Source organism: Dermochelys coriacea, chromosome 4 (genome assembly GCF_009764565.3).
Source record: "Dermochelys coriacea isolate rDerCor1 chromosome 4, rDerCor1.pri.v4, whole genome shotgun sequence".
NCBI lineage: Eukaryota > Metazoa > Chordata > Testudines > Dermochelyidae > Dermochelys > Dermochelys coriacea.
Genome location: NC_050071.1, coordinates 141,489,280 through 142,065,995, shown reverse-complemented (window position 1 = coordinate 142,065,995; position 576,716 = coordinate 141,489,280). Strand labels below are relative to the sequence as shown.

Sequence of the window (576,716 nt, the reverse complement as noted above, 5' to 3'; positions counted from 1 at the left end):
CAAGAGCTACAGAATGCTAAGTAAGCTGAAAAAGCAGCCCCAAACCCAAGTCCCAAGCCTCAGATTGGGCACGCAAAATTAGTGGATGCTTTTGACTTTAATCTATCTCTGCCTCGCTTCCCATATGTAAAAGAGGCGTAATACCCTTAATATAAGTTAGTGTTTGTGAAGCACTCGGATACGCTAGAGATAAGCACCATAAAAAAATCCCATTCAAAGCACTGCCCATCCGGTGTGTGACTGAGGTAGGGCTACTGTGGAAAAAACTAGGCTCTGATCATGTAATTAAACACAGCGGGGCTGAATTATGGTTGCACAAGCAACCTTAATTCTTGCTGTTCCTAACTTTTCAATTCTTGACTTTGCAATCTTAATACTTTCCTTTTACTGTAGTCGTGTGTGTATAATTTCAAAAAGCAAACTAAAAAAACCCCAAATTCCATCATGGGGCGTCGTATTGACACTGACAAGGTTCATCAGCAGGGTTGGAACATGTAGCTTCACCGCACAGACCTCTCTGCACTTGAGTTAATGGAGTAACTGAAAGCAGTAGTAAATTATCATCCTCTATGTGGACTAGCACTGGAGGAGATGGGACACTTTGCCAGAGGGTTTCACAGATATCTGCTGACAGCAGAGGAATGGTGAGGCTCAGGAATCTTTGGTTCTGTTCCAGGCTCTGGAGTAGGGTGTGCTGTTGTAAGCACAGGTTCTTCTGCCCATTTTCCCCCAGCGTGATCCAGTCTATCTTGTCCCTTCAACCTGGCCCTGTCTCTTCCCTGCCCCTGGCTCCTCATTTCAAACCCAATCTCCTCCTCTAGCCAGTACCAGTCTCCACTCCTTAGGCTTCTCATCCCAGTCTCCTTGTCCAGCCATTCTTAGTTTGCACACTCCAGCTCCTTGTACCCAATATCCTTGCCCAGCTAGTCTCAGGCCCACCTCCCCACTCCCCTGCCTCCACATCTGGTCTGTCTCTCTCCCTCACAGTGGCCTCAAGTTGTGCCCCCTCATTCACTTTCTCCGTCTCCACTGGTTCCCAGTCCCAATCTCCCTCCTCAGGCTCCTCATCCAATCTCAGTGTTCTCTACCCCGGGCTTCTCATCCCAATAGCTTTCCCCAACCAGTCCCTGTTCTCCCGCCACAATCCAGCTCTTCATCAGATCTGTTCCCCTGCCTGCTCACCTCCTTCCTCCTGCCCCGTCCTGACTCCCAGTCTCCTTGTTTAATCACTACACAATTCAGCTTTTCACCTGGGCAAGGGGGGGACTCTCACAAGTAGCGAGAGAAAGAGTCTCTTGCACGGACCCCTACATTCATATTTCGTGATGGAAGCTCCAAAGATACTTTACATAGGGTGAGATGACACCACTGGGCCCTAGTCATTTACTTCTGAAGATCTGGGTTCCAACGGTAACTGGCTCATGAATGAAAAAGGGGGCAGGGTGGAGGGAGCGGGGAATAATGCCTGCACTTACATGCTATGGAGGTCTGAGGATGAGCCTCCTCCTCTGGGATCATGACAGAAAGACAAAGCCAGGAGAAGACGACATCCAAGGAACACCCATAACTTACTGCTGGAAGGGAGGGAGTTGCAGTTTGTGGCAGAATCAGCTCATTAGGGCTGTAGCTGGTTGTCTCTCCCAGATTTAAAGGGCCAGATGCCAGGAGCCTATGCCTGGAAAGGCTCCTATGAAAGGATAAAACAGGGGAGCCCAGGAATGGTCAGAAAACAAGTCACTCTTAGGGAAAAGGTATAAGGCACTGTTGTGAGTGAGGCATGTTGCCCTCTAAGGATTAAGGACAGAGCCCAAAAGGGAGGGATTAATAATTTTATTAAGATAATGTTGAAGTAAAAAGAAAACGGTACAGAGTTTAAGCATAGAAGTTTCTGGTTATCAGGGAATTATGTACAGATTATCAAGGGGTGCGAAATTCGGTTTAGGAACAGGTGGCGTAAGGAATACATAATCTGCAATCTCCCCGATTGGGAGTGAAAGTTTAACAGATCAAAGTACAGACATTGAGATATAGGGGTATGTACTACTCACTGCAATTACCCTCTCCTCTTGCACAAGGGATAGCAGTTAGTGTCTTGGGAGCTGAAGGAAGAGGTTCGAGTCCCAGCTCCCTTTTATATATGATGGATAAAGCCATTGTATCAGCTGGTTTATTACAAGGGGGCTGAATGCTCTCTTTTTTGTGGGGAGGGACAGCCTGAGATCTCCAGAACCAGAGACTAGCATGCTATGTATATGAACTAGTCAGGGTTCTCTTTTGTTTCACCATAACATCAAGTGGAGACCTCCTGTTAGTGATATTGCAGTAGCGCCTAGAGGCCCCATATGAGATCAGGGCCCTGTTGTGCTGGGCGCTCTACAAACATAGTGAGAGACAGATGTTGCCCCATAAAGCTCACAATCTCCGTAGACAAGACAGACAAATAAAGGGTGGGAGGGGAAACTGAGGCAAAGAGAGGCGACACAACTTGCCCATGATCACAGAGCTAGGAGCAGAACCCAGGTCTCCCATGTCCTAGTCCAGGAAACCACATCGCCTCTCAATACTGTACAGTAAATAACCAGAGCCTACTTGCTCCCTCTTCTTGATGTTTACCCTCTGCCACATGACTGGGGCGGGAAGCCTCCAACATTTCAGAGTCCAGGTTTACAATCCCAGATGCTTCTTGAGCTACTCAAATCTCTTCACTCTGCAAAAGGTCCAGAAAGTCTTTCAGGATCTGCCTTTCCCATGGGGTTTCAACCCTCTGGCTTTTGGCTGCGAGTGCAAAGGCAGGCACGAGTAAGAAAAATCAAGTGCCTTTGAACCTGGAAAGAGGTGCGTAGTTTGGGTGGAGCTCTAAGTCAGGGTTCATGGAGCGTGCGAAGGGATACACTATTGAAGCCTGCCTACTCATCCTAAATGAAGCAGGATTGCAGCAGGCCAAGCCTGTAAGGACAAGCCTACTACTAGTGTCTAAACCTGCAGCCAAACCTCTTGAATTCCATCCTGGAGCTTTGAGACAGGGCTGTAAACCTCAGTCTCTCCCTCGGCAACAAAGGCAGCATTCTTCAAGGAGTAGCTAGTGACAAGTGTAACCTTGTCCGGGGGGGGTGGGGGATATGAATTACTCAGCCCGTGAAGGGGGAGATCCCTGTTTGCTGGCACCTAGCCGAGGTGAAGAGAAAAAGTTGCCAGCCGTTCATGGTCAGTACAAGAAGCACGGGGGAGAAGCAAAACTAAGATGTGCAAAGCAGCCCAATAATGGCTGGGGAACTAAGGTTACAGCAGTAATGAACGCGAGCCACCAGGGTTAAGGATCAGCCCAGAGATTTCAGGGGATGGCCTGAATAATTTCCCTTGTCCCTTTTATGCCATTGTATAACTTTATTCTAAAGGTTTGACAAAGTCTACCAAAACCACATTAATATTAGCTCTGGGGCTGAATCCCGAACCCAGACCTGGACTCCCAGCTGGCAGCTTTACCTGGCCCTACCATAGGACAAACTCAAACATCGTGAATGTTAGGAACTCTTGGATTAAGCTGATTTCAAACCCCCACAAGGGTGGGAGTGCTCAGATCTGGGAAAGGACAGGGCTGGTTCTGTCCATTAAAGAAATATAAGGCCCAATTTTGGTCTCACTCACACTGTTGTTAATCAGGAGTAACTCCACTTTAGACAAAGGAGTTATACATTTCTAAACATGATGGGCCTGATTCTTCACTTACACTGGTATAAATCTAGAGCAACTACAGTGAAATTAATGGAGTTACACTAATGAAAGTGAGAGGTCAATCAGTCTCTGTGTGATTAGATGGCAAGTCTCAGATGTATAACTGGATCTCCTGTGTGTGAATAGTTAGCCTGAATTCATGAAGTTTCTAGTCTTTCTCCTTCAATGTCAGTGCTTCCTGACTTCATTCGGGCCATAGATACCAGTACAATGAGAACAAGCTCTCTCACAGTATTTTGGAATTTCCACTTTTGACACCAGTACCAGCGGTAAGTACTATAGGCTTGACTCTGCTCTCACTTAAACAGGTATAAATTGGGAGTAACTCCACTGAATGTAGTGGAGTTACACCCCAGTGACAGTTACTGCTGCCCACCATTGTGATGCAGCTGTGTCTCAGCTGGAAGGTGGCAGCTGTTTGGCAGCTCACAGCAGCACTATAATAGTTTAGGACAAGACACATAAAACAAAAGAAAAGAACCAGAGAAGAGACTTTCACCTTTAAGACTTCCAGTAGTAAGTATATGAAATAATTCCACACTGATAATGGTTAGGCCAGAGGACTTGGGGCCAGGACTCGAGGGTTCGATCCCATGCTCTGACACTCACTTGCTGTCTGACCATGGGCAAGTCCCTGAATCCATCTGTGACTTGGTCTCTCCATCTGCAAATGGGGAAGAACCACCTACCTGAAGGTGTGTATTGTGGGGGGCTTGAGTCACTACTGTCTATAAATCACTTTGAGATACTCAAGTTAAAAATCCTCTTTTTGTTATTATTCCTGTCAATGCCCACCCCCATAAGTGAGGACATTTGTCTTTGATCCCTGGATTACCCAAGGAAGATGAGCCTTCCATAGCTACTGATCTACACAAAGAAAGAACAAACCCAAATTGCCTCTTGTTTCCAAATGTGTGGCTCAGCCAGCCAGGGAACATTTCCCAACTAAGACAGCATCACCAGGAGAGTAAATAAACCACAAACTGCACAATAAGAAAGTGCCTCGAGTCTTGAAGTCACTCTGGAGGGCTAGACTGGTGCTTTTCTTCCTCCCCTGTCTGAACTGGGCAGCCAGGAGATTTTGACTGGCATTTCAGGGTCACTGAGACGAAGTACCACATCCACTTCGTTTGGCTGTCTGAACTAGGGACCAGACTATGTCTAATACTGCACTGCCCTTCTCTTTTAATAGACAAAATAGTATGAAATAAAATGGCCATGTGAATGCTCAGCCCCCAAATTCACCCTTCTAAAAGGCAGCAATATTAGATGCTAAGATCCACCTAGCACAATGAGGTTCTGAACATGATTAAGGCCTCCAAGTACTACTGTAATGTAAATATTAATGAATAATTATATTATACAGAGTTGTAAGGATTCCCAGGGTTTGATTCATCCCCTTATAAATATAGGGCTATTTGCAAAATCCAAATCTGGCTGTTTAGATTGGGCCCATCTCCATTTTACACAAAGGGCCAAATTCTGCTCTCATACCAGTGTAAATCCAGAGTAATTCAATATATGTCAGTGGCATCCTTCCAGATTTATATGGGGGTAACTGAGTGAAGTGTTTGGCCCAAATAAATCTGTGCAGTAAAGCAATTCTATTATAATCCATCTTCCTGATCACTGGGCTCGATCTTCACCTGATGTAAATCAGCATAGCCTTACTAACATACATGGAGTGGTACTGATTTATGCCAGCTGAGGATCCAGCCCTCACATTTATATCATGCTGAACATGGCTGTGATACAAGGTGTTCTTAACACTAAGTGGGTTCCATTCACTTTCTTTGGCACAAAGGGGCACAATGTTAACCCCTGCCCTTGCACTGACTGGGCCCAAATGAGAATTCACTCCTGCAGTGCCCATACCATCAACTTCCATGGGATTTCTGCTAGGGGAGGGCAGCTTTGCTTTCAGCTGGACCTCCTATAGAACCTGGCCAACGAAGGCTCCCCTGGGACATATAAATCAATCAATCAATCAATCAATACACCCCTCAGCCACCGTGGCCGTGCTCCCCTTCCCAGGCAATGCTACCTTCTTTCAGGGTGACACTGGTTGGCTCCAGGGCTCCCTGGCTGAGTGGGGTTGCTGGCGTTTTGCACTGCTATGACACTCCTCTCTTTCCTGGCCGATTATCCGCCAGCCTGGGTTCCACCAACTGATGCAAATCAAGCCCAACAACTCTATGGATCACCTTTTCCTACACGCACACACCCTCTCCCTCAAATATCAGTGTGGCTGTTCTATTCCTTAGGTATGTTGGAATTGATGTACTGGCTCAGACCTGTAGGCTCTCAGGCCCAAATCCTCAAAGGTATTTAGACACCTAACCAAATCTCTTTGAGAATATGGGCCCCAGATACTACAGCGATGAGCATGGAATAAAAACCTATTCAGAACAGAACAGAATTGCCCATCTCGTCTAGTATCCTGTCTCTGACAGTGGCCAGCATCAGCTGCTTCAGAGGAAGGTGCAAGAATCCCACACAGCCATGAAGGTTTCATCCTAATCCCTAACAGAGATTAATTTAAAGACTAAACAGTGAGATGCATCCGATGAAGTGAGCTGTAGCTCACGAAAGCTTATGCTCTAATAAATTTGTTAGTCTCTAAGGTGCCACGGGTACTCCTTTTCTTTTTATATTCCTTCAAAAACTCCTTTCAGCATTAACCATTATAACTCTGGATATTCTTGTTATCCAAAGAAATGTACAATCCAACTTTAAATCTTACTAAATTCTTGGCCTCAATCACACCTTGTAGCAATGAGTTCCACAGTCAAATTACAAGTCGAGTGAAAAAGTGTTTCTTTCTGTCTGTTTTGCATTTGCCACCTTCCAATGTCACTGCATGTCCCCTTGTACTTGTGTTATGGTGGAGGGACTGGAGCATGGAAAATCCCCAGCAGGAGCACAGGGACAGCAAAGGAGTCAGAGGCACATTTTAATTTGCCGGACTCCATTTTTTACTGGTGTAACTTCACAGTAGAGTCACACTAAGGTAAAACTGGAGTCATGGGATGATGGCTCTAACCCTTTGATGTGGAAACCCCACTTTTAAAAATTTTTGTACATGGCAACCCCTCAGGTCAGAAGATTTTTTTTACATTCTTGTTCCCTAATTAAAAGTTGTCTGTGGGCTCCTCTTAACTCACATAGGTTGAAATTCACCCCTGTGCACAGGGAAAGACTATTTGCAAGGCCTATGCATGGCATAAATTCCTCTTAAATCCTTAAATTAGGTCTTAAGTGGCATGTAGCCACTTACTAGCCCTTTGTAACCAAAACCAGAACAGAATGTGTCCCTTAAAGAGAGGAAATTAAGAACATTTTAGTATCTGGAAGTCCAGGAATTGTATCCTGGGACAGGGATGCTTTGCATTCTCCTGCTGACTTTCTCAAAATATATGACTTTCTCTGCGTATATAAATCTCCCCACTGTATTTTCCACTACATGCATCCGATGAAGTGAGCTGTAGCTCATGAAAGCTTATGCTTAAATAAATTTGTTAGTCTCTAAGGTACCACAAGTACTCCTTTTCTTTTTGCGGGTACATACTAACACGGCTGCTACTCTGAAATTCCTCAAAAGGGGTTCTGGGGCTAGACTGGAAACCTGCACTGGATTCCTTTTCATTGGTCTTTCAACGTATTCTTTTATGGGAAACTCTTATGGTAATTAAAATGCAAATTGTAAGTAGGTCAATATAAATTAAAAAACCTGTTTACACAGGGATAATTGACTGCTTTGGAAAGGGTTCAAACCCACTTTTTTCCCCTGCAAATTTTATTAGTTCAAAAGCAGAAACAGAGCCGAGTAGGCCTCATGCACTTTAACTGCATTTGTGGCGGAAACTCAAATTTCAACCACGCAATTTGGAACTTTGCATGCTAGCAGGGGTAGGGACTTGAATTCATTTAACACAATGCAAAAAAGTGCTTGATCCTGCTGTTCAAACAGTTCCACTAGTAACAACAGTTATAGAACATGTTGCCTCTTCCAATGGCTGCACAACCAGTCCCTAATTAATACCCTGGGAGAAAAATAATATTACACCATCGTACAAAAGGGGAAATTAAGACACTGAGCTGTTCAGCAGCATGTGGATGCGTAGGGAACCTGGACGGAGCGGGGCAGGAGGATGTACCTAGGAAACTGGTGCACAGGGAAAGAGACAGTAGGTTTAGTCTTTGAAACAAAACCCAGTGGGCAGGTAGGTTCCACTTGCAACCTTCCATTGCCAAAGGCCTTGCACATCCATCCCTAAAAGCATCTATTTTTAAAGCCCTATTCAGACTCTGGAGTTTCCTGACAATATCTCGCTTTATAATGTACTGGCTAGTGCATATGTACCCATCCTTCTGTGCGCATGTAGATGTGGGTGCCCCACTGCCTCCTGCTGAATGGATTCAGACCTGTTTTTGTGTGTCTGTGTGCATGCTCGTATTCTTGCCCTACTGCCCCCTGCTGGATGGAATTAGACCTAGCTAAGTGCTTGTGATTGTATTGTTGTTGGAGCTTACAGAGAGGATATAAACTCAACTTTGAGTTACCGCTGAGAATCCCTTTTATTTCAAGTGGTATGGGAATCTGGAGCAAAAAATTACCTATTCTTTTCTGTTCCCCATTCAGCAATATGTAGCTTAAAGCCAGAAGCGGACAACTCCATAGACACACGGTTACAAACACAACATGACACAAAGACGTGATGCAACACAATCAAAAACTACTACTACAAAGTCAATGGGTCCCCTGCACAGGATGAGAGTCTGTTCTAGCCCCAGCTACAGAGGCTGGCTCTTCAGCTTAAGCACTAGAGCAGTGGTTCTCAAACTTTTTTTTTGCGGACCATTTGAAAATTGCTGAGGGTCTCGGAGGACCATTTAATGATCTTTCCAAGTGTTGTTTGTACGGGGTTAGATAATTATTGTAAAGCACTTTGGATAAAAGCGCTAGATAAAAGAAAAATAATAATAATAATAATAATAATAACAACAACAAAGTGTTTTTGTTCTACAAATAAAAGCACACAACTTATATTTTAATAACAGTAGTCTTACCTTTCTAATGCAATAGATGTGCCCTCTCTCTCCCGCCATTGCAGCCCCCGAACTGGGGCTGAGAAGGGGGGGGTCTCTCCCTCTCTCCCACACCGCAGCAGCCCCCAAGCTGGGGCTGAGAAGGTGTGGGCTCTCCCCTGCCACAGCAGCCACAGAGCTGAGGCGGGGAAGGAGGGCCATCTCTCCCCAGCAGCCACAGCCCTAGAGCTGGGGAAAATCGCCTCTTTCTCTGGCCACCACAGCCCTGCACATCTCAAATTCCCCTCACCCCAGCTTCTCACCCCACTGCCTCTCCTACCTACCCCCTATTCCCCCCAAGGCCACCACCTCACCTTACATGTGCATCTTGTCCAGGCACCTAATTAGTGGAGCCACGCCTGCACAGCTCCACTAATTAGGTGGCTGGCCCTTCGTTCTCTCGTGTGCAGCCACCCAGGCACGCACCTTAGAGGGAACTATCAGCAGACCACCTGAATGGAGCTCACGGACCACAGTTTGAGAACCTCTGCGCTAGAGAATGACAGAAACTCTCAACTCCAGAGTTCCCAGTTTAATCCCTGGTATTGTCCAATTTGGTGGTTATGTGACAAGTAGTAACTTTGTTGGTCATCACAGTAAGAGTAGACATGCCACGGTTCATCTTAAATTTTGTCTTTCATGCAACCATTTACAATCCAAAAAATCAATCTTTAATAATTCAAGAGTACCTGAACAGCATTTCTGTTTATCTCCAATTGCTCTATATAGCCCATCAACATCATGTATAAGCACATAAAAATAATAATCTTTTGCTACTGGGCACAATAATTCCATGTATGTGTAATGAGACAAATATTGTTAGAGGAAAAGCTATGTATGAACGTAGACTAAACATCATTCTTATGCCAGATCATAAAACTGGGTTCATTACACTGAAAGAGGAACTCATGCCACGTCCATCCAACATGATAGTTCAGAACAAATATACTCAATTATCCAGATTTATAATGCTGAAAGGGTATAGAAGCCTGATCCAGCTTCCAATACAGGCAAAAGAAAGGCCACCATTGTCTTTACAGGAAGCTGGATCAGGCCCTGAAACACTAACAAACCCAGCGACATAGTTAAGGTTGTTTGGATGCGGGTCTTTGAGAATGGTCTGCATGAGTGAATTGAACGTTCAGGTGTCAGAATTGTTTACATAATCTTAGCTTGTAGAGGTCATATTCCTTAACGTTTGTGAGATTCTTTATGGATATGTTCAAGGATATCTTACTTGAATTTCATGTTAATTTGTTAGATAATTATGTATAATTTGAGTGACGTCTGTGAGCTCAGTGCTCTGTAAACATATGGTCCCTGCCCCAAGAACTTTGCAGTCTTATTCAGACAGACCATGCAGGCTGCTATCAGTCATGCCCATGACTGAACACAGTACCTCTTTGCACTGCAGACATGCAGACTTTGTACTGAAAAAACAGTGTCCTAATCACATTTGATCCCAGGCAGAAATGGCAATCCTTTCCGTTTTTAAATAAATTTAGTCTTGGTGAAAGGTACAGGATTAACACTCCTGGTGACAGAAGTTCCTCGTTTATCCACAAAACAGGGTTTGGGAATTAGTATTAGAACAGGTAGTATCTCCCACTGAAGATAAGAAATAGAAATCCCTTCTGGCAGATATAAAGAGTAATAGTTATCGAGGCTGCTTGACAGGTGGACATACCCTGTAGTACTCTAGCTCTCACAATGATTAATACAGCCTTTGCTGCCTAGTGTCACCACACAGGGTCTCCCTATCCCTGACTGGATTAAGCAATAATGGAAGGGACTGCTCAATATGAAGGCAGGGTTCAAATCTAAACCTCCCCAGAGTCCAAGGTTGTCCAGATCAGAGAGTCCTATTTTAACCAATCTCTACATTGATCATACTAAGACTGAAGCTTCAGAGAACTTCCCTCTCCTTCCTGTTCCGTTTTTTCTCCCTAGTGTCTCCCAGCAGTTCTGCACAGGGATCATTTCTGCTGGTTACATCAAAATCCACTGTCGTGGAAATCACCCCCAACAGCTCAAAATGTGCTAATATGTGAACGGATGGTGGCAGAGGGTTCAAAATGAGCACTGGATATGAAACCGGGAAGGTGGGATAAAAATCACACAGAGTATCTTAAGATTACTCAGAAAAGTTACTAAAAACTGGGCCCCAATCAACATACCAAAGAGAAATTTAGAAATATTTTTCTAATAATGTAATTGTGGAATAGTCTCCCTCGGGAAGTGGTGGAAGTTTTGTCGCTTGGGTCGTTTAAAATAGAACTGGACATAGCATCAGAGAGTTGCTGCAGAGAACTATCCTGTGTTTGGCCAAGTAGAGGACGGGTTGAAACAGAGGAGATACGAATTCATAGGTCTCTTCCTCCTCTAATAGCTTCAACTCTGTATCTGTGCTCAGTCTGCCTTCCTGTTATTACAGTTATCCCCCGCAGAGACAACACAATTATGGGAGGATCTGGTCTTGCGCATCTTTAACAGACTCATTAGCTAAGTTCTGATTGCAAAATTTTTATTACTGATGCCATCAGTTGCATCTAGGTACTTCGGTCAAGGGTACATTAGATATGCTTTAGCTCAGAAAAGATCAGATCACAGCTTAAGTAAACTCTTCAGGGCAGGGACCATCTGTCTCTTTGTTCTATGTTGGTACACTGTGTAGTAGAATGGGGCTGGGGCCTCTACATTCTACTACAACATAAATAATGAATTGCAATTTTCAGATCTTCAATGCAGTTTGCAGGGCTGGCAGTTAGAAAAATCATCCTTTGAGTTTGATAAATTTGATAATCTTTCTGAGAAATCATTGAGAGGAAATAACAATGGTACCTCACTAGGACATTACTTTTTTAAATCACTATTCAGATTATAACTACAATTTGAAAATACTAAAATACATATAAATTGCTTTTAAAAAGAAAGAAAAAAAATCCTTCTACCACAATCCTTTTCATATTATTCAAAAGTTTATTGATTTTAGGCTGTCATAGCTAACCTGCAAGGCAGAGCTTTTCAATAAGCATGAAAGATGCCATAAATGAGAATCTGACCTGTCAAATGATGACAGGTCATCTATTATAGATGAACATTTTCATTTCTGTCTAGAATCAATGGAAAATCTTTATATTTTGGGGAGGGGAGGGAAAGACCTTCAAAGAAATGAAAATTTTAAGCATAAACCCATTTGCCACTCAATTGTTATTCAGCATTTTTTTCAGTCATGTTTGAAAATTCTCAGAATTGGGGACTGGACATTTATCATTATATTGGACATTTACATTTCTTAAAATTGGGATTGGATATTTATATGGCTATCAAGAATATTCAGAGTCATAATTAATTATAACAGAATTGTAGCCGAGATAGCAGATCTCATGCTTCAGGGCTTAAGTCAAATTCTAAGTATTAAAGACCAGGATGAGATCTCATGTGAAGGGCAGATTATCCCACATCTGCTTGCACCTCCTCTGAACCATCTGGCACTGGCCATTGTCAGAGATAGGACTACCAAGATCTCAGATGTGCTACAGTCTGGTAATTCCTATGTTCCTAAAAATTGCAAATCTGTACCCGCTGAAGTCAATGGAAACAAGAACATAAAAATGCCAGAACAATGGTCCATCTAGCCTAGCCCAGTATCCTGTCTTCCTATAGTGGCCAGTGCCAGATGCTTCAACAGGAATGACTAGAACAGGGCAATTATCAAGTGATCCATCTCGTTCCCCGCGTCCCAGCATCTAGCAGTCAGAGGCTTAGTGACCCCAAAGGCATGGAGTTGCATCCCTTACCATCTTGGCTGAATCTGATAGGCACCGGTGTATCAACTGTCACCTAGGTCCTCAGCAGGGACTCAATCCAGGACCTCGAGAGCTAAAGCACAAGCGACTACACATCTTGACTAACTCCTGTAGCTGCCAGCTGTAACAGACACCTAAAACCTGTGGATCAAAAATAGAGAAGGAAGTGTAACATATTGAACGGTGGGTTACATGAGATGAATAGGCCCTCAACACCTTCTAGGATCATGCAGGGGGATGTCTGAGTCCAAACAGTAACAACCCAAAACTCTTGTTCTATTCTGTTCTGTTCTATTTTAAAAATAATTCATGAAAATTTTATAGTTCAGTAAAACTTTAACTAAACGTTGGACCCAACTGATCTGCCGTTGTCCCTTTAAATTTCCCAAGTGCAGCCGCCCCTTGTTAGAAATGCTGTGAATACAACCAAAGCCTAAAGCCTGCTCTTGACTTGTAAATTAAAGCCATACCTCAGTCAGAACAAGGGGAAGCAAACCCGCTCCTGCAGCCCGTTTCATTTCACAAGCAAGGTCTCTCTAGGGGCCATGTTCAGAAAATACCCTTTCTACATGCACGCACACACACAAAACCTTTAAAAAGAAACTTTCCAGGAGTTCAGCTAAAGTTAAAACAAAGTGAGTAACGTGAAACTCAGTCCTGGAGCAGAATGGAAAGTACACTTAGTATGAATGACCTGCCCTGCCATATGGAAGCCCCCGTGAGACCAACCTATAAAGCTCTGTGCTTCTGTTGGAGCGAGGTTAGCCACATCATCTCTCTCTAGGGGTCGTGCAGCTTTTCAATAAAGTCATAAATAAAAAATAAATAAAATGAAGGGGGTAAAAGAAATCCCAGGGAGAAAAGGCCAAAAGGAAATGACCTTCCCCTCTATTAAGTAAGTGACAGATGGGTATTATAAACGCATCATGGGTTGGAAGGGAAAAAGTGCAAGGAGGTGACACACTGGCCCTTTCAACTTGGGTAGAGTCCGGGAGTTGGATCTAACTATGAGTGAGCAAAAGCCTGGGATGGTTTTTTTGGCGACAGACGTAATGGACGCATCAAGTTTTTATCTGTAAAAATTATCTTTGAAAACTCGTTAAACGCATTATCTTTGAAAACTCGTGGCGAACGGGGGAAGTCCCGGATGACTGGAAAAAGGCTAATGTAGTGCCCATCTTTAAAAAAGGGAAGAAGGAGGATCCTGGGAACTACAGGCCAGTCAGCCTCACCTCAGTCCCTGGAAAAATCATGGAGCAGGTCCTCAAAGAATCAATCCTGAAGCACTTAGAGGAGAGGAAAGTGATCAGGAACAGTCAGCATGGATTCACCAAGGGAAGGTCATGCCTGACTAATCTAATCGCCTTTTATGATGAGATTACTGGTTCTGTGGATGAAGGGAAAGCAGTGGATGTATTGTTTCTTGACTTTAGCAAAGCTTTTGACACGGTCTCCCACAGCATTCTTGTCAGCAAGTTAAGGAAGTATGGGCTGGATGAATGCACTATAAGGTGGGTAGAAAGCTGGCTAGATTGTCGGGCTCAACGGGTAGTGATCAATGGCTCCATGTCTAGTTGGCAGCCGGTGTCAAGTGGAGTGCCCCAGGGGTCGGTCCTGGGGCCCGTTTTGTTCAATATCTTCATAAATGATCTGGAGGATGGTGTGGATTGCACTCTCAGCAAATTTGCGGATGATACTAAACTGGGAGGAGTGGTAGATACGCTGGAGGGGAGGGATAGGATACAGAAGGACCTAGACAAATTGGAGGATTGGGCCAAAAGAAATCTAATGAGGTTCAATAAGGATAAGTGCAGGGTCCTGCACTTAGGATGGAAGAATCCAATGCACCGCTACAGACTAGGGACCGAATGGCTCGGCAGAAGTTCTGCGGAAAAGGACCTAGGGGTGACAGTGGACGAGAAGCTGGATATGAGTCAGCAGTGTGCCCTTGTTGCCAAGAAGGCCAATGGCATTTTGGGATGTATAAGTAGGGGCATAGCGAGCAGATCGAGGGACGTGATCGTTCCCCTCTATTCGACACTGGTGAGGCCTCATCTGGAGTACTGTGTCCAGTTTTGGGCCCCACACTACAGGAAGGATGTGGATAAATTGGAAAGAGTACAGCGAAGGGCAACGAAAATGATTAGGGGTCTAGAGCACATGACTTATGAGGAGAGGCTGAGGGAGCTGGGATTGTTTAGTCTGCAGAAGAGAAGAATGAGGGGGGATTTGATAGCTGCTTTCAACTACCTGAAAGGGGGTTTCAAAGAGGATGGCTCTAGACTGTTCTCAATGGTAGCAGATGACAGAACGAGGAGTAATGGTCTCAAGTTGCAATGGGGGAGGTTTAGATTGGATATTAGGAAAAACTTTTTCACTAAGAGGGTGGTGAAACACTGGAATGCGTTACCTAGGGAGGTGGTAGAATCTCCTTCCTTAGAGGTTTTTAAGGTCAGGCTTGACAAAGCCCTGGCTGGGATGATTTAACTGGGACTTGGTCCTGCTTTGAGCAGGGGGTTGGACTAGATGACCTTCTGGGGTCCCTTCCAACCCTGATATTCTATGATTCTATGATTCTAAGTTCATCACTGACAGGATGCTTCCATAATAGGAGCCCTTTGCTTAGAAAGGAAGTGGGGACTCAAAGCACCAAATGGGAGGAAATGGAACCTTGGATTATCTGGCCGAATTTAAGGGGCACAATCTTGGGACACATGGTCATATTTTCCAGTGAACCATAAAGGGGTCTATTAATTCCTCAGGAGTCCTCTTTCCCTTGAACGAGACTGTGGCAAAGGGTTTGCAGAGCAGCCCGTTCTCCAGAGCTCCCTTTACAGGCAGAGGCCAGGTTGAAATCCTTTCTGGGGAAGCAAATTACTTTAATAATAGTGTGTGTGTGTCTCACACACACACACACACTTTCTACTGCATCCAACACCATAGTCTCTAGGTGTCAGTAATACTTACCAGTAGCCTTTCCATAGCACCTTCCACCTGGGCTTCGCTAGCCCTGAAAACAACTCCAACAACCGTGTGAGGCAGTCCACAGAAGGGCTAAGGCTAACAGCTTTTAAAGCTTGGATTGGCTCCAATGCAGCCATTCAGAGTCAAGTGGGAGCTGGTCATGTAGGGGACATTTAGTGCTGCTATTTTATCATGCCCATATTGCCTGAGCATGCAGTGCCTTGAGATGGGGCTGGGGAGAGGCAGGTGCACTCAAACAGAATTGTCAGGAGGAGCACCCAGGGGTGCTCAAAGAGTTACTCTGGGCCTTCAAAGGCTTGTGATGTCAACAATGTGACTGAGCAAAGAGCAGCAGCAGCCCGTTATCAGGGCACCCCTGGAGCAGACAACACGCACAGCCCGACACTAGCCCCCGCAGACGTAACTGAGAGCTTACAGGGCTAGGGTAGAAGAGGAACAGGAGAACCAGGACAAGGGCAGAGAAGCAGGAGGTGGAAACCGGCAGATGGGAGCACCACAGACGCTGGGGTTTCGAGTGGAGGAGTCCCAGGAGGTGGGAAGGTGCAGGGGATGGGGCTGAAGGTAACAGGGAGTAGGGGTTGGGGTGTGGCTAAAAGCAGAGGGGCAGCCTCCCTGATCCCCCTGACTTGGGAAACCAGCACCCCCGCACACAAATGGCTGGGGCAGCAGCATCCCCGCCCCCAGCCTCACAACTCCCCTCCGACCCCTGGCTGGGGCAGCTGCACCCCTCCCCCCAGAGCTTCCCCCTCCGACCCCTGGCTGGGGGGGGCAGCTGCACCCCTCCCCCCAGAGCTTCCCCCTCCGACCCCTGGCTGGGGGGGCAGCTGCACCCCTCCCCCCAGAGCTTCCCCCTCCGACCCCTGGCTGGGGGGGGCAGCTGCACCCCTCCCCCCAGAGCTTCCCCCTCCGACCCCTGGCTGGGGGGGCAGCTGCACCCCTCCCCCCAGAGCTTCCCCCTCCGACCCCTGGCTGGGGGGGCAGCTGCACCCCTCCCCCCAGAGCTTCCCCCTCCGACCCCTGGCTGGGGGGGCAGCTGCACCCCTCCCCCCAGAGCTTCCCCCTCCGACCCCTGCCTGGGGGGGCAGCTGCACCCCTCCCCCAGAGCTTCCCCCTCCGACCCCTGGCTGGGGGGGGCAGCTGCACCCCTCCCCCCAGAGCTTCCCCCTCCGACCCCTGGCTGGGGGGGCAGCTGCACCCCTCCCCCCAGAGCTTCCCCCTCCGACCCCTGGCTGGGGGGGGCAGCTGCACCCCTCCCCCCAGAGCTTCCCCCTCCGACCCCTGGCTGGGGGGGGCAGCTGCACCCCTCCCCCCAGAGCTTCCCCCTCCGACCCCTGGCTGGGGGGGCAGCTGCACCCCTCCCCCCAGAGCTTCCCCCTCCGACCCCGGCCTGGGGGGGCAGCTGCACCCCTCCCCCCAGAGCTTCCCCCTCCGACCCCTGCCTGGGGGGGGCAGCTGCACCCCTCCCCCCAGAGCTTCCCCCTCCGACCCCTGGCTGGGGGGGCAGCTGCACCCCTCCCCCCAGAGCTTCCCCCTCCGACCCCTGGCTGGGGGGGCAGCTGCACCCCTCCCCCCGAGCTTCCCCCGCCGACCCCTGGCGGGGGGGGGCCGCTGCACCCCTCCCCCAGAGCTTCCCCCTCCGACCCCGGGCTGGGGGGGGCAGCTGCACCCCTCCCCCCAGAGCTTCCCCCTCCGACCCCTGGCTGGGGGGGCAGCTGCACCCCTCCCCCCAGAGCTTCCCCCTCCGACCCCTGGCTGGGGGGGCAGCTGCACCCCTCCCCCCCGAGCTTCCCCCTCCGACCCCTGGCTGGGGGGGGCAGCTGCACCCCTCCCCCCAGAGCTTCCCCCTCCGACCCCTGGCTGGGGGGGGCAGCTGCACCCCTCCCCCCAGAGCTTCCCCCTCCGACCCCTGGCTGGGGGGGCAGCTGCACCCCTCCCCCCAGAGCTTCCCCCTCCGACCCCTGGCTGGGGGGGGCAGCTGCACCCCTCCCCCCAGAGCTTCCCCTCCGACCCCTGGCTGGGGGGGCAGCTGCACCCCTCCCCCCAGAGCTTCCCCCTCCGACCCCTGGCTGGGGGGGCAGCTGCACCCCTCCCCCCAGAGCTTCCCCCTCCGACCCCTGGCTGGGGGGGGCAGCTGCACCCCTCCCCCCAGAGCTTCCCCCTCCGACCCCTGGCTGGGGGGGGCAGCTGCACCCCTCCCCCCAGAGCTTCCCCCTCCGACCCCTGCCTGGGGGGGCAGCGCCCCCCACCCGCTGGGCACCCTGTGACGTAGCATCTCCCGCCTTTACCCGGGGCGGGGCTTGGGAGGGGCCCCTCCGTCCCTCGACTCGCGCCTCGGGGGCGCTCTAGGTAAGAGCTCTATGGCCCCGGAGGACCGTCGGCTCCCACGATAGAGCGCCGCCTTCCCCACGGCCATAGAGACGCGGGGCTCTGGGCGGCATAGAGCGGCGCCGGGGGGGCAGGCCCGCTGGCCGTATCTCTATGGCCACGGGAGGGTGGCGCCCCGCGCACGTTGCGGGCGGGGGCTGAGGGAAAGCAGCCGGGGGGTGGGGCAGACACTTGGGGAGATCCTAGGAAGAGGGGGGCGGGGCAGACACCGGGGGGGGGGCTCCAGGAGGGAAGGGGCAGGAAGAGGGGGACAGACAGACAGACAGACAGCTGGGGGGCAGAGGCTGGAAGAGGGGGGCAGAGGCAGACAGCTGGGGGGGACCCCAGGGGAAAAGGGCAGGAAGAAGGGGACAGAGGCATAGGGCTGGGGGGAGACCCAGAGGAGAAGGGGCAGGAAGAGGGGGACAGACAGACAGACAGCTGGGGGGCAGAGGCTGGAAGAGGGGGGCAGAGGCAGACAGCTGGGGGGGACCCTAGGGGAAAAGGGCAGGAAGAAGGGGACAGAGGCATAGGGCTGGGGGGAGACCCAGAGGAGAAGGGGCAGGAAGAGGGGGACAGACAGACAGACAGCTGGGGGGCAGAGGCTGGAAGAGGGGGGCAGAGGCAGACAGCTGGGGGGGACCCCAGGGGAAAAGGGCAGGAAGAAGGGGACAGAGGCATAGGGCTGGGGGGAGACCCAGAGGAGAAGGGGCAGGAAGAGGGGGACAGAGACAGACAGCTGGGGGGGAATGGGCAGACAGCTGGGAAGGACCCCAGGGGAAAAGGACAGGAAGAGGCATATGGCTGGGGGGAGACCCAGAGGAGAAGGGGACAGGAAGAGGGGGACAGAGATAGACAACTGGGGGACAGAGGCAGATAGCTGGGAGGGGACCCTGGGAGGGAAAGGTTCAGGAAGAGGGGGCAGGACAGACAGCTGGGGGTGGGAGAGTGTCTTACATTGCAGGATGTGGGAGAGCCAAGTACACGGATAAGTTCTAAAAGTTCTGGTCATTGTGAAACAAGTTGAGGCCAGTTTCAGTGGGGAGAGGAGCGCCCCTGTCATAAGTAAATAATACACATTTCAGTACATCAAATGTAAGATAATAAATGTAGGAACAAAGACTGTAGTCCATACTTACTATTTCCCAGGATAGAATATCCCATCCTGTGACTGAAAAGAACTTGGGGATCATGGTGGATAATCTTCTGAATGTGAAGTCCCAGTATGCTGGAGTGGCCTAAAGGGCTAATGCAATCATTGGATGTATAAATGGGAATCTTGAGTAGAAGTGAGGAGGCTATGTTTTTCTGTGTCAGTCACTGGTGTGACTGCTGCTGGAATACCGTGTCCAGTTCTGGTGTCCACAGTTAAAGAAGGATGTTGATAAATTGGAAAGGATTCAGAGAAGAGCCACAAGAACGATTAAAGAATTAGAAAACCTGCTTTCTAGGGCAGGCTCACGCTCAATCTATTTAGTTTAACAAAGAGAAAGTTAAGGAAAGTAAAGGGATGACTTCATCACAGTTCATAAGTACTTACATGGGATACAAACATTTTATAATAGAGGACTCTTCAATCTAGCAGAGAAAGGTATAACATGATCCAGTGGTTGGTAGATGAAGCAAAACAAATTGACTGAAAAAATGGTGCAAATTTTTAACAGTAATTAACCATTGGAAGAATTTATAAAAGGTTGTGGTGGATCCCCATCAGTGCCAATTTTTAAAATCAAGATCAGATGTTTTTCCAAAAGATCTGCTCTAGTTCAAACAGGAATTAATTCAGGGAAGTTCTGTGCCCTGTGTTATGTAGGTCAGACTAGGTGATCATAGCGGCCCCTTCAAGTTTTATAATCTATGAAAATCCAGCAGAGATGCCAAAGAATGGGTCAGTGGAGACTAGGGTGACCAGATGTCCGGATTTTATAGATATAGTCCCAATTTTTGGGCCTTTTTCTTATATAGGCTTCTATTACTCCCTCCCCCCCCCCCCCACACACACACACAAACCCCATCCCGATTTTTCACGCTTGCTGTCTGGTCACCCTAGTGGAGACTGAATTGTCTTTTTCTCCCTAGCAGCAGTCCCTCTGGATAACAGACTGAGACTTAGCCTATATCAGCGTTTAAAACTCCACAGCAACATAGCTGCACCTGCATTGCTGTAGCACTTTAGTGTACACACCTACTACAGCAACAGGAGAATCGTAAATCCATCTCCTTGAGAAGCGGTAGCTGGGTCGAGAGAATTCTTCTGTCAACCTAGCACTGTCTACATGGGAATATAGATTGGCTAACTATGTCGCTCAGTGTGGATTTTTCACACCCCTGAGTGACAATAGATGGGTCAATCTAATTTTCTAATGTAAACCAGCCCTTATTGGTGGGAGAGGGGTTGAGGAAGTGTTTGCATTAGAGCTTTGTCCTTGTGTGGGAGCTCCAGTGAGGCTCAGTACTAGCACAAGGGGCTAATCGCATGGATCTGTTGGTAAAAGAGAACACTTCACAGCATGGTAACATAGGGCTTGAATTGCCAGATTTGATTGGACCCATAGGCATCTAGTTCAATATCCAACAGTGGCCAGTACCAGACGTATCACAGATACGAGAAACCCACTAGTAGGCAGTTTGGGGACAATCAAAATCCTAAATACTGGGAGTAGGATTAAGTCCCAAAATGACTACCAGTCATTTTCCATAACTTCCTAAAGAGGTATCTAGCAGAACTGCAATAAACAGAGAATGTCAGGAGATTCAACTCTTTTATTATGGAAGTCTATAAAATAGCCACATTGATTATTTTTTAAGATCACAAAATACACAACATCCATTTTAATATGTGACACATAATATTATATACATATTAAAAATCACATGACTGAAACACATGTTCACATGGCACCAATTTCATAACCAAAAAATCCCCACAAGTGCTTATTCTTAAGATTAAAAACAACTGCAATAAAAACATATTAATATTTTTTCCAGACAAAGTTTACAATAAAGAGAAAATTCATATCTTACTAAATAACAAATATTTAACAGCAAAACTTTTATACTAAATATCTATTTTGAATTATAACAAAAATAGTACTTATAATAGTTTATAAAGACAGACCAAAAACATTTGTGTATAAAATAATATTATAGCGAATTGGACTGTGCTAGGAAAAAAAATTCTGAGATTCAAAGTGCTTTATTCTGCAAACCCACTGCAGCAACTTTTTTTAGTCAAGTTATATTAGTTAGGAATGGTAAATCAAAAGCATGATCTATTTATGTCTAAATAAAATACACACACGCGCACACACACACACACACACATATAATAGATAGATGTATGCATCTTACATTATCTCTCTCTGGTCATTTATTCATTCAAAAGCGTGTTTGGTTTTTATTTTGTAATGAAATTTTTAAAAATGAAAACCCTTCACTGATCTCCTGAGAGTCCAATGCCCTTCTAAAAGTATCTCAGAAAACATTTTGCTAATGGTTATTTGACGGGATTTGATCTGAAGCCAATTGAAGTCAATGGAAAAATTGTAATGGACTTCGTATGAGGCCTTTTATCCCTCCCCACCCTGCTTTTCTCATTACCTATGTCCTCTCACTTCTCCTCTTCTCCTTCCCTTGTCCTCTGTGTCCCCACCAAATAATGTTTTCACAAAGATTGTGGGGTTGCAAGTGGCTTTTACAGACAGCTTGAAAACAGAATTTATCAAGGCCTGAAAACTGGGTATGACATATAAAAAAAGAGTCACAGGTTTCAGAGTAGCAGCCGTGTTAGTCTGTATTCGCAAAAAGAAAAGGAGTACTTGTGGCACCTTAGAGACTAACAAATTTATTAGAGCATAAGCTTTCGTGAGCCGTGAGCTGTAGCTCACGAAAGCTTATGCTCTAATAAATTTGTTCGTCTCTAAGGTGCCACAAGTACTCCTTTTCTTTTTATAAAAAAAGAGTGGTTCTCTAGCTTTTTTATCCTGTGGACCATCTCCGTTCCCAATGCCCTCTTCTCCATGATTCTCAAAATGTTTAATTCGGTGGATCACGAGGAAATACGTGGAGACCCACAGACTGACACATTTCTATCTGGGACAGGGAATGGCAGAAATTTCACAGGAAAGCCTGATCTTGTGAAGTTTCCATCAAAAGGTAGACCCAGAGAGTGTGAAGACCCAAACTTGGATTGTAAACTTTCTGAGTGTGGGACATGAGCTTGAGCCACACATGGCTGTGGAGGATTTAGATCTGTGTTTTGGTTCAAACAGCCATAGAGATTACGGGCTAGCTGCCAAATCCGAATCTGGATCTGAACTTCAGAGTTCAGAGGCTACAGAGTCTTGGTTCAGGCCAATCCCTGTTAAAATAAAAACCTTCTGTGAAACGGCCACAGAGAGATTATAGAGCAGCAAGCCTCAGAAACGACCACATTAACACTGAGTCTCCAAAGTCACATGCACTCATGGAAGCAGAGCTCATACATGTGTGTGTTTGTCGGTCTATGCGCTTCTATATGATTTTTGGCAGCATAGTTTAAAGTGATGATTAAATCTTTAGTGTCTCCCCTTCCAGGGGACCGCCAAAGTCTTTACTGATCCTGGACGGATGAACAGCTGGCTAGAGCAGCCTTCAGCATCTTTCACTCAGCACTGCCTTAGAGCCTTCCACTGACTCATCCCAGTTTTCAAAAGCCAACCCTGCAAACCCTGCACCAGCCTGGTGGGAAGCTCCCGCCCCTCCTTCCTTCAGATTTCAGCTCCTCTGACTTATCCTGACAAAAACGAAGCTGCTAACCCACAACAGTTTCATTGGCACTCAGGTCAAGGGAGTTCTCAGCTCTGGCTCCTGTGTTTCTCCTTCTCTGCCCGATGAACTGTATGAGGTGCCCCTGTTACAGCAAATATATCTGAGCGAGAGGGTGAGCACACTGAAAGGTCAGTATAAAGTCAGTGCCTGCAGCTCAGATGAACAGCATGCCTGTCTTGGACAATTGCGAGAGAGATTTCTCTTCCCTGAGACTGCCAGTCATTGACCATGGCTGCCACAAAGTAGCAGCGATACATGTGGTTTGCCTGGTGCCAGCTGCCAAACCTGTGCTCTGCCACTAGTAAAGCAAAAAGAGATGTTGTTCCTGACTCAGGGCAGAAGTGCTGAGCACCCACCATGATAGCTGAAGCAGGAATTGGGCATGCCCAGCACCTCGGGGGGCGGGGGAGGGGAAAATCAGACTGGTAACTTTTTTAAATTCAAGATGGGCCTGAACCAAAACGCCAGATCCAAACACGTCTGAATGCTAAGGATCCAAACACTACAATACAGGCCTCACTTATTTCAGAGGAACACCCCCAGTTCAAGTGTGACTGGGCAGCATACGAAATTCCCTGTGTTTCTAATAAGGGGTTGCAGTGATGGCAGCTCACATGCCCTGACAAACACTCCTAGGACCGCTTCTCACTTCAGTTGGATGCGGCGGAGGGCAGGGTTAGCTCAGAGGGAGCCTTCCACCCATCTCCAACACTCTTTAATGCAAGCACCTCTATGGGCAGGGGACAGTGGCAGCTGTGGGTGTGACTACCAGTTAATTTTTGGAGGCTTAGTTCTGCAGCGGTTCCATGAACAAAACAACCGCGTGCTCTGAGCCACGTTACTTAGCAGCACCCCAGTACAGTTTATGAAAGTACATGTGGTTCAGAGTTCAGTGCACACACCGAGGGGCCTGAGAGATCCGGAGAGAAGGCAAAAACAACACAGCTCACTGCAAAACTCTGGGTTTGGGAGGGATCAGACAGGGTGGGGTTAGAGGGGATGGACAGTTACACCATGCCATGTAGCAGCACCAGGCAACTTCAAATATGACACATCGGAGACCCCAGTTCTACCCTCTGAAATGAGATCAGCCCTCACTGAAGCAGATGAGAGACTCCTATCAGAGGGCAAAATTTGGCCACTTCTTTGTCCCACAGAACAGATCAAATGGCTTTCTTGTTCACAAAGCATAGGCAGAATAAAACACCCTGTCCAGCTGACCCTGCCGCGTTTAGTGGCCCAGTGGTCCTCTGCAGCAACACCAATGGCCATGCCAAAAGCTAAACTGGGGCCAGGTTCAGTTTGCGTGCCGTTACCCAGAATGCACTTCCCAGCATTTGTGAGCAGGTGCTGCTGTCATCTGAACACAGAGTTCTTTTCCCCACATGCTGCGAGAGACAAATCAGAAGTGGAAAGCGTTTAGAAGGGTTTAGGGATTGGGAGTGGGGGGGATTTGTTCTTCGTTCTCTCCAAAGAAAGCAAAACAAAACAAACACTTATCACCAACTAATTTAACGCTATTCAAAAAGATCAAAGGCCACCAGAGGTAGGAGCCTGCCATCAGATCTCACCAACACCCCCTGACCTGGTTCTAAGGAGGCGCGTGGGGCAGTCAGACCTCTGATCGCTAGCTAATTTCAAAAGCTTTTCCCACAGCAGGCGTCCTCTGCCCTCCTCCTTGCAGCAGAAAGATATATATATATATATATATATATATATATATATATATATATAATATTTATATATTGTGTATGGTCAGGCAGTCCCAGCTCTACTAGTGTTTGAAATTCTTCTTAAGACAAAACAAAACAAAAAAACCAAACCAGCCAATCTCCTTGTACTTTCCCCACAGAAATAACAATCATTTTGGCAGCTTTGCTGTGGGAGAAAGTCTCGACCAGGAGGTTCTGCAAGGTTAGTGTTGTGAAGAAGCTTCTTTTCCTTTTTTCTCCTTTCATTCTGTCCCTTTACCCACCCACCCCCGTTGGCCCTCCCTGGTGAAGGAAAAGTCGGCTTACACTGTTGCCCCGAGCATGGCTTCTGTCTCCGTCAGAATCTCATTCTGGTTGGAATCCAGTCCAAAGAATTTGACCTTGAGTCCATCGACAGGGTGGACCACAGGGACCAGCATGATTCTAGGGAAAGTCCTGGTGGCTAGCTCAAACCGGCTCGTGCTGGCCAGCTCAATGGCTAGTGCCTTGAGGAAAAGCTTGGCCAGGTGCTTGCCGAGACAGGTCCGTATGCCCCCACCAAAGGGGAGGTAGTGGAACCTGCCGTCTTTGTCTTCGGTACGGTCTTGCCCGAAGCGGTCAGGGTCAAAGACATCCACATCCTTGAATACTGGGGCGGTGTCGTGCGTGTCCCGGATGCTGTACATGACGCTCCAGCCTTTGGGGATCTGAAAGCCCTACAGAGAGGGAGATGGGGGAGAGAAAAACAAGAATGTGTCAACGGTAACATAGCCACCCACAGAATGAGACCACGTGAGCTGAGCAAAGCCACTGCACGGGTGAGCGGAGACACTGCTGATACTGGGGACTCTGTTTGAGATCCCCGATCATCAATAGAATATACTGAAGGCTTAATGTGAAAACACCCTGCCTTGTGATTAGGGTAGGACTGTGGGGTTCTCTTTCTGACCTCCTGGGGAATCAATTATTTATTTGTATTGTGGTAGTGCATACAATCCCCAGTTACGGACCAAGACCCTGTTGTGCTCAGCGCTGTATAAATGCAGAACAAAGACACTTAAAAGGACTTCGGTCAGCGTGAAAGTCCTTCTGTCTGAAATATTTTTACCTACTATCATTACATGTGGCACCCAAGATATCCAGAATTTAACGACAGAACAACTTTATTTTTCCCAGTTTGTTTTCAGTCAGTGTGATCTAGTATGTAGGATGCTGGACTGGGAGTCAAGAAACCCAGGTTCTCGTCCCAGCACTGCAGTTCTCCTGCTGGGTGACCCTGGCAAATCATTTCTTTCTCTGTGCTTCTGTTTCCCCTCTCTTCCTTTATCAGACTTCTCTATTTAGACTGCAAGCTCTTTGGGGCAGGGACTGTCTCTCACTGCATGTCTGTACAACACCTGGTGTAAGGGGGCACTGACTTCAGCTGGGACCTGGAGGCACTATCGTAATACAAACAAATACTAATTTGTACATTAGTGAATGTGAATAGTCAGTTTTGATGAGTCCTTGGTGGAGTACAGCTAAACTCCAATCCAGCAGACACTTTGCCACCAGTGCAACCTTTTCTCGTGCGTGCAAGTGGTTGCAGGATTAGAATCTGTGCTTCCCTTGGTGCTTGTGTTGGTCTTTCCCAAGAAGAGAAGAGTGAATTTGCAAAAAAAGGAGAAAAAAAAAAAGTGTGCCTGTAAAAGCACAAGGAACTGTAGAGGGTAGCTGAGGTAAGGGTAGAACATAGAACTACTTCTAACTCCTTTTTGAAAACTAGCTAGCTTTAAATCACTGCTTTCCCTTTAATCATTGTCCCTCTTTTATTAAATCTGGAGTAACTCCATAAGCTTTAGATTTAACCAGTGAAACAGACATCACCGTCTAGCCCACCATATGGCAAAGGGGAAAAATTTTCTCCCATTTCTGCGGTATTCCTCACATTATTCAGAGCTCCCCAAACAAGTGCCCAGATAAGTTGTATAGTAGCCACCTATTCATACACACACCTATTCATACACACACGTATTGTCACACACCCATAATGTGTAAGTGAGTGCGTGGTTGTGCAGAGAATGCACTGATGAGAAAGAAGGGTGATTTATCATCCCCTGCTTACTTGAAAAGGTTTCAGCCTCAAATCATGCCATTAGCAGGGTTTACTATGACTGACAGGTCTTGAGATTCACTTTTGCTAGCACAAAATTCCATCCATTATGATAGTAATATCCCTATCATCCAAAAATCTGTAACTTCCCTTTGCCCCTTTCCGCCGTCACACCGCAATCTCTGGCTTCAGAGATCGCCACATGTTTCTCGCCAAAGTTTCATCAAACTATTCTCCCCTTTGGTTGCCTGAAAGTTCTGGTGCCAAATGATGGGCTAGATTCTGATCTCAGTTCCACTAGTGTAAATCCAGAGTAATTGCACTGATCTGCCAGCAATATGACTTTAAATTGTCCTCTCTGCGGGCCAGATCCTGACTAAATTGCTAAGTGGCTTGCGAGTCACACAAGAGTTGGGCTGTTGTGTGCAACCCCTGTAATATCATGGTGCACAAGTCAGCGCAGGAACGTGCGTCAACGTGTAGACAAACACAAATGTCCTGTGTGCGATTGGGCAAATGCTTTTGCAATAAATGAGGTCACCTGATCTCCTCCTAAAAAGGAGATTTCATATATTGCAAAAACTTTCCTCTTTGAGAAAGCCTTTTACCATAGGTCAGATTCACAGGACAAATATCTCTTCTACTCCAAACCCCTACCCTCTCACCAAAAAACTACTCCAAGCAAAGCTTTGACTCTGAAAAGGGAGAAGAGGCAGAGACTCCATAAAGTCCACTGCAGACTTCACTATTGATTTTATGTGGAAGACGCTCAGATGCGACAGTGATAGGTCGCAGTATAAAACCCCAAGACAGATATATTGTGTCTCTAGATCTCCAGTGTTTCTATGACCTCCACTGCTGGGAATGCATTACTATACTACCATGTTTGCTGGATAGTTCAGGTTATGGGAGAACTTTCTATAAAAACTCTTCCACCCAATTTTCACTTCCTTATAACTTTCTGAAAAACTCTCCTTGGGGGGCTGGAATTGTCCATGTTTGATCTCAACCCACAACTGACTTTTTTTTAAGCTTCCCCAATGGGCAGATTATTCTACAATTGACTACTACAAGGCATCTTTCCTTGACACATCCAGTACAGGCAGACTTCTACATGCAAGATTCCCCAGTGACTCTGATGGAAACTATACCAAGGGCGGCTCACGTGCCTTGCAGAACATGCTGGGACAGCCTCTCATTTAGATTGGATGTGACAAAGGGAAGAACTAGCTTGGAAGGAGATTTATGCGATCAGACCTGTGGTCTTTCTGGTCAAGTAGAGTAGTTTCTAGGTTCCTTTGTTTGGAAGTTTGAGCAAAATCTGTTCAACCATTTTTGAGTTATGTAGGAAGTGTTTAAAAAAGAAAAAGATATTTTCCATACTCTGCCTCAACATTCAGACTTGTTCACAGATAAGCACACAAATTGTCAGGTGGATAGTTCTACATCCCTACAGGCCTGGTTGCAAAATAAATACAACATCAAATATATATCTATCAGTTTCCAGCTTTCAGAAGTTTTGCACCAGCCTGTATGTGGTAGAACCTTTCACTTGCATTCAAGTTTGTTAGACAGATTATACTTCCTACATATATATAATATATTGCCATTGATTGTAGCACATTGTACATCTTGTAATGTTCCATTGATCAATGGACTGTTCAGGTGTTCTTGCAGAGTAAGGGCATTCTACCTGGATGACTCAGCATCCTCTGTGGGTTAATGTTCGGGATCCACTAGACTGCAACCACACCAGTGCAAGAGTTAGATCTGGTCTGATTTCATGAGCTAAGCAGGTCTGAGTGAGAACAGTCATTGGATAAGACACCTCTGAGGGGAAAAAAGCCAGGGTGATACAAGCACGTAGTACTGGTGAGTCAGCAGAAAGTGGCCCTCTAATAACAAGAATTTCTGCTATAACCTGGGGGTTCATCAGTTGGAAATGTCAGAGCAGGAGAAAGATCTGGGTGTATTAGTCAATCACAGGATGACTATGAACCACCAATGTGATGCACCTGTAAACAAAAAAACCCATAGATGTGATCCCAGGATGCATCAGGCAAGGTATTTATGCCACTGAACAAGGCACTGGTAAGACACCATCTGAAATATGGTACACAGTTCTGGTCACCCATCTTCAAGAAAGAGGAATTTGAACTGGAACAGGTGCAGAGAAGGGCTACTAGGATGATCAGGGGACCGGAGAGCCTGTCTTCCAAGAGGAGACTAAAAGAGCTGGGCTTATTTAGGCTGAGAGGAGATCTGATTGCTCTCTCTCTCAGGACATCAGCAGGTGAACACCAGGGAGAGTGACGAGCTATTCAAAATAAAGGACAAGGGCACAAGAGCAAATGAGCATAAACGGGCCAGGAGGAAACTGAGGCTGGAAATGTGAAGAAGGTTTCTAATCATCAGATGAGGGAGATTCTGGAACAGCCTCGGAAAACAACCAAACTGGTTTTAAGAGGGAGCTTGAGAGGTTTATGAACGGGATGATATGACTGTGATGGCAGGGACTGGACTCAGTGATCCAGGAGGTCCCTTCCAGTCCTATGTTCTTTCTGAGTCTGTATTCAGCCAATGCCCCTGTGTAGTGCTATGCCATTGGAGGGATGGTCTTGCATTTCTGCTGAAATGTAAACCCAGGTCCTAGTGCTTATGATCACATCAAGATCTGGCCAAGCTCCAGTGTCAGAAGGACACTCGGGAGAAATACCTTATTCCCTAACTCGCTTTCCCCCATGGTTTAAAATGGATCTGGCACATCTTGCCTCCTGTCCTACAATTGTGTAACATTGGCCTGCACGGTTGTAAAACCTGCCAGGTTCCACCCCAGAGGTGGCTATATTCCAGAGGGAGGTGCAGAGATTCCTGCCTACGTCTCTATAAAATACTCCAAAGTCCCTTTTCGGGGGAGAATGTGTGTGAGACATGACAGGGCTCCTGGACTGTTGTACTCACATCCAGCTCGAAGGTCTGCAGCACTGTCCTGTACCCGCCGGAGATGGGGGTGAAGAGACGTAGCACCTCCTTGATCACGCAGTCCAGGTAATGGAGACTGCTGATGGTGTCCAGCTGGAGGGAGCCCTCGCAGATGCACCCGTTGTGCAGGATGCCCTTGCTGCGGAGCTCTTCGCGAAGCTTCTCCAGGACCCCAGGGTGCTTCAGGAGCTGCATGATCAGAGAGGTGCTGGCGCTGGCCGTGGTAGCGTAGGCAGCAAAGATCAGCTCCAAGGTGCCATCCTGAAGGCCAAAAGGAACCCTGGGTTATACACTGGGAGGGTCACAGCCTCAGGCACCCGGCCCCATGCAGCACACTGCTGCACTACGTGCTTCATATGGGGCACAGGCTAAAATGGGTTCATGCCCCAGCCGTCCACTAGCAGAAGCTAGAACCTGGCACTAGGCCACAGCTGGAAGGAGTTCGGTTTAGCCTCAGCCTGGTACCCAAAGAGATTTTATTTGCAACATACAATTTGGCACAACAGGAAAGCTTTCCTCAGGGCTGCAGCACGTCAGCGGGGTAACCCATGGGAGGTGCCACAGAGCAGAACCACAGGGTGCTGGCAGCACCGTCAGGAGAACTGGTTGGTAGAAGCTCCTGCAGTACTTAGCTTGTACGCCCTTTAGGGCAGGGATCTTCTCTCCAGGGCGTGCGTACAGAGCCTAGCACGGCGGGGCCCAGATCCCTGACGGGGACTTCTAGGTGCTACAGGGGTACCAATAAGCTGCGACAAAACCAGCTCTCGCTGTGCCTGGCTCAGTCTCCCGCTTCCATGAACGTTACAATTCATCTTCCCCAGAGGAAGGCCACACAATTGGAAAAAAAACCCCACCATCATCGAGACGAGAGGTGTCTGAGGGCCACTGGGAGCTTGTGCAGAGCTAGGGTCACAGAGCCTGGATCCCCAGCCCAAGCCTTTAGCGTGGCAGCCAAGCTGAGAGGATGAGGCAGCCAGCAGCAGCCTGGGCGGATCATTTCTTCCTTCCTCGTCACATGACGTAATGGGCTTGGCCGCATTTCCAATCCCCTGGTCGAGCATCGTCCCCGCTCCTCCTGCAAGCTGCCACCCAGGCTCGCGAATGGGCCTTTCCCCCCGCCTGCCAAGACAGGACGACTCGGGAACAGCACGTTCACCAGTCGCTCGGTCCAAGGCTCCTGCTCAAGTCACTTAAGCTTTCAAGGATTCTTTCCAAGCCGCTGACTAAGCCAGAGGGAGACATTCCCTCTCTGCTTTGGAAGGGGACTTGGGCCCAGCCCTGCCTTCACCCCGATGGAACTGTGCAAAGTCCAGTTTGGAAAAGAAAATTTACACCCATCTACACCATGAATAAGCCCTACACCCAGTGATGAGCTGCCAAAATCTTAATAACTGGTTCCCTCCTCACCCAACGAGGGGGTCGTTGCCCATCCCTGCCCCCCGGGACTCCTGCCCCATCCAACTCCCCGCGTTCCTTGACTCCCCCCCCAGGACCCCTGCCCCATCCAACCCCCCTCCCCTGTCCCCTGACTGCCCCCAGAACCGGGCAGGAGGATCTAGTGGGCCACCCCACCCCTAAGAGCTGGAGGGACCTGCGGGGGGGCGAGGTGGGGAGTCCCGGCAGTGCTTACCTGGGGCAGCTCCCAGGAAGCATCCAGCAGATCCCTCTGGCTCCTGGGGGCGGGGGAGTGTAGCTGGGGGGGAGCAGCTGCTCCCCCACTGATCACATCAAAAGTGGCACCTTAGGCACCGACTACCTGGGTGCTCTGGGGCTGGAGCCCCCACGGGGAAAATTGGTGGGTGCAGAGCACCCACCGGCAGCTCCCAACCCCGCGCCCGGCCCCAGCTCACCTCACCTCCGCTCCGCCTCCTCCCAGAACGCGCCGCCCCGTGCTGCTTCTCCACCCCCCCCCCAGCTTCCCATGAATCAGCTGTTCGCGCGGGAACCCGGGAAGGGCTGAGAAGCAGGCAGCAGCTTCACACTCAGGCTGAGGGTGGCGGAGGTGAGCTGGGGCGGGGAGCAGTTCCCTGCGTGCCCCCCCCGGGTTACCTGCTGCAGCGCAGGCAGCCCTCCTCGCGCCCCCCTGCCCCAGCTCACCTCCGCTCTGCCTCCCTGGGCCTGAGTGTGAAGCCACCGCCTGCTTCTCAGCCCCCCGGCTTCCCGCGCGAACAGCTGATTTGTGGGAAGCCTGGGGGGGGGGCGGAGAAGCAGAGCGGGGCGGCGCGTTCAGGGGAGGAGGTGGAGGCAGAGCGGAGGTGAGCTGGGACCGGGGGTGGGGCGGGGAGCTGCCGGTGGGTGCTCTGCACCCACCAAATTTTCCCCTTGGGTGCTCCAGGGCTGGAGCACCCGTGGAGTCGGCACCTAAGATGCCACTTTTGGCCAGCTAAATGTGGTCTTTGTCCTTGAAACAACCGGTTCTAAAAGGGCTTCTAAATTTAACAACCGGCTCCAGTTCACCACTGGCTATACCATTTCTGACCTGCGCAGTGCCACCCCCTGGAAAGCAGCCTGGGTTTCCATAGGCTCAGTCAGTCCTAGGCCTGTCTCCTGAGACCGCTGACAAAGGCCTGGGATGGGTTTGCACTGGTGCCCATGGTATCAAAGCCTCTGCCCCCTTGCGAAGCATTCCAGTCTGTGCGCAGCCTTTCCGTGCCAGACGGTGGGCTGATGGCTCTGGAAGTTTTCAAACAACAGCCACCCTAAAACACTCCTATCCAGCACTGTCTTACTTAGGGTTCTTCTTTCTCATGTGGTCTTTGCCCCCCCCCCCCCACCTCCCACAGATTTAGCATGCACTCAGGGAAAAGGACAAACTTCATTCCAAAGGGAGAAGAAAGCACCCCGCATGATGAGCTGCATGGACAGAAATATCCCCATTCAGTTTGTTTACATGTCACGGGAAGCAGAAAAGACCCCCAAGATTCCCCAGTGGCCTTTCTTTCCTCTCCCTCTCCACATGGCTGCCCTGCAATTTATAGCTACTCACTGATTTTGAGCCAATGTTCAGTCCAACAGAAATAAATAGTCAAGCTGCAGGGCATTCCTGCAGGTTAACAATGGGCTAGAAGGAGCTGATGGACCCTGGGCAGTCATTAACTGAGTGTAGGGGGAGGCTACTGGTCCAAGCACAGGTCTAGGCACCAAGGATGCCCAAGTTCTAATCCTGGGCCAGACAGACTCTCTGACAGACACTCAGTGCCTCAGTTTCCCCACCTGTACAACTGAGGATAATAATCCTGACCAGCCTCACAGTGGCACCATGAGGCTTAGTTAATGTCCGTTAAATGCTTGAGAGAGTGCTGCTCTGTAATAATAATAATCCCCAGAAATGCTCTTCCCCAAAGCCTGGACAGGATCTGCACATAAATGTGGCTCTTAGGAAAAAGAATGGTCTGCTGGCACTGGGTTTGATCCACACAGAGTCCAGGTGGGTGCTGTGCAAATGCTTGCACGTGGCTTTGCTAATACACCCCTGCTATTCCAATCCTGGAGTTCTCCCCCCAGCTCTGCCAAGGCCTCTCAATCCGGCCCTTCATCACCCTCCATTAATCCAGCCCTGAGCCTCCACACAGCTCTGCTGCTTCCTTTCCTTCCATGCCAGTCTGCCCCGGGTGATCCCAGCTGGTGCTGTTCTTGAGCAGAAGCTACCTGCCAATCACATGGAGTGGGTGGGATGGACACAGCTGTGGGGGATTGGGGAGGAAACCGACCCTAACCAATGGCGACTTAAGGGAGGAATTAACCCAAGGCTGACCTTCCCCAGGGAAGACCCTGCTCTTACCTTCAGCTCCTGCATGGTCAGCTCTTTGCCATGCTCCTTGCCGCTTTCTATCAGGATGTCCAGGGCATCAGAATAGTCCTTGCCCTGCGTGTTCTGCAGTTTCTCCCGAATGGCTTTCTCCAGCCCCTTCTGCAAAGTCTCCCGAGCTCGGATCCCCTGCAAAACAGCAAGCCATCGGTCCATGAAATAGCCACTCAGCAGGAGTTGAAATCCTTGAAAAATCAGTCCTGGGCAAAAGTCCTTTTGACATGAGTGGAATAACTCCAGGTTTATCCCAGTGCAGACGAAGGACCCAAATATGCAAGATTCCACAAAAGTCTATTGGCACCACTGTATGAATGTCGTGTTTTAAAGTGAGAGCCACAACGATTATCTGCAATTTATACCCCCTCCCTCCCCCCACTCCACTCCATGTCCCACAAATCTTTAGAAAACTTTACCTCCAAGGAATTTATCCAATTCCTCTGAAGGAGTTCTCTTCCCAAGAACTCAATCAAATTCCCAAACTAGCTCTCTCACTAAAAGAATCTCAGTTTTGCAATGCCACTGTGTTCTTATCTAGTGTTTTTCTGCAGAGAACCTGAAAAGTGCTTTAAAAGGCAGGTTGACGTCTATATCCCCAACTTTAGGGCAGGTCGGAAAATTATAAATATTGCAACGAATTTCAAGAGAAATGAAGAATTTTCATTTCTTTCTAAATTTTCTGGGCTTTCATTTTTGAAAACCGATTTTTCCCCGCTCAGTGTTTCATTCAAAGACTGGAAAGAAGCTAGAAATTAGGAAAAGGCCATTTTTCAGTTGATGGATCCATTCTATCCCTTTTCTACAGGGGAAAAGGCGGGGCAGAGAGAGGTCAAAGGACATGCACTCGGACAATAATGGCAAAGTCACACATCAAAATAATCAGAAAAGCCAGCACCTTATCCTCCTTTATATTGAGCTGTACAGCACCTAGCGAAATGGAACCTTGATTGGCAGTCCTAGGCGCTAGCATAATAGAGAGACTAACAAAAAAAGCCAAGCACAGGAGCTCAGGCCCCTGTCCACTGGACCTCACTGCCTTCTCCTTCAAGGCCAGAAATTTCTGGTTCCTTCCCACCTCCATCATCTAAGTGTGGCCCTCATCACTGCAGTATCTGAGCACCTCCCAATCATTAATAAGTGTTATTCTTGACACCCCTGTGTGACAGGGGACTATTATCCCCCATTTACAGGTGGGGAACTGAGGCAGAGTGACTTGCCCAAGGTCACATAGGAAGCTTGAGGCAGAGACAGGAGTTCAACCCAGGTCTCCTGAATACCAGTTCAGTGCCAGATCCATTAGACCATCCTTCCAAGCTAGGCTCAGTGTCACTAGCTCAAAATCATGACCATACATGGTGCTAGAGGAGCCCCTTACCCGCCGGTAGCCACTGAAGGGCAGATCCACGGGCAGCGAGAAGACGTTCTCCACAAACTGCTGGTAGACCTCGAAGAGTCGGGTGAGCTCCTCATCAGAGATACAGAAACCCAGCAGGACACGGATGGCCATGCGGAAGGTGAGCTTCTGCGCCTCGTAATAGACAGTGATGGATTCTGGGCTGCTGCTCCACATCCGGAGCGTATCCTGGATCACCAACTGGATCTTCGGGAGGTAGCTCGCCAGGGCTTCATGGCTGAAGATTTTGGAGAATACCTGCAATACAAACCATACATAGATAGAGATGAACCCAAGGTCTTCCAGCCTTCCCTAATAGCCAAGTATTGCTTGTGTTAAATGGCGTCTAAGGACACCAGTGGAGCGCAAGGATCCCATTGTGCTAGGTGCTGTGCAGACAAGCAGTAATATAAGATCCTGGCCGGAGAATGCTCACAATCTAAATAAGCAAGATGGCAACGCGTGGGAAGGAAAATGACTTCCCCAAAGTCACCGAGTAGGTCAGTGGCAGAGCCAGGAAGACAACCCAGTCCAGTGTCCAATTCCAGAGCTCGTGAAAGACCCTCTAACAATAAACCAGTGCATGGGCAACCCTACAACCACCAACTAGTATGCCGAGCCCCAGCACTCATGAGTGACCCTACAATAACAAAACAGTGAGAGAGAGAGAAGAAAGTCTATGTCAACAGACAGTATTTTTCTAAACGCTGCAATTGAGTCAGCTCTGGAGTGGACAGACCCAGCTCCCCCTTCTGCTACAGGGCCTGTATGTTACGCGAGGACCCCAGCAATGCAAGGAATGTTCTCTGCTCTCTCCCCGCATCCCTTCCCCTCTGCTATAATCCCAGTTGGCTAACTCCACAGCACATGCTTTCATTCTGACCCCCCCACCCCATATCCCAGAGAGCATGGGTGGAAAAACGCTGTTTGTTTACTTTTATTAACTCTCACCCACACTGCCACGCTCTGGGCCTCCAGGAACCAAGAAAACAAAATCAAATCAAGCCCCTGTAGAGGGAAGCACACGCCAAGGTAAAGGTCAGACGTGACGGCGCAACCTCCTCCAGCTCATGCCGAGGAGATGAGAGGGCTTGCCGGGAGGGAGGGGCGGGTCCCCATTTTATCAAATTAAAAAAAGAAAAACCCCAGGCGAAGCCCCTCCAAGAACGTAACCTTTAAAGCTGTAAATGTGAGAATTTCCCCCGCAGTCAGCACTGGAAGGGAAAGGTAACATTTTCCTGGCCGTGACCCTGCATTGCTAATGCTCGGCGTCGCTTGCTGAAGTTTGTTTGGTGAAATAACACCCCTGGCCCTTTAAAGCCTGGCCCTGGAGACTCAACAATCGCTGGTTCATAAAGTGCTCCAGTCCCTACACGTACTGACCTTCACGTGGTGCGCTGGATGACAGGAGGGGCTTTTCCCTAACTCGGAACGGGAGGAGCAAAGAAAGACATGAAAGAAGGGTAAGCAGGCTTTGTGGCTGTTAATAAAAAATATTATCCAGCCAAGAGCCGGTGGGGGAGGAGGAAAAGAATAAGGGGGAGTGGGAGAAAGAGAGACGGGGGATGAGAAAGAGCCAAAAAGGACAAGAAAAATGGATTGATCTTGTCCTGCTTTCTGGAGCACGGAGCCTGCTTGGCCCATGGCGCTTTGGCTTAGTCTATTTTTAAGCCCTGGAAAGAGACATGTGTGGGTGGGTAAGACACATTTCTAAAAACCATAGCTAGTAAACCTGACAACACAGCAGCACTGCCAAGCCCAGCCACCGAGTCACCCCACTCCGAGATCCCCGAATGCCCAGGCTGCACCAAACAAAGATGAGGCCTCCCCCCTGTTCATGCTCCAAGAGCCACCTGGGCCAGGGCAAGCAGGGAGGGGAAAGAAAGAAACAAGCGTAGGCCAGTTCCAGTAGCTGGGAAAGAGACATTTCCCTGGTGGTCGTGACCGGGACATCAGGCTTTGATACGGCGCCAGGTGCAGAAATGTTGGCGGCTCTTAGTGATTGTTGGCACCCAGAGCCCAGGCGCTACTGCACAGTGGAAACCTCTGCCACCATCACACAGAAGGGGAAAGAGGGGTGTATTTCTGCCTGCCCTGCCTGGCAGTGCAGGCAAATTGCTAGAGCTGCCTAAGGAACCCCCAGGCAGAAGAACCAGTGACAGGGGCAGCCTGGCAGAAACCAAAGGCTCAACCCCCCCGGCTCCTTCTCTTGAAAGAAGCTCAAGTGATCTTGGATCTTCATGATGTTGTGTTGAAGGAGAGTAGATTTGGTAAAGCAAGATATGGCCCAGCAGCACCGGCCTGGGCATCAGGAACTCCTGAACCCAAATCTCCAGCTGTTGCATACAAGCAACTCCCCTAGAATCAGCCCCTGGGAGTTCTGGTTCTGACACTGATGCTTTACGAGAGCTTGGACAAAACATTTAACCTTCCCCATGCCTCAGTTTCCCCCATCTGAAACACGGTACTGATACGACATTGAATGAGCTGGGGTTCAGGCTCCAGATTGGGACTCCGGAGACCAGGTTCAAGTCCCTGCTCCACCACAGACTTCTTGTGTGACCTTGGGCAAGTCACATAAAATCTCTGTGCCTCAGTTCCCCATCTGTAAAATTGAGATAATGACACGTCCTTCCTTCCACCTTTTTCTCCTGTTCTGCCTATTTAGATTTTAACTTCTTCAAAGCCGGGACTGTCTCTTACCCTGTCTCTGTGCAGCACCCAGCACAATGGAACCCTGATCTCAGCTGGGGCCTCTAGTTGCTACTGGTGTGCAAGCAATAAAAAACAACAGTGTGTGTGTTACTGCACACCACTGCCCTTTTCTGGGTGAAATCAGGACTGTTGAGCTGTGTGCCATAGTCCCCTAACTGTGCCTGTGGATGCATGATTCTCCTGCAGGGAGCACAGCAGGGAGCATGTGCTTTGGAGCAGGAGCAGCCAGTTCTACCCCTGGAGCCATCGTGAAGTAGCAAGTGATCGTGGTTGTGCAGCACGGTGGGAGGGTTAATGTCTCTTTGAAGGAGAAGAGTGCCATACAGAGTCCTCAGCACTGTTGCAGAAGACATTTATTTGTATAGCTTCCTCCATCCTACAGCAGCCAAAAGTACTTTTCAAACCCTAGCCCCTCCAGGGATCCCTTCTACTTCACCACCACCGGCAGGTTGGCTAGCAACCCAGAGCGACATGGCTGGGAGTCCTTCCCATGTTCCATTGGTCCATGGCCTGTGTAACATAAGAGAGGGCGCAGCACAAAAACAAACTGCCCCACCCCGCCAGACTCACTGGTACCTTCGTTAGCCACCCTGGCAACCAGACCAATGGATTATAGAGGCAACTCCCTGCACACTTACAGGGCAGGTTCGAGGCATATTGGTGGGGTGGTGGATGAGGGAAGCTACCCCGACCACTGTCCAGGCCATGTCTATTCTCTTGCACACCCAGGCGCTCCAATCAGCTATGGTCACGGCAACTCACTAAGCAGCCAATATGCTAGGTGATCTCCCTAGTGCCCCAGTGATGGATGTCTGTATAAGAAGCAAGCTAGGTAGGTATAAAAAGCAAGCAAGCCTGGTGCAGGGGAGGGCACCCCCAGACCCAAAAGCACACTGGGCAATAGGGGAGGTGTGTATGCAGGAACACAGGAACAGCCGGACTGGCTCAGCCCCGAGGTCCATCTAACCCAGTACCCCTTCTCTGACAGCGGCCAGCGCCAGCTGCTTCAGAGGAAGGTAACCAGGCAAGAGGCAGCTGTGGGATCCTCTGCCCCCAGAGCATAGCCCCAAGCACCTGGAGAAGGGGGGTGGATGTTGTCATTGAGCCCCGAGAGCTGCGCAAATTCCTGGGGCTCTAAAAGCGATTTGTGCTAGGAAATGCAAAAATAAATAAATTAAATTAAATACACCCTGCCCCCAAGCAAACACCCTGCCTCCCATCACCTGCCAAAGAGCTAGGGAGGGTTAATCTAGGGATCCCTTCCCAACTCCGAGGAGAGGGTAGCTGGCTACTCTGACACTCAGAGAGTTGCTCCATTGTCAGAACTGGAAGCCCACTTCCTCTGCCTACCGCTCTCTTCTTACGTATGTCGCCTCTGTCTCCCAGCATCTAGAGCCAGGCAAGACCCACTGAGTCTCGTCTAGCCCATCTTGCTGTCAGCCAGGGTTTGTTCCCTGTTACACAAGATGGCCCCTACCCAGCACCTCCTAGCTCCCAGGAAGTTTGGCTGGCTGGCCCAGCCGCTCCCTAACTCAGGTATATCAGGATTCACTTGCACTGGGATTTGTCGTGGGCTCACCTCCAATGCGTTTAGATTCCATATTTACACCTATGCCTCAACCAGCTCCCGCTTAGACCTCTGTAACCACCCTGGCTCCTTAAAATACTTCATCTTCGTCCCCACTCAAGCCTCTTCTCTCAAAACTAAATAATCCCACTGGCCAGTGTGTTGTTCTGGACCATGGTCTGGCCTGGCCTGGCCCTCCTTCCCGCTCACCCAGAATGCTCCAACGCAATGGAGCAGCTTCCCAGTTGCAAGAGGCTTCCATCCCAACAGGTCTCTCCACAAACGCATTCCTGCTTCTAGGCTAAAATCCCTGCGCCCTCTAGCGAACATTTGCCAAATAGCTCTCGTCTTCTAGTCTAGGGAGTCCGGAGGGAGGGAAGGTTAAAGCACAGAAGGGAAAAGGATGCAAAGGAACCTCAGTGTTCACTTTTCTCAGATGAATTAACAGGAAAAACAGAAAGAACTTATTAAGGTGCAGAATGGTCTCCCAAGGAAAGGGGAGAAACTCCCTTTGCAGAGTCATTTAAAGCTAGACTAGACAGGCCCCCAAGGCCTGCTCTGTAGGGAACAGTCCTGCACTGTCAGGGGAAACCGGACTGGCTGACCTGATCTATAACATGCTACAGCTGATATGAGAGGCAGCTAATTCCAAATTCACCCAGGCCCTGCCCCATTCCCCACCTAGGGTGACCAGATAGCAAGTGTGAAATATCAGGATGGGGGGGAGGGGGTAATAGGCGCCTATATAAGACAAAGCCCTGAATATCAGGACTGTCCCTATAAAATCAGGACCTCTGGTCACACTATCCCCCGACCTGGAATCCACACCTTAGTCAGGAGGTACGTACTTCACTGGGTTTTAGACCCAGATTTATTCCCCTTGTGCCACACAGGCCTGCTGTGATCCTTGTGGCTTGTTAGTCAAGATAGCTGACAGCCAAGGCTCCCGCTGACTCTGGAATCAGAGAGGATAGAAAAATGCGTACTCCTCAAAGAAATTACTTAAGCCCCACACACGCATGCACCCTTTCGCCCACGGGTCAGAAAGAGAGGCCACCATCCTGAATGCAGATTAACCGACCCTGTCTGGAAACTTCCGAATACGCCTCTTCTTGCAACAAAAACAGGATATTTAAGGATTTACGGTTATCCTAAGGCAGAACATTCTTGCCCGGTGTCTCAGCTCCCTGGATCCACAGAGAGTTCCAGTTACGCGTGACAATGAGAGGTGCCTCTTCCCTGTCTGATGTGAACCCACCAGGCCTATTGCATTTCAGCTATTCCTTGAGGCACACCAAAGAGAAGAAGCAGCATCCCTTTATATGCCTTTGGCTTGTACACATAGTGTTTTCATGGACAGTTACCTTGTTTGAAAGAGGTTTGGTTTAAGGGGAGTTTAGTGCATGCACAGGTTCTTTTCAGCCCCTGAGAACAAAACCCTCCATTTATCCAATGACAGTACAGTTCTCACCACACTGCCCACTCCAATGTGCCTCAACCCTGGCCTCTTGGAATGGGTGAGGAGCTCAGTCTCCATGGCCCATTCAGTTCCTGACCTCAGCTATTGCTGACGCCGATGTCCAGCAGGAGCCAGATTGAGATCCATTTCACATCGGCCACTCAACAGCCATCTGGCAATCACAACAGACCTGTGTGGGACTCAAACCAGCAACAGAGTGGCAGTAGGCTTCCTGATTTCACTATCACTAGACCCAGAGCTGCTCTCCTCCTGCTGCTCAACCCGGAAGAGGAGGGACCAAAGACTGTTATTGAAAAGTCCCATAGGAAGAGGATTGGCCTCTTTGCACTTCGAGAACAGGCCTCTGGAACATGGCTCTCCCAGGAGTGGTGACTCAGTGCTCCCTAGGCATGACCTGAGTCCATCAGACTCGCCCCTGAAATGTTTGGAGCTGGTGCCAGCTAGGACAGGTTCATATTCCCTGCCTCCCCTGAGTTGTTGGTCCAGCCCTAGAAAATGAATAAGTTGATGGCATGTTAACACAACACTCTCTGTTGAGCTCCAAAGGCTACTTTGGCTGCAGCAGTTGTGTCTCAGCTACCCGCTGCTCTCAGCATGAGCCCAGGAAACACCAAACAGTTTCTAAACCTTGACACAAGAGGTTTATTCACCTCAGTCAAGGGCCAGACAAGTATTTGCTCCAACCCTGCCTTCCCAATTGTAACCACATTATAGCAGATGTCCTCTTCCTCCAAAGCATCAGTTCTTGGCCACGGCTAGAGGCAGGATACCCTACTTGATGGCTCAACGACCTTGCAAATCTTACGTACCAATATTTTTGGATCTGGCTGCCAGGCTCACGAGCAGGAGTGATTATGGAACCGCAAGCTCAAATGGAAGGGAAAACAAAGTAAGATGCTGCCGGGCACTGAGCAGTCACAGACAAGGCTGCCAAGCCAAAGGTGTTCAAAAGAAAAATACTTGAAAAATACTTTTTCAGCTGCTATTTTTACCCCTGGAAATGTACATAAATTGACTTCTTCATTTCACACACACACACACACACACGCACACAGAGAGCAAAGATACGAGGCTGATCACTGCCTTTCCGGCACTCTAAAAGCCCTTTGTGCTGTGCAAGAGATCATTATAAAGAGCCTTTGGTTGGAATATCATTGAACAAGACTGATGCCATGTGCCACATGCCACAATTGACAAGTAGCCTTTTAGAGTGGCCCTTCCCATCCCCCATTCCCATCTTCCTCAGTGGCATATTGTCATCAATTGGCAAATGCATTATTGTAGGGATTTACGGCCTCTTGAGAGATAATTGGTAAGGTGGAAGCTAAGAATCTGAACTACATGGAGTTTGCTCATCAAAGACCAGCATTCCCTGAGCCTGCCAGTGGGATGTATAATGCAGAAATTTCTCCCACTGGAGGATGAGAGAGCAGTGAATCTGGTTGCAGTAGGGACCCCACGTGACAAAGGTCAAAGCCAAAGAGGTTGCTGTCGGCCTCAAGGGACCATTACTGGAAGCTAGAGTTGGTTTGAAAATTTTTGAGAGAACAGTTTTCCATTGGAAAGTGCAGCATCATCGGCACGGAAATGTTTTGCAGGAATGTGTTGGTTGTAATTAAATTTTTGGCGGGAAAAATTTTAAATGCATCATTCCAACTTTTCCTTGTTTCAATTCGTCTCCATTTATTTTGTTTCTGCTTTGATATCCTATTAAAATTAAAATTGTAATACTATACTAGAGCTATATATTACAAATATATATAAATATTTTATATTGTAATATAACATTTCAACACAACTGCCACAAAACAGTTCAGCATTAGTGGAACAAAATGTTTTGATAGTTTCAAATTGAAAATTTTTCAGAATTTTCATTTTGTGGGAAATTTCGGCGGGGGAGGGTTGTTCCACTTTGGAAGGAAAACAAATTAATGGATATTTCCAATTTCCGATCAGCTGTCCTGAAAACCCACTGCTTCCTTGGTTCTGAAGGCTAAGGACTTGCTCCAAAGCCCATCCAAACCAATGGGAGTCTTTCCACTATTTCAGTGAACTGTCGATCAGGCCCTAACAACATAGGTCATTTTTTTCAAAGCATCCGTCAGAAATGGGGACTGGCTGCTTTATGGGATCAGGTTACAAAACCTGAAACCTACATGTCAGCAGCGACCAAATGCTATTACCCATCCAAAGGGTTTTCATTCACTTAGATGAGGGGAACTCTCTTATCTCTGTCCAGTCCCGGTTTGTCATGCTTTACATCCCAACCTCCCCCCAATCCTCCCACGTGGCTCTGTGACCATAGGAGACTGAAGTCTCCCGTGAAGCACATTACTAAGCCAGCATGTAGGGAGAAGTGCCCCTAACCCTGCCTGTGTTGTACCTGCTCTGTGGATAAATACAAGCCCCCAGGTCTGATAATCCAGCCCCTTTCCCCAGCAAGATGTACAAATGCAGCTAGAGCACCATGAAATCAAAGCCTTTCCCTAAGTCTGATAAGTCACAATATTACCAGGGCCCTAACCTCTCTCTCAGCAACGTGGGTTTTATTTTAATCCTCTCTTGAACCTTCAACATATATCCTTGGTGGAGTCAGTGACCCGCACTGGTATGGGCCACCGAATGATACAGCTGCAGGGACACCTGTGGCCGGAAAAGCTAAATTAGCTCACTCACTGATCCCCAGTCAAGAGCTGCTCCTCAGCTAACAAGGAGTCCAGGGCCCCCAGCCCAGATGGATCGTTTGATTTTTTTTCCATGGTGAGTTTCCAAGACTCCAGGCTAGGCTTGGAGTAGCAGAGAATCCCATTAAGTGTATTTTGGAAGGATAATAGCCAGCGTTCCTCTGTCCATTGCCTTTGTAGTAGGTTAGGAGAATCCAACCCTGAGAAAATAGTTGTTGTGTGATGCAATCTGGCCCATTCTAAAAGCAGAATAAATGTGCTCTTATGAGTACCTAGCAGGGATGGATTAGCAAGATCCAAAGATGAGGGTGACTCAATCAGAGATGGGGACGTCACCCCAGCCCTGACTTCAGCTTTGTTGTCTGAATCTTCAAGCAGGAGAGGAGAGTTCCCAAGAGCTACATCCAACACATTCCTGGCAATTACCATATTTATCCCAGTACACAGTGCTAATGCTTAAACACTCTTCAATTTCCATCGATAATTAAGATTCCTTCATTCTCGGGAGTATTCCCTCAGCACTTTGCACAGGCGTAAAGAACAGTGCAAGGCAGCGGAGAATAATGCAACTAGAAGTAACCGCATGAAATTAAGAGCAGGAAAATGGAAGCAGAATCACAAGAAAAACTTCCTGACAGCAAGATTCCTTAGACTGGAAGAGCACTCTGATACCAGAGTGAGGAGTGGGATAACACAACCTAAATAGAATCGGTAGTTGAGACACTTAGAAGTGGAGGATGGATTAGATGACTTAAAGTTCCTACCCAATCTACACTCCCTGCCCTGCTTTGTTGCTGTACACTGTTGAACCACTGCCATGTTGCACCTCAGAGATGGTTGTGTTTCCAGGGTAGGCAAAGAGCATTTGGGGTAAAGCACTACCTTAAATTTCTAGATGTCTCAGAGGATGTCTGGCATCTTTGGATAATAGTAATAATAATACCCGGCTCTCATATAGCACTTTTCGTTAGCAGATCTCAAAGCGCTTTACAAAGGAGATCAGAATCCTCATTCCCATTTTACAGATGGGGGAATGGAGAACACAGAAGGGAAGTCAACTGCCCAAGCTGGTTAAACAGGGCTCTAGTGGAAGGTGGAGGAACGCAAGGTGGCCTGCTTAAAAAGGCCTATGCTCCCAGGATATCTGTACAATTGCTGGTGTATGACCAAAGGGATTGCACTGTAAAGCATCCTTAAAGCTTGCAAGGCATATCAGGATGAAAGGTGTTATGAAAATGCAAAAAAGGCAGCATCCACACTAGTGTTTTTTGTGAAAGCCATTGGAGTTACCCTGGATTTTCTCGGAGAGTCAGACCTGGTCTAAACTCAGGGAGCCAGTCTCAGTGACAATCTCTCAGTCGGGACATGATCCTGCACCCTTTGAAGTCAATGGGAGTCTTTCCACTGACTCCAATGGGCTTTGCATCAGGCCCTTTGCATGTGAACTAAAACTCATTGGGCCAGATCCCCTAATGGTGCAAAGTGGCGTGGCTCCACTGATGCACCAGCTGAAAAGTCAATGGAGCCATGCTGATTCACGCCAGCTGAGGATCTGGCCCCATTGGCTCAGGACCGAGGGGATGGTTTTCTTTCCGCCATATGATTTATACTCCATGGCAACAAGGACGAAAGGGTTCAGTGGAAACGTAAAATATTTTAAGATCTTGGATCAGGGCTTTCATGATGGGAAAAGGTACCTTCCCACCCCCCTCCCTTTATCCCTGCCCACAGCAGCTGGTTTGTATTTGGTTGTAAATTTATGGCCCCTTTTGTGTTCTTAATCCTCTCGCAAACTATATTAAAGCCTCAGACCTTTCTGCTTGGTGCTAATAAGCTCAACACTTGTATGCCTCCGAGGCAGAACATTAACTGTGGTGTGTTAATGAATGCTGTAGTTTCGGACACTGGAGCAGTGAGACAAAGCAGGCCACTTGTCTTATGCCAGTTTGCTTCCTCCAGAACTCCCAGGGTCTGGGACTTCTACCCATCTTGGGGCGAGGGCGTGGGGTTTGAGCCAGCTATGTACGTTTTTAGGACTGCCATGCTGGAACAGACCAAGAGTCTGTCTAAACTAGGATCCTGTTATCAATACTGAATGTTTCAGAAGAAGGTGTTACCCTTCACCCCATACACACACCGTAATGCACCTACCTATACAATACTACCCCATGCAAGAGAAAATTCCTTCCTGATCCCAATTGGATGACCTGTCTATGCCCTGAAGCATAAGAGACGAGAGCCTTTGCAATTTTTTTTTTTTTTTTGCTAGCTAAGTTTGGCTGCAGAGACTATTATTATTCATAGAAGCATGTGATTCATGTTACTTAAATTTCCTTATTGGTCATTCACATTTTAGAAAACACAAACCCATTTCCCCTAAATCCCACCACAGAGCAGATTTTTCTCCTCATCTCTTACAGGTAAATATGGATTTAAGGTCATGTCCTCCCAGGACCCAAATCCTTTGCCAACTCTAAAATGCATAGGGCCAGCCTCTGCTTTAGCATACGCTGGATCCAGAACAACTGCATTCACTTCATTGGAGTTGTCCAGGTGTAAATGAGAACAGAATTCAGTCTATAATATTTAAATATATAAACAGTGCCCTTTCTCTATGGCATGTAGGATACAGTATTCAGTTCTGAGTGGTTAGGAACCAGAGAGGTGCCAATACATTAAGGGGAACTGAGTGAAGTGTAACAAAAATGAGCAAGGGGCTGAAAGGATTTATTAGAAGCCTCGAAATAGAGTGAATGTGAGCAGTGAGGATGACCAAGCCTGGGGTATGACATCAGTCTGACAAGCAGTTCAGAGACTGAATTGGGGTAACACCAAAGAGGGAGAAGAACTGTTTAGGGTGATCTAAGAAGGGATAGCCCCAGGGGTAAGACTGAGCAAAGGAAAAATAATAAACTAAATATCCAGCAGACATGTGTGGAACTGTTCAGTGGCAGGAACTCCTATCAACCGAGGCACTGAGGAGCTGATTTTAAAAAGTGATCAGCATCTGGGATTTCGGTGGGAGAGACAGATGCTCAGCCACTATGAAAAATCTGGTCCTTAAACAAATGTGCTGTAGTGCAGGGCACAGTCCTGTACTGGCAAAGGGATGGAAGAACGGAACCCAGAGCAGCGTGTCTTTGCCTACTGTGTAGACAGCATATGATTTCGGGAAAGGGGTGTCTTATGCTTAGACTGTCAGCAATTTAGAGCAGGGGCTGTTCTTTTGTTCTGGGTTTGTCCAATGCCTAGCACAATGGGGCCCTGGTCCATGACGGGCTCTGAGAAGCTCTGATAATACAAACAACAACAACAATTACAACAGCATCACCCAGCTGGGAAAACTAGCTCCTGTATTTGTGACAGCCGCCCCATTGGAGTGTTTTCTGTGCCTGATCACACACCCTAGCAGGCATGAGCCTTGGCTACAGTAGCTATTTTCATTCTCATGTGCTCGGTTTGAAGTGGCATACTGTACATTTACAAGCTCTCTCCATGTGGGTGCCTGGGGTTGGTGCTAGTTTGCTGCATAAGCCCAAAGCTGGAAATGATTTTAGGTGGGGATTGGTCCTGCTTTGACCCGGGGGTGTGACGAGATGACCTCCTGAGGTCCCTTCCAACCCTGATATTCTACAATTCTATGAAAGCCAGCTAGTGTTCTTCTCTGACTTCAGTGTAAACCCTGTAATCCAACAGCAGTAACAACCGCTAGGTACATATTGATCTGGGGCTCCCAGGGCTTGCAAATGTTCTTATCCCTCGGTTTCATCTTGGGCCAAGGGTGAAGCCACCTTTGATGATATCAGCCATAAACAGATGTGACTGCTGAAGTGTGCGGTCCCACCAAGGAGACTGCACACAGCTCCTTTCTCACCTTTCCACCCCAGCCCCTGAGCTGCTTGGTTCTGCTTCTTTAGCCACAGACGCACATTCCAATAAAGACTGACGAGTTAATTTCCCAAAGGCGAGCTTTCTCCAGTTTATATTCACCTGGACAACCTCATGCGGAGGAGTTTTAATAAATGGGGGAGGGGAAGGCTGTGAGCTGCCATAGCTACAGACTTTTTAATATGGCGTAATAAGAATACTTTGTTCTTCTGTAGCACCTTTCATCCCAGGACCTCAAAGCCCTCTACAAATGTTAAGAGATTAAAGCCTCAAGCACAGAGAAGTCAAGTGATTTGTCTAAGATCACAGGCTGTGGCAGGGCTGGGAAGAGAACCTCATCCAAGAGTCCATGGCAATGCTCGGAACAGAAGTACCTAATCATCCTAGCTCCCAGATCCTGTTTCTAACCCCTATCCCCAGTAGCTCTGCTTCACCTCAAACATTCTCATTGCTTGAGACATTATGACCTGGAATGGACAAAGCGCAGGAGAGGAATACTGCAGAGAACAATCATCCTTCATTTGGCGCTCCACTGGGGATAGACTAGATGATGTAACACATCATCTTCTGTCGATAAGGCACTGGAGAAACCCTGCCACATGGCCTAGGTTGTTAAAGTTGTCCTAAGTATATGACTTCCACTTCCTCATAAGCTCTGAAGCACATTCTTGCTAACACAACCTTCAACCCCAATAGCAGGATGAGAAGAGTTAAAAAATAATAATAATTGCAAAACAAATAGCAGCTTTGGAGCGAGACTGCTTTAACTAAAAGAAACCTGAGACTACCGTCTCTGGCAGGGCACTTGGCCTGATAGGACCTTGGGCTGGTCATCTTCTTGTCTTCACCAGCCAGAGTACAGAGATACAACCAAGAACAAAGTGATCTTTGTTTTCTTCTTATTTGAAACATGTTTGTCTGATGGCCAAGGGAGTAACTTACTTGGAACTGCCTCCCATCCAGGGCAAGGACATCCTTGTGTGCATGGAAAAGTATTATTCAAGTGACTGCCAGGTAAATAGTTGCACTGATGCAGGGAAATCACTTGGGCACACACCTAAGGGCGTGAAACACACCAGATGCTGACAATCAAGAAAACAATAATTAAGAGGAAAGCAGACTAGGGAAGGCAAGGGAATCAGAGTAAACTTTTTCAAAGGAAAGCAAGCTTAATCTATTGGTACAATAGTGGATGTTTCTGAAAGAGAAAGCTTAACAGTCACCACAAGAAAATACCTCATTAAAAATGGTTAGCATCTAAAAATGTCTCTCATTCTCCCTTCCCCCTTGCCCCCATTTTCCAGGCCCTTAATCCTTGAAGGTAACTTGTGTTTATTTATGATGTCAGCCAGAATTCAAATGGAAAATAGGCATAGACTAACTCAGGAAACAATGTATAGGGTTCGGATGACACCAAAATCTTATTTGATTTCAGCTCTGCTCAAGTCAAAATCTTGTGAGAATATTTGGTGTCATGAGGTTCTGGCCACATCCTAATTGGAAAATAAGCCCCCAAGTTTTGGATCAGACGTGGAACCAAACCATGGGGGCTGGGGAATTTGGATCTTAACATGCCATCCCTTCCCACACTCACAAAACTTGGCCTGCATCTAGGGAATGTTGTTCCCCCTCGGTAAAAATAAAGTAACTGGTTTAATGTGTCAAGAGAGAGAGAAAAGGTGTAGGATGGAAAACTCTCCTTGTGAAATGCTTATCATTCAAGTTCTGATGTCAGCGCCTCAGTGTTCAGTTGAGGTACAAATCATTAGTAAACCTGAAGGGCTCTATAGGCAGGTGTGAAGACCTTTTAAGTGTATTCCCTTTCCATTACCTCATTCCCATAACCAACTCTCTTCCCTGACCCCTCTATAATTTTTCCTGAGGTCTAAGCTTCATGGTTTTATTAAAGCTTCCACCTACAGAGATTTCATCCAAAGGTCCTCATGCCCCCCTTGTTTGCAATAAAGAAGAAACATCTTTCCTTCCCGAAGGGAAACGAAAAAATATTTAGACAGACCTTCGCATAATTGTTTGACTCTGCCCCCTTCCTCAATAGGAAACTTGAGGGAGCTGAAATTGCTGGCTTCAGCACAGCTCGGTTTCCTTCCTGCAGCCATCCCAAAGTTAGCATCGCTTTTTTCAACATTGTATAACCAGGCCTCTTCTCCTCTCCTTTCCCTCAAACATCCCAAGTGACACCCCCATCACAGAGGGAGCAGGGTCATCTCTTTTTGTGTGCAGTATCACACCCACATCCTGATACTACAATGGGGCGCATTGCTATGTACAAAAAAAATAAAATAACCCACAACAAATCAAATTTGCAAACTGGAATCAGATACAATGAATTCTACTCAACTCTGTGTAGGTTCTTATACTGTGCTCATCACCGGAGTGTCCGAGCATCTTCCAGTAGTGCATTAAGAGATGGGACTAACATCTCTCATCTTCTCCCCAAGGGGGAAAGCGTGCAGAGTAGAGTGTTTTGTTTTGGTAGGGTTCCCCCAACACACGCACGCACACACACACACACATACCTTTGTGTTTATAGAAAAGGAGTAATTGTGGCACCTTAGAGACTAACAAATTTTAAATTTGTTAGTCTCTAAGGTGCCACAAGTACTCCTTTTCTTTTTGCGAATACAGACTAACACGGCTGCTACTCTGAAACCTGTCTTTGTGTTTATGTTAGAGAAGGCAAGGTCAATAAACCATTATGGGTCTTCAGTATGCAACAGTATCCGATATTTGGGTCCATTCAGCATGCAGCAGTATTGTGAGATAATGGTTATAGTCTTATATATTTTGTCTCTCATTCTACTGTCCAAATGAAAAAAAGGTCAGAAAAAGCCTATTTTGTGGTGAGAATCAAAGAATGTGAGGGGGATCCAATTGCCCCTCTGTAATCTATGCAACCCACAATACAAATCTGCACTACCTTGAGATCAGGCCACCATCTCCTGCTAATGGGCCCGAATGCCAGTGTTTGTCTGCTAACACCCAGATCTTGCCATGAGCTCTGTGTGGGCACCTGGGAGCAGAAATTCTGCCTGCAAGGAATGCAAGGTGCCTGGGGCTGTAAACTCTAGGGTGGAGCAAATGCTGTAATCCTGATCTCGGTTACTCCAGGGTAATTCTCCTGAAGGCAATGGTTCCCTATAGTGTATACTCTAATAATTACTCTTTCCTCTGTGCTTAGATCAGGTGTATTATTATGAGAGAGCTGTTAGCATGCTGGGCGATATATAGGTTGCAGAGGAAGACAGAGGGACAGGTTCTGCTCCCAAGTTACCCTGATGGTCGGTCTGGGAATCAGAATCTGAAGTCAGTCCGATAGTATCTGATTTCAACCCTTCCTAACTGAGATCAGAATCTAGCTGATGAAGCTCTATAAAAAAAAAGATAGAGCTCAGCACAGGTGAAAGCCAGAGACTGCTGGAAAAAACCCTGTAAGGAACCAGTGGGTGCTGGCTGGAGACACCCTTCTCTGACTCCTGGCTTCGGGAAGGGGCAGCACCGCCCTGCGCCTTTGAAATAACAACGTCATTGATCACTAATGAGGCTGTTTCTCCCCTTTCATTCACAGGGACAGCCTCCCCTGCCCACCTCTCCCCCCATGGCACAGCCCTGGCGTTGCCCTTTTAAGAGGGGAGCTGATGGACAGAAGTGGATCGGTTTTCAGGTTACTGCGGTTCACGTCACACGTGCCACCGGCTGCAATTGGGGAAGGGGGGTGGGATGTGCCGCCCTCTCTCCTCCCCAGTCTCTCTCTCCCCCCCCCACCCGACAGACCCATGGTAAGTCCACGAATAAATCCAGAAGCGCTGACGATCCCGAATCTCCTGCCCGCGCTCCGCCCCAGAAAGAAGCTGGGGCTGCCGGCGTCCCTCCCTGGGCTGAGCTCGACCAGCATCGCCCTCCTAGCAGTCGACCTGGGAGCTCGGCCGGGCGGGCCCTCGTTTGCTGAGCCCCTCGGAGATCGCCCTTCTTCTGGCGGGGATGCAGAGCTGCGGGGAAGCCCGGCCCAGCCGGCTGCCAGCCCTGTCCTCCCCCGCCCCACCTCCCCCGGGGCCCACTCACATCTCTCCATCGCCCTTTTAAATTCCTCAAAGGACTCGCGGGGCAGCCGGCAGCGTTCGGAATTTCGAACGCTCACCCTGCCGCGTTCCATTATCCGAACGCGGCGACTCTGCTGGGGGCACCCACGTGCGCCGGGCCCCAGGGTCGCGCGTTTGCTGCCCTGCCCCGCCCCACCCCGGAGCTGGGGGAGGGCAGTACCCGTGCCCCCCTCTCCCCCTGCGGAGGCGGAGCAGGGACCCGGCTAGCGGGGGAGCTCTGGGACAGGGGCCCACTCGCCCGGTTGGAGCACCCCGGGGTTTGAGGGTGGAGGAGGCACTAAGCTCGCGGCCCCCAGCAGCCGGGAGTGGGGCGCAACCTAGTCTCCCTCCCCCCCTCCTCCCGCTGCTCCCTGTGGGGGTGAGCTGAGGGCCTCTTACCTTTCTCTTGTGCCGGTGGATGTCCCCGATGGAGTTAGCCACCGTGTTGGGTCCTAGGAGCATCCTGGTGCTCCGGGGCCACTCCGTGCTCACCAGGTGGTGCTCTCCCATCAGGATCTTCCGCACGTTCTCGGCGCCGGTCACCCGGATTAAGGGGCGTCCCAGCAAGTGAGTCTTAAAGACGTTGCCATATTTCTCCCTCCTGGACGACTGGAAGCACGATCCCTAGGACAGACACACGGACACTGAGCCTGAGGACAGACAATCCCTTATGGGCCCCGAATAGGCACCGACTTTGATCCCTAAAGACAGACCCCTTTATTGAGATCTCTGCGACTTTTATTTAAAGCCAAATGTCAGTAAAGGGATGGGAGGGTCCTCTCTCTTCTCGCCGCAAGTCCCCACTTCCCTCAGGCTAGCCCGGCTCCAGCTTGAGGTGGCAGACGGGGAATGCCCTACAAGGAGCTCCTTGGGATTTCCCAGCTCGGATGAGGAGGAGCGGGGAGGTCATGCAGTGTACTGGCTTTTCCAATGTTAGGGCCCAGACAGGAAAATGTATCCCTGTCAAAACCTGTATCTCTCTGTTTAAAGATCCGGGAAAATATTGTGGGGGAAATAGATTATGGGCCTGCAGTGGCACACACCCCGTGACCTTTGATTCACCCCCAAGGGGAGGGTGAAGGCTCCTTTAACCCCAATCAAAGGAACTGGTTCCAAGACCATCCATGTACTTTGTAGTCCCTCAAGAACTGCCGACTATTAAACCCAGAATGGCCATTAGCCAGTGGCTAACAACAGAAGGGATCCCACAAGCCCCCTCCCTTTGGGTTTACGATGAGCGCATTGAAAAGCAGTTTGAAAGAGAGACGAAGCAGAAGCAGGGGAAAACCTCCCGGAGCTGCACCGCCTAACACGGAGGAGAGCGAAGACAGGCGCACACGGGCTGCTGCGCAGGGAGAGACAAATAACTGGACGCCGGCCAAGCAGGTCTTGGGCGCGGTCTGGGGAGAAGTTTGGGGGAAGAAGGTGGACTTGGGGGGAGGGGGCTCCCTTTTTGGGAGCGTCGGACGGGACCGAGGTCCTGGAGGCGTGCGAAAGGTCAGCGAGGAGAGACGTCACCCTTCAGCGGGGGGCGATGGGTCAGCGGGGCGGGGAACGTGGTGGTCCGGACGTGGGTAACCGGGATGGGTTGAGTCATGTGAAACCAAGAGGGCGTGTGATTCTGTCCCAGCAAGACTCGGGGGCAGTGTGGCTGGGCTGGGTAATGGCTGCCATTAAGGTGCATGGAACCAGTGCTCGTAAAATGATCTCGATCTACGGGCTGTTGGGACATACGGGGGTTGGGGGGGGGGGCTATAGACTGAGACAGCCGGGGGGAAGGAACAAATCTAGCCCCGGCTTTACAGAGCTGCGAGAAATCAAGTGCCCTTAAACCTATCAGGTTGGACTGTCAGGGGTGGTGCCGGACTCCCATGAAGCTTAGAGGAAGAGGTCGTGTTCGTCACCTTGATAAACTCAAGCTCCCTGGATAATCAGGCTAATTTGGAGAGCTCTCCTGCTGTCCGCACCCCGAAATGGACGGAAGTGCTGGACCCTGGGCATTGTTTTCTCTGCCTGGCGCCCTAATGAAGTTAGGGAGTCCTCCTATTACCGGCTGTATAATCTTATCCACTACCTCCCGACAAGAAACGTGCTGAGATCTTGGCGTCCAGTTCCTACCCCCTTGCCATGAATGCACAAACTTTACTTAAAGTACCGTGATAGCGAACAGCACGAACACAGGTTGTAAGTTGTTAGGTCCCCAAGCCAGGTAGATCTGTTTCATGCTACTCTTCTCTGTCTGCCAGGGTGAATTAATTACCAAGGCTTCCAATTAGGGCGGATTTAATGGACCAAGGATTTATCCCATAAAGAACAATTCATTCAGGAAACCAAAATAACTGACTGCCCTCTTCCTTGCTTTGCAGCTCCAGACACATTTTAGTTGCATAACATACCAAAGCTTTAAAACTTGTCATGAAATCTGAATTACTTTAAAGAGTGTAATTGTCTTGGGCTAAGTCCGCCTGCAGATTTTGGAGTTTTAATAACTTTCCCACATGCGCGGAGGCTCTTTTGTCATAGAAAAGGGGCAGGAGCCGTCCGACACAAGGAGGCCAAAAAAAATCGCCCCCCCGCAAAAAAAAATCAGAACGCTTGTGAGAAATTTTCTATCAAGTTTGCAAAAGGAGCTTCCCCTTTAAATACAATCGCTTGGAAGAAAAAGTTGCAATCTGCGCTTAACCATTGTAGCTACACAACCTGAAGTGATGTTGGGGGGGGGTGTTTATTTTTAAACAAAAGCGCGGTTGTGAATTTTCAATGTTTCAGGTGACCCTGTTTCTTGATCTGCGTAAATATAATTAAAGTGCTTTTTGTGGCATTAATAAAGAGTTATTTGTACAACATTTCCACTGCAGCACAAAGGCTACCTTTATGTGGTAGGAGTTTCGAGCAGAGTCCAATTTATACAACATTTTGTATTTTTAGCCCTGGACTCTGTTTGGATGGAGCCTGTGGAAAGGGAGAACCCTTTTCTGGTCCCCCTGTAAAAATCTGATAAATTTCTTTAAAAAATAAAGCACTATTGAGAGCGTGCAGTTAACTCTTTAGCCGCTGCCAGAAGGCTGGAGCTCTCCTCTTTTACAAGGCTGGGGTGGAAAGAGAGGGTCTCTGGCTGGGTGTTTCCAGAGTTTGTTTGGATTCTGTAACTTGTTCTGGCTAGAAATGCAGGGGTCCGAGGGGGAGGGAAAGGTGCTACCGGCATGCACCCACGCCAACCCGATGCATTTGATGTGTTGCTAGCACCGAAATGTGCGAGGGGAGGAATCCGCTCAGAAACCAAGAACGTGTAAACCGGTGTAGCCTCCTCTTCCCAAACCAACCAATGAAATCTGATCTTTGCTCGTTAGAGCATCCTTAAAATAATACATTTGCTAATTCCAGGCGGGTTCCCTCCTAAACCAGTCGAAATCTATTTAACCGGAGGAGTGAATGAAAGCGACAGATTTGTGCATCGAACAGCCTGGATATTGAATTTAGAGGGTCTGTACACTTCAAAGCGCTCGTTATTGACAACAGATTGTACTGTGTTTTCACGGGGTATTGGGGGATTGTTCCTTAATAACCAGCTACACTTCATCAGTACTGCTAAAAGTTGGTTCTTGGACCAGCACACACGTCACCCAGTGGTGACTTTATCCAGGTCTTTCGGTCTGGGGGTGATCAAATTCCACAAAACGCTGTTCAGCGTTTAACAAGGCTAATCCCGGGTTAATCTAACGATTACCTACAAATGCTTCCCACTTCAGTGGATCTGAGTTCTACTGTTTATACATCTAATCTATGGCAACAGCTGCAATTACAGATACAGAGGAATGCATCCGATGAAGCTGTAGCTCACGAAAGCTTATGCTCAAATAAATTTGCGCGTCTCTCAGGTGCCACAAGTCCTCCTGTTCTTTTTGCGGATACAGACTAACACGGCTGCTCCTCTGAAACCTACAAATCAGAATCATTTCCCTTCTATGGCTCCTGAATCTACAGTCACCGATTTTTTTAAAACAAGCCACCCCGCTGCCCGTGGGTGCCACAAGTACTCCTTTTCCTCTTTCAGAAATTAGCTGATTTTACCTGGCTGACTAATGTAAAGCTCTCCTAGCCTTAAATGCAGCCACTTGGCTAGTTTTCACTCCCCGGCTGGTTTGCAACGGAATTCTAAGAGGTACCCATCGGGGCAGAACCGTGCCTACATGGTGACCCCAGCCCCTGGCGATGATGGGACCCACAACATTACAGTAGTGAAAACAGCATCGTCCTGAAGTCTTAAAAGTTCACAGTTCACCTAGCCTTCTGCTTGGGCGGAGGGGATCATTTGTGAAGGAGACGCACTTTTTTTAGTGGCCAATAAAGCACAATTTCAACGGTCCAGATTATTTGCCTCCTCCAGCAGCAAATGGTCCCGATTCTTAAATGCACGATTCTATTTAAATGAATGTAATTCCTGTATGAGACCTGCCTCAAACCGACCTGAGATTTGAGGAGGAAAGCCTAGAAAACACTCAGCAGCTCAAAGCAATCCGCTTGCCATGGACATAAAATGTTGCAAATCGATAGGCTTCCATCTCTGCTTTGAAAACGACTCCCCCACACCCCCTCACAGAATAAAAGTGCCTCTGAAATCTGCCCCCTGCTCCTGTGAGAACGCATGATGCAATCCCACTGGTGCAAACCAACTGTCCCAGACCACCTTAAATGAAGGAAGGGGAATCCTTACCTGTAGCAGCCAGTGGAACGTTTCTCCGATTAAGGGGAATCCCATAGACCCTTTAGGGATCGGTAACTTGCAGCTTTTGTCCCGAGTGGCTGCCCAGCGCAGCTGCCACAGCTGTTGGGACACTGCCAAGAGCAGAGTCAATGATACCAGGCATGCAGCAAGGGTAGCCAGCGCAGAAACCAGATCAAAACTTTCGAAAAGCATATTTGGAAGGAGAAGGAGGAGGGAGGGGGGAAAAACAACCCAAACCCTCTGAAATGCACCGCACACAGGCACAAAAAAGGCAAATAAAAAGTCACCCACTGTAGCGCTTCATAGAAGGTGAGCTCAGAGCAGGGAAGGGGGAGGAGATCAGAATTTGGGGGGTGGGGTAGGGAGGTGTCTGGTTCTCTTCCCCCCACCACCAGCAGCAAAATAAGATTCCCCTCTCTGAAAACTTTTAAAGTAAACTTTTACAGAGCATACAGCCAAAAAGAAAAAAACAACCCACAAACTGTGTGTGCAATCAAATTAAAAAGAAAAGAAGAAGAAGAAGAAAAAAACCCTATGCAAATGCTATAGGTCTCTTTGCTGCCAATGCAAGCCAGAAAAATATAGCATCTATCTATATCGTGAAATAATTCAGCAAAGATCTGGAGAGATGGAGCAGGAATTAAATATATATATAAATAGAGAGAGCGAGTTATATAGCTATATATAGGCTGGTTATTGTAAGCCCTAGACTTTTCTCCACTGGATTGCTGTAAAGAGGGAGGTTTGGTTGTTAAATCCTCTCTCAATGTGAGTTTGAGTAAAAAAGAAAGTCAATGTGTGTGTTTATATAGAGGCAGGGAGGCTGAGTAATGGGCAAGCAGCCAGCTGCTGGCTGCTCCCCCCCCCCCTTCACTTCAGAGGACTTTTTGGAGGCGGGGTGAACGTCTAGGCAGACCGGGCGCTGGAGCGTGCGAGGTTTGGCTTCAGTCCCAGAAAAGAGACAGCCAGGGAGGGTTGTAGAAGGATCAAACTGAGTTTTTCATTTTCCTGTCTGCTGGAATCCACACCTACAACAAGGAGATAAACAAACAATCGCTCAGCCATGTGGGGGCATCTTTCCCAGCCCTGGGCTTTTGCAGCAGCTTTCACCTGGACGGGGCGAGGGGGGTGACTGGGGCATCACCCCTATTTGCAGCCACTTGTGTTTATTGCTTCACTGATGTTTGTTTTTGTTTTTTTGAATGAGATTTTCTTTCCACAGTGTCTCCTTGACACACACCCTGCCGCAGCGGCAAGAGGCGATCCTAGGAGGAGCTCTGCAACTGATTTACACCAGTGTCTATGGAGATCAACCAGCTCCCCCCCCCCGCCCCTCCAAAAAAGACTTTAAAATTACTGACAAAATAACCCCTGGGTCCGATCCGACTTTCTTGTTCTGCATTAGCAGCCCGTGAACTTTCCCGGAGGCAAAGGGCGGAAAGAAAGGTGTGTTTGAAAAGAGAGCACTGCATTTTAGATAGACCTGAAGTTTTGCCATCCCAGTTCGAGGGAGGTTGTTAAACTTCCTTGCTGTCCTTTGATTCCTCCTGAATATAATAGTGATTGTCCTCAAGATCCTCTGCCTCCGCCACACAAACTTTGCTACCCACACACCAGGGAAAGGTATACTCCAAGTGTCAGGGCTTGGCAGTCAGAGGCAGATTTGCAAAGAATTTGCTTCAGATTACAGGAAAAAACAAAGTTCACTGACCCTTCCCCCCCCCCCCACCCCAGCTGGTTTGAGTCTGGTGGATAGTGGGGCTCACAGAAACCGGAGAGAGGTGTGTAGCTGCCTCTCCCCCTTTCGCTGTCTCAGATTGTCCTGATGATGATGGTGTTGTGTGTGTGCGTGTGTGTGTGTGTGTGTGTGTGTGGACTGGGTCTCATTTTCTGCCCTGAATGCACTTCTAGCTCGGAGCATTGCAGGAGACAGGAGCTCGGTCCTGCCTCCCTCCCTCTCCCTGCACGCTTCAGAGTTGAAGCTTAGGGCTTGGCTCCCACAGCGCGGAGCATCGCGGCTCACTCTTTGCCCTGTAACCCCACCTGGTGGACAGTTTGGATAGTGCATTGCTTTGAATAGCAGGTGAACGCAGAAAAGAAAAGCGCATCTTTCCCTTCTGCATTCAAAATGGGTTTAGTCGGAATGCTAAAGGACATAGGAAACCAAGGGATCTCTTCCCCCCCCCCCGTCCACTTTTCATTTCTGTCTGTTCCTTGTGCCCATTCAGCCACTGCTAAAGTATCTCTCGTTTTAAAAAAGTCATAATCTGTGCAAACAGCTGGAGAATTTTATTCTTGGGTTCTAAAGGACACCTATGCAGTAGGTTGTTGGAGGTAACATTAGATTGTCCCCCAGCACACCTGACCTATCAGTTCTTTACGTGACCTACTATCCAAATTTAGGGGGCAGAACCCTGTCTCCTATCTAAGTATTCATCTCCCTCTCTGGACACTGTGGGATAGCAGCTACATGTTCAGCAAACTACCCTCTCAGAAGCTCTTTGGGCCAGGCTGTGTCTTTACTGCCCTCCCAAAAGAGGAAGGAGATGGCGCTTGCCGAAGTGAGACAGAGGCGACCCCTGATTGAATTTTCTGCTAAATAATTCTCTCTCCAGGCTACTGGGGAGCTTTTCTGCAGTCAAAGGGGGTGCTGGGAACTGCTACACTGAAAGGCAGGTTCCCAGAGCAACAGCAGACCATGCCCTCATGGAGGGCTGCCTCCCATGAAGCTGGGAGCAGGTTCCCAGGCCTCTTTACCTTCAGCAGGAAACGGTGCTAGAAAGTCTGCTGTAAGGAGCAGCCCTGTGTTGGGTGGAGGTGGGAGGGACTGGATGTCCTGGTGGTTGTTGAGCTGCCTCCAATGTCCATCTGCCTTTCTGTGCAAGTTCCTTGGTCAAACACTTGCTCGGCAGGGAGTGGGGTCATCTCCAGGGTCTATGACTAGGGCCAAAGGGGATCTGGTGCCCCCTTTTTCACACAGGCACCCTCGTCTCCCCTGCATTCCTTCCCCTTTGGAGAAGACCATGGAGAAACCGATGGGTGCACCGGGCATCCACTAACTCAGCCTTGTGCTGCGATTCAGCTTCTCTGGGCCCAGCCTTTCCCCACCTTCCTTCCTGTATTATTGCTGCAGAAGCATCTTCCAGCTAAGCCAGCTAGTGCATCCCCCAACATGTAGAGTGATCCATTCCCCCCCACAGACCTTTACTACACATGGCTACTGGGGAGCACTATGGCCAGGGGGGTCTAGCAGTTAAAGCAGAGAACCAGTGACTTTGTTCTAGTCTCAATTCCATCATTCAGCTGCTTTGAGTGACCCTGGGCAAATAACATGCCTCAGTTTCCCCAACCATGGCGATAATGCCACCTGCCATTCAGAGGTGCCTTGTGTTCCTCCCAATTTCCAAACAAAAGCAGGAGGGGCAGGGAGGGTGGAAAGGTGGGAGCAGCTGCTTCCTGGCTTCCTTGTGAACAGAATGCTGGGCATCATGAAGAAAGGGATAGATAATAAGACAGAAAATATCCTATTGCCTCTATCTAAATCCATGGTACCCCCACATCTTGAATACTGCATGCAGATGTGGTCGTCCCATCTCAAAAAAGATCTATTGGACTTGGAAAAGATTCAGAAAAGGACAACAAAAATTATTAGGGGTATGGAACAGCTGCCGTATGAGGAGAGATTAATAAGGCTGGGACTTTTCAGCTTGGAAAAGAGACGACTACAGGGGGATAAGCTAGAGGTCTATAAAATCATAACTGGTGTGGAGAAAGCAAATAAGGAAGTGTTATTTGCTCCTTCTCATGACACAAGAACTAGGGGCCACCAAATGAAATTAATGGGCAGCAGGTTTAAAACAAACAAAAAAGTATTTTTTCCACACAACACACAGTCAACCTGTGGAACTCCTTGCCAGAGGATGTTGTGAAGGCCAAGACTATAACAGGGTTCAAAAAAAAACTAGATAAGTTCATGGAGGATAGGTCCATCAATAGCTATTAGGCAGAATGGGCAGGGATGGTGTCCCTAGCCTCAGTTTGCCAGAAGCTGGGAATGGGAGACAGGGGACGGATCACTTGATGATTCCCTGTTCTGTTCATTCCCTCTGGGGCACCTGGCATTGGCCGCTGTCGGAAGACAGGAGACTGGCCTAGATGGGCCTTTGGTCTGACCCAGTAGGGCCATTCTTATGTTCTTGGTGCCTGGTTGAAGTCCCTCCCTCCAGCACAGTGGGCTGAGCTGCCTCTCTCCATGGTGTGCTCTCCTCAGGCCCTGATAAATTTCCAGTAGGAAACTGCTGTGCAAGTCAACACGTCTGCCAAGCAGCTTTCATTCTCCCCTCACATCTTCAATGCCCTCTAGGGAGGGAGGGTTGGCAGAAGCCATCAGAAGCAGGGCCACCAGGAGCAAAGGGGAGACCTTGGAGCATCCACCTTGCCACGCAGCTGCCCCCGGGATCTGTGGAGTGGAGGGAATGTATGTACAGTCCTTACAGCTTACCTCTAACCTGCTGGTTAGAGCAGGGCCCCTAACAGCCAGTACTCTTGGGTTCTATTCCTGGCTCTTCCAGTGACTTGCTGCCAGCAAGTTATTATTAGGAGCATCTGGTATCTGTCCAGAAGTCCTGCCCTTGGCTTGCTGTGTAACCTTGACCACTCTCTGTGACTCAGTTTCCCTGGCCCCAAGCTGGCCTTCTGCTCAGGGGAGAATTTTACCCATAGTGACCTGAGTTATCTAGGGCACATACAACCACCTCCAACTCCACAGGCTCAACACTCCCTTTTCCCATGGGTTTGAGGTTATTGAAGGTGTTTTTCTACCATACATAACTTGAAGCAATGCACGCAGTAATACTGTAGCTCTCTGGGGCCGGGACTGGCTTTTTGTTCTGCATTTGTAGAAGCCCACTGAGGCCTTTGCCCGTGACTACAGCTAGGAGGCATTACTGCAATGCACATAATAAAATAACAGTTGGAAGAAAGGCCAGTAGCAGCCAACTCTCTGGCCCAGGGAATGGCTTCTCTATTCTAAGCCTCAGGTTTGCAAGTCCTAGACACCTTGACTTCAAATCCTCATGGGAAAGTTCTCTGGTCTACATCATTCAGAAGGTCAGACTAGATGATCACAATGGTCCTTTTCATAGATTCCAACCTATGAAAGGGTCAAGTTAGTCCATCACCCCTTCCTATGTACATAATTAGAATACCTTGCAATTTACTGTGTTTGGGTCTTTGGGATGAAGCCTGAGGTTGTCTCTGCTTAGGGTGAGGCATTAAGAATCCCATAGGAGCTTGCCTCAGTGTCTTTTCCCAGCATTTCCCCCCCCCCCACACCCCACACACACACCTCCCGCCTCCTGCTTTGGTGGAACAGGCTGGCAAGTGGCCATCCTTTGCCCCAGAGGTGGCCGCATTTCAGTGGTGTATGAAGCACTTTGGGATCCTTCAGGATGGGAGGGAAGTGTGACTTCAGATAACTATAAAATATTGGGGGGGAGGGTACATCTGGTGGTAAATTAGCATAAAATAGCTTTGCCATTCATTTGTCTGATCACAATAGCTTAAATGCCTGGTGGAAAAGATCTCGTTACATCCCCCATTTTCCACCCTATACAAAGTGTCTCAATACTGAATCTCAACCAGTTCATAATTCATGTCCCCACCCTCCTTTCCATTGCCCATGGGCCTGACCACATCCCCCCATCCATTCCCCCACCATCCGGTCCTGTTCCCTTTCTCCCTTCATATTCCCCATTGTGGGCACCCTGCCTCCCATCCCCTTTATCATCACATAGGCACCGACAGCACTTGTATCCCTGGCAAAGCAACACTAGGAAAGTATTTAATGTCAATGTAATTGGCTTTTAATGCAATTTAGCAGCTGGGAGCAAGGAGAATCCAGCACCAGGTGACCAGCCGACTTTTCTGAGCCCCTGGCAAATGCTCCACTGAGCACAGCGTTAGAACCACTGGAGTACTACTTAAAGTTTCAATACACCGGCCTCGGTCAGTTAGGAAGTAAGGGGAAGTGAGGCATGCCCAGATCAGCTGAGACAGCTATTTTAATTACAGCTGATCGACATAAAAATACTCTGAACTGGGAAGTTTCTTTGTCCTGGCTCAGATTGCAGGGAAATGGGGACAAGACCTTGACACAGACTCCGCCCACCACCGCAAAAAAATTAAACTCTTTTAGCACCTGATTGTTAACATTTCTAAGTCTCCTGGAACAGCCATGTCAATTTCACGTGTGCTGCGTTCAGAGTACTCACATGCAGCCGTATTTGCAGCGCACCTGTCATCATTCATGAACTCAGGTATAAATACCGCATCGACATTACAGACTTCCTACCAGATGATGGGCCTTTCCCCCAAACCCAGGGAAAATATACAGGCAAGACAGGCTAGCCACCTCTGGTAGTGTCTTGTAATTAGAGCTGGGGGATTTTCCACCCTGCAAAAAATGTCAAGTGTTAATTTTCCCCCCCCCTTCTGAATTGGGACAAAAAACATTTTTTTTCCAAAAAATTTCTTTATTATAATTTACAAATTTTTCTAACAAATTTTGCTTGGGATAAATAGCAATATTTTGTTATTATTAGTTCAAAACATTTTGTTTCCATTTCGTGTAAAAATAAAATACACTACATTAATTAAACACAAAATAAAACAAAATTAATTCAAAGCAGAAAAATGAAACTTTCCAGTCCCTGAATGTGGAAAGCCAATGTTTCAACATTTTTTATATTTTCCCATTTATTTGAAACAAAATTTTGATGAAATCAAAGTGATTTCACTAAAAAAATGTCAGTTTAGTTGAAATGGCATTTTCCAATGCAAAACTGATTCAACGGAAATTTGTTAACACGCTCTACTTGTAAAGAGAGGCTCCATTGAACAGGCAGATTTCAATCAAAGATCTAAAAGTGCTTTACAAGCTTTCCTTAAATAAGCCTTACAAACCCACTGGATGGTAAATAAATATTTACCCCATCATCCCCATTAAAACAAGCCAAACAGAATGTAACTTTCATGAAAATTTGCTCTTTTTTTGTCAAAATTTTGGTGGAAAAAATTAGTCAGAATGTCCCAATTTGGATTTTTTTGGCCAGAGCTAGAGCTGGTCAATCAACAGATGAACGTTTCTGTCAAAAATCTCAACCTGTTTTTTTTTCACTGAAATTGCATATTTCAGGAATTTTTGACCAGCTCTAATCCCCTCTTTATGGAGGAGGAACTAACCATAGGAAAGGCAGGTTTCAGAGTAGCAGCCGTGTTAGTCTGTATTCGCAAAAAGAAAAGGAGTACTTGTGGCACCTTAGAGACTAACAAATTTATTAGAGCATAAGCTTTCGTGAGCTACATCCGATGAAGTGAGCTGTAGCTCACGAAAGCTTATGCTCTAATAAATTTGTTAGTCTCTAAGGTGCCACAAGTACTCCTTTTCTTTTCATAGGAAAGGCAAGTGACCTGCTTCAGGTCATGCAGCAGGTCAATGGAAGAGCCAGGAATAGAATCCAAGAGTACTGGCTGTCAGGGGCCCTGCTCTAATCAGTATACCCCGCTCTCTGCCACTTCTTGGGAATTCTCTTTGTGTTTGTGCGAAACCAAAACACCTTTCCTAAGATGACACAGGTGCACAGAAACAGGGTGTTGGGGTGAAATAGCTGACCAGTAACAGCTCTGCATTTTGGTTTGGCAGTAACAGTGCATGCGTCTAACTCCCAGTGCAATCGTACATTGGTGGCTCTAACCGACACTGACAGTGAATTATTAATATTTGCATTACAGCAGCACCTAATCCATTTGAGACCAGGGCTCTATTGGGCTGGGTACTGTATGTACAGTCCTTACAGCTTGCACTCTAAATAGACTGAACAGAAAAAGGCAGAGATGAGAAATTGAAGCACAAGGAGGGGGAGGCAACTTGCCCATGGTCACCCAGCAGATCAGTGTCAGAGCCAGAAATAGATCCCAGGTCTCCTGAGTGCTAGTCCAGTGCACTATCCCTGCTGCCTCTCACCTGATCCCTATTTTTGCCTCTTCAAATGCTGGCCTTGATGTGGAAAGTAATGGCCCGTACAGGCCGTGCAGCAGGGAATGGCTCTCCATGGGAGCTGGCAACTGGGCTCTGCCTGGGAACGGAGAAAGTCCGTGCTGAAATATAAATGATGTCTCTTAAGCCCCACGGACAGGAAAGAAAACCATAAGGGCACGGCTGGAGCCGTTTGTCATGATTCATTCTCTGCACGGATGTGCCGTAACCCCACCCCAACTCTGCTGCGCCTCGCCCCTCTGCGGCCCAGTGACCACGCGAGGGGCTGGATTGTGCTTTTGACTTTCATGGCTGTGCATAGGGGACGCGCCCACAGGGCTCACTTAAAGGCAGGGCATGATTGCAGCCCTGCATTCTTCCCGACAGCACACACACACACACACACCAGGGGAGAGCTATGGAGCTCTCCATGTGTCAGACGTCTGCCCCTAAATAATCTCTCTCCAGAGGGACTGTGACTTTAAAAAAGCAATTCCCTCTGCCTGACAATTAGAACATCCCTGCATTTCCTTCCCTCGCCCAGAGGGGCAAGCCTGTCCCCTGCTGGTATTACCCGGCCAACTGTTCCTCCTTCTGGGGCCACCTGGCTATTAGAATCTCTCAAGCAGAAGCACTTTCCCCATTGCCCATGCATCATTTCCCCTTGCCCCCCCCCCCACACCCTTTGTATCTGTCTGCACACAGCCCATCCCAATCTGCAGCCCCTGGAGCAACCCCCCGCAGTGGTGACCTGGCTGCTGAGTTAATCTTTCCCAGGCTCTGTTCCCTCCAGCCAGAGAGTTTGGGGTTAACACAGAGGACCACACCATGCCTTTCCCCCCCACCCCTCCCACCCGCACCCCTTGGAAAATCCATCAGGAAGGGAGGTGGCTCTGATGTTCCCCTAAGGGAATCCCCAACTGATTGTTCCACCAGAAAGGGGGGGAAAGGGCATTCCCTGAGAAGGGGATTTGGACCCCAGCACCTGTAGTCCTCAGGGATATATTGGAAGCCAGACCCCACTGCTTCCCTGACGGTCTGCCCCACTGCCCTGACAGCACAGCTCCATTGCTGTTAGCATGGCTGTGCTGAACTCTATTGTCCAGCCATATTCACTGGTGCCTGGGTTAAGGGCAAAGTGTGTGCAACCCCAGCTTGCTTCTTTCACCTTGCCCTACATATGGAGCCTCAACCCCACAAAAAAGTATGATAATGGGGGTGGAAAGGAGCTGTGGTGGGGAAAGGGTGCCCCTTCTACATAGACAGAGTGAGAAGCACTCACAGATCCATGGGGGATGATGTTATCCCGTGTAACACACCCTATCACCTAGCTTGCTTTTGCACTAATCTTAAGGATTGTAGGAAATGCCAGGGCAGCTCGGACCACGGTCCATCTAGCCAAGTATCCTGTCCGTGACAACCACTAATGCCAGATGCTTCAGAGGAAGATGCAAAAAAAAACCAACCAAAAAACAAAAAAACCAAAAAACAAAAAACCCCAACAAAAACAAAAAAACACAACCCTCACGTATTGAGCAACTGTGGAATAATCTGCCCACAGAAAATGTTTCTTCCTGACCCGTCAGTTAGTGATTGCCCTGAAGCATGGGAGTTTATATCCCTTTCCAAGCTGTTTATTTAAAACAATTCTGTTAAATGTACCTGGATGGTCTCATTGTAGTCACACAAATGTCCTGTCCTTTTTTTAATCCTGTTAAGATCTCAGTTTGGAGAGAATGGCAGAGTCCCACAGGTTAATTATGCATTATATAAAAATCAATCTATACATATTTCTTAATTTTAAATTTGCAGCAGCCTTTCATTTTCATTGCGTGCCGCCTCGTTCCTGTATTATGTGAGGGTAAACAGGAGCACGTGATTTACCTTTCTCAACACATCGCTCCCCCCATATACATTTTGCGTTCCCTCTTTTAACTACACAAACTCTCCTGCCACACTTTTACATGCCTGGCTACGAATATTAGTCAGGAAAAACTGAATCCACTCCATGCTAACAGATATATTTTTTATCACCTGCCATGAAATAGACATTTCTAGGTACTGTTTACTTTTGAAATGTAGCATTTGCTTATGAAATTATTTTGTATTTTGTCAAACATTTGTTGCCTTCTGGCAATTGACATCTTTTTAACATACTGATCTGTTTCTATTCATATTTTAGCCACCAAAGTAAAAAAAAAACCCAAAACAATAAATAAAGATTGCTTTGGATTGGAAATGCACCACTGCTATTTTTGATTCTGGTATGACCATTACAGAAGCGATCTTCTTATACTTCATATCTAACTACACACAAAAGCATAATGTTTGTATTTGATTTAAAGTCAGTTTTCATCAAAAATCTGAAACCTTTGGACATATATTCCCCTCTGCTCTACTTTGTTCAAATGGATTTCATTCTGCTTCTCTTTTTTATTTAGATTATTTGTTTTATATGATCTAGGCTTTAGTTTTCTCCCATTTAACAATAAGGGGTTTATATTTTTATCACACATTTCACATGGGTGGATCTCAAAGCACTTTACACACTTAACTGTCTGTGTAAAATTACAACAAGTAAATGTGGATACATTAATGTAAACCCCACATCCAGCTCAGCCAGACAAACAGAATCTATTAAAGATCTGATTTAATTTAAATAAAATCTCCAATTTCTCTGTAATTTAAGCATCATCCTTGCTGAGTTATTAATTGAAAAAACATGACCCTGCAATTTAATTTCCAGCTGGCTTTCTGGTCACCTTTTTTTTTTTTTTTTTAAAACAAAATAATTCTAAAGTTTATGGGCTAGATTCTCAGCTAGCGTACATTGCTGTAGCTCCACTGACTTCAATGAAGTTACTTCAGCTGGAGATGTTCCTTATTGACTTCAATGGAGCTAGATTCATTTTCGCCAGCTGGGGATCTGGCCCTCAGTTATTGACAATCGGACAACTTACACCCTGCATTGAAATTTAAAAGTTGCTGGGTAGCTTACCCCTAATCTGAAAAACTTTGACTGAAGCAATTCAGAAAAAGAGAAGGATAAGAAGGTTTAGAGAGCAACTGGATCAAATTCCCCAGATCTGGAAGCATCAGTCATTTGATGCCAGCCCCAGTTAGCACTATTTTCTACATTCTATAGGCTGGGATCTCAAATAGGTAAAACATTTTAGAGTTCAAACAAACAAAAACTTGTAACTTACCAAATACTTAGAGTCCAACTCGACTTGAACAATTTACTGCTTCCCCACCCCCCCACCCCCAAATCTGTACCTCCTACAGATTGTTCCCCCCTTGAAAGAAGCCAAGAGGATTTTATAGAATAAAAGCTGGTGTGGTATCCGCCCACAGCATGATGTCTGAAAATGAGTATTCATAAGCATTTAAGAGCTGTGGCAAGGTAGGGCCCACCCCCCACACACACACCCTGCCGCCCCTCACATGAGTGTGCACATTTCAGATCGCAGATTAAACTTTTTTTTTTTTGCTTGTTCTTCTTTTTCTCTCCCCCCGCAACCTCCCCATGAAAACATGTTTTTAAATGTTCAATTAAGATTCTCAAATATCTTCTCCCCCACCACACCCCTTCTCCCTGCAGTAACAGTTTTTGAAAAGACTCAGAAACCAGTATGTTTCTGCAAAGAGTTTATCAAATTACATTTGGTGACAAAGAGCTAAAGTGCATTTTCTTGAAGGCTTGACAATTGGGGATCCATCAAGGAAATGAAAAGAATGACAGAAAACCAAGGGCTTTTGTCAGATGTAGAAACAGCCGCGTGAAAGGCAAGGATTTGGGGCCCTTTGGGTGGGTTTGCTTGATTTTTGTTTTGGTGGCATTTGGTTTTATTTCATTTTAATGTCTCTCCTGCATGTTAAAGTTCTAACCACAGGGAAGGCGGCAAATTTGGGGGGCTTAAAATTCATGAGCTCTTCTCGTTTTTAACAAGATGTCAGTGTTCAAAAGGCGGCGGGCGGGGGTGGGGGGAGAACCCTTTAGAAATGTGAAGCTTCAGAGATAATGACTGATCGCTTTAAGATTGCATGGGAACAGGTGATATTTTTCCCCTCCTTTCCTTCGTTCCTTTTCTCCCCATCTGTCTTTTGTTTAATATGATACTAACAAGAGAAAGGAGCCAGATCATTTTGATATTCTTCTTTTTGTGTGTGTATTCTCTTGAGAAGAATGCAGCGTGGTAGAATTCCAAACTTTGTTAGAGACAGTGGCTAAAGAGCTACAAAAACAACCCCAAAAAAGGGGCAAGGTGTCTCACTTCTTTTCTTACTACGGCGGAACCTGCCCTGAGTGACCAGCTACAATTGGTGGCTTTGCAGAATTAGGCTTTAAACTGAGCTTCAAGAAAATTGTATTGGGGGCCTTGTATTGGGAATGGGGTGACTGCTGGAGACTCACCTGATTGATTCTCATTTACACTAAGGCCCCCTTACATAAATGTGTAAGATATGTTATAATATTTACATTCACTTTAAGGCCTCTTTTCACTGCCAAAGTGGTGTAAAGGGGCCTTAGTTTAAATGGGAATCAGACTCTCAGATCCTGCTCCCTTTACAGACTTCTGCAAAGCATGATCCAGCCACTTAATACAGATTTCATCGATAGTTCGCTGTTGCAAATAGAGCGCAAGGCTAGAGGGCTAGGGGCACTGGAGAGAGATATTCAGTGAGTCCTCACACTAATGATCTATGCATTTGCTCCCATTGCTGCTCCTAGCACCAGAGAAGGATTCCTCTCAAAGACACAGAGGGACGCAGCCTGTTATGTACACTTTCCGTCCACAGATCTACTTGCTAACGTTCCTCGCTTGAATGACATTTATCCTCTACTGCTTCCTTATAGAAACATCCTACGTAAGGAGGAGATCAGCTTGGGACCTGCTCCCTATGCAGGACGACTTCCGAGTCCAGACACTTGTGCACCGCTGTTCCTTTCTTGGTTAGTTAGGAACAGTTTGTACGTCTCGTTTCTGGGCGGGAGATGCTGAACACACAAATAGCTCAAGCTTCTTGCTGCTGATGATGATGAATAGGGAAAGAATAGTCTCTTGAAGTCTTTAACTGAAAGACCAGAGATAACTACATATTCTTAATAATCTCAGGTTTACAGAGGCTTTAAATAAAGTTTCCTGGCTTTGAGATTCTGATGGGGGAATTTCCCCCCTTCCCTCCCCAGATTTTGATTCTTTTTGTTCATTTTTCAGAGTTTTCTGACTTTCTTTTCCATTTTTTATCTTTCCTTTTTGTGTCTCTCTTTTAAAATGTCCCCCTGGAAATTGTCCAGATGCTTTTAAGCCTCCCCCGTTTAAAAAAAAAAAGTATGAATTCTTCCTCTCCTGACACCCTTCACTTTTATTCCACTGCCACAGAAATCTTTCTCCCAAATATCAGTCTTCTTTGCAAACCATCTGGCTTTTCTGCTGCCTAGATCTTCTGCACACAGCAGATAATTACTCGAAAGACGGGGCTGCCTTAGAATTTGTGCATCAGTGCAAGAATGCAACCCCTGTTATTCTGCATGCTATGTGGCCCTTTGTAAAATTAAAAAGGCATAATGAGAAATATCTTATTCTGCTCTGGAGGGGAAATAAATGAGATTGAATTCCCCCATTCATCTCAAATGAAAATGCTAACATAATCCAAGACAAGAATTGAAAACTAAGGCAAGTAGGCGTACATATATTTTAAAGGGATTATGGCTTGAAGATGTTGCTGCAGTAATTTAAATGTTATATTATATACACACACACCCCAGATCCTTTGATAAAAAGCATTGCTGATGGAACAGCTTCAAGGAGATGCAGTTGCGAGGGAATCTGAAGAATTTAAACTTTGCTCAGAAAGTCCTTTTTAAACCCAAGTTTGCCTGGGTGCAAATGCTGAGTGCATTGGACTGTTAGTTCATTTGTAGCTGGGATGTGCTATCCATCCCGGTGTTACCTTGCATAGTTTTCCTGGTTTTCACCACTTTGCCCAGCTCTTAGACTTTCCTACTGCCCTCCCCTCCCGTCCCCTCATTACAAGCCTGGAGAGAAGGCTAAAAGCATGAATAGAGAGGGAGCGTTGAAGAGCGCTGGCTTTTGCGTTTCAGCTGAAGGGACAGCATGTGATTTTATATTAGCGACGGACAAAGGGCTGCAGACGCCCTGCTTTTTAACCTGCCAAAAGGGGGACCGGGCTCTTTTTTCCTCTGCCCTAAATCATGCCTTGTTTACTTATTAAATTCTCATCACAAACAAAGGGAAGTTCGATGTGGGATTCATTGTCTCCGTCAGTGCTGAAACAAGGCGCTCAAGATGCGTCGGATTCCTCGTGAGCTCCAGGATTGGAATGGGGTCATTTGCAGAGGCGGGGGGGACAGCGTGGGCGGGAAACCCTGGTAGGTCTCTTCTGGAGAAGCCACAACTGGGCAGCTCCAGCGGCTGCATTCCAAAAGGCCCTCAACGAAATTTGCTCTTCGTTAGTGTTTTTTATGAGCTGCGGATGAGAATCAGTTCCAGTCCAGCTTGGATAGTTCAGTAAGAACCAGAGAGAGTGAGAAGCGGGGGAGGGACGACTTCACTATAGGCAGGGGACTTGCCTTCCTCAATCCCATTTCATCTTCATCCCTGCTTCAAATGGGAAGGGACCCAACCACCTTAGGCTGGGATCCTGCAGTGGGCAGACCCCTGCTTCCTGCACGGTGCTGCACTGAGTTAACGAAGCGTCGTTACCGGATCGGGTCCTTGCAGAGTCCGCTTTCTCCGGCACCCAAGCCCGATGCTGCTAGAACGTCACTTCAGAGCACTGAGCTCGCCGCTGCAAGCGGTACCCACCCCATCAACTTCAGCAAGGCCAACACACCAGAGTGAGCCCTCCATTCACTGATCAGCCTTTCACCCCCAGCCCATATTCCACACTCGCATAGCTTTAAGCATGTGAATAGTCCTGTGAGACTTAAGCAAGGGTCTGAAGTGAAGCATGTGCTTAAGTGCTTTTCTGAGTATGGCTGTGGACCAGGAATCAAAGGCCTAAGTGATGGCAGGATTGGGCCCCAAATCAGGAACCTTTCAACTGAAGCCTATGGGGCAAGCAGTGTAAGTGGAGCAGAATCAGTCCCCAGGAGAAGTTAGCCCCTCGCGAATGGCTTGTTTTACACAATGACCTTGTCGCAAGATTAATACCACTTCTGCGTTCCACACAGAGCATCAGATCCAGGGTTAGTGTCTAACCTGTGTAACGTACCCGCCACCCATAGCAGTGAAAGACACCGATGAGTCAGAAGGGGGAACGAGGCACAATGTGCCAACCCATAAAGGCAAACCAGCAGATGGCCAGACACACACACACCCCTTATCTCAGTCACCTACAGAAAACACGATCCTGATGACCTCCAAGCTGGGCTCTGTTGTACAAAGCTGAGAAAGGCAAAGACGGAGCACAGCCCTGTCACCAAACCTGCCCTGCTGTACTAACCTGGGGGGATGAGAACAGGAGATTCACAGCTGATTGCAGAGTCAGAGTAAAGGAGAGAGCAGGAGGTGGCTTGGTCCAGAGACATGTCAAGCAGCTTTAGTTCCCTTTGACCGCAGCACCTCCCAAAATCCGGCCTGTCAGTGGAAGAATTCGTTGAAATTCTTTGAAGGAAATAAACAATTATTGGAAAAATAAACAGGCTTTCATCAAAAATGGATCTTTTTGTGAGTAATCTGTGGAGTTTTAAAAACCTTTTTCCATTTTTTCAACAAAACCAGAAAATGATTTTTTTAAATTTTCTTTTCCCCATCTTCAGTGCCAAAATAGAAAAGTGGTGTGTGGGTGTGGGAGTGGGAGAGAGAAAACATTTAAAAAAACAATATTGTTATTAAAAAACAACTGAATAAACTCAAAATTGTTCCTGTTCAGGGCGGGTGGAATGAAAATAATTTCAAATTTTTTGGATATATTTTTGGGGCAATTCTTCACCATGTTTCAGCCGGAGCTAATCCTTAGTCTCACACAACCTGGATTTCTCTAATAAGTGTTTATGTTTTAGTGGGTAAAAAAAGAGATGGAACAACCCCATCTAACCCTGCAGCAGAAACTCATGTGTCACTCACCTACAAGATAGTTTAATAGACACTAATTATTTCTTCATTTTACCTATTTCTGTGTTTCTGTCCCACATCCTTATTGTTAGTGAGTTATGGAAGACCATTCCCAGCCCCCTTTTAGATCCTTGGGTGAAATTTTACTAAATATAATAATCTGGGCATGCAGCACGGATAGGGTGTTGCCAGTATTTTGGTGTGAAAATGTATCCATTTATCCTTTCAGTCTATGCGGTGCCCTTATCCCTTAGACCCAGACACGGGAACAATTATGTTTAAGAGCACAAGATACCCACATAAAATACCACAGCCTCCAAAATCCATTCACGTTCATTAAGACAGAAACCATATTCATCTCTCTTACCCTAGAATCTGCTTTCCTTCCTCCCAACCCCATCCTCATTCAACTTACCTGCCTGTTTGAAAGGTGGCTCTTCCCAGCTGATGCTCAAAGGATTGTGCTTGGCCCACCTCGCTATCAAATGACGGATAAATTAATTAGCTCTGAAAGAGGACGCGTCCTAAAGGCCGTCCACAGAGGCCTCAGAAGAGGCAGCTTTGCTCCAAACAACTCAGCAGTTCTGGCTTCTTTGCTCCTTAGGCTCACACTTCAGCCAGACTTTTAGTTTTTGATTGACTGTAAATTGGCCAGACGTGGGCATGTCAGAGTACTGGTAGGGATGCAGCTAATGAACTGGCTCCCTTCATTTTTGGGGGGTTGTTTAATCTCCTTTGAATACATTCTCCCACACTCACTTTATCCCCTTTTTCTGGGGAATGGGTATTGAAACCTAAGAGACCTGGTAACCAAGGTAATTGTCTGATGAGGCAGGAGTGTATTTTAGGGAGGGCAGGAGACTTTCCCCTTTTCCTCACTGACTGTGAAAAATCCATTTGAATTGAGCAGGATTTGAAGAGGGATTGGCCGTTCACACGGAGAACAAGAATATCTAGAGTGATAACAGTTAATGCTGACAATGAGCCTGTTGGCAGGGAGATAAAATGGTAGGTTTCAGGGAGTAAGCTGAGAGATTGGTTTAAAACCTAATGTGGGGGCCATTTATTCCACACCCACACACTGCAGGGTTCTGACATGTTCCTCGGGCATCTGGCACCGGCCCCTGCTGGAAACATGATCGATCATGGGCGAGCTGGAGCTCAGGTCCGATCCAGACTGGCAGTTCCCATGTTTCCAATTTCAAACACTTTCTCTCTCTTCCACTGTCAGGTGGCAAAACACAGCACGGGCCCTGCCTTCTCCACAGGAAAGTGCCTGGGAAAGAGAGTATTTAGCTGGAATAAAATATCACTTGCCACAGGGGCAGCTAGCTCTTCCCTATGGTGGATCGAGGGCACCCACGCTCAGGCTCTTGTTGATGGCAATTCCTCATTGTCAGCAAAGGTTATATTTCTTGCCCAGGGTGCTGCCCAAGACCCTGCCTGAATCTAGGTCCCGATCCTGCTAATGCTCACTCTCAGGCCCAGCACTTATGCCAGCGAATGCTCCCATTGACTTTAATGGAATTTTTAGTAAGCGCCATGACTGGTGGCGGTTGCAGCATCGTACATTTCCGCCTGGTGCACACTGGGATGTCAGGGCAGCCACCCGGGGAGCAAACGCCTGGAACGGACATGATTTACACGAGGGCAGTGTGATTTACACAAGGGTTGGCACCAGTGCAGCTGTGCTGACGGCTAAGACCCCTCCCCAGCTGACTTAAATGGCCAGGTAAGGGGCACAGGGTGAAAAGACATCACCGTGAATAGGAAGGAGAGGTCTTAATGACCAAAGTGTTGGATCCACCCAGTAGCAATTCCTTGCTCCCCACTGTAAGAGCTGCAAGACCAGGGAGAGAAGAATGTTGCAACCCAGAGCTGCTGCGTGGAGCCAAGAGGAGATTTTTGTCTCTGCGAGAGGAAATCTTCAGCAGCGTTATTTCTATTGAGGTGCTACCCAAGGACCCGACAGGGCCCCAGTGTGCTCAGTGCTGCATAAACAAGTACCCTAAATGGGTGGAGTCTCAGGGAGAGATGGCTACATCTGGTCACGGCAGAGGGATACGAGAGGAAGGATGGTCCAGGGGTCAGGACTCTTGGCCGGGACTTAGGAAATGGGGATTGAATTCCTGACTCCACCACAGCCTGGTTGTGTGCCCTTGGGTGCATCTCAGTGCCTCCTCTGTAACACGGGATAGTAGCCCTGCCTTACCCGACAGCACTGGTCAAGACTGTGAGGTGCTCTGATGTTATGGTAAGAGGGGCCAAGATATATCATGTGTGAGAGCATTACTCGGAGGTGGAGTTAAACTCCCAGTTTGCTAGAGGAGTCTTTTTCGTGTCTCATTCCCCGATGTTGTGGCTAGAAGATTCTTGCTAAGTGTTGCCATTGGTCTCCTGTCTTTAAAGAAAATGAGACAATAAAGAGAACTGTCCCCCTTCGCCCACCCGAGGGAGCAGAGCTGGATTTAATTTCTTTTCCTTTTGTCGTTCGAGTTCAAAATTTCACTTTAATGGCTCTGCCTCCCCCATCCTGTCCTCTGCTTTTCTAGGACAGGAAAATTCCCTCTGTGCTTTTTATTTTTCCCTCCTTTGTTCTCCCATCATCCCATTTATGTGATTTATTGAATTATTTTTCTCCTGGTTCCTTTCGGGTTTTTTTGTTTGGGTTTTTTTTTGGCTTGTCCCCACTCCATTGTGTTTTTGGTTTGTTTTTTTGTTTGGTCATTAACAACGTCCCATCTTTGCTTGGGAGGTGTTTCAAGAACATTTCTTTTTGTTCCTTTTTGTTTTGAACAGCAGGCTGAGTCAGACAGATCCTGCTCAGATTAAAATCCACTCCTGTGCTCGGTATTCAGCACAATCCCACATGGTGCGTGGGGTCCAGGGAACCGGCCAGATTAGAAGTAAATGGGGCACACTCCCAGTTGGTGTAAATCTGTAGAGCACGATTGAAGTCAGCTGGTGTAAATTGGCATGGTTCCAATGCAGCCAACCAGCTGGAAATCTGTCCCATATTCTCCTACGATCCCGGATTGCTTTACAACAGGGTTATGTGCAGGCCAGTGGATCTGCCTCCATGCAGCCTGGAATGGGTTGAAATTTTTCATAGGAAAAGGGTTGGGTTAAAAAAAAAAAAAGCCCCTTTTCTAAAAATAAAAAAAAAAAGTTGATTTTTTTCAAAAATTTTCCTGACTTTTTGGCCCACCCCATTCGTGAAACGGTCGTTGAAATGTCTCAGGTATCAAAATTCAATAATGGTTTCAATTTCAGTTAAAAGCAAAAAACAAAACAAAAAATAAAAAACGGATTCGTTTCCAAGCCAGAGAAATGACGTCAAACATTTCCAAAACCTGGTAAGCGCATCTTGGGCCCAGGGCTCTAATGGATCCGACTGCAGAAACCGCGGCTCCACTGGCTGGGAGCAGGAGATGCAGTGTGGAAATGTCCCTCGGAGAGAGGGCAGAAAATGGTGTTTGTACAGTACCTGGCGTACGGGGCCTGGTCTGTGCATTGGGCCTCCTATCACTGTTGTAACGCAAAACAATGTGGGGCCTGCATTTTCAGCTGGCTCTTATGCTGTTCAGGGATGGGGCTAGCAGGGCAAGAAATGGCCCCAGGTACACCAAAAAGATAAGCCCCCCTCTCCCAAACTCGAGGTTCCCCCATAAATTTTCTAGGCCCTGAATGGGAGCGAGTAGCTGAATCCCGCTGAGTAGCAGCAGCCTGATGGAAACCTCGCTGGGTATTTTTGCCTGGTGCTGCTGGTGAGAGCCCTGCTATAAGAAGCAGGTAAGAGGGGCCGCCGACCAAGCTCTCATTCATATGTTAAAACACTCATGCTGCCCTGTTGAAGCCAGACCCCAGCTGAAAAGTAGAGAGTGGGAGGGGACAAGAGTATGTTTTCAGATTGGTTTTTGATACACAGCCTAGAATAAGGCACAGAGGAGCTTCTTTTAAGAGTGATGGCACTAAAATAGCCCTCTCCATTACACAGACACTAATAGAGGCTCAGTGCATTATTCCTATCAAAGTGCAATTTGCATTTACAAAGGACTCCTGGGAAATGATGGATGGGGAAGGAATGGAGAAAGCCTTGTAAAACTGAGTGCGCTCGCCTGAGAGTAAATTTCAAGTACAAGGCGTTTTTTCTTACACCTTCCCCTCAGCAGAAACTCGTGACGTCTGCTTAAATGAACATTCAGCTTCTAGCCTTTCACCCCACAGCCCATCAATAAAAGACAGACGATCCAAGGAGAAGGATCCTCATTTATCTTCATTAGAACTCTGGCCAGCTCCTCTGATCACAACGTCAAAGCAGCCAGGGATAGAACTGCTACTGTTCGACTGGCTGGCTTTCATACCCACACATACGCACAACTGTGTTTGCAAATATTTACGGGTGGAGAACCTGCTTTTCACATCACAACCACCTGTCCTGGACAAAGGGAGAAAGATAAATTCATCAGCCAAGGATTCTGCTTGTACTGCAGTCTCCAGGAATTAAAAAGAATAAAAGAAAGAAACAGCAAACAAAGGTTTATGAATATGAAAGCTCCATCAATCATATCTGCTTGATCTAAAGCCAGATTGCGAGGCGAGGCACCTTATTAATAACACCCATGTGAGGGAACATAAAACCTGCACATGGGTAAGGCAGTAAATTGCATATACAGGAGTTGGGGTGTGGGGAGTTGAGATGTTTTATTGCAGTAGGCTCTTTCCAGACTACTGTAGCCCCTTCAGGAGTCTGATTTGTCTTGCGCACCCCAAGTTTCACCTCACTTAAAAACGACCTGCTTACAAAATCAGACGTAAAAATACAAGTGTCCCAGCACACTAGTACTGCCGACTTTCTCATTTTTACCATCTAATTCTAAAATAAATCAATTGCAATATAAATACTGTACTTACATTTCAGTGTATCGTAATATAGAGCAGTATAAACTAGTCATTGTCTGTTGGAAATTTTAGTTTGTACTAACTTCACTAGTGCTTTTTATGTAGCCTGTTGTAAAACTAGGCAAGTATCTAGATGAGCTGATGTACCCCCTGGAAGAGCTCTGTGCACCCCTAGGGATATGCGTACCCCTGGTTGAGAACCACTGTTTTATTGGACCTCTCTCTGTGCCTAACTCACAGGATTAAAAAGAAAAGGAGTACTTGTGGCACCTTAGAGACTAACAAATTTATTAGAGCATAAGCTTTCATGAGCTACAGCTCACTTCATCGGATGCATTACCGATGAAGTGAGCTGTAGCTCACGAAAGCTTACGCTCTAATAAATTTGTTAGTCTCTAAGGTGCCACGGGTACTCCTTTTCTTTTTGCGAATACAGACTAACACGGCTGCTACTCTGAAACCTGTCACAGGATTAAGGGATTAGCCACAGATTGAAGGAAAGATTTGGCAACACTTTATTTGCCATCCTTACCCCCTTTCATTAATCATTATATCTCATCAATAACTGATGCTCCCTAGTTCCAACAGGAATTATTTCCGGGACGTTCTCTGGCCTATGCTATGCAGGAGGTCAGACTGGATGATCGCAATGGTCCCTTCTGGGCTTGGAAGCTCTGAACATAGAACTTGCTAGAATGAAGTAGGCCCATGATCCACCTAGGCTAGAAACCTGTCTCCCATAGCTGTAGAGGGAGCTACAAGAAACACCGCATGCAGGAAGCAGCTGTGGGATAACCTGCATCCTCCTAACCACCAATAGTTTAAGACTGATTTAAACCCTGAAGCATAAGGTTTAATATCTCTTCCAAAATGTGTCAACATTCACTAAAACGACTCTGGACATTTTAGATATTCATATAAATATTCAATCCCTCATTGAATCTTTTGGAAGTCTGAAAAGTCTTTTGAATGTTTTTTGCCTCAATGACATCCTGTGGCAGTGAGTTCCACAGTCTAATGGGCCCCCCTGTGACCATGGATTTCCTTGAATGGGTGGTGAATTTTGCCACCTTTCAATTTCACTGACTGTCCCCTCGTTCTTATATGCAGTGTTGTTGTAGCTGGGTTGGTCCCAGGATATTAGAGAGACAAGGTGGGTGAGGTAATATCTTTTTATGGACCAACTTCTGTTGGTAAAAGCTTGCTCTCTTTCACTTACAGAAGTTGGTCCAATAAAAGATATTACCTCACCTGCGTTGTCTCCCTTGTTCTTATGCTATGAGACAGGGACAACAGTGGTTTCTGATCTACCTTCTCTAGACCATTCATCATTTTATTTACTTCTATAGGTCTCCTTTTATTCATCTCCCTTCCAAGGTAACACTCCCACTCTTTCCAATCTCTTTCCTATCAGAGTTTTTCCAGGCCCCTGATCATTCTCGTCACCCTTCTCTGAACCCACTCTGCAATATCTTTTCTAGGATGGGGTGACCAATTCTGCACACTGTATCAAGACAATGCCACACCATTAATTTATATAATGACATTCCAGTATTCTCCATATTATTCACCATCCCATTTGCACAGCCACTACCAGAAAGTGGAACTTTTGCGCAGGAGCAAATTTAACAGATCAGCATTACAGCAATTAAGTCATAGGGACAAAACCTGAACTGGTGTAAATGAACATCACTCCATTGACTTCAATAAAGCAATGCTGGTTTACAACACACTGAGACTCTAGCCCATATCAGATGTGAGAAATTGAGGTTCACCGCCTTACCTGTGCTTGGCTGGTGAAAGATCATTCCTAAAATATATTCTCCAGGGCTCTGTCCTCAGTGATTAGGTTCCCATGACATCCCTGGGAGAGGAGCATTCCGCAGCAAAGCTCACCCTGGGGAAAAATCTTCCATCATGTATTTCCCTTGTAATACCATCCCGTTGTCTCAAGCATCATATCCTGGGCCCCTTAAAAGGCACAACCCTAAACCAGTGGTTTGCAAACTTTTTGGGCGGAGCCTCTCCCATCTTTGAGTTACAATTTTTGGTTGTGCCCCCCTCAACCCAGACAAAAACAGACACTTGCAAAAGTAAGCCTGATAACGTACTCATAAGCCTGACAGAGACTAACACAACTTTATTTAAATTAGTTACACATCTAAGTTTCAAATACACAGATACTTACCCAGGTCACCGGCAAAGCTTCCTCAGCAGCGGGCTGCTTCTACCTTGCAGTCATGCTGCACTCGCTAGGGCAGGGCCAATACCTGCCCCTCTCCCCTCGGGTTTTCAGGGTGGGGGAAGACATATGTGACAGTCTCTGGGGCGGGGCCACGGCGGATGTCAGCACAGACTGGGTGGCCTATTGCGGTGAGTCAGGGGGTGGAAGTGATGCTCCCTCTCTGTCTCCCCCCCCCCATGTGAACTGGCCCGGGCTGCCTGGCATAGTTGCTCCCCCGAATGTCCCTCCAGGCCCGCCTTGGGGGGGGGTGCTCCACAGTTTGAAAACCTCTGCCCTAAACTGGAGGGAGCTCATTCAAATGAGGAGTCAGATCTGACCTCCGCATCGCTTGTCCATAGCAAATGAAATGGATGATAAAGAGGGAGGGGGCCTAGCAGAGATGGATGGTCCTATGGCTAAGATGCAGGCGCCCACCTAGGACTCAGGAACTCCTTGTTCAAGTCCAAGTTTTACTACTTACTTTTGTGCAAGAGTCTCTTTGCACCCATTGTAAAATGGGCAGAATAATCCTTCCAGTCTCCCACCCATTGTCTAGTTGATTCAGACTATAAATTCTTCAGGGGAGGGGCAGTCTATCACCCTGCATACGTACAGTGCCTAGCAACCTGAGGCCTAAATCTCCTGGCATGGTTGTCACACAAATGAGAACTACCTGGCCGTGCACACCCTGAGGAGGGACCAGGCTTATTTCAGAAGGTCTGAGGAGGGAGAATTTTTTCCACTCACGCCCATACCCAGGCTTGGGCATAGGCTCTGAATCAACTCCCCCACCCCCTGTCCCCTCTCTCAGGCTCAGCCCGGAGCTGCATGAGGTAAAAGGTGTTTTCCATCCCTGATGTCTAGGAGGCCATACTCTGTCATGTCTCTCCTGACTACTGATTAGATGCATGTTTGAACAAGGGTTTTCTTTGCAGACAGCACACAAAACATTGCTCAAGCCTGTCTGACTAAAGGTGACCTTTAGGACCGACTTGCTGGACATGACTGTGAATCCAAGAATTTCAGGCTAATAGACCTATCTGCACACAATGTACAACCTCACCATTCTTTTCTGTAGCCACTGGGTAACACCTTCTCCTGTTGCTTTTACTACATACAACTGGGGTCATCTAGTTCTGTATCCCAGCTGTGGCGTTAACTAGAATCTGAATGCTTCAAGAGTGGGAGGTGAAGGGGGAAAGTCCATAATGCATCTGGCAAGTCGTGCAATGTTGTACATAGGGGGACATTCCTTTCTGACATGATCAGTTTATGCTCTGAAGCATGAGATTAGTAAATGCTTTACCCTGGTTTTAGTATACTATTTGTCACAAAACTATCACCCAGCCTTTTAAAAATCCAACAACAGTACACAAGTCTCTGACTTCCTGGGTCAGTGTGAATTCCACAGGCCCACAACACGCTGGATGAAGAAGTATCTATTTAGTTTATTGCAGAAAAAGTTGAGAGGCCTTGATCTTACACAGGGTGAAGGTATCAGATGCTAAAGGACTCTTGAGTCTAATGTAAAAGCTATAGTTGGAAGTGGAAGCTGGACAAATTCAAAGGGTAAATCAATCAAATTTTCAACAGGAAGGGTAATTAACCATTGGAACCAACATACCAGGGAAGGTGGTAGTTTCTCCCTCAGTTGGAGTTAAGTCAAGACTGTGTGTTTTTCTAAAATATACACTCTAGCTCAAGCCAAAGTGATGGGCTCGATGAAGGAAGTGTTGAGTGAATTGTATGGCCTGTGTTATGCAGGTCAAACTAGGTCATCAGAGATGTCAAGGCCAGAAGGAACTAGTCTGACTCCCTGAATAACACAGGCTATAGAGCTTCCCAAAAATAATTCCTAGAGTGGAGCTTTGAGCATCTCATCATGGTCCCTTCTGGCTTTCAGATCCGTGGACTTCCTTGTATTGGTTCTAAATTTGCCTGGTGTTAAAAGGATATTGTACAGTTACAAAATCATGGGTCAGAGTCAGTGTATGCCAAAGTGGAGTCAGTTCCACTCACTGCCGCGGGGTGTTGACTGTGTGCACCAGGACTCAATTCTGGTTTGTATGTTTAGGGTTTTTTGTTTTTTTTTAAAGTCCTTATCTGTGTTTTAGTAATGACGCCATAAATGATTTAAACTGAAAGAATTATGAAAATCCTTCAGGAGATGGAGTGGCACGGAAGGAGGGGTGGCAGATAGGAAGCGGGAGAGGGCAAGGCTGAAGGGTAAGGGATCAGGGGTACAAAAGCAGGCACCAGAATGAGATCAGGAGAGCAGGATTCAGTTTGAACCGCACAGAGGAGATCAGGCGCCAGAGCTAAATCAAACCATGGAGCCAGCTGATCAAAGAGTAGTGATGATTTAAAGCAGGTGTCACGCTGTCTGGAGTGGCTCATGACTGTGAACGCCTACCTTAGGGCAGACTGTCAGCAAACAGGGCAGACACCCCAGACTGCTGGTATGTTCTATAATAGATTTCACCAAGCCAGTGACAAATGCGAATTCCTGGATCACTGTACCAGTCTTACCATGGAGTCACAGACAGTCCCTTTGGCCTCTCCAGTCTATCTTGCCACCCAGACAAACTGCACTCAGTGATAAAATGGCCATTTTACACCAAAAATCACATCACATTTAGGCTGCTTCCAGTCCCAAGAGCCCAGTCACTTATCCCTGATCAATTAACTGGTACTCCAGATCTAACACCAAAGACAACGCTGGCAGCCAATTCTAAGGTAAACTGACTAAAGTTTTATTGGCTAAGAAAAGGAAATGAGGGTTATTGAAAGTTAAAGCAGGTAAATAATGTATGTATAGGTGAGTCACAGTTTGTAATTCCAAATGGTGGCAGCGATGTAATAAACTGCCAGTTTCCCAAAAGTCTTTTCAGGGTACCCAGATTGTCTCTATGGGTCTCTGCTTTGCATCTGAAACACTTCCCTGTCAGAGTCCAAACTGTCCAGAGACCAGGATCTTCACTTGAATCCATACTGACAGCTTCTTCTCACAGAAAACTACTGGAGGAACCAACCAGGGGCCATTCTCCTCTTGACCTGCTGCTTACAAACAAGGAAGACTTGGTCAGGGAAGTAGAAGTGGGGGCAACCTGGGCAGCAGTGACCATGAGATGGCTGAGTTCAGGATCCTCACAAAAGGAAGAAAGGAGAGTAGCAAAATATAGACCCTGGACTTCAGAAAAACAGACTTTGACTCCCTGAGGGATCTGTTGGGCAGGATCCCCTGGGAGGCTAATATGAGGGGGAAAGGAGTCCAGGAAAGCTGGCTGTATTTTAAAGAAGTCTTATTGAGGGTGCAGGAACAAACCATCCCGATGTGCAGAAAGAATAGCAAATATGGCAGGTAACCAGCTTGGCTTAACAGTGAAATTTTCGGTGAGCTTAAACACCAAAAGGAAGCTTATCAGAAGTGGAAACTTGGACAGATGACTTGGGAGGAGTATAAAAATATTGCTCGAGCATGCAGGGTGTAATCAGGAGTAACTGGAGTTGCAGCTAGCAAGGGATATGAAGGGTAACAAGAAGGGTTTCTACAGATAGTTAGCAACAATAAAAAGGTCAGGGAAAGTGTGGAACCCTTAATGAATAGGGGAGGCAACCTAGTGACAGATGACGTGGAAAAAGCTGAAGTACTCATTGCTTTTTTTTTTGCCTTGGTCTTCACAGATACGGTCAGCTCCCACACTGCTGTTCTGGGCAGCACAGCATGGGGAGGAGGTGACCAGCCCTCTGTGAAGAAAGAAGTGGTTCTGGACTATTTAGAAAAGTTGGACAAGCCCAAGTCCATGGGGCCAGATGCGCTGCATCCGAGGGTGCTAAAGGAGTTGGTGGATCTGATTGCAGAGCCATTGTCTATTATTTTTGAAAACTCATGGCAATCGGGGGAGGTCCCAGATGAATGGAAAAAGACTAATGTAGTGCCCGTCTTTAAAAAAGGGAAGAACCACCACCCAGGGAACCACAGACCGGTCAGCCTCACCTCAGTCCCTGGAAAAATCATGGAGCAGGTCCTCAGAGAATCCATTTTGAAGCACTTGGAGGAGAGGAAAGTGATCAGGAACAGTCAACATGGATTCACCAAGGGCAAATCATGCATGACCAACCTGATTGCCTTCTAGGATGAAATAACTGGCTCTGTGGATATGGGGAAAGCCGTGGACATAATATATCTTGACTTTAACAAAGTTTTTGGTATGGACTCCCACAGTATTCTTCCCAGCAAGTTAAAGAAGTATGGATTGGATGAATGGACTATAAGGTGGTAGAAAGCTGGCTAGATTGTCGGGCTCAATGGGTAGTGATCAATGGCTCCACATCTAGTTGTCAGCCGGTATCAAGCAGAGTGCCCCAGAGGTCGGTCCTGGGGCTGGTTTTGTTCAACATCTTTGTTAGTGAATTGGATGATGGGATGGATTGCACCCTCAGAAAGTTTGCAGATGACACTAAGCTGGGGGGGAGAGGTAGATACACTGGAAGGTAGGAATAGGACACAGAGTGACCTAAACAAATTGGAGGATTGGGCCAAAAAAATCTGATGACATTCAACAAGGACAAGTGCAGAGTCCTGTACTTAGGAGGGAAGAATCCCAGGCACTGCTACAGGCTGGGGACCGAATGGCTAAGTAGCAGTTCTGCAGAAAAGGACCTGGGGATTACAGTGGACGAGAAACTGGATATGAGTCAGCAGTGTGCCCTTGTTGCCAAGAAGGCTAAAGGCAAATTGGGCTGCATTAGTAGGAGCATTGCCAGTAGATCAAGGGAAGTGATTATTCCCCTCTATTTGGCACTGGTGAGGCCACATCTGAAGTATTGCATCTGGTTTTGGGCCCCCCATTACAAAAAGGATGTGGACAAATGTGTCCAGCGGAGGGCAATGAAAATGATCAGGGGGCTGGGGCACATGACTTATCAGGAGAGGCTGAGGGAACTAGGCTTGTTTAGTCTGTGGAAGAGAAGAGTAAGGGGGGATTTGATAGCAGCCTTCAACTGCCTGAAGTGGGGTTCCAAAGAGGATGGAGCTCGGCTGTTCTCAGTGGTGGCAGATGACAGAACAAGGAGCAATGGTCTCAAGATGCAGTCAGGGAGGTCTAGGTTGGATATTAGGAAAAACTATTTCACTAGGAGGTTGGTGAAGCCCTGGAATGGGTTATCTAGGGAGGTGGTGGAATCTCCATCCTTAGAGGTTTTTAAGGCCCAGCTTGAAAAAGCCCTAGCTGGGATGATTTAGTTGGTGCTGGTCCAGCTTTGAGCAGGGGGCTGGACTAGATGACCTCTTCCAATCCTAATCTTCTATGATTCTATGAAAACAAGCTGATAGGAAAAGCCCACGTGGCTACTGACACTTTGATGATTTGAGTGAGGAACACACTTTGAGTCTCTGACCTCCAGTCACCACACACTTGGTGGTGGCAAATGGCCACTTGCTTTGAAATTAGCACTTTTCTGTTAAAAATCCTTCATTAGCATTCCACGAGGCTTCTTTCTTGTCTGAAGGGTTATTTAATTACAGGGGTATACACAATGTAAATGTTTCCTACCGCATTGTAATAGGATACAGATAAGTGAAACCAATGCAAATAACATTGCATTAGTTTTCATGAAGTTTAAACACCAAATACACTCTTGTACATTTAACAGTCACCTTGATCTATACGAATACACAAGTGAATTGTCCTGGGGCTCTGGCATGAGCTGGTACCTGGTCTGCCAGCATCCCAGCAGGGTCAGATAACTGAGGGGTACTGGGACTTGGCACCATGGGTTCAAGTCCCAGCTTTGCCCCCAGCCTGCCATGTGACCGTGGCAAGTCACTTCCCTTTGCTGTGCCTCTATTTAAGCTCTTCAGGGCAAGGACCCTAGCTCAACATTGTGCCTGGACTGGACTGCCCAGCATGGGCAAAATGATGGGGTCTAAATAAGCTGTTACCACTCAAGAAAGAGATCTTGGAGTTGTTGTGGCTAGTTCTCTGAAAATGTCTGCTCAGTGTGCAATGGCAGTCAAAAAGCTAACAATGTTAGGAACCACTAGGAAAGGGATAGATCATAAAACAGTAAATATCATAATGACTCTACATAAATACACAACTAGAATACTGCATGTAGTTCTGATTGACCCATCTCAAAAATACTCTATGAGAATTGAAAAAGGTACAGAGAAGAGCAACCAAAATAATTAGGGGTATGGAACAGCTTCCATGTGAGGAGAGATTAAAAAAAACTAAGGTGGATAGAAAGCTAGCTAGATCATTGGGCTCAACGAGGAGTGATCAATGGCTCTATGTCTAGTTGGCAGCCAGTATCAAGCGGAGTGCCCCAAGAGTCGATCCTGGGGCCAGTTTTGTTCAACATCTTTGTTAATGATCTGGATGATGGGATGGATTGCACCCTCAGAAAGTTTGCAAATGATACTAAGCTGGGGGGAGAGATAGATATGCTGGAGAGTGGGAATAGGGTACAGAGTGACCTAAACAAATTGGATGATTAGGCCAAAAAAATCTGATGACGTTCAACAAGGACAAGTGCAGAGTTCTGCACTTAGGACAGAAGAATCCCATGCACCGCTACAGACTAGGGACAGAGTGGCTAGGCCCCAGTTCTGCAGAAAAGGACCTAGGAGTTACAGTGGACGAGAAGTTGGATATAAATCAACAGTGTGCCCTTGTTGCCAAGAAGGCCAATGGCATTTTGGGCTGTATAAGTAGGGGCATTGCCAGCAGATCGAGGGACGTGATCGTTCCCCTCTATTCAACATTTGTGAGGCCTCACCTGGAGTACTGTGTCCAGTTTTGGGCCCCACACTACAAGAAGGATGTGGAAAAACTGGAAAATGTCCAGAGGAGGGAAACAAAAATGATTAGGGGACTGGAACACATGACTTATGAGGAGAGGCTGAGGGAACTGGGATTGTTTAGTCTGCGGAAGAGAAGAATGAGGGGGGATTTGATAGCTGCTTTCAACTACCTGAAGGGGGGTTCCAAAGAGGATGGATCTAGACTGTTCTCAGTGGTGGCAGATGACAGAACAAGGAGTAATGGTCTCAAGATGCAGTCAGGGAGGTCTAGGTTGGATATTAGGAAAAACTATTTCACTAGGAGGTTGGTGAAGCCCTGGAATGGGTTACCTAGGGAGGTGGTGGAATCTCCTTCCTTTGAAGTTTTTAAGGTCAGGCTTGGCAAAGCCCTGGCTGGAATGATTTAGTTGGGGATTGATTCTGCTTTGAGCAGGGGATTGGACTAGATGACCTCCTGAGGTCTCTTCCAACCCTGATATTCTATGATTCTAAGGCTATAAGACAGTTTCTATTTTAAACTTGATTTTCACATCTCCTCCTCACCCAGATTTCCTTGAAACAACCCTCCACCCAACACTTCCCACTAGATCCAGTCAAAAACATGGAGGGATTGGGAGTGGAAGACAGATATCAAGAACATTTCTGCAAAATTTCTCCTCCCCTCCCCCATTGAAATTTCAAATATTAACAGATTTGCTCATTGAAATTTCAAAATATGAAGAATTTCAATCAACTCTACTTTCCACATAAGGCAGGCGGGAGGGGAGAAGGACTCCCAAGATGAGGAGGATTGTATGTAATGGGGATGCCTCGCAGATGAGGGATCAGTCATTTTAGGGTTATGTACGATGGGTTTTTTCTTCTTGTCCTATCGCATGAGTGCACCATGAATGTCCAATTTAAGAAGGGGAAGTGACTTTCCCAAGGTTACAAAGCAGGTCAGGGAGGAAGAGATGCTACTGTGTATATCTATTCATGCATTAAAAAGGGATTGCTACCTGCCAACAGGCTGGAACGGACTGCTCCTGTCAGGAATGATTATTTCCCAGTTGCAGTGCCAGCTATTAGAACTATGGCCGTAGGCAGTGAAAATAAGTTACAATGCAGAAGTCAATCATATCTCCCAGTGGAGTTCATTGTTATGTACCCGGTAACCGTGGGATTTGATCATCAAGTCAGAGAGACTTGAGAGGTAGGTACATAAACTATGAGCTTTGTTGACTGTCTGCACTGCAGGAGCCTTCAGGTCATTCTCACTAAAGCCGTGGTTCAAGAAAGCATCCTTCATGCAGGAAAGCACATAAGACTCCTAAATCGGGGCCCATTGGCCTGCTCCAAAGCCAGCAGAAGTCAATGAAAGGGCTCCCATTGACTTCAGTGGGCTTTGGACAAGCCCCCAGTAACCTCAAAGTCCTATCCGAGTATTTACTGGGCTCAATGTTAAAAACTGTTATGGATTTTCTGAAAACCAGTGACCTCTTTGGCTGTTCCAGAGTCTTAGTCAGGAACCTGAAAGAGATGTCCCCAAAGATATTATATCTCTCCTTGTACATTGATAGACCAGCAAAGACATAGCTTTGCCTGCCAGCTATGAAAATCATTATTACTCATGACATTCGGGTAACCTTAAGTTGAACACGAGATGTTATTTCAAAATTCCCTTTGCAATGCCACACATACCTAGACTATTGGAGTCAAAAGGTAAGTGACGTCCAACAGTTGATTCAGAATAATCTGATACTGACATGAGAATGGCAAGAGATTGTTTTATTAGGTTTCCTTTGAATTGTAATTGCTCTAATGAGAATGAAAATTAGCAGGGTGTGTATTATTATGAACGATCAGAGGGCATAGCACACCTTGCCGTTTGATGGCCCTGAGCTAAGCAGACCTACCTACATCACCATGGAATTCCTTTCTTGGGAACTCTTGCTTAAGTGGATTTCTACGCTTATTAGAAAGGTCACCTGTAATAACATTGTTTCCTGCTCTATCATAGGCTCTTAACATAGTGGGGCGGGCACACTTCTGTAATTAGCATGCTTGTCTCCAGGGTCTGCTGTACCAATGGAAAAATGACGAGGAGTCCTTGTGGCACCTTAGAGACTCACAAATTTATTTGGGCATAAGCTTTCATGGGCTAGAACCCACTTCATCAGATGCATGGAGGGAAAATACAGGAGCAGGTATAAATACATGAAAGGATGGGGATTGCCTTACCGAGTGTGAGGTCAGTCTAACAAGATAAATCAATTAACAACAGGATAACAAGGGAGGAAAAATAATTTTTGAAGTGGTAATGAGAGTGGCCCATTACAGACAGTTGACAAGAAGGGAGAAATTAGTATTGGGGAAATTAAGTTTAGGTTTTGTAACGACCCAACCACTCCCAGTCTTTATCCAGGCCTAATCTGACAGTGTCCAGTTTGCAAATTAATTCAAATTCTGAAGCTTCACATTGGAATCTGTTTCTGAAGTTTTTTTGTTGAAGAATTGCCACTTTTAGGTCTGTTATTGAGTGACCAGAGAGATTGAAGTGTTCTCCTACTGGTTTTTGAATGTTATGATTCCTGATGTTCGATTTGTGTCCATTTACTCTTTTGGGTACAGACTGTCTGATTTGGTGAATGTACTTGGCAGGGGGGCATTGCTGGTACATGATGGCATTGGTAGATGTGCTCCTGTATTTTCCACTCCATGCATCTGATGAAGTGGGTTCTAGCCCACGAAAGCTTATGCCCAAATAAATTTGTTAGTCTCTAAGGTGCTACAAGGACTCCTCGTTGTTTTTGCTGATAAAGACTAACACGGCTACCACTCTGAAACCTGTACCAATGGAGGATGCTGTAACTATTGTGAAAAAGCTCTGTCCTTGCTTCCGTGGGTCCCACGTTTCCTAGCAGATTTCACTAGCCTCAGAAGCTCACTGTGACCCTCCACGTAACCCTTCTCTCTCTAGAGACAAGGGTCACAGTCTACTGAACCATTTTCATCATAAGCCAGTGAGGGAGGTGAGGAGAAGTTATCCTTCCTTGCACAGTCTCTGTTGTCTCCCAGTCTCAGTGATTAATCAGGGGGCAAAGGTGGGGGAGGGAGCCCGGGCCGATCCTCTACTCCGGGCTCCAGCCCAGGGACCCTAATAGTATCAGCTATGGTAACTGACCTTTTAGAAACATGACATGTACAATTCCCTGGGCTACTTCCCCCACTTCCTCAAGCTCCACTTCACCCTTACCTCAGGGCCTCCTTCCTTGTGCCTGATATGGTGTGTACTACTCAGCCTCTCCAACCACGCAACTTCCTCCCACAGCTCCTGACATGCACCCCCACGTGACTAACTGGGAGGCTTTTAACTAGTTTCAGCCAGCCCCTGATTGGCTTCAGGTGTCCCAATCAACCTAGCCTTCTCCCTGCCTTTGGAAATTTCTTACATGGCCTCAGGTGTCTTAATTGACCTGGAGCAGCTGCCATTTCACTTATCCTGGTACCAGGGATTTGTTTAGCCTGGAGCTAATATATCTATCTCCCACTACTTTTCTATAGCCATCTGGCCTTGGCCCGTCACACTATGCTTGTCCATGCATGGAAAAATTATTGTGAAGAAAACTGAAAGCCAAACATTCTTCTATAAGACAACTGAAAGGAACGCTGGCTTTATGGTTAAAGACACTAGGCAAAAGTTCAGGAGAGCAGACGCCATGCGTGAGCTCAGGCAAGTTATACAATTTCTTTGTGCCTCAGGCCACCAGCAGTAAAAAGGGGATAACATGGGGTGTCGTGAGGACTCCTCCGCCTATAAATGTGTAAAGCACTTTGAGATAAATGAAATGTACTCAGTGCAACTGCTCTTTACCTGGAAAGGAAGACAGACAATAAAATATCCTAATTGGGGGCAAACTCCCAGGGGAATTACACAGCAGGGTCCTCTCAGGTTCTATAACCGTTCACTCTAGGGTCCAGTATGGGTCTGTTTCCTTACTTTTCTAGGGTTTTGTCTAGGCTCCTACCATTCAGACAATGGGATGTCCACAACTTCCCTTGAGAAACTATTCCTCAGTCAACTGGATCTTGTCATCGTCTCCAGAGATCCCAAATTCTCCCTTCATTAGTGAGGGACTGGGGGTGTAATAAAGTAATGAGATGAAAGGGAAGGTTAAACTAAATATAGGAACACAGGAATTACTGGATTAAACCTGCAGTCCATTTAACCCAATTGCTTCAGAGGAAGATGCAAGGTATTCTGCAGCTCTGGGATTATTGGCCCCCAGGGAAAGTTTCTTTCTGACCCAAATAGTTAAAAGTTGCATTATGCCCTGAAGCAGGCCCTAACCATGACACCTACTGAGCTGTGGAAAAATCTCCCAAGGGAAGTGGGACACTGAAAGCTGGAATGACTGACTCATTCATAAATATTACATCTTGTTGGAGCAAAGGGCCCAGACTCCAGAGAAAATAATTAAAAAATAATTACAACAATGATAATAATAAGTAAACACACAGATTTCGGGGTCTGTTCAAAAGCCTAGTCTGGATTTGGCCCGTGGTCTGCCTATTGACTGTCCCTGGCTTAGATAATTCTGTAGGGGTTTTCCTATCCTGAATGGTCATGATTTCTCCAAACACAAAGCACAGGTCCCTGCCAGGAGCTTTTTCAGGCAGTCACATGGCCCCTAACATATTCTTCTACCTTCTCATGAGTTTAACGAGAGGTGACTAAAGAATCCAGGCTAGAGCAGTTAGACTAGATCCCGCCCCTACGGCGCTTTCACCAGCCAATCAGAACCTTCCTTTTACAACCTATTTGCAGGCAGTTGGTTTTTAAACCGGTGATGTGTTGACCCAGGGAACGATGGTGCCAACCCAAAGCAATAAGCAGTTTCCCACCGACAGCCTTATGACCCTAAGTCCCTCCACAACAACGATCTAAACTTTGCTGCTGGCTGCAGGGTTCTGGCGCAGATCTGTAGAGTGAACTACTTTAAGGGTAGTAAGTGCAAAGAGTAAATACACTTCTTCATCTGCTGTTTTGATCAGAGCCATTTACTCGCATTCCCTGGAAGGCCTGGCTGCTGCATGCTTCTTTCTACTCAGCCTGTGGCTACATAGAAAGCCCAGGGTATTTAATTTAAAGTCAAAAGGCTAGGAAGAGTTTGACGGGAAACTCTCTCCCCTCAGCAGGATTCATAGAGTTTAAGGCCAGAAGGGACCAGCAAATCATCTAGCCTGACCTCCCGTCTATCATAGGTCACCAGCACCACCCTCACATTAAACCTAACAATCAAAACGAGACCCAAGTATTACAGCCCACAGGAGACATGGCTGTTATGTGCCATGGACAGAGAATAGGAGGGACCAAGGGGCACCAAAGCCTGAGGCCCCCCGGAATAGCAGGGAAATGATTGTTCTTCTCTGACGAAGCATTCGGAGATGGGAGCCGTGTAAGTTGGATGGATGGAGAGATTAGACAGATGAGTCTTCATCCCATCCAAACTAGGTAGCTAAGTGGTTCAGTGTGTTTCCCATCCGGCCTCTGACCAGCCAACACTGACGTTTGTCCTGTTTTATCTGTATTCCTCGAGTGCCTAGAAGCCCCAATCACAAACCAGGGCTCTATTGTGCTGGGTGCTGCACAAACAGAAGAAAGACAGTCCCTGCCCCAAAAAATTTACAATCTAAAGTATCAGACAAGAGACAACAGATGGAGACAGAGAAACAGATGAGGAGATACAAGCAAACAATGGGACAATACTGGGCAGCATGAAGGGCAGTGGTCTCTGCATGCCAGAAGCTGAACCAAGACTTTGCTAGGCTTCCTGGCAAAGGAGAGCTTTAGGAGGAATTTGAAGGACAGTGAGTTGGCTCTTTGAACATTTACAGAGACTTCAACCGACACGCGAGGGGCGGCGGAGGAGAAAGGTGAAGGTGTTGGCTTGAAAATGTAACAAGTGGGAGACAGAGGTTGGCAGCCTGGGCCGATGGGAGGTGGGAGCTGAAAGCTCAATAGCGAATGAGAGTTGACAGGTAGAGTGGGGATAGGCCAAGAAGGTCCTTGAATGTGAAGACAAGCAGCTTGTGTTTGATGGAATAGAGAAGGGGGAGCCAGAGGATGGAAGCAAACAGAGCTGGTCAAAGCAACAGGCTAGTGGAATGACCTTTGCAGCAGCCTTCTGGATGGATCTGAGTGGGGCAAGAATTCATTTGCTAAGGCCCAAGAGAAGGATGTTGCAGTGATGGAGATGCAAGCTGATGAGAGCCTGGGTGAGAGTTTTAGCTGCGTGGGTGGCTGGGAAAGTCTGGGTCTAAGAGACATTGTGCGGAAAGAACTGGAAAGGTGCTCCAAAGACACCCTGGGCTCTGTTAGTCAAGGGGGTTGTGGAGCAGGATGAATGTGCATTGGCAAAGCTGCATGGGGGGCCACCAAACTGGAAAGAGGGGCTCCTTGGGAGAGCTGAATATGGTCCTTTCACTGCATTATGGTCCTTTCAAAGCACCACCGAAGTGCTTTGCCAGAGCTGCAGGTAGTAGCGGCAGGAAGAGATTGCATCACATCTGCTGCACTATACCTGGCCCAAGCCAGCATTAATAGGCTGAGCTCAGGACAGGGACCATACTGCCATAGAAGGGAAGCCCTTCTACCATCTTCACGCTGCTCCTTTCTTGGAGACACTGGCTGCATCAACTTAGTGGGGTGGTTCAGCAACAGCTTTGTCCAGAGAAAAAAGGAAACACCTTCACCCATCACCACAATGCAGCCACCTCTGGAGCGGATTGTGGCAGCTGTTTAACAGCAGCACTGCACAACAGGTATAGGAGGGGCTGGGGAGTGAGATCAAGCAGCCCACAATGCTCCATGCAGGATAATAAACAGTGGGCGGCAAAGGGAGGGTGCATGCATGTTCTATGTGCGAACCATCCAAGGGCAGGAGAACCACTCCAGCGGGAGGGCGAACAAATACAAACGAGCACTCTGTGCCCCGCAACAGGGGACATTAACACTTCGCACGTCTCGGCGGACGTTGAGCGATCGTTTCCTGCGGCGCCATATACCTGGGATTTAATAACCCTGCCCCAGCGGCCCCCCCATCCCATGCTGACCAGCGTGGAGATGAATGGGCACCAAGATGACACGGTCCCATGATAATTTTTCATCCATGGCGTTGCTTAACCTTCCGTGAGCAAATGAGATTTCCCCAGTGCTGGGCCCCTCCGTACCTTGAGTAGCTGCAACTGAGTCAGGGAGGGACATCAGTGATTGATGTCGCCTCCTGGCTAATCAGATTCTCAGCAAGGCAGATATTGATGGGCCCTCGCAATTGATGAACGGCTCTCATGAGCCTTCATTCAATTACTCTCCCACTTAAGGCAACGAGCAGGGCTGCTATAGCACGTGTGTCGCATTTCCTAAAAGTCACAGCACCTCGCAAAGAGGGAGGGGATGTGGCCCAGGGGAAGGTGCTGGACCGGCCCTGCCTGGGGAAGGGAACGTGCATCTAGGGTGGCATGTTCTAGCAAGCTGATGGGAAAGTGACCAGGGGAAAGAGAGGAGGAGGAAACGGGCAACTCTGTAGAACAGAAGCTGGCATGAGCGCTTCTCCCTCTCTTTAGAAGCTAATAGGCCAGACACATACAAAGTGTATTTACATTCTGAGGCCTGTTCTCCATCTAAAACAGATCGACCAAGCTACATCGCTCAGGGCTGTGGAAATTTTGCACCCTGAGCACCGTAGGTAGGTGGACCTACCCCTCAGCATAGACACGGCTAGGTCCATGGAAGGTTTCTTCTGTCAACCTAGCTACTGCCACTCAGAGATGAATTATCTACAATGTTGGAAAATTCCCCCCATCGTTGTTGGAAGTGTCTATGCTACGGCGCCGAAGCTCTGCTGCAGCAGCAGCTGTCGTGTGGACACGGCCTAACTCGGCGAATCCTTGGGGAACACGGTCTTGGGCTTTCACCTCGTCCCACCGGTGCAGTGCTACAAACACAAACCCCACATATAGACACACCGCGCTGGCGCAAGACAGGCCTTGTACCTGTAAGATGATGCCCCAGGTGCGTCATCAGCTCTAGGGATTGAGATGGGGATCCCTAAGTCTAGGCACATTAACCCTTTAGAGCCTAGCTCAAAGCCTGTGGAGACTCATAAACTTCTATGTCAGGGCTGAGGAACCTACAGCCCATGGGCCGGATCCGGGCCCTTGCTTCATTTCATCTGGGCCATGGGGCCGGAGCTGTGAATGCTGGCTCACTCCTCTGCGGGGGGAACTGCATAGGTGCGGGAATTAGGGGTGCAGAGGGTGCTGCAGCACCTTCACATTTTACACGGGGTCCTGGCTGCCGGTCCCACACCTGGGGTCCCGACTGCCAGCCCCACACCCACCCCCAAGCTGTGGCCCCAGCCTTGGCCCTGTTACCACTGTCCAGGTCCCCCCGTCCTCCCAGAGATACGGCCCTGCTCCCGGCCCCAGCTCTGGGGGGGTGGGGATATGGACAGAGATAAGGGGGATGGCTTTCAGCATCCCCACTATTAAAAAATATTCCAGTAACACTGGGGGGGAAGTCCCAAGCCTCCACATCCCTCCCCTTCCCAACCCTGGGGCGGGTAAGTGGCCCGTGATTGATTTTTTTCTGTGGGTCAGTGGCCCCTGACAGAAAAAGGGTTCCCCACCCCTGCTTTATGTGGTCCAGTCACTATAGAGAGCTAGACATCCTGTGAAGTGAAGGTTACATGCCTGTGTTGCTTACCAGAGGAAATCTCCCTGGTACAACATTTGTATTTGTGCAAATTTCCCTAGTGTAGACATGCCTTTAACGCTGGATCCCCCTGGATAGCCAATCAGAGATGAGCAGTGAGGAACCCTTAATGCAATGTCTCATTCAAAACACTGCATGCCCCAACAGGGTAGCAAAAATACCTAAACTCCTTTCCCAGCCATCAGAAAGCAACAGCTTTCCCAGTTGGTTCACACCAAAAATCAATCAAATAGATTTGTAGGAGAAAACAAAGGGTGATTTTTGAGACAATGGGGACCTTTTCCCTTCTTCCAAGTGAAGCATTTTTTCCTTAGACCTTGGCTAGAAATAGACCTTGAGGTGGATAATGTGAACAAAGGATCTGGTTCATCACCGTGCCCCGTGCAGCCGCTTATAGCAGTGCAAAGTATCAGAGCGGTAGTGTTTCTGCACTCACTGTGCACTGGGACAAATGACGACACAGGGCAGGGCCAATGATTAATTAGGCCCATGGGGTTTTTCAGATCACCTTTCTTTTCTGTCCTTGTTTGGATTCCTTCGGCATTTTGCCTATGAAAATGCTCCAGCAGCTCCAAGCCAAGCCAATTCCCAGCTTAGGGGAAGGGGGCTCTAACTAAAAAAAGGGGAAGTTACTCACCTTGCAATAACTGAAGTTCTTCGAGATGTGTGTCCCTGTGGATGCTCCACTCTAGGTGATGGTGCATCCCGGCGGCATTGATTGGAGATCTTTGGTAGCAGTGCCTGGTCGGGACACATGCACTCAGTTGGTATCTCCCGTCTTGTTGGAATCTTCCTGAGTGCATGTGTCCCGCACCCACCTCAGTTCCTTCTCTACCGTGGAGAAATCATACTAGTACTCCAAAGGAGAGGGGAGGAGGGCAGGGACTGGAGCACCCACAGGGACACACATCTCGAAGAACTTCAGCTACTGCAAGGTGAGTAATTTCCCCTTCTTCTTCGAGTGCTGTCCCTTTGGGTGCTCCACTCTAGGTGAATGTGTAGCAGTTCCCACTATGGTCGGCGGGACTTTGGAAACGTGGCAGAGAGTACTGTATGGCCTACTATGATAACTTGTGTGATAGCATAGTGCTTGGCAAACGTGTGCTCAGATGAGCATGTAGCCACTTTACAGATGTCAGAAATGGGTACGTTATGTAGGAAGGCAACGGATGTCGACATAGCTCGAGTGGAATGAGTTCTAATGCCTTCGGGCAGCTGAATATTTTGAATACGGTAAGAGGATCTGATGCAGTCAGAGATCCATTTGGACAGATGTTGCTTAGAGATAGCTGTATCTTTCAATCTTTCAGTAACGGAGACAAAGAGTCATGGGAACTTATGGAATGGCTTAGTCCTGTCTAAATAAAAGGCAATTGCTTGCCTGAAGTCGAGAGTATGCAGGATTGCCTCTTGCGGAGTCTCGTGAGGTTTAGGATAGAAAGTAGGTAAATATATTGGATGGTTAAGGTGGAAGGTGGATACCACCTTAAGGAGAAATTTAGGATGTGGTCTCAGAGTGACTTTGTCTTTGGAGAAGGTTGTGTAAGGAGGATAGGCAATCAGGGTGCTTATTTCACCTACTCTCTTTTCTGATGTTATTGCAACTAAGAAAGCTACCTTCATGGATATATGAAGAAGAGACGAGGTAGCCAAGGGCTCAAATGGAGGTTTCATGAGATCGTGAAGAACAAGGTTAAGATTCCATGTAGCTGCCATTGGGTAAATTTCAGGGTAGAGATTTTGTAGGTCCATGAGAAATGGTTTTATGGTGGGAGAGTCCATGAATGATGGGAGGACATGCAGAGTAGGTAAGACGACCATGACTGTCTGGGCCAAGCCGGGGCAATAAGTATGATCCATGCATTATCGTCTATGATCTTCTGAAGAACCCTGTGTAGCAGAGGGATTGGGGGGAAGGCATACAGGAGAGAGTTGTTTTATGGGATGAGGAACACATCTCCTAGGGATGCAGTGCCAAGTCCCACTCTGGAGCAAAACAGGTGACATTTTCGATTCTGGGTTGTGGCAAAGAGGTCTATTGATGGGGTGCTCCAGAGGGAGAAGAGCTGTTGAAGTATTGCGGGGTGCAGTTCCCATTCGTGTTCTGTCAAAAAGTGCCTGCTGAGTGCGTCAGCAGCAGTATTGTGGCAGCTGGGTAGGTAGGAAGCAATGATTTGTATTTGATGTTGTATGCACCAATTCCATGGTCAGATGGCTTCCATGCACAGGGAACGTGATTGGGCTCCCCCTGGTCTATTGATGTAAAACATACATGCTGTGTTGTCTGTTAAGACCCGAATAGATTTGTTCTTTATGTGGGGAAGAAAGTAAAGGCATGCTCGTCGCACTGCTCTGAGCTCTTAAGAGATTTATGTGTAGGCACGTCTCTGATGCAGACCAGTGGCCTTGTGCCCTATGTCCCCCTAGATGCGCTCCCCAGACAATTAGGGAAGTGTCCGTGGTGAGCATGAGTGTTGGGGATTGTTGCTGGAAGGGAACACCCATTCAGAGATTTTCTGGTCTTGTCCACCAATGTAGGGAAGCTACAACATTGGGAGGAGGAGTTAGCACCATCCCTAAGGTGTGTCTGTTGGGTTTGAAGTTGGAGTTGAGCCATCCCTGAAGACATCTCATGCGTAGCCTGGCGTGCTGGACCATGAAGGTGGTGGCTGTCACGTGACCAAGGAGCTGTAGGCAGATTCTTCCCTGTGTCCTGGGATGAAGAGAGAGCATGCATATCAGTTGTGTGATAGTGAGGAATCTGTGATTTGGGAGTGAGGCTCTGCTTTGGATTGAGTCCAGATGAGCTCCAATGAACTCGATCTGTTGTGTAGATGGTCAGGGTGGATTTCTGGACATTTATTTCGAGGCCTAGGCTATGAAAGAGGGAGATGGCGAAATGGGTAGCTTGAAGTGACTCGTCATAGGAGTTGCCCTTGATGAGGCAATCATCCAGATAGGGGAAAAAGCGTGATTCCATGTCTGTGGAGGTGAACCACGACCATGGTTAGTGTCTTGGAAAAGACTCTCGGCGCTGTGGAGAGTCCGAAAGGAAGAACTCTGCACTGAAAATGGTCGTGACTGATTGTGAATCGTAGGAAGCGTCTGTGAGCTGGATGAATTGGTATATGAAAATAAGCATCCTGTAGGTCAAGGGCTGTGAACCAGTCCCCTTGATCCAGTGCAGGAATTATTGTGCCCAGTGTGACCATCTTGAATTTTTGTATCCTCCCAAATTTGTTCAGTCGGCGTAGGTCCAGCATAGGCCTCCATCCCCTGGTCTTTTTCTGGGTCAGAAAGTAATGGGAGTAGAACCCTTTCCCTCCATATTGTGTTGGCACAGTTTCCACTGCTCCTAGTTGTAGAAGGTGAGCCACTTCTACGCAAAGTAAGTGCTTGTGAGAGGGGTCCCTGAAGAGGGACGGGGAAGAGTAGGATATAAAGGGGATAGAGTAACCGGACTGAACTATTTCGAGGACCCAGTGGTCCTGTGTAATCCGCTGCTGGGCATGTTGGAAACTCTGGAGGCAGTGGCCAAATGGGCAAGTAGGTGGTGGATTCAAGGGGAGGGGTCCTGCAGACCCTCTACCAACATTTCAAAATTGTTGTTTATTCCCCGGTGGGTGGCAGGTGGTTGCTTGAGCTTGATTTTGTCTGTGCTTAGGGGGTCTAGCGCGACTCCTAGTTATGTCATATGATTTGGGTTGAGGCCAATAATACTGTTGTGTGTGTGGTCTTTGGTAGGGTTGGTATTGTTTTCTTCTGTGAAAAGATGGGTGAATGCCCAGGGTGTGTAGTGTCGCTCTAGAACCTTTCATGGTGTGGACGAGTTCATCAGGGTTTTTTTTGTTTGGGGGATTTTGGGAGAAAAGTTTATCCTTATCAAAGGGGAGGTCCTCCACTTTGGTCTGCAGATCTTTAGGGATGCCAGATGCAGAGAGCCATGAAGACCTGTGCGTAACCACAGCAGTTGTAGTAGTAGGGCTGCTGCGTCTGCCGTGTCTAGAGCTGATTGTAGGGCCATTCTGGAAACTAATTGGCCCTCAACCAGGATTGAGTTGAAGTCTTCTCTCCTATCCTCTGGAATGTAGGATGCAAATTCGAAAAACTTATTATAATTATCAAAGTCGTAGCTCATGAGGAGGGCAGAATAATTCACAATTCTGAATTGTAGAGTGGAGGACGTGTAAACCTTGCGACTGAAGACGTCAAGGCATTTAAGGTCCTTGTCTTGAGGGGTGGGCCGACATTGCGGCTGTTTTGTGCATTGTACAACTGCATCCATAACAAGAGAGTTTGGTTGTGGATGAGAAAATAGGAAGTCAGTGTCCTTAATGGGAACATAGTATTTACGTTCAGCCTTTTGCAAGTTGGTAATAAAGAAGCTGGAGTTTACCAGAGAGCATCAGCTGGCTCCAAGAGTGCCTTGTTTATGGGGAGCGTGATCTTTGAGGGCGCAGAGGGTTGAAGGATTCTGAGGAAACTGTGTTGTGGTTCCTGAACCTCTTATCAGGGGATGTCTTGATTGAGGGCCACCCTCTTGAAAAGTTCTTGAAATTGTTTACAGCCGTCTGCCGTTCTGTGGAGGAGGAGGGAAGAGGGCTCCATCTGGAGCTGATGGAGAGCCAGGGGCTGGCGAGTCAGGATATGGTCCGTAGCTCATGTTTTCAGGAGGGGTTTCAGGCACTCTAGAAGTGGACGGAGCTGGAGATCGAGGTGCAGAAGGAGGTAGTGGTTCGGGAGAAGAGGTCTGAGGGTGAATGGTAGGAGGATGTGGCCAAGGGTACCACTGAGGCCAATGCATAGGGTAGGAGAACCCAAGTGCCGTCCACAGAGGGGTTAAGTAGGGAAACTGAGGCTGGTGGTTGTGAGCCATTAGCTGAGGCGGAAAAGGGTCCGGTGGAGGAGGAGAGGCGGGTGAGGAGAACTCCACCTGCTGCTGTACATCAGGTTCGCTGTCAGTGAAGGTAGCCAGTTCAGGTGGGGAGAGCGGCTGTTCAAAAAATGAGCCCTGTGTGTCCAGGAGCGGGGAGTTAGGCTCAGGTGGCACTGAGAGGTCACCTTGAGTGAGAAACTGTTGCTCCTGCTCCCTGGGCTGTGCTGAGCCTGGACTGTGCTCTAGCGCATTGCCAATTGAAAGCCTCACTGGTGCCCCAGGGTGTGTGGAGGAGCCCTGCAGGGGATCCGCTGCTGGTGCCGGGGCAGGAGGCAGGCTCGGTGCTGAGGTTCTTCCCGGCAGGAAGAATACATACTGGAGGACTGGAGGACATACAAAAGTCCGCGGCTGTTTTTAGCGCCGAAGGGCTTGGTGCCGCAGAAGGCTTCCCAGCACGGGAGGTCGGGTTCCTGCCTCTGTGGTCTGTGGGAGCCGTGGCTGAGGCATTGTGACAGCCTGAGGCACCTGCCTTCTGCGCTGTCAATACAGAGGGTAAGGATCTCGCGGGAGCCCCTTTACCCTTGTTAAAGTCTCTCCTCTGAGACTGTTGGGCTTCTTGCCTCTGCTTCAGACAGGGTGAAGCCATGCTCCCAATTGGCTCTGATCTGGCCGGGGAGCGTGAGGGAGAGGGTTTAACTTTCCCCATCTCCAAAGGTGGCTGCAGAGATGTTTCCATTAGTAACATTTTAAGCCGCAGGTCCCTGTTGCGACGAGCCCTGGTCTTGAGACTTGCACAGTGAAGGCATTTTGCAGGGACGTGTGTTTCGCCAAGGCACTTCACACATCGTGAGTGCCCATCAGACCTTGGCATGGAGTCCTGACAGGAAACGCACTTCTTGAATCCTGAAGCCCCTGGCATATTGAATTAGAAATGGCAGGGGAAAGAAGGAGACAAGCCTGAGGCGAAAAGTTTTTTTTGTTTGTTTTTTTTAAACTAGGTAACTAAAACTATGTAACTATTCTAAAGGAAGGGAAACAACTGGGATGTAACTAATAACTATTTCTATGTTCTTTGTTACTGTTTCCTACAGAGACCAGGGAAGAGAAGCAGCACTGCACCGAGTCCCGTCTTCAGCCGAGGACGGTAGGAGGAGGGTGCGGGACACACACTGAGGAAGATTCCAACAAGACGGGAGATACCAACTGAGTGCGTGCGTCCTGACCAGGCACTGCTACCGAAGATCTCCAATCAACGGCGCCGGGATGCACCGTCACCTAGAGTAGAGCACTCACAGGGACAGCACTCAAAGAAGAAGCAAAGTTCCTGGACCACAGGCAATTAGGACAATTCCTCCAACAAGCAAAGAGATAGCAGAGGCATCGTTATGTCATGATCTAGTCAAATGAAAGGTGGGCTGCAGCCATTTCATCCCATTCCCCGGAAAAACCCTGCCGAGTTCAGAATTACCACCACCACCACAAGGCGTGAACCCCAAGGGGAGAGGGTGTCGTAGGCCGAATAAAGACCAGAGTGGATCACAAGTGACCAGAAATTAAGCAACCCACCACCCCTCTGAGGTAGGTAAATATGACCTTCTTTTTGCTGATGGGGAGATGGAGGCACAGAGAGATAAATGAAGCTGCCTGTGGTCACACAGCATGTCCATGGCTGAACTAGCAATAGAGCCCAGGAACCATAGTGTTTTACGTTGGAACCCTGAAACATGTCTGTGTACTTACATGGCACTTATCACCATGGTTTCTGAGCACCTTAGTCATTGATGGATTTAATCCTCAGACATGCCTGTGAGGGAGGGGCAGGGCTGTTGTCCTTCTGTTACAGCTGGGGGAACCAAGGAACAGGGCCGATCAAGTGCCTTGCCTGAAGATTGGGCAGGGAATCTGCACTGAGCTGGGAACTGAACCAGGTCTCAAGTCCCAGGGCATCCTTCCTCCTTGGGATAATGTCCACCCACAGGTGGGGAGGTTAGTCCTCCAGTATGTACATGTTACTACAGCACCACTCAACAGCAGCCCAGCGGCCTGCTAAAAACAGTCTGTAAGGAACTTGGACACTGCAGTAAATTCAGGATCTGCTGCAGGCTAGCAGCTCTGGAGGGGTTGTGAAGGTGCATGTTGCATGCCGGCCAGAAAGGAGCACCCACGGTGGGTTCAGAAAAAGGAGAAGGCACAGCCCCTCTCTGGCTGCCTTCTTTCCCTTGCAACAAAAGGGACGGTTCCAGATATAGAAAGAGAGCAACCCGCTGGGAAGGAGCCAGGGGAGATTATGAGGCAGACTGCACTATCCGGAGCAGACGGTGCATCTGGAGACACATGGCCTACAGGCAAGTTTGAACCCACTGCAAGGTAGTGGAAAGACTTAGCAGTAAAACAACACAGGATTGAGCTTTGGCGCCTGCTCAAATAAAGGCTGGGACTGGCTCCTCGACCACAGACTTCTCTGACGTGAGAGCTAGGTCACCAGTCTGGGTGAGGCCCCTCTCAGAGACTCCTGGGGGGCCAGCTGGACAGAGTCTCCAAAAGGAATTCCTCTCAACAGGGACAGCAACCCACCCCCCATATATAAATTGTGCGTGAGTGGGTGCATAGACCCCCTCCCCCTCATATCCTTATGTAAGTAGCATGGATTACATAGCTATAAACTTAACGCATCTGGGCCTTTTCAACCTCGACTTCTGTGCCTGTAAAGTAGCACTGTGCCACTTAACCAGCTTCTGGGGCAATGGGATGGGAATTAATCCATTAACTTGCTTTGAGATTCTCCACATGTTCCCCAATTCCACTCTGAACACCACGCCGATTCAGTCTGGGGTGCCAGCGCTCTGTCCGGCAGCCCATGGGGCAGTGCAGTGTCTGGCTGGCACAGTGACTGGCTGTGAAATGTGGCTGACCTGGCTGTTGCTGTAGTGTGAAGAAGAGCTGAGTGTTTGGGTCTGAAAATCCAACAGGCCAGAGCATGAAACTAGTGGGAGCATCTGCAAACTCCACTAAAGTCAATGGGAGCAGTTCTCAGAACTGGGTCCCTTCTTCTGTGACTTTGGGGACAAACTGGGTGGGCAGGGAGTTGATTCTCCCCAACCAGGTTACACACTGTCCTGAACCAGGACCTTGGAGCGTGAGCTCTTCGAGCCAGGGAACACCATTCCCACGTGCGTGTATCACATCTGGCCCAATGGGGCTCCAACTTGGTTGAAGCCCCTTAGTGTTATTGATAAGAAACAATATGATGGCCCATAGCACAGATGCTACACAAGCCTTCCCCTTGCTGTTCTCATGCACATCTCATTAGGAAAGTTAAAGCATTTCCTCCTAGCCAGTCCTTTTAAACCTCAGGAATACACACGCAGGCACGAGTCACTCCCCATTAGCTCACTGGGCTTGGGAGTCTGTCTGCTTCTCCAGGGACATAACAGACCATGCAGCCACTCTAACCCATCCCCACCGCCTTAGGTCATGCAAACCCTTTCAGCCTCCAGAGCAGAAAGTGACAAGAACGATAAATCCAAGCCAGCTGTCAGGCGTCAGCACCCTGCTTGCTGTTGCCAGCACAAGGCCACGGAGACATGCAGTAGCTGTTCTCCCATTTCCATGGGAAAAGCTGACAAGCAGCCCTTCCGTTTGTTTTGAGTGTGCATGTGTCAGGCCAGAAGCTGTCACTCCACTGCAGGTACCATTCTGAGAGCTGATGGTCAGAAAAAATCAGTCTCAGAATATGCTTGTAAGTCCCTAGGTTGTAATTTAAGGGATATTTATTTGCTTAAGAAACACGAGGGAGATTATTTCTTATTGGGTGAAAGGAAGCTTCATTAGGGAAGTTTAGCACAGTGAATGGACATTTATCCTACTAGATACGAATACAATGACCTTATATTACTTATTCAGTGCCATGGATGTGCCTGGTGCTTTGTGGACAAATAAAATGGACAGGTCTACACATTTCTTTCAGCCCCTCCCATTCAAGGATCTCAAAGCAGTTTATCAGCGTATTGTGTAGTAAGCTATGCAATGCTTGTGGTGAAGGAGGAAAGACTCTTCTAATGGGGTGTGTGAATTGAAGGTTAAAGAACATGTCCAGAATGGGCACACAGCAAGCGATTAGAATTTTTTTTTTTTACCAAAACTAAAATTTTCCGCACACATTTTTTTTTTGTTTTTGTTGAAACACCAAACATGGTTTGATCAGAATTCAAACTGCTCTTGAAAAAAATGGAGAATTGGGCTGAATTTCAGTGGAAACAAGTGCACAGTCCTACACTAGGAAGAAAAAAATCAAATGGGCAACCACAAAATGAGGAGTAACTAGCTTGGCGGAAGGACTAACTAGCTTGCTGAAAAGGAGCTGGGGGTTATAGAGGATGACAAACTGAATATGAGCCAACAATGTGACGCAGTCATGAAAAAGGATACAATTCTGGGGTGCATTAGTAGACGTGTCATATGTAAGACACGGGAGGTAATTGTCCTGCTCTACTCGGCACTGGCGAGGCCTCAGCTGGAGTTTCCGGGTGCCACACATTACGAAAGATGTGGACAAATTGGAGCGAGTCCAGAGAAGAGCAACAAAAATGAGAAAACTTTAGAAAACCTGACCAAGGAGGAAAGGTAAAAAATGGGACATGGTTAGTCTTGAAAAAAGAGACTATGGGGTTGGGGGGGGGGGACCTGTCTTCTCCCAAATATGTTAAGGGCTTCTTATCTAGAGGATGGGGATCAGCTGTTCTTCATGTCCACTGAAGACCAAGAAGCAATGGGCTTAATCTGCAGCAAAGGAGATTCGGGTTGCGTGTTAGGAAAAACTTTATAACTCTCAGGGGAGTTAAGTTCTGGAACAGGCTTCCACGGGAGGTCGTGGGAAGCCCATCATTGGAGGTTTTTAAGAACAGGTTGAACAAACACCAGTCAGGGATGGTCTAGATTTACTTGTCCTGCCTCAGTGCAGGGGGCGGGACTAGGTGACCTCTAAAAGTCCCTTCCAGCCCGACATTTCTATGATTCTAATGCAAATGTAACCATGCTGGCAGCATGGCGCTTTGTTCCCCTCTAGTGACTGAATCATGTCAAAGAGCCATTATGGTTCTCCTACTGCATCCAGGCTAAAGGCACCTGGTCCTTAAACTCAAGCAGTCAAGAGGCTCATGTTTTGCAGAGCACAGAGTCCACTCCTCTGAGGCTGCGAGCACATGGCACCGTCAGGAACAGACCCATCACACTGAAAGGGCTGCCAATAAGTAGGCTGGTTTCCTTGGCTTTGACTTTTCCCTGGAAGTGGTGAATCTCCAACCAATCAGGTATCATAAGCAAATGCAACAGCCACCTTCTTGGCTGATGCAGGGATTGAACCAGGTACCTCCAGAGCTAAAAGCATCTTAGCTGGGACCGTAACAACTCACATCCCCTGTGGATTGTGCAACACACACTCACCAGTAGGTTCGACAAATGCAGTGTTCTGACTGTAAACCCAGTTGATTCTCACCTGGCCGTGTAGACCCTGAACTTTAAGTTGATACTCTATCTAGATTGAAAATCAGTCTCTCACATCAGGTTTCTGCCTCTGATCCCAGCACACCCTTGCTGCAGAGTTAAAGTTTTACACCATGACCAACAATTCATGTAACTGACAAAACTGGGCCAATTTTTCACCGTGCTTGGATGTTCTAGCTCCATTCTCCCACCCTTCATCGACTTGTGTCTTTTAGACTGTAAACCTTCCAGGGCAGCAGACGGTTCTGTGTTTGTATAGAGCCCCGCACAATGGGGTCTTGATGCCACCACAATACAAATATTAACTATTAGCTGCACTTTTTTTTCTTATTGGTAACAAGTGGGTTGAGGGGGATGAAAGGTGGAGACACATATTTTAACGTTTTTGAGTTCATTTGAGTTCATTTTGGATGGTGGCTTTGTGAGTCCGTTAAACTTGTTTAAGTTAATCAAGTGATTAAAAGTCAGACTCTCTGCTGTGAGAACCCGATTTTGATCCATCATTGACACTTATCTTTGTGATCTCTGGAAGCAGACACATTTTTGGCATTGACTGATACTTCAGACCCTAAGTAAGTGGATCAGTTTTTTCTTTTCCAGTAAGATACAGTTCTTTACAACCAGGCAGGAGAGGGATTCTTATGAAGCAGCAAAGGGTAGGTCAGGAGAAACTTCCCAACTATAGAAGCTTCATCAGTTGGGTCACACAAAATGGACTGGACAAAGCCCTGGAGAATAGATGATGGGATGGATGGTAGGAGGGATTTTCATGAATACTCAGCATTGGTCTAACATTGCTCCCATTGAAATGAGTAGTAAAACTCCCACCGACTTCAGTGTCTTTTAGGAACCTGTGTGTGCATAGTCCTTGTCTTTCTATCCACCTATGCAAGGGACTGAGGCATCCTCTTAGCTTCCTACAGACCACTCATAGATCATAGAATCGTAGGCCTAGAAGGGACCTCAAGAAGTCATTTAGTCCAGTCCCCTGCACTCATGGCAGGACTAAGTATTATCTATTATTCAGAGACCTTTCCCTTTGTAGATACCATCGGGCAGTTTGTTTATATTGTTTCACTCTACCTCCTTTACGTGCCAGATCAGGTACAGTATTTACAATGTTATCCAGCTTTACTAACCCATCTCCTAAAGGGAGGAGGAAGGAAGGTGTCTCCGCCCAGGGAATTCTCTTTGATCAGGCCCTACTAGTCTCTGTCTCCTGCTTCTCCTCCCCTGCACGTCTTTCCTGTGCTCTTTTATCCGCCCTCCTTCTTAATGGGCTAATTAGCTACCGAGCCCCAATCTGATCTGGCAATCAGGAACTCCTTTCCTTAATCATTCTATTCCCCAGGGCCCTCGCTGGTTAAACAGTGACCCCAGGGCTGGGCCAGCTGCTGAGTCCCAGCTTGCTGTCACAGGCCCCCCAGACCACAGGATCTGAGCTCCTCCTAGTCTTTAGTGTAGTTACACCTATCACTTCCCTGGGAGGCAGGCAGGACCATGACCCCCATGTACAGAGGGGGAAACCGAGGCTCAGGGAAACTAAGTGACTTCCCCAAGGTCACAACAGGGAGTCTGGAGCGGAGCAGGGAATTGCACCTGGGCCCTCCCAAGTGCCAAGAGACTCCCACCCTAACCACTGAACCATCCTGCCTTTCGAGAGAAGCAGAGCTAGGCCAGTGTCGGGCACTTGGGAAAATTCCACCCTGGGCCACCTGACCTTTCCAAATCCAGGTGGTTCGTCCTGTTCTAGGCAGCTAGTGCAGCTCTAGCATCCAAGGGGCATTGCAGAGACAGGGCACTTCTCAGTATCAGGGGCAAGCACCAGGGAAGCTGCTAGACATGTATAAATGTGTGTGTTGGGGCAGGGTTAACCCAGAGCTTAAAATAAACTCTCCAGAGAGTTTTCCTGGTTCTTATAGCACCGGAAGGGGTTTGTGCAGGACGAGTTTACAGGAGGAGCTAGAAAGATTTGGGATAAGGGTGGGTGCAGAGTGATGCCCAGATGATGTGGCCAGCCGTTCAGAGTTTAATGCTAGCCTCAGCGAAGGAACCCAGCACTGACTCCACATGGCCATCCATTACCAAGTCTATCTCAACCAGGCAAGCATGCAGGTCATTCTGGGCATCATACATCAAGTGTCTATACCCACCCCTGCCACAAAGGGTGGAAATCTTTCCCCCAGGCTGGTCTCTGCTCAGTGCCCAGCTTGGAATCACAGGGTTTAAGGGACCGCAAGGCTTAGTTTAGGCTCTGTTTCGATTGCCTTGCTACCGTGCGGCCATCTACAGGAGTTCCACACCCAGACCAAGTCTCTTGTACCTGAACCCTCCACCTAGCTGTTGTTAATGTCAAAGTTCAAGGCGGGTGTAAAACCACCCCTCCTTCAATCCTTTATGCACTCAAGGGGCTAAATCCAGGCTTGCTGTATGAAAGGATGGTTTAATGGCACACCACTAAAATGCTTGGGACCAGGGTCCCACTCTTGACTGTCCCACAGACCCAGATCTCTTTGCCTCTCTTCCCCATCTGAACATGGGGTAATAATCCTTACTTTTGTCCACCCAGCCTGTGTCAAGCCTTGACTACTTAATGGTTAAGGTCTTCAGGGCAGGGACCATTTTACTATGGCATTTTGGGATGTATAAGTAGGGGCATTGCCAGCAGATCGAGGATCGTGTTCATTCCCCTCTATTCGGCATTGGTGAGGCCTCATCTGGAGTACTGTGTCCAGTTTTGGGCCCCACACTACAAGGATGTGAAAAAATTGGAAAGCGTCCAGCGGAGGGCAACAAAAATGATTAGGGGTCTGGAACACATGACTTATGAGGAGAGGCTGAGGGAACTGGGGTTGTTTAGTCTGCGGAAGAGAAGAGTGAGGGGGGATTTGATAGCTGCTTTCAACTACCTGAAAGGGGGTTCCAAAGAGGATGGATCTAGACTGTTCTCAGTGGTGGCAGATGACAGAACAAGGAGTAATGGTCTCAAGTTGCAGTGGGGGAGATTTAGATATTAGGAAGAACTTTTTCACCTGGAGGGTGGTGAAGCACTGGAATGCGTTATCTAGGGAGGTGGTGGAATCTCCTTCCTTTGAAGTTTTTAAGGCCCAGCTTGACAAAGCCCTGGCTGGGATGATTTAGTTGGGGATTGGTCCTGCTTTGAGCAGGGGGTTGGACTAGATGACCTCCTGCTCTCTTCCAACCACGATATTCTATAATTCATGATACTGTAGGTCTGTACAGCTCCTGGCACAACGGAGCCCTGATCTCAGTTGGGGGCCTCTGTATTATAAAGAATAATTGCAGTCTATCACTACCAGCATCCCACCCAACTTTCACAGGAAGGCCCTCAAAGTGTTTTACAGATATAAATCAGTCAGTCCTCACACTATTCCCCACATTACAGAAAGGTAAACTGAGGAAGAGAGAGATGAAGTGACTTGCCCAACATCACAGAGCAGTGGCAGGTCAGTTTAGAGATTCTAAGGCCAGAGGGGACCACTGTGCACCCTGTAGAACTCAGGCCAGAGAACTTCCCCACAATAATTCCTGGTTGAATTAGAGCATAGATTTTAGAAAGACATCCTATCTTGATTTAAAAATTTCCAGTGATAGAGAATCCACCATAATCCTTGGCAAATTGTTCTGATGGTTAATAGTCCTGTTAAAATGTGCACCTTATTTCTAGTCTGAATTTGCCTAACTTCCACTTCCAGCCACTGGACTCCGTAATACCTTTGCTAGAATGAAGAGCCCCTCTATTGTCAAATTTCTGGTCACCATGTAGGTACGTATAGACTAAGATCAAGTGGCACTGTAATCTTCTCTTTGTTAAACTACACAGACTGAGCTCCTTGAGCCTCTCCCGGTAATGCTTGTTTCCCAATCCTTTAACCATTCTCATGGCTCTTTGCTCTCTTCCCAATTTATCAACATCCTTCTTGAAGTGTGGACACCAGAACTGGACACAGCGTTCCAGCCATGCTCACACTTGTGCTGAATACAGAGGTAATATAACCTCTCTACTCCTACTTGAGATTCCCTTGCTTATACACGCGAGGATCACATTAGCCCATTTGGCCACAGCATCTTACTGGGAGCTCACATTCAGCTCTTACCTATCATGATCCACCAGTTTTTTTTTCAGAGTCGCCGCTTCCCAGGATAGTGTCCCCCATCCTGTAAGTATGGCCTACATTCTTTGTTTCTAGATCGTTTACATTCGGCCATATTGAAACACATATTGTTTGCCTGCACCCAGCCTACTCTGTATTAGTGACCCATCCTCCTAATTGTTTACCACTCCCCCAATCTTTGTATCATCTGCAAAACTTTATCAGTGATGATTTCATATTTTCTGCCAGGTCATTAATAAAAATGTTAAATAGCGTAGGGCCAAGAATCAATACTTGCAGCACCCCCTGTGGAAACACCTGTTTGAGGATTCCTCATTTTCATTCTGAGACTTATCAGTTAGCCAGTTTTTAATCTACGTAATGTGTGCCAGGTGGATTTTGTACTGTTTAGTTTCTTAATCAAAACGTCATGTGGTACCAAGTCAAATGCCGTACAGAAACTGAGTATATTACACAAACAGTGACAGAACTGGAATACATTTGTGGAATCTTATCTCTTGCTGCAATAAGGCCAAAGATACTAATAGAATCATCACATTGAAAGGATAATACAGTGAAGTAAACTGTGTAGCCCTAAATAGCAGCACGGCTCTAACAAGAGGGTAAAACCTCCCATAGGAGGTTAATGCAATTCCCCTTCCCTTGATGAACTGGTGCCCATTATGTCAGCTCTGGTTTCAAAAGCTTATTTCAGATTCGATATTGTTTTTCCCATCTGCGAGCACAGATTTAATCACGGAAGAGCAGGGTTCAGAACACAGATTCCTTGAAGGCAGCCACTTACTTCAGCTGAAGTGTTAGAGCAGATCATCCTTGTTTAAGGCAGAAAGATAATTAAAGAAACCACTGAACTACTGGTGAATCAAAACTTGGCTTCAACTCTCAGCACAGGAGGGAGATGGGGGTGGGGTAAAGGAGCAAGTTAAAGGACTATTGCCCCTCGGGACCTGCATTGTGAAACAGTCTGAAACAATAGGAAGAGTTTCTATTATCAACTAAGCAGTGGAGTGGTTGTTAGATAAAAATGTCCCATGAAGTTTTCAAGGCAGGATTTGCTAATCACCTCCAGTTTACTAAGAATGTGGCTGGGTGACCAGAAGCAACTCCTGTCCCATACCCATGCTTGCTGCTCTCTCACGTTATGTTTCTAATAGATGCACATCTGAAATGAGCTGGCCATACAGGATAACTGGGCTTGGTCTGAAATGCGCACTCCAAAGGGAACTGTGCTAATGGACAGGTTGGGAGGAGAAGTAAAAAATCATTAGGATACAAATGTGATCAGGTTAGAACCCAGGAGCTGATTTTACATGCCCAACAGCACCCCAGCCAGGAGAGCGAGTCACCAAGTGTAGCTCTCATCCCCAAATAGAAACCTAGGAACTGAACCAGAGCAGGGCCCGTCTAATCCTGTACCCTGCCTCTGACAGTGGCCACTACCAGCTGCTCTGGAGGAAAAACCCTTGCAATGGACAATTTTGGGATAAGCTGTCTGCAGGGGAAGCTTCCTTCCAAACCCCAAGAGAGATTCTGTCCGGAGGCAGGATGGTTTATATCCCTTCCAAAGCTTCTGATTGTTTTTGAAGCATTACTATAACACCTCTGAATAGCCTTGCTATCCACAGAAATGTCTAATCTCTCATATGAATCCTGATGGGGGCTTTTGGGTGAATTTGGGGGTAGGAGGGGTGGGGTTTGGGGGGATAGGCCAAAGCCCAGGAGCTTGGACGTAGATCTGAACATCTGCCAAGCACCGTAGGGTTCAGGCCGAGCACTTCAGCGTTCTCCCTGAGCTAGATCAGGAAAAACAGCCTTGAGGTTAAAGGTACTTGCAAAGTATTTTTGAATGATCAAGTCTGGACCATTTGTGCTTTTTAATGACAGATAAAGACAACCTGAAAGGGGATTCCACCCCCCAACCCCCTTCAAAAAAAAGTTCTTCTCTCCTGTTGGCTTTTTAACCATAAGAAATATCAGGTCTGGTCTTCCCTGGAGTTTCTGATAGTCCCTGGAGAGAGGTCCATTATGGGCTCCCATACCTTAAAAGAAGGGGTGAAGGTGTCAAATTTTTAACAGACACCCCCACTCTCTCAGATGTTAATTAGGCATTGGAGATAAATAAATGTCTGACCAAATCCTTCCCCTCTTAAGTGCTCAGCTTTCAGCCTCTTGGGATGTCGTAATCTCACCAGTTCTTCAGTCTCCATAGTGTCTTCCAGGGCAGGCAAAACCTGAATGTCTAAAGTATTTTTTTCACACACACACGACCCTTTTATTAGGACATCTTTATCTACCAGAAGCACCAAACGGAAGGGCACGAGCCCCTTTCTCCCCCTTTGCAGGTTTCCTTTAAATCCCAGTACAGGAGTCAGGAGACCGTGGTTTTATTCCTGGCTCTGTCACAGATTCCCTGTGTGACCTTAGGCCAGTTAGTTTCTCTGTGCCTTAGTTCCCCTTCTGCACAAGGGGGATAACAGCACCTGCCTTGATCACAGCAAGGCTGGGAAGCCAAATCCACTCATACTCGTGAACTGCTTTAAGAACTTGGGCTGGAAGGCACCAGAGAAAAGTCAAACTTTATGTTAAAATCCCACTCATTAGGCAAAAAGAAAGAGCTCAGGGACGGAGGGAGAAGCTGTAAGTGGGGATAGTATTAGAATAAAGAAAGGTGCAGTGCTAGGTTCAGAAGAGACTATACCCTAAAGTGCATTTGCAGCTGGTACCTGGCCCGCATAATGTCTCATTGGAAGCCCTATGATGAGAATCCAAGAAAGAGGTCAGAAATCCTAGACAGGGGCTGAGATCCCTTTTTCCATCTCAGCAGAGGAGAGTTCTGGTCTCATATCGGATGGCCCCGAATTACCATCATAACAGCTGCACATCAGATGACAACATCATGGACTCAAAGCAGAGGTTTTTAGCCAGCCGGGCACAAATAGAAGGGTAACCTGAACCCAGCAGCTAAAGTGAGAGAAAAGGGCAGATAGGGGAGGCACAATGCACACAAGTTCCTTGATTCTCTGCTTTCCTCCTCCTCATTAGGCCTCAGGGTCTTTGTTCCACCTGTGAGATTCTCTCCAGTAAATAATACCCATTAGAAATAAATGGACTATAATGGGATGAGGTGGGGAATAATGCCAGGACTGCTCGAGGAAATCAAACAAAACCCAGAGATTTTAAAGGATCTCCAATTCTGGAACTCACCCCCCTCCCCCAATCCCATTAGTCTATTGGACGCCAACCCAGCAAGGCACTTAACCCCACATTTAAATGTAAACGTGATGAAGTCCCATTGATTTGAAAGGGACTTCTGCATGTTTAAAGATAAATGCATACTTCAATAATCTGCTGAATAGCATAGGTGCTGGAACTAGGGGTTCAGGGGGTGCTGAAGCATTCCCTGACTTTAAGAGGTTTCCATTATGCACAGGGTTTACAGTTCAGTTCAATGGCTCTCAGCATCCCCACAATACACATTGTTCCAGCACCTCTACTGAATAGTGGTGGTTTATGGACTCTCAGGACATGGAGCAAGGCTCCTGTGTCTATCAGGCCCCTGGAGAGAATTTAGGCTGGCCGGCTGATGGAGGTTATTTGTTGGGCAGCTTGTATATTTCATCAGTCCAGGGGCAGGTCAGTGCATTCCAAAATATTCACCCGTGGTTTGTACATTGCAGGGGGTTTTAAGAGTCCTAGAGCTCCTGGGACGGGGATCAAACAAAACTAAATCTAAAGACAGAAAAAAATCTCAAAAATTAAAAGGACAAACTATAGAGCTGGCTTCTGCTGTCAAGAGTGACTGCATAAAAACAACTGGCCACTTCTTCCTCCTCAGATCTTTGGTTTCAGAGTAGCAGCCGTGTTAGTCTGTATTCGCAAAAAGAAAAGGAGTACTTGTGGCACCTTAGAGACTAACAAATTTATTTGAGCATAAGCTTTCATTTTCCACCAAATGCATCCGATGAAGTGAGCTGTAGCTCATGAAAGCTTATGCTCAAATAAATTTGTTAGTCTCTAAGGTGCCACAAGTACTCCTTTTCTTTTTTCAGATCTTTGGCATGTGTTTGGAGTCACACCTGCTAACTGCAGTGATAAAGAAAGGTTTGGGCTCCTCTTACCCTGTTGACCTTGCAAAGCCCGAAGGACGTTGTTGAGGCTAAGAACTGAGCAAGATTCAAAGAGAGATTGGACATTTATATGGCTAACAGGCATATCCGGAGTTATAATAGTGAATCCTGACAAGAAGAGTATGGAAGGGAGACAAAACCTTGAAAATCAGGGCTTAAACCAATCTCTTGCTATGAGAGCCCAGGATGAGACCTTCATTGGGGCAGATTTCCCCACAACAGCTACTGCAGGGTTCTTATGCCTTCCCCTGAAGCAGCTGGTGCTGGTCACTGACAGAGGTGGGATACTGGGCTAGGTGGACCTTGGGGGTTTGATGCAGTCTGGCAATTCCTATGTACTTAGGTAACGGAGACTGAACTGGATTCTATTCTGGCTCATGCAAACCACTGCCAATCATCTATACATTCGGCCAGCCCATTAAAAACAACATGTTAAAAGTCGGGGGTCTGTAAAGTCTGTAGAAGGTGGGCTAGACATCCACTGATGACAAAAGTTATTTTCTTCAAAGGCGAAGGGCGAAATGTATGGCAGCCACAGGGGACAGAGCAATACGTGGATTGCTAGCCAGTGGCACCGAGCTGAGAGGAGGATGATCGTGTAAGTGCGGGTTCCCCTGGGCCAGGCTATGCCAACGGAGCGACGGTGCAAGGATAAGCCCGTGAATGCTGCCAATGGAAGGCTGGTCCAGTGATTAGGATGCTAACCTGGGACTTGGAAGACCCAGGTGAATATACATACCTAACCCCTTGCCAGCAAGCTCCTCCAAACACGTCGTCCTGGCCTCAACTCAGCTTGTCTAGGGGGAGTCTGAACTCGGAACTTTGTCTTCTGAACAGCAGCCATAGCTAGTTATTTGGACAGCCAGGAAACAGAGCATAATGAGCAGACCTGGAATTTTATTTCACCAACATACAGGTGATACTGCAAGTCTGATCTCCTTACTGTCTCTCCCAGCAGCCTCCATACACGGTGAAGAGGAGAGAGAGAACGGAAACCATCCCCTATGTCAAAGTGAGCAATCGCGCATCATCCTGCTCCCAGTCCACCAGTTTCGGCCCCCTCCGTGAAGCACTCTGTATGAAGTTCACTCACAATTCATGCAGTCAATTGCCTTGTGATCAAAGTTAACGAACACACAGAATTTTAGCACACGTTTAACCAGATTTATATGATGTATTATTTAATAGAAGTTACAATAGGATAAATGTACAGTTGAAATCAACATGCTAATTTCTAATGCATTTTAATCTGTAAACCATGCAGTCCATTTTTAATCAGTAGCTCCACTAGTGAGTTTTAAGGAAAAAAAATGTTCCCTTTAAAGTTAAACCTAATTTACTAAGTATTCCCCTTATTGTGCAACGACTTGTGCAAAAAAAGCGGTTTTCACCACATTAGATTATAAAATAAACCTCCCCTCCCATCCCCTGCCCATAAAGGCAATACAAGCAGCCAGTGGACACTGAGGGGTGCATGGGGGGTGGGGAGGTAAAATCAGAGGGACAAGCGAAGTTAGAAAGCAATTCAGTGCAGATGTAAATCCCGATTAAGTAGAAGCACAACCTCACTGAGCGCAGAATGGTTGAGACAGAAAGGTCTGCAGGGCTGTCCCTCTAAATTCAGAGCAGTTGGAGGGCAGGCTCAGGGTCACATTGTTCTGAACCTCAGTTATGCCAAGGCCCCTTTACACCACTCTGGCAGCTTAAAGGGGCCTCATTGTAAATGAGAATCAGGCCCATGTGTCTAACAAGGGCAAAGGCAGGACCAAGTGGACATGTGGAACAGATGCATCATTTCAGCTCCTTGTGATTAAACCCAACTGGAACCAGGGTTTAAACCGTGACTAGCTAACAGCATGCTGACCACAACCTCTCTCAACCGCAGTCACAGTCAGCATTGTATCAGCTAACTCGACTCTTCACAACCATGTTATAACCCAACATTTTGGGGTTAAGACCAGGCCTTGGATGGGAGGGATTAGGTAAAAAACCACCAAGCAGCAAGAGCAAGTGTCTTCTGCCGTTTACACCTATGAAACAGGTGTGGGGCAAACTCTATGTTGATCCCTTAGTCTAGTGTTCGTTGGGTGAGCACTTCACCCCCTATATACACAAATGCAGACATCCACAGAATCATCCCACTTAAAAAACAAAACCCATGAAAAAGGCTCGGAGTTTGCAACATGGAGGGTCTTTCCCACCTTGAATTCATTAATTAGATGGTTCCCTTTGCCTCCCAAGATTTGGGATAAAATGCAATTTACACCCCATCGCTGGGGGGGGAGGAGGAGGGAAGAGTCAAGGCATTTTGGTATCCCAAGGGCATGTAGAAACTGGTTCTGAAAGTGAGAGGGGAGTAAACTAAGCCTTGGAACACGTTCTTTGATTAGGTGTATGTCTAATTGAACTGGCCCAGCCCATGGGTGGGATAAATGGAAAATGGTTGTTCTCCATTGCATAGTCTCCTTGCAAGTTCTAAAACTGGAACCAACTAGAAAAAGCCAGGCAGTGACTTAAGAGGAATTCCGAAGCTAGGAAAGAAACGATCTAGAGATACAGTAATGGCAAAGTGAAGATAAATGTGGCAGAATTGGTCGCTGCTTGAGAAAAGGAGTTGCCCCCAACCCCCTTTAATCAGCAGAGTTTTGGGAGGTGAAGTAACTCCCATTGCCAATTCACCATTGCTTGCCCATTTTCCCTGCATTTAAGTCTGGTGCTGAGATAAATTATATTACACTCAGAATGGCTTTGCCTGGAGACTGGAAATCAAACTCTGATTTGTTGTTGACAACTCATTCCAACTGAACCATAAGAAAGGGAACAGAGATGTCTTTGAAGGCCAAGGTTATTGATCCATGCTAGCAGATTTTGGATGGAGTACCAGGCCCTCCCACCCAGACATCCATCCATCCATACATGGAGTCTTTGGCAGTACTTGTAATGCCTCCATGTAAGCATCAGCTTTGAATGCAACTCAGTGTCCCACAAACAGTTTTAGAACTGGACAAATCTAGCAGATCTGACATTTGTTAATGCAGTCATTTTCATATCTGCACGGACAGCCTAGCTTTTAACAAATACAGAACAATGCAATGGACAGCTTTCCCACCGGAGAACAGAATTGTGGTCAGATTTAAAACAAAGTGCAAAACTGCTAAGAGCTTTTGTGACTTGAACTCCAGCACTAGAGAATGAACACACAGACACAACATATACCCCTCCCTATGCACTGGTACAATGTGTCTATAAGTTAGTGCATTAAAGAAAATACAAAACCTATTCCCAATGCATAGGCTGTCAGAAGCGTGTCACCTAAGTTTACAAAGAAGATACCTGGGTACTTCTCAGGGAGCGGAACTGTCTTCAACTGGTATTTAGACATCTTTGCAGGGGAAAAAATAACCCCGTCTTCTCTAGCATGACTTAAAAAAACTAAGGGATGTTCATATATGTACATGGGTACATTAATAGCAGCATTGTTTGACTTGGAGGGCACAGGTCTATCATTAGAGTGGTGGGTTCTGCTCCTGCCCCCATCTTGTACATTTATAATAATCTTTCCTTCATAAGCACTACCATTCGTATCAGAGGATACAAATAATTAGTAAGAGAGTTAGAGGGGACTTTAAACGTCTTCCAAAGCTTTTTAAGCAATCTGTTTAAAAGATTAATTTTATTTTGAAGGGACGGACTGCATCTCTTGGAACAAAAAGTTAATTAGGAACAGAGCACCAAAATTCAATTTTTCATCCCCGTTAAGCGACTTGTGGTTAGGAGTTTGACCTCCTGAAATCAGAGACTCTCTGAATCTCCAACTTGGTGGGGGCTGCTTTCCCAGCAGAAAATCCTCAACGCCAGAGCCAGTTCACATGATCCTGGTCCAGGCGTTTTTCATGGCCTCTCCAAGTCGCATTCATTTCCTAGCTTTTTCAACTCTGTACAGGCCATTGTACTCCTCTTTAAATTGAGTTTGGTGGAGACAGGACAGAGAGCCCAGCTTCAGGTCATGGAAGGTTTGGTGCTGGCTGGGGTCACAGCTGAAAGGTTTGGCTCAGGGATTCTGTTTACTTTGTTTTTTATATTAATTAGGCACCAAGTGGAACCTCTCACAGTTGAAAATGGAGCCTACACCTTGGAATAACTCTGAATTTTAAAGCATGAAGCATGAGTCTAACAGCTGGTGGCTTTTCTCTGCTAACAGCTACTTCAGCATAATAACCCCTCCCCTAGTTATCAGCCTGAGCTACACATTCAGGGGCGTGTTTCCCACTCCCCCCACCCCCATCATTTAACAAGGAGTGGAGAAAAAATAACCACCCCCAGCAAAACCTACACCCTGCCCAGCAGCAAAGTCAGTGGCTGACAAATGGGATTAAAAATTGTGTTTGACAGTCTCCTCCTCCTCCTAATAAGAAACTGGAAATGCCAGAGCACCTTATTTGTCATGCCTGCTGATGCTCATTTATACTGTTGCCAGCAGCTGCAGCAGTATGATTCTGAAGGATTTTAAAGTGCTTGTTACTATTTATGGCCCTTAAGTGCCTTGTGGACTCAAATCTCTCCTATTTTTTTCAGCACGGGGCTGCCATGGGTTTTTGATATTTAAAAAAAAAACCTCTATATTTATTTTAATGCAGGAAGTTTCTCTTGCATCAGATGCATGTTTGATGCTCAGTACATGGCGACCTGTCCCCGCCTCCTGCATCCGAGAAGTATCCCTCTTCACAGCCCTGCAGAATGTGACAGCACCGTAGAAGGGAAAAATCTGTCTTTTCCATTTGTGGGAGGAGTAAATCACATCTTTGTCCCTTTGTGTTTGATTCTGATGGGACAGAGCTTTGCAAGAGTACTGGGAACTGTGACTGGTGATGCATCTCGTTACACTTCCTGTGTTTGCTAAGAAACCAGGCCTTCTGGCCCTTACACTAGATTTTCAGAGCAGTTCTGCCGTTTCCCTTTTTCAGTTGCTAAGACTACTTTTCACTGCAGATCGTCTTGTCCCAGAAGTTTCTGAATTCTCCCCTTGCATTGGGCAGCACCCTGGAACCAGAGATGCTGCAGATTCTCTCCTGGAGACAGCACTGTCTATCTAGCTGCTGCAACCAATGACTCACAAGACTTTGCAGGTGGGGTGGGTTCAGGGCAGTCAGACTCTCAGCTGTTTTCATCAAGCCAGGTGAACTTAGGGGCTTGCCACTGCAGAGGAGTCCGCATGCAACACGGGAGAAGCTGGGTTTGCCGGCCCAACCTTCACAATCTCGTTGGGCACAGTACAAGTTTCTACGTTGAAACGTAAAGGAACGGGGCAGAGCATGGAACTCCTTGCTGGCAGTTTGGAGCATGGCCAGATGTAGCATTTTAGAGCTAGCGTAGGGTCTGAACGGGGAACCAGTCCAGTTCACATCTGTGCCCCCCATGCTGAGGAAAGAGTTTGCTTGCAGAGCAGTTCTTTGGCTTGCAGATCCCTCCAGCTAGCTGCTGCAGCTGTCCCATGCCAATTTCCAACTCACCCAAGTCGCTTTCACCATCCTTCAGAACCTGTGCTTTGGAAGCGTTTTTAAGCTGTATTTCCTTTTTGAATATAAGGGAAATACCAATATACAGCCCTGCCAAGTATAAAAAAGACCCCGCATACTTATCCCATCACTTGGATGTAGCCAGTAGCAGAAGTTCGCTGCTTACAAACGTGGCTATTGACAGTCAGGTGCAAGTAACACGTACCCTTATGAAAAACGCATTGCTGAGGAACATTGGAAAAAATCAGCATTAGGAAAGACAAATACAAAATAACCTCCTTGTCCACCCTGTGCTTAAATACGTGTTGGACAGTGGCACCAGCACTGCAGCCAGGAAATGCAGAGTCAACACGCCTGCTCGAAAGGAAGAGGGACTGAACGTGGCCTGGAGAGCCAGCCATCACCTTGCATAATACAGACAATTTGCATTGTGCAGCGTATTTAAACAAGTTCTGTCACCCGCACGATACGAAGACTTGAGGGAGAAAGGGGTAAAAACTAAATCTCTCTCCGAAGGTTAGAAAAGGTGCATTGGCTTCTTCAAAAAATAACTGCGGTGTGAATAAAAACAACCCAACTCATTTAAACCGATGTAAAAAAACCTCCTGTACTAATGTGGTTATGTATACATTAAAGATCTTAATGGCTTCCGGTAATGCTATTACAGTTTTAGGCAAATATGGAGCTTGGCATGCCTGCTCCTACAGAAAAGGGACTCTCTAGCACTCGAATATTTTTGTATCTGGATTTGATATTAAAGAGGGACCCACTAGATGTCTTCCCCCCCCACCCGAGGAGTTACAGTCTAGTAGCTAAATACAAGGTAAGGGCAAAAGTCTCCTCTATCAGGCAAAGTGGATTTCCCTGCCAGCATACATTCTGTACTTAAGCACTCCAGTTGGCTTCAATGGGAGCCTTATGCAGAGGAGGAGGGAGGAATATGGAACAGATACTTGCTACAGACAAGAGAGGAGAATTTTGCCCTTAGGCACTTTTTACCAAGTGGATATTTGAGCTAGAATATTCAGTGGAGTGCTCTTAGAGTCCCATGTGACTCGGGAGTGCCCAGGAGTCTGTTCAGATCTCCACCAGAGTTATGCTAGAAACAGCAGTGCCCTGCGCACTGCAAAAGTCAGGTTGTGGGGAGCACTGAGCAAACAAAGTAGAGTCACTGGGATGTCCCTCCAAACATTCAGGAAGGGGGAAGACAGGGGACAGCATCGAACGGAGTTGCAGAGAAAGGCAAAATTGTGGCATGATGTCCTCACGTCGTTGGCAGAGCGCTGATTTTCTTCCCTGCAACGTTAGCATCGCAGGACTATGCTGAATCACAACAAAGCAACATCCCACTGTAAACTTGGCACCACAAGGTCAGGACGTTGGAGCAGAATTATTTTGTGGCTCTCTCCAACCCCATTTGATGACAATGTAGCTCTCAAGTTCTTCCAGGTAGTGTCTTTGTAAAAGGCAACAGCAGCTCCTAACGAGTTATTCCAGATTACAGCATCCAGCCCTGCTCAGCAGGTCCAATTACAGACCTGATGGATCAGTTTAGTGTACTTCTCCTTCCAGGAGTCTGCAAACTATGGATGAAGTTAGCATATACATCAACAAAGCAAAGTGAATGATTTTGCATTTGTTTGCCCTCTCTTCCTAAATACACTCATCTGCAGTACGAGCTCTCAAGCAGTACTCTCTCCATTTGCAAAGGTGTAGCCGAGCTACAGGCCTGGAGGAAAAGCATTGGAAGCCACAATGCTCCCTACACTTTTTTTCTGCACTTGAATAACTTAACAAAAGAAAAGTCAAATGGATTCTCTGAATTTGGTTAAAAAAAAATCATCTGGGCATGAACTTTTATCTCAAGTTTCAGTCTTTTCGGTCAAGTTATAAACCCCTGAAAATAGGAGTTTATAGTGGGAACCTACAACCCAACCCTTCGCTGCAGCCGTACACACCATGCCGAGATACCATCCTTTGATTATTCACCTAACAACACTTTTTCATAAGGGTTGGTTCCATGAATACTATACACGTGAATAAAAAAATACACATATTCTCTTTAAACAGGAATCCCAAATCCAGGCGCAGAGAGGCTGCAGTGCAGAGATTAGCACTGCCCTGAAATCCCAATATCCCATCCCAAACAGCTGACTACCCTCACAAATGGTGGCTGTTGATCAGACTTCGGAGCTGTTTAGCCACAGTGTCTATCAGCTTCTGCTTGTCCCTCTCGTTCTTCCGGAACTGCGCAAAGACGTTGTTCTTACGGCTGGTATCTTTCATCCTGTGCAGAGTGGAAACAACCAGTCACGTTACTTCATCTCTTACATCACTGCTAGGTACCCTATTTAAGAAAAACGCCTACAGAACAGCAAGCCTGCCTTTCCCTTGGCTTTCAAGGACAGTGCTGTTCATACAGTAGTTTAATATCTGACATCCACGATAAGGTGACATTTTTGTACTGCCAGAGGGATAGTAGATGATCTAGAAGGTCTTTCCAATCTCTAGCTTCTACGATCTGGGTGCGAACAAGGACGTACAAAGCCAGCGCCCAATATCATGCTCAGACATTCGATTGTACAAAAACGTCTACAGATTTGTTCTTGAAACTGTGCAGTCACAAAAAAGGGCCAGTCTCATGGCAGACTGTTTATTTATGTGGTACCTTAATGCCAAAGCACCGTCTACGTTCATGTTCATCTAGTTCCCCTTCCCTTGCTTAGATCTATTTTGCTGTGTCCATGTAAACTCTTATTAAGTAATAAATGACAATACTGCAATGCTATGGTTCAGGTTTCAACTGCGCAAGAGTCACGAAATTCAGAAATCTGGAATTATGCATATGGCATTAACTTTTACAACTTAAAATATACATCACACGTGGCTGAGTTTCACAGCTTCTGTGAGGCCACCAAGTTCCTGACTCATGGATTTAAAAGATTATGCAATTTTACACAGGGGTTGAGTTTCTGCATTGGGTTCCCTGATTTAGGAATATGTTCTTGATGCCTGCATTTTTATTACAAGTCTAAATATGAAAATAAATCATTTTTATTTGTCTCAGCATCTTCCCTGAGATGCTGGGATCTCCAACTACGCCAAAGACAGGAGGAGATGATAATTGTGGGTCAGAAAGTGAAACAGATGCAGCTACATTTTTTCCAACATGCGGAGGTCCAGATTCATGCATGCTTGTGTATGCACATGTAAGAGGCACTGTGCCTGGCTACATGGTTAAAGCGCTATCTACACATAGTCTCTATGCACATGGGCAGAGCATATAACATTGGAGGCCAGTGACAGCTAAAGTAGGCAAGTAAGGTTGACAAAAAGTGGCACTCCAAGCCCATTTACAAAGCAGCTGGAGATGACAATGTTCTAGATTCAAAGCAGGTAAGGGTACTCTGTATGTCAAGCTGGAGGTGTAATTTCCAGCGTGAGGAGACATACTTGTGCTAGTTCAGACTGAGTTAGTACGCTAAAAATAGAAGTGTAACTGCTCCGTGTACAATCCCATCTAAGGCTCTAGGTACATATGCTGGGGACTAGACATCCTAACTAACATCCAGCCTGCTGGCCTCAAAAAGCCATCACTGTTTTATGATAACACCATTTAAAATTTATTTTATTTATTTATTTATTTATTTTTGCAATCAGGCATGTCAGAGGTAATTGTCCTTGGGCAAGGCACACCCAATTTCGGACTTGGATATCTAAAATTAGGCAAAAAAGCAATCTGATTTTCAGAGGTGCTAAGCTCCTATTTAGCTGTCTAAATATGGATTGAGGTGTCTAGCTTCGAGTACCCAAATGGGGAAACAGTGATATTAGTCCCTGGAAAATTTGCAATTATCCAAATTAAAGGCTTTTGAGTCATCCAATCAAGAAACAACAGAAACCTCTCTTGAAACACCTCTGACAGATAAAAAAAATCCACTACGTTTTCATGTTCCAATCTCAGGGAAAAAGTGGAATCTGAAACATTCAAAAAACCACAAACCTTGGAACTATTAACAAAGACAACAATAACCTTTATCCCAAAGGATAATTATTTGTTAAAGTTATAAATGCCTGAAGACAGGGGCTTACAGTGGCAGTGCTACATAGCTACTGTATATAGCTTGTGACGACTTTACTCAGCAAAACAAATGCTTTAGTGCACACCTTAAAAGAAAGTGTGTGATTGCCGGAAGCACCATGACATTAATCAGGGAGTGTGTACATGATGGGAGATGTTAGTGTTGCTAAGTGCTACAGGAGACAATATTTTTAATGCTACAGATTTCATGTTTCATGCTTTGAAGTGTTATTTAAAATAATAATTAGCACTTATATTAGCACCATGCATCTTCAAAGTGTCCAAGGGGGCTCTGAGTGATTGCAAACAGACACCTTGCATGGCTCCAATTGCTGGATCAGGGCCACAATGAGTAAAATTGATAAAACTATTGTGTCCACTGACATTGTCAACATGCTGATTATTGTGACAAAGACAGATAAACTTGAGCTCTTACATTTGGGGCTGGATCCAAAGTTCTTTAAAAGCTAGATGTTAACAGATGGAATTATTTCCCCAAAGATTTAAGTAAACTATGGAAACTGAAGGTGTGTGAAAGCCTTGTATAGTCCATGCCTGGGACTGCATAGAATAATGACAGTGCATTGTTCTAAACTATGGCAGAATGCAGTCTCTGGAAGAATACTACTTGAGTTTACTAGCTGACACGGAGTATAAAGAGGTATGCTATAGAAAGAAAACATGCACTTTTTGGAGATGGTTGAGTTTTTATATTCGATTACTGTTTGATATGATAATACAGGGGTTTAATCCTGCCATCGGTATGGGGCCGACAGACTCTTGAGCCTGTGCAGATTCCGATTGATGCATCCCCTGTAGGATTGGAGTCTTAGATGTCTGGTGTATAATGTAATTAACTCCGATTCCAGCGGCTGTGTAATAGTATACTGGGACCTTTGGATGACGTGCATCTACTGCTGATGCAATACGATGCTATTTTGCTTTGCCATGGCAATCGTTACCTAGAAAAGTGACAAAGCAGCATTGTAATGATTTTTTTTAAAAACATCTGTGCATTCCTTTGGCAGTTTTATCTGTATTCAAAACATTGTGGGCAGCAAAGCTTATTTAAACTGGGCGCCTGTACTACCACTTATATGTGGCTGGATTTCTTTCCTCTGGACATAGATTTGAATCCATAAACTGAAGCACATGGGCTTGTGTAAACTACGTGATTCATATTAACCCATGCATACAAAGTAATTTCACCTCTATCTGGCTAGAAAAATCTAAATTGCCCTCTTTTTTAAAAACCCTTTCCATACATTCCTAAGGGCCAAATTTTGTATTTAAAATGTGCATTCTAGAGTCCCAATCATGTCTGAGGGTTCACACCAGCACCGAGGACAAAGTTTGGTCATAACTATGTGTTTTCACTCAGTCCCATGTGGTTAGGCATCAGTCTTCTGGTGAAATTGCTGAATTCATGGGTCAAGTCCATTTCAACATCAGGCTGCAGAAAATTCCTGATTCTGTAGTAGATGGAAAGCAAAAGCACGCAAAGATAATTTTGGTTGAGGGTTGTACTCTATCATTCCAAAAAAGCAATCGTTTTTTGAGTGGCCAAACAGTGATTCCGGAATCGTAAGCTCTTTGGAGTAAGGACTGTCCCTTTTATGATGTGTCTGCACAGCACTTAGCACAATGGGGCCTATAAGCACTACAATAAGAGAGTTAACAACAAAAATAAAGGAAAGTTAAACTTTGTCCCCATTCCAGCCAACACCACCTCAGATTGAGTCAACTTTTGTTGAAATTAATCCATAAAAAAGTGACACAGTAAAAGCTTCTCTTTTAGTTGTATTTAGTGCATTTGAGACGATAGTGTTACCCGGGGGGGGGGGGGGACGGTTTCAAATAGAGCTTGCATTTAGATCGTTTAGTGCTTCACTTAAATCAAACAATAAAGGATTCATTGCAAGGTGAACGTAAAAAGCCCAAACGAGCAGCATACTTACACTCGCGATATCCTACGAAAGAGGTGAGATTAGGAAAAGAGATAATCATGAAAATAAGTTAAAAAATTAACCAGCAGATCAGACTGTCCCGTTGGCAAAGCTAGTTCCATACAGGTATGGCTGGAATTCTGGTCTCGATGTCTGGGGGAGGAGAGGAAATGTACACACGTGAAGTCAATGACTGGAGTTCAGTGTGGAACTCCTCATGAGTCATTGAGACAGCATACGCTTTAGAAGCCAATGGGACTGGTGATGCTTGATGGAGTCAGCGCTACGTTATACACAGAATCCACAAGGTGCCTAGAGTCTGATGGGGGGTGTACATGAGGCTGTGGAACCAAGCACATGAATGTCAGCATGAACCTTACAATCACTTAACTGAGGTATGTGCCAAGCTGTTTGATGCACAGGGGTGTGTCTGGCAAATCAACTGGACATGTGAAACTCACTTTGACTAGATCAAAATGAGGCAAATCTCGTGACGCTGGCAGGTGGAATTATTTGTTGTGGCTTTTTGAAAGAAATACTCGTTACACAGGAGATGTTCAAATGCTACATGGGTGATATGGAGACATGGGTGAGGTGTGTTGTAAGTGCCAAGCATAAGGAGCTCTACTCCCTCCCCTCCCAAGGGTTTCCAGCTAGGCAGACTAATTCCTGACTGACCAGGGAGTGGATTCCTCACTTTCCATCGATTTCAGTCACTTAATTTATGTGCACCTTGCAGCTCCCACTTGCCTAGCACTTTGCCTGCTAAAGCACTGCTGTTGCCACAGTGTGAACCAAGCATCCTGCTAAAGCACTGCTGTTGCCACAATGTGAACCAAGCCTTATATGCAGATGGTTATTACCATGCCCTGAATAACACTCAGCATCTATGTACAGTGCTTTACACTTGACAAGTTTTAATTAACCCCCGTTTTACAAATAAACGGCCACACTACAATTCTGTGCGGAATTTGCTACTCCCACCCATATGATATCAGGGTACATATTTTTTGAGGATTGCTGGTGAACAGTTGAAGGCCCGTGAGAAGCAAGATGTAAAAAGAATACAGCCTTTGAATACGTTGGGGTTATTACAAAACTAACACAGGCATCTAAGGTGGAGGTGAACCCTAACATTGGTAACCAGCAATTTTCAACACTTAGGCATCTTTGAAAATCCCAGTCTAAGGGAGGTAGGGGTGGATAGCACTACTGGCCCTAGCCACTTGGAGCTACCTACAGCTGACGAACGAGGGAAGCAACGGGTGCTCTCTCTCCAGGCTGCCCCAGATCTTCGGAAGGATCATGTCTTTTAAAGACGAACCTCAAGGCACAGCCACTTGGGAGCTCTTAGCATCCCTAGTGTGAAACTGTCTAGTCTTCCCTACAGGGTCGATGCAGCCCATTAACAACACGTCATCGCATGCAAAGCTGTGAAAACCTAAAAGGTATCAATTTATAAGACTCCTTTTGGTGGCCACATCACACACACACATATATACAGGGGAAGCTACGTATACTATGAGGAAACTGCTCAAAGTAAAGCAGAATGTGTGTCCCAATTTAAAAATATAATCGGTATAAAACCTATATAGAATAGAAATTGCTTCAAGGCATGGTGATACGTAGAATGCAGCTCCAGTTAGTGTGAAATAGAGGGACTGGCTGCCAGAGGGACTCTTCCACTGCACACACCAGAGTGCAAGATTGACCCTTTGAATGTAGGCATATGTGCTAGCAAGCAATTTTCCGCTTACCTGAGATCAGCACAGAGTAGTCAGTGTGAATAATGAAATGCATTGTTAAAGCAAGTACAGCAGCTGAAACCATCAAAAGAATGTCTTGAGCCATACTCACTTTTCCAGCAGGATAAGAGCTGTTGTTGGGTTCACACGAAGATATCTGCATGTGGGTTGCCCATAGTCAGCCAAATACGTCGACCAGTCCCACTGGATAAACAGATCTAGAAGCTGCAACAAACAAACAAAACCGTCATGTGATGAATACATTTTTTTTTTAAAAGATCAGAGGCTCCAACTAAAAGCTACCAAGGGATCAGGCTAGCAGGATCTCTTGGAGAAGAATTTTAAAAATGCCTTACAAACCTGAGTTTCAGAGTAGCAGCCGTGTTAGTCTGTATTAGCAAAAAAGAAAAGGAGTACTTGTGGAACCTTGTTTGTTAGTCTCTAAGGTGCCACAAGTACTCCTTTTCTTTTTTGCGAAACCTGAGTTAATTTAGCTTCACAGCACCCCTAGCAAGCTTGGTAACCACCATTTTACAGAGGGGAAACTGAGGCATGCAGCGGTTATCTGACTTGCTCAGACTCACAAAGCAAGTCAGTGCCAGAGTCAGGAATAGAAACCCAGTGTCCTGTTACCATAATCACAAGACCATCCATATACAGATGTTAAAGTCATATTAAGTTCCTCCCTTCTTCAACTACATTACCTGATACTTCATTTGAACTGTGCCAAGGAAGATATTTCCAGTCGCACACATTACAGAGGAGAGCTAGGTGAATAACTAGTTTTTCAGTTCATCCAGGAAATCGAAAAATCAGGGAAAATATTTGGTTCTGAAAATGTTTGGAATTTGTCCGCAAATTCGTAGGCCCAGCAAACCACTCTGTGTGTGTGTATGTCCGTCTGTCTGTCATAACCTTTAGCTCAGTGATTAGGGCATTCACCTGAAATGAGAGTCTCAGGTTTGAATCCTTACTCTGGATCAGGCACCTGAACTCAGCTCTCCGCATTCCCAGGTGAGTGCTCCAACCTGCAGATTATTCTGCTGTGCACTGTTTTCTCTCTCTCTTTCAGTGGGTCAGAAAAAGAAAGAGAACAGCTCTATAGCCAAAGAACATAAGATCAGCCATACTGGGTCAGACCAAAGGTCCATCCAACCCAGTGGGTGATTAAAGCACTCATCTGCAAGGTAGAAGATGATATGGGTTCAAATCTTCGCTCCCGGATACAGAGGAGGAATTAGAATCCACCTCTCCTAGTGCCCAGCTGACTGCCTTAATCACCAGGATGTAGAGAGACAAGGTGGAGGAAGTAGTGGACCAACTTCTGTTGGAGAAAGACAGCTCTCAAGCTCACACAGAGCTGCTCTTCAGGCTAGAGAATCATTTTCACTCTCTTCTCTCTTTGGCCCAGTGAACATTTAAGTATTTATACAAAGTAGAACCACGTCAATAGGAAAACTGAATCCCCTGAGTTTCCCACATCCCAGGCAAGCGCTCCAATCAATGGACTGAAAGTTATCAAGGGGACATATAGGCATGCACACACCCAGTTTGCTAACTCTCAAAAAAACCCACCTCACCCCAGCCGAAACCATTGGGTCAAGTTTGCGAATAGTTTCAGTTCCACCAAAACTGCATTTTTCAGTGAATAAACGATTTGTCCAAAAAATGTTGCCCAGCTCTATTACAGAGTGCTGGAAGTGTTCCAAGAGCTTTACAAAGGTCTCCACTACTGTGGAATGGAGGGGAGGTAGGTGCCCAAAAGTTCAGACATTATCAAAGCATAATGTGTCTACAAAACTGGACTGGTTTGCGCAGGTGCTTTCCAGCCGTTCCGTTTCTGGGTGGAATGTCCTGGCAGTTCCAACTGGAGGCCGGAAGGGAAGACAGATGGTTTCACAGATGTCTGAGAATCTTGGTTCTGAAGCACTGGACAAAGGTGCAGAGTAGTACATTCTTATCTGAACCATTTCACAAAGCCATAAAATCAACACATGCATGTGCCATGCACACACTTTCACTGTGCCGGGTGTTCCCTCTAAACCCTGATGGCTGCCCACTGTCAACCAAGACCCTGCTAACCTTGATCCTGGGTGAGGAAATAATCATGCTAATGGAATAGTTTTCTCAAGAGCCTCTTTCAAACCTGGGATTCAAAGGAACACGTTCAAACTCTCCTCCCTGAACTCCAAAGACCAGTGACTAATCAAAGACATCTGGGATCTTTCACCCTCCCACCTCGGAGACGTATGCTGCATTGTTCAAATATTTGACATTCAAGTTCACCTACTTGACATTCAGTTCCACATCTTTCGTGGACATAATTTGATTGTCTTTTGCAGTCATACTTGACAACACTGTTTATCCTCTATGAATGTCAAGGCTTCTGGATGGCGTCTGGCTCCCGCTTCAGACACAAAGATGCTTAAGCTTCGCTTCCCCATGCTGCACTTTTAAACTTTGAGATTTTGGCTGCAGTGAGGGTGTTAATTAAGCAGAACTATGCTCAGACGTGCCTTTTACACCCTAACTTCAATCAAAATGACAATCAGAATGACAGTGCATCCAACAATATGCTTATGCACATTGTGCATCAGAAGGCCACATAACACAAGCAGGCTGGAGAAATGGAAAAAAAGTTTTTTTTTTTTTCAAATGAATTTGGTATAATGAATTTAAAATATAGAAGAGAAATTCATTTTTGGATAAGCAGCTGCATTTCAGCAATCCTTCATGACTGACATTTCATGCCACACATTGGGATCCTGAGAGATAAAAGCCTTTGTGCTGTATATGTAAAGGATTTTATTAAATTAACTGCTCTGATGAATGGAACTGTATAGCGGGGGGAAACCATGTTCCAGCAGGGGAAATTTACTCAAGATTTCTAAGACCAACCCCTACTTTCCCTTGCGCTGTCTTATTTCACAGGACACTGAATTATCCTACTGCAGTGATTCTCCATCTTTTTTCATATTAGGACCCTCTTTTCCATATGGGGAGCCTTCCTTTCATTTAGCTGAGATCCAGAAGGGACATTTCACCATATGGAAAGAGCGCACGACCCCCAGGTTGAGAACCCTTCTCCTAGAGAAAGGCATTACCATTATCATACTCATATGAAAGTTAAGGTGCTGGTTAAACAGGAAAATTATGGATGCATAATTTCTCGTCCCCCCTTCTACCTTTTATCCTGATTTTTTGGGGGGTGGGGGTGGGCGGAGAGATTGCAAACTTCCCCACTTGCTTCCCCTGGTCTCAACACCCTTATAGCCACTGCAGATCCCATGAGAAGAACAGCCCAGCTACTTTATCTAGCAGTTAACGTCATGAAGTAAATCAGGACCATAGAGAGCCCATTGTGCCTGCGTCTCCATGGTTTTCCTCCGGGATCTAGTGCTGTTTAACAACACAGCCCACCACACAAAAAAGGGGATTTGGCTCCATGAGGACCTCAAGGTACAAAACAAAAATGTGCAACAAGATTCTTTTTGACTATGTAGGTCACAGCAAAGAAAACAGACTGTGGGGAACAATCCCGCGTTGGCGGGGGGAGGGATGGGTTAGACGGGAGCTTATAGGTCTTTTCCATCTCTCAATTCTATGCGCCATTATATAGTAGGTCAGTGTTAACGGCAAACTGAAGTTCAACATCAACTGCAGGAGTTTTTTCCAAACAGAAACATTCAAAAGCCTTAAAGAGACAAATGCTTAAATATGATTTCATGTTCTCGTTTCACACATTTGCAGAATAATGGGGTCAGAACCTTCTCTTCAGATTTGTTGAGTCTGCCAGGAAATCATATATATACTGTACCATAATATCTACTGACAGCTCGGGACTCAGCGACATAGGAACGCACTAGATTGCCAGGGCGCACACTGACACAAAACAGCGTAGCTTTGCTTCCATACAAATTGGTGTCTCTAGACCCTCCACCCGGCCAAGAAGTGACATGCATGGAGTTGAAATAAAATAAAATCCCAAGCGGAGGGAGAGAAAAACAGAGAGGCACAGACGAGGCTTTCAAAGGAGAGTGATGAGGCGGAAGGATACAGGGAGCTCTTCCAAATGGCAAGTTCTGCAGTGGCGGCAGCGCTCAGGTGATAGGGTGTGAATGGAAAGAGACTGACACACAGATCCCGACCTTGGTGACACTTATATAAATCCAAAGCAACTCCGCTGAAGACACCAGAAAGAACAGTACCTGGCCCGAGGTGCGTATGGTACCCTACAGCAAGCGCATGGATAGGTGTTAAAATCAAGGGGAATATTTTTCATCTGGACACTGTAACGCTGGGCAGACAGTGGAACTGTTTGAGGGTGGAGATGATACGAGTGTGAGCAGCAGTAGTATTCAGCATACACTGGACTTGGGAGAGCTTGCGCTTGGCTAGATGCTCAGAAAAGGGAGTTTCATCAGCACAGTGTGTTCTTTTAAAACAGCACATTGGTTTGGAGACTCATTTTAAATGTAGGGGAAGCAAGGACGGGGAAAGGAGTTGAACAGAAGTTGAAAAGGCAGAGTTGGGCTTCCAAGTCGTGGCTGGTTGAAGCTGGAGCCTCCTGAAGGGAACACGTATTTAGTCTGCAAAGGAACATGTCTGGAACACATAGTTAGTCTTCATCTTTTTCCAAGATGAAGTGCAGTATCTGCTTTCCCAGGGTCTTCCCCTGCCTGGGACCTGGATGAGGGCTGGTTGGCTAAGACCCAACTCTGGGAAGACAGAGGTGATGATGGCTAGCTAGGAGAAATGTCCTGAGGAGACAGGCGTGATACCTGCCCCTTGCTTTTTGTTAAGGTGTGTGGGAATGGGTGCCATCCCAGAGTGCCCCCTCGTGGCCTGGGATGGCCCTGCAGGTACTTCCTCAGTTCCCTCTTGCGTTCTTTGCAATAACTGACTCTAAGACCGGAATCCTTATCATAAGATTCTGCCTTTTGGGATCTTATTCATTCAGTCTGTTACCGACTACAGATCCGTTGGCCCCAAAGTTTCAGCCCTTTGCCCACTGGCTCAGGAGTCCAGCAGCCCTCCTTCTTGGGGGGGTTGTATGATAATCCAAGCAAAATCCCACTCCCTGCCACATAGCTCTTTCCTGGGCCTGGCAGCTTTCAGCCCTTCCCAGGCTCTGTTCAGTCTCTCCTCCCATAGCCTCTCCTGGACTCCCCAGCACTACTCCCTGCTCTCCAGTGAGCAGCAACGCTCAGGGCTTGCTTCATTCTCTGGCATCTTTCCTGTTCTCCCCAGCAACCCAGGCCTCTTCCTTATTTACCCGAGAGGCCTTACTGGGTCCCAGAGCGGGAGGCAAGCTAACCATGTCACAAGTGGGGCTCAGACCATCTCCTCTTAAAGGGCCAGCCACCTGGTGACAGCGAACAAGCCAAGAGTGCTATTTTCACCTAAGCTTGGTGAAGAGTTTCCTTTTCAGGGGCTGGACTTTGCCTCATCCGTGGGCACTTCTGCAGTGCTCTCTGCATGGGGCCGCAAAAGCGAAGACTGTTCTCATCTTCAGTTGCTAGCTGCTTACTTAGTGGCATGTCTTGCTGGGGGTGTATGACATGGCGGGTAGTCTGCACCAGCCACTACTTCAACTCAGAATGTAACTCAAGGTGCTAGTGTGGATTAGATCCTTCCATTTGAGTCCTGGATACTTTACACCCCCCGCCTCTCTCCCCATATTGAGATCATCCCAGGCACTCATTCTAACAGCTGCCAGATTTGAACAGTGAGCATTTTCAAGGAAAGGTACCTTCCTCCCACTGGGGTGAGAGGGTTTAAATTTATTGACCTTCCAGACACTTTGCAAGGCCGATCTGCTTATGGCTTTTGCTGGAAGATTTAGCAGAGTGAGTTCGGATGATATAGCAGGGAGAGCTGTTCGGTTTTTTTAGTCCAATCTGGTGTGTAGTTTAGATGTCTCCAGTTCCATGCATCGCTTAGGGACCACGACCAGTGGATTTTAAAAAAATAAAAGAAATAAAAAACATCCTATATGTATGCAAATGCCATTGCTAGGTCTGGGTCTTCCCTCAGTGATCGAGACTGCCAAGAGCCAAAATGCGACAGTGATGGATAGTCTGTGTATTTTACAGCTGTTTACCCACATCCATCTTGTGAGATCGGCAGGCCTGTGGGTACATGGGCTGGACAGGCTTACACCTCTGGACTCTGGCTTCTTTATATGGCACAGTTTAAAGGCATCTGCAGTGCTTGTACAGTGGCACAGCTTTGCTGTAAAGTGGAGTGTTTTGTATTCCTTAGCAGATGAGGGAAGGAGGCCCTGAAGTAGGAAGTCTTCCAGCTATGGGCGAGCTGTCTCGAGACAATTTATCTGCCACATAAATGTAGTTTTATTGGTTTTACTGTTTAAACTTTTCACCTCTGCAGCTAAATCTGAAAGTTAAAGGGGGGGGGGGAGAAAGGTTTGTGCACAGACATTCATGCAGCCCCACTGCTCGCAGAGTTCAGTATGTGCCTTCTGGGGGAAATTCCAAAATAAAATATGCAAATACCATTAATTCTTTAAACCAAAGAGTTTACTTTTCAACTCCATAAATCAAACTCGACAGCGCACACACTGGAAAAAAAAAGGGGGGGGGGGGAGAGGAGTATTTCCTATTATGCTACTAAACTGCACTAACTGCGCTCAAAGCAGAGCATACGTCTCCAGGGCTACGTGCAAGATGATCAGTGACTGCTCACCTGAGGCACATCGGCAATAGCGCACCATGGAGGTAAAGAAGTACACACACGCTCGCTCTCTCTCTCTCTGGAGAGTTGCTATAGTTGGAAGGGGAGAGCAATTTAAAACCTTCCTGAAAGTTAGGGCCTGAAAAAGGATCAGGTTCTTTTTAAACCCATAGGCAGCACAGCTGCAGCGGGAACTTGCTCATTCTGACTCGCTAGCAACTCTGACCTGCATGGATTCCACCCAACTCATACCAGCCTCGGGGCACTGTCAAACCATTACAATCACACGCAAGAGGATGAAACTGGTTCTGATAGCCCAGAGAGAAGTAGCCACATTGGAAAGAGAAAAGAAAAATAGGCAAAAGGGGTTGGGAATTTGAGATGTGGTGGGAAATCATGAGGTCTAAGGTGAAAACTGATCTGCACAGAAAAGCCCTGCACCATCTACAGAGAGCCTCTATGGGATGTGCCCAGGGAGGGAGTTTCAGAGATGGGATCCCTGAACCACAAAGGCCCTTCCCCACCCGATGAAGCTGAAGGTGTGAGATATATCTCACCTCCGGGTTTGCTGCATGGCAGAATGGGCAATGAAATATACATAAATAAATAGAAATCAGCCAGTGAATTTCAGCCACCCAAATCACACTCAGACTCCTCTCTCAGATTCTGATCTCCCTGGGACTTTTTGGAAATATATTTCTTGTCTGAACTGGCACCGTTTTGGCAAACGGCACCCAAAGACAACGCTACCTCGAATTCACAACAAGGCTTTTGACTTTCCATAGCCTTCTGCCTATGAATCTTATAGTGCTCTGTGAACGTGAGCAAATTCACACACAACTCCACCCCGGGAGAGTAGGGACGTGCTCTTATTCCCATTTTACAGATGGGGAAACAAAGGGACACAAGTGAAAGTCCTGCTCCCATTGACTAGCAGGCAAATCTCCATTGATTTTAACCTGAGTAGGAGCAGGCCCTAAGTGAGATGCATACTGTTACACAGGAAATCTGTGTCAGGGACAGATTTCTTGACTCCTGACCACCATTCCCCTTCTAAGGAGACGGTTATGTAGCAGGACTGTGCATTTGTTTTCTGTAAAACCAGATTACACGTAATTATCTCAGTACTTGCCCATCGCCATAGCAGAGAGGTGCCAAAACCTGGTGGCCGCCTCATGGATTTTCAATTACAGGATGGTAGAAAAAATATCCCTGAAGACAACATCTGACTTTCTTTCAGCTCCACAAGAGTCATCCTGAGCCTCTTAAAAGAGTAAAAACAAACATATAAAACTACAAATAAACTAATGCTAGAAACCACTCACAGCCCCACTGCGCAGAGATTATTTCTTTTCGGACTAAGCAGCAAGACCAGTGAGAGGACTGGAAAAGAAGCTCCTTTGCCAACACAGATGCAAAGTTTAAATGTGTCAACTACTCATGGGGAGAGGAAATGGATAATAAAGCAGGAAATAAACTTCCCCTTCAATAAAATCCAAATTAGGGAAAATTCTAGTTTCCACACTCCTACTGCCCTTCCAGTCATTGTACAGCAGGAGATACAGGCTTAATCTCTATTAGGAGTTTGTTGATTTTCCATGGTGCTCGGGAATCGTGTATCATAGTGAAGCCAGTCTGCAAGGCGTCCCCAGAAACATTATTCCCTGACAAGCCTCTCTCAGAGGCACACTAACCACTATTCAAACAAACACACACACCATTAGCAAAAAATACGCTGAAAAGGTAAAGATGACTAAAGTCCGTTAACTGACAAATCCTTTAACACGTTTAAATAAATCTGAACGCAGTTATCCTGGACTTCTTCCATCAAGTTGAACTCGATTCATCTTCAAGCAAGAGACAGTCAGGTGCCTGGAAGAGTCAGACCTGGATCTAGGCGGTGCCAATAACAGGTCCCTGCAATCTTGCCTCAGAACGAGGGGGGTTTTTTTGGGGTAGGGTAGAGGAGTAGGGGTGTGGATTCAGTGTATGAATGGAAAAGCAAAAAGGAACAGCTGTGCTAGAAGGGTATATTAGCCAAGGCTTTTCTGAATAGTATCAAGGTCTTCTACTTACCTGACATGCCAAGGCTCAGATCAGCCTAACACCCTCCCCATTATCATCTGATACACAAGTCTAACTCTAATGCTTTGGCTCTTAAACCTAAAATAGGGTCATTTTCCCAGCCCTGCTCTTGGTCTTCAAGATAGAGGCTAGTAGACAACAGAAGTCGTCTCTATACACTAGGGATCTACATCTGCAGTTTGAAATTGGACCCAGCTGTAAAAAGCTGAAGCATCTCTTCTTCCCCAGCTCTTTCCATTCAGGTAACTCACCAGTCACACATGCTTTTGGCCAGAATGGACTGGCAGGTGCCTCCACTTTATTCTGTCTGCTCCCATCAAGGAAGATGAGCAGCCTTTTGCTTGTTGCCTTCTACGTACCAGTAGTTTTTTAGTCTTCATGCTGCCCAAAGACCTTCTTAAGTTAAGCTATTTAACACTGAGCTTTTCTTAAAAATTCCCACCCTTGCTGTCACCAGTGGAGCTGCGCAACGCATAGCAACAGTGTGGGTTCTAGTATAAATAAAGAACTTGCCTTCTTACCACCCTGTCATCGAACCCCGCCCAAAGCAAAGTCAGGACTTTTTCAAACGAACCCTTAGAACCACCGCGTAAGGTCTTGTCTACACTAAAAAGAATCATCCTTGCTTGGCAATAGATGATAGCAACAAATACAGCTGAATCAGTGCTGACGATGATTTTTGTCCTTGTCTATGCTTGCAGCTAAACTACGCTCCTCATTGGTTCCAGCTCTACCCATTGTCAGCAATATAGAATTCTGTAACGTAGAAAAGCCCTAAGAGAGTCCAAGATCAGCAGCCACAGAGCAGCAAATTCAAATAATTGATTTTGGCAACATTTCAATTATTCCTACTGGGAAAATAATATTTAGAGATAAAGAAAAACTCCTTGATTGCAGAAGTAACAGAGTCTGGATGAAGCTAGCACGAAGAAGAAAAGGTACCAGGAATTTGGTGTTAGTTCATTTACTTGTGAAAAAGAAAAGAGTGAAATTCTGGTTTCACTGAAGGCATAGAGAGTTTTATCATTGACTTCAGTCTGGCCAGGATTCCACCCAAACTCTTTTATGAACCCTACTGCCACAATATCTGAGTGTCTCAAAATCTTCAGTGCATTTAACTTCACAACCCTCTGCGAGGTAAGGAAGTCCTATTATCCCAATTTTACAAATGGAAAATCCAGGCATAAAGAGAAAGTAAATTGTACATATGCTAGAAAGTCAGGATGCTAATTTAATACTCTGAATTTTTCTGTCTTCTTTTAAGTTCTTTAAATGAAACAATTCTTGGAAGCAACAAGAGAAAAATCTGGAAGGGTTATGCGGAAGGGCCAGAATTTAATGGAGCAAAATTTGAGACTGACCACACCCTATTCTGTCCAGTCTGGATTATTTTTGGACCTATTATTGTCTGTTTATAAGATTCTGTATTTCTTAAATTGGGTTTCCAGTAGGACGACTCCAGAAACATTTTCGTCTGCACATTGTATATAAAGGTTTTCTGTTTTTCCATCTGTAAATGTTCATACCTTATTGGGATGAATATCCCTGGATTTCCATTTACTTTGAAGCTATAGTGAAATTACAGTGCGAGATCTTCTGTTTTCTTCAGAGGTTTATTACAAGATTCCTGTTAAAATCTTAGACATGCTGCTATTTATATGGCTTATTGTGTGCTTTTGGTTGTAAATGATTTCTCTGTTTTTCTGAAAAAACAACATTTTTTGGGTTAATTAAGTATTAATTTATTGATTTCTGGAGTCTTTAAAGCGTGTTTGCAAAAAAGAAATGACGTTCCAGTAGCCTGTGTGACTAAACTGAAGAACTGGAGGTGAACTATAACTCTGGGCAGAATTCAAAAAGTCTGATGGCTGATCAATATGAGATCATGGGCAGGAATTAATTTGTCAGATTCTGGAGATAATCTGGAAGATTTTTGGAAATTCCCGTAGGGATGGATCCTATGCCCCTTGAAGTCCATAGCAAAGCTCTCAGTGACTTAAATGGTGCAGGATCAAGGCCTCAGTCACTAAGTAACTGGACTGGTGCCTGCAGGGAATGCTAAAGCAAATTCAAGGGGAATCTCAAGGTTCCAGAGCCATTATAAAATGACATCCAGAGCTCGTTGAAAAAGAGTGAACATTTTTCATGAGAAACTTAATGAAAATTGGAATTTCAAACTTAAAAAAAATCTGAGTTAGCTCTAGTGACAACTGATTGGCTAGGGAATATTCTGAAAGGGTAATTAAGAAGAGTTCACAGCGCTGGATTTATTAGCCAATTTGTACTCTGAGAAATGGTCACGCCCATCAAATTATTTATGCGGCACCATCTTTCCAGGTAAAGAAGATGGCAAAGTTCCTGCCCTTAGGATTCTACAATCAAAATAAAACAAATAGACAATATGGGGAGTGGACAACTGAAAAGGAGATAAGAAAGACTGCTCTTCGGGGAATGCTATTTAATAATACGTTGCACTTCTACAGCACCTTCTATCCAAGAGACACTCTGTGCTTGGTAAATGTTAAATTTAGTTTCCAAACACCCCTGCAGAGTAGATAAATATTATCATCTCCATTTTACACATGAGAGAATTGAGTCATACTAGAGTTTAGTGGCAGAACTGGGAAAAGAATCCAGTTCTCTGACTCCCAGTGCTACTGTAATTCCAACAACCTCCCCCACTACCCCTGTTCAGATGTTGTATTGCGCTTCAAATTCCACTTGCTTTTCTCTCCCAATACAATTATGGTGAGAGAGGAAGTGTGTTGTGCCACAGTGCAGATTAGCAGTGAAAGTGCTCAAAGAAAGGAGTTTTAAGGCAGGATTTGCCAGGAAAGTGGAAAGGGGTGGGGGGGAGGGGGGGAGACACACACCAAGGAAAACATCTTTAGGAGTTATTTTTTCCTTCTCATTCTTTAAATTTTTTTCTTCAGACTTTAGGAGCCAAGGAGTTCTTAAAGTCTGTCATTGGCTTCTGCAGACTGGCACCTGCAGCTGTCAGCCAGCCCTGAACTCTGCAAGAGAGTTCTCCATCTCAGCTGCTGGCTGCCTTTCCAGACCAATTTCTATGGAAACGGAGTTCACATCAGGAAAAAAAAAAAAAAAAAAGGTAAGGACTGGAAATACTGACAGCTCTTAAAACCAAAAACTCTCCTGTACCTTATTTGCATTACCCGATCCCCATTTTTAAAACAATAGACCTGAGAAGGGCACCAGCAGCTGGCAAGGAGAGAGCTCACCCTTGAATGTTTCAGCTGCTAACTAGAGCCCTTTAATTTGGAAGAAGACAACAAAAGTTTAAAATTCATTTTTTAAAGTAATTACAAAAAATATGCCCTTATACACCGAAAAGATTTTCAGAAGGGAAGTATAATGGTCAGAGGACAGGAAATGGGATCGGCAGTCTTTGACCTCTGGTGCAGGTCAGTAGTGACCAAAATTTAACAAAACAAGTACTACTATTTAGCACTTATACATAGTGTCTCCATCTAAGCATCCCCCAGGTGGTTTACAAGCAATGAAAGCCCCACAACAAATCCTCTGAGGTAGGTTTTACTATTCCCGCAGTACAGATGGGAAAAATGAGACACACAGAGGATACATGACTTGCCCATAGCCACACATCAAGTCATTGGCAGAGCTCAAAACCGAAGTACTGATTCCAGTTCCCATGCTCTCTCTATATCCATACTAAGCGACTCTCTGGTCTTGTTTATTTATTTGCACTATTAGAAACTTGAAAATCGTCCTTTTTTGTAAAAAACCACCTTTAACAAATACAGGCAGAGATGACCTGTACCTGCTGATGGGATGGGGGGAAAGAGTGATGGCAGCAGCTTCAACAGATGTTACTGAGCATGTGCAGTCAGTGTGAACGTGCTCAGTACAAACCAAGCAGCAAATCTGGGTGGCACAGAATCATAGGGTTGGAAGGGACCTCAGGAGGTCATCTAGTCCCACCCCCAGCTCAACCCCAACTAAATCATCCCAGCCAGGGCTTTGTCGAGCCAGGCCTTAAAAACGTCTAAGGAAGGAGATTCTACCACCTCCCTAGGTAACCCATTCCAGTGCTTCACCACCTTCCTAGTGAAACTGTTTTCTAATCTCCAACCTAAACCTCCCGCACTGCAACTTGAGACCATTGCTCCTTGTCCTGTCATCTGCCACCACTGAGAACAGCCGAGCTCCATCCTCTTTGGAACCCCCCTTCTGGTAGTTGAAGGCTGCTCTCAAATCCCCCCTCACTCTTCTCTTCTGCAGACTAAACAATCCCAGTTCCCTCAGCCTCTCCTTGCAAGTCATGTGCCCCAACCCCCTAATCATTTTTGTTGCCCTCCGCTGGACTCTCTCCAATTTGTCCACATCCATTCTTTAGTGGGCGGGGGGGGGAGAGAACCAAACTGGACACAATACTGCAGGTGTGGCCTCACCAGTGCTGAATAGAGGGGAATAATCACTTCCCTCAATCTGCTGGCAATGCTCCTACTAATGTAGCCCGATATGCTGTTGGACTTCTTGGCAACGAGGGCACACTGCTGACTCATAGCCAGCTTCTCGTCCACTGTAATCCCCCTGCTTCTCCCTCCCACATGTCGCCTCGATACAGGCAATTTTTCTGAGCAAAATAGGCTCATGATAACTAGAAACCACTTACTGCCACAACAACTTACACATACATTTATCTACATGTTCACACAAACTTATTTACTAACAACATTTCAGATGACTCGAAATGCAAAAACTCTCTCTCCTTCATTCTACTACTCAAGTTATGTTGCTCACAAAGCAGCAATCCTACAATAAGCTAATGTGTGTCACCCAGCCTTCACAGGCAACCCTAAAATAAAAGAAAGGGAAAAAATAGCTTTAAGTATCCTGTTTCTAGTGGAGGATATGCAGGATGAACCTACAGTGCCTGGATACTTGTAGCAAGCATGCTTTTGATTTAGAGGCTGATAACGATTTTACCATGTTGTGACATTTCCGCAGTAAATCTAAGATACAGGACTATATAGCAGTCAAGTTTTGTATACACATTTTTGGAGATGGGCTGAGCTTTTTGGAAGACTTTAATGTCCCCCATTAAAATTTCAGCATCTACTGGACAAGTGCAGCCATGATGAAGTGCCTAGATTCATAGATACTAAGGTCAGAAGGGACCATTATGATCATCTAGTCCAACTTCCCGCACAACGCAGGCCACAGAATCTCACCCACCCACTCCTGCAAAAAGCCTCTCACCTATGTCTCAGCTATTGAAGTCCTCAAATCGTGGTTTAAAGACTTCAAGAGCAGAGAATCCTCCCTCAAGTGACCCGTGCCCCATGCTACAGAGGAAGGCGAAAAACCTCCAGGGCCTCTTCCAATCTGCCCTGGAGGAAAATTCCTTCCCGACCCCAAATATGGCGATCAGCTAAACCCTGAGCATATGCGCAAGATTTACTCAGGGTTTAGCTGATTGCCATATTTGGGGTCAGGAAGGAAATATATAGGTAAATGGGGCTCTGGAATGCCTAAGGGACAAATCTCAACATCCTTATTCACATGGCATAATATTGTACTCTGGTGAATGGTCCCATTGGTTTCGAGGGGATTATTCTATGAGGAAGGTACTACTCAATGTAAGGATGAGGTAATCTGGACCATCCAGGAGGTATGATCCTCCTTTCTCTTGCATGGGAAACTCATGACTTGATGCACATACTTGAATAAAACCCCAAAGATGCTGCTTATCAATTTTCTGTCCAGGAGCACTCTAACCGGTGGGTGACAGCAACGGCAGGATACCAGATTCTGCTTTCAGTTAATCATGCAACAATTATTTTTCTTGTTGTTAGAACTATGCCAAGTTCATTGCAAGTAGCATTTTTCTTTTGTTTACATATTAAAGGGAAGAAATAGGTAACCTCTTGCTAACCCCAGCCCGTCTGTGAGAAGCTGCTGCTGCCTTCACCTCTGAATGAACTTGCAGATTATTTTAGACAAAATTCACCTTGCATTGAACTTGTACACTGCTTTGAAGCACACAGTCACGTAGCACTGATTAAACATTACAGTGCAATGGGGCTATAAATTTAATGAGCATTTATTGGTGCATTTCTTTTTCATTCTTGGAGAGAGAGAAACCGACCAACATGAAGTGGTTTCACGAAGGGGAAATTTGTGGAATCTGTCCTTTTGTGGTCATATGTGGTAGAATAAACCAGTACAGGTAAAAAGAAAAGGCACAGCACATGACAAAGCAAAGCAAACAGACTGAGGTGAAACCAACGTTTCAGAGAAAATAAGGTGCAGGCCCAGGTGCTGGGTCCCCTCCACCCCAGCAGCCCTCAGCACATGGAGTGTGTCATGGGTGTGGCTGAAGTGCTACCACTCAGGCCGTACCTCTTCTGCGGATAAACAGATGACTTTGCCCTCAAGGGCCATAACGCCCGCCCATTTTGTCACCACTAAACTCACAGGAAGATCATATGCGAATAGGAGAGACGCTCTAAGCTAATCACACCAAGTAGAACCACCCAACTGCCCCCCAGTGAAGCTATGGAAACATTTTGGTCAGAGCACTGTATTTTAACAAAAAGAAAAGGAGTACTTGTGGCACCTTGTGTATTTTAACAAATATCAGGCGAGGTGGCTTAGGGAAAAACAGCCAACTGGTGCCAACCACACGACTGATGGCAAAGAAAAATGAAACAATTACATTATAAAAGCAGCTCTGACCATTGAGAAATACATGACACAACATTTCTACTCCCTAGCTAGTGTTTAGCTTGTCCTCACTCACATACGCACCCAGCCCAGCCTTGGGCTTTCACTGCATTTTCTTACCCAAGCTCTGATCACCCCTATAAAATGACTGAATCCGAATATGAGGCCTGTGTGGACAAGAGGGTTGCCGATTAAAGCAAGTCCTGTCTGGAAATAAAATTACAGCGAAAGGAACAGAAATCTCTTTTGTCCAGAGAGATTACTTTGACAAACAGATGAATAATGAAATGTACAAAAGCCAACACAACGAGGATTTACGTGGTTTTACACTGTAAAGACTGGGGAGGGGAGACAGAAACAATGCCACAGAAAAAAGCCAGGCTCTGCAATAGCTATGGCGATTGGTACTGTAGCCAGGAAAATACTGTGATAGGATGTGCATGATAATTGATAACCCAGAAGGAAGTCCTTTTCATACCATGTCCAGCTAAACTCTGGATGGCCTTCTATGTACAATGCTTCACTGTACACCAGTTTTTAGATATATATTAGGATGGGGGGGGGGGGGAGAGGGAGAGGCAGAGAGAGAGGCAGCTTCCTTTTATTCTTAGGGCTGACACACAACTAAAAGACAGCAAAACACTGCAAGCCTAGCATGGATTCTACCAAAAGAGTCATTCAGCAAAGGTCATTTCACAGTTAAACAGGATAGCATCTGGGCAGTGAAATAGATATGTCTGGAATCTTTGTACAAGTTCAAGTGCCTGAAATACCTTTTTATATCTTAACATACACCCAGTGTTAAAGTATCTGCTGCCTTGTGGGGTAACTTCCTCTTTCTTGTGCTGTTAGTTTTTGTTGATTAAGAAGAATTACATCTATTGTTCTCTAACTAGCCTTGCCTTGGGGTCCAGTTTGATTTCATTCTCATTTCTCCCTATGTAACTAATCTGATTCTTATTTCCTTTAATTATATGTTTTAAATGTCAAGTGTACCGCAGCATCCCTGGGTGGGTTGCTGGCAGCCAGGACCAAACCTGGGACCTCGAGATCTCTATTTCTGAGCTAAAAGACTCGGGTCTGTTAGCTCAAAAGCTGTAAGAGACTCATGAACCTCTCTGTGGTCCAGCCACAAGTGAGGGACAACAAGACACTGTATTCGCAAGGGTTAAAAATGTGATCTAGTGGTTAGAGAAGGAAAGTGGGAGGCAGAACTCCTGGGTTCTACCTCCTGCTCTGCAGCTGATTTGCTGAGTGACCTTCAACAAGTGACCTTTCTATGATAATTTCCTCATTTGTAAAACTGGGATGCTACCACTGACAAGGAAGTGATTTGGGATCCTAAAAAGAACAGATGCTGTGTGCATCACTAGGTTTATTTGACTGAAGTCTCCTGCGCCGCAGTGCATTATAATGGAGAGTTAGGTTTCAGAGTAGTAGCTGTGTTAGTCTGTATTCGCAAAAAGAAAAGGAGTACTTGTGGCACCCTAGAGACTAACAAATTTATTAGAGCATAAGCTTTCGTGAGCTACAGCTCACTTCATCGGATGCATTTGGTGGAAAAAACAGAGGGGAGATTGATATACACACACAGAGAACATGAAACGTGGTGTGAACCTACCATTCGTTGGAGGTGGAAATATTTTGTTGTTAACTCTCCAGGTGCCTCCTATCAACACCTGCCAACAAACAGAAGCTACCCTGCATGCCTTTTAGCAGCATGGCTGTATGGCACAGCTGTGTCGCTAATAGGTATGTAGTGTAGACATAGCCTAAAGTCAATATGACACAAAACTCTAGCAATACACAGGTTACAAAAGAAGTTAAGTATCATGCTGAATCAGAGCCTAAAGATGTGTGTTATTTTAAGCACAGGAATGGGACCACTGACGTGCTTAACGTTAAGCCTGTGCTTAAGTCCTTTGCTGAACTGGGGCCTTAAGCATGAAGGAGCTACTTGTGCAATCTCTACCTTCAGAGAGATAGGGCCACAGTTCCTTAATGTTTATTAATGTCCTCCTTATCCACAAGTACCTTAGATTTATTAATGGTCTGGTGAGGGAGCTGAGTAGTCAGAGAGAAAGATTTGCAAATGACACAAAGAAACTTCAGAGAGACCTAAACAAGCTAGGTGGGGCAACATCGTAGCAAATTAAGTTCAATGTCGATAACTGCAAAATCAATGCACCTGGGGTGGGGGGGAAGGAGGGGAGGGAGAAGAGAGAGACAAGGGGCAGAACTTAAACTAAACTACTCATACACTAAAAGAAGAGGAGAACTTGTGGCACCTTAGAGACTAACAAATTTATTTGAGCATAAACTTTCGTGAGCTACAGCTCACATCTGATGAAGTGAGCTGTAACTCATGAAAGTTTATGCTCAAATAAATTTGTTAGTCTCTAAGGTGCCACAAGTTCTCCTTTTCTTTTTGCGAATACAGACTAACACGGCTGCTACTCTGAAAACTACTCATACACTGTACAGCAGGGGGTCTCAAACTGGGAATCGGGACCCCTCAGGGGGTTGTGAGGTTATTACATGGGGGGTCGCGAGCTGTCAGCCTCCACCCCAAACCCGGCTTTGCCTCCAGCATTTATAATAGTATTAAATATATTAAAAAGTGTTTTAAATGTATAAGGGGGGTCACACTCAGAGGCTAGCTATGTGAAAGGGGTCACCAGTACAAAAGTTTGAGAACCATTGCCGTACAGGGTTCTAAATGAACCATACCAACTCAGACCCGGGTGTCGCTGTTGACAGCTCAATGAAGACCTCTGCCCAATGGGCAGCTGCAGTCAAAAACGAAAACAAGATGTTACAATGAATGGGGTGGAGAATACCAAAGAATATCTCAATGCCATATGGTGTAGTGTTATCTGGATACCATGTACTGTACTGGTCACCATATCTCACAAAGATATTTAAGATTTAGAGGATGTTCAGAGAAGTACAATGAGAATGATCAAGGGTCTGGAAAAACTCTCACAGGAAGAGAGATTTTAAAGATTGGGACTGTTGACCTATGAAAGGAGACATGATAACAGTACATAAAACAAAGTATGGTCTAAAGAAAGTAGACCAGGAATTTCTGTTCTCCCTGTCCCATAGTATAAGAACAAGGGGACATTCAATGAAATTAAGAGGTGGCAAATTCAAAACTGATAAGAAAATACTTTTGCACAAAATTGCATAGTCTGTGGAACTCACTGCCAGGGGATATCAGCAATATCCAGAGTGGTTACAATTCATATGAAACATCATGATTCATGGCTTAAAACAATCTTTAACTATTTGATACCAAGAGGAGAACTAACATAGTGAGCAGATTATCCCACATCTGCCTTCTGTGGGGTTCAGGCACTTTTCTCAGAAGCCTCTGGTGCTGGCCTTGGCTGGAAACAGAATACTGGACTAGGATGGACCACTGGTCTGGTCTGGAACTTTGTCGTCAAATCTCAGCAGTGTTTATTAGATACGTAACCTTTAAACCCTTCTGAGTCACTCAAGGGCTGTGATGATTCTGAAATACTGGGTCACTGGGTTTGTTTTTTAAAATCACCACTGCCCTTTGACTGCCTTCCAATTTGAAAGTGGTCGTATTAGTGTTTAAGGAGAATTTTGTCAGTTAACTGCTGTTCAAATCCCCAAAGAGATAAACTCACTTCTGAACCCAGAGGAGGGTCATGTTGAAGATTAAATTAAGAGGTATGGGGTTATACTGGAGTGGAAGATGGGGACTAAAGTGGATTTTTTTTTTAAATATAGCCCTCTTGTAGTGAAGTCTTTTTTCCCCCACTGCACATCTCCACTTGACATGAGGATAATAGGTTATCTAGGAATACCAAAGGATTACTTAGACCATAAACTCTGTGGGGCAGGGACCATCTTTTTGTTCTGTGTTTGTACAGTCCCTAGCACGATGGGATTCTGGTCCCTGACTAGGGCTCCTAGGAGCTATGGTAATTCAACAGAGAAATAATAAGCAGGCTTCCCTATAATTGATGGCATTCTTCATAGTGCAGTCTATTGCAACATTTTCAGAATGGCATTCTGAGGTTGTAAACTATTTCAGTAGAGATTGTGTCTTTTGAATGTATTTGGATAACATCTAGCAAAGCGTGAGCCCTGGCCCTGAGCAGGGCCACAGTAACATAAATATTATGTACTACCACTACACAATCAATGGTTTGTGTCAGATTCTGCTGGTGTAAATCAGGGTGCTGTGACAGGACTGGACAGGAAAGTGACGTGGGGCAAGGCTGGCTGTGGGGAGAGAGGGGGAGTGCACTGAATGGGTGCATCCCTGCCCACAGCAGCTATAATTTGCAGGACATTTCAGAGGTGACTTTATCACCGTTTGTAAATACCTAAGGGGGAGAAGATTTCTAACAGCATTAAATTAGCAAAGACATAATAAAATCCAGTGGCTGGAAGTTGAAATTAGACAAATTCAGACTAGAGATAAAAATGTGAAATTTTAACAGTAAGGGTAATTAACCATTGGAACAATTTATCTAGGAATGGGGGGACTCTCTTTCAATGACAAGTCTTTACATTACAGTTGGTTGTCTTTCTAAAAGATATGCTTTAGCTCAAACAGATGTTATAGACTTGATGCAGGAGTCACTTGGTGAACTTCTATGGCCTGTGTTATGCAGGAGATCAGTCTAGATGGTCATAATGCCCTCTTCTGGTTTTAAAATGTATGACTCTACGGACCCTGGACTGGGAGCCTTGAAGGAAGGCAATGCAAGAAACAGTGCCTGCCTTCTCCTGGGGGTGAATTTTGCTGAGGTCAGTGAGACTTGCTCATGCTGGGAGGTGAAATTTGAATACTAGCCTCAATCCTCATTTTTCTGCTTCCTTATAATTGTCTTCACGTCTTCTTCCTTGCTGTCCTTTACACACACGCCGCCTTCCTTGACGTGACTGAGGAGATCATGAACCTAGGGTATGCCTCCACCGCAGTTGGTGGGTAATTGCAGACATACTTGGGCTAGCTTTAAGCTAGCTAGTTCAGGTATCAATAGCAGTGAAGCCACAACATGGACCTCAGCGCAGTCTAGCCAGTTGAGTAATTATCCAGGGTCTCAGGTGGCCTTGTCCAGCCCACATCACCCCTCCGACTTCAGTATAGACATACCTTTGATTTCAAACTGCTCTCAAGACCCTCTTCTGCTGTGATGATGACAAGAAGCGAGTTAGCTCATATTTAGCAGGATGAGGGGCACCCGGGAAGTGCGGATGTCTATTTACAAAGATGCATACATTTTTATTGTTATGTTTTAACTCTCTTTTGAGCCATCGGTGTATTGCTTGCCTTAGATAGTGAGCTCTCTAGGGCATGGCCTGTGTCCTCAAATGGGTGTGGACAGTGCCTTGCACACTGAAGTTGCTAGGGGAATACAAGTAACAACTGAACCTTCCTGTGTCAGCAGGAGAGAATTTGGTGCAGAGTTTCACTGCATCCCCGTTTATTATAACCAGAATGTATTCTCCTGGATGAGGAGGATTTAGGTCCAGGCTATATCATCAATGATCCCCTTATGCATCCACCAATATTTACTAAGCTTGATGATCCTTAGAGGAGCCTGGATATTAAATGCCTGACATTTCTGGGCAGTGGCTTAGGACATCAAGCTCATTCACAGTTAAAGCGTGGATTTAAAAATATATTGAGTAAAGCAGCAAAAGGGTGGTGCTGTACTGTGCTGGAGTTTTATTTCTTCCATCACTTGCCTGTCATGCTGCCAGGACACACACACACAAGGTGCTGTCATCACCAGCAGTAAAATTTCCTCGTCTTAATGTGCCAGGTGAAAGGGAAAATCCAAAGGCGTTCTCCCTCCGCATGATTGCTGACAGAGTCAACCAACTGTTCAGTGAAGAGGGAACAGCAATCAGCCACAGGGATTCTCATGTAGGAATCCCCCAGTCAAACACTTGTCAGTGCATGTCAAAGCAAGCAACAGAAGATGGTGAAAAAAGACAGAACATGTAGCCAAGAAAAGACAGCAATAGGTGTTGACTGACACATGAATCCTCATAGTGAAAGAGGTGTGAATACCGGGAAGGGTGAGCAAAGGAGCTGCTCTTGTGATATGGTGTTAATAGCAAGTGACGTTTATCTATGCCTAATGCCAGGCATTATTGCTCTTTGTGACTTACTGATTAAGAAGAAGGGAAGACTGGCCTGGTGGCCCATGCAGCAGCCCAAGAGTCAAGAGATCCGGATGCTCTTCCTGGCTCTGTTACTCACTCACTGTGTGACTTTGGGGTAAGCAACAATTAGAGCAGGTCCACGTTACAAAAAATTCAAAATAACTTCTGCCCCCCACCGAATAATGTAATACTTTTGTAGAAAGTAGTAACTATTTTCCAGCCAGCTAGAGTCACAATTTATGTGCCTCAGTTTCCCCACCTGTAAAATGAGGATAATATTTACCACAGAGTGTTAGTTTCTACCAGCCTGACTGAGAATGCAGATGTCATTTGTCTGCACATGGAAGTTAATCCAGAATAAGGTAGATGAGTTTAAGTTAGATATAAGTTAAAGATGATTAACTATTCCTAATTAACTCCACATGGGAATGCTCTTATTCTTGAGCAGAGTGCTATCTAGTGGGTTAAACGATTCTGGAATAATTCTCCACATAGGCCAGCCCTTAGTTTTGCTGACTCACCCCATTCCAGGTTGAGTCTCTGAACTTCAACCCAGGAGTATAAATTGGTCTGAGGGTATGTCTACACTGCAAGTGGAAGCAAGCTAAAAATAGCAGTGCGGATGTTGTGGCACTGGCTTCGGCATAGGCTAGCCACCCAAGCACAGATCCAGGTGGTCAGGCAGGCTTGGACTCTGGAAACTAACCCCAGCTGCCACCCATGTCTCATTGTCCACACTGCTATTTTCAGTGCACTAGCTTGAGCTGACCTAGCGCAAGTCTGTCTCCGTGGGCTGGAAGCCACACTTCCAGCCGGAGGCAAAGACAGTAAAGGGGAGAGAGAGGTGTGTGATGGGATGCGAGATGGGTGAGGACTCTGCCTATTCACACTTACCTATCTAAGAGTCCTTGTCAGGCCTAATTAATGCTTTGAAAACACTTTGAGTTCTATGGATGGAAGGTGCTAGTGAAAGACAAAGTGGAATTCTTCTATTTAACAACGTTATCTGTAAAGCTCATTGGGTGTGTGAAATAACCTGAAGATTAGGGTAGTTTATTACCACTGTTTTTATAAGGCTGTGGGAAACAAATTTCCAGAGCTAAAAATATCATTTGGAAAACAGCAAGAGCCATTTAGAACCATTCTAAAGACAAGCTCACAAGCAAAATGGATATTTAAAACAGCTGTGAAGACAAGCCTGCTAAGAAGCATTTGGCTAAAAGCAAATATGGAAATAAAATAATTTTGCAGAATAGGGAGACCAGGTTAAAAATCAGAGAATTTGGTAACGGGTCCTTTTTAAAGGAAAACGCTTTAGTTTTTAGGCTTTCCAGAGGCTAATACATTATTAAAAAAATGTAAACTCCTCTTCTAGGTCCAGATTAAAACCCATCACTTCAAGTTTTACTTTCCATCCTACCGTAAAAGCTCTAGTGTATTTTTCACTTTATTTATGCAGTCTACTACTGGCCTCAATTTTTTTTGCCTTTATAAAACTACAGTATATCATAGAATCATAGAATATCAGGGTTGGAAGGGACCCCAGAAGGTCATCTAGTCCAACCCACTGCTCAAAGCAGGACCAAGTCCCAGTTAAATCATCCAATCCATCCACAATCATGTTCATGTGTAATGAATTCTGGGCAATTATTAAATGAAGAGGATCTCTATTTAAAAACCCTTGAAGCAATTGTAAGAAATCAAGCAGCTGAATGGGTATGGATGGATTTCCCCTTTGGAATCTGCATGGCAAATCAATGGAGAGCCACATGTGAGCAAGGTAATGCCACTATACATGGAAAGATGAGAGGATAAACACGAAGAATATCTTCGCTTCTTTCTAGCCCGGCTAGCAATAGCTGAGATTTGCATGGGCATTATGCACAGAGATCTTACAAAGCCCCTATTTCATGCTATGTCTGTGGCAGGAGAAACGGCCATATATCATTATCTCCATTGCTTCAAAACACTGCCATTTACTCAGTTTAAGTTTTTCTTATCCCTATCCAAACTTAGTTTGAATTTGATGCTGGATTAGCATCTTTGGAGGCTGGAATTCTCTAGTTATCCACAGAACAGGTACAGCATAAGTGGCAGAAGAGCATTCTTCTTCCACAATGCCATGCCTCAACCCTGACAACCATCTCTAAGGGAGTTCAGTCCCCATGATCATTCAGTCCTTGGCCTCCCTGCTCAGACTGCCAGCAAGGGTCCAATTAGTGCTTATTGTGGTGGTTTTGTGATGTGGACACTGGTCCAATAGGATCTCAACAGAGGGACTATCAACTTATTGTGTCAGTTACTGGAACAGCCATCAGCTGTGCACTGGGCTGGATTAAAACCACTCCCTGGTGAAAGGCTGTGTGTGTCCCATTACCCTTTCCCTGAGTGAATATGCTGTAGCAAAAACATTTTTAAAGGCTATGCAGTGTCAGTAAAATGAGAATTGTACCACACGCCTTCAAAATAATTTAAAAGCAATATTTCACCATACATTGAAACTTCTCCTCCACCAAAACAGCTGACAGCCTTTCTAATGGCTCAGTTATTAGCAGAGTAGTTGGGCGCCCTCTGGTCCTGGGGAATCTAGCAGCCCTGTGAGGGCTGGAGTCTCTGCCATTCTTTGGCACTCTGCAACTGGCCACAAAGCATCACTGGGATGACTTTCAACCGTCCAAGCTGTAGCTTCAGTGCTTCGATGCAGTTGTTGCAGACTCCAGTGTGCGAGTGGGGGGAAGCTGATGGCATCAAATATGACAACTCTCAAATGAGTTAAACCCCACTCAGACCTTGAGATTTTTCTTTTATAGGAAGCTAAGAGATCCCTTTGCAAACAGCCTAGACGGAGATGTTGGGAAGAAAGACACTGTATATTGAGAAGCATAGGTCCCTTTGCTGAAAATGATTTTTAATAATAGTTGCTTATTTCAAAGATAGTCTAGCCACATAAGATTTTCTATGCCAGGCCATTCTATTTAGTTTGGTATCTTGCCTGCAGTGACTGACAATAAGTGATCTTCAGAAGCTTGTAAAGTCATGTGGTAGAGAATGGACAGGGAGATCGGAAAATTTGGGTTTTTAAAAAATCATTGGTAGCGTTCACAAGCCAAGTTTATTTCTCAGTCTTTTTTTTTAAAAAAAAGATATTTCAAGGAAATAATGAGCTTATGGAAATTGCACCCCATTTCCGGCACGCACAAGCCCTTTATGGCAGGGTTAAATAAGCTGCCCTCTAATGTATGGAGGAAGCATAGCCTTCCCACATGGGAAGGCTATGGACCAGTGGTTCTCAAACTTTTGTACTGGTGACCCCTTTCACATAGCAAGCCTCTGAGTGCGACCCCCTTTATAAATTAAAAACACTATTTTATATATTTAACACCATTATAAATGCTGGAGGCAAAGCAGGGTTTGGGGTGGAGGCTGACAGTTCACGACCCCCCATGTAATAACCTCACAACCTCCTGACGGGTCCCGACCCCCAGTTTGAGAACCCCTGCTGTAGACCATTTGTTTCTGGCATCCTGAAACCCAACTGAAAATACCCAAGGTAACTGCCATGCAACTCATAGTTAAGCAAGCCAAAAATCTTGCCGAACGTGCTTTATCATAGCTTAAAGCTTTAACTTACTCCTGGGACCAGCATCAGAGTGCAGGGGATGCGGAGGGTGGATTACAGGTAAAGTAATGCAAGCTATGGTAAAGCATTTAATCCTGATGTTGTATCTACTTAACTTGTTGCTGCAACAGTCAGCAGTGTATCACCCTTGGCACTGACAGAAATAACAGGATTTATGGCTATTTGTTGTAGATTAAAAAAAATTACAGCAGGAATCTGAAAACAAAGTGAGAACCTTTTCCTTATGTCACACTAACCTCTGGATGGCCTCATATTTATTGTCATACCCTTTGAAAGGCATAAAGTCAGATTTCAGATGGCAAGAACAGGATCAGGCTGGCCAAAGATGGGGAGGGGATCCTACGTGTTTATGGTTTTAATTCCTGAAGAAACCACCTTCCCCAATGACAGGTATTGTATAAAACTTATCTTGATCTCACTTTATAGAGTGCACACAAGGTTACCTGCACAGTATAAAGCAATTTACAACAAGAGAAGTGACAAACAGGGATGCCCATAAACTTTCATATCAGGAAGGAATTGTGACATCTGTCCAGTTTATCCTTTGAAACAAGCCTGGCTCAGAAGAGAGTGGATGCATGCTGCAATGACAATGCAATGTGCTACTGTAAAATACACAGTGTAAATGGTTTTTAAATGACAAGCTCCTCAGATCACAAACCCGTGGCTATTCAAATTCAGAAGACAAGACAAGACTGCTAGTGGGAGGGGGCAAGGACGATGTTGATAAATTGGAGATGGTTCAGAGAAGAGTCACAAGAAGGATCAAAAGATTAGAAAACCTGTTTTACAGAGATAGACTCAAGGAGCTCAACCCATTTAGCTTAACAAAGAGAAGGTTAAGGGATAATTTGATCACAGTCTATAAGTACCTACATGGGGAACAAATATTTGATAATGGGCTCTTCAGTCTAGCAGAGAAAGATACAGGAAGTCGAAGCTAGACAAATTCAGGCTGGAGATAAGGTGTCAATTTTTAACAGCAATTAATTAACGGATTAATCATTGGGACAATTTACCATCGATTGTGGTGGATTCTCCATCACTGGCAATCTTGAAATCAAGATTGGATGTTGTTCTGAAAGTTAGGTTCTCAGAATTATTTTGGGGAAGTTCTCTGACCTGTGTGATACCGGAGGGCAAACTAGGTGATCACAATGGTCCCTTCTAGCCTTAGAATCATAAATCTATGAAAGACTAAAACTTCTAATGATAGCTCTGTAGCCTAGGAGTAAGTGCTCTGCACTACCCTGTGAAAGACCCATGTTTGATTATTAGCAAACCTAAGGCTGGTACGTGACTGGCAATGGTCTGAAAGTGGTAAGAGAAGTATTTTGTGTTGGTCATCAGCGATCACTCCAGGTAATTAAGGAGCACTACAAGGCACCATCCTCACTAAGGACTAGTGTCAGGCATGTTTAGAAAAGCTACCTTTCCACCCCAGATTTAGTTTTTGTAAAACTTAATAGTCTCAAACTATGAGAACTATTTCTTTTTAAAATGCTTTGGTAGTTCAATCACACAAAATGAAAGTTTTCAAAATCTTTTTGGGCTGAGTATAAGCAGGACAAATTTTTGAGGAAGGATCATTTTGGAGAAGTTTCCAGGATACAGAAAAGGAGACATGGACTCCAACTGACCCTGAAATCTAAACCATTTCCTATTTGTGGAAGTGCTGTTAAGATTCAATCCCCTGGATCTGAACCTACTCCCTATTTTTCTGGTTCTGATTCTAAACTGCCAGGGCCTCTTATCCAGTTCTAGTTCTGATGCAGCTTAATATGAAGACAGTTTTCAGCTGATCCCTTGAGAATTCAGCCAGTGAACAAGACTGTGGTGCCATTGAACCTGGTTCAGGTTCAGCTTCAAATTCCAAGAATAAACTTCAATTCTGATTTGAATCTGAGCATCAACTCCTGGGTCAGCCTCTGCTAAAACAGATGCTTAGAATCAACGGGCCTCTTCAGCCATATGGTGCTACAGTTCAATAAGGCATTGCATAATTTCCTTCTATTCAGTGCATTTATTTTTCTTGAGGTTCCTTATACATCAGGCTTAGCACATAGGTACCTATACACATTTCCTCCAACTTTCTGCTGCCTCATTCACTTATTTCCGTAGTGTTATCCTGCATGCGCACAGAGTGGCATAGGCACAGACAACGGAGCTGGGCCACAGCTGTTTGCTTTCTGCTTCCTACAGTTGAGTGGAAGTGTTTGGGGAAGAGTACAAACAAAATTATGTCACTCTATTTACACCAAGTTGTTTACGTTCTTTTTTTATTGTTTGGTATGAACATAAAGCAGAACCCCAATTGATCAGGCAATGGATATTCTGAATCAGGGGACTTCTTGCAAATTTCCTTTTTTTGTTGTTATAAACCTTTTTGGGGTTGTGAACTCTAAACAAAACAGCTGAGGTAACTGTTAGTAAAAATTGAGACAAACGTTACAGTCACTGTTGAAGCTGCATGGACTTTGGAGAGAGGGAAGCCAAGACGGTGCACCATGAAATCTCTTCTAAGAGCATGACTACTGAAATATCTGATTAATCATAAGAATCAAGGCACTTTCAAGTGGGGAACAACTAACTACATGTATCCAGCTTGTGTCCATCAAACCCTTCTTTCCCACCTTCTTTTCATGTTAATTGCATGGAAAATGTATTTAATCACTTGGAAAATGCTGATGTCTAATGATGATGCTGGTATTCTGCACTTATACAATCAACAGATCTGAACTGGGACACCAGACCTCAGTGCTCTCAAACTGTGGGGAAGTTTGAATCCTGATGCAAACATTCATCTCGCATATGCCAATGATGTCGACTCCCCCCAATGACTTTGCCACGAGGCCAGCATTCATCACCCACTTGTTTCATTTTCAAAACACACTTTTGTGCTTTCTCCCAAGCTGCTCCTCATACATAGGAGGTTCTACCAATAAAAACAGAATCATAGAGTTAGAAGGGACCACTAGCCATCTAGTCTAACCCCCTGCCAAGATGCAGGATTTGTTGTTTCTAACCCATCCAAGACAGAGGACTATCCAGCCTCCTTTTGAAAACCTCCAGTGACGAAGCTTCTACAACCTCCAGAGGCAGTCGATTCCCTTGTCCCACTGTTTCTCTGCAAGAAACTTGGCACCGGCGCACAGTGCTTCTAACTTTTGGTATACAAATCTGTAAATAATTTAAACTCAGGTTTCAGAATAGCAGCTATGTTAGCCTGTATTGGCAAAAAGAAAAGGAGTACTTGTGGCACCTTAGAGACTAACAAATTTGAGCATAAGCTTTCGTGAGCTACAGCTCACTTCATCGGATGCATTCAGTGGAAAATACATTGGGGAGATTTATATACATAGAGAACATGAAACAATGGGTGTTACCATACACACTGTAACAAGAGTGATCACTAGCAGAAGAGCGGGAGGGGAGACTTTTGTAGTGATAATCAAGGTGGGCCATTTCCAGCAGTTGACAAAAACATCTGAAGAACAGTGGGGGGTGGGGAAAATAAACATGGGGAAATAGTTTTACTTTGTGTAATGACCCATCCACTCCCAGTCTTTATTCAAGCCTAAGTTAATTGTATCCAGTTTGCAAATTAATTCCAATTCAGCAGTCTCTTGTTGGAGACTGTTTTTGAAGTTTTTTTTGTAGAAGTATTGCCACTTTTAGGTCTGTAATCGAGTGACCAGAGAGACTGAAGTGTTCTCCAACTGGTTTTTGAATGTTATAATTCTTGTCGTCTGATTTGTGTCCATTTATTCTTTTACGTAGAGACTGTCCAGTTTGACCAATGTACATGGTAGAGGGGCACTGCTGGCACATGATGGCATATATTACATTGGTAGATGTGAAGGTGAACGAGCCTCTGATAGTGTGGCTGATGCGATTAGGCCCTATGATGGTGTCCCCTGAATAGATATGTGGACACAGTTGGCAATGGGCTTTGTTGCAAGGATAGGTTCCTGGATTAGTGGTTCTGTTGTGTGGTTACTGGTGAGTATTTGCTTTAGGTTGGGGAGCTGTCTGTAAGCAAGGACTGCCCTGTCTCCCAAGATCTGTGAGAGTGATGGGTAGTCCTTCGGGATAGGCTGTAGATCCTTGATGATGTGTTGGAGCGGTTTTAGTTGGGGGCTGAAGGTGGCTAGTGGCGTTCTGTTATTTTCTTTGTTGGGCCTGTCCTGTAGTAGGTGACTTCTGGGTATTCTTCTGGCTCTGTCAATCTGTTTCTTCACTTCAGCAGGTGGGTATTGTAGTTGTAAGAATGCTTGATAGAGATCTTGTAGGTGTTTGTCTCTGTCTGGGGGGTTGGAGCAAATGCGGTTGTATTGTAGAGACTGCTGAATTGGAATTAATTCGCAAACTGGATACAATTAACTTAGGCTTGAATAAAGACTGGGAGTGGATGGGTCATTACACAAAGTAAAACTATTTCCCCATGTTTATTCCCCCCCAACCCCTCACTGTTCCTCAGATGTTCTTGTCAACTGCTGGAAATGGCCCATCTTGATTATCACTACAATCCCCACCCCCCGCTGGTAATAGCTCACCTTCAGTGATCACTCTGGTTACAGTGTGTATGGTAACACCCATTCTTTCATGTTCTCTATGTATATAAATCTCCCCACTGTATTTTCCACTGAATGCATCCGATGAAGTGTGCTGTAGGTCACGAAAGCTTATGCTCAAATAAATTTGTTAATTTAAACTCAGTCTGTCTGAAGAACCATCTTCTACAAACCTACTTCCTTGTCCTCCTTCAAATCCTTGCTTTGCCATGATGCCTTCAAAAAACATGATAACATTTAGGCAAATGGTACCTATCATGCTGACCAATATTGTCTCGTCATTTCCTTGTGCTCTCCATTCTGACGGGCTGTATTTACCTGTTGTACCTTATCTTATATTTTGATTGTAAGCTCTTTGGAGCAGGGCAAGTCTTTTTGTTCTGTGTTTGTGCAGCACCTCGCACAATGGGGTACTGGTCCATGACTGAGGCTCCGAGGCACTTCCTCAATACAAATAAATAAATACTTCTAATAATCATCTCTCTTTGTGGCTCAAACTCATCTCTTTGAAAAGGACAATCAGGAACTGTCCTAGGTCACACCTAGTCAATCAGGGATGGTCTACACTAAAGCTGTAAGTTGACCTAAGTTCATAGAATATCAGGGTTGGAAGGGATCTCAGGAGGTCATCTAGTCCAACTCCCTGCTCAAAGCGGACCAATCCCCAACTAAATCATCCCAGCCAGGGCTTTGTCAAGCCTGACCTTAAAAACTTCTAAGGAAGAAGATTCCACCACCTCCCTAGATAACGCATTCCAGTGGTTCACCACCTTCCTAGTGAAAAAGTTTTTCCTAATATCCAACCTAAACCTCCCCCACTGCAACTTGAGACCATTACTCCTTGTTCTGTCATCTGCTACCATTGGGAACAGTCTAGATCCATCCTCTTTGGAACCCCCTTTCAGGTAGCTGAAAGCCGCTATCAAATCCCCCCCTCATTCTTCTCTTCCGCAGACTAAACAATCCCAGTTCCCTCAGCCTCTCCTCATAAGTCATGTGTTCCAGTCTCCTAATCATTTTTGTTGCCCTCCGCTGGACTCTTTCCAATTTTTCCACATCCTTCTTGTAGTGTGGGGCCCAAAACTGGACACAGTACTCCAGATGAGGCCTCACCACTGTCAAATAGAGGGGAACGATCACGTCCCCCGATCTGCTGGCAAAGTCCCTACGTGTACATCCCAAAATGCCTTTGGCCTTCTTGGCAACAAGGGCACGCTGTTGACTCATATCCAGCTTCTCGTCCACTGTAACTCCTACGTCCTTTTCTGCAGAACTGCTGCCGAGCCATTCGGTCCCTAGTCTGTAGCGGTGCATGGGATTCTTCTGTCCTAAGTGCAGGACTCTGCACTTGTCCTTGTTGAACCTCATCAGATTTCTTTTAGCCCAATCCTCTAATTTGTCTAGGTCCCTCTGTATCCTATCCCCGTCCTCCAGTGTATCTACCTCTCCTCCCAGTTTAGTGTCATCTGCAAACTTGCTGAGGGTGTAATCCACACCATCCTCCAGATCATTTATGAAGATACTGAACAAAACTGGCCCGAGGACCGACCCTTGGGGCACTCCACTTGATACCGGCTGCCAACTAGACATGGAGCCATTGATCACTACTCGTTGAGCCCGACAATCTAGCCAACTATCCGTCCACCTTATAGTCCATTCATCTAGCCCATACTTCTTGCTGGCAAGAATACTGTGGGAGACTGTGTCAAAAGCTTTGCTAAAATCAAGGAACAACACATCCACTGCTTTCCCCTCATCCACAGAGCCAGTTATCTCATCATAGAAGGCAATTCGATTAGTCAGGCATGACTTGCCCTTGGTGAAGCCATGCTGACTGTTCCTGATCACTTTCCTCTCCTCTAAGTGCTTCAGAATTGATTCCTTGAGGACCTGCTCCATGATTTTTCCAGGGACTGAGGTGAGGCTGACTGGCCTGTAGTTCCCAGGATCCAACTTTTTCCCTTTTTTAAAGATGGGCACTACATTAGCCTTTTTCCAGTTGTCCGGGACTTCCCCCGATCACCATGAGTTTTCAAAGATAATGGTCAATGGCTCTGCAATCACATCCGTCAACTCCTTTAGCACTCTCGGATGCAGTGCATCCAGCCCCATGGACTTGTGCTCGTCCAGCTTTTCTAAATAGTCCCGAACCACTTCTTTCTCCACAGAGGGCTGGTCACCTCTCCTCCCCATGCTGTGCTGCCCAGTGCAGTGGTCTGGGAGCTGACCTTGTTCGTGAAGACAGAGGCAAAAAAAAGCATTGAGTACGTTGGCTTTTTCCACATCCTCTGTCACTAGGTTGCCTCCTTCATTCAGTAAGGGACCCACACATTCCTTGACTTTCTTCTTGTTGCTAACATACCTGAAGAAACCCTTCTTGTTACTCTGAACATCTCTTGCTAGCTGCAACTCCAGGTGTGATTTGGCCTTCCTGATTTCACTCCTGCATGCCTGAGCAATATTTTTATGCTCTTCCCTGGACATTTGTCCAATCTTCCACTTCTTGTAAGCTTCTTTTTTGTATTTAAGATCAGCAAGGATTTCACTGTTAAGCCAAGCTGGTCGCCTGCCATATTTACTATTCTTTCTACACATTGGGATGATTTGTCCCTGTAACCTCAATAAGGATTCTTTAAAATACAGCCAGCTCTCCTGGACTCCTTTCCCCCTCATGTTATTCTCCCAGGGGATCCTGCCCATCAGTTCCCTGAGGGAGTCAAAGTCCGCTTTTCTGAAGTCTAGGGTACATAGTTACACTACTTCAGTGATACAAATTACAATCACATAAATTATGTAACTGATGTCAATCTAACTTAGGTCGACATACAGCAGTGTCTACACCGTGGTATGTTGACGGAAGGTGCTCTCCCGTGGACTTACCTTCCACCTCTTGGGGAGGTGGAGTACACGTGAAAGGGAAAGCGCTCTGCCATCGACTTAGCTTGTCTTCATCAGACCCACTAAATCGACACCATTGCATCGACTGCAGCAGTGCCAATATAGACAAGCCCTAAGAGAGCTAGGAATAGAAACTGGAATCCTGAAGTCCAGTTCCCCTGCTCAAATCATGAGATTGCAGTTCTTATGGCCCAAAACCAAAAGCCTCTGATTGACTAGCAAAGTAATTAAACTAAATACAGACTTTCCAACCTAGCAGCCCAAGCAATCAGAGAAACAGAAACCCAAAACAGACAACACATCTCCACAAACTGAAACAGATGAAGAGTTTTAACCTCATTCAGGAAGAGCCCAACGAGGTACAATAAGGGAGAAGCACATTCTAACAATGCAGGAACTTTAGCAAAAACTGAGCTGCCCTCGCTTTCTCTTGAGATTTTTCTATGGGACCATCAGCAATTCCAACCCTGGCAGTCTCAGGGCAATGACAAGAGGCGGGACAGACCGGCTACGTTTAATTTATTCACAGATTTGTATACCGAAAGTTAGACATTCTGCACTTGTTGCAGAGAAACATATTGCCAACGTATAGATCAGTGTCTCCATTCCGGTTGAGAAGTTTCAGGGATTCGAAAGAAATTCCTTAAAAAAGTGGCTGAGAAAATTCACCTCTGCTTCTAGCTAGATAGGAAGAACTGAACAACCCTAAGCTTGACCCATATTGTCCTAGTGATAAAAAGACAGAGCTGTAGAGAGCTGAACGACTTTACTGAGATTTGAAGCAGCAGCTCAAGCTGGGGTGTTGGATCTACCTATCTGTGTTGGGGTTCTGTCCTGCCACCGTTCACTGTAGTATCCGAGTACCTTCAACATGAAATAAATTAGCAGTGGTGAAGCTCCTAGTGGACTTCATGGAGTCTTTGGCTCCTCTCCAGGGTATAGAAAGTTCCAATTAGGGCAGGGTTTGTTGTTTTGGGATGGGGGAAGTGAGAGAGGCAGCTGATGCTCTGCATATTGTTCTGGTTACAGTGGAAAAACCTAATCAAAGAGGAAGATTTTGCAGCATTTCCTAAAGCTGCTCAGATGATGTGGATATAGACTCCCAAGAAAGATATCCAAATTAACCATCAAAATTCCAATTTTGGATGGAGATTGTAATAATTCCTATGACTTTCGCTTTGCTTTCTGATAGGAGGAAAACTCACAGTCACGGCAGTATAGCCTAATGCAGTGGTTCTCAAACTTTAGTAACCCAAGGACCCCCATTTTGATTTAAAATTTTCCATGGACCCCCAACTCCCCTGCTCAGCCCCAGGCCCTGCCCCCTCTCCACCCCTTCCCTCAAGCCCCCAGCCCCATCTCACCTCTTCCTGCCCCTGCTCCACCACTGCCCCTCCTCTTTCCACTTCCTCCCCTGAGCACCTTCCCCCCATCCCCCCCAGTGCCTCCTCCACACCTGTTCCCCGGCATGTAGGAGGCGCTAGGAGGGAGGGGGAGGAGTTGAGGGATAGAGGGGGAGGAGTTGATCAGCAACCCCCCAGACCTGCTGAAGTACCTTTGCAGACCCCCAGGTGTCCGATAATCCCAGTTTGAGAAACGCTGGCCTAGTGGATTGACCACTGGACCAGGAGTCAGGAGACCTGGGTTCTATTGCTAGCTCTGCCACTGCCCTACTGGGTGACCTTGGCCAAGTCACATCACCTCCCCATGCCTCTGTTTCCCCATCTGTAAAATGGGGATAAGGATATTAGCAAAGTAAAGGACTTTGAGATCTAAAGATGGTAAGTGCTGGGTATTATTAATATACAGCAGAATCATTTTACCCAACACTGAAATTGAGTCCACTATTTGGTGGAACGCTTAAGCTATTTAACCCTAGCCATTAAACAGTTGAGGTGAGAAAGAAAGTGAAGAATAGTTGCAGGGGGAATTTAGATACCATGACTATGGATAGACTGTAATTTCTCAGCAAGTCATTCATACAGGGCACAGCTAAGCCAAAAGAAAAGGATGTCTAAGAGACACTAAAAGAAAATATTTGAAATCAACTAAACAACAAAAACATGGAAAAACCAAAAGGACATTGACAGACGACAACATGGTTGAGCCTCCCACTCCAACCCTGCTGCTACAGTTATAGACTTGGGCAGTCAGATTTTCCTCTACCCATCCTATTATGTAATTTCTTGATCCATGCTGGATAGAATGACTCACAAACCCCCAGAAGCAACTGTAGTCAAGATTTCATTTCAAATTGCCAGCGATACTACATTTCCCACTCAGCGGGACTGCTCTCACCCTTTCCTGAACGTGCTTAGTATTTTTGGAGGCCCAGTCCAGAGCCTGCAGCCGCTTTGTTCCCAGGCACCTTCCGTGCATCACATGTGAACAGCACGAACAAGCAATAGGATGACTGATCCCTACCTTAAACTAGATCTAACAAAGTTTACCAGGAGCAACAGCTAAGATACAGCTAGGTGAGAGGGGTAAAACAAGAGAGACACAGAAGTTTAACTTTCTTGTCTTTGTCTTCAAGACCCTACAAACTAGCTCCTGTCTGTCTTTCCATTCTCATCTGCTTTTGTTTCCACCCAGACTACATGGCATCCGATGAAGTGAGCTGTAGCTCACGAAAGCTTATGCTCTAATAAATTTGTTAGTCTCTAAGGTGCCACAAGTACTCATTTTCTTTTTGCGAATACAGACTAACACGGCTGCTACTCTGAAACCAGCCTTGCCAACGAGCTTCATCTTTCATTCTTGCCTCCATGACTTCTTCCCTGTGGCATCCTTGCTCAGGGAGTCACATCTCTGATCTGATCAACTATGCCTCATCTCCTTTCCTCCTTGAATTGCACTTTTCATTGCATCCACCAACCTTCTATTTAGACTGTAAGCTCTGTAGAACAGGGACCTTGCATGCTGCTGGTGCTATCTGCATAACAATAACGATGACCTGTTTACCCTTTCTCATAATTTGGCTTGGAAGGATTGGATTTTTTTGGGTAAACGTTGGTAAATACTGATTTCACTGAGACTACACAAAGCAATGAAAAAATATTGCCATCAACAGTAATCAAAATGTACAAATTGGCAAAGTAAGAGAGATGCTGTTTGAGAACTGATTAGAGTTTGATTTAAGGATATTGACTTTGTATATTTTGACATGTGATGTTGACATTTGTGTTTTATAGTGGTTATAAAGCTCTAACTTTGAATCTCATCGTCTACTGTGATTAAATAATTGTCTGACCCCTGCATAGTTTCCCATAATTGTGAAAATTTAAATAGATAAAAATCTAAATAAATGCTTAAGCGCCATAATTTTGCTCAGCTGCAAAATTCAAATGGATACAAATAAAAACCCCACTAAAAATAACATTGCTATTGTCTGTCAGAATGATAAAAAAATAAAAATTGAATTCCGCCAGGGCTACTCATAATACAAGAAAGAGCAAAACCTACATTAAAAAGGGCACACATCTTAAACGTGTAAGAAGAAAATGTCTCCAGTTAGCCTGTGAGATTACTAAATTTTGGAAGATTAACAAGGGACTAGGCATTTATAAGAAAAATTAGCAGTATTTATAGAGATATAGTAGCTAAGACTGAAATCATACAGGTTATTAAATCTGTATGCATCAGGGCCTAATCTAATGCCTGAAAGAGAAACTAGAAGAAGCCACAATGGGTATGTCTACACAGAAAGTTCATCACCCATGGCTGGCCTGCATCAGATGACTCAGTGTGGGGCTGTAGCTGCCCTTTCACAGGGGCTCAGACTCCAGCCTGAGCCCGAACATCTACCCCACAATTTTATAGCCCCGCAGCCCGAATCAGCTGACAGGTGCCAGCCACAGGTGTTTTACTGCAGTGAGGCATGCCCTATGTGTTATAGAGAAAACAATGCTTTTAGTTGCCCTGGGAATTAAAGGCATTTGATATTCAATATGCATATTTCTATTTTTAAATGTCTCCCTATACATCAGTTCATTCTGAAAGCTCTACTAGGAGTTGATCACCAGTTGGGATCAGGAAGAAATTTTAACTCAAGAGATGGAAAAGACTGATTAGATTATGCAATAGCATCATCCTCTCAGTGCAGGATAGGTCCCTATTGTAAAATTACTAGTGTTCTCGCTAATACAGTTTTAAATGTCAAATGATGAGGCTTCCACCACTTCCCTATGGAGATAATTCCACAGATGAGTGGATCCCATTGCTAGGTTTAGTATTGCACAGTTAGGTATGCTACAGGGGTTGTGCTCCTGCCTCTGAAGCATCTGGCATTGGCCACTGTCAGAGACAGTGCATAGACCACTGGTGTCTGTCACTATGGCAATTCTACTCTGTGTCAGAAGACAAATGCTGTAGCTCTAAATGATCTGATTCCTGATGCCGTATGTGTTAAAGATAAATTGTGAATTTTAATTAATTATGATAACAAGCTGCTACAACTGCCCCAACAGAGTGGAGACCTGGTGTTGTCTGCTCTCTAAATTATTCATTCTGCTTTAGTCACTGACTATCAATAAACTGCAGCTAAAAGTGACAGCTCTTATTTGAACATATTTATCTGTCTGCAGTCTAGCTCTAGATTCTGAAGCAAGCTGTTCAGGCTGCCAATGCTGCACTTGGGAATGGAGAACGCTGGGGGAAGAATCGAGGCAGAGTTGCAAAAATTACAAAGGAGCAAATGGTAGCTGTGATGTAGTGACAATAATAATACTTTGCACTTTGACTGTAGCTTTCATTTGAGGATCTCAAAGTGCTGCACAATTAATTAAGCTTCAAAACACCTTGTGAGGTACAGATGGGGAAACTTAGACACAGAGATTAACAGCCTGATTTTTCAGAGCTACTAAGCACCTGCAGCTCCTATTGAAATATCAGACTATCAATGACTTGCCCAAAGTCATACATTGAACTGGTTGCACATAAAAAGGCCAATTTTATTTGATATAGGATCTTTCACGCAAACATATCAAAAAAGGCTTCACAGTACAATGTAAAATAAGTCATAGCAGAAGGTGAGAGAAATTAAGAGATGTAGACAAGAGAGATTTTCAGCTAAGACTTGAAAAGGCACAGAGAGGTGGAAATACAGAGGATGTTCCAGAAGATAGGAGCTGCAGAGAAGACTCACATTATCAGAGTAAGGGATACCCAAAGTGTGAAGGGACTAGACAGGTGGAAATTAGAGAGAGGCAAATCCATGGAGGATTTTGAAATTTTTCCAAACTTATCACACACTGAGTGCGGAAACAGAAAGCACACTGATGAACTTGGAACTGCTGACAGAGCCTCAGTCATGAAACACACAGACTCTCAATAAGTTCAATGGAGGTGAATTTATTGTAATAATTAACTTTAATTAGAAGATTTTGGAGCAGAAAAGGGATTAATACTCCCGGTCAATTTTTTGTAGCTGGAAAGGAATTAGATATTTGGAAAATGCAATGGAAAAAAAAAGATCAAATCCCCCCATTCATTTTAAGCCTGTCTACTAAAATCATTTAACTCTGGGAAAGTGTGCAAACCCTGAGTTATGAGCATAATTTAAAAATGATAAAGATCTGACCCATCCTTTGTGGTTTATAGATTATGAAACAATCTAGTCTCCCCCGGCCTGCATTCCATGTGAATGTTCATCGCAGAGAGGGTAAAAGGAAGGGTTAGCGTCTCCAATTACTTCCCCCTCCCCCTTTCATTTCTCTCTTTTAGGCATCGGTGTATAGTTTACAATTTAATTTTCTGCCTTTGTAATCTGTAGCCCTTGTGTATAAAACATCTAATGAAAAGGGCCTTTTTAAAATTAACGTGGTATTTGGAAAAAAACATGTGGTTCTATTTCATTATTGAGCTCCATTTATAAAAGAATAAAATGCTCAGACTCAGGGTGATCAGGTTCAGCCAGCAGGAAGCTGGAACATTTGAAGAATACAGCTACGTTAATGTCAACACCCACATACTACCAAGCAGGCTTGGGGTACACAAGTCTGTTCTTACTCAAGTTAATGGCCAAGCTCCTTTATTAGGCAGGGCTCAGTACAGGGAATTCTGGTGGGTGCATCAGACTTTGGCTTTCCCTCCTAAATGCCTCAGGTAGAGGGACTTTCCCCTTCTCCTTCTGGCTCTCTGTGGTGTGCATCAATTGAAATAGGACATTCTAAAATGCAGCCTCCTCCAGTAAGTGATGGAAAGGTCTCATGTTACAGAAGGCCCAGTAGATAGAATGGCCCTTGCCAGATTTCCCTCCTCGGAACTTTTTAAAGAGAGAAAAGTAACTAGAGGTCTAATTCTGAAGGACACCCAGCACACACATTTCTCATGGACTTCAGGAGGAGTTAGGGGTTCTCAAAGCCTCTCAGAATTTGGTCGCTACATTTTTAATGTACAGTTAACAACTGACATGGCACAGGCAGGTCATCTGACTTATCTGCGTTGCCCCAACTAGTCACTGGCTGAACGGGAAATGGAGCTCAGGATTCCTGGTTCTTCGTCCTATTCTCAAGCAACAAGCACACACTACAGCACCGTTGATGGCCCAGTAATATTTTCTCTGAGTGAATCTAAGCTCCTTCTTGCCAACCTCTCATACTGTGGCCGTTAGAAAAGCCACTACAAGTAATGGAGGAAAGCAATTGTCTGATAGCAGCAACCCAGCATAAATTCTTGTACAACAAGACTCTTAGAAATAAATGCATCCAAAAGAAGAAAGCCTTGGGAAATGAACAAACTGCACCCATTGGTAGGATACTGAAAGCTGGTACAAGAAGCCCTTCCATTCTATGCTTCTTTTAAGTCTAGTGATGCAGTATGTAGAGTAAGAAAGAACAAGCAACTTAAGTTACAGTTTCTCAGTGTCAAGAAAGATCAAGTAAAAGGCTGAAGTCTCTACTACACAGGCCGAAGAGGTAAATGGTAAAGTGCTGCTGCACCAAATCACCTGTTAATTAAACAGGAGATGATGAGTACCACCACACATTTTAGTGTCGAGCCCCATTTTTCATTCTTTTCTTGTTCAGGCTGCTGACACTGACTCCCGCTAAAGGACATATATTAGGGAGATGGACACACACCATTATCTTTCTTTTAGCGGCTTTTCTTTCCAGTAATTAGAATCCATTTTCTGGTTTTTATGTTTCTTCTGCTACAGTTCAGCTGGGGGATGCTGGAAAATGTGAAGCTGTACATTCAGTGACTGTATGGGAGGGATAGGAAGACAATGGAAAGTCATGGGAACTCCAATGGTCAAGATATTATACTGGAAAAGTCACTTGGACATTCATTGTATAGAAGGTTACATTTGCAGGAATGACTAGATGACTTGCCAGCTACGGATTTTCACTGATGGCAACATTTTTAATAAAACCAGAATTCTGTCAAAATTTGCCAGGACTCCACTTTCCCACGAGTCTGTCTTGACAGAAACTGTGCCCCAATTTGGAGAGGAAGGATGGTCTTCAGGTTAAAGCACTGGATTGCTACCCAGGAGATCTAGGCTCTGTTACCGGCTTTAATATAGACTCCCTGTGACCTTGAAAAAAAATCATTTAATGTGCTCTGGTTCCCAATCTAGAAAATGGCAGCAACAATAGTTCCTTTTCCCCACCCCTTTGTCTGTCTGGTCCACTTAGACTGCAAACTCCTTGGGGCAGAGACTGTCTCTTTTGATGTAGAGAACCAAGCATGGTGAGGGCTTGGTTTCAGATGGGGCTTCTAAGCACTACTGTAATACAAATAAATTAATAATAATATTTGTGGTTGTAAGAGCTTCCTTTTTATATGGAGAAGGCTCCCCTCTAGTGTACACCGTTAAAAATCCAACACTCTGGTTCTGCACTGAAATGTTCTGTTTCTCCCTCCTTTTCCCTCCCTCAACAACCAACAATGTAGTGCCATCATAGAACTGTCATAATGGATCAGATTACTGGTCCACTAAATCTATTGTCCTGACTGATAGCAGCTACGAACTGATGCTCCAAAGAAAAGAGAACACTCCCATAATGCATCTGGGATTCCGTTACATGACTTAGTTTCTTCTTTAGATGTTAAGCACCATCTACTAGGGATAAACATTTTTAATATCAGCAGCTCTATATCACTTGCACTCAGGAGTCCCAAAAGAGTTGAGGAGATCTCTGGCCCACTGATGTCAATTTTGAATAAATCTTGGCATCTGGAGAAATTCCAGAAGACTAGAAGTGCTAATTGTTACAGAGTCACAGGGTCTGGTCTATGCCCCAGCTTGTCACCCGTCTCCTGGCAGTGACCCTTTTAGTGTGCTGGGACCCAAGGACCAACATAGTTCCACAGAGGCAAGTCCGTGACCTCTGAGACTGGGCTTTCGGCACCAGCGTTCCTGGTTCTCTCCAGGACTCCTTGCAGCAAATCCAACCAAACCAAGCTCCTGTGGAAAGCATGTGCAATGCCCTCGCAGGGCCCAGTGCTCCCAGTGAGTATTTACAGTGACCCAGACAGCCTTTTTCAAAAACAAGGTAACCCATTTATTAGTCACCTGATGACAGAATCTTAGAGTCCTTAGCTTGGCACAAAGAGATAGGAGTTAAGCCATAGTCTACCCTTGTCAAACCAGTGCCATGATGAGCTAGCCAAGCTGTGCTGGACTCCATCTCTAGCTCACTCTCTCTGTTTCCCTCTTTGTCCCTCCCCACCCAGTCCATGCTGCCAAGTCCCTTCAAAAAGCCCCCTTCTTCAAGTCACTTGGCACCTTGTTTTACAGCTCAGTTCCACCCGCTGGGGTTTCCTGCTATTAAGCGTTGATTGCTCAGTGGTTGGTGCATCTCTTTGTCTTGCTGGACTCTGTGGATTTAAGCCAGTTTCAGCCAGTTCTTTAATGATCCTATCCATTCCCTCAAGACAGCAAGGTGACACATCCTCTCCTGGCTCCTGCGCTGTGCCAGGACCAGTGCTAACCCTTTTGCACCCACTGGTTAACCATGCTAAATACATAGGGAAACTGAGCCATGCCTAGGAGTGAGACAAATATTACAGAAATTCCCACTTCATCACACTAATGATGTGCCCATATTTTTTTTTAAAAAGGGCAAGTGGAACAGCCTGACATCAACCCTGGGCAAAATAATGGAAAAGCTGATACAGGATTCAACAGAGAAAGAATTAAAGGATAGGAAGATAATTTATTCCAGTCAACATGGTTTTGTGAAAAAAAAAAAACAAAAAAAACCCTTGTCAAACAAAACAACCTGATTTCATTTTTTATTGAGACTACAAGTTTGGTGATGAAGATAATGGTGTAAATGTCATATATTTAGACTTCTGTAAGGCATTTGACCTAGTACATTCAGATTAAAATTTAGCGCTATACTCTATCAGTAGAACACACATTCAATGGATTTAGAAGTGGCTGACAGACCTCAAAAAGTAGTTGTTGATGGGGAATTGCCATCAAATGGGAGAGGTGGGCTCTAAATGAGGTTCTCGTACGGAACCATTCTAGGTCTGGAACTATTCAATATTTACATCAATGATCTGGAACTAAATATAAAATCATGGCTGATAAAATCTGCGTATGACACAAAGATTGGCAGAGTGGTAAATAATGAAGAGGATGGGACAAACAAAGAAAATGTGTCTTAATACAGCCAAATGCAAAGTTATACACCTAGGAGCAAGGAATGCAGGCCATACATGGAATGAGGGACTGTATAATGGAAAGCAGTGACTGAAAAGGTTTTAGGTCTCAAGCAAGTCAACATTGGCTCCCAGTGTGATGCTGTAGGAAAAAGGACTAATGTGAAACTTGGATATATAAACAGGGGATTAGTGAGTAGGAGCAGAACACTCTATCCAGTTCACTTGTCCATATTTTAAAAAGGATGTTGAGAAATTGGAGAGGGTGCAGGAAAAGAACTGCAAAAAATTATCTGAGAAATAGAGAAACTGCCTTATAGTGACAGATTTAAGAAGCTCAGTCTGTTTAGTGTATCAAAACGAAGATTGAGAGGTGCCTTGATTACAATGCATCTTCAAGGGAAGAAAATAAAAAGGTACTAACGGGCTCTAACCTGGCAGACACACGCAGAATAAGAACCAATGGCTGGAAGCAAAAGTCAAATTCAAATTAGAAATAAGGCACACATATTTAACAGTGAGTGTGATAAGCCATTGGAACAACCACCAAGGGAAGTGGAGGTTTCTCCATCTATTAATATCTTCAAATCAAGACCTGATGCCTTGCTAGAAAATATGCTTCAGTCAAACACGAGTTATTGGTCTCAATAATAGGAGTAACTCAGTTACATTTAAAGGCCTGTGGTATACAAGCAATCAGACTAGATGATCAAATGATTCCTTCAGGTCTTAAACTTTTTGAATTTATGTTAGAGTACAGGACGGATTGAGCAAAGCAAAATCTGTCTCCCTGCCCACCTACTAAGTCTTCCAGTTTTGTATTCAGGAAGTTGTTACCCCATCTGCTGAAGTGGAAGTCTAATCTTAACAACCACCTCTCACCACAGAAGGCTCTCAGATGCTCTGTGAATCCAACAACTCCCCTCTACGCTATTCTCTGAACAGCCATTGCTTTAGATCCAGTATAGACGTCTCTTTTCTTCATTAGCCCTTGCCACAGGAAGGACACTCTTGTTCATCTGCATTGACCCTTTTTGCAGATCCCACCTTGAGTTCTCTTCCTAGGTCCCTGAAGTTACCCTTGATTTTAGTTACTCGATGGGTGTCATTTGTTCCCACATGGATTTCAATTAGAGGGAATTCCCCAGAATTTAGGAATCCTTTACCTTGATTATTTCATCCTTTATCCTAACACCTGGGAGGGTGCAAATTATTCTGTTTTCCTTATCAATGTCACAGGTCCATGGCATTAACTGTAACACAGACGTCCAAGAACGCTACACTTGTTTGTTTAAAAATGGAACATATGTTTCAAAGCATTTCACCGTAATACAGCCACCAGTAAGCAAAGTCTTTTTAGCTTTGCAGACATTGTATGGATGCAAATGCTTTTTCCTATCTCAGAATTGTTTTGATATGCTTAGTCACCGGTGACAGAAACAGTGAACAGCGTTATTGCACATGCAGAGTGGTTGGATCTTTTGTGACTGCTAAGTTCCTTGGAAGTATAAATCAGCTTTCTTGCCCCACTCCTGACCTGAGCAGTCTCTACAGAGTTCCAAGTGACAGAGTTCCAAGAGTCAACTGCAACAAAAATCTCTTCTATCTGAATTTTGATTTACCTGTTGTTAGAAACTGCTTTGGAGAATGAAGCTTAGGTTTAAGAATTCTCTGGTTTGTCAGATTTTTCACTTTGTGCATTTGACAGTTCTGGTACAGCTTTACCATTTTCCCAGATGTGTCAGTTTGCTCTATTTGAGTGGATTCCTTTCACACAGCCCTGAGAGTGGGAGGTGAAAAGAACATCTACACAAACAGGAAAGTGTGATGGTAAAACCACAAACACTGTCAGTGGGCACTACCTGAAATTATTTTTAACTCATTTCTTAAGACTGTAGGCTCACTGTCTATGTCTGGAAAATACCCAACACAATATTAACAACAACAACTATTTTTTCCTAATGGACTTTATTACAAGTCACTGGTATCCCATTAAGCAGCCAGTGACATTATTCGCAAAAAGAAAAGCAGTACTTGTGGCACCTTAGAGACTAACAAATTTATTAGAGCATAAGCTTTCATGATGCTCTAATAAATTTGTTAGTCTCTAAGGTGCCACAAGTACTGCTTTTCTTTTTGCGAATACAGACTAACACGACTGCTACTCTGAAAAGTTTCATTATTGAAACTCTACAATGTAATTATATCACATTTATTACAAAGATAACAAGGAATCTTTTTATACCAAATAAATAACTATATTAAACAAATTCTTTAATAGACTCTAGAGATGGAAAACTCCCCTTAGGTTTTCTCGTCCGACATCTTTCGCCAGTGCAGGATTTTTTATTATTGTGTATCTAGTGGTGTTTTGTCCAGCCTAGTTCTACATGTGTTAAGTGATGAAGCTCCCACTTTCCTTGTGAGATTACTCCATCTGTTAATAAAATATCAGTCAGAAAACTCCAGTCTAAATTGCACATGTCCTAATCTTATCCCATTACTCTGAGTTACTCCCCCCCAACCCCCCCAGGCTGTGGGGACAGCAGACTGGTGCTGAAGAGCACTCAGGTTGGACAGATAAACCAGCTAGGGATGTCAGTGACATGAAAGGTAACTCTGTGTCCCACAAAGGGTAGGGAAGAAACTACAGCTGAATTGGAGGAGGGACAGGTTGAGGCCACGAGTAATTTCTGAAAACTAACAGGATGTTACATAGAAATGGACTCAGCCAAAAATAAAGACTATAAATATGTACAAGTATCAAAGTGAGAAATGTAAAGGGGAAAAACAGGTGAACAAGAACATCTAGCAATGGTATAGGGACCCTGACCTAAGAAGCATAACTGGAGATATAACTTGGCTATCAACTATACTGGTTAGGAGAACGAGGTAAGGGAATTACAGTATACCGGAAAGTAAAATGTAAGCTCTTTGGAGCAGGGACCACATCTATCCCTGTGTCTGTATGTATAATGCCTAGTTCAATGGGACCTGCGGGTGCTATGGTTAGGCTTTTTGCTAAGGAAATATAAACAACAAATCAATAATGAAAAACAAAAAAATCCACAAAGTAACAGAATTTCATTCCTTCATCCTAATGCCAGGAACAATGATTGTTTCATTATCATTATTTGCATTACGTTAGCACCTGGAGACTCCAACCAAGATTATGGTCCCATTGAGCTAAGTGTTGTACATGCACATAGCAAGAGGTTGTAAACTCTATAGCAAAGGGACTATCTAAATACAGAAGGCAGACAAGAAGCGTGAGGAAGGATGGATTGTGTAGATGGGGCACTGAGAGGCAGAGAGATTAAGTGACTTACCCAAGGTCACACAGAAAGCCTGGAAGAGTCAGTATCTAAACCTAGGTCTCCTAAGTATCCCAGTTTAGTGCTTTAACCCAAGGACCATCCTTCCTCTCCCATTAACTGTCTTGCTCAATTGAATGCATTTTGCTTGAAAAATAAAATTTACAAAAAAAAGTTTCTAGGCTGGTATCTTAGGAGAGGATGATCACTGCAGAGCAAGTTTAAATGCATTGCATTGTAAAGTTACAAGGCGAATAGAAGCCTTATTTCTGAAGTTCCTTGATTTTATCAGAACCAGTCAGACTAACATTAGTTTGAGATTGTTCTTGGTGCCGAATACTATTTCTACACTGGCTCTGACCTTGTGGTAGTGTGAACTGTGAATGGAGTGCTCCTCTGAGGTTATGGCCTTACGACAGAAGGAGGAGGGCAATGTGATTGAAGGGGATGGAAAGCTGTAAGGGAAGGAGGAATACATTTTTCTGTTACAGCTCTCACGTAATTCTATTCAATGCAATTTATTAATTTCTCTCCGATATCTTTAGAATATTGTGCAACATCTTAAATGGGAGTTACGTACAGGGCGCAAGGAAGTGTATCCCAGTGGCCACGCAACTTCATATCTGTATTGCTGCAGCACAAAGAACACAGATGCAGGCTGCAGAGAATCCCAGAGGACTTTTAACCAGTTGGTAACACACCAACAGAAATAGATGCAGAGTTTAAGGCCAGAATGGACTACCAGATCATCTGGTCTGGCCTCCTGTCCCAGGTCACTGCCACCCCTCAACCCTCGCACACTACAGACAACAACTGGGTTTAGGCCAAAGTATTACAGTCCTCAGGAGACCAAACTATTGTGTGCCACAGGCAGGGAACAATAACTTTGGGCCACAATTTTCAAAAAATAGGAGCCTACAAGTTAGGGTTCTAAAGCCTATATTTTCCAAAGTGCTCTGAACTAGGAGTCCCCATTATCTCAGGGGACGCTATGCTGCACACCTCTGAATCCACAGAATCTCGGAAGTCCAGACCCCCAATTATATTGAAAAGCTCTTGTTACTTCTACAACCTTTAGACACCCCCACCCCTGCCTCAAAAAAGGACACCCGATTTAAGAGTGGAGACCCATTTCTCATTATTTTCACCTTAGGTAGCTGTAGATGGTCATATTTTTTATGTTTTAAACCCAGCTACTTCAGTCTCTCTTGATGATCTCCTGTGGCAGTGAATTCCAGAGAGCGGTGTTTCCAACCTTCTTTCATCTGTAGATCCCTAACATTTTTGAATGGAGGTGCGGACCCCTTTGGAAGTCTGGGGGTCTGCAGATCACAGCTTGGAAACCACTGCGATAGAGTGACTATTTAATGAGGAAAGAGTATTTTGCTATTTTTCAAATTCACAACCATTTACATTTTAGCTGGCATCCCTTGTTTTTGTACGACAAGACAGAGTAAAAAGCAAGGCCGAAATGGCTTTTTTTTTTTAAAAAAAATGGTGTTTTTTGCCCTAATTCATCCTTTTGTCAATTACAAAAGTGGGAAAATCAGCACCGTTTCCGTGCTTCACAAGTCCCCTGAAAGTTCAATCATCTCATGCTAACGCTCCCTCTGTTCTGCATTACTGCTTAAGCTAGCTCTCTGTATGAGCCACAAGTTACTCCACAGCAGGTACGGCTGTCACACACTAAAAAGACAGCATCACCTTGATCTGATACAGTTAAGTGCATATTCTGCTGTGCAAAACACAACTCACTGTGTAAAGAGTGGGTAGCAGAAGTCAGGAGTAAGTCAGTCAGTCAGTCAATCAGAAGCCACAAACAGAGATCTACAGCTGCCTTGGTGTTGTCCCTCATAATTTTAATGTATTCATATCCCCTAAGCATCCAACAATACCCTTACTTGTTACATAATCAATAAAAACAAGTAAATAAAAGGCCATCCTTGATCTTACTATTATTGCTGCTTACAGGTAAGGAGCAGAAACCTGCCTACCAACAACCCCTCCCCGCCACATGATTTCCAGAAGAATGTCAATGCAAAGCAATACTTTTGGTTAGAACCTCACAAAACTTTCTTGTGAAAACTGCCAAATCAGTGATTCAGCTCCTCATTTTTACGGGTGATTTAATATGAATTTAAACTTGTTCCAGGCTCAAGCACAGGGAGAGCACTGTGACATGTCCAAAGACACGTGGATGCAGCTTTATTTAACGATTCCCCTCATCATCTAAATGAATCTAAGAATTTTATTTATGTAGAGTCTAACAAAGCATTTCAAAACATTATGATGTGAGTGTTTATAAAAACTGAGCTCTTTTAATGGCCTCCCTCAAACAGATTTTGCCATGATTTCATACTTGATATTTTGGTCCTTATGCATCTTAGATTTTTCTTTTTTCATCTTTAGTGATAGAACGTTTTAGAGATAACAACAAACCAGAGGAGTCAATGTAGAGATGAACATTGGATCAAAAAAAAAAATCCCCATGCAACAGCAAAGTTGATTGTATAAAAGATTTTTTGCAGTTGTTCACAATATCATTGCACTCTGGTGTTAATAAAGTTGATGGGAAAAGCCCTGGATTGCTCCTCAGCCGTTTGGATTTTCCAGTTTGATAACCTTCAGAGAGATTCATTTGTAGAAATTCCATAATCTTATGTAATCAAAAAGATTTGAGGTTACATTACCTATAACACTAATAGTGTGCTCCAAAGCATGTGCTGAACTCAGGTCAGTTCCCTCACATAGAAGAGCACGACATATTCCCATATGCTAAATGCCCAAAGTTCAATCAACATAGGAAGAATAAGCACACAAGAATACAAAGGGTAACCTTCCCCCAAAACCCACACTTGCTGGGGAACTCCATGATGTCAAGGAGACTGAGAAGCAATGCTTACAAGAAATACAACCATAGAGCAAAGGATTCCCATCTAAATTATGAATGCAAACAGCAATAGTTACAAATGATGGTCTCTATAAACAAACATTTTTCTGGCTTTATTATTTTTCCTCCCCAAATGGCAAGCATTTGAAAGCTGTTCAGAGGTTCGGAAAGTAAGTTCTTCAGAGCAGGGATATTTCTTTTACTTCTCTGTAAAGTGCCAGGCACATTTCTGGCACTGTAGACATAAGCAGCCTCAGTTCAGGAAGGAGGGTCTTGTGGTTAAGACACAGGACTGGGACTCAAGCATTTAAAAAAACACAATCTGATTTAAAATCTCAACTTCTGCCCACCTCATGCCTTTATAATGAAGGACCCAGAGCGATCCAATAACCTGCAGGTCCTGAATTTTCTATGTGGCTGCCAGGTTTTGAATGGATGACATAGTTTTCACTCACCATCCCTTCTTTTTCCTGAAAGGCTCAGTCATAAAACATACATTTGCAGAAGAAATGCAAGCTAGATCATTAAAATTAGATAACTCTGAATAAACTGCTGTTGAAACACTACCTAGCCGAATGAAAACCTAAGATCAATTTTTAGTGGTGATAACTGTCATTTAATCGATAACATGTGCAGCCTATTATTCTGATGTTTTGACATAAGCTCTCAAGTGGTGTGTTAACAAGGCCTAACACGGGGACCTTACATTGCACAGGTTTGTCTGCTACTGGGAATACTTATAAGATACAATCTGTTAAAACTGTAAAGCTAGGATGACTTTTGAAGTGGGGAAGTGTTTCATTTAGAGCATTTTCTACTAACAGCAATAAGATGATCTGATTGATAAATTACCCTGCACCATCTTATTTCTGGGGATTGTTTTTGCCTTTGTTATGTAATAGCAAAACAGAGTCTTTAGGATGCTCTAAGCTATGCTATTTATTTAGTACATACTAAGACACCAGTAGAGACTGTTCTGCCAGCGTAATGTTGCCAACTCACCTAAGAGGCAGTTCCCCTACCCCCCAGAAATATTCAAAGGAGCAGCAGCACTTAACTTAAACAAAAGACAAACTAAATAGATAAAGAGATGAGAACAAGAGCTGCATTAATTCTATAAAGAGCAGTGTGCTTTCTAAAGGGAATTCATACAAGGAGAATTTGCTTATGCACATACAAGGAGAGCAACAGTTTACTTTTCTGGGGGATTAGAAGTGCTGTGGCAGCTCAGAGGGGGTTGAGCAGAGAGCGTTATCACAGAGACGGATTGGGAAGATTAGAGCAACTGGGAGGGGATCAAGTAAACAGTAAAAACACACAAAAAACCCCATGCCTACAGATGGCAACAAGCTGCCTCGTGCATAGTTTTTAAAAATTGGCATCGCTTTTTCCTATGTGATTATTTGAATGGGAAGTTTGCAGCAGATCTGTGGAGTAGAGGCAGCCAAAAGGGATTTTTAAAACATTGTCATTAATTCTTTTAATAGTGCCCCAAAGCGTTGTCTACAGTAAAGCTCATGCTCAGAACCATTTTAACCTCCTAGCACGTTTTCATTGCACTTTGAGTCCACACACAAACATTTTCCAAATACTTTATCAGCTGTGCCATGCAGACTAGGATTTTTCACGGGCGTTAGTTCAGTTAGAACTATTTCAGGCTGACCATTTCAGCACTAGTTGAAGTGGTTTGACCAGTCTCCAACTATTGTCCTGGTGGTTTTAGGAAATCCCCCAGAATGCACTCTTCCTGAGAGCCGAGCTAGGAACTGTGGGAAAGATACCCAGCCGGCATTGCAACTGACAATTTAAATGAGCACTAGTTAAACCACAGGGCAACCCTGCAATGGCCCTTAAACTGGTTCAGACAGGCAGGGGTGGACTCAAGGAACCACTTGTGCTTCAACCACTTCAGTTACAATCAGATCAATTCTCCTCTGTAGACAAGGCCAAAACATGCTAGTTGCCTCACAATGCAAACAGAGGATAATCTGACCAATTAGTTCCTTGCATAATGTGATATCATGAAGAGAAACAGAAGAGCAGGAAGGGGATTGGGGAGGAAGGGCAGGGACTATGGCAAGAAGATTATGCAGTTACTCAGCAAAGGCTAGTGCACAGGTGGTGGAACACTTTTTTAAAAAGCATAAACAAACATAAATCAACATCTGGCTCATTTTTTGCAGGTGTCCTGGTAGAAATGGGTATTTGTACCAGGAGGAGGAGGAGGAGGAGATTGGTGGCTGTATGGGCCCGTCTTTCAGGGGTACTTCATGCCTAGGGAGCAGCATGCAAGAAATCACAGAAACACTCGTGGCCAAAGGAGGCAGCATGGCTGCCATCGCTGGCAAAGTGTAGGGGCAATGTATGCGGAAAGAGAGAGAAACTAAAGAGGGATGGATTTATGCAGGGCCTTGAAGGCAAAGACACAAAGTTTAAATCTGATGTGGTGTAGAAGGTGGAAGCCAGTTGATGGATTCTTGAGAGTGGGCTGGGATGACATGGTCCGATTGAACAGACCAGTCAGAGGGTCCTGGTGGCAACATTGTGTGTGCATTACAGGGGGCCATTTGCATGTCAGGGAGGTGAATCTTGTTTCCTCTGCACAGCCTTTCGTCGACAAGCTGAAGAAAATAAAAATACAGGTACTATTATGAGATTGTACCTACAAAACTGGGCAACCTGTGTCTCTGATCCCAAATCTGACTGATCTCCTTGACTGAAGGGATTGCATCTTCCTCTAGCCTGGCACAGGAACAAGCACACAGTAAGTACTCTATAAAAATATCTGTGTGTTTATTTGTATCTATTCCCAGAGGAAGCCTCTCCTATAGAAAATATTCATCATTACATTGTAACAATAACTGTATTTATTAGAGACCTATTCCAATCTTTGTGTATCGGAATTTGAAAACCATCATGTAATACAGTTTCATCCAAGGGTTTTAATGACAAACCACAAGAGCCAAACCTCAGCGGTTTATCATTAGAACCCTAAAATTAAATTTATAGGATTTGAATTACACCACTGAATGTTTCTTTACTTTTATAGAATATTTTCTAATATAAAAGTCATGCCATTTCAGTGTGAACCTTTTTTGAACATTCGATATTCCAAGTAAATGTTCCTATTCTGGAAAGCACTATGAATGTACTGCTCACATTCACACTAAAGTAACACTAAGCACTCAGTATTTTCTACAAGCTGAGCAAACCACAGATGGGAGAGAGTTATTGTACACTACATAGGATAAATGTTTTTTTAAGAAGGGTTATTAAATCTACCTGCTTCAGGGCATGAACGAACCTCTAAGAATACGGGGTTAAATTCCATAACTGTGCACTATGGGGCTTCTTACACTTACTTCTAAAGCAGCTGGCTGATCAATGTCAGATATTGGACACTGGACTAGATGGACCACCAGTCCGTTCCAAGATGCCAATTCCTATCTGCCTCTGAGATGTAGAATTCAGATCCAGATTTCTAACTATCCCCTGCTCCCCTTAAACTCTCTTTCTCTCAGCACTTTGGTTTGGGGCCATATCCAATACAAACATTAGTACCTTATTTTGGTTAATTTAATGTCTGAGATGCCCAACTTTACACACCACAGCCTGATTTGCAGGAGGTACTGAGCACCTCATCTGCATGCTCATCTCCTGTGCAAATCAGGCCCTGCATGCATAACATTGGGCACTCAAAAATTAGCATCCACTTTTGAAAATTTGAGCCTACAAAACTTGCCCTAGGTCATACTAAATCAACAGCAGAAGCTTGGCTTGAGGCAGAATAAATGACCCTGTTCTCTCCTGCTCTCTAGGAACTATCAGTAGCACACACATGTGGCAAATACATTGGTATAAAGAAACTGAATTTTAAAACTACACCTGCAACATTCAGCACACAGTGACCTACATTTGGTCTCAACAGCCAAACTCAGTAGCAAGGCAAAGGGCGGGGGAGGAAGCTGAAAGTTACTGGCAGGTTTCCCTCCCGACTTGGTTTACTGCCAAGGTCATTTAAGGGTCAGGCAGAGTTCTTGGTTTGGCCTTTTGTGTTTTCTTTTCTCCCTCCCTTATGTACACACTGATATGGTTTACAACCAAACCTCAACAGCTTTATCACATGGGGTTTTATCATCCTGGAGTTCACGGAAAGCAGGAAAAGAGGTCAGGTGCAGGTCAGGGTGTGGCATAGCCCCACTTGTGTTATCAGCAGCTGAAGAAAGTGAATCCACCTGGCTTGTTTCTGGCTGTTAAGTGCAGCAAGGTCAGCCAGCATGCGAGAGGGTCATTCAGAGTTCACTTTTATCTAGGCCCCAGTTATCTACAGGATTTAGTTCATCAACTTTTCCAACTTGCAAAGACCAATTTCCTGCTCCGGTTCTCCCTCCCTGTAATCTAAATAGAGAAGCCTAAAGTTCAGCCCCAGTTCCAACCTTTAGCTTTATTTACCCAATTGCAATGGTCACTCCCCCTTCTGCCTTAAAATAGTAATTGTAATAGAGGGCCACTTAGAAAAGCTTCAATTAGTCCAATCAATGTCTTTAAAGTAATCTTTACTGTGTGAGGTATGCCTTGAAAGACAATATTATTATTCAAAAATCACATAATATGGCACTATAAACTTGTGCTTTCCAAACTTTGGAAAGTTCAAACAAATCCCAGTCAAGAAGCCATTTTACTGTATTATTATTATTACAGCAGCGAAAGACCTGTTCGCATTGGCGTGTCTGGAATGCCAGAGTCTACAACAGGAGGAGAACCAGGTCCTAAACTGGTGAAGGTTAATCTGTTTAGTGTCTGTCTTTTGTATATCTAACTCATGTTGGTCAGTGGTGACAAGTCTCACAAAGAACAATACCAGTGGGAATAATAGCCTGCCCGTCTCTCTGCTGAAGACTAAAAGTCTGTTGCTGTTGACAATCAGCCCTGCCTAAGCTAGATAAAGTACTGAACAGGCTTTGGAATGAGCAACAGCAAAACTGCCCAAGAGGCCATCTCACTACGGTGGGCTAAGAATGGTTGATTTGACCACGTATATTAACACAAACAGAATAAGTTGTACTGAAATAAATACTTCCCAATGGCCATATCTGAGACCACATGGAATTAGCATGTTTCTATATATTGACATTGTGGAACTTCAGGCCTGAGGTTTAGGAGTGCTGAACACACGCGTTGGCTTTAACTGGAATTGTGTCAGTTCCTTAGTCAAACACTGGCTGACCAAATATGTGAAGATGCAGTAATGAAAGTAGAAGGTACAAAACACTTGACTTGGTGTGCCTATGAGACATCACACGCTATTTCTGCAAGGAACTGTGCTCTTGTTTTCTTGAGGGAATAGTTGGTGAGACTTGTTGTCAATGGGCAAGGAAGGTTAATAGACAGAACTGGGGTGAGTGAGGGACTTTTTTTGTGGGTGGGACAAGAGAAAGTAGCGGGAAACTTCCCCAATCCCAGAAAGCTAAAGGCCGTTTCACAAAATGATTGGCCATGAAACGTATCTTAATCCTCTGGACTTAATAGAAAATATATTATTGAGATCACACTGTTCCTACTAACGGGATAATTCCGGCCAGTTAAACCCATCAGAGGCAGTCACTTTATTTATTAATCCCCCAAAAGCAGAAGATTCAGCCAGCCTGTCAAAAGACCACAGTGAAAAGTCAGTTTGTTTAGTCTAATTATGAGTGGGCCAAGCCAAAACAGAAGAGAAACAAAACAGATCTTTGTGCTGCTTAATGTGCTGCTCCCAAAGACACCACATAGTACTGCATTTGGGAGTGGGGGACCATCTTAGTCAGTCAGTGGGGTCAGAAAGAGTACTTACAAATAGATCATGCTAACTACAAGCTTCAAGCTGTGATATTTAGGGGAGTGTGGCACATAGTTTCCCCCAAATGGTAGCCATTATTTAGCTTTGTCCAATCTGCAAGGTGAAGACTATGTCAAGTTCAAAACAACATTTCACATGTGTCAGCCAGTTAAAAGTTCCATGGCCAAACCCAATTATTCCACCACTTTGATGACCTTGCACATTCAGCTTTTTGCCATTACAACACTAAGTTTCTCCTACTGGGATTTCACCTGCCTGGTTTTTTTTACCATTCAATAAAGTAAGTTCAACCTGTGTGTCAACAGGCCATGTGGAGTTCAGGCAACACCTTGCTGCCCTCAGCTAGTAATTACTTCTTCCAAACCACACAGATTAAATGCTATTTTCAGCTCTCAGCAACCTTACTAGGCCATGGTAACACATCTTACCTCCTCCCACTTCAACTTCAGGAATCAATTCACTTTAAGTGGTCAAGTGGAGTAATTTTCTCTGCAGCTTTAACAAATTGTTATGCCTCATGCTGCAGCAGAGAGCAAAAACTCATTTGTATTCTCTGATTAACACTGCTCAATTAATCCCATTCCCTAGCACCAAAAATTAATCTGCTTTTAAAGAGCTGTAATCTTCTTTCTAAAAGTAAAATTGGTCCTGGATTTGACTATGATTTTCACCTGTTTGAGGTCTTGCAGTGTTCAATAAAGGCAAGTTCAGCCAGCATACCAAGGGACCATGCAGAGGTCAGGTTAACACCTCAGCCATCAGCAGGTTAATTATAATTTCATTTTCACACACACACACACACACACACACACACACACACACACACACACACACACGCATGCTTGTTTCAACTCTAAATGACCTCACCTGCTTAATTTTTTTTTTGTCTATGTGGAGTAAATTTCTGTCAACAAAGCTGTAAGGCCAAGTAGAGTTCATGGTAACAATTCACATTTTTTAACAGGTTTCCCAGAACCAAATCCTAACCTTAAACACCAAACATTCTTTAGAATATACAATAGCGTTAAGAGAAGAAACATATAAATTCATACCACCTTCCCCTAGCATTGAAAATAATAGTGCATCTGTATAATGCCTCCTGGGCTGATTTCTACAGGCTACAGTTGTAAGTCAGTCAGCTCAGAGCACCTAATCTGTGGGATATTTATCTCTTGCTTAATTGCAAGAACAAAAACTTCTTTCTACACCTCATGTATGCTGCTTTTTGAAATCATTATAATGGTGGTTCTTGGCATCATAAATTACACCTGTACTTTTCATAAGGCAAAGCAATGTGTGAATCTTAAATTCATTCTGGCATTCTACTTTCATACGACTCTAAGCAAATACTCACCAGCAACCACACACCACACAACAGAACCACTAACCCAGGAACCTATCCTTGCAACAAAGCCCGTTGACAACTCTGTCCACATATCTATTCAGGGGATACCATCATAGGGCCTAATCACATCAGCCACACTATCAGAGGCTCGTTCACCTGCGCATCTACCAATGTGATATATGCCATCATGTGCCAGCAATGCCCCTCTGCCATGTACATTGGCCAAACTGGACAGTCTCTACGTAAAAGAATGAATGGACATAAATCAGACGTCAAGAATTATAACATTCAAAAACCAGTTGGAGAACACTTCAATCTCTCTGGTCACTCGATCACAGATCTTAGAGTGGCTATACTTCAACAAAAAAGCTTCAAAAACAGACTCCAACGAGAGACTGCTGAATTGGAATTAATTTGCAAACTGGATACAATTAACTTAGGCTTGAATAGAGACTGGGAATGGATGAGTCATTACACAAAGTAAAACTATTTCCCCATGTTTCAGAGTAGCAGCCGTGTTAGTCTGTATTCGCAAAAAGAAAAGGAGTACCCGTGGCACCTTAGAGACTAACAAATTTATTAGAGCATAAGCTTTCGTGAGCTACAGCTCACTTCATCGGATGCATTAATGCATCCGATGAAGTGAGCTGTAGCTCACGAAAGCTTATGCTCTAATAAATTTGTTAGTCTCTAAGGTGCCACGGGTACTCCTTTTCTATTTCCCCATGGTATTTCTCCCTCCCACCCCACCCCCCACTGTTCCTCTGATATTCTTGTTAACTGCTGGAATTAGCCTACCTTGCTTGTCACCATGAAAGGTTTTCCTCTTTCTCTCCCCCCCCCCCCCCGCTGCTGGTGATGGCTTATCTTAAGTGATCACTCTCCTTACAGTGTGTATGATAAACCCATTGTTTCATGTTCTCTGTGTGTGTGTGTGTATATAAATCTCTCCTCTGTTTTTTCCACCAAATGCATCCGATGAAGTGAGCTGTAGCTCACGAAAGCTTATGCTCTAATAAATTTGTTAGTCTCTAAGGTGCCACCAGTACTCCTTTTCTTTTTGCGAATACAGACTAACACGGCTGCTACTCTGAAACCTGTGATACTTCTGTTGTGGTGCTGAATACTGCCAATATGATACAAGATTTCACCTTCCTTTGGTATTGTCCTTGGGAGTCTGCATCCAAGGTTCTGTGTATAACGGTTTTGGAGGAAGGATGATAGAAATGAGCATTCAAATACGACCTGGTTTGGTACGGACAGAAAATATTTAACATCTATTGGCCATTTAATGGCTCATATGAAATGACCTGACGTCTCAGGCCAGTTCCTCGCGAACAGGAATACAGATCACAAAAACCTCCTGCATAATTTCCATCACGCTCAGAGTTTTAGAGCAAAGGGACCCTGGAAACAGAACCACCTTCTCACTCTGGAATTAATCCAAACCTCTGAAGTCAATAGCGAGGCTCCTGCTGACTGCAATGGGGTTTGGATCAGGCCCTTTTGAGGGGCTCCCTTCAGAGCAAGGTGGTGACTGTGTCTTGCATTGTATTGTCACTGCCCATGCTATACTTGTTCTTTATACAGAGGATTTTAGTCTTTAGGACTGTCAATAAAGATATGAAAATGACTTAAAAACACAATTTAAGCCAAAATATTGTCCTCTGCAAACAGAGATGCAGTCATGATCTTGCTATCTGTAAATTAAAGTGACTGAAACTTATTTATATAAGAAATTATTAATCAAGTTACACAGAGACTTGTATTAAAAATGTTGGTGCAAAGATCCTCTGACAAACAGCAGTGAATGAACATGTGAAATATTCCTACTTCCTCATTCCCGCATAATGCCAACTTTCTTCCATTTCTGTCCAATCACGTTTGACAATTTGACATTTCAGATTCCACAGTATTTATTTACTTCCTCTTCAGAGAATTCTTCTGAGTGGAGATGGAGGATGCTGCAGTGACCCTTTTAACTTTCAAACAGCAACCACAAGATCATGCCTGTGGCTCGTCAGTACGCTGCCAAGTCACATAACCTTTTTGGGTTATGTAATACTATAAGGTGATTTCTCGTGATATTCTTCTAACTGGGAGAACTAATAGGAATGAAAAATGAATATACAATTACCGTCTTGTATTAAGGAGCTTGATCCAAGGATTAGAATAGGGGATTGGGAATCAGGTCTACTGGGTATCATTCTTGGCTCTGCCACCGATTCATTTTGTGATCTAGAGCAATTCACTTATATTCTCTGTGCATCAGTTTTCTCCTCTGCAAAATGGGTATGATAACACAGTACTTATTTATCTGAAAAGATTTTTGTGTGGCTTAATATTTGTACAGCATTACAGCAAGTACAAGGGATAATTACTATTGTAATCTATGGTGGTAAGCATATAACAAGCCAAACTTTTAAATAGGCTAAACAGCCATTACACAACCAAGTTATAAATCTTCCAAAATGAATTCAAAATATTCAATATATAGCACTCTAAGCCAAAAAGCAAATTGCCTGTACTAAATTACACAGAATCAACTCCATCAAGGAATTCCAATGTCATCTCAAACAATGAGAACACCAGAATAACCCTACTGAATAATTTCCGTTCAAGTCAGGCAGGACATCCATTATTCCCTATATTATACATGTGCAGTGCCAGCATCTTAATCTAACAATTTGCAGGATTCATTACTTTTTTGAATTATCAAGGCATTTTACAAATATATAGAATGTAATGTCATTGAAAATTGGTAAATAATGTACTTTCTACAAAGCTCAAAAATAGTAGCCCATATCAGTAAATATACTGTCATCCACAGTCAGGTTAAACTGTATCCCAGTGTTTTCTGTGGGTTCTAGCGTAGAGTGGTAGGTGACAACTAGAGGTGTCATTATGCAAGGCACTGAATTTAGCCATATAGAGTGGCTCTAATAAATTTGTTAGTCTCTAAGGTGCCACAAGTCCTCCTTTTCTTTTTGAGAATACAGACTAACACGGCTGCTACTCTGAAACTAGGGGTGTGAAATTGATGGATTTTTTATTCTGTATTGAAGCAGATTCTCTTGGGATATTTGGATGGCCCACTCCATGATGCAATCTACTTCTCTGGTGGAGTGTCTTGTTTGGTGAAAGAGATTTTAAGTGTGTTAGGTATGTATCCTGGACATTTTCCTCAGCGCATATTATGCAATATCTGAGTGCCTGGGCTGTAGATAACAGTTTTGTTGGTGTGTCTGAGGTAGCTACTGGTGGGGTACCAAACAGTTATAACCCATACTTGATGGGGACCTGTAGCAGGGTGGTCACCCGCTCCCGGCCCAAAGGGGTTAAAAGCCAGCCCTTGGAGATGGCGGGAGCTGGGAGCCTTAGGCTGGGAGCTGTGGCCACGCCCCAAACAGACTCAGCTGGCCCTATAAAGGGGCTGCTGGGCTGTAGCTCAGGAGACTCTCTCTAGCTTCTGAGAGGGAGGGACCTGGCTGCAGGGACCTAAGCATGGTACCTAGATTGGAGCAGGGCTGGGGAAGGGCCTGAGGAGCTGGGGAGCTCCAGCCAGGGAAGCCCCAGGTTGCGGCCTAGTATTAGGCCCAACAGGTACCGGGGTAGCAGGGGACAGCCCAAGGTTAGACAGAGGCAGCAGGTCCAAACCCAGCCTTGCCTGTGATGAGTGGCTTTCCCTGCAGTCTGCCCCAAGGGGCGGGGGGCTAGCTGGTAACTGGCAGTAGCCTATGACTGAGGCGAGGTAGGGATGGGGGTGGGGGTTCCCTGCGGAGGGGAGACCCTGTAAGTGAGGGGTTATTGCCAGGAGGCAGCACCCCAGTGTATAAGGGGCACCGGGTCCAGGAGGGACACGGGGCCCAGCATAAGCGGGACACCTGCCTGCAGAGGGTGCTCCAAGGCTGGAAGTAGAGCTAATTCCCAGGACACCAGCAGGAGGTGCTGCAGGGGTGAGTCCCACACGCTTACAGGACCACATCTGGAAAGAAATCTTTCCTGAACTCCCTCTTCTGGCCTTCAAACATCACTCTCATCCTCATCAGCAGGACCAAGCTTTCCACAGACCTGGACCCACCAACTCAAAGTGGCACCAGATCCTGCCAGAACAGATGCAAAACTTGCAGACATATCTCCACCACTAGGATGATCAGTACCCCCCACAACACACTTTTCAAAATCCACAGGTCCTACAAATGTCTATCACATGTGGTAAAAAGAAAAGGAGTACTTGTGGCACCTTAGAGACTAACAAATTTATTTGAGCATAAGTTTTTGTGAGCTACAGCTCACTTCACCGGATGCATTCAGTGGAAAATACAGTGTGGAGATTTATATACACACAGAGAACATGAAACAATGGGTGTTACCATACACACTGTAAAGAGAGTGATCACTTAAGATGAGCTATTACCAGCAGGCGGGCGGGGGAGGAGGAAAACCTTTTGTGGTGATAATCAAGGTGGGCCATTTCCAGCAGTTAACAAGAACATCTGAGGAACAGTGGGGGGTGGGGTGGGGGGAGAAATACCATGGGGAAATAGTTTCACTTTGTGTAATGACCCATCCACTCCCAGTCTCTATTCAAGCCTAAGTTAATTGTATCCAGTTTGCAAATTAATTCCAATTCAGCAGTCTCTCCTTGGAGTATGTTTCTGAAGTTTTTTTGTTGAAGGATAGCCACTCTCAGGTCTGTAATCGAGTGGCTGGAGAGACTGAAGTGTTCTCCGACTGGTTCAGAGGCTCATTCACCTTTGCATCTACCAATGTGATATATGCCATCATGTGCCAGCAATGCCCCTCTGCCATATACATTGGTCAAACTGGACAGTCTCTACATAAAAGAATAAATGGACACAAATCAGAAGTCAAGAATTATAACATTCAAAAATCAGTCGGAGAACACTTCAATCTCTCCGGTCACTCGATTACAGACCTGAGAGTGGCTATCCTTCAACAAAAGAACTTCAAAAACAGACTCCAGCGCGAGACTGCTGAATTGGAATTAATTTGCAAACTGGATACAATTAACTTAGGCTTGAATAGAGACTGGGAGTGGATGGGTCATTACACAAAGTAAAACTATTTCCCCATGTTATTTCTCCCCCCACCCCACCCCCCACTGTTCCTCAGATGTTCTTGTTAACTGCTGGAAATGGCCCACCTTGATCACCACCACAAAAGGTTTTCCTCCTCCGCCGCCCTGCCTGCTGGTAATAGCTCATCTTAAGTGATCACTCTCCTTACAGTGTGTATGGTAACACCCATTGTTTCATGTTCTCTGTGTGTGTATATAAATCTCCACACTGTATTTTCCACTGAATGCATCCGATGAAGTGAGCTGTAGCTCATGAAAGCTTACACTCAAATAAATTTGTTAGTCTCTAAGCTGCCACAAGTACTCATTTTCTTTTTGTGAATACAGACTAACACGGCTGCTACTCTGAAACCTATCACATGTGGTGTATCTCATCCAGTGCATCAAATGCCCCAACAAAAACTATGTGGATGAAACTGGACAATCACCAGGCTCTCAAAATGAACTCACACAGAAAAAGGACAAAAGCCAAACACTTTGTTACCCCTGGTACAATACTCTTCACAAAGCGAGCACTCCCTATCTGACCTCTCAGTCCCCTTCCTTAGAGTAAAACTGCACAACCCCTTCAAAAGACAAGCCTGAGAACTTAAATGTGTAACTCTGCTAGACACTAAAAATCATGGACTTAACAGAGACACTGTTTTTTTGGTTCACTATAACAATTTGCAACCTACCAACCATCCTTTGTCTTAGGACCGTAGAGGTGTCAATTGCAGTCATTTTCAAAGGTCTCCTGGAATGTGTCAACCCCTTATGCTTAACAACCTGTCCTATAGAGTAGCTGTGACACCCTGATTATCTTTTCCAGATCTGAAGAATACCACTGTGAAGCTTGCAAGCTTATCTCTTTAACCAACAGAAGTTGGTCCAATAAAAGATATTACCTTACTCACTTTGTCCTGCCCATACATTGTTATTGGAACATCCCTATGCAAGGAATAAGTGCTGTTCCTGGATAAACATTTGGTTTCTTTTTTAATTGTTGTAAATGTTGTAAAAAAATTTACAATATAGAGATTCTTTTTTCAAAAAATGATGCAGGCAAAAAAAAATCCCATCTGATTCAGATTTAATCATTTTATTAAGATAATGTTGAAGTAAAAAGAAAACGGTACAGAGTTTAGGCATAGAAGTTTCTGGTTATCAAGGAATAAGGTACAGATTATCAAGGGGTGCGAAATTCAGTTTAGGAGCGGGTGGCGTAAGGAATACATAATCTGCAATCTCCCCGATTGGGGGTAAAAGTTTCACGGGTCAAAGTACAGACTTGAGATATGGGGATATGTTGTTACTACTCTGTAAATGCTTCTCTCTCTCTCTCCCTCAAACACACTTCAGTTCTTTACTCGCAAATGCAATTAGATACAGAGTGAAGCAGAAAAACAGACTTCTAAGGCTTGGAGCCATGGACCCCTTTCATCTGTTTTAACCTGAAATCTCTGCAATGCCTCAATTTAAAACTGATACTAGTTTTTGTGAGGTACTTTGAGGGATTGACAATAATTATGATATATATTTGTGAAGCACAAGTAAAATAGTACTATATGAGGCAAAAATACAGACAGTCTCTGCCTCTGTCTTTACAGTCTAGAAAACAACGATGGAACGTGAAGACATCCTGGAAGGCCCAAGGGAAGACAGTAAATATGATAAATATATATGTATTCAGATAACTGAGAATGTATGGCATTGCTGAAGTTTAAATGGAAACAACAAGGAGTCCAGTGGCACCTTAAAGACTAACAGATTTATTTGAGCATAAGCTATCGTGGGTAAAAAACTCACTTCTTCAGATGCATTTAAATGGAAAGTTATTTAGTTAAGTACCTATCTGACATTCATAGATTTTAATGTCAGAAGGATTATTAGATCATTTAATCTGACATCCTGTATAATACAGGCCATAAAATTCCATTCAGTTATTCCTGTACTGAGCCCACTAACTCGTGTTTGACTGAAGCATATCCTCCAGAAACATGTCCAGTTTGGACTTGAAGACTTTAAGAAATGGAGCATCTACCAATACTAACAGCCACCATTATAAAAGTGTTTTTCATGTATAAATCTCAAAGGACTTTACATGTTATCCCCATTCTCTACCTTGGGAAACTGAAGCAAATATATATGAACAATGTTAGACTCATATCTATGTTTACTTGTATATACATTCTTAATGATTTTTAACACAATACTTTCTCAGTTCTGTTAACGTCACGAGGAACAACGAATACTGCTTCAAGACACAGAGGTAACTAAGGCTCCAAGTCTGCAATAGTTTGCCTATTAAGCCAATTGGACTCCATGCAGGTGCAAGATCTGGCTGTCCATGCAGATCTGACTGCAGAATCAGGGTCTCAGCTTTTACTATAAACACCACTCTGCATGTTTACAGCACCTCTTGTCTAAGGCTCTCCAAACTCACCTATATAGAACTTCTTGCTTGTCAATCTGATTTTGGCTCCTAAATACCTATATTGCTTTTGAAAATGAGCCATAGGCTCCTAAATCAGTTATGAGTTGCAATTCTGAGCACAACAATGCCTACATACCTTTAAAACCTGGGGCTAAGCCTTAAAACCTTTGTCATCGACAGTGGATGGATCACTTGATGATTGCCTGTTCTGTTCATTCCCCCTGAAGCACCTGGCATCGACCAATGTCGGAAGACAGGATACTGGGCTAGATGGACCATTGGTCTGACCAGTATGGCTGTTCTTACGGCATGGCTAATTAAGTATTTTATTCATTTTACAGATGGGCAAATGGACAGAGATCTTGTCTACCACTTTTGCTAGCAACAGCAGAAACTGTTGTGTGGGCTGGCTGCTGGTGTTAACATGAGTGGCTTGCCCGCCCTGAACTAAATCACTGACTGAGCTAATATGAAGTTATTTATTATTATTTTTATCCCTTTTAACACCTTTGCATTACCTTGAAATAGAAACAAACAGATGATGTGATATGACTAGATTCTAAACCATTATTAGCTACCATTCTAAGCACATCCTCAAAGAGTCAGGTCTCGAAATGCACTATATCATGCAAGTTTTACTAGTTCCTTTTCATATCCATCTTTCATGATCTTACTTTTTCACTGACAGACTCATGGTTTCCAAATCACACGAACAGACAAGTAAGATAATAGCTGTGTTATATGCTACGTCCAGCGATGTCTTAGCGGACATCTTAAATCAATAAAGTAGCATTTATCAAAATTAGATGATTCATTGCAAAGCTCTTCAACTAAAGCTATCTAATGATGATACCTGGAATCCATGAAACACAGTTCAGGTTGTGGAAAGCCTTAATGAAATCTGCTGAGTAATACCTGTAGTTGAGCAATTCAAAATCTGAGCAAAAGGGTGCTGTGTTGGGGGTTTTTTTTTTTTGTACTCGAAAATATAGTTCATTCAGAGGTGTACCAGAACCCTACCAGAACCAAGCTTTCTAGTCAGTGTGAAAAACACTGGGTAACCACTCCAAAGCTATACCCCGGCAATTTAAATTTACAAACAGCTCAATGCTGTTGACTGTATGTTTATTGTATTAATTAGAACATCAACTGACTTTCTGGTTAATACATTTTAGAAACATCACATACTATTTCTGCCACACTTGTGTCATCTCCTTCTTGGCTTCTCTCTGTTTTCTCTCTCATTTCTTTTGTCCCATAGATCATGGTTATCTTCTGTGCTGTTTTCAGTCTGTTCCCTCTTTTTCTACATTGTATGTTTTCTCTCTCTTCCCCTCTATTTTATGTCACACTTTTATTCCCCCCACTCCCAAATTTGCCTCAATTCTTTAATGCTCGTTTTCTAATTTCAACCACTCCCTGTTTCTCCAGACTATTTGCCCCCATCAGCTCCCCTCACCACTCAGTCCTCCTCTACCCTGGTTGCTAGCAAAGAACAGCTGTTTCAGCTGCTCTGCTTCCTGACTCCTAAGGAAAGAGTAGCTCTGTCTGGGTCACTGGGCTCCTAGGTCGCTCCTGTTTTTCATTGAAGGGGGCCAACGGACACCCAGCCTGCTCTCCTGCTCCACCTTTACACTTACCCTGCCACTAGATCGTCAGTATTATTTTCTAACCCATTCTTTATACATTCTAACTTTTTCTTTGCTTTCTGAGCATTCTTGCATAATGATCCGAGGACTGTTTTGTCCTGTCAAAAATGGTGACCAGATCTTTTTCCCGAGCTGTCATGACCACTATCACCATCTCTCAACATTTTACAGATAGGGAAACTGAGGCACAAGCAAGGATGCCTGACTCTTCTCGGGCCACTCAGAATTTTCTCAGAATGTCAGTGGAACACCCTGGATTAGAATCCAGCAGGGTCAGCTACCCAATGCTGTGCTCAGACCTCTAGATCATATCCAGAATAGTGCGTCATCTCCTTTGATCACTGAACTCCATCTTGGTGAAGATTTTACTTCTGAATGCTGAAAACAATTTAACAATATTACCGGATAGGGGAAACCACGACTCAGAAACAATGGTAACAGGTGCTATGTGAAAACCAAAGACAGGCAAACACACCGTTCAGTTTCATTTTATGTACTACTTTAAAGGGATCTCTAGCAAACTGCTTGTTGCGTGGGAATATGAAACTAAAAGCCAACCCTGTGTGTTCCTGGCAATGGGTTACTGTCCAGAGGCAGTACTTAGGAGATATTTCTCTGTGTATAGTTGTTACCCACAAATTGCACCAAGCTCACTGAATTACATGTGAGGCACAGCAATTCTGCTGTGAAGGTGAAGAATGCTTGACTATTTTTAGCAGAGTATTTATTTGGATTATTTCAGTGCCTCTTTTAAAGGCCTTGAAAATGCCAGAATTTTCTATCACCTTCCCAGGCAGGTGTGCACCTAGCCTTCCCTTTAAGGCATTCTAACAGATTAGCACTGGGGATAACCTGTGGAATATTTGGTTTCCACTCACATCATATAAGTAACTGAATGGGTCCTGTTCAGAGTTTTCGCATTGGGAGCTAAGACAACTGTACTTTGGCACCAATCCTAACAGTCGGAGATACCTTCAAGGCAGAATTTCTTGTTTTGAAATGGGGAATCTTTGGCCTTTTCCTTTCCTTTGTCTGAACGTGTCAGTTGGCAGGGCCATGGTTTTCTGATCATATTAGTCTTACTCCAGAATGCCAACATGAAAAACATGCTTCAGAGTATCGCCTTTGGCTTTACATCTTTACTAACCAATGACTGCGAATGACAACAGAATGCTTTGCCTTTACACTGCACAGGCCACCAGAGGATCTCTAAGAGCTTAAATCAGTCCTGCCAAAGTCTACTTGGACACTTGTCTGGAGCACGTAATTCCTTTTATCAGGAGGGTAAAGCAGTGTTCATTATAGCACCCATGTGGTTATTGTAACGGTAGGCAAACAGTTTGTGTATGGCCTGGTAAATGTTTAGGACAGTTCTGCAAGGCTGGATTAATTAAGGCTCATGACCACACCTTGCAAGATGGCTAAACAACCAGAGAAAAGGTTAAATGACATTCCCAAGGTAACACTGCCAGTCAGTGGTTAAGTCCAAACAGGCTATGCTATTAACACTATTCTGGAAATGGGAATGGGGGCTTGATATTCCTACTGAAAAAAATTAAAACCTCAGACCTGCTTTATATTATATTACAATTACTGCAGATAAAGGGACTGTCAAAGAAGTGTTGGCACAGCCTCTCCATCCCAATAAACTGAGATGAGGGGAAAACTGTGCAATTTGACCCTTTCCCAGCCAACTCCTGCCGCAACACTGGGGTACAGAGATGCAGTGACAGAAGTAGTTATTAATATATACATTTTTAACAAGACTCTTGATTTCAAAGCGCTTTGAGTTCCCTGAATGAAAGAATTTCTAGAAGAGTATCTAAAATATTAAGACCATTTAGCTTTCCTTGCTTGGCTGCAGAACAGAAGATATTTTTGTTATACAGAATGACTCACATTCCTGGATGTTACATGGAATGGTCTCTCTCTGTTCAAAGGGCCAGTCATTTTGGAAAGTGTATTAGCAAGTCTACAACTCTTTATTCTAAGGAACTCATGCTACAGCAAACCAGTCCATTGAAAGTGGGCTGAATGTTGAAATATCTGAAATGTTTTGTCTTTGGGTGAAGATGGCTACCATCTTGTCTTACAGAATAGTGACACTTTGTGTCTAGGGTGAATATTCCTCTGACTGGGAGAAGGATGATTAAGATAATTTTTCTGATTGTGTCTAATATCAGGAAACTAGGACTGAAAACAAAAATAACCAAGAATGACCTGCCCAGCAGGGAAATACCATGACATACTGACCGGAGAATTTTCTTCCTTCTCTTGGTACCCGCCCCAAAGATAACAATGGAATACAAAGTCTGTTGATGGCATGGAGAAGGAATGCAGCTGAAACTCAATTGCTGTAATTGGTGCATTAGACATGCAGAGATAAAATGTGCTAAAAAGGAACATTTCACTGTCTTGCTCTAGAAAGCTGGTGCAGAACTTCTTGCTGTGAATTAGTCAGAGGACTGTGACAGAATTCTGCGGATTTAACAGGCACTTGGAAAACTAAATTTCTGGGGAAGTTTCCATCCTATAAACACTGAGTTCCATCAAGAATTAGAATTCCTCTGCTTGCTATTATAACTTATTTCTCATTTTCATGCCAACTTACATAACCAAGGAAGAGTGGTCCTGCAGTTCAAGCAGGGAGCAGAGTCAGGATGCCTGGATTCTGTTTCTAATTGAGTCACTGACTTGGTTGAGTGAGAAAATCACCACCTTTCTGTGCCTCAGTTTACCATCTGTACCACAGAGTCAGTGACGCAGTACCTCTCTCAATGGGACAGAGGGTGCTGCAAGACTTAACTAATGAAAGTGTTTTCAAAAAGAAAAGGAGTACTTGTGGCACCTTAGAGACTAACAAATTTATTAGAGCATCAGCTTTCGTGAGCTACAGCTCACTTCATCGGAAAGTGTTTTGAAATCTTCCGATAAAGGTGCTAATAATGTTTGTTATCATTTGAACATAAGTAAAATAGGGGTCACAGAGAAGTAGGAGAGAGACATTGTTGAAAAAGAGCATTTAAACTTTTGACTCCTGAAATTCGGTTTGGTCACTCAGATGGATAAAAACTGTCTGTGCCTTGGAACCCAGAGACTGGAACTTGACAGCCACAGCACATGTGATGACTGGGGATCCAGAATGGCGCCAAGCAGAAGCTGTGAGAAAGCAGACCAGATGTCTGCTCTGACACTGTCACCCATCCAAGAGAGGCTCTGCTGAGTGGCGTGGAAGGCAGCCAGGTGAAGAAACAAAGGATGCCTGCTTGTTTTTTTTGTTATTTAATATGTGGGCTTAGCATTCACCCTATATTTGTTCCTTTTCTCTTCACTGATAGCTACCTCATGTCCCTCCCATCTTCCTTCATAGGGACACACACTGTGCTCCATGATACACACAAGAGTTTGGGAAATTAAGTTTCTCAGCCATTAATGCAATGCACCATCATTGCATCAGTCTGGTACTGAATTCCTTCCGAGGACATCCTATTCCAAAATATAATAGCCCTTAAATTTGCCAGATGAGAGCACGTTAAGGGGCTGATCTTTTGAAACTCTCCCATTCCCCTCATAATTTATTGATGAAAGGATTCCTCACTGGTTAGGTAATATCCCTCCAGATGAAAGCCTGGCTAAGTTTCTCTTCTTTCTACCATCTTCAGTAACATACACCTCCTCTCTAATGGCCCCCTGATGAAAAATTCACTATTGCACAGGCTGCAATGCCAGTAATACTGCCAGGGGATTATATTACTTTTACCCATTCAGATTAATCAGGTTACAGCTCAAACCCATCAACAAAGCATGGCCTCACACCTCAACTCTAGGACCTCAACCCACTTTGAACATACAAGTTCTGCAAACGCTGCACAGTTATGGGGCTGCCTACAACAAAGCCTGTCCCACAGCCTCCTGGGATGAATACAAGGCAAAGCTTCACGTTAAAAGGACACCTTTGTTTTCCCTGCATTGACAATGCACAAATCATATTTGCACTTCGAATTGAGCCTTTTTTTAACAAAATAGGATAGAGTTGGCTAATGGTTGGAGCAGGGGAGTGGGAGTTAAGACTGGTTTCAGAGTAGCAGCCATGTTAGTCTGTATTCGCAAAAAGAAAAGGAGTACTTGTGGCACCTTAGAGACTAACAAATTTATTTGAGCATAAGCTTTCGTGAGCTACAGCTCACTTCAGCATCTGATGAAGTGAGCTGTAGCTCATGAAAGCTTAGGCACAAATAAATTTGTTAGTCTCTAAGGTGCCACAAGTACTCCTTTTCTTGGAGTTAAGACTGTAGAGTTCTAGTCCTTGCTCTGCCCTGAACAAGTCACAGCTGTCTAGTCAGTAAAATTGGAATATTACTTATCTCCTCACCAGCCAGGAGGAGACATTTATATTTGCAATGTAGTATGAGAATCTTGCATGGAGAAGTGTTCTTAATTAGTTAGTACATTTAGTACCCCTCAGGCAGAGTTCATTCACCTCTGGGTGAAATTTGCCTTCTGCTGGGAGTCCCAGGCCTCTGACATCACGAGTCCTAAAATCATGTCTGAAGTGATGCATAGGACTTGTGCCATCCCTCTGCATGGGGGTAAATGTTAACCCTCTTTGAAGAAACTGCATTTGAGAGAGTACTTTTCAATAGCAGTTAAAGAGAACATTCAGCATGCAGCTCATTACCCAATTTCAGTTTTGATTGTGTAGCGTGCAACAAATCTGTCTACAACACGATACATTTTCTTTAAAAGTATTTAAAAAGAGACAAACTACACATTGTCTATTAATATTAAATGAAGGAACCAGTGTAGCCACTCCACTTAAGAATGCAAGTAACGTAGACTGATGGTGCAGAATGTGTGCCACACACCCAGTGATACCATTTATTCTAAAAGTGTACCTTGAGGTTACAAAGTATGTTAATCCTGAACTTGGGAACCTAAATTCCAGCTGATTACATGAGTTAAATGTCCTGCATTAGTTTTCATATTTTGCTAGCTCTGTCAGCTGTTTTCTGTTCTTTTTGATATTGTGATTGGTAGTCCCGATGCTTTGCTCTTGGCTTACCCTAACCAAGGGACCAATGCAGGTTAAATTTTATAAACCCTGATCTGTGGAAACACTGATAACTACTGGAGCCAAATTTATCCCTGATGTGAGTCCACTGTAAAGTCAAAAAGAATATTAACTATCAAAAGGAACCTTTGTGGATTGTATAATCAGCAAACTGGGAGAAGATCTGAAGGCAAAATTCCAAAGGTGGAAATCTTGACACCTCTTCAAATTGTCTTTGTTGTAAGGAAGGTGCTGAAATGCTCCATAATTCATACTCCAAACTGATCAAGGAAAAGATGGCGGACAAGAAAGACTTGCTGATACATCTGAAAATCCAAAGCTTGAAAATGTAGAAGCTTAATTAATTTCAGCAGGCGAATATGGCTTCAGGGAGTCTGAAACCATTATTAGTGAACCAATGTTTCTCAACTTTTTCAGTTTGGTATCACCTTATCCAAAGTCCAAAATGTTCATGACCCTCTTACATTTACTGTAAGAGTAAAAATAAATTTCGATCAAGGATAAGCCTATATAATTTGTGCATGTGTGAGAATACTTGACCTTGATGGTTAAGAGTGTAACAGGGAGCAGGAGAGTGAGACAGTCTTCACTTTAGATTATAATAAAATACTTAATGACTGATGACTCCCTGACTGCCCTTCCATGATCACCTTGGGATTGTAACCCACCAGGTTATAAACCCTGGAGCAAACACCACATTTAATCCTATTATATTAGTATTAGCATTGCTTTACATTGCATAAAGCTTTGCATTTCATCCAAGAACCACAAAGCACTTTCCAAATTTGAATTAAGTCTCACCCTCTTGTAAGGTAGGGTAAGCCCATTTAACAGCTGGGAAAAATAAGGAGCAGGGAGGTTAAGTTAGTTGACCAAGGATATCGTGATTCTGTGGCAGACCAGAACACTCCTGACTTGCAGAGCCTTCCTTGATAATTGTGGAATTTTCTGTTCCCTCAACATACACATCAGTGGCATGCTTCAAAACTAAGTTCAAGAAGTTCATCTTCCTTCATAGTGTTTTACATTGTTCATATGTGCTTTATGGGTTTGTGCTGCTGGAGGTCTTCAGGCTCTGTTTCTGCTGTCAGAGTTAATCAGGCATGTTGTCTACTTATTGTAAATCACATCTTTAGTTAATTTTTGTTAAAATGCCCAGAGGTGATTATTAATAAAGATCAGGATTCCCTGCAGAAGGCAACATTCTCAGAAAAATAAAGTGCTTCAGAAATGTTAGGAATGCTGCATATGGACCAAGTGGTGAAGAAGTAATGACTTAAATGAAGGAATCACATCTGGCTTAGTTTAGCCTAAAGCCATAACCAAACCACAGTCTCCTCAACAGAACTGGCACTGCTTTTGTGAAAAATCACACAATTATGAGACGACAGTTCAGAGTCCTGGCTGCAGGGAGTGAATATCACTTGATTAGGTGTCAAGCAAAACCTTCCTCACTGAAACAAATCTGATGATACTCTGATCCCGGAGGAACATGGTCATATCATGTAACTGGATGGCTTAAGTAGGGACGCATGTATTTAATGTGCCCCTGGAGAAACAGGCTAAGATGCACTGGCAGAGCGCCACAGTGATTCTACAGCATGCTTACAGTCTGGTGATGGAAGAGATCATGCTCTGTACTCCATTGTTCTTAACAAGTATGGCAAAGTATTCTCATAGCCACTATCTCTTTAGAGTCAGCAGTAAGTAGCATGCGGAATCTGCAACTAATGGGCCTGATTCAGAGACGAGACGAGCGCCCACCACTCCCATCCGCTTCAGTTCATTCACTAACACATGGTTGAATCATGGTTCATCTTCGATTCTATTGCACCGAAGCCAATGGAAGCTACGGGTACCCAGGTCCATAACTGGAATAAGGATGATAAACACCATCCAATTTTTTTTTAAAGAACAAAAGCAGTGACTTGAAAGGTCAGACTGAGTCGGTGGAGGGATACACGTTAAGTGAGCTGTAGCTCACGAAAGCTTATGCTCTAATAAATTTGTTAGTCTCTAAGGTGCCACAAGTACTCCTTTTCTTTTTACTACTCAAGACACTTGGCAGCAATGTCTTTTATGCTCCACTAACACCCCTTCCAAGAGAAACTGCTTTATGTTACCACCAGCCTTGCTTTGTAACGATGCTGTTCATCATTCCACGGGGGCAACACACAAGAGAAAACAGTATTTAATCTGTTCTGGACAAACTTTATGACACTAAAAGAACTACAAAATAGACCAAATAGGGTATGTAAGGCTACTGTCAAAGTAAGTATGTTTTTTAAATGGGAGACAAATCTGCCTCACTGCTGGAATTATAAAATGGTGAAAAAGAAATAGGCGGGGTGGAAATTTAACTTCAAAATAATTGCACAAAACTTATTTTTCATTCATTTATGAATATATGAACAGCCAGACTGGGTCAGACCAATGGTCCAGCTAAGCCAGTATCATTTCTCTGGCAATGGCCAGTACCAAAGCTTCAGGGGGAGTATACATAACAGGGCAGTTTGTGTGATCTACCGCTGTCTTCCCTTCCAGTCTTCTGGAAGTCAGTTGTTTAGGATCATTGCGAGCATGGAGTGGCATCCCTGGCCATCTTGGTTAATAGCCATTGCTGGACCTATCTGTGAACTTACCTAGTTCTTTTTTGAATGCTGTTCAAAATGAAATTTCAAAGATCGTTCATTCCCCTGGAACAGAGCCCAGTTAAGTTGCCTGTTACTTTTAACATAAAACACTAATGTGAGGTTGCTTATTTCATTTTAAAACCAGCATGTGAGGAAAACTCAACATTTACTTTATTTTTTAATACTAAATTCCACATGGGAATTTTGAAGGCACTGAGCTCCCTCAACTCTTCATGAAGTCAAGTCCTTGTTAATAATTTCGTTTCATTCTCACGGGTCCTTCAGCTCATCACCAGGTTGGACCATGAGCAGCATATACTGCTCCCTCCTTCCTAAACACAGGGCTTCCGCTTGGAGTGGAGCTGGGGTGGGGTCCTGCTACAAAATGATGGCAAGATTTGGAGACTCAACCAGGGCTCCCTGCACATTGGAACGCATCCAACGAGTTACGGGTGTGCTAGGCGCTGATCCAGTTTCCAGGGATGTGAATGAGAACCCTTCTATGGGCCGCAGGTAAGCCTTGGGATCAGGCTGTAGATGAGAAGGGGAGGTAAATCTGCCACTACGCAGATCCACTATCTGCCCCGCCCCACCAACCCTCTTTGTATAGGGGAGAGCAAGCAGTCCAGGGGGTACTCCAAGCCCAGGCATTAAGTAGTGGCAGCAGGGTCGCTCTCCAGTTCCTGGCCTGTGCTTCGGGAAGGATTTAGGCTTCTGTGTTTGTGAAACAGGGGTGCTGGATTAACAGCGCTTTTGTTTCTTCACAAAACTCAGAAGCGGCCCAACCTCACCCTCAGCGATGCAGGGGAGGGGACTACCTGTAAAGGGTGACTGGTCAGCTCACTCTACAGATCAGCTGAGCTGGCCGCCCTGCTGAGATTCTCTACAAAAGGGCCGAGTAGCAGCCACTGCAATGATGGCTTTTACACAGGGCTTAATTTGTGCCAGGGCTGAGCCGGCACCTCTCGGCTTGGCAGTTCATAGCCCCAGCACTTCTGGGCTTGCCTCATCAGTGCCTTTAGGCGTGTAAGAGATTCAAACCAGTCTCACATCAGGGAATATCCCTGGAGAGCTGAGCTGCTGCTTGTGTGGGACACTTGAGCCCCGCTGCCCCGGCATCTCTTGCTTGAGCCCCGGCACCCCTTTCATTACAAATTAGGCACTGCTTTTATGGTGAGGACCATGACCTCTAGGAACTAGGTTCTGACTACTAAGTAGGACACTGGACAAGCATCAGATGGTAATTCTCAACCTCTACTGACTGAAGCCAGATTTGGAACACACTGCTAGCGCTGGCTTGCCAGAGTTGGTGGACATGCCAAAAAGCTGAATGCAGCCTCATCCTTTGCAGCATAATGTTCTTTTATTAAAAAATAATAATCTCATTTGTACAAAATAAATAGCCTATTACCCTTTGTAGTCTGCAACATTTGTACATGGAGCCTTTGTGAGTTTTGCAAATAGTGAGTGTCAGTTTTGTTCGGTGTTATGACAAGTTTATGTGCTGCTGTGTGCGACTGACTCAGTTACAAAACTGGCCACAAATCTTTTCAATAACTCCCACAAAGTAGTTTTCAAACATACAGTGGAAAACATACAAAAAATATTCACATAAAAATGGTGGAATTAACAAGATCACTGCTGAATTTCAGTGCTCACACCCTGCCCTGACCCATCATCCATATGTTTTCTGTTTAAACTGTAAACTCTCAAAGGCAGTGATCATGTATTTTTTTAGCTCTGTGAAGCACCTAGCATACTTTTGGTGCAAGGATAGTTGTTGACAGTATTTAACTACCGACAATTAATCACACCTTAATCAAATCAGGAAGGTAAGTCAGAAATAAAGTTTTAAAAGAGTCGATGGACATCCTGTTAGAGGTCACACTGAAGAGAATTTCCACACTTCTAATATAGGGAGGAAGGATGTTCTTTTCATAAATACTTACCGCTTCTGTAACACTAATCATCCATAGAGTTCAAAGCTTTTTACCAAAGAGGGAGTGTATCATTATTCCCATTTTATAGATAGAGAAACAAAGGCGCAGAGAAATAGAGTAGCTTGCTCAAGATCATATGGCAAGTGGTGGCTGAGCTAAGAGCAGAATTCACTGTCTTCTGACTTTCTGTCCACTCCGCCAGTCCATGCTGACTGAAAAAGAACAAAGAACTGGGAAACCTGGATTCTATCCCCAGCCTTGTCAAAGATTCTGGGCCAACACTTTACTCATGAGAATAATCCCAGTTACAGAAATCTTGGACTTTTCCCTCGCCACAATTCAGTCTCGTCAATACCTCACCCAATAGATAAACTTGACTGTCACTGCTAGATTTGGTCAAATTTTTTGTCTAAACTTTTTTTTTTTTTAAATCAAATAAAGACTTTGATTAAACAAATTTTCTTGTGAAAGCTTCTCTGTCTCTCTCTAAAAGGTTCATGGAAAGGAAAATACATTTGTTGACCAACTCGACTCACTTCCTTTCAAATTAAAAGTTCAGTTTTCTAATTGCTAATAGAAAAGGAGTACTTGTGGCACCTTAGAGACTAACAAATTTATTAGAGCATAAGCTTTCGTGAGCTACAGCTCACTTCATCGGATGCATTAGCTCACGAAAGCTTATGCTCTAATAAATTTGTTAGTCTCTAAGGTGCCACAAGTACTCCTTTTCTTTTTGCGAATACAGACTAACACGGCTGCTACTCTGAAACCTCTAATTGCTAATATTACTCATTTGGTACCTATATGCTAAATGCTTCATAAATTTGATTATACTTTTTAAATAATTAGTTATTTGAAAAACAATTGATATTCACTGTCTTAGAACAACTCATCAGACAACTCAACATTAAATTTGTTCCCTTACTCTTATAAACTGTATTACAATAGAGCTTCGAGTCCCCCATCAGGGATCACTAATGGGGAACAGAGTGCGTGTGAAGCCCACACGGGATGAGGAATTCAGAATTGCTACAGGGAAGGAAACACGGAACAAAGAACAGGGGAGTCACAAAGTCAGGGACATGGGAGAGAGAAGGATGGGGAAAGAAGAGAAACAATGGGAGAAACACTGGTGGTCCTAAAAGAGGAGCAGATTTTCCCACCGAGTGAGGCTGAAAACAGCCAACCAAACAAATAATGATCATAACTGAAAGTTTAGTTTCTATATAAAGGCCAGATTCTGCCCATGACTTTTATGTAAACCTCAAACTGGCTTCTTCTGAATCACACCTAACTGGTCTATCTTTAAAGAAAGCAATCTAATAATAGAGGTCATAACGTCCACCACCACCACTTTCACTCCTGATTACTACCTATACAGATTTCCTTACAACACTGAAAGAAAACACACTACTGTCGTACATTTATGCGCAGTTCTCAGACTATAGTTAGAATTGGAATTTGGCCCTCTCCACCCAATGAGCTTGACATCCCTGTTGCAGGGTTTCTTGTGAGTGTTCCACTGCTGGAGGAGATTTTTGTTTTGATTAGATTAGGAGAACATTGAATTACTTATGGAAGAGAAAAAATACACCAAATTATGTAAACGCTGCAAAAAGATACAGTGTAAAAAAAAAAAGCGCCTTCCAACCTTGGCCATGTGTCGACACATTCTTGGGAATGTAGATTTGGTTGGGTAAATACTTTGCATAAATCCCTCAAAGTAACATTTATTGGGCCATCAGCAGCCCCAACAGCTTTAATTCAAAACTTGCATTTTTCATTAACTGAAATGTATGAGTTTTGAATCTGGAACCTGAGCTCTTCCGTCGGGATGCCAAGTTGGATGACCTGCTTTGAAGTTTAGTTCTTTAACAGAACTCCACGTTCTCTTTCTTTAAAAGTGGGCTGTGCTACTCACTGTTCCCACAGCACCTGCTGCTCATTGACGAGCTGACCTAAATACTGGGTGCAAAGTGGAAGGAAGCAGAATTGCACATATAAAGGACTGAAAACAACCCCCCCCACCAATACACTTCTCTCTCATGTTGACCAAGCCTGCAAGGTGCAGTAGATTATGGACGAGGAGCAAATGCAATGAAATCTCAGGGAAGGAAAACATTATTTTAATCAAAATTATTCCCTTAAATTTTACAACAGCTGGGCTTGCTATCTGTATTCTTGCGGCACAGAAAAATGATCGAGAGATTTAGCTCTCAGGCTTAAGTGAACCTAATTCTGAACCAGTGATTATGCAGAACATGTAAAATGGGTCAGTAGGTACCAATGCACTGCATCTGTAAAATATGATGCCCTTTAATAACTATAACAAGTTATTGATTGACTTGCACTTTTATCAAGCACATCGTGCAAGAATCTCTAAGCATTTTACAAAGGGAGGTAAGTATCTTCCTTTTGCACCTGGTGAAATGGAAGCACAGACTGGTTGTGTTTCTGATGCAGAATTGCTAAGTGACTAGTTGGCAACGCCTGCATTACTGAAATCCTGACCCCCAGGCTCCAGCTCTAACTGCTAAACCATGCTGCCTCTTTAAGAAACCACTCTCCCGTTTGTGAGCTGAGAGTTACCTGGAGGAGTAGCAAGCAAAACATGATAGGGCATCGCCGGGAGAGCAACTTGAGAACCAGACTCCACTAGCTGATGAGAAGGAGCCATGTAAGGGACTCATTAAAAACGGTTTCTCTCTCTCCTTTATGTATTAACAAATGGGAACTGGGGAGAAGGGCGAGTTTCAGCTAAAATATAAAGGAGTAATATTTTGCATTTACCATATATGGCATTTTTTCACTCCAGAGAATCCCCAAGAGCTTTCCAAGCTCTGGCCATCCAGCACCAGAGAAATGCAGCCATCTCTGGGGTCGGGGCAGAAGCCAGGAAGATGAAAGACCCAGGATGCTGCACATCAGTAGGGAGAGAAATTTTGAAAGAGGAAAGAAAGTCAAACCCTGCTCTTCCATGAAGTGCTGTGGGTGGCTGATGCTTGGCTCTTATAAGCACTTTTCCTTTGAAGACCCATAAGATGCTTCACAAAGGAGGGTAGAGTGCCATGTCCACACAGAACAAATAGGACCTGAATTGTCAAGGTCTCTCCTGAAAGACTCAGTGCAGTAAACTACACTGCATCATCATCAACCGCAGAAAAGTGAAGTATTGCCAGGATCTGAGGCTGCGGCTCCAAGGAGACTGCTGATGCCAAACCTGATGTCTACTCCCTTAAACCAGCCCCTCCGGAACAGATTTTTAAAACACAGACTTTTAAAAACTCAAACAAAGTAGTTTCTGAAAATAGCAGATTTCACTAGTCTGGGCTATTTTTTAATTCAACACTTTGGAGCAGAATACCCTTCCTTCCCCTATCCGCCTGAGACCTATCACACTCACCCTGGCCAGCATTCCACGCAGTCTAAGTCAGGAACTTGGTCTGGTGTACAAAGTGACGTGAATGTCTGACAGGCACAGGCAGTAAAGATCAGCCATATCAGTGGCATGGATATGGCAGTAATGCTTCTGGATCAATTAATCAAAAAGCAACGGAACAGTAAGTGTCCTCAGGAGCATCTGTAGTCACAGTCTATGCTACTGAGCTTGGACTACTTCATTCCAGTTCATTTTGCCTTCCCCGATGTAAACTGCTTCAAGTACTTCAAATGTGGAGCTATCAGCCGAAATAGGTTATTATTATTATTATTACCTGATTTCTCCTTATCAAAGGAAAAACTTTTTTGTGAAACTTGTCACAAAGATTCAATAGAAACACCCAGAACCTGGTCACATGTCAAATATCTCATACATAGGACCCTTGGTTTTGTGTATTATCTGAACAATGGCATTTGTAGCCGCACTAGGTCCCCTAAACATGATCCTGAAGCAATGCTTTAGCACTAATGCAGAGGAAGAAGAGTGCCAACTACTGAAAGACCAATTCTGTGCATTTCAGTCTTCTTTGGTAGCCTCCTATCCCCATGACTGACCAGTAGGACTCAATTGCCCTGAAGAGGACACAGCACATCGTGGCATGACAGGGACAGCATTTTACAATACAACATTGCTAAAATTCAGTTCCATAGAGTACCACTACAATACAGTACATTATAGTGTACCATACTCCTTCCAACACTTCCCATTCCCAGCCTGTAAAGTGATTTCTAAACTACTGCTATTTTTTTTGGTCATGCCTAAGGAACTGCTGAATCTACTCGACACCTCCAAGCCATGACAGATGGCTCCACATGCTGCTGCTAATGCGCTGGAAACAGCCAAAGGATGCAGTTCTCTGCCTGGGCGTTGTGCATAAGCGATGTGAGAGCTTTAATGAAGTGGTTTACATTTCAATGGTTTTGTGCCTTTTTCTACTATTTATATCACAAGTGTGGTCAGATGAGTGAAGGAATAAAAAAAGGAAATGATATTTCCACAGTCTACATCACCCTCTCCTCCTGGAACAAACAAATAAATAAATCTTTATATTAAACTAAAACATTTCTGCCATAAACACTGAGGACATAAGGTACGTGAAACATACGCATCCCTTGAGGAATACTGAACTGCACATGACTAATTTCCCATCTCACAAACAGATATTAGGGGATTCTCTGCCCACTGGGTATGCAGACTATAGCTTGTGCCTTGATTTTGCTCTCCAGAGCTCCCTTTCTGGCTAGCAGGTATTAGCTTTTCAACATAAAATGTCATTAAATATCATACTGAAAGGGGCAGCAACTGTTTTCAGTATCTTCAAATCAAAACCTTACCATATACAAACACATATGAGGAAAAGCACAACATTGTCAGAAACCAATCACTAGTGATGCGTTCTTTAGGCATATTCTCATTCTTCAACCCAATAGGTGAACGTTATGAGTGACTGAAAACAGAATAGGAATCCTTATGTAACCTGCAGCTGTTGATGCTCCTGCTACAATTAGCATTTATATAAAACTCAGCAATGCAAGTGTTCAAGGTAGTGAACATGTCTCATTCTAAGAACCAAATACTGGTCCCATTATTAACACTGAAATCCATGGAACTTAAGTAAAGCGGGCAGAATTTTGCTAAAGGTTTGGAAATTACATGTAAATTTATTATGCTTTCCTGACTGCACTGCAAGTTTGGGGCCTAAGTCATTTTTAACTGAATTGAATTTTATTAATAATAATAATAATAATAATAATACCACCACCACCACCTATATCTAACACTGGAGACAAGACAGTCAAGCAAATTATGTGCTCTCAATCTGACCTTAAGGAAATCTCCCAACCTAAAAAAAAAAAAAAAAAAAAAAAAAAAAACTTTTTCCACAATATAAAACCACCCTCAATAAAAGTGCCGAACTTGTGTCAAACTAATCTCAAACAGCTATTTTCCTCTGACATCCCAGAATGTGACTCTCAAGGACAGAACTGGCTGTTCGATTAGATCCTACTCCTGCAGAAGCAATTGTTTTCACAGTTTTGAAAAATAATTTTGTCTGGGGTGTGTATTCCAGGAAGAAATGCCATTTACAAAAGGTCCTTTTTTCTTTCTCTCTCTGCGCCTCATATTTTAAACATTAAGAACAGAACAGGAACAGATTTCATACAGGTTTGTTCACAGTTACTGGATAAATGTGTGTTTGTTTTTACGGTACATGGTAATCAAAACAACAGTGCCATGCTACTTTTTCTGTTGGAACTTTCCGAGTCCATCAGCATGTTTAAATCCAAATAAATCAATTAATCCACAATGGGAATCTGTTAATTAGCGGATCTTTACTCTGGGTATAAATTCTATTTCAGTTTACATGACACATGTAACTGGTCTATCTGTTCATGTTCTCTTAAACTTTAAACAAAGCAATCACATCTACTGTAATTCTCATTCCTGATTACCACGTCATTTCTACATCAGGCATGGTATGTCAGCAACCAAATTAAGGTATTAAACTCTGGAACATTTAATCTGATTAGATTTAAGAAACGTTTACTCTTCCATTTGGACAGATGTGATTTTTGTGGACTGGAGATGGTAGTGTGCCAAATAACACTCAGCTTGATACACACCCATTGTTCTCTCTCTTACTGGCTGACTGACACCATATAATGGAAAAGCTGGAGTAGGTTTTGCTGGAAACCTTGGGGAATCTTCGGCTCCATCGAGTGTCCTAAATGAGCTAGAATAAAACTAAACTCAAATACATACTCTAGAAACTGATGCTAAGAATTTCATTCACCCTATCATAGGAGTTGCCAGACTGGATCAGACCAGAGGTCCATCTAGTGCAATATCCTGTAACCAACTCCCCCTCCCCCCAACAATATGGGATATTCTGTATAAGGTCTCCTCCTGCTCTCTAACAGAAGCCGGGGTAGGCCCTGAAGCTTGAGGTTTCATATCCTTTCCAACTGTATATCATATAGCAGAAACCTTGTGACCTTTGTGTCCAATCAAAACCAGCTAACACAGCTCAAACAGACTATAATTATCACAGCAGTCGGCTCATAAACGTTAAGAAAAAACAAAGATTTGTTAAAAGCGCTCAGCAAATGGTCAATTAATTCAAGAAAACCAAGGTCTGTTCACAGAAAGCTAAATTAATTAAATTATTCATGACTAATTATTTGTTCAGTTGTATTGAGAACAGGGCTTCTACATGACATACATAATGTAACCATCTCTTTTCCAACAGATTATTCATTCATTACACGTCGGTCCAAAAACATCTGCCATGTCATCTGAGATCTAGTTTAGGTGAGAAGGCAAAAAGAAATTCTATATTAGAGTTCGTCTAAATTTCTTGAAATTTTCATGGAAATTTTTCACTGAAGTTTCAAATTTCGGCAAAATCATGAATAAAACTTCTTGAAATTTGTTCAGGTTGTTCACGTAGCTGAGTGCCTGTGTGTAACATGGATATGTGCAGCCCTCACTACACTCCCCCCCATGGCTCTTCCATGGGAGGGCCTCTGGAGTGTAAGCCCTGAAATCTACTGGGATAGTAAAAACCTGTTCTTGTGGATCCCCTCCAAAATGCAGCATTTCAGGCATGCACCTAGCCCGAAGGCTGGATTTGGCGTCTCCAAAGCTATAGAATTAATAAAGAGTATACAACCTGACTGCAAAACAAAACAGAGTTTAACAGTGCCTTCTACTGGATAGATTTCAGAGTAGCAGCCGCGTTAGTCTGTATTCGCAAAAAGAAAAGGAGTACTTGTGGCACCTTAGAGACTAAAATTTATTTGAGCATAAGCTTTCATGAGCTCAAATTTATTTGAGCATAAGCTTTCAAAAGCTTATGCTCAAATAAATTTGTTAGTCTCTACGGTGCCACAAGTACTCCTTTTCTTTTTCCTACTGGATAGAATCAAAACTGCCAGTCAGCGAGAGAGCCTTATATTGCCAACAGTATTTCTCTTTAGTCCATATGGTAGAGGGTATGTAATTTTGGAACAGGAAGACTTAAGTTTTGTCTTCGCTGTCACCATGAAGTTCTTAATAGTCATAGTGTACAACATTATGACAACCATGTTTTCCTACGTGGCCACAGCTCTGTTTCAATATTAAGCATAAAAAGAGGCTCAGTTTGTCACTTAATTCTGGTATTTGAGATCACGCAATGAATGGTGCAAGCATCTATGACCCAGAGTTAAAACCAATTCAGTTCTAGTTATTCTGGAGCAGGATTTTCCAATTAAGGGAAAGTTTATTTTTTCAGTGGTTTCTTTGTAATGATATAAAAGGATGATGCAGCTCCCTGAAGCAATCTTTAATGGACCAATTCAAGCAACAGTCTCTCTCTGCAATTAACGTGCCTCTCCTCTGTCCAACTAATGTTTACACTATCTGGCAAACTGCAGATCAAGTGTCCATTTCATCACCAGGCTTCTTTTGCCTAAGCCAAGACTAACAGACCATGGTGGTAACTTAAACACTGAAAAGCATGCACAGTATCGATCTATGAGACTTGAAGCCAGTTAACTGCTACACTAAAATATATCCTCGAGGGGAAGTGCCTTCAGTGGGGACTGATAGAAGGAAAGAACTGAATGAATGGGAAGATCGCTAGAGAGATTAATATGTGCGAGCACATGACTTGCATAAGGTTGCATTTTACTTGGTTTATTAGACGTAGCCATGAGTTAAATTTGTCAGAAACGGCAGAAGGGATTACGTGGGAGAAGAATGGGAAACATACACCACAAAATGATTGCGGTTCTCTAAAGCAAATACTTATCTGGTATATCAGGACTGCTTCCAAATGATGCAGATGTGGTGCCTAGAAATGCTTAATAGCATTGAGTAATAACATGCACTAAATGAACAGATTACAGTTAGAGAAAACAAACCCTGTATGAAGCTATTTACCTAATTTTCATGAGATTTACCTGTCCAAAAGAGGAAAGGGCCTGGGACATTGCGTAAATTGTAAACTAGCTCACCATTGCCCCTGAAGGAGGCATCTAATTCACTTCATTTTCAATGCTGCAGAACTGAGTCAGAGTGTGGTGTAAAAGTGGTGTCACAGAGGATCAGTGGCACCTCTGCCCCCTTGTGGTTTCTCTGACAGCACCCCTGCAAGTATCAGACCTCTTGCTCTTACCTGTCTTGGGGCGGAACTGGCGATGCTTCCACTCTCAAGACTTGAACCTCGGTACTTTACCCCTTGAATACCAACTGCTTAATGCCATGCAGGCCCATCTCAGTCTGGGCACATGCTCAATCCTCCTTTTGGGAACCTGTGACTGGGGATACTAACAGCCTTCTTCAAACAAAGTGTTTTTCTTCAGCAATTGGAACAAAGTATCAGAGCAAAAAGGATTTTAAAACAACACACCATTACACGCATAGTTAGTCTTCTCTAACCTAACAGTTCACTACAAGCTAAGTTGTGCAAGCTAGCCTCTTCAGACCCAGAGCAGAATCAACTCACATTCTCTTAAAAAGCAAAGGTCTCCTGTGACCCACCCTGGTCATAACAGATAGCATGTCCTGCTGCTCTCGCTCACCTCCCTTGTTTGTGAGAATCTGTCTTAAGTAGAAGAGAGGCCCTCCAAGTCCAGAAGAAATTTATTACCGTACTGCTCACTATTTTTTTTTCTTTTCTTTTGTTGGTTAGAGAGCCCAGGGGTGAAGTTTTCTAGTAACTCAGACTAGATTCACCAGGTCAGCCAGAGCATCCAATGGGGCCTATCAAAGATTCTTAGGCCACAAAGCCACTGTGATAAGCTAGCCTGGCCTCTTGTATAACACAGGCCAGAAACCTTCCCCAAAACAATTCCTACAGTAAAAATTTTAGAGGAAAACTCGATCTTGGCTGAAAAATTGTCATTGATGGAGAATCCACCACAACCCTTGGTAAATTATTCCAATGGTTAATTACTCTCATCATTAAAAATGTATGCCTTCTTTTTAGTCTGAATTTGCCTAGCTTCAAATTCTAGCCTTTGGAATGCATTATACTTCTCTGTGCCAGACTGAAGAGCCCATTATCAAATATATGTTCCCTATGCAGGTACTTGTAGACGGTGATCAAGTCACTCCCTTCACTTTCTCTTTGTTAAGCTAAATAAATTGAGCTCCGTGAGTCTATCGTTATAAGGCATATTATTTTATGATCCTTTCATCATTCTCGTGACTCTTCTCTGAACCCTCTCCAATTTATCCACATCCTTCTTGAAGTGTGGGCACCAGAACTGCACACGATATTCCAGTAAAATAACCTCTCCACTCCTAACTGAGATCCCCTTACGTATGCGTCCCAGGATTGCATTAGCTCTTTTGGCCACAGAATCACACTGGAGCTCATGTTCAGCTGATTATTCCCCATGATCCCCAAATCTTTTTCACAGTCACAACTTCCCAGGAGAGTGTCCCCCATCCAGTAAGTATGGCCTACATTCTTTGCTCCTAGATGTATTTACACTTAGCCGTATTAACACACACATTGTTTGCTTGTGCCCAGTTTACCAAGTGATCTAAATCAATCTGTATCAGTGACCTATGCTCTTCATTATTTACCATTGCCCCAATTTTTGTGTCATCTGCAAACTTTATTAGTCTACAAGTACCTACATAGGGAACATATATTTGATAATGGTATTCTTCCAGGTCATTGATAAAAATGTTAAATATCATAGGGCCAAGAACTGAGCCCTAAAAAAACCCAAACCCAAACCCAAAACAAAACAAAAAAAACAACCAAGTTAGTTTGACAGGATCTATTTTCCACCAACCCATGTTGATTTGTATTAATTACATTACCCTTGTTTAGTTCTTTGTTAACTGTATCGTCTGCTCTATTATCTTGCCCAGGATTGATGTCAGCCATTAGGCAAGTGATTACAGTACATTGCAACCAAGAGTTTTAAAAGAGCTAGCTGAGGAGCCTGACAGATTGTTAATGTTGATTTTCAGTAAGTCTTGGAGCACTGGGAAAGTTCCAGAAGTCTAGAAGAAAACTAATGGTGGCTGCTCCGCTGTTTTCATGGTTAGACCAACTTGGTTGCAATGTACTGTAATCACTGTCCTAATGGCTATCTCCATTGGCTGCAGGTAGGGGTACTAAAAACTATGAATATATGGGGATCTCTCATTCCCCTTTGTTAGTCTAACATACTATCTTAGAAGTCAAGCACGTAAATTACATTTTGGATACTTATAAAAATATGCAATTAATGCAGAAACACATGCTACTATTTTGTCCAAAATGGCATCATAATTGGGTTTCCAACATTTACTGTGTCTCAATGACTTCTGGATCAAATTTGCTATGTTTGTATGTAGGGGGAATAAAAAAGCAAACAAGCTGGAATCTGAAAGTCAATCTGGGATATTTCTGATGTGTCACCAGTTTGTGTCCCATAACCCACATGTGGAGGTTATGCTCTGCTGTCAACTACTCTCTCTTCATGGTGGGTGCATAGGTGTAGCTGGGAATTTGGAACTGAGTTAACAGCTGGTACCTGCAACTAGAAATTCAGTAATTCTGTTAATATATGAGCTAGAATAGAATCCACCTCACTTTCCCATTATTCCTGTTGGCCCCCAGAGCCATCACCTCAAAAACTTACCGTCACTAAAGCAAGCAGATACGGCTCTGAAAAAGAATCTACCATTTTACATGTATTATTTTAGAGCAGAATCACACTTTTCATGGCTAAACAACTGATGTTGAGTAAAAGCATGAATTTCCCAGCTATAATGAAATCAACTTCTAAACGAAATAATACAAATGATGAGAGAATTGCTTATCTGACTTACTAAATAACTAACTCATCCATATTTCTAACAGCTACATATATTCCTTTATTGGTTAAAAAACTATAATTAACTAACGTTTTGTGAGATGCAAACCAGATCTATCAAAATGCAAATTATTATAAAGAATGTATACTACTATTGAATGGGAGGTGAGGGAAAAGGGAACCATAGGGTTGGACAATGTTACAGAAAAATTAAAACACATTTCACTGTAAAGTTTGCTGTTGTATAGTGCCACCTTGCTGTCAATTCGTCAATACAGGGCTGACATCAATAAAGCGTCTTTCTATAAAGGTATGCTATAGCACAACCACAAGTTATTGTGTTTGATGTAGGAATCACTGGGGGAAATTATATGGCCTGTGTTGTCCATGAGTTGTCAGACTAGAAGATCACAAAGGTACCTGCTTCTCTTAAAATCTGAGAGCACTTGAGTTAGGATGAGAAGACATCTACTGCAAATCTGATTTTTAATGCTTCATAACCTTTTCCTGTATAACTTTGTATTGCATGCTTCCTGGCAATGTAATATTACATTACTTTAAACACAATCCTGAAATCTCAGTCCTGGATTTGTTTGGCAAATACACCCTGTCTTTCCTTTGGCATCCTCTCGTGCCACTCCAACCTTGTCATCACTTTCCCAAAATCTTTCACTGGCTTTCTGTCTCGAACACATGAAATTTAAGCTCCGCCTCCTCATCTTTGCCCCTATTTCACATAGCCCCTCCATTTCAAACAGTCTGTCACTTCTTGTCCACCAAGCACGCTCTCTCCATAAATCTCATTTCTTCCATAAATTAATCTTCCACTTGTCTCCTCACCAACAGTCTCTCCACACTTTGTCCTGAACAGGCACCCTGCATTTTGTCTTGTCCATGTTAGACTGTAGGCACTTTAGGGCAGGAACAACATCTTATTCTATGACTTGTAAAGTGCCATGCACCATTATGACACTATCTAAATGGTTAATAATAAGTATACCCTTCAGATAAAGTGCAATAAAGTGAAGAGTCAGGAAAACTGAAGTGTTTTTCCTGAACAATTTTCTTCAAAAATTCTTGAGAGACAATGATAGTTCCATGGCTGGGACAAATGTCCCATGGTTAAGTCAGTAGCTTTCATGGAAGAACTGGAAAAGAACTGCAGAGATCATGTATATCTGGAGCACACACTCATCACACGATCCTTAATACTGTTCGCTTTTGTCCCATCATTTTGCGTATTTGAGCTTTTTACCTATTCGTAACATAACTAAAGCGAGAAATGATCTGAGAAACTGTGGATTGTTTGCCTGGCAGAACACGGATAGCCCTTGCCCAACAACTAGCAGAATGACATCAGATCAAACCATTTTCACTCTGAAAAGGAGAAAGTTCTTTGGAAAAAAAATTGGGGGTAGTATCACCATACTGCCTCGTTGGGGATAAAGGATTGTGCTACAGAACTGACTTAATTACCCCGTGGGCCCCGAATGATCTAAAACATTCCTAAAATACACTGCAGCTGAATTTTCACTTTCGCAAGCAGCAAAATGGGCGTGGTTTTTTTTTAATCTACAGGATGAAGCAAAGCTATCGAGCAAGGCAGCTCAATGAAGGTTCCTTTATAGATGGGCAATTCCATTCAGTCTGCATAGCTTTCAGCTCAAGAGTGACAGCTTCCAAGCATGCAGAGATCATTGGTGTGTATTCAGTTTCACAGGCAGGGATCTTGAGGTTAAGGGCATCCACCTCTGGCCCTCTTCATCCCCCATCAATCCTGCCTCAATCAACAGGTTAAAGGTGAAAGTGGGCCTTATCACTCAACTGGTGTCCATTTCCCTGATCAAATGACTGCCTCACAATCTCCTGCAATTAGAGAGCATCTGCCGTCAGGGTGGGGAGGAGAGGTTTGTTGCTACCAACAAGCTGACTAACACCATCTAGCTACGACTGTTTATAATCACTCTTCATTACATGGCAAATATTTCAAAGTGACAATTGTCTGATCTAAGGTGTAGGGAACTGATGACACATCCAAAGAGGTTTATTATCCTTAAGGGGGGACAATGAGTGAGCTCAGCAAGGAGCAGGATCAGACCCCAAATTTTAACAAACAACTAAAACGTGCTCCCAGTTTAGATGCAACTTTTCTTATTCACCGAGGTTTTGGGTAGAAATCACGTTTTATCTGATTGAATATATTGTTTGTTCCACCGCTGAAGGAAAAACAGACTAGCAAAGACATCCACATAAAATGAGTGCTCATACAACATTTCCTTGCACAATTGTCATGATTCAACCTCTCACAGCTTTGGAGGGAAAATTACATGATTCTCACAATAAGCTTCCAGTCTACTCCTCACTTAGATAGGACCATAAAGTTACTTCATAGATGACGACCGATTCTCTGTCCCTGGAGAGTTTACAACGGAAGGGTACAATCTTTCTGACAATTAATACTGAACCCCCCAACATTTACTCCTACTGGCAATCTCATGAAGCTCAATTAGTTTTCCACTGATGCTCAGTAAATGTTTGCAGGATCAGACACTAAGTTAAGATGAAAACTACATAGGAAAGAGCAAGAGGGGCCATGGAAGAGGGCAACATGCTCAGGCTTGGGGAAGTTAATGCACCTATCCAGAAGGTTGCAAAGTTCATTTCTTTAATTTTTAATTAAACTTTTTATGTTTTTTGTCTAATGACAAACTCCTGAATTAGACAGCTGGGCTTCTTTATGTTGAATGGTTTATGTCCCTGTCTGCAATGTATTGACTGACCCAACAATATCCACAGGAGTACACCGTAATGAAAGAAACCCAGGCAGAATGTTTCTAGACTAACTGAAGCACTAACAGTATGTGTTTGCACTCCCGATTTTTTGTTTGAAGGCTCTGGGGAGTATCTAGGCTGGCTAAATCCCCAGCATGCCAATACATCCTTTCTGGAACAAGGCTGATGGGTTTTGATGGAATCTGAGCAGCTGAATGAAGTAGGGGTTTGTGTGATCTTAATATAATTGAACTGCAAAAAGCCATGTTTAAAGTACCATTAAGACTAGCTTAAATCCACCAAAGCAAGGAAATTCAGAGTTAAGGCTCTAAATCCGCTCTGAACTCATGCCTTCATGCCTTTTATTTTGTTTTTTTAACTTCTTGCAGAGCAGTGTTAGCTGAAGACCATGTCAGCCTGGATTTCAGTACAAACTCTGATTCATCTTTCCTTTGTGAGTCAGACATTTAGCATTAGGTAATTTATTTATTTTGAAGAAAGGCGCCTTTTTCAAAATACTTTTATTTTTTAGTGCCCAAAAAACACATTCTGAGCCCAACAAGCAAGCAAAACATTAGCCTGGATTCTGGAATCTGCTGCTAGCTCTTTTAGGATGGCTTAGTTGCTCCACAGAGAATTCTTCCATCATGTTTTCAGGAGGTGCAGGGTTGAGGGAGTCATCCTATACAACCCATACAACCTACGGACAGGTCCAAGAGTGGGAAGGAGCATATTCAGGATCAGAAGGAGTGTATGTAGCTGGAGTGCTCTGCTCTGGAGAAATGGAGTAACCTATTAGGGAGCCATTCAAAGCCACTGGTAATTTGGACAGTCCTTGACAGTCTAAACTCAGATTCAGGAGGAAAAAGGTGACAAAACCATGTTGCCTCTTCCTATACCCATCAAAACGATATCTTTTGAGAAGTGCAGTTCATATTCAGGGTCATAGTTTCTTCCAAGAAGAGTGTACTGTCTTGATTTGACATGACACTACCATAAGGAGTTGGAAAGATAAGAAGGGGATGGGGGCAGGAGGACTAGGTAACAATAAAAGATTTTGACGGCATGACGACCTGCCCATCATGAGGATTTATGGGATTTTTTCATTATTTGTTGTCACTTTTCTGCTCCTTCACTTCTCCCAGACTTATTGGTGGAAATGAGTTTTTAGGTACACTTCAGCGTCATAGCCAACAGATATGAAGAAGGCATTCTAAGCACAAGAAATGGCATAGAACTTAGGCCTAGCACCCCCCCTGTGACTGTGTCAGGCAGAGCATCCCAGTGGTTAGAGCACAGGGGCTCGCCATTAAAGCACACTGGGTTCCGCTCCTGGCCCTCCCACTGACCTGTTCCCTCTTCTCTGACATTCAGCTCTTGGTAATTCAGTTTGCTTACAGATGAAATGTATTATCTTTACTTGCCTGTCTCAGAGGGGTGTTGAGAGGCTTAACCTAATGTTCCTAAAGCACTCGGAAATCCTCACGTGGAGGGCATTATCAAAACCCAAGGTATAATTAGTCAAATCTCCCACAGGACTAGCTTATTAATGCAGGGGTCATAAATGAAATAATTGTTTAAATGGGGCATAAGGAACCCGTGACTTTTGCATAAGTTGTATTGTTTTCAAACAAGGCATTATGGTAAATATTTTCAAAGACAGGCAACTAAAATTTAAATATGGATTTAGAAGGCTAACTTTAGGCACCAGTTTTTGAACATATTGACCTATAAAAGTTAATTTTGTGCCTCTCTAGGCTGAGCTAAAAGACCCAGCTCTGTTAGCTCAAAGAGTGGTCCAGCGAGTCACACTGTATTAGCGTGGGTTGCACAAGTAATGCCAAAACCCTATGAAATGAGAGGACTGAGTGGGGATACAATGCAGAGGGAGAATTAGGAGTACTGTAATGGGATGAAATTAAAGAAAGGAAAATTTACACAGAATATCAGGAAAGACATCTGGATGGTACAAAGCTATAGCACATTCGCCTCCCAGGGGAGAGGTGAAAGCCCCGTTGCTTGGGGGCATTAAACACTAAATAGGAAAGAAAACACATCTAGGCATATGGCAGTAGGGCAATGCTTCACAAGCTGTAGCTCACTGAAATCAACAATCCAGGAAGCCATCCTGCTGCATCAGCAGACTGGAACTTTTAGGGTACTACTACACTGCGGCTGAGAGTGCACTTCCCAGAGTGGGTAGACAGCCAGGTGCTAGCTCTGCTCCAACACACACACTAAATTACTCGGTCGCTTGGGAGGCGACTAGGCTAGTCACTTGTGTAAATACCCTGGAGGTCGGGTGGACTTGTAGTCAGGAAAGTAGGCTGAGCCAGGACCTGTGCCACTGCAGCCACTTTGCTCGCGCTAGCTCGATCAGATCTAGCACTTGACTGTCTATCCTTAATGGGAAGCATGCTCCCAGCTGCTGCAGACAAACCCGTAGAGCACCAGGCTGTGAAAGACTGGGGGTATTGCATGAAGAGCTGGTCTCTCCCTAACAAGGTAGATTTGGATTTAGAAGGATTTAGTTGGAGAGCTACTGCAAGAAGGAATAATCCTGCACTGGCTGGGAGGTGAACTGGATGGAACAAATGGGACATTCTGTTGTGTCTAACTTCTAGGATTCTGTGATTAACGCCATGATTAGCCATGTTTTGCAAGGTCTTCTCTTTCAACTGAAAAATGTGCTTCAAATATGCAAGTGCATGTGTGGACCAAAGACATGTCAGAGGGTTTGCCAAAAGCAAAACCACTATCTTAGCTTCAGGGAAATACTCAGTTTAACCGACTTAATCTCTCTCATGGTTTGCACATTGCAGTATGTATTTCATCAAAGCATGAAACAAGCTGTTTCCGACATTTTTTAGCAAGTATTTCTACATATAGCTGCACATTCAGTGGGATGGGCAGTCCCCGTCCAGGTTTGGCCCAGGACTAAATCTAAGCACTTGGTGTAAGGCTCATGCAATTGCATGTTTTCAACCTGCCTCTTGTTTATGCAACTAGCCCTACACAGAGAATAGAAAGAAATTTTCTTGGAAAAAATGGGAGAATCTGTGCTTACTGTCAAGCTGTCATGGCCCGTTCTGGGGCCATGCATTCATGCTGCCGGCTGGTGAGGGTAGCCTTGAATGCAATTACTTCCTACCATGAAACTGACAATAGCGACACAAAGCAGACAGCAAGGATGGTGCAGACAGCATTGCAGTACGAAAGGTGTCCGGAGGCTAAACACACAAATCTTTCATTTCATCCAACTTTTACCACCAAGTTTCTGATTAAAACATGAACTGGAAATCCACATTAAAGAAATAAATGTATCTCACCAAATAACCTTCCAATTAACTTTGCCATGTCTATGAATGACCAATGAATTATTTTACAAAAAATCCAGCTTTTCACTTTTTATTTCATGCTACACATAAAACAAGGAAGGCTACCTATGATTATATAGGTAATGTGGGAAGTTAGGGAATATGGCGGGGGAGGGGGAGGAAAGTGTATATTTGAGGGAAACATCCTTTGATTGTCATTCAACATAAACCCACAACCGCAACTGGCTTCGGGACACAGTAAAAGACGCATATAAAATGTTTGTTGTTTGACAAGTGGTAAGCAAAACAGCTGTTATAAACTTAAAGTCAGCGGTTGTCTAAGTCTTACCCCACTGAAGTGGCTTGAAGAGGTGACTTTCAAATTTAGGTGTGTCAAGTTCCTAGTGTTTCACATGATATAACTGACAGAGCAATAGTGTCCATGGAACACCCCAAACACACACACAGTTATAGAAAGACAAGGGTTCGGGTTTTTTAAAATTGCCTGTGTTAAGAAAGTCAGCAGGGCTCCATGTATGTGCAGGGGGTGCACAAAATTCCTTGCAGGACCAGGGTTTCACACAGTGAAAATCTGTGCAGACAGGGAACTTATATTTATGTAAAATGTCATGCACTGCCCTGTATGAACAAATGATATCTATTTTCCAGAGGTTTTAGAATGACACAGAATGGTCAAATACCATGTGCTACCCGAGCAATACCCTACTTGCATCAAGACAGCATCACTCCAACACTCAAAGATGATATGGCATTGCCTGTCCTGAACTGCAGATTCCAGTAGGCAGCCTAGGCGGGTCAGGTTTTTACTTTAACCCAGCACAGATTACATCTTCGGCAAGTTATCAAAAATGCTGAAGACCAGTTAGTGGAAGAGAAAGAACAGAATACACTTAATAGCAAGAAACTCGCAAACAAATACAATAGAGAAAACTTGGGTAGAGGAGAGTATTTGACAGAGAAGCAGAAACACTAGAGAGGAAGCAACAAGCAGACCACCGTCTAGCTGTATCCTGGCTCATGTTGCATTCACTTGTGTGCATACAGCCCTTATAAACCATATTAAAATGACATATACACCGGCCTATCAGTTATTACACTGCTTCATAGAAGTTAAACACCCGATAAGCATTTTTAGGGCATTTAATTCTTTAGAAAAAACCCAAAGCTTTCCTCTTCAAAATCCCTGCATTCATCTCCGCATCTTTGGAGAAGAACCAACCCCTCTATATTACATAAAACACAAGGTCATGTGTGCTTTGCTGACAACTCCGCATGTGGTGTTGAAACAGTTATGTATGCAGAAGCATGAGATTTGGGAATGACAACTCATTTCTTTCCTGCGAGGCATTTAAGACCATATTGCAAATGGACCTTACATTTAACTGAATGGAGAAGTTTGATATAGAAACAAACCATGCAGAATTGAATTCCCAAATGTAAGTGGGTGTGTGGAGACTCATCATCATCATCATCAAACTTTAATGTAGCTTTGCACAAATGTCATTGGATGACAGATTACAATGCACATCAATTGGATTCGGAGAGAGTTCGCAATCCATTATGGGTTAAAAGCTGTTCCGGCATGAATCAGAGTCACAGTGGTGAGGAGATCATCGATACAAGGGATTATGCAGATTAAAGAAATACCCTGTGCATCTGAAAGTTTTCAGAATGCAAACTATGTCAACCCTGAAAACAAGAGGCACTGCATCATTATGGCAGGAGAGACAAAGCGTGGGGGGGTTTAACAGACAAAAAAGATTGCTTTAATAGGAGAGAAACATCAGTCATCGAGTCTTACTTCATTCAGACTTTTTATCCAACCCCATCCATCTTCAGTGCCAAGAGATGACAGGGCCCTGCTCCCTTCCCCCCCCCCCCCCGCCTGGTATATTAATAATGCCCATTTCTACCATAACAAATGACTTGCTAGAATGGCCTTTTCCCTAAACTGCCCTGCCAAGCTCCAGGGATGCCTTAGTACCTGTTACGGTCAACATGGCTATAATGGGATCCCTTGTGAGGTAGGCATCAATGGGTGGAGCCTTTTGTACCCATCTTCATAAACAGGCACTTTGTCATTCATGGCTGGGGAACGTCTGCAAAATGGAGTGCGGGGGAAAAAAAACACCCCCCCCCCAAACAACCCAGAATGCAAATTCCTTTGCCCTCCTGAAATGCTTCTCCGGGCATTATCTGCTAACAAAAGTGCTCCATGCAGGCGGTCTCTGCATCACTGCTCTCTCTGTTAGCAACACCTGCTTAGTGCCGGCGCAGACAGTTTCAGAGTTATCTTTTTGCCATGTCTGCAGAAGTCAACCACAGCACAATGGGCCCATTGCTTGGGGTCACTAATGTCTTTCTCCCTTTCCCCTATACCACCAACTCGTTCACCTCGGCCACTCCTAGGACCCTGGATAGCTAAATAAGTTGGCGGTCTTGAGTACGGGGGAGGAAGGGGGAGAATATAGGTCTCTGGCCTGAATCCCCAATGCCGCTTCCCCTCCCCTCCCTTTTCCTTAAGACCTGATGGTCTTCAGTCACACATCTTAAAAGAAAAACAAAAAACAAAAACACAAAGACTTACTTGTCTCAAGTCGATGAAGGCCAACTGCAGTGTGTCCCCTTGGAACCCAGGCACTGGCCCGGATCTGGCAAACTCTGTGGGAAAGAAAAGAGGATAAAAAGCGCCTTTAACTAACCATGGACAGGGAGATTGGCAGACGGATGACAGGGAAGACAAGAGAGACTGGGGGAGAGGAGGACTGCACTTCTAAGGAGTCATGTCTCCCTCCCTTCAGCTTCTTTGTTTGCCCTTCAAAATTTGTGTCATCAAAACACCATTAATTCCACCGTCCTGACAGCAAGGAAACTGTACTAATTCGACCTGAAATTTATTCCCATGAGCCACACTGGGCTTCAGAGTATTTGTTTTGTGAATGGACAAACAACTTGCAAAGAAGAAAGGGGAGGTGGGGGTGGAAAAGTTTTTCCTCTCAACACAATAAAATCTTCAGCTGTGAAACTCTTTTCAGTTCCGAAAGCTATTTATATTTTAGGGCACTGAAGGTATTTTCTAATTTCACGCCTGTCACGGGGTTCCATAAGCATTCATCAAAAAAAAAAAATATACCCAGCAGCACCATTAATTATTCTGCAGCAGATTATCTGCATTATCTGGTATAAAACATTATTGCCTGTATACAAGCACCCAAAATGGGAAGAACTGCCCCCTACTGTGTGGCTTATTTATTTATTTATTTTGGAAGTGGACTTTTGACATCTGAATAACGTTGGTTTATAAAGCAAAGAACACTTTCAAAGCCACATTTGCCCCTTTCTGGTGTAATCTGGCCCCAATTCTACACTCAGGTGGTTTATTTTTCTTCCAATTTATTGCTTAAACTTAGTCTAAAACTAATACGGGGGACCATACATTACGATTTCAGTTTAGAGGATCTTGGTGGCACATTCATTTCACAGATCTTGGTTGATAATTGTCACAAAAAGGCCGATAACCGCATCTCTCCTTGCGGAGCACTTGTGTTAAAGGCATTTCACGCCATCTGATCTTGCCCAAGTCTACTAAAGCAACCATTTGAATGACTCTTCATACAAAACCACGACCTCACTAAGGCCTGGTCTACACTGGGGGGGGGTAATCAACCTAAGATATGCCACTTCAGCTACGAGAATAGCGTAGCTGAAGTTGACGTATCTTAGGTCCCCCATCTGCTGCTGCTGCTCCCCCATCGACTCCGCTTCCGCCTCTCGCCACAGTGGAGTACAGGAGTCGATGGCAGAGCGATCTAGACGCGATAAATCGATCCGATAGATTGATCACTACCCGCCAATCCGGCGGGTAGTGTAGATCTACCCTAAGATACAAGGATCATGGCTCATGGCTGACTCTCCAACTTCACTACTCCCCTCATGTCTAAGTGTATGTGGTTTCTGAAGTCATCTAGGAATACGATACACCAACTGTATGTCCTGTGTTTTCACCTGGCTGAATTGTGTTGCTTTTGTGGAATTACAGTATATCAAACTGGGACAGTTTGCAGGAGACATCATTTACTTTGTGCCATGGCTGTACAGAAGAAGAAAAATACTCCAAGCTACAGCTTTTAAATAAAATGATCCCAAAGCCCATGATTTAGCAGCTGCTTCAGCACAGTTATTCATCATGTCAGGACTTTTTAGAGTAGGAGAACAGCCCTCAGCCTATCATGAAAACTCCACAGCCCCCGTGCCCCTGCTGAAAACAAGAAGGGTGTAAAGGAAGATAAAAGCAAGGTTTTACTTCTCATCTTCATGCCCAGACTAAGGTACTGAGGGATAAATGATGTTGCCTCACTTCATACATTCCCTTCACTGGAAGCCTGCTTGCATTAGTTCTCTCACTTTGAAGTAATACCAAGAAATAAAAATACAGTTAAGAGCCACATTTTTAAGGCCCTGATCCTGCAGTCCCATCACTTGAGCAGTCCCCCTGGTTTTAATGACACACACAGAATTTGCCCTATTTCCAAATTCTCATGCAATTAAGATAATTTGTCCCCCCTTCAATGTAACCTTTTCATTCAAATGTCGGAGGAGGCACATCCTGCAATTTGGAGACTGGCACTTTAAAAAGGACATGGCAGCCAACTTTCAAATGTCAATAGTTTTAGTTTTACTTTTTAATATATTTTAAAATACCAAAATAGTCTAAACTGGCATTATGACTAACTTCTCGATCAAGTATTTCTAAAGTGACTCTCACTGTAGTACAATAAAGGAACAGAATATTTGGAAAATTGCAGCAAGTTGTTTTTTGTTAAAGAACTCAGAGAGGCAGTCAGATTAATAAACAGGTTTTCAAAACCAAAATTCCATACCCGTGCTACTAACAGAAACTTAATTTAACAAAGAATGAAAAAAAAAATCGAATTAAATTTCACCATTCAAGATGTTTGGCAAAGGAAGGTCCATCTTTGATGGTCCCTAAATATGGGCATGAGGCCTAAATTTAAGCATGTATGTTTGACAAGTTTGGTTTTGATTTATATTTGCACATCATGGAGATTGTACAGTTAAACTAGACTGCTCAGTATCTAGTCAATTTCATTTTCAGAGTCTCCAGCTATAGCACACTGTGTTGCAAGGTCTGGTCTGCAAACAGTCCAGGGGAAAGTTGAAATTTAAAGTGACAAACTATTTTCATTTAATTAGTTTTAAAGGTCATTAAACCATTTATATTAATTTTACTGAGCATTTTGTATAAAACTTATTTAACAGACTGAATTTCACCCATGTGCTCAGGAGACAGTCCACACCCTATAGGTACGTCTATAGTACCCACCGGATCGGCGGGCAGCGGTCGATCCAGCGGGGATCAATTTATTGCATCTAGTCTAGACGCGATAAATCGACCCCTGAGCGCTCTCCAGTCGACTCCTGTACTCCAGCTCCGGGAGAGAGGCGCAGACAGAGTCGACAGGGTAGCGTCAGCAGTCAACTCACCACAGTGAAGCCACCATGGTAAGTTGATCTAAGTACGTCGACTTCAGCCACGTTATTCATGTAGCTGAAGTTGCGTAACTTAGATTGATCCCCCCCCCAGTGTAGATCAGGGCTAAGAGGGACTTAAGCAATGCAGAGATGTTATGCTGGTGCTCTGCAAGAGGTGATTTTCTGTTACATGCCCGTCCCTACAGCATCTGGGCATATTCACGTAATACAAAACCCCTATATTAAACCTTTAACTTTGAGCATTTACTATCTGAACACCACACACATTTTAAATACAGGAAAAAGCCTTCTGGCTTCCCATGAATGCATAAAAAATATTATCACTGAGATGGAGTATTTAAGCGGTCTGTCTAAGGTTTACTGCATTGGGCACTGTGTTGTAACAAAGAAGTGTTTTAAGAGGGGCAGGAGTGTATTTTTGCTTCTATGGATGCAAAATCCATATAAATCCTATTATATCTACAGCTGAGTGAACAGTGGGAGAAATATCTGAAATTATTTTTTTTGAAAAAAGCCAGGTTGTAAATTCAAGTGTCTAACAGTTGCTCGAAACTAATTTAGAATTCTAAACTCAATTGTAAAATTCCCGAATATTCCTTTCAAATATTCATGACAATCTGCTTGCAAAAGATCTGAGGTTGATATTCTTGAATGTTTCCAGATAAGCAACACATTCCCAAATCTTGTGATCTGTTTAGAGACAATTCAAGGTAAAACCCATCCCATTCATTACATGTGTCTAATTATTAGCTCTACTCTAGCTATGATGAGGAACCATGTTACAACCCTGTCTGTAGCGGGGTGTAACAAACAGCTGTAATAAAGTAAAAATAAAAGGAGTACTTGTGGCACCTTAGAGATTAACAAATTTATTTGAGCATAAGCTTTCGTGAGCTACAGCTCACTTCATCGAATACATCCGATGAAGTGAGCTGTAGCTCATGAAAGCTTATGCTCAAATAAATTTGTTAGTCTCTAAGGTGCCACAAGTACTCCTTTTCTTTTTGCGAATACAGACTAGCACGGCTGCTACTCTGAAACCTGTAATAAAGTATGGTCCATCCTGTACAGGGAAGAGTAAACCATGTTACAGCACCGCTGTATTAAACATACATTGCCTCAGTAAATTCTGTAGTGCATACTGGCTCAAACAGTAACCCATCAAAAAAACTGGTGGAGGCATGCATTGCACGAATAATACATCCAAGGAGTGAAACAGCCTATGAGATCATTATATTACATTACTTGTATTACAGTACAAAGGAGATCACATATATTGCTTATTCGATGTATTGTGTACATTGACATCAAGGGATTGGAACAGGAATGAATGGGGTGTTTCACCACATTATTATTACAAAGTACTGCAGCACCCTCGTACTCATAGGTCACATTTTACATACCAATGCCACAAACTTATCTGGGGAAAGGAAATGTACAAAGTCCTTTTAAAAAGGAACAGAGCTTTAAAGGAAAGACACAGCCAGTTCTTGGTTTTAATCTCCTCAATCAGGTTTCAGTACAGTTTTCTCAGAACGACCCAGCACAGTGGTGGCCTCGGCACTGTCAGATTCGTTTATTGTACTTTCTCCACTATCAAGGCAAGTGGTGAGATAGAGCAAGCCACCTACCATACAGCCCCTTGAGCAGAAAATCACAAGAGAATAGAGCAGATCTGTATGCGACTGTTTGTACAAAGCATTTAGCCAGGCTAAAGGTTTGAGAGGCTTCTGTTCTGGCCAAAGTAGTAATGTCTTTGCAAGGCCTACAGCTAGGGCCACCCAGGGCAGGTTACAGAGGGACTCTAGCCTCTTTTCCAAAAGGCTTCTCCAAAGAAAGAATCAAGGAACTGTTAAGCAATGAACAAAGAATAAAGAGTTCAAACACACAAGGCAAAAAGGCACCCATTGTAAATTAATGATACAGACCTTTGGGAATCTCCTTTCATATATTGTACACAGCTATACATGCAAGTATATAAGTACATAGAGATTCTAATACATTTTGTGAAGTTAGGAGTAAACACAGTTGGCTTTTTTATTCCCAAATTCACTAATTTAGGGACAAGAACATACAGAATGTTGGTGTGGATGGGTGGAACAAAGATTTTATTAGCACTCATTTAATGTAACCTGCATAATTTGCACATGGTTTCACTACTTGTGAAAAATGCAGTTATCCCAAACTCGTGCCAATTAAACCTTTATGCCAAACCATCAAGTTCTCACTCTCTTTTTTTACACACTCTCTCTCTCTCTCTGAAGGCCCCTTTTGTCACTGTAGTAGCTGAATTTTATATACACATTATTTATATATATATACACACACACACACTTTTTGATATTATATCACATGTATTATGTATTTTACATTTACACACTCTTGCAAAATCCTACCTTCTCATTTGCTCATGCTGTGCAATATTTTTGCCCCATGTCCAGACAATATTTATAAAAGCACATTTTCTGTATGGGCTTGTAAATGCTCAGAAGAGTTTTACAAAGCTGACACATACACTTTATACACAGACATTGTTCGCAGGACTAGTGGAGGAGGTGGGTTTGCAACAGACCTTTGGAGACAGAGACGGGGGCTTGGAGTATAACAGCTGAGAGGCTGTTGCAGGCAAAGGGGTGGTATCAAGGTAGGGTTTGAACTATGGCAACCCTATAGAGTACCTGACGAGGGCTCCAGACCTCATAGTGCTCCAGAGCTGGGGTGTATAACAGTGATTGAGTCTGAGAGTTGTAACAGTGATGGTACATAGCTGAACAGCATACAGGGTGGAACTTGAGATGTAGGAAAGAGAACACGGGAGCGAAGGGCAAACGGAGAGAACAAAGATGCAGCTGTGCTCAAACGTATGTATGCAGAGGTGGGTGACAGTGAGATTTTGAACAGAACTGGGAAGAGGAGTTGAGTGAAGAGCGCAAATACACAGCCATAAGATCCATCAAGGGAAACACCAGACTGAGGAAGAAGACTAAAGGACGTGGGGATAGATAGGAATTTGAAGGACAGGTGGCGACAGGGCTCATCTGCATACAGAATGAAGACCCCAGGGAGGATAGGAAAAGGAGATCAAGATGTATGAAGGAACAGTTTCCACCAGCAAGGAAGTTGCCTGCTATGGAGTTATTCTCAGCTTCCATAGTGCTGAAAAGGTCTATGGCTTTGTCTACAAGATTCTGGACAAGGAATGATTTTCCACTGATAAGCGGTGTCAAGTATAGTATGTACACGTGTATTATACCTATTTATGTACAAAGGGCTAATTCAGCAGATGCATATTGCGATGGCTCAACAGTAATAAGAATCAGATTGGGATACTTCCAGAAGGGGGTGGGGGCAAAAATGTGCACAGAAAAAATGAAAACATGCATAATCTATACATATTTTGGATACCTAAATATACGGTATGCCTTAGTGTGTACCATACATTTCCGCACATTTGTCAAAAAAATCAAGAAGTGCATGTAACCTAAAATAATCACGTGCACTAACTTTCCTCTCTCTCTAATCCCAGCGCATGGTTACTAGCACTCGCCCTCTCATCTGTGTGTGACATACATCTCACATTTTGGGTGCAGCATAATAAATGTATTAGTGATGATGATTATTAGAGTGGAAAGAACTCTTGGGGGGTCAAGTTAAGGTGCATGAGTTTGGAGGAGAAAAGTTCACTGGAGAGGAGGATGAGGAGCACTGCAGTTAGTGTGGCAGACTGCAAAGCTTTTAGAGAGAATAAATTACAAATCAAGCAAAGCTTAATACCCACCGCTTGCCCGAGAATGTGCAGGAAGGTGCTGGGATAGGAGGATGTGTGCGCAAAGAAAAAGGACAGAGATTAAATATGTGGCCTAAATAGAGCGGATTAGAACATTAGAAAGCACAGGTTAGTCGCTAGAAGCTAAAAGCAGGAATCAGCTGGCGGTAAATGCCACACACAGCCAAACTGGTTGACCGAGAGCATCTTCAGTAGAATCCAGCGTTACCGTCATTTTGTCCACCAGTTCGGCCTAATTTCAGTTAATTGATTTTTAGTCCCACATTTCTCTTATTTATCCTAACACAGTCCTTGAGTTATATCCGGAGGACATTTTATTCAGACTAATTCAGTCTGTCTCCCTTTTACACCTTTTCCCATCAACATTTATATGTGATTGAAACATTTATCCTCTTTCCCACAGTTGAGATCACAATCAGGGCAAACCTGTAGGCACAACTATAACATGACCACCTCCTTTCTCAATTCCCTCCTTCACCATTACTAACATGTTTGAGCATCCAATGAGAAGTTAAAATTATATGGCGCACTTGTAAATCTTCAAAGGATGTCTAACTATTAATGAGTGTTGTCTGTTTGCATGTGCAGGAATTACAGGCAGTTTTAGTTCATGGTAGAATCCTCTCAATTGCTCTAAGTGGCAATGAAATCACTCACATCCCTAATTTTGGTGCATCTGTTGGTGTTAACACAAACACTGATCTCTCATTCTCCTCCAGAAGGCTATGAAATTTGCCCCAAGGATAAAGATTAAAAGATGGATGCAGCGACAAATGGAGCCCTGAGGGTAGTTTTTGTGCTTCTGAATTTAGGGTCGGACTCTAGTGTAAAAGATCTGGCTGGTGAGAATGAAATACTAGAAAGCATACTGATAGGGCTAGTGGCTCCTAAGACCAAGGATTACTCAGCCAAAAGGGAACTCTAATTATGGACATGTCTCTTTCCTTCTTGATATTTTAGAGCAGTGGTTCTCAACCTTTCCAGACTATTGTATCCCTTTCAGGAGTCTGATTTATCTTCCATACCCCAAATTTCACCTCATTTAAAAACTACTTGGTTACAAAATCTCACATAAAAATACAAAAGTATCACAGCACACTATTACTGAAAAATTGCTGACTTTCTTATTTTGTCTGTATGAAATTTTAGTTTGTTCTGACTTTGCTAGTATTTTTTATGTAGCTTGTTGTAAAAGTAGGCAAATATCAAGATGAGTTGATGTACCTCCCCGAGAAGACCTCTGTGTACCCCCAGGGGTACGTTTACCTGTATAACACAGGCCACAGAACTTTCCCCCCAGCAACATTCCTAGAATATATCTTGTAGAAAAACATCCAATCTTGATTTAAAAAATATTCAATGATGCGCCACCACAACCCTTTGTAAATTGTTACAATGGTTAATTACCCTCACTGTTAAAAAATTGTCCCTTATTTCCAGTCTCAATTTGTCTAGCTTCAACTTCCAGACATTGGAGTGTGTTATATCTTTCTCAGCTAGACTGAAGAGCTCATTATTCAATATTTTCCCCCATATAGATACTTTTAGACTGTAAACAAGTCACCCTTTAACCTCTTTGTTAAACTAAATAGATTGAGCTCTGAGACCATAACTATAAGACATGTTTTCTAATCCTTTAATCATTCTCATGGGTCTTCTCTGAACCCCCTCCAACTTATCAACCTCTTTCTTGAATTGTGGGCACCAGAACTGGACACAGGATTCCAGAAGTGGTTATAGATGTGAAGTGGGCATGGTTTTGGGGAAAATATGATACCTAACTGCAATTCTCAGGAAACTGAATGGTGTGTGCCACATCCTTTAATGCTTTCTTCTTCGAATGAGCTATGATCAGCATATTGTTTAAGATATGTAAAGATCGTTAATACTTTGCAAAATACCTTGAGTACTATGTCAGACCAAAATGCAAAGCCTTATACTGGAATTCCTTACAAGACGACAAAGGTAAGAAATTATGATGGGAAGGCCAAACAGAGGCATGGCAAGTAGGCCGCTGGAACTTTGGCCAAAGTTTCAATAACCCGTTTCACAATTTCCATATTGAACTTGAATTTCCTCAGTGACTTTCAAACCCAACACTGCTTTGTTGAATTTCCCCTTTAATAGCCAAATTATCAAGGTAGTGAGAATTTCAGAGAATGACTCCCAACCCCCAAGTTATCAAACTGAGCCAAACTGGATCAAATTAAATAAAAACGTCTGTTCCTCTAATGCCCTGGGACAAAGAAGAGCCCGGAATCCAGTTTACTTCTTCAAGAGGCAGAACAAATCTGACAGATGTTTCAAGGGGGTGTGCCTGAGCCTTCAGATGCTGGCAGGTCTGAGCTGCTTCCACAAGAACACAGAAGAACAACTCTCTGCTGGGTTGCCAGACATTTTAAAGTACAAGAAAGTAGAAGTTTTCAGAAGAAACTGGAAGTCTTGTGACAGGAAGGCTGGTATCTGTCAATAAGTAATAGATAATGTTGGGCATATGTATAGAAAGAACTGAGTTATGGATGTCTAAAGGTTACTTTTCCAAACCCAGACAAAGACATAGAATAGAAAGAGCAGATGATAAACTCTCTGCTGAATTAAGATGCTTAATATTTGGAAGGGGTGAATTAGCAGCTCGAATGACCATTTTTTCTCCTGAAGAGGAGGTTGAAAAGGTTTACAAACGCCAATTGAGTGGTTCTGTATTTCAAAGGACTATTTGGGGAAAAACTGGGACACAGAGATGGAGGACTGCCTGGAAAGATATTGAATTCTGGAAGCCCTTTAACATCAAAGGATTTGACATAGGCTTAGGAGCTTTAAAAGGCAGGAACCAGGAAAGATCTTTGGGACACAAAAGGGAAAGGTGGCGTCAGGAGTGGTCAGAGGTGAATGACTGATAGAGATGTAAGATTTTCTTTTCATTTTATTGTTTAACTTATGAGAAGTTCACACGTAGGGCGTTATGCAGATTGTTTCTCTTTGTTTTACTATCATGTTCTTGCTGTTTTTAAGAAGTCTTACTAAGAAAACTACTTTTGTATGGGTAATTTCACGCAGACAACCCATAACCACTCAACCATTCAAGGTCTCAGTAAAAGGCACGTGAGAACTGGTATCCTCTCCTAGTGTGTCGCACAGGGCCATGAGCAGATAAACCAAAGGAAAGCCCAGTAACCAAGGAGAAGATGCAAGTACAGAGGGGTGCATGTGACACGGTGAGAAGAAGTCAATGAGGTGTAAGTTATAGAGGGAGGCTGTGACAGACGGCAGGAGTGGTAGAGAAAATAAGAAGAGATGAAGGGATGAATGAGGATTTGAACAGAGGTGAAATCAAGGAAGTGGTACATACGTGCAACATTGCCCAAGTAGATTTACAAATGTAGGAGATGGAAGGGGAGGAGAAGAGCTCATAGCTCACGAAAGCTTATGCTCAAATAAATGTGTTAGTCTCTAAGGTGCCACAAGTACTCCTTTTCTTTTTTGCAAATACAGACTAACACGGCTGCTACTCTGATATGAGTAAATAGAAAGGCTAAATCAGTGAAGGAGATAGAAAATGGTTCCAGGACAGATGGAATGAGGAGGGTACAAGGTCAAGAATCAAATGAGGATTGCACGCAGTGGAGACAAGAGGTCTTGGGTGAGGAAGGAAACTAAACTGCTAAAGAGAAGCCCATCTATCTTTAACAGTCTGCAAGGCTTCCAAGATTTGCTTGAGCAAGGTCTGAAAGGGTTCGTATTTTGACTTGCAATATTTACATATACCAATACACCACTGAACCATTTTATTATCGCTGTAGCATTTTTTATCCTTTAAGAAAGGTCACATGAGGAAAATGCAACTGGAAGAAGGTGGCATTGCTGACCAGGGATTCTACTTGTGTTCCCTTTGTGACTCTACACACACACCAATAATTTTATACTAGTGCTGAAGAAAGCAAAATTATGTCAGTGACATGTGAAGCCAAAGGTATGGTTCCTGAATGGTTGAGGTTGGGAGGGAAGGGACTTGCTCCTGTTTTGTCTTCCTAGCATAACATTCTCTTACTGAGAGCAATTAATACTCCTTGTAAGATTTTATGCTGGAAAAACAAGCATTTTTTGTCAATTTTGCTTTGTTCTCCTTTGCTGCTTAGCTCTGTTCCACCTAGGAACGGTCCAGTACATGGTACTGATGTATATCATCCCAATCTGAACAGAAGAGCTGAACTGGCTAGTAGAAGGGCTGCATTTAGACAAACTACCTTTTCCCATGAAAAAAGCCATGATGCCTATAGAACGCTACCACCTGACACTGGCTAGGCATGGGGTGAGCGGAGACCACTAGTTATCATGCAAAACATGCTTGTCTTACTATTACCTTGTCCTTTCCCTTGCTTTGTCTCACTGGTCTGGTTCATGCCGCTGTTATGTATTGTCATAATCCAAAGTGTAAGCACCCTGGGGCTCTGTTTTCTTTACTACATGTTGGTGCCTCAACCAGCATAACCTTGGTGAGGGCTGTTAGCCACTAATTTAAAAAGATTAAATTCCAGCCCCCCTTTCTGGAGGTAAAGAATTAGAACGACCTCACCAAAATGCGGTAGGATCTAACACATGCAGAGAGGCTGGGATCAGTTAAGTGGGGATTCGTCTGTAGAGATGTTCTGGTCAAATCTTTAGTACACTTTCTTGATGTTTCAGAGTAGCAGCCGTGTTAGTCTGTATTCACAAAAAGAAAAGCAGTACTTGTGGCACCTTAGAGACTAAAATTTATTAGAGCATAAGCTTTCGTGATGTTTCGTGAGGATAAGCTTTTCTTGATGTTGGAAGCAAAATGCTTCCCCCAGCAAAACACAGGGTTTATTAAATTCTCCATGATCGTGTTCTTTCCCAGGAAGGAAGATGTGAGTATAGCACACAGCAACTAGATTGCCATCTCTTAAGAACAAGGAATTTGTCTTCGTTTGTTCTGCAAAATGCTGTGCTAATAGGAATGTAAGATCTGGGTCAGACCATGGTCCATCTTGCCCAATATCCTGTCTCTGACAGTGGACAATACCAGAGCTTCAGGGGGAGCATACAGAACAGGACATTAGGAGTGATTCATCCCTGTCTTTTACTCTCAGCTTTTGGTAGTCAGAGGTTTAGGGGTGCCCCAAGCATGGGTTTGCATCCCTGACCATCTTGGCTAATAGCCATTGATGGACTTGTCCTCCGTGAACTTACCCAGTTCTCAACCCATTTATACTTTGGACCTATCACACTATCCCATGGCAATGAGTTCCACAGGTTAGTTGTGTGAAAAAGTACTTTCCTCTTGTTTGTATTAAGCCTGCTGCCTATTAATTTCATCAGATGACCCCTGGTTTTGTATTGTGTGAAATGGTAAATAACACCTCCCTATTCACTTTTTCCATGCCATCCATGATTTTATCAAAACCTCCCCTTAGTCATCTCTTTTCTAAGTGGAACAGCCCTAATCTTTTCAGTCTCTCCTCAGACAGAAGATGTTTCAACCATCTTTATTGCCCTTCTCTGAATCTTTTCCAGTTGCACTGTATCCTTTTTGAGCTGGGGAGACAAGACCTGGACACAGTATTCAAGGCATGGGAGAACCATAGATTTATATAGAAAAATACCATAATTCCACTGTCTTATTTTCTATCACTTTTCTAACAGTTCCTAACATACTGTTAACCTTTTTGACTGCTGCTGTGAATTGAGCAGATGTTTTCAGAGAACTATTTATGGTGACTCCAAGATCTCTTTCTTGGATGCAACAACTAATTTAGAACCCATCATTGTATACGTATAGTTGGGGTTATTTTTCCAGTGTGAATTACTTTGCGCTTATAAACTCAGAAGTTCATCTGCCATTTTGTTACACAGTCATCCAGTTTTATGAGACCCCCCTGCAACCCCTCACAGTCTGCTCTGAACTTAACTATCTTGAATAATTTTGTATCATCTGCAAACTTTGCTACTTCACTGTTCATCCCCTTTTCCAGATCATTAATGCACATCACCTATACCTTAATAGTAATATGATACATCGAAGATTAAAAGAACATCAGGAAACTGTTAGCTTTGCATGTTACAAACATGAGTGAGGGGAGGGGGGCACACAATATTTTGGGCGAAGGCTGTAGTGCTAAATGAATAACAAGATTTCCACGTGAGAAAAATCTATGGAGCCAGCGAATATAGCGAAGAACAAGGTGATAAACAGTTGCATTGGGATCAGTAGAGGCTTATTCTGGCATGATTACTTATTGGGCTGCAGTTCTCCTCAAACTGGTTGATACATCTGTGTTTCTTATTGACTATACCCAGGAGTGGTTTAAATGAAAAATTGGAGTTTAATGAAATTTTAAATATAATTTTACTGCCCTTTTAATTTCTCATAAATCATCAGTTAAAGAACTTTAGAGTTTATGGAATTGCTTATTTTATGATCTAAGTATTGTAAAAAAAAACAAACAATCTGGTTTAACAAGCACTGGAATATGTTACAATGGTGAAAACCACTTTTGTAAGAAAAACAACAGCCTTCTTTTCTCTTTTTGTCGCAATGTCCAAATTTGGGTCATTTGTGGTTCCAACTACCTCTGAGATATGCAAGGTTTGGAAAAATATCAGAAAGCAGGGGGTCCTAAAACATAAAAAAAGAACTGTGTGCACAGAAGTAGGTTAAAAGCCACATATCAAACTTGTTGTAAAATTGCACATAAAGCCCTTTGAAAAAAACAAACAAAAAAAGACTTTTCTATAAGCATGGGCATTGCCCCTTCTATTTGTGGGTCCACAGCTTTTTTTTTGGGGGGGGGGGGGGCTTTTGCTTAAAAAAAAAGGAGGAAGCATCTCTATTGGTTAGAACAGACTGGAATCGGACCCCTGGGTTTAGTTCTGACTACTACTGCATTTGTTTCTGTCCTTGGGCAACTCGCTTAACTTCTCTGTGGCTCGATTTACAATACGTATGTAAGAATGGCCAGGCTGGGTCAGACCAAGGGTCCATCTAGCCCAGTATCCTGTCTTCTGATAGTGGCCAATGCCAGGTGCCCCAGAGGGAATGAACAGAACAGGTAATCATCAAGTGATCCATCCCCTGTCGCTCATTCCCAGCTTCTGGCAAACAGAGGCTAGGGACACCATCCCTGCCCAGCCTGGCTAATAGCCATTGATTGACCTATCTGCCATGAATTTCTCTCATTCTTTTTTGAACCCTGTTATGGTCTTGGCCTTTGCAACATCCTCTGGCAAAGAGTTCCACAAGTTGACTGTGCGTCGTGTGAAGAAACTTTCTTTTGTTTGTTTTAAATCTGCTGCCTTTTAATTTCATTTGGTATCCCCTAGTTCTTGTGTTCTGAGAAGGAGCAAATAACACTTCCTTGTACTAATTATAAAGGTCTTTTATATCTTCATATAAAAGGTGCTATAAATGCAATGTAGTAGTAGTAGTATCATTACTAGTAATAAAAGGAAAACATTGCAAAGTGACTGGTGACCTTCTGCAAACTGCAGACATGGCACTGGTAAAGCTGAACAAGGAACTTCAAACTCTTTAGCAATTAATACATCTTGGGAAACAGCTTTGCAACTGGAAAAAAAAAATCAATGTACCTTTGTGGATAGGTCTGGTTCCTTATAACATTTTCTTCAGTGCTTTGTCCAGCCTAAGTTTAGAAGTCTGAAGCAATGTGGTTTCCATCACTTCCTTTGAGGGACAATTCACAGGATGACAGATCTCATGATTCACAGGTTTCTCTCCAATCACTAGCCTAACATGTTTGTTAGAACCTTGCAGCTCAATGCCTGCTTACCTTGCTCACACCAGAAATCCTGCTGACATATATGAGACTACTCATATGAGTAAGGTGGCAGGATTTGGCCTTTCATGTTTACTTAAATTTATTTAAAGCCCTCAGAATGCTTTCTCTGCCAAGGTTTTGAAATAAATAAAAGGTATATTCATTGCTTTGAACACTCAAAGCACTATCCAAAAATGCTAAGTACATTGGTTCTCAGGAAGAATTAGTAGTACAGACTGGGAATTCCACGATGATCATGTCTGGGTTCGGTGGTGCAGTGCTTGGCCCTAGACATCTGCCTGATTATTGGTTCAGGGTAGGTGAGGTGATATCTTTTACTAGACTAACTTCTGTTGGAGGAAGGGTCCAGTCTTTGAACTGCACAGAGCTCTTCTCCAGGTCCGGGGAAAGACCTGAAGAACTCCTTCTCTTCTTCTTCCTTCTCCAGACCTGAAGATTTTTTTCAGTATAGTACCTAATCATTATGCAAAGACACACACACGAGGCATTTTTAAAAAACGTGATCATGGATAAAAACTCGAACGCCTCAAGATCCCATACCACTGAAGTCAAAGGGAGTGATGTGTGCTTTGCATATCTGTAAAAACAGCCTTTAATTAAATACCGAGGGTAATTAAAACATCAGGTGTAGAGGGCAGGAACAAGGCAAACTGCATCACTATTGGAGATGATAAAACTGAGCTTTGCACCTAACCTGACAAGTAGACAGAATTCTCGCAAATAAATTTATTTTCTTAGTACATTGGCTATCCAGTGATTGATTTTTGTTTGTTTTTTAGCATTGCATTAAAATCATGACAAGCTGCTCCTCAGAGGAGTATTCAAATTATTCACGCTGTCAGCAAAAGCACCAGACAAACAAATAGGAGAGAGGGCTTTTGGTCTTCGAAAAGGAAGAATGACCTACATCTGCGTTTACCATTCTCAGTGGCAAACAGCAGGGTTGACAGTGATGAATAGGAAGGTTAGGGCAACAGCATCTGTCTCAATTTTCCTGACTGAGATGGCATCTCAGGCCTTGGTTGGGCGGAGCAGGTCGCCTGCCCCTGCTGCTCAGGTTGGCGGCACCTGCTATTGAATGTCTGAGTGCTCCTGATTTTGTCTCGCAGAACAATTGCCTCCAAATCTCATGGAATTTAAGGAATCGTGCTTTTAAAACCTATATTAAATGTCATCCATTTCCCTGAGTGTTTGGGGGTTTTAAGAGGGGAAAAAAGCTGCCGCTTAGTGACCCATGTTAACGAATGGGAGGAAAATTCGACAGGGTTACAAAGTCCATTTTCAGCCAAGCAAAAGAAAGCTAAACTATTATTAATGACAACCACTTCCCATTATTTTCAGCAGCGGAGACTGGCCCTCCATGAACCCAGATATTGACAATTGGGGATTGAAAACAACTATTTCAGGGCCATGACTGTTACTAGACTTCTACAGGTGGAACTGTGGCAAAATTCAGATACCGTTCACACTGCTTGGAGCCAGATCCTTCCTCAAGGAGGATTCAAATAAGAATGTTGAGAATTAGGAAAAGGTTAAGGATCAGGCCCTCAGACAGAAGAAACTTAACTGGGTAATCTGCCAAGGAACCTATTTAATCTTGATAGTGAATGTCAATGGTTGCTGATTAATTGAAACAGTCTTAGCAGCATTTGTGTTTAAGGGGGACATTTGGACAGTATCAAATGGTACTCACCCTGGTCTTAAAGAGAAGTGACATTTCAAGTTCTGATTTCTTTATATGAAGGTGTTACCAAATAAAGATTATAATAAACAAGCATGAAATGACAGGTTTCAGAGTAGCAGCTGTGTTAGTCTGTATTTGCAAAAAGAAAAGGAGGACTTGTGGCACCTTGGAGACTAAAATTTATTTGAGCATAAGCTTTCATGAGCTACAGCTCACTTCATCGGATACATTCAGTGGAAAATACAGTGGGAGATTTATATACACACACAGAGAACATGAAACAATGGGTGTTACCATACACACTGTAACTCTATGTATATAAATCTCCCCACTGTATTTTCCACTGAATGCATCCGATGAAGTGAGCTGTAGCTTACGAAAGCTTATGCTCAAATAAATTTGTTAGTCTCTAAGGTGCCACAAGTCCTCCTTTTCTTTTTAAACATGAAATGCAATCAGTATTTTCTCAGGGCCCTGTACTACTCGCACCAAAGTCAATGGCAGTTTTGCCACTGAGTTTAATGGGAGCAACATTGGACTGACAGAATGTCCCAATTCAGAGGGCTCTGCTGTAATGAGATTGTGCCACAGACCTTTGCCAAGACACGTTCCCAACCCTAACATCAAACTTCTGGCTTTCAGGGTCCCAGGAGAGCCACAGGGGTGGGTATTTTGAAATTGCCACAAGTGAAAATTCTAACCCAAGTTGTGCTTTTTGTTTCTGAATTCAAAAACAAACAAACAAAACTTTATCAGCCTGTGCAGAGGAAATTTACATTTGCAACAAGCAGTGTATCTACTGCAGAAGTGGATCATTTAATACTTTCACAAATGCCCAGGGATGTAATGACAGACATTACATGGTATGGAGCTGAAAGTTGGCATATAAATGGTGAACTCTGAGGCAGTAATTTTCTCCTAAAAACCATAGTGGCTTTGTTAAAACATCTTTCCACTGCAGTTGCAGAAGATTTGGGATGAGGTTTCTGGTCTTGAGTTTGGATACTCTGACTGAACAATTGCTTGATTTGATAATACGAAATTTCACAAAAAAATTAGTCCGTACTGTGGAATGGCGACTTTTTGTATATTCGTAAATGAGTTGAAAATATCCTTATCATTTAACTTGGAAAAAATGTCTACTGAGCAAGTGAACAGTATTTTACCTCTGCTATGAAGGAAACAAAACGGTTCTATTGGTTCTGCACTGCACTGAATTTACTAACCCCTACGTACCATAGAATCATATGTACACCAAAATGATGAGTTACTTGGTAAGGATTTGCACCTAATGCAATGTTTACCCAGTTTTTAGCGAGGCAAACTAAAATTGTCTTTACAGGAAGTTTTCCTGAGTAAGAGTTCAGTAAGGACATCAGGATTCCATCTATGGTATGTATAGATTCACACACATTCACGTGACACCTGGACATTCACATTGTGCCTGTTTCACTGACACTGCACTGCATCCCAAGAAACCCTAAGCTTGATATAGGGGCAAATTCTACTCTCAGTGTAAATCTTTAACCTTAAATTAATCTGCACAGGTGTCACTAAAGTCAATGGGATTGCACAGGGTATAATCTGGTCTGGAAAAAGCCCATTACTGTAGGGATGACACATGAGAAGGAAAGAACAGAGATGGAGCATCACAGCCCAAGTTGAATTTGGGGGGCTGGCAGAGAAGCCTTAACTTGCTAACTGAACAAACTATACATTGAAATCAGTGGGATACAGTGATTAATTAACCCTGCAATGTCATTTTCACAAAGTCACTTTTTTGTGCATTTTAAGCAAAAAATCGAAGGCTTTTTACAGGATGTGTGCATAATTATGCTGTGCACCATCAATATTGCCTAGCTCTAATCCTACTTATTCTCTCACTGCGAAATCAAATAATTCCAGAGAATAATTAGGCAAAGCATCATACTCGCTTAATGAGGAGAATGATTAAACTAATATCCACGCCTGCAAATCCTTAGTGTGTGCTCTATATCACCTACTGCTATACCACCCAATACATTTTTTTAAATGTTTACAACTTATTCTGAATGCAAATGTCATGGATTTAAACAGGCTAGAAATATGAAAGACCTATCAGATGGCTAATCCATCTCCTTGCCAATGCAGGATAGTCCCTACAGCATTTATTCTACTGTTTTGCCTAGTCTTGTTTTAAATACTCCAAGCAACTGGGCTTCCACAGCTTGTCCTTTAGAGAATTTTTTGCCCTGCCAGGTGAAGGCCATTGAATAACAGTGAGATACTGTTATTCAAAGGACAGGATAGGAAAGTAAATGCAAATTGTTAGCCAAATATATGCATATTAGGCATAGCACACACCACATTATTATTGTGGTATACACAGCTTGCGGACAGTTATGTTCACAAATTATATTATGCCTTTCCCACAATGTTGTTCACTTCTATTCATGCAAAAAGGAATACCCATAACCCTTTGCACAGCTGAAGTCAGCAGTGACACAGGCCGATACAAAACCCTGTGAAAGGCAAGATGCCTGAATGGATGTACCTCTGTGACCTAACTGGTACTTGGAATGCAGCATTTCAAACAGAGATAAGGAAGAAATTGGTGGATACAAGAAAACAAAACAAAAAGCTGGTTGGTGGTTTAAGTCGTGGGTGACGTGCAGAGTGCTATCTAAACTTGCAAACAACCCTACTATAGATATAGCAAGTTTAAAGGCATATTGTTTGAAGCACATTTTCTGTTTCAGGCAAACTGAACACTGAGAGTGAGACTCACTTCTCAGAAGGAACGATAAAGTATGAACTCTCTCCATTCTGCACTGTACTGCTTTGTCTTTGATAACAACATTTGGCATTTTAGTTATTTGTTCTTACACATTCTTAATGACAAACCACAAGTGTAGTCAAGCAACTGGCTATACTTTAGACAATAAAATAGAAAGGGATACTGCGGAAAATGAAGACTGTAAAGGTCAGGCCAAGAAGCGTGTTTGTAATGTGGGGAACCCCAGTACAGAAGTTGCCTCAATAGTATATTTTCAATACATCATCATCCTGATCACGTTACATCCACTCTCCTCTCCATTTGCTCATCTTTTTTAAATGTATGCTCCTAAGACATAGGGACAGTGTCTTCCTCTGGGGCTGGAAAGTGCTATCGCAAAACAAACAGTCATAATAAAACTCTGAACTAGAATTAGCTTTGCTTCCTTTCAGTAGATCTTCAAGATGAACCCAAGAACCACCACTGTCCTAGCAGCAAGCCCCAGTACACAATGACTAAACAAGGTAAACAGGATAAATTGAATGATTTTGTGCCTTACGTTCACACTCCTCTACATCCAGGTTGAACTGCTGTAAGGCACCCAATGTAAGCTGCCTCACTTCAGCTTCTAGCAGCAGCTGCATCAGTGAAGTGGATAAGTGTTTGCATGCAGACATACATGCAGTCTGAGCCACCTTACCCTGGAAAATAAAAGGGAAATCATTAAGGAAATGATGCATAGGATCCAAATGGGACCATTTGTTAAAACAAAAAGTACTGTACATTCCACCCTCCTTAAAGAGTCCCCTCTGGCTCTAGGCATTTGTATGGTTCCCAGACATATGAAACCTTATTGTAATGATCCTCATTAAAAGGATTCCTTTTTAATAACTTTAAAGAAGCTACAGCAGGGCTAGATCCTGCATGATAGAAAAGGCCGTCTAAGTGCAGCTCAGAGCCCTCAATGCTGAAGACCATTGTGGTTATTGCATTCAGCGCCTCTCTGTATCAATCATGGATCAGCGCTCACATCGCACTCCCCATCAGTACCCAGCCCGGGCCCAGGCAGCTAATGATCCAACCAGCGGACCAAATTCGATGATGAATCCTAGTCACGTGTCATCTAAGGCACATTGCGCATCCGCTAAGAAGAATATCTAAGCAATGCCCAACTGCTAATGGGTAAGAGTTACAGCATAAGCTTATTTTGCACATCATCTTTCATGAAAACTGCATGCTTTAGAGAATTTACTTAGTTCCTAGACCAAAAAAAATAGCACTAATTGTATTTATAAGTACTGCAAACTCAAATCAACAAATGAACCAGTATCTGAAGATATGCAGAGTGGGATTTTTCAAAAATGTTTAGTAATGGCCTAACTCCGTTTGTATTAAAATCAATGAGAGTTTTACCATTGACTTCAGTGGGAGCGGAGCTAGGCCTTGTGCTGAATTTCTCCCCAGACAACACATGGAATCCATATTATGGTGCGGCTGTAGCACCGTTCTCAGGCACTGGTTTGGATGAGAAGCAGAGTGGAGGTAAGCCCATGGCCCACTGCAGGGCACACACAGGCCTCTTGTATATAGCTGTAAATGTAAAGTCCATTCTGAAGACTGGCTCTAGCAAGCTTAGTGCTCTTCAACCTTCTTCTGATGCTATCTAGGTTCCTTGCAGACACAAGCAAGGAGCGAGCTGAAGGAAATGTCATCGAAGGAACAAGGTAATTGAAATAGCTGTGGTTATCCTGATAGAATCACTCCCCGGGGGGAATCCGAGGCAGTTGGCTGCACCTCCTGTCTTGTCCCACCCTAGGGAATGTGATCAACAACATTCTGCTCCCCTTAAACCATACCTAATTCACCAGTGATTAATTAACTGGTGGTGTCTACAGGCAGGAAAAGTAACTCAGCCATTATTATGTGAGGGCAGCAGTGACTGCTGCTGTGCACTAAAGCAAAGCCAAGTGCTCTGTGCAGACAGTTTAAAACCTGTGCGGATAGTAGCTTCTTTAGCTCCAGCATGAGAAACATAAATGACAGCAAGTACAAGTGGCCATGACCGCTCAGATAAAGGTGATATCCTGCCTATACTTATAGGCATCAGGATTTTCTCACAGTAGTTAGGAATTATTCCTCTTGTACATATACACAATTTAAACTCAAAAACATAAAACGTGACCCATTTCCTGGGTTTTCAGTTTAGCCACAACTCCCCCCCCCCCCCCCAGTTTCAGGGCTATCTGCATGGGGAAATTTACTGGTATAATTATACCAGCAGAGCTGTGCCAGCGGAAGTCCCCACATGGATGCTTTCTTTCGGGACTCAGGATGCCTTTTTTGGTTCCACTTAAACCATTTCCAGAGAGACAAACTAAAGTGAAAAGTTTCAGAGTAGTAGCTGTGTTACTCTGTATTTGCAAAAAGAAAAGGAGTACTTGTGGCACCTTAGAGACTAAAATTTGAGCATAAGCTTTCGTGAGCTTCAGCTCACTTCATCAGATGCATTCAGTGGAAAATACAGTGGGGAGATTTATATACATAGAGAACATGAAACAATGGGTGTTACCATACACACTGTAACAAGAGTGATCACTTAAGGTGAGCTATTACCAGCAGGAGAGCGGGGGTAAATTTTACCTCAATTGTATGCAAAGTCCGAGAACAAATTTTGAAATGGAGAGTAATTAAAGGCATAGAGGTATCTAATATGGTTTTACAAAAGGTAGATCATGCCAGACCAACCTGATTTCTTACTTTGAGAAGATATCTAATTTTCTAGACAAAGGAAATGCAGTAGATCTAATCTACCTGGATTTCAGTAAAGCATCTGATATAGTTCCACATGGGAAATGAGTTAAATTGGAGAAGATGGGATTGATATGAGAATTGAAAAGGGGGAAAGGAACTGGGTAAAGTGGAGACTACAATGGGTCATGCTGAAAGGTAAACTGTCAGATTGGAGGGAGGTGGACCAGAAGAACAGCCACACTAGGTCAAGACCCATGGTCCATCTAACCCAGTATCTGGTTTCAGTCAGTGGCCAATGCCAGGTGCTTCAGAGGAAATGAACAAAACAGGGCAAATATTGAGTGACCCATCCCCGGCTGTCCACTCCTAGCAGTTGATAGTTAGAGGATAGGGACACCCCATGCATGAGGTTGTATCCCTGACCATCTTGCATTGATGGACCTACTCTCCATGAAAGTTCCTCAAAGGTCAGTCTTGGGACCAATCTTATTTAACATTTTCATTAAAAGACTGTGGCACAAAAAATGGGAATGTGCTAATAAAATCTGACGACGACACAAAGTTGGGGGTATTGCCTCCTAGAGGAGGAGGACTGGAATATACAATACCTGGATGACCATGAAAACTGGAGTAACAGAAATGGGATGAAATTTAATAGTGCAAAGGACAAGGTCATGGCACTTAGGGGCTACCAACAAGAATTTTTGCTCTAAGCTGGGGACTCATCAAGTGGAAGTGACAGATGAGGAGAAAGACCTGAGGTGTACTGGTTAATCACAGGATGACTATGAGCCATCAGTCTGATGCAGCCACAAAAAAGGCCAATGCAATCCTAGTAAGCGTCAAGCAACACATTACCAGTAGAGATTGGGAAGTGTTAGTACCATCATACAAGGCACTGGTGAGACCTCATCTGGAATACTGTGTGCAATTCTGGTCTCCCAGAAAGATGAATCCAAACTGGAACAGGTGCAGAGAAGGGCTAGTAGGATAATCAGGAATGGAGAACCTACCTCATGAAAGGAGACTTAGGAGCTTAGCTTATTTAGCCTAACAAAACAAAGTCTGAGGGGAGATACGACTGCTCTCTACAAATACATAAGAAGGATAAACACCAGGAAGAGAAAGTAGTTATCTAAGTTAATGGCCAATGCTGGCACTAGAACAAATGGTCTTAAACTGGCTGTCAATAAGTTTAGGCTTGAAACTAGATGAAGGTTTCTAAACGTCAGAGGCATGAAGTTCCAGTACAGCCTTCCAAGGGGATGAGTAGGGGGCAAAACACCTAACTCGCTTCATGACTGAGTGATACATTTATGGAGGGGATGGTATGAGGAGGTTGCCTGCAATGGCATATGCCCCATCCATGACTGCTATTAGCAAATATCTCCAACGGTCTGAGATGGGATGCTGGATGCAGAGAATTCTTTCCCAGGTATCTGGCTGGTGGGTCTCATCCACACATTCAGGGTCTAACTGATTGCTATATTTGGGGTTGGAAGTAATTTTCTCCTAGGTCAGATAGGCAGAGACCCTGGGGTTTTATCATCTTTCTCTACAGGGCAGAACATGTGTCACTTGCTGGTTTGAACTAGAGTAAATAGAGGATTCTCTGTAACCTGAAGTCTTTAAATCAAGATTTGAGGACTTCAGTAACTCAGTCAGAGCTGTAAGTCTGGTTTTCTAAACCTTTTATCATTTTTGTTGCTCTCCTCTGGACTCTCTCCAATTTGTCCACAACTTTTTTTGATGTGTGGCACTCAGAACTGGACACAGTACTCCAATTGAAGCCTCACCAGTGCTGAGCAGAGCAGGACAATTACCTCCTATGTTACTATACCCTAAATATTAGCCTTTTTTGTAACTGTATCACATTGTTGACTCATTAAATTTGCAACTCCTCCCAGCTTTGTGGCGTCCACAAATGTTATTTGCATACAGGCCACTTCTTCAACAAAGTCATCAATGAAAATATTGAATAGTTTTGGACCCAGGACAGACCCGTAGAACCCCACTAGATACATCCCCCCCAGGTTTGACAGCAAAGCATCAATAACTACTCTGAGTATGGTCTTTCAATCAGTTTTGCACCTATTTGATAGTAATTTCATCTAGACTACCATTTCCTAGTTTGCTTATGAGAATGTCATGTGGGACTAAAAGAAAAGGAGTACTTGTGGCACCTTAGAGACTAACAAATTTATTTGAGCATAAATAAAGTTAGTCTCTAAGGTGCCACAAGTACTCCTTTTCTTTTTGCGAATACAGACTAACACGACTGCTACTCTGAAACCTGTCATGTGGGACTGTGTCAAAAACCTTACGAAAATCAAGACATATCACATCTATCCAACTACAGCTTTCCCTCTTATCCATCAGGCCAGTAACACAGTCAAAGAAGGAAACTAGAATGGTTTAGCAAGAAATGTCCTTGACAAATCCATGTTGGCTGTTACTTATCACTCATCTTCTAGCTGCTTACAAACTGATGGTTTAATAATTTGTTCAATGAATTGTTTAATAATTTGACAAGATGTGAATAAGCCATCTTGTTCAGAGTGGCACAATTTTCAATTTTTTTCAATATAAATATTCAGAGCTAAATCATTAAAATATTGAATACTATAATTTACAATGCTGTTCTCCTTTTGAAAAGTGGCTATCGTGTATGTAAAACTGGCAACTTCTTCAACAAACAGATATGTTCTTCATGGGCATTTTCATGCATAGCTGCTCACATTTTCCTTAACAAAAAAAACCCAGCCACAAAATTCTTCTAGTCAACACGGCTAGGAGAGCGAGCTTGACTCTTCTCTGTCAAATGCATTAGCCAAATGATGACCAGGGTACACCTCGGTCCACTGATGTCAATGGAGCTGCAGTGGTGTAACTGACAATATAATTTAGCTTGCAGAATCCCAAAAGATGAAAACAACCATGATGTGGGAGCAAGATAGAATCACAGAATCATAGAACCACAGGGTTAAAAGGGACCTCAAGGGGTCACCTAGTCTTACCCCCTGCCAGAATGCAGGATTTGTTGCGTCAGACACAACAAGACAGATGGCCATCCAGCCTCCTTTTGAAAACCTCCAATGAAGGAGCTTCCACAATTCCCCATGGCAGTCTGTTCCATTCTCCTACTGTTCTTACAGTTAAGGAAGTTTCTCCTGAGATTTAATCTAAATGTGGTATTCTGTAGTTTGAACCCGTTGCCCCTTGTCTTACCCTTTGCGGAAAGAGATAATTTTTCTCCATCTTTTTTATGGCAGCCTTTCAAGTATTTGAAGACCGTTATCACGTCCCCCACCTTAATCTCCTCTTTCCCAAACTAAACAAACCCAGGCCCTTCAGCCTTTGTTCTCAGCTACTCTTCAACTCCCATGATATGAAAGGGATTTGTTCTTTCAATAAGAAAACCAGGGATCTGTTTTTCAGAGTTTGAATTTGGGCTGCTTCTGAAGAATTATGATGGAAATTATGAAGGAAAATAATGGTAAGGAAATGGACTGATAGAGGCTGAAGAAAAAGTAAACTTTAACAGAAATTTAAGGAGGGGCTGAAAAACCAAGCTTTCCTTACAGAATATGGTCAAGGACAGGCCGGCCATTGGGACCTGGATCCCATTCATCTGGCTGAAATACCAGCTAACAGGAAAGCTACCAGCAGAATAGAGAAAATACTATAAGCAATCCACCTGAGCCTTTTAAAAAAGGGAGCACTGAGAGCCTTCCTTGAGGCTTGACTAAGATCCTATGGCTGAGAAGGACATTGCACCAGAAGATAGATGTGGATACGGTGTTTTAATGGGCAAACAGATTCCCCCACACACTAAAGAGAAATGCTAACCACTAAGCAGACTTCCAAAGATGCCACCTTCTACAGACCAAAGCAACAAGGTGGGGCAAGTAAGTTTCCTTTCCCTGCATATTTATCCTACCCCATAGTCTCAATCTAATGCATTTTTTCTTTAGGTGCTTTCTTTCATAATCTTAAACCAGTTTTGCTTGCCTGGTTTGTTCTCAGGTTTTCCAGCTACTTTTCAACTCCCAGTGGCAAAACTTCCATTAATTCTATTGGGAGCTGGATTGTTTTTTAGGTTTTTTTGTATCAATTGAAGATCCACTGCCACTCTACATTTCAAACCTTCTCTGGCTAAGAAAAGCTAGATGAAGCTCTCTCTTTACAGCTTGTCAAGTCACTCCTTTGGCCACAGGAGTCCTAGAGAAGTGATATGGGGTGACCTCAGTCCCATTGCGGCCCCACAGTATTCTGCTCAGATTCTTTTACAGCCTTTATCACCACGGTACTTGAGTGCCTGCCAGAAATGTCCTATACAACTTGACTAATATCTGTTACATGGCTTGTTTCTTCTCCCTTCCACTTTCTATGAGGAAACTGTGTGGATATTTAAAAAAAACCCGATATTATATATACCCTATGCTATTAACAAAAGGCAGACCAAAGAAGTGCACATCTTGCACTTGGAGTGGACAGTGGTGAGATTGGTGGTGGTTCTAGATCCTGTGGTCCTTCATTCCAGAAAGTTGGACCAACACCTAAGAAAGCTGTCCTTGCACAGACAAGTTTTACCTTTGCGATAGTCAGTTCCACTGAGTTTGAGGAGTAGAGCTGTCTATTCTCCTCATCCTGGAACTTCAGGTGACTTTTTAAGATGTCCTTGGGCCACAGCATGCCTGAAGATAAGACCTAGTGCCTTCAGTTTGGCACTATATCTCTGGGAAGCTAGCGTAGAGTGGAATATAGCTCTAATATACTTGCACAGGCCTGTGTTGCTGAGGTACTATGCTGCCATGTTTTGTAGCAGCTGGAATTCCTCAAAGGCTGATGGTTTCATGCCCAGGCAGATAACATTGCTGTCATATAGCTGAGAAGTGACAAAGGCATGTATTACTGTGTATGATGGAGTATTTCAGTAAATCTCAGTATGATTGAGAATAAGCCAAAGAAACAAAGTCTGATCTTGTGAGGTCAATGTGCAGACCTAATTAATTTTTTAAATAGCGTTATCTATGTATACGAACTATTTTACAACTATGATGTTTCCGTTGATCCATACAAACTAATATTTTGCTCTCACACTAGCTTGTGCTTAAATTGCAGAACTCACAAATTAAGCAGGTTCAGGATGCTAAAGGAAATGGTATTAACAATTCAATAGGTAGCACTCTACCTTGTGATTCAGAATTGAACCAGTGCCCCAGCACAATAATGAGTTCTGTGCTGCTGGAGGTGCACATTTCAAATAAGATAAAATGGATGTCCTAACAACTTATGATCATTAAAGACCTTGTGACAGTTTTTCTCCTACCTGGATACCTCCATCATTTTCAGTTGTATGAAATATTTTGCTTCATTTCCTGCCCTAAACTGGTTTGTAGTATTGCTATATAGTGTTCAAAAGCTGCTATGCTTGATTCCACAGACGGCTGAAGTTCTTCTATATAAAAATTCTCCAAATTTGTGGGTGTAATTTTTAGGTACAATTTTAGATGACTGGACAATGAAATAATCTAAGCATTATCATCATCATCAATCAATGTTTAACAACTGCAGGAGCAAGAACATTAAATATATACTTGAATGTTTTAATAAAAACAGGGACATACTTACAGAACAGCTAGTTTTTATGGCAGCTTTCCAAAATCCTACTCATCTTCCCAAATGGGGAGAGAATTTGGTTTTTTTGGATGGTTGAGCAAAATAACATGAGTTATTTTCATCACTGTAGTAAGGACAGGCAAGTAGATTTTAATGCCTATGCTAGTAAGTTTTCCTGACAGTTTTAGAAGAATCTGTTTTTAAAATTAATCAATATAATCTTAATATATCTTGCAAGCGACAAACATTGTTGGGTTTCATTCATCTTCTGCAGTGGGGATTTTCCTTCTGGTAAGATGCTATCCATTATAGAGAAAATACACTATGTGTCTCCTATTGTTTATTGCGGTTCCCAATGTCCATGAGTATTCATTACTCACCTCAAAACAAACAGCTTTATTAAAATTAACATGAAACATGGGAACTTATGTCAGATAGAGCCAAAGGCTTTTACATTTTATCATGTATTTGTACCATTTTGACACATTCAGTGATTTAAAGATCACTTGTGCCAATTTCTCATTTCCAAACATAGTGGTAATCACAAAACTATTTCATTGCTATTTTTCTTCATTATTGAGAACAGTCACTTGGGTTTTATTATGCACTGGCAACTCAGGTATATTTGTTCACAATTTCATTTTAGCTTTAAATGACAGATATAAAACAAAGCTGTCAGAAAGGACAGACAGTGGTAAGTAGTACGTTGGGGCCCACATTTTGAAATATGAGATCATTTAAAAAATGTAATGTGCTCTCTTCCTCTGTTTTACAAGGAAATCAGGTGTTAAGAGCATTATTCTTTAATGGGAAATACAAATAATAATTTGTACCTGTCAGGCCAGATCCAACTGCCATTGAAGTCAGTGGGGCAAGACTGAGTCCTTACAGAACTTTCCACCTGTAATTCTCAAAGTTCTTTGCAGAGGAGGGGAAGAACGGTCATCTACATTTTACGCATGGTGTAACTGAAGCACACAGAAGTTGAGAGACTTGCCCAAAGCTACATAGTGAGAGTCGCAGGCAGAGCTGGGAACAGAACCTAGGTGTCGTGAATCCCAGAACCATTTTAAGTCCATTAGACGACAAGTGCTCTTCTGTTCTGGATGGTATGAAAGATAACCTTCTAATGTTTGAAAGACAGTTTTGAAGATTTCTCTCTCTATGTAGACTGAAGGTGGTGATGTGAACTGCCCTGGGACATTCATCACGTATTTTGCATGAAGCTCATCTTGTCAGCTATACCATAGCCATACCACTGTCTACTGTTATCCTATCACCTACGGTTCTTTCAGAAGCACGTTGGTGGCTGTTCAGTATGTGGTGCTCTTCTTTGTGAGTAGGCATTGAACCCACTCTCTAACTGTTGCGAGAGGCCTGGAACCGAAATGACCTGCAGCCATCTTCTGTATGGACTTAGCATAACCCACAGTCATTTTGTATATTCAGCCACCATACGTTGGAAATAAAAATTATAGTCAGGAAAATTTGGCCTTGGCTTAGGTAGATAGACAATACCAATTGCAGCATTATTAAGAGGGATAGATACAGTAAAGTCACAGATTCATGAGAAAGGAAGGGAGCACTGGAATGGGTTACCTAGGGAAGTGATGGAATCTCCTTCCTTAGAGATTTTTAAGGTCAGGCTTGACAAAGCCCTGGTTGGTATGATTTAGTTGGGGATTGGTCCTGCTTTGAGCAGGGGGTTGGACTAGAAGATGGCCTTCTGAGGTCCCTTCCAACCCTGATATTCTATGATTCTAAGGGAGTATGGACAAGCTAACCTTGAGTTTCTGCAAGTTTCTTACTGGATGTCTGAGAAGTAGAAACTACGAAGTTTTGCTATTGGTAGAGAAATTGTTTTATCCCATTAGGGGGTTATGATTGGTTAGATTTATTGCATAGTCATGTGTTAAGTATAGGGGTTTTCACAACACATTTTTTGGTGGCCTTAGACTGTGGCCACTAACTCTTGCTGGTGGACACTTTGACAATTTTTCCTAAAATACTTAATTAACTTTAGGAAAAACAGATAAATATGCACATATGATGTTGCTCTGAGGCAAAAAAGCAAATTCTTGTGCTCAGGTATCTAGTCAATAGGCAGAGTGGAAGGAATTAAGGAGGGAAAGGTAATTTTTATTACTACAGTTTGATAGCAAATCATTGTAATTGATTTCTGTAGCGTTTTTTTTTTTTCCAGCCTCAGTAATAAAAATAACGGACAGTTGTCTCTATTCTTTACTGGACCGAAACAGAACAGAAACACAAAGAAGGTGCTTTGCATATTCTGCTTTTTTGGTTGATTTTTTGTAAAGAGTTGCTAGCTAGTGAGTCTGCTGCTGTGAAAAGTGAGATATGTTAATATCATTTTTCACAGCAGATTTACTGAGCCCCAGCAAGCTGGGCGACAAATTAAGCCCTGGATGGGGAGGTGGATAGGGAGACGGTGGGACCAGGGGCAATGGGGGGGTTGGAGGCAGCAGCGGGGCTTAGGGTGATGGGGCACGGGGATGAGCCCAGAGCTGGAGCCTGGGGTCCCGCTGCACGGCTGGGGACTGCAGGAGGCAGCAGGGACCAGGGGTGATGTGCAGGGGGTGAGTCCAGGACTGGATCACTGGGCCAGAGCCCAAAGCCCTGTGGCTGGGGGAGGGAAGGGGGGGAGGCGGAGACTGCCGCCACCCAGCCAGAGCCTGCCCCTGCTATGCCAGGGCTGAAGCCCGAGCAGCACAATCCCTGGGAAGGTGGGGAACTCCCTCTGGTCACCTGCTTCTACAGTGTTTGTGGCTCCAGAAGGGTACATGCACCAGCACTTGCTGGTGGCCATGGGGGGAGGGGCCACTGCTTTGCCCTCTCCCCCCCACCACCACCCAGGAGGCTGTGGCCACAGGAAAAGCCCCTGGTGGCTGCATTTGAGAAACACTGGAAGAAGGACTCATTTTATCTATAATAATGAGGGTCAGAAGAGAAGCTTGTTGAAACCTAACTTCAGGATACAGCTCATGATCAAAGCTACCAGAACGCTTATACCCTGCACGACCATACCGTGCAGCAGCCGGAGCCCCAGGCAAAATCCAATCCTGACTGACCATCGGGAGATGGCCGTCTGCTTTATTAGAAGTGGTGAGCGTTAGATGCTTGGAGTGTGTATTCTGTTGATTAATTGATAACATACATACATTAAGGATATTTACTGTGTAAAGGCTCTTCCACTGGGAAAAGGTCCCATTAACACGTCGAGGGTCACTGCACCCAGATGGGGGAGGAAAGGTCTCTAAACTTGTGTGGATAACACAAGCTGGCACTTGTGGTGCTGATATCTTTCATTTTATGTAAAAATAAAAAATCTTGGCCACTCCTGGACAAAGATCTTACCACACTTTTCACAAGAGTACAGTCCCGATATTAAAACTTAGTAACCTAAGTTCCAATTCCAGCAACTGGATACACTACGGGCAAAATCAAGGGAATAAAACTAGCAAATACTATGAAAGTGTGAGGAAACCCAGAAATCCCCTTTAGAGAATTCTTGGCTGTCTTTTGAATAGTATTGGCTAGGAATACCCACCCATATGTGCCTAAAAATCATACAAGCAAACTGAATTGGGAAAGAGCATGAATGGCTTATAGGTATTTATGACAATTGCTGTCAACATGTCTACCATGTTGTACATGTTCTTTTGGCCAGCAGGGATTACATAATGAAGAGTGCATGACATGATGTTGCTCTGAGGCAAAAGAGCAAAATCTTGTGCTCAGGTGGAGTAGTCAATAAGCAGAGTGGAAGGAATTAAGGAGGGAAAGGTAATTTTTATTACTACAGCTTGATAGCACAACAGCTTCTTTACTGAACCTTCAAACAAAGATTTCTTGCTGCCCCAAGAGATTTCCTAGCACCATTTCATTTCACAGACACTAACTGGAATCTGAAGAAGAAATAAATACAATAGTCACTTCCAGCAAATTCTCCTGTCCGCTCAGTTTTCATGCAGGCGATGCTTGGGATCAAACACACTGCTGGTGTCAGTGGGCACAACCCCACTAAACTCAGTGGAACTACCTCCCTAGCCGAGAATAAGGCCTTTGGTTTCCACAACCCTGACATCTAAAGACGTTTAAACATTTAAACAAGATTAAATTTTCCATGTAAGAAACAGCTCAGAGTCTTAATAGGATTTTAAAACATACACAAAGTCAGGTAATTCAGATCCAACATTTTTTGGCTTTGTAAAAATGTAACTATAAATGTTTTCTAAATAAAAAAAAAACAATTAGACCAGTTATAAACAACCTGAGCATTAGTTGCTGTTGGACCAAAGATTCCATCTCTCCTCCTCCTCCTCCCTTTTACCCTGGGTAGGACGCAACTATTGAGCTATAGGGATGTAGGAATCACCACACTGGATCAGAGCAGTGCCCAGTTTTCTCCAGTATCTTGTCTCTGACAGTGGCCAGTATCAGCATCAGAGGAAGGTACAAGAAAACCTTGCAGTTACGGGATAACCTGACCACAATGAACATTTTTTTCCTAACCCCAAATTAATTGAAAACTGATTAATTATGCCCTGAAGTATGGAGTATGCCCTTCCAAAATTCTTGGGTTTTTTTAAAATCTTATTATAAATCTAAAAATTCCTCTTAGCCACATATAAGCCCAAAGTAAATGATACAGGATGCTCACGTTTGTGTTTGGAATGCATTCAGTTTAACATTGTAGGGCATTAACGGGCTCAACAGATAGTGATCAATGGCTCCATGTCTAGTTGGCAGCCGGTATCAAGTGGAGTGCCCCAAGGGTCGGTCCTGGGGCCAGTTTTATTCAATATCTTCATTAATGATCTGGAGGATGGTGTGGATTGCACCCTCAGCAAGTTTGCAGATGACACTAAACTGGGAGGAGAGGTAGATACCCTGGAGGGTAGGGATAGCATACAGAGGGACCTAGACAAATTGGAGGATTGGGCCAAAAGAAATCTGATGAGGTTCAACAAGGACAAGTGCAGAGTCCTGCATTTAGGATGGAAGAATCCCATGCACTGCTACAGACTAGGGACCGAATGGCTAGGCAGCAGTTCTGCAGAAAAGGACCTAGGGGTTACAGTGGAAGAGAAGCTGGATATGAGTCAACACTGTGCCGTTGTTGCCAAGGAGGCCAATGGCATTTTGGGATGTGTAAGTAGGTGCATTGCCAGCAGATCGAGGGACATGATCGTTCCCCTCTATTCGGACATTGGTGAGGCCTCATCTGGAGTACTGTGTCCAGTTTTGGGCCCCACACTACAAGAACAGGTTTCAGAGTAGCAGCCGTGTTAGTCTGTATTCACAAAAAGAAAAGGAGTACTTGTGGCACTTTAGAGACTAACAAATTTATTTGAGCATAAGCTTTCGTGAGCTACAGCTCACTTCATCGGATGCATTTGGTGGAAAATACAGAGGGGAGATTGATATACACACACAGAGAACATGAAACAATGGGTTTATCATACACACTGTAAGGAGAGTGATCACTTAAGATAAGCCATCACCAGCAGCAGTGGGGGGAAAGGAGGAAAACCTTTCATGGTGACAAGCAAGGTAGGCTATTTCCAGCAGTAAACAAGAATATCTGAGGAACAGTGGGGGGTGGCGTGGGGGGGAGAAATACCATGGGGAAATAGTTTTACTTTGTGTAATGACTCATCCATTCCCAGTCTCTATTCAAGCCTAAGTTAATTGTATCCAGTTTGCAAATTAATTCCAATTCAGCAGTCTCTCCTTGGAGTCTGTTTCTGAAGCTTTTTTGTTGAAGGATAGCCACCCTCAGGTCTGTAAGCGAGTGACCGGAGAGATTGAAGTGTTCTCTGACTGGTTTTTGAATTTTATAATTCTTGACATCTGATTTGTGTCCATTTATTCTTTTACGTAGAGACTGTCCAGTTTGACCAACGTACATGGCAGAGGGGCACTGCTGGCACATGATGGCATATATCACATTGATAGATGCGCAGGTGAACGAGCCTCTGATAGTGTGGCTGATGTGATTAGGCCCTATGATGGTGTCCCCTGAATAGATATGTGGACAGAGTTGGCAACGGGCTTTGTTGCAAGGATAGGTTCCTGGGTTGGTGGTTCTATTGTGTGGTGTGTGGTTGCTGGTGAGTATTTGCTTCAGATTGGGGGGCTGTCTGTAAGCAAGGATTGGCCTGTCTCCCAAGATCTGTGAGAGTGATGGGTCGTCCTTCAGGATAGGTTGTAGATCCTTGATGATGCGTTGGAGAGGTTTTAGTTGGGGGCTGAAGGTGATGGCTAGTGGCGTTCTGTTATTTTCTTTGTTGGGCCTGTCCTGTAGTAGGTGACTTCTGGGTACTCTTCTGGCTCTGTCAATCTGTTTCTTCACTTCAGCAGGTAGGTATTGTAGTTGTAAGAACTGCTGGAAATGGCAGTGCCGCTGATTTGAAGGTATACATTGTCCCCAAAAGTGAAATAGTTATGGGTGAGCACAAAGTCACAAAGTTCAGCCACCAGGTTAGCCGTGACATTATCGGGGATACTGTTCCTGACGGCTTGTAGCCCATCTTTGTGTGGAGTGTTGGTGTAGAGGCTTCTACATCCATAGTGGCCAGGATGGTGTTTTTAGGAAGATCACCAATGGATTGTAGTTTCCTCAGGAAGTCACTGGTGTCTCGAAGATGGCTGGGAGTGCTGGTAACGTAGGGCCTGAGGAGGGAGTCTACATAGCCAGACAATCCTGCTGTCAGGGTGCCAGTGCCTGAGATGATGGGGCGTCCAGGATTTCCAGGTTTATGGATCTTGGGTAGCAGATAGAATACCCCAGGTCGGGGTTCTAGGGGTGTGTCTGTGCGGATTTGTTCTTGTGCTTTTTCAGGGAGTTTCTTGAGCAAATGCTGTAGTTTCTTTTGGTAACTCTTAGTGGGATCAGAGGGTAATGGCTTGTAGAAAGTGGTGTTGGAGACCTGCCTAGTAGCCTCTTGTTCATACTCCAACCTATTCATGATGACGACAGCACCTCCTTTGTCAATCTTTTTGATTATGATGTCAGCGTTGTTTCTGAGGCTGTGGATGGCATTGTGTTCTGCACGGCTGAGGTTATGGGGCAAGTGATGCTGCTTTTCCACAATTTCAGCGCGTGCACGTCGGCGGAAGCACTCTATGTAGAAGTCCAGTCTGCTGTTTCGACCTTCAGGAGGAGTCCACCCAGAATCCTTCTTACAAGAAGGATGTGAAAAAATTGGAAAATGTCCAGCGGAGGGCAACAAAAATGATTAGGGGACTGGGTCACATGACTTATGAGGAGAGGCTGAGGGAACTGGGATTGTTTAGTCTGCAGAAGAGAAGAATGAGGGAGGATTTGATAGCTGCTTTCAACTACCTCAAAGGGGGTTCCAAAGAGGATGGATCTAGACTCTTGTCAGTGGTAGCAGATGACAAAACAAGGAGTAATGGTCTCAAGTTGCAGTGCGGGAGGTTTAGGTTGGATATTAGGAAGAACTTTTTCACTAGGAAGGTGGTGAACCACTGGAATGCGTTATCTAGGGAGGTGGTGGAATCTTCTTCCTTAGAAGTTTTTAAGGTCAGGCTTGACAAAGCCCTGGCTGGGAGGATTTAGTTGGGGATTGGTCCTGCTTTGAGCAGGGGGTTGGACTAGATGACCTCCTGAGATTCCTTCCAACCCTGACATTCTATGATTAGCTGCACTAAATATGTCTTTACCCTAGAAACTTCTGATGCTGTTTTTCTGTATCTATTATACCATCTAACTCAAGTAGCTCATTTCACAGAATTTCTAGGGGCTCAGAGTGATGCACAATTAGTATATTTAGCCTGGGGGGAACAAAGAGTCCCTTCTTCCTCTCTATGGGCTCCCAGCCAGGCACAGGATCAGCAGGCATGTGCCATATACTCAATAGCGTGTTTCAATCGCTAGAGGGGAAACCCATTACGCTGACTGCCATGTTCTTCACCAGTCCTCCAATGAGCACTCTGCTTAGTCTTCAGTAACTGCACATGCTACATGAACGATGACAGCATCTGTGCAATGGTGTAAGTGATTTGGAAGAGTATAGGACACTTCAAATGGGATACCTCTGATCAGGAAGAATAGGTACAAACTACATCCCTCCTCAAGCTAACTCACCAGTGGTTCTGCCAGATTTCAGAGGAAGCCACAATATGCCTCCATATCCAGAAGGACAGGGCAAACCAAAGTTTAATTTTTGCATGTAGGCATCCCAGTAGTTGATCTCACATGCAACTTCCCCACGGTTGCATGGGTTTAAACAATGGCAGGCTCTGATCCCCATTATCCTCTCCAGGGCAGCTGTCCAATCAGCCTCCATGTTGGCATATAGGCATTTAATAGGAAATACTTTCACATTAGAGCCATTCCAAACTTGCCAACACTTCAAGGCCAAGAACAATCTTTTTTTAAGTGACGAGGTGGGCGTGCAGGAGGAGGGGAAGACTAAGTATAACCAAGGACATGAGCTCTTTGAATGAAGGATACAGAAAAACTTTGTCAAAGTTACCAATGTTATTCAATGACTTGACAAAGGTGAGGGGACTAATATATTAATAAAGTCTTCCAGGAAAACCTCTGTTGCATCAATTGTTTATTCAAACCTTTACAAATTTCATAAAAAATTAACTGGATTTGAGGCAGGGAACCAGTGCCATAGGCGAAAGTTTACAAAATACAATCCTTGAGACTCCTGAATGTCTGCCGGTTTGCCCCTTTTGATTTCAATGCTCGGCATTACTCCGTTACTAAGTGGTTAGTACTCTAAATAAAGCGCTGGTCCTCCCTCCCAAATACATCACTGGAGTGGGGTTCATGGGTTTTGGATTTTAAACTCCTGTAATTCTCGAGTTTTACTCTTATTTTACAACGAATCACTCAGTTCATGTCCTTCAGTACAATCTATTTTAATGCATGTTTCATAACTATTGTTTCACCTCTGTGGTCTAGATCTACATGACATCTTCTCAAGGGGAAACGCCTCCCCTTCACAGATCTTCCTCCTATCCATGGATGTCACACCCACTATGGCCAACTGGAAGTCTGCCTGTGGATCAGGTGCAAGTACAGAACTCCAGCAGCTACTTACCACAGAGCCTTCCAATGATTCTGGGGTTAACATGAGACTAGGCAAACCTTCAAGAGTGCAATTCACAGGCTACCTCCTATATAGCCTGCAAATCCCTGCTGAGTCAATCATGTTTCAGGAAATCAGGCATGAAATCATCTAATTTCATTTGTATTTCATCCTTGGGCGGTAGATTAAACTCTTCAGAACCCAAGAGGCAGAATAGCCATCATGGGGAAGGTCAGCACGGTAATTGCAGAACATTGGTATTATTCACGGTAGCATATTTGTTTGAAAATAGCAAATATGTTAACAATTAGAGAAGGGGAAAACTGAAAGGCTGCCTTGTTAATTAAGGAACTTGCTATCAAAGGACTCATTAAAAGCTACTGAAACTGAATGGCTGTTAAAATAAATACCCATTAATCTTAACGTGCAATCAAGGAGCATGCTGCCACTACCTACATCACTATAGAGGAAAGGAAGGAGTTCCTCAGATGCACACCTAACCCTGTTAACAAGCATAAAAACCTCTGTGTAAATCATGTAACCTAAAGCCAACATGCCATGGATTTGAAATGCGAGGGAAGAGAGTTCCATAGGTTGTGTTAAGACTTCTACAATCACAGCAGTTCAAAACTAAGTGTTCCTGACTGGCTAGTAATTTAGCCAAGAAAAGGGCTTGTATAAAATGCCTGTTTATTTTCAGAGTGAAGACTTGGAAGATTTCTCATAACTGAAAGGCAGTCCAGTAAACAACGTGCAACAATGAAGACGGAGACAAGGACTTGAAATGACCTCAGACTTGCCAGTTTGGTCACTGCCCAACACCTGAATTTCATTAATTTGTAACAAAATGTTAGGGGTGGGACACACTTAACCTAGGGTTTGGTTCTGTGTGTCTATACATTATAGTGCCCATACTTCCTTAAAGGGGCAAGGGAGTGTTTGTTATACCAGACAGCAGAAGGAGGGTGGATGCCAGGATAAGCGGCCTGAATTTGCCAATAGGTGAGTGCTGCATGACTGCACCTGGGACACAGCTGAGAGTCTATAGCAGGCTGGCTGCAGGACAGCAATGCAACACCAAGTCTCATCTGTCTAGTATAACAGAGTCTAGCACAGAACTAGTCCCTGCCTGGCAGAGAGCAGCACTGCCTATAATAAGTGTTCAAAACCCATGGGGTTTGTTTTTAATCTGAAATGCACACAAAACTTTCCCAATGTACACATCACTGTGCCCCCATGCAGGCACAAGCAACATTGTGTTCTGAGCAGCACAGGACACTCACTGGGAACCATCCTGAGCTGTTAATGGTTGATGCTTCCTGTTTGCTAGAGTCTTATCCGACTCTGCTATCTGCCTCTTCCCCTGCCACAACAATCACTTATTATTTATGATTTTTATGAACTTAGGATCGAGTATATTGAGACCATTCCTGACAGGGGTTTGTCTAACATGTTCTTAGAAACCTCTAATGACAGGAATTCCCCAACCTCCCTAGGTAACCTGTTCCAGTGCTTAGTTATCCTTATAGTTAGAAAGTTTTTCATAATATCAATCCGAAATCTTCGTTACTGCCAATTAAGCCCATTGCATCTCACCCTACCTTTGGTGGACATGGAGAACAACTGATCTACAACCTTTTTATAATACCTTTTACATATTTGAAGATTTAAGTCCCCCCGCCTCTTCTCCTCTAGACTAAACATGCCGAGTTCTTTCAACCTTTCCTCTTAGGTCACCTTTACCCAACCTCTTACCAATTTTGTTGCTCTCCTCTATACTCTGCATTTTTCCTGCTTTAGAACATTAATTCCATTTGCAGAGCTGAAGGTTTGTTTTGTGGTATTTTTATTAAAAAGGGAAAATGTTTTTTCCCCAAAATTATTTACCATGTGGAAAAAAATGTCCAGAGGGTTAGTTGGTTTTAAGAGGGAAATGTGCTCTAGGTTGAGACGTGTCTCTGCATTAGACATGACCAGCCTGCAATTTCAAAGGAATAGGTGACTGGTGTGTGACTTCATTAGACAGAAAAATTAATGGCCACTTTCTGATTGCAGACTGTGTCAAGCTCTGTATTTGAACTGGATCCACGTGGAACGATCCCACGAGCCTGAACACTGAGGCCAGTGTGTTGTGTACAGACTTGGAAGAAGAGTGGGACTGGCACAAAGCTATAAATGACACAGTTGAAGTTTATGTGGCTTTGAAATTTGCCAAAGATAAGAGGAAGAAATTTTCTAACCATTAAATTAAAGCTAGCGATGAACAATATTTACATATCATGAGGGTTCTGAACACAGAGCAACTCCTGTTGGATTAATAGTTGCCAGTTAATCTGGACACCATGTCAGTTTCATAACATTATACGGCCATTGTAAGGTTATAGATATTCTGGTGCCCAAATGTACGGAAGTCCAGGAGAAGTGCTGACTCCATAAACAAACCGTTACCTTTAAACAACATGAAATAGATTTAGGGATCTGGGCACAACTGGAATCTCCAAACTGGCTGACAGTGATATCAACCCGGAGTCCATAATCCTGCTTCTAAAGCAATGAAATCCCTGGAGCCAATCACAACGCAGGACTCACTAACATCTGTAAGCCCCTGCTTACTCCTAACAAGCTATTACTTTGTGCTATAGAATCTTCACCTTCAAAGATTGGGTTGGGTCCTGAGAGACCTCCTTTCTCCCTATGACAGACCATGGCAGACATGATCAGACACAAAAGGGTGCTGGTTCAAAAGAGATGGGGATGCTACTACCAACTACTATTCCTGGTGCATTTGTGGGGGAATTCATCCCTTGTAGCTCCTCAACTTCTCTGCATAATGCCCCCTGTGCCAAACTCAGGTACTTGGGCTTGGAGTGGGGGAGGAGGATTTAGCTCTATAGTTGAAAGCATGCTACCAGAAGAAAATCACCATGTTTAAACAAAGTTGGGACCTGTATTCTACTACAGCAACATTCTATGATAGGTTTGTCTGACTAATATGGCCAGGTATTCCCCCCCCTACAGCTGCTAGTCAGACGTCACTATATAGTCTATAGCAGGGATTCCCAAACTGTGATCCATATATTATTGTTGGTACCTGAGCTTGAAGTTCCATTATTTCACTTGACAATTTTTTTTTAAGAAGGTAGTTTGTGAACCAACAAAGTTTGGAAGCCACTGGTCTATTGTATGGTTTTATAAACACAGTTCTGAGAAATTGCAATGTCTTCTCCATACCTGTCTAAGTAAAAATACTAGTAACCACAAAGTACCTGAAATACAGTGGTGGCTAACATGATTTAAAAATGTAGTAGTTAGTGCAATTCAAAGATCTTCTCACCTGGAGTCTGGATGGCATCTCAAGCCACAACCAGCGGTCTGCGATAATATATGGAACAACACTGCCCTTGGATTGTGTAATTGCATTCATCAAGGTTATGCTATAGTCCAGTGAAAGCAAGAAAATTCAAAGGCTGACATGACATCTTTAACTAGCTGACCGCAACAGATATTTATAAGACGGAGGGTATGCCATTAAGAAGTCAATAGTTGCCACTTACTATTCTTATTTTCTTTTCCTCCTTTAAAGGGAAATTGTGCTCTCTCCGTCATTGCTACACCATGTCATCTGACAGATACTGACTTTTCAATCAACTGCCACTTTTCAACCACCAACCCATATAACAAAATAGCAAAGATAGCAGCTTATTCTCACCACACAGCAAAATAAACCAGACAACCAGAAGAGCTCAAGAAAATAGACTAGCTTTGCAGAATGTGTCAAGGGCCAACAATCTGAGGCTATTTCAGACCAAGCTGGGGGAGAGAATGAGTTTCCAGAGTCAAGGACCCATCACAGAGAATACTGTTTCAGGAGTTAAATTGCTGAGCACAGGCAATTACCACTGAAGTCAACGGCTGCACACTCTCGGTGTCTATCAGGATTTGACTCAGATTGGAGCAAAAAAGAGATCAGAAGGAAATACCTGATTTCTAATTTAGAGATACCATGACTGTTCCACAATGTCAGATGCTTTCCCATAAGCCTTTTTTCAAATAGACATAAAGCAGGGGTTCTCAAACTGGAGGCCGGGACCCCTCAGGGAGTCGCGAGGTTATTACATGTGGGGGTCAGGAGTCGTCAGCCTCCACCCTAACCGCGCTTTGCCTCCAGCATTTATAATGGCATTAAATATATAAAAATAGTGTTTTTAATTTATGGGGGGGGTGTCACACTCAGAAGCTTGCTATGTGAAAGGGGTCACCAGTTCTAAAGTTTAAGAACTGCTGGCATAAAGGGATCCCAATCCATTATGAATTGCAGATACTCATCAATGAGAGACAGCGAGAGTTTGCCCCTGTGAAAAGTGAACTCAGGACTCGGCAATGGTGAGGCCTCAGTTGGAGTTCTGTGTCCAATTCTGGGCACCACACTTTAGGAAAGATGTGGATAAACTGGAGACAGTCCAGACAAAAGCAACCAAAATAAGAGGTTTAGAAAACTGGACCTATGAGGAAAGGTTAAAAAAAAGCTAGGGCAGATTTAGTCTGAGAAAAGATGACTGAGCAGCAACCTGATAGTCTTCAAATGTTACGGGCTGTTATAGATGGAATGGTGATCAATTATTCTTCATGTTCACTGAAGGTAGGACAAGTCATCATGGGCTTAATCTACCATAAGGTTTGATTTAGGTTAGCTATTAGAAAAAGCTTTCTAACTCTAAGGATAGTTAAGCTCTGGAACAGGCTTCCAAAGGAGGTTTGTGGAATCCCCATTACTGGAGATTTTTAAGAACAGGTTGGACAAACACCTGCCAATGATGGTCTACTTTGTCCTCCCACAGCACAAGGGGCTAGACTAGATGATATCTCGAGGTCCTTCCAGCCCTACATTTCTGTGATTCTATGACTTTGGATCCATGCATATGCAGATGGAGTGGTAGTTATGTTTCAAAAGTTCCACACACCCCTATCGGTAATCGAACCCGTCTCCCATGTTACAGGCGGAGATACTTATCACTACACTAATGAGGTGTTACACATGAAGGATCTAGCAAAGACGTGCAGTCAAAATCCAAGGCTTTTCTCTTGCTTTTGTTGTGTTGTCTTAAAATCAATGTGTGGCTTTTATTTTTTGAAGGGAAAATAAACAAAAGGAAGGGCAGGAGGGGAGGGAAGTGTCTTGGAATATAGCTGACAAGACTGACCAAAGAACAGTTTCTTCAAAGCATTATGTATTAGTATGTAAGTACGTGCTTAGGCACAGATATTTCTCTGAGTAGCCAGGTCAGTATTTTGATACTAAGTTAAAGTCTGGAAACCATTAAGGCTGCCTATGCAAATACACAGAGCAACTGCTTAATTCCAAAAAGCTGCGTCATTTAACATACCATAGGGTCTAGCACACAAATTCACAGTAAACGTCATAGTGGATAATTCTGGAATAACCAGTTTCGTCCTAATTTGTGTCACTTAGTGATTGTCTTATTGCCTTGAAACACCAGGGATTGTATGCCTTATACTTTTTATACTATCTAATGTCATTGTGGATGTTCTCATTCATGTAAATGTCTAATGCTTTTTTGAATCCCGCTAAACTCTTGGCTTCAGTGATACCTTGTGGCTGCAATTTCCACACATTATTAATATAATCTGTAAGAAAAATTATTTCCTCTATCAGTTTTGAATTTTCTACCTTTAATTTTCAATTGTGTTCCTTTGTTCTTGTATTGGGAAAATGGTAAATGGAAGCTCCCAAACTGTCTTCTCTAGATCATTAATTATTTGGTACACCTCCATCATGTCTCCTCTTATTTACCTACTCTCTAAACAGAGGATGCTGTTCTGACCTATAATGCACGTGTACATGCTAAGACTCTTGATTTTTTTTCAAAACAAGGAGGGTGTAGAGATTATTGTGGAATTAGCTTCCTCAGTCCTGGTGACAGGAGCATAACCCATCTGACAGCCAAGAGTGACACAAATGGATCCAGAAGGGTGGTCTATCCAAATCCTTCCAGAATGGATGATGGAGACAACAGGAGAACCACAAGGTCTGAGGGAAGAAGGAAAAGCAGAGGGAAATAAAAAGGATTTCCCCCTGAAATTTGTAGTACTCTAGGTGCAAAACTGTAACCTATTTCACAAAGAAGTGAAGAGAATACAAAGATCTCCTCTTCATCTTTGATAGTTTTTAAAGGGTTCATAGAGATGATACTATCTGAAGTTCAAAATGAGGGTGGGAACCTCTGACTATATCTTGGGAGCTATAAAACTAGGAACTTCAGTTTATTGTTTCAGTAGATGAGAATGGATTTAAAATTTAAGATACGGAGCCCACATTCTCAGGTAAGTGGTGTTCTCCTGACTATAAGACATGGGACCTGGAAGCGTTCACATTACAACTGCTGCTGACTGACACTCTCGATGCAAGTCTCAGCAGAGAAGCTAAGGACTCAGTGAGCCATGGCAATGGAACTCCCTTCTCACCTTCTCAAGTGATGCCTCTGGAACAGGGGTGAGACACGCTGCCATGGCAGCATGAAGGAAACTCGTGTTGCCTATTCTCCATGCTGTCAACTGGACTGTGGAGAAATAAGGGATTTCTATCTCTTGAGTTGTCAATAGGACACTTTTCCACAGCACTAAATTCTTACACAAACAAAACTTAAGGAAGGAAGGTATTGTGGATAAGGCTCCTGTCTCAGACTTAGGAGACAGGAATTCTATTTCTGGCTCTACCACAGACTCACTACGTGCATCATCTTGCTCACTCATACTAGAGAGAGGACGCTTACTCTGCCCCACTAAGGAGTTGAGAGACTAAATTCATCATGTCTGTCAAGTGCTTTGAGATTTTTGGATGAAAGTGCCAGGGAATTATTGGAAAAACAAGAAGGTCCAACAGTTGGGGTCTCCAGTCACCTATGACTGAAAAGCATTTCAAATAAAAGATTGCATTTCATGAGTCGGTTTACATGTGGAAAGTCTGAGGCCATATACAGTTCTTCTCAATCCCATTTACACTATGGAAAATATTTAGGAGAGAGTTAAGTCTTCCACAGTTCAACTAGACTCCCTCTTGTTCTCTAAGTGAGTGAGACTTTCTGAATGGGTCTGATTTGTTTCAAACCATTCATCCATTCCATGGCCAGAAGGGACCATTGTGATCTAGTCCAACTTCTGTATAACACAAGCCAGAGAACTGCCCTGAAATAATTCCTAGAGCAGAGCTTTTAGAAAAATATCCAGTCTTGATTTAAAAATGGTCAGTGATGGAGAAACTACCATGACCCATAGTAAATTGTTCCAATGGTTAATTACTCTCACTGTGAAAAATATACACCTTATTTCTAGACTGAATTTGTTTTGCTCTATCTTCCAACCATTAGATCATGTTATACTTCTCTCAACCAGACTGAAGAGTCCTGTATTATCAATTTTTTGTTCCCCATGAAGGTACTTATGAACTCTAATCAAATCTTCCCTTAATCTTCTCTTTGGTAAGCTAAATAGATTGAGCTCCTGAGTTTACCACTATAAGGCATGTATTCTAATCCTTTAATCATTCTCGTGGTTCTTCTCTGAACCTTCTCCAATTTATCCACATCCTTCTGGAATTGTGGACACCAGAACTGGACACAGGATTCCAGCGGTGGTCACACCAGTGCCAAATACAGAGGTAAAATAATCTCTCCACTCCTACTCAAGATTTCCGTTTATGCATTCAAGGACTGCATTCGCCCTTCTGGCCACAGCATCACACTGGGAGCTCATGTTCAGCTGATTATCCAGCACAGCCCCCAAATCTTTTTCAGAGTCACTGCTTCCCAGGAGAGAGTCCCCCATCCTGTAAGTATGACCTAAATTTTTTGTTCCTAGATGTTGACATTTGCATTTAGATAGAAACACCCCCAATGCCCAACCATTATCAGTGAGCACCATTCCAAAACTGAAACTAGAAAACTATATGACATATTTTCATGCTGCTCTTGTGTGACTTATTTTGTTCTGTATTTGCTTTGGGAGTAGTAATCTTTCCATTGGAAAAAGGCAGATTTTCCATTAAATATGAAGCAGCTGCCATATTGGAAACAAAATTGATTAAGCTGATTTTTTTCCCCAATGTATACTCAGAGCTCAAACCGTGTTTATTTTTTAAAAAGTTACCTTTATTACCGTAACTGGCAGACATTTTGCCCTGACAAACAAGCAGGAATATATTGTAAAAAAAATTGCAACAACTTTAGGAAACGATCTTAAAGTATTATGTGAAAGGTGAAATACTGACAACCCTTGATAATGATGTTCTGTATCCACCCACACAGCAGATACTTTACGTGAAGTGGCACAAGGTTCCCCATATGTTACCCCTGTTGATGTGACTAGTTCAGTTCTCCTTGTGTATTTATACTTCTGACTATTTGCTGAGATTGTCAGAAAGTGGGCAACATGGTCTTGTGATGAGCACGTGTCTATTAGGAATGGGACTGAGACCTGACTTACGTTACTGATGGAGGCCAGACTCAAACTAGTAACTTAGAAGCAAAAAAGCACAGTATCCCATTTCCAACCCTGTGTGCCATCAACTCCCTCTTGACAGAATTTCCTTTCTGAGCAGGATTAGGAGAACTGGCTATAAAGGACCAGTGAACAATATGACTGGCACATAACATTTAGACTCATGTTACATTTTTATAAGAAACAAGTATGTAAATTCAAACAGTTTAAACCATGTAAAAGTTATGCTGGTAAGTGTGATAGCGAAGGTATTTGGCTCGGAATTTAGCTTGGTTCACTCCACTTATTACCACTCACAAAATACGATGAAAAAGTCCTTCTAAGTTTGAGAATCAAGCTAAAACCACTTAAGCACCTTGCTTGCCCTCTATTATGTCTAATCTGGACTGTAAGGTCTCTTAAAAATAGACTTTTAAAGATGCTATGCACACTTACAGTGCTCCATAAATAATAATTAATCATAGTCATTTCTATAGTGCTGACTATTATAGTATTTCATCACTCCAACTGCTGTTGAAAAGAACAACTCCTCTTAGTGCATTTTCTGCGACAATACTGTGAAAAGGGATTCCAGAAACACGAAAGAGAAATCTTTTACATTTGAAGATCTTGCTCCTTCCTCTAAGGCAGATTTGGCTGCTCCTGTGGTTACATGTAGCAAGATAGCGAGGGCTTTTGAAGCAGATGTGGTGTTAATCAGCATTCCTTTTCACATACACAAGGGCAGTCTTATGAGATTTAATGTGACCAGTGCATGAAATAAGAGAAAAGCGTATAATTGCAAAGTCTATTGTTTCACTTAAATTTGAGCCTAAAGGGAAAACACTTCAACTCCCATTAAGGCTTTTCGAAGCTGTGCACTGGAATTCTGGTGCAGGAAACAACAAGCATGTTTGAATCCCTTACCTCTGAAGACAGGTTTTCTATTGCTAATTTCAAAGTTTCATATGCCTGGTTTTTCTATTGCAAAACTTTAAGTATATCATGTTTTTTTAAAAATTACTCAGTCTGTGAAGTGAATCCAAAGCCAAACATGGCCAATGTAACTAAACAAGTGACATCTAGGTGAATATGAACGTGCTGGTTTAAAGGATTTATGGCACAGGGCATTTTGGCTTCAATTACTTTTCAAAGTACTGAGAGCACACAAGAAACCACGTAATTATAAGATAACTTTTTACCCAGCTTCTAGTTAACCAGCACTCCCCAGGTTAACCGAAGGTCAGTCTTGTCCCTGGATAACAGCATGCACCAAACATTATTGCCTCTCTTATATTCATTCTTCTAAAAACCCTTTATAAGGACAGGACAGTAACACATGGATATCAAACCAAAACAGGTGAGGCAGCCCAGCAGTGCACAACCATGTAGGTGACCGTATTCCAGTTCACAATCTCCATCTCTTGCTCCCAGGCCCAGCTGGGTTTCAGGGGCAGTATGCCCAAACTCACAGGAGGTTTGGTCCTGCACCCATTCAACCCAATGACAGTTTTCGCATTGACTGGAACAGGAGAAGAATCAAGCCAGGGAGGCAGGAGGGAGACACACGGAAAAGAGTACACTGAAGACTGCATGGATGGTATTTCAGAAACTTTGCATTGTCTCATCTTCACTAAAATGTAGCCATGTTTGCCTTTGTGTCCCAGACAAGTTACATATAACCTCTAATCTTCATCTTTTTTTCTGTCCACACCAACATGCTATAGCCATGTTATGGAAACCATGGCATAAACCTAGCTGGTACCTAGGTTAAAACAGAATTTCTTTCTGTCTATCCAGACAGGCAAGAGGAAACCGTGTTATTTGGGATGACTATTGTCCACAGCCACCTTTAAACCCGGTTTCAGGATCTTTGAAATGCTGTAACTTTGCGCTATCAGGTTTTATTTTAAAAGAATTATTTTTTAAAATGCACACTGCGATTAGTGATCTGCTCGATCAATTAGTTCAAACTACCTACAGAACAAAAAATTAGAGGGTTACAGGGAAAAAAAAATCTGTGGCAGTTAAAAACAGATCAACTAAAACCAGTTTAGTAAAGCCCCACCATACAAAGGCATTCCTTCACTCCTCACACTTTGCAGGGGACTTGCAAAGATTATTATTCACCGATTTAGCTTAATGACACCAATGCACCCCTCTCCACAGGAAGCTGACTCCATAGCGGTCTAAGCACTGGATTACATTTAAAGAAAAAAAATATATATCTGGCTTCTGAACAGTGGAAGTCCTAAAAAGCCAGAAGCTGGACTTCTTGTCCCTTAAAGCGCGCTGAGGAGAACCCCAGGCTCGATCAAAAACAAGACAATAACCAACACTGCTTCTTTAAATCTCATAGGCGGGGAGAGGGTGCTGTCATCAGAGGCACCCCTCTCCTGCAGCGGCAGAGCATGCAGTGGCCACAGCACTCAGAGTCCCTGCTGATGCAAAGGATGAGGGACTGGGATCAGGAATTGAGCCACTGCTTTGATGGAATCTAGCCTCAAATTGCTTTAACAAACCACGTTCTTTTCAGAAGCTGGCCTTGATTTGAACCCTACTTGTTGACTGAGGAACCCCGAGGTGTCCGAAGGCTGAAGCACTCGAGACATAGCTATGCTCAGTTTCCAGGAAAGGGGGTATGTGCACCCAACTGCATCATGAAATGTCACAGCCAACAGGCAGCTTTAATAAAGAGCATGGGTTAAATGCAGAAGCTTACAGTTGGGGTAAATACTACAGCTTAATGTGTACTATCTTACACCAGAGAACTGAGTAGAGCAGAATTGCGTCTACAATAATGAGGTGCACTTGTTAACACGTTCCTTGGCTTGCAAAAGTTGCAACAGAAAAAACAAGGTAGCTAGAATGTATTTTGTTTGTGATCTATCCATGAAAATGTCTTAGTTTTTCTACTGAACATGAAAACAAGCATAAATGACAACAATTAGAGGCATTCATTGAACCAGAATGCAGGTCCTGGAGGTCAGCTTTGCTTTCTTTGCGCTAATCCAAATAGCATGATAGTAACATCAAGAGGAGCCTGCACTACTCATTGAGAAAATATTCCAGCATGATAACCAGAGGAGAAGGCTTAGTGGTCTAAAGCATCAGGCTGGGAATATCTAGACTCTGTGGAACCACAGGTTCAAAACCCAGCAGGGTCAGCTGTGCAAGGTAGACACATACTGAGAAACATGCAGATTACAGCATACGTGGGAGAGGGTTTCTCAAATAAGATATTAAAAACAAAGGCCAAGTCTGCTAAGTGTAGATTAAAGACCCCATGGTACTTTTCTTCATAGGAATTTGCCCCAGTTTATTTGGCTAAATGATCCCTCTCCCCATTACTGAGAAGGGGGTAGCAGACAAGAAGTGTACCCAAGAGGTGACTGCATTTGAATAGCACTATATACATAATGTATATATTATTTATGATGTACTGGAATAAAAGGCACCATTTAAATGTAGATCTTCATCATTAGTTAAACGATTTGGGAAGCGTTCATCTTTCGTAAGGTTGCTGCAACCTTGCCACTTGGTGCCAGTATACTCGCTGCCTCTGCCTGTCATACTGCGGATATCAGCTCAAGACAAAGCTTGGTCCTTGGTCTCTGAGCAGTGCTAATGGGTTTGGGAGGAAGTCCTAGCCAGTCTACCATGGCTAGAAGGGCTACTGCAGCCTCTGAAGCAGGTAAGGGATCCTGGCAGACTAGGTTTATGGGTGATAGCTCACTCTAGAGTATTCTTTCTAAAAAGATGCTGTGTCAATGCTACACTTATTGAACCGAGAGCACCTTATATGTCAGGAAACCTGTTTCTTCACTGTGCTCCTACACACTCTATTTATTCACTTTCTATTAATAAATGGAGGAAAAAGTGTACATTCTGGCAGCAGCGAAAGGGTTAAACGTCTACTCTGAAACATTAAGATTTTGGTTGTTTTTCTACTTATCTTCATCCCTCCCAGAATACAGACCTTTTCTGGTTCAAATAACCCTCTAATATTTGAACTGCGAGCAGAACATACTGAATGCATACAACACACAGTCATACTCACCGACATTGTAGAATGGACATCTACATCCCCCTACAGAGGACAACACAGGGAATTTAAATCAAATGCATCAGAGAGCAAAGGAACAGTGTGAAATGTAGTGAGGTGGGAGCAGTTCAGGAGTACCGTGATCATCTCCTACAACAAAGGAGATGTTTCTTGTTTCCTTTAAACAAGACTCTCACTAAAGCTGTCACTTCAAAAACTTGACAGCATATTAAACAGCTGCACACACATTTAAATTATCTTATCTCAGTATAAAGCTACAATATAATGAAGTTTTTAGTGCTTATATTCTGTTTTCATGCCAGATATTTTCCACCAGGACACTGTAAGATGAGCATCTTGACCAAAACAGTCAAGGCTATGCCTACAATAAATCTCAGATTTGTCCTGAATTTACTTCCATGCACTGTTTTCCTTCTTTCAATATGTTATGGAGGCAATATTTCATCTACTAAAGCAACATAGGAAACCATTTTCTTTATAAGAAAAATCTACCTCTCTTTTAAAGTTCTCTCTACAAAACATGAGAACTGCCAGAATCACTGCATTTATTTGCAACTGCAAAGAGATGTCGATACAGCTAATGGGGCACTGGACAAAGCATCCCAAGCAAAGAATCCATACAGTTTACACAGTTACAGCTGAAATCTGTGTTCGCCATCTGGCAAAAATAAACACACAGGAAAAGACTCCCCGTGCAAAGAGTTCATGCTGAATTGCTTGAGACTAGAGAGGTTACAGTTGTAGGATTGCTGAAAGATTACTTCCCTTTCCCAGGTCAGTGTCACCTCTTGGCCTCAGCCGATTACCTTCCAAAGGAGGTTATCAAGATACAAGACTAACAGAGGATTAAAGGAAACTTAAAATAAAAACAAAACACACCCCCCTTTCCCCAACTCCCCTCCCCGCCCCCAGCAAAAAAACATCCTTGCTTTGTTAACCTGACAGCTCATTGTAGGTGTTGACACAACCCTCCATCTTTGAAAGGCTTAAAGTCAACAAATCAGTGTGTTTGGAGTAGCCTTGTCAATGTGATTTACATTAGCTTGTCTAACAAGAAATAAAAACAACAATCAGCCATCGTGGACAAAAGGCTTTTTCATTCATTCTCTTTAAAGCGTTTTGCACAAAATATTAATCTATTTAAACTGTGGCCCTTTGCTCCCTAAAGAGCAGGGAAGCCACTTTTTTTTTTTTTAAGCAAAGCATTTTTTTTAAACTTTTACAGAAGGAGAGTGTGCTACCTTACCAACAGTGAGGCAGGCGGCATATCGTAACTAACTCGCACTTGCTAATTCAGAAAGGAAAGAGCTTAAGGGCCAAATGTTAGATGTGCATTTATTTCCAATAACATATTATTTGTTTTGAGATGTTTAGTGCATTTAGCAGACCATTTTTAAAATTGTGGCTATAAACCACCATGGAAGTTCTGTGCTGTGGTGTTATGTGCCAGAGTCTGGATGGCTTAACTACGAACTCTTCAACCTGCAACATGTGCTAGAGACATGCTGCTGGGTCCTGGCTCCAATTTGCACTGCTGCATTTGCCATCTTCCCAAACTAGCAGAAAGTTAGGAAGAAATGCAAATATGTCCTTCCCTAAGCAGCCCTGTCCATCCTAGCCATCAATACACTAATCCGTGCTCTAAAAATCCATATCTAAAGCCAAAGTGATGTCAAAGGATGAGAGCAAAAAAACTAACAGAATCCAGGGAATTGAGCATTTAAGGAAATTTCCATTTTTCTTAGAAATACCTGCTATTGTTTCGGTCTCTCCCAATCATGATAGATGACTCAGTAGAAACTACAATAGACACTTCCCTCCCATCATCCCCGACGAAGTCCAAGCTGACACTGTGGAGTTGAAACTGGAAAATACAACTCCCATTTGAATGTATGAGAACAAAGGAGACATTCAAAGTTCTTTTTAAGTTCTACTAATTTGTAATACTTTGGGTCAATATTAAAATTTTTACCTTACAACTATTGTGAAAGTTTAGGGTCACTTGTGGATTCAAATCAGATTTACATGACCAAAGCCCAGCTCTCAGACCAAGATTTACCCTGCGGACTGTTCAGAGTTACCACTTTAATTTTTTCAGCAGAAATGTTGACCTGAGGCACTCGGGTTCTGCAACTAGATCTGATCTGCTGGATGCTTAGAGCCCTGACTCTGCAGAGACTTCGATACACAGGAACAGTCCAATTTAAGACAATGGAACTACTCACATGCATAAAGTTAAGCAAGTGAATAGGTCTTTGCAGGACCAGGGCTTCGTCTCAGGGTTATACTTTAGGTCTGGTCCTTTTTATGTAACTTTTGTGTAGCCTTGGGAAAATTCTACATGCCATGGGCGAGTTTCTTTGATCAGCGAGCAAAACATTACAAACTTTTATTTAGGGTCATCATGATGAAAGGCAGGCAAGTTGCTTTGAGTGTGGGCTGGTAAATTTTCATGAACATTTTCAAGGGTACTTTAATGCTTACCGTTTAACCTGTCTCTTGCTATTAGTCATTTCCAGAGACTAATGTTGACTTTTCTTCTAGTGAATTTGAAAAGTTAAAAAAATTGGTGGAGAATATTTGTGATGTTTTTAATTGTGTGAATTCAAGAACTGTGAAAGGTGCCTGATCAACAACCCTGGGAAACAAAGTAACCACAGAACAGGAGCAAGATGACCAGGAAAAAGGGGCTCTTCCCTCAACATGTCTCAACCCTGTTTTGCAGGGCCATTTCTATCAGTAAGAAGAAAGTTCACTCTCCATGGACCACTCAATATTTTACTTCTCTTATTAAGCAGCTAATAGTGTGCAACCATTGTGGTAATTTTGGGGGGGAAATTGAGACTGCAAACTCTCTTCACACAATGCACCAACACTCATCCCATGGTAGTAATATTCTGTCAGTAATGACTTGGGCCGGATTCAAACCAGCAAGCTAGAGGTGAAAGGCTCTATTATTCCTTAGCAATACTCTCATATATACCTATAATTCATCTTTTTTGTTTAGTTGTTTTCTCTTCCATCCATATTCTTCTACAAAGTACATACCGCTTTTGTATTGCTTCTACATACTGCTTTTATACTCTTAGACTTGGGATTTCTTTTGTGCATAATGGCTGATGTTTTACTTGAAAACAAAAAACAACACACTTAGGGCATGGCTACACTTGCAGATGTAGAGCGCTTTGAGTTAAACCAGCCTTCGTAGAGCGCGGTAGGGAAAGCGCTGCAATCTGTCCACACTGACAGCTACAAGTGCACTGGCGTGGCACATTAGCAGCTCTTGCAACAGCCACAGAGAGCAGTGCATTGTGGTAGCTATCCCTGCATTCAAGTGGCTGCAACATGCTTTTCAAATGGAGGGTGGGGTGGGGTGGGGTGAAGTGTGACAGGGAGTATGTTGTGTGTATGTGGGTTTTTGAGGGGCTGAGAGCATGTCAGCGTTCTGTCTCATAAGTTCAGACTGCAGAAAACTCCCATCTCCCTCTCCCACACAGCATTCCACAGTAATGGTTGCTTTGTCTCGGAGCAGATAAGCAGCCAGATGTGAGAAACGGAGCTTTCAAAGGACATATTCGCATTCCTACAGCAAGTTCAAAACAATGAGAAGCCACTTGACTTAAGGGGATTATGGGAAGTTTCTGGAGGCTGATCAGAGCGCAGTAATGCAACACCTCATTCACACTGAGGCTGGGGCGTTTTAACCAAGGTGCACCAAGCGTTAATCTTCTCACCAAGATGGAGTACCAGGAGCGCTCTAGCCGTGGAGTCAGAGCCTTTGCCAATGTGGACGGGTAGTGAGCTAGGGCGTCCGGGGCTGCTTTAATGCCCTCTAACTCGCAAGTGTAGCCAAGCCCTTAGAAACAAAGCAAAATTATGGGATCAATAAGGAAAACCCATCAAGAATGGGAGAGAAAAGAGACCAAGGCTAACAATGGAGTCAATATACTTTAAGTAAAGCATTTTAAAAAAACAAAACCAGGATATATACAATATCACAATTCTCCCTGTCTTTAACATTGGCTACAAGTTACAGAGGAACCCTTGAGCAACTTAGAATGAAGGCACAGTCACACTGTTCTTGTAAAGATCATAGCTTTGAAATATCAAAAATTCCACCCCCAACTCCCTGTACAAACAAATTAAGTCAGATCTGCAGCATTACAAATCACACTTTTAGATCTGATTAACTATCTCCCACACCTCCACAGGACAGTTGTGAGGATTCGTTTTTGTTTTTTTGCTTTGAGGATAAGGTGCTATATACGTGCTGGCTCAATATTGTTAACTTGTTACCTGGCATCCTCACTGTTAGGAAAAGCAGAGTGACTTTTTGAGCAGCTGGGTAGTTTTACATATATTAGATTGATAGAGAGGTTGCTTCTGCCCGCCTCAATCTTTTTTTGGAGTAAGCAGATGCCTTCCCTATTCCCAAAACAATTTTGATTAATTTGAAAAGGAAATGTTGAAGTTTTAAGGAAGATAAATCACTCCAGGTCCATCTCATAAATCACTGCGGGCATGTCTTTCCTTCTTTGCAGCCCCATGTTAGCCATGCTTAATGCTCCAGTGAAAAGACACCCTGTCAGTCAGGTCTACAGCAAGACAACACAGAAGCTGATGATGAACAAAGAGGGAGTTTCTCTCCTTACTGATGGGTGTGTGTGTGTGTGTGTGTGTGTGTGTGTGTGTGTGTGTGTGTGTGTGTGTGTGTGTGTGTGTGTGTGTGTGTGTGTGTGTGAGAAAGGGTTGAAGGAGAAGGGATATGTGTGTGTGTGTGTGTGTGTGTGTGTGTGTGTGTGTGTGTGTGTGTGTGTGAGAAAGGGTTGAAGGAGAAGGGATATGTTGCAATGATTTTGTGGGCACTTATTTATTTTCCCAAATAAATATTCATTTGGATTCCTACAAAAACATGCCTCTCCTATCACCCCAGGTGCTCAGGCATTAAAAACACTAATAAAGCATCCAGAATAAACTGAGAAAGTATGAATTCTTCTTACTTTTTACTGTACCATCTCTACCTAGCAAAACCTTACTATTGCTACCAGCTAACTGAATTACTCCGCTAGTTCAAGCAGTAGAGGTATGTGCTATGGGTCTGAAGGTCCACATAAAAAACCTGATGACAACCCATGATAGAGGTCATTGTACTTCTATCCAGATCCCTAGTAAGAAGACATCTAGTAGTTAAAGAATCCAAATGGGAGCCAGCAATCCCCAAATTCTAAGCCTGGTTCTGATACGAGTTCCTGTCTGGCCACTGACTTGTCACTTCTCTATCTGCGCTGCAATATGGGATGGAGTCATTTTGAAAAAAGGTGACCCAAAAGGAAGAGATGGGTGAAAACTCTCCAATCTCTCTCCACCACAGCCCAATCTCTCCCCCGAAAGTTACTTGCGATGCTTAACATTCCCTCTTCTCACCTCATTCACAGTGGTGTCTTCAAATCTGCTTAACTGGAACAAATCCTTCTCACCATGCCTCTGTCTGTTTCTCCATCCCTAAGAATCAGAACTAATTCTCTTCCAGCTGTCAAATCTTCTAGACACCAAAACAAGGACCCTTATGGGATCCAAGATGCTGAAGGCGCGGGATTTCAAAAAGGTACCGCTGAGGGTTTGGCTTTCATATTGGCTAAATGACACTGACGAATGGTTTAAAACCTTTGTAGTAGTTCAGTCAGAGAGATGAACAAGCAGAATGAAGCTAAGACAGAGAGAACTACAAATGCTTAAGGGTCAGCCTTTTTAGTCTATATAACGGTTGATGAAATTTAACAAACTATGTGCCCAGATGCCACTGAGTTGGGCAGCTACCAGAGTGAATGATAAGTAGTAAAATGAAAGAGTGAAAAGATGTAATCACATGTAATAGAAATACATTTTTCAATGGTTTTGACATTTCAAAAGTTCTACTGATGGAAAATATTAACAGGGACAAATCCATAGGACTCAAAATAAATTTTAACAAAAAAGGAGCTCTGTGTGGATAAGTGAAAATGCCTGATTATTAAGTTTACTTTACTAAATAGGATATTATACTCTACCAGGTCAACACCACAATTCAATGGATAATGGGATGATTTTTCTAGAAATAAGAAAATGCAGGTGTATTGTAAACAGAGAAAAAGCTACTCTCTGCTATATGATGCAGAGCTCTATTTTGAACTGGTGACATTATGAGCACATTGTTACAAAATGTGCAACTGAAAAACTCAAAGGCAAAATATATTCTCAAACGTGGTACCTTTTCTAAAATAGTCACTTAACACTGATTAAAGTAAAACTATACCCCCGTTATTTAAAATCAAATTTAAACTGAGTATCTCGTTAATTATACCCCTTATTGTATTTTTTTATTAAATCAACAGTTCTATACTTTTCTCTCAGACTTTAAGGAGTGGTTTTGAGGGAGCCTGCCTTCCGATAGCTCTTGAAATGCCTTACTTGAAAAATCAGTTCTGGTCATGACAACAGCACAACATCATCATGTACACTAAACTTCTAACAGCCCAAAGTTCTACAGTGGTCTTAGAACCCCCATGCATACCCAGTTTTCAAAGAAAGAGACCATTGTCACTTACAGGTAGGTGTGTGAACACAGCAAAGGTGCTGCGCAGGAAAGCAATGAGATCTACCAGGTAATCGCTGGCTTTGTTGCCTGGTTCAGCAGCCATCCAGTCATAATCTGCCAGCTGCAAAAACTGGTCTATCTTCTGGTTCAGATTAGTGTAAATCTCTTCCTCTGCAGCATGGCGGGCATCCTGGAAACAAGAGAAGACTCCTTAAAATGGGATGGGAATGAAATCGGCCCACTTAGTGTACAGAGCATGCAGTACCGTGCACCAATTCAACACACTCCACATTAGTAAGGTAACACAAGATGTGGTGTCGCAGTCATAGTTTCAGAGTAGCAGCCGTGTTAGTCTGTATCCAAAAAAAAAAAAAAAAAAAAAGGAGTACTTGTGGCACCTTAGAGACTAACAAATTTATTGGAGCATAAGCTTTCGTGAGCTACAGCTCACTTCATCGGATGCATTCAGTGGAAAATACAGTGGGGAGATTTATATACACAGAGAACATGAAACAATGGGTGTTACCATACACACTGTAACGAGAGTGATCAGGTAAGGTGAGCTTTACCAGGAGAAAAGTCGCGGGGAAAAAAACTTTTGTAGCGATAATCAAGGTGGGCCACTTCCAGCAGTTGACAAGAAAGTTTGAGGAAGGGAGGTGGGAGGGGGAATAAACAAGGAGAAATAGTTTTACTTTGTGTAATGACCCATCCACTCCCAGTTTTTATTCAAGCCTAAGTTAATTATATCCAGTTTGCAAATTAATTCCAATTCAGCAGTCTCTCGTTGGAGTCTATTTCTGAAGTTTTTTTGTTGAAGAATTGCCACTTTTAGGTCTGTAATCGAGTGACCAAAGAGATTGAAGTGTTTGCCAACTGTTTTTTGAATGTTATAATTCTTGACGTCTGATTTGTGTCCATTTATTCTTTTACGTAGAGACTGTCCAGTTTGACCAATGTACATGGCAGAGGGGCATTGCTGGCACATGATGGCATATATCACATTGGTAGATGCGCAGGTGAACGAGCCTCTGATGGTGTGGCTGATATGATTAGGCCTTATGATGGTGTCCCCTGAATAGATATATGGACACAGTTGGCAACGGGCTTTGTTGCAAGGATAGGTTCCTGGGTTAGTGGTTCTGTTGTCTGGTGTGTGGTTGCTGGTGAGTATTTGCTTCAGGTTGGGGGGGGGGCTGTCTGTAAGCAAGGACTGGCCTGTCTCCCAAGATCTGTGAGAATGATGGGTCGTCCTTCAGGATAGGTTGTAGATCCTTGATGATGCGTTGGAGAGGTTTTAGTTGGGGGCTGAAGGTGATGGCTAGTGGTGTTCTGTTATTTTCTTTGTTGGGCCTGTCCTGTAGTAGGTGACTTCTGGGTACTCTTCTGGCTCTGTCAATCTGTTTCTTCACTTCAGCAGGTGGGTACTGTAGTTGTAAGAACTGTTGGAAATGGCTCACCTTGATTATCACTACAAAAGGTCCCCTCTTCCCCCTCCCCGATCTCCTGTTGGTAATAGCTCATCTTACCTGATCACTCTCATTACAGTGTGTATGGTAACACCCACTGTTTCATGTTCTCTGTGTATATAAATCTCCCCACTGTATTTTCCACTGAATGCATCCGATGAAGTGAGCTGTAGCTCATGAAAGCTTATGCTCAAATAAATTTGTTAGTCTCTAAGGTGCCACAAGTTGTCCTCCTCTTTTTGTAGTCATGGTTTGTGCTTCATTAGCTTACCTTTTTTGTCCTACATGCTGTGTAGGAGATCTTCCTTTTTTATACCAGTCTAACTGATAATGCTTTTGCATTCTTCCATTAGCAGCTCTGTTCCTTTTTCTAACGAGTTAACAATGCTATTTTACTTGCAAGTCAAAGCAGTATTGTGGGCTTGATTTTGGCCTCTTAAAGTCACAGAAAAATAGTAATTTCTGAATACACCACGTAGTCCTTCTAGTTATTACCTGCACCTAAGCAAGAGGTTGTCCATGGACAGCCATGCAGAGAAATGCATTAGCAGAACCTATGGTATTTATATTGAATATTGGTCTGGATGAGAACTGGTTAAAAGATTTTCTACAGTATAAAATTTTAAACATGTTCAACACACATTCTCACGGTGGCTAGACCCTCCCGCCCCTACTGAATATTTAAGTGCTCACTCACGCCCTGTGATTATCCGTTTATACAATTCCATTGCACTGGAGTTTTGGGTTCAGATTTTCAAGGGCAAATACGTGATTTAGCCACACAACTCCCATTAAAAAGAACGGGAGTCGTGTGGCTAAATCCCTGCCAGCTTTGAAATCTCTGCAGTGGATTCTTCTTCCTAAAATGGAAGTGTTGAGATACCATGCTGGCACTTATGCTGGTGCAGGGGAAGCAGATGGAGCTGTGCTGAAGGGCAAGGCCAGGAGGGGGTGAGAGGGACAGGGACTCTGCCAGACACCACTGAGACAAACAGAAGGATAAGAACAAATAAGTTACAGGACATGCTACCTGTCTCTGGATCATGGAAAAGAAGAAACCTCATTTTTTGTCAGATCATTCATATTGGTGTATATAGTTCTGTAAACATCTCAGATACCACCAAGATAGGTATGCACGCTAGTTAATCCATCTAGAGGACTGTGATCAATTGTTCTCCATGTCCACTGAAGGTAGGGCAAGAAGTCATGGGCTTAATCTGAAGCAGGAGAGATTTAGATAAAATATTGGAAAAAACTTTCTAACTACTCTAAGGGTAATTAAGAGGTTGTGGAATCCCCATAGTTGGAGGTTTTTAAGAACAGGTTGGACAAACACCTGTCAGGGATTGTCGAGGTTTATTTGGTCCTGCCTCAGTGGAGGCAGCTGGACTCGATGACTTCCCAGGGCCCCTTTCAGCCTGACATTTCTATGATTTCTATTATGGTTACAGTCTTCTTATAGCCTAAAATTTACAACTATGTAAACTTATGGCCAAGAGAGCCATCAAGCAAACAACTGCTCTCAAGAACAAACGCAGAAAGCTGGTATCTAAGAGAATGTTGGCTTGAAATTCGGTGGATGGTTGCGTCCACGGCTGATGTACTGAAAGAGAGCCAAACCCAGCAGTGTCCTCCAGACTGCTGCTGCTTTACTGTATAAATGAAAAAACAGGAAATGATGTTTTTCCAGCATCATGCATGTTGTGTCTTCCCTGTACTACTACCCCATCGATATTAGTTCACCATTTCACAGAGAAAGCCCAGGCTTGGGCAGCTTTGCTCTTTGGGAAAAATTCACTTCCCTGTCATTTGTGTTCTCAAAAGCTTACCCTTCCATGTAGTTTTGGTGAGGTAGTATACTTCCTACCATTTGCTTATATGAGGGACTGTGTGCTAGGGGCACTAGGGGATGGTAAAATGCCTTAGTAGTGGCAGACACTTATTGATGATTTAGTTTTGCAGCTTTAGAATCCTATAGCAAAAAGGAATTTGTATAGGTTACATGCACTGGGAGCACAAACTGAGGAGAAACTCTACCCTACCTTTTGGAACATTATATATGTGACTAATCTGGTGGTGACTCATTTGTTACGGTTTTCCTTGCTGCTTTGTTACTGTAGGGTTGATGATAAACACTAAATTGCTGACAATGTTTTTTTTTGTTTTTAAAGAAAGTAGTATTAAAATAATTTGAAAAACAACACATATTGAAAGGATTGCATAGACTTTATAAAATATGTAAAAAGATTCGTGTGGAAGTTTCCAAACACATGTCACAGCACAAGTTTATTTGTGGACCATGCACAACTCACGAATGGTATATCTACAGTCAGACATAATCCACAAAACACCTCTAGGTTACTATGGTTTTCTCACCTTGAAGGTGGTAGTGCCATAGAGTTTGGTAGTATGGACAGTCTCCGGGAGTACGTTGGTGATATTGGTTATGAATTCTTCTAGGAACTTGCAGGATTTCTCCAAATGGGTCGTATTTATAATAATCTGCACAAGCTGTAAAGGCAAGGAGATGTGTCAGGTGTGGCTTACGTTTTTAAAGTAAGGTGCATGTCGGATTAATGGATGCCAAACCAGGATGATCTGTCATCATGCTGGACACTGCACAAACATACTGTACACCGCTAAAGGTTAAAAAAAGATTGTCCTGTTTTAACATACGAAATTTAAATAAAAGCTCACACTTGAGAAAGTAATTTCCCATGACTTTTGCTAATACCACAAAAGACTATAATGAATTTTATAAACTCATTGTTCATTTTAGTACAATTCAAATACCATTAAAATATAAGGGGTTACAGAAGATACCATGTTAGACCAGAAATATGTTATCTGTTAATAAACCCTAAATACCCTGTATTCTTGAGCAACAGCTCACAAAAATCACACAATGGCATTTAAAATGCCTTAGCAAAAGATCCGCTGAAGTTGATACAGCTCAAGCATTGCAAGTTTAGGGCAAAATGATCTTGCTTTTGCCCCTGATTCATTCACAGATAATTATTTAACTTTGCAAATAACTTGTTTAGTTCCTTCTTCGCAATCACTTCTCAGGCAGGAACCCTGTCTTCTTACAAATTGCCTTGTATTTCAGATGCGATATAAGCAATAATGGAAAGGGTCTAAGAACTTCCCATTTAAACCCGATGTCATACTAAAATATCTTCTGGGACATTTGTGCTATTTTGCTGGAATATTAGAATTTCAAAGTGACATATTAGAGAGAAAAGGAATTGGACTTAGGACACCAGGAGAGAGTGTGTCCGCTGTAGTAATTTTAGAACATTGGTCTATGAGTATTCAAGATCATTTGCTTTCAAGCGCCAATGATTTGGAAATAGGCAAAGTCATATTTGACAGGGTGCTACTCCCTCTCTCCCTTTGCCCATAAGCAGGTTAAAATAATTGATTTTTACAACTCAAATCACACAAAACCTTCACACCAAGTTTCAGTAATAACAACTAGGCTGAATAGATGTGCATAAATGAGCAATTCCATTTCCTCTTGTTTATTACCCAGGCTTCTAGCATTGGTGTATAAGCAAGTAAATAATTTCATCATGTCCCTTGATGACTTAACTAATTTTAGAATGGTAGCCATGTTAGTCTGTATCAGCAAAAAGAATGAGGAGTACTTGTGGCACCTTAGAGACTAACAGACCCCTCTAATTTTACACCACTTACCTAGCCAGCAGTTCACATCCAGAATCTTCTGCTTTGTGTCTTCCTTTGTTCCTGGGACAGGAAGGATCTCAGAGAAGAGCTCTTGGACAGTCTTCTCCTTCAGCATCCTTCTGTCTGAGTTCTTGGAAGTCAGCCACTATCTGTGAGGTATCCTGCCACGTAGTGTCATTAGCACCAATATTCATCATTGCCAGTGGGTCTTTGCCCATCATCTTTAAAAGCTTACCCAATTTTAGTCACATCTCATATCCTGGCTCCTGGAACACAGCACACCATTCCATTGTCCATCTGTGTCTTGCAGAAAACATTCTTTTCATTCTTAGTGCAGAATCCCAAACAACGATTGTCTGTCTTCACTGGACAGTTGGAGATCTCTTTCTGGGCAAGTCTGATCATCTTGTGGGTTGGGCTGAGCAGCCATCCCCAGGTACATTCCATCTACTTTCCATTCCATTCAGCCAGCTGGATCTTCAGAGATATTTTCTGCAGATTCCACGCTGAGGACCTGCTAAGGATTGGATTCTTCTAGCTATGCAGAATTCCTCCTGGTCCTCTTCCCTCTGGTAACACAATCTGCCATCCTCATCTGCTTCCAGACATGCAGAATGCTCCCTATGTCTCTTGCCTCGAATGCTTATGAAGTGGCAAGCTTACTCTCTGGTTTTCACACACACTGGTTCCTTGATAGTCAATTCCTTTCTTCCTTGAATCTGTAGTGGTGAGGCTTTTCAAATCTGGTTGTCCAAATTAAACAAATGATAGCTCTTTTCTCTGTAGTTCTGTAATCCCTAGTGTCCCTGCTATGCATTTTCTTAATCCCCCTCTTTACTGCTAATGGCTGCCCCATGGTCCTTTGTCTCTTGGTGGGAGATCAAAGCACACATGGTTTTAATCAGTGCTGCACAAATCAACAAGGCAGGTTCATCGTCTCCAATGCAGTCCGCTTAGTATTTATATGGTATATCGAAGTGATAAAACATCTCATTTTACCAGGCTCAGTCCCACAGGACTCCACCACGTTCCTACAAAAAACATTTCTACAACTTGACCTGCTATTTACCTTACATTAACTGTGGTTCTTTGAGATATTTTGTTGGTTTGGATCCTTCTTATGGTGCACATGCACTTCATGCATGCAAGATCGGAATCTTTTGACCAACACTATCCACTGGGGCTGTGATTGTCTCCTGCATGTCCTCGTGCCCCCTTACCCAAGGGCCTCTAAGTAGAGTGGCCCTGACCATCTCTTAGATTCATTGCTAATTCAAAACCCCAGAGAGCTGGATAATGAAGGTGATGAGATGGAGAGCAGCTGTGAAGTCCACATGCGTTAAACACGTTGGAGACCTACAGTTACCATTATGTAAATGACCTTTCTTTTTTTGAGTCTTTGTCCATGTGGATCCTACTTATGCCAACTAGTTAGCTGTTCCTAGATTAACTGGACACAGGTGTGAGGAGTCCTACTACAGCTAACTAAATAAGTATTGCAGAACTGCTCTCCTGAATTTGGCATCTGGCCTAGTTGCTAAATCCAGGGCATAATGCTTGGTAAAGGCATGGACTAAGTTGTATGTGAGCCCTGCAGAACTCTGATATAGGAACATTTATTAGGCATGTAGAAGAATTGTATGACCTCTAGCTGAGCGGGCCCTGATGCCACCTGAGGAGAGGGGCATATCTGTTAGTTGGTAACAAATGGTGATGCACTGAGTGATCCACTTGGATAATATCCGGAAAGAGATGGCCTGACCTTTCACAGCCTTCTCCAATGCCACAAATAAATGGGATAATTTCCTGAATGGCTTGTTCCTGTCTAACTGATAAAGAAGGGCTCTGGAAACATCCGAAGTATGGAGGTTGATTTTTCGCAGATGTGAATGTGGTTTGGGGAAAGAGAACAGCAAAGCTGCTGGTTTGCTTTAAATGAAAATCAGACACCACTTTGGTAAGAAAGTTCTGATGAGGTCTCCGCACACCTTATCTTATGGAAAAGAGTGGAAGGGGTATCTGCTACTGATGCTTCCTCTGCAGCATGGAGCACCGTTCACTTGAAGGTTTAAACTAGTGTAAATGGTTAATTCTCTGTAAATTGAAGTCTTTAAACCATGATCTGAGGACTTCAGTAACTTAGCCAGAGGTTATGGGACTATTACAGGAGTGGGTGGGTGAGGTTCTGTGAGTTGCGATGTGCAGGAGGTCAGACTAGATGATCATGATGGTTCCTTCTGGCCTGAAAGTCTACAAGATGTTTAAATCTTATAGAGGGGACAGCCATCACAAAAGTGGTTTTGAGAATTAAATGATGTAGAGAGTACTTGGATAAGAGTTCACTGGGGAGTTCCATGAGGCCCATAAGAACTACCTTAAAGTCCCAGGCAGAAGTGGACTCTCAAACCAGTGGAACTGTATCTAAGTGGACCCTGACAGAATTAATGGTGAGGCCTGATAGCTTAAGAAGATGTAGTCCAAAATCCTGGGACTAGGGTTTAAAGGGATGAGACCATGTGATGAAGCACAGATGGGAAAACCTTTCCACTTTGAACTGTAGACTGATCTTGTCTCAAGAGGGCTTCTTGCTCTACATTAGAATTTTCTTGGACCTGTGCAGAGCAATCCCTGTCTGTAGTGCTCAAACTTCCAACCTATCGGATGTAAAGATGTTGGGTTTGGATGGATAATTTGTCCTTGATTCTGAGAGCGTATATCTAGCAGATCGGTGAGAGCTCTCAGTAGCTATGTGGACAGATGCAATAGGTCTGTGAACCAATACTATCTGGACCAATAAGGGGCTCTGAGTACTACTGTGGCCACATCCTACATTTTCCTTATGATCCTGGGTATCAAGGGAATGGGAGCAAAGGCACAGAGATGGTTGAGACACAGGGGTTCGGAAGGCATCCTGGAAGAAGCCTGCACTGGTGCCTGCTGTGGAACAGAATAGTGGACATTTGCTCCTGGTGGTGGTGAACAGATAAATTATGGGGGAGCCCCATCTGTGGAATACAGGTTTGAGCATGGAGTCTTTCAGTGACTGAGTCCTCATGAATGGTTGAGATGAATGGCCGAGTACTGCCTGCTGTGGTAATGCACCAAATTGTTGTTTGTTCCCAATAGGTGAAGAGCCATGGAAGTTTTCCCATGAAGACGGCTTGATTGGTTCTTGACAGAGGGAACTGAAAGGGCACCCACTTGCCGGTTAATATAAAACATTGTAGAGGTTCAGCTAGCTCACGAAAGCTTATGCTCTAATAAATTTGTTAGTCTCTAAGGTGCCACAAGTACTCCTTTTCTTTTTGAGAATACAGACTAACACGGCTGCTACTCTGAAACCTGTGATTGTAGAGGTGTTGTCTGTCAGGATATGCACCACTATGGTTCCTTTCAGAAGCAGTAGAAACGTTCCAGAGGCTAGTTCAAATCACCCAGAATTTCAGCACACGGATATGCGGGGGAGGATTCTTTCCAGAACCATATGCTTTGAATCTAGGTGTTTTAGCTGGGTCCCCCAATCCGCTATGGAAACATCTGTAATCAGGGTCACTGCGGAAGGAGGAGTGCAGAATATTTCTTTGCAGACAATCTTGGTGCGTCGTCCAACAGTCCAGAAAAGATGATAGAGTAGTCCGTACCACGAGATAAGTGTGCTTATGATGTCTGGTTGATTGGAAAACAGACCTCAGGCAGCTCCTGAGAAGGCAGAGGCAAAGTCTGGCAAAAGTTCAGGATGCCACATGACCGAATAGTTTAATGTTTGCAATGTAGGTCTCTGGGTAAGCTCAAAAGCTTGTCTCTTTCACCAACACAAGTTGGCCCAATAGAAGATACCTCATTCACTTTGTCTCTCAGAGATTCTTGATGCTATTGTAGAGTTTTCCCTGAGATTGGACATTGGGGATGTGATGATCTGAAACCTGTCGAGATGGAGATTGCTTCCAGCTTGGAATCAAGAAGAGCCCCTATACATTCTATGGACAGAAAAGAGAGATGACCCAAATAGCTCGAGACAGCCTGCTTTAATAGGGAAATATAACCCCTTTTGACTGCACACCCCTAGTTGTCACCTACCACCCCACACTGGAACCCATATGGGGTATCATTAAACAATTACAACCCACTCTCCATAGGGACCACATCCTGAAAGAAATCCTTCTTGGATCTCCTCTTCCAGCCTTCAAACAACCCCCCAACTTCTCAATCAGAAGCAGGCTTCCCACAGACCAGGACACACCAACTCAAAGCAGAACCACACCCTGTCAGAACAAAAGATGCAAAACCTACAGACATATCACCACTGCTTCAATCATCAACACCCCCTACAACTCACCTTTCAAGATACATGGATTCTACACATTCCTATCCTAACACATAGTGTACCTCAGCCAGTGCACAAAATGCCCTATCCCCTCTGGGTGAACACTTTTCACAAAGCAAACACTCTAAATCTGACCTATCCATCCTCATCCTCAAAGGAAACCTGCACAATACCTTCAAAAGACGAGGCTGGGAGTTTAAATTTATAATTTTGCTAGACACTAAACATCAGGGCCTGAACAGAGACACTGGATTTATGGTTTATAACAACAACCTATAACTCACTAAATTCCCCGCAAGCTGCCTTTTTCCCGTCTTTGCTTCCTTTCCCAACTATGACTGGAGGGATGTTAACGGGCCACTTCACCTTGAATGGTCCCTAGAAATGCTAACTACTTATGCTAAACAATCTGTTCCACCTTATATTTAGGTGATACTCTGAGTAGGTTTCCCAGATCTGAAGAAGAGCTCTGTGTAAGCTCGAAAGCTTGTCTCTCTCACAAACAGAAGTTGGTCCAATAAAAGATATGACCTCACCCACCTTATCTTTGTAATTCACACTCAGTCCTAAAAATGGAATATGCTGAGGAGTGTGGACAGGGCACTGGATACACCCTATGGGGGATTTCTCTCTCAGAAGCCAGTTGTCCTAGAATGGGTATATGGTTATACCTTGCTGTCTCACACAGACTTCCACTACTGCCACAAAACCTTTTGTGAACTCTCTTGGGACTGCAGACAGGCTGAAAGGTATTAGTGGCGGTTGTGTCCCACTGTAAACTGGAGATATTTTCTGTGGACTGGATGAATTGCTATATGAAAATAAGCATCCTGAAGGTCAAGAGACACAAACCAATACTGAGCTCCTAGAGAGGGGAGGATGGAAGCTAGCTAGTATCACTATTCTGACACAGTCTGTGCATGAATTTGCTTAGTTGCCTTAGGTTCGGGACATGATGCATCCCTGCTTTTACTGGGGGAATATGAAAGTAGAAAGAACAGAAACCCTCCACTCTGAGCTCCTGAAGGTACTACTTCTATGACTCCTATTTCAAAAAGCAAAAGGGAATGGGGATGGGTGAGGGGACAAGAACAGGAAGCGATGGTCTCAAGTTGCAGTGGGGGAGGTCTAGGTTGGATATTAGGAAACACTATTTCACTAGGAGGGTGGTGAAGCACTGGAATGGGTTACCTAGGGAGGTGGTGGAATCTCCTTCCTTAGAGGTTTTTAAGGCCTGGCTTGACAAAGCCCTGGCTGGGATGATTTAGTTAGTGCTGTCCTGCTTTGAGCAGGGGGTTGGACTAGATGACCTCCTGAGGTCCCTTCCAACCCTAATTTTCTATGATTCTAGGGGCAAGGGCTGGAATTATATGGAGTAGACTTTGGTAACAAACGCTAACATCCACTGGTCTAAAGTAATTCAAGCCCACCTTGAGAAAAATGGTAAAGGCAGCAATGAAAAACAGGATAAGGAAGGTCCTCGGGTGGCACTGGTACATGGCTCTCTACATGAATGTCAAACATGCTGTCTGGAAGATGATGCAGGGGTGGGTGTTAATAGAAGAGGAAGGGGCTGTCTTGTGGAAGGAACTAGAGATTTACTCCTAGAAGCTGCACTTCAACAAAGTGCTTAAGTCACTTTTGAAAATGGTACTTGACTCCTAAGTGACCAGGGAGCTTCTGGAAATTTTACTCAATCTATATGTCCCTCAGACACATTCTGAGAAACAGTGTAAAGGCTCTGAGATCCCCAGATGAAAAATGCAATGCACTATCATTTTATAAACACCGGCCAATATTTGTCCTACATAAGAATGAGCATCAGGATGAAGAACAGAGAAATAGTTTTGAGACAGTACCAATGTCTTTTCCTACTTTATCCTGACTAAAATGGGGCGGGAAGAGTTACCCGTTTAGACCAGAGTAGAAAAAAGGGGAAACTGGCTACTCAAACTGTACATTGATAAGTGGTATGGAGCAGGAGGGTGACACCAGCCTTAAGATGAAAAGAGTGCCAAAGCAAAACACTTGTTTCAGAGTAGCAGCCATGTTAGTCTGTATTCACAAAAAGAAAAGGAGTACTTGTGGCACCTTAGAGACCAACAAATTTATTTGAGCGTAAGCTTTCGTGAGCTACAGCTCACTTCATCGAATGCATCCGATGAAGTGAGCTGTAGCTCACGAAAGCTTATGCTCAAATAAATTTGTTGGTCTCCAAGGTGCCACAAGTTCTCCTTTTCTTAAAGCAAAACACTGTAGGCAGGCAGCTTCTGCCAAATTAGACCTTTATTTTAAATTGGAGTCATTAAGTCTGAACTGTCATGACCTGTAGGCATTTCCTGTGGAATCCCACTTCAGCTTCCAGAGACGCAGTGCCAAGGCAGCTGAACAAACCCTCCACCACAGCACTCTCTCAACCCCATTATTTTCTTCTCCTGGCATCACCTTTCCTACGCCTCAGAGTGAAACACACACCACATGTCAAGCTCTTTTCTAAGCAGGGGGTAAGCAGTCTGAAGGGACTCCTGTGGTAAGTTAACTAGTCAGCTATTAAGCGCTGTTCACAAAGTCACACGAATCAAATTGCTATGGTTTAAAAATATACTCACAACAGAGGATGTTTTTTTTCCAATGCATATGGTAGGGCATAGCTCTACATTCCTTACTCCCAAGGACACCCTGGGGGGTAGGAGAGGAGGAATATGCCCCCAAAGATCAGACACACTCCCCTGTACTAGAGGGCAGCAGGGCAAGGGTGAATCCCAGTTGCAAAATTGAGCGCACATACAGGGATAAACCAGTTCTGATGTGATGAAATTCCCCTAGATGCATCCGCAACTTGGATGTATAATTGTTCCCAAAACACAAGAAAGGTTTTCACAGCAAAGTCAGCCACAGATTTTTTAAAGTAAATGAGCGTTAGTCTGGTCTCATGTCACAATTCACATACAATTACATCAATTAAATACAGCCATATTTTATTTAATATTCCTAGGATAGCAGAACCCGGAGGCCTCACTAGGATTCATTAGCCTAGGCACAGTACAAAGACTTGTACATGTCTCAGTTAGTTTATCATCTAGTCACATTAAACGGATTTAAAACTTTAGTTGACACACATTTATAGAAATGTCAGACACTAATCCTGTGTACACGAGCATAAAATCGCTGGCTCACAAACATTTTGCAACTGCCATAAACCTCATCTTTCCTACAGTTTGGGAAGTTATTTCTAAATATCTGGAAAGAAATGCGCTCTGGGAGCAGAGACCGCCTTTTATACTCCATGTTTGTCTGGCTTTTAGCACAATGCTGCCAAATTCACTCACTGGAGTTCTGACTTGTGGCTGTAATACAAATGATAGCCATTTGTTTTACCTTATTTAAATTTTTCATTCCTATAACAAGGAATATAATAGCCAGCATACAAATGTGTTCTAGAATTATAAACATTCAAGGAATACAGGCCATCAAATGATAGACAATGACAACTGAGAAAGCAGCAGAGAAATTCCTCTCTGAGCATAAAGCGCTTACTAATTATTACAGCAATAAGCAGCAGCTCCCCATTGTTCTCAAAGAACCTAAGGTTACGATAATGGTCCCACTGCTATATTTTAAAGACGTGTCCTAGAAAGCTGAAATGGAACTACAAATGGGACACATTCTCCCACCATGACTAGATTTGCTCTGGGAACTGAGCTCCTTACCTCTGTCAGTCCTGTGTTTCTCCTCTTAATAACATTCTGCAGACAGTTACTCAGCATTCGAGTCAGCAGCAAGTTGGTTGATTTTCGAATCATGTCGTCAACCTCTGTGGAGCTGAAAAATAGAGTTCAAAAAGTAATTTGCGCAATTCTTTGAAGCAGGAGAAAAATCCAAGGCCCCCAGCGCCACAGCATCTGAGCACCTCACAATCTTTACCCTTACAACACTCCCTGTGAGGTAGAGAAGTGCTACCACCATTGTACAGGTGAGACAGATACAGATTAAGAGACTTGTCAAGAGTCACTTCAGGAGTCTGTGGAAGAGCAGGGAATTTAACTCAGGTCTCCTGAATGCCAGGCTAGCACCCTCTTGCCTGGACCGACCATCCTGTCACTTCAACACCTGATTGGCAAGGGTGCTGATTACCCCCAGCTCCCATTTCAAATGGGAACTGTGGGTAGTTAGCACTGCTTGGTACCCATGCCCACCCCTACAATAGTGTCATGTGTGTCTATATTTATTTATTTTTATGCTATAGGTATTACGTTTTGTGAAGCTTCTGAATATCTGGTATTAATATAAATAAAAACTTTTTTCCCAATGCTTTCTACTGTGCTTGTTTTTCGTGAAATTCATGTCATACAAGTGACAACATGCCAGCACAGTGAATTTCCACAGGTGGTTAGGAGAATGTCCCTAGAACTGGTTCTTCTCCTATTGGGGTCAATGCTTCCTTCCCACACCCAAGTAAAGCAGGGTAGAGTAAACCTACTGAGAAAGCTGCAGGCAGAAGGGAAACCGGGGCTAAGCAGAAATGCTTCCCCCTGCCCAAGACTGCGATCTGAGGAGAAGCTGTGGAGAGCTAACATTGCTGGAGGCAATATTAACTCTCCTCTGTGTTCTCTGCAGAGCCTGGAAGCTCAGCAGGTGACAGCAATTGACAGAACAGCCGCTGATTGTGCCATGGTGAGAAACGGAGGAGTCCAGCAGAGTGGGGGGCTAGCATCCCTCTACCCAGCTATCCACCCTCAACAGAGCTGATTGCTCAGATTCCCAACAATCTCCACCCTCCACTGTCTTCTTGAGCTCTGTCAGTCCCATAGACAGAGGGGCAATCGAGGAACATGTCCTGACTCCATTGATCCAACAGAGCTGCAGAAATCTTTCCATTTCTTTCATTAGAGACATCCAACCTCCATACTGCAGCAGCTCTTTCAATTGCAGCGCATACAGTTCTCCATTATTCCCAATATCAGCATTTTACCTAAACTTGCACCAAAGCGACTGATGCTAGGTCTGTGTTGGGCAGAAGTACATTCGTTTCTAAAACAACGGACTTTGTAATGGATCAAGAAACAGAGCGACAGAGCGACTTTCAAAGCTAGCCATGTACAAACCCCATACACAGAGTTGGGTGTGCCTAAACTTACATGTACTAATATCTGATATGCTTGTGCGAGTCAGGTGTTTTCACACACACAGATCTGATCTGAAAGCATACCAGGGTATATATGTAACTCACTGGCAAAGTGTGTGGTGCACCCAACCGCCGTGGCTGGCCCACTAGAAGAGAATAGCCTGTTACTGCTAACTGGCTGTTCTCTATCCTTTAGTTCAAGTGATAGAGGTCTTTGGTGCCAAAGGTCCCCTGTTCAAACCTTGCTGATTATCGATGATGGGGTTGGGGGCTTCATTATACATACAAAATGCTTACTTTGAAAAATCTGACCCATATATTTTTGCTGAACCAGACCCACTTATAAATTAATACAACTCCATTATAACACATAACATTGATAAAGCCCATTCACTTTAATGGTGTCACTATGCTTTGGGCTTTATTTTTAAGTGGGTGTTTTCAATATACTAGAGGGATATGAAGGCTATTAAAGAATATCCCCACTTTGCAGGTCACTTTAACTGCTGCTGGGAAGCTCCACTCCCAAGAAGTCCTGTTCTCCCTCCCCCCACACTCCCGTTAGGTGTAATCTTTTCTTTTTGAAGTAGGTTTTGGAAAGTGACTGAAATGTTGGCTCCTTTGATCTATCATCGGCATCACATTAGGCCTGAAACAACATGGTCTTTATCTCTGAGAGCAGGATGACAGGCGGCTGCTGGTGAAGAAAATCTCAAACTGGAAGGTTCAGAAACATTAATAACTTTAGGGCTCCTGGTAAATCAACCCTGTGACCTTTGGCTCCTTACCCTATTTTACCTGACAAATGGAGAGATTACAGAGCAGAAAATGACATGGTAAACAAAAGAAACCCTTCAAGTTATCTCCGTCCTCTTGTGTGCTAGGTAGCCTTGCTCTGCACTCTGCTATCGAGCATGTCAGCTCACTGAAGCCTGTGCTGGCAGCAGAAGCTGATGGGCCCAGCAGGCCTCTTCCCATCCCAGAACTCCCAATCCAAGTGATATAACTTTTGTGCACAGCTGCCCTTATTTCAGTGAGATAAAGGAGACTCTGTTCTTATTGATCTTCCCCAAGGAGGAAAGAAAGCTAGCATAGGTATCTTTGCTCACAGTAGCCACTCTCTAATACCTGCACCCATCAACAGACTGCCTTGCAACTGCAGGCTCACCACCTCTGCACCGGTAACCATTGCATCTCTTCTTGTTAATGCCAATCAGGGTCTGCTCTTTTGGGCACTGATCCTGCCAGGTGCTGAGCACCTTTATCTGCTACTGACTTCTATGGGAGCACTGAACAGTCAGTACCTTACAGGAATTGACTCTTGATCACAGTTGCTAAGTTCCATTTTAAACTAAACACTGCTAGTTGAAGCCTCAACGTGTGTCCCTGCCTGGCGCACTCACTCTGATTCCTCAACTCCTTCTAGCTTTATTTGATTTTTATTATGTTGTACTTTGGGTCTGTTAGAGACGGAACAGAACCAAAACCCTCGGGACATTTGGATCCGGACACCAACTTCTTGCTTCAGGTCCATCTCTATTTCTGGTTCTTTGTAATATGCTTGGATCCTCTGTCACAGATGTACATTTTATTTATAAAGTGTTTCCCATCTCCTCCCATCCAAAGCTACTTGTGGTTCAGTACACCACACAATATAAAGATTAAAACAGCAATCGTAATATGAGCCACCCCAGGGAAAATTCACAAATGGTAAAAGCAGAGGCGTTAAATAAAGCCACTGCATTACACAATACAAAGTTAACTGTTGGTACAGAGAATCGCCAGCTTTCTTTATCATGATGTCCCATGTTAATAAGAACATAAGAATGGCCATACTGGGTCAGATCAAAGGTCCATCTAGCCCAGTATCCTGTCTTCCAACAGTGGCCAATGCCAGATGCTTCAGAGGGAATGAACAGAACAGGGAATCATCAAGTTATCCATTCCCTGTCATTCTTTCCCAGCTTCTGGCAAACAGAGGCTAGGGACACCATCCCTGCCCATCCTGTTACCACAGCACAGCTGGTCTTCAGTGTCAGAGCAGACCAGAGGGGATGCTACGCGTGGAGAAGGGCTTGAAGAGATTGGGGGGAGAGAGGTGAAAAACCACATTCAGAAGGGATGAAAAACGGGTCAACAATCTACATAAGTCTGCAGCAATGTTTTGACCATGAGCCCTTTGTCCCTCTGGTGAATTACACAAAGTAATCATGAAATCTGCCTCTTAGTTTTTAGGTTTTGTAGCTGTGACAGGCTCTTTACACACTGAGAAGAGAAAAAAGAACGAGGAGTACTTGAGGCATCTTAGAGACTAACAAATTTATTTGGGCATAAGCTTTCGTGGGCTAAAATCCACTTCATCAGATGCATGCAGTGGAAAATACAGTAGCTAGCTAGCTAGCTATACATACACAGAGAATATGAAAAAATGGGGGTTGCCATACCAACTCTAACGAGACTAATCAATTAAGGTGGGCTATTATCAGCAGGAGAAAAAAAACTTTTCTAGCGATAATCAGGATGGCCCATTTCAAACAGTTGACAAGAAGGTGTGAATAACAGTAGGAGAAAAATTAGCATGGAGAAATAGTTTTTAGTTTGTGTAATGACTCATCCACTCCCAGTCTTTATTCAAGCCTAATTTAATGGTGTCCAGTTTGCAAATTAATTCCAGTTCTGCAGTAGAGAGTAGAGCATATAGCTTGAAGGGCTGAGGGTGACACAAAAACCATCTCATTTCGATCGCTGAAGTTAGGCAGCTTCTTGTTGGTTCCAGCGTTCATTTCTCCTATTTTTTAATCACTGAATGCAAGTTGAGGGTAGTGGTGGGTGGCAAGCTGGTAGAAATGAGATTTTAGAGAGGGCTTCTTGCCTGTGAGCTCCCATTAGAGTCACGTGGCTGAATCCCTGCAAATAAGGGGCCATGTTATGACTAGACATGAGCTGCTTAACTTGCATGCAAGAAGGAGAGCGAACTTCTCACACCTCTGTTCTTGTTGCTTTGCACAGCAGCTGTCTTCTGGAAACCTGCATGGAGGCCATTCTGTAGGCTTGTGATTAGTGGAATCTGTATTGATATGAGAATATTTTGCCAGAGTAAATACTGTAACGAATTTGGATGACAGGGTGGGTTTTCTTTTTACTTTGAACACAGCCTGTTTTGCTGTTTTAGGAGTTCTAGCTAGTGAGGATGGGGAAAAGCCCTTTTTAAAATTAATTACACCCACTTTTATTATTTAAACAACTTAGCCAACATGTAAGTTCTGCACTATACAAAAGTTTGTTATCTAGTTAAAATATGGACCTGTCATCAAGATTTAGAGGTCCAGCAATTTGGGCATCATCTCTACGCGTATATGTCCCAAAAGGATTTTGATAAATTGGAGAAGATTCAGAGAAAAGGAATGAGAATGATTAAAGGACTCGATAACACATTATAGTGATAAGCTAAATAGATTGATATCCTTAAGTGTAACAAAGAGAAGGTTAAGGTGCAACCTGACCATAGTCTGTAAGTACCTACATGGAGAACTAATATTTGATAATGGCCTTTTCAATCTAACAAAGGTTTAACAAGATCCAGTGGCTGGAAGTTGAAGTTAGACAAATGGAGACTGGAAATAAGGCACAATTTTTTTTTAACAGTGAAGATAATTAATCAATGGAACAATTTACCAAGGGTCATGGCGCATTTTCCAACACTGGCAATTTTTAAATCAAGACTGGATGGTTTTTATAAAAATAAGCTCTGTTCAAAAAATATTTTGGAGAAGTTCTCTGGCCTGTTGTTATGCAGGAGGTCAGACTAGACAATCGCAATGGTCCCTCCTGGCCTTGGGATCATAGAATCATAGAATCATAGAATATCAGGGTTGGAAGGGACCCCAGAAGGTCATCTAGTCCAACCCCCTGCTCAAAGCAGGACCAAGTCCCAGTTAAATCATCCCAGCCAGGGCTTTGTCAAGCCTGACCTTAAAAACCTCTAAGGAAGGAGATTCTACCACCTCCCTAGGTAACGCATTCCAGTGTTTCACCACCCTCTTAGTGAAAAAGTTTTTCCTAATATCCAATCTAAACCTCCCCCATAGCAACTTGAGACCATTACTCCTCGTTCTGTCATCTGCTACCATTGAGAACAGTCTAGAGTCATCCTCTTTGAAACCCCCTTTCAGGTAGTTGAAAGCAGCTATCAAATCCCCCCTCATTCTTCTCTTCTGCAGACTAAACAATCCCAGCTCCCTCAGCCTCTCCTCATAAGTCATGTGCTCTAGACCCCTAATCATTTTCGTTGCCCTTCGTTGTACTCTTTCCAATTTATCCACATCCTTCCTGTAGTGTGGGGCCCAAAACTGGACACAGTACTCCAGATGAGGCCTCACCAGTGTCGAATAGAGGGGAACGATCACGTCCCTCGATCTGCTCGCTATGCCCCTACTTATACATCCCAAAATGCCATTGGCCTTCTTGGCAACAAGGGCACACTGCTGACTCATATCCAGCTTCTCGTCCACTGTCACCCCTAGGTCCTTTTCCGCAGAACTGCTGCCGAGCCATTCGGTCCCTAGTCTGTAGCGGTGCATTGGATTCTTCCATCCTAAGTGCAGGACCCTGCACTTATCCTTATTGAACCTCATTAGATTTCTTTTGGCCCAATCCTCCAATTTGTCTAGGTCCTTCTGTATCCTATCCCTCCCCTCCAGCGTATCTACCACTCCTCCCAGTTTAGTATCATCCGCAAATTTGCTGAGAGTGCAATCCACACCATCCTCCAGATCATTTATGAAGATATTGAACAAAACGGGCCCCAGGACCGACCCCTGGGGCACTCCACTTGACACCGGCTGCCAACTAGACATGGAGCCATTGATCACTACCCGTTGAGCCCGACAATCTAGCCAGCTTTCTACCCACCTTATAGTGCATTCATCCAGCCCATACTTCCTTAACTTGCTGACAAGAATGCTGTGGGAGACCGTGTCAAAAGCTTTGCTAAAGTCAAGAAACAATACATCCACTGCTTTCCCTTCATCCACAGAACCAGTAATCTCATCATAAAAGGCGATTAGATTAGTCAGGCATGACCTTCCCTTGGTGAATCCATGCTGACTGTTCCTGATCACTTTCCTCTCCTCTAAGTGCTTCAGGATTGATTCTTTGAGGACCTGCTCCATGATTTTTCCAGGGACTGAGGTGAGGCTGACCGGCCTGTAGTTCCCAGGATCCTCCTCCTTCCCTTTTTTAAAGATGGGCACTACATTAGCCTTTTTCCAGTCATCCGGGACTTCCCCCGTTCGCCACGAGTTTTCAAAGATAATGGCCAAGGGCTCTGCAATCACAGCCGCCAATTCCTTCAGCACTCTCGGATGCAATTCGTCCGGCCCCATGGACTTGTGCACGTCCAGCTTTTCTAAATAGTCCCTAACCACCTCTATCTCTACAGAGGGCTGGCCATCTCTTCCCCATTTTGTGTTGCCCAGCACAGCAGTCTGGGAGCTGACCTTGTTAGTGAAAACAGAGGCAAAAAAAGCATTGAGTACATTAGCTTTTTCCACATCCTCTGTCACTAGCTTGCCTCCCTCATTCAGTAAGGGGCCCACACTTTCCTTGGCTTTCTTCTTGTTGCCAACATACCTGAAGAAACCCTTCTTGTTACTCTTGACATCTCTTGCTAGCTGCAGCTCCAGGTGCGATTTGGCCCTCCTGATATCTTTCCTACATGCCCGAGCAATATTTTTATACTCTTCCCTGGTCATATGTCCAACCTTCCACTTCTTGTAAGCTTCTTTTTTATCGTTGAAACTATGATCCTGGCAGCACTTTCACAATGCTTTGGCAAGGATGATACTTTCTGCAAGAGGGTCATTACACCACTTTCCTCGAGCTAGCTGGAATATGACAAAATGCTTTGAAAATTGATGGTTTAGCATCATCACTAACTTCACCCTTAAAGCCAGAAATGACATTTCAACAAAAGCCTTTAGTACATAAACAACTAATTCTTAATACCAATGCTTAGCACTTACACAGTGCTTTACATCTTCAAAGCATTTCAAAACTAGCCGCTCTTTCTTTTTCAGTCCCCTAATATTATGCTGTCTGGCTCCAGTTCCTCCTTTGATGCATGAATACATCAATTTGTGACACAAATAAGGTAAGTGATGAGTTGTTAGTATGGAATATGGTACAATTTCGAAACTCTCTGTCATTTAGATAGTTGGCAACATCGCTTGTTCTAATACTTCAGTTTTAGTTACATTTTGGATAAGGTTGCTGGAAGATCTTTGGGTTTTAAGCCCCACAGAAATAAGAGTCTATTATTAGTAATAACACTATTAAAATATTCCACATGCTATACAAGATCCATTTACATCACTCCCTTGCGGGTAGACTCCAAATTCAAGTATGGTTTCTATTCTATTCAGGCTCTTACACTGCACCGACCACAGTGGCATCTCAGAGTGGCTCAGTTGCAGAATGGCATCTGGAGGTATCACACACCCACCCTAAAAATGAACGGGGTGTAAGTGCTAAGTGACCCTGACTAATAGGGATATTCAGCATATTTTCCTTTTAGTTCTGAGTGACTGCAGTGCTGGTAACCCTGGAGGCCTCTGTTTATCCCCAGAGCAGGTAAATCCAGGCACAGACAGTAAGCAGAAAGGCAGCAGTACAGGATTTTCTATACCACCCCACCAATAGGATTCTCTCCTGATCAGCAAAGCCCAGCCCTACTTATCTAGGAATGAAACAATTGTGCGAGTCACCTGGAATACAAAATTTGCCCTGTTTTTCTTTATAGCTAAACTCCTCAGGGGAAGGTCTCTGTATTTGTAATATTTATATATTTGTGTTTTGTTTTGGGTTTGTTTTTTTGTTTGTTTGTTTGTGGGTTTTTTTTTTTTTTAAATTTGGTCTCAGTTGAGTTCCAGCTACAGAACATCCTAGGCTTTTATATTAGTGCCCAACATCGTAGTATCTGCTTTTTTTCCTCCCTTTTCCGACAGTGCGATGTGTTCACGTATTAAAAGTGTACTTGGAAACAGACTTATAGACCGAGATAATACGATGGTCTCCTCGGCTAGATCCATTGGTATAAAATGGATTATTTCTTGTATTGTTCTCCATATTGGTCAGATCTTACAAGCACTTAAGCACATGAGTAACATTGATTTCAGTGGGGCTACACATGTGAATAAAGTTACACTGCTGCTTAAGAATGGGATTTTCAAAAGAGACTAGGGGTTTGTTGTCACTACAGTGCTAAATTGGTATCGCTGATGCAGTAGTGCTGATTTAGCACATCTAGTGAAGACACATTAAATTGAGGGGAGAGCATTCTCCCGTTGATGTAATTATTCCACCTCAATGAGAGGCGGAAGCTATGTCAGCAGGAGAGCATCTCCTGCTGCCATACCACAGTGTAGATGCCAATTTAAGTCGATGTAAGTTATATCACTCAGGGAGGTGGGTTTTTCACACCCGAGTGACATAACTTACATCGACTTAGGTGGTAGTGTAGACAAGTACTGCATGATTTAGAAGCTCAAGCCCCATAACATCAATGTGATTTGTGCTCCTAAGTCACTTGGGCACTTTAAAAATTGTCCCCTAAATGTCTGCAGAGATTGGGCCCTATGTTTGTAAAATCAAAGTCCTGTTAGATAACAGGTTGACACATGTAAAGGTTTCCACCTGTCTGAAAAATTATATTGGTTCCAAAGATAAGGAATATCTTTAAAATGGGAAATTCCAATAGAATTGGTGACATCTTTTAAACCAGTAGAAATTTTTTAAGACAACTTATACTGGCATTAGAAAAGGTTCAGAGAAAGGAAACTAAAGTGATTAGGGGTTTGGAACGGGTCCCATATGAAGAGAGATTAAAGAGAGACTAGGACTTTTCAGCTTGGAAAAGAGGAGACTAAGGGGGGATATGATAGAGGTATATAACATCATGAGTGGTGTGGAGAAAGTGAATAAAGAAAAGTTATTTACTTGTTCCCATAATATAAGAACTAGGGGCCACCAAATGAAATTAATGAGCAGCAGGTTTAAAACAAATAAAGACAGGTTTCAGAGTAGCAGCCGTGTTAGTCTGTATTCGCAAAAAGAAAAGGAGTACTTGTGGCACCTTAGAGACTAACAAATTTATTAGAGCATAAGCTTTTGTGAGCTACAGCTCACTTCATCACATGCATTTGGTGGAAAATACAGAGGGGAGATTTATATACACACACAGAGAACATGAAACAATGGATTTTATCATACACACTGTAAGGAGAGTGATCACTTAAGATAAGCCATCACCAGCAGCGGGGGGGGGGGGGGAGGAGGAAAACCTTTCATGGTGACAGGCAAGGTAGGCTATTTCCAGCAGTTAACAAGAACAATTGAGGAACGGTGGGGGGGAGAAATAACCTGGGGAAAGTTTTACTTTGTGTAATGACTCATCCATTCCCAGTCTCTATTCAAGTCTAAGTTAATTGTATCCAGTTTGCAAATTAATTCCAATTCAGCAGTCTCTCATTGGAGTCTGTTTTTGAAGTTTTTTTGTTGAAGGATAGCCACCCTCAGGTCTGTAATCAAGTGACCGGAGAGACTGAAGTGTCCTCCGACTGGTTATTGAATGTTATAATTCTTGACGTCTGATTTGTGTCCATTCATTCTTTTACGTAGAGACTGTCCAGTTTGGCCAATGTACGTGGCAGAGGGGCATTGCTGGCACATGATGGCATATATCACATTGATAGATGCGCAGGTGAACGAGCCTCTGATAGTGTGGCTGATGTGATTAGGCCCTATGATGGTGTCCCCTGAATAGATATGTGGACAGAGTTGGCAACGGGCTTTGTTGCAAGGATAGGTTCCTGGGTTAGTGGTTCTGTTGTGTGGGGTGTGGTTGCTGGTGAGTATTTGCTTCAGGTTGGGGGGGGGGCTGTCTGTAAGCAAGGACTGGCCTGTCTCCCAAGATCTGTGAGAGTGATGGGTCGTCCTTCAGGATAGGTTGTAGATCCTTGACCATGTGTTGGAGAGGTTTTAGTTGGGGGCTGAAGGTGATGGCTAGTGGCGTTCTGTTATTTTCTTTGTTGGGCCTGTCCTGTAGTAGGTGACTTCTGGGTACTCTTCTGGCTCTGTCAATCTGTTTCTTCACTTCAGCAGGTGGGTACTGTAGTTGTAAGAATGCATGATAGAGATCTTGTAGGTGTTTGTCTCTGTCTGAGGGGTTGGAGCAAAACCGGTTGTGTCGTAGAGCTTGGCTGTAGACAATGGATCATGTGGTATGATCTGGATGAAAACTAGAGGCATGTAGGTAGGAATAGCGGTCAGTAGGTTTCCGGTATAGGGTGGTGTTTATGTGACCAATGCTTTTTAGCACCGTAGTGTCCAGGAAGTGGATCTCTTGTGTGGACTGGACCAGGCTGAGGTTGATGGTGGGATGGAAATTGTTGAAATCATGGTGGAATTCCTCAAGGGCTTCTTTTCCATGGGTCCAGATGATGAAGATGTTATCAATGTAGCGCAAGTAGAGTGGGGGCATTAGGAGACGAAAGCTGAGGAAGCGTTGTTCTAAGTCAGCCATAAAAATGTTGGCATACTGTGGGGCCATGCAGGTACCCATCGCAGTGCTGCTGATTTGAAGGTATACATTGTCCCCAAATGTGAAATAGTTATGGGTGAGGACAAAGTCACGAAGTTCAGCCACCAGGCTAGCCGTGACATTATCAGGGATACTGTTCCTGACGGCTTGTAGTCCATCTTTGTGTGGAATGTTGGTGTAGAGGCTTCTACATCCATAGTGGCTAGGGTGGTGTTTTTAGGAAGATCACCAATGGATTGTAGTTTCCTATCACTCTATTACCCATCACTCTCTCAGATCTTGGGAGACAGGCCAGTCCTTGCTTACAGACAGCCCCCCCAACCTGAAGCAAATACTCACCAGCAACCACACACCACACAACAGAACCACTAATCCAGGAACCTATCCTTGCAACAAAGCCCGTTGCCAACTCTGTCCACATATCTATTCAGGGGACACCATCATAGGGCCTAATCGCATCAGCCACACTATCAGAGGCTCCTTCACCTGCGCATCTACCAATGTGATATATGCCATCATGTGCCAGCAATGCCCCTCTGCCATATACATTGGTCAAACTGGACAGTCTCTACCTAAAAGAATAAATGGACACAAATCAGACGTCAAGAATTATTACATTCAAAAACCAGTCGGAGGACACTTCAATCTCTCCGGTCACTTGATTACAGACCTGAGGGTGGCTATCCTTCAACAAAAAAACTTCAAAAACAGACTCCAACGAGAGACTGCTGAATTGGAATTAATTTGCAAACTGTATACAATTAACTTAGACTTGAATAGAGACTGGGAATGGATGAGTCATTACACAAAGTAAAAGTTTCCCCATGTTATTTCTCCCCCCCACTGTTCCTCAATTGTTCTTGTTAACTGCTAGAAATAGCCTACCTTGCTTGTCACCATGAAAGGTTTTCCTCCTTTCCCCCCCCCATGCTGCTGGTGATGGCTCATCTTAAGTGATCACTCTCCTTACAGTGTGTATGATAAAATCCATTGTTTCATGTTCTCTGTGTGGGTATATAAATCTCCCCTCTGTATTTTCCACCAAATGCATCCGATGAAGTGAGCTGTAGCTCACGAAAGCTTATGCTCAAATAAATTTGTTAGTCTCTAAGGTGCCACAAGTACTCCTTTTCTTTTAACAAATAAAGAGAAGCTCTTCTTCACACACCGCACAGTCAACCTGTGGAACTCCTGGCCTGAGGAGGTTGTGAAGGCTAGGACTAGAACAGGGTTTAAAAGAGAACTGGATACATTCATGAAGGTTACGTCCATTAATGGCTATTAGCCAGGATGGGTAAGGAATGGTGTCCCTAGCCTCTGTTTGTCAGAGGGTGGAGATGGATGGCAAGATAGAGATCACTTGATCATTACCTGTTAGGTTCACTCCCTCTGGGGCACCTGGCATTGGCCACTGTTGGCAGACAGGATACTGTGCTGGATGGACCTTTGGTCTGACTCATTCTGGCCGTTCTTATGTTCTTAACTTAATAGAGAAGAATTTCTAAAATATGCCTCAGATTCATCCCAATGAAGAAATATTTTAAAACGAAGTTTTAAATTGAAATAATAAAGCAAAACAAAAAATGTGCACACCCATGAAAGCTGTTGAAAATAAGACAAGTCTTTAAATATTTTAAACATCTTTCATAATCACCTCATTATAAAGGAGAATATTTCTGTCCAACGAATACAAGGAGCTGGTTTAGAATAATAATTAAAAATATATGACTCATGTTTTCTGCCGCAGGGTTTATTCTTCAGGAAAAGACTGTCGAGTACTTAAGAGAACTGTCTATGTTAATGATAGGTGATGTCCCATATCCCATAACAGTAGCCATGACCTTCATGCCTGCTGTGATTGACAGCCTGACCCCAATCACTCCAGGGTGCAAGGTAAATGACAACCGAGAAAGAAAGAAAACTTGCTGCTGGCTTTGCAGCCAAACTTCCTAATAAAAACTCATTCAAACTGTCAGAGTGAAATGAAGAAAGTGTCAACAGGGATTTTCAGAGAAATATTCAGTATGTTTGGATGGAAAAAACACAACAGCTCCACCCCTTTCCCCTTGCCCAAACGCACTCTGCACAAAAAAGGATGAAAACTCCAAAGTTGAAAGGAATTTTAATAACTTGTCCATGGGGAGCCCCTGAGGTGGTACCCAGGAGAACACTTTCTTCCATTCTCTGACAAACCTAATTATCTCGGTAATGGTTAAGAGCACAAAGCACTTAGCTGCACTCCTCCAAGAAAGCACCACTGGAGGAGTTAAATGAATCCGATAGCTCTGTGAAACAGGACAATTTTGCAAAAAGAGCAGAGGGCAAGCTAGCTTCAGAAGCCTAAATATTTAATGGCAACCCACAGGTTAACACCTGTGGGGCCCACCAATAAGATCACCCTGCCATGAGATGATTAAACTCTGGGACTGGCCATCAGAAGGCAGCCACTGGATCTTAGCTTCCATAACAGGACACAGAGAGAATGGTGATTTCTCCAGGAACTGAAGTCCAGATCAAAAAAGACAGCTATTCCATCCCTACAGAGCATTCTACAGACTCTGGAAAAGCTTAGCCTGCAGGCATCCCCAGTAGCACTGTTGTAAAAAGATCGGCCCACTGGTATGATATCCAGCCTCCAGCAGTGCCCCATACTTGAAGCTGCAAAGATCAGAAACATCCACATACTGTACAGCACCCAGCTCCTGTGTACTGTACACAGGCATTAGGGAAGAAGGAACCTTTTCTTGACCTTTCAGTGAGAATTCACATTTATTTATGCACCTTCTGCAAGTTAAATATATTACTGTGCGTAAGCATGGCCCAACTTATAATTACTAGGTTGTATAATTGTTCTCTAGGCTTCCACAGACACAAAAACACTTGTGTAAATAGCATCAAGGCACCTGGGCAGGGAGGAAGGATAGTAAACAAAGAAATTTTGTAGGATATTTAAAAAAATAGATTCAAATTTCATTTATAAAATCCCATGGAAAAAAACAGAGAAACAACTTGTTTGGGAGAAGTCAAGTCTTCCCAAACCACAGAGCTCGAGGAAAACATGTTCTGACAGCATCTGAGTATTCAGCTTAGAGTGCATGTGATCCAGTAGTTAGATCAGAGAACTATGGGGTGGAACTCCTGAGTTTTATTCCTGACTCTGGAACTGTAACACTTGTGACCCTGGGCAAGTTTCTTGATCACTCTGGTCTTAGTTTAGAATTGGCATAACTACTACTTACCTTCCTCACTTGGAGGCTTGAATGGGAAAGTTCTCCTATTTGACCTTTTTTTTTCATCACTGAGACACTTTCTGCAAATCTAGACTCTTGGGTATAGCTCCTCCCTCCAGAAGGTGTAGAATTTTGAATCTTTTTGGGGATGTCAGACCCTCTGTATAAGGTGCTTGTTGGCTCACCAAAGCCAGGTGAAACTCTGAAAGTTCTTCTCTAAGATGGTTTCATGTAATGCATACGGAGTTTACTCAAGTTATCAGCTAGAGAAGTTTCTCCGTTAGCTCACATGATAGAGGCCCAAGCTTTTAGCTTTGGAGTCCTGTACTCAGTCTCCATAAGGCTGTCTATATAAGCACTGCCCTAGTTGAACAGATTGAGTAGCTAGATCCCTGGAGGGTGATACCTGATGTTTCTGAGGTATGCTTTAGAGCAGACTCTCTTTGCTGAGTGGATCTGTTAGCAAGTACCTTTTCCAAACTGGAAGGGGACGGGAGGAGAGGCTGCTGGATGTACAACTTAATTATGGGAAGAGGAATAGGTGAGCATGGACATACACTGGTATGTGCTGCCCTAGGTGATGCTGATGGGCAGAAAGGGCGTGGAGGACTTGCTGCTATTCTCTCATTATGCACATGTGCTGCTGGACCAAGATGGTGACCCACTTCTGGTTTTGATAGCACAGAGCTTGTCATTATAAGCTTCTTTGGAGAGCATGGAGGGTGAGTGGTGGAAACAAAAAGAAGGGAAATGAGTCAGAGGAGGAAGCTAGTTGGTCAACTCTGTAGATATGGGAGGGTGTCCCCTGGAGGAGAGTAAGCGAGAGGCTTGGGAAGGCAGAGTTTTCAGGAGGTAGGCCCTTGTGTTGTGACATGACCTTGGGTCCAAGAGGGGCCCAAGAACACTGGGTGGACCCAAAGGGGTGGTGCCTAGCTTATCCTTGAGTTCCTGAAGTAGGGGAAGAGACCTGTTGGAGGCCACATACTGCCTACACTTCCTACCATTGGAGTAATCTTGGAAGGAGGATTCCTTAACAGTTAGCGCTTGACAACAGCTGTTCCAGAATCTTCTCTGGAGGCGCTACAGGGAGCCCTAAGTGAGATTGCCATGCTATGCCCACACTATGAAGTCCCACCAGCCATTGCTCTGGTGGGCTGAAGACCATCATTACCTTTGTCAGGGATGGCTGGGCTCAGCTGTGCTGTATGAAGAACTCAGAGGAATCGCAGAGGGAACAGACCCTAGTCCTCTGATTTTTTTTATGCAGCTGGCAAGATACTGTGGAAATAGCCACAGCTGTTCAAGAGCTGGCAAGCCCCTTATATGAATGGGATATCACTCCACTAAAAAGGAGTGTACCATCTGTATCCTCTGGCAAGAAGGGACTACCCCCAAATATTAGTACTGGCATGGAGGATTAAGAAGAAAATGAATGTTTATGAAGTGTTTTGACATCCTGCAGTGAAAGGAGCTATATAAATTGCAAAGTTATCATATTTACATGAACAATCATCAGTATTGCATACTGTACCTTAGATGAAGATCTTCTGAGAACTTTAGACAGGCATAGATGAATTCTTTAATCTGATTGTAAACTTTAGGCACAAACTCAGAAAAGGGAAACTTCTTTGGAAACGGTTGCTGTAAAATACAGAAAAGAATTAAAATAAGGACAACAGCAGAAATTTAACAGGGAAAAGCACCACTCCCAGCAAAATCTAGAATATGATAGCTGCTTTCCAGCTCCATGCTTTCAAATTAATTCTAATATTCAGCCAGGTTATGCAATAAAACAACAAGCCAGCATTTATTGTATGTTATACAACTGTTTCAGCCAAGTGAAGGACCAGATAATCACTCATAAATGGCATTGTATTGGGTCTGGAGAGAAATCTGCAGCTAGAAGGGAATAGTCAGAGGAACACCTCACCCATACACATTACCAGCTCCCTTATTCATAAAAAGAAAATACTGGAAGACTCCTCAATGTTGATTTACCAACATGCACGGCACAAGACATTTTGTTCTCTGTCACCTCTTACTGTTTCTGCCTCAGGCAGGCACTGGATTACAACATCAATAGCAGGGAGGAAGCAGAGGTCATGTCCTTCAAATCAGACTCTTACTAGCTTGGCTTCATCCATAGCCTAGACAGGGCCCAAGGGTCCAGAGCACAATGGTGAAGAAACTGGATGCCAAACAGATGGGGAATGGTAAGGGGGGTAATTAATGCCCAAACACCTAACTTGGATTGAACTCCTTCCCCCCACAACCCAGTTTGTAATTACACTCACCAGGCCGGGAGCATACATTTGCCAGAGGCTGAGTGCAAGCCAAGCATGGTTTAAAGAGATACTGTTCAGGTCAAATTTGGCCCTACTTTTAGAGATTTGTGAAGACCAAGCTTTTACAAAACGGAAGGTATCATAATTTTAAAATTCTGAAGAAATTAAAATAAACCAAGTCAACAGAAACACTTCCATAAAATCAAAATGAAATTCCGATGGAAACAAACTTTTAAAAAACAAACATTCCCATATATTGCAAGCATTGCAGAACTGTGCTAGCACAATGATCCAAAAGTGAAATTGACTAGATACTGACAAGTCTGCTCTCTTCGCCTAAGCCTGGAAAATGTAAACCATGAAAAATACACGTGAATTTTTAAAAATTATTTCCATTTTAATAATCTTTGGTGTTGTTAGTAACTAGTTTCTTAATGGTATCCCAACAGGGTACCCTTTTAGAGGCTTCCTTACCTTTTCCAGCTCTGGATCCTGGAATGGAAACTGTCCTATTATCTTCTTATAAAGTTCTTCATTAGCTACGGGTATAGGACTGTAATTATCTGAATCAAGTATATTTCTGTAAAATATAAGAAAACAGTTGCAGTAACTCTTCTTGCACAGAGAAATAATGTTACTACCAGGAGCACACCAGTCCAGAAACCGAGCATAACAGCCAATATCAAGGGTTCCTGGCATTCACAAAGGTCTAGCATAATGAGTTATAGCAGTACAGAGCATTTCCAGGTGAGAAATAGGTGACAGACCAGGCTTGTGGCTCTTTAACCTAAAATGGCTAGGAGTGCTACTCTTACCCAGGTGTTGCTTCTAACCCCAATCCTTTTCATACACAAAGACCTCTGATCCGAATTAGTAATGCTTTCAGTCTGAGCTAACTGACTTATCTGGGGTTTTCACTTGGGTTAGTAACCTGCCCACTTTACAGTGAGGACACAGGCTAAATCACTTGAGCGCTGATGAACCTCCAACACCTTCCTACAATTCCCCCTATGAGCCCAGAAGGATAGATCCTTTTCCCAGGATTCACTGACAAAAAAGCTACAGAGCAGCTCAGCTCACTGCAGCACAAAGAATCATGGGATTTGTCTCCAGAAGCCCTGACATCACAGAGGTGAGCGCAGCACTAGGGAAGACACAGCTGCTCAGGTCTGGCTTTGAAGTGTGGCTGGTTCACACCCAGGTTAGACTATCCCAGTGCTCAGGCCTGAGTGCCAGTCACCCAAGTTAACTGTGCAATGAAGACATACCGTGTATTTTAGGTGGTCAAAGAAGCTGCATAAGTGAATGTATTAAATGGGTATCATTCGTGATGAGAGCTCTGAGACTGATGAGTCATTTGAGATAATTATCTGCAAGGCCTAAGGGCCCAACCAAACCAAAAGCAAGGGTCTAACCAGTGACCACCAGGCAGGTATATAGGCTCCTAATGAAAGCAGTCACTCCAGTCTGCTCCATGTCGCTACTTTGTTGGTAGTTCTGACAGACTGCTCCCTGCCAACCTGTTCCTGCCCGTTTCAACCTGTGCCTATCTCCACTCCTGCTCCAGCCTTCATCTATTCCTGCTCAAGCCATGGCAGGTCGCCCAGCTGTGCTAACCATTTGAGCAGACTGCTCCCCGACGTGCTCATCTCTAGTGACCAAAATGGAAACCCCTGGCAGTTGGTCTGCAACCTTCAGGGTCAACTTGCCCAATTGCAACAAGAAAACAATTCCCTCTGCTCTCAAATGCCAGCAGATCCAGTACTGCTGGCAACAGTCCCTCTGGGACATGGCCCAAAGGTTCCACTGCCAGAAAGATTTGATGGCAGATGCCAGAAGTTCTGTGATTTTATTAACCAAAGCTGCTTTTTGTACTGGATGCATTTCACAATGTATCCTGATGACCAGACCAAGATGGGACTTCTCAGTTTATTGATCAGTGAAGCCCTAGAATGGACCTCACCACTTCTGGAACAGGCAAGCCTGATCCTTACTAATTTCAATGAATTAATCTCATACCATTTTGGTCCCATTTGATGATCCGAATAGCACTCGTATTGCTGAAGCGGCCTTGCAGTTTCTCAAACAAGGCCATTGGCCTGTCCCGCCACGTGCCGCCTCCTTTCAGTGTCTGGTTGCCGATAAATCAAGGAACGAAGCAGGCCAGATCTACCATTTCTGCCAGGGTCCGAATGATGATGCAGAAGATGGACTGGTCTAGGTCAAACCCCCACTATTCTGAACTCATATTAAATTTTGCATTGGATCAAAAGTCATCTCAGTGACTCCAAGAAAAGATGGCATGCCTGCAACCTCAGCAAAGCCCTGCTCCATTATGGCCATCCACATGAACTGCTCCAAAGCTAGAGCGTGTGCAGACTGATGCAACATGAAGACACTACATGGGTGAAACAGTCTTTGCCTATACTGGATGGACAAAGCTCCTTTGCCACTGAGTGCCCCCGTAAACCCAGGCTTTTGGGCAAATCTGGGAAATGATCAAATCTAGCCCCATTAGAGGGGTCACAGCTGGACATAACCATGAAATAGAGTTTTCCGCACAAGCCCTCTCTTCTGCCATCATGTATCTTGGCTGCCGCAAACTGCCACTTTCCACATCTGCAGGTCTTGCTCCGTCTCTACATCCTGACTACACCTGAGGTGAGCTGCACCCAGCTCACAATACTGACTTCCAGGGCTTCTAGTAATTTTATGGATGCAGGGTTGGCCAGTGTGGAAGAATCCCAATGTGGAAGTATCACCTCAGACTGAGTGGAGTCAACTGATGGCAGCATGCTGTTCTCAGGTCCAGTCACACATCAAACCGCATTCCTCCAGCTCAAAATCCAAGACCATACGGAAATTCTGCAGTTCAATTTCAGTTCCATCATGCTCTGCATTCCCTGGCTCTCAATGCATGATCCAAACATATCTTGCAAGACACAATAGATATGATTCAAGTCAAGCTACTGAGGACCCTTGCTAGAACGTGCATCTATATAGCATGAATTCACATATAATGCGGTCGCGGCCGTGGATCCCAAATGTAATTACTTTAATTGTAATTCATTTTGACGTGGTCCCAACTATAGCGCGATACTGCGCATGGATCCTAAATCCCGGGTTCTAGCGAGGGTCCGGTGTACTGCCAACAACTGTGCCTAGCCAAGTCGGGTGCCCAGAAAACAAAAAGGGGCACGGAAAAGGCCATTGCCTTCTGTGTTCAACAGATTCAAGGAAGCAACAGTTCACTAATGCTTACAAAACACCATGATTTTATTGACGTATTTGACAAAAGAAATGCTGACATCTTACCCTGCATAAACTCTGTGACCTAGCCTGGGTCAGAATTCCATTCGGATGGATTTTACCCTTATTGGAATCAGAACTCAGGGCCTTATGAGAATACCTGGAAGAGAATCTAGAAAAAAATTTCATTTGTCCTTCCACGCATCCTGCTGGAGCCTCCGTTTTGTTCATTTAAAAACAAGGACAGCTCCTTGCGTCTTTGTGTAGACTACCTGCACTGAACAGAATCACTATCAAGAACAAAAGGAAAGGAGTACTTGTGGCATCTTAGAAATTAAATTTATTTGAGCGTAAGCTTTCGTGAGCTACAGCTCACTTCATTAGCCTCTAGGGTGCCACAGGTACTCCTTTTCTTTTGCGAATACAGATTAACACGGCTGCTACTCTGAAACCTATTAAGAACAAATAACCCTTGCCTTTGTTGGAAAGGGTCGATTCTGTTGAGGTATTTATCAAGCTCGACTTAGTGCCACTTGCAATCTAGTCCACATACGGGAGGACAACAAGTGGAAAATTGCATTTCACACCTTTCATTTTCAGTACCTAATTTTGCCTTTCGATCTCTCAAATGCCCCAGCCATGTTCCAGCACTTTGTCAATAACATTTTTAGAAGTGTTGTAAGACCAATTTGTGGTGATCTCGCCTTCTCAGAAAAACCAAGCCTGCCACAATCATCGTATCCTCCTGGTACTCACGCACCTCTGAGCAAACAGCGTGTAAGGGAAACCTGAGAACTGAATTTGACCACCATTCTGTTGACTTCTTAGGCTACATACCATTTTCCCTGACAGAATAGGTATGGATCCTCAAAGACTGTCCAGTTGTGATGAAGTGGGAATTTTCTGTAATATTTTTATGAATGCTGTGTGTTCCTCAGCTTTCCCTATATGCTGCATTGTTTCCCAGTGGGTGGACAAGGACTGTTTGCTCCTAAGAGCCATAGGTATGAATGTTGTCTAGCTATCTGTGCCTTAGTCCCTGTATGAATGGAGCATCCGAGAAGACAATGGCAGATCCAATCACTAGGACATTGACACCTAGCAACCAACAACCTGCAGGGATATTGATTTCCCCCACTCTCCTCAGAGAAACTGAGCATAATTCCCCAGCTAGAGAACAAAGGACTGGGAAGGTGTAAGAAGGGGAATAAGAGCTGGCTGCTGGAAGGAGTTGGAGCTCTCAGCTGGGAACTGACCAAGGCGGTCAGACAGACCTACACAGCTTGAACACTACAGCTTGGCTGGGCTTAGGGCTAACCAGAATAGCCTTTGTTTTGACCTTCATTTCTCTATGCTAACCTTAGGACTTCCCATGCTGTGTTTCAGTTTACTAATAAACCCGCCTGCATTGACAAAGCTGTTTGAGTGTCACTGCAAATGCTTGCTGGGGTGCATTAACCCCTGAAGAGTGTACGAGTCTCTACCAGGACTCTTTCTCAGCTGGACTCATTGAACAGAGCTCACGGTGTGAAGCAGGAATGATGAAGGCCCAGAGGTCCAGTCTACAGAGGCAGTGAAGCAGCGTGGCTTACCATGGAGGAAGAGTGAGACCTCAAGGGGGTCTGGAACACTGAAGGGATTCTTCCTAGAGACTGTTCCAAAGCTGAGGGCATAGCACTGATTCTGTGGATCCATGACACCATGATCATGGTTTGAGCAGCCCCAAGAAATGTCCATGACATCTAGTGTTCCCCACGGTTTGCCAACTTCTACCGGAGATTCATCAAGGGGTTTTCGAAGGTGATGACCCCAATTATTCAATTGCTCCGGAAAAATACTACATTTGCTTGGACAGTGGAAGCCCAGTCTGCCTTTGATCAATTAAAGGAAGAGTGTACATCAGCACACATTTTTCTGCATCCACACCTGGCAAAACCCTCTGATGTTGAAGTAGATGCCTCCAATTATGCAATCAGGGTAGTTTTATCACAACAGCATGGGCCCCAGGGTGTGCTTCTTCCTTGTGTATTTTATTCCCAAAAATTAATGCCCATGGATCAAAACTATGAGATCAGTGACAAAGAACAGCTGGATTTGAAGAATGGCACCATCATCTGGACGACGCATGTTTCCCAGTCCAGGTATGATCGATCTCAAGAATCTAGAATTCCTGTGAACTTTGGAAGCTCTCAATCAACACCAGATCCACTGGTTCCCCACCTGTTTTTTTTTTCTTGGTTCAGCTTCACCTTGACCTATCATCTGGGTGCCAGGAATGATAAACCCAATGCATGGTTTCATATGAGGCAGTACTGGGACAAAGGAGATGGGGCTCTAGAACCTGCCACTATCTTGAAACCCTGCCATTTTGCCAATGTAGTAATGACAACAGCTTGCAGTCTCTCGTGAAGTCCCTTCTATCCCTCCAATCCATTTGCGGCAAAACTTATGTTGACTGATTCAGGCCTAGCTCCTGACTCTAAATGCTCAGTCAACAATGGGATCCTCTTGTACAAAGACTAGGTGTATATCCCTGAAGATCAACCATGCCTAGCAATACTCTGGCTATGTCAGGATTCACCCCAACTGGACACTTCAGTCACTGGAAAATAATGAGGCTGGTGTCTTTAAATTTCTGTGGCCAAAACTGCATTTGTTCATCAAGCCCTACATCATCAACTCCTGTGACATGCGTGCTAGAACAAAGACTCCCTGGGGCAAACCCCTGGGTGCGCTGATTGCCCTGCCAACTCCTTCTCAACCCTGGTCTTCCATATCCAAGGATTTTATCACTGATCTTCCGAATTCCCAGGGCCACATGACTGTGTTGGTCATTGTTGACCTGCTTATAAAAAAATCACATTTTGTGCCATGCCTTCAAATTCTCACTAGAGGTAACACCACAACTGTTTGACAACCATACCTTGAAACTCCATGGTCTACCATCTAACTTTACATCTGATCAAAGACTGCTGTTCATTTCACATTTCTGGTGAGAGTTGTTTGAGCTCCTGGATGTGGATCTGCGTGTCTCCTTGGCTTCTCACCCCCAGACCAATGGAATGAGTGAACCAAATTCTTGAATAATACCACCATTGCTTTAATCAGTTACCACCAGGATGACTGGGTTTTGCTTCTTCCTTTTGCTGAATTCGTGTACAACAACTCTGACCACAGATTAACCCACCAGAGTCATTTTTACACCAACTATGGTTTCTACCAACAATTTTATCCATCCATGCCACAAGTCCCGCAGCCTCCAACCTAGCTGAACACCTGCACTGCATCCAAGAGGAGTTGAAAGCCCATCTAGAATCAGCCAAAAAGGATTACAAACACTACACTGACCTCTGTAGGCAGGCAACCCCTCAATCACAGTTGGGGATGAAGTATGGCTCGCCACACAGCACTTTGGTTCTAGCCAACCTTCATGAAAAGTGGATTACTGATAGCTTGGCCCACTGTGGGTCATCCAGCAGATTAAACCTGTAGCCTTTGAACTCCATTTGCCCAAAAGGATGAAAATATGACTGGTATTCCACATCTCTTGGCTGAAAAAGCATATTAACAACACCTTTCCCGGATGAGTTCAATCACCCCTCCATCCAATGTGGTCCAGGGACATGAGGAGTAACTGGTGAAGATCTTGGACTCCTAAGTTCATTGAGGGGATCTCACTTACCTTGATGATCAGGAGAGTTATGTTCCAGCTGATTGCTCCTGGGAGCTGGCCAACAAAATACATGCATCTGCCTTACTTCGAGAAGTCCCTCAGTCACACCCCAAAAAAACAGGTCTGAGGATGCCAGGTAGGTGACTTTTTTAGGGGCTGGGAGGGAGGAAGGTACTGTGATGAATGTTCTGAGCTTGATGAGTCATCTCTGAGCCTGATGAGTCACTTGAGAAAATTACCTGCGAGGCCTAAGGGCCCAGTCAATCCACAAGCAAAAATCTGACCAGGTGACCCCAAGGCAGGTATATAGGCTCCAAATGAAAGCAGCCACTCCAGTTTCCTCAACATCACTACCTTGTTGGGAATGTTCCCTGCTAGTTCTGACAGACAACTCCTGCTCCGGCCTGTGCAATGCCCCACCCCCAGTCCCAGCCTATGCCCTGCTCCAAACCCTCCTCTAGCCAAGGTTGGTTGCCCAGCTTTGTTTGCAGCTATGTTGGTATTTCCTCTCCCTCTCCCAAGGTGGATAGGCTGCTCCAAGTTATAGCAAGTTTAACATAATCCAAATTTTAGACATAAGCATGCTGTTAGTGTCCCTTTAAATAAAAAAAAACATTTTAGCCTGTATATAAAATATCTCTGCAAGTAAAGTCTTACTACCATGTATAAAAGTCTTCTTACCTGAAAACTCCTGACCATTTCTTTAGCAGAGTCTCACTATATTGGTCTCTGATTTCCAGTAGCATGTCAAACAGCTGGTTTACAGGGAAGCCATACCCCTGGATTGAGAAACGCAAGCACCTACATTCAGTAAGAAATGCTAACACTGGGATTTACTCCCCCCCCAAAAGGGAGTAAATTCTACACTTCCATGACAATCATCAAATTTAATCTGATGTGAGGACTGCATGACTCAAGGATTTAGTACCTGTGTACTAAACTCCAGGCAGCCAGTTCAAATCCAGACTAGATCAGTAATGATTGTATGTTCTTCGCTTTTTCACAGGTCGGGCCATCACAAAAAGCCCTGTCACATTCAACACATTTGTAGGCAATCTCAGCAGAAAGGCCAAGGGCCTACTCTGAACCCTAGAGGTGGCCTCTTTGGATCCAGGTGGACCAATCATGTGGGTAAGGCAGAGTGGGCCACTGCCCACGGATTAACTGCCCTGTGCAAACAGTGTGTCAGGCTCCAGGGCTATCAGTCTGGAGCCTGAATTTACACACCACTAGATAAAGAAACAGAGGTGACATAGTGAAGCAGTGCCCATCAGCCAGGTTAAATGGCTGACATCTTTCACGAGCACTACAGATGTTTAACAAGATGTACATCAGTGTCTGACAGTCACATACCTGGAGTGTATCTGCAAACAGAACTATGAGGTTCTTCAAGTCTAATACCAGATTTGGGTCAGAACAGTAAGACTAAAAAAAAAAGGGGGGGGGGGAATTGAAAAAAGTTTTAATTGCTACAAATAGAAAAAACATCCACATATACTCTTCTGTAATCCTTCATTTTGTGTAATAATATATAGACACTTGATTTAGCCTTTATTATCGGTATGCTTTTAATAGCCTTTTATTATAGAGTGTGATCAGTCATATCATGATACACTGTCACAGAATACAGAAATACTGAAACATTATCCCATTCCAGAACATGGTGCAATCAAAAGCTCTACAAGACACATAAGGATTTCAGTTGCTGTGTAGATACCCCAGCAAGATGTCTTTAAAAGTACCGAGAAGTTACTGTATTTATCAGGAGATTGAGAAGGGAAAGGTGCAAAAGCAGTGCACTGACAGATCAAAGACACTGAGTGTTATTTATTGCTGAATAAAATTGTTAATTACATTGTGTCTAATGTTAACCAGGTCTTGTAAAACAGAAAATATCCCCAAATTCTGTATATTAAGAAGATTTCATTTTTAACTAGAGGTTTCTGGCAATATGAGGAAAACACATTGCATGCCTAGGTGTTAGCAATATTAACGTACATACCATGATATAAACAATTACTACAGCTCAAGACGCTAGTCAGAAAGATACACAGCCTACTGGGAACAGCTGATCAAAATCACAAATTAGGTCATACATCCTCTTTGCACATAATCTTTATATTAGCAGACAACCCTACTAAGGAGAAATATGCAAAATTTCAAACAGACTCTTACCAAATATATAATCAGTGATCCTATATTGGAAAAAAGAAACTGAGAGATTTCAAGTCCATTGGAAACAAGGAGGAATGACTCTGTTAATTAATGTGACAGACAAAGAAACATTTCCCAATTCACTGCCCAAAAAACAAAGCAGGAAAGACAGACAGTTCCCTTCTACTCTCAGAAATGATAAAAGGTGTCCCACTCAAAAGCAAAGAAGAAAATCCAAGCATAATCCTGGCCAAAAGGACAGAGATGTAACAGGCTCACTAATGCGAAAGCTTCCCACCAAATCAGAGATGAATAATAATATAGGATGGACATACTGGGTCGCTATGTTGTCACCAAAATAAGTGTTTGGTGCCAAGATAATTTGATGATGACTGTAATATAAAGGCTGAACGACTATGTAAAACTGCATGATTGTTGTAAAACCTATTCCTATCAGACACTTCATACATTAAATTGGGCAACACTTGTCATGTTAGTAAAGTTATTGAAATTTAAAAAAATTGAAGTGTTTTAATTTGTTTTGCTCTCATGGTTTACACTGCGCCACCAGAAACCCCTGATTAAAAAGAGTACAGCTTTATGATAGAAATATTTGGGTCTATTTTTCTCCCTACATATCCCCTTCCTTATGGCACAAATGGAGTCAGCCAGCAAAGTGCATCTCCAGTCAACAGAGCTGCCACACTATGGAAAACCAGAGAGCCATGGGAAACATCTGCAGATGCTCAACTATTTGGGTATATCTGAACCCCAGGTTTGTAGCATGGGTTCCCTTAACATGTTTATAACATGAATTAGTCCCATCTACATTGGCAAAACCAATCCACCATTTTGTAACATTGTTTGTACTCACCTAAGTGGTGAAAATAATTTAAAAAAAATACTTTCAGTTTTACTCATCCAAGACATTGTAACATAGGGAAGAAAATCTACTTGTCATTAAAATGTATGATATTTAACCCTATGGTGTGTCTTTTACTGGCATTTACTTCAATGGAATACCAAAATGTCCATGTTTCAGTTTAAAATACATTACTGCATACAAAACACATTACTCCAATGACAGAGAACAAGTAAACTCCCCCTACTGGTGTATTCCAAAAATAGTCAACCAAATAATGGAGAAATGGAAATGAGAGCCAGTATTTACTATTTTCAGTCCCCAAAATAGAGGAGAGCTCAGTGCAGGATGATCTGGACTATCCAGAGCCATGAGAACTGAATAGAGCCTTATCAGTATATAGGTATATATTCAGTATATTATTTTTTTAAAAAAAGAACAGACAAGAAACACCAAGATAAAAATCTAACTCCTGAAGACTCAGATTGTTTAACTGTTGCTGCAAAGATAATGAATCTGTTGCTTTTACTTACTGAATGTGTTCTTAGTGCAGCAATAGTTTTTGACAGAGCCATTTCCCACAGTTCATCGATATAGGCTCTATTGACCAAGCCCTGGGTCGTATGTAAGATGTGATCTTCAACTACAAAAAAGCTAACAAAGGAGAAGGCACAGCTGTCAGATGGTAGAGTCCCTATGACATCAACATGGTTTTACAAACACATGCAACTGACACATGCAAAACTAGAAAAATTCTCATCCATCCCGCCCCCACAAGAAAAGCAATCTGCTGCCCAATTCTGTCTACATGCACAGAAATAAACACCAGGCGATACACAGCTATAAAACCCACTGATGTTTTGAAACTAAGCTTTAATTTGTTGCTAGCAGCAAGTAAACTGGTAAACATCAAATTTAAAGTGTGTGTCAAGGAGACAGGTTTAAAATAATGTCACCAAAATCCACACCCCACAACACAACTGTCAGAGGGCAAACACTTCCTATAATCTTTCCTACTGACCAATAGCTGCCTTGTGATCAGTTATGCTGCAGTGGAGGAAAGAGTCTTTGGGAAGATGCCCTATTCTGCATGAAAGGAAAGGGAAGGACAGCAGGATTATTGGAGTGGAGGGAACTAATCAGCAGCAACTTGCCTTCTTGCTCATTTTCCTGCATTTATAAACTCAATCTACGCATTTGTTTAGTCTCTGGCTTTCAAGTCTGTGTCAACTTCCCTGCCTCAGAAATGACAGAATTTTTTTTTAAATCAGTGCTAACTAAAGTAAACTGGGTATCACCATATGGAATAAGAATCAGGTATTTCACTACATGGGATATTTCCAATTATAGGAATTTTTAATCACAGAAGCATAAGAGTTAGACCTAGAAGTGACCTGTTACATCACCCAGCCCTATCTCTTGGCCCATCTAGGACTGTGCTTTATAGCACATTTATTAAATGTCTTATCCAGTCTGCTTTTAAAAGCTGAAAGCATGGAGGTCTCCACCCAGTCCCTTGAGAAGATAAGAGATCTCACGTTGTCAGGAAGTTTTCCTGACTTTTAGCTCATGTTAGATTTTCCTTCATTTTTTATTATTACCCCAGTGTTTCACCTCAAATATTTCTTCTTCTCTGGTGTTTATACTTTTCACATGTATGTAGACTTATGTTCCCCTTAGGCATTGCTTAGTCAATTTAGAATTTCATATTTTTATAAGACAATTATTCTGGCTCCATGACAGAAGACAGGGGCATTGTTCCCAAGAAATGGATTCCCTAAACAAGTCACACAGAAGAGTCCATATATTTAAACCGGAAGCAAAGCTAGCAGCTTCAGCTTTAACCTGTTCAAACTGCTCCAAGCACGCTGTGCATCAGCCACTGAAGTCAACAGGACTATTCATGTCCTTAAAATTAAGCATGTTTTAGTACTTTTTTTGACTGAGGCTAGAGTGCATAGCACCTTGCAGGATCAGACCCCAGATGGTTATATAAAAACATGGCATTATTCATGTTGCTACATTAATTAATTAATATCTCCATTATAAATCCCCGTTTATCTGTTTATAACCACCATAAAGTATTGTTCATGGCTAAAATAAGGAGTCTTACAACACTTTGAAATCCTAAAATGAAAGGAGATCTATAGATACAAAGTATCTTTTTTATTATTAATATGCAGGTATAACTCCTAGCTACATTACTATATCAATAGGTTTCCCCCCAATTTGAATTATCTATCCCTCTAGAGTGCAACCAATCCACTCCAATCTCTAGTTACCAAATATTTTTGCCAAATCAGAACAAGGAGTAATAAGTGATGTGCAATCCATTAAAAAAACTCAATACAGAAACCCTAGATTATATAAAAATATCTGCTCAGTGGAGGAAGCCCATTAAGGTATTACAAATCAGTGTCAGAATGCTATCAGTGTACATTTTACTAATGTTTGCTGCTCAGATGGATATAAACACATGCTGTGATTTACATTCAATCTTGGTTGATTAAATTTCTCCAGCATATCCCATCTTTTCAGGGGCAGCAGCCTTATCTTTTCTTCATTCAAATTCGGGCCATTTTTGGGAAGACGGTTGCTAGACTGTAGTTTGCAGCAGTAACTAACTCATTTTTTAAGCCACAGGAATAGAGGCTGAATGATCACACCAACAAACATCCTTTCCTGAGCTAGGCAAGGAGTGGGACATCAAAGAACTATAATCAAGAAGATTACAACATCTGCATAATTCAATCAGATTGGCCTATTCATCTCATTATAGCAACAAGTTGACATACACCGTGCACAAAACATGTTTACTCTCTTGAACTCGCTGTGAAATTTGCAAGCAGTGCACAATAACTGTTCAGTCTTTAGAAAGCCTGCACTAGTGACACAGCAAGGTTTATGGGTGCAGTAAAATATGACTCTCCTCTTAAATGTTTAGGAAGCACAAACCACACTTTTCCTGTTTTGGCTCCTAAAGAGAATTGTCAGAAAGATCAACATTTCCTTTTTTTGTGTGTGCCATTCAATAACACAGCACACACATATTTCGAGAATGTGTATATAAAAAGAATACCTACCCTACAATTTGATTAAAATACTTCCTGTAGCCGTCTAAAGTTTCGTGCTGCAACAAAGAAAAGTGAACAACGTTTAAAACGAAGAAGGGCAGTACAACTGGGAACAAATAAGAGACCACACACATAGAACAATATGTGCAGACATAATGTGCTACTCCTTTATTAAGCAAAGTCTCTTTGATCACTAAAGCTATTAGACAGTCATACCATATTTGAGGGGGGCTGAAGCACCAGTCTAGCCTGTTTTCTTCTCTGTTTCCTGTAGTAGTTCTCAAAGGTTTCTCTGGCACCCTGAAAAAAAGATCAAATGAAGTCAAGTTCCTGGCCTTAGAGTTAACCCCAATCACCTCCACATAAAACTGCTGCTTTTACATGTTAAAAGTTGATTTATACCATTTTTTTCTGACCTCAGTGTCAACATCCCTTTAAAAAGTTTGATCCAAATACCAGTTCGTTCTGGATATTTATACAGGTAACTATTTTGGCACAAGTATTTCTGAAGAAGCCTGCTATGTTCACAGACACACACTCTTCCAACGCTACTGTGCAGCATTTCTGCGTGCATCCATGTCTGCATAGCACACTTATTGCACTACAGTGCAAATCACAGTTCTATCAGATTTAGCACACAAAAAATACCTAGGCATAGTGGAAAATTACATCATTTCAAGAGAGAACAAGCAAACCTTTTGTGAGAAGGAACAAACAATGCTAGAAAAAGGTTACAGAAATTCCTTTAGATACTTTCGTGGCCCTCACCACCATTATAGTTGAGCACCCGCAGTAAAACCCAGACCTAAAAATCTAGGACTAGAGCTCTGGTCCTACAGTTCTATACACACAGGCCTCTCCCACCTGACACAAAGGAAGCTACCTCAGTTCAGCTACACAGGGGAGTGGTTTCCCCCTCACTAGGGAACATGAGGAATTTCTATTTTTTTATCAGTTGGTGACTGATTCATCTTGTCCACATCCAGGAGGGTGGCCATCCAGTCAGCACAATAAAAACTTCTGAACATCCTCAGAATCCCCCTTATTGAGGCATCAAGACATCCAAATTCTGCCCAGGTTATGTGGCTACTGCGGCACCTTCTTGTGTTATTCAGATGAAGTGAGCTGTAGCTCACGAAAGCTTATGCTCAGATAAATTTGTTAGTCTCTAAGGTGCCACAAGTACTCCTTTTCTTTCTACCTTACTCTGTTACCATCCTTCCCTCCCTACCCTCTTACCTACTGACCGATATACTTTCTATATATGCCTCCAGCTTCCAGCCAGAACGCAGCACACGATCCATTGTCTACAGCCAAGCTCTAAGATACAACCACATTTGCTCCAATCCCTCAAACAGAGACAAACACCTACAAGATCTCTATCAAGCATTCTTAAAACTACAATACCCACAAGCTGAAGTGAAAAAACAGATTGACAAAGCCAGAAGGCTACCCAGAAGTCACCTACTACAGGACAGGCCCAACAAAGAAAATAACAGAAAGCCACTAGCTGTCACCTTCAGCCCCCAACTAAAACCTCTCCAACGCATCATCAAGGATCTACAACCCATCCTGAAGGACGACCCATCACTCTCACAGATCTTGGGAGACAGGCCAGTCCTTGCTTACAGACAGCCCCCCCCCAACCTGAAGCAAATACTCACCAGCAACCACACACCACACAACAAAAACACTAACCCAGGAACCTATCCTTGCAACAAAGCCTGATACCAACTCTGCCCACATATTTATTCAAGTGACACCATCATAGGACATAATCACATTAGCAATGCCATCAGGGGCTCATTCACCTGCACAACTACCAATGTGCAATATTCCATCATGTGCCAACAATGCCCCTCTGCTATGTACATTGGCCAAACCGGACAGTCTCCACGCAAAAGAATAAATGGACACAAATCTGACATCTTAACATTCAAAAAACGGTAGGAGAACACTTCAACCTCTCTGGCCACTCAGTAAAAGATTTAAGGGTGGCAATTTTGCAACAGAAAAGCTTCAAAAACAGACTCCAAGTAGAAACAGCTGAGTTTGAATTAATATGCATAGATACCATTAACTTGGGTTTGAATAGAGACTGGGAGTGGCTGGGTCATTATACATATTGAATCTATTTCCTTAAGTTAAGTATCCTCACACCTTTTTGTCAACTGTCTAAATGGGCCATCTTGATTATCACTACAAAAGGTTATTTTTTTCCTGCTGATAATAGTTCATCTTAACTAATTAGCCTCTCACAGTTTATATGGCAAGTTCCAACGTGCGTGTGTGTGTGTGTGTGTGTGTGTGTGTGTGTGTGTTCGTTCCATTCTATGCATCCAATGAAGTGAAGCTTATGCTCTAATAAATTTCTTAGTCTCTAAGGTACCACAAGTCCTCCTGTTCTTTTCACCCTCTTACTGTTTCATATCTGAAATTGGATTACAAAATCCTTAGGGCAGGTACAGTGTCTATTTGCACTTTAAAGACCAAACATTTTTTTTCAGATACTGTACAAAACAAATATGAACAACGACTCCTAAGTATTTTTAGTCTGCTCCGTGCACAACCAGAGACTTGGGTCTTTTTTGTTTAAATGGAGAAAGTGAATTAAAATGCCAAACAATTGTTTCTATACTTCCCACACATAAACCTCCTCCCCATATTATTGTACAAACAGAGGCTGAGTTAACAGCCCCTTTATTAAAAGGTTCTCAGGAAATTTCTGCCGTTAATATTTCCAGCAGTGCAGCACACACACTCCCCTCCTTTGTGTGTAGATTATGGAGCTCCAGCAGGTTAGGTAAAATGTAGCCATGCTGATTTCATTGTGAGGCCCCTCCAGATATTGTCACCCATGTGCTCTGTGTACTTAGATCAGAGGTGGGCAAACTATGGCCTGCGGGACCGTCCTGCCCAGCCCTTGAGCTCCCGGCTGGGGAGTCTAGCCCCCGGCCCCTCCCCTGTTGTCCCCGCTCCCCCACAGCCTCAGCTCACTGCGCGGCCCACGCTCTGGCCCACCACTCCTGCCGGGCAGCACGGCGGTGTAGCTGGCTCTGGCTGGGCAACAGGGCTACGAGCTTCTGCCGCTCTGAGTGGCATGGTAAGGGGGCGGGGAGCAGGGGGGGTTGGATAATGGGCAGAGGGTTCCGGGGGGTAGTCAGGGGACAGGGCGCAGTTGGATGGGGCAGGACAGTCAGGGGAAGGGGAGCAGGGGGGGTTGGATTGGGGTGGGGTACCGAGGGGCGGGTGTGGACAGGGGTCGGGGCAGTCAGCGGACAGGGAGCAGGGGCGGGTGGATAGGGGGTGGGATCCCGGGGGGGCAGTTAGGAGTGGGGTTCCCGGGAGGCGATGGTCAGGAGACAAGTATCGGGGGGGTTGGATGGCTTGGGTGTTTGAGGGGGGCAGTCAGAGGGCAGGAAGTGGGAGGGGACAGGGGCCAGACTGTTTGGGGAGGCACAGCATTCCCGACCCGGCCCTTCATACAGTTTCGCAACCCCGATGTGGCCTTCGGGCCAAAAAGTTTGCCCACCCCGACGTAGATCTTGGAACACAGGGTTTTCAGGTTTGTAACATTGGTTCTCTATTTGTTAGAACATATGCAATACCTTTGTCCTTGGTGAAGGTCAAAAGACAAACTAAGACTTGGTATAAACTAATTCAGACCTGGCTTAAGCTAGGACAAATCCCCTGAAGTCAATCAAGTTGTTCCACTTTGTACCAGGGCAGAAATTGATTTTAAGTCAACAGCAAGTTTGACATTTTAAAAAGAGGCATTTATGAGCCAGAAGCTGTTTAGGAATAGTCTTTCCCCATGTCCCACCCTCTCTCTCTTCTGACATTACCATCTGTCCCCTCATGCTCTCCCTTCATCTTATCAGCTGGTGTGGTATAACAGGATTGCAAGTCAGGGATTCACAGACTTCAAAGCCAGAGGGCACCATTATCATCATCTAGTATCTGACCTTTTGCATAATACAGGCCAGAGAATTTCACCAAGTGACTTCTGCCTGCATCAAGTTGACAGCTTCTGGTTGAACTTTTAGAAAGACACCCTTAACACTCAGCTCCTTCCTGCAACCACAGGTCTCAGACCTCCCCTTCCACCTCAAACCTAGCTCCTTTGCGAGGATCGAAGCCATTTCTCTGCAGGCAGACTCCCTGTTTGATGACTCCTGCTTGTTACGTCATCAGTGTTAGAAACATCAGCTTCATACTTGCGGGTGGAAAGAAACTAAGGCAGGGAAACTCCCAAACTCAGTGTAAAATTGAGCAACTTGTTTTTACAATGGAATTTTCCTTTAGAAAGGTGACATCTGGGGTTTAACAGGACTAACCTCCTTCTTAGGAACTGCAAATGGTACCCTTACCTAAAGCACTAAAAATCTTCAGACTTCTTAGCTCCCAGACTTGCATAATAAATACATAGACATTTTCAGGCTATTGTTGCTATCCATTTCCTCTGACTTCCTAGTGAGTGGGATGATGGTATTGAGACCAAGCTTCTTGTCCCAACTCCACCAATGATTTGCCCCATCACTTTACACGTCATTTAACTTTTCTACGGCTCAATTTCTGCAATCTCTATTAGTGGCATAATAATGTTTAACTGCCTTACAACGGGTGTTTGTGATGTGAAAAAGTTTGAGGCCCATGACAAGTGCAAATTACGATATTCTAATTGTAGAATCTTTGAAACAATTTCTACACGTCTCTGCATTTCCTCTATGCCATGCAACAATTCGATGGCTATTATACAAGCACTTTTCAAGACCAAACCTCGCAACTGTACCTTCATTATGGGCCAGAGTTAGATTTCTTTCCACTCCCCACAAATATGGTGCTTGTCTTTAATTTTCTGTTGAATTTAGGGCTGCTGAAAGGTGCAGGACTCATCCTTGAGACTCAAGCTCCCTACTAACCCACATGACAAGCGAAGCACCAGCAGTACTAATGTTAACTCTTCCACATCACAGCCTCCAATGTGTCTTAGAGGTTGTTTAACCCATTCATCCCTTGGCTACTTTGCTGACACTGCCAATATGGGTGTAAATTAATACCTGATGTAGTAGTGGCTTATAAGATGAGGATTTTGTTGACTAGGAACTGGCTTAAAATGATCAATCCATTCCAACTGGCCAATTTAAATTTTTAAAAAAGCTGTCATTACCAACGTGGTCTAGATTTGAATTTAGGGACCACAGTAGTGGTTAAAGGCTCTGTATCCCATTCCATTCGGATGACCCATTCTAGTCCCTTCACTTTTATTCTTGTACATTCCTTAGATCAGAAGTGCAGAATCATGATCCTCAGGTTACAACGTTCATTAGGAAAAAATTTGTTCCAGCTCATTTTAAGTTTCCTTTGCTAACCTCTCAACAGTTGTCTTGTATCATCCTGTCTTACATCTCTGCCCTGAATTGGCAAAATGGATGATACAGACTCAGCTACACGACCACATCAATCATCCTCAGACCACTGCAAGACGAAAGCCCCCTTCAGTAAGGTAATTGCCTATCTTGCTAAATGGTTAGGCAGGAACCTTTCCACAAACAACCAAAACAGGTTGTTGGCAAGAGAAAGTCTGTCTCTCTACCGACTACCTCAAAGGGTGAACCTACCAAACTCACCTCTGACAGCATCATTCAGATTCTTGATTGAAACCACTCAGACTAACATGGGGCAGTCGCCTGTTAACACTGAATTCACAGAGCAAGCTCACACTAAATTCTTGTTTTTCCTTCCAGAAAAACACTACTGAGAAAAGCAACCACAACTGACTGGGTGAGTTCCAGCAGCGTACAGCACCCTCTGGGAAGTGCAAACAGATGAGGTTAGGTGCAATCTTCAATGCGGAAGGGAGTACACGGGATTCCTTCAGTCACTGAAACCAGCCACTGCGATAGCTTTATACAAAATCTTCTGAGAATTAATTGGTGGTTAATTTCCAATTATTTCCTGTACACAGAGGTTGTCATCTCACCAAACAATGCAGGTGAGATTTTGAGGTGACCTCAAGGGCTTATTGGAGTCTTCAAACGCAAGTCACTAGGACCACAACAGCAATTTGAAACAGGTCAGACATTTTAAAGACTAATTTAAAGAATAACTTAATCTATGATTAAGTTTCTGCTAGGAATAGCTCCCAACCATTCAGTTAAAATATGGCACACTTTTACTCCTCCCTCAAGATGCACAGCTAAGAACTCTCCTTCCTTTCCATACATTCTAAGGGAAAAGATGAGGAAGAGTCCCAAATATTGCCCTTACCCTCTCCTACCATTCCCCCAGCCACCTGTTCAAGTGCACTCTTCCATCTTCCCAGCATCCCATACCTCTTTTTGCTCAAGTCACCTAGTTACTTCCACAATCTCTCTGCTAGCTCTGACAAGGTCACTCTCTCATTGTGTGTACTCTTGGGCGTGTAATACACCTTGGGGCATTACCCTTTAAAAACACTACCTAGGCAACAGGGCTTTGCACAGAAGGTGCCTTTGGTGTTGAACCTCACTGCAGAAGAGTACTAAGGAAAGCCTATCTCACTCAAAAGCCGCCAGTGCAACCAAGCATCTGTCTTTCCCCAACCCAGTGTTTGGAAGCTAAATTGCCAGCTTTGTTTTCTGAAATATTTTCTATTTGTCTTTTTTAAATACTCTGCCCATCAGCAATTATTGTAATAATTATACACAATAAAATAAGAGGGGGGGCACGAGAGTTGTTTGTTGAAGATGAAATATTTGAGGCAGCTTTAAAATGTTCCCTCCCTTTCTTTCCAAAGTAAGCAGAGGCTAAGACTGAAACGATTTCCCTTTGGAAATCACTCCAGAGACACAATGTGTAGAAGTGTTATTGCTTGACTTTAAAACCAAGTATTGAGACTTGTGGCTATATCCATAAATTAGTCTCTTCATTTTTGAATAAAACCTCTCTATCCTGCGCAAACTGCCATACTTAGGATACTTCAGAAAGCAAATGCCTCCATATTTCAATATATCAAATGGCTTGAGTCCTAGATTTGAAGGGCTGGAGGGGGAGACACTATGTATTTGGAAGACAAATTTGAACAGAGATCCTAGAGATCAGAGACAGACAAGACATGCTGATTCATCCCACTGATCTCACAGGCAATGCCATATTGTTCCCTACAGAATCTTGTCCAGTCTATTTTTAAACATCCCAAGTAACGTGAATGAAGAAATTATTCCAAAGCATAAACCCAGCTCTCTCAGGAAGTCTTTCCTGGTATTCTTGATACAAGTCAACAGTGTGCCCTTTTTGCCAAGAAGGCCAATAGCATATTGGGCTGCATTAGTAAAAGCACTGCCAGCAGATCGAGGGAAGGGATTATTCTCCTCTATTCGGCACTGATAAGGCCACATCTGGAATACTGCATCCAGTTTTGGGCCTACCACTACAGAAAAGATGTGGACAAATCAGAGAGAGTCCAGCAGAGGGCAACGAAAATGATTAGGGGGCTGGGGCACATGACTTATGAGGAGAGGCTGAGAGAACTGGGGTTATTTAATCTGCAGAAGAGAAGAGTGAGGGGGGATTTGACAGCTGCTTTCAACTACCTGAAGGGGGGTTCCAAAGAGGATGGAGCTCGGCTGTTCTCAGTGGTGGCAGATGACAGAACAAGGAGTAATGGTCTCAAGTTGCAGTGGGGGGAGGTTTAGGTTGGATATTAGGAAAAACTATTTCACTAGGAGGGTGATGAAGCACTGGAATGGGTTACCTAGGGAGGTGGTGGAATCTCCATCCTTAGAGGTTTTTAAGGCCCACCTTGACAAAGCCCTGGCTGGGATGATTTAGTTGGGGATTGGTCCTGCTTTGAGCAGGGGGTTGGACTCAATGACCTCCTGAGGTCTCTTCCAACCCTAATATTCTATGATTCCACCAACATTTTCCCCCTTTCTTAATTTCATCCCATCCTCTTAATAATATTCCCCTTTACATCCCTAAACAGTTTCTCATTCCCCTTTTTGTTCTGCACTCCTCAAATATTAGGAAGTGTGTTTTTCCTGGGTTGTTGCTTTGCTAAACTATACATATTTTCACTCTTGATCTAGCCTCAGTGTAGTCAGCCCTCCAAAAGTTATATTTGTTTCTATTCTGTGAACTCCCTCTAATTCATCAGAATCGTTCTGGTAATAAGGTGACCAGAAGTGAATGCACTATTCCAGGTTTGTGTATTTTTAAATCTTTTATAAATGAGTCAATATTGAGGACAGAACTGCCATAGGCAATGAACCACCTATATTTTATATTGTTCCCTTATAATCACCACACAATGTCATTACTAATGGTTACTTCTGTTCATGTCCCTATTTCTCTTTTTCTAAAGTGCTATCATTTTAGTATCTAAAGGCTGTTCAACAACCAGATTGCACAGAGAGCCTATTAAAGCATCACTGACCAACTCATGTTGTCCTGCCGCCCTTCCTATCGCTTTACTACTCATCTGATCTTTTCTATAGATGGTCTCCATGTCTTCTTGTCAGTCACAAATGTTCTCAAATTCTTTCTAGTCATATTCATCGATTACAAGGCCACAAGGGACTACTGTGATCATTTAGTCTGACCTTCTATATATCACAGGCCAGAGAACTTCCCCACAATAATCCCTAAAGCATATCCTTTAGAAAAGCATTCCATCTTGATTTAAAATTGCCAGCGATAGCAAATCCATCATAAACCTTGGCAAATTGTTCAACTGATTAATTACCTTCACAGTTAAAAATTTACACACCTTATTTCCGGTTTGAATTCATCTAGCTTTAATTTCCAGCCATCGGATCATATTGTACATTTCTCTGCTAGAATGAAGAGCCCATTAGCAAATATATGTTCTCCAAGTAGGTCCTTATAGACTGTAATCAAGTCAGCCCTTAATGTTCTCTTTGACTGAGTTTCTTGAGGCTATCATTGTAAGGCTTGATTCTAATCCTTTAATCATTCTCATGGCTCTTCTCTGAACCCTCTCCAATTTATCAACATCCTTCTTGAATTGTGGGCATCACAACTGTACTTAGTATTTCAGCAGTGGTCATACCAATGCCAAATACAGAAGTAAAATAACCTCTCTACTCCTACTTGAGATTTCCCAGTTTGTGCATCCCAGGATCGCATTAGCCCTTTTGGCCACAGCGATGCACTGGGAGCTCATGTTCAGCTGATTATCCACTACAACCCCCAAATCTTTTTCAGAGTTCTGGTTTCCCAGGACAGAATCCCCAATCCTGTAAGTATGATCCACATTCTTTGTTCCTAGATGTATACATTTACATTTCGCTATATTAAAACACACACAGTTTGCTTGTGCCCAGCTTACCAAGCAATTCAGATTGCTCTGTATCAGTGACCTGTTCTCTTCATTATTTACCCCTCCCGCAAATGTTCCTTAAATACAGCTGTTCACTCTGCATAAATTCAATACTCAATAACTAATACATTGGGCATACCTGCAAAATATATTCATCTCCTTTTTTAAAAATAGAAAAAGACAATATTAGTGGCCTAACAAAACAGAAGTCGCACTGAAAATATCTTCACACTCTACACATCTTGACTCAACTAGCAGCTACAGGATAGACAGAGAGTGAGGTTTCTAAGGTATGTTTCAGAGGATCTGCAACTCACTATGAAAACTTTCCTCCAAAGCAGACTATTGTCTGTGCAAATAGTTTTTTATATCTCAGTGCCTGTCTCTGGTGTAGACAGTCCCCAGAAAAGAGGGGAAAAAACCACACATGCTTGCTCATTTATTTAGATTTATTTGATTGGAACAGATTTCTTTCCCTCCTGCCCCCTACCATTCAAGCAGGCAGCCAAAGATTAAAAATTACAGTCACAAACTGCGCACATTTATTCTAATCACCGGTCCAGGAAAAGCCATCAATAACACCATATGTTTTATAAAATTACTGGGCAGAACTTTATTTTTCAAATTAGCTTTGGAGCATCCAGTTCACAAACTTGGCAATGAGCGCCAGATAATTAAACTTGTTGATGATCACCACATCAGCTGCCATAAGGGAAAATGAAATATAATCACACGAAGGCAGATGCAAGATTTAAGGAATCAAAAAAAGCTCTAGCTAAGGGGTAGCAGAGGTGAAAGTGCATCCAGTTATGAATTACATGAGGATAGTTACAGTAAGTTTCATGTTTTTACTTTAATATACATTTTCATCTATTTTTCCTGCCATTTCAAATCATTAATGCACGGCTCCCTAATTTCTCAGAAGGTCACAACTACATGCCTAGCAAAGGGTATTTTGGATCCAAAACATGCTGAACATGTCACGTCTCACTAGGATAACAAAGAGGTTTAAGTGGTGTTAACCCTGAAACAGAAAACCGTCCCATGTACAGAATGTACTAATCATTGCAGAGCAGTAGGTCACTGTGTAAAACATGGTAGTGATAATACTTTACCCAGATGCAGTAATTGTCAGCTGAGACACTCCAAGCATTTTACAAGTATTTTTTTAATCCTCATATCACCTTTAACATCCACAGAGATCAGCTAGGACTTCTGTAAGATCTCACGCAAAAGAGTCAAAGTAAATGGCACAGTTTGCTATTTATGCATCTCAGAAGGTGAGGGGGCTGGGTTAGTCATGCTGGGATTTGAACCCAGAGTTACAAGGAGTCCAGGTATTTCAAACTAAAAGATTTAGCACAGCCTTCCTACCTACTATAGTCAATTAGTGCTTGATTCTGTAGCTGCTCCCCAAGCACAACTGCTATAAACATTAATAAGAATTGTATCTATGGAGTGGCTACAGAATTAGCCCTCTAATCATTTGGAATAACCTAGGTTTCCAATCCAAAGGAGCACCGTTAATTTATAGCACTGGGAATCCTCTATCCACAGTTTCTCTCATTCTAAATACCGCAGCTTTGGTTTAAAGTAAACAGGTTAACAATCAACTTGATCTTCCACTCATCAGTGATAATCCTGAGTTAAAGCATGCTCCCATCTGGATTTATGGATGTATTTAGTATTTGCTACTGTTTGACCCAGCCTTTTCTTAAATTGACTTTTGGCATTCACTGGCTTTTTGACAGGTTTCAGAGTAGCAGCCGTGTTAGTCTGTATTCGCAAAAAGAAAAGGAGTACTTGTGGCACCTTAGAGACTAACAAATTTATTTGAGCATAAGCTTTCGTGAGCTACAGCTCACTTCATCGGATGCATACGAAAGCTTATGCTCAAATAAATTTGTTAGTCTCTAAGGTGCCACAAGTACTCCTTTTCTTTTTACTGGCTTTTTGATCCTTGTTAAGACTTTGTTCTATGGTGATTTTCAGTTACACACAGACTTTCCCCCTCCTTCATTTTCTTTGAGACACTTACACAGCATCTCAACAAAAACAAAAATGAGATCAGCTCCATCACCCAAAACCCACTCTGAGTTTTACACAACTGTTCACAAAAGTAAGTAAATAAGAGGATTTTTGTACCTATGGAGACCTGCCTTCAAATTACCAGAAGTCACAGGTAGAAATTAACTGGGCGATCTGAAGTTGAGGGTCATTCTTGCAAACTCTCTGTGCACAAAATTAATACCAAAGGCAACAGCAGTTCCACGAACAACTAATTTGCAGGATTGGGATCAAATGCCCCGATCATTTTTAGTCATTTACAATCCCAGAACACTCTTTGTGAGTTGGTAATGCCATGGTCTTGGCCAAACTTCAGTGCTGGAGATTACATTCTGCCAGTCTAAACTCCTCCACCAGTTTTAACTAGATACAGTATACACTTCCTTCTCTACCCCATCGAGTAGTGATGCTGTGCTTTATTAACTATCACCTTGAACTAGCTGAAATGATACCCCTGGATAGTTTGGATCTTATTTTAATTCATGTGTTTGAGTGCCAATGGTGTATTTAGCACCATATAAATATTTTAAACCCGGGAAATTGCAGACCTGTCTGCTTAACTTCAGGACCCAGAAAGATAATGGAGCAAACAACAAAGGTGCAAACCAATTAGCTTACATCTAGCAGATAACAAGGTGATAAGTAAAAATCAGCGTGGATTTTGCAAGAAACAAATCATGTCAAACCAAACTAATAGCTTTCTTTGACAGGATAACAAGCCTTGTGAATGTGGGGGAACTGGTAGATGTGGTAGATATAGATGTGACTTTAGTAAGGTTTTGGATACTACCTTACAAGACCGTCTCATAAACAACTATGGAAACACAACCTAGATGGACCTACTATAAGGTGGGTGTGTAACTGGTTGGAAAACCATTCCCAGAGAGCAGTTATCAGTGGTTCACAGTCAAGCTGGAAGGGCACATCAAGTGGGGTCCTGTAGGGACCAGTTCTGGGTCCAGTTCTGTTCAATATCTTCATCAATGATTTAGAGAATGGCACAGAAAGTATACTTATAACATTTGCAGATGATACCAATCTGGGTGGGGTTCCAAATGCTTTGGAGGATAGGATTAAAATTCAAAATGATGTAAAAAACCAGGAGAAATGGTCTGAAGTAAACAGGATGCAATTCAATAAGGACAAAAGCAAAGTACTCCATTTAGGAAGCAACAATCCATTGCACACATACAAAATGGGAAATGACTGCCTAGGAAAGAGTACTGTAGAAAGAGTTCTGGGGGGGGGGGTCACACTGGATCACGAGCTAAATATGAGTCAACAGTGTAACACTGTTGCAAAATAAGCAAACATCATTCTGGGATGTATTAGCAGGAGTGTTATAAGCAAAACACGAGAAATAATTCTTCCGCTCTGCTCCGCGCTGATTAGGCCTCAACTGGAGTAATGTATCCAATTCTGGGCACCACATTTCAAGAAAGATGTGGATAAATTGGAGTAAGTCCAGAGAAGAGCAACAAAAATTATTAAAAAGAAAAGGAGTACTTGTGGCACCTTAGAGACTAACAAAATTATTTGAGCATAAGCTTTCGTGAGCTACAGCTCACTTCATCGGATGCATTCAGTGGAAAATACCGTGGGGAGATATATATACACAGAGAACATGAAACAATGGGTGTTACCATACACACTGTAAGGAGAATGATCACTTAAGATGAGCTATTACCAGAAAGAGAGCGGGAGGGACGGGACCTTTTGTAGTGATAATCAAGGTGGGCCACTTCCAGCAGTTGACAAGAACATCTGAGGAACCGTGGGGGGTGGGGAGGGTGGGGAATAAACATGGGGAAATAGATTTACTTTGTGTAATGACCCATCCACTCCCAGTCTCTATTCAAGTCTAAGTTAATGGTATCCAGTTTGCAAATTAATTCCAATTCAGCAGTATTTTGGAGTCTGTTTTTAAAGTTTTTTGGTTGAAAAATTGCCACTCTTAGCTCTGTAATCGAGTGACCAGAGAGACTGAAGTGTTCTCCGACTGGTTTTTGAACGTTATAATTATTGACATCCGATTTGTGTCCATTTATTCTTTTACGTAGAGACTGTCCAGTTTGGCCAATGTACATGGCAGAGGGGCATTGCTGGCACATGATGGCATATATCATATTGGTAGATGCTCAGGTGAACAAGCCTCTGATAGCGTGGCTGATGTGATTAAGCCCTATGATGGAGTCCCCTGAATAGATATGTGGACAAAGCTGGCAACGGGCTTTGTTGCAAGGATAGGTTTCTGGGTGAGTGGTTCTGTTGTGTGGTTGCTGGTGAGTATTTGCTTCAGGTTGGGGGGCTGTCTGTAAGCAAGGACTGGCCTGTCTCCCAAGATCTGTGAGAGTGATGGGTCATCCTTCAGGATAGCTTGTAGATCCTTGATGATGCGTTGGGAGAGGTTTTAGTTGGGGGCTGAAGGTGATGGCTAGTGGCGTTCTGTTATTTTCTTTGTTGGGCCTGTCCTGTAGTAGGTGACTTCTGGGTACTCTTCTGGCTCTGTCAATCTGTTTCTTCACTTCAGCAGGTGGATATTGTAGTTGTAGGAATGCATGATAGAGATCTTGTAGGTGTTTGTCTCTGTCTGAGGGGTTGGAGCAAATGCGGTTATATCGTAGAGCTTGGGTGTAGACAATGGATTGTGTGGTGTGATCTGAATGAAAGCTGGAGGCATGTAGGTAGGAATACCAGTCCGTAGGTTTCCGGTATAGGGTGGTGTTTATGTGACCAATGCTTTTTAGCACCGTAGTGTCCAGGAAGTGGATCTCTTGTGTGGACTGATCCAGGCTGAGGTTGATGGTGGAATGGAAATTGTTGAAATCATGGTGGAATTCCCCAAGGGCTTCTTTTCCATGGGTCCAGATGATGAAGATGTCATCAATGTAGCGCAAGTAGAGAAGGGGCATTAGGGGACGAGAGCTAAGGAAGTGTTGTTCTAAGTCAGCCATAAAAATGTTGGCATACTGTGGGGCCATGCGAGTACCCATCGCAGTGCCGCTGATTTGAAGGTATACATTGTCACCAAAAGTGAAATAGTTATGGGTGAGGACAAAGTCACAAAGTTCTGCCACCAGGTTAGCCGTGACAGTATCGGGGATACTGTTCCTGACGGCTTGTAATCCATCTTTGTGTGGAATGTTGGTGTAGAGGCTTCTACATCCATACTGGGCAGGATGGTGTTTTCAGGAAGATCACCAATAGATTGTAGTTTCCTCAGGAAGTCAGTGGTGTCTCAAAGATAGCTGGGAGTGCTGGTAGTGTAGAGCCTGAGGAGGGAGTCTACATAGCCAGACAATCCTGCTGTCAGGGTGCCAATGCCTGAGATGATGGGGCGTCCAGGTTTATGGATCTTGGGTAGCAGATAGAATATCCCAGGTTGGGGTTCCAGGGGTGTGTCTGTGAGGATTTGTTCTTGTGCTTTTTCAGGGAGTTTCTTGAGCAAAAGCTGTTTCTTTTGGTAACCCTCAGTGGGATCAGAGGGTAATGGCTTGTAGAAAGTGGTGTTGGAGAGCTGCCTAGCAGCCATATTCCGACCTATTCATGACGATGACAGCATGTCCTTTGTCAGCCTTTTTGATTATGATGTCAGAGTTGTTTCTGAGGCTGTGGATGGCATTGTGTTCTGCACGGCTGAGGTTATGGGGCAAGTGATGCTCCTTTTCCACAATTTCAGCCCGTGAACATCGGCGGAAGCACTCTATGTAGAAATCCAGTCTGTTGTTTCGACCTTCAGGGGAAGTCCACCCAGAATCCTTCTTTTTGTAGTCTTGGTAGGAAGGTCTCTGTGGGTTAGTATGTTTTTCAGAGGTGTGTTGGAAATATTCCTTGAGTCGGAAACGTCGAAAATAGGATTCTAGGTCACCACAGAACTGTATCATATTTATGGGGGTGGAGGGGCAGAAGGAGAGGCCCCGAGATAGGACAGATTCTTCTGCTGGGCTAAGAGTATAGTTGGATAGATTAACAATATTGCTGGGTGGGTTAAAGGAACCACTGTTGTGGCCCCTTGTGGTATGTAGTAGTTCAGATAATTTAGTGTCCTTTTTCTTTTGTAGGGAAGCAAAGTGTGTGTTGTAAATGGCTTGTCTAGTATTTGTAAAGTCCAGCCACGAGGAAGTGTGTGTGGAAGGTTGGTTTTTTTTTTTTATGAGAAAAGAAAAGGAGTACTTGTGGTACCTTAGAGACTAACAAATTTATTTGAGCATAAGCTTTCGTGAGCTACAGCTCACTTCATCGGATGCATCTAAATTTGTTAGTCTCTAAGGTGCCACAAGTACTCCTTTTCTTTTTGCGAATACAGATTAACACAGCTGCTACTCAAACCTTTTTTATGAGAGTATCCAGTTTTGAGAGCTCATTCTTAATCTTTCCCTGTTTGCTGTAGAGGATGTTGATCAGGTGGTTCCGCAGTTTCTTTGAGAGTGTGTGGCACAAGCTGTCAGCATAGTCTGTGTGGTATGTAGATTGTAATGGATTTTTTACCTTCAGTCCTTTTGGTATGATGTCCATCTGTTTGCATTTGGAAAGGAAGATGATGTCTGTCTGTATCTGTACGAGTTTTTTCATGAAGTTGATAGATTTCCACCGAATACATCCGATGAAGTGAACTGTAGCTCACAAAAGCTTATGCTCAAATAAATTTGTTAGTCTTTAAGGTGCCACAAGTACTCCTTTTCTTTTTGCGAATACAGACTAACAAGGCTGCTACTCAAACCAAAAATTATTATAGCTCTAGAAAGCATGACCTACGAGGGAAGATTGAAAAAACTGGGTTTGTTTCATCTGGAAAAGAGAAGACTCAGAGGGGACATGATAACAGTTTTCAAGTACATAAGAGGTTGTTACAAGGAGGAGTGAGAAAAATTATTCTCCTTAACCTCCGAGGATAGGATAAGAAGCAATGGGCTTAAATTGCAGCAAGGGCGATTTAGGTTGGACATTAGGAAAAACTTCCTAACTGTCAGGGTGGTTAAGCACTGGAATAAATTGCCTAGGGAGGTTTTGGAATCTCCATCATTGCGGATTTTTAAGAGCTGGTTAGACAAACACCTGTCAGGAATGGTCTAGATAATACTTAGTCCGGCCGTGAATGCATGGGCCTGGACTAGATGACCTCTCAAGGTCCCTTCCAGTCCTATGATTAACAGAGACACAGGGTCCAAGTCTGCTCTCACTCCTGTTTTACCCCACCATAATGTCATTGTCTTTAATGGAGTTACTCTGATTTTACATTGGTATAAGCAAAATCAGAATCAGAACCATAGTCCCTTCCCCAAAGGGCTGTAACAAACTACAGTAGATAACTAGTAGCTCAGTCACAAGGCAAATCATTCAAGCATAATGCGCCTTGTCACGGTGCCAGTTTGAGTTAGTGCAGAAATTTTGGAATCTTGCAGATACCATCCCCAAAAGACTTTGTAGAGCATGATGTGTTTTAAGGAAAGATTTGAAGGAAGTGATGGTAATTTGGCACATAAGAAAAGGAAAACTGCTAGAAACGTAAGGGGAAGCATGAAATAAATTGCAAATATGAATGTGGGAGAAGTTGGTAAGGCGCTTGGAGACCCTTCAAGATGAGAATAAATCATTAGCGTTTCCATTCTCCCATCACACTCGTCCTGAGCCCTCCAGTCTAGAGAGGGTCAGTCTCCTCGGTCACGCAGCTGACTCCCTGCCTTGTAGTGTTTTGTGCAAGTCAGTTTGTTGAGGTTTTATTTAATTCCTCTCTTCTTTCTTTCAGAGGGTCCATATTGTACACTGGACACTGCACAGGTAAACATCCCTTCCTGCTTGTAGCGCCTTCTATGGATACTCAATACTTGTTCAATTATTTCCTCTTGTCCCCCACCAACTCAATGTCACACAAGCCAGAGTAGATAGTATCCACTTTCAGACCCTACCAACCCAGGCCAGACTCAAACAGATGACTTAGGTGAAGAATGCTACATCCCATTTCCAGTCTCCTGTATCAGTCAATTCCCACCAACTTCAACTCCTTGACTATTTTATTTTGTTAACTAGTTTAAGCAAGATACAGATTAAAGTATGTTCCCTGGAATCTGACCTCTTTGGTCAGAAGCAACATATGACCGCGCTAATCAGATAGCAGTAGGTAGCAATGAAACACACACAGCTTGTTCCTGCCAGTCAGCTGGAGATGGTCTGAGTTGATTGGTCTGCCTCTCCTGGAAGGAAGATCAAGGACTTTGAAGAGAAGCTTCTTCTATCCCTCTCCAGATAGGGCTGCAAAGTTCTGGTAGACCCGGAAAAGCTTTAATTCACCTCTGGTTTCAAGCATACACTTGTGCAGGTGGGGGAGGGGTGCATGTGTTAGATTGAATTTACAGCAGTTTTTCTACAAAGAGATGAAGATGCACAAGAAGTTTCTCTTGATGGAAGTCAGCCTAACAGCAACTATTCACAGTAGGAAAATGGATCTCCTTGAACCTGATGGTGGTGTCTCTCATATGGCTAACTACTGTATGACTCACCAGTTTTCTCACCTCAGTTGCTGATTTGCTTCCAACCGCTCAGAGGATAAAGCCAAGAATAGGTTAACTCGACAGGACTGTTTCTTTAAAAAAAAAAATTCCCCCCTTTGGGATGGTTTCACAGCAGCCACTCTCTAAAAGTTCCCTCCTCTCAGAAAATAGGGGCATTATTCCTTCTTATTGCTTGGGATGGCAGTGGAGCATTGTTCTCTCAGTTCAGTCTATAGGAAGGAATATCTATTTTCCATTTAGACGGGGTAAAGCCTTTAATTTCACCATCCTGGCTGCAGCTGGAGTTCCCTTTTAACTGCCTGGCCATGGGAGTGAAGACAGTTTTATACGGAGGAAAATGCTGAAAAGGCCACTTTAATATTCTTGCATGTGAAAAGGGGAGCGCTTTTCATAGTGCTCTGTAATGAGGGTCAGCGGGATATTACACTTCACCATATGGCTAATTTGCACAGCAGGTCAAATGCTCTATTTGCTTTTTAAAGACGGCCCTATAGATCAAGTGGCACTAAAACAAAACCAAAAAAGCATGAGTAAAAGATGCCCCCTACTGTTCAAGTCTGGAAATTGCCAGGCAGCAGACAAAAAGGCCAATTCATGGCATTCCAGTCACACAGACGAGTACTACTTCATCACATCTTTACCTTTTTAAAAGAGCAAAAAGGTAGTAGTGTGGAAGATGCGTTAGCACGGAGCTCCAGCAAACCAGCAGCAGGCAGAAAAGGAAAGCTGCTTTAGGGAATCCCAGTTGTATCAATATTTTAATATCCCCACACAGAAACACTTGCCAAACTCCACAGACTGCTCAAAACGAGCTTTCACTCCATTTGCTTGCAATATGAACCTGTGCTAACTGCTGTCACTGTTCCAAGCCGTTGACTAGCTGCCTGACCTTCTGACTAACGAGTGCTCTGTTTATTAGCGTGATGGCCCTTGTAACCTATGTTTGTCTTGGCACTTCCTCCTTGCCGTGTCCCAGGCCTGACCCAAAGAAGAACTTCCCCTGCAGGGGCCAGCAGCAGTCTGCAGTACTAGGGGAAAAAAAATCTGATCACTAAAGATTATGGAGCCATGGGGCCTGGACTTTTGAAGAGAGTAAACATTCTGATTAACAAGCCTGGCCTTTGTAATCGGCTTCCACCCCTCCCCTCCAGATCAGAGTGTTAATTTATTAAATATTTTAACAAAGGGTCTTTATTATTGGCCTCGGCATGGCTGGCTCCTTTCATAGTATTATCACCTACATCTAATAAAGCTTTAATTGACTACTGCTTTTCATAACCTCTGACCTAGGATGATAAACAGTTGGGTCATAGTAGCAAAAGGGTAAATCCTAAAGGAGTTTGCATCCTGCTCACACTTAGCAACCCCCAGTATAAAATGGATTTGCTTGAACAAAAATCTGTGCATCATTTGCATTGATACTTAACTCCTGAAAAGCACTTTTCATCTGCAACGTTATTCCTAAACATTAACTAATTTATCCTCACAACATCCTTTTTAGTAGATAAATATTCCCATTTTACATACAGGTAAACAAGACTGGATGTCTTGGTAAGAGACTTGCTGTAGCTCAATGAGAGATCATGGGCTTGATGCAGGAATCACTGGGTGAAATTCTGTGGCCTGTGTTGTGCAAGAGATCAGATTAGATCACCATGTTTTTTTCTGCCTCAAAATCTATGAATCTATGAGCTAAGGTGCAAAACAGTTTCAATGACTTATCCAAGCCCATGTAGAGTCTGTATTAAAGCTAGTATTAGAACTGAGAAGTTACTGGCTCCCCATCCTGCACTCAGACCATTCGTAATTAAAATTAGTAGTTTCATTAAAAATCTTGCCACTTTATTCTTCTTTTTACAGGCACTAGCCTGGAAGATGAAGGAAAGCAACAAGTTACAATAGGCAGAAAGACTGGGTTCCAATCCAATAACTCCACCTCCAGGGTTTATCAGAGGAGCTCATCTTCTGCAAATATTAAAAACACAGCCCAAGAGGGATCAAATTCTCCAGAGCTGAGGCAAGGTGCCACCATTCACAAACTGCTGGATGTCCAGGATCTGCACTAATTTGTTTAAAATAGGGCAAACCATCACTACTCTAGCAATGCCTGCGCAACTAGAAATCCCAGCATGCAATATTTCACCTTGATAAAAGCATCCAGTCCACCATAGGATATACCTCCAGTATTTTCTCATGAGTCAGGCACAAAAAATATGAAATTGGCTTAAAAATTATGAGATGGGGGGAAACACCCACATTTGGGGGTCTTTTTATCTGCCTTCTGTTTTCTGAGTCTTTAGGGTGCACTGAAGTCACATTTTTAAGCTTTTCTCCACCAACATGAGGGAAAGAAGAGAAGAGAAGAGAGAAAAGAGAAAAGAGAAAAGAAAGCTGAGATACTCATATAATCACTTCTGTGGGAGCTGGGGCTTTAAGTAAAGCACAGAATGCTGCACGCCTCATGATAATATCATGAGGAATACTGTGCCAATCTAACACCCTTGTTTACTGCCAGGACAGACTCCTTAAGCCCCTACGTTTTGTATAGAGATGTTTGAATGGGGTAAATTCCAAACATGTTTTTTCCCCATCTTCCTCTTAAGGGATGCCTACACTGCAATCAGGGTGACTGCAGCTTGGACAGGCATGCTCACACTAGCTTAGCCTAAAAATAGCAGTGAAGATGCAGCGGCACATGGATACATGCCTGTCCAGCACCATGGGTACCTAACTTGCCTAGCTAGCCACTGCTGCTTCACAGCTATTCTTAGCCATGCTAGCTAGATTAGTGCTGCCGTGCCTACCCAAGCTGCAATCAGTAAGGACATACCTTCTGTAGTCAAGGTCTGAGAGTGTCTGTGTGAAATCCCCACACAATATAAAACCACAGCAATTGTCAAAAAACAAGCTGCACTAAGAATCTAGCAAGCATCAGACTTTTAGGAAAACTCCATGCCTAACACATTTTGTCTTAAATTCTGCAAACGCTAATCTATATTAACCCCATTTGGAGCAGTTAAAGTACGAAAGGGAAATCTTGCATTTCTGGAGAGTACATCCGCTGTTCACTTGTCCCTTTTCTCTATGAAGCTGTGGTCAGGCCATGTATCAAGTATTTCAGTGTCACCGTTCTATCTTCTCTGTCAATCTAGAATTCCCCATTTATATCTTTCAGGTTATGCTGAGCTGCTCCATTGTTATAATCACTCACCGGAGTATTTACTCAAACATAGTCAGGGTATGTCTACACTTACCTGTAGATCGGCACTGCTGCAATCAATGCTGCGAGTGTCAATCTAGCACTCTCCCATTGATCTGTGTATTTCACCTCCCCGAGAAGGGTAAGGGAAGTCGACAGGAGGCACTGTCCTGTAGTCATAGTGCAGCGTAGCTACCGTGGTAAGTGGATCTAACTACAGTGACTTCAGTTACGTTATTCATGTAACTGGAGTTGCCCAAGTTAGACTGATTTACCGCGGTAGTGTAGATCAGCCCTCAGAGTGTATAATTCTCTCATTGAGTGTCCTTTGTATGTTTTCCAAATCCATTCAGCATCATATTTCTTGCTTTGAATAAACAGTTTGGGGTTCATGCCTTTCCAATAGCCATTACACATCGTTAAGAAGTTATTCTGAAGATACATCCAACACAATAGTTGCATCACAGCTTGCAATCACATCTCTACCTGTCCAGGGCCATCAGATCTTTGATCTAACCTTAGAAATATGCTAGCATGTTTATTTTCCTGCCTAGAGAAGTCAAGCTGATTATAGGAAAGGGCTCCTATTTTAATTTTAAATTTTTTCCTATACTACCTCAAATATGAATCAACAGATGAGAATGATCACACAGCCTTGCCAACTCTCACCATTTGATCATGGGTCTTGTGGTATTTGGCATTGTTCTTCAAGTCCCAGCCTTTGGAATCAAGAGATTGCATGAGAATCTAAGATTTCATTTTTTTAAAAAGCCTTCTCAATTGCAGAGAAAAACTTCAAAAATGTGGAGTATACCTTAATGGCTCAGAAACCAGGAAATAAATAAAAACTCAGCGTTTATTCTTTTTTAAGTTTCATGATTAGAGCCCTGCGCGGATACAAAATTTGTATCCACATAAGATCCTCAATCCGCAAAAAAACAGTCCATGGATGTGGGTACAGATATAGATTCATACATACTAAGGTAAGAAGGGACCATTATGATTATCTAGTCCAACCTCCTGCACAACGCAGGCCACAGAATCTCACCCACCCACTCCTGCAAAAAACCTCTCACCTATGTCTGAGCTATTGAAGACCTCAAATTGTGGTTTAAAGACTTCAAGGAGCAGAGAATCCTCTAGCAAGTGACCCGTGCCCCATACTACAGAGGAAGGCGAAAAACCTCCAGGGTCTTTTCCAATCTGCTCTGGAGGAAAATTCCTTCCCGACCCCAAATATGGCGATCAGCTAAACCTTGGGCATATGAGCAAGATTCACCAGCCAGATACCCAGGAAAGAATTTTCTGTAGTAACTCAGATCCCACCCCATCTAACATCCCATCACAGGCCATTGGGCCCATCTGCCATGAATATTTAAAGATCAATTAACTACCAAAATCATGTTATCCTATCATACCATCTCCTCCATAAACTTATCGAGTTTAATCTTAAAGCCAGATGGATCTTTTGCCCCCACTGCTTCCCTTGGAAGGCTATTCCAAAACTTCACTCCTCTGATGGTTAGAAACCTTCATCTAATTTCAAGTCTAAACTTCCAAATGACCAGTTTATATCCATTTGTTCTTGTGTCCACATTGATATTGAGCTTAAATAATTCCTCTCCCTCTCCGGTATTTATCCCTCTGATATATTTATAGAGAGCAATCATATCTCCCCTCAACCTTCTTTTACTTAGGCCAAGGGGAGATAGAAAGCGGATATCCACAGATTTGCAGGATCTACTCATGATTTCTTCAGGCCTTACTCCTGATTTCTGGTTGGGGTTGGCAATACTTATTTTAACCAGCAATTTTCAGAATTTACAAAACAGCAGCCTCATCTCTAAAGCCGACTTGAAACACTTTACCTTGAATAGTTACTGGGTTTTGAAAATAATAAAGGTCTAGTTTCCTCACCACAGTTCCTCCCAAACACACATCAGCGTGAAAGGGCCTACGACAAGGGTCAGCAAGCTTCGGCACGCACCCTATCAGGGTAATCCACTGGCGGGCTGCAAGATACTTTGTTTACGTTGACTGTCCGCAGGAACAGCCCCCGGCAGCTCCCAGTGGCCGCGGTTCGCTATTCCCAGCCAACGGGAGCTGCGGAAAGCAGCACAAGCTGTAGGGTTATGCTGGCCGCCGCTTCTCACAGCTCCCATTGACCGGGAACGGTGAACCGCAGCCACTGGGAGATGCGGGGGGCCATGCCTGCGGATGGTCAAAGTAAACAAAATGTCTTGTAGCCCACCAGCGGATTACCCTGATGCACCACGAGTCAAAGGTTGCCAACCCCTGGCCTATGACCTTGCCAAGCAGTGAGAGGTAGTGCTGGCAAGCTGTTAGGAGAGAGGACACTAAGTGCTGTGAGAATTGGGCTGAAGTGGTCCAAATTGTACAGGAGAGCAGCAGAGAGGACAGACCATAAAGGCATCTAAATAAGGCACCTACTTTTAATTTCTAGGATCAACCAAAAACACCTAAGCACATTTATGGAATGACATCAGCAAATGGGACTGATGGTAAGAGAGCAGAATGAACTGAAAACTTTTATAAATCAAAAATTGAGTACCAGTGTTTATAGTTTGTAATATGGCTTTTAAAAATTCACCTGTGTAATCTGACTGACTGAACTGACTAATCTTGCTGTCTGCGCTTGAGAGAATGGGCATGAAGCCATCAGCCCCTAGAAAACGCCAATCAGTAGAGAATGCTGCAGTATGTCTCCCCAGCAACACTGGCTACCAGTGCACATCAGACCTGTCCTCTGCACTGGCTTCCCATAGAATATCAATTCAATTTCAAGGTCTCAGACCTTATCTTCAAGGCCCTCTTTCTACTACAGAATAAAATTCATTTGTGCAGCAAACAGAGCTTTCTCGGGGACTGGTCTGAGACTATAAAACAAACTGTCAAGGGAACTAAAGGACCATCACAAACCACACCACCCTGCACTCCAAATGCCAGGTGCACTCCTCCAACCAGCCTCTTCTAACACACACAAAGTGTATATTTTAAAAAAAACCAACACACTACTGAAACAAAACATACACAATTCTCTGCCTGGGGAAAAATGAGAGAGAACAAACAATAAATGATAGATGCCAGTCACGTCTCTTACTGCACAATGGGAAGGTCCTCAGATATTACAATGATAAGAGAGTGATAAAAGAATACATCATAGAATACTGAATAGGCACAACTGGCCTCCTCAGGGAAAATTAGATCACTGCTTTCATCGAAGCACTTTATAAAGCAAAATTTACAAAGACTTCAGAGATGGGAGTAGTAAGACTGATAATTCACCTTTACCTTTTACCGGCCATTTTACCTTTTCTTGGTCTTTGCAGGGTTCAACTGCAGCTGCAATATTGTGACCTGTCAGATAAAAGATAGGATTCCCCACTTTGAATTCTACTTGGTTGTTCAGAATCTAGCTCCTTGGAAACTTGAAACCAAAGGCTATTTTCTTAAGAGAAAGTGTGTTTGAGTCCATATGTTCAGGGCTTGGTTGGTTACAGGGTTGTGCTTTCTTTTTAAATAAGTAGAAGGAAAGCCCACGTAGCAGTCAATGCAGAGGACTAGGAGACAAGAGATCTGGGTTCTCTTCCCAGCCCTGCCACTGACCTTGGGAAAATTAACCTCTCTGTGTGTTTCAGTCCTTCCAGCTGCAAAATGTGGCTAGCACTGCTCACCTTGTACAGGTGCAGTGAGGTTTAATTAGCATTTGTAAAAAGCTTTGACAGCCTCAGATGAAAGGTGCCAGAGGAGTTCAATATAATACAGAAGAAAGGGCATTCTGAAGTACTCTTTGCACTGAGCAATATAAAGATGTATGAATTTTATGTATGGACAAGCAAAAAAAAGACGGATGAAATTTTGGATCTGCCAACTCTGACGTCCTTTTAAATAAAATATTCATGCTCAAGAGAATTTTAATCTTTATTTGAAATAATTAAAGATTGCGGAAATATCAATGCCTCTGGTGATGCTGTCAGATGTCACAAGCTACACAGGGGTAGCTGGGCAAGTACTTTGATGAAAGAGCTCCAAGGAATGGTGCACAAAATGGTATTACCTTTTCAGCGAGGAACACTGTACTTTCCCCTTTAGTTCAGTTCTGGATAAACCTACTAGCAAGGCATTGGGAGCTACTATCTTTTGGGTGCGACATAAAGTCAAGGACTTGACCACTTCAGTAAATAGGGATTCCAAGGAACATTTTGGGTGTTAGCCCGTTCGCTAGTTAAAGTCCAACTCAGATAAAATCCATTTTACCTAAAATCCCCTGTATTTTCAATTGGATTAGAGTCTTAACTTCTAGTCCTAAACTATTGTATACTGTCATGCCCCTTTAAACAGCTATTACATTACTCCCCAAAGGTGGATTTTAAGGTCAGAAGAGACTATCATCATCGAGTCTGACCTCAAGCATAATACAGGCAATAAAATTTCACCTTGCATACCTCTGCTGCAAATAAAGTGGTGCTTGTGTACAGTTTTATAGTGTTGTCATAGCCATGTCTGTCCCAGGTTATTAGAGAGACAAGATGGGTGAGGTAATCTTGTATATTGGACCAACTTCTGTTGGTAAGAGAGACAAGCTTTCGAGCTCACACAGAGCTCTTCTTCAGGTTTAATAAACAGGTGTAAAGCACACTTGGATATTCAGGGTGAAATGGGCTCCTAGTATGATGCAGCCACAATTCTTCTTGAAGAATAATCTCAGACTATCACTCACATTTTAGTAGGTTTAAATGTTAACCTGAAAAGTGTCTTCTTTCAAATTTAACAGTAGTTGATGAATTTAGTGCAAGTGTTTGCTGCTCCTTCAGTCATTCAGAGATGCCAGAGTTCATTCAGCTATGGTATGACAACCCTAGCGTATTAGATTTTCAGCTTCTCCAAACCAAATTTTGTCCACCTTACATCATGCTTGGTAAAATGTGGGGGTTATAATGTTTACTCAAAATAGGTAAACTATAACAGAACACAGATGATAATCTTCCCAGTTGTGCAGCCCTTTTTAGCACTTACAACTCACAAAGCTCCCATTGAGTTCCCTATGTACAAGTACTGCTGGATTAGACTTTCGAAATTAAATTTCTGGTATTTAAAAATAAATAAATAGTTTGCATATTTAAAATACATTTAATTTTCACACAGAATTAAATGATTTACAGGTTTTAAACATTTTTCTTTTGGTTTCTTCAAAATGTTCATTTCTATTTTTTTTAAATAGCTAAAACAGGAAGAGCACAATAGTTGGAACTGCTATGGCTGAAAAGTGATCTGGGGTTTTGATCATACTGATCTTTAAAAAGTAAGCAATACACTAAACGTTTCTGAAATGACAGCTTTGGCTTTCATATTTCCTTGTAGTGGGTGAAAAGCAACATGTATTAAGATACATTGGGAAGAGTAATACTTTTGACTGATGAATACATTTTTATCTCCAAGCAGCAGCAGCGAAACAAGCGTTGAAACACATGATCATGCGCAAGAAGAGATCCAGGGCACTGATAAGACATCAAACAAAAAAGCTTCTCAATTTTTAAAATTATTTTGTTTTATGACAAAACAGTTTAAGAGCGTACTCTTATGGCTGGTAGGCCAAATCATGCATATTCTCCTACCCATCTGTTCTGAGGTCTGATCCATTCTTGTCCTGTGATCAAAGCCACGGATGGACACATGCAAGATGCAGTCTCTATCATCAATAATTTTTTAAAACCCATTTAAAAATCAACATTTGGGGGATTATTTTAAAACATTCTTCTCCTAGAACTACCAAGAGGTGCACGTGTCTAACTGGAGTGATCTGGTGCTGTAACTGGCCTTCTTCATCTGATTCGCCTTCCTAATACCTGTTACCCCATGAATTGCAACATATCCAAGTTAGGTTGTAAAGCTCTTTGTGGCAGGGATCATATCTTGCCTTTATATATATATATATATATTTTTTTTTAATAAAGCATCCAGAACACTTTAGGGACCCACAGGTGTAAAATACAGCCCTGCTTTCTAAGAGCTGGTGGAATTTTCTGGAAGGGGGACATTGACTTGGGGATAGAGAAAGGTATTTGAAAGGCACATTTTGGACTAACTGGCCTAAACAGCGCTAACAGTAACATTAAAAGCTAGTATACTTGTCTACATTGCTTTTCATCCTCAAAAGCTTTATAAACACACTGAATATAAGCTATATGCAGAAATCACTTCAGCGCCTCTGTGAAATGCAGCCATCTCTGGGGAACAGTGTGACAGCTCTTTGAGAACACAAAGCAATACTATTCAATTGTTTAGGGCACAAAGGGTAGAAGAATTGGAGGGGAAGCATGGTCCCAGGGCTAGGGTGCTAGCCTCAGACTTAGGAGACCCGAGTGGTTCTGCCACTGACTTCTTGTGTGACTTTGAGAAAGTCTCTCTGTGCCTCAGATCACCAAATCTGTAAAATGGAGATAATAGCACAACCCTATCTCACAGAGGTGTTGTGATGACAGATATTAAAAGACTGTGAGCTGCTCAGAGAGGCCATAAAAGTATCTAAGATCGATAAGGCAGAACATTCTGTTCTGTTGACAATGCAAGGAAGACTTGTATGAAGGCGAAATACGAGTAACCAAATCACTAATGGGCTAGAGCAGTGTTAACATTAACACAACAGGCAAATACATGTCTCTTGAAGATGTACAATAGGGCCACTCAGTAAATCCTGCATGGGAGAAAATGCCACTTCTAACAGACCTGACAGCACAAAGTGAGCACATGCCGAAGTGATATGCATATTCAAGTCCCTATACTTTAACAGCGAAGGAGGAATACAAATCTATTTTGCAGTGAACACTTCTGCTCGATATCCTATACAAGGAAGCTGATGTTTCAAGTTTTGACTGACGAGACCTTTACGTGGTGACATGCTGCAGGCTAAAAGAAAGAAGCCAATCTCAGACCAGAACTGTGTAACATTTTAAAGAAATTACTGCATGCTCAAACAATGGAATATTTGTCAAAGTACAACTTGATCACCAGAATTCATCTGTTTTTCATAACTACACTTGACCTAAACTACATTGACTGAACAAGGTAGCCTGTGTTTTTCAGTCTGGAAAATATGGCTTTTCAACTTTTAAAAAAAAAAAATTTAAAGACCACACTAAAGAAACACTAGTTACAAAATGACTGTGGCCCAGAAGACTGAAATGCATTAGGATTTAGCCAAGGATGACGAAGAATGATTTTTCCTTGTTAAAACAGCAAGCAACTAGTAATCTTCAGGTCATATTTTTGGCAGTCTCCCCTTGTTTCAGCTACCCTCCACGCTTAAGCTCAGGAATGTCTGCCTTACTTGTATGTTGGTTTCCATTCTTTCCTCTATTTCCAGTCTTCCTTTCCTTAGGTTACCCCAGCATCCTGAGGTCATGATGAATGGATACAATAGTGTGGTATTTATGGTTTCATAACATGTTTTAAATTCTTCATTAAACTTTAATAGAGAGTTGGCATGAAAATCCTCCAGTTCTCAAGAGATTACCACTCTTCCCACCAGAAGAACCACATGCAAAGACTTCATGCGAGGAAGAGGGACAATTATTTCTCAAGTATAAGCTGTGCACACTGGAAGGAGCTTGGTCTAGCCTACTTCGGGAAAAGTCCATTCCAAGAATTAGCAAAGAAGGATTTATTCATATGCGTAGTATATAGTTCCACTGATTTCAAAGAGAATATTCATTGAGTAAGGTAATAATCATGGTCAGAGTTGCAGAATCAGCCCCTAGGTATGATGAACAACAAAACTACAGGGCATAGGGGGGACAAGGAAACAGGAAGACCACAGAAAAGGACAAAGGGAGACAATGTTTTAAGAGAGCATTAGCTGCAAAGAATTCAGGTAATTAATTTTGTTCCTGTTTTGCATTTTGCCTTTTTAATAACTACCTCGTCACAGAACTAGTAATCTCTGACAGACAAACTCTGCATTAGTTGCCTGGAAAAGGACACAGGGAAATATGCTACTAAATGGGACGACTTTGCACTAGAAAAAAAATGTTATGACATTAAATTAAAGAGGATTTTATTTTAAGGTTTCTTTAGTAAAGAAGAGGCTCCTCTTTCTATCAATTCAATTGCAGGCTCAGAAATTAGCAAAACCATCCATTGCACATATTGTCCTAGTTTCAAGTGAAGGAACATTTACTCATTTTTAAGACTGATATGTGACATTTTAAGCTTGGGAAATCATTTGTTAAACTCGCACATTTGTTTTGCTCTCTTAACCAGGAGCTCCAGGGGAAAAGATTTTGGCCGCAAAAGTGAGAAGTTTATTTTATTTTAGCAAGTGTACTGCAGACTATTGTCCTCTCTGCACAGAACAGAAGGCAATTGTATAAACCCATTCAACAATGTGATCAAACCCCCACGGTTGGGATGAGAGGAGAGTTCTACGATACATTAAATTCTTAGCCTTTCTGCTGAGACTGCCAACAAGTGGGACTAGTTAGTTACTATGATGGCTCTTGATGGAGAGAGACAGACTCTCCCCCTTCAGACTTTTGGCTAAGATCATATACAGTATCAATGTAATATTGGATACCTTCTCTGTCAGTGGAAGGACTTGGTGATCTAGTAGTTGTTTTCCATTTCTAGACTTAACCACCAGATGGTTACTCCTTTCAGTCACTACCAAAATAGGCTGAATTCAGACAGGCAATCTAGACACTTCATAACAAACTACTGACCAAAAATGGACCTGAAGTGCAGTAGTTCTCTGAAAGATGGCACCTCCTACTCGACTAATCTCCTACTGCTCACATTCACAGTCAGATCTGCTTCCTTTTCCAACTTAACGAAAAGTCTGATCTTTTTATAAACCCTGTTAACACGGCAGAACCAATAGAGCTTATAGGGTGGAGTCCAACAGTTTAGGATTTGAGGTTGGATGGAGAGAGGCAGGAGCAAGGGGGTGGATTTATTAAATGCCTAGAGAAAGTTTAACAATGTTAACACACTGCATTAAAAGACAAAGGGCTCTAAGAAATAAGTGAAACAAGAGAAAGTACCCTAAAAAGAACAAACATGAAAGGGTTAAAACCACCAGGATTCTTACACACACAAAGAAACATGGCATTCAACAGTGAGGGCTTATGTGCCTCCATCCACCTACTAGACAGCCGCATTTGTAGGTACCACAGGACACAGGTACCTCAGGATACCATCCCCCTCCTTTTGTGCCCCTCCCCCAAAAAAATAACATGCAGATGGCAGTAATTATGGGTTTGCAGATGACAGTCAGGTCAGGAACTTACAATGACTAGGTAGAGGAATAGCTGGGGATAGTATTACATATATGAACATAAGCACCTCAGGTCACTTCGGTTGTATGATGGAGTCCTTGACTCTACCCTTTGTCTTTTTAGGCTGTAAGCTCTTTGGGAAAGGGACAGTGCTGCCCTGTTTGTATACCATCACATTTTTCCACTCCACAGCATAAACAACTACGCACTACAACAGGGGTGGCCAACCTGAGCCTGACTTTACCAAGGTACATTGCCAAAGAGCCACAGTAATAAGTCAGCAGCCCCCCATCAGCTTCCCCTCTCCCAGCGCCTCCTGCCCACCGGCAGCCCTGCCGATCAATGCCTCCCCCTCCCTCCTGATCACCTGTTTTGTGGCATGCAGAAGGCTCTGGGGGCGAGGGGGAGGAACGAGGGCACTGCAGTCAGGGGAGGGGGCGGGAAGGGGTAGAGTGGGAGCAGGGCCTGAGCAGTGAACACCCCCCCCCCACCAAACTGGAAAGTTGGCGCCTGTAGCTCCAGCCCTGCACTATACAAGGTGCCTATACAAGGGCCGCATATTAACCTCTGAAGAGCTGCATGTGGGTCCAGAGCCACAGGTTGGCCATCCCTGCACTGCAGCATCATGTAAACTAGAGCTTCGGGAAGCATGCTTAGCTGCCCTGTGCTTTCATAAACAAGAGAACTCACTAAGCACCCAAGATACAATTTTTTTCTGTTATTCCCACATTAAAACAAAGAGGTGGTAAAATAAAATGGTATTTGATTTTTTCAAGCAGCTGTTGTGCAAGATGCACAGCCCTTGGGCTACAAGACCTTTACAGTAAAAAGAAAAGGAGTACTTGTGGCACCTTAGAGACTAACAAATTTATTAGAGCATAAGCTTTCGTGAGCTACAGCTCACTTCATCGGATGCATTTGGTGGAAAAAACAGAGGAGAGATTTATATACACACACACACAGAGAACATGAAACAATGGGTTTATCATACACACTGTAAGGAGAGTGATCACTTAAAATAAGCCATCACCAGCAGTGGGGGGGGGGGGGGAAAGGAGGAAAACCTTTCATGGTGACAAGCAAGGTAGGCTATTTCCAGCAGTTAACAAGAATATCAGAGGAATAGTAGGGGGTGGGGTGGGGGGGAGAAATACCATGGGGAAATAGTTTTACTTTGTGTAATGACTCATCCATTCCCAGTCTCTATTCAAGCCTAAATTAATTGTATCCAGTTTGCAAATTAATTCCAATTCAGCAGTCTCTCGTTGGAGTCTGTTTTTGAAGCTTTTTTGTTGAAGGATAGCCACTCTTAGGTCTGTGATCAAGTGACCAGAGAGATTGAAGTGTTCTCCAACTGGTTTTTGAATGTTATAATTCTTGACGTCTGATTTGTGTCCATTCATTCTTTTACGTAGAGACTGTCCAGTTTGGCCAATGTACATGGCAGAGGGGCATTGCTGGCACATGATGGCATATATCACATTGGTAGATGCGCAGGTGAATGAGCCTCTGATAGTGTGGCTGATGTGATTAGGCCCTATGATGGTATCCCCTGAATATTTCCCCATGGTATTTCTCCCTCCCACCCCACCCCCCACTGTTCCTCTGATATTCTTGTTAACTGCTGGAATTAGCCTACCTTGCTTGTCACCATGAAAGGTTTTCCTCCTTTCCCCCCCCTGCTGCTGGTGATGGCTTATCTTAAGTGATCACTCTCCTTACAGTGTGTATGATAAACCCATTGTTTCATGTTCTCTGTGTGTGTGTATATAAATCTCTCCTCTGTTTTTTCCACCAAATGCATCCGATGAAGTGAGCTGTAGCTCACGAAAGCTTATGCTCTAATAAATTTGTTAGTCTCTAAGGTGCCACAAGTACTCTTTTTCTTTTTGCGAATACAGACTAACACGGCTGCTACTCTAAGACCTTTACAGTGATGCCCTCAGTCTACAATTTTCAGCATTATAGTCACCATCAGAAACATATATCCTTTGACTAAAATTTGCAGCTATTATTCAAAAGAACAGGTGCTACTTTTATACAGCATTACACACACGTGCACACATACACAGCTTTTCATCTGAAGGAGCCCAAAGCCCTTTAAACTATGTACTTCAGCAACACTGAAATATAACCACTTCTGGGGTGAGAGGGCATTAGAAAAGCTGGACGCAGTAAATTATGCAACAAGAAGATGTGGTTTAACAGCACAAGGTAAATCCCTAGTCTCATAACAATTTCTGTAGAATCCTAAGTGTCCATGTGTAGCACATAGGACCCCTGATTTTTTAAGGTTTCACTCCACAGATCCACAGACAGTATGCCTCTTAGAACTCAAATTAACAACTTCAGAAGGCTAAAGTGATGAATCATTTGTGCCAGATTTTAAACCTGTGATTCCGGGGAGTCCAGGTTTTGCAAAACTGAGTCAGCCTCAAAGCTATATGCAAATTTATTATACATACTGCAAAATACACTACTGCATACATAGAGTGCTTATCAGATCAGATCTCAGAATCTTTGCTCTTGCCTCATGTCATCCATATAACATGACCAAAGTAGACCACCAGTTGCAGTTTGAAGAGGCATTGGTATTCAGAACATTACTCAATGTGTTTCTCTTATCTCTCCATCATTAAAACATCACCATCCCATCAGATAGCAAGCCGCTTTGGTACCACACTCTTGGAATGCAAGGGCATCGTTTGTTCATTGTACATGCTGTGCCTTATTTCCACATTCTCCTGAACAAAGGCATGTGCCCCTGAAATAGCGGGTGTATGCGTCAGAAGCCTGTCCTGCAAATTGCACACCCCTTCCTGAATAAGTATTTGTAAACAGATGGAGAATTAACATTCAGCCAACTCAAGATCCTTCATAAAAAAGGGACTGTATTCAAAACAGGATGACAATCATTTCCCAACTAAGGTACACACAGGTATTTAAACAAACTATATATGTAGCAGGGAAAGAGCAAAAACACAGCTATGCACCAAGCAATTCTATTCTATTCTATAGGTTTCAGAGTAGCAGCCGTGTTAGTCTGTATTCGCAAAAAGAAAAGCAGTACTTGTGGCACCTTAGAGACTAACAAATTTATTAGAGCATAAGCTTTCATGAGCTACAGCTTGAGCTGTAGCTCACGAAAGCTTATGCTCTAATAAATTTGTTAGTCTCTAAGGTGCCACAAGTACTGCTTTTCTTTATTCTATTCTATTCTATGTGATACACAGAAACATGGTGGCTAATTATTTCACAGTCCTCTTTAGGAATGGAAGTTTCTGGTCAGCACTTGACAATTCTCAGGAGCTATGTCGGGAGAAAATATGTTGCTTTAGTAATGCAGATAGTTGGACCGTACGACACAAACTCACATTCATAACTTTCTTTACAAGCAACATTTTAAAGGTTCACACTTTCCACTTACTCTATTGAATATAAACACCCTTAGGAACCAAGGGTACCAAACTTCTAGGTACTACAAAGTAACAAAATAAAAGGTGGATATCACATAGACACAATTAGTATCACTTGCTTAAAAAAAAAAAGAGAGAGAGGAAATGAATTCAGTATGCAGAATGTCAGGCTAAGAGCATGGTCTGACAATCTAGTGGCAAGACCCTGCACTTCCAGGAGACAATACAATCCAGGAACAACTCAGAGGCATGGGGCACCATCAACGTAGGGGCAGTAGATCATATTCAGTCCCAGAAGGTAGTCTCCTACCGTTCAACTGCATCATCTACAGCTGTTTAAGGAGTGGTTTTGATCCAGCTGTGGAAAGAATAGCAGCTCCAAAGTAGAAATCTGAGGGTGGGAGGAGAGGTTTAAAATGGGAAGATCTGCTACGCAGACAGAGGGAACCTTTTCCCCTCCAGTTTAACCGAGTTTTGCCTAAGAAAACAAACTTAATGGAGGCTGACCTTGTTCTCACTCTAATCCAATACGCTTTCAGAAAACTCTTTTCTGATCAGTGTTCCTCTTCAGCCCTGGCTCCATCACTGTGGTGTTCCTCCTGAGTACTTTGGTCACTGCACCTTGACACCACCACGGAAGATTTTCACCATAACGTCAGAGCGTTCTCCAAACTCAGAACGTTTCTGTGACCCTCCCACAAACTCAGCAAGGTCAGGATGGGTCAGTATTTGAGCAAAATAAGAAGTAGTGCTGTAGATACTGAAAACTCAATCCATTCCATGCTCTGGACCATTTAAAATGAATAATCTCTCATGAACTATCGTCTGAGTCCTGACCCCATACCTTCTGCGGGGCAACTAAGACTGCTGGTTAACCCCTTATTTTAACCACTGGGATAACTGATGTGATTGAATCAAGAGAAAACCCAAAGTTATGCTTTAAAGTTTAAATGTATCTGCAATTTGCTAATCTACATATGCAGTGTAACAGACAGGTAAGGCTCACCTAGTTTTGTAAATAAATAAAAAATAGTGATCACTGTGAAAGGGACTTGAAGCCCTGGATTAATCATGCTCTGCAACTCCTACCTTCAGGTGACAAGGCTTCTGCATTTGGGTTATTGTATGTTGCCACTATATTTAGGAGGAATGATATGTTTTTTCCCTAACATGGCTGTTTTCCAAACTGAGTACTTGGAGAGCCAACGCTGTCTGTGATCATATCTAGACAGCTTAGAACGAACACTGATTTCTCTGCTTCTTCTTTGATCGAAGTCAAGTTGTATCCCCATGGCAGTAAGGTCACAAGGTTAAAAGAGCAATATGACAATTACAAAAAGTTAAATCTATGGCCACTACAGACAGACACACTAGCCAGGGTCCATTAGCACGTAGTACAGAGCAGTTATCTCAGGTCACTGACACCAGTTCACTCTAATGGCTTTTCCTGTGTCCTTATCAATCCAGTGCACAAAGTATCTCACCCTAGCCTTTCCCTATGATCTCAGTACCATGTTTACAGCTATCTAACTCCACCAGGCACCGGTGAGTCAGCCAACTCAGCAGACAGTGAGATACGCCAGAACAGAATGATGGGACAATCTGCAAAGCAACTGAGATGAATTAGGAGTTAGATATTTCTAGAAGGAAAAATTTCCACTAAACAAAAAAAAATCTCAAGAGAAAAAGCTAAAACTCTTTAATAGCTTTACATTCCCAAGGACACAGTGGAAACAAATTTCACAGCCCTGATCTAGAAAATAAGAATTAACAACAGACCCTCCGCATTGCAGTTCACATTTCAGTATCAGTGAATAAAATAAATATGTATTTCAAAGAAGAAAGCATCTCTTTTAGTATGAAAAAGAAGTCTGGGAACTACATTACTTGAACAGTAGTTTCAAGAATAAGAGTGATGATCAGCTCTTAAAAGAGAAACTACTTCAATCCCTATTACAAAAGCATGAGCGATGAGATTTTTATCTATACTGTAGCACCTCTAGTCTTGCAGAGCTGGGCAAGGAGCGAAAAGAAAAGTAACAGTCAAAATCAATATTTCCAAGAGGCAGACAAAGCAACAACTGGCAGTCACCAGTGCAAATGAAATATTAGAGCAGAAAGTCAGAAGGAAGAGGAACATGAATACATCAGAGCAGGGACTATTAGGAGGGTGGGAAAGTGCTAGGACAAATAAATAATGACATTTAAGTTGTGATTCTGGAAAGCGACTCATAATGTTCCATATTTATGGTCTCTCAAGAACTCCAGATTTAATCTGCTCAGTTGAACGTAAAAGGATGTTATTTCTAACTGCCAGTGCCAAAATTCAGCCTGGAATCTGAAAGTCAAGCTGGGTTCCCTTGTATCTCGTGAATCACTAACTGTATAAATTCTGCAATCAACACTTGATTAACAATTCTGTGGACGCATGAGTCCAGCTCCCATTCCCAAAGCTGTGCTGGCTCTGAAGGGAAAACTGAAATAGAGTAGTAAACACTTGCTGCAGTCACTGAAGTAAGCAAATGGCTGAATACTTCCAGAGAGAACACCTGAGTACGCGAGGAGTAGGAAAGGGCACATTTTACATAGTGTTGAGAGTTGAACCCCACTTTTAAGGGCATGTCTACAATGGGAGAAGCCCTCTCGTCAACCTAGCGCTGTCTACACTGGGAGTTAGGTCAGTGTAACTGCGTCACTCGGGGGTCTGGATTTTTCACACCACTGAGTGACAGTTATACCGATGTAAGTTTATAGTACAGACCTGGCCTAAGACAATAAAGTGATTGATGAAAGGGGATGAGATGAAAACAGGAGCAGAGCTGCATAAAACCTTAAAGCACTGTCTAGTGTAGATTTTTTTTTTAAATAACTCTGTAGGCCACTTAATCTTTACCCTAGGCTGATCCCACCGTAGGCAGGATCAAAGCATGGGGACTGCCCACACCAGTCTTTACAAGAGTGTAAAGTATCTCGAGCTAACTGGCAATCAATTAACTTGAGGTTAAAAAAAAAAAGGTCTAGAGAAGACAAAACGAATACTTGACAGGGTAGATCTACACAGCCCTCAGACGTGAGCCTCCCAGCATGGGTCAACAGACTCGGCTTAGCAGGGCTTGTACTAATGCTCTAAAAATAGCTGTGTAGACAGCAGTGTGAAGCTGCACCTCAGGTCGGAGAACAACTTCAAATCACTGTCTACACAGCTATTTTTAGAGCACTAGCATGAGCCCTCCTAGCTCACATCTATTGACCCGGGCTGGGACGCTCGCTTCTGCAGGCTCTGTAGACCTGCCTAGAAAACAATATTCACTGCCTGAACTAGCAACTTTGTTCTCCCTTTAACATTTCTGTACACCAAAGCCAAAGGTGTTAAACTGCATCTACACTAAGTATTCAGAAGTGTTTCAAATGATTTTAAAAAAACAAAACCTTTTCCTTCCATTCTGGATAAAGGAGACTCACAGTGTCATCTGCCAGTTCCATGCAGATTCCTCTGCAACCGTAGCCCAAAACTGTACTGGATTTTGTTTTTGACTGTCTCACTGCTGCTAAGTTCCAGGTTTGGGATAAGTTCCCTTCCCTACACCCTTCAGTTTACGGGAAACATAACACAATAATCAATTTTCATTTTATATTATGTAAAGCAAAGCAATTCCATCTCTTGGGTTCGAAATCCAATACTGCCAACAGCTATACAGATGCCATACGAGATAAACAAACCATCTAACCCAAACCCAATCTGTCCTACTTTACTTTGGATATTGATCAAACAGCTTTTCTACAGGTTACATTTGGGTGAGGGAAGACCTAGTATATAATAAATATCAATGGCAGATTCACTTCACCCAAATACTGTAGTTTCATCTCAGCTTTATACAGTGATCCATTAACCAATTCTGCATACTGCTCCATTACCTCTGGGTATATATGACATGAAAAGACCACTAACGTACCTAAGTTGTAGATTTACAGACTAATTGTAAGTAAATGTCTTTAAATATATTGCTGCCAAACAGAAAGTGGGTATATTCTGTTATTTGTGTGTATCTGACTGGGGGTTAACTTCGGTTGATTGGTTAGAATAGAGAAGAGGCAGGGTTTTGTTCTAGGCTCTCTCCCTGGCTCCCTGTGCTACTTAAGGCAAATTGCTTAGCCTCACTGTCTCAGTGATGATGCATTTGTTCTCACAACTCTCTAGTTCATTTTTTGCATGCAATTCCAGGATTTAAAATATTAATGTCTGTGGTATCCAGAGATCCCAAGCAGAATTAGAGCCCCATTATGCTAGGCACTGTACAAGCATATCAGAAGAACATGTCTGTGTCCCTGTCCCAAACAAAGTACACTATAAGCCGTTAAAAGAGGAGAGGGGTACACCACAAACACACACAGTTTTTATGTGCATTTGTCATATTTTCTTTTGCTTGTAAATATTTAAAGTGGTGTCTATTTCCATCTGGCCCCACAGCCATTATTAGTCGGCTGATTTCTCAGAGTAAAGAATTGCTGACAAATAGTCCCATAAAGCATCCCTATCAGAGCCTGTCTCCCCTAGCTCTGTTTCCAAGTCAAGGACCAATTCTCAATTAACCACAGCCTGACCCTTGTTCACTTTCTTTCCCTCTCCTCTGCCCTTCCTGCAAAAGTTCAGCGCTTCCTGGAAAAGTCTCACTGCCTGTTTGATATTATACTTCGCTTTAGTTGCTGAAGGAAGGATTTACAGGTGCCTGGCCCCGTCTGCAAGACCATGACCGAAAGCTGACCTCATGTTACAATATCTGAACTCCTGCCCTGCTGATAAGACTGGCAGATACGAGTAGGATTTTTCAAATAATCCTTTGGGAATTTATAAGCAGCACAGCCATAAAACCGAGGTGACTGGAAGGTCGATTTCACTAAAAATAATAAATATTGCAATGTTTATTCAAAGTAGGCCTTTGTAACTGCAGGCCAAGCACTTAGATAACACTATTGTAAATGACAAATATTAGGAGGTTTTGGTAACTATTATATTATGAGCCTTCCGTCTGACACTGATGTGACCATTTCCCTTGGTACTTGTCCAATCTTTGATATTGTTCAACACTCGCTGGGCCTAGAAAACCAGTTCAGGATTCAACCACAGGTCAGGAAAAGGGTAATTTTACTTTATGGTTGCTTGCCTTACTTCCCTGCTCTTGCTTTACATGCATGTCTTGACAATTCTGCTTTTTTCTTGCTTCTTCTAGGCCTTTTGGCTGAGATTCTGTATTGTAGGGGTTTGGTCTAGTGGGCTCATCAGAGGACTGGGGAGAAGAGCTCCTAAATTCTAATCCCAGCACTGTCACCAACTCCTTCCGTGACCTCATTGCCTCAGGTTTTTCCATCAAATGGGAACAACACCTACCTAGCTATTCCACAGGGATATGGGGAAGGTTTATGTTTACAATGCATTTTGAAGATGGAAAATACTATAATAGTGCTAAGTATTAATATTTGACCTAGCAATTTTAGTATCTCAGAGCACTTTACAAACATTGAGTCCCACACCTACTTGAAGCAGACAGGAATAATAATTTAATCATTCGGACATGTATCCGTTGGGGGTCTATATTCTATCCCCAGAAGAGGGATGGACTTCATCTAATATGACTCTTCCCATCTCAAGTTACTTTTTGAGCACATCAAAGAGGCTCCAGGTGCACTCTCTCCCAGAGCATATTGGCTGGCTAGTTGTTTACTTCCAGCTGCAGCCGAAAGCAATCAAACAGCAGCGTGGAGCGTTAGCCTGGAATCTGTTTATAGAAGTAGCATTTCTCTAGCATACAATATGGGAATATACAGCCATGTTCTATATATGACAAAGGATGAACAGTAAAAGTACCATTACGTAAACCAGAATATAATGTCAGTCTAGAAGATAAATATGCACTACAGACTGCAATATTCTGAACATCCACTGTTGCAAAAAACTAATGTCCTGTTTTCACCCTTTACGTAATAGCATTATATACACCCGTCTATTAAATAATGATATGCAAAGCTATGAGAACAGAGACTCTGATTTTGCTTTAAATTAAATATACATATACACCTATGTACAACTGAAGTTTTTCCAAATCAAATGACACTTTGAAATGTATCAAGGGGTTCAGACAATGGTAATTTTCTCCTAGCACACTCCCTGAAGCAGGCGTCCAACATCTAGTATTTTGTCTTTGTCCAAGACAGAGTACACTCAAAATATAACATTCTGGGTAGGTTAACTTTTTAATGCCAATGAAGTATCATGGCACTGTAGCCGAAGCTATATAATTACTAACAGATGAAGACATAAAAAGGTTATATTTGCATTTTTATGATGATTCCTTTCCTTTAGCAAATTCATGTGTAGGTATTGCTGGGGGGGCACTGGCTTTAGATCCACCATAAAAGAAACAACTCTGTGAGGTCTGGCTCCAGAGCTGCAAGGGAGGCAAAGCTGCTGGATTACATGCAGAAACCATGCACTCTTCTTATGTACTGGCTTGGCTTTAGAGGGTTCTCCAGTGGCCGAAAAAGCTGAAGAGCTTTCTTCAGCAACTGTGGGTTACTGTCATTAAAGAACAGCTGCAGACTAATAGGTCTGTGGATTTCCAGTTTGAAAGGCTCAGATGAATTACTGCAACAGTCTAAAAATTATGAGTATCTGGCACAAGGGAGTAAAGGCTGAAGTGTCACCCACGAAGGTCATTTTCTCTGCTCATACTGAAGGGAGTAACTTTTTATCAATATACTGGAAGGCCTGGAAAACCACATTTTGTCTAGCAACCTACCAAAACTAGAGGTGAATTTTATTGGATTTTAAGTGGACTCACCTTTCTAAACAAAGCAAGTATTTAGAATTCTAGATCCATCATCTCAAATGTGGACAGAAAATTAACGGGATCTAAATTTGCTGATGATCTATCTATCTTGGGGCTTTATATTGCCAAATATCACCTCAGTATCTCAGTGCCTTCCAAGTAAAGATGATCGCAAATTCCCTAGTGGACTTCAAAGTCTCTGGCTCATCTCCCTTTTCAGAATAAAAGCTCTTGGTTTTGTTGGCTGGTTGATTGATTTGTTTGTTAGTTAGTTACAAATTTTTATCTTTGTATTATTTATTTATTTATTCATTCATTTTTTGGAGGGAAATGTTTGGGTAAGTAGGAGTGCCAATGTGGTAGGTAACATTTTTGCGATTGTGGGAAGGTTTCCACCATTGTGTGTAACTGATGATCAGGGTCAAATGATTATTTTTCTCTTAATACACAATAGTGATCAAGAACTGACTAAAATGCAACAGAAAATGGTCTTATCACTTACAAAGCCACGTAAACATATCTTGATGTTTTTCAGGGCAGATAAAATGGCAAAAGTCCGACTTCTAGAAAGCTGGAGCCAAGACAGTAAAACTGTGGATTTAGTTACATACCATATGATTTTAAAGATTGGAAATTCTCCAGTCGTCAAAAGAAGGAAGGTGCATTAAACAACCACCACCACCTAAAACTGCTGTCTTTCTTGATTACTTAATACATTACTTTGCATTGATAAAACAGTTACTTTGATTAAAGAAGAATTATTTTAGGGAAATATATTTAAGCTAGAAAATTGTATTTGGCTCCTTATAAACCTCAAAGCTGTCGTGGCTGAAGAAAATGGTTTATATATCTTTGCAGTCTGCCAATATAAAATAGCTGTTTTATCAAAGCCCTTCCTCTACTATGGGCTCCCAATATGGCCCTTGCTGCCCTTTGTCACATGCTGCTGAGGTTCTAATTTTACTAGATACTGCATTTTCTCTCAAGGTGAACATAAGCAGACACTAATACTTGTTATGCAACAGCTTCTTTCCAAGAGTTTCTACATAGATATAAGGAGCTGCACCTAATCTTGCCATTCAAAATCAGGGCAAACTTCAGTGCCATTTGTACAAACTGTACAGTGAAAACACCATCGTAAACCTACTTACCAGTACAGAATATATGTGCAAGCATCGGTACACGGGCGAGAAATCCACCAAATCCTGGGCACCAGGCACCTACAAAGACATGAAATGGAAAACAAGAGGATCAACATATAATCTACAAAGCAACTGGCTACAAATAAAGTACATAGTGTGTGGGAATATACAGACACGCTATAGACTGCATGCTGAGGATTTCAGTTATAATGAATTTCAATAGCTAGTAAGTACTGTTCAGTGTTTGGTTTTTAAAGCGGGTGCGAGCTGACCAAAGCAGCAAAATTCAACATATGCTGCACCCACCACTCCGAGCATCAACCTCTCTAAAAAACACATACCGTCTTCATACCTTTTGTTACTCATCTCAGCAGAGAGGCAAAAGATGTGACCAACCATGGTTGCTAAATGAGCTGTTGGTCCTTGATAAGGGTTGAGGCATGTTGGCAGAAGCTGTCACTGACTTGATCTGTGCCGCACCTGGGCAGCAGAAAGGTACTTCTCCAGGACTGCTAATTTGGCATCAATACTTAATTCACTTAAAGGACAGGTTGAGCCATTTTTTAAAAACGCTTACTGAGCCTGCCGCAGGGCTGAGAAAGCACACATGGGAGAGGCAGAAAGTAAAAGACCATAGAAAACTGTGCATGAATGTGAGGTTCAGCATCCACAAGCTTCACCCTATGGATCTATTCAGGTCAGTCATGTACAATCACAGGCAACGGGCAGTCGAGTGGGATTACCAATATCAATAGCTCGCTCCGACCTTTTAAAACAAAAACTAAATGTACTAATTGTACACAGGAGCTAAGTAAATGTGTGCTCCTATCACTCTTATCCTCCAGCCCCCTTTTCTCCATTTCTTACCTCACCGTATTATGTCTTGTCTTAACTAGATTTCAAGTGTAGACTTAGGGCTTGTTTACACTGCAGGGATTACAGCAGCAGAGCTACAGCTTCGTAGCTATGCCACTGTAACCCCAGTGTGTAAATGGGGGAGGTTTAGGTTGGATATTAGGAAAACCTTTTTCACTAGGAGGGAGGTGAAACACTGGAATGCGTTACCTAGGGAGGTGGTGGAATCTCCTTCCTTTGAGGTTTTTAAGGTCAGGCTTGACAAAGTCCTGGCTGGGATGATTTAGTTGGGGTTGGTCCTGCTTTGAGCAGGGGTTGGACTAGATGACCTCCTGAGGTCCCTTCCAACCCTGATATTCTATGATTCTATGCACACTACTGTGACAGAAGCGGCTGACCTATCACTGTAGTAACTCCACCTCCCCGAGCGATGGTAGCTAGGACAAAAGAAGCATTCTTCTGCCGGCCTAGCCACATCTCCACCCGGAGTTTAAGTCAGCGCAGTGGTGGATTTTTCATACCCCAATACTGTAGCTATGTTGACCAAAGTTTTAAGTGTAGACCAGGCTAGAGAGCATAAACTCCTCAGGCAAGAGCTTTCTCTTGCTATGTGTTTGTACAGCGCTCAGCAAAATGGGGCTCCAGGAATAAATTAACAGTAGTAATGGGGGGGGGGGGGGAACTTCATCTGTTTGCAACGTATAATAACCAAATTAACCAATGATTTCCCATGAATTAGAATTTAACAACAAATAATTACTCTTCTCAGATTGTTAGCAGTGATCATTAGCAGTCCTTGGAGCCATGGCTGGTGGTCCACAAATGAAATATTTTGCTAATGAAGAGGTGTAGGTTGGGGGAAGCAGAAGGGGAGTTGATCCACAAGAGGAGTTCTCTTACAAGAGCACCCATGATTTAAAAAAAAAAAAAATCTCTGTATCTCCTTAAAAATATTAAAGCCCAGACATACACAATACAATAGCTATTGCTGTAGAACAACTGCAGACCCCTGATCAAGACCTTATATTAAGATTTAAACTGTTTATCTAAAGCATTTTCAGACAATCATGCACAAATTCTATAGAATATTTGTTTTAAAAAAAACACATCCTTTTGGAAGCGTTCAAATCCTTTACCCTCTTGTGCAGGGTGTTAACCCGAGATTGACTTAATATGAGGAAAAGAACAGACTGTTCCCTCCACACAGAGCTCCAACTCTGAGAATGAATGAAACAACACACCCAGCCTTTTGAACTCTTTTCAGACTCTGTCCACTGTATGCTTTTGCACGTACAAAGTATTTGAAACAAACTACTGTGGCAAATTTAAAACACTGCCCAACAATTTGCATTGTTTTCTACTGCACTGGAACAATACATTTATTGCTCTCCTAGCAGTCATTACCTTCCCTGGGTAGTTTCTTGCGTAACTTTCACTGCCATCAGTCACAAAAAGACGCGGGCCATTACAGTTTTGTACACAAACCCTACCGGAATTATGGCTGGTCGGCAAGAGACGCCCTAGAGACTGATGTCTGTACTACCTCATGTTGCTTATGAACTTGCCGCTCTGACAATACTTACTGCAATACAAAAGCAAAGCTCAGCACATATAGTTTGTGATGGAATGGCACATACTGGCAGGAAAAGGAAATGAACAATCATTGAAAATCACCCCTGAATAGCTAGATGAAGAGTATTTTAGACACTGAAGTAAAGAACAATACCATAACAACATATATCTGATTAAGGTGTGGAATCTTTCTTTGTAGCACTCGTTTTACTCTCATAGATAAGATTGTGTTTCTGAGGTTTGAGGAGCAGCAGAGATGTTTCTAAGCTTGCAATGAAAGGAACCTAAAGCCCCCTTTTAATAAAAAGGCCACTACACTCTGCCATCGGCACCTCAGTCTCATCTCCTTTCTCCATGTTCACAAAAAGCAAGTGCATCCCATCCTTAACCTGAAATTTTCCTTTCTTCCAACAGCGAAGCCCACAAACTCTAACTCTGGTCAGCACATTTGCAGGATGGGAGGAGGAGGCAGAGCCATCAGTCCCTGTAAGCAGCCCAAACCCTTCCGTTTGAAGAATACCATCACTTGGGTTAGCTTCTATGACTCAGGATTCTAGCTGGCTTAACCTTTACAACAAATTCTTAGCTCTGAAACAGGCATACATTGACTTAGGTGACAGCTAAGGAATGCTCTGCTTTTTTGTTTTGGCCCCAACTTTGACCAGAATGGGCTGTGTCTGTGGATATTGCTACTTGTAGATAGAAAGTTTTCATGTAAGTATGGATACATTTTTCTGAACCTCAGCAAGAAAAGAGCCACTGATCTTTCACTCGGGAGTTGATAGGAACTGCTTTTTCAGAACTTTTGATGGGGAGCCCATTACTTTGATTACTTTTTTTTTTATAACCTTCCATTCAGGCACTATATCTGCAATACACCTCTTCAAAGTCCACATCCGCTGAGGTTTAAATATAATTTACAATATTTAGCCAACTCATAGGCAGCCACCCTACATCTCTCTGCATACAGTGGATAGATTCTCTTGGCCCAGAATGAGTTCACTAGCTTTAAAGACGAAGCTCTGATTGGTAAGAGGTACTTCGCTCCTTGCTTTGTACATCTGCGACATGCATCATCTAACCCAGGTGGATATCGATGGTTTGAGGCTTTTAACTCCATGTTGGGGGTAGTACACAATAATGCAGATTTACTACATCTTCTTGTGTGGTCTAGGTGTACTTCATTTGCCCTATGAACACCTAGGCCATGCCATAGTTTAATCTAGCAATAAGGGCTGGAGTTATTCTAAGCACCATCTGATCTGCATGAATAGTGCAATATTGGAGCTAACCGGAGAGTCCTTCAAACTCAAACATTCTTCCAGCTGAGGTTATGGTGACAGCAAGACTACTTTGATTGACTGGAAGTAAAGAGATCTCTCATAAAAGATTAGCATGGCTTTTGCATAATTATTGATGGAGACAAATAAAAAAAAGAGTGGTGCTCTCTGGATCAGACACAGCTGATTGAAAAAAATATCCTTGCATCTGAACATTAATAGTTCCTCACGGAATACTTCTCAATCTGTCTGCTCCAAAAGTGCAGAATAAAGCCAACACATTTATTTGGAGCATTGCATTTTTTATTACCATAGCCAGGCATTCTGGGTACGAGCAGAATAATCCCTTGGGCCTACCAATGCAGCATTTGGATGCCTTCTTCTGGAAGTTCTCTGACACTAAGGTGAGAGGCACCAGTACAAAATCTGAAGTTCAGGGTTTTTTGCCACCTTGCTATCATCCTTAGATCCAAAGTCATCCAAGGGCAGATTTAAATGATCAGGTTCTATGACTCTAGGATAAAGACTCCATTCTCCCTAGTCTAACCCACATCTGCTCAGCCAGTCTGCCCTGATATTGAGCTTCCCATTAGCATGCAGGGAGGAAACATACCAGATTTGTTTCTCTATTAAAGGATCTGGGATCTCATCCTTCCTCTCTTTTTGGCCACCAGATCCTTTGAATAAAGCCTCTGGGTCCTCTCCTTCCCAGGGAGGAGAGGACATGCCTTCAATGGAGAAAGCCAATTCACTATGCACCCTCTTGGAGAGGGTGTGTGAGGTCTTTGCCCTGTTTGAATATGGTCTGCAGAGCTCTCTCTTATCTAACTGAAAAAAGGAGAGTAAACACCAATCTACACTGGGACACATCTGATCACTGAAGGGAGGCTCTTGTGCGCTAACTTCTCTCTCTGCCATTACTTAGCATTTTGCTGGATGGGAGGTAGGGGGGAGGTATGTGCTCTATTTGGACTGAGCACCCCATGCGAGTGGGGAGTCAGAATGATCCTTGGGAGCAGAAAGGGCCCACCCAGAACGAGAAGGGTGAAGAATATCTAATCTAGCCCAGACTGAATAATTCCCAGATGGTCTGAAGCACTACATTACGAGTCAGTTACATGGGTCATTTCTGAGGAATAAATCTCCACCACAAAATGTCCTTGCCACCAGGCCTACTTGCAAGGGAAGGGTGATCCCCACTGAAGAAAGCCCAAGGGGAAACACCCCTGTTTAACTGTGAAGATAGATGGATGAATGGCTAGAGATGAGTCCTGAGGCCTCTCACTGTCCTCCTCCAGGCTGAATCAGTGTCTGCCGGCTTGGTCTCTTTTCAAACAGTAGATAGAGGTCCTGGATTGGCTTTCGTGCTGAACCAGGGCTGCTGCTGCAGAGGGTTTCAGTGGCCTTACCCTACTGTTCTCTGTACGGGAAAGGGCTGTCTGACACTTCTCCTGGCTTCTTTGTCAGTGGTGCTCTGTTTTTCCCTGGGAGAGGTAAGCCTAAAACAGTCCCTCTGGGGAGAAAGTGATATGGTGCAGAAGATGCAGAGTTCCCCTATGCACTCCACTGGGTGGAGGAAGAGAAGTGCAAGAGGAGAAAATCTTCCTTTAAGACTACTTCCTTGGATGCTTTGGTTCCTTTCTTTTAAAGAAGCAAGGTGGGGACAACCCACCAGAATGCATAACGAGATGGTGGCTTCATACAAAACAAACCAACATTGTTTATTCACCCTTGGGGCTTTTAGCCCTAAAAACAGCCAATTAGTTTGACTTGAATTTGGAAAATCCAATCTGGAATCCTGGATACCCTAACTTGGCAGCAGGTGGTCTGATTTCTGCCTACTTGTGAGTGTGGAGGCAAGAAAAACTGAGGGGGCTCTTCAAGAGAAAAGGCTAGGGATGCTTTCAATGACTAACAAGTGTGACTATCTCTAAAGCTGCAAGCAGGCTTAAGGCCTTACTGAAGAACATGTCATTAATATTTTATTCACATACAATTTCCTAGACATTTAATGGTTACATTTCACTGTGCTCCCTTCCAGATGAAAACAGCGGTATTTGCACTAATAAACTATTGTTTCCTTTCCAAAGAGCTTTTTTTCTCCAAGTGGAAGAAATCCGATTAGGATAGTTAAAAACACTTCCTTTGCCTGACCCTGAGGAGCTGCTCTCTCCAAAGAGTTAGTGGGGAAACAATAAACAGGAGCTGCATTTTATATTCATGCTTTATGATTCTAAGCAAACTGAATAAACTTTATTTCTTCACCTGCTCCTGACAAGCAGAAGCACCTGTCATTTTCATTAGCACTCCCTTTGGACACACTTCTGTTTCACTACTCATTTCATCACCAAGGACAGCAACTACTCATTTATGCTCTGAATCTTGTTTCTGCAAAGACATTAGTCCTGTTGCCAATTTAAACCAACCATCTTCCAAGAGGTATAATTAAACCAGGAATGAAAACTTATTTACTAAGAATTTAGAAATGAAAGATCTCTTCAGTCGTCCATCATTCAGTCAATGCAAAACTATTCCCTACTGTAAGTTTACTAGTGTTCTGCCAGCCTAGCATTTATTGTGCCAAGAAATGGAGCTGCCACCACTTCCTCTGAGAGACTATTCAACTGCATAATAAATGGAACTGTTGGGAAGTTTCTCCTAAGCTCAGGCTAAATTTTCTTCTTCCTTAATTTCATCCCTGTCTCCTGATATTATAATGCTAGTTTTGCTTTCCTAAGTAATTCCTCTCCCTCCTTGATATTTACAACTTGCAGATATTTGTAGCATTGTGGCACATTAGTCTCAAATTCTTCAGCAATACCAACCACTTTCTATAGGGCACTGGTGTCTTGTTCTGCAGCCAACTGGACATTCCACGGCAGCATGGAATGCAGGCAACTATTCAAGAACATAAAGGTTGGGGGAAATCAAATATTATGAGTACATTTACAGGTTTGTATTTATTTCCTAAAAATGAACCTTCCCTATTCATTCTCCCTATGTTTAACTTTTGCCCAATTTCTAATTTGCTGTGGGATCAAGTATTGGTGCAACATAAAAAAAAAAACAGAGGGCCTTGGCCACAGCTTTGAAGATAAGTGTATTACCCTATCTTCTCACTGCTATGAAGGGGCTGATGCTCTGTTCTCCTTCCTGGCTGCTGACATGAAAGGATTATAGCACAGTAGGTAGAAAAAGGGGTTGTCTGTAGATATGATGTTTGCTTATATTTACATAGAAATGTGAGTAGGCCCAAACAATTATTTCCTAAAAGCAAGCTTCAAATAGTCAAGCAAGACCTGGTAAAATGTGAGTAAAGTGAAGTGAGACAATTTAAAAGCAAGCTGGAGATAAGCAAACCCCAGGTCATGTTGTAAACATGTTTTGGTCCTATCTGGCTTATACAAGTGTGAGTTGAAGCGTTAATGTTTTGGAAAATGCTATCTATATTGATAGTAATCAGTACTGTATTTATGCAGATACTAATTAAGATTATGTTTAATGTTAAACAGCCAATGAGAATGAAAATATTTAATGATAACAGAAATACAGATATGGTAAAAGGTGGATTCAACATTAACTAATTAAGGGGCAATATTATAATTGATTATAAAAAGGACAGCAGGCTAATTTTAGATTAGGCATGCCCATCCACCATTAAGGTCCCTTAGAGAAAGGATTATAGCCATTCTCCTCATTTAGGGACCGATCACCCCTAAATGCATCATTTCATCTCAGAATATGAGTACCAGTGCAGTGTATGGTTAGTTTGTAATGCCTGTTTGCTTAACTACCTATTTTATAGTAAATAAAGTTTGTAATTTTATCACTTACTGGGTCATTCGTCGTCCTCCACTAAATAATCTGTAACCAAGCTGAAGGCTCAAACCTTAAAGAATTAAGTTTGCTTCTATTCCTTATTTTTAAAATTACTAATTGGGAACACATAAATGTAAGATTCCAAAGAGGGACAGGATGGAGAAAGATGATCATGGGGAGAAGGCATCAAGTTGGGTGAAAAGGAAGCAGGGACTTAGGGGTGGGGAGGCAACAGCAGGAAGGGAGATTAGGCATTCCAAGAGCAAGGGCCAGAAAGGTTGTATATTACACAATATATTTTATCTACTGGCAATAACGATTAAACTTCAATGGAGCTACGCTAGTAGAGATTTGGCTCCTAATCGGTAGAAAAAAGAAGCAAGAGATTCCAAAACACTGAAAATTCTACTATGTGGCTCAAGTTTTTAATGAGACAGAATCTTTATAATCAAGTTATTTAAGCCTCTGAACACAGAAAATGTGTTTTCATTGTCAGCCAATATATACATCAAAACACAATTCCACAAAGGCTACAATATCTGTTTAATGGACTTTTTTCCTTCTTTCAAATTTTAAATGGCCACGTAAGACATCAGACTATGATTCCTAATAAGTGAAGGACTGGAGGAACCATCCCCAGTACAGAAAAGGGTAGTTCACTCTATTTTCATTTAATTTTTGTCCTCTCCGCTGAGATTGCCAGCTGGGATGTGGTCCATAGTTCACTATGAACCATACTGAGAACCAACTACTCATTTCATATAGTCCACTAAACACCTTTCCATGATATGAACCAATGTAGGGCAAATATGAGCTGACAAATTGGGATGTGAAATGTCCCATTTACAATCCCCTGAGCCATCCAATCTCCTGGTTTTTATATGATATGGGTACCTCTTCATCATCATCATCCTCATCTTCAACATCCAGGATCCCCGAATCCTGTTCAGACATGGGGCTAGTGTTTTTCACCTCCAGATCTGAGCTTGCACAGACATCTTTCTTGTATTTCTTTCCACCACCTATCCTGGGATGCTGAGATACAATATTATCCAGGTTTCTTTGCTGCTGGGCCTAGAACAAAAGCAGATTTAAAAGTTACTGATGACATTCAATGATTTATTCGTTTGGATGAAACGATGTAATCGTTCAGAAAATGCTACAAATATGAGACAAAAAACAAAACAAAAACCCACACACACGATGGAACGGACAATTTATTTAACATATTTTCTAACCTAGATATTCCAAACAAGCAGAAGACTCATTTCAAAACCATTCAGGTGATTACGTATTAATGCAAACAATATCATGACCGTTCACAAATCACAATTCCAAACCCATCATGCTGCCATACTGATCTATTTATAACACCAATGGAGAGATATTAGACCACAGACCATGTGGTGACTATCACAGGATAAATTAAAGGGCTGACTTAACTGTTGGATATGTTCCTCTATTCAACCCATGTTAACAGAAAGCCCTCCACATCTGGACCCCAGAGATTCCTGAAAGCATTTTTGTGGTACCCCAGGAGACTGTAATTGTGCACTGTTAATTTACATGATCTGTAAAGGTACCCAACTGGAATTCTCTCAGAGAGATAATAACCAGGATTCAGGACTGGAATGGATGACCCAGTAGAGATCCCTTCACAGGAAAATTGCTATATGATTCTATGATCTTGATCTGTAGGTAGCGTTACAACCAAAGGTTTGTTTCTAGGGAAGGATGTTATGCAAAAAAAGCACACATCTACTAACCTGAAACTGGGTATGGATTTTTTTTTTTATTAGTGAGCATAATATCTGAGAGAGACAGGTAAATTGCTTAGCCCCAAATGCCAAAGTATGTTATAAAAGGGCTTAAATTCAAAACTGGGATTATACATAGGTGTTACACTGTCCTATACACAACTCCAAAGCCCTGTTTAATCTGCCACAAAAAAAAATGCCTGCCCAGCAGTAGAAGAGCTGATGCTATAGATGTGGACTGATATCTTGCTACAAATAGAACTATATCAAGTATTGCCTAAACATGAAAACCATGTTGAGATACACTGGACTCTCCAGAATGTCCTTCTCAAAAGGAGTTTTTGTTTGTGGGTTTTTTTAAGTATAGGTTGTCCCCCTTTCAAAAACAGATTCACCTCATACCTGCACTGACTCCCTGTGCTAGATTTCATTTCAACTGACACCTAAGTATTTAATTGCGTCTCTGCACCAGTGAAAATCCCATTGGCAACACATCACGAATGGGTAGGATGCACATAGAGCACTCTTATTTATTCTGAGTAACTCAATACACAAACTTTGGAGACAGAGGACTACAAAACCAAGGTTTCAATTGCTAGTGACAGCAAGAGTGATATGCACTCTACATTAATGCAAGACCCATTAGAAGGGAAAGGGGACATTTCGATTATATTTGTTTCCGCAATGCGGGGAGAGAACAGAAGGTTTCCAAAATCCAAATCTGAAGGCATATGCTTTAATGAATGCATTTTGTAAGAGTGCATGGATGTAAACTTTCTCTTGCACTGTTTGCTACGCCAGGCATTGCAGCAGTGTGATACTGTGAGAATCATGAAAGTGAACCTGATTAGAAACCAAAAGATTAATTTAATCTATTACCACTGCCCAAACTGAAGGAAAAAAATCAGGCAGCAAACGAACTATATAAATAGTGAAAAGTAAATTAGGGGGGTTACATTTTTTGCTTTTAAACATCCAAGGTGTCAATATCACAAGTAAGGAATTTATTTTTAAAGTATGATTTTTATTTTGACAGCATCTCTTTAATGTCAGCTCCTTTTTAAAGCCTGGTTGTGCAGAAATTTGCCGCAGTCAGAATAGGGTCATTTATCAATATTACAGAGATAAGGCTCTTTAAAACCCATATATTCACATGCTACATCACTTTATATTTGATGCACAAAATACACCAAGATCTGCTTTACGTCACAAGACTAACATACTTTTATGATGTACATACATATAACACAGTCTACTCATTCTTAATAGATAAATACAACCATTCAAATCAAAGGATTTAAAAAAAAAATCACAGTTGGCACTGAACGTCATTGCATAAGAAAGTAGAACGATGGAGTTAAATGCTAAATGCCAGGGAGCTACTTGTTGCATTGTGCAGTAGCACAATCTTGACCTCTAGTGGTTGGAAAGCAGCAGAAAAAAATAATTAGGTTAAGCTTCAATGAGAAGAGAAAATAATGACTGGGCTCAGATGAGCAACAAACAGCAAAGAGACCATTCTAAAGAGACCCAAGAGTGAGGCTCAATGACAGATTTTAGCAAGACTGTCCCAGGCAAAAGTCTGTTCATTAGCATTGCACAAGAGAAATCCTCTTGGTGATTGTGACACTTCAAACATGATGAACAACTGGGAAACAGAAAGGCAAATTCTGCAAGAGTCTCTACTCTATTAGAAGCTCTACTCCATATAAACCTATTGCAACGTCATATACCAAGGATTAGGAATCAAAAAGGGACTATGCTTTTGTTCTTTCCAGCGTTCAAGCAAGAAAGATCCCGGGCTTGTTTCTGCTTTCAGATACTCCGATTCAAGCCAAAGCAACTCATCTGAAGTGAATGAAGTTATAAAGTGAACCTAATGTAAACGATACCAAATTGAAGCCTAAGGTGTCTATGAAAATCTCCCAGATTTATAGAATCATTTTCCCTCTTGCCCTTTTTAAAAAGAGTATAAGCAAAATTTTCTCCCAATACAAAGTTTCCCATGAAACGTTAGTCTTTAAAAGATCCTAAAATGGGCAGTTCAAAGAAAATTGTATAGGAAATAAATTAGTGACATTGGTCATGGGAGAGGGGAAAAAAATAACTCAATGGAGTGAGCATGCTGAAGGTAAATAAGGCTGCACTTCCATCCTCTAAGATTTAAAAGTATTCAATAGGTTTTAGCATATTAAGCTGAAATACAGAATTAATGGCAAGAGAGGCCATATTACCCAAAATCTCTCCGAACAGAGATCAGGTGATACTCCCTCCCACAGTGCACCACTTGTAGGTGATTTACTTTTATTTGGACAGAGTGCAGGTAAATTGTTCTTGTTTCTGCTAATAAGTGCAAAAGTATATTTGTTAATTAGTGAACACTAGACAGGTCTGAACCAAAATCCTACAACCAAACATTGTCTCTCTAACAGGAGGGGCAAACCTCCCAGACCTGATTATTCCCAAACCTAGAAGTTCTAAGTTGAGATTCAAACCCAAGCTTTCCTGAAGTGCAAGTTGTTTGGATTCAGCCTACTAGAGAAAAAGGAATTTCAGCAATAAATTCAGATCCAAACCCAGCTCCGAGGTTCTTAATGTGGTTTTAGTCCAGGCCCATCTTTATTAAAAAGTATTTCTCCTTGTATTCTCTATTCTACCACTGCAGATCCACGAAAGGCAGTTAGAGAGATTCCCATAATGACTATGAGCATCTCCTCATGTAAGAAGCAGCTGTATACTTTTATGAATTACGCACAAGTCTCTGATCATAAAAATAAAACGCTGTTCAGTGCTACATTTCCTAAAGGACTAACTCTTACTTCCTTCACTTACACCAAGAAAACAAAAACCACCACATACATTACACCTAACAAAAGCAACACAGCCATAGCTAAAAGAAAAGGAGTACCCGTGGCACCTTAGAGACTAACAAATTTATTAGAGCATAAGCTTTCGTGAGCTACAGCTCACTTCATCGGATGCATTACATAGCCATAGCTGATCACTTTGAAGTACATTCCTGTACTGCTATAGGGATCACTCTTGCTAAAACACTGATCTGATGCTATGTTAGCTGGCATTTCAGCTATGTTAAAGACATTCTTACAGAAACACAACAATGAAGTTGAGAATTAGTTCACAGTGCTCAGATCCTAAAAGAAACAGATTCTCTTAGATCTGTAATCTAGATGTTACACTCGAGCTCTATAAAATACATGCCAGGAAAAAAAAATGATTTGCTTTGTGTGTCTGTGGGTTTTTTTTTTATCTTGGCAAGACACAAATTGTACTGAAGTGACCTGTAAGTGAGAAATATCAAATTTTCTTTAACTTCTGCAAACTTGGGTGAAGTCACCAAGGTTTCAGTTTCACCTTGTGTGAGAGAAAAGCAGGGAGAGGCCCAGAGGAAGCTGCTATGGAGAAGTGTGAGTTAACTGCCAAGGAGCTCCGCTGCTGCCCGCACCTTATACACACAGACACGCACACGTGTGAACACACAGCCGTCCTGGGCTCTGGCTGGGAGAAAGCTGTACAATATGTTTGACATTGCACATAAAGGAAGAAAAATGACCTGCATCAGAGGCACATTTGGATTTTAATGTTCTGTTTCACATAAAGGCATCTGTAGGGAGCCCAATGAAGAGGCACACGTTAGAAACCACATCAAAGCATAAGCGACACTCCAGCATGATCTCTGAAAATTGGCCTGGGGCCAAGGTGGGGGGCCCTCAAAAAAACCCTTACCTTTTGGTGTGGTTTACATGAAAGCAAGTCCATTTTTCTATTATTCTGTAAAACTGCCTCTATTACACAGAACTATCAATCTCTGTACTCTCTGCTTAATGTGACAATAAAAAAGAGGGAGGTTAAGAAACAAATGTCTGTTCACAATGCACATTAAATTTAACAATCCATGTAGTTTAAATTCCCTTTAAGCACAGTCATTTTCATCTGCTCACAAGGCTAGTGCAGGGGCAGGCCAATTTCATTTGTGCGTACCAACAGCTGCGCAACTGACCTGATCAGGCAAACTACAGTCCTTCTAAAAAGAGTACCTATTGGGGGAGGTGGGAACTGGATGGCTCGGGATACAGAGCCTACCACCCCTAGCTAGCAGGATCAAAACCAGGTCACTGATGACCTAAATGTGTTAATCAGATGGCTAGTCACCGGTCTATGGTCTGAAACAGGTTGGAGATTTCTGTTCAGTTCCACAGTTGGCAAGTGTCCAGCTAACTAAAAAACAGTCACACAACTGACACTAACAAGCCTCCTTTTTGATAGGTTGAGAGAGACCACAGATTGAAAAGACAAGGAAAATAAGCTATCTTCCCATTCTTAGTGCTTGTCCACACTGGGAAGCTATTGCGAAACAAACTTGGGTGTGAATTTAAAGCACAAGAGCTATTCCTCACTAAATCCCAAGATGGCAAACTTATTCCGCACTGATTTCCTTTTTGCAGCTTGGCTTAAATCACTTCCAAAGTGGACAGCTATTCTGCAATCGCCATTCTTGGCTATTTTGCCATGTCCACAAACACTTACAGGTGACATCTCCCAGCCAGAGTAGAGCAGTGTGGCATAGTGCTAAATTCTCAATGAAGGTGTAAAAGGAAAAGGATAGTTCCCCCCCCCCCCACACACACACACACAAAGATCACCCTTAACTGACAGTTCATAAACAAGTCTTCAAGTTCTGGAGTCCAGCCTTGTACTTTTTGCTTCCAGATGAAACTCTCATGAAGAGTAAGATTGCAGATAAGTGTAACTACCTGGGAGACTTGCAACGAACCAATGGGTAGGGATATGCTACGTGTCAGGCCATGCATTCCTTTATTCTTTGCCTGACAAGGCCCTAGCAATGTTTTCCTTTTCAAATATATCAGCAACTTTAGAAACTAACAGTTTTAAACAGCAACACACCGATTTTTTTTGTATTGGTTTGCCAGCGCTGAGGGCAAAGCATGAGTCATCTTCACTCCCATTGCTTCCACCCCTCAATGAAACTGACAACGTTTACTTTAAAATAAAGAATCTAATTAGCTCTTTCCTGATGAGATAGTAGATAAGACGCAGCAAAGAATGATTTATTATTTAAACAGGGCTTGAAGTATTGTTGTGGTTACCTTTAGTGGTTTTGATTAGTTACTGAACATTTGCTGCTGTGATTGTTTTATGGACCCCTCTAATGGACTGAGATGTAGAACTTTAAAGAATATCCCTAGGAATGGAATACATATTCCTTAAAACAATATTAAAAAAAAGCAGACTAGCTACAGGGGAAGAAAAAAGAAAGTTAATAAAAAAATGACAATGTGGCTGGCTCTCTGCCAAAGAGCCATTTGAAAGTTATAAAATCACTCTCAGATCAGATCAAAGCGTGTATTATTACTGCAAGGTGTAAACTCAACACATCAACACAGCTCCTGTTAAGTTTCAACTAAAATCCAATCACTTGTCAGGACGATAAGAGTTTTCGCCTATCTGCTTTCTCAGCACTAACTGGTTATCATGGAGTGCAATTTGTCCAAAGTAAATCTGACAAAGTTCACCGTCAGTGCAGGAAATGGGGCCCAAGAACGTGATTTTTACTTGATGCTTGGTCTTAAGAAAAATTTTGAAAACCCTAAAACACTGAAGAGTAAACACTCTCCAATACTTCAATGTTAACACCAAGGACAGATTCTCCTGCACATTCCCACTCTCCTCTCCCCAATAACGTGACCACCACACCCTCGCCCACCCCATTGCTGAAATCGAGATTGTGACGCTGATTCAATACAAGAATGCAAATACTGTACTCAGTATGGTATAATAAATGTGCATTGTTCATATAGACTTACTGGATCAAGCATAAAAAGAAAAGGAATACGTGTGGCACCTTAGAGACTAACAAATTTATTAGAGCATAAGCTTTCATGAGCTGTAGTCTCTAATGTGCCACAAGTACTCCTTTTCTTTTTACGGATACAGACTAACACGGCTGCTACTCTGAAACCTGGATCAAGCATGGAACGGACAACCAGAAATCTTGAGTTCTTTTCTCAGCTCTGTTACTGACATCCTTCGTACCCTTGGGCAAGTTTTTTAACCTCCCTCTGCCTCATCTTACCCATGTATAAAATATAGTTACTGCTACATATATCCTCATAGGGTGTTATAAGGATTAACTAGTTTAGATTAGTTCAGGGTTATGAACATTTAAAGCTCTTTATAATCACTGAATACTGCTAACCTGTTCTCTGAGACACCTACTATAAAACAGTATGTAGAGAGATTGATTCTAGAAAGAGTCACTCAGATACTAGCTCAGGGGTTGGCAAACTTTCAGAAGTGGTGTTCCGAGTCTTCATTTATTCACTCTAATTTAAGTTTTTGCGTGCCAGTAATACATTAACGTTTTTAGAAGGTCTCTTTCTATAAGTCTAAAATATATAACTAAAGTATTGTTGTATGTAAAGTAAATAAGGTTTTTAAAATGTTTAAGAAGTTTCATTTAAAATGAAATTAAAATGCAGAGCCTCCCAGAGCAGTGGCCAGGACCCAGGCAGTGTGAGTGCCACTGAAAATCAGCTTGCGTGACTCCTTTGGCATGCGTGCCATAGGTTGCCTACCCCTGTACTAGCTGTAGTCCACAGAGAACATATCCTATGCTAAAATGATAAACTAACTCTCAGCTAAGAGAAGCAGTCAAGTACTATAGGTAAATGTAGAATGAGGCTTAAAAAAAAACAGGTTTTAAAGAGAGTCCTTTTTCAAAGAAGCAATGGAGATTTATACCCACTGATGATCTGACCCCAAGAACAAGCCACCTGCATGTTTGTATCAGAAGTAACCGGGCTAATGTTATGTAATTGTGTTTATCATACATATGCAGAAGGAACACAGGAGCGGAGAATTAGAATTAGTTTACTGCATAAATGAGCAGACCTGAAACAGTAGCTGATGCAATGCTTTGTCAGATGTCTCAGACATACAATTTAACAGGAATAGAATTTGGTTGCTGGAGAAAAATATCCTGATAATGTCAATATTCAGATTTGATTTTTTTTTAAATCCCAAAACGACTGGTTGTTGCCTTATTACCCAAAGCAAAATAGCAGAGTGCTCAGTTAAATAACTGCTTATGAACATTAATCACCACTAACAATTTCAAAGTTCATAATCAAAGATGTTTCTGAGCATAAACAGCTGATGAAGTCCCCTGCTCCCTGCAGCACTGTTTACTCTGCAGTTGTTGTTAGTACTGTCTTTTCAGAGAACACAGAGCGTGCAAAAATGCACAGTGTCTTTGCTGAGATTTAATTATGGCGCAAGGCATATGCGAGAATACTTTTTTCCTATATCTCAGTCCCAGTTAAATTCATCAGAAGGATCAATACATAAAAGAATAAGAGCAACTAGATAATCTCAGCAAAAAAAATGGTAACCAGTTCAATGATTCCTTTCCCATCCAAAAATGGTTAACTTGTGCCAGAATAGGGGTATGGAACAGCTTCCGTATTGGGAAAGATTAATAAAACTGGGACTTTTCAGCTTGGAAAAGAGACAACTAAAGGAGGATATGATAGAGGTCTATAAAATCATAACTGGTGTGGAGAAAGTAAATAAGGAAGTGTTATTTACTCCTTCTCATGACACAAGATCTAGGGGTCACCAAATGAAATTAAAAGGCAGTAGGTCTAAAACAAACTAAAGGAAGTACTTCTTCACACAATGCACAATCAACCTGTGGAACTCTTTGCCAAAGGATGTAGTGAAGACCAAAACTATAACAAGGTTCAAAAAAGAACTAGATAAATTCATGGAGGATAGGTCCATCAATGGCTATTAGCCAGGATGGTTAGGGATGGTGTCCCTAGCCTCTGTTTGGCAGAAGCTGGGAATGCATGACAGGGGATGGATCACTTGATTACCTGTTCTGTTCATTCCTTCTGGGGCACCTGGCATTGGCCACGGTCGGAAGACAGGATACTGAGCTAAATAGACCATTGATCTGACCAATTAAGGCCTTCTTATGTAATAGATGGAGAAGCAAGGATGGGTTAAGCACTTTCTTCTCCATAAAGGACTATCAATAGCCTTGTAAGTACTTCTGTATTTAAATGTGCTCCTGATGAGACAAATGTAAAAGACTTTTTTATTAGAACCGCTAAAAAGAAAAGATCCACACAGGAAGTTTGTTTTCCAGAGACTGAGGGCAGTAGAGTAAAATCTCAATTCAAAGGCTGAAACTCTCTCTTTAAAAGACTACTGAGGAAACACACTACCTCCTTTCTACAATCCTTAATTTAAGTCTTGCTGTGGTCTAAACACTCATATTACACGGTGACTACACCTAAACACTGAAACTTAGCAGCAGGCAACCAAAGTATGACCAAAGCAATTTATTTCTCCTAAGTTAGTATTAGAAGAGACTCCCGAGTCTTGGAGCATTGCTCCTGAGACGGAAATTCTTAAACCTCAACATTCAGAGCCTTTAGGCAGTTCCACTGGAAGTGGTATGTGCCAGCCCACATTGGTAAGAATAACTCTTGCCTCAATCATCTTTCTTTAGGATTGTTAGTTCAACTTACGGCTTTTCCATTAAAATTACCGCTATTAGGAAGTTTATGACAATTTACAAAAAAAAAAATTCCTTGCAACAGCACTATCAGAAGGTTGAAAGATGCTTCTTCAGGGCAGGGACTGCATCTTTGTATATGTTTGTAGGCTGCCTAGTACAATAGGCCCCAATCCTGCGTAGGGCCTTTGGGCAGCACTGTATATGCTTAAAAACAATACTACAGTAAACCTCAGAGTTATGAACTAACCAGTCAACCACACACTTGATTTGGAACCAGAAGAATGCAATCAGGCAGTAGCAGAGACCAAAAAAAGCAAATACAGTACAGTATTGTGTAAAACAAACTACTAAAAAAAAAAAAAGAAAAAGTTTAATAAAAAGATTTGACAAGGTAAGGCAACCGTTTCTGTGCTTGTTTCATTTAGATTAAGATGGTTAAAAGCAGTGTTTTTCTTCTGCATAGTAAAGGTTCAAAGCTGTATTAAGTCAGTGTTCGGTTGTAAACTTTTGAAAAAACAACCATAACATTTTGTTCAGAATTGTGAACGACCTACTATTCCCAAGGTGTTTGTAACTCTGAGTTTCCACTGTACTCTATGTAGATATCTCCACTTGTAAATTGGGTGTATGAAGGCACAGAGGTTGAGTGACTCACCCAAGGCACAAAGCAAGTCTGTGACAAAGCCAGATTTAGAACTCATCAGTTTCCAGGTCTTTGCCCTGTGGTTATTTCGATAAACTACTCCAACCCTCAAAAAATGTTTTGCTATTCAGTTAAGTTTTGCTCATATCTTGGCCACTACTGGGTTTTGTTTTGTTTTTTTTAAAGCTGCCTTTTCTCAGATCTTCAAAGCTGCTATGCTTCGAACGCCCTCTGTGTGCCTTGTCTAGGACTTCACAGATAAGTTTCCTTTCAAGATCCTGTTTTTGTTTCCATTTGTCAGTCTGGTTTTGTTCTTAAAAAAAAAAAAAAGTCTGAGAAACCAGCTGAAGACAACATTTTGCATGCCTCTCTTGGACAGTCCTGATTATCCTGGAGCAGAGAAAGATATGTCTGGATATGAGAACTATTCAAGGATGATGCCTTGAGACGTAAAGTCATGCACAAAATGCATGAGATATTGTCTGGCCTTTCCCCAAGGCAGTCTACAAGTTTGATAAGTGGGCATGAAAGTTCTGGGAGGCAGACTCCTTCAGCATAGTTAAGCAAAAGTTCCCACAGAGTCTAGATTTTGTGTCAGAGATCATATGTGATGATCCGAGAACAGGTTCCATAGCTGGTCTTCAGCCGCATCAAAGCAATCTGCAAGCTACTATGAAATTTAGCCAAAGGGATGGATGATGATCTCTTCTGACCTCACATCATAAGAATTAAAAATGTTGCTGGATATATACTCACTAATGGCTCCTGGTACAACCTTGTTAATGTCTTTCTCTCACCTCTGCATTAGTGGTTCATCAGCTCCATGAATTGCCCAGCTGAGGCACTTTCCCAATGTCAAGGCCATTAACAGCTCCTAGTGCCCTAGGTGCACTGAATCATAAGACTGGAAGGGACCTTGAGAGGTCATCTAGTCCAGTCCCCTGGCAGGACTAAGTATTATCTAGATGATCCCTCACAGGTGTTTATCTAACCTGCTCTTAAAAATCTCCAATGATGGAGATTCCACAACCTCCCTGGGCAATTTGTTCCAGTGTTTAACCACCCTTGCCACAAGTTAAGCCCATTGCATCTTGCCCTAGCCTCAGGGGTTAAGGAGAATAATTTTTCTCCCTCCTCCTTGTAACAACCTTTTACAAGTACTTGAGAACAGTATGTCCCCTCTAAGTCTGCACCCCAGGTTGTTTATGCATATTCTTTTGCTAATTGGACTCATTCTCAGTGCCTTTAGCCTCAAATAGCTGTGTGTCAATCCACTTCTTATGTCTTCACATCAAAACTGGATGTCTTTCTGGAAGATAAGTTTCAGAGTAGCAGCCATGTTAGTCTGTATCCGTAAAAAGAAAAGGAGTACTTGTGGCACCTTAGAGACTAACAAATTTGTTGAGCATAAGCTTTCATGAGCTACAAGATAAATGTTAGCCAAACAAGTTACTGGGGGCTCAATAGAGGGGTAAGAAGGTGAAACAATGGCCTGTGTTGCGCAGGAGGTCGTACTCAATTATCTGCCCTTCTGGCCTTCAACTCTATGAATCTACGAAAGAGGTTTATATCTAAGATTATGTATTATGCCTATTTGAGGTAAAAAAATATTGTATACAAAGGAGATGACAACCATGGTAACAATAAACTTCGCACTTCTCTCTAGGCATGACAAACTTTTGGTAACAATAACTACTCTGTAATTAGAAAAGGATTACTTGTTGCACCTTAGAGGCTAACAAATTTATTTGGGCATAAGCTTTCGTGAGCTACAGCTCACTTTATCAGATGCATTCTGTAATTGCTACAGTAGCCATAAATTGGAAAAAATGAATTAAAAACACAGAGGAAGAAAAATAATATGAGGGAAATAAGGAGCATCTCCTTATCCAAGCAGGCTGACTACAAGGGATGTTTAGTGGCATATTATGTTTTTTCATTAAAAAATTCTCATGTAGAAGAAGCTGAGAGCATTTAATTTTTGTTTGGCTCATTTCTTTTCACTTAAAATCCACTAAGATTTCTAAATGAAAGGTAAAATATCTTGTTAGACACACCTATTTTCTAAGCAATCATTCTGAAAGTTTAAGTAGTTGGGCTTTCTGAGAAGGAACACTGGGAGGAAAAATGGCATTCGTAATAATTACTGCATTACCCAGCACAAACCCATGGTCTCTCCAAACTATCCAGTCAATTCGACTTTCAGAAAACATAGAATGTATTTGTTCACTCAACATTCTGGACAACTGTCCACCATATCAAAGGATGTTTCTAAGAGAAACTTTTCTCCTAAATTTGTAATTGAGTACATCATTTGTACTTCAAATATTAAGGTATTTTTAAATTATGCAACATTGTGAATACATGTGGATAACTCAAGACTTGAAATTAACTCAAACTGCCCTTGTAAATTCACTTCAAATTTATCATAAAATTTCTCCTCATCTAACTTTTAACACTTGTGGAAGAATTTAATTGGAGCTATTCACATTAAAAATACATGTATAGTTCACCCTCTATCCACAAGTTTCAATAATTCTCATTAAGAATAACAATGTAAATGCCAGTTATTTACTGAACATGCTCTGCCCTCTACAGGCTAATATGGAAACTATATAGAGAATTATATTTTTTTTAAATTATTTCGGCAATGCCATAGGTGTGCATGGGTCTTCATAAGTACAAGACATCATGGTTCCAGTCCTGAAAAGTTAACACTTTAACCCTGAAGAGATTTTAAAAGGACTATTATATATCTGATTTATTTTCTTATCTCAATGAGGAGAAGTTACTTTCCTTTTCAAGTCACAAACATTTCAAATAAAATATCAGAACTTGTACTATCTACAATGTGACTGAAACCTTCTACCAAAACCTCAACATGAAAAGTTTCTGCTCATCTGGGTTGGAAGCCTGGCTCCAGTGAAGCCAGTGAGAATTTTGCCATTGATTTCAATGGAGCCAGGATTTTACTCCTGATATTTAGTCTTGCGGAGTATTAAAATATGAGCGAGATATACAAAATATAAACAAGATCAGACCAGACCAGGCCCTGGGCAGAATCCAATCTATTTAACAACTCTAAAGCATCAAGTTAACTCCCCCTCTAGTCCCACCTCAAATAATCTAGACTGTCATGAGAATAATACAATTACAAATGTGGTATACACTGATAGAATTAAAAATACTGCGATCTTAACGGTTTGCTAACAATGAGCAAGATCTTAAGTATTCTAGCCAATGATCTTGCCAATACCTCCATTTTTGCTAAAACAAGAAATCATTTACAGCCTAAAAACATGTTTATGTTGGCCTTTTTTTAATTGTTTACTTCAAAAAAGCATTATATGCAGCCATTTCAATCCTTGGTATTAATTCTAACTCTTCTAAATTTAGGCATCTAAATAAAATAGCCTGATTTTCAAGTCTCCTGAGTACTTTCAGATCCTACATGACTTCCATGGTATTTGTGAGTGCTCTGCACTTTTGCAAGCTAAGGGGCTTTAATAGGAATTAAGAAACGCCATTTTGGGGTACTGTGGCATAATGTGTTTTTGCCATTTTGGTTGTCTCAGTCAAACTCGGCTGTTTCCTGCCAGTGATATTTAAAAGATAAAATAAGAACAATAAAACAGTTTGAACAAAGTATTATATGCATTTCTATTTCAGTTTAAAAAAACAGCTTAAAACTCATGAGAACATGACCATGCATAAAAGAAATAAATCTCTACAAATTAAACACACATTGCATTCACTAACTACAGATATTACCATATCACTTACTGGGATTTTTTTTTAGTGTAGTTATTATTCATTGTCTGTACAGGACTAATGGTGAAGTAGGGTTTGAGTTAAGCTGTGACAAACCAAGATTAAGCATTTAGAACTTGGTATAGTCAGTCTTCATAGCAAAGAGCAGTACTAGCTTGGATATGTTGCATCCTCCCAGTTTGTGACCAATATGTACAATAAAGCCGTATCATTTTTGTAATGCCAATAGTGTGCTAGGTCCTTTATAGGTGAATGCTGTGTATCTAGCTATTTTCCTAATTCATCTTTCAGCATGTAAATAAAAGTAGCCTGGTTTTCAAATCTCCTGAGCGCTTTTAGCCCCCGAATGGCTTCACTGGTATTTGTGAGCGGCACCATGTTTTAAACATACAGAAGCAAGTACTTCTTCACACAATGTAGTCAGCCTGTGGAACTCATTGCGAGGTGATGTTGTGAAGGCCAAAAGTATAACCTGGTTCCAAAAAGAATTAGATAAGTTCATGGAGGATAGGTCCATCAATGTCTACTAGCCAAAATGGTCAGAACTCCATCTGGGTTTCTCTAGCCTCTGACTGCCAGAAGCTGCATCACTTGAGTTGTCCTGTTCTGTTCATTCCCTCTGAAGCTCCTGAGATTGGCCACTGTCAGAAGACAGGATACTGGGCTAGGTGGACCATTGGTCTGATCCAGTATGGCCATTCTTATGTTGAGTGCTCAGTAGTTTTGAAAGGCTGTTTATTTTAGGGATTAAGAAACGTCATTCTGGGGCCCTGATTTTGAAAATTTTGGCTCATATGTGTGCCCCAAAAAGGGTTCAAATCACTTATTCACTTTGGTTTTGACTGTATATCAATGGTTGATGTACTGCAGTAGCCTGACTGCAGACACCATTTAGCCATCTGAACCCAGTGGAGACTGGTTTTCTGTCGAATTTCACTTGAATTCAATGACATCTTAAAGCATTTATAAATCAGCACTACAATCCCTTCATGGTAGAATATGGCATACAGGGCAGGAACTCAGCCTGGAAGCATTTTTCAAAACTTACTTTTCACAAGAAAAAAAAATCTGCATTAAAAAAATATATGAACAAAGAATTCGTTTCAGTTGTGGTGTGATTTTTTGTTTTGTTTTTCACATTTGTAAAGCTCAGACAATGCTTTAGATTTAAAGAATTAAATTTAAACCCTAATTTGATCATCGAAACAGTATCATGTTTGGTGTTATTGAAGAAAATCTTCAGTGGACAATATATGAAATGAGAAAAGTAAATTTTGGGTTTTTTGCACTACCTGCATGCACACTTCCAAGATTAACTCAAATGGCTCAGAATCTTACACTGCCCCCTCAGGATGCTGGAATAATTTGTATAGTGGGGGTGCTGAGAGCCATTCAACCAAACTGTAAACCCTGTATATAATGGAAACCACTTCAAGCCACGGGGTGCAGCCGCATCCCCAGCACCTCTAGTTCCAGCACCTATCTAGGCTTTAATCTCCCAAACACTAAACACTTCCTTAAAAGCCACATTCATGAAGTCTTCCAATATACTGATCCCTCAATGATCACTACACCATCTTGCATTGAACTGCTCATCTAGTGTATCGTGCTTGCCTGATATAGACTAAGTTCCTCAAGGAGACCGTGTCTTTCAAAGTGTCCTTTATAAATGGCAGACACCTCATGTGCTGTATAATCATGCTACAGTTAATAATACTTGGCATTTACATAGCACCTTTCACCCAAGGACCTCAAACTTATGCTGGTGAAAGAGACAAGCTTCCAAGCTACGCAGAGCTTGTCTATTTCACCAACAGAAGCTGGTCCAATAAAAGTATTGCCTCACCCACCTTGTCACTATCATTTATTTTGGTCTTCTTAATTTGACTTTAACTTCCAAATCTATAGGATTAAATACAGATTAGCATTACTTAGTGGGATGCAAGGCCTTGTTACCTAGTGGTCAGCAAAGGGACTGGAGTTTGGAAGATGAGGGGTCTATTTCCCACTCTATCACTGGCTCATTCTGACATCTTGGGCCAGTCATTCAGCACCTATGTGCTTTTGTCTTCATGGGTTAAATCCTGGCCCTACTGAAGTCAATGGGAGTATTTCTTCAGAAGAAGAACTCTAGATAGCTCAAAAGCAGGTCTCTCTCATCAACAGAAGTTGGTCCAAGAAAAGGTATTATCTCTCCCGCCACATCTCTCTAATATTCTGGGACCAACCCGGCTACAACACCACTGTCGACAAAAACCAACAACAGCTTTCACAGAAAATGCAACTAAAAAATTAGCATATCCTTGGACTTCTCTACAGTAAAAATTTTATAACCCTTCTACATGTGGCACTCGGCTATAAAACACGTTAGTGGAAATAATGCCCTTAACTACATTTCTTTGTATCCAGTAATGTTCCGTGATTGGCAAAGATAGCCTGGTTCCTATTACTAACTTTTTTCCATTTCAAATTTACTAGCTAATTTTATGGAAACAGATAAAGGAACCTGCATAATATAGATGCAATAACAACAAAAGCATAACTCTAAAAGAACCGCAAGACAAGTCTCACCCTCTTTCCTCCCCACCCCTTCCAATTTTAATTTATATACTATAAAAACCAGTGTCTTTCAGCTGTGCTGTGGATACTCCCTTAGTCCCCTCCAGTAGCTCCCCTTCTAGCAACTGGCACATGTGCAACCCAGCTGTACACATCTAACATGCAGGTGCTAGATTCCATATTGCTGGATAGTATTTTGAATAGTAGTGGAGGAATTTACCCACAGTTCTTTCACAGGCAAGTCCACCACTGTTGATAAATTAAAAAAAAAAAAAAAAAAAAAAGGTAAGTCAAAACATCACAACACAGTGTTAACAGGGGAAGTTAGAGGGTCACATTTAGACATGGTTTAAACAGTTGCACCTGTAACTGGCATCAATGGCTTGCACCTCCTTTTCTCAAGGTGTGAATTTGGCCTAGAAAAAGCTTTGGTGATCTATTTTGTTATTGTATCAGAACAAGTTAAAGGTAAGGAGAAGTTTCCTGGTACAAAAACAGGAGAGGGATGCTGAAAGGATAATATCATATCACCACCATCTTTTTGGAATGAGGAGAAAAATGAGTTCTTGAGAGACATCAACCCACCACCCGTTATAAAGGACTTTCCCAATACCTAAGAACATTCTTTACATCAGTAAAAAAGGTAGACTGAGTTTGCCTAAAAAGAAAAGGAGTACTTGTGGCACCTTAGAGACTAACAAATTTATTTGAGCATAAGCTTTCATGAGCTACAGCTCACTTCATCGGATGAGTTTGCCTAGTTAATCATACTTTATTTCAGGACAGCACAGAAATCCCAAGTCCATCTATGTACTTCAGAGCACTCAGAAGTAGAACAGGTTCACCAATATTTTAAAACTGAAGCCAATTTGGCTGTTACTTTACTGCTGAATTCTTTTGCACTCCATGAAGTTCCAAGAAAACATTCTTGTTCACAAAATTAATCTGGTCCGCACATGGGATCTGGATAAAATGAGGTGGTGGTAGAAGACAACAACAGGACCTTCAGCATGTTGTTTATAGGAATATCTTCAAGGATGTAAATCTACATGGGGGGGAATTATGTTGTGAATTCTAACCTTGGGACATGCATCAAGACAACATGTTGTCAATACATTTGTTTTTCAAATGTTCCACTTATTCTGGAGTCTCAGGACCGGTAAATAACTATGTTTTAAGTGACTCCTGCACCAATTACTTTGCTTTTCACTTCATCTTGTTTTCCAGGGAGAGGGACAGACGGCATGCTGTAGGAACAGTTATGCCAGTTCATCTTTCTTATTAGCCCATTATCTTCCTTGAACTTCTATTTGTCTTACAAATACTTTTTCAAGAGTCATTCTCAGGCACGTAACCTCCTTCAATTCACACTTCTCTGGAAGCATACACACGAGTTGTCATATTTCTTTGAACAGTAAAGAAATAAAAATACATATGAATTTTAAAAGTTGAGGGGGAGGGTTAAATGTCGTTGGTGAGCCCAGGATGAAGACATCCTCTGAATAGGTACACTAAGAGCAGTGGTAGTGCCTAAAGACTTGTGTGAAGGGACCACCAGTTTTCATGGCCAGTCATTTGCCATTTTATTTTCTGCTGAGACTGTCAAAAAAAGGATGCTAATTAGTATCAATTCAACTTGTGAATTTTGTGATATGAATACCTAGGACCTAGACACCAATGGCTAGCTAAGCAAAGTGACAGTACATAAATTGTATGTAGCATCTTTCATACCAAAGATAGCCCAGAGCACTTTAGAATAGATTGCTAACGGGAATACAGCGACGCATACATGACCACAGCAACTAATACTAAGCTATATATCACATGACTGAGATCGACCTTTCCTGGAGACTTAACTGTGTTAACTGATTTTGTGACTTGCAGTTTTATAAATATTCAGTGGGAGACTCTTCAATGAGGTAATTTTAGAATCCGGTTTCTAAATCACTACCAACATTTTCTCTTCCAGCTAGCCTTGGTGACAGTGCATTCGCTACTACTTCCCTTAACTCCGGGGTGCCATTGGCTGATTCTGTACAAATTGCAGAATCTTTTGTTGCTAAAAAACCCGGGAGTGAGTATCAAGTATTTACTGTCTTTGTGTGTGCCACTTATTAGTCCACAAAATAAGGACTAAAGAAAAAATATCAGTCTTTTCCTACCCATGGTGGTAGAAAATGAAGCTGCTTTGTGATGTTCAGTGAAATTATTTTTTCCTCAAGCTGGTAACTCACAACAGGTTGGGTCTCCAGATAGTGTACTTTAAATGGATGGTTTCAGAGTAGCAGCCGTGTTAGTCTGTATCCGCAAAAAGAAAAGGAGGACTTGTGGCACTTTAGTGACTACCAAATTTATTTGAGCATAAGCTTTCATGAGCTACGAAGTGAGCTTAGCTCAAGAAAGCTTATGCTCAAATAAATTTCTTAGTCTCTAAGGTGCCACAAGTCCTCCTTTTCTTTTTAAATGGATGATAGCCCAATGACACTAAATATGCAACCATCGGCAATAGCAGTAAACTGCTCTCTGTCAGTAAACCAACTGAAAACTTCAGAGCCTATTAGAATGGGACTCTGAAGAGAGCAGAGAAGAGGGCTTGTTTTGTAACTAACTGGCCTTAAACTAAAAGTCAGTACCTGGGATCTTTCTTGTTCTGCCACGGAGCTCCTCTTGGACCTTGGGCAAACCCCAAACCATGTCTTCCTTCATTTCTCCATTGGTAAAATGGAAAGTAATGAGACACATAATTCACTGATGTTCAAAAAATGCTATGAAATCCTCTGACGAAAGGCACTCAAGAAGTATTAAATATGATTTAATTTCAACACCTGGCAGATCTTTGAGTGCCTGACATATCTGCTTTCAATGTGTCCGAGTCACATCTTATGAAAAATGAGTTTCAGCTTTGGTATCATGAATAAAGTATCTCATTAATGTTAACTTGATGGGTTCTACATGGTTGTGGAAGAGCAGGCTGGATTGTAACTGACTCATGCATTGACATCGTCCAACTGCAGAATCTGTATCACTGGTGACTGGCGGGATGGAGAAAGAGCACAGCTTGATTTGCAGCTCCTAGGGTGAATTTACAGCCCTGACACTGGCACAAAGCATAATCCGCTGAGCAAGTTTTCTGTGCAAATCACTGAAAGTGCAAAATATGACAATCCTAGTAATTTTTCCCAGGATAGAAACACATTTTGAGGATCTGTATTGACTCCGTAGAACTACTGCAACTAGTTATAAATGATTAAGTGAAACAATCACATTCCATTCAACACAGAGAATATACAGACAATGATTTCAATCATGGCTTTGCTAATTGCTGTTCTATTCAACCCAGACTCAACCTAGTGTGTGGCTAGTAAAATGTTGACTTGATCTTTTCCTTCTTCTGGTCTTATTTTTAAAACATGCTACAAATACTAGCATCGTGCTTGGGAAGTATGTCTAGAATCAATTGTAGATGGGTGGTTTGTGTTTTTGGGGGGTTTGGGGTAAATTGGAACTTTTTGCCTGGGCAGATTTTCAGATGCAAAAGTTAATTAAGAAACAAACAAGCAAAAAATATAGCTTTCCAAGTTTACTTTGGTGGCCAAGCTGGCAATCTTGCTTTGCTCCCAGACTATCAAGAGCTGGGAGCATTGCAGAGACAGCCCATTTATCTTCTCAGGGAGGAATGACACCTAATGAGTCTTTGAAGGGAATCTTCAGAAGCTATCAGTTCGTCAGGCTCAAACTCTTAGAAGACACTTGTGCAGGGACAGGCTACTGAACTTAGAGCAGTCCTCAAGACAAATTATGTATGAGAGGAAAAGGCCAAAGTCGGGCTACGTGTCAGAGACAGGTAAAAAATCCAGGTTCTCCATGACCATCCTGAGATACAAGAAATAGTTTCCATTTGTGTCTGTACTTTTCTCAGCCTCCCAGAGGAAAGGCGTCAACAAAGTTGTTATCCCAATGAACAGAGAACACAAATATTTCTAGTGTTAATGGATCTCTACTTACTGTAGAATAGAGGCACCGCAGGTGTAATAAATGAATATATTACGATGTTATCCACATTCTGGTGATAAATACTTGTTGATTGAGTTGTCATTTCCTATCATATACTGGAACAGCAGAGCCAAACTGCCTAGGTAAACCAACACAACATAATCCAAACACGCTAGGACTACATCTACACTACACATCAGTGTCAGCAACATACAGGGTATGTGTAGCTATATACCACAGTGAAAGCAAGCTGTGTCCACTGTGGTATGATCTACACATGTCAGTGAAAGGCTCCAGCATCTGGGGAAAGCTTCAGCAGCTCCCCATTGCCAGAGTCTTTCCCTGCAGCAGGGGAAGGATCCAGCAGCCAGGAGTCAGTGGGACATTACACTGCTAAAAACAGCAGTGTAGATGAGGAGTTATGGTTTGGGTGAGCATAGAGATGCGTAGGGTATAGACTTCATGCAAATTTTTACTAACCTAAGTCATGCCTCACCGTCTACACTGCTATTTATACCTGTGCTGGAGAAGCGAGAGGGGGCGTGTGCAGTGTCCATACTCTCTTTGCCCCTGAAGCATTCAGTGATGACGCGCTTTAGGACTGGGGGTTCTGTAAAGTCTGAGGTTTGAATAGCAGAAATGTAGGGTGAATCGCTATCCTTTTCAGTCTGTTGAAGTGAAAATGTTTCAGGCTCCTTGACATCTTGCCCTGCAAATATACTGGTTTATATGGGACCTCATCCAAAGAGATTGCTGTCTGTTGTTACAGGGTCCATATGGGATCCAACAGCAGACCTCACTCAAGAAAGTGAGCAAGCTGGGTCCATGAGACCAGAGATTTCCTAAGATTCACCAAAGAGTTTCTTCTCAGGCCAGGACAGGTGCCCTGACTGAGCTCTCTCTTGTGGCCTTCCGTCACCCTGCTATAACACACCCAAATTATGTGCTCTTAGGCTTGCTGGGTCTAGGTAGTCTAGGGCTGTCTCTGGGCTTCTAGGCATACTCTCAGGGTGCAGATCCTCTATCTTTCCTAAAAATATATGAGCCTAACTCCCACTGATTTAGATCAATGAGATTTAGACTTTTAAGTGTTTACGTCCCTGTGGAAAATGAGACTTGGACTCCTAAATCAGTTAGGGATTGCAATGCTGAGCACAGCAACACCTATAAAAATCAGGACCTAAATCTACAAGAGAAAGGAATTGTCTGGTGAAAAGACAGGCTTAATACAGTACTGGAAGATGCAGATAACACTGATTCTACAGTGATAAGCATGAAATAAAAAGCCCATATAGAACAGATTAGATGATAAAATCTTAAAATGCATGAAAAACTAAATCTAGTAATAAAAATTTAAATACAACTTCATAATATCAACAAAAAAAGGAGTACCTGTGGCACCTTAGAGACTAACAAATTTATTTGAGCATAAGCTTTCGTGAGCTACAGCTCACTTCATCAGATTCATTCAGATTCTTTTTGAGAATACAGACTAACACGGCTGCTACTCTGCAATAATATCAACACTTTTCCAACTGTATTAACTAGATGCTTGGAGTGAGAAAAAGCCATTTAGAGAGATACCCAAATAACTTCTTTTGGGTGGGGAAGATTTGGGGTTAGATCAGTTCCAGAAAGGAAAATCAGGTAATAAATAAATAAAGACAGCATTTCTTGACTCTGTGATTCTTTCTGTGTAGCTACAAAGATTTTTTTTCTAAACAATTAGGTTAACAACATTATGCACATACAGAAATATCTCATAGTAAACGTCAAAGTAATAGTCAGCAGTTTTGTAATATTGCTAAATATTGAAGATTTAAAAGATTTGTTATTTCAATCTCCTTAAAAGAAAAGCTTGGCAAAGGATCTTGCAATAGCAGGTGATGGTTTACTTGCTCTCTAATCTGTACTATATTCCTCTTTATGCTTAGTGGTTTAAGGTCACAACCTGATTTTCTGCTCCCCTAAACTCCATCCACAATCTCATATGTGAAAGCTCATGCCATGTGGTTGCTGAAACATTTCTGTTAATGAGCCTCCTCTCTCCTAGCTACTGCGCTGTGTTAAAAATAAGTAGGACCTGCCAGTCTTGCTTAACAACAGTTTGTCAGCTAAAGTTTAGTTGCCTTTTTCTCTTAGAAATTGTTTCTTCCTCATGGCCACCTACTAGAAATCCTCCAGACATTTCCTTTATTCCTTGGCAAAGGCAAGAGTCCATTCATTATAGCACATTTCGGTGATTTAAAGAGTTGTCATAGGATGTCTTGGTTTAGACATTTAACATATTGAGGATGAGGAAGACTGTTCTAGTGAGAAGTCCTGGTTACAGGCACTACACTTATTTTTTTTAAAGGGTGGGCGGGAGGTATTTGTGCTTGTTCTTTCCTGTGTGGTCTGCATTTTCGGCCTTCTGCAGTGTTCTCTCTCCTGTCAGAAAGGCCCATTTTCTTCACAGTTTTAGGACATCCAATCAGCAAACTTCTAGCAAACCACTCAAACTTCTCATTTAGTTCAGCCCATAAGATACTAACGTGGAGAACTGGGAAACATTTTTATTATTTTTACAACTATTGTATGTCTCTAGTGCATCTGCGTGATATGACCCTGGCTAAATACATAGTTAACTCAGAAGGGTTGCTAAAGAAACTGGACAAGAAAGGAAAAACAATGACATGGGTAAGGAGCATCCCCTCAAACATGACAACCGGTTTATAACCATGCAGAAGGACTTCTCAGCACAACAGGGGCAACAGGGATGCTTCCAAAGCTGAGAATCTGAAGGTCAAAAGAGACAGGTCTGTTGAAGGATCTGCTCTACAGAAAGGGAGGGGGGAAGTGGTCAGCAGCTGCAGGCTGTCGGACACCAGAAGGCAGGGGTCTGTAGCAAGAAGGTTGTAATATGATGCCCCGGAGGAAGGGAGGGGCACTAGGGCTAAATCAGGCCTGTCCCAGGGCTCAAGGGGAATGTCAAGCATTGGTAAGACAATATGCATGTAGGGCTCGTTTTAAGTCTCCGTATGGCAAAATAAACCACACTTTGTTTTAAAGAAGCTGCTTCTGTGTCCCTGAATACTATTACCGTGCACAGGCCCCCGAAGGAAAACTCATTGGGCCTGCTAAGTAACAATTATCAATCAGAACGCCTGGAGACACAGTCAGAATGGTTGGATTGCAGGATCCCACTCTGAAGAGAAGTGGGCGCCCAGGCCTGCCACTTGAAAGAGCTGCACTTGAGGGACTGGAAAAGGGTCTTAGAAGCCTAGCCAGAGACTACAACAACCAGGGATCAGAAAAATTTCTTATTTACAATAATCCCACATTTGTTTCCCACAAAACAGGTAAGTTCAATTTTGTAGAAAAGATAGTTCAAAAAATATATTCCCTTAAATACACCTCAGCTAAAAAAAAAAAAAAGCCTAAATGCTGTAATTCCCCTTTAGCCAATGGGATTTTGTGAATGGGGACTAAAAAGAAAACCACTGAAGTCTAGCTCTCAACGGACTCTGAAGACTATCAGAAATGTTTACATGTGCAACTGAGATACCGGCGCAAAATTCTCTGTAACGGCATACATTTATAGAGTATACATAATATATAAACAAATGCATAACATTTGTGCAATCCTTCTGAATTGGGAAGTCAGTAACCATCAAAAACAGAAATGATAAACCATGATAAACCAAATGGCAGGAATATGCAGACACCCCTGCAAAAATAATCTTGCACTAAGATATACAGTAGGTTTTAATTATATTGTAATAAAGAGCTAAATGCATTGTACATTTTTTTCTGATGTACTCTATCACTTCTTTTAATTATAAGCTAAGCTGTGTTTTAAAAATGCTTTTTTTAAACAATAAAAATAGAAACAGCACTATGGCAAGCATTTGGAAAATTTTCGGAGTCGATTGTTTACTGGGACTATAGCCGATTTTAATGAAAAATATGGTTACAATTTGAAAAAAACAGTGCTTTTATGTTTTGCATAAGGAAAGTCCCTACAATGCAACCTCCAGGGCACTTGAAAAAAAATTCTGAAATGGTCACAGGATTCTCTGGCCAAAGTCCTAATCGAAAAGCAAAAGATGTGGGTTGCAAACTATTCTAAGTATCCACAACAAGTGAAACTGGATGTAGAAAAATATGTTCTCAACATTTACTTCTGTTTATGATGAAAATGGAAACAGATGACCCATAACAACATATTGTGTGAACTGGTAATTAACCATCTACAGATGGAGCACAATTACCGATCATTTCCATTCAGCTCAAACAAAAGGTCAGCTAACGGGTAACCAAGTATGCTCATGCCAACAGGAGACCGTCTATAATGTGCTACCACTTTCTGAAGATGGTCTGCCTGATCTGCTCAATACTGGTTTTTAAAAAGAGATAACCACCTGCTTTGAGAAATCCTCTCATTCTGTCCAAGCATTGCAGGATGTAGTTCAGGTTTCAGTAAGAATACTCATGGTCAATACAGCCCTTTTAACAGGTATCAAAATTATCGAAGGAAAATTAAATTGGATTTGATTCCAATGTCTGTTGGCAGCACCTGGCACACTGTTGGCTGCTGAGGCTCCCCCAATGATTGAGGGAGGACCTATTTCTTCTGTATAATTCTCTTCCCCCTATATAATAGTTAAAAACTTTATACCTTTAGCCCCACCCTGACCCTTCACAAACTACTCCTGATGCTCTCTTCCTTGCAAGCTTTAACTGTCATGCTTGTTCGGTTTCACCTCCCCTTTTCCAGTAAAAGAATGTTTACCTTCAGATCTCTCAGCAGTGTCTAATTAAGGCATATTGGCTGCTTCTTATTAATTGCATTGGTCTCTTTCCTAGAAATTGTGCTTTGCATCTTAATTATGGCCTTGCTTAGAATGTTCCAGCCTTCCCACACTGTACTATGCTATCTAGATTTCCTAGGGTCCAAACATAAGAGATGCCGAGCACCATCAGGGCACTTCTTTTGAACCTATTCCTTATACTGTGATTTTCCCCCTCTTTACTTATCCAGAAGATCAACATTGTGTACTCCTACTCCAATTGGAAATGTGTCAGAATCACCTGCATGAACAAAGGCATTTCTAAAGCCACAATGAAAGCAGGGGGTTGGACTAGATGACCTCCTGAGGTGCCTTCCAACCCTGATATTCTATGATCTTGCATTTGGATCTTTTAAAAAAGTTAGCAGGTCCTAAATGAGGAAGACCTAGGAAATTATGGGAGCTAGTTAAAGAAGTTACTTTATTATTGGTAATCATGAGGCAAGGGTGATCCAGTGGATAGGTCTCCTAATTCATAGTCCAGTGTCCCATTTTCTAGTTTAAATTCTGCCACCAATACGATGTGTGACTTCAGACAAGCCACTTAAGCTCTCTACCTCATTCACCCACATCCCCAATAAAAAAAAGGGGGGAGGGGGAATAATGGTACAGACCCATCTTTGTAAAGTGCTTTGAGACGGGGTCAGTGAAGCATTCGTGGTAATTTTTCAAAAAACTGAATGACAATGACAACCATCTCCCCCACCCCTCAATGCCCGTCACTAAATACAGTAATTTTGTCAAGTGTCCATCGTGCAACATGGTGGTGCCAAACCCTGCTTTGAGATTTATGAATGAGAAGTGCTGTATACGTGCTAAGATATTAATTGGGAGGTTGCAGAGGACTGAAGAAAGCATTGCATCAGTTTTTACAAAGAAAGTGATCCTGGAAATTGCCACCCATTGTATGTAACTGCCAACCTTAGAAACAAAGGAACAAACAGTGATGGAGGAAAAGCTTTAACCACAGAAGATAAAAGGAATAGATAAGCAGCATAAGTTAGTAAAAAAGAAATCATATTATACAAACTTGACATCTTCAGCAATCAGATGATGAAACCTGTGAAAGCAACGGTGGACGCAGTGAAGGAAATAAATCAATAAAGCACTTGATAGAGTGCGTCAGAAAATCTTCCTCACCAAATTCATTCAAACTGGCATGGATACAACTTTGACAGCCACCATCTTTGGCAGCACTAAGAAATGAACTGGGAATCTCCAAAGCTGAAAATATGGGTCTCTACAGCTTGAATAAAACAGCCTGGCTTGCCAAGATGAATAGAGCCCTGCGCGGATACAAAATTTGTATCCGCATCCGATCCGCAAAAATGTTCTATGGATATAAAGTGGATATCCGCAGATTTCCAAGGCTCTAAAGATGAAAGTCGTTAGAAATCTGAACCCTGTGAACCTCAGTAAGCATAATACACACTGACCAGTGGGTTACATAAGCACTATCATAGAATCATAGACGATTAAGATTGGAAGAGACCTCAGGAGGTCATTTAGTCCAAGCCCCTGCTCAAAGCAGGACCAACACCAACTAAATCATCCCAGCCAGGGCTTTGTCAAGCTGGGCCGTAAAAACCTCCGAGGATGGAGATTCCACCACCTCCCTAGGTAACCCATTCCAGTGCTTCACCACCTTGCGAGTGAAATAGTGTTTCCCAATATCCAAACTAGACTTTCCCCACTGCAACTTGAGACCATTGCTCCTTGTCCTGTCATCTGCCACCACTGAGAACAGCCGAACTCCATCCTCTTTGGAACCCCCTTTCTGGTAGTTGAAGGCTGCTATCAAATCCCCCCTCACTCTTCTCTTCCGCAGACTAAACAAGCCCAGTTCCCTCAGCCTCTCCTCTTAAGTCATGTGCCCCAGCTCCCTGATCATTTTTGTTGTCTTCCGCTGGACTCTCTCCAATTTGTCCACATCCCTTCTGTAGTGCGGGGACCAAAACTGGATGCAATACTCCAGATGTGGCCTCACCAATGCTGAAAAGAGGGGAATAATCACTTCCCTCGATCTGCTGGCAATGCTCCTAATACCACAGCCCAATTTGCCGTTAGCCTTCTTGGCAACAAGGGCCCACTGCTGACTCATATCCAGCTTCTCGTCCACTGTAATCTCCGGGTTCTTTTCTGCAGAACTGCTGCTTAGCCAATCAGTCCCCAGCCTGTAGCAGTGCATGGGATTCTTCCATCCTAAGTGCAGGACTCTGCACTTGCCCTTGTTGAACCTCATCAGATTTCTTTTGGCCCAATCCTCCAATTTGTCTAGATCACTATGGACCCTATCCCTACCCTCCAACTTATCTACCTCTCCCCTCAGCTTAGTGTCATCCGTGAACTTGCTGAGGGTGCAATCTATCCCATCGTCCAGATCATTAATAAAGATGTTGAACAGAACCGTCCCCAGGACCGACCTCTGGTGCACTGCGTTTGATACCAGCTGCCAACTGGACACTGAGCCGTTGATCGCTACCCGTTGAGCCCGACAATCTAACCAGCTTTCTATCCACCTTATAGTCCATTCATCCAATCCATACTTCTTTAACTTGCTGGCAAGAATACTGTGGGAGACCGTATGAAAAGCTTTGCTAAAGTAAAGATATATCACGTCCACTGCTTTCCCCATATCCACAGAGTCAGTTATCTCATCATAGAAGGCAATCAGGTTGGTTAGGCATGACTTGCCCTTGGTGAATCCATGTTGACTATTCCTGATCACCTTCCTCTCCTCCAAGTGCTTCAAAATGGTTTCCTTGAGGACCTGCTCCACTATCATATGGATTGAAAATTGATTTAAGAGCTATAAACCAAGATTCATGATGAATTTGGGAGGTGTCTAGTAGGATTTGACAGAAATAAGCACAAGACTTGGTTTCATTTAGCCACTATATTAAATGGATGGTAAACTGGAAGGTGCTCCTAACAGCAGTGAGGACACAAATACAAAAGTGATCTAGAGAACTTGAAACCTGAACAGAAACTAAAATCAGAATCAGCAAGGAAAAATCTTCATATGTCTGTAACAATGAGAGAAAAACACATGGAAAAATATAGCATCCAAAAGAGACCACGGGATTACAATGGACCAGAAAGTAAGGTATCCGCCAGCAATTTAATATGGCAGCAAAGACAGCCAAAGTAATTTGGGACTCCTTACTCAGAAGGATCACGTCATGGAATACGACATGGCAGTTCATTTCTACCGGACACTGGCAAGAGCTCAGTTTGGACACAATAAACCAGAAGGATGTTGACAAACTGAAAAGACACCAGAGGACAAAAAATAATTATGGGAGCTGGAGAGATCGGTTTGTGAGGGAAGGTTAGGAGAAGTTAAATGCATGTTCACCAGCTATGCAAGGAATAAGGAGATACAATAAATACCTGTCTACAAGTGTGTGAAAGGTGTACACAGTGAAAAGGAAAAGAAAGAGAAAAAAAAGAAAAAAGAGTTTACTGTGGTCCAAAGATAAAAAATTAGTTGTAATGTGTGTGCAATAAATTACTATATATATTTAACAAGGAAAAAAAGGATTAGGAAGTGCCACACATGTGCAATATGGGTTTACCATGTGAAACAGTGGCAAGTTCAAGTTGCAGTCAAATCCTTATTTTGAAATGTCTTGGATTTAACAACGTACTGCTACTTTTTGCACTCAATGTCTTTAGACAGCGCCAGGAAACTAGAGTTATGTTTTGTTCCAAGGGAAAGAGAGAGATGCTGTTAGAGGTCTTTCGTAACACCTCCAAGTTACCTTTGTAATTGCAGGCTCCCAAATGCATTAACCTAGATACCACAGTGATGGGCACAGTACAAAAACCTGAACAGAAAATAATCTAACCCACTCTAGGTAAACATAGAATCACAGAAATATAGGGTTGGAAGGGGACTTTGAGACGTCATCTAATCCATCTCCCTGCACTGAGGCAGGACCAAATATACCTAGACCATCCCTGACAGGCCTTTGTCTAACCTGTTCTTAAAAACCTCCAGTGATGAGGATTCCATAACTTGCCTCGGAAGCCTGTTCCGGTACTTAACTACCCTCATAGTTAAAAAGTTTTTCCTAATATCTAACCTAAATCTCCCTTGCTGCAGATTAAGCCTATGAATTTGTGTCCTAACTTCAGTGGACATGGAGAACAGCTGATCACCATTCTCTGTCTAACAGCCCTTAACATATTTGACAACCAGCTCTCCAGTCCTCCTTCAGTCTTCTTTTCACAAAACTAAACATGCCCAGTTTTTTTAAACCTTTTCTCAGAGGTCAGGTTTTGTAAATGATTCATCATTTTTGTAGCTCTCCTCTGGACTCTCTCCAATTTGTCCATACCTTTCCTAACAAGTGTGGCACCCAAAACTGGACACGATACTCCAGCTGAGGCTTTACCACTGCCAAGAAGGACAATTACCTCCCATATCTTACATAAGTTTACACATCCCAGAATGATATTAGCCTTTTTCGCAACTGCATCACAATGTTGGCACATATGCAATTTGTGATTCACTGTAACCCCCAGATCCTTTTCAGTACTACCACCTAGCCAGTTATTTCCTATTTTGTAGTTGTTCATTTGGTTTTTCCTTCCGAAGTGAAGTACTCTGCACATATCTTCTGAAATCAACAGGGTGAAATTCAATGATCAATTCTCCAATTTTTCAAGGTTGTTTGAATTCTAATCCTGTTCTCCAATGTGTTTGTAACCCCTCCCAGCTTGGTGTCATCTGCCAATTGTACAAACATACTCCCCATTCCAGTATACAAATCATTAATGAAAATACTGAACTGGATTGGACACAGAACAAACCCCCTGCAGGACCCCACTAGATATATCCTCTCAGGTTGACAGTGAACCATTGATAACTACTCGACCAGATACGCAACCAACACACAGTCATTTCACCTAAACCACATTTCCCAAGTTTTATTATCAGAATGTCATGGGGGAATGTGTCAGAAGCCTTATGAAAATCCCCCTTGGCCACTAGGCCAGTAATCCTGTCAAAGAAGAAAATTATGTTGGTTAGGCATGATTTGCTCTTGACAAATCCATGCTGGCTCTTCCTTATCCTGTTATCCCTTACAAATCAATTGTTTAATAATTAGTTCCAGTATCTTTCCAGGTATTGAAGTTAGGCTGACTGGTCTATAATTCCCTGGGTCCTCTTTGTTCCTCTTTTTTTTTTTTTTTTTTTTTTAAAAGAAAGATATCATGTTTGCCCCTTTCCTGTCCTCTGGGATCTCACCCATCCTTTAGTTCTCAAAGATAATTGCCAGCAGTTCCAAGATTGCTTCAGTTAGTTCCTTAAGTACCCTAGAGTGAATTCTGTCAGGTCCTGCCCACTTGAATACATCTAATTTATCTAAATATTCTTTAACTAATTCTTTCCCACTTCGAGCTTGTGATCCTTCTCCCTTATTGTTAATATTAATTGTGTTGAATCTCTGGTCACCATTAACCTTTATAATGAAAAAAGCAAAATAGGCATAAAAATCCTCAGCCTTCTTGATGTCATCTGCTTTTAGCTCTTCTTCCCAATTTAATAGTGGACCTACTTTCTTTCATCTTTCTCTTGCTCCTACTGTATTTACAGAACCTCTTCTTATTGCTTTTTACCTCCCTTGCTAAGTCATTTTGTCCCTTAGCCTTTCTGATTTTGTCTCTACATGTTTGTGGTATTCTTTTGTACTCATCCTTGACAATTTTCAGAGTAGCAGCCGTGTTAGTCTGTATTCGCAAAAAGAAAAGGAGTACTTGTGGCACCTTAGAGACTAACAAATTTATTAGAGCATAAGCTTTCGTGAGCTACAGCTCACTTCATCGGATGCATTTGGTGGAAAAAACAGAGGAGAGATTTATATACACACACACAGAGAACATGAAACAATGGGTTTATCATACACACTGTAAGGAGAGTGATCACTTAAGATAAGCCATCACCAACAGCAGGGGGGGGAAGGAGGAAAACCTTTCATGGTGACAAGCAAGGTAGGCTAATTCCAGCAGTTAACAAGAATATCAGAGGAACAGTGGGGGGTGGGGTGGGAGGGAGAAATACCATGGGGAAATAGTTTTACTTTGTGTAATGACTCATCCATTCCCAGTCTCTATTCAAGCCTAAGTTAATTGTATCCAGTTTGCAAATTAATTCCAATTCAGCAGTCTCTCGTTGGAGTCTGTTTTTGAAGCTTTTTTGTTGAAGTATAGCCACTCTTAGGTCTGTGATCGAGTGACCAGAGAGATTGAAGTGTTCTCCAACTGGTTTTTGAATGTTATAATTCTTGACGTCTGATTTGTGTCCATTCATTCTTTTACGTAGAGACTGTCCAGTTTGGCCAATGTACATGGCAGAGGGGCATTGCTGGCACATGATGGCATATATCACATTGGTAGATGCGCAGGTGAACGAGCCTCTGATAGTGTGGCTGATGTGATTAGGCCCTATGATGGTATCCCCTGAATAGATATGTGGACAGAGTTGGCAACGGGCTTTGTTGCAAGGATAGGTTCCTGGGTTAGTGGTTCTGTTGTGTGGTGTGTGGTTGCTGGTGAGTATCCTTGACAATGTCCATGTTTCCACTTTTTGATTTTCAGGTCATTAAAAAGCTCCTGATGGAACCAAAATACATCCAAAAATACAGAATTCTAACCTGCATGTACAAAAATTGCAAATATTAATGCTCATAAGTTTAAAAATTTAACAGGACTCTTCAAATGACTTATTTTTCGATCTTTAACAAAAATAATACTAGCTTTAGCTTCAGCTGTTTTTGAATTATGTGTTACAATTTAAGTTGAAGCCTTTATAGAAAGGGTAGGGGGGGAGGCTGTCATGCTTATATAACTCAAAATAATTGAACCGATGTTGCTTGAACGTTCCAAACAAATTCACTTTTGGGATGAACACAAATGTAAGCCTAGAAGTATTTTGTTTGAGAAAGTAGCGAGAAGCAAAAATGCAGGGGGAGGAGGAAGGTCAGGAGTGGGGGACCAAAACCACATCTCATTCTTAACTATAATGTTTGCTACTGGGGAATAATGTAATAATACAACAATAAATATACGCCAAAGACAATCAAGGAAATACTTTCCAAGTAATCAAAACTCTGGTATGTTTGATTTTTCCCCCCCAAGGTCAGTCATCCTCAACTGAATCAGACTTTTGTTCATTTTCCCGTAACACAGCAAATTTAACTATCCAAGAATTTTCTAATGTCATCAAAATCCATAAACACGTTTTATTCTGTCCAGAAGAACATTGAACTTGGCGACATAAAAGTACCACAGCAGTGGCCCCAATTCAAGAAAAATCCTCTAAAAGAATCGAAATGTTTCCTAGGAATGAAATGAACTATGTCTGGAAAATGTGTGTCTAATCTAAATACATATATTCTCTCTTGCTGTATAATATTAATAATAATACATATAAAATACATTTGGTCTTTGAATTACTTTATATTAAATAACCTTCACATAATTCAGTGAAGGAGGCAAATTATCTGCATTTTACAGATAGACACGCTGAGGCACAAAGAGACTCCATAACCTACCCAAGGCCACATAACGAGTCTGATCAGAGCCAGGATCACAACACTGGAATTTCTGGCTCCCAAGCGCTCTTCAGACTTCATGTTATTTTTTCTAACATTGACAGAACTTGGTTCTTACCACAAAATGAGGAAAACACCATGATTAATAGATTCATTGATAGGTTTTAAGGCCATAGAGTCACAGATTTCAAGGTCAGAAGGGACCACTGATCAATCTAGTCTGACCTCCTGCATTACACAGGCTTTAGAACTTCCATGAATTAATTCCTGTTTGAACCCGAGCACATCCTCCATTATCAAATTTCTGTTCTCCAAATGCATAGTTACACTGATCAAGTCACACAAACCTTTTCTTTGATAAGTTAAATAGATTGAGTTCCTTGAGTCCATCACTACAAGGCGTGTTTTCCAAACCTTGTATCATTCTTGTTCAAGATCAAAGTTTAAATTTTCCTATCTTTGTAGAGCAATTTCATTGGTCAAGCTAGAAACATCTGTTCAACCTCAGAGGGAGCCAAGATTTCTATATAAGAGAATGATGTTAAGGAGGTATTATGCTGCTGAACTGCCTTTCAGATGAGAAACTAAGAGCTTAACTGCTTGTGGTTACTGAATATCTCATGATCACTTTCCATAAAGGTAGAAGGGAGGGACAGGTGAACTCTGGTGTCTGTCAAATTACAATTTAGACAACAAAGCTCTGCTTTTCTCACAACAGTGTAGTGGTTTGGAGTACAGAAGTAGTAGTACACCTCTGAAAGTTAGGACAGTCACACTCTGAGTTCCTCTCTCTCACTGGTCTTCACTTTGCATCTAGCTCTCACCTGTTGCTCCAAGTATCTGCTAGTATGCAGAAATGTCCCAAATCCCAGGACACTGCTTTGACTGGCAGACTAAATTAAGTAGAAGGCAGCTATGTGGGGAAATGCCTAGCCCCAGCATAGTAAGTCTGCTTTGACGGACCAGGTGGAGGAAACGTCTTAATGGTAGAAAGACACTGCAACACTGTATTATAGAATATGTAAGCTTGTGAAGGCACAAAAGACAGGCTATCCGCCGCAGCTACTGAAGTTCCCAGTCTCTGCAACCTTTCCTGCTACCAGTCTTTGACTTCAGCAGCTGAGAGAGTGAGATTGCCCCCCCCCCGTGCAACAATCTTCTCACTTAAAAAAACCTCATGCACAGGCATTCGCGCATCATTAACAAAGTCTCATGGCAATGGGGGAGTGGGGAAGTGACAGGTGTAAATGAACACTGCACCACAGTCACAAATCTGCATGCAAGTGAGCTGGCACACTGGTTGCTCAAAATGACACATTTTGAAATGCTTATCCGTGCTTATGCTGCAACCATGAACAGCACTGAAAAAATAAAAGAACAGTTCTATTCTGATTTGGATGATAATCAAATCTAAATCCAGTAAAGAAAAACTCATACTTCTGGGGGAAACTATAATGCCAGAGCTGGAAAAGAGCATGGCTTGGAGTGGTTTAATAAAGAACAATGGAGTCAGAAAAATGACCAACAACGGTCTGCTCCTACGCAGCAAGTGTGCCGAGTGCGAGTTCATTATTACCACCACAATCTTCAGGCAAGCCAAAAAATATAAAACTTTGTGAATACATTGAAGATCAAAGCATTGACACTTCATTGACTATATCACTGTAAAACAAAAGAGCAATAAGAGATATTAAGCTCACCAGAGCAAAGCGAGGAGCAAACTGTTGGACTGACCATGGGATGATCAAAACCATTTTCAATTAATGCTCTACCCTTTCAACAAAACAATGCTGAACAGATTAAATTGAAATTGAAAAAAAAAAAACGCACTTGAGACATCCATTTCATCAAGAAAACCATAGAGGAAAAATCTGATAGCAGTAAATCACCACCCAATAACTCACTCAAAAAATGGAATAAATGCAAGTCAGGGATCTTTCAAGCCTCAAAAGAAACTGAGCAAGAAATCAAAGACAGCACCAGAATTGGTTTGATGAAAATGATGATGAAATCAAAAAGATCCTTGAGGAAAAGAATGATGTGCTTATGTCTTAGCAAAACAACAAAGAATCATCATAAAAGAAAGACAAATTCAGGTATCTACAACCAAGGCTCAAAGATGGCTTCATGTTCTATAGAATAACTGGTGGGGAAAGGAAGCAGAAGAAAAAGAAATATAGCATTAAATCGATACTTAAAGTTGCCATTTATTGCTCATCAAAATCAGGACCAGCTCTACTAAAGAGTTTAGATGGATCTACCTTAATCAAGGACAACAGAGACAACTCTGAAAGATGGGTACAGCACTTTACTGAGCTTCTCAACCACCCTTCCTCAGTCAATCCATGGGTATTCCTCAGTCAATCCATACATGAGTTGGGATTCCCTCTGAGACTCCTTCCATTTGGCTTCCACAAGTCAGACCTACAACATGAAGAAACCACCTAGTTGTCTACCACTGAGGAAGTACAGAAAGTTATCAAACAAATGAAGCCAGATAAATCACCAGGCAAAGACAGCATGAAATCTTTAAACTTGCAGATCCCCAAACTAAACTATCTATATAAATAAGGATATCTGAAATCCTGAGAAATTCTCTCTATTTCCCAAAGATACAATCTTAGTTACACTACACAAAAATAAAGGCAACAGATTTGAGTATGGAATCTCTCTGCTATTTCCATAGGTCATAAAATCCTCATTCTGAAACAGTACAAGAGAAGCTTTTACCAGAGACTAAAGGCGGAGTTAGCTCCAACCTGAGCTAACAGACAATTTCCCTGTGAGAAATGCATTGAACTAAACATGGAACTGTATGCTGTCTTCATTGATCTAAAAAAAAGTGTTTGACACTGAGCAGAAATGGCCTCTGGAAAATTCTAGAAAAGTTTGGCTGCCCCACCAAATTTGTTAACATCACTTGTCAATTCCACTGGTCAAGTACTCTCAGAGCGTGGCCACTGGAAAGCATTCACGGTGTTTAATGGGGTGAAACAAGGCTGCATGTTGGCACCAGTCCTCTTCAGTCTCTCTCTCTCAGCTGTTCTGAATTATGTAACTGACAATCTTCCAAAGGGCATATGCATTAGATACAGAACTGATGCAATCTCCAAAGACGTATTGCAAAGACAAGTCCTTGGGGAGCTCATATGTGAAGCCCTTTTTGCAGATGACTGTAGTCTACTTAGTCACAGTGAAAGTGACCTATAGCCTATCCTTGACAGGTTCTCATAGGCAATTAAACACTTTGGACTCACCAACAGCCTGGAAAAAACTGAAGTCCTCTTTCAACCATCCCATCAACCACTAACTAAACATCACCATCAGTGGTACAAAATTAAAGAATATCAATCACTTTACATAACTAGGCAGTACAATCTCAACTGACAGATCCCTGGATCATAAAATATCAAACTGAATAGGAAAGGCAAGCCAGGCTTTTGGAAAACACAGGACACTAAATCAGCATACCATCAAAATGTCAACAAAACTGGTGATATACAATAGCAGTGATAAAATCCCTTTTATAAGGGTGCAAAACAAGGACAGTTTATTACAGACACATCAAGCAACTTGAAAAGTTTCACATGTGCTGTTTTGCTCTGTTCTGAAGATCTGCTGGCAACACAAAGTCTCAAACATTAACATCATAGAATATCAGGGTTGGAAGGGACCTCAGAAGGTCATCTAGTCCAACCCCCTGCTCAAACCAGGACCTAATCCCCATCTAAACATCAAGACAATGAGCATCAAAGATCAGCTTAGATGAGCAAATCACACTGTCAGAATAGGTGATGAGAGACTCCCCAGAAAAGTCCTCTATAGTGAGTTGAAACTTGGAAAGCGCAGGAAGGGTGGTCAATATAAACATGACACCCGTAAGCAGAAGCTCAACTCATGTGCCACAAATATTGATAACTTGGAAGACAAAGCCAAGAACAGACCTGAATGGAGAGCAACTATCAATAAAGGTTGTCAACACTTTGAGACAGAAACTGATAAAAAAAATGGCCAAGTGTTCGTGACCTTGCTCCTCATAGATCGGACTTCAGAGTCACAAGAGAACATTTGAGATACTGTGATGTCATCGTCAGATAGGACAGATACATGCAGTAGTCTACTTCAAAGCTGTAAAGAAGTGGCAGTGCTTTGAGAGGGGAAACTATATTTTAAAAAAAGACAAAATTAAGTGCAAGTCAAGTTTCCCAGGGGAAGCATCCCAAGCACTCCCCTTGCCACAAGGAGTAATTAGGTCCATCTCTTCCTATGTGATTTTGGCAAAAAGTAAACACACTGATTTGGGACACCCCTAGGGCCATTGAAATAAAGAGTCCATGTCAATCAGAGTACTGAATTCATGGACCATTGAGGCATTATTTGTATTGGACAGTCTCTCTAGTTCAAAGGATCTAGGGTTGTATTTCGGGTTGCTTTTAAAGTATGTAAGCAGATCTGCAACAGTAGTCCGCTGTAACCCCCTTGGAAAGGCCACGTTATCAACTTATCCACTGCATTTTTTTCAGTGCTGATTGGGAAACTCAAAGAGCATGATCATAAAATTCAAGAGCAGAGCTGTCCAGAACTTACAACATTAAGCACTTTATCAACAGGTAGCTACAGGCCCAAACAGTTCATGAAATTGGCACTAAAAAAAAAACTCTGCGACTTGCAAGCACCCACAATATTTTCTTGCACACTTATCTTCCTTGGTAGTGGAATAGAAATGGCTAGTCCCAGAGTACATAAACAGTAAACACAGGGAGTTGATCAGCTGTGCTCTCACTCTGCATACTAAGTAGCCAAAGGATGCAGTTGAACATAGGGCCCAATCAATCTGCACCCTGTATTACAGGAGAATGAATTAATCTTATTTCATAGTTCTTCATTTACTAATAATGAGACAATACAAACTGCAACAATAGCTCACTTAACTAGAGGCAGGCAGCTTTAACTGAACAACTGCTGACTATCATGTAGGAGATATTTGAAAAACTGGATTGTTGTTCAGGGAACAAGAATGAAGACATCACTCCAAACCTAAATCCAGACAAAAGAGGAAACAAAGTATTTTTTTCATTATTCAGCCTCTGGAGAGGTTCCAGACCGATTTTGATCTACTTTGCCCATATTTCTACCTTCAATAACAGAAAAGCATAAGTTCAAAAAACGTGACCGCAACTACAGTAAATTCAGTGTTTCAGTCATGATGCCTTTAGATTTTCAGTATGCAACATCCTCACGCCCCAAGGTATACGTGTAGACGGAAGGAAAAGGGGAGCATGCACAAGTTGTATAAGCAATCAAACAGCTTTTATCTTCCCTGTAGTTTCTCTTCCAAATCCTCAAGAGAAATTTCCTCCCCTCTCTGGCTACCCCCTGTAACATCTCGTATAAAATTTTTTTCCAAAATCCCTAATATGTCCCAAGAAAATGTTCCATGGATCATGAATTACATCCATCTTCCTGCAATATCAAGATACAAAAATGTCAACACTAGGCTTAAAACAACTGGATTTTAGGATCATCTGTATGGTTTATTCATCCCATTCCGTTACAAAACACGGCAGGATGACTTCCAGAGATCTACCTCCCTGAATGCAATGACCTGACCTATGCTTCACAGTTGGTCAGCAATTTTGATAAACAATAATGGTTTCCAATTGGTTTTATTGTGGTTTCCAACTGAAATATAATTTTCCATTCTTCAAAGAAACTAAACCTCCTTTGTGTTATGGCTATCCTTCAAGTTTTCACTAAATCCCGTTTCTACAGTAGCCCTTCTGTTACCACATCAGTCCTCCCGCTGCAGCAAAAAAATACTTTCCACTGCTATTTTTATCAAACCCTGGAAACAGAATAAAATGTCATTGTAAATAGAGAAACAGTATCTCTCTATTGGGGCCGCATAGGGATTAGTTCTTGGCCCTATACTATTTAACATTTTTATCAATGAGTTGGAAGAAAACAAAATCACCACTGAAAGTTTGCAGACAATGCAAAGATTGGGGAATAATAAATAACGAAGAAGACAGGTCACTGATACAAAGTCATCTGAATAGCTTGGTAAACTGGGCATAAGCAAACAACATGATTTTTAATATGGCTAAATATAAATGTATGCATCAAGGAACAAAGAATGTAGACCACGCTTAGAGGATGGGTGACTCTATCCTGGGAAGCAGTGACTTTGAAGAAGATGAGGAGGTGATGGTGGATAATCAGCTGAACCTGAGCTCCCAGATGAGATGTTGTAGCCACAATCTTTGGATGCATAAACAGAGGAATCTCAGGTAGGAGTAGAGAAGTTATTTTACCTCTGTATTTGGCACGGGTGCAACTGCTGGAATACTGCATCCAGTTCTTGTGTCCACATTGCAAGAAAAATATTGATAAATTGGAGAGGGTTCAGAGAAGAGCCACAAGAATGATTAAAGGATTAGAAAACATGCCTTGTGATAGATTCAAGGAGATCAATCTCTTCAGTTTAATAAAGAGAAGGTTAGTTGATTACAGACTATAAGTACCTGCATGAGAAATGAATATTTGATAAGGGCTCTGCAATCTAACACGATTCAACACTGGAAGTTGTAGCTAGAGAAAAATCAGACTAGAAATAGGATGTACATTTTTAATAGCAAGGGTGATTAACCATTGGAACAATTCCCCAAAGTGTTTGGTAGAGTCTTTATCACTGGTAGCTTCTAAATCAAGATTCAATGTTCTTCTAAACATTCATCTTCAAAAATTATTTTGGGGAAATTCTCTGGCTTATGTTATATAGGAGGTCAGACTAGATTTCACAATGGTCCCTTAGAGCCTTCTAATCTATGAATCTATACTACAAACTAAAATTGAAAATACATCTATCATACAGGAAGGACAAAATGTTAGGTAACATACCAAAGGCTTAAATCAATCAGCCTTGCAAAAATGGTCATGAAAATTTACCAACCAAGGAAAAATCCCTCTATACTTCCCTATTCTACACATGATGATGAAAGAACGTATTTTCACTGGGTTTTCCTAAAAGAAAAGGTTTGCCCCAGCAGAGTGAGCAAATAGAACACTGCAAGGCTGAATAAACAGCCTTCATATTTCACACCAGCATTTCTCAAATTACAGCTTGGGAAGTCCTTCCTTGCAGTCCACAAAACCATGATAACAGACAGAGAAAATCATAGGGAAATAGAGGATTGGGAAAAGGCCGAACAGATTCTCTCTCTCTTCCAAAGAGATTCACAGAACAAAAAGATTAAAAAACCAACAACAAAAAAAACCCAGTTCTCACCCCTACAATCACAGTAGGGAAAAAAAATCACATTAGAAGCACAATAACCCTGCCTTTTGACAACATCTAGCAGAATGAGGAACTAGGGCTGTCGATTAATCGCAGTTAACTCACACGATTAACTCAAAAATTAAACACGATTAATTGCAGTTTTAATCACTCTGTTAAACAATAGAATGCCAATTTAAATTTATTAAATATTTTGGATGTTTTCCTACATTTTCATATATATTGTATTCTCTGTTGATTGAAATCAAAGTATATATTTTTTAAAATTATGAACAAAAGAAATAGTATTTTTCAATTCATCTCATACAAGTATTGTAGTGACTGCAATCTTTGTCGTGAAAGTGCAACTTACAAAAGTAGATTTTTTTGTGTTACATAACTGCACTCAAAAAAAAAATGTAAAACTTCAGAGCCTACAAGTCCACTCAGACCTACTTCTTGTTCAGCCAATCGCTAAGACAAATAAGACTGTTTACTTGTTACTGTTTTGTAGCCAACATTGCAAGGTATTTACATGCCAGATATGCTAAACATGTCCCTTCATACTTCGGCCACCATTACAGAGGACATGCTTCCATACTGATGACACTCATTAAAAAAAATAATGAATTAATTAAAATTGTGACTGAACTCCTTGGGGGAGAATTGTATGTCCCCGCTCTGTTTTACATGCATTCTGATATATATTTAATGTTACAGCCATCTCGGATGATGACCCAGCACGTTGTTCATGTCAAACACTTTCACTGCGGATTTGACAAAACACAAAGAAGGTACCAATGTGAGATTTCTAAAGATAGCTACAGCACTCGACCCAAGATTTAAGAATCTGAAGTGCCTTCCAAAATCTGAGAGGGACGAGGTGTGGAGCATGCTTTCAGAAGTCTTAAAAGAACAACACTCTGATGAGGGAACTACAGAACCTGAACCACCAAACAAGAAATTAAGCCTTCCGCTGGCGGCATCTGATTCAGATACTGAAAATGAACGTGTGTCAGACTACATTGCTTTGGATTGTTATCAAGCAGAACCCATCATCAACATAGACGCATGTCCCCTGGATTGGTGGTTCAAGCATGAAGGGACATATGAATCTTTAGTGCATCTGGCACATAAATATCTTGCGACACCAGCTACAACAGTGCCATGAGAACGCCTGTTCTCACTTTCAGGTGACATTGTGAACAAGAAGCGGGCAACATTATCTCCTGCAAATGTAAACAAACTTGTTTGTCTGAGCAATTGGCTGAACAAGAAGTACGACTGAGTGGACTTGCAAGCTCTAAAATTTTACATTGTTTTATTTTTGAATGCAGGTTTTTTGGTACATAATTCTACATTGGTAAGTTCAATTTTCATGATAAAGAGATTGCACTACAGTATTTGTATTGGGTGAATTGAAAAATACTATTTCTTTTGTTTTTTATAGTGCAAATACTTGCAATAAAAAATAAATAAAAAGTGAGTACTCTACACTTTGTATTCTGTGTTGTAATTGAAATCTCTATATTTGAAAACGTAGAAAACATCCAAAAATGTTTAAATAAATGGTATTCTATTATTGTTTAATAGTACGACTAATCGCGATTTTTTAAATCGCTTAACAGCCCTATGAGGAATCTGTCGGTATTAGTGTAGTACAGTGAATAAATCATGCATCTTACTAGCTCAGAAGAACACAGACTGTCTGAAACAAATACAGCAGCAGAAGCAACTCTGTAGCAGAAGGGAAATTTTATGGCTGGGATTTAGCAACACACCTGCTCGCTAAGTCACTAGAAATACATTACCTCAGTATGCTTCTGGCTCCCCATTGAACAGAGAGCCCAGCTCATGCTGCCTTTCAAATTTCTGCATGGGATTGGCCCAAGCTACCAAGAGGCCCCTCTCCTTCTTTGACAACTATTTCATGGTGCAGATTCGCTCCACTGCTAAAATGATGCTGCCAGCAAGACTTGTATCCACAGGAGACAGACCCTTTCACAGACGTGAGACCAAAACTATGGAACTCAACACCAGACAAAATAAAAACCACCACCATTCAAAACCAAATGCAAAACCCATCTCTTCAACTTAGCGTGTCTGCAATAACCCACTTAAACAGAGGAGTATTCACTTTTTATATGTAGTTTGGTTTTTTTAAAGTCTCAAAAATAGATTTAAGCTAGTTCCTGCCAGCAGAGGTGGAAGAGATTTTTATATATTTTTGTTCTTACTTCTCATGCAAGATACTCAGATACCATAGGGATGGGGGACCAGATAGAAAACCTCTGGGTAAGACAGGGGGCATTTTCTGTCCATATGTGCAAGGATTTGGAAGTTGATTTTAAAGATGCATGATTGCAAAGCAACGGGCCTCATTTGTGGTTGCAGATATCAAGGAGATATACAGTTCATGTTAAAGTTTCACTTTCTTGTCAACCAGTTAGCCAGTTTAATAATAATGGGGATCCTCCAGATGGTTTATTAAGATAACAGAATAGTCAACACAATCCGTTTCACCATAAATCTGAAATGCTACACACAACTTCAACAGTAGCTCTAAATGAAAAGGCATACAAGGAACTAACATACCGCCACAAAAAGCTGAACGAAGGGTATGTCTACACTACTACTGGGACAGCACTTGTTGCAATATCTGGGCTAGCTCCCTAAAAACAGCAGTGTAGTTGTGATGGCATTAGTGGCAGCACAGGCTAGCTGCCCAAGTGTGTACCTAGCCACACAAGCATGTATAGCTGGGATTGTACTTGGAAGGCTAGCTTGTGTTGCTGCAGCCACACTGCTATTTTTAGCAAACTACCTCAATCACAGCTAGCTCAGGTATGCCTACACAAGCTGCAATCAGACTACCCAACTGTTGTGTAGACAGATCCTCTGAATTCAGCGATACAAACTACATTTAGGGGGCAACAAGGATTTCTTGAGTACTATTCCTGCATTGGACACTGACTGATTACGTGGCCTTGGACTTTAAAATGCAGATAAAAACTTCCCTTCCTAGTGTAACACAGGGATATACAGAAGGAACTAGGTTAATTCTTGCTCAGTGCTTTAAAGATGGAAAGTGCTGCATAAACAAGTACTATGACTATACACTATTTAAAAGCAAAACAATTCCCCCCATCCCTCCACTTTCTGGGATGGGATGGTCCAAAGAAGTTTTTTATTCTTAATACCACTGTATATACAGGGAGATTTATATTAAAAACCTAACTTATGGGAGGAATCCTTAGTCACTGACTGGTACACAGGAAGGAAAGACAAGGGAAGAGGTGGGCATTCAAATAGGTAAGTCCTCATAATAAAGTAACTTAACAATCACATGCAGAAAGTTTTGAGACACAGTGTGGGTATTTAACCTTTCCATTCTCTCAGTGAGCCAGGTCTCCCATGCTCACGTTGCTCCACCCTTGCTGCCATGGACCGCTGCCTCCTCCACTAGGGTCAGAAAGGGCAATGAACACAGTGGGTTCATTACCAGAGCACCGGTGCTTCCTGCTGGTTCTACTCCGTGGCCGCGCGAGAAAGAGAGAACACTGCCCTGGTTAACAAGCCACTTGTGAGCCACTACTAGGAGAGAGTGTGGGTATTGTGGACCATGAACAAGACAGGTGGTTCTAATCATTGCTCTCCTATCCTAAACAGAGTAAAACCTACATTTTACATAAAAAGAACAGGTCATTAATAGATACACGATGGCCAAGGAGAGGAAGGATAAAAACAACAATAAAGATCATGCAGTACCTCAATAAGGCACATATATATTAATAGTTCCACTATTTTATTTCGGCAAGATGACAAAAGGAAGTTTTTAGGAGGGAACTGAAGGAGCGAGAGAGAAAAATTGACAAAGGTTTAGAGATGGTGTTCCATAAAGGAGGGACATCATCAAGGTTATTCAACAGAGTTAGTGTGGGGAGATGAAAGCCTGGTGAAGAGAAGAGCCTGGAGGAATTTGAAAAGACTGTGAGAGACCAACATGAATGTTCATAAACTATATGGAGATGGTTAGATGGAAGATGCTACAGATATACAAGGTATTTTACTACTTGCCTCTCTCACTGGGGTGTAGAAAAGAGATGCATTTGGAAAGTGAAAAGTACTATAACAATGCTAAGTAATAAGAACAGGAGTGCTTGTGGCAATTTAAAGACTAACAAATTTATTAGAGCATAAGCTTTCGTGGGCTACAGCCCACTTCATCAGATGCATAGAATGGAACATATAGTAAGAAGATAGATAGATATGTGTATGTATGTATGTGTATATATATATATATTATACAGAGAACATGAAAAGGTGGAGTAAGAGGCTAATTAATTAAGATGAGCTATTATCAGCAGGAGAAAAAAAACTTTTGTAGTGATAATCAAGATGGCCCATTTAGACAGTTGACAAGAAGGTGTGAAGATACTTAACATGGGGAAATAGATTCAATATGTGTAATGACCCAGCCTCTCCCAGTCTCTATTCAAACCCAAGTTAATGGTATCTAGTTTGCATATTAATTCAAGCTCAGCAGTTTCTTGTTGGAATCTGTTTTTGAAGCTTTTCTGTTGCAAAATTGCCATCTTTAAATCTGTTACTGAGTGGCCAAAGAGGTTGAAGTGCTCTCCTACCGGTTTTTGAATGTTATGATTCCTGATGTCAGATTTGTGTCCATTTATTCTTTTGCATAGAGACTGTCCGGTTTGGCCAATGTACATGGCAGAGGGGCACTGCTGGCACATGATGGCATATATCACATTGGTAGATGTGCAGGTGAACCAACCCCGATGGTGTGGCTAACGAGATTAGGTCCTATGAGGGTGTCACCTAATCATATTGAAACCTGTGTGTGTACATCTTCTTACTATATGTTCCATTCTATGCATCCGATGAAGGTGAGCTGTAGCCCACGAAAGCTTATGCTCAAATAAATATGTTAGTCTTTAAGGTGTCACAAGTACTCGTTCTTTTTGCGGATACTGACTAACACGGCTGCTACTCTGAAACCAATGCTAAGTAATATTACTCCTTGGTTTAGTAATTTTAAATATATGCAATGCACTCCCGCTACAAAATATATTGAACCATCCATCTTCTAGGCAATGCTACATCAGTGACAGAGCATGTTTGATGTCTTACAAAGCACTAAGTGCTAGGTGTTATTAGCTATGCATAGCAATTTACTAGAACATCATAATTAGCACTCACATTGCTATTTCAGTTTTTCAAACACTTCACAAACGTTCATTAATCCTCCCTATGAGCTAAGGATTGGACACATTTTCAAGCTGGAGCAGCTGAGGCAGAGTGAAAAAAGTTTTGTGCACGACCACACAATAGTTTCCTGGTCTCTAGCGCCATTCCCCAGCCTCCAGGCTACACTGATGAACAGCAGCTTCAAATTACAGCCAAAAAATTAACTTCCGAGTCACAGTATTAGAGATTTACAAAGAGATCCATGCTTTATAGGGTAAGTCAGCCCTCTCCAAGAAGTTCTTCAATCTTTAAAATGGATCTGTTCTGTTAACGTATCATCAGCTGTCTCAGAAGTCTGCTCAGCTTGGTTTGATTGTTGAAAACTTCTACGCTACGAACTGCAAGTTATTACATAATCAGACAGGATCCTTTGATGTGGCATCAGCAAAGGGGGCCCCATCTAACGAGAAGAGCATTTAAAGCATTTTAGGTTTTCAGGGTCTTGAAATCAAATACAGAAAGAATTTGTGTTTTCAGTTTAGCCCGAACTCTCAGCAACTTGAGAAGACAATCCCCACATGGAGAGATGGGCAACTTTATACGCTTGGCAGCTGAAGAAAATGTGATCTGTAGAAACACTTATGTCTTTTATAAAGGTTCTGGGCAGTGAATGAATTTTCTTCTTTTTTCCTTTACTTCTGAACAAACATGTAAGCAGACAAACTCGCTATTCAAGACTAAAAAAATTATCGTGTTTCTCCTGTGCTTGCTGTTGCTTCCACTTATGCCTCAATTCCCTCCTTTTCTCTTTCCCTATGAAGCAAGGATCTTTTTGTAAATCTCTAATACTGTCCTAAAACATAAGAGGTTTGGATCTAGAGGTTTATCTCTAGACAATTTTGCTACGGGGAAGAGAGGAAAAGGATGGAAGTAACAAACTTTGCTCGTAATTAACAAACACTCAGTGCCGCTGTTCATATATACACTGGTGCACGTTGAATATGTGAATGGATGTATATTCCAATTAACACACCTATATATTTGTAAAGACACGTGAAAACTGTATATTTGATTTAAATATGGTTTTAAACAGAACAGGGATTGCGTCTAGCAGACTGGAGTCCTTAGCCTTATAGTACAAAAAAACCCACAGCATTTTACATATATCCACAAATTAAACCTCACTATATGCCTGTGAAACAGTAAATATTAGCCCGCTTTTACAGGTGAGGAAATCGTGGCAAGGAGAGGGATTACGTGACTTTCCAAAGCTACCCATTAAGTCAGCGTTAGAGCCGGGACTACAAGGCACAAGCACTGGAATATACAGCTTTCCTTTCAAGTACCGGGTTAAACATTAGTGAGGAAACCTATTAGAGGTAATTTTATCCAAGTCCTTTTCCTTCCCTCAAAAGAAAGTCTCTAAAGGATTGCTCCAAACAGTATATTTTACAGTTGTGGAATTGAGTACCACAATCGTATAAGGATAGTGGGTTACTTGTAAAATGCTATACAGACTGAGGAGACAATACATCAGCAATGTTGATACAAAAAAAAGACCGTTTCGCTGCAAGGCTCATCTCACATCCGTCATTGGCATGCAGGCAAATGTAGTCTAGTAGACAGTGCACTGGACTAGAAGTCAGGAGACCTGGGTTCCAGTCCCGGCTCTGTTAGTAACTTGTGAGAGTTGGGGGAAGTCACTTCAACTGTCTGAGAATGTTACTTCTCTCCTAGTCTTTATCATTCTATTTAGACTGTTAACAGTTTGGGGCAAAAAGAAAAGGAGTACTTGTGGCACCTTAGAGACTAACAAATTTATTTGAGCATAAGCTTTCGTGAGCTACAGCTCACTTCATTGGATGCATTGCGAATACAGCCTAACACGGCTGCTACTCTGAAACCTGTCATTAGTTTGGGGCAGGGACTATCTTCTCAGCAGGTGTTTGTACATTACCTAGCACAGTGAGATTCTGATTGGGGTCTCTTGGCTCAGCTGTAACATAAATAAGCCATGATATTTGGGTGAACGCTACTCTACATATGCAGCATTGTGCTGAGTGTGTCAATTACCACCAACAACTAAATTAATAAGCCACCATCCACAAAGTTAAAAAGAACACCACTAGGGTTTCTGGAATCACGTTTACCAGCATCATTTAACACCCCAAGCAGTTGGCTGGTGGGAAGTTCACCAGGAGTTTAAAACAAAAATGGGGGGGTGGGGGGAGGAAATGGGAGGACGTGCCTCTTTCGCTCATGTCCACTGGCAGAAAGTTAAATGGCTTTGCAATTCCACCAGATGGAGCAATTTACTTGGCTTTAAAAAAGGGACCCATAGCCATCAAACCAGCACAGAGAAATACAGCCACCCCAGTCGGACCTACAACTCTTCATCACTCCTTTCCCCAAAGATGTGCTCAGGTTTCGACGTCAGGGCTGGTCCCAGATGATCTCCGGATAGAAGTCAGGGTTCCTGACTGTACCCACAGCCAGTAATCTGGTGACCAACCAACCAAACTGGTCAACATCAAGGCAGAGGGTTTTACAGTGTTATTGACCAACAGGCTAAGTGATACGCAATGGTTTCATGAGAGAACCAGCCTGTGTGCCTGGATGGGTCACAACCTCACGTCCTCAACCTGCCTGCCATGTGTTAGGTTCTCTTATTACTTCTCTGTCCACCTCAACCTTTATTCAGTTCTTGCTGTTACTGTATACGGCTTCTCATTCTCTCCCTCTCCATTGGAGGGACCCCAGGACTGAATCTGATCTCTGTTGGAGCTGGTATGTAGTTTCCCATAGTTTTCTGCACCTAATTTGGCCCTCCACTATGGATTTGCCCCACAAGCAGATTCTGCTTTCTTCTGCGACACTGCACATCTACATAGCCACTTTTCATTATTACGTCCAAATAGATAGTCCCCTACCAAAAATCCATGATCCAGTGGAAGAAATAACGTGAGTTGTCCCATCAGCATGCACATGCTGAGGGAGCTTAACGCCTACTGGTGTTGAAAGGGGAAGGCTTCACTCATCTTTTGCAACTCATTTATTATTTTTGCATTCTGGCAGCACAAAGGCCCAATTTACTAGCCCTAGCAATTGTAGGTGCATGTGTAATGACTGCCAGTGTGGCACCTCATAAGTGGACACAAGCACCTAGGGCTGACTCCCACTAAAGGGAACACAAAGACAGCACCCAGGTTCCCACCACAGTATGACTTACCAGCACATGAGAGTCTGCATCAAGTTCTGCCAAAACCTCCGGCCCGGTTTAGCTTCGCAGCTGGGGCCAAGTAGAACCCCATACCACATGCATCTTTATTTACATCCTGGCATTTGGCAAAGGCCAAAAATACTTCCTAGCAATTAAAACATCTCCTAGACATCCCTACAGGCCTAATTCCCCACACCGAAATCCAAATACCCAAATTGGAAAAAATAAAGAAAAAGAACTACGCTGATTACCTGCCAGTAACCTCAAGAGTGGGAAAGTCAAGCCGTTCAGAATCTATGTTACCATCTGGCTACCACATAGTATCTGGGAAAATATTATTGTTCTAACTGAGTTTGATTTACTTGTCAAGTTAATTGTTTCAGTATTAATTAAATGTGCCTCTCTGCAGCTGCAGAGAAAGCTCACATGGATAATGTACCGATCACATAGTATACACCTCCCTTCAACCACCAGAACCAGGGTCACATTATCCCCTGGGTAGTTTAGAAATATTTAATTTTAAGATTTAAAAAATTTGATACCTCTGCAGTACCCATTTACTCTAGGGTGAATTAGGCACAGGACACACTTTCAAAATAAATACACATTTCAAGAAGCATAAGCGTTTCCTTACTAAAAATTCAGTGCAAGAGTCGCTATTGCAGATTTGGTTCAGTTATATCCAAGTATAACATTAACGGACAACACCATTTGGCACTCACAGTGCTTTTCATCTGTCGATCTCAAAGCACTTTACAAAGTCACTGCCTCAGGGGGAAATTTTCTTCCAGCACTGAGGAAAGCAGCATATTTCCCGAGGGTACAGATTCCACACTCACTCTGTTATATAAAAAGAGAGACAGACAGAGAGTCTAAAGCAATTCCTTCCTCTGGGTTTCCCAATATGTTCTGGTTTTGTCTTCCAGACTTTTAAACTCTATGGCACATTAAATAGTAACCAGAAGAAACCCATTGAGTTTTTTCTGAAATACTAACACACTCTAAAAATACTGAAGACACTCAAGAAAGCTACAAAAGATTTTATAAAATCAGACACATGCTATGTGATTCACTTCATAATCAGTTAAATTAGTAAATTAGTTAAATAAACTATTTATATAAAGTATTTTTCAATTCACCTCATACAAGCACTGTAGTGCAATCTCTTTATTGTGAAAATGCAATTTATAAACGTAGAATTTTGTTTTTTACATAATGCACTCAAACAAAACAATGCAAAACTTTAGAGTCTACAAGTCGAAGCATGAAGGAACATATGAATGTTTAGCATATCATGTAAACACCTTGCAATGCTGGCTACAACAGTGCCATGTGAACGCTTGTTCTCACTTTCAGGTGACATTGTAAACAAGAAGCAGGCATCATTATCTCCTGCAAATGTAAACAAACTCGTTTGAGTGATTGGCTGAACAAGATGTAGGACTGAATGGACTTATATGAGGTGAAATGAAAAAATACGATTTCCTTTTTCTTTTTTACAGTGCAAGTATTTATAAAAAATAAAATCAAATGAGTACTGTACACTATATTCTCTGTTGTAATTGAAATCAATATATTTGAAAATTTAAAAAAACATTCAAAAATATTTGTAATAAATATTAAATTGGTGTGATTAAAACTGCAATTAATTATGACTTTTTAAAATCTAGTTAATTTTTTTTGCATTAATCGCATGCATTAACTGCAATTAATTGACAGCCCTAATACATACACATATATACATATGATTTTTCACTATGTGGACATATACTAATTTATTTGCTTTTTTCAAGCCCCTACCCTATAATGAAATTTCAACCAGCCAATCTGAATGTCCTTAGAATACACTATTCTGATGTTCAGGTCTTTTAAAAATTGACCAAATTCTAAGTTGTTGGTTTTTTTTTTTTGTTTTTTTTTTTTACTTTACTTCCACAATTTTCTATCGTTTTGATACAACAAACTGACAACCTCTTTCAGAAAAATAAATTTGGTGTAGAAGTTTAAATTCCTCAATTTTAAATACTAGAAATGATGGAACAAAATCAAGACTATGCTCCCTCGACCACATTTCACCCTCTTCCTTTTGTTCTGTATTCAATTTATGACCACTGTATTTGGATTGGAATAACCTGTGTTACTAAATAATGGAAAGGGTTCACAGCTCCTTCAAACTGCTTTTGATCTTTTCCTTGCCTGGTTCTACTTCTTTGTTATTAATTATATCAAGCCAGTTTTCCATTGACACTACAGGCTGATTACATTACCATTTCAATACCCAAGTATCTCCAAAACCTGTAAGTTTACTGACTTTTCATAAAGTCCCATGCTATGTACGTTTGCGCTGTGTTTTGATCAAAGTCATCCTCATGCTCAGAGCAAATTTCAACACTTATGGAAGTTGGACTCTCTTACCAAGCTTAAATCTTTGCCTTTCATCACTAACTGCTCTTTGGAATTTTTTGGGTTTGATCAGACGCTGCTCCTAAGTAAATCTGATGTTACAAAGCTGCTTGAATGCCTGGGACAGACACTTATAATCATCGCAAATGTGTTTAACTATGACATTGAAAATGTCTCAGTTGGAGATCAAACTCAATGTTCTGTTCTACCACTCAAATAGACACATTAGATCTTGAAGAATCTAAAGAAGCAAATTTACTGCAATTTTTCAGATGTGTAAATTCTATTTTCTTAATTAAAAACTTTTGACAGTGTTTGTGTTTTACTTAGGAAGAATTAGCTATTTTCATGACTTTAGTCCACTCAATTTTCTCTCTCGCCCCTTCTTTAAACTTCAGGCCTGCTGAGCAAGATGAATTCACACAATGAAATTCTGTAATCACTCAGCAGTAATCATGGATTTTCAGTATTGATCAAAGGTTTCAAATTTACTATGATTAGCACAAGAAACAACCACCTAGTGAATTCAGCACTGTACAGACTGAAAAATAAGATGAGCTAGCCAGACACTTTACCAGATGCCCTGCTCAACCTTCCAAAAATTTCTGAATTCTAACAAACTGGACCTGAACTGGCAGCAGGGGAAGACCCTGACTCCTAAAGTTCCTTCCAGTTGAAACACCCTCTGCAATCAGGATACCTCGATATTTTTTCTTTAAATTACAGATTGTGTTAAATATATGTAGAGAAAAAAAGCACACCAATTTATCCTACTGTAGAACATGGGAATTCCTCCGAATGAAACAAACACGGCTGCTACTTTGAAACACGTCTTTGGATGTCAATTTCCAGCTTTGTTCTGGCTCATCCTTTTGTCTTCAGAGTGGGCTGGATCTCCAGCCCTCATTATCTGAAGAAAGGACATTTTCAGGTAAGCACAAATACAATATTCCTATTGATTGTGCTGCAGCCCACAGATCCATTATTTGAAAGTCAAGATATGATTCAATGTAACACCCAGGCTTTAGGTTATGGTCCTGCCTGTTTCCACGCAGAAAGATGTTGAGCTGTTTATTAGCTTGTGTGGGGTATAGATGAAGCAGATGGAAATGGTTTTTTTGGTCTTAGGTTTAAGTCTCCAATGTTTACAGTAGCAGGCAATCTCTTTCATATCTGCCTTCAGGATTTCTTCTAGGTGACAAATCCCAGTCCTGAACTGTCAGACAAATGTTATTTGCATCGATAAATGCCTGGCAGTGGTGTTGGGAAGGGAATTTGTGAATGGCTTATGAAGTGTTGCTGCTACAACTGAGCCCTTACGCGGGCCATTTTTTTTAAACCACCTTCAGAGGCTTTTTCGTTTGTCATGTAAAACTTGGAAACTGAGGCCTCTCAGCAACAGCCCTACAACCATCACAACCCTACTTCAGTAGGGCCAATTACAGTTTGTGTAGTAGGCCTGTACACCAGATTGTGTCATATGCAGCAGTAAGATGTAGGAATACTGGCATGTCTTCTGTGTGGTGTGGAAGTCACTCGATGCAGATGGTGAGTGCCCACATTGATCATCGATATTGTGATTTATTCTGAACCTTGCTTGATCTATACTCAGGACAGCATTGCCCATGGAGGCAATTTTTTCAAGGTAAGCCTTTCAAGTAATTTGCAAAGAGATGGGGTGGTAACTTGTTGCAAGTCAGTGGTCCCTCTCAGCTTCTGGTAGGGCTATTACTTTTGGTCTGTGCAACAGCTTAGGTATTTTATTCTCCTAAATGACTCAAGATAGAAGGATGGCTAGCAACTGTCTGTTAGTTTTTTCAAGGTTCTTTAGGAATTTGGCAAATGCTATCAAGCCCACAGGCTTTACCTGGGCACTAAGGCATAGAGAAAACTTCTACAAATAAATGGCACTGGCTAAAAGCTGGACGACAAATATGTAAAATTTGGAAATTTATATAAAGATGGCCTAGGAGATTCCCCTACGAAGAGGGTGACTTCTCTGCCCTAAGACTATCTATGCTCCTAAAAACTGGATTTGATGCTTAGCAGAAGGAAGACTATTTCTTGAATGTACTTCAGAAATCAATGCTACGACAGCTGTAAGGATTACTTGTCAATTAAAAGTACAATACTGGGTCTCATCAGAGAAAGTGCCCATCGTCAAAACCTTGTCTAATTGGAGATAGTAACCATCAGGAGGTCTCCTTTAATGCACAGGAAGTATATTGTGAGTTCAATCTGGGTAGTGCTGAAAGGAGTAGAAAACAATTTCCAGATGGTGCTCTCTGTCCTTCTGCGGCAGGAATAAGGGTTGCAGAGGTAAGGAAGCATTTAATGTTGGGATTGGTACAAAACCTCCTTTTCTTGAACACAGAATCATAGAAATGTATGGCTGGAAAGGACCTCGGGAAGTTATCAGGTCCAGCCCAGTATATTGTGGCAAGACCAAACTGACCACAAACTACAGAGACTTGACCTTTTTGCTTGGACACTCTTATATACCCACATTAAGGCCCTCCTGGAGGAACTCAGTTGTTTCACTTGTTTAACATGGTAGTTAAGACACACCAGCCAGTAGAATAAATTCTATTTTGTCAACTTCTATTTTAGGATCCATGAGATGATAATCACTTCATCCAAGTATCCATTTTGAACCTGTCTGGCCCTGGATGTTTTTTGCAATAGCAGACCTCTTCTGGTGAAACAGAAGCATCAGAAGGTCTGATGATAATCAGGCCTGAGAACCACAGCTGCTATAACCAGAAAGGTGTAACTAGTATAACTGCATCTTTTTCCTTCCCATCTTTTGTATGGGCCTGGGAAGCAGTGAAAAAGCTGAGAAGGCATACAGCATCAACACGGACAAACTTCAAGAGAGGTCATTCACCACCTCAAATCCTGGGTACTGAGAAACGTGGAAGCCACAGGGCACTCGGATTCAGAGTCCAATGTCCAACCCACCACATTGATTTATGAGAGGATATTTCTGGATATTTCCACTCTGCTTAATCCAGCTTCTGCCATGTGAGCCATGGTGTTCCTACCCCTCACTAGGCAGAACACAGACAGGAAATTTTGCTCTGCCCAATAGAGGCTGAGTTTCTCTGGAGTAGGGCCGATTGTCTTCTTTCTAGCTTGTTTATATTTATGAAAACCCCATCAATTTGCCACAACCAGAACAAGTTTTATCTGTGGAAGGAACAGTGTTCCAGCCAGTGGATGCTGTGTTCTCTCTCTTTATGGTACCCATTCCCTGGATGGCACTGGAACCTGAATGAGACCCCTCCATTAACCAAGCTGGCATTTGACAAAGATCTATCTGCCTGGTTCACTAATGGGTGGAACGCTTCAAATAATCTGATTTTCTGCATTCACGCTGCCAATGGAAGCAATAGGGTGAGATGCAGAGAGGAACAACAGGAATTATTGGATAGGTCTCAGAGGAACTCTGGGTCATTATAGCTAATCTTGGCAGAATTCTATTTTTTTTTCCAACTTCAACAATTAATATCGATTTTTAACTATTTCTATTTGTAACTATTTATTTTTACAATTGCTGGAAATTAAGATCAGATGAGGCTTGGGGTTTGGGCAGTGCTGACAGCGGGGCTGCAGAGAGTTCCCAGCACTGACAGCAGGGTTGACGAGGTCTCCCTGCATGGTCAAGAACCCAAGACATCTGGGTGAAGGCATGGAGGAAGCTGCAGTCCTGACCCCGAAAAGCAAAGATCCCCCCAACCAGGGCTGCAAGAAGGAGGATGAGTGCCAGACCACTGCTGAACAATTCCTGCCCGGGGGGGGGAAGGGGGCCTAAACATCCCTGGCTGGTGAGTGAGCGGGCTCATGACAGTGGAGTTGCAGAGAGCTCCCTGCATCACTGCAGGGTGGCGATACCGAATTCTTGTAGGCACAAGGTGTAAGGGGCAGCTATAGTCCAGGCAAGACAGAGCAGAGACCCCAGCACCAGGATGGCAAGGAGAATGACAACAAGTCCCCACTCACAGGGGCGGCCACTCCACTAGTGAATGGCTCTATTGCCAGGCAGGAGTCATTCAACTGAGGGTGGCCTCTCCTGCTCAACACTGTCCTCTTTACAGCGCTGGCCTGGGGCTCTCTGCTCTGCCGGCCAGAACCATAGCCTTCTCCTCACTTGCGCCTGCAGAAATTCACCATCCCCGGCCTCACGGCCATGCAGGGAGCCCTCTGCAGATCCCCTGTCACGGCCCTGCTCACTCACTCTGTTGGCAGCGGGCTCCCTACGCGGCCGCAGGACCAGAGACACCCAATCCCTGCAGGCACCAGGTGCGGTGGGGGAAGCTGCACTCACAGTTACCTATGGATATTTTTTTCCATCGATTTCTGTGTGTCCGCTGAAACAGATGTTCTCCAAAATCTATTGATTTAAATCAAATCCTTCCCTAATTATAGCGTGTCCCTGGATGAGATCAGCATTCTTGATAGACTCCAACAAGCAGATTTTTGTGTTTCTGTGACATCACTTTTCTTTTATAGCCATCTTTATCCTTTGTTAACAGTCTGCTGAGACAAGACCCTGTAACCAAAATATTCATCCTCAGCCCAGGCCTAAGATTGAACTTGCCTAGCACCATATGTCTGTCTGTCATGAATCCAAGACACTCCAGAAACTGGTTTAGCTTTTTCTCAGTACAAAGCATGGATCAGAAAAATTGTACAGAAAAAAGAGATGAAAGTGAAAAAGAGACAAAAGTGAAATCAGGAACTCGTTCATATAGGACCCAGTTCTGTTGATTCCTAAATCCCTCAGGCTAGGAACAGGATGGGGAATGGGTTGTATCATTCCATTCTAAATGATAGATGGTTTCATTTATATCCTGGCATGTCCGCAGGTCATCTGAGAGTGGGAATGGGACAAAGCTTTTCCAGTGCTTCTTGCACAATTCCAGACAGGACCTCAACCATGGACAATGTTCAGTAACCTCATTTTGACCAGAGCTGTTTGCTCCCAAACTGAAAAAGCTTTCCACCGACTGGGGGGGGGGGGGGGTTTCTAACTCCAGAAAGGGCTAGTTGGGAGTCAGACAGATTGCTCTGAGGCAACAGAGGACAGCTATTGACCTCCCTTCAGCACTGTGCACTTGTTCTAGCTACTGCTTACAAAGTAGTCTTGTCTTCTGTTGAACCAAAGAGACTGCTTCCATTTGCCACGTGACCTGCATTCCCTTCTAGTGCGTCTGGCAAGAGCCAGACCCGTAAATAGACTTTTCCGATGACTTTGAATTGCATCAGGTCTCTGTAAAGTTTCCCATTGTGTTACTAAACGGGGAAATCATTTGCCTGTGAGATTGATCTCACTACACACTGGTGTTAAACAGATTTGTATAGTTTCCAGGGAGAAACCCATAGACCCTGGGACCTTCAAGTTGAGATAGACCATGCTTGCAATACTGTCCACGCATTTTAGCCCTTATGCCAAAAGCAAGAGGGGGCCTCTGGGGTTTCAGATGAAACTTTTTTCCCCTGGATTGGTCTGTTGCCGCCTGAAGTTTTCATAAACAAGGGAAGGAGATAAGATACTAACTGCCTGCTTGGCCATCCACGAAGGACTGTGAAGTGAAGATGCCAGTCTTTCAGGTAACAATCCCTACCAGTTAGAAACACCATGTCCCTGGCCATCAGGGAAGATCGCCACATTAACCTTCAGTAGACACACCAGGTTGAATTTAGATCAGTACACAGTTTGGACTAGCGAACACTGAGGAACTTTCTGGCCTTATAAAACAGAAGCATGAGGGGCAAGAAAGCAGAAATGGTGGGCTGAGGAGCCCCTTCCTGTCTGCTTGTTCTTCTGAATTTGGGCTACTGACCCACTCATCACTCCATAACTAGCTGTTGTGGAGAGGAGGTGGAGGTTATGATGAAGCCTGCCAAGCTGCAGCAGAAGCTTGGAAGAATAACCTGAACATTAGGGCATGGTGACCAGCAGCGGGCAGCAGCAGCGAGGAATGACATCTCAATACTTTCCCAGTCTTTTCAGGGAGGACGGAAATCCTGTCTCTATTACATCTGTCCAGGGCCCATGAAGAGGGATATACAGCTATAGCTTCTCTAAGGCAACTGCAGACATCCTAAGCGCAGCAGTTGGAACTCTGCCTGAAGCTGTGCATTCGCTGTTTTTGTTTGGGGGCGGGGGTTGCTTGTTTTTAATATTATGTAGACTTTGACTCTCTAACTACACTTTGCACAGCTGCCTTTCCGCCTGTAAGAAGAAAGAATTCCCTTTATTTGTGTGCTCACACCCAGAGAAACTGGCACGTCTGTGGCCTGGTCTTTTCTTTACTGATCTGCAATGCAGCACTCCATGACGACGACCAGGGGAAGCAGCAGTGACTTTATTGATTTCCTCCTTGGGAGTTTGCCCCTATGATCCTGGTTCAGAGGGAGAGCAAAACTGGGTTCAGATATTGCTTCAAAAATATTTCAAGTGGTTAGCAATCTTCCCTGGCCTCAAAGAGACTCATCTTATTGTCTCCTCTTCCTCATGTGGGTCCCTTCTGGGTCTCAAGGAAGGGATTGGCCTGGGGTTCAAAGAAGGACTTCCCAGAAACTCTGCCCCACCCTCTTCTGGCTGGGGTGTACATGGGCCAGATGGATCTTTGTTTCCCTTGAAGTCCCCAGCCTGGCATATCAGTAGGGATTTCCCTGGGAGGCCTGTTGTAGAGGTGGTAGCAGAGGAGGGAGCTGGACCATCAGACAGGAAGGGGAAGGAGGTAGCAGCAGCTGGGCCTTCAAGGCAGGAGCAGGGCACAATTTTCCACTGGGCAATCCTGCCTTCTGGAGTGGCTTCCCTCATAGTGATGGGTGAGGGTGAGCTGCTTGCTCCTCAAGCAGTGGTTTTCAACATGGGATCCACGGACCCCTGGGGGTCCACAGACTATGTCTAAGCTGGGGTCCATGAAAGGCAGGCTCCCTGACTGTCCTGACTCTGGCACTGCTCCCAGAAGCGGCCAGCATGTTCGGCCCCTAGGCAGAGGCAAAGTCAGGAGGCTCTGCATGGTGCCCGCGGCCACAGGTGCTGCCCCTGCAGCTCCCATTGACCACAGTTCCCAGCCAATGGGAGCTAGGGAGCCAGCGCTGGGGGTGGGGTCAGCACACAGAGCTTCCCTGATTTCCCCTGCGCCTAGGGGCCAGACATGCCAGCTGCTTCCGGAGAGCTGCCCAGAGCCAGAGCCAGAGCAGGCAGGGAGCCTGGCTTATCCCCGCTGCACCACCAACTGGATTTTTAACAGCCCAGTCAGCAGTGCTGACCGGAGCCACTAGAGCCCCTTTTCGACCTCAGTAGAGGAAGAAGATCTGAGGGGACAATGTCCCCAGCAGGTAAACGAAGCCCTGAAACGTGGCTGGGAATGAGATGGGCACATTACAGAGCCAAACTGTTCGAAATTTAAGTTTGGACTTTCCCTCAGAAAAGCTCAGCAGCAAGGAGTGCTGGGTGAGCTGCCCACAACTGGCAAAGCCGAAGAAACGGAGGGAACTTCCGGGGGCAGAGGATTCCCCTGCTGCCAATGACTAAAAGCTCTAGTTTAGACCCCAGGCTGCAGGCAGACTGAAGTGCCCATTCTAACAAACCTGGGGACCTTAGCATAATGAAAACCAGTTGATGCCATCCATTAATCATAACTCCCTCTCCAGTTACCAAGGACTCCACCCATTCCCCTTCAGGTTTCTCCGCAGTTCTACAATGCTATTTCCCAATAGACCTAATAAGAACCTCGAGGCTCTCAGCACTTCTCTGAAGTTCTGACAATACAGTTTTCATTCACAGATTGAATTAGAGCCTAAAAACTTTCAAATGCTATTATTGTGTAATACTTCAGAATGGCACAGAAGTTCAAACAAAACGAAAAACTAGGGGAAAAAAAATATCTCAAATATCTGGTAGGATATTCCTCTCTAACACTAAAAGCAGAGCAAGGAGTTGCATTCCCGGTAGTGTGTTAAATATCACTAATATCCATTTCCCAGAGGAACACTGACCATGAATTTGGACTTGAGTAGTTAAGTAAAAAGGGGCAAATTATTTAATGCTTTGTTTTAAAATGTATTTGTAGTTGTGAGGGACCATTTAAAAATCAGGCATTGTAAATAATACTAACCACACTCAGATTATTAAAACTGAGGATTTTAACAATCCAACTGACTTAGTAATATGTGTGGGCTCTTTGCATTTTTTTTAAACTTAAAACATGAAAAATAACTAAGTCAATATTACTTAATTTGTAGGACTTCCAGGTTCTCAAAGCTGCATGCTGGGGTGGGGGGGGAGAGAGGTTATTAGTTGCAAACAATGCAGTAACATGTTCTGTTTTTAAACAGTAATTTCCCTTAATTTAAATAATTATGGAAACATTTTTGGTGGTTCTAATGTTTTAGAAAACATTGCTTTCTGAAACAAAATCTAAACTCGGGGCCAAATCTGAGCTGACTATTTTCCAACACTACACAACAGATTATAAGACCTTCGACTCCAATTCAGCAAAGCACTTAAGAATGTGGTTAGCTTTAAGCACATGCTTAAATTTTCATTAAAGTGAATGAGACGTAAGGACATGTTTAAGTGCTTTGCTAAATAGGGAGGTATTGCTGTAGCAGGACCTTGAACAGTTGTATTTCAGAATTTTACGTTCCCTTTTTAATAGTGACTTATTATGGTTTCTCTTCTAACTGAAAATGAAAAATTAATATGGATGCAATGGTATTTTTCTTGGTAACTGGCATGTTTTTCCAATTCTATGCATGTTATTGCACTCCATTTTACATATAAGCATTATTTATTCAGCTGAACTATTTCCAGTTTATCCTGTATGATTCAAACACTAATTTGATTTTTGGACAATGGTGACTCCTTTCAGAAATCAGTAGGGATTTATGTACAATATACCAGATATTTTTACTGTAGAAGTACGTTTTGTAAGCATTTCATTGATCTCAGATTAAAAATCAAAGTTGAATCTGTTTTTATACCAGACCATCACCATAGTATCTGAGCCACTGCACACTGCGAGAAGTTTAGAAAAATAAAATCTTTATTAAAGCCTCTTAGGAACACTGAAAATAGAAACTTAAAAGGCACTGGGTCAAATCCTGACCTCAAAGCTGCAAGACCAGCCCTAATTAACTTCAATGGGAATTGTTCTGTGTGTGTATCTGAGGGCAGAATTTGGCCTAACAGCTGCAGGATATGAACCTAGTACAATCACTTGATGCTAGTTAAGCCTATCAAAATGAAGGCAACATATTAAAAGGGTTTTCCAGTCTATATTTCTAAATCATCGCAAGTTAAAAAGGGACATAGTGAATTTGAATTCTGGTCAATTTCTAAAAGAGCTGGAAGTGAGCCTGGTAAAGATGGTTTCACTTTCCTCTTGCTTTGCAAAAGACCTACACAAACAGTGAAACCAACCGTACACAAAATAGTTCTGAATGCACAAGATAAATACATTGAAGTAAAACAAATAAATATTTTTCTCACACTAAGCTGGTTCCATTACAGTCATCTTTGTTTTGTTACAAAAGGATATAACATTTTCAGACTGGTTTATGTTTTTTAAAATTGACCATGTCGCATTAAGATTGCAAATATAAATGGTACAGTCTTCCACTGATGCTTTGTGTTTCTATAGCATTCTCCAACTCAGAATATGTCTACACTGCAATAAAAAACCCACGGCACTGAGTCTCGGAGATTGTACACACTAGCCCCTACCTTGGTATAAGTCGCTCAGAGGTGTGAAAAAGTCATCCAGCTGAGTGACGCAAGTTAAACCGACCTAAGCACCGGTGTGGACAGCGCTATGTTGGCAGGAGGCGCTCTCCTGCCAACATAGCTACCGCCGTTTGAGGAGGTAAAGAAATTATGCTAACGGGAGAGCTCTCTCCTGTCGGCATAGAGCGTCTGCAGCTATAGCGGTAAAGCTGCACCACTGTAGCAATTCTAGTGTAGACTAGCCTTTAGAGTCCAGGTCAACTGACTCTGGCTTGCAGGGCTCAGGCTGCAGGGCTAAAAATTTCAGCATAGACGTTCAAGCTCAGGTTACAGCCCAACTTTAAGACCCACCCCACCATGATGGGTTTCAGAGCAAAGGTTCCAGCCCAAGCCCTAATGTCTATACTGCAATTTTTAGCCCCCACAGCCCCAGTCCAAGTCAGCTGACCCAGTCTAGCCACAGCCATGCTGCAGGTCTTTTACTGACACGCAGACAGACCCTCAGCGACTAAGTACTTGACAAATTAATTCTCAACACTTGGCACAGTAAGGAAGAATGGGGCAACCAAGGTAAGGAAAATGGAAGTAAAACTCAGCATGTGGCAGAGATCAGAATAGAATAGAGACAGAAATTCAGCACTGACCAGGCACTGGGGAAACATGGAGTCTAGTCTCTGCACTGCCACTAACCTGTGTAATCTTTGGCAAGTCACTTCCCCCTCCATGCCTCTCTTTCTCCTCCCATCCTTTCTTTGTCTTGTCTATGTAGATTGGTGCAAGCATATGCATGTGTTTTGTGCCTAGAACAGTGGGGCCTCCAAATCTCAGTTGGAGCTTCCAGGTGCAATTGTCATAAAAGTATTTGATAAAATCTCTTTCCCCTGTCCTGTGCTTTAATCTCAACATCACCCCTTTCTCTTATTAAATCAGCTGATATCCTTTCCTCTAAATTATATAACCCAGACTGAGTTCAACCTCCTTATCCCAATGTGTATGCATGATGGACTGACTAGCGGCAAGAGAAAATAATTCAATTAAGGTACAAACTGTACTCTGCAAAGAATAGGTTAAATTCACTATCACCTGCATCAGAGGTCCCCAAAGTGTGGTCTTCGAACCACTGGTGGTCTGTGGAGAGCTGGCAAGACTCATGACACCAGTTCTTCCCCATGTCCAGCTACTGCTGCATTAGCATTATACAACAGCTGATACACTGAACCACTTTCCTAACATTTGCCACATAAGCAGTTACTGTAGATGTCATGGGGATGTTGCAGGATCCCAAAAGGGACACGTCATGATCCACATGATCACAAAGTGGAGGGCAGGAGTTCCATGAAACTACATCAGTATTAAAATGTGGTCCAAGCTATACAGGGCTTGGGAACCCCAGACCTAAACACAGGAGCTCCCAAATTTTATTGGTTCATATACTATTGTCTTTAAAAAAAAATGTTGTGAAGTGAATGGGTGGAACATCAACTTCATGGACCACTGTTTGGGGCCCTTAAACTAGAACATTCCCTAACATTTCTGAAGGCTTATATGCCTGCAGCAAGGAACACAAACTCAATAGCTTTTCCACAGCTGTGTCACTCTGCAGAGTACTCTTGAAAATAGCACTTCTGGAGAGAACTCCTTATATTCCCTAATGGTAAAACACATGTCTAAAGCAACTCCTGAGGCTAATTTGTTAATTATGCTCTTGGTTAGGATTAGCTAGGTTAACCAGAAGGAACCCTAAGGAAATTGTCCAAAATTACTTTTTTTGACCGGGGCGAGAGGGGGAGGAGAAGAGGGGGTTGAGTTGAGGAGACTTCTATCCTGCCATGTGGAGTCTACGTCTGGTTTTACGCTGTTGGTTTTGGCTCTTCAAAAGGAAGGAAATTAAATGAACAAGTTCTTTTTTATCCTTTCTGAATACAAGAATGTTTAGATGCAAAGCAAGGGGGGCAGGGGTTGCCTTTTCTTTGACCACACAATTTTTTGTCAAAGCTCTTTTTAAATTCAGAAGTCCCTCAAACATAATCCCCTGCAGCTGTTATCACCCACACACCAGGTCTCCAATCAACATTCAAGCCACAAATCTCCCTCAGCAAGATTAGCGGGTCATGGGATATTACAGGTTAGCAACTAAGGAGAAGATTGGCTACTACGAAAAGAACAGCCTGACAGCATCTGAAGCCCCAATCCTGCAAGTGGACCTGCAAAGGTAGCCCCCCTTTTACAGTGCTCTACCCCAGTGGATCAGTTTGCAGGATCTCAGTCCAAGTGTCCAGTCCCAAGTACTCCTGCACAATTTACAATACCTGACTCTGGGGAGGGCATTATCAACTGAGTGCCAACAGCACACCCAATGCTCTGCAATCACAGATTGAGATGCAGTCCCTGCTCCAAGGAGCTGACAGCTTACTTCAGACAAAAACCAGTTCAGTCTCCTACAGGTCTGCAGTAAGGATATACAGGTATAAGACGTAACAGTAGGGCTCATAAAGACTAATGGGGATCAAAGAAGGCAGAGGAGGTTGGAGACACGTACAGAAAAATGCTCAGAGCCCTGGGTAAAGATTTAAGCTATTACAGATGGAGAAGAGCTCTTGGTAGTTTAACACAGAAGATATGGTAGCTTACCTCTCTTGGGGTGTCTTCCGGGAAAATAAAATGGAAGTGTAAATGTATTTGGATTATAAAAATATACACACACCCTTGTATGTACCCAAAAGATACACATACTATAGTTTGGCACCAGCTTCCTATCAATAAGATATATTCCTGTTCTCTTGTATTTTACACCATTTATTTATTTCTTCTTTCTTGCCTCACTTCTCCAATCTTTCCTTAACCTTCCTCAGTCATCCACATATTGAATCTATTTCCTTAAGTTAAGTATCCTCACACCTTCTTAAAAAGAAAAGGAGTACTTGTGGCACCTTAGAGACTAACAAATTTATTGGAGCATAAGCTTTCGTGAGCTACAGCTCACTTCATCGGATGCATTTGGTGGAAAAATGCAAATGCATTTTATTTATATTAGCTGTAGCCGTAGTTCACAAAAGCTTATGCTCTAATAAATTTGTTAGTCTCTAAGGTGCCACAAGTCCTCCTGTTCTTTTGCAGATACAGACTAACACGGCTGCTACTCTGAAACCTGTCTAAATATACACTCCCCTTACTCCCCACTCTCCCCATGTTTCCCATTGGCAACTTCTATTAGAAAAAACAGAAACAGAGTTTAAAGGCCATACAGAAACAGGGAGAGGTTTAAAGATATGAAATAGAAATGCAGTGTGTTTATTAAAAATAGAAACAGACATTGGCTCCTAAAAAAGAAAAGAATTTGGGACAATCAGGTTGTGCCCACTATGTAAGGGCAAAAGCTTATTACTGTTATCCTCATGCTCCCTCCTTCATTGTTTGTTACTCACTTGTTCAGTCTTCTCTTAAACTAGATCATAAACCCCTTGGCTGCATTTGTACAGCCTCCAGCATGATGAGGCCCTGAAACTGAGTCTGTGGGTGCTACAGTACTCAGTATTTCCAAGATGCCCCTTTTTCATGTCAGCACCTACTTTCTTGGCCCCTGCAGCACAACCTACAACAATCCAGACTACACTTTCCCAAGCTCTCAACAGGGGAGGCCAACCTGTGCCTGAGAAGGAGCCAGAATTTGCCAATGTACATTGCCGAAGAGCTACAGTATTATGTCAGCAGCCCCCATCCACTCCCCTGCCCCACCTGCCAGCCGCCCCGCCCATCAGCGCTTCCCCTCCCTCCCTACCACCCTTTGCCTCACACAGCATGCTGGAGGCTCTGGGGGGGTGAGGAGAAGAGCCAGGGCGCGGCAGGCTCAGGGAAGGGGGCGGGAAGGGGCAGGGCCTTGGGGGAAGTGGGAGTGGCAGGGGCTGAACATTGAGCATTGGAAAGTTGGCACCTATAGCTCCAGCCCCAGAGTCGGTGTCTATGCAAGGAGTCGCATATTAACCTCTGAAGAGCCGCAAGCGCCTCCGGAGCCACAGGTTGGCCACCTCTGCTCTAGAAATAGTTTCTGGTTCACAACCTGGCAAACACAGAACAACGTTACAGGCACAGCCACATAGCCCAGCTCACACATCACCCAACCAAACGGGGGGAGGGGGGGAAGGGGGGAGAGAGAAAAGAAAAAAAAAAAGAGTACTCTTGTTTCATAAATACCAGGGAAGTCTCCTCAATCATTTCAGCTATTTTAACACCAGCCTTTACCTCAAATTGGGACATTAATCGCTTTCCATGAAACAATGGTTTGTAGCAGCCCAATTCTGCCCCCAATTAGAGAGTTAAAGCTAGCAGCATTCAAAGGCTAAAAGTACTCAATATTTCTGCGGCAGAGATTAAAAGCAGCATTTTCAGTAGCCACTGCTGTTGTAAGCAAATATAACTGTTCTAACATAAGCATTTCAAGAGATAAATTTGGAAATAAGTGATGAAGCATATCAATAAAGCAAAGACTGGCTCTCTTATTTCTCCCACAAAGGGTGGAGGAAGAGCAGGCTGTGAAACACAGAAATTAAAGAGACCGATGAGTAGTAGAGATGACGAGATTAACAAAAGTAATCAGCTGGAAAAGGCAGACGTAAACTGGGGATACAGAGATAGGGCACCTCACTGTACAGTTGATAAGTCAAAGTAGCTCCTCCTTACGCCCTCACAATACAAAAGCAAGGGGTGTATTCAATAACACTGAAAGGCTTCAAATTTATAGCTGATGAAACATTTTTTTTAAACTAGGGTTGCCAATTTTGGTTGGACGTATTCCTGGAGGTTTCATCACATGAGATAATCTTTAATTAAAGATTAATCTTTAATTCCTGGAGACTCTAGGACAATCCTGGAGGGTTGGCAACTCTATTTTAAACACATCAAATGACACATATGTAGAACTTGTTACCGCTAAATATCATGGAGGCTAAGAACAAAAAAAGTCTGACATGTGTCTGGCTGACTATAACATCATTACATTTCAGAGGATTTTAATAAAGTCTAAAGAATATAAAGTTTCAAAACTTCAGGGTTTAAGCCAACCTCAGGGTGGTTAGTAAAATTATTCCACAATCGTCCATTATGGGGATTTCTGCACCTTCCTCTGAAGCATTTGGTATTGGCCACCATCTGAGTAACTACACTGGTATGATCTGCTACGGCAATTCTGACAAGCACCACAAACAATTTCCTTATTTTTCTTGGTTGATGGACAATTTTATGCTGTTACTTGAATAAAAGTTGTGCATGTTTTCACAGTGACAAGCAATGGTTAAGATCCGGTTGTGAACAGATAACGTGTCAAGGCACAGAAATACAGGCAAGAGAAAATATTTCTGAATTCAAAAAACACTCTTTGGTGAATAAAAATAAATCTGCACACAGCTCCTTAAAATCTTCTAAGAAACCTTCACAACTCTCATTCCTCCAAGACTTAGAAAACTTTTTGACCTTTGTGTGCTGCTGCCTCTGTTTACCTTTTGGAGAGTTTCATAGTTTCCATATATTAATCTGGTACTAATGTGTTTGTAATTATGGATTCTAATACACAACACTGTATGATTTCACATTTTCTTTAAACGACGACAGTAAGCTCACGAAGCATTAACAAAACTATCATTCTTTAGCACTGGAAGGACTCCAAGACTCTGCTCAATTGGGTGGAAACTACTCAAGTCATTCTGTTTGTATGACCAATGGTTTAAGAGATTGTTCTCCCAAAAAAATCAGATTGATTCCTTCTGGAATATCTGAAAATAGCCTTGTAAACAAGTTCATTAAACTAAATCTTATGAGCAACAAATGAATTGTTGGCATCTGGCGTTATTGCAGGCTTACAGAATTTATAACAAATCCAGGGCCACCTAGAACTTCACATTGACCATAACGCTGCTCACCATGCCTCAATTTCACATGGCAGCAGGGACAGAAATATGTTCCTTCTGCTCCAAAAGTATAAGCCTCGTACCACTTGAACAAGAGAAGAATCCCCATTAGCAACGAACGATATAGGGACTCTATGCACACTGTTGAGGAGTACTGACGCTACCCAGTAGAGGGCACTGCCATGCACACACAAATCAGTTTTCTACAATCTAAACGTGGGGGGAGGGATAACTCAGTGGTTTGAGCATTGGCCTGCTAAACCCAGGATTGTGAGTTCAATCCTTGAGGGGTCCACTTAGGGATCTGGGACAAAACTTGGGGATTGGTCCTGCTTTGAGCAGGGCATTGGACTAGATGACCTCCTGAGGTCCCTTCCAACCCTGATATCTATGATTCTAAACATGTTCAGTATCCTTTTTATATAGCATTTATCTGTTCACACACCTATTTTATTAAAAAATGCCAAAAAAATTTAAACTACAATAAAATAATTCTAGAAAAGAGATATGAAACCTAAAGAACAATAGTATCACATGCAGGAGTTAAGCTAAATGGAACTGTTTGCTACTGATGTTGTTTTTGGAGTCACTTCATTACTAATGAGCATTAAAATTCTGTCTCATTGAAATGCCACTCCACCGACATTGAATAATGTGGAATATAGATAGAAGCAGAGTAAGAAGTAGCAGGTTCAATTTCTGAATACGTATTCAATAACGAAATTTGGGGGAAGAAATAGGCAAAAATGGGTTTTCCAATCTCAGGCTCACACATCACACTCTACTGACTACACAAGAGTAATATCAAGGAAGGCCATGTTATCTAGCAGTTACAGCTGGCAGACCAGGTGCCAGTTCATGCCAAGGCCTATAGGCCTAAACTGAACACAGATCAATATATAGCTGGAAATCAGTCTGGCTCACCTGTGTGTTAGCATGGTTAAAATAGAGGTTAAGTTTATAAGAATGTGTTTCAACTTTAAAAATTGCTCATAGATGCTGCATGTAATAATTTCACTTATAATATCTTTACTCCATCTTATATAAGGTTATACTGAGTATTTGCATTGTAAACCTCTGTAATTGTATAAGTCATCAAACAGGAAAGGAGCATTAATTAATGCAAAATGAAGGTGTTAGGTCCTGCTCACCAAGAAGGCCCAATGAAACCAAATGAGCCATTGTGAAACATTCATAGACTCATACAAGATTAGGGTTGGAAGAGACCTCAGGAGGTCATCTAGTCCAAGCCTCTCCTCAAAGCAGGACCAACACCAACTAAACTATTCCAGCCAGGGCTTTGTCAAGCTGGGCCTTAAAAACCTCTAAGGATGGAGATTCCACCACCTCCCAAGGTGACTCATTCCAGTGCTTCACCACCCTCCTAGTGAAATAGATTTTCCTAATATCCAACCTAGATCTTCCCCATGGCAACTTCAGACCATTGCTCCTTGTTCTGTCATCTGCCACCACTGAGAAGGAGCCGAGTTCCATCCTCTTTGGAACCCCACTTCAGGTAGTTGAAGGCCACTATCAAATCCCCCCTCACTCTTCTCTTCTGCAGACTAAACAAGCCCAGTTCCATCAGCCTCTCCTCGCAAGTCATGTGCCCCAGCTCCCAAATCATTTTCGTTGCCATCCACTGAACTCTCTCCAATCTCTCTCTCTCTCCACTGAATGCATCCGATGAAGTGAGCTGTAGCTCACGAAAGCTTATGCTTAAATACATTTGTTAGTCTCTAAGGTGCCACAAGTACTCCTTTTCTTTTTCCAATTTGCCACATCCTTTCTGTAGTGGGGGGACCAAAACTGGATGAAGTACTCCAGATGTGGCCTCACCAGTGCTGAAAAGAGGGGAATAATCACTTCCCTCGATCTGCTGGCAATGCTCCTAATAACGCAGCCCAATTTGCCGTTAGCCTTCTTGGCAACAAGGGCACATTGTTGACTCATATCCAGCTTCTCGTCCACTGTAATCTCCAGGTTCTTTTCTGCAGAACTGCTGTTTAGCCAGTCAGTCCCCATGCATGGGATTCTTCCGTCCTAAGTGCAGGACTCGGCGCTTGTCCTTGCTGAACCTCATCAGATTTCCTTTGGCCCAATCCTCCAATTTATCTAGATCACTCTGGACCCTATTCCTACCCTCCATCATATCTACCTCTCCCCCCAGCTTAGTGTCATCTGCAAACTTGCTGAGGGTGCAATCCACCCCATCATCCAGATCATTAATGAAGATGTTGAACAAAACCAGCCCCAGGACCGACCCCCTGGGGCGCTGCACCGCTGAGACACGCTCAGTCACAAATAAACAGGTTTCAGAGCCCACTCAGTCCATTCCATGGTGAGTTACTGGGAGGAAAGGGCATTGTGGCACCTCCAAGCAGGTTTCTCAAGATGCCACCTGTTACCCATCAACATTTACAGAAGCACTATGGGCTCAGCCTTCATTCCTTTGGGAATGCATCCCTTGGCGGGAAGGTGCTCCAAAAGGTGAACCCAAAATACATTAATGCTGATAGTTTCAGGGAAGGGAGAACATTCATCTTCTGAGCTATTTCTCTCCCCCTCCAGACTAAATTTTCACTACTGCTTGCTGTCAGAAATCTTTCTTGGGGAAAGTGGTCAGCAGTCAGAATGGAAAATTGGTTACTTGATTATTTCCTTTCGGACACTGACTTCCTTCCTAATCCATCCTGCCTGAGGAAGGTCTTTGGGTATCTTTCTGTACTGCATGCCTGTATGTAATACAGCTAAATAAGCCAGAAAAACATCTCAAAGCTGCAGATCAAGGCAAATTGTCTGCGTAAGAATTAACTAATGACAATGCACACTTCAGAAAACAAAGGAGATATGGAACAACTGCATTCTCTGGCTGGGAAGTAACTCAACTTTTAATGCCAGGAAACATATTTGATGGGGATAAGCAGGAATGGAGGGGGTAACCATCCCATGGCAAACAGATCACTGCTGCTATCACCCAACCACCCCTTAAGGCCCATGCCAAGCCCTACCAGACAGACTTCAGTGTATTCCCTGCAGACCCTACACTTCCCATCAGCACAGCAGCTTCAATGATTCTTCTGTTTATGCAGCTAGTTTGAGGTTCTTGCTCACTTCCCAATACCTTACCTGTGAGAAAGAAAGAGCGAGAGAAACCCGCCCACAATTGCATTTCATTTGAGTCCCCCACAAGCCTCCGTGAGGTTCTTTATCTTGTTATTCTAATGCAAACAGACTTCTGGGATTTTTTTTTCACATCCAGAATTTCACCATTGCAGTAACCGCAATCCTGGCAGGCTCTCCCCAGCCTGGAAAGGGAACAAACTTTCAAATCATTTATAAATAACCATTTGAAGAACACAGCTTTTCTTCTTTCAGCCCACAAAGGGCAGAAATTTTGCTCGGAACCGCAAGCTGTCAGCTTCCCAGCAAACCCAAAACCCCACTTAACTCTCTATTGTAAACAGTGTAGTATTGAGCTACCACATCAATAAATAAAATTCTTGAAGGAATTATTTTTGTGTTTGATTCACATTTGTTCTGCATATGCCACTGAACCAAAGGTATTTGTAACATTCAACTCCTAAAAGCCTCAGCCTTTCCAAAGGACCACGCAAAGGGAGAAGAAATAGCCTTTCCCAATGCTGTCACTTTAGCTTGCTCCAAAAATCGACCAGCACACAGTTAGAGATGAGGTTGATTTTACACCCTCCCTCCCCCCCCCCCCCCACACACACACACACTTTTTTCAAGCTGGTTGAAACCTGTCTTTGGACTGAGACATAGGGAATTCAAATGCTCAGTCAAACTCTACACCACCATAATGCACCCTGGGTGGGCACAATCATGTGATCATTCTCAATCCTCCAATCCAGAGGCCCTCGGTTTAAACTCTGGCATCACCACCACTTTACATATTTGCTTCCTGACATCTGGTGGTAAGTTTACAGTTCCTGACCTTTTCAGAGAGAGGCAGAGGTTGCTCTTGGAAAGGAAAACAACAAGAAAAAAAAATGACTCATGAAGCTTTTACTGTCTGAAGGCCAAATGAACCATTTCTAGTAGTTGCTGACCATCACCCAGCATGTCTGAGTTGGGCTACTATATGCTATTGAACAGCTACCTCGTTTCTCTCCATTGCATTTCACCAATGAGTGAAGTGATTCCCGAGCAGCTCTTAAGGAGCTCTGCAAGCCTGAAGAATTTAAGGTGATAACCAAAGGTATTATTGGGAGAGGGCTGTACTCTAGTGACTTTTGAGCAAAGACCTAGGAATCAAGAACTACTTAGGCAGCCTTTCTTCAGGGCACAGTAAGAAGGCTCTCTCTGCAGACTCAAGCAGGTGGCTCCACATGAGGAAGGCTCTCTTCTGCAAGCTCAGACAGGTAGCAGCACCCAAGTCATGCTGGGAAGGCTCTCCCTGTTGCCATAAGGACTAAGTTGAACATAAATTTAGGTTCTGCGGAAACCGATGGAAGTGGTCCTGCTAATTACACACCAGGGAAAGCTTCCCAAGCAGAGCTGGTGCCTGGACAAGTCATCCTTAGGAGAATTAACATCGGTTAAGTACTTTGAAATGAAAAATCCCCAAAGCAAAAAGCTTAATATCAACCACCACTGTAAGCAACTCAGAGTTCAGCAGCAGGAGAGAATTGAGGTTGACCATTTCAACTTTCCACAGTGGGTGTCTGCCTCATTGAAATAATAAAGAATTCCTCAGGAAGATTTCGGAAACAGAAGGATTATTTAGCCACCCACACACTGACAAAATTAACCAGTCATGGAAATTCAAGATAATAAGCGCCATAATTTTGCCTTTAACTTCATGACTTTTTTCTTTCAAAAGTGAATGTTTCTAATTTATTAAGAGAGAAATCTTTCATTAGTTTGTTTTTCCATGGGTCAGAACTCCCAAAAATATAAGAAATTAACACTCTAATCTAAATACTCCACCAGCGTCTGGTCACTGATCAGCACTGTGTTTGTGTTCCTGGAACAGAGTTATACAGATACCAAAATTGGACTCTCCACACCATTTAGAAACCTCAAGCTGAAGTTTACAAAAGACTCTTTTTACTCATGCAAGTATTTTATAAAATAATTCTATACATTTTTATAGCCTGCACAGAGCACATTGAGTCATTATTTAATATTAGGTGCTTCAAAGCAAGCAATACCACTGAGCTCCAGTATTCAGTGCCCTAAACCAAAAACATCAAAGACTTTAGCACGCAATGCCAGGACCTCAGTGAAGCATTGAAGGAGAGTGTGAAAAGCCACTGAATCATAATTATTAGGGCCAATTTCACAAAGCTGAAATAATTATGAGCCAAATCAGATGAGAGGAAGAATTTAACCAGAAAAATGTGAATGATGATTGGAATCATATAAGAGCACCCTACTAGGTGCCCAAAAAGATACGCCCACAATCATAGAAGGCGGAACTGATTTTAAAAAAAAAAAAAAAAAAGGACCTGGTTTGGAGGAGAAACAAAGGCAGCTATGAAAATAATATATAACAAATGGAAGAAAGGGGAAGTTGATAGTAATTAATATAAATCAGAAGTTAGGAATTGTGGAAAATGGATCGGGGACACTAGGAGAAATCTATGTCCAGTAGAGTTAAGGACAATAAGAAGAAGTTTTTAAAAGCAGGAACAAAGAATCCTAACACAGGTATTAATCCATTACTAGATGGAAATGGTGGAATCATCAATAATAGTGCAGAAAAGGCAGAAGTGTTCAATAAAAATTTCTGTTCCGTTTTTGGGGAAGCAAATATAGTCTCATCATATGGTATTGATAACATTCTTCCCACTGCACTCTCATCCCTGGAGGATGTTAAACAAACTAATAAAGTTAGATAGACCTGCTGATTTTAAAATGTCTAACTTGCATCCAGGAGTTTTAAAAGAGTTGGCTGAAGAGCTTGACCATTAGTTTTGATTAAAAATGCAGAATAATATAAAATTAACATGGCATGCATTTACTGGATTGAAAACTGGCTAAATAAGTCTCAAAATGTAATTGTAAGCAGGGAATCATCAAACAAGTGTGTTTCTAGTGGGGTCCCGGAGGGAATGGTTCTTGACCCTAAGCTATTTAACATTTTTATAAAATCCCTAGGAAAAAAACTACTAACATCACTGATAAAGTTTGCAGATGCCACGAAAATTGTGGGAGTGGTAAACAATGAAGAGGACAGGTCACTGACTCAGCGATGTGGATCGCTTGGTAAACTCGGTGCAAGCTAACAATATGCTTTTTAATTCTGCTAAACGTAAATGTATAATGCAGGGAACAAAGAATATCGGTCATACTTACAGGATGGGGAGCTTTGTCCTGGGAAGCAGTGAATCTGAAAAAGGTTTGGGGGTCATCTGAACATGAGCTCCCAATGTGATGTTATGGCCAAAAATAGCTAACAAGATCTTGGGATGCATAAACAGGGGAAAATCGAGTAGAAGTAGAGAGGTTAGTTTACCTCTGTATTTCGCACTGGTACAAATGCTGCTGGACTACAATGTCCAGTTCTGCTGCCCACAATTCAAGAAACATGTTGATAAATTGGAGAGGGTTCAGAGAAGAGCCGTGAGAATGATTAAAGGATAAAAAAACATGCCTTATGGTGATACGCTAAATTGTTAGACTCAAGGAGTTCAGTCTAAGAGGTTAAGGGGTGATGTTATTATAGTCTGAAAGTACCTACATGGGAAATAAATATTTAATAACAGGGTCTTCAATCTGGCAGAAAAAGATACAACATGAGCCAATGGCTGGAAGATGAAACTGAACAAATTCAGACTGGAAATAAGATGTAAATTCTTAACAGTGAAATTAATTAACCATTGGGACAATTTGCCAAGGTTCATGGTGGATTCTCCATCATTTTAAAATCAAGATTGGATGTTTTGCTAAAAGAACTACTCTGGGAATTATTTTGGGGAAGTTCTCTGGCCTGTGTTACACAGGAGGTCAGAACAGATTAACACAGTGGTCTTTTCTAGCCTTGGAATCTATGAGTAACTTCATATACAAAATACAATAACTGAATTTTCAGTTTTGCAACAATTAAAATCATCATGTTGCTCACTAGTTTATTTCAGGTTGATAAACCCAAAATTCTCAATTAGGTCTCTTCTACTTACAAGTCCACGTGACACTTTCAGTTTGATCTTCACCTGGTGCAGAGGGCTCATGCAGTGCCCAACAGACCATGTAAACCAGCGGTCACATTGTGATGGGGGAGCTCTGGAAAAAGTAGCTGAGCAGGATGAGGTTCATGTTCCATCTCCAAATGTTCTTGCAGAAGCAGGATGGGGTAAATCAGAATAAGGGCAAAAGGGTTTGTAACTACATGGAACCAATGGCCCAAAACCCGAGGCAGGAAATGCAGGGAACCAACTGTCACTATTCTGACCTATGATTTTCCTTACACAAAGGTCAACCATGTCCTTGTGACCACAATGAATTTTTATGTTAAAAGAGGAGGGGAAATAGGAAAGAACAAAATTAGAGCCTCAGTGAAAGTGTAAAGAATTGTGTTTGCATGCCCAGCAATCTCCTCCGAAGCAGTTGCCTCTGAAAATGAAATAACCGCTGTACAGAACAACCTGCATTGGCAAGGGAAATGGATGTGACCATAATGGCAAAGACCTATTTTTTTTTAATGAATGAGCCTCATATTGTATGGAAGTGAAACAGTGATTAGGTGAACTTGCTTCATGTAAGATGGTAAGGGCCTACCTGTATTGAATGGATCGTACGTTAGCTAGTAATATACAAGCTCATGTGTAAGCAATATATAAGCAATATAATTGTTGGTCTTATTTAATGTAGTCAATAAGAACTCTGAATAACCCTTTTGGGAAGGAGTGCAAACAAAGCCTTCACAGCTTCCTAAATATCTGGTTGTTCACTTTTTGGAATGTCCCTAAATGTCCCTGACTTGGGTATAGAACAAAGAAGAAGTTATTGTGACCTACTAAAAACGATCAGGGTAAACAAGGGAAGTCCTTGTCAAATAATAAGCTTAACAGCTTTGTTACTAAAAAGAAAAGGAGTACTTGTGGCACCTGAGAGACGAACAAATTTATTTGAGCATAAGCTTTCATGAGCTACAGCTCACTTCATCGGATGCATTTGGTGGAAAATACAGAGGGGAGATTTATATACACACACAGAGAACATGAAACAATGGGTTTTATCATACACACTGTAAGGAGAGTGATCACTTAAGATGAGCCATCACCAGCAGCAGGGGGAGAGGGAGGAAAACCTTTCATGGTGACAAGCAAGGTAGGCTATTTCCAGCAGTTAACAAGAACATCTGAGGAACGGTGGGGGGTGGGGTGGGGGGGAGAAATAACATGGGGAAATAGTTTTACTTTGTGTAATGACTCATCCATTCCCAGTCTCTATTCAAGCCTAAGTTAATTGTATCCAGTTTGCAAATTAATTCCAATTCAGCAGTCTCTCGCTGGAGTCTGGTTTTGAAATTTTTTTTGTTGAATAGCCACCCTCAGGTCTGTAATTGAGTGACCGGAGAGATTGAAGTGTTCTCCAATTGGTTTTTGAATGTTATAATTCTTGACGTCTGATTTGTGTCCATTTATTCTTTTACGTAGAGACTGTCCAGTTTGGCCAATGTACATGGCAGAGGGGCATTGCTGGCACATGATGGCATATATCACATTGGTAGATGCACAGGTGAACGAGCCTCTGATAGTGTGGCTCATGTGATTAGGTCCTATGATGGTGTCCCCTGAACAGATATGTGGACACAGTTGGCAACGGGCTTTGTTGCAAGGATAGGTTCCTGGCTTAGTGGTTCTGTTGTGTGGTATGTGGTTGCTGGTGAGTATTTGCTTCAGGTTGGGGGGCTGTCTGTAAGCAAGGACTGGCCTGTCTCCCAAGATCTGTGAGAGTGATGGGTCGTCCTTCAGGATAGGTTGTAGATCCTTGATGATGCGTTGGAGAGGTTTTAGTTGGGGGCTGAAGGTGATGGCTAGTGGCGTTCTGTTATTTTCTTTGTTGGGTCTGTCCTGTAGTAGGTGACTTCTGGGTATTCTTCTGGCTCTGTCAATCTGTTTCTTCACTTCAGCAGGTGGGTATTGTAGTTGTAGGAATGCATGATAGAGATCTTGTAGGTGTTTGTCTCTGTCTGAGGGGTTGGAGCAAATGCAGTTATATTGTAGAGCTTGGCTGTAGACAATGGATCGTGTGGTATGATCTGGATGAAAGCTAGAGGCATGTAGGTAGGAATAGCAGTCAGTAGGTTTCCGATATAGGGTGGTGTTTATGTGACCATCGCTTATTAGCACCGTAGTGTCCAGGAAGTGGATCTCTTGTGTGGACTGGTCCAGGCTGAGGTTGATGGTGGGATGGAAATTGTTGAAATCATGGTGGAATTCCTCAAGGGTTTCTTTTCCATGGGTCCAGATGATGAAGATGTCATTAATGTAGCGCAAGTAGAGTAGGGGCATTAGGGGACGAGAGCTGAGGAAGCGTTGTTCTAAGTCAGCCATAAAAATGTTGGCATACTGTGGGGCCATGCGGGTACCCATCGGAGTGCCACTGATTTGAAGGTCTACATTGTCACCAAATGTGAAATAGTTATGGGTGAGGACAAAGTCACAAAGTTCAGCCACCAGGTTAGCCGTGACAGTATCGGGGAGACTGTTCCTGACGGCTTGTAGTCCATCTGTGTGTGGAATGTTGATGTAGAGGCTTCTACATCCATAGTGGCTAGGATGGTGTTTTTAGGAAGATCACCAATGGATTGTAGTTTCCTCAGGAAGTCACTGGTGTCTCGAAGATAGCTGGGAGTGCTGGTAACGTAGGGCCTGAGGAGGGAGTCTACATAGCCAGACAATCCTGCTGTCAGGGTGCCAATGCCTGAGATGATGGGGCATCCAGGATTTCCAGGTTTATGGATCTTGGGATAGATAGAATACTCCAGGTCGGGGTTCTAGGGGTGTGTCTGTGTGGATTTGTTCTTGTGCTTTTTCAGGGAGTTTCTTGAGCAAATGCTGTAGTTTCTTTTGGTAACTCTCAGTGGGATCAGAGGGTAATGGCTTGTAGAAAGTGGTGTTGGAGAGCTGCCTAGTACACAGCTGCTACTCTGAAAGCTTTGTTACTGTTAATAAGAAGATCAACATGCTATTTTATCTAGAGTGTAATGCAGAATTTCACACTTGGTCATAAATATTAATTAGTATTACATAACAAATCAAGGGGGGGTGTTGATAGAAGTAGGATGTCATCTTGGGTATAAGAGTGTACTGAGACTTAAATCTTTACCTTTGTTTGTATACAGCCTTTGTTTGTGTACATGCAGCCAATTCACTGCCCTGTTACACTAACGATCACTGGGGTGTGGTATTCTATACCTATACTGAAATAAATCTGTTCCTTAGATCTGAACAAGGAGTTAGCAGTACTTTTTGTCTGCTACAGTAAGCAGTGGTTCTCTGCTTTGCGAGGTTCGTAAGGTAACCTGTGGTCCTGGTTGGTGGCCCTGAAATGTCCTTACACATACCACCCCTGTATTGGGACCTTCTCCAACTTGCCAACATTTCAGTCTTTCACAGGGATGCATGCTTCAATTGTATTTTCTGGGTCTAATTTAAGATTCTTGGGACAGGACTGTGTTTTCCTTTAAGTACTATTCTGATCAGATTGGTAGTGCTCTAATAATTTTTAGTTTTGATTTTTTTAATAAGATTTCTGGCTCAACTTTCAACAGCATATGGCACTTTTCTGGGTGGAAAGTTTGTAGCAAAGAAATTATGGCTTCTCAGAAATCAAAAATTTAATCTCAGTTGTAAATTCCTCTTTTGTTCTAATCCTTATTTCCTCCATATCTCTCCCAGTACAATAACCTGAAGGAAAATATTGTAATTAACAAAATACCCTCAAGAAAAAGAAAGATCACAGTTCTGTTTGAATCTTTAACCCATTGTTAGAGTACAGATGAAGCAGATTGGGTATTTCTATTCATCATCATAATTTGGGCTCTATCAAATTCACAGTCCATTTTAGTCAATTTCATGGTCACGGGATTTTTAAAACACCAAATCAAAGCATTCTGGAGGGGATATAAACTCGGCTACTTCACAGATTAAGTCCCAAACTCTAATGAGGGTTAGGAATAAACTTTCCTGTTACCAGGCTTTCCTATCATTGCCTACTGCAGGATTTCCAAGAGGCAGTATGGTTCAGCAGACAGGACTCTGGACTGAGATTCCAGACACCTGGGTTCTATTCCCAAATACACTAATGACCTGCTTGTGACCTTGAGCAAGTCATTTCACATGTATGTACCTCACATTTCCCCTCCCATCCTTTGTCTGTCTTTGAGGTTGTGACTGTCTCTTTCTGTATGTCTTTACAGTGCTAGCACCAGAAGACTCTAGGCAAACCAAATAGTTTTTGCACCTTACTCTGCAGCAGCTAATCAGATGATATTGGACTACATGGTCCACTGGTATGGTAGTTCCTGCAGTGCAACACACATCAAACATTACTATAGCTGAGATTTTGGGGGGGGGGTGGGAAATATACGATTTCAGTTTATTATGTGTGTTTGACAGGATGTTGAGCGAAGACTGGAGAAAGTGATCAACAATACCAGGAAAGCAATGCATGTGTTGGTCTTTCACACCACAGTAGAAAAGAGAAAAATCATTATAAAATGGTTACTGTACACCTCCAAAAATGAGCGCAGTGACTCAAGGGCAAGTGTAGGATATAAAACTTTTTTACCTTTGTTTTTGTTTTTTAAATGGACTGGATTTCAAGTTGACTGTGTCCCTTCCACATGAAGCCACGTTTGTCTCCAAATTCCATCCATGCAACAAGAGCTTTTGTGGAATGATTCATTTTTCCACTCATAGAAAAATAAAGACATTTTAAAAATGCTAGTTTGATTCCATTTGTAAAGTCAGTCCTCGGTCTTTGGTGAAATGGTACATAAGGGACTGATTGCTCAAGTCTGAGAGTTACTTGGGCCTCTACTTACGGTACCTGTACAGTACAAAATTATTTCGAAATTATTCTATTTGAATTTTCGGAAGCTATTTTATACATTCAGTCTTCTGTGTCCCCACTAAAGCACATGAATTCGGCGGATGGCGTCCACAGTACCAAGGCTAGCATCGAATGTCAGAGCGGTGCACTGTGGGTAGCTATCCCACAATTCCCGCAATCCCCGTCACCCACTGGAATTCTGGGTTAAGCGCCCAGTGCATGATGGGACAAAAACATTCTCGCAGGTGTTTCTGGGTGTGTGTCATCAGAAAGCTACGGCAGATAATCGTTTCACACCTTTTTGGCATGCAGACACCATACTGCTTTCAGCAGACGGTGCACCGCTGCTCTCCTGCTACTATGAATCCACCTCTCCAACTCAACTCTGCTCGGCCATCATAAACCGAGCAGCACAGCTTCCACCACCAACTCTGCTCTCCCGCTATTGCCACGCTTCCAAGCTTCTCTATGTTGTCTGTCCTGGTCTCCCACCTCCGTGAAAGTCGCAGAAGACAACCATTTTCAGCCTTTGTTTGGTTAAGGTGAACCAAACAGCACAGCTTCCGCTGCCACTCTGCTCTCCTACTTTTCGCGCCTTTTTCCAGGATTGCCTGTGCAGGCACCATAGCCATGGAGCCCGATCAGATCTCCGCTGCAGTTTTGACCATTGTAAATACCTTGCGCATTATCCAGCAGTATGTGCAGTACCTGCAAAACCAGGCAGGAAAGCGACGACAGCGTGATTACTATACTGATGAGGACATGGACACAGATGTCACGGCATCTGGCGATTGGGAGATCATGGTGTTGTTGGGCCAGGTCCATGCTATGGAACGCCAATACTGGACCCAGGAAACAAGCACAGACTGGTGGGACCGCACAGTGTTGCGGGTATGGGATGATTCCCAGTGGCTGAGAAACTTTCGTATCCATAGGCCCACTTTCATGGAACTTTGTGACTTGCTGTCCCCTGCCCTGAAGCGCAAAGACACCAAAATGAGAGCCGCCCTCACAGTTGAGAAGTGAGTGGCCATAGCCCTGTGGAAGCTTGCAATGCCTGACAGCTACCGGTCAGTCGGGAATTGGTTTGCAGTGGGGAAATCTACTGTGGGGGCTGCTGTGCTGCAAGTAGCCAATGCAATCATTGAGCAGCTACTATCCAGAGTAGTGACTTTGGGAAATGTGCAGACCATCGTGGATGGCTTTAATGCGTTGGGATTCCCTAACTGTGGCGGGGCGATAGACGGAACACATATCCCTATCTTGGCCCTGGAACACCGGGGCAACCAGTACATAAACCACAAGGGGTACTTTTCCATGGTGCTGCAGGCACTGGTGGATCACAAGGGATGTTTCACCGACATCAGCGTGGGATGGCAGGGAAAGGTGCATGATGCTCGCATCTTCAGGAACTCTGGTCTGTTTGAACAGCTGCAGGAAGGGACTTACTTCCCAGACCAGAAAATTACTGGTGGGGATGTTGAAATGCCTATAGTTATCCTCGGGAACCCCTTAATGCCATGGCTCATGAAGCTGTACACAGGCACCCTGGACAGTAGTAAGGAGCAGTTCAACTATAGGCTAAGCAAGTGCAGAATGGTGGTAGAATGTGCGTTTGGACGTTTGAAAGCACGCCGGCGCAGTTTACTGACTCAGTTAGATATCAGCACAACCAATATTCGAATTGTAATCACTGCTTGTTGTGTGCTCCACAATATCTGTGAGAGTAAGGGGGAGATGTTTATGGCAGGGTGCAAGGTTGAGGCAACTTGCCTGGTGGCCAGTTTCGCACAGCCAGACAACAGGGTGATTAGAAGAGTGCAGCAGGGCACACTGCAAATCAGAGAAGCTTTGAAAGCCAGTTTCATGACTGGCCAGAGTACAGTGTGAGAGTTGTGTTTGTTTCTCCTAAAGTTACCCACCCTATTTTTTATATACATCAGTTTGGAGTTTCATATATATATGAAAGGAAATAAAGTCACAATTGTTTAAAAAACATTCTTTATTTTTGTTGCACAAAACACTGAGAGAAATCAGAAGCTATACTGGGGAGGAGGGAAGGACAAGTCCAGAAACCAAATCAAAATTTAGGATATACCAGCTTTCTGCTGCTTGTGCAATCCTCTGGGGTTGACTGTGTGGGTCCTAGTAGCCTTCACCCACCCCCCACTGTGTTCTTGGGCGTCTGGGTGAGGAGGCAGGAGGGCGGTTATTCAGGGGCTGCAGGGGCAGTCTGTGGTCTTACTGCCTTTCCCGCATTAGAGCCACCATACAGTGGAGCATGTCAGCAGTTTGCTCTCCCATGAGCTTGACTATAGCTTCCTGCCTACTCTCATTGCCCGCGTCCCTCCCCTCTTCATATTCATGTAATGCTTTATGTGACTCTGCAATTGTTTGCCTCCACACATTCAACTGGGCCCTATCAGTGCGTGAGGACTGCATGAGCTTGGCAAACATGTCGTCTCGAGTTCATTTCTTCCGCCTTCTAATCTGGACCAGCCTCTGGGACGGAGTAGATAGGGGCCGCATTGAAACATTTGCGCCTGCTGCAGGAGGAGAAAAAGGGAGGGTAGTATTTTAAAAGATACATTTTAGAGAACAAAGGGGACACTGTTTCTCAGTGAAACAGGCAAGTCATAGTACACAGCACATGTTCTTTCTGTACAAGGTCATATTTTGACTCTTATACTGAAGTGCCTGACGCTTTGGTGCGAGTAAGCCATCACATGCGGCCAGGCAACAAAATTCAGCTTGCAGGCAGCCTGCAGCCTCTCTAGGATGATTGGTTTCAGAGTAGCAGCCGTGTTAGTCTGTATTCACAAAAAGAAAAGGAGTACTTGTGGCACCTTAGAGACTAACAAATTTATTAGAGCATAAGCTTTCGTGAGCTACAGCTCACTTCATCGGATGCATTTGGTGGAAAAAAAAAAAGTTTTTTCCACCAAATGCATCCGATGAAGTGAGCTGTAGCTCACGAAAGCTTATGCTCTAATAAATTTGTTAGTCTCTAGTGTGCCACAAGTACTCCTTTTCTTTTTCTAGGATGATTGCTTCACACAACATCCTCCTCCCCCTTCCCCCCCCCACATCACAGGGCTCCGACGAGGCTCTGAGCAGGGATGAGCCCTTTAAACTAAACGTGAAAAGCCCATCCCCCACCACATGGCTCTGATCAAGCTCACCAGAAGTGCCTTCTCCAGGGTCATGGTCCGGGAGCATGCTTTGGGATAGGGGGAGGCTATTGGCTCCAACATTAAGAATAATTCCTGGATGGGGGGAAAACAGATTCCCCACTTGCTGCCTGTGTACTGTCGTCCTCCTCTTCGCCCTCCAAAAACTCATCCTCCTCACTCTGTGCTACTCCTCCCTTGCAGGTGTCCACGGACAGTGGTGGGGTAGTGGTGTCGTCACCCCCCATAACTGCATGCAGCTCACGGTAGAAGCAGTATGTACGAGGCTGTGACCCAGAGCGCCCGTTCGCCTCTCTGGCTTTTTGGTACACTTGCCTGAGCTCCTTGATTTTTGTACGACACTGTTCTGTGTCCCCTGGAGTAGCCTCTTTCCTTCGTGGCCCTGGAGACTTTAGCATAAGTATTTGCGTTCCTTTTTTGGAACGTAGTTCTGCCATAACAGATTCATCTCCCCAACATGCAATGAGATCCAGTAGCTCCCATTCGGACCATGCTGGAGCTTGTCTGCAAATCCGGGACTGCATGATCTCTTGAGATTGTGGACTCTGCATGGTTGCCTGTGATGGTGGACTGTGCTGATGGTCACCTAACAGGAAATTCAAAAGTTCCCGGGGCTTTTACTGCCTACCTGGTGCATCGGAGTTCAGAGTGTTGTCCAGAGCAATCACAAAGGAGCATTCTGGGATAGCTCCCGGACACCAATATCGTCAAATTGCATCCACAGTACCTGGAACCTGGAACCGCAATCTTGATTTTAGCGCTACTCCACTTGCCGAGGTGGAGTACAGAAATCAGAGTAAAGAGTCCTTTAAATCAAAAAAACTGGTTTGGTCGTGTGGATGGAACCAGTTTTATTTCGAGGTAACTCAACTAATTCTGAAATAACCGCGTACTGTAGACCAGGCCTTAGATAATCTTTATGATTCACAGGATCCATTGAAGTGGTTTCCAATAGCTAAATCCTCAGATCAGCCTGTCAAACTTTGGGACTAGTAAACTCAGAGCACGAGAAGCAAAAATGCTGAATGTAACTCTGCCTTCAACCAATATAGAAGCACAAAAATATTAATAATACACAGTGGCATAATCATGCATTCTGCTTTTATGCAACCCTTGCCATAGGAAAGTCTCAACCACAACTTTATTAAAATCACTTCTCCTACAGTAAAGTTCCTTTTCATATGAAAATTTTGCTGTGCAATGAAATTTCACACACATTAAGCCATGAATGTATTTAATAAGGAACCCAAACATTTGCGACAGTCACCAAACTCATGAACCAAGCACTTCCTATAGCCTAGCAGGTATCAAAGGGGATTATTTATGTAGGGCCAGAAAAGCAAAAACCCAAGAACAATACTAAACAGAACACAACAAGACAACATCCCTGACCCCAAAGACTTTACAAAGCAACTCAGAAAAGTACAATAATCTACAATGCCCTTCTCTATGCCTGTGTAAGAGGTCAATCCAAATGTATCACAAAAAGTGGGGCGTTTCAGAAGGGATACAGAGGCGTGGAGGGCAAAGCACTTGACACACAAGGAGCACAAAGCTGACAAGTGTTGGAGGGTGATAAAAGACACTGGAGGGAGCACTAGGGTGAGTGAAGTGGCCTTTTGACAGAGGATGTAGGAGGCAGCAAGGGCAGAAATGCAGGCAAGAATGGATTTGTGAAGAACCTTTAAAAAAGTGGTTCAAAAGGGAAGATTCTCTGTATGGCACTTGCTTCAATCTGACTTTAGAGGCAAAACTAGATTTTTCACCCAAACTCATGGTAGGGAGAAGCAAACCATTAATTTTTAGCATATTACTACTCATTCTGATCCTTTCTTAAGAATATTCTGTCATCCGTGAACCCTGCATGTACCTTTCAAATAGATATTAAAAGGACGGCTCCAACATGACAAAGTATTTCCTGTAGAGAGATGCACTTTAAATACTTATTCAAGTGCTACCCGCTGCATCAAAATGTCAGAGAAATATTGTAAGCACTATCCCCTGTATACCAGAGAACAATTTCAACTTACAACACTTCACATTTGTTTCAACAGTGGTTTGTTCTTTTGTCTGGAAAAGTAATTTTTCAAATGAATGGTTCAATTCTTTATCCGTCAGTACAGCACATTGAAGAAACATCTTTCTTGCACAAGTACAGTACACAATAGGCTTTGTCTTGTTAAACAAAAGAACATGGACTTTCTTTCAATTACTTCCAGCTGTTTGATCGACGTCTTATGGGATCAGAAGTCAATGGCAATTGGCATCTGGCTACCTGCACAAAATGCACACAGAGAATCTGAAGAATTCAGTAAGATTAATTAATCTAATTCATAGATTCAAAGGCCAGAAGGGACTGTTATGATCATCCAGTTTTATCTCCTGTATAGCACAGGCTCTAGAACTTCCCAAAATAATTCCTAGAGCAGATTTTTAGAAAAAACTTCCAATCTTGATTTTAAAAGTATCATTGTTGGAGAATCCACCATGACACTTGGTAAATGATTAATTAATCTCACCATTAAAAATGCATGTAGTATTTCCAGTCTGAATTTGTCTACCTTCAACTTCCAGCCATTGGATCATGTTATATCTTTCACTGCTAGACTGAAGAGCCCATTATTAAATATTTGTTCCTTGTGTATAAGTACTTATGAACTGATCAAGTTACCCCTTAACCTTCTCTTTGTTAAGCTAAATAGATTGAGCTCCTTGAGTCTATCACCATAAGGCATGTTTTTGAATCCTTTAATCATTCTTGTGGCTCTTCTCTGGACCCTCTCTAATTTATCAATGTTCTTCTTGGGCACCAGAACTTGACACAGTATTCCAGCAGTAGTTGCAACAGTGCCAAATAGAGAACTGAAATAACATCTCTACTCCTACTCAAGATCCCTCCTGTTTACGCATCCCAGGATCTCATTAGCTCTTTTGGCCACAGTGTCAAACTGGGAGCTCATGTTCAGCTGATTATTCACCTCAAACCCCAAAATTATCACTCCAAAGAAAAACCTACACCAAATACTTTCTCTATAACAGAAGCTATTATCATCTGCCCAGTAGACATAGCAGCCAATTCACCACAGCACCAAATCCATACGATCAGATGAACTTCCTCAGGTTTTTTGTAACTCCTAGATCTGTGTATGTTTAAGTTAGAATCACATGCAGGAAGTTCTCCAGTGGGAGGATTCCAAGGTAGATATACAGAGATTTCCAGGAGGCCAAACCGGTGTTTAGTGGGCTATTGGTACTGGATTGGATTTAGATCCTGAACTTCTTGACTAAGAGTGCCAAGGAAGGATGTGGAAGGACTCTTGAAGGAGAATGCATCTGTGACATACCAGGCTATAAATCCAAACTAATAAACAGCTGTGCCATCCTTGTCCTGCAACCTTGAGTGCCTTACAATGCTTTGGTTAAAACAGCTCCCACCTGGGCCACTCACAAATTCTTCCAGCATACAAGCCACACACTGCTGAGCATGTGTGAAACTACAGCCCACCAGCCACATCTGGATTACCTTCTGGCTCTCACCAACCTCGGTTATATGGCAGGGTGACCCCAACACATCCCCAGTCCTAGATTTTCCTCCAGAAAGTTAAGTTCCATTCTGCCCAGCCCTTTCCTGGACAATACAGGTTACATAAAGTCTGTTATTTCTTTAATAGAAATAACATGCACACACTGTGCCACCGCAAATGGAGTTTCCCAGGCACTTCAATTTAAACACACTAGATTAAAAATACAGCAAGTTTATTAACTACAAAGAGATTTTAAGGGAGTACAAGTTATGGGGCATAAAAAAGTCAGAAACTGCTACAAGAAAAATAAAAATAAAACAAATGATTTCTAACTTAAACTATGTTAAATTCCAGGCAAAATTTTCTCCCCACAGGTTTTCAAGAGTCTTACTGACCAAATTTATTAGGTTTGGACTCCTCCAATCTAAAGATTGGTTACTTTGTCCCTTCAGATTCAAAGAATTGATGGGAGAGAAAGAGAGAGGGGTGCCTGGGGGTGTTTGTCCTTCCTTTTTATAGCGTTGGTCTCCCTCTTGAAAGATGTTTCCAGCTGAGATTCAGGAAACAAAAAGTCCTCGTGGAAGGACATTCCCTGTTTTTTCCTGTTTGAACTTCATCTCCCCTTCCTCCTTGACGATTTGTTTACTGCTTAAATGCAAATTAAGCAGAGCACACATTCCTTTGTTTAGGACAGACCTTTTACCAACTTCTGCTTGAGTAGAGCTATCGTTTGGAATATGTGTAAATAACATACAGGGGACTGTTATAACGTCACAGGCAATGTTGCCACACGTATTTTATCAGGACAATACTAACCAGCAAATTACGAGTTTTCAAATGATTCCTTTCAAGACATGCCTTGTACAAACATTATTACAATAGTGGGTAGGGTGTGAACACAGCGGCACATTCTGTCACAGCATCTTTAAGTAGTTTTGCGCTAGTGCCTTCAGCAACGTTTCCTGTTATTCCTCAAACAAATAAGTCAATGAGAAGTTCCTTATTTCCAGAAGATCTCATTTAAGGACCCCTTAGTTTCACAATTCTACCACTGACTCACTGACACATTCTCCAACTTTATTGACTCTGGCCGCTAGGCCATACAGCCACTCCCAGAGAGGTATCTCCACTGACTCGGGTCATTAGACCTGGCTGCCAGCGAATCCAGTGGATCATTAATGACTCTGGCCTCAAGGGCTTACTGCCTTGTAGACCAGGGTATCTCTATTGACTTTAGCTCAGGTCTTACTGCCTTGCAAACCCTGGGGTACCCCTATGGACTCTGGCCGTTAGGCCTTACTGCCCAGCAGAGAAGGGCTACCCCCGGATGTGGGTCATATGACCCTATTGCCCCGTGGAGCAAGGTGATTTCACAGACTCTGGCCAATGGGTCTTAAAGCCCTGCGGATTAGGGCATCGCTATGGACTCCTGCCCTTAGGTCTCATGGCCTGGAGACTGAGGGCAGCTTGAAGGACGGGGTGAATTCACCCTGCACTGGACAGGGTCTCCCGCACCCTATCACAACAACCCAGATCAATCCCTGGCAAGGTGCTTAAGGTGGTCTGATTGTTTATTCAGTTTATATCTATCACTGGCAATTCTCTCGCAAACAGAAGCTTCTGACACCCATGTGATCACCGGCTGTATAGCAGCATTCCTTGGTGCACAAACTTCAGAATTTGCTGGTCTTTCATTCTAATAATAAGTCCATACCAAGAAACCCACAGACATCAAACCTGTACTGGAGGAGGCAGTTGCTAGGTTCGACTGTGAATATCTTCATTTCTGATCTTGTCCTGCCACTTGGTGGAGAGCAAGACAGAACTGGTTATTGTTAACAAGAACATGATCAATAATGGTCCTGGTGAAACCAGCAAACTGTATCACATCTGCTTGTGAGTCTTTGGATGACAGAAAAGCAAGTCAGCAACCACCATGTCATCAGCAGTCACAAATTCCAGCAGTCACTGCCCAGTCCTATTCTTCTGCCCGAGACTAAAATTCCCGAATATCTGCCCAGATGTCACTATCCTTTCCTACCTATGCATTAAAGTCACCCAGGATCACAATGACATCTCTTCTTAGAGCTTCATTAAAGATTGACTGAAATTGCTGGTCAAAATTATCTGCTGCTGCATTGTTGTCTTTGGTGTTGGTGGAACCATAAATAATGATTATTAACTTGGGCGCCTACTGTTAGTTGACACCTTCACTGAGGGCGCAGTGCTGCCCTCGAATCCACAGAATCTTATTTATTTATTTATTTACTTAAAAGGACCCTGTTATTCTACTGGTTCTTTTGGAGGCCGGACAAAGGTGCATGGAGAAATGAATACCCATTTGGAAGCAAGGACTATATTTACTATACAACGTTACATATACATGAAAACCTGCTACACTCTCAAGAAAAAGAAACACAATGAACATGTTTTGAAGATATACACAGTTTATAATGAGCCCTTCCATCAGTATTTCTACATCAAAGACTCTTGGAACAGATGAGCAGATGAATTGTCTTGCTAAGTTAACATGACTAAAAAAATGCAATTAAAATAGATCACCAGTGTTTTACCTCTCTCAGCTCTTACTCTGATCCCTGGAGCATCCAGAGCCATTAGGTCAAATATAAAACTCAAGGTCACAGCTGCTAATATTTTACCTGAAAAATCCTTTGAAAATTCATATGCATTAGCAGCTGTTCACACTTTCTAGATCTCGTCATGAAACCCAAGTTGCCGAACATCTGCAACTCAGTTGCCAGCTACCAGTCGGAGGATCTAATATCTTTGCCACCACCTACCTACAGTCTGATTTCATTGCACAGCCTATCTTGAGTCATGCAAAAGAACTGGTGATCAGGTACTAATGGAAAATGACAGAAGGGAAGCAACATTGTTTTACATGTGGTCAGGCCAGCTGTCAACTCTTTAAACTATTTCTATGTAGTGTATGATGTCCAGTAAATACCAGGGAAATCGTATAAGGGAGGAGGAAAAGTGTTAGTGACAAAGAAGAGAAACTGCTAAGAGGTGAATATTTAGTGATTTCACATTTAGCCCCATGGCATAAAAAGTGTAACTGACTCAGGAAATCTCCATGAGGTGAACAATCCCAGTAACTTCTTTTGCAAGAGACATGTATTTTCCAGAAGCGTCTCTCAACAGTGGAGGAGATGGAGAATCATAAAGGACTGCAGAGTCCAATAGCTAAGGAGAACTTTGCTCCAGAAGAGGATTTTAGTGGGCTGTAGGGGAGAGGTTATATAGATATTGGGTGATGTTTTGTAACAAAAGACATGCATACAAACTAAATAAACACAAGGCCTCATTATTGTAACGCTTGTTGGCTCAATCCACTGTATTCCCCCAGCTATCATTAAATTCGAAATAAAACGGCAGGCCTGGAAAATGAATTAGTACCATACACTGCAGTGATGGAGGATTAAACAACATCAGGAGTGTTAACCTGCTCTAGAAGAAAGATCAAAAGTTTGGGAGTGAAGAGCGAATCCCAGAATTGAAAATGCCTCATTAGGAAGAGAAGAATGACCATATTGGGCCACTTCAATGGTCCATCTAGACCAGTATCCTGATTTCCAACAGTGGCCATTGCCAGGTGCTTCAGACGGAATGAACAGAACAGATAATCAAGTGACCCATCCTATGTCATCCACTCCCAGATTCTGGCAGTCAGAAGCTAGGGATATCCAGAGCACAGAGTTGCATCCCTGATCATCTCGGCTATTAGCCAACGTCCTCCACAAACTTCTCTCATTCTTTTTTGAACCAAGTTATAATTTTGGCCTTCACAACATCCCCTGGCAATGAGTTCCACAGGTTGACTGTGCATTGTGTGAAGAAGTACTTCCTGATGCTGGTCTTAAACCTGCTGCCTATTAATTTCATTGGGTGACCCCTAGTTCTTGCATTATGTGAAGGAGTAAATAACACTTCCTTATTCACTTTCTCCTCACCATTTATGATTTTATAGACCTTTATCAAATCCTCCCACCTTTAATCATTTCTTTTCCAGCTGAAAACTCCCAGTCTTTTTAATCTCTACTTATACAGAAGCTGTTCCATATCCCTAATCATTTTTGTTGCCCTTCTCTGTACCTTTTCCAATTCTAACATATCTTTTTTGAGATGGGGAGATCAGAACTGCACACAGTATTCAAATTGTGATTTATATTGGGGCATTATGATATTTACTGTCTTATTATATATCCCTTTAAACCTAGTTCCGAACATTCTGTAAGCGTTTTTAACTACTGCTGCACATTGAGCAGATGTTTCCAGAGAACTATCCACAATGACTCCAAGATCTCTTTCTTGAGTGGTAACAACTAATTTAGACCCCATCATTTTGTATGTATAGGTAGGATTATGTTTTCCAATGTGCATTACTTTGCATTTATCTACATTGAATTTCATCTGCCATTGTTGCCCAGTCACCCATTTTTGGGAGATCCCTTTGTAACTCTTCACAGCCTGCTTGGGACTTAACTATCTTGAGTAATTTTGTATCATCTGCAAATTTTGCCATCTCAACTTTTTTCAGATCATTTATGAGTATGTTGAACACCACTGATCCTAGCAGAGATCCTTGAGACACACCACTATTTACCTCTCTCCATTCTGAAATCTGACCGTTTATACCTATACTTTGTTTCTTGTCTTTTAACCAATTACTGATCCATGAGAGGACCTTTCCTCTTATGCTTACTTTGCTTAAGAGCCCCAAGGTGAGGGACCTTGTCAAAGGCTTTGTGGAAGTCTAAGTAAGTCACTGGAACACTATTGTCCACATGCTTGTTGACCCCCTCAACAAATTCTAAAGGATTGATGAGGCATGATTTCCCTTTATAAAAGCCATGTTGACTCTTCCCCAAACATAGTGTGTTCATTTACGTGTCTGATAACTGTAGTGTTTAGTATAGTTTTAACCACTTTGTCCAGTACTGAAGTGAGACTTGCCAGCCTGTAGTTGCCAGGATTACCTCGGGATCCTTTTTAAAAAAAATCAGCTTTACATCAGCTATCCTCCAGTCATCTGGAAAAGAGGGTGATTTAAGCAATAGGTTACGTACCACAGATAGGTTTCAGAGTGGCAGCCGTGCTAGTCTGTATCCACAAAAAGAAAAGAGTACTTGTGGCACCTTAGAGAGTAACAAATTTATTAGAGCATAAGCTTATAAATTTGTTAGTCCCTAAGGTGCCACAAGTACTCCTGTTCTTTATACCACAGATGATAGTTCTGCAATTTTATATTTGAGTTCCTTGAAGAACTCTGGGATAAATACCATCTAGTCCTAGTGATATATTACTGTTTGATTTATCAATTTGTTCCAAAATCTCCTCTAACGACACCACAATCTGGGACAGTGTCTCAAATTTGTCACCTAAAAAGAATGGCTCATCTCCCTCACATCCTCTGCAGTGAAGTCTGATGCAAAGAATCCATTTATATTCTCCACAATGGCCTTATCTTCCTAGAGTGCCCCTTTAGCACCTCGATCGTCCAGTGACTCCAGTGATTGTTTGGCAGGTTTCCTGCTGCTGAGGTACTTAAAAAAAAAATTGTTGTTCACTTTTGAGTCTTTGGCTAGTTGCTCTTCAAATTCTTTTTTGACCTGCCTAATTATACTTTGACTGGATTTGCCAGAGTTTATGCTCCTCTCTATTTTCCTCAGAGGATTTAATGTCCTGTTTTTAAAGGATGCCTTTTTGCCTCTAACTGCTTTTTTTTTTTACTTTGTTGTTTAGCCTCGGTGGAACTTTTTTGGTCCTCTTACTGTGTTTTTTTTTAATTGGGGGTATACATTTAATTTGAACCTCTTTTATGGTGTTTTTTTTTAAAAAAAAAAAAAAAAAAAGTGTCCATCCAGCTTGCATGCCTTTCAGTTTTGTGACTGTACCTTTTAATTTCCATTTAACTAGCTTCCTCATTTTTGTCTAGTTTCCCTTTCTGAAGTTAAATGCTACTGTGGTGGGCTTCTTTGGTATTTCCTGCTCACAAGGATGTTAAATTTTATTATGTTTAGTCGCTATTACCAAGTAGTTCAGCTGTATTCACCTCTTGAACTGCATCCTGTGCTCCACTTAGGACTAAATCAAGAATTGCTTCTCCTCTTGCGGGTTCCAGGACTAGCAGCTCCAAGAAGCTGGCATTTATGATGTCTAGAAACTCACTCTCTACATCCCATTCTGAGATGACATGTACTCAGTCAATATGGGGATAGCTGAAATCCCCCATTATTACGGAGTTTTCTGTTTTTACAGTGTCTCTAATCTGAAAACGCCATGCCTACAGCCCCCTGCTACTTAAACTTGGAGACCCAGAGGGAGTTCTTATCTGGAGTATCTCAACTAATCTCAGCAATCACATTACCATAGAAGGTAGAGGTGTTTTTCCAAAGTAGCCAGAAACCAACCTCAATTCTAAAAAGCTGTAGATTGCTATTCTCACTGGAAGTTGAAGAGGCCATGAAGTTTGATCTCCTCCCTCACCACCAGAAGTGGTCCCTCCACGCTTGATCAGCAGCGGCCTTGCCACGTCCTATTTGCAGCTGTGCATAAAAGTATTCAGCCTTCAAGGTCAGGATTCTAGAAGATTTCAGCCACAATGAATCCACATTAAGAGGCAGACACACGCCCACGTCTTCCAACATTTTATTCCACCTTTTCCTACAAAAGGAATAAGCAGCATCCTCTAACACAGTGACTCGTGACCTTTCCAGACTACTGTACCCCTTTCAGGAGTCTGATCTGTCTTGCATACCCCAAGTTACACCTCACTTTAAAAATATTAACTTACAAAATCAGACATAAAAATAAAAAAAAAGTATCTCAGCACACCATTACTGAAAAATTGCTGATTCTCCTTTTTACCATATAATTATAAAATAAATCAATTGGAATATAAATATTGTACGTACATTTCAGTGTATAGTATAGACACCAGTATAAACAAGTCATTGTATGAAATTTTAGTTTGTACTGACTTCATTAGTACTTTTTATTTAGCCTGTTGTAAAACTAGACAAATATCTAGATGAGTTGATGCATCCCCCTGAAAGACCTCTGCATACCCACAGCGCTATATGCGTACCCCTGGTTGAGAACCATTGCTCTAACACCCCGCAACTTTGTGTCCTAGCTTGAGAGATTTACAGAACGTTGAAAGATATTAAAATAATCACTTTCTCTCTGAAAGGAAAGAACGTAAACCTATAAACAATGTCGTCAAGGCATTTCAGCCACTTAATTCAAACAGGGCATGGGGGTTTTTTTTTAGTCAATCTAAGACTGGTGGGTCCACGAAGCCATAAATGACACAAATTTGGCTTAAGAGGGAGGAAAACAAATATTTTAATGGAAATTGCTTAACATTTCAAAGACTTATTTGTTTGTGATAAAAAATGAAAGGTTCAACTGTGCACAAAGCAATCCTACCCATACACAGATTACTGACATTTTATTGCAATGGCAGCCCAGACCACCAAGTGAGGGAGGCAGTCAACATTTCCATCAGCACCAACTGTTCAGAGGTTTAGAAAGCAGAACAAACTTTCTCCAGGCTGGTTGACACTTTGAGTTCAAGGTCTCTGCCTAGGAGGGGATTATTAGTATTTTTAATACAACATCATATGCAGAGAGCAGTTTCGGTTTTGCTCCAGGCAGAGGAGGGAGAGAGAAAGTGACACCCAACTTTGTAGAACTGTAGGAGTGCAAAACGAAAGACTAAGTTGGATAGGATGCAATAAAACTCCAACAAATTTGGGCTCTGACAAACCAAGGTAGGGTGCAAGATGCCAGGTCTAGGACCCTCAATGAATAACCACCAGACAACAGGGCCTTCTCTTTCAAACAAAGGGACTGACTGTTTCAGTGCAACTTTATACTCACTGCAACTGTGGTCATATCACATGGAGACACAGACAGCCCCGAACCAGTTAGAGCTTTATAAAGATAAGAATCAACTCACTGAACTCCACTCAGACATTAATCTGAACCTAGTGCAAATCCCAGAGCATAGGCATAACATTCTACATGTGAAGCACTGCTTAATAAGCAGGCAGCCACATTCTTCTTTGACTTAAGAAGCAACTAAATGCACTTCTTACACAAGATATTTATGAGTAGACTGACCAAACCACTGGATAACATACTGTGGGACACAATCCTGGAATGAGTTATGGTAACAGACTTTGTGCGCTACAAACGTGGGTGGATTTCCCTCATTCTTAAATTTTAATGAGCCTACAAAATAGACAAGCAAGGGATTATGTTCCCAATTTCACACTAAGGTCCAAACTCTGGTAACCTGTATATGTATGAACTACCATTTATGGAGAAATTATTGGGCATGCACATTCAAGCACAGATTTGGATCCAACGTGTTGAGAAAGTTCACCAATAAGACAAAATATAAGATTAAGAACATAAGAGCCTCCATAATGGGTCAGACCATCTTGCCCAGTATCCTGCCCTGGTTTAGCGTCTTCCCAAGCGTTGCACCCCTGACCATCCTGGCTACTAGCAACTGATGGACGTACCCTTCGTGAACTTATTCAGATCTTTTTTGAACCAAGATATACTTTTGGCCATCACACATCCCATGGCAATGAGTTCTGTAGGTTAGCTGTGTGTTGTGCACCCCAGCAGCAGCAGCCCCCCAGTATTTTTAGTATAAGTCATGGACAGGTCATGGGCATGAATTTTTGTTTATTGCCTGTGACCTGTCCATAACTTTTACTAAAAATATCCATGACTAAATCAGAGCCTTAGTTATAATCACTTAAATGTGTATCTTATAGTGTATACTGGTTAGCAAAAAAAAGTACTACATTTAGTGTAAAGGATACAAATAAACATACTTCACTGGTTATATCAACCAGGGAGAATGAACCTTTCTTTAGGAAATTAACTAAAAAATACAAATGCTAAACAAGATTAAAATCAATTATTTAAACCAAGGTTTACTGCTTGCTGATGTAAATCATGTTTAAAATCAGTGATTTAAATCAATCCACACAGCAAGATCACATATCTTGTAACAGCCAGTAGTTAGTCAATGGCCCTGATAGCTATTAACTAGCAAAAGAAGGCAACAGTGGCAACCAAATATTTCCTCTGTTGGGGGAGAACTTATCAGAAGGGACCCTTCAGTGGGTCGGGCACTATAGCCCCCTGTAACTCAGTGTATTCTGCCATCTCCTGTTCTACTTCTCTGATTTGAAATCGCATTTTATTCAGTGATTTTGTTTTAAACATGCAAGAGGGTCAGGAAACAAAGGAGCAAAGATTCTAGGTTAACAGGTAAGTGCTGTTTCTAAAAAGTCATATGTTTTCAACCTTCCGGGCTCACATTCAGTCTCCAAAGCTCCGATGGTGAGTGGATGTGTGTCACAAATGCCATGCCTTGTTCAGCTTTTACTCTTGGAGACACTTAATTGGGAGATGTACAAATGTTGTGTATGTATATAGAGCAGGCACATACAAACTCTACTCTGCAGTAGCTACGAAAACAAGCTATCAAAAGTGCAGCTGCAACAATATTGCACTCAAAAAACGCTTCAACATCATCTAATGCATTCAATTTTTTAAAAGTCACATTTTATAGGGCCAATGTCCCTATTTAAAAATAAAACATGCACTGGTGGCTAATAAAACCGGGCTTTAACAGCCATGCTTGCAAAAGAAATGTTTTTAGAGTTAGCAAAGCTCATAGCCTTTTAATCGCATGTCAAACACCATGCTCTCAAGGACAAAGCTTTTTTTTTTGGTAGTCTCTGCCAAATGCTCCTAGATATTAGATCTCTGGCATCCATGCAAACCCCTCAGAACCTAAGGGGTTAATGCAGACTCTGAAAGCCCACCAAAAACTTCTTAGCTTCAAGGCAATGCCACCAACTCTGAAATAAGATAAAATGGAAAACAATTGTATTTGCCAACTTGGCTTCTAATAAAAAAAGCTTATTAAAAACATTCACATTTACTGCTAATAGAAACAGTGCAAGTAAAAGACAAGAACTGTTTTCACTTGTTATTATATAAAGTTTATAATATACAACAATTTTATTTGATCCACAGGATCCAAATTGCTTTTCGTACAAATCTGTTCATTAATATTTTCAGCGACCCACTGTTACAGAATTGCACTTGCCAGGAATTTTATGATGAAAATACTGAAGGCAAATAAAAGCATTTACAGCCTTTATTTTGTAACTAATTCTGGGTAACTTCACAACAGGAAGCAACAGCAGCATGCTTTACCATACAGAGAGATCCCATTCAGGGACCTCAAATTGCTTTCCAAACATCAATTAATTACGCCTCCATATCCCGATGGTATAACATGGGTGGCATTCCCATTTCACAGAAAGGAAATTATGTCACTGAACTGTTAAGTGACTTGTCCAAAGTCACACAGCAAGTAACAGAGCTGGGAATACAACTCAAGAATCTTAATTCCCAGTAACCTGCAGAACATACCTAGGTTGCTTCTGCAAAGCCAGACAACTGGAAAAGTAATCTAGTGTCAATGTCAGAGGCACATGCCCTACCACAGCATCTAGGGGGGCTAATATAAGACCAGAGCCCCCACTGTGCGCTGTCTGATATACGGGCAAAAAAAAAAAAAAAAAAAAATCAATGACAGGCCCTGTCCCAAAGAGCCCACAATCAAGGTAATAACAAAATGCAACAGGTGTGTGAGAAAGAAACAGGTTGCAGAGGGGTGGGAGGGAAAGGGGAAGGATGAGTTTTCACCATAAAGCAAGCAAAGATTTCAACTAGTAACCAGAAAAAGCAGAAAGAGTCCCTGCTGCCAGAGAGATCAGAAATGCTATAAAAGATGGACAAATCTAACAGAGTTCTAACAAGGTCTCATCTGACTACCCCAGAATGTGTACAATGCAGTACGTTCCCCAAAGAGAGAAATTCATCCCATGTTTCATATGTTAACTCACACACATACTCCTATCACCACATTTACATACACAGAGCTTCAGTTGCTATTGAAGAGTACAGAAGTGGCACCACAAGTGCAGGGGACCAAATTCTGCTGTGTGGCCTGGACAGCACCCTCACCTTCATATGCTCCACCTGTGAATACTCGGCCAACACAGCCAACTTAAAAGATCAGAATATTGAAACTGATTGCATTTTACAAAGCCTATCTGAGGGCTGCTGTGTGTGGCCCTTATACACTGATTAGCAGCACTAGAACTGAAGATTAGTGGTCCAGAGAAGATGGCCTAGCTCAAGAGAATTCAGATCTAACATTTCTGGATTGACTTTTATTCCTGTTTATAGTAACTGTTTCTTTAATTTTCAAAATTACAGAAGAGAACGATGATGAGTAATTCATTGCTCAGGAGGATAAATTGGAGTTTATTTTAGGCAAATAAACTTTAAGTGTGGCTCATAGGGCACAATATTCTAAACATATGTAGCCCACACGTAGTAGTCAGGATCCAATTAACCCCCTTTCCCTGAAATCTTTTCAATCCCAGGATGGAGGGGGAAATCTACGTTAGAAGGGAGGCAGACTAGAGCGAAGAGGGGTTCCAAGGCACTGGGGGAGCAGCAGCAGTAGTGCAGAGGGATTGGAAGGGAAGAAAGGGGACAGAATTAGCAGCAGAGGTCTGGAAAGGTTAAGATAGAGCTGTGCTGGGAAGGGGGAAAGCCAGGTGGTGAGTAAATAGGTTGAAGGAAAACTGAGCCACTGGAGAGGTAAACAGATTAAAACTAGGCAGGGTGACCAGCTGCAGAGGTACCTGTTAGCCCAGAGGAACAGCAGGAGCCATCTGGAAGGGCTGAGGAGGTGGCTGTGAAATGGTAGGAAAAAAGAATTTCTCTAGGAATAAGTATGGCCCAGTAGATGTATCTCTCCAGCTCCGATTTGGGCGCCACTGATTTATACACATCTCATCCATTTTAAACTGTAGGAGGCGCTGAAACTTTGCTAATTGATCTGTGGTGACAAACCTGATGTGTTGTGAGCGTTTTCTCAACTTTTTTTTTCTATCAAGAACCTGGAACGAGATACACAAAGTAGTTTAAATAAAGCACAGTTGAAAACATCCTAGCCCTCACTCAATACAAAGAGCCAGAGAAAGGGTCCTGTGCATGCTGGCAATCACACAAAAGGAAAGAGAACAGTGCACGCCCCACGCTTGCTCTTGACAAAAACTGAATGGAAACACTGAAGCCTAAAAACAAAGGTTGGGGATCCTCAAGAAACTCTAGGAACCTCAAGAACAGAAGACAGACCAAAAACAGCCAGCGGAGGAGGGGTGGTTTGAGCTCTTTTTAATGAGCTTAGAGAAGAGGAGGAATTTTGTGTATGAAAACTGAAGCAAACAGGCCACAAAAACTTTATGTGGATGACCCAACACTCCTTATATGTTTACAGGAATTGGCAGGTTAAAGAAACTCACTTTAAGCCTACTTTAAATACCACCTTAGAAGCATAAAACTGAAGACTAATTGGTCTTTCCAGTTTTACAGATTATTACTAATAAAAGACATTGTACGTACAGCCTGGTACTTGCTGTTCACCTGCAGCCATGTGAGGAAAGCACCATGCCAATGTCCTGGTCTGGAAATCTACACATGCGGTTTTCCATTCACTGTCTAAAGGGTTAATATGACGTAGGTAAAGAGCTGCTGAATACTCAGGAATGGAAGTACTTACGCTCATACATGCTATATTTTGTAGGGACAATTATATACCCCATCTCCCCAGCAACACATTTCCCAGTGCTTTCTCCAATTTGCCACTTTCTTCTGATTGTTTCCTAAATTCCCACTGTACCTAGTGGTACTTGCTGTGCCCAAGAACCCAGATCTTGCCATCCTCCAAATACTACCCCCCACACCACCACAATCCCATTTCCCTATATGCCCCACACACAGCCCATTGTAGCCCACTGGCCCCTGAAAAAGACCACAAATTGGCCCTTAACCTCCTTTAGCCATACTTCAATACGTTTTGCTACAAATCATTGTGGATTGGGCACCTACTTAGGTGAGATGTTGCTTCAGATTTCTAACAATAGTTCCTGTGTAGTGCAATTAAATGGGAGTACTGAGCACGAACAGTGATTAGAGGTGGAAACTGGATGTCAGGACTCAAGTTCTACTCCCAGTTCTGCCGCTGAGACATGGTGAAACCTGGGTCCAAACAATGAAACCCTCTACATTTCAGCTTCACTATCTATAAAATGGAAATACTAATCTTCACCCTCTTTCTAGGGATCTTGTGAAAGTGAAGCTCAACTGTTTGCAAGGCACTTTGAGACCCTTATTTAAAAAAAAAAAAAAGCAGCAGCACACACTGAAGAATATAAAGCACTCAGCCACTTAATCTCTTAAGGATTTGCCATCAGCCTGCACCTGTCAGGACCAGATCTCCTGTAATGACTGACTGCATACAAGGTCTGTTACTATCCTGAAAGATAAGTTTTGTTCCATCTCATCAGTGGATCTAACCAGGGTTTAGAGTACTTGTGTTCATTTAATCTCTCACTTTTTTACATCTGCTCATTGGGAACACAAAGTTGAAGGACATGATAAAAAACCCTATTATTTCCATATGGGTTTCCAAATAAATGCCTTTCAATTGAAATACCATATGCACAAAAGGACTCAGACAGAACCTGTAAGTACCGTTGTGTACACAGTACACATACATGTGTCCAGAGTCACTTTTCCCTTTTTGGTGTTTGATTCTGCTAAAACAAATACTTTAGCCCCTATCTTGTAGCAAGACATTTCTTTGCATGTCATTTGGCAGATGCAGTTGTGGGGCCCTGCCAATTCACCCTGAAGCCCTCCGTTTTAATCAGTATCACATAAAGTTTAACACATGCTTTGAAATGTGCACCAGATTCAAAGCTTCGCCTCAAGGGGTCCTGCTGAATAACACATACCATCCTGGCCGCTGCTCCTCTAGCAATTGTCTTTCAACTTTGGCCGAACCATTCGAACTGTCAACGCCAGCACACTGCCAACCAGAGGAAAGGTTGTGGGGTCAGAACTGAAAACAAAACTCCTAAAGGCTAGAGTGTACTGAGGACACTGTGGGGTGTTTGTTTATACTGCTGTCTGCTTATAAGGAGAACCCCCAGGGCACTTGTTCCATGGGTTAGCAGATCTATAAACAGCATTAAGAGGGGCTGAAAAAGGTTAGCAATGACAGAAGTGTCAGCATCTGCTAAGCCTCTCCTTCAGAAGTTTGAGAAGTCCAGGATGTTTGCACATCGTAACAGGCAACCTTCTCTGGCAATCAGAACATAGGATGAGCCAGGAACTTTCAAATTCTAACCCCAGTTCTATCACGGATTCCCTTTGTGGCCTTCGTTAAATGAGGAACCCTCCCGATATCTCAGAACTCATCACCTTTAAATAGCAGATAGTGCACACCTGCTTCACCTGCACATTGTGAGGACTCCCGTTTGCAAAGCGCTAAGAGGACACAAAGCAGTTGGTGGTGTTAAGATTATTGTGGGATTAGGAGATTTAACAGAGTTGGAAGCAAGTACAAAAACAGTGATTTAACAGCCTGAGCTTCCATCTACAGAGTGTTGGAATGTTAGTAGCTTGATTAGAAAAATCCCTATGCAATTCCTATTAGAGACCAACAAGAAAACCCTACCCTCTCAACCGCAACTAGGAAGGTGGTCAGCTGGGACTACTGTCTACCGTTTGGAACTTCCTTCATTTCACTTCATCCACTTCCTTCCACACATGATATTCGTTAGTTGCATCCAGAAGGTTGCATCTTGCCATACAACAAGACTACAAATTTTTTGAGGCAGGGCCTGTCTTTTTGTGACAATGCCCAGCACAAAGGGGCCTCAATCTCCAATTCTATTTGTAACACAAACGGTAAATAATAGTTTTGAGTCAGAATTCTGTTGCTCCTCCCAGCCCAGCCTTGTCAATTTGTTTACATGCCCACCTTGTGCTCAAAAAAATCTCATCTCTCCAACCTCCTATGCCCTATAATCTCGATCATATGATGCACCTGTTCTTGCTTATTTTTATGTAATTTAAAAATTAAGATTGGGATTTTCAGAAATGCTCTTTGTTGGCCTACCAGCTCCCACTCACGTCAATGCCAGCACCCACACTGAATTCAATGGGAGCCAAATTAGGTCAATGCTGAGTGCTTCTGAAAATCCCATTCCAAGTATAAAAAAACAGAGGGAGATCCCCATAAATGATTATACTTTGGAGATTGGGGAGTTAAAAGAAACCCTGCAAACAGGGAGGGAGGGGAGCAGTTGTTGCTATATAAATGTAATTGCTAAGCCATGGAATTAATTCATCAGCCCTTCAAGCAAACTTCTTTTGCTGTGGATTTCCTACTGCAAATTCCCACCAACAATAGAAATTATGGGCAAAATAGCCCTCATTAGTATAAAGCCAAAGTCCACAGTGAATTCAGGAAAACCATCAGCTGCAGTACGGGGGAGGCAAGTTGTAAAACATAAGATCATATTTGTAAAAATTGCATCTGTGCCTTCCAGCAGTGAATTAATTGGTGCGATGAGCTGTACCCTCTTTTCGGATGAAACAAAGAATCCTGGATTAATGTCACTGGAAAAATGATTGAAGTGATCAACTGAGTGAAGTGGCCAAATTGTCTCACATTGTTTCCTATCAATCAATCCACAAGCATCAGAGGAGCTTGACCAGTAACTACCAGGAGTAACATCATCAAATGTGCCTAAGTGACTTCCATGCCTAAATCCTAGTCCAAAAAGTGATTTAGACATTTAAGAGCCTAAATCTCACTGGAAGTTAATAGGATTTAGGCACTTACATCACTGTGGCAATTTTCAAAACTTTTCCCCTTACTTTTTTTCTCTACCACTGAAAAGATGCCTCTTTCATCTTACCATATGAAAGAGCTAAAATGGGGGGTAGGAGGGAAGAGGGGGAGAAGCCAACTAACAAAAAATTCACCAGCACTGGTGGCAGTCGGTATGATGAGTTGGATCACAGAAACCCCCTGGGAGCTGCCACCTGATGTGCCCAGACTACTTCTGCTCCTGCTTTACTGCCCTGTCAGCTTAGGACTTCAGTGCCCTGCCTGGTATGAGCCAGACCCGCTAGCCTGCTGCAAACCCGACCCAGGTCTGAACCACGTCCCCCACAGGTATAGGCTTAAGTGAAAGTAGTTTACAGAAGTGTTCCTGTCTTTAACACTCAGATGCCCAACTCTCAAGGGGTCCAAACCCTAAATAAATCTGTTTTGCCCTGTATAAAGCTTATACAGGGTAAACTCAAATTGTTCGCCCTCCATAACACTGATAGAGAGATATGCACAGCTGTTTTCCCCCCCGGCCCCAAGTATTAATACAGATTCTGGGTTAATTAATAAGTAAAAAGTGATTTTATTAAATACAGAAAGTAGGATTTAGTGGTTCCAAGTAGTAACCGACAGAACAAAGTGAATTACCAAGCAAAATAAAATAAAAGTCTATATCTATGTCTAATCAAACTGAATACAGATAAAAACCTCACCTGTTCCAGTAAGCTCTTTTACAGACTAGCCTCCTTCTAGTCTGGGTCCAGCAAGCACTCACACCCCCGTAGTTACTGTCCTTTGTTCCAGTTTCTTTCAGGTATGCTTGGGGGTGGAGAGGCTATCTCCTTAGCCAGCTGAAGAAAAATGGAGGAGCCTCCCATGGGCTTAAATAGACCCTCTCTTGTGGGTGGAGACCCTCCTCTCTCCTATGCAAAGTCCAGCTCCAGGATGGAGTTCTGGAGTTACTTGGACAAGTCACATGTCCATTCATAACTCACAGTTTTTACAGGCAGAAGCCATTGCCCATTTGGTATCTTGAATGTCTCCAGGAAGACTTCTTATGTGGATTGGAGCATTCCAAGATGCATTGTTCCTTAAGTGCTTCTTGATTGGGCACTTAACTTTGCGAATTCCTTTCTCCAAGAACTGACCAAACGCTCTACTAAGGTTATTTAGAAATCAAGCCAGTACATGGCCAATATTCATAATTTCAAATACAAAAAATGATACATGCATACAAATAGGATTAACAGATTCAGTAGATCATAACCTTTACATAGATATGTTACATGGCATATGTAACATCGAACACATTCCAGTTATGTCATATAGATTCTTAAGCATATTTCCATAAAGCCTTATGGGGGGCACCATCACAGTGGGTTCATAGATTAAGGTCACAATGCCTCACTGTGATAATCTAGTTTTACGTCCTACGTAACAGGCCATAAAACTTTCCCAAAATAACTCCTGTTTGAATTAGAGCAGATCCTTTAGAAAAACATCCAATCTTGATTTTAAAATTGCCCATGATGGACAATCCACCACAACCCTTGGTAAATTGTTCCAGTGGTTAAGCAGCAGCTTACTGACGGTTCTGTAGTAGCTTTTCCCCTGTAAAGACAAGCTCTAACCCTGTTAAAATGTCATCCTCCTTGTCCATTTGTGCATACTGTAGATTCAATACAACAAGCAGCCTAAATTCAAGCAAGGCACAGAACCAATAGGAGGCTTCTTATAAGTCAGGATAGATATCACATAGTGCTTGTGCTGTGTCCGGTAACTCAATGCCTAGATTTAGTCATCTCTAGTCATTCCTTGTTTTCACAACAGCTAAATTCATGCACAATTTTTAAGAGGAAAAAACGTTTCAAAAAAACAAAACAAAAAAACCCAGAAAAACCAAACACACTGTAAGGCTCTCGCCACTAACTCCACTCACCCGTTACTGTGAATCAGTAATCTCACCAAACAGACACTAAGCCACAATCAAAAAAATTAACTGACACAGAGAAAAGAGCCCCCCCCCCCAATATCTTCATTACATAAAATCTTTTAAAAGCTCATGGGTGATACAGAAATTATTCTTGGAGGTTACATATGACATGAAAATCATGTTACTGCCACATGATTTCTGGACCCAAATTCACTTCCCAATTCAAGATCATCAGAGGTTTGGGAGTGATTTATTTATATTCTTCCTACTCGTACAGTATTTACAAAAGGCCAAGCAGAAAGAACTACTTCCAGCAAGGAACAGATCTATCCATTACACCGCACTACGCTCTTTGGGGAGAACTGTATGAAGCAGGACCTCACTGCAGCGACGGAAAGAGCCATTGTTTTGCTCGCACGGTTCTGGAAACAAATCTCATTTGTGACAAGGACACCAGAAGAACCACCACCACCACCACCACCACACTACCTACAGGCTAGATCTTCAGCTGGTATAAACTGGGGTAGCTCCTCAATTTCAATGACTCTATACACCAATGGCCCTACACTTGGGCTTGGAAGGATTGGATTTTATCAGTGAAAGTTGAGAAACCTTGATTTCACCATACACACACAAACCAGCCAAAAATGTTTCTATCGATATAAATCAAAATTTACAGCTAGGCAAAGAAAATTCTACTTGGGAATTTATTAGAGCCTGATTTAAGGCTATTTACTTTGGATATTTTGACATATGATGTTGACACTCTGTTTACTGGTCAGAAAGCTTTAACTTTTTGAACCTCAACTTCTATTGTCTTTAAAGAGGAACATGATGTCTGTATCTGTACCAGTTTTTTCATGAAGTTGATAGATTTCCACTCCATACGGCTAAATTCAGTGCCTTGCATAACAGGTTTCAGAGTAGCAGCCGTGTTACTCTTTTTGAGAATACAGACTAACATGACTGCTACTCTGAAACCTGTCTTTAAAGAATTATTGTTTGACCTCTCAATTTCTCACATCTGTGAAAATTCAAATAATTACAAATCAAAAAATTGCTTAAAAATAAACAGATATTATCCATAGAAATTGTATAAATCAATGTGAATTCTGCCATGCCTACCTACACTTAATTCCCTAAGGCTTGTTACCCTGAAATACCCTTTTATTGCTGTGTTCTGTGGATTCATTCCTCTTTGTGCTTCTGATCAATGGAACAGTACTTTCACATTTTTCTGTATAAGAGTAATCGGGTGGTCTTTTGCTGTAACCCTCACTCTCCTCACCCCTTCCCCACCATTCATGTTCTCATGTACCCTTTACATGTTTTGTCATCAGTTAAATTTATAGTACAAGATCTTTGGAGCTTTTTTTATGTCCTCTGTGAAGCATCAATATAATATGGGTGCCAGTTCCTCTATACTGGTAAAAAGAGTAGACCCAAGGTTAATTCTCCATGGGGATAAAGCTGCTTTCTGTATGCCTTTGGCACATGTTGGATGCAGTATGCTTGGTTGTGTGTTATACATATGTAACACCGACAGACCCCAGTCGTCGGTGGGTGGGATCAAACCTGGGATCTCTGGAGCTTAGTGCATGAGCCTTTGCTGCATGAGCTAAAAGCCATATGTCCCTTAGCTAAGACTGTAAAGCAGACTCATTCTCTCTAAGGAGTCTCCATGCCACTACATAGGACAGAACACCACACCCAGGTGGTGTGTGGGTTACACATACACATCTGAGTAGTTACATTTCCTTAGATTCAAATACCATGAAAGCTGGTCCACAAATTCTTTTCCCATGTCACTCTCCTCCAACCCAGATGGCTTGTGGCAGATGCCCACTGTAGTTACTCCCTTTGTTTTTCACTTCTTGTATCATTAAACCAAAATATTTCACTATCACACTTTCCATTGTAAAATTAAATCTTAATCTCAGAGTAAATCTCTGACAGAGTGCTATACCTCTCCCCACTGAAAAGAGGTCTGAAGTACTTATGAATAACAATGCTACTGAAAAACAAGCTGCGTGGCCTGGAAGCAAATGGTCTCATCTGATGTTGAATCACCAAGTAGTCTCGAAGTCAAAGCTTCATTTGTAAAATGGGGATAACATTTTCTAACCTCACAGGGATATGAACATTTAAGTACTATGCAAGTACTGAGTATGATCGTACATCTTATGGCCCAAGCAATGACTGTGCATCAAAAGCTCTATCCTTCCCTGTTTTCCGACTTACCACTTATCTTCTGAAGCTGAGAATGTGTTATACTCTAGAGCACTGAGGATTTCTCCTTCCACCAATGCTATATATTCCATGGACCAAATTCAAACCTGCCTTCAAAAGAGAATTGCACCTACACACCAGCACTTGATTTAGTCCCAAGCATTCTTCCTTTTATTTCCTAGTCACTATTTAATAGGAAATGTCCACAGCACTCTGCAAGTAAAACAAAGTCCCTGCTACTGAGTGGCACTCCTGAGTAGTATATCCCTTTCTCTACAACACGTAAAAAGATATAGGAGTGGGTCCCACCTACGACCGCTAACAAATAATTGAAAAGCCTGACTTGCCTAAAACTAGGTTCTCAATGTAAACTGTACCTTTATTGGTTGGTTGGTTGAAAATAAAAGCCTCTGACAAACGTTTAAAAAAAAAAAAAGAGCTAACCACCTATGTCAGGCAAGTAAAATATAAGAGAAAAGTTTAGGTGAAGGAGCAGGCTGGGATCTGAAATGGGCTATAAGGAGGTATTTGTTTGAGGAGAAGAAAGCCAGTTGGTACCCAGTAAGTGGGAAAGTGATCCAAGCATAAGGAAGGGCACATGAGAGAGAAAAGCTAAAGTAAGAGAGACACACAGGAAGCAGGTTTCAGAGTAGAAGCCGTGTTAGTCTGTATTCGCAAAAAGAAAAGGAGTACTTGTGGCACCTTAGAGACTAACAAATTTGAGCATAAGCTTTCGTGAGCTACAGCTCACTTCATCAGATGCATTCGGTGGGGAAAAAAAAAAAAAACACAGGAAGCAGTTAGACAAGATTTCCCTTGTTTCTAACCTCTAGTGCACATAATACCTGGCCTTTCAATCCCCTGAATGGATTTCACATGGCCCAGCAGAGCCCAAAAGGGTTCATCTCACTAATCTATGATACTGCGTTAATTATGATACTCTTATATTGCCTGCCACCATTCCCCCTCTCTCATCCTGAGAGAGGTTTTGATTCCCCATAAAAATAAGCCCATGAGATACCTGCAAAAATTAATAAAGTGTGGTTATCAGAGACTTTGCATTTCAATCATCAACCGCATTCAAAGGCTGCAATGCTTGGGTGACTCCTGAATTCAAACAAACACAATCATGTGTCCAATGAAGACATTCTTACCCCTCATCAGCCTTCTCTAATCTCCCATCCAACTGGAGAGAGGCAAGATTTAATGTAAACTGAAGAGATTGTTCAATAATAAAAACAAATGGAACACTGGTCTAAATTTACTATATATGTGAATTTAAAAAGTATATCAGGAGGCATAAATGGCCTGAATTTGTCAGCAAAAAAATTTTTTTTAAATTAAAACAAACTCAAAAACTTGGTTGGCTGAAGGATTTCACTTTGTTTTGGTCACACACACCCCATTTGTAATTTGTATAGTAGTGTCATACGAAGTGTGCTCAATGAGTTAGAGGCTATGGAGACTGCTCCCTTAAGATTAATCATTAAGATCCATTGTAAAGTGTAATAGTCTCTTAATATGTTCTATTTTAACTCATTTCCTCCTCATTAGCACATCAGATTCCAGAATTTCCCAATGAGCTGAAATGCTCTTTTGTTGAGTTTTAGAGGGTGCGCCTTTCCATATTACTTGTCATCTGCTCAAATCTCACAAACTGAAAAGGGCTGGCCCAGGTCAGTAATTGAGAACACCTCTAAAAGTCGCATAGCAAAGATGGTGATCCAGGGGGGTGTTATGTATAGTGGACAACATGCAGCCAGAGGAGCTATCTTTCAGATGAATCATAAAACGTAAGTCTTGCCCACTGGTGGTCATTATAGATCCCATGCCCAGACCAAACTCCAACATAAAGTCTTTAAAACAACCTCTGCAGTTTTAAGTGGATACAAAATTCTAGGCATGTCTAGCATCTATCCCTGACATTGTGAAAGACTTGCTGCGTGATCTCAGACAAGTCACTTAACCAGTCTGTACCTTACGTCCCCCATTTGCAAGTGAAATTACTGGTCATCCACCTTTGTAAATTGTTAAGTTCTGCAGATGAGGAGTTCCATATTCATGCACGGTACTACATATTCTGCTGCCCTACTACATTAACATGGGCTCCCTGAGACTCATCAACTTTATTTGTAATACCTACTTTCAGCCTTGGGTACAGTGACTAGAATATCCACCAGCTACAGACAGTAAAGGGAAGTTGCAACATATACACAATACAAGCACCTAATACTGAAAACTTTTAAAGGGACTTTTTAAAATAATTAAAGGTTGATTAATTTGGGAAACTCTTAAATGTTATTAGATTAACACCTAGAGAGACCAACCAAGACTGAAGCCCTATTGTCGTAGGCACTGAGATAGCGCCCCAGCAATAAAAAGTGATATATATTTATAAACTGAACAGTACCCTTTAGCTGACTTCAGTGTGGTATTCCCGATACCCCATATAGCTACAGTCCTCTGGCACAATAAGTAGGCACAACGTAAATTAAAGATGGCTGGTTTCAATTTGATATTTCTCTGCTTTTGTTAGACTTTTTCAGTGTAGCTTGAATGTTATGACAGTTGGAGGATGAAAGATTTATTCTGAGAAACATCCCTGGAGTTTAAAAAAAAACTAAAAAGCAACTATAGTAAAAGCTGGTCCAGCAACTATAGAGCTGCCCTATAATTAAACTTTTGAGTTTACTTATGAATGATGTAGCCACGTCTATGACCAGTTCCATAGAGCAGCCTAGCATGCTACAGGAATACTATAGTCCCTGTGGCCATTAGTCATAGATACACAAATAAATAAACTTTGTGATTTAGCAGTTTAATTTTTGAAGTCATAAAAATTTCAGAAGAATCCCCATTAGTTAATAAAATTTCTATAAAGTATAAATGTTAAACACAGACTTAAAGGCATAGAGTTCCTCTTAAATAAACAGAAAAACATTCCATGGAAAGCCAGGAAACATTAGAATAAAAAAGTTTTTATGATAATAAGCACATTTGTGCTCAAATCTTGTGATGTGGGGAAAAGCACAGGAAAGCATAAAGACCTCAAACACCACGCATCACGGGAACAGAAACATGCTTATGTCGGCAAATGTACCCATCACCACCTCCACAGCATGGCCCACATGTGCCGTTGGCCTCCACCTCCACTGAAATCCTCATCCATTCCTTCATCTCCTTCCTCCTTGGCTGTTAGCTTCCCCAAGTCCCAGTTCACCAGACTCCAAGCCTGGTCAGAATGCTGCAGCCTACCTCCTCACACGTACAAGGAAGCCCTCCCGCATCACATCTACTTTCGGCCAACTCCATTGGCTCTTCCATTCATTTCAGGATCCACTTAAAAATCATTCTTAAAATCTTCCCTTTAGTTATTCCAACTTTCTCTGCTTGCATCCTTGTGCCATCTATTCTTGTAGCACTGGCCTCCTGTTTGGTTCTCCACACAATCTCCCTATTGTCAATGCAAGAGTCTTCTCCTCTGCATCTCCTGCTATCCTTTTTGCGTCTTCCTACTTCATCTCTTTTTCAATCTCAATTCTAAACAGATCTTTCCCTGTCTCAGCTATTTGTGTAAGCTCGAAAGCATCTTAGGTACAATTTGTATGAAAGATCCCACTGTTTGGAAGGTATTATACCAATATATTTGCCTCTGTTTTGGATGAAAATAATGCTCATGAGAGAGATATGCAGACAGACAGGCTAGCATCAACACTAGTGCCCACTCATCTGCTACTTGAACAGCTTAGTCAATGTACCTGTCCTAACTTGCAATAGCATCCAATCCTTTACTGGCTGTGTGCGCCTAATGCAGAGATGGCCAGCCACAAGAGTGCAGTTAATCACTGGAACATACCAGGGATGTGGTGGATTCTCAAACACCTGTTGTCTTGAAAGAAAAGCTATTTAGAGTCCAGAGTATTTTTCAACAGTTTCTAACAATTTTAAAGAGGAACTATAAACCTTTGAAGATCTCACCCTGATTGTAACAGAATGTGTAGACTTAAGTTACAAATACAGTATTTGGAAGAAGACACTTTATTGAATCTCTCCTAGGAAATGTTCTGATTAATTATATAGTGAATGGCAAGTGCTAAATGTTCAACTCAATCAGTCGTAAAATGGTTGGAATGCAATTTTATATGTCAAATCTTAATGAAGTAGCAGCCTAAGATTAGAAGGAAAAATTAAAGATGAAGTAAAAATGAATATTTCTTTTTACACAGGCATTTTGTACAGAAATAAAATGTAAAGCCTGTTTATTTTCTCAAGCTATTTCTAATAGCTTGAGAAGAGGCAATTTTATGATGGCTTGACAGTTTAATAAATATTAATCCATTAAATTAGTCTCTCTGTTTGCACACATGTGCACTACATGGTTAACGAAAACATTTCAAGTCTTCTCAAACTTGTGTGTTTTAAAATGGCATCTTTCGATTAAACAGCTGTTAATAGTAAAATAATCTACTACAGAAAGACATCATGCTGTTTCACTGCTTCCTTGTCAATCCCCTTCATGCACCTGTTGCCTCTTGTCACAAGCCTAGACTGCAACAGGGACTGTCTTCATAGCATTTGTTTGAAAAGCAGCTGGCACAAGGGGGTCCACAAAGATAGTAGTTTAATACAAACAACAACATCAGTATCCCGACTAAGTTTCTACTGCAGTTATAGTATTTCAGAAAATCAGTTCCAAGTTATCAAATTACCCAGATGGGGAAAAACAAGAGTGAAATTAGAATAGCGAAACAAAATAGCTAGTCTGACTTTGCGCCATCACTAGGTGACCTGGCTGGTCCTTTTAACAGGGTTTTTCCCCTTTAAAGTTACTCTGCTTTTGTCAGACTCAACATTATTTAATTTACTGTCTTTTTTGTGCTTGTTAAAGAAAACATCTGGCATAGGACAAGATTAAAGTATTCAGTGGACGCTCTGAAACCTGAGGAATACTTTATCAGTGCTCCGCCATGTCTGTAAAACAAAGTCCCATAGTAATAAGCACGACAGGGGGATCTTACGAGCACATTAAGAACTAACCTCAAACTTGGCATTGGTGTATGCAGCCCACGTGGCAGGGGATCCTAAGACTGAAACAAGGCAAGCACGAAAGGCAAAGCCCAAGCAACGACCTTTGGAATAGATCTGCTCTTGCCAAGAGTCTGACACACAGTAGAGCGGGGACATTCTCCGCACAATGCATTCAGAGACGTACAGTTAAATCTAATTTACTATAAAATATACATACAAAGAAAAAACAACTTCCATATGTGTTAGAGAAGATTACACAAAGTTTAAAAATCTTGGGGATGATGATAATTAAAAACACTGCACAAAATGCATTTCTTAACATTTTTCCCGGGCCATCGAAAGGCCAGCAATCAGCATCTGGAGTTCTAGCAGCAGTCTGAGAAAATGTCATTCTATCCCCCTTTCCAGAGAGGAATTGCTTTGCTCATTTGGCTCAGGATGGTGTGCATGTGTTTACATTTAAAACGAAGCACTGGGACATAGCAGGATTTCCCAATAATACTGAAATTGCCACATGCCACGTCTCAACTTATCACCATCAATTCAAATAAATTAACTGACAAGAACGTCCTCAGATGTTTGGAAATATGTCAGCCATTGTGAAAGCAACCTGAAACAGAAAGCTGAATAGATTCACACTAGGTCCCAATCAGCCTCAGATCAGGGTTCTGAAAACCAGCTAACCCTTTACTCGGCCAGTGGTTCTCAATCTATTTCCCCACTGTGGGCCGCATCCAGTACTACCTGTATGGCCCTGAAGATGTCACATGGGTTGCAGCTTATGCTGATTGTGCCGCAAGTGGCCCACGGGCCACAGGTTGAGAACCACTGATTAGTACCACCCTATACAACAAGTCATCCTCTTGGCTTCAGTGGAATCACACATGTTAGTTACTATTCAACCCCAGTGTCAACCCAAATCTGTAAGAATGCAAGACTACTGAGGAGATGTTTCAAACTTACAAAGTTCTTATCATCCAGGGCACGTAAATATTAGTTTTCCATGATCATCATGGCAAAGGACAGGCAAGCAAGTAAATTTCTGCCTGGGCTGGTAAATACTCACGCCAATTCTGCAATTGCTATCTATTAAATTTAAATATTTGGCAAAGTATTGTGTACAGTAATGTTGTTATTTACATTAAACAATAAATGAACGTGTCCTTTACCTTCCACCATTTAGGTGTGCTATTATTCGATATTCCCAGACAAAAACTCTGTAAAAAAAAAAAGCAGTTAAGGCTGAGAGAACACATCAGTAATTTAAAGTAAAAACCATACAGGGATGTTTGTACCTCAAAACTAAGCATCATAAATCCAGGGAATTCAGAGGAAATTTAAAAGAAATCCAAACGTATTAGGGTACGGAAATGCAATGTTTGAATGCCTTACCAACCTTAACTTCAACCTGTAATGATACCAAGAATAACTATATAATTAATGTATATTAGCAATTGTGGTCTCAGATTAAATGGTTTTTAAAAGAAGTTAGAAAAATATGAAAGAAATCTGACGTCTGTGCTGACATTTTCCTTTTAAACAGCAAGTGTAGCATTATGATAGCAGCATATATGCAGATACACTTTAGTGATCTTTATCCAAACCTTAGCAAGCAATGAAGTGCTCTATTATACATAAAAAGGGTAAAGCCTAGTACATAGCAATTTCAGAAAAAGATGCAGTCAGGAGATCTGTATTCTATTCTCAGATCTGCAAATGATACTTGTCCAGTGTCTCACAACGTAATTTAATTTTTATCAGTTTCTTGCTTACTTGCTTTTCCCTCAGGGCTGTTACGAGGCAGTGTTTGAAAGTGCCTTGTGTTCCTCAGATGAATGACATCAAGGAAGTGCAAAGTATTGTGTGAAAAGACATTGCACTCCTATCAAACACAGATTAATATTGATTATATCTCAACAGATTTTTAAGAGAGTATATTCATTCATTTGTGTGGCTGATATGTTTTAGCACTTTCTAGGAATACATACCCCCAAGTCACATGTCATACCACCTCAAAGATGTCAAAAAATGTTATGGGTCTATATTTTCACCATACAATTGTTATATCTGGCTTGAAATAACAGGATCTGTGGCTATAACGATTAAATATCACCTTGAAAAAATATGACAAGAATACCAGCACATTTAGACTCGTAACAAGAGTTCACTACCTACTCAACATAAACTGTGACAATTCATCCTACAGATGCTATGAAAAATATGCTTGTTTCCATCTGTCTCTTTGAAAAGCAGGCTGAATGTTTTTGGCCGTCCAGACATAAACTTTATCCGATAATGACTTTTGGATTGGTTATTTTTGGCCCCCTATGTCAAAAAGCGCACAGTGCACACATTGGATACTTCGCATGCAGCACCATTTTAAGCGACTCTTTCACACGCCTGAAATATTTCAGATGTTAAGCTATATAAAACAAATACATACTGGATATCATCAAGTGTTAATAAGATGTAATTCATTCCCAACAACCCTATAACTCAGATCTTTTAAAAAAAAAAAAAAAAAAACAGGTTCATGGGGCCAAGGCCAAAGCAAGTTCAACACCGAGACTCTTTCATCTGCCTAAGTGCTATATATTTAGTAACAATACTTGAGGCAGCAAAGATTCCCATGGGATAACAGGTAAGGTTCAGAGTTAACACACACACACACACGGCAAAGGAATTAAAAAACAGTTTCTCAATGGAGCAACACAAAAGTCTCCCAGTTCCTTCATAAGACTGACCCCAGGAACTATGACTTGACTTCACCCCCCCCTGTCAGTTTCCTGTCCAACAGAGGGAGCCAAAGAACTCCCAGTATCTTTGAATGCCAGCCAGAGACATAGCTACAGCTTCCTGTGTTCCAAGACAGATCATTCTGAGTATCACAAAATGAAATTCTCAGCTCTTGTCATCATTGGCCTCAGATTCGTAATGCTACAAAAACATCATTTCCTTCACCATCGTAACAAGCTCTTTCTACTCCCCATTGGCAAAATCAGAGAGTTGAACAGAATTTATGCTATGCTCATTTAACCCAATGCATAGGCCCTATCGCAGCCCACTGGAACTGCCAATCACTGTTCAACACTCCCAGGCCAGATATTATTACGGAGTGACTATCAACCAGAAACCGAACAGATTAAGCAAAAGATATAGTGATGCAAGAAGTGGTATTGTAAGTCAGCAGGGGGAGCTCTTTCCTTCAGTTCCATGAATATAATATGAAGGGACACTGTGCTGCTGGCAACACAAAATTTAGGTCCCTGGTCATTTTTGATCACTAAAGATCACATGGCACTTTTTGCCAGAGTAAACCCAATGCACTGGTCGAATTCCAACTTCCCTTGCAGTTTCAATTGGAAGTGGCATTCTTTGCATCATTTCCTAAGGTGCTACGTAGTGCTGTTGTGTGTTTAAAAACAAACAGCAGGCCCCAACCCAGAGACAGATGCACTTCAGCTGTGGATGAAGCAATCCCTGTTTTACAGTTTGCATCTTAGTTTAATAAGCCTGCAGAAATCTTCAGGATCCTTTTGTACGAAAGGTGTTATAGAAATGGAAGCTAGCAGTACAGCGTATTCAAGATTTCTAAATATTTGCTACTTAGTGAGTCATGCTGTCACATCGCCTCTGTCCAATAGTCTGTTTCGCTTAGCATTTTATTAACTTCTGCCTAGAAGAAAAAAAAAATTCCTTCTTAAACTTTTCCCCAAGTAAGCAAAAGATACTCAACAGATTCTGTGAGCCTAAAAAGTGTCACTGGAAAAAAAACCTGTAATCCAAAGTAATGCAATTCAGTTCAGAAGCCTTTAAGGCCAAAGGGGTGGTGGATGAACAGGAAGGCAGCAAAAGATCAAGCACTACTGACGCACATGAGGCAGTGATCAGAGAGAAAAATCTTCAAAGGGGGCAAAAGAGACAGCAGTGCTTAGTGAAGACCAGTTCCAGGGAGTAACCATAACAATAGCCAAGAGACTTTAACTAGGGCTGAAGATCGAATCAGAGAGCTAAGGAGAAGAAGCCAGAGGCAACAGGGTTGCATGGATCTGTCACAGCTCCAGTCAAGAGCATCCCTAGTCTTGGGCACTCTTCACATCGCTGTGAGGGGATCCAGCCACAGAATCCCTGAGGGATTTAAGCCTCTAGAGTCTAAACGAAGCCCAACTGCTGCCCCTAGATATAGTCTCAAGGCACCAACGCTCTGTCTAGTATGCTCCTTGTGCTCTGTCTAGTATGCGCCTCCAACCGCACTATATATGGCCCAGTCCATGGAACCAGTGCTGACTCCTCAGGCTCACCACACAGCTCAACCACACCCTCCCCCAGAATCCCAGTCCTGTGGATATTCTGGGCCCACAGTTCACCTGTTCCAGGGCACATGAATAGTGTAACACAGCACAGACTTTGCAGAGGGTTCTAACACCATTGCTCTTTACTTAATTGTGTATGAGAAATACACAGCTCTATACTAAAATAATAAACCCCATATGCATTTCCCTGCCTTAGTTTCCTTACCACTCCAGAGCATTCTTCGAGATGGGGAGAGGGTCCACAGGAGCCATCCAGGTTCTTTCTGTTGTGGTGCACAGCTTGTGTTCTGAAACATGGAGCCTTCCCCCCACAGCACACTTTCTCTGACCGTGCTGGTCCATCCCCATCTTCTCTCCTGCCCCATGTTTCCAGTGTGGCTTACCTGGTCTCTCCTCCCACCCACCGCAAGAAACCCTTTTAAAACTCCAGCTTTGTCCCTTTGTCTCTATCTGGTTTAGGAGTTTTCGACTCTCTCCTCTGCCCTCTCCCAAAACAAGTTGAAGGAAGTATCTTCGCCCAGCTTCAGCCAACCTATTGTCATTCAAGTGTTTCCACTTGTTGATATCAAACGATACATCGGCTGCATGTCTGTCACAGAGGTAACAGATTCTGTGACTTTCTGTGACCTCCATGACTTTTGCAGCGGCCGATGCGGCTAGCCCCAGGGGGGAGCAGCAGCAGTTTGGGTGTGGAAGAGGGTTCAGGACTGGGGAGAGGGTTGGGGTGCAGGGCAGTACTTACCTAGGGGGTCTCCCCAGAATTGGCCGGCATGTCCCTGCAGGTCCTAGGCAGAGGAGCCAATGGGCTCTGCGCATGGCCCCGCCTGCAGGCACCACCCCCGCAGCATCCATTGGCTGCAGTTCCCAGCCAATGGGAACTGCAGAGCCAGTGCTCATGGTGGGGGCAGAGGCCCCCTGGCCTTCCCTCCCCCTAGGAGCTGCAAAGATATGCCGGCAGCTTCTGGGAAGCTGGGTAGGGAGCCTGCAAGCCCCTCCAACCCTCCTCCCCAGCACTAGCAGGGATCCCGGGCCACACACACACTCTGCACTCACAGCGCCCCCAGACCGCAACCCCAGAATCCCAAGTTTTAGTCAGGGGTATATAGTACAAGTCATGGACAGGTCATGGGCCGGGAAGCAAACAAATATCCACAGCCCGTGACCTGTCCATGACTTTTACTAAAAATACCCATGACTAAAACGTAGCCTTAATCATTATCCCTGACCTGGCAGGGATGTGACAGCCTTGTCAGCAAGGGTGGAATCTACATACATCCAGGGGCATCCCATGATACAGCAATTTCATAATAACTTCATCATATCAATCAAAACTCGAAAGTTGTACAGGCAGATTCCCCAAGTCATCAACATACAAGTTGAAGGAACCAAGACTGAGGGAGGAACAGAAAGTGAGACACGCATCTAAATCATAGACGAAAAAGGACAGTGATGGATAATAACTACTTGGAGAAGAAGAGGATTGGGGAAAAGAGAGACTGATTATGTGTAGTTTGAAAAGACTGAAGGTGGAAGAAAAAAGTGTTGGAAGTGACAGGAGGGACAGCGTATGAGTGAGAGGAGGAGACCCCACCATGAAAAAGGCTGTACCAGATAGGAAGTGCCAAGTTTCAGTGACTGCATGGAGATGGAGGGACATGAGACACAGATCAGAAGCTGCAGCATATATGTTTGAGGTGGCCCAGCCACTCCACTGGGAGTAGCAGAAATGAAAGGGGAGGTGGTGAGGATGAGACTTGTCCATGTATGGGAGGAGAGAGAGTGCAGGTGACAGCTAGTGCAGGGTAATAAGTATCCTCGCCAGAGATGGAGAGACAGCAGAGGAGGAAGCAATGTAGGATGTGGATATGCAAGGATGAAGAGATGGATTCATCAGACTCTTATTCTGCCTACCCATTCCTGGGAAAACAGGTGTATGTGTGCTCCTCTCCCCATGTCACCTCTGCCCACAAGACACGAATGCATACTGCTATGAGCTTTCATTATGCATTAACTAGCCTCACCCCTGCCCCCAATGTCACAACAACAACAACACTGGAAACTCAAACAATCAGACAGAACATCTGCAAGCCCTTATGTTCCAACAATTAGCAAGCCTCCTTAGCTGGACTTAGAGCATATTTGAAAACAGCACATTCCCTTCATTAGTTGGACCCCAAAAAACGACTGAAAATGATTACTTCTTTCCATGCACACAGCAAAGAATGACCTTTCAAGAAACTGGGTTGGCTTTCATGGCCAAAAAAAAAAAAAAAAGTCTTTCCATAAACAATTTGTCTTATAGTAACTGTTAGCATCAGGTAAATTCAGAACAGTTAATAAGACCAATTTAAATACCAGGAGACAAAAAAAACCACTTTCCAGACATTGTTACTATGCGTGTCTGAGTCTCTGACAGGAGGAGATGATCAGAGCCATTTTCTTTGCAGATTCAGAGATGCTAACTTGACTTAACATAAGTACTAGGTAGAACGGAAAAAGTTTGCTATCCATTATTCCCAAAGTAATGGAGCTCAGAGTAGAAAGCCTATTCTATATTATGTTGCAGGAGGGTTTTTGAACAAGGACAGCACCACAGCAAACGTAACATGAAGGAAACCAATTAATGGAAAAGATTGTAGAAAGAATGACATTTAGAAGACAAAGAAAAAGTCATTGAGAAGTTTTAAAGAATAGTGAGAAAAGTGGTATTTCCTGGCTGTAACTAGTTTTGAGGTTTTTTTAATACACATTTATGTACAATTAACCAGGGATCTCTTTCAAAGTCAATGCAATGGCAAGCTATTTGTAAAACATACAGTGTAAAAATGTACCTATTCTTTTGAAGGAGCTCAGGATGCAGAAACGAAAGCATATTGCATGCTAATTATTTTACACTGACCATGGGAAATTGATACTGGCTCTTTCAGCTCTGTAACTTTTCACTATGCACAGCACAGCAGCACAAATGCCACGTTACACTGCTAAATGGGAGATCTGGATTATACAACGCACCCCGGCCTCCTAAACTTTGGGCTACTAGAAGTCTAGGGCAAAGTACAGAAAAACATGTCAGGGCTTTGCAGTTGCATCAGAAACAGAAAACAGACACCCCTAGCAGCTGTAGAATAAAGGATCATTCAGTTTCATATGGCAACACTTATTTAATAGTTAAAGCAGGTTTTGAAACATTGAACTACAAACGTTAAATACTCTAGCATAGAAAAGGACAGTTAAAAGTAAACAGGCATACTGAGCTTACCAGTAGAATGCGACACAAGATCCTACCTGTTTCATCGCCGTCTCTCCAATCTTGTCAGAGTGCTTACGAATGCTCTCCAGAAAGTCTTTGAGGTCTGACATGGAAACATCTTTTATCTCTTCACGCAGTTTAGGGATATTATCCACCATGATCTTGCAGAAGCGGTAGTGGCTCACCTGTGGCAGGTATGTATGCTCAAGGTGCTCTAATGTCTTCAATGCGGGGTAATGTCTGGGAAGAGTGTAAATCAGATTCAGAAGTATACAAGATTATTCTGCTGTTCCACTTGACATCAGAGGATGATGGCAATAAATTAGCACTTCTATATACCCTGGATCTCAAAACGCTGTACAGAAGTACACATACCTCAATGCTCACGTACAATATAGGGGAGAATTATTCTCACATTTGCAGTTAGATAAACTGAGGTTTAGCAAGGTTAAAGTGTGGACATACTCTGAGAAGTGACTGTGTAAAAATGGCTCTGCTTTACTAAAGAGGCGTCTGTCTTGTGCATATTGAGAGTCGGTTCTGGCTACCTGTCTAATTATTTCTATATCGCTGAGCACTGTTAAAAGCTTCCCATCCTAGAAGTGGCTGCATTTAAGTGGCGGATCAAGTAATTCCTATATATCCCTTACATACCTCACAAGGGTGCCATAAGGCGCAGTATTTGAAACGCACTTTGAAATCCCTGGCTAAAAGGCACCATAGGAATGCAAATTGTTATTCGTACCCAGCTTCTTCATTTATTTATTTTACTATGATGCCAGAGGCCCCCATGAGAATCCAGACTAGGTGCTGCTCAGGATACAACGACCATCGTTGGCCCAAAGAGCTTTGCTCTGATGCTGTTACTTCCATTCCTAGGTACTTCATATCTGAGCATGAATTCACATATACATAGCACTCACCTTCCATCCAAAAACTAAGCTACACTGGCTAATCATGAACATAACACATCTGATGAAGGGAAAACCATCAGAACATTGGTCCATCTGGCCCAGTATCCCGTCTCCAAAAGTGGCTGACGCCAGATGCTTCAGAGGGAATGAACAGACCACAGCAATTTAATCGACTGATCCGTCCAGTCCCAGCACGTAAACTTTAACTATGGAGCTGTTAGCGATATCTCTGAAAATTTATTTTGATCATCACTAACATGTCTCTAGGGTGAAATAAGGCAACCGTAATAGGACACAGTTTTGGAGAGGTAATACAGAATACCATGTCCAAAGGGAAAAGCTGGGGAGGTGAAAATTTAAGTAGGAACACAGCGGAGATGAAATTCGACCAGGAGAACAGGAGTAAAAAACCCCAACTCAAGGAAAATACGTGCTTAGGCATAAAATATGCACTACCATATCACTTTAAAAAAAAAAAAAACACTCAAATCTCTTTTCAAAACAATCATTATGTAAACAGACAGTCAAGTCGGGGAAATTATTTTAACTAAAAATTGAAAGGACCATTAAGAGCAGCAGTCACATGGTTTAACCTTGTAACATGGGGCACTATTTATATTACAGTGGGGTACAAAAAGCTATTTACAATAAAACGTAATCCCCTCTGGAGAGAGAAACTTAAGAGTAGACGGAAAGCCAGAGCTCAAACTGGAGGAAAAAACACACATTGGGTTTTGTTATATTTTAGGATATTGTTTATTGAAGTAGAAGATGCTAAAATGTGGCCTGCAGAGACAGTGTGTATTCACTGATGAGGTCTACGACTGCCTGCCGAAAACAAAGTCTAAAATATCTGGAGCAGGGAGTAAGTGCAGAGGCCAGTGATTCTTATTAATGAAGTAATGCAGCTTTAGCCCCACAGTCCCTGGTGAGTTCTTAGCACAAGCAAGGCTTCCAACTGTGTTCTGCTCTCTCGGACAAGAACAGCGGCGCCTCAACTCACTTCAGAAATCTGATATTTTTGTATCTAACATCTTACATGAAGTTATCTTTCACCCCAAATGATCCCAAAGTGCTTAACAAGCTACATGCACAGAGAGATCATTTCACCAATGAAATGCAAATGCTTTTGGGGTGAAAGGATGGCAGCCGGCTACACAGATGGTCGAGGTGGCATTTTTGGCCAAGAATATTGCCCTGGTGATCTTTCATGTACAAACCCAGAGCAGAAAGTTTCTCATACTTCACTGTCTTGTCTAAACTGGCCACATACAATTTAGTGAGACTTTATTGGCATACAAAGCTGTGCAAGTGTTACCAAAGAGGACATCCCTCAGCTGTCAGCCAGTGGTTGGAAAAATCCCCTTAGAGCTGTACACTGTTCTGGGGGTTTGTCAACAGTCTGTCAGCAGTGTTTAATCCTAATGCAGTGACAGGTTCATGTAACGAGCAATATCTCCGCCATCTCTCTTTTTCTCCCAGGCTCAGGTACAATTTTTCCTCATCACTTTGAGACTAATGAGTCCTTATCATCTGAGGAAATCTCTCTCACTTCCTTGGATTTTGGACACTGGAGAAGGAAGTGTTCGATCTCAATCTCTCCTGTCCTGTGGGTTGCACAGTCAATCCTTTCTCGGTTTGGACTGTACTTTGCTCTTCGTTTCCAGCATGTCACACACAGTGAACCAACTGAGACTGGGTATTCAAACTTGAAGTTTACACTACCAACCCATTCCCTATAGGCTATCAAGAAAAGAGACAGGAGGAGACAGTTGCAAAAAGGGTTTAATTTGTTTTGCTGCTTTAGTAAATGGAGCCATCAAATCCAGACAAAAACTAAGTGTTCAGATTTTACTTAAATGTGGCCCACAGTAATAATTTCTGTTCAAGTCAAAATGAATCAATCAAAAGAAAAATTGAAGTGATTCCCAGAATCAGTTAATGGAAACACTATATAGAATGAGGGAATCATATGGCATATGAATTCCTTTCAGTTCACACCACTGTGATCAGATCCAGCATCCCTACCCCTCCCGAACACCCAGACAGACACAGACACACACCAATCGCTACGAATCCCAGCTACAAGTAACATATTTTAATGAACATCTCATCGGTCAACAGATAAGCCCCTCACCAATGCTATACACCGTCAAAAACGGACAAACTAGTAGGCTACTTTCTACCATGCTCAGACATACTAATGGGGAAAACCCCTTACTGAACAGCTAAATAACACTAACTTCCCCCACTCTAGTCTGACTTTCAGATGCGAGGCATATCAATTTACCCAAGGCTCTGGGGGATCCAGAAGCACAGGGGCCAATAGTATTTATTGGGTAAAGGAATGAGGGGGAGGCGTTTCATGTCTAGTAAGCTATTTCTGGTTTGCAGCAACTGCTAGTTCAATGTTTTTTATGTGACTGAATGGTGGGCCTAGGATAGGGATTTTGTGTGTGTGTCAAATTGAAATATATAAATAAAAATGTAAGTTGCTATGAACATATTCACTAGAAAAACCTGGTATATGAGGAAAGATTATACATTGTTACAACTACTGTTCTAATCTGCACCTGCATTTGGATTAGACTGAAGAAAGGGTGAGCAGAAGAGTGGTTTGAGAGCTACTAATGAGAAATTAGATAGTTTCAAAGCTGAGAAAACTGCAGTATAGATCTCTCAACTCCTGAGAACCTCTTCCTTTGTTGAGTTTAACTTAGGACTCCAGATTGGTGCTTTGTGATTCTTCAATATGCATCAGTCTGTAAAATTTACCTTTTAGATTTCATTTGCTCTCTCAGTTTGCTGTACATCTCCAAAACTGGGGAGAAAAGAAAAAACATATATACATTAAAAGACAATATATTAAATTAAATCTAGATGAAACTGTACAAGTAGCAATGATCAATTTCAGATTCCTCACCAGGAAGACACAATGTTAGTTTATCAACGGTAGAAGAAATATTTCTCTGTTGTAGTCGACATTGCTTCAGCTCTTCCATTGCTACTACCAACTTAAAGAGAAGAAAATTAAATTAAATTATGCCAATAGTGGTAAACAAACAGCTTGTATGTACATCTCTATGATGTACTCATCTCTCAACAAGTTCCCAACAGTAGGTCTACAACAATGCCTGCTAAGAGAGCTAAGGAACTCATTATTCACTCATGGAGTAGGGAAGAATTTTGAACCCGCAGGAAGTTACTGAGCAAAGTTCTATGTCTGTGTAATGCAGTAGGTTAGACTGGCTCATTGTGATCCCTTTTGGAAACAATCTATGAACTGTACTCCACTGCACATATGCAAAACAGTATGGTCCCCCTCCTAGCATAAGGAAAGCAAGACTTTATGGATGCACAGGAGCCAGCAAACAGAGCTGTAAACAGAGGAGTCTGAGTGGGAGTTCTATTAGAGGAGAAGGGACGAAGCAAACCCCTGTTTCTTAGGGGCAGTAAGTGAGGGTTTTTTTGGGTAGTGTGTTTGTTCTGTTATGTGCGGGGTTTTTTTTTCCCCTTGTTCAGTTTGTAGAGGCTGGTAGGGGGCAGCGTGCTGAGAGAGAAGCAGAGCCCCGATTAGGGGGCCTATAAAAGCAGCCAGTCAGCCAGCCAGTGACAGAGGTGCAACAACACAGGAACCAGCGAATGCAGGTGTAAACAAGGGAGTTTGAGTGGGAGTTTGAAAGGGGAGGTGGGGGAAGGAGTGTGTGTGGTGTTCTGGTTTCATTTTGGTGTTTGTTTGGGGTTTTGGTGGTTAAGAACACAAGAACAGCCATACTGGGTCAGATCAAAGGTCCATCCAGGCCAGCATCCTGTCTACCGACAGTGGCCAATGCAAGGTGCCCCAGAGGGAGTGAACCTCACAGGTAATGATCAAGTGATCTCTCTCCTGCCATCCATCTCCACTCTCTGACAAACAGAAGCTAGGGACACCATTCCTTACCCATCCTGGCTAATAGCCATTATTGGACTTAACCTCCAGGAATTTATCTAGTTCTCTTTTAAACCGTTATAGTCATAGCCTTCACAACCTCCTCAGGCAAGGAGTTCCACAGGTTGACTGTGCGCAATGTGAAGAAGAACTTCTTTTTATTTGTTTTAAACCTGCTGCACATTAATTTCATTGGGTGGCCCCTAGTTCTTATATTATGGGAACAAGTAAATAACTTCTCCTTATTCACTTTCTCCACACCACTCATGATTTTATAGACCTCTATCATATTCCCCTTTAGTCTGCTCTTTTCCAAGATGAAAAGTCCTAGCTTCTTTAATCTCTCCTGATATGGGACCCGTTCCAAACCCCTAATCATTTTAGGTGCCCTTTTCTGAACCTTTTCTAATGCCAGTATATCTTTTTTGAGATGTGAGGACCACATCTGTATGCAGTATTCAAGATGTGGGTGTACCATGGATTTATACAAGGGCAATAAGATATTCTCCATCTTATTCTCTATCCTTTTTTAATGATTCCTAACATCCTGTTTGCTTTTTTGACTGCTGCTGCACACTGTATGGACATCTTCAGAGAACTATCCACAATGACTCAAAGATCTTTCTCCTGATTTGTTGTAGCTAAATTAGCCCCCATCATATTGTATGTATAGTGGGGTTATTTTTTCCAATGTGCATTACTTTACATTTATCCACATTAAATTTCATTTGCCATTTTGTTGCTCAATCACTTAGTTTTGTGAGATCTTTTTGAAGTTCTTCACAGTCTGCTTTGATCTTAACTATTTGAGCAGTTTAGTATCATCTGCAAACTTTGCCACCTCACTGTTTACCCCTTTCTCCAGATCATTTATGAGTAAGTTGAATAAGATTGGTCCTTGGACTGACCCTTGGGGAACAACGCTAGTTACCCCTCTTCATTCTGAAAATTTATCATTTATCCTACCCTTTTTTTCCCCTGTCTTTTAATCAATTCTCAATTCATGAAAGGATCTTCCCTCTTATCCCATGACAACTTAATTTACGTAAGAGCCTTTGGTGAGGGACCTTGTCAAAGGCTTTCTGGAAATCTATGTCCACTGGATCCCCCTTGTCCACATGTTGGTTGACCCCCTTCAAAGAACTTTAATAGATTAGTAAGACATGATTTCCTTTTACAGACCATGTTGACTTTTGCCCAACAATTTATGTTCTTCTATGTGTCTGACAATTTTATTCTTTACTATTGTTTCAACTAACTTGCCCGGTACTGACATTAGACTTACCGGTCTGTAATTGCCAAGATCACCTCTAGAGCCCTTTTTAAGTATTGATGTTACATTAGCTATCTTCCAGTCATTTTTTTCTTTTTGGGGTTCTTGGGGATTTTTGGTTTCCCTCTTTGGTTGGTGTTATGGAAGTGGTTTGAGTGTGTTTTTCCCATAAGGTTTGCCAGTTCTAATCTCTGTTAGAAGCATCAGTTCCACCCCCTCAGCCAGAGACAGATTATTTCTCCACACACTTTGCCAGTGGTTGTCAAATTTTAAATGGCCAAAGTATCACAGCCTCCACCAGTTCCTGTGGGAGACTAGTCCTCACTCCAATAGGTCTTTTTCTTTTCTATTCTATATAGGTTCTTATACTGCATTCATCCATTGTCTATCTTTGCACCTTTCAGTAGTACATCAAGAAACGGAAGTAACATGTCATGTGTTTGTTTTCTCATTCTCTGCCCAAGGGGAGAAGTGTGTACAGGGGAGTATTTTGCTTTGGATTTCTTTCTTTTTTTTTTTTTAAGAAACACATGCGCACACACGCGTGCGCACACGCACACACACACACACACACACACACACACACACACACACACAGAGAGTTATACATTTATGTTAGAGCAGATGAGGGCAAAGAAATGCACCTTGCACTTAGCTCCCGAGGGAGTTCATTTCAGTGTCTTGGGCTGACACCCAAGAGAAGCTCTGTATCTCGCAGAGAAGAGCTTTACCCTTATTGTAGTGAGTTCCATTGTGCCCGAAGAGCAGAGCTGTTGGCCATGGTCTTCCTCCCATAGGCAGAGCCTCTTTCTTTCCTGATATCAAGTCTAACTTTTCCTTTTCTTAATCATATCCCTTTATTCTCCTAACTATGCCTCTCTGGATCAGCCTAAATAATCTCCCCCATTCCTTGGCGTTTACCCCATTCAGACTCTTGTACACTGATGTCCTCTCGGACGTCACTAAGTTATTACTTGGCTATCTCAATCTCTTCCAGAGCCAGTCCTAAGGGATGCATGAACAGTGCACTCGCCAGCAGCACACTGTTGGGGTCACAGTTTTTCAAAACACTGATATTTACCACAGGGAACTATCCAACATTGGCAGGAAGATGGAATAGGTCTTTTCCACATCTGAAGCCCATAAGCCAAAGTACTTACTTTGAAAGTACTGGCAATAAAGTGAATTTCTCTGTGAACTAGGAAGATGGAAGAGGAGAGAAGAGCAGAAGATTTCTATGGGAGTAAGGAACAAGTGGCGAGAGTCCCTCCAAGAGGAGGAGATGATGAGTTGCAGGAATAGGCGTTTCTAGACACTTCTCATATATATATGCACACAACTGGCACTTATCTTTCTTCGTATATCTGTGCCTCTAGATTACTGATCACTTGTATTGCTATCCAACAATTTCCCTTCAATTTCTCAATATCCCTTTAGTTTTAAGATGTAGAAGACTGAACGCAGTTAAAAGGGAAAAATCACATCCAAAACATACAGAGATTCACTTGCTCCATGGTTCGATGCCTCCACATATGCAGCTGAAGACCGCATTGACTTTTACTGCTGCCGTACTGCTCTGCAAACTGGGAGCCTGATCCTTCAGTGTTTATTGACACTAGTTGGGGTGAAGGATTGAGCCCACTGTTTGTCCATTATCACTTCAAAGTCTTCCTGCTTTCCAGGTTCCCCTCCCCGCCATTGAGTTTTAATCCACAAATTATGGAAAGGGATAGTCACTTCATACACATCCCCATTACATTTAATGAAAATTAGGTACAGGTATCACAAGTATTATACAGATTTAACACTATGGTCACACAAGTTATCACTAGTATTGCCCACACAGCTGTGGACTTCTGAAACTACAGGTCTCTGCAATCTATCAGTATTATAATATATTAAAATATTCAAAGCAAATAGATCATATAAGGGAGGCTTTTAAAAATACAGGGCTTACTTCCTTCCCCTCACTCTGCAGTTTTCTATTCGTGTCTGTCACTTGATGCTGTGGGAGGAAATGAAAAAAAAATTAATTTTAAAATTTACATGTAATCAAGAGGTTTTTTTGGTTGCTTGCACAAGAACCTTTACTAGGGGTTTCACCAGCTTCCGCACAATTTCTTACAATTTTCTTCTGCACCCCCTAAAACAGATGTGGTTAATTTGTTTTTTTGTTCATCAAAAGGCATTCAGTGGATTTTCTGACATAAGGAAAGATCCTAAGAGCAGCACAGGTGATATGAAGGTGGACATAGAAGAGTTTCTTGCCAGTTATTAGACACCAGTGGAAAACAGCAAGGGGTAACACAGCTAGATGCTACCTTTGATTAGCTGTGCCCTCCCCAGCACAATATTCTGCAATTGTTATTCAGATAAAGTAGAACCTCACCCTTGAATTCCATTCTATATGAATAAAGGAGGCATAATCTGGTCCCTGAGTCAAGTGCATTTTTTGTCAGCAAGTGAATGGCTTCTTAAAAACTGAATATCAATTAGCTCACGTTTCATAATGCAGTTTATATGAACTGTACAAAGTAGTCAACATGGATTCATCCACTTCTCCCCTTCCCTGTCAACATGGTAACTGTTCTTGAAACAGATGTTCAATCCTGAAAAGTCTAAATTCTCTGGATCAACAGTTATAGTTATAAAGTTCTATAAAGTTTATAGTTATAAAGGGCACTGTGCTTGCTCCTGTACAACACACAAAAATTAAGATAGTTCCTGCCCCAAAGACCTTCCAAACTAAGAGGTTTACATATTGTAAACAGGGCCGGCTGCCTCGTATCGATGCCTGTGTAGCACAGGGTCAAACTACAAGCAGCCTGCCTCAGTTTCCCTCTTGGACTGGTCAAATAAATTTCATTTCAGGCTTTTTCTTCATCAAAAATTACCCCTCACTGGGGACTGAGCTCATTAATATAAAATAACTTGCGAATAAAATTCAAACCCCAAAACAAAGTCCATTCATAAGTCCACACAACAAAAGGTTTTTCTTCCTCCACCCAGAACTTACTCCCTGGAGCCTTTACCATCCTTCCCTAGCTTCATCAGGTTCTTTTCCAGGCCTCTCTGCCCTGGAGAGCCCCTCTCTCTGCAGACACTATCACAGCTTCTTAAGCTTCCTCCTTCATTGCAGCCACCTGCTGCACTGTATAGGGAATTATCCAATTCTCCCCAGGTGAAATAGATAATTCTGTCATCAGGGTTCACTAGCCCAAGCTCTTCAGCCCTTAAGGGGCGAACCACCCTATTACACATTCTTTGGACAGGAGGAAAAATTGACCAAAAAGAATTTTGGTAGCATACACATTCAAGTTTACACAGTATTGCACTGGATCTGCTGCTATCTGCAAGCTTCCATTGGATTTCAACTTCTTGCTCAGCTCTCTCATTCTTAAATTTAAAAAACTAATCCATAACTTAAAAAAATTACATGAATTCGTCGGATTTTATACAAAAGCAGCAAGAGGCTGGATCACAGCACCCTGAGCTGCCACAGAGAACAAAAGAACATAGTGGATTATAAGAGCAAGCAGCCCACCCCCATCACCTCTGTTTCCAGCAGAACAGAAGTTGAGTTTATACCGGGGTGGGCAAACTTTCTGGCCCAAGGGCCACATCTGGGTATGGAACTTGTATGGCGGGCCATGAATGCTCACAAAATTGGGGATTGGGGTGCAGGTGGGCGTGAGGGCTCCGGCTAAGGGTGTGGGCTCTGGGGGGGGGCCAGAAATGAGGAGTTCAGGGTGTGGGAGGGGGCTCCAGGCTGGGGGCAAGAGATTGGGGTGCAGGGAGTGAGGGCTCCAGCTGGGGGTGAAGGCTCTGGCGTCGGGCTGAGGATGAGGGGTTGTGGGTGCAGGAGGGTGCTTTGGGCTGGGGTTGCGGGGGAGTGAGGGCTCCAGCTAGGGGTGCGGGCTCTGGAGTGGAGCTGGAGATGCAGGGCTGGGGGTGCAGGAGGGTGCTTTGGCCTGGGGCTGAGGGATTTGGAGGGCGGGAGGGAATCAAGGCTGGGGTAGGACGTTTGAGTGCAGGAGGAGGTTGGGGTGCAGGCTCTGGGTGATGCTTACCTCAAGCAGCTCCCAAAAGCAGCAGCAGCATGTCCCCCCTTCAGCTCCTACATGGGGGTGCGGCCAGGCAACTCCGCGCACTGCCCAGTCCGCAGGTGCCACCCCTGCAGCTCCAATTGGCCACGGTTCCTGGCCAATGGGAGTTGCAGGGATGGCACTTGGGGCCAGAGGGGGAACGTGCCACTGCTTCTGGGAGCCACACGGAGTGGGGAAAGTCCCCAACCCCACTCCCCAGCTGGAGTGCCCGAGCAGGGCAAGCCAAGAACCCCACTCCCAAGCGGGAGCTCAAGGGCCAGATTAAAACATCTGGAGGGCTGGATGCGGCCCCCTGCCCATAGTTTGCCCACCCCTGGTTTATACTCAACTCTTCACCTTGTCATGATTCCCTCATATGAAACCATTACTCACTACAAACTCTGATGTCTTGACCAATTACTACGGCTGCCACAGCAAGGATCTGCTGCTGCAGCCATGCTGAGGAAAGTGCAGCAACCAAGATTTCTGAATGAATTAGTACTAGTGAACCATGTCAGACTGACATCCTAGAAATGAAGTCCTCTGCTTATCCACTACAACATGTATGGCAATGAAAATTTCCCTATATCACCGCACAACGTACTTCAAACGTGACCTGAAATACTCCAATTCTAGAGGTGGGAGGATCATTCAGTCTCCATAAGCCATTCAATCCTTTACATCTCTCACAAGAACGCTGACAAGACAAATAATTATGATGTTGGGAGGAGGATCTGTGATATAAGGAGGACCAACACCCAACTCATACCACAGTGGCCGCTGATTGGCCAACAGATGGCAATGATTTTTGGTCACTTCCAACTTGGGTCAGATTGAAACTGGTGACCTAGCAGTGAAAGGCTTTATACAGCCATCCCAATACCAGCTGCCTGAACGGTCCAGATTCCACGACTGCCAGACTTTTTTAACTGCTTGTGACCATAAACGTATTGCATTGCAGGCAAGAAGGATTCACCTCATGACTTAACTTTTTACAACTTCACCGGAGCGGTCGCATAGCAGCGCTCCCGCACCTCCTGCAGTAGGTTCAGTTCTCCTGGCTGACTGCCCTACACAAAAACTGCTCATTTCCTTTACGATGTCCTGAGATATTTCGAGTAGGAGCATGGTATCTCCTCTGAAGATTATTTTATTTTCTTATACCCTGAAAATCCTACTAGCAAAAAGAATTCACGTAGGATAATTTAAACCTGCTCCAAAAATGATGCCAAGTCTATACAAGTCTTCTATTAAAATTACATCTCAATCCCAGCTAAAGCAAAAACGAACAGGAATATGTTCCACCCTTGTACATTTTCAGTTTTTTAGAGCCACAGACACACACAGAAAAACAGATGATTATTTACATAGGAGTTCCATAGACACACACAGAGCTTTTCAGACAAAGGGATTTGGAGATTTTATAATCTAAGACAGACAAGCACAGCAAGGGGTAACAAACAGCAGGTGGGGGCATGGGAAGGATGAGGATATGGTAGTGAAGGATCATGAGAGGGGCTTACTTAGTTCATTCTTCTCTATATGGAACATGTGTACCATGCATTTGTTTAAATTAATTATAACGTAGGGACAATCAGATGGAGGGCAGGAGAAGAGCAATGAAAGGCCAACTGAAAGGAGTTATAAGCAGGAATATGAAGGAGAAGAGAGTGCAGTACACAGTGCTGAGGACATTCATGGTACAATATTTTACCAGCCAAATAAGCAAAAGGTTCTTTTACTTTTTTAAACGAAGAGATTAAATGTAAAATAGTGAATCAATGCAACCTTAAGGCTGCACAGTTATAATCACAAAGAGTAAGCAGAAGTTTAAATGCTGTTATGATTAGAAATATATCCAGGTAAAAGTGATGCCTTTTTGAAGATCTGTTCCTGTGAATACAGTATTTAGTTTCATCTGGGTTACTTTTCTTGCAAAATATAAGTTGCTAATACTGTTAGCTAAGGGAGGTAAACCATAACGAACCAGTGTCCCAGTGGGGAGCTGCATTGTTGGAGATATCTTCTGGATGAGTTATAAAGAGTTCCTGACTATGTGTCAGCCTTAATAAGCGCACAGTGTTGCCTGAAAACGTTAGAGGACTTAACCCTGATGTTCTGATGCAAATTTCAACTTTAATTCTGACCACCTAACATGGACACAGAATTCTTCTTCACTTTGTATTGTAAACAGTTCGTGTTGTAACAGGTTTCACCCCAGCGTGTTAGCACTTCAGTGGCAGGCGGGGGATGGGGTTGAGTCCTGCTATTTAGAATTCCTGAAAGGCAATACTGTAAATATACGATTACACAGGACTCCAGAAACAAACAAAAACATATATAAATGATAAATGCTGCGGGTGAAATACTGAAGATGTAGATTTAATGCATATGCTGTGGAACTATGCAAGACTAAAACAACTGAGGAAAAAACCAGAAACAAATACTGTAGAGAATGTATAGTTGAAACAAAATGAACATTCTCCACTGGATCCATGGATGGGTCTCCAGGGAAACCCTCATGAGAAGGATTCCACTACTTTTCACAAACAGATTTCTGCATTCTCCTCCTCTTGGGCCATTTTATAAATCAGATGGCTATGGAAATCAAGGGATCCCTAAGTGTACATGAATGGATTTCACAGTGTGCCACCAATAAAGAAGTGATTTGTAGATTGAGAAATCACAAGAAGTCTTTTCAAAGAATGTGGTATTCTTGGCTAGAAACAGTGATATAAGAGTAGGCTATTTCTTTCATATGTTCTATGGCCTTAATCCTGCAATTGGCACTACCTGTCAATGGGCCTCCGAGCAAGAGCGGGAGTTTCCCTGCATGAATCACTGCAGGATGGTGGGCCTGTACGAGTAAAACCTGAAGTCCTGCTAGGACATGCCTTACACATGCACTGCAATAAAGAAATATACGGTTACTTTTAAAACCTCAGCATATTAGAATATGAAACTATTCTTTACTCTCCAAAGAATTTTTCCTGGAAAATTTTTAGTATTTTCCCCTGCCACATCTTCTGTACTTAGACTTCCATACAACCACCCAAAGGTCCCACATCAGGCTGCCCCATTCTTCCAAGTGAGAAAGGCTAGCTGTGTTACACTCTGGAGACAATCAAGGTGTATTTTGGGGGGTAGGTGTCATTGTCCCTAAAGAGCCAACAATTCACTGTCCTTGGATGGTTTCTGTCAAACTATCTGTGACTCCTTGCTGTTGAAACCTGTAACGAAACTAGGCCTCAAGAATACACATCAATCATGCCCTACAACCCTCAAAGCAGATATCACAAGAAAATGAGGCAGCTTCCCCAATTCCGGAAACTCAGAAGCAGGGGGTTTGTTCTGATATATTTTTAGAACTGACAAAATTGTTCATTCCCCACATTTTAGGATACAGTGTCTGAGAGACAGTTCCAAGGTCACCTGTTACTCCATCTGCCCCCTATACCTAGAACAGATCTGTCATCATCTAGGTTCTCCCTTTCCCCTCAGGACTCACCCCTCGGTTGCTTGCCACAACTGATCTGCACTTAAAGCTTATTTCACTCAGGGGACTAGTATAAACAATACTGGCAAAAGGGTAGTCTTTTGCTGGAATAAGTTGTGTGTATATTAGAAGGATTTGCTAGTATAGATATATTGGTGTAAATGACCAGCAAAGCTTTTCTAGTGTAGGCGATGCCTTGGTCCTTCTGACCTTTCAGGGTATGGCTACACTGTACTGAGGGGGCAGGGAGTGATTGCAAAACATGAAGGCATAACTGAGCTAGCTTTAATCTAGATAGCTAGGGTATCAAAAGCAATGAAGCCACAGCAGCACACAGTGTACAAGCCTTGATGGGACCCGGGTTATATACTCAAAGGGCTAGACTGCACTGAAGTCCATGCTGTCGTAGCCTCATCACTATTGGTATCTGAGCTAGCTCGTGTATGTCTACATGTGCTGCAATCACACTTCCAACTGCAATGTAGACATATCCAGGGCAACCACACTGCAAAACACTCGAACGACACAGAGTGAATGAATTAGCAGCTGATCAGTCATAACATGAGTTACTGCATCCCCAACTTCATTACCAGCTTGAAGCTTCAACCCATCCCTCCTGATGGACCAGCTAGCTCAATCTGAAATCACCCCTTAACTCAAGCTAGATTTGTGGGGGGGACGGGATGGGAGTGATGTTAGGAGCAAAGCTACACATCAAGTGAACAATGCAGTGAAGACAAGCCCTAAGTCAGAAATGAAAATATTTCATTGTGCCACAATATTACCCTTTGATAGAAGAGATACGTCTTTGATAAATTTTTCTCTTACCTTAAGCTTCTGGGCTTCTCCCCTAACTTTCAGGAGCTCTGTGATGGAATCTACAAAGCCCTGGTAATGGAAGTTGCACATTTTCTCAATCTCTCGGTCATGGTTTCGAATTCGGGCTTCCAGTTTTTCCATGAAACGACCATGCTCTTCGCCATCATAGACAGATCTAAGAAAGAGAAGTTTCCAAGGAGGTTAGAATTGTGTTACCTGTCTATATAATTACTTAGAATAAATTCACAAAATGCTAGTTAAACAATAACCAATAGCCTCTGGACCGAGTTTGGGGGTGAGGGGTGTAAAGTGGCGCTTTACTTCTAGTTTTAACTCATGTTCGAGGATATTCTTGTGTTACACTCATGTTTTTCTCTTTTCCATTCAACAAACATTTGCTTTCATTCCTGTTTCTCTCACAGACCACAACGTTTCTATTCAGAGCACTGGTAACTGGACACAGAACCTTCCACCTCTATTTAGGTCAGCAGTTCAAATCCAGTTAGGCCAACAGAGACAAAAACTGGCTGCTATTTCACGGGTGATTGGTGGCCTTTATGAAGCAACTCTGTGGGCTTCAGACGAGCTCCCAGAGGACAAATCACATGAGAAAAGCACAGTCTCTGCTGACACAAATTGCCCCCTTGTTAGCATGGTCAGCAGAGCTACTGGAATAAGTGGGACATGGGACTGGACTCCCCACCTCACCTCCCAAATGGTCCTTTCCTGTCAGAGGTAATGAACAAAGGCAGGAAGGCCTGGGGGAAGCTTTCATTCATCCTCCATGTTGGGGACAAATAGGTAATCTCCAGTGGGGTCAATCCAACAATATCCATACACACAAAATTCACATTCACAGAAGTCGTTCAACAGGATTTATTGGGTTCCCATATTTATTCAAACAGAGAAATCCCATATAAGATTTGATTACTCCCTGCATGGAAAGCTCAGATTGACACCTAAAAAACAAACAATCAAACAATGTTCTTTTTACTCCATACATCAGAGACAGAAAACACTGTAACAGCATCATCACCGGCAATTCTGTAAGGTAGACTAGATTACAACTCATCCATCGGCAGATATATTGCCTCTGTAAGCCTAACAAACTTGGTCTTGGCAGCAAAATAAGCAGATGTTATTCCAGAAAGATAAAAAAGAGTGATGTAAAGTATGAAAGGTACTTTTTTTCAGATCATAAGCACATTAATTTTCTAACATGAGTGGAAAGATTTTAAATACAGGCTTACAATCCACAGGATATTCTGAAGACTAACAATTTTAAGACATCTAATTCTGAATTTAGCCTTCTTGACTGACTCATTGATTTTCCTGCAAACCTTGCAGTTTACAGCAATTGTGTTAAAAAAGTGATGTTATGTAATTTCAGAGACCAAATACCTTAATCCTGTTGTCACTGTTGTCCAGTGATTTGAAAGGTTGGGGATGAAAAGATAAACTACAGAAATACAAAAAAATCCAGCTCAACAGATGTATCAAGTAACCCTTTAGAGGAGGTGGTCAACTAGGTGGCTCCTAGTGAACATTTTAAATAATGCTGGGGGAGAAAAGTACCTAAGTGATTTAGGAACACAGGTCTGGCTTTCAGTGGAATTTGTGCTCCTAAGTCACTTGAAAATTTCACTCTCTGAACCCAAGATAGCATCCCTGTGTGTTTACAGTAAAAATCAAAATGGGACTAACCGCTGAGGGGGAGAAATGTTGAATAATTATCCCTCTGATGTATTCTGACATCGTGAGTTATTTACTTTCAATCTCCCATTTTCAGGAGAGTCGTATTAGGGTGGAAACCCTGCATATTTAGGGTCTTTACTTATTCTGCATTGATTGCAAAAGAAAGCTTTTAAATAAGTCCAATTCTACGCACATTTCATGGTCATTGACAAAAAGCAGAGTAAAAAGGCATGCAATTCTTTGAAGTTCACAACACAGCCTCCTTCAGTGCTATCCAGTTTCTGCCTTTGGAATAAGCATCTGAAGAGACAGCGACCTGACATTCACGAAAGCTAGGATGTTGCCACAGTATCGATTATGGTAGTTTTTAGTGCACTGTAATCAGGTAGAGAGTTTCGCCAAGAAATGACTATTTAGAACTTAGAGAGAGACTGCCATCTAGTGATGGTCTATTTATTTGCAATGCTCCTTATGTATATCCTAAATCAATACTGCACATCCTTTCTAATTACCTGCATCTTAGCTACAATCCAAAAATGCAAGTATAATAGCATATATATTATTCAGCTATATAACCCCTTGGTGGACTTCACTATAAATTTAAAAGAAAATGGAAACACTAATTGAAAAAGTTTCAAGCTGACATAATGCAGTTCCACCAAGGGAAAAATACTGTTTTGCATTTATGTAACACCTATTATCCAAGAGTCTCAATATGATTTATGAACATTAAGCAAGCCTCACATCTCCCTAATTTTACAGATGGCAAAACAGATACAGACGTCCAGTGACTTATTCAAGGCCAAAGAATGAGTCAGTGACAGGAAGCAACAAATCCTAAGAGTCCTAGATATCAATCATCAGCTTAAACTTAACACCGCTAAAGCCAAATCCCTTGTCTTCCCTTCCAAACTCTCCCCTTTATCCATCACTGTCTACACCACCACAATGCTCCCTGTCACTTGACCCATAAGACAGGCATCATCTTCAATTTCTGTTGGTCAGAGAGACTTGTAGAAGAGCTCTGTGGAGCTTGAAATCTTGTCTCTCTCATCAACAGAAGTTGGTCCAATAAAAGATATTACCTCATTCATCTTGTCTCTCTAATATCCTGGGACCAACACAGCTACAACAGTGCAAATTATTAGGTATTTTGGCCACACTATACTCTCCTGTTGGATCACCTTTCTCCCTATATTGGGTCAGCTTTCTCCCCCTACTATTTGCATTACTCCTGCATACTCTGACCTACACTCTTACTTGTCTGCTTATGCCTGTGGGCATCCATCACCTAGTCTACATCCATTTTATCCAATTATTCCTCTTGCCCTCACTTCTAACCCTCTCTGGGACTCTATATCGTTTGCATCCATGCTGAAACCTTGTAAAGCCCCTGGAAACGTTCCGACGGAAGTTCTGTAAAAATGTTCCTTGTTATGTCTGCCCATTGGATGTTTCTGTTTACTGAGCACATAAAAAAATCAATTTAAAAAACAAAAAAATTCAAGACTCAACTCAACCTTGGATTGTGTCACAGTGTTTCATGTTCATTAAAACAAGCTTTGGTTTTGCAAAGGTCAAATGTAAAAAACTTTCCAGGAAAGTTATAAAAGGCAAATGATGGACCAGAGTCACACCAGTTTCTGTCTGACAGTCTTGTTTTTAACAAAGTTTATCCCATACAGTGGGGCAGCCAAACTTCACCCATCTGAGGCCCATACTGTCAATTATCAGGGCCCCATCCAAGTGGCATGAATTGGAGCATATGAAGCCACCTTTAACACGGTGGCAAGGATCTTTTAGACAGGCCTGCACTGAGCCACCCTGATCCACATGCTTCTCAGATCACAAGGGAGTCGTGCATACTGGGCTCTGTTGTCTCTAAGCCACATCCTCATTCTAGAACACGGATGAACATGAACATCTACAGCCTGCATGCGGCCCTTGGGATTCATTTTGACCACTCCTTGCCATACATCTTAGTAACTCATTAAAATGCATTTAGACACAAGCTGGGTGGATGCTGGGGGGAGAGGGGAAAGGGGGGACGGTGTGGTTTTGTGGCTACTGCACAAGACAAGCCTGGAAAATAGGAGTTCACGGTTCTGTTCCAAGTTCTGCCACAAGCTTCCTGCATGGCTGAGCTCATCACTGAGGGAAAGGGCATAGAAAAGCTGTGGGTAAACTACAGATAATGCTTCCCAATCTCACAGGTTTCAGAGTCTTTAAGACTCATTAATATTTGCCACGGTCTTTGAGATCCCCAAATGGAAAGTGCTATGGAAGTTCAAAGACTATTTACGCAAGCACAGCAGAATACAAATGCAATGCTACAAGAAACGCTTCTCAAGCCAGTATTCAGCCTTTGTAGGAACTTCTATAGGTTTGTTCTGCATCCTGAAAAGAGTGGGTCCAATGAAGGTGGTTAACACCACTCTCATCAGTTTCAAATGATGACAGATTAGGAGCCTGACCCTGCACCTTTACTCCAAATGGGAGTTTTGCCTGCTTTATGACTGCAGGATTGAATCTCCAACAGAATATAAATAAATTAAACTGAAATTACAGAAGGAGTAGGAATGGGGAGGGAGGCAGGAAATATCTCCCAAGAAATCTCTGGGGACAAAATAAAAAAAAAAAAATCTGGAACAGTGCAAAGACATTCTGGGGACAATGAACAGAAGTGTCTTGCTTTTTGTTTTCAATTAATGTGTGGAAAAAGTTTTTGGGTCTGGTTCCGGACTTCAATTTTTATTTTATTTTTTTTCCTTCTTAATCTTCTGTAGTGGTTTTAAGGCCTCTGAAACATTTCTTCTCATTCGGCTACATAAAAGCACTAGCATTTTGTTTATTATGAAAGTTAAAAATGAGATGAAAAAAATTAATCACTGCATAATGTAAAAAAAAAAAAAAAAGATTAATGCAACATGCCCATGGAAGGGTCAAACAAAGTTTGACAGGCTCAGATCTGTTTCTTACACAATGTGAAACACCAAGATCATTGAGTTCCTGTGCTCAAATTCTTGTGATTTGCAAAATGTCTGTGTTGCAAAGGGACACCAGCAGATTATACTTGTTTAAAAAAAAAACAAAAAACAAAAAAACAAACCAGTTCTCTTACTCGTGTTACTAATACCTGAAATTTTTTCAACTGAAAATCTTAAGTATGGAATTTCCTTTTCATCTTGTATGCTACTTTTATTTGTGCACTTCACTAAGTTTTTGCAGTGATGATCGATCAGTCAATCCAGTTTCAGGTTTTCCTGAACCAGCAGAGTGTTCTGACATTTGGGTTACAAACATTAAAGCCACACTACTCTTGCATACTTTTAATTAAAAATATTTTTGTAATCGTGACAAATTTTGTATTAACAGTCTAGAAAGTGGTTCCTTTATTTGTATAAACTCAAAACCTGCATTTTCAACCGACATGGACAGAGTCCCTTTAACAATTGTAAACATTAGTAAACTACTAGAGGAAGTGGTATTATGTTGTCATTAGATTCTATACTAGAAAGCAGCTCCTGAAAATAAATCCTGCTCTTTGCAGGGCTCTAATATGACTGAATAGCAGTTAAAATATGGTTTGACCCTGCCCTTACAAGCAAGGACTAACCGTATTATAAGGAGATCAAGAAGCTATCCCATTGTAACCCCAGTCCCCACAGTTTGTGTAGCTAGGATGCTAATCTTTGAATCTAACCAGCGCAGCAACATTAGATGCCATCGATTAACACCTTTCATGCAACATGGATTTTCTCAGTGTCTGCCTTCACCGCTTACAGCAGAATATGATGCGACTGTCAGCTCTGTCATAGACGATGGTTCCTGCATGGCTTTGCTGGAATAGGCCATTTAGGGAAACAGGAAATAGATACAGGGCCTTTAACGTTCCAAGGGCGTCATTTAAGTAACAGGACACAGGCCAACCAAAGCAAGATAATGCAAAATTCAGGCAAGCTACCACTCTTCCCACACTTGTCTAGGTGTTACACAGAGTGCACAGGTAGATACTGTAATATCACACCAGGACCTGAACATCTCAAACACTAAGGCAAACACTTAGTCATAGCAGCCTTGGGGCAAGGGGAAGATTGTAAAGAAAACAACAGTATGTGGTGTGAATGCATGGTTTTTTATTCAGAAAACAATGATTTTATTAATGTGTTCTGGATCTTTATTAATATGCTAAAAACTTCAGTAGCACTCCATCTGAAAATCTCAAAGCACCTTACAGCCATGAATCATGTCTCAACACCCTATTAAGTAGGAAAGGGATACATATAGATCACTTCCTCCGCACAGAAGTGGGGCCACTTCTGGAGCGAATACAGCAGCTGCTTAATAAAATTACTACATAAGTTTAGGACAGGAAATTAAGAAATTGTAGGGAAAAATTTAGGGAGTCTGAACAATTATCCAAGCAGGGATTTGGCCAAGAAACTACAGTTAATATCCTTACTCTAACAAAAGTGCCATGGGCCTGCTAATTACCATAAAGAGACAGGATCTCAATATTTACTTGACACCTTCGGACCTATATATACACAAAGATTTTTTCTAAAATTCCTTCCCTTTACTACCACCGGGTCAACCTCTACCAATGGATGGTGGCAGCAAGTTAGGGCTTCGCTACACAAATTATTCTGGAATTACTCAAGGTATGAAATCGTTTATTCCAGAATAAAAAGTACTTTTTTCCCAAACTAGCTTAACAGATTTTGGAAGCAGATTCTGGAATAAGTATCCACACATGGAATTGTTCTGAAACAGCGATTCCGCTTTAAATTCCCACCCTACGTTATTCCAGAATATCTCCTGTAGACTTGCCCTTCACCACCCTATTGAGGTGCCCTGTTCCGAACAGGGTTAGACAGCATAGAGAGCCTAAAATACTAGTGTTCACTGTCCGTGTCTAGGCTAGCTCCCTCACTGTTAAAGTAAGTAGGAAGGCTAATGCAGCAACAACTATAGCTTCTCAAGAGTCACACTGCCAAAGTAGTACACTTCAATAAGTTTCAGGTCTTGTTAGCATGCAGACACTTAACAGGATACTGCAATTAATCTCATCACTGTCAGTTCACCGTGTCAAGAATTTACCAAGACCTTGTCTACAGATAAACAGTCACTGGGTTAACTAGAGGTGTTTTTTAAAACCAATTTAGTAAAAGCTGTGCAAGTTTACATTTAGATGCTTATTTTGGTTCGGGTGGCTTATTTTGGCTTAGTTTAGTCTGATAAAAAAAAAAGTCAGAAGCCTCTTTGTTGACCAATCATGGACATGAGCCATCTCAAACCAGTTGCCACTCATGTGTGCCACAAGTGCAGATTCTACAGAGAAAATGCAAATGCCACTCCTTGCTAACATGCCAGTCCTAAATGTATCACACTGTGGCAAGACCTATGGAATCACTTCACACAAAGATGAATTAAGGGCAACGGAACAAATGTCCTGGTGTTTTGTCATTGTTTCATTTCCTCACCATTTTGCATTTAATCGGGACCCCAATCTTCCTACCTTTGTTTTTATTTCATTTTTCACAAGGGGGCGTGCCCACCCAAGCTCTGGTCACTGTGTAATCATAGAATCAGAGAACTGGAAGGGACCTTGAGGGGTCATCTAGTCCAGTCCCCTGCACTCATCATGATAAAGCATACACCAAATAGCGATCCACAGTAGAGTACCTCAAAGCGATTTTTCACAATACCCGTTTGAGGGAGAGATTTTTATAATCATTTCCCATCGTGTGCCTCAGTTAACCAGAAAGGGGATGTGATTTCCCAAGGCTACACAGTGGGTCAGTACCAGAGCCAAGAACACAAGTTAGAGAAACTTAGCATATAAAAGAGGAATGTGGTTTCTATTTGGGCACCTAAATGAATTAAGTGCACATTTATTCTAGTATTTCTAGATGCTGGAAAAGAATTCAACCACCTGGTTGAACTGCTTCATGGATATTGGTTTGGAGACTTCTGAGAGTCTGTATTATACCTCAGAGGCTCTTTTCGTTGTGAATAGGCAACTAGCAGTTTTTCCTGAAGAGTTTTTCATGCCCTCTCTACTGAGCTATTGACAATTCTCTTAAAAAATCCAGAATTAATATTTTCAATTTGGGAAACTGTCCTAAGTCACATTTTTACATTCGTTTTGGAAGAAAATGAGGTCTGTTTCTCTTTGATGCAGACCACAGAGACTGCCAGCGGAGCAGAGCCTAGCAGGCACGCCTCAGCGGTCTGTGACACTGTTCTTCTGTCCTGCCCGTCATTGATGTAAAAGCAGACTCCCAAAGTGGGAATTTTTCCCCTTCCTCTCTTGAAGGAGGAACCCAGGGAGCAAGATGCAGGCCCAGGAAACGAAGTGCAGCCTGTTGTCTCCTTTGCTTGCTGCAGAGAAGATCACCTGCTCTTCAAACACATCCTCACTGGCATGAAGCAGGTCTTGGATCTTCCTGTGAACCTCCTGGTAGAATCTGTATGCCTGTGGCCAAGTAGCTTGAAGTATGGATGCCCCCACATCAACTGCCCTGACCACCATTTCACCTGAGTCAAAGGATATCCATATCTGGTACCGAGCAGTCCTGCACTCTTGAAGACTAGCTTTTTACACTCCTACCATTTTTTTGTGGGGAGGGAATCAACCAGGATGGAGGTCTCTTTCCATAGCTCCATCCTTTAGCTATGCAAGCCTGGTATCCACAATGCAAAGAGCTGCAGAGACCATTAAATTCTTCCTCCAAATGAATTCCAGCTCAGGATTCTGGAAAGCAGCACCACAGGTGAAGCTGCCAAGATCTCTGAAGCTTGTGGGAGATAAAGTCAGCAACATCCTTGGTGAGGGTGTACTTTTATACTCAGTGGTGTTGACATACATAACAGCCACTAGAGGGTCTGAATAGAATTCTCCCCTGCTACCTCTGCCCTCAAGGGCCAAAAAACCCTCAAGACTAGTTGAGTTCCACAAGTGTCACACTAAGAGGCTAAGACCTAGGAGTGCAAATATGCAGAGATGCTTTAAAAAAAAAGCAAACAGCCTAATATGTGAGCTACTTAGGGCCCAATTCTCTTTCCACTAAAGTCAACATCAACCCTCCCATCAACTTCAGAGGTGCAGGATTGGGCCCTCTGTTAATATTTATTAAGAGTTCTAAAGCATCACTCAGTTGCTTATTTACAGGAGCAAAGCAATTTAAAGAATGTAATACAGGGATCCCCCAGCCACATCTGGGGTGGAACACGGGAGCTGCTTTGTGCCAGGAAGTCCAAAACAACTCTTTAAGAAGAGGAAGTCAAGAATAATGACTCCAATTTAAATTAAGTTTGAACAGTTTGGTTACAATCTTCCTATTAGGAAACAGGCCTTTTATCATCTGCAACTAAGAGGGAGAGCTTGAAAAAAAATTAACATGCGGTGTTGAAAAGCGCCAGGAAATGTAGGGAGCTACCCAAAGCCAGGCAGCCAGCGCAGCTACAGCCAACAAGAATCCCCCCAACTGAGGCAAATATGAAGAGAACTGGCCATGAGCAAAGCTTTTAATTTCCCTCCTTTTAGAGAACACAATGGAAACAATTCCCCAAGAACAAAAGCGATGCGTCAGTGGGCCCTACTGTCTCAAACTCTTTCAAGTTGGAAGGACAGTTGATTTGCACCATGTGTAGGATAGGAATGCTAGCTAGAACCAAGCAAGATAAATTCAGCCCCTCCAAGCTGGTTAGTATTAAACTGAAATAATCATCTTTACAATAACGGTAAACAAAAACACTGGTTCACAATGGAAGAGATTTAGCAATGTGCCCCAGTCACACTTCCTTTGCGTTCATACCTCATGTACTATGGTTGGCAAAAGTGTTGAAATATGGGTCAGTCACATGCGTAAATGCCAGAGGACACGGTATTAAAGACATCACAATGTCCTCAACTCACCTCTGCTTGGCCTACCATGGTGTTCCAGCACATTCAGTTCTTTATTAAAATAAAACAAAGGGGAACACAGAATGGCTTGGATGCAGAGTATATGTGCTACAACACAGAGAGAAAAGGCTGAATTATAGATATCAATTTTCCCTCTTTGGTGGGCATAGCTCTGTCTCTACTAAATAAAACTACTAAATAAAAACTGCACTGTTTAAAATGAAAGTAGCTATTTATTAATTGGAATACAATTTAGCTCTCTCATATTCCTCAAGGGCAGAGAGAGTAGGGAGGTGATTTTACCTCTGTATATTGCATTGCTGAGACAGATACTGGAATCTTACACCCAGTTCTGGCATCCACATTTTAAAAAGGATATTGAAAAAATTTGGAGAGGCTGCAGAAAAGACCCACAAAAATTATTTGAGAACTGAGAAAATGCCTTAGAGAGAGAGACCTAATGAGCTAAATCTGTTTAACTTATCAAAAAGAAAATCAAAAGGTGACTTGTTTACAATATAATGTACTTTGGGGAGGGGGGAGAAAATACCAGGTATTAATGGGCTCTTTTTTCTAGTGGAGAAAGGCATATCAAGACTTAAAGGCTGGAAACTGAAGCCAGATAAATACAAATTAGAAATAAGGTACAAATTTTAACAGTGAAGGTGATTAACCACTCAAACAAACTACCATGGGAAGTGGTGGATTCTCCATATCTTGGTATCTTCAGATCAAGACTGAATGTCTTTCTGGAAAATACGTGTTAGCCAAAAAAAGTTATTGGGCTCAATATAGAGGTGACTTGGTGAAATGTCATACTCCGAGATATACAGGAAGATACCTAATGGTCCCTTCTGGCCTTAAAACTCTATCAATCTATGAAATGCAGGCATTTTTAGAAGGAGATCATCCCTCCTGTACCTGTACCCCACTGAATTTCTGTCTCATTTTCAAGTCTCAGATAAACACCTATTTCCCCACCTGCCTTTGTCTTCATTTCACTCTCCTTTAATAACTGTGTAACTGTATTTGAAATAGAGATTGTATCCAAGATGCCACTAATTCAAGGACTGAACAAAACTTTATAGGAACCAGAATGCGTGGTCTGTTGTTAAAGACACTCTACCACCTGAAGGAAAATCTTCACTAGATATAGTAGCATTTCAGATTCTGTTCAGGTCACGTTGGCAGTGGTGCACAAATGCAATCCAGTACATAGCAACACTGTGCAAAATAGTTGCATTACAGTTAATTCATAGTTGTGGCTAATTCTCCATTGTTCACACCACACTATTAGAGGATTCAAAATGACATTCCCTGACTCCTGTCCTTGGAGAAGTTGCCCATACCCAACAAGCCATCTTTGTTTCCTCCATTGCCTACAGAAATTATTTACTTGCTAACATCAGCGATAACTAGCTCAACCCTTTCCATAAGGTTGAAGGTAACCTGGGCTCCTCTTTCAACTGGCTCTTTGGAAGCTGAGCACAAATATAGTGCATTCTATACAAACCATTGTTCTTGCCTGCAGAGAGTTGGAAAGGAAAATGGGATTATTTTATATACAATAAGCTAAGTACAATTCCCATTTGATAACTGTTAAAAGTGACAATAGAGATTAAGACCCTAAAATCTGACCTACCATATCTCAAGATTTACAACCTGCTATAGAAAGTCTTGTAGCAATCATTGTTGACAAAGAAAAACTATTCTCATAGCACTGATCAGTCACTGATGCTAGGGCATAAACACTTACACTTCGGCATAGTCAGATGCCCTATAAATTGTTGAAAATTCTATGCAAACAAAGCTTCCAATTTCAGCTCCACGTAGAAAAAATTGGAGCAAACCGTATGCAAAAATATGCTCTTGGTTCAGGATATGAATAACCGAATAAAAATATTTTCAAACTTTTAAAGTGTTAATATTCTAGTCACTACATCTTTACAAAACAGATTAGAATACCAAAAAAATACTATCAAATTTAAAAGATTCAAATAGGAAGCTACCATACTGATAATCTGACAAAATAGATAAAGCAACTCTCAAGGGAATATAAAATCAAGTGATTCAAATTGTAAATTCTATCTTCGTCTTCCCATAACAACTTGAAAGTCCCCTGCTTAAACCATGCCCTAAATTGCAAGAGCTCCATTCCCCATGTCCTGGACCAACTTCTTGGAAGAATTTGTACAGTGGCAATTCTCACTTACAGAGACACCACCAACATAGATAGTTAACAGAGATTGAGAAATAGTGAAAAAGTTTAAAAAAAAAAAAACCTACTAGTGCAGCTTTTCTTTAAGCAAAACAAAAACAAAAAAAGGCTACAATTTGAAACACAGCTGCCAATGAAATTATTGCAGCTCTATAAATAATTTGTAATACCTGCAAGGCACAGATTGATGGAATGGATCCAGGTTGCTTCCAAGCTACACATTCATAACAATCCTAACATCCTCCCCCTTCGACATTTAAGATTGCTTAATTTTTTTAAAAATTATTTACTGTGCAATTCATCTTTTAGCAACATACTATTATTTGTAATGTGGTCCCACCTAGTGGCCCCAATCACAGAACAGGGCCTAGTTATGCTAGGCTCTATATAAACATAACAAAAAAGACAGTCCCTGTCCTGTCTCTCCTTTCCCCAGTAACTAGATCCAGAGCAATCTGTCAGTCTCTAAGGTGCCACAAGTACTCCTTTTCTTTTCACAGTACTGTAGTTCTAAACTCAGTAACTATTTCATGCATTTAATGCTCAGCTTTGTTTACGTATAAAAAGGATGAGCCAGCAGCAAAATCAACAACAGGTTAGATGTATAGGGAGGCTTTTGAGTGCAGGAGCTAGAACTTCTTCTGTAGTGCCTTCCAGAATCTAGGGCCAGATCCTGTGCGATGTAAAAAGGACCATGAAACTAGCCACTGTCAGAATTCCTTCATCGGGTTAGGATTTCTCTCAATTCTCCCCCCCCCCCCCCCCACCGGAAATCATCAAGTTATATCACCTTCATGCCAGGAAGGGATGGACTGGTATTGTTATTTCTATTACTGAATAGCACAATATGGGAGTAATGGAATAAGATGTAGTCCTGGGCATGGTGAGAACACTGGCCACTCTGCATATAATTGTTTCATGCCTCAAACATCACATATTAGTACAATAAAGCTCAAAAAGCATCCAGACATTGGGAAATGTCTTCACTCCACTGGACAGCAGCTTTGCATTAATGGTGATTTAGTTACTGAAGATGAAGCTTATTTGTAAGTGTATGTCTATCTAAGGTGTCATATCTTTATGTCATATCCTTAGTCCCCATTACCATAGTAGGGGGAGGGGGCTCACAATCATTAGGGTATTTATCTCACAATGCCCGTGAGGTAGGAAAGTACAATTATTCCCAACAATCTTTTTATTTTTTCATATATTAACATACAGCAAGGAAACTGAGGCAAGAGACTATGCAACTTGCCCAAGGTGAAACAGGAATCCAGCACAGGGAACTGTACTGGCGTCTCCGAGTCCCAGGCTAGCACCTCCGGATGATGAAGTCAGCTCTCATGTTGACTTACTGTGTGGCCTTCTTCGGGTAAATCACTTAATTTTTGTGCCTCAGTTTCCCCATTTGTAAATTGATGATATATTTGATGATGATATATTTATATTAAGAGGGCACCCAGAGACCCTAACTGGGATCAGTGAGTCGGGGGGGGTGAATGCTGGAGAAACACAAGTTAAAGTCCTTGCCCAAAACCGCTTACAATCTAATTTAAGACAAAGCTTAACAAGTGGATATAATACATTAGAAGGGAAAGGAAGAGATAGGTGGTAGAAATAAGAATGTGTGCTAATCCAGGGTCCGAATTCGAGTCAAGCTGGGACCCAGGGGTCCGAGTCCTATTGCTCTGCAGTATAGCCGTATCCCTACTTGACTCAGGTCCAGGGAGTCATCCAGAAGTATCCCACAATTCCATGGGCTGGCTATGCACAGGACCTGACATTTCTGAAATCAAAAGTATGTTTTTTTTAAATTGGGTAAATATCACTGGTCCTCTCCCCAGCTATAGCCAGTTGGGGGCTTCCGGCAGCCATCAAAGTAGAGGCAAATTATGGGGAATGATCTGAAGGAAAAGGCTGTGATTTTTCATACTAATTTAGGAATGGTGTTTCATGAGGAAGGGGCAGCATGGAAGAGAGTCAAGACGCTTGTGGGAGAAGTGGACACATGTTGACAGAGAGGCAACTATAAAACAGAGCCACCGAAAACACTGTAAAAAGAAAAGGAGTACTTGTGACACCTTAGAGACTAACAAATTTGTTTGAGCATAAGCTTTTGTGAGCTACAGCTCACTTCATCGGATGCATCCGATGAAGTGAGCTGTAGCTCACAAAAGCTTACGCTCAAATAAATTTGTTGGTCTCTAAAATGCCACAAGTACTCCTTTTCTTTTTGCAAATACAGACTAACACGGCTGCTACTCTGAAACCTGAAAACATGGTGGCTAATCATCCCAGTCTTCAACCACACATTCAGTGACACTACCACCTAGTGTTGTAAATTCTAAATTGCATTTAGTTTAGGCTTCTCTTCAAGCAGAGTCACTGTGCCAAACAACAAGCAGCTTGATTTTGGTGTGAAGGTGATTAAAATGAGTCCAGACTGACTACCTGGAAGGCCCCAAATTGAACTTCAAGCACAGAGCAGCTGAAGCCAGGTACTTCAACTGATGATCAATCCAGACCCCAGTTGCGGTGGATTTCAAATGTGTTAAAGCCAGACACAGAATCAAGAGGAAAGTTCTCAGAAAACTGAAACCCAAACAGCAGTTACCAAAAGCAATCTGGAAATATTGTAATACCTTCTCCCTGAATAATCTACTACAATTTCACAAAGGCTATACTGTACTGAAAAGTAGGACAGGAGCCTGCAAACTTATTCCTGAGGGAATTCTGTCGCAAAAAATTAAAAATTCTGTGCCAAAAAAAAATTAAAATTCTGCACACAGTATTTTAAAGTTCTGCAAATTTTAATTTGTCAAAACACATGTGGAGACTCCAGCATGGCAGTGGGGAGCACAGTGGCTGCATGGGGAGGGGGAAATCACTCTGCAGCTCGCTCCCAGGACATGGACTGAATGGTGAGGCTGCACCCAACACTGACAACACAAGGACCGGGCCTGCCCCTCCATGCCAGGTGCTGGCAGGCAGGATCAACCCAGCAGGATCCAAGTGTGGAGGGAGCGGGTTCTGTGTGGGGCAATCTGGGTGTGGGCGGCTCAGTGGGGGTCCAGATGCAGGGGAGATTATGGATGCACAGGGGCTTGCTGGGGGGTTCCAGGTGCAGAAGCAATAGGACTCTGCAGGGGGTCCTGGTTAAGGTGGCTGGGGTTCAGCAGGGGGGTCTGGGTTTGGGGGGCTCAGTGGGGTAGGGATCCAGGTGCAGCTGGTTGGGGCTCAGTGGGGTGGGGGTCTGGGAGCGAGCAGCTCATCGAGATGGTCCAAGTGCAGAGGAAATGAATGGGGCTTGTCGATGTGAGGGTTCTGAGTGTAAGGGGGGGGTGAGGTTCGGCAGGATGGTCTAGGTATGGTGGGTCCGGATGCTCAGGGGATGGGCTGACAGGGGAGCAGTTACCTGTACAGTGATCCCTCCCCTCCTCAGTTGAGAAATGGTGGGTGCAGGAAGCTGGTGTGGAGTGTTTGCAGAGCTTCCTGAAGCCAAGGGAGATTTCTGGGGAGTGAGTCTGACCTGGACCCAGCTGCTCTGTGAAGGGGAAGAGGCAGTCCCATCCTTCCCAGGCTCTCAGCTCAGCCGGGACTAGCAGCTGAGCCCAGTACAGGGTAGGAGCCACCGGCCAGGGCTTCCCCAGCCTCACCCCACCCGCTGCAGTGATTTACCTCTCTGCCAGCTGCTCTGGGCATCCAAAACATACTGCTCTTGAGGCTTCCCTTTCTTTGGTCATTTTTCTACAGGGAAGCAAAGAAATCTGCGAGGGACAGGAATTGTGTGCGCGCAGTGATGCAGAATTCCCCTCAGGAATAAAATTTTGGTTCTTGTCTTTTAAGGCACACCTGAAACGTGTTCAGTAGTCTTCTTGGATGTGTAACATTACAAAGAACAGATAAACCACAGTAAAAAAAAAATCAGAGAAGTACCTTTTTTAAGCTGCTTTTTAAAGATCTATACAAGAACTTCAAGCAATTGTTTGCCCTTAAACACGACCTTTCACCTGTAGCCATCAAAATATTTCACAAACCATCCACCCTAACATCCATATAAGATAGGTGTTCTGCACATTTTACAATGCATTAAATTTAGCAGGGCAAGTTAAACAGAGCAATCATGTGACTTGCTTATGGTCACACAGCAAATCAATGGCAGTGCTGGAAATAAAGCCCATCACCTGCTCTCATCACGACGCCCTCCCACCAGTGGAGATCAGAAGCAAGAAGAGTTTAAATTCACCATGACAAATTAACAACAACGGTTCAAGTGTGTGTTGGGGCCTAGTCTCCTCCAACCCACTCCAGGCCCCCAAATACACAAACATTACTCATTCATACTAACATGCATTGCAAGTAACATTTTCATAAGCGCTTGGCACTCGGAATTAGAGTCAGATTCTCAAAACGGTTCAGCAACCAGTGGCTCCCATTGAGGATAACAGAAACTTTTAGGTGCTGAACTCTTGTAAGGTTGGCCACCTCATACTGGTGTCTAAATGGAAGGTGACTGATAGAGAACTCTTTTGTAGAGCCTAGCCACAGCTGAGACTAAAAAGCCCTTGCGTATGCAGAATTACTTGCAAAACAAAAAGTGAGTCTTTTTATGAGGACTCAGTTGTCAAATAAAGTTAATTTAGGGCTGGAAATGGAATACGTGCCTTTAAAAAAAATGAATTAGTAATGGTTACATCTAACAATCTTTATAATTACACACGTCACTATAAATGTAGAGTTTCCTCCTTTGTATTTTCAAAGTTCAAATATAACCGTTGAAATCTCACAGCATGAAGCCTATTAACTAAAAGAAAATGGTCTTGACCAGCTAACTGTGCTAGTAAGATACAGGCTGATAAGATATTGCATGTACGATACAGGAGGCAATTGTCTCCTCTATTCAGTACTGGTGAGGCCTCTGAATACTGGGTCCAGCTCGGGGGGGAGGGAAGGGGGGGAGGGGGGTGTCACACTTTAGGAAAGATGTGGACAAATTGGAGAGACTCCAGAGGAGATCTTCTACTACTACTACTACTACTACTACAAAGTTTAGAAAACCAGACCTATGAGGAAAGGTTTAAAACAATTGAGCATGTTTAGTCTTCCGAAAAGACAATCAAGGGGGGGAATCTGATAACAGTCTTCAAATATGTTAAGGACTGCTATAAAGAGTATGGCAATCAAGTGTTCTCATGTCCACTGAAGGTAGGACAAGAAGTAATGGACTTCGTCCTGTAGCAAAGAAGGTTTAGGTTAGATATTAGGAAAAACTTTCTAAGGATAATTATATATAAGGATAGTTAAGCACTGGAATAGGTTTCCAAAGTGTTTAAAAAAAAGGTTAAACAAAACACACTACAAGGGATGGTGTAGGTATACCTACTTGGTCCTGCCTCAGCTCTGGGGGCTGGACTAGATGACCTCTCGAGGTCCCTTCCAGACCTATACATCTATTATTCTATGCTTAAACCAAGAAAAATAAACAGCTTGCAGTCACACAGCGCTATTCCTTTGCGATGCTTCACCGGACGCAATTTAAAACATTTGATTCCAGGACACAGCTTTTTGCTTCCTGGGATTGCCACAGAGGTAGTGTACTGAAATAGGAAGCAGCTACTAGGATGACAGGGAAAGCATTTAGTAATGTTCATTGGCACTTCTGGCGCATTTACAAATAAAAGCAAAAACTGGGCGATCAGCATAACTACTGACATTGGGCTGGGGATCTACATCTGCAACCCTACAGGCATGCCAGCATGTGGCGCTTTCAGTTACCAAAAAAGAAACTACCTCCACCCCCCACTGTGTTGCACAGAAATACCCATAAGGATAAATTCAAAGCAGTGGACCCACTACAAGAGAAGCCAAGAATGACCTTGTTTGCATCTGAGAGTTGATTAATGTACAGAAAGAGGAATTTTGTTGCAATTGTATTTAAAAGTACACCTGCATTCACAAAGACTGGTAGCATGGTTTCAAAGCTGTTACACCAGGGGTCACTCAGTTCTATTAATCTGTGCCATTAACACACAGTCTAACCTTTGGAAAGTCTTAACCACTTTATCCATTTGTAAAATGGTTAGAGGACATAATTTCAAGTTTCCACTAGTTTGGGGTGCCTCAGAGTCTGGGTTCTCAACTTGAGACATCTAAGGCAGGGGTTCTCAAACGGGGGGTCACGAGATTATTATGGTGAGGGAGTCACGAGCCGTCAGCGTCCACGCCCAGGTCCTGCTTCGCCTCCAGCATTTATAATGGTGTTAAATATTTAAAAGTGTGTTTTTAATAGCTGTGTGAAAGGGGCCACCAATACAAAAGTTTTGAGAACTACTGATCTAGGATCTAACTGACATCAAATGGAGCTATGGGCACCCAGCTCCTTTAAAAGGCACAACCAAGGTTACTAGAGGGAACCAAGCACTGAAGCACCCCAAACTGAGGACTCTTGTAAACCCTTACCATAAGAATTAAGCCATCTCACGCAGCTGCAAGGACTCATTACATAGGGTTTGAATATTACCATACCTTTCATCAGAGGATCTTAATAGCTCGCACAGTCTTAGCGCGCTAGATACTGATTGTCCTGATAAGTCTTAAATGGCTCTAAAGCATTTACTCACATCTGCTACATAAGCTTGCTTACTCCCTCTAATTACCCAATCAATGGGAACAGCTCCAAAGGGAATAGTTATACCACTACCTTGGAGGAAAACATTTCAAATTAAAAGGATAGGCACAGGAAGGATGAGAATCCTGAACCTTTACCCAATGCTCAAGCTATCAGTTTCCCATTGACAGAAGCCAAGAAAAATACATGAAATTAAAAAATAAAAATAAACCGAAATTTCAAAATACTCTAACAGGGTCACTATTTACATCCAAAATACTACAATTTAATAAGTGGAGCAGAATTTGGCTGCCAAGACTCACACTTAGCACTTATATACACGTTACATCTTCAAAGGGCTCTACAATGTGAGCTAAACCTCAAAGCCCATGGGATGCATGTACCCCATGCTGTAACAACAGAGAAACTAGGTACACAGAGGTTAAATATCTTGCCCAAGGCAACAGACAAAGTCAGTAGCAAAGACCTCAGCGGTTTCTGGTTCCCAGCCACCTACTTGAATCTAGTAGACTACACTATCTCTTTGAAACTATAGGGAGTAGACTGGGGGGGTGGTGCAGATACATGTTTTACTGTACCAACAGTGATTTTTACTCCACCAAAAGCTACCTGCCACTGGAAATCCATTGCTTGTCAGCATGGGACAAAGTAAAAAAAAGTATCAATCAGTTTCTCTATAACAAAGCCTTCCTGGTGGCCTAGCAGGGTAGACTGCAAGCGAAACTGAAATGGTGTCCGTTTCAGTGTGGTATCTTTTTTCAGAGTAGCAGCCATGTTAGTCTGTATTCTTAAAAAGAAAAGGAGTACTTGTGGCACCTTAGAGACTAATTTACTTGAGCATAATCTTTCGTGAGCTACAGCTCACTTCATCGGATGCATTCGGTGGAAAATACAGTGGGAAGATTTATATACACACACAGAGAACATGAAACAATGAGTTTTATCATACACACTGTAAGGAGAGTGATCACTTAAGATGAGCTATTACCAGCAGGAGGGGGGTATTTATGGTGATAATCAAGGTGGGCCATTTCCAGCAGTTAACAAGAACATCTGAGGAACAGTGGGGGGGTGAGGGAGAAATAACATGGGGAAATAGGCTTGAATAGAGACTGGGAGTGGATGGGTAATTACACAAAGTAAAACTAAGTTAATTGTATCCATTTTGCAAATTAATTCCAATTCAGCAGTCTCTCGCTGGAATCTGGTTTTGAAGTTTTTTTGTTGAAGGATAGCCACTCTCAGGTCTGTAATCGAGTGACCGGAGAGATTGAAGTGTCCTCCGATTGGTTATTGAATGTTATAATTCTTGATGTCTGATTTGTGTCCATTTATTCTTTTAGGTAGAGACTGTCCAGTTTGACCAATGTACTTGGCAGAAGGGCATTGCTGACACATGATGGCATATATCACATTGGTAGATGCGCAGGTGAACGAGTCTCTTATAGTGTGGCTGATGTGATTAGGCCCTATGATGGTGTTCTCGAATAGATATGTGGACAGAGTTGGCAACGGGCTTTATTGCAAGGATAGGTTCCTGGGTTAGTGGTTCTGTTGTGTGGTGTGTGGTTGCTGGTGAGTATTTGCTTCAGGTTGGGGGGGCTGTCTGTAAGCAAGGACTGGCCTGTCTCCCAAGATCTGTGAGAGTGATGGGTCGTCCTTCAGGATAGGTTGTAGATCCTTGATGATGCATTGGAGAGGTTTTAGTTGGGGGCTGAAGGTGATGGCTAGTGGAGTTCTGTTGTTTTCTTTGTTGGGCCTGTCCTGTAGTAGGTGACTTCTGGGTACTCTTCTGGCTCTGTCAATCTGTTTCTTCACTTCACTTCAGCAGGTGGGTATTGTAGTTCTTGTAGGTGTTTGTCTCTGTCTGAGGGGTTGGAGCAAATGCAGTTATATCATAGAGCTTGGCTGTAGACAATGGATCATGTGGTGTGATCTGGATGAAAGCTAGAGGCATGTAGGTAGGAACAGCGGTCAGTAGGTTTCCGATATAGGGTGGTGTTTATGTGACCATCGCTTATTAGCACTGTAGTGTCCAGGAAGTGGATCTCTTGTGTGGACTGGTCCAAGCTGATGTTGGTGGTGGGATGGAAATCTGTGGTGTGATTGGGGATAAAGGAGAGAGGCAGGACACACAAAATGGGAAGGAACAATCGGCCACCAGAAGTAATCCTAGCAAAGGAACACGATGGGTAGAGATACAGAGAAAAAATACAGGCGATAACTTAAATTGTATGGGAAAGCTATGAGGGAGAAGGGGCTGTATGCTTGAGCTTCTTTCATGTACAAACAGGCAAACAGTTAACCAGCATGGTAACCAAGAGAAATTTAGAAATAAAACTGCTCGCTTCAAAACTTAGAATGTTCCCATTTGAATGTATTTTTGGTGGGAGGGAAGGAAATGTACATACATGAAAATTAAATCCAAAGAACATTATTTTCTTGTTAGTTAAATATACGGACTGCAAACTTTGAAAGCGCCGTTTTCACTTATGCATGAAACTTCACTTTGGTGGTGGGTTTCAAGATTACAAACCCAATTTCATTTTTAGAGTGCTTTTAAAATCAAGTACAACTTATTAGTCGGTTTTATCAAAATACCTCAAATGAGTCCTGTGTGTTGTTATATAGTGGGTACTGGGCTGTTGCTTTGACATATAGGTGCTTTTTGGTTAGTAGAACATACTACTGAAGAGAACTAAATTTGAACTTTTACAGGATTAAGTGATACTTCATTACAAGATGTTTGCTTTCAGAAAAGAATCAAATTTAACAGCTTTCTTTTGCTTTGGAAATAGCTGATCAACCTCAAAGTGATTGAGAACATTTACCCGATCATTCAAACTGAAGTGTGGCAATTTTAAGACACTAAACCAAGTTCATTCCTGATGTAAAACTTCATTAACTTATGTAGAGCGATGCCAGGGACAAATTTGTCATATTAAGTGCAGAATGTCTGGATTGAATATAAAAACCAAACAGGGTTTGTAATTAAAATATATAAACTATTCTTCAGATATAACCTTTTACCCACAAAAGGAAAAAAAATTGCTCAGCTTTCATGAGGAAGGAAGAATGAAGAGGTAATTAAGCATAACACTAGGAAGCCAGGAGACCTGGGTTCCATGCCCATTTGTGCTACATACTTCCCTCTTTGTGACCTTGGGCAAGGCTCTAAGATATTTGTAATTCAGTTTCCCAAATTGCAAAATGAAGGGGTTTTTAAATCTGTATTGCATTAGTGCCCAGAGTGCCCAGTAAACTACACCTGCTTTGTGTAAAAAAATTAATTCCTTAACTGTTGCACTTTGAGATCTTTGGACGAAAAGTGTTACAGAGATGCAAAGTATTACTATGTTTTTATACCAGAATTAAGGTTTAGCCCTCTTTGCATTCTCCAACAAAGGTCCTGCAATATTTGCACTTTTGCAACATTTTTTTCTGGGCTTGTCACAGATTTTTTTTAAAAGACTATCTGAGCTTAAATTGTAGGTGATCACTTGAACAATAAACATTTTCAACTGTTGAAAACGGGGAACCAATCAATAAAATACTATGTGAAGAACAAAACACTGTAGTCTTTATAGAATTACATCATGCTTTTCATGCTGATCCATTTACAACCAAACATGATAGCAACATTGCAGAAGCAAAACCATCGGGATAGCTAGTACACAGTACAGTCACCAGATGGCAGCAAAGTAGAAGATTTCTCTTCAGAAATCCAGGACAGAAGAGTTAGTACAAAAGTTGCTCAGACTAGCCTAGGTTGAGAGAGAAGTGCCCCGCTGGTGGGGGGGAAGACACGACCACACTCAAACTACGCAGAGTGACTGGATTAAGAGATGAGTTGCAACCTTGAGCTGCTGCATCCCTACTGCATTACTTGCTCAAGCATCAGAGGCACTCAGACTTCAATCCACCCCACCACGCCAGCTAACTTGAGCTCAAGATGTGTGTGTGAGGACGGGAGTCAGGTTGGGGCAAAATTAAAATTCTACCTGCAAGTTAACCATGCAGTGAAGACAAAGTTTTTGAATCTGAATTTATGCCAGCACAATTCAAGTTTCCCACTGCTGATGGGTGCATTGGTGTGGACAAGTCACCAGCATTTAAGCCATCATACCATCTAACCCAGAGATTCTCACAACAAATTTTTTGGTGGCCTCAACTCTTACTGGTGGCTGCACTGATACTTTTTCCTAAAATATTTAATTAACTTTAAGAAAAACAAATAAATATGCCCCTATACATGTCCAAATAACTAATTTATTTATGTAGAGTTGTGGATTTTTGCAGACTCAATAAAAATAATGCTGAGAAAAATGAGATCTGTACGTTTGTTTATCTCACCTTTTCACAGCAGACTTAGTAGCTGGCTAGGAGGCTGTGATCAGTGATATTAACAAACCTACAAGTATCACTGATCAGCCTCCTAGCCAGCTACTAAGTCTGCTGTGAAAAGTGGTACTTGCATGTCTGATAATATCACTTTTCTCAGCAAGCCCCAGGACAAATACTTTGTCCCCCCATCACCATCCAGGAGACTGTCGTGGCCTCACAAAAAGCCCCTGGTGGCTGCACGTGGCCACATTTGATAAACACTGATCTAACCCCACTCAAAGCAGTCCTAGATAATACAGGGCTTGTTTAGACTAGGAATTGGAAGGTGCTAGTTAACACATGCTAAACTACACAAAGCAGACGTCTAACATTTTAAACTGGTCAAGTTTGCGCTTAGTCCCTGGGTTTTAATCTTGACCATAGTGCTTGCCAAAAAGTGTGTTTTTCCTGCAAAAAGCCATAATATTTTGATTCAGTAATGCTACTGCGGTGCCTCATGGGAGTTGTAGTTCAGGCCCCTTATGCTCCCATTCTCCTCTATAGCCCCGGCTCCCTGGTCAGACTACTTCTCTCATGATGCACCAGTCTTCCTTTTCAGAGGGAGGCAATGCATCATGGGAGTTCCTGGCTGTTGAGCATCATGGCAGATATAATCCAATTGGAGCACCCAGCCCTGAGAGGAGAATAAAGACATGGGGCAACTGAACTACAATTCCCACAAAGCACTGCAGTGACATATCCAAGTAGAACAAAGAGAAAAGACCCGTGCTAGAATAGTGTGCCCAGTTCTTGTGTCCACAAGTCAAGAAGGATGATTAAGTTGGAGAGGGTTTAGAGAAGAGCCACGAGAATCAGGATTAGAAAACATGCCTTACAGTGAGAGACAATCTATTTATTTTAACAAAAAGGTTAAGGAGTGACTTGCACACAGGCTGTAAGTACCTAAAAGGGAACAAATATTTAATAATGGGCTCTTCAATCTAGTAGAGAAAGGTATAATACACTCCAATGTCTGGAAGTTGAAGCTAGATAAATTCAGACTGGAAATAAGGTGTACATTTTTAACAGTGAGGGTAATTAACCACTGGAACAAATTTACCAACCGTCATGGTAGAGTCTCCAGCACTGTCAATTTTTAAATCAAGATTGGATGTTTTTCTAAAAGATTTGTTCAAGTTAATATTTTGGGGAAGTTTATGGTCTGTGTTATACAGGAGGTCAGATTAGATTATCATCTTAATCCCTTCTGGTTTTGGAATCTAAAGAAATATTTCTAATTTTATCCGAAAACACTTGGGGTTTTGGGCAAGCATTTTTTCAACAAAAAACATTTCCTCCGGAAAGCAGGCACATTTCATGAAAATTTTGTTTTGTTGAAAACCCAGTTTTCCACTGAAAAAGCAATTTGATGGAAAACTTCAACCAGCCTTATTCGACCAGTTTAACACACATTAAAGGCACAGTGGAAAATACTGCATGCATCCGATGAAGTGAGCTGTAGCTCATGAAAGCTTATGCTCAAATAAATTTGTTAGTCTCTAAAGTGCCACAAGTACTCCTTTTCTTTTTGAGGATACAGACCAACACAGCTTCTACACTGAAACCTGTCATATATTGGGTAGTATTTTCCAATTCCTAGCCTAGACAAACCAATGCTGGTCAAAATGTTAGCAACCCATCTAGACTTGCACACCAACCACTATCTGAGGAGGAGGTGCTTGGGCTACAAAGGGGGGGGAGGGGCACAGAAGGAGATTAAAAATGCAAGTGTAGACAAGTTTTATGTATTACATGGGAAAAAATCCCAACTATATAGCTGAACAGGTAGCAAGTGGATCAAAATTAGGGAAAAGAAGCCCTTGAGGAATTCCACCATGATTTCAACAATTTCCATCCCACCATCAACCTCAGCCTGGACCAGTCCACATAAGAGATCCACTTCCTGGACAATACGGTGCTAATAAGCGATGGTCACATAAACACCACCCTATATCAGAAGCCTACTGACCGCTATTCCTACCTACATGCCTCTAGCTTTCATCCAGATCACACCACACAATCCATTGTCTACAGCCAAGCTCTACGATATAACTGCATTTGCTCCAACCCTTCAGACCAAGACAAACACCTACAATAACTACAATACCCACCTGCTGAAGTGAAGTGAAGAAACAGATTGACAGAGCCAGAAGAGTACCCAGAAGTCACCTACTACAGGACAGGCCCAACAAAGAAAATAACAGAATGCAACTAGCCATCACCTTCAGCCCCCAACTAAAACCTCTCCAACGCATCATCAAGGATCTACAACCTATCCTGAAGGACGACCCATCACTCTCACAGAGCTTGGGAGACAGGCCAGTCCTTGCTTACAGACAGCCCCCCAACCTGAAGCAAATACTCACCAGCAACCACACACCACACAACAGAACCACTAACCCAGGAACCTATCCTTGCAATAAAGCCCGTTGCCAACTCTGTCCACATATCTATTCGGGGACACCATCATAGGGCCTAATCACATCAGCCACACTACAAGAGGCTCGTTCACCTGCTCATCTACCAATGTGATATATGCCATCATGTGTCAGCAATGCCCTTCTGCCATGTACATTGGTCAAACTGGACAGTCTCTACCTAAAAGAATAAATGGACACAAATCAGACGTCAAGAATTATAACATTCAATAACCAATCGGAGGACACTTCAATCTCTCCGGTCACTCGATTACAGACCTGAGAGTGGCTATCCTTCAACAAAAAAACTTCAAAACCAGACTCCAGCAAGAGACTGCTGAATTGGAATTAATTTGCAAAATGGATACAATTAACTTAGGCTTGAATAGAGACTGGGAGTGGATGGGTCATTACACAAGTAAAACTATTTCCCCATGTTATTTCTCCCCCACCCCACCTCACCCCCCACTGTTCCTCAGATGTTCTTGTTAACTGCTGGAAATGGCCCACCTTGATTATCACCATAAAAGGTTTTCCTCCTCCCCCCCCCCACTTCCTGCTGGTAATATCTCATCTTAAGTGATCACTCTCCTTACAGTGTGTATGATAAAACCCATTGTTTCATGTTCTCTGGGAGTGTATATAAATCTCCCCACTGTATTTTCCACCGAATACATCCGATGAAGTGAGCTGTAGCTCACGAAAGCTTATGCTCTAATAAATTTGTTAGTCTCTAAGGTGTCACAAGTCCTCCTTTTCTTTTTTCAAGATTTCAGTGTTAACATAATCTAGGTGAGCACTCCAGATTTCAAGAGTGATTTTAAGGGAACTTGAAAAGAAATTTATCATATGGAACACTAACGTTAACCAGTCCCATAACAAAAATTAACATAAAGGAAAATTTTTCTACTTATTATGGAGATTCCTGCTGCAACTGTCTAACAGGGATTCAAGCTTTTTGCTATGTATGAAATGTACAGCATTTACTCTGGGTATAGAATGAACTTTGAAGTTAATTTGTTTGGGAGTTAAAAGGAAAAAAGTGAATATTTTAAGAACTGCAGCATCCCTGTTATATATTTTGCCCTACATTACTGACATGTACTCTCAACCTTAACTCCATCTTGATGCCTGGTGTGTCCAAGAATTTATATTGCCAGAGCACCTAGAGGTCAGGTCAGGGCCCACCACTGCACTAAGTGCTGTCCTACTGTATAGAATACGACAATCCCTGCCCCAAGTGTTGTATGCTAGCCTTACATGGCCCATTTTCAGGAAGAAAGAAAAAAAAAAAGTCAGGGGCTTAGAGTGTTTCCTCTGAATTCTTTATTGCTCAGCACCAGTTTCATTCTCTCCACCAACTGACAAAGTAACATGAAGCTCTTCAATTCCACCCCCACTTATTATGCTATATGCTATCACACAGTAACATCTGTACATCCATTCTAGTACAGTCAGTTCTTTAGAGGCATATCAAGCATAAATTGCTAAATCTACTTGAAACTCATGCATTTGCTAATCCATCTGCTGGCATACAGGGTTGGTTCCTCTGTTTGTTGAAAACTGTGTTCAAAGTATATTTTACTTAAAATGAAAACAAGAGAATTTCACTAAAAATAAAGTCAACTCCCAATCTACCTTTTTGGGCAATTTACTACCAACATTTCAGTCTCAGAGGCTTGTTTTGGAGGGACGGGAGGTTGGCTCTGGTGGCTAGAACCATTTGAGATAAAAATGCTTGAAGCTCTGTATCAGATACATCTGAAATGCAAAAAGGTCTGTTAGATCATGTAGTCTAACCACTAGCCAGTACAAAATTTATTCCTGATCTGTAAGTGCTTTGTCTAGTCCTGTTTTCAGTGCCCCAAGCATGCTCACTTCATTAACGTTTTGAGACTGATTTTTCTTTTGCTTAATTGCACCCCATTACTCCTAGAAACATCCTCAATTTCAAGCAACAATACTGAGTTTTGCCACTTGAGGGCACCAAAACAATTGCTAAATTCTCAAAAAAGCAGCAAAATGCCCAATTTATGAGTCTTTGCTGAGACCAAATGCTTTAAAACTCCAAAAGGGGAAAACTTGTGGATAACATATTTTACAGAGACTATGTTGTAGCAAATAATTTATTTTATTTTCCTTAATTATAATTGCAGCATCCAATACTGTAACAATTATCCAACTGTCTGTCTGCATTCTCAGTTGATGGACCCAGTTTCACAAAGGTTTATAGCTCATTTGCACTTGTGACCAAAACTAGCAATTGAACCCATGTTCATTAGTCATCCAAGCCAATATACTGACAGTAACTTCATGAGGAAGCATCAGCTCCCTTCTATGGAAAACGCTTTGGAAGAGATTTGTCACAAAGTGAAGGTTTAAGAAAAACAGACATGTATTTTGCACTTTTAGCATTAACACTTTCAGCAGTTACAGGTCACCAGGATCATTTTTGTTCTTCATGAAAACAAAGTGGTATCTTTAAAGACAACTCGTTTTCAATGCAAACATTAAGAGTGTAAGCAGTATTTATAGTAACCGGCCTTATATTTATATAGGAATCAATTAAAGGTAGTCCTGTGGCTTGTATTATTTATACAGGAGGTCAGACTAGTCAGTTACAATGCTCCCTTCTGCCCTTGATAGCACATTTCATCCCAGAGTATCCCAAGTCACTTCAACTTCCTCATCGCTGAAATGTACTAATCCGCAGGTGGAACACAACCATTTAGGACAGGAAGTAAATACCTTATGTATAACTACAAGGTGGACGAGCATTAGTTAGGGGAACAGGGGGCATTTTAGGATGTATAGCCAGGGTACCAGCTGGTTTAAACATTCTTAATTAAGCATACAGAATGCCTTGAGCTTGTTGATTTGTTCCAATGTTAATATTTAAGGATCGATACTGCAGTCCTTCCTCGGGCAAAACCTTCCATTCAGTTCGGCAAAGAACGGCCTGCATTATTAGGCCCAATTGGGGGCGGGGGGGGGGACATTTATTGAAAATGCTTTATAAAACCTGTCTGTCCTCTAGCTATGAAAGTTCCTAGTGGCTACATATAAATTAATTAATGTACCATTTGCATCCTAGTCATGAAGAAAACTACCACCCCAAACACTCAGATGCCCTACATGGAATGTATCATTAATAAGTACCCTTGGGGAACCACATAACTGTACATTACAGTACTCAGATCTCCTCTAAATATACAATCAGTAGGGAAATCTTGCCTGAATAGGTTACAATGGAAGAACAAAACAGGTTTGAGTTTGTTTTTTAAACATATGTAAGACTTACTCTGAAATATGGTCACTTCCTACCTATGGCAGGTACCCAAGAACCACACCCCCACCATGCTAACTTTTGCTAGTTAGTTTTTCTCTGGTGCATCTGGATAGTCTCAAAGGCAAACTAACTGCACTTGCATTTTGCTTTTAAGTTATATCACTTATTGCTGTACTGGATTTTCTTCCAAGGGAATCATTTTTTTAATTACTTGGGGTTTAATTAAAAAAATATGTTTAAGTCAAGGTTATAAATGAAGGTGAGTTTGATGGCCTCAATCCAGTTCCCAGGAGACAGCAGTAGGCTGCTGGTACAGACACAAAAAATGGTGAAGTGATAAACAACAAGGAGAAAAGTTATTTCTACAGAGTGATCTAGATCACACAGTAAGTGGATTCATTTGAACAGCATGTACTTTAATACAGTTGAATGCAAGGCCATATCTAGGAACCATGAACGTAGGTCACATGTATAAGATTGGGGACTGTATTTTGGAAAAACGCAGAAAAAGATTTTAAGGTCACGATGGATAAGCAACTGAACATGAGCTCGCAGTGTAAGATGGTGTCTGAGAGAAAAGGCTATCCTTGGATGTATAGGCAGGAGAATATTGAGAAGAAGTATAGAGGTGTTATTACCATTGTATATGACATTAGCGAAACCATCAGTGGAATACTGTGTCTAGTTCTGGTGTCAAAATTGGGAAGGGTTCAGAAAAGAGCTACAAGAATGATTTAAGGTGTGGATAGCTTGCCTTACAGCGAAAGATTGAAGAAGCTCAACCTATTTACGTTTAAGAAAAAGATAGGAGGTGGATATGATCATGGTCTATAGGTGCCTACATCGGGAGAAGATTAGAGGACTCTTTAGTCTAACAGACAAGGAGATGGAAGCTGAAGCTAGACAAATTTCAAGCTACAATAAGGCACACATTTTTAACAGTGAGACTAATTAACCATTGCAATAACTTAACCAGGGATGTGGTGGATTTAGCATCACTAATTCTTTTAGAAAGATATCCAGTCTGATTTAAAAATAAATGCTTTGGCTCAACCAGAAGCCATGCACTGAATGCAGGAATTTCTTGGTGAAATTCTATGGCCTGCCTTACGCATGAGATCTTGATAGTTTAGTGAAACTAAACAGTTAGTGAAAGTGTGGTTAGTTTAGCTTCCCTCAGTACTTTTACAAGACCGGTATTACCATTAGCTGCCTCAGCAATCTAACCACCTTGTTCCTAATTTTACTAGATCAATTCAGAATCTTCTCATGTCAGAACTGCGGAGAAATCCTGACTTATTAACCTTCAGTAGGGTGTGAGTTATATGTGACAGAAGAGCATTTATTGTGTTGTTTCAAATGAAGTCAGGGTAGGTGCAAGATGGAAAACAAGTAACTAAAGCCAGCATTTGTTGTACACACAAGTAGACTGCAGATGCACCTATTAAACAAGTCCTTTTTCCCGGCCCTGTTCAAGGCTTTAGCAAACTGGACTCTAGTAGAACCAAGTCTGTGAGGTTAAAAAACAGCAGGTGTCGCAAACACCATGCATTCCCCTTATTGCAAACTAACTAATAATGCAAGGTCCACAATCAGAATGGTTATCTTGCACCAGATCAGTAAATCAACCCAAGGCACCCAAAAAGCACAGGAGGGAAAAAAGGAAACTAAAACTACTGCTCTGTACTAGAGTTCAGCAGCAAGGCAGCCTCTCCCATATCAAGCACGTCATGCATTTGTGAAAATGGGTGCTAGTGTAAATCATCACTTGGAAACTGTCAGCACAGTCAGACTATTTAACATCTGCCCTAAGATCCACAATCCACCCAGAAAAAAAAAAACTCATCCAATATTCCCTTACAAAAGAAAGTGTGTAAAGATCAACCTGAAGGCTAACTGGGGGAGGGCAAGCAAACAAATCACGAAGGCCATGTGCAAACAGTGTAAGAATTAACACTGACTACACTTGTCAACACCACAAAGATCAGAGGCAAAAGCCAAGTGTGAAGCCTAGATCTCAGATGTCACTTATGAACTGCCTTACACCTTTGGTGGCAGTGGGATTTACCCAACACTTCTGACATTGGAGGTGAACTGAAAAGTGTTTATTTACATTTCTCCCCTGCTTAAAAAAAGAGTACTAAAAATGTTTCCCTCCATTTTTTCCCCCCTTGATCACCCAGTTTTCCCCACTCACCTGAGGTCACTAAATCTAGAGTTTCTTTCAGATGAACCCAGCTAATGCTTTGTTCTCAAGTTGACAGCACTGGGGTTCAAGCGATACGGATTTTAATAGCCCAAGCGTTTTCAGAACTTCAGCAACAGCCGGCTCCCAAAAGCTACTAAGATATGTCAGTGCCAATTCATTTTAAAATGCAAGCAACTTTAAAAGCAGGAGAGTTTATTTAATAGAAGAGACAACAGTGGCCTTACAAATACATGGTACCATCACGGTTAAGGGCAACTACACCTGTATTTCCTCATGGCCCATCAGGTCACCCACTCTAGGATTCCAGTTCCTCAGTCAGCCATCACCTCTCTTGGGATAAGACCCACGTCTCTCTCCCCCTTAGCTGGGGTATTTTCAGGCTGCACAATCCCCTGCCTACACTGTGATATCCCAAACAAGCCAGACTGCATAAACGGGCCAGCATCTGTGCTTTGATTTCTCTCCAAAGGCCAAGAACAGCTGCAATGGCCAGCAGTCACAAGTTACCACACAGCTCTTTCTAAAGCAAGCACATTTTTAAGGTGAAGCATTACAGAGAAAAAACATTAAATACAACAAAAGAACCCCCACACACATGAAAACGCTTACCAGAGATCATACCAACTCCAGCATTGGGCTCTGGTCGGTCTCAGTCCTTCAAAACCCACAACTGGATTTTCCCAGGGGTTACAAGTTCATAACTAAAAGAAAAGGAGTACTTGTGGCACCTTAGAGACTAACAAATTTATTAGAGCATAGCTTTTGTGAGCTACAGCTCACTTCATTGCATCCGATGAAGTGAGCTGTAGCTCACGAAAGCTTATGCTCTAATAAATTTGTTAGTCTCTAAGGTGCCACAAGTACTCCTTTTCTTTTTGCGAATACAGACTAACACGGCTGCTACTCTGAAAAAAGTTCATAACTGTCTCAGATTCAGAACCAGAACAGCCATGAATAGTTCAGTCTCTCTTTTATACTTCTAGAGCCTTTGATCTGCAGATTCTGGGAACAGGTAATCAGCAGATAATGGTCCTCTCCAGAGGGTGCAGCTTCAAAAGACTGGGTTTTTGCATAAGGGGAGGTCAGAAATTTCTATTCACCTCCTCCTAGAGATTCCCCAAGCAAATCCCTGGACACAGTCCCAAAAGTCCACTCTTGTCTGGCACATTGAAGTTCATAACTAGGGCCCTACCAAATTCATGGCCATGAACAATGTGTCACAGACCATGAAATCTGGTCTTTTGTTTGCTTTTACCCTATACTACACAGATTTCACATGGGAGACCAGCATTTCTCAGATTGAAGATCCTGACCAAAAAGGGAGTTGCGCGGGGGGGGGGGGGTCGCAAAGTTATTTTAAGGGGCTCACGGTATTGCCACCCTTACTTCTGCACTGCTGCCTTCTGAGCTGAGCGGCCAGAGAGTGGCAGCTGCTGACCAAGGGCCCATCTCTGAAGGTAGCAATGCAGAAGTAAGGGTGGCAATACCATACCATGCCATCCTTACTTCGGTGCTGCTGTTGGTAGCAGCTCTGCCTTCAGAGCTGGGCCTCTGGCCAGCATTCACCGCTCTCCAGCTTCCCAGCTGTGAATGCAGCACCACTGCCAGCAGCAGTGCAGAAGTAAGTGTAGCAGTCCTACAATAACCTTGCGACCTCCCCACAACTCCTTTTTAGGGTCAGGACCCCCACAATTACAGTACCGTGAAATTTCAGATTTAAATATCTGAAATCATGAAATGTACAATTTTTAAATCCTATTAATTAAATTGACCAAACTGGACCATGAATTCGTTAGGGCCCTATTCATAACATCTCCCAGGGTTCACATCACACCGCCTCAGGGAGGTTGCATAAAATCCCAGCCCACAATAATACATAACCTTTGCATTTAATACAATGGACTACTAAGATACTTAAAATTAATCCAATAAGGTTTTTCAAAGATATTGCAGGAAACTGCCATATCTCTTTAAAATAGCTACTGCAATCCATTTCTTCATGTTAATTGGTAACACCAACTCATCCAGCACCCCAAGCGTACACAAGTTTGGATAAGGAAAGATACCAACACAAAGTTTTTGAGAGAGCACTGAATATGGTGTTCCAGAACACATGCATTTTTGACAGGTATAGAGGATGTATGAAAGGTTGGCATGTGGCTGCCTGCACCTCCAACATTCACTGTGTGATGCCAATCTAGCCTTAAATGTTCCGGAGTCGTGTAGTACCTGTTTAATATCTTGTTCTGGAATAATCGCAAGGATAAAAGACGTGAACTCTTTCACATTAAGTAAGATATCCTCCCAGGTTTCTGTGGTGACAATAAGGCTAAGTTCTTTTTCCAATTTTTCAATACGAGATTGAGAGGGTAATGCAAAGCACTACACCACCTATAAATAATTCCTACAAAGTGACTTTTGTTTCAGTATTTCTTAACATCTTCTAGAGGTGAGACAGACACAAGAAGGAAGTATTGTTGTTGGCTACTCCCATCTTAAGTCTTCTAGCAAGTAGTTTACTTGCTTTATCACCCCATTCAAAATATCTTTGACCCTGTTGAGTGCAAATTCAACTTGGCTGGATAAGCATTCATTATATTTAAATATGGAATTGATTAGAGAATGTAAGAGGTTTTCATTATTCGGGTCACTCTTGTGTTTTCTCTGGGATTCATCTATTTTCTTGTCCTGAGAGAGTCTAGTAACTTGAGTCGCGCGCTCTCGCCTTTTGGGAGGCATGCTTTATGCATTCACCTTTTACAATAGCTTTCTGAGCTCCCCAAAAGATGATATTGGAGATAACAAAGTGCTTATTTTCTTGTATGAAGTTAAGATGACTGAATCAACTGTGGAACAAAACTTTGCATCTTTTAGTAGCAAAACCTTCCACCTAGAAGATTTTAATGATGTGTAACCAGCATCCATGGTAAATATAACTGGAGCATGATCTGAAATTAATGCATCATCAATAACTGCCACTAGGTATGCTGGAATCAGTTCTGAAGACAAGAAAAAAGTCAAATTGGAGTAAGATGAATATACTCTAGAGCAGTGGTTCCCAAACTTGTTCCGCCGCTTGTTCAGGGAAAGCCCCTGGCGGGCCAGGCCGGTTTGTTTACCTGTCACATCCGCAGGTTCGGCTGATTGCAGCTCCCAGTGGCTGCGGTTCGCTGCTCCAGGCCAATAGGAGCTGCTGGAAGCATCTCTGTCTCCATATATCTTTTAAATAAAGTTCATTCATAAACAACGAGGGCTGGCCCATTGTGCTTTGAGAGTGGATTTGTTCAGATGTCTATCTAGCACAGTATTCCAGTTGCCTCCCAGTATTGCAGGAATGTCTGCAATGTCTTTGAAAAATTCAGAATTACCTTCATTTGGATTGTAAATGCTTCCTAGAGTTAACATTTTTGAGCTGAAACAGCCTTCAAGAACTTATCTTCCTTCAGGCTCAGATCAAGACTGTATACATTGAAAAGTTATACTTTTATGAATTAACACGGATGTGCCTCCGCTCTCAGAATTCAATGATGAATGATACTTAACACCTACCCACATCATCTTGATTTATCGGCATCTATTTCTGCTACACGAGTTTCCTGCTATAAAGCTACCTTAAGATATATAACCTTATTCCCCCATTGATACTGTAAAAGCACATCTCTAGGATATGGTCTGTATTTATATATATTAGATACTAGTTAATTTCTAATGAATTTATGTCTTCAATTGTGCCTCTAAGAGGGATCAGGCATACAAAATGAGTTATAGTTAAATATCATGCGTCTTCCAAAGTATATTTGTAACAGAAAACAGAACACACACAAATTTTTAGAGACTTAAAACAAGACAGTGTGGGCATGTTCAGATTCCAGATGGTTTCAGTGCCATCTGCTCCTCCCCTCCCTATATTAACAATAGTCTAAATATCTCTATATGCAAATATATTTTATGTCAAGTATTACCCTGTAAATACCATTGGGTATTCTAGAACATACACACTGTATTCCTACCTAAAGAAGTTTTTATGTATACATATGTGCATGTATGTATATATGTATATACACACAGACAGACAGACTCATCACATGTACATTTACAATTGGCTTGGTAAATCAAATCTAAATTACTAAATTAAATCAAAAACTAAACAAAAAATACAATATAAAAAAAATCATATTCATGGTATGTCAAATGCCCTGCACAAATTGAAGAACCTGTGCTATTTAAGGTTTAGGTTATAGTCTAATTTACATCTCAGGAGTACTGACTGTTCCAAGGGACTCGTGGTCAACAAAACAATCCCTCAGAGGCAGAGCTAGTGAAGAGATTCTGTCTAGCAGTGCAAGATTAGTGCAGATAATACTTCAGTCAGTAGACAGTACTACAAACCCCAGCTTAGCATTAATGTTACTTAAGCACTGAAGTGCTATACAGTTACTATTGCTTAATTCCAACGGAGATCAACAGAAGAGCTGAGCCCAGCTTATTATCTGCTAGGAGTGGGACTGAGGGGTTCAGAGGGCAGCAGGGGGATCAGGGCTGGGGCAGGGGTTGGGGTGTGATGGTGAGGGCTCCGGCTGGGGGTGCGGGCTCTGGGGTGGGGCTGGGGATGAGGGGTTTGGGGTGTAGGAGGGTGTTCCAGGCTGGGACCAAGGGATTCAGAGGGGGATCAGGGCTGGGGCAGGGGGTTGGGGCATGGGGTGGGTCCTGGGGGTGCAGACTCCAGGTGGCGCTTACCTGAAGCGGCTCCCACACATGGTCACGCCTCCGTGTCAGTCCCACTCCTAGCAGATAATCAGCTGGGCTCAGCTCTTCTGTTGATGGGTAAAAAAATGTATGGCCTGCCCTGTCTGAAGGTGCTAACCCTGCATCTCCCATTGGTTCCTGGCAATGGGAGTAGCAGGGATGGCGCTTGAGGCGGGGCAACGTGCAGCGCCCCCTGGCTGCCCCTACATGTGGGAGTTGGAGGGGGGACCTGCTTCTGCTTTCGGGAGCCATGTGGCGTGGAGGCTAGCAGGGAGCCTAACAGCCCCACAGAGCCACAAACTGGACAGTCAATGGCCCAGTCAGTGGTGCTGACCGTAGCCACTAGGATCCCTTTTCAACAAGGTGTTCCAGTCGAAAACTGGACACCTGGTCACCCTACCAGTAACTCCTGAAGTGGAGGGAATTATTCTTAAATACTATGTAAGTGAACAGTTATATCAAGCCCAACAGCATGTGGTGCCACATAAGGATTTTCTTCAGTGGTACTCAAACATCCTGTCTTGTAATTTCATCATTTATCACCTAGAGGTGAGAGAGATTTCCACCCAGTCTCCTGGAACTTTTTACTTTCAAAACAGTCTGAAGGCCATACATTTTTTACCCATCATTCACAGTAAACTGACAATGCGTGAGCATAAAACAGCTCACCCAGAGATTTAGAAAACTCTTTTACGTATCTCCCTCCTCCACACCACATGTAGCTTAAAAAGCTAAACTCAAACAACATGGGAGATGGAGGATGAGGTTTAAATTTAAGCATTTGTAGCGGGGTGGACACCCACTTGGGCCCAGAGGGGTTTAAAACAGCCCTGAGAGAGGGCTGTTGCAGAAGAAAGGCAGTGGGGATGATTGGGGAAGCAGCCTCAGCTGGGGGCCACGTCCCAATCAGAAGCCCAGAGAGAGTCTCTCTCTCTCTGCCTTTAGAGGGAGAAGGGCCTGGCTGCTGGGGAGCTTGAGAGAGTACCTGAGGTGGAGCAGGGCTGGGGGGAAGGCCAGAGGGGCTGGGGAGCTCCAGCCTGGAAACCCCCAAGGCTGCAGGCCAAGAGTAAGGCCAAATAGGTACTGCAGTTGCAGGGGACAGCCCACAGGTAGGCAGAGGCAGCAGGTCTAAACCCAATCTTGTCTGTGATGAGTGGCTCATGCTGCAGTCTGCCCCAGGGAGTGGGGGCTAGCTGGTGACTGGCAGGAGCCTATGACTGAGGTGAGGTAGGGATAGTGGGTGGGGGGGGTCCCCTGGGATGGCAGGGGATACCCAGGCGCAGCACCCAGTGAAAGGAGCACCGGGGTCCTGGGAGGGACAAGGGAGCCAGCAGCAAGACTAGACACCAGCCTGAAGAGGGCGCTCCGGAGGCTGGAACGCTAATTCTGAGACTACCAGCAGGAGGCGCTGCCGGTGAGTCTGCGCCTGGTTACACATGTCATTCAACAGAAGTTTAGAATTTTGCCTTGAGAGGAAAAAATAAAGTCCTCTCTCTTTTCCTGTATGGAACCATACAAGGAAAAAAAATAGCAGTACACGGCTTCAATAAAAAACACAGGATGTGTAAAAATAGGGCTCCCGATTACAACAGGACAGTCAACTATTTATGAGTTCCACTTCATATAAGGTTACTTATCTGTCTCTCCCACACTTCCAGCAGCTACCAAGGCTTCTATCTACACAAAGGTCTTGAACATTTACAATTTAAAGTGAAACACAAATCAGGCTTTGTCTACCCACAAACTTGCACCGGTTTAACTAAAGTGCTTTTAAATTTTATTTATTTATTTAAACCACTTTGCAGATCCCAGTGTGGACACCTTTTAATTGATTTAAACATGGTATATGCAGATTTAGCCCAATGCAGATTCTAACTGCATTAAACTACATCAACATAAACTGGGTTTAAACCAATGTAAAGGTGCTCTGCCCATGCAGGGATTAGCAGCAGTTTAACTAAATAGATTTGAAACTCATGCAAGTTAAGCTAGTACAAATTTGCATGCAGAGCTACATTACCTGTGGTTTTAATTAGGAACCAAAGAGACAAAGTGAGCAGATCTTGACTTTAGGAAAGCTTTTGATATGGTCTCCCACAGTATTCTTGCCAGCAAGTTAAAAAAGTATGGATTGGATGAATGGACTAGAAAGATGGATAGAAAGTTGGTTGAATCATTAGGCTCAATGGGTAGTGATCAATGGCTCGATGTCTAGTTGGCAGCCGGTATCAAGCGGAGTGCCCCAGGGGTCTGTCCTGGGGACAGTTTTGTTCAACATCTTCATTAATGATCTGGTCAGTGGGATGGATTGCACCCTCAGCAAGTTTGCAGATGACACTAAGCTTGGGGGAGAGGTGGATAGGCTGGAGGGTAGGGATAGGGTCCAGAGTGACCTAGACAAACTGGAGGATTGGGCCAAACGAAATCTGATGAAGTTCATCAAGGACAAGTGCCGAGTCCTGCACTTAGGACGGAAGAATCCCATGCACCACTACAGGCTGGGGACTGAGTAGCTAAGAGGCAGTTCTGCAGAAAAGGACCTAGGGGTTACAGTGGATGAGAAGCTGGATACGAGTCAGCAGTGTGCCCTTGTTGCCAAGAAGGCTAACAGCTTATTGGGCCTCATTAGTAGGAGCATTGCCAGCAGATCGAGGGAAGTGATTATTCCCCTCTATTCAGCACTGGTGACACCACATCTGGAGTATTTCATCCAGTTTTGGGCTTCCCACTACTGAAAGGATGTGGACAAATTGGAGAGAGTCCAGCGAAGGGCAATGACAATGACTGGGGGCTAGGGCACATGATTTATGAGGAGAGGCTGAGGGAACTGGGATTATTTAGTCTGCAGAAGAGAAGAGTGAGGGGGGATTTGAGAGAAGCCTTCAACTACCTGAAGGGGGGTTCCAAAGAGGATGGAGCTCGGCTGTTCTCAGTGGTGGCAGATGACAGAACAAGGAGTAATGGTCTCAAGTTGCAGCGGGGGAGTCTAGATTGGATATTAGGAAAAACTATTTCACTAGGAGGATGGTGAAGCACTGAAATGGGTTACCTAGGGAGGTGATGGAATCTCCATCCTAGAGCCTAGCTTGACAAAGCCCTGGCTGGGATGATTTAATTGGGGTTGGACTACATGACCTCCTGAGGTCTCTTCCAGCCCTAATCTTCTATGATTCTTCTATGTCTAGGTGATCAGAGAAAGGGAATGAGCACCATTTGAGCTGGGATCTATTCCTCACTGCTACTTATTTGCTGTGTGACCTCAGGTAAGTGTCTGTGTGCCTCAGTTTCCCCATCTATAAAGATAATACTAACCCACCTTTGTAAAGCTCTTCTAAGCCATGGCTTAGAAATGGAAATAAACAGAGGAAAGGTAGAATGGAGTTCCAGTGAGAAATCCCACCAAAACCATGCTGTTAGTAGCAGTAGAATCCATTTCTCTATGGGGACAACTACACACGACTATTGGTCAAGCATCGGTACAGCTCTGCTAGAGCTGGCAATGCTGGAAACATTAGCATATCCTGAGATAGACAACCTAGTGGTTAAGAGGTCTTCACTCACACTTACACCATTGCTAGCATCAGTGCTAGCTAAACAGACAAAATCTGAAATCTTTAAATACCAACTCCCTCCATGGACTTGAGACCTCCCTTGTCAGTTTCCCTATACCCACTTTACATATAATACTTGCCTCAGAAAAATGCCATCAAAATCATTGTGTGTTTATATAGCACTGTGAATCATTATCCTCCATGATATATAACCTGTACATATTTCTCTGCATCTATCAATACCTGTCAATAGGCCATTTTGTAAGGGGCTAGCTACACCACCCCTTTGGAAAGTCACTATTGTCAGACAGTTCACGCTCTGAAGCGCTCTCAGCAGAGAAATGATCATGGTATTGCTGCATCTGTTCCAAGCATGAGCTGCTCTAAAAATACAAGCCACATTAAGGAGATTCAAAAAGCATGCCAAGAGCTCATTAAAGAGCGACAAAGTCTGTCTAAAAAAGCCTTCCGGCTGCATTTCAGAAGCTTGAAAACAAGGGATGGGAAGGGCAAGGACTTGTGAGAAAAACGAAGGTTTCTAAAATTTCTTATGTAAAAGCATACCCCAAAAATCAGTAATAAGCAGGCCTCACCATCTGTAGTGTCTACAGCAGTGGTGGGCAACCTGCGGGTCACACATGGCCCCTCACGGTTATCCGATGGCGTGCCGCGAGACAGTTTGTTTACATTGACCGGCCGCAGGCACAACTGCCCACAGCTCCCAGTGGCTACGGTTCGCCGTTCCCAGCCAATGGGAGCTGTGGGAAGTGGCGGTAAATGTAAACAAACTGTCTCGTGGCTCGCCAGCAGATTACCTTGATGGGCCGTGTGTGGCCCGTGAGTCGCAGGTTGCCCACCATTGGTCTATGGTATGAGTGGCAAATCATCCAATGCTAAACAATCAATCACCAAACATTCTGTTAATATCTACCCACAAGACACTATGGTCACATCTAACAACTGGAAACAACAAAGCCTAGTCACGAATTACATTTACACACAGACTCCTACAAGCGTACACAGCTCTTTCTGAAAAGAAAATGTAAATCATGAAAGGAAATCACCTGCAGCTCCTAGGAATCGCCATAACAGGATGTGGCCTGTGGTCCATCTAGTCCAGCATCCTGTCTCTGACAGAGGCTACAACAAGATGCTTCAGAGAAATGTGCAAGAAACCATGTAGTAGGCAGATGTGGGATAATCCATCCCCTGGGAAGATCTCATCTTAATCCCTGATAGAGAAGGGTTTAAAATCTGAAGCAGGAGGTTTTATATTCCAGCAAAAATTGTTATCATTAACTATTACAACAACTCTAGATATTCTTGTTGTCAATATAAGTGTCCAGTTCAGAATAAATAAAATGGGAGCAGGGTGGAGCGGCAGGAGAGAAGGGGGAAGAAGAGTAGCTCTTCTGGTCAGTGTCTAATGCTAATTCAAATCTCAGAAATCCCCTCATAACTAGAGACTCCAAACAACTTTGCTATGATTGGTAATTATCTTATAAAAATCACCTGGTGCTCAAATTGGCAGCCAATTTGACACCCTGTAAGCAACAGTTATAGTAACAAACCTCTCACTGCCAGAAGCTGGGACTGGATGACAGTGGATAGGTCACTCGATAAATTGCCTGTTCTGTTCATTCCCTCTGAAGCATCTGGCATCAGCCACTGTCAGAAGACAGGATACTGAGCTAGTTGGACCATTGGTCTGATCCAGTATGGTCATTCCTATGTTCTAAGCAGGAGATTTTCTTTTCTTTGCCATAGTCCCCATATACTGGCTGCAAGTCTATGGAACTGGCATAGATTTCTTTTCTCTCCGGACTAAGGTTAAGTGGGTACTAAATAATTAATCGTATATTTGCATTAAAATGCAAAATTAACTAGTTTAATGCAACACTAATGTGCAGGCCTCTGAGAAGTGATTACGTAAAAATGGCACCTTCTCTGTATATCACTTGCCCCCAGTGAGCATTCAGTCATACCCAACTAAAATAAGATCACAGCATTTCACCACTCCTTTTGCTGCAAGATCACTACAGCTATTGGAGGGGGAGCTGGATTCCATTCCTTTTCATGCATCATCAGAATTGTTAGTGAAGAGTTCCAATTGCAGAGTGAAATTATGCCCTTGTTTATACTTGTGCAACACATTTGAAGACATGCTTGTGCAACCCCAGTGAACATTATAATCAAACAATTTAAATAAAGGAAAGAACTGAATATCCCTGGATCTAAACTTGATTGCTAGAGAGCCTTGGGCATGCTATTTAGCATCTGGTATTTAACTGTACTAATACCTAAAGGCCCTAATTAGGATCAGGGCCCTGTTGTATTAGATCTTGTACAGATACATAACAATAACATCCCTGCCACAAAGAGCCTACAGTCAGTTTGAAACAAAATATGAAACAAGAGTGTCAAACAAGAGGATAGGAGTACTTTGGCACCTTAGAGACTAACAAATTTATTAGAGCATAAGCTGTGATAAATGCCATCATGTGCCAGCAATGCCCCTCTGCCATGTACATTGGTCAAACTGGACAGTCTCTACGTAAAAGAATGAATGGACACAAATCAGATGTCAAGAATTATAACATTCAAAAACCAGTTGGAGAACACTTCAATCTCTCTGGTCACTCGATTACAGACCTAAGAGTGGCTATCCTTCAACAAAAAAGCTTCAAAAACAGACTCCAACGAGAGACTGCTGAATTGGAATTAATTTGCAAACTGGATACAATTAATTTAGGCTTGAATAGAGACTGGGAGTGGATGGGTCATTACACAAAGTAAAACTATTTCCCCATGGTATTTCTCCCCCCCCACCCCACCCGTCAAATATTCTTGTTAACTGCTGGAAATAGCCTACCTTGCTTGTCACCAAGAAAGGTTTTCCTCCTTCCCCCCCCCCCCCCGCTGCTGGTGATGGCTAATCTTAAGTGATCACTCTCCTTACAGTGTGTATGATAAGCCCATTGTTTCATGTTCTCTGTGTGTGTATATCAATCTCCCCTCTGTTTTTTCCACCAAATGCATCGGATGAAGTGAGCTGTAGCTCACGAAAGCTTATGCTCTAATAAATTTGTTAGTCTCTAAGGTGCCACAAGTACTCCTTTTCTTTTTGCGAATACAGACTAACACGGCTGCTACTCTGAAAAGAGGATGAGGGTAATAGCAAAAAGACTTCAAGGTTACAAAGGCTAACTCTGGAGACAACTCAATACCTCTGAATACCTTACAAAAAAATAATATCCCCTATGATACGCTATCCTGATGGTCCCTTATCACAGGTAATTTTGTAAAGCTCAGCTTTGCCCCCTATGCTTAATCAAAGAAAGGATCATCTAAAGATCTGACACTTAACGATTTCACACTTGTGGAATTTTGGTATTGATCACAGTGCATTGTGACAACACGGATTAATTCTGACAACGATTAGAGGAGAAAACTTCCATTCACACAAATATCTTGGCAATCAGCAATTAAGGGGAACAAAATACTGAAAAACTGCACCACCTCAAAAGGATTTTGATGAAGATCACAGAATTGTAGGACTGGAAGGGACCTCGAGAGGTCATCTAGTCCAGCCCCCGGCACTCATGGCAGGACTAAGTGTTAATGTTGCACTGTGCGGTGACAAAATGGCTCAGACAACCAGCAATGGGACAGAGCTATTTTCCTGTAGGTTGCCAACTGAAACCAAGCTCAGATTAGTAATGCACGAAAGTTATTACTTATGAGTTGATGGATCTTAGCCCAGTTCACAGACAACTGACACAAATGGGATTAATTGCCCCGTTGGCTGACAATCTCCACAGAGACCAGTGGAGATTAGGTTTCTCTCCCATCCCTAGAGGTGCTCTTAGGCTGAAGAACACTGATGTGGCAGGGTGGGGATACTTGCATTGTTTCTGGCCCTGCTATTCCTGTCCTGTAGATAACAGGATTTTAGTCAGCAGGGCTGTCAGCCTGGCACCTTTCACCAGCACTAAATTCACACAAAAGACTGAAAAAAAAGGAAACCATTATCCAGTATTTTAAAGTCTCCCTGAATACAATAGTGGCTCTTGAAACACACTTAGCTAGTTCTTTTCTTCATAAACAGGGTAGAGATGAGAATGTGCATACGTTGTTCCTTGCAGAGTTAATAGCCAGTTTACTCAGCAGAGCCACAGTTCCATGTTCCACAGCAGGAATCGTGTTTGCACATCACCCAGGAGACTGACTCAGACATGGAAAGAGCCCTACTAGACCATCCCTTATTTCTGCTCTGAACTGATTTATGAAGGGTCACAGGCTATACAAATAACTGTGGGGAGGGAGATGAAAACCAGTTTTAAACCTGTGCTGGACTGTTCCTTACAGCAAAGCTCCTATTGCTTAAACAAAGCATAAATTAGCATTTTCACCTATACTTGTAACGTGACTGACAAGGATGCTACACTCCGCTATAAGAGGGCTTACACCTTTTTACAAAGCTATTCTGTTGACTGAATTCATACATATCATAGATTTTAAGGTCATAAGGGACCATCATGATCATCTAGTCCAGAAGTGGGCAAACTACAGCCCACGGGACCGTCCTACCTGGCCCCCGAGTTCCCGGCTGGGGAGACTAGCCCCCGTCGCTCCCCTGCTGTCCCCCAACCCTCAGCTCGTCATGCCACCAGCTCTCTGGCCCGCCGCTCCTACCGGGCAGCGATCTCTGTGAGCTCCTGCTGCTCTGAGCAGCATGGTAAGAGCGTGGAGATCGGGGGGGATTGGATAAGGGGCGGGGAGTCCCAGGAGGCCTGTCTGGGGGCTGGGGTGCGGATAGGGGTCAGGGCAGTTAGGGGACAGGGAGCGGGGGGGGCGGTTAGGGACAGGGGATCTCAGGAGGGGGCAGTCAGGGGACAAGGAGTGGAGGGGGGAGGTTGGAGGGGTCAGGGATTCTGGGGGGGAGTGGGAGGGGGCAGATAGGGTGCAGAGGCCAGGCTGTTTGGGGAGGCACAGCCTTTCCTACCTGGCACTTTATACAGTTTTGCAACCGCAATGTGGCCCTCGGACCAAAAAGTTTGCCCACCCCTGATCTAGTCAGACCTCCCGAACATTGCAGGCCACAGAACCTCACCCACCCACTCCTGTAATAGAGTGTAACTCTGTATCCTTGAAAATTAAAATGCGGCTGATTCAATAGGAGTGCTAGTTTGAGTATACTTTTGCCGTTTCATACGCATCATTTTTCCATTGCTTTTGAAGTGTTTTACTAAGTGCTTCAGCTGAATTTCCTATCTCATCCCTGCCCCTCTTTTCAGCCTTAGCAGGAGCATGGCTGTGGAGCTCTGAGCAAGTATCTTCTTGCACATAATTTCAAAGTATAGGCGAATTGAAAATTTTAAAGAGGGTAAGTTCGCTCATTTTTATTAAGATTAGTAGAAGAGACTCAAATGCAGTCTCCATCTTAAATTAAATGGATGGTTTCTTTGCTCTGGATCACTTCCCTATTTCCACCCCACCAAAAAAAACAGAATATTTGTCCCATCTTTTCTAGAATCTCTCTCTCCCCTCAACCTCCTCCTTCCTTCTGGGCTGGCATTGCTGCTTCTGCATACAATAGCACGAGCAGCACCAGAATCAACTGACAGCCATATAGTTAATTTCATCCTCGGCCTCTAGGCAGGTAGAGTGCAACTGATAGGGGCCTAATATATGACACTGTCTATGCTCAAAAGCCTAGATATGGGAGAGTGAAACCAACTAGGCTGCCATCAATTTCACGCTAGAGCTACAGCCCTGCAGGAATCCTCCCAAGCAGGATTGTCCTGCAGAATAATTCTTTTTAACTGAATCTGGAAGTGGCTGAAAGAAAATACTGGATACCTAAACCCTGCAAACCATTGGGAGGTGCAGGTTTTATTTATCAAGCAAGCTGGACTTAATTAGTACAAACTTAAAAGACTGGCATAACAGCTTCAGCAGACAACACTACAACTAGTGCTGAGAATCACTGCCTCTCTGCTCCAACCTGCTGTTTCACTGTGTTACAAATATATTGGGGTATCCCACACAGACAGATAAACAGTGTAGCCCAGTGGATGGGGACTAAACTGAGACGCAGGACACCTGGGTTCTATTCCTGGCTCTGCCACTGGCCTGCTCAGTGACCAAGGGCAAGTCTCTGAGCCTCAGTTTCCCCAAGTGTAAACTGTGCTTTTGAATGTGCTTGGAAATTTACTGATGAAAAGAGGTAAGTATTTTTGCTGCTATTATGTACTGCCCAAAAATCAAAGAGGCCTTTATCTATTGCAATCTCATATCTAATTTGCTTTCTGCTATGGGGACTCAATGCTTTTCAAGTGTCTTCTTCCCATTAAGCATCTGCATTTTGGATTATTTTGCTCTTCAGGTGAGGGGGGCTCTCTCTAGTTGTGTGTGCAATGCCAAGTAAATTATTGACATCAAAATTATTGCTTAAACTATAATCACTTGAATTGGGCCACGTTGAATCTCATTTCGTTATTTTGTGTTCATATTTCTAGCCTCTTTGTCCCTCTTGTATTATTTTTCTCTCCTCACTGTTCTCTCCTCCATTCTTTGGAATTTAGTATTATCTGCAAATGTAATTAACATGCTTTTTAACATCTCTTCCAGATTAAAGATGTGAAATAAAAGCAGGCACCACACCAATCACTGCAGCACCCTCTTAAAGAGTCCCCTACCCCTCCAATTCATTCAATACACTATAATTTATCATAACCCTTTGTTTATGATCCTCCAGCCAGTTTTCAATCTCAGTGACAGCATTCATACTCAAACCAATCTGGATTCATTAACATAGCAAGTTTTCTGAGCCATTGAGCCAAATTCAGACTCGGTATAAGCAAGCATCCTTCCTTTGACTTCAGATGCACCTGAGTATAGCAAGTCTGAATTTGGGTAACTGTAGCAAGTCAGACTCAAAAAGGAGTTGTACAATTAGACAGGAAACAACACAGGCCCGAATACTACCATCTACTCATGGTGGCTGAATCCCTGTGCTTACACAGACCCCCACTGATTTCAAAATGGCTCTGCACAAAGCAACTCTCAGAAGAGAGGCCTTACAGTCCAGAGATTATCACGTGTACACTAGCCATTATTTGAATGATTCTGCCAGTGTTTAGGGACTTGTTTTGGTCTGTTTTTAAAAGACAACATTTTGATCTTTTGCCTAGGAGATACTATTTCTGTCATTTTCCCTTTAAAATTGTTATTTTAAGTTTATTTGGGATTGGTTTCTTCTGGGAGGGCAGGGAGTGCAGTTCAAGGGTGAGTTTGTTTTGTTCTTGCTCCCCATACTTCCTCCTTTTTTTTTTTTTTTAAATTAGGTCAAGCAGGTTAACAGATGAAAGAGCAAGTTAATTTGTGTTTTCAGAAGCCAATCTAAAACCCAGCAAGCATGTTTCAGTTTTTCATGATCTTGTGTCTTGTTTTTGATTATTACAGTTATTTTGGGGATGTGTTAACTTTCTCCCTGGGAGTGCAACAGCATCTTTAGTTTCTTTCATTTTTTTAAAAAACCTTCAAAGACTTTACTGAAATCCACCTACCATATTCTTGTTGCACAGCAATTGTGTAATTCTATCCCCAACCCCCCAAAAAAACAAACATATATTCATCTGGCATGCAACAATTCAGAGCACAATACCACTGAGACAGGTACATTCATTCAAAGTGGCTACTTCCAAACCAGGAAAGAAACTCACAGGACTGATACATCACACAGCATGTGGTAAAGAAACAAAATAAAGGGTTGGGGGTTATTTTAGTGGACTAAAGCGACTGACAGTTCTTGGATACGCATTCTGAGCCATGGTTCTACGTGATCCAAGCAGGTCACAAAACTGATTCCTGGAGAGTTCATATGAAAACTAATGTGGCAGAAAGACACTTAATACTTACAACAATTTAGACCCTTTTACACACCATAGCTTGATTTCCTAGATTGCAAGCTGCTGGGGCAAGAAAACTAAGTCTAAGTCTGTTCTCTCATTATGTTTGTACAGTACAAAGCACAACAGGGTCCTGATCATGGCCTATAAACACTCTGATAATATAAATCAGTGGTTCCCAAACTTGTTCCACCGTTTGTGCAGGGAAAGCCCCTGGCGGGCCGGGCTGGTTAGTTTACCTGCCACGTCCACAGGTTCGGCCGATCGCAGCTCCCAGTGGCCGCGGTTCGCTGCTCCAGGCCAAAGGGTAGAGTGGCTCCCTTGGCCCGCGCTGCTTCCAGCAGTTCCCATTGGCCTGGAGCAGCAAACCATGGCCACTGGGAGCCGCGATCGGCCAAACCTGTGGACGCGGCAGGTAAATAAACCGGCCCGGCCCACCAGGGGCTTTCCCTGCACAAGCGGCAGAACAAGTTTGGGAACCATTGATATAAATAAAATAAATAAATATCATCTCCCTTGTGCAAGTGGTGCCCAAAGGAAGCATTTCATTCAAAATCCGGTTTCTGCTCTGCAGCACCAGAGGATGATCATGACTTAAAAGAGGCCTAAGGGCCTGGAATACACTTTACTTGAAGCTGCCATGAATCTTTTAGAAAAACATCCAATCTTGATTTAAAAATTGTCAGTGATGGAGAATCCACCACAAAACTTAGTAAATTGTTCCAATGGTTAATCACTTTGACTGTTACAAATGTATACCTTATTTCCAGTCTGAATTGGTCTAGCTTCAATTTCCAGCCATTGCCTGTGTTATACCTTTTTCTGCTCGATTGTTCCCCATGCAGGTACTTATAGACTGTAATCATGTCTCCCCTTAACTTCTCTTTGTTAAGCTAAATAGATAGAGCTCTGTGAATCTGTCACTATAAAACAGTGGTTCTCAATCAGCGGTACACATACCCCTGGGGGCACTCAGAGGTCTTCCAGGGGGTATGTCAACTCATCTAGATCAGTGTTTCTCAACTTGGGGGGGGTTACTAGTGCAGGGCTGGCGTTATGGGTTGGCAAGACAGGGTACCCCGTGAAGCTAGGTTAGATGCTTAAGCCCCGGGCAGCAGGGCTCGGGCTTCAGGGGTACAGTCATCTGGAAAGGTTGAGAACCACTGCTATAAGGCATGTTTTCTAATCCTTTAAAATCATGCTTGTCGCCCGTCTCTGAACGCTCTGCAATTTATTGACATCCTTTTTGAATTGTGGGCACCAGAACTGGCAGACAGTATTCCAGCAGTGGTCACACCAGTGACCAATACAGAGGTAAAATAACCTCTCTACTCCTATAAAGGACAGGAGTACTTGTGGCACCTTACTCAACATTCCCATGTTTATACATCCCAGCTCTTTTTTTAGCTCTTTTGGTCACAGTGTCACACTCAGAAGTCACTTTCACCACAACCCCCAAATCTTTTTCAGAGTCAACGTTTCCCATGAGAGAGCCCCCCATCCTGTAAGTGTGTTCTATAATCTTTGTTCCTAGATGTATACATTTAGCCATATTAAAATGCATAGTGTTTGCTTGCGTCCAGTTTACCCAGTGATCCAGATTGCTCTGATTTAGTGACCTGTCCTTTTCATTATTTACCACTCCCCCAATTTGTGTGTCATCTGCAAACTTTACCAGGGATGATTTTGTGTTTTATTCCAGGTCATAGACAAAAATATTAAATAGCATAGAGCCAAGAACCCACCCCTGCAGGACACCACTTGAGGATGATTCCCTGTTTACAGTTACACTTTGAGACCTATCCGTTAGTGAATTTTTAATTCATTTAATGGGTCATGTTAATTTTAATATCATTCTAGTTTTTTAGTCATACTGTCATGCAATACCAAGACTTACAGAAGTCTAAGTATATTACATCAACACTATTACATTTATCAACCAAACTTGTAATCTCAGTTAAAAAAAAATGATATCAAGTTCATCTGACAGGATCTATTTTCCATAAACTCCTGTTCATTTGCATTAGTTACATTACCTTCCTTTAGTTTTTTATTAGTCGAGTCCCATGTTAGTCATTCCATTTTCTTGTCTGGGACCTGTGTGATTCAGACAAGCCTATAACTAATGGAAGGTCATTCCATTCACCCTTTTTAAAAACTGGCACAACATTAGTTTTCTTTCTGTCTTCTGGAACTTCCCAATGCTCCAAGACTTACTGAAAATGAACATTAACAGTCCAGCAAGCTCCTCAGCCAGCTCTTTTAAAATTCTTGGATGCAAGTTATCTGGACCTGCTGATTTTCAAATGTCTCATTTTAGTAGCTCCTGTTTACCATCCTCCAGAGATACTAGTGGAATGGAAAGAGTGGTATCATTATATGATGAGACTATCATCATTTTTTTCCCCAAATACAGAAATAGTAATTGAACACTTCTGTCTTTTCTGCATTATTATTGATAGTTCTATCATTTCCATCTAGCAATGAACCAATACCATTGTCAGAATTCTTTTTGTTCCTAATATGCTTTAAAAACTCCTTCTTATTGTCCTTCACTCTGCTGGCCGCAGATTTTGCCTTGTGTCCTTTGACTCCCCTTACCAATTTTCTAGAATTTTGAACATCTGGATTTATATTCCTTACTATCAACTTCCCCTTTCTTCCATTTGTTATTTTTATTATTATTATTATTATTTTTATTATTATTATTTTACAACTTTCTTCACATCCCCTCTAAACCAGGTCAGTTTTTGAACCAGCACAGCTTTCTCTCTCGATTGTGGCTTTTTTAGGCATCTAAGGGCATTCTTAAATGATTCCCAATTGTCATTCACATTTTTCTGATTAAGTTCTTCCTCCCAGCTGATTTAGCTCAATTATTTTCAGAGTTGTGAAATTGCCCTTATTAAAGTACAAGGTATATATATTACTAGTCTGGACTTTATTCTGCTTGCACAATATAAATGTGATCAAGTCATGATCACTTGTACCTAAGCTACCATTAATTTTTAGTTCTGTGATCAGTTCCTCTTTATCTGTTAGGACAAGGTCTAAGACAGAATTCCCGTGTGGTTGCAACACTTTTTGAGGCAGGAAATTGTCATCTATTACACCTCTATCCCGATATAACGCGACCCAATATAACACAAATTTGGATATAGCACGGTAAAGCAGCACTCTGAGAGACACCAATTAGTGCCCTATCTTCTGCTTTAATTGTTAGGATATTGATCCATAAGCATTCAACATCATTTTATTCTATGTTATCAATGCCTTGGAAATAGGTAATGCCATTTTTGACATCGCATTCCAGTCTCCCTTCCCTTTTGCCCACTCAGTTCTTCCTAAATAAATTAAAAGTAATGGTTATAACATTTAAATTGTGCATATCATCACACCAGGTTTCAGTAATACCAATTAGCTCAAACTTATGCTCATAAATAAGCAATTCCAATTCCTCTTATTACCCAGACTCCTAGCACTGGTTTCTAGGCAATGAAAGACTTTCTTCTCCTCATGTCCTTTAGTTCCTTGATTAATTTTGTTCTCAGCATCCCAATTTTGTGCTAAGTGCTCATATCTTCTCTCTTTTTACCCTCCCCTTTTGCTACTAGTTTAATCCTCTCCTGAATATTCTAGCCTGCCTATTCCTAAGGAGATTGGTTCCCCTTCTGTTGAGATGGAGACCATTCAAACTATGCAGCCCCCTCTCCCCACAGAAGGTAGACCAATGTTCCATAAAACCAAAACCCTTCACCCTATACCACTCACCTAGTAAGCAATTCACTTCCAGAATCTTCTGCCTTCTGTCTTCCTTTGCTTGAGGAACAGGAAGGATCTCAGAAAAGGCTTGGACAGTCTTCTTTTTCAGCACACTTCCAAATTCCCTGAAATCATCTATTATCTGCGTGATATCCCGTGACACAGTGTCATTTGTGCCAATATGAACCCTCACCATCACCAACAGATCCTTGCCCATAGACTTCAGAAGCATATCCAGTCTTAGAGTGACATCTCATGTCTTGGCTCTGGGAAGGTAACACACTTTCCTGTTGTCTGCCTGTTCCTTGCAGAATGTTTATTCAGTTCTTCTGAGTACTGAATCTCCAACAAGGATAGTCTGACTGCCTTGGATGGCTAGAGAACTCTTTGCAGGTAAGCCTGATTTTCTTAGAGGTTGGACCAAGCTGCCATCTACACGTGTGTCCCATATGTGTCTCTGTTTCCTTGGACCTGCTGGAGCTTGAGAGGTTTCTTCCACAGATTCCATATTGAGGACCTGGTATCAATTTGAAACTTTTAGCTGTGGGAATGCCTCCAAATTCTCTTCTCCCTTGTGGCCAGGGTCTGGTTATTCTCATCTGTCTCCAACCATGTGGAATACTGCCATGACCTCTTGTCTCTGGTGGTTACGAACGACCAGGCCTCCCCTCTGACTTCCTCTGTAATGGATTCCTTTGTGGCCAGCTCCATTCTTCCTTGAACCTGTGATACTGGTGATTTGTCAACCTGGCTGTCTTAAGAACTCTTCAGCTTCTCCAATTCTTACTAGCATCTCAATTTGCCCCTCCAATCCAAGAATCTTTTCCTCCAGTACAGGCACAAACTTGCACTTCAAGCACAGGAAATCCCTTCTGGCTTCAGGCAGGAAAGAGAACATGGTACACCCGCTGCAGCTCCCTGGAGAAACTGAGCAGAGGGTTTTGTTCTTACTTGAAGCCACATGTTATTCATGCAGGGAAAGCTCTGCATGAGGTTTTGTACGCACCTAAGGCCGTGTGTTTAGCCTATGCAGAACTTAACAAGTCCAAGACTCTCCTCCATTTCAGTCCGCTCATCTATAGCCTGACACCTCACACACTGTTTATTGCCACCATCCTCCCCTCTCTCACCTTCTAAATACCAATATTGCCCTAGATACCAATATTGCCCCCAGTCCAGTCCATCCAAAGTCATCTTACTTGTGTGGTCATGTCATCCCTTCTATAAATCTTTCCATGGCTCTCCAGCGCACTGCACAGCAAGTTTGAACTCTTTGTCCTTGGCATTCAAAGACCTACAACCCTCCCTCTGACTTTGTCTTCACTTACATGGCATCCTATCAATCTTCATGTCCCCTTTGTTCCCCACCTCCTCCTCTGTCTCTCTGCGTGTGAAACACCTTCCATAAACTTGTTTGCCAAGCCACCCCCCTTGCCTCACTGATATCACCTCTAAAAGAGCTCTATTCTCCCATCACACCTACAAGGAGTGAGGCAGGAAATAAAAGAGAAGCAAGGAGCGTTAAATTAATGGAGCATCAAGAGACATACATACCTTACTAAATAGCTGTGTGATAGTACCATCCTTGTTTTTCCCCTTTCCTTCCCCCTGTTTTTTGTCTGTTTATGACCCTGGCTTATTGTGTTATACTTACATCAGATTTATGCTCTTCAGAACAGGAACCACCTCTGTACTTCTCTTTGAGAAGCTCCTAGCACATTTTGAGGTAATAAAGTTAGGAATCTTGCCATGAAATAAATATAGAAAAAATATAAGGTTGAATCTCAGGGAAAACATCCCAAGAGTGAAATCTATTATTCTGTGAAATAATCTCCAAAGAGGAGTGGAAGCCCCATCTTTAGCAGATTTAGACTAGGATAAACTACTAAAAATATACTGGAGAGAACAATCCTGCACTAGACAGACCAGGGAGGGATGTATTAGCTGACCTGTTAAGTCTTTCTAGCTCAAATTTCTTAGATCTACAGTTAAAATACAAAGAAAGTGAAGTCTAGATTAATTCAGTTCTCCCCCATACACACACGATTTCCTTGGCTAGGGTTTGAAAAACATCTTACCAAACACCTTCTACCAGAAGGCTAAACCTACAAGCCAGAGGCCCATACTCAAGATGGAGCCAGTCACTCCAGCAGGGTGTCAGTTTCAGGATGACTGCATCCGTTTCCCCTCCTTCCATGGTCCACTCCAGGAGTTGCCAGTCAGGCCTCAGGTCTCCAACCATCTGTCTCTGGGCAAGAACCCTTGTTACATTTCCTTCAGACTGGGGATTTTAAGGCTGCACAGCTCCCTGCCTTCACTGTGACATCCCCAGCAGGCCAATCTGCCTAAAGGCCAGCACCTGTGCATTGCTTTCTCTCTGACAGCTATGAACAGCATATTGCCAGCAGTTACTAGTTATTACACAGCTCATTCTAAGCAAGCACATTTACTCTTGAGGTAAAAGCATTGCAGAGAAAAAATAATAAACAAACAAACAATCAACACATACTAAACATATAGGATTCAGAGTAGCAGCCGTGTTAGTCTGTATTCGCAAAAAGAAAAGGAGTACCCGTGGCACCTTAGAGACTAACAAATTTATTAGAGCATAAGCTTTCGTGAGCTACAGCTCACTTCATCGGATGCATTTGGTGGAAAAAGCAGAGGAGAGATTTACACACACACACACACACACACACACACACACACACAGAGAGAACATGAAACAATGGGTTTATCATACACACTGTAAGGAGAGTGATCACTTAAGATAAGCCATCACCAGCAGCAGGGCGGGTGATGGCTTATCTTAAGTGATCACTCTCCTTACAGTGTGTATGATAAACCCATTGTTTCATGTTCTCTGTGTGTGTGTGTGTGTGTGTGTGTGTGTGTGTGTGTGTGTGTGTGTGTGTGTGTGTGTGTGTGTGTGTGTGTGTGTATATAAATCTCTCCTCTGCTTTTTCCACCAAATGCATCCGATGAAGTGAGCTGTAGCTCACGAAAGCTTATGCTCTAATAAATTTGTTAGTCTCTAAGGTGCCACGGGTACTCCTTTTCTTTAAACATATAGGATTCACTCATCAGTTTTATGGGACCCTAGCAGGCCAAAGTCTTTCCAACCTTTACAGAAGGGTATGGATCCCTCTTAGACAGAAGGTCCTGTCTGTTTTCTGGATCAGAAAGAAAGCCTTGTGTCAGTTCAAGTTCATTCTTTCGTACTAAAAGCTCTGTGTTCTTTGTTTAGTCTCAGTGACTCACCTTAATCAGCCCCCACTGTAGGTAGCTTCTGTAGAAGCTGTGGTAACCCCTCCTGATGGAGTAGAACACAATCATACATAAAGCTTCCATAAATTTAATAGAATGGCACCCAAAGATACTGCATGGGGTTGCAATATCTGTCACACAGAGTTCAAGGCAGTACCTAAGAACTCCTCCCTCACCGTGATACCGGAAATGCAGCCTTACCCTTGGACACCACCAAAGCTTCCTCAATCTTTCCTATCAGCCTTTGGTTAATAAGATGTCTGGTAAATGTGGAGCCCTCCTCTTCCCAGCTCTGCTGGGAGGAGGGAGGGAGGGAAAAAAAAAAAAAAAAACCACTGAGCATTAATCTTTCCCAGATATTCCAGCTGAAAGGCAAGGGCACAATGCTCTGCTCTACTCCCATCCCTCCATGAGAGACCTGGTGGATCTCTTTCCCGGAGTGTTGTTCAGCTGTGGAGTGGAGAGTTTGTTCATCTGCAATCACTGCTCTGCCTTAAGCACAAAAGCAGGTCAGGGAGCAAAGTACCAATCACAGGAGCACTCTCTGCTCAGCTTCATCCTCAGCACATGTGCTTCTTCCAACTTAGCAGACAGAACACTGAACTTAAAGATAAGTAAAGCTAAAAAAACCTCTCCACTTGCCTATGGCAAAAAAGAGGTCTATGGGGAATTATTTTGAGTTGCAAGTAATATTTGAAAATGCAAATGAAATATCACTACATGGGATTTCAGGAAATACCAGAAGTGAATCTAGCTATGGAGACTGATGCACCCTCTCCCTTAATCAAATCTGGTGTCTCTCTGTACCCAGAAGGAAGTACAATTTTGATCACCAGCACAAGAAATATCTTTAACTTTATTAATCCTGTGCTATACTTTAAGAAACTAAAGCACCTCAAGCACTCCTTGTGGAGTTGTTTGGCTAAATTCTCAATGATTAACACAGCTGAGTGCAACTTCCACTGGGCTTCTTCACAGCATAGCAAGGGCATGAAAGGACATGCGCTGATTAGAGGCCACCATAGCTGATTAGAGGCCACCATCAATTGTGCGATACATGTCACCACACCCTGCGTGGGTGGATCAAAAGTAGCATTGAGAAAGTCCTGTTCAGCTGCAATGGAATAGAGCATTCAAACTTCACAATATATAGTTTGCCTACTCAGATAATCGTTAGAAAGGTGTCCTTGTAAGCAACCTTCATATGCACAATACTGCCTTACTTAATTTCAATTCACTCCAGCCCCACTGATTACTGCATGAAGCACATTCGCCCTCTGATGAAGCCCCAGACTAGGAGCATTCAATCACACAACAGCCTTTGACAAGCAAAACCCCACTTAAGACAAGTGATATTTAATCCCTTATTGCCTTACAGTCCCAATGCTGACCTGAACTTTAACCTCCCGAGTGCACTATCCCACCAACCTGCATGACCTGAGTTTGAAAAATGTGAACTAGTCACCTGCCTCAGTCTTCCGGTAGATGCCGTTGAGCAGCAGGAGAAATTTGCTCATCTGGCTAAATCTGCTACGCTCAACTGGCTCAGCTCAGCCACTCCTGCATCAGACTGCACATCCGGAAGAGAGCACAAGGGTAGTTTTGAGCAGTGACGAGCTGCCAAAATCTTAACAAAGGGTTCCCTCCTCACCCCAGGAGGGGGTCATTGCCGACCCCCGCCACCCGGGACTCCTGCCCATCCAACCCCCCCACTTTCCTTGATGCCCCCACCCCCAGAACCCCTGCCCCATCCACCTCCCTCCCTGTGCCAAATGCCCCCAGAACTGGGTAGGATTATCTCGTGGGCCACCGTAGTGGGTGCCCACCCCATCCCTGAGAGCCGAGGGACCTGCCGGGGGGCAAGGTGGGGAGTCCTGGTGGTGATTACCTGGGGTAGCTCCCAGGAAGCATCCGGCAGGTCCCTCTGGCTCCTAGGAGCAGGGGAGCGACCGCTCCCCCCACTGATCACATCAAAAGTGGGACCTTAGGAGCCAACTCCATGGGTGCTCCGGGGCTGGAGCACCCACGGGGAAAATTTGGTGGGTGCAGAGCCCCCACCGGCAGCTCCCCAACCCGCACCCGGCCCCAGATCACCTCACCTCTGCTCCGCCTCTGAACGCACCACCTCGCTCTGCTTCTCCGCGCCCTCCCTCCCCCCAGCTTCCCACGAATCAGCTGTTCGGCGGGAAGCCTGGGAGGACTGAGAAGCAGGTGGCAGCTTTGCACTCAGGCCGAGGGTGGTGGGAAGTTAGCTGGGGCGGGGAGCGGTTCCCCTGAGCGGCCCCCCCCAGGTTTCCTGCTGCAGCGTGGGCAGCCCTCCTCGCGCCCCCCCATCCCAGTCACCTCCTCCTCCCTGGGCCTGAGTGCGAAGCTGCGGCCCATTTCTCAGCCCGCCCCGGCTTCCCGCGAGAACAGCTGATTCGTGGGAAGTCTGGGGGGGGGGAGGGCGGAGAAGCAGAGCGGGGTGGCGCATTCAGGGGAGGAGGTGGAGGCGAGCTGGGGCCGGGGGTGGGGCGGGGAGCTGCCGGTAGGTGCTCTGCACCCACCAAATTTTTCCCGTGGGTGCTCCAGCCCTGGAGCACCCATGGAGTCGGTGCCTAAGGCACCACTTTTGGCCTGTTAAATTTAAATGCGGAACCACCAGTTCTAAAAAGGCTTCTAAATTTAACAACCAGTTCTAGCAAACAGGTGCGAACCGGCTCCAGCTCACCACTGGTTTTGAGTCCATCTCTTCCTCCACCCCTCCCAAGCAAAAGTGTGGTCCTGAAGGTCACTGCTAGTTGGTGGCAAAGAAAATCCTCCTACAGGTGAGTTCCACAAAGGAATGGCCTTCTAAGAAGTCATCCTGACCTAGTCAGGAAAGCTGGTCATCAGTGGACTGATTTGAAAAACCAAAGCCAATGCTGACACTTAAATATGAGTTTCCAAAGGGCATATGGCACATCCAGACTGTCTGAAGAAAAGTGTTTGGAAGACAACTAGGTAAGATCTTCCTTATGCCCTGAAACGAGAACAGGAAAGTGTCTCCGGTTACGTCTTATTCTCAGCTGATACGGTACAATAACTTCTTAAAGCAACACTCCCCAGCGAACCATAAACAGATGCATCTGCTACAGCAATAGTACTAAGACGACTCACCCTCTTCCCCTCTCCCCAAGCAGTCATAAAAAAAACCCCACACCAAACCAAAGTTGAGTAATAATACTTAGCACCCTTCATCTCCTCACAATGACCCTTTGGAAAGGTAAGTGCTATTTCAACATTTTATAGATAAGGAAGTTGAGTCGAAGGCAGGTGTCATGACTTGCCCAAGGTCAGCCAGCAAGTCAGTGTCTAAGCCAGGACTAAAACCCAGCGCTATTAGTTCCTAGTCATGTGTTTCATTTATTCCGATTCATAATCATATAATCAAATAACTCAATCATCAGTATATATAGTCCATGAAAAACAGTGATCTCCAAAAAGATAACACCCATAGACCCTTTGACACAATTCCCATCCCAAAACTCTCAACTCACCCAGAACTTCCCTGGACAGCCAGGAGAAAAGAGGGACAATGCCATTCGGTTCTGCAATAGGAGTGCATCCCTTAAAGTAGTGCTAACTTGTAATACTACCACCACTACTTATTTCATAATAAGCAACAAGATGTACTGAGAGGCTAACACACAAGTGAAAATAAAATAAAATCCAATGCGGTGCTGGGGGGAGAAAACACTCTCCTAGAATGGCCCAGGCAGACTTTCAGGCCTCACCAAATAGGAGCAGGTAGGGGGGTTGATAACTTTTGCAAGTAAATTTAACTCTAGAAAGGAAACTATTTTCCACACGATTGACGAGGAAGTTAATATTCTCTATAAATAAACTAAGGTCTCTTCCCTGTAAACTACTGTGTGCGGACTGTAAAGGTTCACCAAGATGGAACTACTTATAGCAGGGGTTCTCAACCACTTTCTTTCTGAGCCCCCCCCCCCCCCCCAACGTGCTATAAAAATTCCACGGCCCATCTCTGCCACAAAAACTGTTTTTCTGCATATAAAAGCCAGGGCCACCGTTAGGAGGTAGCAAGCAGGGCAATAGCCCGGGGCCTCATACCACAGGGGGCCCTGTTAAGCGAAGTTGCTCAGGCTTCAACTTCAGCCCCAGGCATTGGGGCTTCGGCTTTCTGCCCTGGGTCCCAACAAGTCTAATGCTGGCCCTGCTTGGTGGACCCCCTGAAACCTGCTCGCAGCGCCCCCACTGGGCCCAGGACACTGGCTTACAGGATCAGGGACTAACATTATAAAAGGAAGGGGAAACATAAAACTGAAAAAAGAAAAGGAGTACTTGTGGCACCTTAGAGACTAACAAATTTATTTGAGCATAAGCTTTTGTGAGCTACAGTGAACTGTAGTTCACGAAAGCTTATGCTCAAATAAATTTGTTAGTCTCTAAGGTGCCACAAGTACTCCTTTTCTTTTTGCGAATACAGACTAACACAGCTGCTACATCTTAGTCACAAGTCACAGAAGCTGTAAGAGTCAGATTAAACCTGACCAGTCAGTTCCTTAATACTGTGTTTAAATTTCCTGCATAGATGGACGCAAAGAAACACAGGTAGCAGAATTAATGCAATCGTTGATGTTTTTCTGCTAGGGAGTTTTGGGCTGGACAGTATCAGGCTGATAGTGTGAACATTAACATAATCCAGGCAATAATACTTTAAACTGTCTTTTAAAAGATAATTATGGGCATACAAACAGGGCACATCTACTGGAGCAGTTTCATTCCCACTGCATTATGTTCTCACATCTGGGAGGGGCCGAGGTGCACTGAAGATGCTCCAAAGAGTCCTATTCAACTTCTCGTAGCAACTGACTGTGGTTATAAACAAGCTGCCTGAGTGAGCTCAGTGAACAGAAGAAGTTAGCATCTAATCAGTCAGGCCTATATCTTCATGACACATTCCTCTAGAGGCTGTTTGCATTTTTTGCACAGTAATTCATAAGATATGGGACTGATTCAGCCAGCTCAGAATGTCACATGAGAAATATTATTCCTAAGGGTGTAAAATAAGAGATAAAAGACTTATTACACAGAGATACAAATTTTAAACATGCAGACAGTAACAATAAATTTACACAGCATTCATCTTCAAAGCATTTTACAAACAGGCCACATTCTTGGCTGCCTTCAGGCAGTGCGGGGAGAGGGGGTTTTCCTCAGCTGGTGCACAGCAGAGTAGAGGTAGCTGCCCCACTCACTCTCCCCAGCTGAATCCCGGGTGCAGAGAACGTATCAGGATAGAGAGACAGTAAGGACAGAGTGCACTGCTCCCCCAGCAATGCTGAGCTAGAGAATGGACCTTTAGGAACCATAACCAGCTGGCACAGGTCAAAGCAGCCTCAATGCCGGGCTCAGGGTGATACAGATTCACTGCGAGAACCAGGGAGTCATAACAGCAGAAGCCATTAGCCAGTCCTCAAAAAATTCCTGCAATAGAGATATCCTCATTTTACAGACTGAGGCAGATGGCCAACATTTTCATCCTCCTATTTGGGATTCCTCCATTTCTGAGAGCCCAACCCAAGATACCTAGGGCTGGATTTCCAGAAACACTGAGCACTCACAGCTCCCACTGACTTGGATTGTGGGTGCTCAGAACTTGTGAAACATCAGGGCCAAGAGCTCTCAAGTTGGGCACCCTAAAACTGAGACACCGAAGAGCAGCAGCAGCCACCTCGGACATTTTTGGACTAAACACATGGCTCAAAGACACAAACTAGAAACCTCCCCTCCCAGGCTACTGGTAGTGGCAAAGCAGAGAATCAGGATCTTGGACATCTATTAATCTTTTAATGCAGTAGTACCCACCAGGAATCAGGCCCCACTGTGCTAAGCATCATGCAGACAAACAAAAGACAGTCCTTGCACCTGGAGAACTTACAATCTAAGTCTAAGATGAGTGTAAATGGTGAATTCTCTGTAACTTGAAGTCCTTAAGCCATGATTTTAGGACTTCAGTAACTCAGCCAGAGGTTAGTGGTCTATTTCAGGAACGCGTGGCCAAGCTTCTGTGGCCTGCAATGTGCAGGAGGTCAGGCTAGATGATCACGATGGTCTCTTCTTACTTTAAAGTCTATGAGAGACACCGGAGGAGCACAAGAATGAAATGATTATGAACAGCTTGATAAATAGAATTATTGCACACCGGCAGCCTGCCCATCCAGAGTATTTTGCAGGCATTATCACAGAGAGGAGTTTAAGGAAGGATTTTGACATTTTACAGCACTTTTATAAACAAATTTTGCAAGACACCTCATTACTTTTCTTGATAAAAGTACAAATATAATGGATGAAAGGAATGAGACAGATGTAATATGTTTGGATTTTATTTGATACAGTGCATCTCAAAACCCTGGCTTGAAAAGTTATTCCAGTTCATAAGAGAAACACTCTGGAAGTCTTAAAACTAGTGGCACAAAAAGGAAATGATGTAGAACAATGTACTGACTTAGGAAAAAGAAAAGGAGTACTTGTGGCACCTTAGAGACTAACAAATTTATTTGAGCATAAGCTTTCGTGAGCTACAGCTCACTTCATTGGATCCGATGAAGTGAGCTGTAGCTCACGAAAGCTTATACTCAAATAAATTTGTTAGTCTCTAAGGTGCCACAAGTACTCCTTTTCTTTTTGCGAATACAGACTAACACGGCTGTTACTCTGAAACCTGACTTAGGAAAAGATGTTTGGTGGGAAGGGGAAGATTAACCACTTCTTTTAGGACCAATTCTAATTGATAAGGGAAGCTAAAGATATAAGGGAAAAAATCCATTGGGGATTGGGCTAAAGACAGTAAGGACAGGGAAGGAGGTGTGTATTAAGTATAATAGGAACAAAAAGTAATCCTAGCAATGGTATACACCTGTTACTAAATGGCGATGGTAAAGTTGTTAGTAATAATAAGGCAGAAAAGTCCAAAGCATTAATACATTTCTTTTCTGTATTTGAAAAGAAGCAGGATGGTGTACTTATATATTGATGAAGTACGTTGCATTCTCTAAGGAGAATGTTAGACAATGTCTACTAGAGATAAACATTTTTGGATCAGCAGGCCTAGTTAACTTCTATGCAAGAGGTATAAAAGAGTTGGCTAAGGAGATCTCTGGACCGCTGGGTGTTAATTTTGTAATAAATCTTGGAATACTGGGTAATTGCAGAAGATCGTAAGAATGTTATCGTTGTGCAAAAATGAAAAGTGGAATAATCCCAGGAAACTCTAGGTTATGCAAAAATCAACCCCAGACAAAATAATGGACAAGCTAATATGGGATTTAACTGATAAAGAATTAAAGGATTGGAATATAAGCAATGCCAGTCAACATGGTTACAGAAAAAAAGGTCTTGTCAAGCAAACATGATTAAAAGTTTGGTTGATAAAGGTAACCACATAGATGTCATATACTTAGACTTTTATAAGGCATTTGACTTAGTACTGCAAGACATTTGATGAAAAAATTAGCACTACATATATTAATAAAGCACACATTAAATGGATTAAGAAGAGGCTAACTGACAGATCTCAAGAAGTAGTTGTCAATGAGGAATCATCATCAAAAAAGAGTGTTTCTTTGGTGGGGTTCCCTGGGGACCACTAATAGGCTTCACATTAAAAAAAATCTCTGCTGATAACATTTACAGATGACACAAAGAGTGGCTTAATGGTAAATAATGAGGAGGACTGGGCAGCTTTACAGAGCAATCTGAAGCTGGGCCCATTCATACAAAATGCATTTTAATACAGCTAAATGCAAAGTTATACATCTTAGAACAAGTAATGCAAGCCAGACCTACAGAATGAGGGACAGTATTCTGGAAAGCAGTGACTCTGAAAAGGATTTGGGGTCATAGTGGACAAGTAACTCAAACTCCCAATGCAATGTCGTGACAAAAAGTGCTAAGGCAATCCTTGGATACGTAAATGGGAATAGGAGTAGGGAATAGGAGTTTACCTCTGTATATATTGCATTGGTGAGACCTGCATACAGCTCTGGTGTCCATCCTTTTTAAAGGATGTTGAAAATTGGAGAGAATGCAGAAGAGAGCCGCAAAAATGATTTGAGGTCTGGAGAAAATGCCTTACAGGGCAAGAGATTTAAGAGCTCATTCTGTTTAATTTAGCAAAAAGATTGAGAGGTGACTTGATTATAGTGTCAAAGCACCTTCACATGAAGAAAATACCAGGTATTAAAGGGCTCTTTAATCTAGTGGAAAAAGGCAGAACAAGAAACAATGTCTAGAAGTTGAAGCCTGACAAATTCAAATTAGAAACAAGGCACAAATTTTCAACAGTGAGGGTGATTAAGCAGTGGAACAAACTACTAAGGGAAGTGAAGGATTCTCCCTCCATCTCTTGATGTCTTCAGATCAAGACTGGGTTCCTTTCTGGAACATGTGTTTTAGCCAGACAAGTTACTGGGCTCATTACTGGGGTAAGTTGATGAAATTTAATGGCCCGTGTTGTAACAGAAGGTTAGACTAGATGATCTAAGGGTTATTTTTGGCTTTAAACTCTATGGATCCATAAGTCATTTATTAGGAATCTAGAAGAGCAAGTAAACCATATATTAAAGGAAATATACATGACAAATTGGAAGGAGGTACAAATGCTAGTGAGGGCAGAGAAATAATACAAAGGGACGTGAAAAATTTTAAAAAGAGGCAGAAAGCAATCTAGTAATAAAAATGCAAGATAATATATCTATGCAAAAAAATGATACATCACATACATTTTTTGGGAGGAGACTTTTGGAAAGGAGTAATGCTGAAAGATTCAGAAATTTAGATAGGAGTTTGCAACTTTTTTTTTTTTTTTTTTTAAAGGGGGTGATCCGGTCACGCAGAGACATCCAGTCACAAAACTGTCCTCTATACTGTTCTGGTGTGATTTCACACACAATATTACTTTTACCATATCACCAGGAAGCTAGACAAACTGGAGACAGTTCAGTGAAGAGCAACAAACATGATCAATGAATTTATGGGGAAGACTGAAAAATCAAAGCACTAGAACTTAGGGGGAGATGATTTATGGGCAGGAAGGCATTATTCTTCCGCGAGGGTGATTATACACCACAATGATGTTATAAAAATGTGGATGGATAGAAGAGACAGGAAAATTATCTACAAATAACTAAATAATGTAAACACAAATGGGAGGAGAGGAACTACTTAGGGTGGTACAAGAGACAATAACTAGGAGTGATTGGATATCTTTAGTAAAGGAAGCGTTTGGACTGAAAAGCTGGAAAGACATCCTGACATTTGTTATTTGTATTCCAGCAGCATCCAAAGGTCCTAACCAGATCCCTGCTCCAAAGAGTTTATAATCTAATTTGAAACAAGACATGGCAAGTTTCAGATGTAACAAACAATAGTCCAGGAGAGGGAGGCCAAGTTAACAGTAAGATAGCATGGTTATGATAATAGCTATTGCATAGCTTGATAGTTCTAAAGCACCGGAAAAGGTTCTCTTAAAAATAAATACTCCAACTGTTCTGAAAGCAAGGGACCTATTAGGCCAGGAAATAGTTTCCCCAAAGGGAACTGGGGAAACCCCATGTTTAAACTAGACTGGACAAGACATTAGTAAATGTACTTCAGGAACTCTTATCTTTGGTTTTGCAATAATGCTCAGCACAGATGTGCTGAAGTAGAGGCACGTTAGACCTGTATGAGAGCATCCACAGCGCATGGACTTCATGGACAGCAACCACCTAGTCCTTCTGAAGGAGTCTTTCCTCCCAAATATTTACAGAAGGACTCATGAAAATAAGTGATTTCAATGAAAGACATTGTCCACACAGGAATCAGAACTCCATAGCAATGACAATTTAAATACAACTAGAGCTGGTCTACCTACAGTCTTTACTATAAATATAATCAATGTAGAAACTGATTAAAGTGGTGCAACACCCCAGTGTGGACACAATTATAGGGATATGAAGCATTATATCAGTGTCGTTTATTCCAGGGAAGCACTTTGATACCATGGTAATAGCATCCACACTATGAGATTTTACCCCTTTTAACTATGTTGAAAAAGAAACTGCATAGCTAAGCAAGGGAAAAACAGTGTGCAGACAAGCCCACGTTGCTAGCAGGAACCCAGCACCATTTCCCTGTACCACGGGCAGAGATTGCATGTCTGCACTATGTTATGAAACTGTGCTATTTCTCAAAGGAAGCCTAGCCTGTCTCCTGAAGACTCACTTCTTCCATGATGCCCACAAGCAGTGAGTCATTTAAAAAAAAAGTTGTTAAATCTTCTACTTCTCTGGCACACAGCATATCTACTCTGTGTCTGTCTAGTGTAGCCTGAAAGCTCTTTGGAACTGGGATTGTTGATGCTTGTCATTAATAACACCTCTCAGTAAAATAAAAACGAATCTCACCCCCACCCAGATTAGAAAAGCCATTCTAGAATCACTCCTGTAACAATCATGTTTATACAGTTGATGGTTGCAGAATCCTGAACTCCCCCACTTCTCAGACAGATACAGAGATCCACGGTATAAAAGTCTGCAGACATATATGAGGTCTGAAAGCTCATTTGATCTCTGCTGAATATGCCAAGAATAGGAGACTTTAAACCTACTGTTGTAATTTTTACACAATATGAAAAACCTGGACAGATGGCTCTTAAGTATTTTGACTTTTTTTTTATTAATAAACCAGACCAGTGTTCAGCATGTCCTTCAAATAACATCACATGGCCTATCCCCACAAGGTTACAGTTACAGCCCTACTTCTGCTGGGAGACTATTTAAAAGAAGATTTAAAAAATGAGTCAAGAGCTGACCAAATTGTAATCTTATAATATCACAAAACAAGAGTTTCCTGCCACTACACAAATGCAGACACAGATCCTGTGACCATATTCAAAGACCATTGTTATCAGCCAGAAAGTTTATACACATTTGCTCATTTGAAGGGACACAGGCAGGTAGATTAACTCGAGAAGTTATGGTTTTGTAAATATGAGAAGGTTTTACATAAACCTGATATTAACATAAATGTTTGCCATTTTTTTTTTAAAACCGTTCTGTTTGGATTTAAATATCCCCCTTTACCATTGCAATTTAAGCTCCACAATTAGTGCACAAAAACCAAAACCCGACTACAAACAAAGGTGAAACTGAACGCTATTTTCATTTCAAAAGGAGAATGAAATTGAAAAAAGAAAAATAGCAAAAAGTAAAAGGAAAGTTTTAGAAATATCAGTTTTAATCTCAGTTTTTGGTAACATGAGGAAATTAATTGTTTTTTAAAGGAAACATTTTTAAAACAACACTTCTATCCTTTAACATGAGGGATCTGGGTATAGTGGACTGTTATTTGTTTGGGGGACGGGGGGGTTAAAAATACAAGTAGTTTACTTTTATATATAAAATTGGGTCCCATCAGGCCAGGATTGTGAATAATGTGCAGTCTGGATAGCTGAAACAGATTCCAAGTGGGTATAATTTATTTATCTAAACATTCTAAAAATCACACAAAATCAGGTGATTCCTTTTGGGATCAGGTCACAGCTACATGGACAAATATCATGTCTTCTAGATTAACAATGCAGTAGAAATCACTGCTGAGAAATTGTAAACTGCATCACAAAGGAAAAAAAAAGAATGAAACACTGACTCCAGAACTTCATAAACTACCACAGAGAGTGAACGAAAAGCAGAAATGATAGCGTTGACAGCCATGCAACCTCTTTCATTTACACCTCTAGGACAGAGAAAAAGTCAGCAGCTTCACAGAGTAGGCGAAGAGTTTTTCCAGTTGAAAAGTACCACAAGAACCACCAAAAGAGGATGTTTAATAAGGGAACAAAGGATCCACTAACCAAACAGAAACATTAACCTATATGATCATCAGGATGGTAACTGTACCCATACCCCATGGTTTTTCAATTCGTCATACTTTTTGTGAAACAGATAAAAAATAAAAACCCATAAACAATGGTTAGGAAAATAACATTCAGATAAGAGTCTGGGGTTTGCGATGAAATCTGCACATTCTCCCTATATGTACATATTGTCAAACAGACATCTCCACATCTAATGTGACAGTTTGCTACAGTTACTAAAGAACAAACACTCTATACAAACACTCCTTGGAGAGGTTGAGGAAATCAGACCCAGAAGTGCAAGTTTAAAAATAATCAGTAGAATATGGAACATTCTTTCACATTGACAGCCCCTTAAAGCAAGATAGCCCCCCCACCCCAAAAGGCCTAGAAGAAGAAGAAAATCAGATCATAGTGAAGCCAAATTACGAGTCTAAACAACTACAGGCAAGGCCCTGGGGAATGGGCCACAGTTTCAGATTACAACGTTTTATCTTCAACTTCTTGATGAATCTCACCCCTGGCCTGATGAGAAATCCTTCAGCGCCTGCCAGAACTATGACGTGAGGATGGTATCTGGGTATAATGGAGAGAGAGGGTGTGGGAAGGAACAAGAGGATTTCATACTCCACTCCAGCCCAGAGGTGACTTCTGCAGAAAACATTTAAATGCACACAACCCAGGACGGGATTTTCATAGTTATAAAGCAGAGATTCAGAGTGGGAGGTTAGTAAACTAATTTTCAAGAGGGTGTCTAATTATTAGACACTTATACCACCCTACCATCAATGCTGTGCCCAAAATTCACTATAGAGAGGGCACCAGTTCCCAAATACAGAAGCCTTGAAGAAAGCCAGTCCCAAGGCAATACTAGTACCTTACAGCTGCAACCCTCCCTATCATTCTATCAGTATCATCTTTTGCTCCACCATTCTCCAAATTCAAGGTCTTGCTGACCCCAACGTTTTTCACATCCCTATCTAAAATCCATTCTTCTAATCCATCCGTTCTCCAGCACGACTGTTATAATCCTGGCCAGTACCTTGGTGACCTCCCACATCTCACCTCAACCCTCCATGTCTATTCAAAACATTGCTTCCAAAAAAAGAGAGTCTTCCCATCCTGCTGCTCCAATTATGTTACCCCACACTCCTTCTTCAAATCCCTTCACTGGCTTGCCTTCCTGCTGAGTTATTAACCACCATCATTTTCTTCAATGCCATAAATGTACACAGCACTTCACAAAACAGAAGGCACAGGACAACAGTTTTGAAAAATCAAAAGGGTGGAGAGGGAGGAGAACAAAGTAAGAGAATTCCTGGCAAGAGATGCAGGATTTGGAGGAGAGAGAAGGACCCTTGATAAAGCAGGCTCAGGTAGCTGCAGCTGTTAGGGCTCAGGACAGCAGCTGGGACGGGGAGAATGACAATGACTGGCAGACTATGCCATGGAACTGTCATTCAGTCAGAACAGGTGGAATATCAGGGTATATACCTGATTAAGGGGGCATGGGGAAGCCCTTCTTTTAGGGATTTGGTATATTCGCAGAGCACCAGGAGGGTCTTTCTTTGTTTCATTTGGGGGGTTTAGATGGTCTATCAACAAGGACACAGAGTGGCAACGTGGACGGATAACCCAGTTTGGTGGAGTTAAAGGGCTCTCCATGTCTGAACAGGGAGTGGTGGGGGGGTGGGTCCTCCCTGCTTAGGGGGAAGTGATGAGGGAGCTGGGAGTTCCCAACTTAGGGGAGCCAGGAGTCTCTAGAGCTGAGTGGTGCGGAGGACTCCCTGTTTAGAGTCTGGGGGTGAGCGGGGGAGCAATAGGAATGTTGGGGGCTCCCTGTTCAGGGGGAAGTGATGGGGGGCTGGGGGCTCCCTGATGGGGGGCTGAGGGCTCCCTGTTCAGGGGGAAGTGAATGGGGGGCTGGGGGCTCCCTGATGGGGGGCTGAAGGGCTCCCTGTTCAGGGGGAAGTGATGGGGGGCTGAAGGGCTCCCTGTTCAGGGGGAAGTGATGGGGGGCTGAAGGGCTCCCTGATGGGGGGCTGAAGGGCTCCCTGTTCAGGGGGAAGTGATGGGGGGCTGAAGGGCTCCCTGATGGGGGGCTGAAGGGCTCCCTGTTCAGGGGGAAGTGATGGGGGGCTGAAGGGCTCCCTGATGGGGGGCTGAGGGCTCCCTGTTCAGGGGGAAGTGATGGGGGGCTGAAGGGCTCCCTGATGGGGGGCTGAGGGCTCCCTGTTCAGGGGGAAGTGATGGGGGGCTGGGGGCTCCCTGTTCAGGGGGAAGTGATGGGGGGCTGGGGGCTCCCTGTTCAGGGGGAAGTGATGGGGGACTGGGGGCTCCCTGATGGGGGGCTGCGGGCTCCCTGTTCAGGGGGAAGTGATGGGGGGCTGGGGGCTCCCTGATGGGGGGCTGCGGGCTCCCTGTTCAGGGGGAAGTGATGGGGGGCTGGGGGCTCCCTGATGGGGGGCTGCGGGCTCCCTGTTCAGGGGGAAGTGATGGGGGGCTGGGGGCTCCCTGATGGAGGGCTGCGGGCTCCCTGTTCAGGGGGAAGTGATGGGGGGCTGGGGGCTCCCTGATGGGGGGCTGCGGGCTCCCTGTTCAGGGGGAAGTGAGGGGGGGCTGAGGGCTCCCCCTGATGGGGGGCTAGAGGGTCCCTGCTCAGGACTGTGGCGGGGGGCCCCGGGCCCGGCTGTACCTGAGCGTGGGGCCGATGCAGGCCGTGTCCGTGCTCTCGATCTCCCGCAGGATCCGCTCGTGCTCCGCCGCCGTCTCCAGGCTCTCCAGCTCCGCCATCTTCCCCCGCTCCATGGGCTCCGGGCCCGGCTGGGACGCAGCGAGCCTCGCCCACCCCCCGGCTCTGCCCCAGCCCGGCCCCGCCCCGCCCCGCCCCGGGCTCGCCGGCCGCGCCCCTTCGCCGCGCCGCGTCTCCGCCCCCCGCCGCGCCGGCATGCCGGGAAATGTAGTCCTGGGGGAAAGGGGGTGTCGCCCAGAGAGAGACTCCCACCAGCGACCCTCTTTGGGGGACCGCCACCCCCGTCAGACCTGCCCCCACACGCTTCACTGGGGACCCCCCACCCCCGTCAGACCCTCCCCAGACCCTACATTGGGGGGACCCCACCCCCATCCGACCTACCCCCAGACCCTGCATTGGGGGAACCCCCACCCCTGTCAGACCTGCCCCCAGACCCCTCACTGGGGGGACTCCCCTCCCCTGTCAGACCCGACCCCTCACGGGAGGGACTCCCGACTCCCAGTGCCCCTCATTGTGGGGAGACATGCCACCCCCTTCAGGCCTGACCTGGGTTCCTCTCCTTGGGGGAGATTACCATCACACCTGCCCCAAGATGGTGACCACCTTTGTTGGATAGAAATCAGGGAAAACCACATGAAAAATACAGGACAACACTTAATGTTAAGGGACATTTTGGGGAAACACCATTTCCCTCAGCCTAGCATGTATTTTTCTCTCAAGTGTACATGTGTATTGCCTTCAAGTATAAAACGCAATTATCATAAGCTTCAATGTAATGTTTAAAATGTTCAAGGGATGACCCTTAAAATCAAGTCAAGGGATTTCCCTGAAAAGGGACAAATCAATGAAATAAGGACCAATCCCTTAAAATAAGGGGATGGATGGTCCCTCTAGACCCCAGTGCCCTCAGTGGTGGAAGACGTACACACTCCAGTCAGACCCACTCCCACTGCCTATCGGTAGGGAACACACGTACACACCATTGGACCTGTTATCACTGTCTCTTCCTGGGGAGCCTCCAACAGTCAGAACTGCCCCACTGCCTCTCTTTGCGGGAAGAGACCCCAGTCAGAAGTGCTTCAATTGCGGGAGAGACTTCACTCAGCCCAACTTAGCCCCTGAGCCCATCCCAACAATGGGCACTAGGAGTAGGTCTGATTGAGGTGGTGTTTCCCCGAAATAAAAAAAAATCCCATTGACTTCAAACTGCCTTTCATCTTGAAGGATCCTCTGATATCAAGGTCTCATAGTTTTGGTTCTCAGCATTTCTCTCTGATGACTAAGTGACTCCTTGTACTTCTTAGCGTAGCAGCCATGTTAGTCTGTATTCGCAAAAAAGAAAAGGAGTACTTGTGGCACCTTAGAGACTAATTTGTTAGTCTCTAAGGTGCCACAAGTACTCCTTGTACTTCTTGTTATTTATTATCATTACAGCTGCGCTCAGGTTCTTCCATTACTAGGATGGCAACATTGGATGTCGTATAAACACATCCGAAGAGCCTATCCCTGCCCCAAAGAGTTTACAATCTAAAACAAACTGCAAAAGTAGGTGGAACAAACAAATGGAATGCGAGAAAGAAGGGCAAGGGTAACAATGGTAGGAACACAGGGTTACTTAGACATCTATGTACACTATTCCTTGTTTTCGAGTCAAAGATTTTTTGTTGTTTCAAGTTTTAAGCTATAAATAAATAAGGAAGGTCCTACTGGTCACCTTCTTCTTTGACTGCTAGAAGATTGAATGCTGCTGATCTGTCTATAGCTTTGTCTTAGAATATCACAAGATTAAATGTATCTGATGAAGTGAGCTGTAGCTCACGAAAGCTTATGCTCTAATAAATTTGTTAGTCTCTAAGGTGCCACAAGTACTCCTTTTCTTTTTGCGAATACAGACTAACACGGCTGCTACTCTGAAACAAGATTAAATGAAAAGGTGATAGAAGGAGTGTCCAAACCACTACATGTGTCCTGAATGTACTGGTACAGAGAAGGGCAGGGGAAGCTCTAAAAAAAATGTTAGATAGTGTTAGTGCAATAGCTCTCTTAGATCATGTTTACAGTTGCCACATGTGGTGTCTTACGGGACCAGATGAATGTCATTCTGGATGTGTTAAAACCAGAGAGGAAATCTGTACTCTGGTGGCAGTCACCATGGAGATTTGATATATGCTCCCAGAGGACCAAAAGAAAATAAACATGTAAGTGATATAATAAAGGAAGATAAAAATAGTTGGGCAAATTTAGGAACCCAGCATCCTCAGGCTAGGGAAGTGGAGGTGAGCTGGGGCAGGGGGGCGTGAGGAGGGCCGCCCGCGCCGCAGCAGGTAACCCGGGAGGGGGGCTGTGCAGGGGAACTGCTCCCCGCCCCAGCTCACCTCCGCCACCCTCGGCCTGAGCTGGAAGCCACGGCCTGCTTCTCAGCCCTCCCAGGCTTCCTGCCGAACAGCTGATTCGCGGGAAGCTGGGGGGGAGGCGGCGCGGAGAAGCAGAGCAGAGCAGCACGTTCAGGGGAGGAGGCGAAGGTGGAGGTGAGGTGATCTGGGGCCGGGTGCGGGGTGGGGAGCTGCCGGTGGGTGCTCTGCATTCACCAAATTTTCCCCGTGGGTGCTCCAGCCCCGCAGCACCCACGGAGTCGGCTCCTAAGGTCCCACTTTTGATGTGATCAGTGGGAGGAGCGGCCGCTCCCCCTGTTCCCCCCCTGCTCCCCTGCCCCTAGGAGCCAGAGGGATCTGCCGGATGCTTCCTGGGAGCTGCCCCAGGTAAGCACCTCTGGGACTCCACACCTCACCCCCCGCAGGTCCCTCTGGCTCTTAGGGGTGGGGAGGGCACCCACTACGGTGGCCCACGAGATAATCCTACCCAGTTCTGGGGACAGTCAGGGGACAGGAGAGGGGGGTGGATGGGGCAGGGGTCTGAGGAGGGGCATCAAGGAAAGTGGGGGGGTTGGATGGGGCAGGAGTCCCAGGGGGTGGGGGTGGGCCACGACCCCCTCATGGGGTGAGGAGGGAACCCTTTGTTAAGATTTTGGCAGCTCATCACTGGTTCAATCCAGTCTCAGACTAGGATGACAGTTGTTACAAATGGGCACTCATTTGTGATTTGAACTGTTGTGGACTTCAGTTGCCTGGGAGGAGCTTCACATCTTTGGGACGTGCCAAGGGAGGTATGTAATGCACTGTTCAGTGTGTATTGTGTGTGCCCCTGCTAGTGACCAGTCCACAGAGGCTATGAGTCAGCTACAGTTAACAGCTTTGGTGATTACTCCTTTACTTCAAGTAGTAGAAACTCATACTTTTACAGCCTGATACAATACTCAGTGAAGTCAACGATGACCCCTTACATTGACTTCAGTGGGTGCTGTCTCAAGCATGCAGAATTGGAGGTCTGAGGTTCAATCCCAGGTGATGTCCATAATGGTGGTTGTTATGCTATGATAACTATAAACATCTATAGCAATACTGGACCCATCTAGAAACCCCTCCAACAGACTGGGTGGCAATGCAGTGTCTCCAGATGCAGTGAAGTCTACTCTTTAAATGTTTTCTTACGGGGTAACTTCATTCATCATTCAAGATAAAACAATTGTTCTGCATTATTAGAGAGAACTCAGAAGAGCTATTTCATTTGTTATAGTCTAGTCATATAGTTATTCATAATGCTATTTTGCCCTTAAATAACACATTTCACATGTAGATCTCAAAGCACAGCACACAGGTGGGTAAAACTTATTTTACAGATGAAGAAATTGTGGAAGTTAATTGACTTGTCCAACATCACAGAGTAATCAGGGTCAGAAACAGGGTTAGAAGCCGGAGGCCTGATCCTGCAAACTTTACTCACATGGATAATCCTTACTCATGTGAGTCATTCCATTTAGTTCAGCAGAACTAACTAAGTATTATTCACACGAATAAGGCTTGAGGACCAGGCTCTAGATCTTCTAATAATTATATCAAAGCCTGGTCCTGAAAGCACTAGTGGTTTGAGCGTGGAAGTGGGAATTAAAAATCCTGACTCTGACACTGACTCCCTCTGTTGCCTTGGGAGGTCATTTAATCTCTCTGCCGCCATTTCCCCATCTGTAAAACAGGGATAATCATACTTAATTGCCAGTACTATGAGAATTAGTTAGGTAATGGGGTAAATTAGTTCTCAGTTACATCCATGAAATCCACTGACCTCAATGGGGCTGCAAAGCTGCTGAATTTGCCATAATGTGCTCTATTCGTGCCTACACTGCTTTGATTTCTGCATGCAGGAACCCAGGTACAGGGCCCCCCATGAATAGAAATTCTCCCTGCAGCAGTTTTCACACTGGTGCAAGCCACTTGCATCCCTCCTGCTTTGCCAGAGCAGCCCAGAAGGTTGGCAGGACCAGCCAAAAGGAGGTGTGGGCTGGGCATGCAGAGAATGTACTGATTCAACACAGCCCCCAGGAAGTCTCTGTGAACAGAGCTCCTAGGGAACCCTAACTGTAAATTAAATGAGTTGACCTCACACGAGGGTGAATGCCTCCACTGGCACAGTGACCTGCCCTCACCCTTACATCCCCACCAGGGATGAATCAAGCCTAGTGTCTGTAGAGCATTTTGAATATGAAAAGTGATACATATACATATTAAGTATTATTGTTTTAATTAGATAGTTTAGTCCAAAAATCTAGGTTTCATAAAAATAAAATATATTACACCTAATATTAATATAACCTTTTCTGTGCATCTAATCTAGCCATTTTAGAATGCCCATCACCGTTGTATCTACTTGCCATTCTCAGTGGCAATCTGGTTTGTTTGCATGTAAACTCCTGCAGTGTAGGGTTGCCAACTTTCTAATTGCCAAAAACTGAACACCCCCTGCCTCTTCCCCTCAAGGATCTGCCCCCGGTGAACTCCTCTCCCCCCCTTCCGTCGCTCGCTCATTCCCCCCTCTCCCAGGACTCACCTGCTACCTGAAGAGTCAGGCTGGGAAGTGCTGACGCAGAGCCTGCCCGCCTGCCCAATCGGGTCATAGCAGGTCAAAGGGGGGGTTGGGGCACAATGGGACATGCCAGGGGTCAATGTCCGTAGCAAGGGGCCAGGGCCGGGGTAGTCAGGGCAAAGCAGGACAGAAGTGGGGGTGGATAGGATTCTCCTCTCCCGGCGGTAGCACCTACCTCTTGGATCCTGGTCTGGAAGCCAGCCACTGCTCTCTTTCAGGCTTCAGCAGCTGAGCAGAGAGCAGTTCCTCCATGTGGCTCCAGATGCAGTTGCTGCTCTTCCCGCCCCGCAGTGGCAGAGGCCAGTTACTGTGGCCAACTGGACTTTTAGCGTCCGGTCAGTGTGATGACTAGACGCTGCCATGTTCCCTTTTCCACCAAACATTTCAGTTGGAAACTGGACACCTGGCAACCCTATTTGTGACCCAAACACTGAAATATTTCACTACTTCATGAGAACCAGACATCAGAATGAGTGACCTTCATATCAACTGCCCCACCCGCCAACCCTCATCAGAGACATGCTAGCTTGTATGGGCTGTGTGTAAGGCTGGGAAAGAATGAGGCCATATTTTTGGTATGGATATTTATTTATGTAGAATAAGTGATATTTGTATCCTAGAATTATGTTGACAACAATGTTGAATTGGGTGTTTTGTTCAAAGGAAATGTTAAAATGAGAGGAATAGGCCACATTTTTCAAACCTGAATGCCTCCAGTTACCCACTCCTATGTGGAGAATTATTTATACTTATATACTTATATTTAAGTATCTAAATATGGGCTTAGGCATCTGGCTGGCTGAAAATTTTCTGTCAAAACTATTTTTGATGGAAAATTGGGTTTTTGATTAAACTACATTTTTCACAAAAAGCATCTGTTTTCCACAGAAAATTTAGAGTTTTCATTAAAAAAAAATGCTCAAAAATTTTAGCCAAAAACAGAACAATTTTGATTGGGAAATGCCACTGCAGTGCCTCAAGGGAATTGTAGTTCAATATATTATGTCCCCATTCCCCTCTATGGTCTGAGTTCCCCAGCTGGAATGCATCTTCCATGACGCACAATGGCCATGGACTTAGATGAT

General features: G+C 43.0%; 2 protein-coding genes and 1 long non-coding RNA gene across 9 annotated transcripts; all 3 read right to left on the bottom strand.

Moving 5' to 3' along the window:
• Positions 1–22,247: 22,247 nt before the first annotated feature.
• On the bottom strand, positions 22,248–56,894 carry LOC119855307 (cytochrome P450 26B1). The gene is made up of 7 exons (XM_038401081.2): positions 55,896–56,894; positions 51,581–51,805; positions 34,733–35,008; positions 33,334–33,489; positions 29,532–29,813; positions 24,806–25,194; positions 22,248–24,175 (listed from the first exon to the last, which is right to left on the bottom strand). Exons 1-7 carry the CDS (start codon positions 56,097–56,099, stop codon positions 24,100–24,102), a joined length of 1,608 nt encoding a protein of 535 aa, XP_038257009.2. The 5' UTR covers positions 56,100–56,894; the 3' UTR covers positions 22,248–24,099.
• Positions 56,895–114,507: 57,613 nt separating this feature from the next.
• EXOC6B (exocyst complex component 6B) lies at positions 114,508–570,807 on the bottom strand. Of its 7 annotated transcripts, XM_043512818.1 has the most exons (24): positions 570,598–570,786; positions 502,041–502,206; positions 495,589–495,636; positions 491,354–491,444; positions 491,206–491,251; positions 487,552–487,756; positions 369,649–369,828; positions 361,238–361,306; positions 319,673–319,756; positions 319,466–319,512; positions 316,916–317,036; positions 314,720–314,791; positions 314,048–314,145; positions 306,919–307,024; positions 305,691–305,800; positions 289,917–290,028; positions 280,569–280,703; positions 276,734–276,913; positions 270,144–270,173; positions 240,685–240,826; positions 221,159–221,232; positions 126,754–126,866; positions 124,909–124,920; positions 114,508–121,156 (listed from the first exon to the last, which is right to left on the bottom strand). In XM_043512818.1, the coding sequence occupies exons 1-24, from the start codon at positions 570,708–570,710 to the stop codon at positions 121,030–121,032; spliced, it is 2,481 nt and encodes an 826-aa protein (XP_043368753.1). In that variant the 5' UTR covers positions 570,711–570,786; the 3' UTR covers positions 114,508–121,029. The 7 variants fall into 7 exon arrangements, with proteins under 7 accessions (XP_043368753.1, XP_038254558.1, XP_043368754.1 ...); XM_038398630.2 differs by lacking the exon at positions 270,144–270,173; XM_043512819.1 differs by lacking the exon at positions 124,909–124,920 and having other exon boundaries at positions 570,598–570,785.
• On the bottom strand, positions 402,517–410,605 carry LOC122459766. Its single transcript, XR_006280656.1, has 3 exons — positions 410,474–410,605; positions 402,779–402,784; positions 402,517–402,528 (listed from the first exon to the last, which is right to left on the bottom strand). It is a non-coding gene; the product is annotated as an uncharacterized LOC122459766 (long non-coding RNA).
• Positions 570,808–576,716: the final 5,909 nt, after the last annotated feature.

Excerpts from the sequence above, each read along its gene's own strand:
- LOC119855307 (XM_038401081.2), bottom strand. The coding sequence starts at position 56,099 with ATGCTTTTCGAAAGTTTTGATCTGGTTTCTGCGCTGGCTACCCTTGCT. Across the intron at positions 35,009-51,580 it reads TCCACCGGCACAAGAGAAAG|GTATTCTCCAAAATCTTCAG; the intron begins GTAAGAGGCCCT and ends TTTGTATTGCAG. Across the intron at positions 24,176-24,805 it reads GCCATGCTCGGGGCAACAGT|CATGTGGGGAAAAGAACTCT; the intron begins GTAAGCCGACTT and ends TGTCTCTCGCAG.
- EXOC6B (XM_043512818.1), bottom strand. The coding sequence starts at position 570,710 with ATGGAGCGGGGGAAGATGGCGGAGCTGGAGAGCCTGGAGACGGCGGCG. Across the intron at positions 495,637-502,040 it reads GAGAAGCCCAGAAGCTTAAG|CATCAAGTGACAGACACGAA; the intron begins GTAAGAGAAAAA and ends TTCCTCCCACAG. Across the intron at positions 276,914-280,568 it reads ATGGCACTACCACCTTCAAG|GATGCCCGCCATGCTGCAGA; the intron begins GTGAGAAAACCA and ends TCTTGTTTCCAG.